The 501,103-nt window shown below is 41.7% G+C and overlaps 3 protein-coding genes and 4 long non-coding RNA genes across 20 annotated transcripts; 6 read left to right on the top strand and 1 right to left on the bottom strand.

Moving 5' to 3' along the window:
- Positions 1-29,160: 29,160 nt before the first annotated feature.
- Positions 29,161-62,467, top strand: PSEN2 (presenilin 2). Of its 6 annotated transcripts, XM_037895612.2 has the most exons (13): positions 29,161-29,314; positions 30,511-30,577; positions 37,864-37,991; positions 38,684-38,848; positions 39,583-39,812; positions 41,068-41,209; positions 42,987-43,054; positions 44,564-44,784; positions 45,484-45,582; positions 49,052-49,129; positions 50,045-50,167; positions 56,110-56,228; positions 60,340-62,467. In XM_037895612.2, the coding sequence occupies exons 1-13, from the start codon at positions 29,282-29,284 to the stop codon at positions 60,493-60,495; spliced, it is 1,629 nt and encodes a 542-aa protein (XP_037751540.1). In that variant the 5' UTR covers positions 29,161-29,281; the 3' UTR covers positions 60,496-62,467. The 6 variants fall into 6 exon arrangements, with proteins under 6 accessions (XP_037751540.1, XP_037751542.1, XP_043399491.1 ...); XM_037895614.2 differs by lacking the exon at positions 60,340-62,467 and having other exon boundaries at positions 50,045-50,221; XM_043543556.1 differs by lacking the exons at positions 56,110-56,228; positions 60,340-62,467 and adding an exon at positions 51,497-51,555.
- Positions 62,468-66,044: 3,577 nt separating this feature from the next.
- On the top strand, positions 66,045-154,994 carry COQ8A (coenzyme Q8A). Of its 4 annotated transcripts, none has more exons than XM_037895611.2 (15): positions 66,045-71,963; positions 98,882-99,076; positions 103,281-103,691; positions 104,959-105,025; positions 120,801-120,875; positions 133,460-133,582; positions 138,685-138,770; positions 140,037-140,177; positions 143,691-143,772; positions 145,794-145,887; positions 147,196-147,337; positions 149,937-150,044; positions 151,427-151,492; positions 152,731-152,817; positions 153,542-154,994. In XM_037895611.2, exons 2-15 carry the CDS (start codon positions 98,900-98,902, stop codon positions 153,833-153,835), a joined length of 1,953 nt encoding a protein of 650 aa, XP_037751539.1. In that variant the 5' UTR covers positions 66,045-71,963; positions 98,882-98,899; the 3' UTR covers positions 153,836-154,994. The 4 variants fall into 4 exon arrangements, with proteins under 4 accessions (XP_037751539.1, XP_037751538.1, XP_043399488.1 ...); XM_037895610.2 differs by lacking the exon at positions 66,045-71,963 and adding an exon at positions 78,378-78,937; XM_043543553.1 differs by lacking the exon at positions 66,045-71,963 and adding an exon at positions 78,926-79,555.
- LOC119565833 lies at positions 124,919-125,956 on the top strand. Its single transcript, XR_005224834.2, has 2 exons — positions 124,919-125,051; positions 125,843-125,956. It is a non-coding gene; the product is annotated as an uncharacterized LOC119565833 (long non-coding RNA).
- Positions 154,995-158,752: 3,758 nt separating the features above from the next.
- On the bottom strand, positions 158,753-487,398 carry CDC42BPA (CDC42 binding protein kinase alpha). Of its 6 annotated transcripts, XM_037895609.2 has the most exons (39): positions 485,696-487,398; positions 380,458-380,549; positions 369,441-369,524; positions 360,884-360,979; positions 349,252-349,400; positions 293,361-293,454; positions 292,275-292,475; positions 291,432-291,680; positions 283,559-283,638; positions 281,152-281,318; positions 276,772-276,894; positions 268,717-268,850; positions 266,351-266,593; positions 265,960-266,070; positions 256,164-256,411; positions 240,208-240,313; positions 238,044-238,168; positions 228,500-228,605; positions 227,711-227,859; positions 225,462-225,553; positions 221,414-221,490; positions 214,671-214,709; positions 207,348-207,467; positions 206,351-206,431; positions 203,851-203,956; positions 202,974-203,110; positions 202,114-202,253; positions 201,306-201,387; positions 195,544-195,760; positions 193,047-193,109; positions 191,602-192,195; positions 189,385-189,482; positions 187,810-187,894; positions 181,455-181,578; positions 179,941-180,058; positions 172,077-172,262; positions 166,073-166,190; positions 165,252-165,409; positions 158,753-163,784 (listed from the first exon to the last, which is right to left on the bottom strand). In XM_037895609.2, the coding sequence occupies exons 1-39, from the start codon at positions 485,871-485,873 to the stop codon at positions 163,653-163,655; spliced, it is 5,502 nt and encodes a 1,833-aa protein (XP_037751537.1). In that variant the 5' UTR covers positions 485,874-487,398; the 3' UTR covers positions 158,753-163,652. The 6 variants fall into 6 exon arrangements, with proteins under 6 accessions (XP_037751537.1, XP_037751534.1, XP_027689629.1 ...); XM_037895606.2 differs by lacking the exon at positions 172,077-172,262; XM_027833828.3 differs by lacking the exons at positions 172,077-172,262; positions 214,671-214,709.
- LOC122465164 lies at positions 357,295-372,684 on the top strand. The gene is made up of 3 exons (XR_006289787.1): positions 357,295-357,446; positions 360,002-360,005; positions 372,669-372,684. It is a non-coding gene; the product is annotated as an uncharacterized LOC122465164 (long non-coding RNA).
- On the top strand, positions 447,956-453,051 carry LOC122465165. Its single transcript, XR_006289788.1, has 3 exons — positions 447,956-447,982; positions 448,077-448,165; positions 453,010-453,051. It is a non-coding gene; the product is annotated as an uncharacterized LOC122465165 (long non-coding RNA).
- Positions 487,399-491,237: 3,839 nt separating the features above from the next.
- LOC122464918 lies at positions 491,238-492,488 on the top strand. The gene is made up of 3 exons (XR_006289355.1): positions 491,238-491,382; positions 491,904-492,110; positions 492,202-492,488. It is a non-coding gene; the product is annotated as an uncharacterized LOC122464918 (long non-coding RNA).
- The last annotated feature ends 8,615 nt before the right edge of the window (positions 492,489-501,103 follow it).

The following is a 501,103-nucleotide window of genomic DNA, read 5'->3' as shown; positions in this document are numbered from 1 at the left end:
TCACAAAGAAGATCCCTGGGTCATTGCCTAACCACACATGGGCTGCTGTCTGCATCTAATACACACCCTGCTGAGCTTCCAAAGCTCAGGAGGCAGTCCTACCTAGGATAGATACCAGAAATAGTAATATTGTAAGAAGCTTCAGATCAAGGTGGGTTCAAATTAATTCTCTAACCTAAGTAGCATATTTTATAACCGTAGCTTTCAGGATTCTGATGCCAGTACTTGGAGGGTTAAATGCACCTCTGTGCAGAGGGCCTGCTCATGGCCAGTGTGTTTAAAGCCATTTCAGTCCTACCTACATCCTGTTTTGGAGCCTTAAGTGGTGCCTAGGGTTGTGTTGTAGTGTCCTTCGGCACAGGTACATTTCTCCCAAAGTGAGGACGTGACTTGGACTGGATGCTCTCCTGCCCCTTGTTGGTTATTTGCATCCGTACAAAGAGGGTGCAAACCACTACCTTTCCAATGGGGTACCTACTTTGCCCTGGTGGAAATGACTAAAGACTCAGGGCAATGGAGAATCGGAATCCTTAGGGTAGATACTCAGCTGATGTAAACTATCATAGCTCTGCAGTAACTTCACTTAGCTTAGGATCTGCCCCCTGTATTTCTGTAGGATTGCATCCTAAATGTGGGTCTAAAAGGAATCATGGAATATCAGGGTTGGAAGGCACCTCAGGAGGTCATAGAATATCAGGGTTGGAACGGACCTCGGGAGGTCATCTAGTCCAACCCCCTGCTCAAAGCAGGACCAATCCCCAATTTTTGCCCCCATCCCTAAATGTCCCCCTCAAGGATTGAACTCACAACTGGGGGTTTAGCAGGCCAATGCTCAAACCACTGAGCTATCCCTCCCCCAAAAGGGATTGTTCCTGATGGGAGATATGTGATACAGCTATCCCACACAGCTCCTGCAGGGCTTAAGCACAACTCCCATTTCGCAGCAAGAACGGGCTCTTGGCTGTGAAAAGGGGTGATATTTAAAATCAAGATAGCCATCTCAAATTAGCTATCTCAATATAAAATCCGTAAGGGAGGCAAGGCACTGCAGTTTTTACCCTTGTGTAGCTAAGATAACGCCGGCTGGTGGTTATAGGGTTGACCTCAACTAGCTACACTGAGGTAAAAACAACCCATGTCTTGTCTCTGCTAGGATTTTATACTGAGATAGCTATCTCGATGTAAAACCATACCTCGTTTTTGCAGTAAAGACATAGCCTCTGGAGTGAACAGGGGCAGAAAGTTCTTTGAACCTGCAGAAGGAGGTGTGGATTGCCAATCTCATAGACACACAGATAGACAGAGTGAGCACATTTTTGTTTTTCTATTTCAAGAAATCTTATTTAGCGCTCTGTGCAGGAAAAAAGAGTATTAGAATCTTTCCACAAAAAGAGCAACTTTTTCTGCAGTGTCTGAGCTCAGAGGGGCCTAGTGTTCCAAGGACTTAAGCATATGGGTAACACTACTCACATAAGCAGATACATTGAGTTCAATGTGAGTAAAGTTACTCCTGTGTAAGAGTTTGCAGGTCTGACCATTCGTGTCTCCCAGTCTATGCAATGTGTGTGTGTGTGTATGTGGAAAATTTGATCTTAATCATACATTCAGAAATGCATGAAGATTTGTAAGTGTTCCCCTTAAAAAAATCGGAAGTATTCTACAATGGCATGTTCACATGTGTGTTGCTATGTAGCCATACAGCTGCGTGTGCATATTTTAGACTATTACTTAGGGCTTATTTAGACTAAGGATTTTGCACAAATGTAACCACATTAGTGTACCTACACTAGTAGAAAGCTCTAATGTAGACCCACTGCCCTGGTGCAAAATGTGGCTTGCCTCTGTGTGACCTACCCCAGGATAAGTTACCAGGGTAAGTCACATGAGTGCAAGCCCCATTTTGCACCCATGCAGCACATCTACACTGTGAGTTTGCATTAGTGCAGCTACATTTATACAAAAATCCCCAATGTAGACAGCCTAAGAGTACTGTAATATTATTTTAAAGAGTCAGAAAATCTGACCTCCAGATCTAAATTTCTTCTGAATATATACATCATATACATCACTCTTTTAATCATACAGGGAGTGGTTAATAAAAATTTAAAGAAAAGAAAAAAAACCTCTTAGCAACAAATCCCTTTTCGTGATGTTTAGATAAGGCAAGGAAATTATAGTTTCTAGCCCTGGAATCACATAGGGGCCATCATTATATGATGAAGAGCAGATAAAGTTCAGTGCACTAGTTTTCCCATCAAGTAATCTGCAGAAGATAGGCCTGTGGTGTACATCAGTTAGACTTAGTGGCAATCACAAATCTAACCAGGTCACAAAGGTAGACTCTTTGGTCCTATGGAGTCATATTCTTGCTATGTAAAAACATGAAGGGGGGGAAATAATATTTCTTTCATAAGATGGATGATCAGTTCTATTATTATTATTTTATTATTTTATCACTGTAATACATAGGAGCCCCAGTCATGGACCAAAATCCCATTGTGCTTGGTGCTGCACAAACACAGAATAAAAAGACATTCTCTGTTCCAAGGAGCTTGCAGTCTAAATATAGTAAAAGTAAAATTCTTAAACAACCACAAAAAGCCTAAGTCAGTGGCAAACCTACTTCAGTGGAAGTAGGACCGGGGTCCAAATCCTTCACATCTAAGTTTATACCCCCTGCTTCAAAATAAAAGCATTGTTCTGCAGGGGAGACACTGAATGGACTGAGAGGATAACATACAAGCACCTGAACCTGCAAACCATTACCCATGCAAATAGTCCTTACTCACATGGAACATTGCCATTGAAATTAACAGGACTACTCACCTGAAGAAAGATTTGCAGACCCCAGACCTATATATTCAGGAAGCAGAGTGGAGACAAATAATGAAAGCAGGCCATAGAACTGAAGGTGTATAAAAGACTCCCACTGACAGAGGATGGGAATATTTTAGGAAGAGAAACTTCATGATTCTCAAAGTTAATGATAATGTAGTATTTTTTATGTACAGTGCAGTGATCAGTGAATTATACATAGGTTCTAAAGAAGAGTATACTGTAAAGGTCAGCAAAACTGATACAACCCTCCCCCCTGTCTATTTATATATCATCCTATCTAATAATAATAACAATCCCAAAGTATCCTCATTCCTAATGGAATTCTGGCCCACTTTTGTTACAAGATCCATCTCTGTTAAATAACCTATCTCTGTCAGTCTCTTGAGTGGTTGCTTAAGAAAGTTTTCACTGTGTATTAAAAATGAATTTTCAAAACAGGTGTGCTTGTCACTGTTTAGCTATCTCTGCAACTATGAATGGTGTTTACAGCCTCCCAGTGCAGATATTTTATTGATTCTTCCCAGCAGAAAGACCAGTTGTATACCAATAGGAAATATGAGTATGTAAATAAATATGGAGTAATTCCACAGAAATCAACAGACTTACTCCACATTTACCTCACTGTAACTGAGAATGAATTTGGCTAATATTTTATTTTTTTTAAAAAAACCACACATGACCTAACAGGAAATACAAGCCAAAACTAATGTTGAGGGTTGGCAACTCTTCATGAAGCATGAGCCTTCCTGTCACAAGATTGATACGCTTCTGATCATTCCAGGGAGGTAGAGTGGGTTGGTGGGTGACACAAAGGAATGGGAATAAGGGTCTAGAATGTTATTCAGTTGTACTCCAGTCTCCTTTGCATTGCTTCAGTGGCTTAAAGGGGTCAGAAAGCAGACACCTCTGCCCAGCTGAGAATTTCTCTGGCATGGGACAGCTCTTAGCTGGGTCATAGCTGGCTTACCAGATGACCAGGCCAACATCTTCCCCCTCACGCATGTATTTGGCTCCCAGCATGGGGAGAATATTGATGTGGGAAGAGGGCGTGGCTGGAACATTGCGCTCCAGCTCTTGCTCAGCAGGCATATGGGCCCAGATCTTCAAAGGTATTTAGGTGCCTAACTCCCATTGGCTTCAGTGGGAGTTAGGTACCTAAATAGCTCTTAGAATTTAGAGCTGCCTCTAGGCTCCACTAACCTACACTGGGAGCTCACGAAAGCTCATGCTCAAATAAATTGGTTAGTCTCTAAGGTGCCACAAGTACTCCTTTTCTTTTTGCGAATACAGACTAACACGGCTGTTACTCTGAAACCTGTCAAAAAGCTCAGTGTAGAATCACTGTGAGAATCAAGGAGTCAGTTGTGGCTGTTTGAGAGCCGCCCCCTCTCTGCTGTGCCACGTAGAAGCTCAGTGAAGCAGAGAATCTGATGCAAGGATTTCTAGGTTCTATTCTTGGCACCACTACTGACTTGCAGCTTGATCTGGGGGATGTTATTTTTTAAAATATCTTTCTGCCTTAGTTTACCTATCTGTGAAACAGATATAATAATATCTACTGTGCCTCACAGGGGTGTTTATGGTTCTATATCACTTGATGTTTCTCGCGTACTGTGAGATCCCTCGATGAAACAAGCTATGTGCAAAGTATTAGTAGTAGTATTCTAAGAACATGGGGCTGGATGATGTGTTCTAACTCTTGTAGCAGGGGGTTGGCGGACTCTGAAAGAACTCAAGTGCTTTGATAGTTCTGTTTGAAAGGTATTATACAAGAGCTAAGGAACAGAAATTATGCATAGACACACACATGCAGAGAGACAGGGTAAAAGAAATTCTGCGCTAGGCTTAGGCACCCATCAGAGATCTGAGACATTACTGTTCTGTTGGGCGCAACACATTCATGCAGAGGGTACCTTCATTGTTTCATTAGGTAACATACTAAAATGTGTGTGTGATTGTGAAGATACACTGGTTTTAGGCTCGTGTAATTCCATTGAGTTCTGTAGAGTTGTTCCTTATTTAGCCTAATGTGAGAAAAGAATCAGGCCTAGGTCTGTAGTACGTGTGTGAGTCATAAACACATTTTACTGTTCTGCAATAGATTAGCAAGTTGACCCATAGTTCCTACTTACTATTAATAATAACGTATACAGCTGTATATCTATGGTGTGTCCTATGAGTCAGCATTAAGGTTTTCTTTCTTGCACAGGCCTTCCAAAGAGCATTACAAAAACACAATAAACCATGCATATTTTTTATGTTATTAAAAAAAGGATACAAATGGAATATATCTCATTCATTATTTCTAAAGCTACGAATGTTGTACAAAAGTGCCTGGAAGAGGGTTCAAAACGCCAACTGTTCAAATACTATTTCAGTGTCTGGAAAGGTTTTTCCTGTTCATCGGTCACAATTATTCCATTGGACTGTGACCATGTAACCATAATTGGACAGCTTTGCATTTGTTTTAGATAATTCTTATTATGGCAGGAAAAAGGCAAGCTGTTTTTTTTTAAGAGTCTGCAACATGTCATGTGAGGTTTTTTTCACCCCAGCTGGCTTGGTTGCTCTCTCTGTTTTTGTGAAATATGATGGATCTATCTTACATGACATGGCTGAGATAATCCACAGTACCTTTTTAGGGATGAGCTGAACAGGAAATCACAGGAAATGTTGTCAAAGTTTCCATTCTCTGTAATGCATGGCCTCTGCTTTTGGAGAGAAAGAAAAAGGGGGAGGGGGAAGAATTTAGGAAGATTTGGTTTATAATTTTAGATCCCACAGTGGGAGATGGACATTTAATGAATGTAATTAAAAATAAAGCACCAAGAATCCATGTGGGAATCTATTGTTACATACATCTGAGGGTCTGTGGCATAATACATTTTAAGGATTTACCAAAATATTTGTAATAAAGTACGCACCCTAAAAAGAACAGCTATTCCTCACACTCTTTTGTGTCCGTGAAAGGAAAAATGTCCAGATTTGACTCTGCACAGCAGATTTTAATAAACTGGCAGCTCATGGGTGATTATTAATAATTTTGAAAACTAAGGTAATAAAGCTAAGAAAATATCCTTAAATGAGGTTGCTGGACAGCAGTGTATTTTTTTCTGTATACGGTGCTTCTCATTGCCAAGCAACAAATTGCAAAGGCCAACAGACCTCTGATCCTGAAAGACAGCTTGGACTACAGCACTCATGAAAACCACCAGTCCTTAAATGTAAAAGCAATTGGCTCACGCAAGAACATCTTCCCCAGCTCGAGTGACATCCATATTCTCGTTCAAGCAGGGAAGGTCACTGCTTTTCCCTGAAAAACCAGAGATGGGCAAAACCTCTATGAAAATAATAACATATACACCCTGTAGCGAGGGGGCGTGGTCTCCCTCCCTCATGGACGGGGAGAGAACCGCAACCACCCCTTGGTGGGAGGAACTGGGACACCCGCAGCCACCCTGCCAGAAGCAGAGGAGTGGGGCAGGAACTGGAAATATAAAAGGCAAGCCCTCCAGCTCAGTTGGGGCAGAGCTGCCAGAGGAGCAGGACATCTCTCTCCCACTCCTGGAGCCCGGACCTGATGGAGGCTGCTACAGTGCCAGAGACCCAGAGGGACTGCCAGAGCTGCCAGACACCGGGGACATTGAGGCACTGTTGGGGCTGCCACTAGCCATTTACCCGAGCAAGACCGACGACAACCCCTGAACCCCCTGACTGGGAATGTAGGAAGGAGCCCATGGAAGCCGAATAGGGTTCGGCCATGTTACTGACTGCAGGTTGACCAGCGTGTTGCGGCCAGTTTTCCCTGCTGACCCAGTGGTGGACCACTCTGCCGCTGTTAGGGCCTTGGGCTGGGATGCAATGGAGCGGGTGGGCCTGCGTCTCCCTGTCCCTTGCCGCCCCACCCCTGGGGGTGGCAGCCTCCCCACCTTTAGGCCAGGAGGCCTGCATTGGTCTGACACTCACCCGAGCTAGGACTCCAGATGGTTTTTCTAGCTCTCCCCGTCTCCCGCCAGAGAGCTAATCCCCCCCTAGATTGCTGTGTTGCTCTGCCTGACTGCAGGCCAGAGCCCTTAACTGATTATGGTTCCACCCTTATTGATGGCTCCGGGCCTATAGACTTACTGCTATCCTGCCCGACTGCGGGCCACAAGCGTTAACTGTGTGCTGCCCCGCTCTGGCTGAGGGCCAGGGGCTCACAGACCCAGTTGCTGCCCAGCCTGGACGGCAGGCTTGGGCCTATGAATGGTCAGCTAATTCCCCCCTGAACAGAGTCGCTCTAGGACCATTGCAGTAAGAGGGTGTGGCCTCCCTCCCTGACAGACAGGAAGAGAACTGCGACTGCCTTACACACACACACACACACTTATGCACATGTACACATGCAGTCAAATATGGGATGGGAGTGCAAAGAAGCTCTCACCCAGAGCAAACACTCACTCAGCGTGTACATTCACACAGACATGCACACGTGCGTACGCGCCTAGTCTGAGTAAACACACGGTCACAGTGTAAACACACCATCACAGTATGAACACATTCATATGTTCTACCCCTTGCTCCACTACCAGGGGGCGTGTTAGAGTGGGAACCTGTGCGTGTGTTCACACACACACACACACACAGGTGCACACACCTGCACATATTTCCACCCTCCTCTAGAATTGGAAGGGCTGGCAATCTCTAGAGGGCGCTTCCTCTCATGAGATTTCCAACCCAGTGCTGCAGATTCACAAGATTCGGCTCATTTTGAGAAGGTGGAGTGCTTGTTGTAGCGTTTAGCATGGGACTGGGAGTTAGAGGGTCTATTCCCAGCTCGACCGCTGACTAACGCTGTGCCTTTAGGCAAATCGTTTAGGCCAGGGGTGGCCAACCTGTGGCTCCGGAGCAGCACTTTGGGGCTGGATCTACAGGCACCAACTTTCCAATCTGCCAGGGGGTGCTCACTGCTCAACCCCTGGCTCTGCCACAGGTCCTGCCCCCACTCCACCCCTTCCCACACCCTCCTCCGAGCCTCCTGTACACCACAAACCAGCTGATCGGGAGGCACGGGAGCCAAACCAGCTGATCGGGAGGCACGGGGGCGGGGGAAGGGGAGGCGCTGATCGCGGGGCTGCCGGTGGGCGGGAGGTGCTGGGAGTGGTGGGGTGGGGGGCAGGAGCAGGGAGGAGCTGATGCAGGGCTGCTGACATATTACTGTGGCTCTTTGGCAATGTACATTGGTAAATTCTGGCTCCTTCTCAGGCTCAGGTTGGCCACCCCTGGTTTAGGCCAAAATTTTCAAATCTAGCTCCCTAAAGGTAGGAACCTAAATCCATATTTAGGTGCCTAAATAAGTAGCCAAATTTTCAGGGATGTGGCGCACCCACAATTCTCACTGAAGTCAATGGCTTTTCACCGGGGATGAATCTGGCCCATGGTGCAATTTTGCTTCCCTGCTTCAGCAAATGCTGCGTGATTATTTATTTTTCCTTTTAAAGATGCAAAGAAGTTTTTACATTCTGGGCAGATCATAATAATGAGCTGCTTGAACCGAAATGTCTAGAGAGTAATTACAACCAGCTAAGGTGAAGCTCTGGCCCAGGAGTAAACATTAGCTACCCATTTCCACAGCCTGCTGAATCAGACTCGAAGCAGGTGGTCAGATTAGACCTATTGGGCTCTGAAACACTAAACTCATTTCTGCCTCGCTCCTGCAGGGTGGGAATTACTTCTCTGGCACCTCTTGGAGAACTCCAGGGAAGATTGGAGTGGGGTTTGCCGTTAGAGAACAATACAAAAACCTGGATGGGGGGAGGAGAAGTTTGGTTCCTGATCCCACAGCAGAATTCTTGTGCTTTCTTCATTCTTTGCTCTGCCTTTATCCTTTGCTCTCTTCCTGACACACCCCTTCATCTGGACCAGATTCTCCTCCGCCACCGCAGTGTGATTCCCTTTAACGTCCATGAGAGTTGTGATAGTGAGCCGGGGAGAATTTGGCTCTCTGGAGTCTATATGCTGCTGCATTAGTATTGGCCAAATCCTGAGGCCAGTCAGTTGGCTCTCCTTTACTGTCATGTAGGGGAATCTTTCCTGCTAACTCAGAGGACACTCAAGCTGGTTCAGTGAAGGCTGTGAAGCAGATGTTCAGCCATTCTGTGGTTGCAAGTTCATGCAAATAAGCTCTTTGCACCCCTTCTGATTGTGCCTCCATGGATCCGGATCCCCCCAATCTTGCATGCAGGAAATGTGGGGGGTTCTGCTGCCTGGGGACAACAGGAGACTCACTTGGGCTGTCTGGTGAGGGGGAAGGGGAGGCTGGATGGAGCTCAGTGTGACCCCCACCCCATATATAGTGCTTGTGGAGGGGGAGACTGGGTGAGCGATAGGGGCTACGCTGCCCCCACTCTCATTGCCAAGGTGGGACAGAATCCTTTGGTCCCAAAAGGCCCCTTTGCCAGCTGACTGCTCCATTATTACAGCTGGCACAAATGCTGTCATTCCCATACCCTGATCTGCAGGTGCCTCCAGGAGGTGGCAGAGGGATTGATTTGCAAATGCTGAGACTTGCGCCCACAGCCATAGAACCCAAGACCAGTTTTAAACGTCGGCCCTTTAATCTCCACCCACAGCCAAGTGAGGTTCTGTTCTTAAGGTCGGGCTCCTCAGAAACAGGAGAGGGAGACCTGGACAGAGCACCACAGATTAATGACACAAGAGTTTCATTTGACAAAGGATTTGGGTTTTGCCAATTTCATGACATTTTCTCCTTTCACTAATAACACCTCCCACACTACCCAGATTGTGCAGCTCCAGAGAAATGTTGGATCTGCTTACTGAGAGCAAGCAAGGAGAGATTATGCACAGATCACTCGTGAGGGTGAGGGCAGCTTGGTCCCATACAGGCCAAGGAGGAGGACAGAACAACATATACCAGCCAACACTGACCCTTCCCCCTCCAAACCCCAAGCAGAGTGAGAGACTTAGCTAAAAGGAGCCATAGAAATGCCTCGGAAAAGTCCATTTTGATAGCAGAGACCACCAATGTTCTGAGACAACCGTCTTTTGGGAGGGGGCTGTTGGTAGACATATTGAATCAGAACTGGGATCCACTCCCCAGCCATGTGCCCAAATTTCTGCATGCCTCCGCTGAGTAATTCTTGGAGTGGACATTGAGTCCACTTTATGAAGAAATCTTGTTTCCTTCTGTTTTATGTATTTGACATTTCCCCAAAAGAACAAAATGTTGGAATAACGAATTACTTCCCCTCCCCGCCACATCTGTCATTAGGAGAAAGTTTACTTTACAGCTCTTGGTACATGTTGCAAATGGGGTGGATGGGGCTGAACAAAGATGTACAGTAATCAGTAAAAGAGGTGGCATTTGAGTTATAATCGGGGATTGTCACCAGGGAATTACCCGCCATTTGTATTGTTTGGAAAGGAGATCTGTAGGAAGAGCATAGCAGACTGTACATAAAACCCAGGCAGAGCTTAGGGTTAGGGGAACTTTAAGAACCACAAGGTTCAGAACCTAAGTTTAAGTCAAAAAATGGGATGGGTACAGGTTAGAAATGGTGCCAACCATTAACAGGGTAGTCCATACTCAGTAATTAGTAATGGCCTGGGACAATTATAAAAGTAGCCAGGGTAAGGGTGCTTTTTCCACATCATGTTGTCCCGGCTTATGGTACCCAGAAGTTTCTTGAAGGCACAATAACAACTGGAAACAAGTACTAACTTTGCATTCTTACCAGAGGCATGTATTTGCAGAGCTCTCTGTGAAAATCTAAAATGATGGGAGATGTAAATAAAAATAATGACTGAGACTTGAAGTGTCTCATTGATACAAACACTTCAGAAGTCTTCCTCAGACTTTAAAAACAGCCTTAATGTTTATTGCAAAAGAGGGAGTGTCCCTCCAAATGAGCAAATGTTGCACACAAGTTTGCCACTGCATCACACAGAGGGACCAGATCTTCAGTTACGTCAAGGGAAATTTGGAGACAAGGGAATTCTTCTGCTCTGAGACCAGTATAACTGACATCAGAATCTGTCCCGGAAACTGTTGCTCTTGTACTGGACTGGAGTTGTCGCTAAAGATTATTTACTATTTAGAAGCCAAAAAGAATGAAGATCAATGGAGATTGATTATTTAAAGGCAGCAGTTCCATCTATGTGGAAACAGGACAGTGTTTCAGTGGATCACATTTTAGCCATTTTAGGAAGACAGTTATGATGCCCTTTGTACTCATGACAGGAAAGAGGCACTAACAGATACACATTAGTTGGCTGCATTTGCCTGGCAATTGTCTACAAGTTGGGTCTCTCCTGATATCACAAGATGGGAGGTGTCTAGGGTCAGTGGTACAACTAGCTTTCCATAATAAACCTGATGTTTAACCCCTAGGCTAACTTCACCAAAATTAAGCCCAATTTTTCATCCCTGATCTCATGACAGAAAGGCCTTTTTTCAAAGGAGGGGTCAGTCAGCCCAGGCATTTGTCTGAAAGGGTATCTTGGAAAAGGTAGGATGAGGTTAGCACTTTGTGAGGAGTTTCTTAATTTTTTCCCCAAACCCTGTCTCAACGATGGATGAGCTAGAAACCCTCCATCTGGTTTAATAGGTTAAACCTGTCATCCTCAATGAGGAAAGGTGCCTTTGATATATTTTTAAGAAGTCTGATGGGATAATTTTGGAAAAATTCAGCTGGTTTTATTTTTCCTAACTTTCAAACATTTTAAATTTAGGTACAAAATACCAACAAAATAAACCTAACGGGATCTTTTGGGATAAAATATCACTTGGTTACATGCAAACCAAAATAGATTAGTTATCACAGCACTCACTTTTCCAAACCGTTACAGAGGGATGGGATTACAGTGAAATATTTTACCCTAATAAACCTAAACATTAACAGTTATTGAAACTTTTTCAATTAGTAAGTGTAATTAAGTTATTACAATAATTGGGATGAGGCTGTAATAGCCCCGTACAGATCTAATTAATCCATTTCATACTGGGGTCAACAGGAAAAATCTATTCCACTAGAAGGAACCCAGGAGATCTAGTCCCTAAAATTTAAATAAATGCCATTCTCCTCATCAGCCAGAAATCTTTTATCTTGTCCATTAAATCAGAGCTGTTGTTGAATGCCAGACACACTTGCTTTGGTTGATTCTCTGTTCCATGTAGTAACTGTCTGGTCAGTAAAGAAATCCCACAGTACAGTATTTGTCTGACGTCTGAGGAGAGCAAAGCCAAATACCACTCCTCCTGCTCTGACATGTCCAACACTCGAGCAGAATGCGTGATTTGGTGGGGCACCAGCATTGAGCAACACACTGACCTGAGTTATGGTGGTGTACGAAATGAGTGTGCTAGACCTCTAATTCATTTTGATGGCACTTAACATAAACAAAACTATTTGAAATTAATGGCCCAAATCAGTCCCTGGTGTAATTCCACTGAAATGAATAATGCCATACCATGGATGACTTTGGCCAACTATGTGGCATTTATATAGAAACTGTGGATCCCAAAATGCTTCACAAATGTCAAATTAAACAAATCCTGGGCTTCATCCACAGCCCATTTACGTCAAAGGAAAGACGCCCATGGATTGCAATGGGCTTTGGATAAGGTCCTATATATTGTATAGGTACCATTTCCTTGATCTCTGAAATGCAGCCACCTCTGGGTTAAACACTGTTGCAAAATCTCACTTTGTGACTGATCTCAGAATTAAATTCAGACTCAACTCTCACACTGTTTGCTGACACTAGCCAGGAAGCATTTTTTTCCACACTTTTCTTTTTTCATCTGTGCTATTCAAGAAGAGGAGTGAGGATTTACATACAAGCCACTAGGTAGTCTGTCCAATTCAAATTAGTTTCCATTGGTTAGACAGTTTTTCCATTTCACAGTTCAGGTAATGATAGCAGACAGCCTTCCCTGTTAAGGAACAGCTGTGTCTACAAGAAGATGAACGGCTTACTAATAATACTCTGAATTTACAATCACTGGCATATTTCATCCAAGGAACTCAAAGCATTTTACAATGGTGAGTCTATTAGTCCCATTCTACAGATAAAGACACTTAAGGCAAAGAGAGTTGAAGTACCTAGCCCAAGGTTACACACAGAATGATGGCAGGTCTACATTGAAAACTTACAATCCGCATACCTACATCTCTCCGGGGTGTGAAAAATCCACTGGGCAGACAACCCCCAAAGTGAAATTGACTAAACAGAAAGTGGGACTGACCAGCCCATTTTCCCTGCCTAAGCGGAAGAGTGAAAAAAAGACACCCCCCCCCCCCAAAAGTAAACAGCAGAGTTGATGAAGTGTGAAAGAGATTTTAAAATTTGTCATCCAGTTTTCTTAAAAGCAAAACAAACTCTGGCCCCAGGCCCAGCCCTACGCTCTGATCTGTGCAGGAGACCGTGGCGCCGCAGGGGCTGGCCTGGGTCATCTGACTTGGGTTCATGGGGCTCAGGCTGCGGGGTTATACAATTGCAATGTACACATTCAGGCTCGGGCTGGAGCAAACCTGAATGACTACACTGCAATTTAATAACCTGCAGCCTGAGCCCCGGGAGCCTGCGTCAGCACTCTGACTTTGATCCAGCAAAGCACTTAAGCATGTGCTTAACTTTAAGCACATGGGCAGACCTATTGGCTTCAGTGGGATTACTGGATGGTTAAAAGTGAGCACATGCGTAAGTGCACAATTTGCTGGATCAGGACCAGAGTGCTCAACATCTTGTAGGCTCAACCCCGTAATTTCCTTAAAATTCCATAGGTTTTTGCAGTAATTTCTACAGAATCTTATTGGTTTAATTCCAGGATTTTTCTACCTCAGAACATCCTTCTTTGCATATACGTATGTTAGCGGCCACATCTCTGTGATGCCGTTTCAGAATGTCAAATCAAATAAACTTACCCTGGAATGTGAGAGACAAACTACTTAGGGGAAGAAAATGGTAAGACAAAAGAAACCAGCAAAAGCCTTAATGACAGTGCTGAGGAATTTACCTCACTCAGGGTATTGTTACTGTGATGTAGCAGTTTTGCTGTCTAGGAGCACATAGATCATCCCACAGCATAAGTGCCACCATCACTCAGTGTAGACAACGAAGCATAATTTACAAATGTCATGGTGTCTGACATGTGGCTCACAACTCAGTGTGCCAATCTTAGGTCAGACTGTCAGAAAACAGGGCAGACACCCCAAACTGATGGTATATTCTATAATTAGATTCCACCAAGCCAGTAACAAATGTGCACTGCTGGAGTACCAGATTAGTTTTACCATGGAGCCACTCACTGTCCCCTTAGGCTCTCCAGCCCGCCTTGCCACTCAGACAAGCTGGACTTCTGTGATGAAAGGTTATTAAAACCAAAAATCACCACACATTAGGTTACTCCCAGCCCCAAAAGGCCAAGTCCATGGATGCTCTGGATCTCACACCAAAAACAAACACCAATAGCCAATCCTTTAGTAAACTAACTAAAGATTTATTAGCTAAGAAAAAGAAATGGGGGTTATTGAGAGGTTAAAGCAGGTGAAATACATAACAGGTGAGTCAGAGTTTGTAAGTTCAAATGATAGCAGTGATGTGGTATCTACTAGTTTCCCATAAGTCTTTCAGGGTTGCCCAAAATAGCTTGGGGGACCTCTGTCTTGTATCTGGAACGCCTCCCGACAGCATCCAAATAGATCAGAGCTGCAGAATCACTCCCAGGGTTCCGTCTTATAGTTGAAAACAGTCTGGCAAGCTTTTCCATCACAGCACAGGTCCCTAGATTTACCATTGTTGAACACACAAAGACCAACGCTTTGAAGTCGACTTGTTTCTTCATTTACATTTCCAAGGCTCCAGTCTCCAATGGGTATACATAATGTAAACACAATGTGATAGCCAGAAACAATTCTTCATTGGTTTTCATGCAGCTTTACACATCAAGTCAATTCACATTTAAACACTAACACACATTTCAATCGAAGACTAATTAAGTACAGGATACAGACAGATGGAAACAATACAATCAACCTCTTGATTTCTGTCAGCATAAGTGAATTGTTCTGAATACATATTGATATACTTAACCCTTCTTTGGTATTCATACACAAGTGAATTGCCCTATTGTCATGATCTGAGTTGGTTTGTCTGTGTCACACAGCTGGTAACCTGTTTAGACAGCATCAGAACAAAATAAAGGCATTAACCTTCCTTCAAAATAGCAAGACAGTACTTTTCTTGTCCATTAGTCTATGTTATAACAAACCCCATTCAACTATTATGAGTCAAATCCTTGGTCCACAGGGAGCTTGAGTGGCTAGGGTAGGTAGGGGGACTCTCTGTGGGACATATGTTTTGGGGGGGGAAGGAATCTTTCCCCCAGCCTGCTCTGCAGACACTACTTCAGCATTGGGGCTCCATTACCTGGGGCCAGTGCATTTCCCATCCATAAGGAGGAAAAGAACCAGTATAATAGTGGGTCTGTATGGGGAGATTTTGGCAAACCAGTAAAGTGCCTGAAACCACTATTGCTTATTGCTTAAAGTAGTCAAGTCAGCAGGCCATAAATTGGCCATGCAGTGGCCTTAGCATAACCAAGGCAGGTGGGAAGGGGATTTGGGGTGCCACAGACCAGGCAGCTTGACCCCACGTCCTTCCTGTTAAGAATGTTGAAATTGCGGATATATGTATTTTAGGAAAACAGGAAGCTTGTCTATAACATACCCTGAGGAATGTGTCTGTCAAGGTCCCAAGGCATGGACACTCTGAAAAAAAACAACAACCCATATCTGGTTAATATCTGGTTATAAGGAAATCTCTTGCTTGACCTTTAAAAATTGCTTGCTAAGCAAGTTTTCTTTAAGGGATATGTCATCGTATTACTAATGTGGGGGGAAAAGTTTGAGGTAGCGGAACTTCTCAGAAGGGGCTCTTCAGGGACTCTCCCTCTGGCTGCATCTTGTGTTCCCCACCAGCAGACAGGCTGCCGCTGTGCCACGGGAAAGCCATGCTCAGCTTCGGTAATTATCGAGGGTTGGGGGTGTTTTACTAACCTGTTGCGGACATGTGTAAGTGCTTGAGACTAAGTAAAGTTTAGCTTTAAGTGAAAGCACTCTTGTGTTGTTCTGTTTGTGCCAGCCATCTATTGGTCGGACGGCCATGTCTCCCCTGATTTATTTCCTGACACCACCTCGCACAGAGTAAAAGTTACCAAGAGCTTTGGATTGAAAGAACCCCAGGTAACAGATCCACTGGCCCTGTCCTCACTCTCCCCAAAACAATCCGTTTCTACTGGGATGCAGGGTTCTCCTGCAGAGCAAACTTCATGTATGACTGCTATTTGTATTACAATAGCACCCAGAGGCTAGGTGAGGGATCAGGGTCCCGTTGAGCTAGGCACTATGCACTCATATATCTAGTAAGAGCCAGTCCCTCCCCCAAAGACCTTACAGTTTAAATAGACCAGACAGACAAAGGAAGAATTCTTAACCCTATCTTATCAGATCACAGGCAGTCTGTGACAGAGCTTGGAAATCATCACCTAGGCTCTTGTTCAGTGCCTTATTCACAAAAAGCCAGCCTTCCTCAATTCTTCTGAATCCTCCTACTTCCTTCCTGCAGTGGGTCTGGTGGTTAAGGGCTCTCCATGCCCTCAGAAGAGTAGGCTTGACTGGACATTTGCTATGTAGGGGGTATCCATTCAAGGAATGGGGATAATCAGAATAGCTAGATTAGCTCGACATTGAGGTTAAATGTCAAACTCAGACCTATTGAAAATATAGGGACATAACCATTCCAGTGGGAGAGACTTCAACACTTAGGCTATGTCTATGCTACAGCGTATGTCGGCAGAACTTATATCGCTCAGGGGTGTGAATCACCCCCGCCCGCCAAGTGTCCGACAGAAGGGCCAATGTGGACTGCACTATGTCGGCAGGCGAGCTTCTCCCACTGACATAGCTTCTGCCGCTCACATCGGTGTTTTTATTATGCCAACGGGAGAGCTCTCCTGTCGGCATAGAGCGTCTTCGCCAGACACGCTGCAGCAGCACCGCTACATGTGTATGTGTAGACATGACCTTAGTCTACAAAGTCTACAATGACCCCATCATTCAGAACTGCTGAATGCCTCCACTGTAGAGCTAGCTATATTCACTATAGAACTGGCTGTTTTGACTACAGGCCAAATCTTGCAGCCCTGACTCAGTCCGGAGTTCACCAGGAGTTTTACCTGAATCAGGATGGCAGGATTTGACCTTAAAAAAACATTTTCATGCTGTGCTTCTGAGCCATGAAAATATTTTAACAGGGGAAATCATTTAACTGACATTTAAGATGGTTGCTTTGGATGAAACTGTGAAATGAATGAGAGGCAGTTAGGGAGCCCACAGCAAGAGGCCCGAAATAAACAAACATGAGATTAAACAGCTCTGCACTAGGCTATAGAAGATGAAAATGGAATTTTGGAAGGAAAGCAGAGGTTGGGTAAGATGATATTTAACAGCTGGCAGTGAGCACGGAGAAGTGGTGATCATTCATCTTCATTAAGGATAATAGTCACTTAGCACTTCAATGCCACTTTTCATCCATGGATCTCAAGGCACTTTACAAAGAACAGTGATGCCAGGTCTAAACTACAGACCTATATTGGTATTACTACGTCTCTCAGGATATGAAAAATCTATACCCCTGAGCAACGCAGTTATACCAATCTAACCCCCCATATAGACAGCACTATGTCGATGGGAGAGCAGTTTCTGTTGACATAGCTACTGCCTTTCGGGGAGATGGATTAACTGTGCCAATGGGGTAAGCTCTTTCCCACTGGCATAGGAACATCTTCCCTTAAGCGCTACAGCAGAGCAACTGCATCAATGCAGCTATGTGGATGCAGTGTTTTACCTGTAGACCTGCCCTTTGTATCATCACACCCACTTTACAGATGGGAAAATGGAGGCAAGGAGAGATGAAGGCCAACAGTTTCAGAACTGGCCACTGCTTTTCAGTGCCTCTGTTTTTGGGTGCCCAGATTGTGATAGCAGATTTTCAGAAGTCCTTGGCCCCCAAAGCTTCCACTGACTTCATGCAGAATTGTGCCAGCTCAGCACATATGAAAATGAGGGTCAAGGTGTCTCAAGTTGGGCACTCAAAATGAGTGGCCATTTGTGAAATGTTGGCCTACGTGACATGCCCAGGGTCCTTACTGCACTTAAGAAAAACCACAAATGGGGACCATGAAAGGAGGTGTGTAACTCATTAGTAAAGTGTCAGACTTTCAAGTATCCAGGACAATCACAGATGTTAAGATTAATTAGCTAATTTGCCCCTCTTGAAGTGATCATGTCCATCACATGGGAAAACAATAAGGAAAGTGTCTTATGGTGAAAATGCTAGAAGAGTCTCCAGTTTTTGTTTTAAGTTTGTATTGTGATAGCAGGTGGGAACCCCTGTTAAGGTTGCATTGACTTTTGCACTTAAAGCATCCATTCAACCTCTGTTTTATAAAGACATGTTCTTGGTTCTGTTTTGAAACATACCTACAGTTTCAGGGTACAGTAGGAGAAACTAACAGCATGAGTCAAAACTGATTTAGTTAAATCAGTACAAACACCTCTGTAGACACTCCTTTTTCGGTTTTAGTTAGGCTTAGCTGGTTAATTTACATTGACTAGGAACGGTTTTAAACTCAAGCAAAATAAGCCACTGTGAAATCAAAATAGCAGCTACTCAGGGGTTTGCACCAGCTTCATTAATTGGCTTAAAAAGCAATCTAGTTAAACTGGTGCAACTTCTGTATTTAGACAGAGTCTGAGAAATAGTATGACATTTAATCCAAAGGAATTCCACTGATTAACATGGAGAAGTAGGTGAACTTCAGTTAGAGGAAGCAAATATTAAAATCAAAGGCCAGATTGTTATTTTATAAAAGTGAAAATGTCCCAGACGAAAACAAAACACGATAGCTCAGATTTCCTACCACTCCTAACATCAGTTCAGCTCCACCACCAGTGGTACCAATGGGCCCAATTCAGTAAGATACTTTAGCATATGAATAACTTCAACCATTAAAGTCAATATGGCAGCTCTTATGCTTAAAGTTATGCACATGCTTAAGGACCTTGCTGAACTGGGTCAATGACGGGAGCCCTAATGTGGACAAGACATGTCATTGGAACCTGCTACTTTAAAGAGGTGAGACACAGGAAAATTGGATGCTACTATAAACGCACTTCTAATGCTTATTGGTGTATCTGCGGGAGAACCTTCAGATGAGGTTTCTTTGAGAAATCTTGGTGAGATCTAGTGCCCCAGACAAAAGCAGCGAGGTTAGAAAAGAGATGTAGCACTGAATTAGGCACGTCTGACTAGCATATCAGAATCTGGCAAATGGAATGCAATTTCGAAACAATAGCTTTAAATAGTGCCAGGAATTTTGCAAGAGACATTTTACAGATAAGCTCCCCATAAAGGGGAGCAGTCAATGAATTTCACATATGTTTGATAAAATACACCTCAGAGACAGTCATGAAAGGTAACAGATTGCAAAGCAGTAATGTGTATAACAAGAGGTTCTGCCGCAGATGGAAATCCATACACAGAAGGTCTCTGCCCCCTAGTGTGTGTTCTAAGCATCTCTTATAGGATACAAAGGGCCAGATGCAGAGACTACATCTACACAGCAACTGGGAGGTTGCTTCCTAGTGCCAGTAGACAGACACACACTAACCTGAGCGGAGCTAGCATGCAAAAAATAGCAGGGTGACCACAGCAGTATGGGCTCTGTGACAGGTTGGATCACAGAAACCCCCTTGGGGCTGCGAACTGATGTGCTGAGACTACCCCTGAGCCCGCTTTCCCTGCCAGCTTGGGAGTTCAGTGCCCTACGTGGTTTGAGCCAAACCCGCTAGTCTGCTGCAAACCCAGACCCAGGTCTGAACCATGTCCCCCAACAGCTGAAGGCCTAAACTGAAAGCAGCTTAAGAAGTGTTCCTGTCTTTAACACTCGGATGCCCAATTCCCAATGGGGTCCAAACCCCAAATAAATCCGTTTTACCCTGTATAAAGCTTATACGGGGTAAACTCGTAAATTGTTCACCCTTTATAACACTGATAGAGAGATATGCACAGCTGTTTCCCCCCCCCCAGGTATTAATGCATACTCTGGGTTAAATAATAAGTAAAAAGTGATTTTATTAAATACAGAAAGTATAATTTAAGTGGTTCCAAGTAGTAACAGACAGAACAAAGTGAATTACCAAGCAAAATAAAACAAAACATGCAAGTCAATGCCTAGTACAGTAATAAAACTGAATACAGATAAAACCTCACCCTCAGAGATGTTTCAATAAGCTTCTAACACAGAGGGGATGCCTTCCTAGTCTGGGCACAATCCTTTCCCCTGGTACAGCCCTTGTTCCAGCTCAGGTGGTAGCTAGGAGATTTCTCATGATTGCAGCCCCCTTTTATAGCTTTGGCACAAGGCAGGAATCTTTTGTCTCTCTAGGTCCCGCCCCCCTCCCCCTTCTATATGGAAAAGCACCAGGATTTAAGATGGATTTCAGTACCAGGTGACATGGTCACATGTCCTGTGAGAGCCCAAGCCTTCATTCCCCCCAGCCTGACTCACAGGAAGGCCTGCAAGCAAACAGAGCCACCCACAGTCAATTTTCCTGGTTAATGGGAGCCACCAAGATTCCAAACCACCATTAATGGCCCACACTTTGCATAATTACAATAGCCCCTCAGAGTTATATTTCACATTTCTAGTTTCAGATACAAGAATGATACATACATACAAATAGGACGACCACACTCAGTAGATTATAAGCTTTGTAATGATACCTTACAAGAGACCTTTTGCATGAAGCATATTACTGTTACATTATATTCACACTCATTAGCATTTTTTATAAAATCATATAGCGTGCAACATCACAGGCTCACTGCTTGTGTATGTACCCAGGGCGTTGGGCAGGATTGCGTGTGTGGGAAGCCCCCTCCCAGCTGCTATGTAGGCGTTCCCCAGAGATATGAATACTAATGGATAACTTGAATTTCTAGGTCCAGACACTCCACTCCATTTCTGTGCGCAGAGGGCACTGTGACCAGACAGATCCCACCTGAGAAGGATGGATCCCATCCATATCATTCCTAAGAACTTTTTTTTGTATAAAGTGTATATTTTTAAAACTTTTACTTTCTTTTATCCCAAGGTTGATGCTGCTCCCATTAAAGACAATGGGAGTTTTGCCATTGATTTCAGCTGGAGCAAGGTTGGGCCCAAAATCCTGCTTGCCCTACTCATGTGCACAATCCTGTCAGCTTCACTGGAACTAAGGTACACAGGATTTCTCCTTCAATCAGCAAAGCCAAGAGGAATCCCAGAGCTTCAGAGGGACAATACTGATTTTCCAGTCTATGACATTCACCTCTGAAGGAGTCATCTGATTTCTGACCAACATTCAGACACGCTGCTAACTGGTTAATGTCCTACTAATCAACAAAATCTTCAAGTATTTACAGAAAGTCTTGCTGTGGACATTTAAAAACAAAAAATTCTCTCTCAGCCAATAGTTCCCATGAGTGAGCCTTTGATTCTTAGAATCAAAACAGCTAATGGGAATCAAAACAGTTCTGGGAAGGGCAAAAGTAACTTGACAACTCCATTTCGCATGCTGTGATTTAAAGGATAGCAATGATCTAGTCGAAGTATTCTTAGCTTTGTTACTAACACCTTACATTAGTAAAACTGAGGGCAAGACACTCTCTTGTGCCCAGATCAACTCAATGCAGAGAGCAGGGTGGGCAGTCAGGGTGTAGATCAGAGGTGGGTAAACTATGGCCCGCGGGCCACATCCGGCCCGCAGGACCATCCTGCCCAGCCCTTGAGCTCCCGGCCGGGGAGGCTAGCCCCTGACTTCTCCCCCGCTGTCTCCCCTTCCCCGCAGCCTCAGTGTGCCATGCTGCCAACGCTTTGGCCCGCTGCTACTGCCGGGCAGCATGGAAGTGTGGCTGGCTCCGGCTGAGCGGCGGGGCTACAAGCTCCTGCTGCTCTGAGCGGCATGGTAAGGGGGCAGGGGGTTGGATAAGGGGCAGGGGGTCCAGGGGGCAGTCAGGGGACAGGCAGCGGTTGGATGGGGCAGAGGTTCTGTAGTGGGGCAATCAGGGGACAGGAAGCAGTGGGTGTTGGATAGGCGTGGGAGTCCTAGGGGGAGCCTGTCAGGGGGCGGGGGTGTGGATAGGGTCTGGATAGTCAGGGGATGGGGAACGGGGGGGGTTGGATAGGCATGGGAGTCCCCGGGGGGCTGTTAGGGGGCGGAGGTGTGGATAGGTTGGGCGAGCAGTCAGGGGACAGGGAGTAGGGGGGGTTGGATAGGAAGTGGGTTCCAGGGGGGTGGTTAGGGGCGGGGGATCCTGGGAGGGGGCCATTAGGGGACAAGGAGTAGGCGGGGGTTGGATGGGTCAGGGATTCTGAGGGGAGCGGTCAGGGGGCGGGCAGTGGGAGGGGGCGGATAGGAGGCGGGGGGCAGGCTGTTTGGGGAGGCACAGCCTTCCCTACCTGGCCCTCCATACAGTTTTGCAACACCGATGTGGCCCTCGGGCCAAAAAGTTTGCCCACCCCTGGTGTAGATGGTATTGCCTTGATGGCTCTTATTTGAATGAGAACCACTGAAATGAGTACAGTGCCCCAAACAGCTTGCATTCCATTATGTGAAACTAGAGTGTCTAGCACAGTGGTTCTCAAACTCTTTTACTGGTGACCCCTTTCACATAGCAAGCCTCTGAGTGCAACCCCCCCTTATAAATTAAAAACACTTTTTTATATATTTAACACCATTATAAATGCTGGAAGCAAAGCGGGGTTGGGATGGAGGTTGACAGCTCATGACCTCCCATGTAATAACCTTGTGACCACCTGAGGGGTCCCGACCCCCAGTTTGAGAACCCCTGATCTAGCAGGACTGACCTGTGAGGATCATTTAAAGGAACTTGGTATGTGAACTGCAGCCTGGCTAAAGTAGAGACGTGAATGTTTATAAGTATCCAAAGGGTATAAAAACCAAGGAGAGGAGCCTTAGGCCAGACTATACCTCCCTGTGCTAGCCTTGCCAGTTGTCTCAGATTCCATATTGGTAAGTGAGGCTTATTCACCTTTGCAAAACACTTTGATATCCTTTGGTGGAAGCAGCTCATGAGTGATAAGTGTTAATTAATGTGATATTGCATTATCAACTCCATGTTGTCTGTTTTCCAATCCATTCTTGCGGTCCTCGTGTCTAAGAACCTTCTATAGCAATAGTTATTTATCTTAATCCTGAATACACTTGCCCTCAAACAAAAAGACACACACAAAGGACCTAACAAACTTCTCTGCACGCTGTTTAGTGGCCTCTATTCTCACCTCTGCAGGAATACCCAGCTAAGAGGAGTGGGAATTAGTGGGGAAGTAGGGTTTGCTCCCCAAGCCCCTTCAGAAGAGGCATAGGGCTCTGCCCCCAAACACTGAAATCTCAGGGGATTCATAGTGAACAAGGAGTTTATATAGGGATGAGCTTTGCCTCCCTACTGTTGACTGGCCTCTCCAGCTGACTGAAACCACTGTTCATGGTTCCAGGATTTCCCCAACCACCTGGTGCCTCAGGAAGTCTCTTGGGTGGGCAGGGTCCACAGCATGTAGGGAAAACAGCATAAATTACCACAGACCATCTGCAGCAGTTTGCGTAGCTGTGGTCCTCATGTCTGGGCAGAGTGTGAGAATCCAGTGAGAGTTGCAGGCCATCCCTTTCCCTTCCAACTTGGGTAGCCCGGGTCCTCATGGAAGGGCTTTTCCTTCTGTACCGATGTGGTACTTGCCTTTCCTGCACTCCTAAGGGTGGATCAGCAGGCACATTCTCCCCAGTGCTGAGCCGCTGCCAGTCTGGGGTTCCGTCCGCTGGCCCCTGCCAGCTGGGGTCCTGGCCCCCGGCCCTGCTCAGCCGGCTGCCGGCCCGGGGTTCTGTCCATCCAGGCCAGCACCGGGCTGAGTGGGGCCGGCGGCCGGGACTCCAGCTGGCAGCAGAGTTCCACTAAAAATCAGCTCGTGTGCCAACTTTGGCACACGTGCCTCAGGTTGCTGACCCCTGGTGTACAGGTTCTTGTAGGGGAGAGCAGGAACAGAGGTGGTTCTGGGCTTCTGCAGGGGTCTCCTTTGCCAGGGATACTGTTTGGGAAGAGGGGCCGGGGGAGGGGGGGAGGGGAATAGGACAGCTCAAGGAGCCTTAAGACAACAGTGGATGAGGCTCAGACTTTCTAGGTTCAATGCTGTTGCAGAACACTAGGGGGAGCTCCAGCATGCAGGGGATGCTGTTTCAATAGTCTGTATTGCCTACTTCAAAATCAGGAGTCAGGACCCCTTAGCTTAAGCACCACAAGGTGAGTTTTGTTTTTTTAAACTACAGTTTGCGTTCTCTTTTTTTTGCCTTCTGGTTTGAGTCTTTAGAGTACACTCAGGTCATGCTTTCCAGCTTTTCTTCACAACCATGAGAGCCGAATTTTTTTTTCTCCCCAGTGAAAACAGATTCTCACAGTCATATGATTCCAGGAGCTGGTCCTTTAGAAGAAACACCAACTATCATGAGACTTGCAATAAAATTGCAAGAGAGTTGATAACACTGCCTATTCTCATAGCAAAACAGTGGCTTTTGTTGGTGTTTTTGGAGGGTGAGGAGTAGCCTGGAGAATGTGCCTTGAACACAGTAAAACAGAGATTAATTCAAAACATTTAGAAACTAGGGAACACCACACACCCAGTAATGCCTATTTTATGACAAATGAAATTTAGGAGCTTAACACTTTTACTACTGGTCTGAGTCCTTTCCTACTGCCATACCAATTCCAAGCATCGGGCTGTAAGTGGGGTTTTCATATTTTGACAGGTTCTGGATAAGAGTAATGTTTATCAGTTCTAAAACATTTTAGATCTTTAGTATCATCAGTTCAATGGGTTGGTCTGAATTACTGTTGGCCTCCCTGGTAATTGGGCATTGTTGCTTATCTTGGATGGGATTACTGCTTTGATACACACATGCAGACCTCTGCCAAAGTAAATTGCTGATCCTGTAATCTAAGCTGTGTCAGCTGACATTTATGCCTGTGCAGAGTCCCACTTAAATCAAACCTCCACACTGGTGCCAATGTCTGAGTGTGTGGCTCTGGTTGTAATACTATGCAGGGGTCTCCGGTGATTAATTTTCTATCTGACACTCCACTCCACCACCTTGGGCCCATGCCACTTCAACTTGGTTTAGGTCTCATATCTTGCTTGGTTTGCTGCTGTCTTATGACATCCATAACCACAGTATCTGCCATGTTATAAATATGGAAGTCAGTGGAACATTAGGTCCTACCTGGTATATGTATCAGTACAGTGTGGATGACCAGGGAACATTCAGCCAACTGTCAATCAGTAAGTGCCCCTTGAAAGTAGATATGGCCCTGAACAAAGTTCAGACTGAATGCAAATGTCCCTAGAATCTTGGAGCGTTTGAATCCAGATTTTAGTTCTGTCCATTATAATAATAGGGGCCAGCCATACTGTTCAGAGCTGGATCCCAAATTCAGAATGAGGGGTTGGATTTGAAGCCACACAGCAGCATCTGGCATGCATACTAATTCAAGGAAGCAGCAAAGGAATAGGTTTCCTGCTGTATGCCATTCCAGGCCTGTCACCTGGTCAGCATCTCAGAGTTTGCAGTTCAAAAGGATTCAAAGTTCTGAAAGTCCAACAAATGTGCAGACCCACCTCAGTGTCAGCCAGTGTTTGTATGAGAAAGATGTGCACCTTGATGTTACATGACTCCCCATTCTTCTCACAGAAAGACCCCCTGCTGCAGTGCTCTGCCTCAGTTTCCCCACTACATTCCTTAGCCTACTACAGCTGAAGAGGGGACTTGCTGAAGTGATTTCACCCTCCAGCTAAGTCATTAACAAAAGTCCACCCCTTCTGGGGTACTCCTAGTCCAAAAACCAAAAATAAAAAAGTCTTTGTCTCAGTCTCACACTGACCCAGGTCCTCCTTTCTAATTCCAGGTTTGGCCCTTCCCAGGCTCCTTTCCCAAGCAGCCATACCCAGGTCTTCCTACCTCAAGCCTTCCACAGGCCTCTGCCTGCCTCATGCTTTCCTCCAGCCCCACAGAGCTTTCTGCTCTCCCCTCCAGCCAGCTCTCTACTGCTGGGCTGCCTTCCTCTTAAGTCCAATTTCCAGCACAGGTGTAGCAGAGAAAGGCTAGTTGATCAGGGCTGACTGACCCAAAGCCTCCTGGCCCTTAGATGGGCAGACCACCCTGTTACACTTCAGTAATTACTTTTCCCAGAGGGGTTGCAGGTTTCCAGGCTATGACAAATCTACCAAGGCTCTTGAGCAGGGGTGGCCAACCTGTGGCTCCGGAGCCACATGCAGCTCTTCAGAAGTTAATATGCAGCTCCTTGTATAGGCACCAACTCCGGGGCTGGAGCTACAGGTGCCAACTTTCCAGTGTGCCAGGGGCTGCTCACTACTCAACCCCTGGTTCTGCCACAGGCCCTGCCCCCACTCCACCCATTCCTACCCCCTCACCTGAGCCTGCCATGCCCTCGCTTCTCCCTCCCCCAGCCTCCTGCATGCCAGGAAACAGCTGATTAGGAGGTGCAGGGAGGGAGGGGGAGGTGCTGAGCTGGGCTGCTGGTGGGCAGGAGGCACTGGGAGCAGGGGCGGGAGAGCTGATGGGGGGGCCGCTGATGTATTACTGTGGCTCTTTGGCAATGTACATTGCTAAATCCTGGCTCCTTCTCAGGCTCAGGTTGTTCACCCCTGCTCTTGAGGAACACGGTCTGTGTATTCTAGAGTAAATGTTCCAGAAACCCACACCACAGACTGATCCTCTTGCATGTCATCTAGGTATCTGAAGAGGCCTTTAATGCTATTCTGATGGATAGTGTTGTGCCTATTGCCACTGGAGAGCGAATGTAGCACCTCACTGTTTCACTTCTGTCAGAAATCATGCTTCCAGCTGTTACTTATACCTCCTGACATTAAATAGCCATGACTCACTGCATACACATGGACAACTATAACAGTTTAGGCCAGATCAGTGTGGTCCAACTTTTGCTCTCTCCCATGAGGGCAACCCCTATGAATGTCTCTCTGTGTTTAGAAAAAAGATCAGTCAGCTGATATTAGTTTCTGGAAAGAGAATGTGACCTTCTGTGCTGGAAAGCTGAGGTTTTGTTTGTCAGATCTTCTTAAGAGCCGCTTCTCCCTCTATTATTTATGAAAAGTGCTTTAAGGAAATGACTGCACAGATTTGTTTGTTTAAAAAAAAAAAGCAGCAGAAAGCCTTTTTCCGGAGTACGCACTAATATGGATTGGGCAGTTAGTAGAAAGGCTTCTTTAGCTTCCCCTAAGGTCAGATGCTTCTCGAAGGATGTATTCAGAAATAGCATGTGAAGGGACTCCCAGGCTGAAAGCTCCTTAGCAGGCACTCTCAAGGAAGGGGTCTGACAGACCACATTGTCTTAGAATTATTCACTCACATACTACAGACACACATAACTAAAGCAGTTTTTTTCCCCCTGGAAACCAGATATAAACAGACAGAACATATACTTGGAGGGAAGCAGGCTGAGCCTTACATAACCATAGTCCAGTAGTGTTGCTAGTTAGGGTTGCCACCCTGCCCAGGTTTTCCCAGGATTGTCCCTTTTTTGAGGTAGCTGTCCTGGAAAAATCTGTAAGGGTGCTCAGCACACACTGCCAGTTGTCCAGTTTTATGGGCTCAGGAAATCCCAGTTTTTAGTACTTTGGAGGTGGCACCCCATTGCCATCTTGCAATTTTATTGTCAGTCTTGCAATACTTGGCATTTTCTTAAAGCCCCAACTCCTGGAGTCATATGAATACACAAGGTTCTCAGCTTTAGTGTAAAAAACAAAGTAAGTTTCTAGTTCTGATAGTTGCAGTGGGAAATATGAAAATGTGGCCCAAGTGCACCCTAGAGGCTTAAAAAAACAGAAGGCAAATAAAAAGCATCCCACATTTTTATTTTAAAATCTCAATTTTTAAATTAATCTTGTGCTTTAAGGGGGCCTGTCTCATAATTTTTTAGCACTTATATTTGGCAATACTGCAGTAGTCTTTGTTCAGTCTCCCTTCTCCTCCTGGGAGAGACAGACTAGAGCTTTGGGAGTGCTGGTGTTGGGGAGAGAGGTAGACACCTAGTTTGATATAGATACTCCAAGGTGCTTCCTTTACTCTGGTGACTAGAACCTGACAGAAGAAAGGAAGTCAAAGGGTCAGTTAGTCCAGAAAGATAAACCAAGAAGGCAAAGGAGTCAGCAAGGGGCAGTTTTTAAACTGTCAGACAGTACTGTGATCATTTAAAATATATAGCTAGAAATGGCCCAAGTCAGAAGAAACCAAGAGTGAGGCAAGCAAGGTGACAGGGCTCTGGGCATATATACTATAGTGCCAATTACCATAATAGCTAGCAATCATTTCTTATGTCAGTTAAATCTGCACAGTGAGGTCCTTGGTGAACTTAATGGAGTTTTCTTCTCTAAGTTCTCACTTCCCAGGATAAGGAGACTGCTGGGGAAATAATCTTTTTTTAAAACTCACTATCTTGCTGATTAGGGTCCAAATACTTTGTCAAGGAGGAGAGTATTGCAGGATCTCCTGAAAGCAGTCAGACTTACTGTAGAGTGAATTCTTCCAGTTCTATGGAGAGTGAGCCCACCTGCTCTAATGGAGAGTGAATTACTCCATTAGTTACTTTTGTACCTGCTAAAAACAAAACAGATTGGGATTGTTTTTTTAAAGAGAAAAGCCAATGCCATGTCACATGGCAACTTGCAGTGCCAAGGAAGATCTAACGTGCTGATACTCTTAATAGTATAGCAGATGCTCAGACTAATGACAACACTGAAGCAAAAGCTTCGGACCACTCCAAAATCCTCTGAACTGCCTGGTTCCTTGCGCCGTCGTTTCACAGCGAAGCGTGGATCAAACCCCAAGAACTCCTTAGCTGGGCTAAACCACGGGGACACAACAGCCCGGGCTCTGGAGCTGCGCTAGACCAGGCAAGCGAATAGTCTCCTATACAGCTCCAGAGCGCAATCACCCTCACGCGCCATATGACCCAGCCGCCAGCTGGGAAACCAGGGAACTCCGCCCACGCCCGCACGCCGCCTTCCCATTGGCTGGTCCTCGGCACCCTTCCCCTCTATTGGAGGAGAGGCTTCGGGTGGGAGGAAGCAGGCAGTGGGTGACAGCCGACTCGGCTAATCAGAGGCCGCGCTAATCCCAAATCCGTGTTCGGAAAGGGAACGCGGCGGAGCCAATGGGAGCGGAGCGGGGTCGGGTTGTGCCGGGGCTGGGTAAACAGGCTCACTGAGCTCGTAGTGGTGCGGAGCCGGGCGCTGCAGATGTGGCTGGCGGAGAGCGCTGCGCTGGGCCGGGTAAGGCTACCCCGGGCTGCGGGAGCCTCTGCGGCCTGGGCCGCCCGAGCTCTCCGTGCACCGGCTTCCAGGAATTGCTCCCCCTCGCCCCGAGATCCGCTGGGGCGGGGCAGGGCCGCAGGCGGGTGGGTGCCTGGAGAGCGCGGGCGCTGCCTTGAGAAGCCCAGCTCTGGGGGGGCACCGTGTCTCTGCGCCCCGAATGGGCCCTTCCTCGGACCCCTGCTGAAGGGGCGCGACAGGGACAAGGCAGGCGGGGCGGTCCTGGTGTTGCAGCTTGGGGCCTCCGTGGGTAGCGCCCCCTTGCAGCCCTCCCTGCTGAGGAGGGCTTGCGGGTGACCCCTGCCCAGCGTGTCACGGCCCTGCAGGTGCACCCCCTCGCTGACGGACCTGTGTCTCCTGCCTCGTAGCCGGGGCGGTTGCAGTTGGGTTGTTGGGCTCAGTTTTCCAGGCACTTTCCTGGTGTCCGTCCCAGGCTGGGGCTGACTCCTTGTCCCTGCGTGCACACTGGCAACGTAAAACCGCTGCCTTGGTAGGGAGAATGTGGACTCACATAACGCTTAACCATAGGTGCTGGAACTGGGGGTGTGGCAGCCCTTCCTGGCTGGAAGTGGTTTCCATGATAGACAGCGTTTACAGTTTTGTTCAATGTCTCTCAGTACCCCCACTATCAAAATTGTTCCAGCACCCATGCGCTTAACCCCCTACGTATTTGCTGTTAAAAGCCCTATTGGAAGGCCCTTACCCCTGGTTTCTAATGATACCTTTGGTTAAGGCCAAAACAACTTTAAAAGTCTCTTACTCTTTATACTGTCAGTTCAGATCTGAAACAACCAATGAATTAAACTAAGCCAGTCAGTTTCACACTGGTGTTAGTTTTATTTTCTGTTTCTGATGCCCTAGTCTTGTGTTATGGTGTTTGGCTTGAGAAGACTGCAGGACAGCTACCGACAAATTGTTTTAGAGGAATTTTTTTGAAAACACTGGAGCTAAAAATTTGTTTTTGCATAGCCCTGTTCTTCCAGAATGAACTGATGTTAACATTGTTCCTTTCTGAATATTCCCTTTTTCATGGACTACCGATACAGCATGCCATCATGTTCATTCATCTATAGGTCTGTGATTTAAATTGGAGTGAACCTGGGGAGTTAACAAGTTAATCTTCTTGCTTTATAAGTATTTCTTTTCCTTTTTTTAAGCACTGTTCGTCTGAGGATCTCCAAGCACTCCATGAACGTCTAGCCTCACATCTCCCCTGTAAGAAAGGTGAGCATTTGTCCCTATTTTCTAAATAAGGAAGATGAGTGATGAATCTATTGAGTGGCTGGCTGCTAAGTCCTAGGGTAAGACTGAAGCAGAGCAATGAATGAAACCCAGGTCCTGATTCTTAGTACTAAAACAACAAGGAGTCCGGTGGCACCTTAAAGACTAACAGATTTATTTGGGCATAAGCTTTCATGGGTAAAAAAACCCACTTCTTCAGATGCATGGAGTGAAAATTACAGATGCAGGCATAAATCTACTGACACATGAAGAGAAAGGAGTTACCTTACAAGTGGAGAGCCAGTGTTGACAAGGCCAATTCAATCCTGGGGATGTGGTCCACTCCCAATAATTGAGGAGGAGGTGTCAATACCAAGAGAGGGAAAATTGCTTTTGTAGTGAGCCAGCCAGTCCCTATTCAAGCCTAAATTAATGGTGTTAAATTTTGCAAATGAATTGTAGCTCTGAAGTTTCTCTTTGAAGTCAAAGGTGCCATCGGAATCTTTGTTTTTTTTGTGGATACAGACTAACATGGCTACCCCTCTGATATTCTTAGTACTGTGACTTAACAATAGGTAACTTGCCCATAGTTGTAGAGATGAGCCCAAGATACAGCCTTGTGGTTAAGATACAGGATTATTATTCCTCCTTCAAATATTTATCACTATTACCACTTGGTATTTGTTTGGAATGAATGTTAGTGATCCTCAAATGAATGGCCTAGAAAAATTCTCTGGCACATGGTTCTCAGAATGTTTCATAGTGTGAATCAGCACCCAATACGCTTACTAGCAGCCTGCCCATTTGCAGTCACATAAAATGATGTAGTGACAGTTTTGTGTGATAGGCTCTGTTACTGGCTGTGGTGACCAAGCTGTATAGGAATGTTGTATAAACTTAAGGCTTTGAAAATGTTGCTGTGGATCGCACTGAGATGACGACAAGTGAGACTTCCTTGGCATTAGAAATCCAGCAATCTTTGCAAAAAGAAAGCTAGACCATAGCTATAGCTAAGGACAGGTTTCAGAGTAACAGCCGTGTTAGTCTGTATTCATAAAAAGAAAAGGAGTACTTGTGGCACCTTAGAGACTAACCAGTTTATTTGAGCATGAGCTTCCGTGAGCTACAGCTCACTTCATCGGATGCATAGCATATCGTGGAAACTGCAGAAGACATTATATACACACACAGAGACCATGAAACAAAACTTCCTCCCACCCCACTCCCCTGCTGGCAACAGCTTATCTAAAGTGATCCTTTAGATAAGCTGTTGCCAGCGAGGGAGTGGGGTGGGAGGAAGTTTTGTTTCATGGTCTCTGTGTGTGTATATAATGTCTTCTGCAGTTTCCACGATATGCTATGCATCCGATGAAGTGAGCTGTAGCTCACGGAAGCTCATGCTCAAATAAACTGGTTAGTCTCTAAGGTGCCACAAGTACTCCTTTTCTTTATAGCTAAGGAGTTATTGCACGTCTGAGAAGGGTTTAATTGAGAGCCTGAATTTGGGTATATCTCCCAGAAGGGGAAGGCCTGAAGGTTTCCCATGATGACTAGTGACAGCTTTACCTGACAACGTCCCCATTCTCTGTAAGTGGTAATTGCAATAACTTTCACGGAACTATTGTAGATATCCATATGCATCCTCTAGCATCCCTACTTGAGGGTGGACTTTTTTCACCTACATGATCCTTACTCTTGCGTTCTGCTCTCATACTGGAATTTCCAGAAATGTAGGGAGAGTGGACTGCCACAGCCGACAGAGTTTACTCTGTGGATATGAGACAGGGATTTTACCCTTTTAAAAATGTACAGAGTGAGGAGGGAGGTAATAGGAGGATGGGGAAAATCTGCTCTAAGTCATGCATACATCATTCATCTTATCAGTATTTGAATTCATATCCTATCTGTTGCAGCAAATGTCTGTCAGACTTTCTACCTGAAAGGAAGCATGTTTGGTCAAAGCAACAAGACTGAAGCGTTTAGATTCCTTGGAACCACAGAGCCAAATCCAGGGGTGGATGATGACAAAATATTTTTTACACCTTGGGGCCCTAGAGGGTATTGGAGTCCATTGTACCACAGCAGGGATAGTCTTACTACGTGGTTGGCTGCCTGAAGAGTTTACAGTCTAAATAGACAAGACCGAGGGTATGAGAAAGGAAGCATTGTTGTTCCAGTTTTACAGATAGGGAGCAGAGGCCTACAGACATGAAGTGCCTTACCCAAAATCATCTTGGAAGCTCTGTGGCAGAGCTTTGAACTGACCCCAGAATTCCTGAGTGCCACTCTAGTGCTTTCACCACAAGACTAACATTCCTCCCCTAGAGCTGACTTCTTAATACTGAGGCAGATGAATTCTGTACTGTGTATGATTTAATGGCAAGGTTAAGGTGGGGCACCTTTGGCTGAGTCACTAACATTAAGTGTGGTCTTCTCTGCTTGGTTGTTTAAAAATCTTTACAGAATTTCCTAGCAGACACATTTACTTCATTCTAGGCCAAGATTTCACCTCTCCTCACTCTTTAGAAATATGCTGGTTGATAACTGACTATGTTGCTGTTGGCATATGGTTGATCTAGCACTCTAGGTTTCTTGGGATGAAAGACACACTGTTCACCCACAGTATTTATCACCTCTTCTATTAGGGCTCAGAAACAACTATAACAGTGTAACTGAAACAGGGATGTCTATGCCAGTCCATTGAGCCTGTAACAATAGTTCTGAGAGGTGTGAACTGCGCCAGGTGTTAACTCCAATGCCCAGTAGTGATGATTTAAATGTCAACATTAAGGCCATGTCTACACGAGAGAGCTTACAGCTGTACCGATGCAGCTGTGCCACTGTAAGATCTCTTGTGTAGCTGCTGTATGCTGATGGGAGAGAGCTTTTCCATCAACATAATTAAACCACACCCAACGGCGGTGGTAGCTATGCCGGCAGGAGAAGCTCTCAATTTACTACAATTGATGTCTCATTTTGATGCCATAAGTGGGTGGTGGTTGGGAGTTGGGGGACACATAGTAGTGTCTCCTAATCAAGAAGGAACCAACCCCGGGGAGCCCAGCAGAGCACATGGATGTAATCAGGCCCTGCTGAAGAGGGGCCCAGGCATCACTCAGTTTCATGCTTTGAATATCTACACAATTTACTGTGAGCCTCCTGTCATTTTGGTGACTTGCATAAGTGAGGCTTATTTTTGTGGGTGGATTTGTAAGAGTAACATCACCTCTGTATTTGTTTTTCCAGTTATTTTCTAAAATTTAACCCCCCCCCCCCCCCCGCTTTGGTGTGTTTACCAACAGCAGTGACCCTTGCTATCTAAACTTTAAGGAAAACCTGTTTCTGTTGCTTCAGAGTGGCTCTGCCCCCCCCCCCCCCCCGTCTAAACATAGCTAGAAAAAAAAAAATAGACCCCCTCACCTAATTACCACCAAAGAGAACTGTATAAGTAGGTCTCAACTTTCAAGTCAATGAGTAAACCTCCTGCCAGTGTAGACCAGCGATTCTGTCCCCTATACATACTGATATTATATTTTAACTTCCAATGGATAAAACAAGGTACAGTACTCTTGTGCAATACAAGGGAGCTTTAGGATGTGCTCCTGTGGAATAAGCCTACAAGGAAAACTCTACTTGTTGAAGTGGGATAATGTCACAGTGGGTCACATCCTCAGCTCCGTTAAAGTCAGTAGAGCGATACCCAGCTTGACCCACCCTGTGAAATAGATAGGAGAGTTAGAGCCAGGACTACTGGGTTGCATCCCCATCTCTGCTACCTACTAATAGCAATTACTTAGTACCATAGGGTCATCATTCCATTTCACTTTTGTCCTACGGGTCTGCAGGATCAGCCTCTTGACTCTGTTTGCTCTTTTTTTATATAAACTGAGAGAATTGTAACAACCCCTGGCTCTGCAGAGGAGAAGTAGAAAATGATGTGTGATTTTGTAACTGTTAGGATCATATTTAAAACAGGTGTTGGTCTTCCTTATTCACAGGCTCATACTCGAGTTGTTTGAACAATATGAAAATGCAGACTTAGCCTGCATTTGTTTGTTACATTTTTTTTTTTTTAAGCCGCTATCACTAGTGCCATAAAGGAAGTGTGTTTATCTCAACCTTTCCGGCTTTCTTTCCTAACTTCCTTTTCTGAAGTGTCTTTCCTTTTTCCAGCACGAGCCTAGGAAAACTCATTGTCTATACACAACTTCCATTTGGTAAAATGGACAAATATATCTGGCTCTGTGGAAGAAACTTTCTTTGCTTTCTGTTGAGTGGAACTCCCTTGCTGTACTTGGGAGCCAGGAACCCCCTCTTGGTTCATATATACCTCCTTACAGTCCACTGCTTCCATGAGGCCTGTCAACACTAAGCCACCAATCAAAGTGGTGCAGAAACAAACTCTAATAATTTGACATCCTTTTCCTGGTCAGCTGGTGCTTTGTATCTCCATTGTATTTCTGTTTGAAGTTTGAGCTATTTGATCCAGGGGCCCGATCTTCCTCTGCTTTGCACAGACTTAAGCACACTGACAATGCTCAACAAATACATGAGAGAGATCAGGTTGGATCCTAAAGTCTTACTACTCCGAGGGAATGCTCACTTCAACATATGAGATGTTTTGTAGCAGACTCTGCTTGAGCTGCTAGACCTGAAATTTGACAGTCCAGAGCACAGCGTTTTAGAATCTGTTAAAAGAAATAGCAGTGTTAGAGAAGCTGACTACCACAGTCTGTGGAAAGGGAGTGTGAATGTCCTTATTTATCCCCATTTTGGGACTATTTACCAACCCCAAGGGGTAAATTCGCGTAAGGAAGATGATGCAGAAAGGAAACGGCTTTGCATGGAATTGATCATCTCTGAGAGTGGTGACCAACTGAAGGGTCAGTTGCTACTAGGGATCTAGACTAGGCCCTGTAATACTATATTGTGATATCAGAGACTTTACACCAACACACCGTTAACACAAAACTTAATGAACAAGGGAAGGGGGGGATTAGTAGAACTATATGGCTTGGTCTGACCTTATTAGCATGATTGGGATAGAATTACTCTGTCAATCTCTGCATTTCTCCATGGTTTCTTTTATTCCCCTTTCAAAGAGACGCTGTCAAGCTTTTTTAAAACCTGATTTAAAATACAAAATGTCCTTCTGTGTTGTATTACTAGCCCTAAGATTACTGAAACTGCCAACCCCTAGGGTTAGTGAAAGTGGAATACATTTTGAGAATGTAACTGTTACTTCTGCTATTTGTTTAACTTCTGCACTTGGCACAATTTTGCTAGTGAAAACAGGCTATTTGGTGTCCCTTCCTGGATCCTGTGCAGTAGCACCACATTGTATTGTTCAGGTTGCAGAAACTGCAGAGGAAAGCTTATACCCAAATAACTGGCTTTCACGTACGTGTGTGTGTGTGTGTGGGATGTTCCTGACAATATTTGAGCTATGTAAAACCTAAATTTGGATCCAAACTGCTTGAGACTGGCCTCTTACTCTTCCCTTGGTTCTCTGGCATATACAGAAGCTGTGTGGAGCCATCTCGGGTACAGTGGTCAGAGGGTTAAATATTTATTATGATCTGGGGGCATGTGTAACCTCACCTTGTCTCACTTTACTGATTCAGAAGTATGTAGTGCCTGGATGATTGCTTACACAACATGAGCCTGACTTTGCCTACGCTACACAACACAAGCCTGACTTCACCTTTAAAGACTCAACTTCATGTATTCATAACTTGCCTAGTTTCTAGAAGCTTGGGCCTAAATTTTCAAGAAATGTGATTGCATATGCACTCACAATTGTCTGATAAGCACCCATCAGCAGGTGACTTGCACATGCAAGATGGACAGGCACAAAAGTGAAAAATGCTCTTGAACTTGGGTCATTAGGTTTTATTCTACTGAGTGAGAACGCAGCACTATTGTGAAGCAGATAGCCCAAGACTGAGTGCTTCTACCATCTCTTCCACCTCTGAACTGTATTGCTTTTATTGATAATGCAGGAATTACACTGATACTTCAAGCTTTGAAGGGAAGGTAGGGAAGACTCTTCTGGAAAGAGTATATCACTTGGGAGATGGATTTTCTTTCTGAAATTTCCTCTTTGTGGGGGAATGGACAAAGTGAGTGAAGATCAGGAGTTGTGGGGGAAAGGGAATTGCTTAATTCCTCCTAAAACTAAACACAGTGAGAAGAAAGTGGAATCTCCCAGGTATCTTTCAGGTGACCACGTCTGAAACTCTAGGCTATGCTCTCTCCCAGGAGGTCCCGCTGTTTGGACCATGAGTGTGAGAGTCAGGACTTGTTCTGACTCTTGATTTAGTCTGTGACTGTGGCCAAGTCACTGAGCTTCTCTGTACTTCCACTTCAAGTTTAAAGGGGAGACAATATCTACCTGTTGGGCTCCTTTGTCATGATCCTTGGATTAAATGCTCTATAGATGTCATGGGGAATCACATGCTTAGAGCTTTTAAATGAATCGGTACAAACTGTCAAATGTCTGAAAAGTTTGATTTTGCCCTCACTGAGAGTAGCCTGAAAAATGAATTTTGTCTCTTCTGGTTAACTGCCCCTCTAAGCTGAACTGTGAAATGCTAAAATGAATTCTCCTGGATTGAGTTGTCCTGAACCTGATGGAGTGCAAAAGCCTCTTTGATAGGGATGAGGGGGCGAAGTAGGTATGTTCTTAGGGTTTACTGAAATCATGGTATCCTTGGCTAATGCAGGCATGCAAGGGCAGTGCACAGAGTCTCTCCAGTGGAAAAAATAACGTTGTTCCTCTTGAATCTTCTCCATGTCACTTGTTATTTCTGAGTAGCAGCGTATGGAATCCGGCCAAAACAATGAGATCTGTGCTGTTAAACTCCAAGTTGTTTCCCTTCCAAGTGTCTTGCTCTTTTTCTATGAAACAATACAGCTGGGACAATGCTGGCTAACTTACAGTGAGAGAGAGCTCCTCTTTCAAGAAACTAGTTTTCTTACCATGCTTGGTGTGGGAGGGGAATCATTCCCTAGGAAATTCATAAGGCTGCTAGATACAGTAAAAGCTTTATCTGGCCTGCTGGGGGAGTGCTGGTAACTGGAATTTTTTTTTTTTTAAACTTAACTGAGTGGGAGAGGGTGTGGGGTTGGGGCATGGGAGGGGGGTGGGCTCTGGGAGGGAGTTTGAGTACAGGAGGGGGCTCAGGGAAGGGGGTTGGGGTACGGGAGGGGTTTTGGAGTGCTGGATCCAGGTGGCGCTCACCTCTGGCATCTCCATGGAAGCAACGACCTGTCCCTGCTGCTCCTAGGCGTGGCCAAAGGGAGCTGTGGAGGCGGTGCCGGTGGGTGGAGGCAGTCCACAGAGCTGCCTGCTGCACCTCTACCTGGGAGACAGCAGGGAGAAGGTCACCGCTTCCAGGGAGCCACACAGAGCCAGGTAGGGAACCTGCTGGCCCTGCGCCAACCGGACTATAAACCGAACTTTCCGTGAAGATTAGAAATGCCAGGTTATAGAGCTTTCCTGTTGGTACAGGGCCAGATAACACAGCTTTTACTGTACTTACATTTCAACAGATTGGCTTAACTATAGCCCAGGCTCTTAGTGACCAAAAATTTACCGCTGTCTGGCTGCTGCTCATTGATCTATCCTGTGGGCATTGGACGCACTCTCCTTTCGAGCAGACAAATGACGGCTCACGACTGGCAGTTGACAGAGGTGAAGCTTTGGTTAGGCCATGGCAATTGAACTGCTTTCTAACCTTTAGAGGTGCTTCTTCTGTCTCAAAGTCAAGGCACCGTGGCAAGGAGAAGAGAACAGCTGCAGCAGCCATGCATGCTGTGACTAAAGAGAGGACTTGACTCTCACTTGGCTGCTAATTAGGCACTGAATTTCACTTCCCCATCCAACTGCTTAAAAGACGAAACAGGAACCCCCCCCACCACCACTATCTAATTTCATCTAGAACATGATGCATTTTTCAATATGCAAGTACTAAGATAAGTAGTCACAACCCCTGCAAGAACATCCCCATTACAATTGCACTTCTTGCCCATATTTCCAATTCTGTGGCTTTTAGTTTGTATCATGACTTTAATGTTTTCTCTCTCTCCTCTTGTGTTTGGTTCTAGGCACTGTATGAGAGACTGATGATGATCACATTCATGAACAGTTCAGACAGTGAAGAGGAAGCCTGCAATGAGAGAACATCGCTGATATCAGCAGAGAGCCCTCCTGCAGCTTCCTACCAGGATGAGCTGCAAGCACCAGAAGCAGCAGAGACGCAGACGTACAGGGTAGGTCTGCAATGCGTCTAGAAAGAGAGAAAATATGGTATGATGCCGTTGCTGCTCTGCTGAATAGATCACTTAGTGCCTTCCAGTGTATCCTAGAGTCGGTCAGGCCTCATTTCAGAGGTACTGCAGTGTGTGTATTTCTTAAATAACAGCAATAGTCACTTCTTTCCCTGTCTCTTCATGCCCCTCCCCTCCCAGTTGCTAGAGCTGTGAGTTTTAAGCATGATCTGATACCCGTGACTTTCCTGAGGGATGTTCTCTCTGGACCTTTAATTAAACAACTAGGAAGCTAAAACTAGCTGCCTGAGCTATTCTCCAGAGCTTCCTCAGTACTGGGCAAACAAAACAGATGTTAAATAGGATCTTATACAAGTAATAGTGAAGCAGCCATGTAATGCAAGGACAGGATTGCTGAGAGAACAGATTCAAATGGCTGGGCATCAGACTCTTCAGCTAGAATTTCCTTCAGTTCAAATTGTGTGCACTGCCCCCTCCCCATTTTAAATGTCTGCAGACTTATGCTTTACACTTTATTAAAAAAAAAAATCCAGTTCATAGCATGTCTGACGCAGGTGATGTTTGCATCGCTAGTCATAGGGCTTACATGCTCACTTCCACGTAGTGAGAGCTTTCTGCTATTTTATATGGTGTTACTGTGTGTCACCTGGAAATGAGTGAATGCTTTGCATGGAAAATAAAAAGGGTCTTATGCATACTCTAACCTCTCTTTACAGAAGAGGCATACTGGTGGCAGTTGTAGCCCTAGTGATGCTGACAGCGGTAATTCTGACTCAGGACTTCCAGTAAGAGACATTGCTGTGGACAATAAGGAAGAGGAGGAACTGACCCTGAAATATGGAGCAAAGCATGTGATCATGCTCTTTGTGCCTGTCACGCTGTGTATGATTGTTGTCGTTGCCACCATAAAGTCAGTGCGCTTCTACACTGAGAAAAATGGGCAGTTGTAAGTAGGTTCCTAAAAGCAGCATGTGTGTGTGGCTGTGATCTCTTGCATTACAAACACATTCTTTGTCCATATATGTAGAGATGTGTGCACCCAGAGGCCTTCCACAATGGGATGAGAGAACCTTTACCCACTCAGTTAAAAACCTAACTCTGTAAACAGGCAAAGACTTCATTCTTTTGAACTGGGCTAAAGATACTAAGTTCAGCTGACGGGAATGGACCCTAATGTATCCGTTACAAACCAGTGTGGGGGGGAAAGGGCACTGGAAGTTCAGAGAGTCATCTGGGTAGGACTTAAACTGATTTAACTCTGGCTACTTCAGAAATTGTGATGAGGCTGCTTCCCACTGCATTGTAAGAACTCAGGTTGGATTCCGCCCCTCCCACCCTTTTTTTTTGTTTTGGGTTTGGTTTTTTTGTTTGTTTTTAGGCACCAGCTGGCAGCAAATGTGACATAGCACACTCGGGTGGACGGAAAAGTGTGTCTCACTGCTGAACGATCTCTGTGGCTTTTAAAGACTCGTGTTAATAGGCACAGAGAGTTCCATCCAGCCCTCTTGACCAGGACCATGACTGAGGGCATTCTTGGGGCTGGAGGATGTTTCATAAGGGGATTAAAAGGGGACTGGCATTTCCCTTGAATATAGCTGAAGGAAGCAATGTTAGGATGTGTGGAAAAACAAGAGAGGCTAATACTCTAGAAATCAATGGTGCAATCTTAACCTTTATCACACAAAATGTACAGCAGAAACAGAAGGGTCCAGAGACAAGCAATAAAAATTACTAGTGGCCTGGAGAGACCTCCGTATGCAGAAAGAATGAAAAGTCTTTTAAATAAAGATGCTGAAGTTAATGGTCTCTTCCCTTATAAAAAGAAAAGGAGGACTTATGGCACCTTAGAGAACAACAAATTTATTTGAGCATAAGCTTTCATGAGCATTGGATGCATGAAGTGAGCTGTAGCTCACGAAAGCTTATGATCAAATAAATTTGTTGTTCTCTAAGGTGCCACAAGTACTCCTTTTCTTTTTGCGGATACAGACTAACGCGGCAGCTGATTTGAAATCTTCCCTTATTGTGATTCATAGGGTTCTCTGCTGTGGGTGCTCTCTAAGCACACTCTGGGGATTAGGGCTGGGATTCCAGTGATCATGGGAGTCACACACGGACATTGGAGGACACAGTCTATCTTGGTGGCGGTGTAATAGCATAGTATGTACCTGTCTACTACGCTGCGTCTCTTTGCTCTGCAGAATCTACACCCCTTTTAGTGAAGATACACCTTCCGTGGGCCAGCGTCTCCTGAACTCCGTGCTGAATACCATCATAATGATCAGTGTTATCATCGTGATGACAGTGTTCCTAGTTGTGCTGTATAAATATCGTTGTTACAAGGTGAGTTATTTATGCTGGACAAAATAGAAGTCCTATAGTAATCAGTGAAGCATCCCAAACTAGTTTTGAGAGGACTTGTGTGTTGGTGAGAGACGTATGGGCATTGCATTAGTTCTTCTCCTAGATTTTACACAGAATAAGAATCTCCTTCTAGAGTAGCCATTACCAGCAATTATGGACTTTATTATCCTCTCTCTTCGCAGCCAGTGGGCATTCACAGATAACTAACGTGAGGCTGGCTTTATTTATTTTTTTTTTTTTTTGAACGTGGGAGCTCATAGCTAGATGGGTTTTTTTGTTTTTGTAGAGAGTAAACTAAAACCACACAGGCCCCATCTCCTCCACTCTTGTGTAACACCTGTGTGACTATGCAACAGCTGTTTGAGTTTTAGTCAAAGTTCTACACTGAACAGAGACTGCATTTTTTCTGTCTCCATTTCTTGCAGTTGGTTTTGAGATACGGTCAGTCTCTGGAATTTTTTAAGTACTTGAGAAAGTACACTTCCCATGTAACAGAGCTGTAAAAGTGCTCTGTCTAGGCTCCAAGTTAACCTGGAGCCTAATTTATTAAAACTTGTGGATTTTTCTACTCCTCCCCCCCCCCCCCCCCCCAGCTATCCTCTCCTATAAGTAAAAGGTCTGTGACTTTTTTTGTACTATAGTCTCTATTTTGGCTTGAATCCTATAGCTTTGAGTGAAGAGGTTTCAGAGTTTAAACTCTGTCCTGACTGATATTAGCAAATGAAGATGTTTTGATATAGCTACACTGTCCCATCAGTTTCCTCCTTTTCAAGAGTGTGAGACCAGCTTTCTGAGGAAGTGGATAGTTCCTGGCTGTGAGGATTGGTTGGAGTTGTCTATGGTGGGTGGGGTGGGGGGAGGAAGAGGAGAGTTGTTTGAGGAAAAGGCAAATTCAGTTCTTGTCTTGTTGTGTAAAGTGGCAGCAGGCTGCCCAGGAAGAGATGTGAGATTTCATTTATGGGGTAAGCAGGAGGCTAGAAATTGTGTGTGTGTGTGTGTGTGAGAGAGTGTGAAACTTGAACATACTAGTAGCTGAATGTCTTTCCAGAGAATAGAGAGGGAGAAATCTATCAAAAACAGAACCCTGTGGGGACACCAGCAGGCTATGGGGGAGGAGGGGAACTTACTAAGAGGTCAGGCGTGGAGGCAGAAGGACAATCTGAGCACAGTTGTGAAAGCCCAAGGAGGAAGTGATCAGCTGTGAAAGCAGAAGATAAGTTTATCAGGATAACTGCTGATAATAGGAGCCCTCCTCTGGCTTTGAGGAGCCAGTCATTGGTGATTTGAACCAGATAACCTACCTACCTACTGTATTTTCCACTCCATGCATCTGATGAAGTGGGTTCTAGCCCACGAAAGCTTATGCCCAAATAAATGTGTTTAGTCTCGAAGGTGCCACAAGGACTCCTCATTCTTTTTGTTGAACCAGGGAAGTTTCAGTGTTGTGGAGAGGTTGGAGGTCAGACTGCAGTGGATCCAAAAGGGAGTTGGTGGAGAGGAAGTCAAAGCAGCAGGGTGCAGGCTCAAAGAGCTTGGAAAGAAAGATAAGAATAGAGAGAAGGTGAGGTAACTGGATAGCCCAGGGGGATCCCTCTCCCTTCTCTATGGAGTGTACAGTGTATTGAAGGAAAGAGGAAGACTGTCAAAGGCTGGCAACCTGTGGATGTCCCTGACCACACTGGTGCATGCAACAGTACACCATGAGGAAAAAGCTATCCAGCCATGTCAGCTACTCTCTTGTCTTTCCATTGAACAGTTTATCCACGGTTGGCTGATTCTTTCATCACTGATGCTGCTGTTCCTTTTCACCTACATCTATCTAGGGTAAGTGCAAACATTCTGCTTGTACTGTAGTAACTGAAGAATTCATTAAACCCTTGTGTTTGCAGTAGACAGTAAAACTTTACTAATTTGTACCAAGAACAACAATGGTCTCTCCGTCTCTCAGCAAAGACTGAAGAGTACTTGTAGTGAGGCTGCCTGTTGCTCAGACTTCATTGTCTTTACAAAATGTGCTACGGTCCATCAGCTAGCATGCTGACAAAATATTGTCAAGCAAACTAAGCCTCAGTGGACAGTAAAAACTATGACAGGTTTCAGAGTAGCAGCCGTGTTAGTCTGTATCTGCAAAAAGAAAAGGAGTACTTGTGGCACCTTAGAAACTAACCAATTTATTTGAGCATAAGCTTTCGTGAGCTACAGCTCACTTCATCGGATGCATTCAGGGAAAATACAGTAGCTCACGAAAGCTTATGCTCAGATAAATTTGTTAGTTTCTAAGGTGCCACAAGTACTCCCTTTTCTTTTTTTAGTAAAAAACTATGGTTGCCTTATCTTTGCTTTTTAAAAATGGTTTATTTTGCTAATTTGCAACATGTCTCCCAGTCATTAGTGTGAAGTGCTGAGGTTCTGAGGTACCCTCCCCCAGAAGGCTCCCTGTTTGGAGTGGGTGCTGTCACTGAAGTTTGCCACTTGAATAGTGAGCTCTCAAAATGGGCTGTTGGTGCAGTAGTGGTACCTGAGAGCTGGGCCTGAGAGGTTGTTGGTTTTTTTGGTGGTTTTTTTCCATGATGTGGGGTGTGGGGGATACTCTGACTTGAGAGTGTGCCTTATTTTACTCTCTAACCACATCTCTGCAAATTTTTCTTTCCCCTTAACTTCAGTGCTGGGTCACACCTCACATCTAGCTTGCTAATGATATATTTATTTTTGTCTTGAAAATTGTACCTTGCACAGGGCATTTCTCATTTGCCATCTCTACTAAATGCTGTCCACACTGCTGCATTCTTATTTTCAGTTGTGTCTGGAAATTTTGCTCACCTGAGTGAGCAATCCAGTCTTTGGTGTGTCTCGCTATCCACCCCAAAGTGTAAGGCAATGCAGTACTTGTGTGCTATCTAGTGTCCACCCTACTGCCATAAAACTATAGAGAACTGGAAGCAGCCATTGTCTGCAAGGCAAGTGGGCAATTAGTGATGGGGAAGCAATGATGGCACTTTCTGCTGTGGGTGAGAGCAACGAGTTTGTGGAACTGTTGCTGCTTCCAGCTGGGCCGTGTGATTACCCATCAGCCCACATTTGACAGCATGGCCTTCAGTTTCTGAGTGGCCAGCTATGGCCCTGTAGAGGAGTCTGATGCTGGGAATGGGGAGATTCATCTCACCAATCTCTCACAGCCCTTCTCTTGGGCAAGTGGAATTTTTTAATTCAGGACCTGACCTGCTTCATCTTAGTCAGGCCTGAGATATGCCTGTCTGACTAGTGCCATGAAGGTGTCTTGCCTGTCAGCTGCATATTGCTTAGCTTAAATCACCTTTTGGTTTTGTTCTGCAGCGAAGTGCTGAAGACCTACAATGTGGCTATGGATTACCCCACCTTGTTCTTTGTCATCTGGAATTTTGGAGCTGTTGGGATGATTTGTATCCACTGGAAGGGTCCTTTGCACCTCCAGCAGGCCTATCTCATTATGATCAGTGCGCTGATGGCATTGGTTTTCATTAAATATCTACCCGAATGGTCAGCGTGGGTCATTCTAGGAGCCATTTCCATTTATGGTAAAAAAGGCTTAGATGTGACTGTTATAATGTGTCTTTAACTAACGTGCAGAACCTATGCAGGAGGAATGACTGAATTTATGAAAGTCCTTGGTGTGGGCAGTGGGCTTTACCAGGAGTAACCTGGCAGTAATGCAAAACTCACTAGCTCGTTATTGGGGAAATCCCAGATTTTGGCATTTAGTAAAGTGTGGCTGTACCTGCAGAACTGGGGGAAACTTACCCCAGGTGACATTCTAAATGGTTTGGAGCTTTGAAGGGGTTAAGGTGGCTCACAGGAATGAAATATACAAGTGACATGAACTATATAAAAGACAAAATAATAAGGGTCTTGAACCAATGGATCTTGAAACGTGAATAAAACTATCTGATCCTGTACACCTCAAGTACACTATAGTCTCATTTTAAGGAAATGAAGGCCTGTTTGAGGCCACTTATAATGTTAGCACGCTGAAAAATCTTATAACATTGAACTGGGAGACTGTATTTCAGCAAAGGGGATCTTCAAGCAGAGACTAATTATGAGATGGTGTTATGATAATCTTACCAACTTTACATCATGACTGTTGTGCGTGAAATATCTCTAGCTGCCATTTTGAAGAGAGATGGGGGGCAGGGGGGTGGAAATTGCCCATTAGATTTGAAGTGTACAGAACATGTGGCTTGAGATTGGAGACTCTGGCCCTTTTCTCTTCACAGATCTGATCGCTGTGCTGTGTCCCAGAGGGCCACTGAGAATGCTGGTAGAAACTGCACAGGAGAGAAATGAACCTATATTTCCTGCACTAATATATTCTTGTGAGTAATCACTTCTAGATTTGAATGCTAATGTTTTAACTGGATTTATATCCATTCCAAGCTTATAGCCACACTGTACCAATGAGCAGCATTTTTCTTAGCTCCTTGCTCTCAAAACTAGTATTTACAAAGGTGTTGGCTAGTTCAAGTTAACTAGTAGTCAACTAACTAAAACTACAATATGGCCACAAACCTTAGTCTAGACGTACCCTTAGAAATCCAGTTGTTTAAATGCTGATATACCAGTTTTTATCACTTTAAATAACATTGGCATATGTGTTGTGTGGGTTATAGTCAACATCTTTCAAGATAGGAATCAGCCTATTGTGGTATTAAACACAAGCTATGTCAGAAGAACATTAAAGCTGCAAAGTCAAGGACTCCTATTTAGGAAATATCAAAATAAAGGTTACCTGTGTACTTTGCATTATGTAGCACTTCCTATGTTCAAAGCACACATCCCGTTGACTTCAGTTGCAGTTGTGAGTGCTCAGCACTTCTGCAAATCAGACTGTAGGGGTCTCAAGTTGGGCATGCAGAAAATGAGGAATACACCATTTAGCTTTTTACAGGTGGTCACTTGGTTTTAAGTGACTTGCCCAGCATGCTGCAGGCACTCTGTGGCAAAGGCACGGATAGAATCTAATTCTACAGGGCAGCATTCAGCTGCCTGAATCATGATACTGTCCTTTCTCTTCCTGCAATCCCCTCCCTCATTCACCACACACCTTCTAACTCTGCAACAAATGAAGCAGGGGTCCTTTGACAACAGGTTCTTCCACTACACAAACCTTGATTCATCGTTGGTGCAGGTCCATCTTGTGCACTGAATGAAGCAGGGGTCCAACAGGTAAAAAGCGATTATGCAATTAAAGACCATATGATGTATATGCACAAGAGGGTTATGCTGTAAGGTGCTGAAGCATGCCCACTGTGCACACAATATTCAGAGACTTTAGCTGCTAAATTGTAAGAAGTCTTCACTGAGCATGTGCAAGCCAAGATTTTTTTCAAAAGCTTAAAACTGGGCCAAAATTGGGCAGATGTTCACATGAACAGCAAAATTCACCTCCTTAACACACAGGCTACCCTCTGCTAAATTTCAAGTTCATGCTCCAAAGCACGGTGGTACTAGAACTTCTCTCAAAGGTCACCAGATTATTTTTATTTTTTTATTTATTTTTTTTTAATATGAGCGAATAACATTTTTTTCTTAGCCTCATCTTGCGAACAGCTACAGTCTTTTGGTTGATGCGTTCCAAAAAAAAATTCAACAATAGGCATGTGCCCAGTGTGGAAAATTCAGCTCAAGCCGTAAAGTTTGGTAACGTTTATAAGCAACTGAAAGCAGGGAGTTATGGGAGATGTCAGGCAACCTTTGTAATAGGTGGTGCTACCAATCCCACTTAGAAGATTTGTGCCTTAAAAGGTAGTATGCATGAGAACCAATGTCTCCTTCACAGAATCGGAAGTTCTAGAGAGAAACTTAAATCATCTGATTTGCACTAATATTTTAGCAGGTGACCACTGGACACAAAGGAAACCCATTTATGCCTGTGTTGATCCCTGTATACATCTCTGAACTGGTATCTTTAAGGGTATAGTCTTATATTATTAGCCAGTACAGGGCAATAGCTGTTAAAATAGTCTCCCAGCTACCTTCTTCTTTGTCATGTCCAATGCCTTAGAGAAATTTGGCCTGCATGCCGCAGATGTTGCATTGATATGACCACACCCATGCCTAAGAAACCTGTGTGTAACAGTCCTGACAGCAGAATTACTCTGTAGTATTCCTACAGTCAGCCTCTGTGCTTTTTCTGTCTTGTGTGGGTAAATCTCTACCATTAGCACGCTGGTATTTGAGCACCTTTCAGTAGTGCATTAAGCAACATCTGTCACGTGGCTGGTTCTTTCTCATCCTCCCTCCAGGGGGAGAATTGCAGGTGCAGTGTAACTTGTTGTTGTTGTTGGTTGTTACCCACTTTCATGGGGAAGCGGAGGGTAACTTTTTATTGGTGCAGTGTTTTCCCCTGCTCCCCCCATTTTTAAAATATATTCTTCAGAAAAGGCACAATTACTTCAAAGGGCTTAGGACCTGTGCTGTTTAATGGTCTCACACCTTAACTAAGACATTAAACCCATGCTGTGGGGTTTTTCTTTAGGTGTGGGGATTTTCTTTCTCTCTTATTAGCCTACCCAGATTTCCTGGGCTGACAAACCTCTTACCAGGTTCCACCCTAAAAGGGAAGTGAAATGCTTATGTTAATAAATCCCTAAGATAGGGGGCTTATTATGAGAGCAGTGATGCTATGGCTGGTACCACAGTAACATTGCTGCAGAAGTTATCTGACTGGCACTGGATATATGAGCATCCTGTATCTAAAGAGGTTCATCAGTCTGGCAGGTGGAAATTGACATAGGCTAATATAGCTGCTCTTTAATTAAGCCTTTTCCTGGTTCATCCTGCTGCCATGGAGTGATTTGGAAAGGACTCCTTTGGGATGTTGTGCTTTTTTTTTTTTTTTTTTTTTTTTAGCAAGGCTTCTGTTATCCTGGGGGAGTGAGAGAGGCAGGGGGAAAGGTCTGGATAAAGTTGGACTCTCAGCACAGCTAATAAATCAAGAACTTCTTCCGTTGGAGAAGGAAAAAGCACAGAAAACAGTAACTCAACAAAAAGTTTTGCCTGACATCTGTGTTTCCGTTGTAAGCCCACAGTCCGTGGAGGCTTCCTTGCCGCAACTGAGCCTCGAATGGAATCTGTCTTTATATTTGCCTTGGCACTCTCAGAAACCATAAAGAAACCAGAGTCCTAGTGCACATCTCAAGTAAACTTCTGCTTCTTTTCTGATCTTAAAAAGGTCCCTGCTGTCCTTATTTTAGGGAACCATCTCAAAAGTAAACCTCAAACCAGCCGCTGGCTGGCTGCCCCTGGATATTCCCACTTACCTCCCGGGAGGCTCCCAACATCCCCCTTACAGAAAAACAAGAGGGAAGGGGTGGCCAATCAGAAATAAACAGAAAAACCTCTTGCCACTGTAGGTAAGTGGGTTGCAGCATTCTCTCATTACCAAAGAATGTTACAGATAACCTACCACTATCCCTCCCTTAGTGGCACTATTTCCTGGGCCACCTCTTTCCTTTAGCAGATCAAGTGAAGGAGATGAGGATCTGGGGCCTTTGTTTTCTATGGCTCTCAGAAAGCTAAATGGCTTCCTTGCATGCAATAACTTGTGGTCTGAGTACTGATACCTGTAATATGCTGCCTCCTATCTTGCTAAGTAAATGACTAGGGAATAAGAATATGCCAACCAGGATGTGGGTTTTGAGTGTGTTTCCCCGGGGTGATTGTTTAGTTTCTTTGCCTGCTGTGTAAAATTCCGGATGAAAGTAGAGCCACTAAAATACTGTCTAGCTCCTCTGAACAGTCAGTGACCTATAATTTTCTACACATTATTTCTTTTCCCTACAGCTGCTATGGTGTGGACAGTAGGAATGGCAAAGCCAGACACAGCATCAAGGGACCTTACTCAGCAGACGTGGGATTCAGGTCCGTTTTGCTCTTAACGGAGAACTATGTACTGTAGTTACAGTGTCTTTGGTTTTCAAATTGCAAATCTGTGGCGCAATAAGCTTGTGCATGTTTTGCAGTTTGTTTCTATTGCATGCTAGACAGGACTGTAGTAAAACCTCACTGATTTGTTTTCTCTCTCAAATCCTCACCTGGCTTGTCAATAAAGATAAGCAGAGTGCTGTAGGGAGGTCTGGTGTTAAGGCTTCATTACTTTTTTATAAAAGTGTTTTCTAATATGTGTTAAAGTGCAGCTAGTAAAACCCCAATTATATAAGTGCTTGGGGCACTACTGGATTTTTCACGTAGTTGGGGCTGAATAATTAGTTTGCTTTAGACTGTAAGTTTAAAGCCAAACTACATATCTTAAAAATGAATGAGCTAAACCTGACGTGTGACGTAGCTTGGGGCATGAGTGGGTTTTACTATAAATGGTTTTCCCAGTTAATCACTAAAAATAGCTGCTTCTGTTGTGCTTCAGAAGCCAGTAGTAGCTCTCTTAAACAGTGTTTCCTTTTTTTAAGAAAGGAAACAAAACCAATGGACCTTAAGGCTTGATAACTAGGAACACTTTTATATTCAGAATAAACCAAGCTAAACTAGATAGTACATTGACCCATCATGCCCTGGGTACGATGGCGTCTCTACTATTTCTGATGATACTGTAGGGGGCATGCACTCTCGACAAAGCCATTTAGAATCTGTATTTAATCCAGTCCTAATGAACACTACAGTTTGTACACTGAGACTTCACCCACTCATCCCTGGTTTGGTATGGAGAAGCCCCTTCATAAAGGCTGCTTACTTCATGTTTCTCAAAACATGTTAATGTAGATGCCTTCGTTTTGTCTCTTCTTTGTTGTGGTGTTTGGTGTCTTTTTTGGGGGAACCCAGCTGAAGACATGCGAGAGATCAATGACAATCCTGCATACGTGGAGTCCGAAATCTCCGAGGCCAGGAGTCCAGCTCCAACCCATCCAACCACTTCCTTATTAGAGGAGCTGGAAGAGGAGGAAAGTAAGGCAAACAAGTCGTGAAAACTTGCTTTTAAATGGCATCCTGCCATACACAGTAAGAGTCAAATTCTCCTACTCACATTGGGAGCACCTTGCTCTGAGTAGTTCTATTGAAACGAATGGGAGTATCTGAACAGTAAGATAATGACTGAATGTGAGTAAGAAGGGTATCGGAATCTGACTCAAAATGATTTTCATGCTGCAATATCTATTCTAACTATGCTTAGAACAGGAGGCTCTTATACCTAAGGGCTGGTCTTCACACAGTTGTTTGTGTGGTTTTTTGTTTTGGTACCAATTTAGTCATATCAGTTTAGAAATTGATGTAAGTATATTGCTTTCTAAATGGCTGTCGTCAGGGGAATGCCCCTAGGGTGCAGTTATAATTAAGGCTACTTTTAGTCATGGGTATTTTTAATAAAAGTCATGGACAGGTTACAGGCCGTGAATTTTTCCTTGCTGCCCGTGACCTGTCCATGACTCTTACTACGTACCCCTAACTAAAACTTGGGCCGGGGCGCTGTGGGTGCTCGGGGGGTGGGAGGGCTGGCAGGCTCCCTACCTGGCCCTGACCGGCACGTCCCTGTAGCTCCTAGGGGGAGGGGTGGCTAGGGGGGCTCCATGCACTACTCCTGCCACAAGCGCTGCCCCCTGCAACTCGCATTGGCCAGGAACCACAGCCAATGGGAGCTCCAGGGGTGGGTCCTGCGGGTGCAGGCAGCATGCTGAGCACTCCCCCCCCCCCGCCCCCGGCTGCTCCACCTAGGAGCTGCAGGGACATGCTGGGGAAGCCGGGGAGACACCTCTTCCCCCCTGCCCCCCTCATCCCCCTCCAGGTAAGCGCCGCCACACACCCCTGCCCCAGCCCTGAGCCCCCTCCCACACACCCAAACTGCTGCTGCTAGTCCAGGGGCTGCCCCTTAGACAGCACCATCCGCTGCAGATGTCACAGAGGTCACGTAATCCACGACCTCCATGACAGACACGCAGCCTTAGCTCTGGTCTACGCTACGAGTTTAGGTTGAATTTAGCAGCGTTATTTCAATTTTAACCCTGCACCCGTTCACCTAACGAAGCCATTTTTGTCGACTTAATGGGCTCTTAAAATCAATTTCTGTACTCCTCCCCGACAAGGGGATTAGCGCTGAAATTGACATCGCAGGGTCGAATTTGGGTTAGTGTGGACACAATTCGATGGTATTGACCTCCGGGAGCTATGCCATGGTGCTGCACTGTGACCGCTCTGGACAGTACTCTGAACTTGGATGCACTGGCCAGGTAGACAGGAAAAGCCTCGCAAACTTTTGAATTTAATTTCCTGTTTGGCCAGTGTGGCAAGCTGATCAGCACAGGTGACTATGCAGATCTCATCAGCAGAGGTGACCATGGAGTCCCAGAATTGCAAAATTGCTCCAGCATGTACCAAACAGGAGGTACTGGATCTGATCACTGTATGGGGAGACAAATCCATGCTATCAGAACTCCGTTCCAAAAGTCGAAATGCCAAAATATTTGAAAAAATCTCCAAGGGCACGAAGACAGGGGACCCGCAGCAGTGCCGGATGAAACTTAAGGAGCTTAGGCAAGCCTACCAAAAAACCCAAGAGGCAAACGCTCGCTCAGGGTCAGAGCCCCAGACATGCCACTTCTGTGATGAGCTGCATGCAATTCTAGGGGGTGTCCCTACCACTGCCCCACCCCTGTGCGTGGGTGGACTCCTGCAAGGGGGGAGTCTCATGCAACAGGGATGAGGATTTTGGGGACAAGGAAGATAGCGCACACCAGGCAAGCGGAGAAACCGTTCTCCCCAACAGCCAGGAACTGTTTATCACCATGGATCCAATACCCTCCCAACCCGGGCTCCCAACCTTGAAAGCGGAGAAGGCAGCTCTGGTGAGTGTACCTTTCGTAAATATAATACACGGTTTAAAAGCAAGCGTGTTTAATGATTACTTTGACCTGAAAACTTGGGATGCATTCGTGGCCAGTACAGCTACTGGAAAAGTCTGTTAACGTGTCTGGGGACGGGGCGGAAATCCTCCAGGGACATCTCAATGAAGCTGTCCCGGAGGTACTCCCAAAGCCTTTGCAAAAGGTTTCTGGGGGAAGGGGGGGGGGAGAGCCTTATTGCATCCTCCATGGTAGGACACTTTACCATGGCAGGCCAGTAGCACATAGTCTGGAATCATAGCATAAGAACGCATGGCAGCGTGTGGTCCCGGTGTTTGCTGGCATTCAAGCAACATCTGTTCTTTATCTCTCTGTTGTCCTCAGGAGAGTGATATCATTCATGGTCACCTGGTTGAAAAAGGGGAATTTTATTCAGAGGTGGCCGTTCCTGCTGGGCTGTTTGCCTGTGGCTGAAAAGAAATCATCCTTGCTGTTAGCCACGTGGTGGGGGGACGGGTGAAGTGATCATCCCAGCGAATTGGGTGTGTGTGTGGGGGGGGGAGAGCGGGCGGGGGGGGTTAGTTGGGTTTGTGCTGCACGTTAACCTGAAAACATCAGCCCCTCCTCTTAAATGGCCAATGTCTCTTTTTTTTTTTTTTTTTTTTTTTCCAATTTTAATCTCCCTTTTTTTCTCCCACAGCTGCAAATGTTTTAACGCTGTGACTGGCATCTCTGTCCCAGAGGTTAGGGCAGATAAGAAGGTGAAAAAAACGCACTCACTATGAAATGTTCTCTGAGCTCATGCAGTCCACCCAAACTGAAAGAGCCCAGCAATGCATGGAGGCAGACCATGGCAGAGTCCAGGAAATCACAAAATGAACTCAAGGACAGGAGGGACGTGCGAGAGGACACGTGGCGGGAGCAACAGGAGAGGTGGCGGGATCAAGAGGAAAGGTGGCGGCAGCATGATGAAAGGAGGCAGGATACAATGCTGAAGCTACTGGAGGATCAAACTGATATGCTCTGGTGTATGGTTGAGGTGCAGGAAAGGCACAGACCACCACTGCAGCCCCTGTGTAATCAACTGCCCTCCTCCCCAAGTTCCATAGCCTCCTCACCTAAATGCCCAGAACGCAGGAGGGGCGGCCCCCTCCACGCACCCAACCACTCCACCCCAGAGGACTGCCCAAGCAACAGAAGGCTGGCATTCAATAAGTTTTGAAGTGCAGTGTGGCCTTATCCTTCCCTCCTCCCCCACCCCTCCCAGGCTACCGTGGCAGTTATCCCCCTGTTTGTGTGACGAATTAATAAAGACTGCATGAATCTGAAACAACAATGACTTTATTGCCTCTGCAAGCTGTGATCGAAGGAGGGAGGGAAGGGCGGTTGGCTTACAGGGAAGTAGAGTGAACGAAGGGGGTGGGTTTTCATCAAGGAGAAACAAACAGAACTGTCACACCATAGCCTGGTCAGCCATGAAACTGGTTCTCAGAGCTTCTCTGATGCACAGCGTGCCCTGCTGTGCTCTTCTAACCGCCTTGGTGTCTGGCTGTGTGTAATCAGGGGCTAGGCTATTTGCCTCAACTTCCCACCCCGCCATAAACGTCTCTCCCTTACTCTCTCAGATATTGTGGAGCACACAGCAAGCAGTAATAACAATGGGAATATTGGTTTCACTGAGGTCTGAGCAAGTCAGTAAACTGTGCCAGTGTGCTTTTAAACGTCCAAATGCACGTTCTACCACCATTCTGCCCTTGCTCAGCCTATAGTTGAACAGATCCTGACTACTGTCCAGGCTGCCTGTGTATGGCTTCATGAGCCATGACATTAAAGGGTAGGCTGGGTCCCCAAGGATAACTATAGGCATTTCAACATCCCCAGCGGTTATTTTCTGGTCTGGGAATAAAGTCCCTTCCTGCAGCTTTTGAAACAGACCAGAGCTCCTGAAGATGCGAGCGTCATGTGCCTTTCCCGGCCATCCCATGTTGATGTTGGTGAAACGTCCCTTGTGATCCACCAGTGCTTGCAGCACCATTGACAAGTACCCCTTTTGGTTTATGTACTGGCTGCCTTGGTGGTCCGGTCCCAAGATAGGGATATGGGTTCCGTCTATGGCCCCACCACAGTTAGGGAATCCCATTGCAGCAAAGCCATCCACTATGACCTGCACATTTCCCAGAGTCACTACTCTTAATAGCAGCAGCTCAGTGATTTGCATTGGGTACTTGGATCACAGCAACCCCCACAATAGATTTGTCCACTCCAAATTGATTCCCGACTGACCGGTAGCTGTCTGGCATTGCAAGCTTCCAGAGGGCTGTCGCCACTTGCTTGTGGACGGTGAAAGCTGCTCTCATCTTGGTATTCTTGCGCTTCAGGGCTGGGGAAAGCAAGTCACAAAATTCCATGAAAGTGCCCTCACACATGCGAAAGTTTCACAGCCACTGGGAATCATCCCAGACCCACAACACTGTGCGGTCCCACCAGTCTGTGCTTATTTCCCGGGCCCAGAATTGGTGTTCCATGGCATGAACCTGCCCCGTTGCCACTGGGATGGCCAAATTGCTGGAGCCTATACTTTGAGAGAAGTCTGCGTCCATGTCCTCATCGCTCTCCTCACCGTGCTGCCATTGCCTCCTCGCCTGCTTTTGCAGGTTCTGGTTCTGCATATGCTGCATGATAATGCGCGAGGTGTTTTACAATGCTCATCACTGCCACAGTGATCTGAGCGGGCTCCATGCATGCTGTGGTATGGTGTGAGCAGGAGAGCAGAGTGGCAGCGGAAGTGGTCGTTCAGTGACGATGGTTTGCAGACCTACTGCACCGTCTGCTGCCAGGACACAACAGCTGAGTGGGCTGCATGCTTGCCGTGTTATGGCGAGACAAGAGCAGCCGAGCAGAGTTTCAGTGGAAGTGGTCCTGTGAGACCAGCAGGAGAGCAGAGTCGCAGCGGAAGCGGGAACCCATGAGACACAACATGGAGAAATTCACTATCGAGACAAGAGCAGGAAAGCAGAGTGGCAGCGGAAGCGGTGGTTCGATGACAATGGTTAGCAGTCCTACTGCACTGTCTGCTGAAAGCAGTATGGTGCCTGCACGGAAAAAAGGCATGAAACGATTGTCTACCATTGCTCTCACGGAGGGAGGGGCGACTGACGACGTACCCAAAATCACCCGCGCCAATGTTTTTGCCCCATCAGGCATTGGGAGCTTAATCCAGAATTCCAGTGGGCCGCGGGAACTGCAGGAACTGTGGGATAGCTACCCACAGTGCAACACTCCGAAAGCCGATGCTAGCCTCGGTACTGTGGACGCACTCCGTTGACTTAATGCGCTTAGTGGGGACACACGCAATCGATTGTATAAAATCGGTTTCTAAAAATCGACTTTTATAAATCCGACCTAATTTTGTAGCGTAGACATACCCTTAGTTATAATTGGTGTAAGGGCATTTAAAGTCTGGTAATCATAAGATATGCTGATTTAAGCACTCTTTTATCCTAGTATAACTGCCTGTGCTAGGGAGTTGGACCCATTTTAACTATATCTGTGTCTAAACCAGTATAGTTAAACTGGTACACAATCTATATCTAGAGCAGCCCTTACCATGCAAATGTTTCCGATTTAATGGTGCCCACTGAGCTTGAGAAAGTGTCATGTTGTGTGGGATCCAACAGGCCAAACAAGAGTAACGCTGTAGCTGGTTGGAGATTAGGTTTGCAGAGGGTGGGAGAAGAGAGGAAATTCTTTCCAGTTGAAATCTTCCAACCAGCCCAAGGCAATTTTGACAGAGGAAATGTCCTGGAGTTTTGTGCCTCTATAGAGGAAAGTCAATTGGCTTCTGTGAAGTGAAAAAGTAGGCTGTCTGTACAGGGAGGATGCAAATAACTGTGCTACGGAACGCTTTAATGTTGTCAGCATGGTGGTCTGAGTTGCTAGTCAAGAGTAGAAACTTTGACCAGTTGCAATGGAGGAGGGAGAAGGGATGGGCGTAAAGCAAGAAAAACAGAAAGAAACAGGAGCACTGATGCGAAAATTTTTCACTTTTAACAGGGGGTGTCAAGCTAGGCCTTGGAGACTTCATATTTTACAGTGTGCTTGTAGGGAAAGCAGCTGCCACTGCTAGCGGAGACTGGAATACAACACTGGCCTGCTTTGTAGCCATCCTTATAGTAAGTAAAATTGTAAAAGTTCTCTCTCTCTCTCTCTCTTTTTTTTTTTTTAATATGTACTTCATGGCATTGTACCATTGATGGGCGTATCAGTAACTGGTCCATGTTAAATATTAAACTACTGCTGTGTAATATAGGGAGAAACCCACACACGAATCTACCCATCGTACTGTATGTAAAGGTGATCAGTATAGGCGGGCACTCTGATATCTCTGGGACAAGAATGTGATCAACTCTGGACTGTGCCTTTGGGCAAAAAAGTCCTTAAAGAACAAATAAGGGCTAGTCTAACTAAAGCGCTACAGCGGCACAGCTGTGCCTCTATAGCGTGTCTGGTGAGGATGCTCTAAGACTATGGGAGAGAGCTCTCCCGTTGACTTAATTACTCCACCTCTGTGAGAGGTGGTAGCTGTGTTGGCGGGCAAAGTTCTCCTGCCAACATAGCGCTGTCTACTTAGGTTGGTGTAATTTACATCGCTCAGGGGTGTGGATTATAAATGGTAGTGTAGACAAGCCTTAAGATCCACATCAGCTGCCAGGTGGAGACCATGGGGCAGAGGAACAAGGGTCTGGGAAAAGTAGTTAGAATTGAACTGCTGGTGTTCTTGTTTCAGTGCCTAGAGATCAGGGACTTTTGTCACATTTAAGAGTGAGTACTGAGATCTCTGGGCTTGAATGGCTCAAAAAAATCTGCCTCTGGACAACAGGAGCTGCTTCATGAGGATAGAAGAGGTTTGTGCTTCTTTTGTATTAGTAACCCCTGACAAGTTGATGAGCTTTGTCAAGATAAAGAACCCTCATCAGTTTCAGGCTATCAGACAGATAGAACAGTGTGTTCTGTTCCAGTGTTTGCTGGGAAGCAACAGAAATGCCAGAGACTAACTCCTCTGAAACAGTCCTCTTCATTGTGAAGAAATTACCATATTGTAGCTGTCATAGAACCCAGCCCTGCCAGGAGCTCAGCACCTTGCAAATCAGATCTCCGTGTGTGTTGAAGAGCACTGCTACATGCTCTAATATTGTCACTGCTGAGTCTGTAGGGTGGTGATTTTGAAGCTGTCAACATTCTAACGAAAGGTGCATGCTGGGCAATGGAAATTTAGTGGGCAAAAGACGCAACTAATCCTAGTGTATCTAATGTAAGTGGAGTATGTGAGCCTAGCTTTAAACACAGCTTTCAAAACCTCACAGATGGGGGAGGGGGAAGTCCTATTAGTCATCTAGTCCATCCTCTGGGCTGGTCTGTTCCCTACAGCAAGTGTTCTCCAGAGTCTGCCCATGAGACTATTTGCACTGCACTGTTTTCCCTAAAATGTACTTCTAATGTGTTCTGGTTCCATCTGCTTGCTTCAAGGTCCTGTTTCTCTGACTTTCCAGCTCCAGAATGGTCTGTGGTGTTGTAGTGCTAAGCCATCCTTGTACAGACCTGCAGAAAGAAACCACACCCATTGAGGAGGGTGTGGGGCCTGGTGCCAGCCCTGATGTATGTTTGTCCAAAGACTGTAGAGAGCCTGTGCTATCCATACAGAAGTGGAAGGGATATGGGGATTCATGTGGCTGTAGTAGTGGGCCTTAAACTTCCAGTTGCCTTAGATAAAGAAGTATTTTAGTTTGATAAATGTCAGTATTTTAAGTAGCCAAGCTGAAGCCCCCAAGTACTCCCAAGCAATCTAGATCTAAATTCTGCAATAAAGCTTTCCCTGGTTTCTGTAGCCCTTTGGTATCAGTATAGGAATCCCAGTGTGGCAGTCTCTTATCTCAGTTTTTTTAACACACTTTGGCAGTGCGACAGAACTACATTGCAGAAATCATTGGGGGAAGCTGGAGGTTTTGGCTGCTGCACTGGTGGGGGTGGGGAAGGACTCTTTGGGGTAGAATTCTCAAAGGAGCATAAGAGGGTACACCCATTTGAGAGTGTTAAGTCTTGGTGCTTTGGTACCTGGGAAGATGTTGAGTTGATTGGAGACTGTAAATCACAGTAATGATAATCGCATTAGCTGGATGTTTCTGCCAAAAAGATCAGTAGTGAAGTAACTGACAATGGTAACATTTAAATTTATCTTGGGGTTTCAGAGTGAATGCCACATGGGGATGGATGGGATAGTTGAAACCACCTCAGGAGAACTTTGCCCGCCAACACAGCTACCACCTCTCACAGAGGTGGAGTAATTAAGTAGCTATTGTTTCAGACTGCCTATGGGTCAGGAAGAAAACAGTGAATCAATTACTCTCTTTTCACTTTCTTCACAACCACAATGGTTAAAATCATATTTTTCTCTCACTCCTCGTCCGTACCCCGCTCAAGCTGGAGAAGCTAATGATCCAACCAGCAGATCAAATTCGGCGATGTATCCCGGTTACGTGCCACCTGAGGCATGTTACGCATACACTAAGAAGTAGTACAAAATGAAAGCTTGGATTCTGGGCTGTGTTTCTACAGCAAGGAGTTGATTTTGTGTGACAGCCTGAGGCATGGGTTGCTGAGGCTTGCAGTAGTGCAGGGGTCAGCAACCTTTCAGAAGTGGTGTGCCGAGTCTTCATTTATTCACTCTAATTTAAGGTTTTGCGTGCCAGTAATACATTTTAACGTTTTTAGAAGGTGTCTCTCTATGAGTCTATATTATGTAACTAAACTATTGTTGTATGTAAAGTAAACAAGGTTTTTAAAATGTTTAAGAAGCTTAATTTAAAATTAAATTAAAATGCAGATCTTATCAATTTAGTGCAGTGGTTCTTAACCTGGGGTGCATGCACCCCCTGGGGGTACGAGATGCCCTTTCTGGGGGTGCAAGACATGCGAGATTTTTTTTTTTTAGAACGTAAATCATCGAAAACACAAATGAAGCACAGGCACATAAGTATAACTACTTTGTTTCATCAAACCTATGTATTTATTAACATATACTTTTTTTAACGATTACTGTAATATACAAACAAAGTTTTCAAGTTTTTAAGCTAATTGTAGTGTAATTTTTGATGAGGGCTGCAGAGCACTGGGCCCAGGCCAGGAGCAGAGCCCTGGGCTGGCTGCCGGTACCCCAGGCCGGCAGAAGGGCTGAGCAGGGCCGGACCTGAGTGGCTCAGCCCGGTACCGGTCTGGGATTCTGTCTGCTGGCTCCTGCCAGCTGGGGTCCCAGCCGCCGGCCCTGCTCAGCCTGCTGCTGGCCGGGAGTTCCGTTCACCCAGGCTGGCAGTGGGCTGAGTGGGGCCGGCGGCGGGGACCCCGGCTAGCAGCAGCGTGCCAGTAAAAGTCGCCTCGCGTGCCGCCGGTTGCCGACCCCTGCAGTAGTGCTTTACCTGTCTTCACTCCACTAATTTTCATTTAAAACAAATCTTCCCCTAAGCTCTACTTCTTGTCACTGAAGGGAAGTTTCAAACTTGGGGGAAGCAGTGGAAATTTCACCCCACCCATCGCTATATAGTGAGGTGAAATTGTCCTTGCATAGGAGTGGACTTCCCCCAAAGAGCCTGCCATGTGGGTGGGCAGGTTTGGAGCTTTCTTCACTTAGCAATGCTGGTGGTGTGTGTGCCTATTGTAGTTTCGAAGTACTTAGATATCTTATTCTCTCCAGAATAAGGAGAGAACTCATCTGAGAGGAACCAGGGGTTTTTTTGGTTTTAGTTCTTTTCCATAGACCTTGGCAGCTGGAAAGGTGTTAAAAACAGATCTACTGTGTGCTAATCCCTCTATGGAAAATGAAGCTTGTTGTTTGTAGCTGACTATAACTTGGACGCTTATCTGTAACTGATCAGTAAATGCTACATAATGGTATCGAGCAAAGATTTGAAATATGTAAATAAATTAACCCTTTCTATGTTAGTTGTAGATTAACAAGGACGCTTGTTACCTCTCGCTTATCCTGGCTGAGAGAGCTTGTGATCGAGATTGCTGAGGGAATCCCATGTCCGCTCAAACTGTGGGTTAGAAAATAGGCTGCCACTGTGTGTGAAGTGGGGGACGACACCCTATCCCCTCTCGCCCAGGCAGACTTCCCTTTCCTATGCAGGGCATAGCATATTATTCATGTGATCTGGTTCCTACAATGAAAGCATTTCTGGGTCTCTTCTTATGTGTAATGTCTTCCTTTGTCTTTGTTCCCTTCTATGGTAGGGTTTGTGTCTGACTCTTTTATTGCTGGCTGTGTTCAAGAAAGCCTTGCCTGCTCTTCCCATCTCCATTACCTTTGGCTTGGTATTCTACTTCTCAACAGACAATCTGGTGCGACCTTTCATGGACACCCTGGCATCCCACCAGTTGTATATTTAAAGATGAAGAAGAAAGATAAGTTGGAAGATTTTTTTTTTAAAGCCTTGCCGTGAAGTATGGCATTTTAAATGAGGAAGTTGTATAGTTTTACACTTAGTGCCATATATTTTTAAGAAAACTTTTTAAAACTATCATGAGATACTTAGTAAAGTCTAGTGGCTAACATCTAGGGCTTTTTCAAGGGAGTTAGGTACCCAACTTCCTGTGAATTTCAAGAGGAGTTGGGTACCTAACTCACTTGAGCTCCTTGAAAACCCAGCTTTGGCATTGGTACCTGAGCAGTACCTGAATGCACTTGATCTAAATATTGCCTGGTGTAAACAGAGAGAGTCTGTATGTAGTACAGGCTGACCTAGAGATGAAGAACCTTACATGTGCATGTAAGGGGAGCCTAGGACCTGTGTTCACGCTTTGACCTGAAATTGCAAAGAGGGTTAATTGTATTCCAATACTTTGCACAGCACTTTGAAAGTGAAAAGTGCTAACACTAATTACAAGTCACAGAATCATAATTGGACAAGTGAGGTGGTCAGCGTACATGCAGGAGAGTAAACTAATGTAATTGGCTGTGAGTGTTAGAAAGGGAGACTGCTATTCCCACAGGGATGTTTCCAACACTTTGGGCTCAATTCTGGAAGCCTCACTGAAATCCAAATCTGACCCTTTGTCTAAAAAAGTTGCTCATTAGTATCCTAATGGGATGTGGCAAATGAAGTCTTGCTTTGTAATAAGATGTCCTTGGGTCAGATCTAAAAGCATGAGCCTCTACTGGCTGAGCTAAAAGCTCAAAGGCTGTGTACAAACTCATAAACCCCTAAGCCACTCTGGAAGTGAGAGTTACATTTTCCTATCTTTTTCTGGCAGTTAAAGTGTTAGGAAACATCTTCTTTGTTCACCATTACAAACCTCAGGTGACCAAAAAGGTTGGAAATATGACAGAACTTCAATTAAACTAATTGACCTGTAGCTTCCTGTGTGTATTCTTGGTCTGATTCCTATGTGTAATGTAATCACTATAGGGAGAACAGTTACCTCTCCTTTATAAAGAGATTCTTACACTGACCTAGGCTTGACCTATCTATTTTTTTTTGTATTGTTTAAATACTTTTTATGACAAGCTTAAAAAAAACTATATAAATATTTAATGTAAGAGTGACTATTTTGGAAATACATTGCTACAGTTTGTATCAAAATGTGGATGCGACTTTTTTTTTTTTTTTTTGATCTGCAGTCTGTTGTTCTAAATACGGCATGATTGAAACTGAAAATAATTACAAGGCTAACATGACCCCATAAAAACTACAGCGCTTGTGGCCAGCTAACATCACGTGTCTGACTCAAGCTTTCTGTTAGATGTGTTAATCATTCCATTTTTCAGTGTGTTCTTTTTCTTCCAAAAGTCCATTTCTAAGAAATAGAACTCCTTTTATCTAGCTTGAATGTCAAGTGCATAAACAAGCTCTTATTTTTCTTCGACAGTTAATCAATGTGCAAAATATACCATTGTGAAAGGCTTGTGTGAATGAATGTGATATGATCCACAGGAGTAAAAATTAATGTCTGCAGATATTCTCTTTAGAAGAGGCACTGGATAATTTATTTTTAAAATTGTTTTTCCAATAGACTTGTTAAATCTAACCTACTTTGATATTTAAAAGGATGCTCATTTAATATCAATATATTAATAAAGATTCATTCAAATTGTTTAAAAAAACATTTTAATTTAGGTGTTTATGGGGATTTTATGTACCTCAGCTTGGATAAACAACTCAGTTCTGCTTTTTGTTGTCTGTGTCGCTGTCATTTTTCTCACTACTGCTATGTGTTGGTTACAAATGCTACAGCAGAGTAGCTAATTGTTACTAAAAGGTGTTTCCATGAGAATCTAAAAATAATGAGCATATTTGTTTGGTTTTAAGGTTTGTGTAAGTGTTTTTGGTCTTTTAATAAAATCTCTAAATTTTGGGTCAGATTTGAATGTGATCACATCTAATATTTTTAACTAGATGAATTTTTTTCCTCAGATAACATAGCGTGGAGTGGGTATAAAATTTTTATATACAATGAAGAAAATCCTGTGGGCTACACATGTTTGTGGCCTATTTATGTGAGAACGAACTTATTTTAGGCAATCTGAAATTGTAAATGAAGGAACAAAGGGGTAACTCATCTGGTGTAAATTGACGTAACTCCACTGAGGCTGATAGTGCTGTACTGGTTATATCAGCTGAGGATCTAGCCTTGAATGAGCACGTCTGCCTAAAATCTTTCTTTTGAATATAATTAAAAGGCAACTTATACCAGACTCTGTTAGTTGCACTGACAATATTATTCTGGAGGTGTGGTGGTGGAGTATATTGTGTGTCTACTGTAGAGCGGGTTTAACTGTGCAAAAGTTTATATATAAACTTATGTGTACAACTTTTAAAGTGACCTTGGCTTATTCTTATGTAGTATGAAGTTCTCTGATGTGCACATGTGTGGCACAAAAGTTAAAGTTTGCTCATGATATTAATGTGGTGCAGAAAACTTGAAAAGGGAAAGGAGAATGGATAACCTGAGCTTTTTCCAAGCTGGAAGCTGCAGCACAGTGCCTAGTATGTGAAACCTTTTACCTATGCACTTGCAAGGTAAATCAGTTCTGTGACCCAACATTTTAATATTTTTAAGTAAGTGGTTTTTTTGTTTTGTTTTTTTGGTCTTGATCCAGTAAAGCACATAAGCATGTGCTTTAAGACCCAGCAAAATCAGTGGGATTTCAGCATATGCTTAAGTGCTTTGCTGAATTGGGATTTTAGTGGCCTTGCTAGTCAAGACATGGACTGTCTCCTACACTGTGTACAGCACATGTCACACTGGAGCCCTGCTATGAGTAGGTCTCTGGCTGCTGCTGTGCTATAAATAACTAATGTCAGTAGGAGGGAACAGGACTCTACCAGGCACGGCACAGAGGCCAAGATTCTGTATCTTAACTGTGATAACATTCTTAAAGACAAACTTTTAAAAACGAAGCCAAATTTGGGTGTCTGTGGTATAACCGAGCAGGATTTGGCCCATTCTCTCATGACCAAGTTAATCATCCTCCAAAAAAAGCAGCCATCAGTAATTCTCTATTCCTTAGATATTTCTGCCAATGTTTTAATGTGGTGATATATTACAGTCCTGGATGATGATGATAAAATCAATCACATTTTCAGCTGCCGTTTCCTCCTCTTTCACCCCCTGTTTGAGGATCTTCAGGAGGCACTTGCTGTTTAAACTTGACAGTATTACCCTTTCACCATAATTGTACCTGGGACTATATGTATCTGTAGAAGGCCAGAAGGAGCTTGCAAGCTTACAGTCCTGATCCTGCAAGCTGCTGTGTAACTGGTTGCTTCAGTTTGTGTCAAGCCTTCAGGGAATGCCTTACAGGGTCTGAGCCTTCATTAGATTTACTTCAGGGGAGCCATGCCACTTGCACTAGCTGAGGATGAGGTTGATGGTATCTAAGAGGAAAGACTGTTCCAGGCATACAGCATCTGTCTGAAAGGTGAGAGAGAGGAAACACTAAAGCAAGTGTAGATGCTGGATAATTGTGCATTGGAGGCAGAATGAAAGTGGAGGATGTGGTGAGAATAGCAGAAGGTGGGTTTTGGGTAAGGGAAAAGGATAGGAATGGAGCATGGGAGGAGACTGGTCTAGCTAGTCTATTAGGACTTTGGTAAGCACCCAGTTACCTAGGGCCTGGATTTCAGAGGTGCCCAGCACCAAGAACTGCAGTAAATGGGGAGCTGCAGGTGTTCTGCCCTTTGCCTCCTTACTAGCTGGTATGAGGTGCTGTAATGCTGGCGGTAGGCTGGGTAGAGAGGAAAGACTGACAAACATAGTGACTGGTACTGACTAGTCCCGTCTGTTCCCATGGATGTGATGAGAAATCCTCAACACTAATTGATCCCACTGCATGAGATGCCTTAAAAGGGATCACTGGTTTTATTTTCAAGCTATGAGGCAGAGAGGAGTGATACCTGTATTGAATGTGCCATATCTCAGCTATTCCTATGGAAAATTCCGGTTTCCTGACCACCTGAAGGGAGTGTGTGGGGGGGTATCTTTCTTTCTATTCTGCCTCTGATGTGGATTGGGGCATTCTGGTCACTTCTGCTTCCTTCCCCACCTAGCAGAGAGACTGAAGGGTCTGTCCAGGGGAAAACTGCTGGTGAAGGTGGCTGATAAAACTCCAGCAGCTTCACTTGCAGATGTTGAAGGGTCTCCTTGTTACTTGGAGCATTTACCGCATCATTCAAAAGAGGGCGGGAGGTCTGCTGAGTCTATTGACCTGTCACCTTTTACCACTTGCTGCTGTCTGCTTCAGGGACGTTTTGAAGGGCCAATGTTGCACTGAAATCAGGTTTGTGATGCCTTTTGTCCATGTATAATATACCTTAAGCAGCAGCAAAGCCATAAACGAAGCTGACATTGAGGAATGTGTACAATGCTGCTGTGCCACCTCTTAGCTAAGTCTCTCCAAGTGCTTTATGACCATACATTCATTTAAGGCCCCTGACAACCCATATGAGCTCAGTGCTGTTATCCCCATTTTCAGATGAGGAAACGGAGGCACAAAGGGTGTAAGATATTTGCTCACTGTAGCATGGTGTGTCACTGGCAAGGCCAGAGAGAGAAGCCAGCAGTCTTGATTCCCACTCCCCTGCTTTAACCACTAATCATCCAGTCTCCCTTCTACTACTCCTAGCAGGGATTAGTTTGACCATATAGTTTGACCACTAAAGTAAAAAGTCTACAACTCAAAACAAAGCTCCCAGTCAATTCTGTCTTACTCTTCTCAACCACATGATCTGTAATTTAATAGCACAGACTATTCCTAATATTCTGTTTGCTTCTAATTTCATCTGCATTTTAAATTGAATTTGGGTAAGTTGTTTTCTTGATTTCCTGTTTTCTTTACTTTCTGGACTTAAACAGCTATTGGAACTAGAGAGACCCTAGGATCACCACCAGAGGGCAGCACGTCTATAGCAAATAGCACCAACCATTTTAAAAGATCATTTTTAGGACCCTATCAAATTCAAAGACCATTTTGGTCAATTTCACGGTCATAGGATATAAAAAATTATAAATTGCATTATTTCAGATATTTAAATTTGAAATTTCACAGTGTTGTAATAATAGGGGTCGTGACCGAAAAGGCAGTTCGGGGGGAGGGGTGTGTGTGCGCCAGGTTATTGTGAGGGGCGGGGGTGTCTCGGAATTGCCACTCTTTCTTTTGTGCCCCTGCTGGTGGTGGTGGCACTGCCTTCAGAGCTGGATGGCTAGAGAGTAGTAGCTGCTGCCAGGGAGCCCAGCTCTGAGCACCAGCACAGAAGGATGGCATGGTGTGGTATTTGTTACCCTTACTCGGCCAGCAGCCACCCTTCTCCGGCCACCCAGCTCTGAAGGCAGCACAGAAGTAAGGGTGGCAATACCATGATCCCCCCCCCGCCCTCCACAATAACTTTGCAACCCTTCTTTTGGGTCAGAACCTCCTGTATGAGAAATGCTGGTCTCCTCCATGAAATCTGTTTACTATAAGGTAAAAGCACACAAGACCAGATTTCACGGTCCATGACACGTTTTTCACAGCCGTGAATTTGGTAGTACCTAATCACTTGGCTCTCCCTTCATACAACTTTTTTTTTTCTCTCCTGCTGAAGTTAAAGCCTTTTGAACCTACCCTATTGCAACAAGATAGCAGGCCAGCTTTGGTTTCCAAACATTCCAGAGTTCTGGCACAGCTGGGGACAGATATGTGAGCTGATTCTGGTGGAAACTGTTTAAAATGTGCAGCCAGCCACAGTTCTGGCTGCATGTGCTGGGATATTGCACAGATTTTAATTTTTGGTTGTGGGTGTGGCTTGCTTTTCTTTTTAAGCAAAGCTTGAAGGCCCTGCCAACTCCTGCTGTAAGTTAAAGGAGCCTCAAGTTTTCTAATGTGCATTCTGCTCTCCAGGGGTCCTGTAGGTTCAGGGAAGCAAAAAAGTAGCCACAGTGCTTTGTGCTCTGTTCACACCCCTGGCCTATCCCCTTCTCCTTTCCCCAATATGCCCCATAGGCAGGTGTTGGGGACAACGCCTTATACTAGCTGTAGATGGGCCAGGAGCCCCCCTGTGCTTTTGTGGCTCCTCTATGGAGTGGTGAAAGGGGCCTTTTGTAACTGCGCCTAGGCCCAGTATGTGTTAATGAGGAAGAGTGGTAGTTCAGTTTAATAAGGACTTTTTTTACATGTAATAGAGGTAGGAGGTTTTGTGTCCTTACCAAATTTCTCACCTAAGTAACTTACGTGGCTCCCATTACTACAGTACCCAAACACCTCACAATCCTTAATGTCTTTATCCTCACCCCACCCCGTGAGATAGGGCAGTGCTCTTATCCCCATTCTTCAGAGAGTTCCTAAGTGACTTGCCCAAAGTCATGCAGGAAATCTGTGTCAGAGCAGGGAATAGAACCAGTGTCTCAGGCGAAGGCCCTGAAGGCTAGGTCATACTTCCTCTCACGCCTCATCCTTTACTATGGCCTTACTGTCATGCATCTCGTATTGTGCCCTAAGTCAAGCTGCTGTGCATGCTCTGGGTACTGAAGGAGTTAACCAAGTCTAAGCAGTGGGTTGTTTATCTTCCACAACATACCGCATGTTTAACTGTTTTGACTGGTGCCAATAAGTGCATGGTTTGTCTGCATGGCTGAAGGTGTCCATGCTCAGCACTATTTATGGTATAATAAAAAAAGATATAAATAAACGGAGGCTTTGAAATGATGGCAGCTGGAGTCCTTTATAGCTGAGCTAGGTACAGGGCCAAGCAGCTGCAGTGGAAGTTTTGCAAAACTGGGAGGTGCATGTGTCAACTTCAGCCTGGACAAAGTAGCAGCTCCCGAGGCCATGTCAGGGTTAAGCTCGTGCAGAAATAGTGTAACCTGCATGATCCCAGCATTCAAGGTATGTGCAAAATGAGCCACGTAAGCCACAGCGATCAGAAGGGGGCACAGCAGGAATAGCAACTAAGCAGAGGCTAACAGATCCCCATGCTCAGGACCTGATCCTTGACTCACTTACATCAGTGTAAATAAGGAGTAACTCCAAGGTTGTTCCTAATTCCAATGGAGTAAAACCATTGGCATTGGAACAATTTGTATAGTGGGAGTGCTGAAAGCCATTGAACAAAACTAATTCCTGTTTATGATGGAAACCACTTCAAGCCCGGGGGTGCTGCAGCACCAGAACCACCTCTAGTTCCAGCACCCTTGAGTAAAACCAATGCATGGGAGAGGGGAATCAGGTCATGTCCTTTAACATATCCCACACCATCCTCAACTCTTCCAAGGCTAAACTCAGACCTGCTGCAGCTCCCAATGAAGTCAGGGGGAATTACATCTCTTTACAGAAGTGTCTAATTTTGTTGCCCACAAAATATCAAATTGGTGTAAATCACACACAGGAGTCACCAGATAATTGTGAGTTAACAGGATTTTTTGCCACTTATGCCACCCCGTAATTCATGCCAGTATTTGGTTGTGGGTCAGGAAAGTACCATACCACCTTTTAGTGCTGAATTTATTTTATTCACATTTAAATAATAAAAATCTCTCCAAGGCTCAAGGTGCCTTGAGACCAAATTAGCAGCACAATGAAATCATTAATATAATTTCAAACAGGAACTCAGCCAGCTACCCACAGAGAGTCATTTCCAGCCTTTCATCATGCTAGGAAGCATGCCTCAGCCCTCTCCAAAAACCCTATCAAACATGGCTTTTGCAGTGTGCCTGGAAGATTGACATTGAACCCAAAATAATTAGTAACTAAGAATCATGGATTGTGTGATCTTTTTAAAAACAAACACCCCCCCCCCCCCCATGATTTGTCATTGTGTGATTCTGGTGGGTGGGTAGATAGGTGAATGAGATGGCAAACATATCAGTCAGTTTCAGAGAATGTTTAGTGCTGCCAAGTCAAACTCTGGGTCATACAGGAAGCTAACGCAGAGCAGGAGTGCTCAGCAGCCATGCTCTGGCCACACAAAGGCTTAGAGCAGTGGACTCCCAGTGAGATATTCATTTCCCTGTCTGGAAAGAATTCAAGGTTTTAAAAAAAAAAAGGCTGAAGACCTATAAAGGTCAGTTCTGAAGTGACAGTTCCTTTATCTAGATCTGCCCACTGTTACCAGTGCACATGCAAAGTTCAATGGACTTAAACAAGGCTGGGGAAATAAAGGTTATTTAGGGCATGAAACAATGCCAAGACACCTGACTTTTTAAACTATTTCCAGTAGTTTTGCCATTTGCCCCATGCCCATCCTGTGATTTCTCTAAAGCAATACCATGATGAATGAGTCCCTTTCCTGGGAGGCTTACTCTGCCCAGGGTTTGAAAGCAGATTTGACCTTTTATGTAGATTAATCTCAAGCAGCCCTATGTGTGGGTTTGTAGTGTGGACAGTGCAGAAATGAACCAGCTTGCAATGTGTAGCCATGGGCTATCTTTTGAGAGAAGTGAGTGCAAGGTGATACCTTGGGCCTGTCCCACCTTGAGCCATTGGAGGCTAGACACCCAAGATGATCTGTCATGGTCCCTTCCAGTCCTGCAATTATATGATTCTATGGAAAAGTCTGGGATCCATAAGGAGGGTGAAATTACACTATTTACAGGTAGTTCCTCAAACATCAGACCCTGAGGGCAGAGTCTTTTCCAGAAAAGCAACTAGGGAGAGCTTTACGGTTAAACTAATAGCTTGCACTTCCCTACTGACTTTCATCCGAGGCTGTCAAAGCATGTTCTGCAGTTTAAAGGCTCAAGCTTCATAACAGCAGTGTGAGGCAGAGGATTATCACTCAGCCCTGTTGTACAGATCTGATAAGTTAAATGGTTTGCTCAAGGTCCCAGGGTGAGTCTGTGGCAGAACCTAGATATGCTGACTCCTATGCTTGTGTCTTAACCTCAGGGCCAGTCATTCTTTTTCAGTGTCTTTAGTTTGCTGTTGAGCTCTTTTTTGGCTGACTGATGTGTGTCTGAGCTCAGCCAGAGATTTGCCACTACTTGGTCTTTATCTGCACAAATACAAACATGGAGGTAGAGCCCTATGGCTGAATTAAACAGCCTTCCCTGACTGACCTCAGGAATGGACCATCCGCTACCAAACAGCAGTAAAGGGGCCTTGTATAGCTCAAATGTGCAGATATCGCCTACTGTCCACCCCCAAAGGACTGGCTACTGGTAATGGGCCAATCACTGGTACTGAGCTGAATTCTCCCCAAACTGTGAACCCCTGACAGACTAGTGACTTGCACCTAGAGCACGTCCATTTAAATTTAAACATTCCAGCATTTCAGTCTGTTAGAGGGATAGAAGCTCATTTCCATGAAGTTGTCCCCTCTCAGCTGGCTCTGCTGCCAGTATCATGAGAGAAACCCAGAAGTTCACCATCGGGGCAGCCTGATTACAGAGAGCAACCTTCAGCAATGTAGAAGAAAACACATTATCTTATGAATAATACTTTCAGATTGGAGTAATGCATCCCCAGTGCTTCTCACCCTCCAGCGGGAATAATTTAGAATGAATCTCTGGGAGTGGGTAGTAAACTACTGAGAGCCAGTGCAGCTGGGGTCTAACCAGCCCCAATTTCTAAGAACCTGGATCCGGTAGGATTGTTCATCTTTTTCTCGTTATTGGTAACTGTGATCTTCCCTCTGAACAAGCCTGACACAGAGCCAGAATGTAAGACCTCCCCTTGCTTGTATGTAACTTGGCACAGTGGTGGTTCTTCAGTATGCATCAATGTGGATACCACTGTTGATGTGCATGCATCTCATGCACAAGGCCAGGGGAGTTCTTTTACCTAGCAGTGTCTGTTGGGACCATCCAAGCTCCCTGTGCTTCCTTGTGCTCTCATATGAGGGCATAAATGACAGGGCAGACACCAGCCTTCCTCATTTCCCTCTGACCCCGCGGACATGTTGGGTAGGGAGCCACCTAAATTAGCCAGTGGGAGACACTGACACCATTGGTGTGTGCTGTGCTAAGCCCCACCCCAGCTTGGAGATAGGCACCTAAATCCAGGCTGGAGCCTGCCTCTGCTTAGCACTCCATGAATGGGAACCAGCTGCCTAAGACAGTTCTTGTGGAAATGAGTTAGGCACTGTAGGATAAGTATAAAATTAAAGAATTAAAGTTTGGTTAAGGAAATATATATGTGTTGTAAAGAAAGGTTCTGACTAGCAAGTAGAAGGAAGGCCTTGAAAACAATAAATTATAAGGCCAGATGATATAAAGTAGGGAGGATGTCTGGTTCAAAGATTAACTAACTGGATAAGGGGAAGTTTCTAAAAAGAAGGCCTCTGACCAACAGGGGTGACTACAGATGGTTTTAAATCAAACAGTGAATCTGTCTTAAAATGAGCTAACACAGCCTTTCCAACCCACACAGCAGTGGCAAAGCCTGTGTGAACCCAGGTGCAATGGGAAACTGTTGCACAGCTAAAAGGAGGGGAGTAAATGCCTTGGGAAGAAAGGAGGTTGTAAACCTTATCTGATTAAGACAGGAAATAAGGGTGAATTGTCTCAAATTGGTTGCTGAAGTCAGTAATTGGCAATTACATCACTTGTTAGTTAAAGGGTATAAAAAGTAAACTCTTAAAGGGGTCACTGCTAATATCTGACCACTTTAGAGCAGACTAATATGGGTCTGAGCACCCTTGTGGTTCACAGATTTATAAGTATCTTGATAAAATGCTTATAAATGTTTTGTTAACATTTGGATGTAGTGAGTTGCTTATTAGTTAGACTTTTTTAGGCATTTTTAGAGTAACTGCATAAAAGTACCATTTGGCTTTGGATTTAATAAAGGAATTTACAATTTCCCATATTAATAATTTCAAATATTAATAATTCCAACGGGCACCTGCCTTGATCCCATACAAAACAGCCAGCGGGTTGGGAGCCTGAGGAGGCAGCAGGGGTCAGGGATGTCAAAATACAAGTTTGACCAGGATGCCATTTTCCCTAAGGGCACTGAGCAATGGGATATTCTGATGTATTCTCCCACAGTCGCTCCTGTTGAAACTGTTCCACTGTGGATAAATAATGAAAGAGTGACTGGAGCAGGGAGACAGGACATAGGGTCTCCCACCTCCCATCCTAATCCCTGGACTACAGAGTTATTTTCTTACATACATACACACACACACTCTCTCTCTCTCACTCTCTCTCTCCCCACATGCCTGTTTTACTACTGGGGGAATTCTATGCCACTGTGCATGTGTGGAATTCATGTCCCCTCGCAGAATTTTGTTTGTCTCTTCAGAAAATACACTCTGCAGTCACTCACCAGGGACTGCTGTGGTTCCAGAACAGAAGGCAGCTGCTCCTGGGTGGGAGCAGTGAGCTGCGGATAGGGAGGAGAAAAAGCTGCATTCCTCACAGCGCCCTGACTGCAGAACCAGGTGAGGAGATATGGGATATGGGGGGGAGGGGACAAACAGAGTGGGGCACATGAGGCTGCTGGGAGGTCACAAACTGGGGTTTGGAAGGGCTAGTGGGGGGGACAGACTGGGGCAGGGGCTGAATGGAAGTGGGGGTGTAGGGCCACATGGGGCTGGGGGGAAGAAGGGGCTGAGTGGGGGTGCAGGGCCACATGGGGACAGGGAAGGGGGTGACTGAGTGGGAGTGCAGGGACAGAGGAGGAGGGGTGGCTGAATGAGGGTGCAGGGAAACATGGGGACGGGGGAAGGAAGTGAATGAGTGGGGGTGCAGGGACACATGGAGACGGGCAGATGTGTCTGACTGAATGACAGAGGTTAAGGGTCTGCATGGGGGAGGGTTCCAAACTCCCTAACAGTCCCTCAGCTTCCCCCACACTCCAGTGATGCAAGCAGAAATCATTTCTTGCTGGTACTGCACTCATAGGAGGGACACAAGGAGGCACGTGACCCTTAATGTGACTCCTCCCCAGCCCGGGACCCCACGCTCTCGCTATCCCCTCCAATAACCCCCCTTACTTGTCTAAAATTTTATAATTGCATCTGTTGAATAGATGCAGTTGTAAAATGATGCTTTGGGCCCCTGGTGCCACCTGTACTTCCAGGTGTCATTGAGGATCCAGCAGCACCCCAAATTGAAAACTTTTAAATGAAAGAAGGATAGGAAGGACAATCACTCAACTTTCCCTTAACACACTGAGTGCCTCCCTAATGTCCAAACTAAGCTTCTGCCAGCTTACCTTTATCTAAGTATTGCTCTCCTCCAGGCACTAGGAAAGCAAAGATGCTGCACCATCTGGGTTTGATGGAAAAGAGACATAGAACTGTGTGTGCCTTGTACATCTTGATATAACTACAGCCCAAATTGTTTTATTATTTTCCTCAACATGACATACAGGAGGGGCAATCAAAATCAGCCTGGCAGAACATGTCTCTGGACAGATAAGCAATTGATCAAAATCACGTTCTCTGATCTCTTGGGGCCAAATCCTGTTCCCATTGAGTTCAAAAGGAGTTTTGCTATTAAGTTCAATGGGAACAGGCTTTGACATTTGGAGAGGAAAGAACAAAACCACTCAAGCAAGGGCTATGTTGCTTATACCACAGGTATCAAAGCCTGCTGACTCATTTGAGAAAGTCAGCAGACCTCTGATCTTTGCAGATTTCTCCCTTGCAATGGACAATCAATGAGGCTAGAACAGTTTCTGTACCATATCCAACTCATAAATCCATCTGCAAGGAAATATGAAGGCTCCAGATTACCTTAAAGTCCACAGTCCCTTGGTTAGAATGCTCCCATTAGTATATGTTCATAGTCCAGAGGCCGGAGCAGGAAAGAGGCAAAATGGAGATGTTTCCAGGCTAGGGTATTTTCGCTTCTGCCAAGAAGAAGGAAAATCTGTTCTCACTGTGAAAGATGGTGTTTGGAGTCACATGGGCAAGTTATATGTCCATCACCTCCACCCATATTCTGGTTAGAATGTTCACAAAAAGTCCATTAGGTGTAGACAGGTGTCTTCCAGGGTCCATTGTGAGCTAAGTGTTCCTGAGTGGGCCATTCAATTTGACTTGTCCCTTCATGTGCTGGCTAAATACCTTATGGGCGTTACCACAGGAGCAAACTGAGTAAACACAGCTAATATTCATAACTTCAGATACCAAGATGAATACACATACATAGAAATAGCATAATCATAAGTATCAGCTATTTCACATACATGACTATTCCCAAAAGAGATTCTGAAAAATCACACCACATGCCTGAGACCCTATGTGCCAGAACCATGCCCCACTGGAGTTTTGTCATCTGTTATGTAACAACAGGGATGGAGCCAGTTACATGACTCTGTTTAGCCTAAAAGGACAAGATTGATTTTTAGCTGTTCAGGTGTCACTGCACCTTTAGTCAGTGAGGGCATACTGGCTGGCACACAATCAGGTTAAAGGGCTTCAGTGTTCCTTTGCAGTTAACTTTTTAATGTTCATAAACCTGGCATGTGCTGAGATGGTTTAAAGCATAACACAGGTTTTTAGGCATGTAAATCTGTGAACCTCTGCTGCTTTGAGATTTTGTTGTTTGTTTATTTTTGCTGGTCATAATATGGGAGGGTATCCTCTCCGCCCTCTGCTCATTAGATTATGTATGTGTCTTGTAGCACTCTTCTGAACACCAGTTGGAAGGAATTTTTTTTTTTCAGTAAGTGTGGACTGATGCTTTTCTCTTAGAAGGCATGTAATTTTTTCAGGCACACACTGATTAATACAGAAAACAATTGGGGCTGTTAAACTTTCTTCAAATTCCATAGAAAATTAAGTTTGACTATATTTCCCAGTACTTTGATGAAATGGTTGTTTCTATATACAGATATCAACATGCGTAACTACTCACTTTCCCCTAAAATATGTAGTATTTCAGTCTGTTTATACGGAATATGGGAGTTGGGTGAGGAGCCATTTCAGCACATGTATGACTTATTAAAAAACAAATTTTAAGTAGAACTGTATCCTAAACTGGATTATCGTAGGGTACCCAAACATTGCATTTCAATGGGAGATTCAACTTCCTTTAGAGGAACAGAACAGACTCCTGAAACTCTTACCACAAAAGTGGTCCACAGTCATGTAAATAGTTCCATTGTCTTCAATAGGATTGATCAAATGATTAAAGGTTTATAGGATTAGGTTCCAAATTTGTAAATTTTTCTGGATGAAACTGACAATGCCTGAGCTGTCAGATCAGGAGCTTCATTCGAATAAAGGTGGGCAGATGTGTGATAAGTCTTGGGTCCATTGCTAAGATGAGGAACATATTTTCAGCAAAGTTCCTGGCAGATTCCTGAGGCAGCTGGTTTAAGTCCATCAGTGTCCGGCATTATAATCTTCACTTACAGTTCTCTCACCTACGAAGCTGGAAAATGAGGCATTTGTTTCCTATGTTTTGCTGCTCTAGTTCCAGTTAACAAAATGCATGTTAGACTAGTTTGGCTGCAAAGAAGAGTTCTATGTACACTGGGGACAACACCTGATTCCCATCAGGCTGCAGAACTGGACTGATATCAGAATCCAAACATCCTCTGGTCAGTGCAAGCAGAGGCATTCCTCTAATGATCTGGACTTGATGTGACGCAGTATGAATGTCATGGATAATTCAGACCAATGGGGAGAAACAGAATCAAAAACACTTTTTAAACACACACCCTACCCCCCTCTTGAGGACTCCTGACCATCTTAACAATGCAATACATATACTAACAAACTTAAACAAAACCTTTGTGCTGTTAAAATCATATAAAGAATGAATGCCCTCCCTATCCATGATATGTTCCTTTATGGAGGTGGGGAGGGGCTAGCCCCAAGTCTTTCCGGTACCCCCAGTACCCACTAAAAATCTTTTGCCGGTAGTGCATACTGGAGGGTACTGCCCTACTTGCACTCCTCCCCCCCAACCAAAAAAACCCCCACTGTTCCATACTTTTCCCACCCACACCTAACAACCCTTCAGATTCACTCCCAGGTTCCTTCCCAGCAATGACTTCCCTCTCCCTCAGCTCCTGTATTACCCAAGACTCCTTGCCCAAGCCTTTGCACTGCTTCTGAGGGGTGTAGGAAATACATTTCTGTATTGTAGTTAAAAAATGAATTATGACTCAAAGTTCTGTATTAATATGCCTAGTAAGGAATCTATTTGTCAAAAAACATTTCCTGAATCTTTTTGGTTGTCTGTATTGTTAAAGACATACTTGCTGACAGGTATTTACCAAAATAATTGAAACTGGTGTTGTGTTGTTTTGACAAATAAAATAAGCAGATTTTTAAAATACTGTGGGCAGAATTTTTAACTTTTTGGCACAGAATTCCTCCAGGAGTACTATTTAAGTATTTATCCACAGTGGAACAGTCGCTGGGCCAGAAACTCACAGGGCATCACAAAATCAGGAGGTATTCTCTGTGCCTTGCACAATAAGTAAGAAAGATTCTTCAGGGGGAACTCAGATGACATAGGGTAGGCAACCTTTCCGACAAAGGGAGATGCCTCCCTTTCATAGAACTGGCATCCAAATTCAGTATAACGGTAGGCTAAATTAAGATAAATAGCCATTTAAAGGAAGAAATCTGAAATAGATTTATTCTAGGTGAGAGTAAAGAAAATATTTCTGATACAGAAAATATTGTGGAATGAATCTTAAACAAGAGATGTGAGTATTGAAAATAGAAAAAGGTTAGAAATCTTCAGATAGAAAGCTCTTCAGGACAGGGATCATATAGAACTATAAATCTGTACAACACCTAATACAAAGGGGATCCGGTGTTGATCCATCTGGTTGAAGATGTCATGTTTGTCTACTCAGTTACAGAGCCACAACTATTTTAGATACAGTCTGTACATAGGGTAGTTTCACCTCTATGGTGTAGTTCAAATCCAGCCCCTCCTGGCACTGACTGAAACTTGTTACCCCATGCACACGATGAGTTAAATGTTTTATAGGTCTCTGTTCAGTTCCTAGTGGACAAAGCACACCAATATAACTGGCAGTCTGAGCATGGATTAACTTGATATACAAACTGATTTATTCTTAATAAACTCAGAGACAATATGCAACCCTTCTAAAATGCTTTACATGTTCCAAAGATTATCTAGTTAATCCTCATACCACCACTACCAAGTAGATTTATAAATATAATCCCTATTTTAAAGATGGGGAGACTGAGGCAAAGAGGCCAGGAGCCTCCAAGCTATTTAGGTACTCAGCTCCCATTGAGATCAGTGGGAGCTAGGCACCAAATTACCTTTGAAGATCTGGGCTAGAGAAACTAATGCCAACATTTTCTAATACGGAAGTCTAAAGTTAAATAGCTGCCTACATGTGGATGAAGGTAATTTACAGAGGTGCTGAGCACTGCATCTCCCACTGATTTAAATTCAAGTACTGATATATAAATTTAGGGGCTTATCTTTATGCAATTGCATTTGAAAATCTGGTCACATAAAGTTGCTGACAAATGGTGGATAAAAACCAGTTATTTTTAAAGTAACAGATTTTAAAATGTAAATATTTAAAATGATTTTTTAATTTAAATTAAAAACATCTCTTTTAAAAAATAAACCTATTTAAAGTGATTTAAATTAATTAAAATACTAAGCAATGTTTGCTGCCAACCAGACTATGAAGAAAGTATTTATTTATTTTTATTAACACCCCCCCACCCCCAGCAGTTACTGGAGCCAGTGCTTTGGAAATATTTTGTGTGTGTGTATGGTTCTATTTGCAATATATATCCACACACCTTGACAATGGTAATGATTTTATATTTTAAAAGTTTACTTTTAAAAAATTGCTATTTACAGTAATGCAGTCAATAGCAATCTTCCTGGTACAGATGGCACCACAAAATGATATTCCTCCTATACCTTGGTGCTTGCTTGGACAAGGATTGGTATATCGCTCCTTTTACAGCTTCTCTGTTGAAATTCATTCTGTTAGTTGGCATGTGTCATGTCTGCCGGTTTGTTTAATAAACTGTTAGCCTCCAGGCTCATGTCATGTATATAGCAGAAATGTTGCAATTCCATGCCCTTCCTTTCCTTTTGGACAGTTTTGCCAAAAGAATTACCTTAGTCTGTCCTAGATTAACAAAGTAACACTCTCAAAACAAGACAGGCAGAGCAATTCAATTACATCCATGTCTCCCTGGTCGATAGTTACACTCCCCATCCATATAGAGTAGGTGGACATCCCCACTTTATGCCCACTGTAGTGACATCCCTAACATTGCCATTTCTTCTCCAGTCCCAGTTACTCCTTGGTATATCTTGCCTCAATGTCACCCACATGCACTGACATCCCCCTATCACTGCCATTCTGGCGCTGATTTTTACCCCCTCTCCCTATTCACTCCTCAGTCTTTTTCCCCTCTCCCAAGAGTAGACCAATTGTACATGCGAATCTCAGCTGTATAACACAGGCATAAGCTAGGCCTGGTCTACACTGGAAAGATGTATAAGCATTATTCAGCAGGTGTGCACCGAGCTCCATCCCTGCTTCCACTAGTGACACCTGCTTTTTTACCACTTTGCTCTCTCACCCTCGCTGCACTGATCTAGAATAACAGAACTTCCCCCCGTTTCAATCCATCCATAGGCTCTGTCTACATTTCAGCATGTCCCAGGGACCGGCTGACCAGCACCCTGTCCTCTCGACCTGCTGCTCAGGGGGGTAAAAACACCAGCAGCGGGGCTACACTAGAGCGCTTGCTACCAGCAGGGGGGGGGGTGAGGAGGGAGCTGCCCGGGCGTTACTGCTGGCGGTGGGGGATCGCCTCGCCTACACACGTAGCCGGAAATGCAGTGCCCGGGGGGCGGAGCGGGAGAAGCACTGGCTGGCAGCAGTCCCCGGCTCCCCCTGTCCGGCCCCACGCCTGTGGCAGGGGCGGGACGCGGTCAGAGAGCGAGCCCTGCACACGCGGCAGCGGCACAGGGGCAGCAGCTCCCGGCCGTGCAGAGGGGTTGGGGAACGAGGGAGTGGGGGTGGGCTGCAGGCGCCAATAGTTCGCAGTTGCACGCGGTGACCGCCCCCACCCACCCAGGCGGCAGCCCTGCAGCCTCCTGCCAGCCGCCAGGGAGGCCCGCAGCAGAGCGGGGATTCAGCAAGCAGCGCCTCCCCATTGGCTGGGGCTGCCCCCGCCCCTTCCCCCTATTGGTGGAAACGCGGGGCGCACGGGCCCAGCACGCTCCGCTGGGAGTGGCTGGGGGGCCGCCTCGCGCTCCCCCCAAGCCGCTGCGCCGGGGAGGCGGCCGCAGCGGAGCCAATGGGCGCGCGGGGTGGGGGCGGGGCTGCGCCTGGCCTGGCGCCGCCAAGTTGGTAAACAAGCCCCGCGCCGCATGGGGCGGATGGGCAGGCGCGCGCGGCGGAGTCGGACGTGGCGTTGTGCGGGGGCAGGTAAACGGACGTCGCCCTTTCCCTCCGGGGCGGTTGTTTGGGGGTGTCTCCTCGCAGGGGGCGAGCGGTTGGGGGAGGGGAGGAGTTGTGCCCCACCCCCGCTCAGCTTCGGCATCCGCCTCTTCTGCCCCGCAGCCGCGGGGGGAGGGGTGCGTAGGCCCTTCGCTGTGGGGGTGCCCGGGCCGTGCGGCTGTTACCCCCCCCCCCCCGTCCCTCCTCCGGGCGGCCCTCCGGCCGCTGCAGCCGCGGGCGCGCCCTTCACGCCGCTCTCCCGTTGCTGCGGCCGCTCCCCGCCCCAGGCCTCCTTGTCCCATCGGCTTTTTCATTTCGTGCCGCGGCTTCGCAGCGTCCTGGGCCCGCGGTGGCGGCTCTGTGCCAAGTGCCCCTCCGGGCTGTGCCAGGCAGGCGGGAGCCTCTGCGGGGAAATCCAGCGTGCGGGGCCGTGGCCGTGAGGGGAACTAGTTAAGCACTGGGCGGGTAAAAGCAGCAAAGCTCCATCAAGACCGAAAAGGTGGCACCATCATGAGGCTGCAAACAGCAGACGCCAGGAAAAGGGGGGACGGGACCCAAAGCCAGTAATGTACATCCACAGCCGTGGGTTTTCAAATTATATCGAATGTAAGTGGGAACATGTCCTAGCGCCGCAAACAGTCATGGTGGGAAACCTTGAATTCTTTCAGATTCACAGAATACCCTTTCGCAGACATACGTGATTTTTTTTCTCTTCCCTTTGCAGCGGCTCTGCTCCCTTTCCAGTCCTCCTCCTTTCCCTGTGCGCCCCCTGTACAGTTCAGTTGGCATGGGGTGTGTTTGACCTTTGAGTGTTCTGGGGGCCTGATCCTACACATTTCTGACCTCTGTTCCTGGTTCTGAGCACCCTCAGATCCCCTTGACTTCAACGCTCTTTGAGTACACACAAGATCTTGTTCTTAGTCTTGATGGTTGTATGAACTGTATTTTAGTGTAGAAAGAAACTTTACCTTACTGGGGCCATAATAAAGTATGACTAGTGCCACAAGTGGTGTTTTGAAGCCTTTGTGTTGTAGCCACTTGGCCAATTTTGACTTGTTTCTGGGGTTATCCAGTGTGGTACCAGTGGCCCTGGGGCTGGTAGTCTGCAGCTGTGTTAAGTCAGTTACAGATTTGTAATGGAAATAAGAGATCTAAGGGTTAAACTTTTTTCTTCTATTGGGTGTGTATCCAAGTAGAAGCAAACAGATTCTGATATGGCTTTATGGAAATGAGACTTGGAAAAATAAAACAAACACTAATCAACATTAGTTCAGAGCTCTTCATTTTAGAAGAGTGATGATTAAAGAACTGGATTAATGTGCAGCATTAGCAATATATATCATTTGCCTCTTTATTAGGTAGAGGCTGAGAAATTATAACCATAAACAGTGTTTAAAGCTATCATTTTTGACTGATTGCTAGTGGTAAAAAGGACCACACTTGGATATTGGACTTTAATGCATAGTGTTGCTTAACATGTAATGCAATTCAGAATTTGCTCAATGTTTGGCTTTTTGTATATTCTTTATATATAAATATATACATACACACACATGCGCTGTCAAATTGGTTTATGAGGTTAACCTTTGTGTTTGGGGCCCTATCTATGAGGTGCTGACTTCTGTTGCATGTGTTCAGCAGGGTTGGGTGATGATCTTATTGTAAAGATCCTAGTGAAAAATGGCTTTTTTTTTTCCTGTGGGAGATGGTTGTCCAATTAAAAGAAGCTTGTATATTCAACCTAATTCCTCACATCTTGTTTTTGGGGAAAGAGGAGAGTCTGCTATCTCAGTTCATATAGTATATGTTCTGGCACATTACCATTGTCACCACTATAGAAACTTGAACTTGCATCTCTTCTGTATAAGTGTAACAGGGAGCCTTAGAAACCAGCCTATTTGAGGGTCATGATGTAACTTGATGAAGAAACTGATCCCTCCTTTGAATGATTCAGTGTAACAAGTTGCAAAGAGATGTAAAAAAATAATTACTTTGTATTGGTGTCTGTTAGTTGGTTTAATGTGTCTTCAGACCAAAATGTGAATGAAAATGTAGGCCATTCAGTATCTATAAAACTTGCAAGAAAAATAATCCTATTTCATATACAAAGAATCTACATTTCTTTGGGATCTGTTATCTTGTGTAACAAAAATAAGCAGGAATTAATAGACCTACCCTGATTTCTTCTGATAACCTTTTCAAAGGCGTTTTGGATATAGATTGTTTGCACTATTGTTGTATCCATGTTGGTCCAGAATATTAGAGACAAGATGGGTGAGGTAATATCTTTTTATTTGACCAACTTCTGTTGGTGAAAGAAACAAGCATTTGAGCTTGCACACACAGGTGGTGGTCAGGTCACTAATTTGGATGTAGACCAGGGGTGGGCAAACTTTTTGGCCTGAGGGCCACATCAGGGTTGCAAAACTGTATGGAGGGCCGGGTAGGGAAGTTTGTGCCTCCCCAAACAGCCTGGCCTCTGCCCCCTATCCTCCCCCTCCCACTTCCCACCTTCTCACTGCCCCCCTCAGAACCTCCAACCCATCCAACAACCCCTGCTCCTTGTCCCCTGACTGCCCTGACCCCTATCCACACCCCTGACCAGTCCCCCGGGACAACTCACGCCTATCCAACCCCCGCTCTTCACTGTCCCCTGACTTCCCCCTGGGATCCTCTGCCCCTTATCCAACCACCCCGCTCCTAGCCCCCTTACCATGCTGCTCAGAGCAGCAGGAGCTCGCAGCTGCCTGGCTGGAGCCAGCCATGGTGCCCAGGGACTGGGAGCTCAAGGGCTGGGCAGGACGGCCCGACCGTAGTTTGCCCATCTCTGATTTAGACTGATTTTGTTTGCTCAGGGTTTACTTGAACTGTAAACATTCAGATAAATGGTTTGAAGTGCTGGCTGTATTCACAATAGTTATTGACAGTCTATTCTAAACTGCTGAAATCTATGCTGCTGAGGCTGTGTATACACTTAAAATGCCATGGTGACAGCTGCTGTTGCATTTCAGTATAGACACTCACTACAGTGGTGGGAGGGGTTCTCCTGTCACTATTGTTAATCCACTTCCCTTAGGTGCCATGTCTAGCACTGTCTACACCAGCATTTAGGTTGGCTTAACTATGCCACTCTCGGGTATGGATTTTTTGCATCCTTGGGTGACGTAGCTGGATCGACTTAAGTTTTCGGTGTAGACTAGCCTGTTGTAACAAATACAGTTGAGTTTTTTAAATGATTTTTATTAGTCTCTGATAGTCCTTAAAATATGTATTATACAGTACCTTAAGTCTTCTGCCTTTCAGTAGCAGCCTTATGGAAAGTGTTTTGTACTCTTGGGTTCTTTAACTTTGCTGGGATGCAGTTCTTCAGTATTTTACAGTGCCCAGCAGTGAGCATTGGATTAGGTTTTAAGTATTGAATCCAAGAACCCAAAATTATTACTTTGGTATGGCATGGTGCTTGAATATCATTGACTTCAGGATAAAAGAATTATCAGGTAGACTAGAAACATCCTGAGATGGAAAAGTTGATGACAAAGTGGTATTTGTCTCAGTATAAACAAAATTCAGTGGTGTTTCTTGAATTTGTCCTTGATATAGCAGGTTCTTTGACTGCTGCTGTTTCTGAGAAGACTGATGGAAGGAACAGTTTAACTGAAACTGATATAGTTACCACTGTGTGATTTTTAATTACTATCAGAGCAAACAACTCAAATTTCTTTTAATATGTCACAGATGCTTTTTCTTTTACACTTTGTGTTTACTGGCAGTGGTTTTGTAACCTTGAAAGCTCAGATAAAACCTGATTGTAGTAATTCATAGTACATTGTCCTCAGATATGCAGGAATAAAATGGGTGACCTTCAGGGCTGTAGCACAAAGGGCAAGTGGCAAGTAGTTTCTGCTTAGTTAAAATAGTGTGATAAGGACTAGAAAAGGTCAAAAGAGAAGGAGAGTTCTTTGTTTACCCTTTGACCACTAGTCACTTTGTTTTGTTACTACCAAGAAGAACTGTTTGTATGTACAATCAGACTTCCAGCTACTCTGTGCTATGCAATGCAGTAGGGAGTGTTTCATTTGCAGTATTTAAAAGCAGACTAAAAATAGCCGAGTTTGAATGTGTGCAAAATGAGGAGAATTTTTTGGGGGCTTGCAGTCTGTCAAAATAGCCCTCCAGAAGGCAGGTGGAAGTCTGTTATTTCTTATCTTTTATTGGACCAACTTCTGTTGGTGAGAGAGACAAGCCAACAGAAATTGGTCCAATAAAATATATTACCTCACCCACCTTGTCTCTTGAATATCCTGGGACTAAGGTGGCTACAACAACACTGCATATTTCTTATTATGTCTGTCAGATTGTGTGCTTTTTCTTGGGGTTAACTCTTGTTAAGGATTTGTAGAAAGTGACTGAGGGAGAATAGTTGGATCACTGCATTGTAGCTTCCCCAGAATTACCTAGCTGGTAGTTAACACAAAATTTGTTAGTAGCTATTGGGTCAAGTTCACTGTGGGTGTCACTCTGACTTCAGTAAAGCGGCACCAAGGATGGCTGTGGTCCAGTGTGTCTTCATGACCTGTTGTGTTAGTGTAGAATTCTTCTGTCAACCTACCTACTACCTCTCAGGGAGGTGGATTACCTATGCCAATGGAAGAACTCCTTCTGTTGGCGTAGGCACTGTGGCAGCGCAGCTCTGCTTCTGTGGCATTTTAAGTGTAGACAAACCTCTACTTTGTAAATGATATGAAACTCTAGCAGATTGCATTTAGACAAATTGACTTTGTCTTGAGCCAAGTTAAGACGTGACATGGCATGCAGTTTTGCCCTCTCTGCCCATAACCATGTGTCACCCGCCCTCCCCCCCCTTTTAAGGCTTTTGTTTTTTAATTGAGGGATAATCAGTGAACAGATGCATGTTGATCTGCGTGAGAAAGATATTTAAATTATTTATAGAGCACCTCAAATGTGCAAGGCACTTTACAGAACATAGAAAACAGATGCTCTGAAGAACTATTAGAAGTTCTGTAATCATAAAACCTTGTTTAGAAATGTTATAAACTTAAATTTTGGGTTTTTTTGAATTGTTTGTTCATCCCTGAAACTGCTTACCTAACCAAATCAGAGTTTATAAGTAACTACCACCTCTAAGAAAGTGTGGAGATCCAACAACTTAATCTAGTCACCCTAGAATATAACCGTTGAAACATAAAAATAAATGCCTGCACATCACCCTTAGAACATACAGATTCAGTACATGCAGACACAATGTATATAGTCTGCATGCACTTGAGACAGTCACAGGGCTGTTTTGTGGTGCTAAAGGATGATGCTGATGTAAAGTCAACATAGAGTTCTTCCTGTGTTCACGTCTCTCCGTGCCCTTCCTTTGCCCCTGCTGTTACTCCATTTTCTATGCCCAATTTAGGGCTTAATTTATTCAGTCTCACTGCTGTATTTGGATCGCCTCAGCTGTGTCATCTTCTCCCATCCCTTACCTGGGTCTCCTACCTGCGGCTCTGGCATGCTCTAATAAGCTCTCATCCAGTATTTGTAACTTTCATACAGCTTCTGTTGTCTTCATTGTGGCAAATCCCAGCACACTGACATAAGACAGGTTTCAGAGTAGCAGCCGTGTTAGTGTGTATCCGCAAAAAGAAAAAGAGGACTTGTGGCACCTTAGAGACTAGCAAATTTATTTGAACATAAGCTTTTGTGAGCTACAGTTCACTTCATCGGATGCATCTGATGAAGCGAGCTGTAGCTCACGAAAGCTTATGCTCAAATAAATATGTTAGTCTCTAAGGTGCCACAAGTACTCCTTTTCTTTTTGTGACATGAGTACAAGTACATAATGATCAGGGCTGTGAGAAGGGTGGAAGAAAAAAATTGTGGTGAGAAAAAAAAAAACTAAGAGCAAAATGAGAATTTCTTTATATCTTTTGTTTTTAAGGCACTCTCTGGAAATAGACTCTCCACAAGAGACAGTCATCTGAATTAATCATATGTTTTATGCATATGGGCAAAGCTTATATTGATTGCGGGTGCATAGAAGGGAGGAGGCACAATTATAAACTGAACCTTTTTGAATATTTTAGAATTACAAGACAGGAGTTTTTCAGTCTTGGCAAATGAGCAGTGAGATTCTGTGCTATGTTTCTTGGAGGTGCAGCATACAACTTGCGGCTCGGGGGAAGAGGCATTGGAACACAAATGTAGCTTTTTGCCATTTTGGCAGCCTTTGTATTCTGGGCTGCTCCTGGGGCCAAAACAATTCCTGGTGTAAAGTAAACAGCCCTGGAGTTACTCTAAATTAAAGCAGTCCATCCTAGGCTACCCATGAGCAGTGACACTGACCAGAGGTCCTGTAGCCCTACCTGCTGTAGACCTAACTGTTGCACTGGAGCTTGTGAAGAGGCCTTCAATGCCTGCCGTTGGGGAGTTCTCCCCTGGCCACTATAGCGGTTTTACAGCAATATGTAAACTATTTTGGTATTAATACATAGCACTGAAGCGCTCTGTCTTCAAGTGTTTTGTGCACGCTAATGCTCAAGACACCCCTGTGATTATATTCGTATAAATGAACAGGGAAACTAAGACAGAGAGGTTAACTAACTTGTCCAAGGTAAATATCAGAGCTGGATTGCCACACAGGAATTTCTGGTTCCAGTAGACTAGATTTCCCCCTCTAAAAAGATGAAATTTGAGTATTTAGTTGGGCATTAAAACTGTGACTTATTTGACATGCAGGACCCTTAGGGCTTCCTTTTGACATAGCCCTGTATCCTATGCTTATGGTAATAAAGAGAACTTGTAGCAAAAACAGAACTGTACATTTATTGTAGGAGCTAGGACACCAGTTTGCTAACTGGCCTATAAATAGGCAGCAGATCTTGTATGAATTATAAGAGGCTAAATTTGAACTTAACCCTAGCTTATGGGATAAGTCTGGTTATATATATGTACCTCCTGGATCGATAGTGAGAGGCTGGGGTAGCTGACCTCCTGTTCAGAATCATGATAGGATTATCTTCACCACATGGGCAGAGAATGTGTGCACTCCTATGAGTCCCACGCAGTATGTGCATGTAGGGCAGGTGACTATATAAATTAGTAATGTATGATAAGATGTGTGGCTCTATCTTGTATGTCTGAGGGGTGTAGGCACAAGATCAAAACCAAAGTAAGTGCCTGGTGCAGCTGCACATGACGTATAACTGCTCTTCATAAGTTACAGAACTCCAACCTGCATAGTTACACCTGATACCTGGGTAATCAGAGCCTTCAACCAATCAGAGGCTTCCTTTTATAGTACCATTGGTGAAATGGCTAGCAAATTGACCTGTTCTGTGGTTAATTTTTTGCTCTGTGGGTGGGTTATTACTGTACGTTCAGAGATGTATTATCATTAATCACTTCACAGAGGAAAAGCTCCTATTTTCTCAGCAATTTATAAATTGTCTCATGTTACAGGGTATTTATTTCTTGGGTCTGAAGAACTCCAGGCTTGCTTCTGAAGTGTGCGTATAATGTATTAGTTTATAATCCCCATCCAGTACTGTGTGCTTTGACAAAGTTAAAACTCCCACCAAAAGAGAGCTTCTTATAGTATAATACACAGCCCCCAAAACATGAATTACCAGCTAATTAAGGAAAAATCCCTTGGTTATAAGCTGTATCCCACAACTTGGGGTATGAATGGCCTTCTGAGGTCTTTGCTACATATTTGGAATTTAGTACTCTGTAGATATGCAACTTTCCGTGTTTGCTGAAGATAGGGAACTGAACTTTGATAGACCCTAAGTAGTTGGTAAAGAGATTTTTGTGGCTGGATAGAACTGATTTGCAAGGGATTGTTAAGCAATTTTTATATGAGAGGTTTGTGCTCTTAGCTTTATTTGAAATGTAGCTCCTGGGGTCAGTAAGCAGATCTTTCTCTTGAAACTGTCTTTCATTTGAAACAAAAATTAATTGAGACATTATGGAACAATTTCAATCAGCAGTGGTTTATAAAAAATCATTATTTTTAGCTGTAAATTATAGTGTCTGAAGCCTTTGTTCTCTTAAATTCTAGGATGCATAACTGACAAATGCAGAATAAAATCTTCATTTTTGTATAACTTTGCCTTAAATGTTACTGAAGGGACATAACTTGAAATCTGGTCAGTGTCAGAAAATGTGATAGTTTCAGGTGCTACTCCTGGGTCCCCCTTCAAATCTATGTGGTTTAGCAGTTGTACTTTCCAATTTTTTAACGTATTCCCTTCCCTGTTGCTACATGAAAGAGCCACAAAAACAGGGGAAACTGATGAAAGACTGTCTTGCAAACACATGTGAGTAACTTTAATCATGTGAGTAGTCCCATTGAACTCATTGAGTAAAGTTACACATATGTGTTTGCAAAATTGGAGCCTTAGCTTCCTATACAGTGGAAAGTGAATCAGACTGTATATTTCAGTGAACTGAAGAAATAGGAAAAATATGCTGTTTTTTCCCCCTAATCTTTGGTGCTCTCTACAACAGTAATAGGTACCTAGATACTACAGTGACAGCCATATAGCTACCTAGATAGAAAGACTTTCAGACCAGAATGTTTTTTTTTTGTTTTTTTAAATTGGAAATGCCTGTTTAAAGTGATAAACCTTTCCAGTGCCCACACACCACTTCAGTGTAGCTAGAAATTATAGTTACTGGGTAGGGGAATAGGCAGTTGATACACAATAGTGCTCCCTAAGACTTATAGGGACAGACTGATTGCTTGAGAAATTAAATTATTGGCCCCGCTAAGCAATAGAGTGCTGTGACACACAGCCTTTGTCATGTTCTCAGCAGAATTGCTATTTTGTGATTGGGTTAAGGACTGCTTTCTTGGTGGTGGTGAAGTTCGTAAAATATGTGGTGAAGTTCTGGCTGTTGAAACACGAAATGGTACAAATGATTTTGTTGGTAAATATACAATTACAGTATATGAGGTCAGTTGGAAAGTGAGGTCAGCCCTCCTTAATGGAAGGAATCAAAGCTTGTGAGGCATGACTGGTCTGGATTTCAGGTGCAGGGCTCCTACCTTTTAGAAGGGAAGGGGAATAGATTGCTTGTGATAGCCTCCTATCTTCTTGCCTGGGGAAGCTGCTGCTGCTGCAGGGCCCAACTGAAGTGTGAGATTCATACAACTTGTTTTATGGATTCCTGGAGAAACTGGGAATAGCTTCAAACTTTATCTTTGCAAAATAGTCTATTTTAAAATCTTGATTAGAACAATAGAAGCACAGAACTATTCATGTGTCTTCCCAGTGTGAAACTTTGAACTTGGGGAAACAAATGTTTGTGATGCATGGGCCAAATTCTGTGTTGACTTACACACCTACTGAAATCAAATGAGTTACACCAGATTTGTCCCAGTGGAACTGAGAGCAGAGTTGGGCTGTAGAACTTGTATTAGCAGGGTACGTGCACTGTGTCAGGATGTACTGAGTGCAATAAGTGGCCTATAATGAAGTGAATGCAGTCTCACATTAGTATCTTAACTGATGCAAGTGAATTATTTCTAGATCCCTGACCAGGGTAGAAAGAGGTTTAATCTATTCCGGGCACTTTGACCATGACTGTGTTTTTGCATGTCCCCAGACAATGTCTGACCTAATCCGAATGAAGTAAATAAAACCGTCAGTCTAGAACATTCATTTTGCACTGATGTATCTGTGCCTAAAATAAAGTAGACTGCACACTCACTCAGTGTCCAAAGCCAGCATCAGACTTTTTTTTAACCCCTATATTGTGTTTCAAACCATGTATGGGGCAAACTGCTTGTGCAGGCTTCCTAGCCAGCCTATACTAGTCAAAATGAGCACTAATCTTGAAATTTTGGGGAAGGAGAATGAGTTCTAGCTGTATTTGATGTTGCTTCAGTTTTAAATGTCATTGGTAAATTTGTGCAAGGATGTTTAAAAATGTTCTATAGGTTAATTAAATTGTACGTCAGGGCCATCCTGCAAATATATCATGACTCCTAAAATAGAAGGGACTCGTTGGCTCTAAAACCAGTCAGTTCTTTAAACAAACCTTGTTGGGGGTTTTAGTCTATTATATAAAATCCTGCTCTTTTTATTGACTGATTTGATTCCTTTCTTGAAGAGGAAATGGCCATCCTCCCTTAAGTGTTACTGTTTCTTGTGCTCCTTGCTCAGTTGAGATTTGTATGAGTCTGGACACAAGCAAGCCAGTTAATGAGAGCACACTTCTAAGGAGGGCAGGGTGTTCTGCTTTGCGGGGTGTAGCGGGGAGGGTGTAGGTGTGCAGAACTTGGCTGAAGGCTGTAAATGAAACTGCCACTAGTGTAATATGGAAGGGTGGACATGGAATCAGATATACAAGGAGAAGTAGAAATAATATTGATATAAAGCACTCTGTAAGAGCTTGGTGGTATTTATTTCCAGATTGTAGCCGGCTACACTTAATTCATGGTCACACAAGGAGTTTATTGATTAAACTACTGCTTGTGCATTGTCTCAGTTAGCGTTTTTCTCCAAAATACCTACTGCTGCTACCACTAGTGGAGTTCCAATACTGGTTGCCATTGGGGAGACTATCATAGATTAAAGAAAAGGAGGACTTGTGGCACCTTAGAGACTAACCAGTTTATTTGAGCATAAGCATTCGTGAGCTACAGCTCACTTCAGAAGTGATCTATAGCTCACGAAAGCTTATGCTCAAATAAATTGGTTAGTCTCTAAGGTGCCACAAGTACTCCTTTTCTTTTTGCGAATACAGACTAACACGGCTGTTACTCTGAAACCTATCGTAGATTAGTTTCCAGCATCCCTAGTCTCTTCTTGTTTGGATTAGGTAACAGTGGCTGCAATGATGGTAAATTTGGAAAAAAACTGTAATGTAGACCCAGGTCTGGTCTACATTTAAAAATTACGGTGACATAGCTACGGTGCGCAGGGGTGTGAAAAATCCACACCCCGGAGCTCCATAGCTGTGCGGTCCTAATATCTGGTGTAGATGGAGCTAGGTTGACAGAATGCTACTATCTCTTGGAGAGGTGGAGTTTCTACAGTGACAGAAAAATCTCTTCTGTTGCTGTGTAGTCTCTGTCTGCACTACAGGACTGCAGTAGCATAGCTCTGTGGCCATAGCTATACTACTTTAGTGCCTGTAATGTGGACGTGATCCCAGTCTATGAAGTCTTTCACAAGCATGGAATTGAATTCCCTGCCTTATTGCCCCCATCAAACAGATATTCTTTGTCATTTGACTTTTTTTAAGGGAGACATTTACACATAAGCAATGATTTAGGAGGCAGTGTGCTTTAATGGATAAGACAGTAGATAACACTTGAGTAGTCAGATGGGAGGCTTCTTTCCTAGTCACTTCTGAGCCTACAGGTTTGACAAGCACATAGTTTACCATCACATTTTTACCAGGTTTAAAAATTAATTTTGGGTGCATTGCTCTTCATACTGTCAAAGTCAGATTCAGGACTTGCATAATTTGTCAGACCACTCTGTTTATTAGCAAAGCGCTTTGCTAATGCACCCAGATGTGAGCCCCTCTCTGAGGCTCAAGATAACTTATTTATACAGCTAAGCCAAAGCCAATTTAACATAAGAGACAAAAGCAGAAACTGACAAATATACATACATATCTTATTTGCATACTAACGTTTACCAATCTCCTAGCTCATAGGAGCTCTAAGTTAATTAGTTTGAGGACCCATTGTCTCACACTCCTTAATGTTTCTCTTCATGACAACTATATTTCAACAAACCCTTCAAGTAGCATTTCTTTAATGAATTATAATTTCAATATAATTCATTCTACTTTCACAATACAAAAGTGGAATATCTTTCCTCTGGTCATGGATAAACTTGGAATTATGAAGTAAAATTAATGGCACCAAAGTGTCTGCCCAGCCCAGGAAAGGCATTCTTGTGCACCAAGATGCAGCATTTCAGAAAGCAGAACACTTCTTAAATATCTCCATCCAAGGGCATATAGACTTCTGATCCTATTGAAGTGTGTATATATACTGGGGGCTGTATTACAGCACTCTGCTGATTCAAAATACTGTTGCCTTAAAATAATGAAAACCATTAGGAGGAATGGAAAACCAGAAGGAGGAATTTTACTGTCTGAATTTGACTGTGTGGGTATCTGGTAGAACCACATAGGGGTCAGAAGTTGACCAATTGATTCTTTTTTTTTTAAACTGTAGAGGGGCTGGTATAAATGCAAGAATCTAAGTTGTATCTGATAACGACTATTGTTCAGTGGTTATACAGCTGGACTTTGATCCCATGCCTCACCAAACACTCAGAGTGCCTTGTTATAACTGCACACTTCTTGTGTGGTACTTGCTTTAAACCATCATTATAATGTTGCAACAACTCCTCTGAAGAAAAAGTTAAAATACATTTTGGCTCCCTGCATGTTCTTAATAGCATGCCATGTTCTGCTTTATTGCTTGGTTTAGCTTGCAAGGTTTCAGCTGGGTTTGAAATTCAGTGAAGAGGCAGGAGAGCAGATTACTTACTGGTGTGGTATGTAGCTTAAAAACAAAACCCTACCATGTTCACCTTGTTATATGTCCTAGAGTGACTTGATTCCAGCCTCATCAACAGCATTCCCCCATATTAAGAGCTGTGGGACTTTTTCCAGATATGCACTGAGCTATAAAAGGTTAACTGATCCAAACACTGTGGCTCTGACTATACTAGGAAAATAACCCATGGTTGATGTCTGTCAGCCAGCCACAGACCCTATTCTAGCCAGGCTAACAAACCATCTGACTGCTAGCATAAAAACAGGACTTGTTTGTCAATACCTTGGATGCAAAGTGTACTAGTCTCTGCCTGCCTGTCCTGACAATGGCATAGGCAGGGTACAATGTGGTTAAAATCGTTTCTGAAAATTTGAGGCTGAAGCCACTCCTTAAGAAAGTTTTATGTTGAGAGTTTGCTAGCACAGTCTTTTTAGTAGTGTAGGTGGAGTTCTAGTGGAACAGAGTCCTTGTAGAACAAAGCCTGCTTGCTGCAGTGGGTGTTCACAAAAGTTTGGCCCCTCTGCTCAATAACTGCCAAACCCTCTTCAACCCAGTGTGGCAGCTTGATGTGCTTCCTCTCTCTCCCCCCCTCCATTTTCAGTTTAACAACTTCGGTCTGTTCTCTTTCTGCGTCCCTCACTTGCTCTCATTAAAATAAATCTTTGTGTTTCTTTTCTTCCTAATTACCTGTTCCTTTTTTTATGATTGTTCTCTTCCATGCTTTCCTCTCCTTGCCCTGATAGTCTCATTGACTTCTGCTTTCCACATCCCTTCTAGACAATGAGTTTTATGTGCTCTCCTGAGCATTGAGCTTGTTTTTTTTAAGAGGGGAAAAACCTGTCCTCCTGGGGAACATAATTCTGATGAAGAAAAATTTTAATGTTCTTTGCTTATAACTTCTGCCGATAGGGGTAGGTGCTTAATTTCGTACTTTATCTAAGCTTTAAAGGGTCATTCATTGCTACAGTGCTGTTTTCCTTTGCCCCCCTGCCCTTACTTTGATACTGACTAATGTGTGGCAATCAAGGGATGGGGAATTTAATGGGAGGGAGTTTACAGTAACAGTTGTATCAAAATGCATGATGGTGTTATCTGTTTGAGACCCACTTCTGTCAGCCTTCGTTCTTTGGCCTCCTTAGTACTGATGTTAACAAAAGCATACCAGGAATACTCTGTATTCCCTGTATACAGTTAAGCAAGCAAACTTATTTCCAATTTAGCCATGTGTGGAAAAGCTCTTTTCCTTCATATGATCTATTTTTTGATGTTTGTAATTGGATTTAATATAGGAGATTTGGAGCCCTCTTTCAAATCTTGCTTCATAGTGGATTCTGGGACTATTTAGTGTGGTGGCTTCTGATCTGATACATTTTTCTGTGCAATGTTTTTAGGGTAACAATGATTATTTTAAACACTTTTGTGGCCTTCCTCCCCACCTCTTTACAAAGGTGAGCTCACCATGTCTCTTTAGCTGAATGAAGGAGTACCAGATTTTATGCCTTGCTTCCAGTAAATTGTCCTTCTGCAGCTCAGGACAGGGGCACATCACTGAGGCCTTTGAATTTTCAAATGGCAGACAGTGCACAGAGGGGTGGTAAGGTTAAATTTATTGCAGGCATAAGTGGATGTAATCCCACAGACATCAGTCATGGTTTGTCAGCAGCAAATTTGGCCCAGTATCTGTTTTCCAGCTAAAACTAAGAAAGGGGAACTGGTCATATTTGCTCATTGATATATTTAGCTGTGGAGGATGAGGGCACATTGAGCAATATATGATTTCCATTTGTGACTTTAACTTCTCCATTAATTTGAAAATTAATAAGTCTTCCAAAATAAAGTGTCTTATCAGTCACATTGTTTTATGGTATGATAACAGAACCATTTCGTGCACTCTTCTTCCTCTCAAATATGGGATTAAACCCTAACTGCTTCATAATGGTGAATTTGTATACTTAGCATTATTGTCCAAATTGAAATACTATAGTGGCTACTTTTCCCTCCTAAGTCTGATTTGCAGGGATAATGCTGCAGATACTTTAAGTTAAGACCTAGCAAAAACTTCCGGTGGTTAAGGATGAAAAAACCCTTCTGTTGGTAAATCTCTTTCCTTACCTAACAAGACAGTTTTTAAGTTTAAAAATACATAAAGCAACGTTGCATTAATATTAAGAGGCTGACTTTAAACTCTTCAAAGCAGAGAGATTCAGAAGTCAGGGTTTTATTTGGTCTCTTTTTTTTTTAACCATTCTGAAGCCTATAGACACATCATACAAAGTGACCCCTCCAAAAAATGGCATGCATAGCCTTAATTCTAATTCTCATATATTGGTTTCATTGTGATACAAGTACAGAGTCAGCACCTATGTTTCTGGCTGTGTGACTTATGCTGTAGTTAGAGCATGGCCCACATAATTTATAATATTTCTTTGTTACTTTGGACTAGAGATAGCTACCCTTTGTCTTGGGCATTGATTATTCCGCTGTGTTAAACAAATAGTTACAGGAACAGTTAAGTTTCCCTGGAATTCAGCTCTCTTAGTGTAAGGAATCACATGCCACTTCTATGTGATTGATAAATGGAGCTTGCTTACAAGAAAGTTCTTTGCATTTGCTCAGAAAATATCTGGATTCAGTCATTCATGCCTTGCAGTAGGGCGTAATACCATATGTACTGTTGTCTGAGTTTATAGCACTTGAATGTACTAGCCGTTTATAATCATTGTGCATATATATGTGTTGACAGAACATACTCTAAAAATGAAAACGTGCCTTTGCAGTTACCAAGGAAACAGTTTAAATACACAGTGACTCTCGCAGTGCCCAGTGGAGTCTGCAGCCAGAAGTGTTAAGGACATTGTCTGGAGGCCAGTATAGAGAATTCTCCTCCAACTGGGGATCGAGCCTTAGAAGGCATCCTGTGCCCAAGTGTATGTTCTCTGTCAGAGTGGGTGTGTGAGCCAGCACTGGATAGGAGACATTTCAGAGTCCTGAAAACTTGTAGAGGACCATGTGTACAAGGAAGTTGCTGGAGACGAAAGTGCAATAAACTGAAAACACTGTTTTGCCTATAGCTGCAAACCTGCTCGGCACAACACACAGAGAGTAGTGAGTGTCCTGTTTACATTGCACTCATGGCTCTTCCAATATGAGGAACAGTTATGCTCAGAAGAAATCACTTTTGGCTTATTTATTTGTATTACTGTAGCGCCTAGGATCCCTAGTCATAGGGCAGGACCCTGTTGTGATAGGTGCTGTAGGAAAGAGTTGCACTAATTGAGTTGTTATTCTAAACTAACATATCTCTAGCAAGCACCCAGCAAATCACTTTAATATGCTGAAATTACATTATCTGTTTGTTACAAACATAAGGCAGTCTGCCTTTCAAATGGACACATGGTCCAGCATTCATTTGCTAATACTCTAGGAGGATTTTGAAATCAGTGTCTTTTACATTCAGAATGCCCTAAGATGTATATCACAATTAGCTGAGCTTGAAAAATCCACTAGCTCAGGGTGATCCATCCCATAAGAACAACCATACTGGGTCAGACCAAAGGTCCATCTAGCCCAGTATCCTGTCTTCTGACAGTGGCCAATGCCAGGTGCCCCAGAGGGAATGAAGAGAACAGGTAATCAAGTGATCCATCCCGTAGCCTATTCCCAGCTTCTGGCAAACGGGGTAGGGACACCATCCCTGCCAATCCTGGTTAATAGCCATTGATGGACCTATCCTCCATGAACTTATCTACTACTTTTTGTACCCTGTTAGTCTTGGCCTTCACAACATCCTCTGGCAAGGAGTTCCACAGCTTGACTGTGTTGTATGAAAAAATACTTCCTTTTGTTTGTTTTTAAACCTGCTGCCTATTAATTTCATTTGGAGACCCCCTAATTCTTGTGTTATGAGAAGGAGTAAATAACATTTCCTTATTTACTTTCTTCACACCTGTCATGATTTTAAAGACCTCTATCATATCCCCCCATAGTCATCTCTTTTCCAAGCTGAAAAGTCTTATTAATCTCTCCTCATATGGAAGCCTTTCCCTACCCCTAATCATTTTTGTTGCCCTTTTCTGAACCTTATCCAATTCCAATACATCTTTTTTGAGACGTGGCGACCATATCTGCATCCAGTATTCAAGATGTAGGAGTGCTTTGGATTTATATAGAGGCAATATGATATTTTCTGTCTTATCTATCCCTTTCTTAATGATTCACAACCTTCTGTTTGCTTTTTTGACTGCTGCTGCACATTGAGTGGATGTTTTCAGAGAACTATCCACAATGATTCCAAGATCTTTCTTGAGTGGCAACAGCTAATTTAAACCCCATAATTTTATATGTATAGTTGGGATTATGTTTTCCAACGTGCATGACTTTGCATTTATCAACACTAAATTTCATCTTCCATTTTGTTGTCCAGTCACCTGGTTTTGTGAGATCCTTTTGTAGCTCTTTGCAGTCTGCTTGGGACTTAACTATCTTGAGTAGTTTTATATCATCTGCAGATTTTGCCACTGCATTGTTTACCCCTTTTTCCAGATCCACTTATGAATATGTTGAATAGGACTGGTCCCAGTACAGGCCCCTGGGGAAAACCACTATTTACCGCTGTCCATTCTGAAAACTGTCCATTTATTCCTACACTTTGTTTCCTATCATTTAACAATTACCAATCCATGAGAGGACCTTCCCTTTTATCCCATGAGAGTTTACTTTGCTTAAGAGCCTTTGGTGAGGGACTTGTTAAAGGCTTTCTGAACATCTAAGTACATTATATCCACTGGATCCCCCTTGTTCACATGCTTGTTGACCCCCTCAAAGAATTTTATTAGATTGGTGAGGCGTGATTTCCCTTTACAAAAAACATGTTGACTCTTCCCCAACAAATTAGGTTCATGTATGTGTCTGACAATTTTGTTCTTTACTATAGTTTCAACCAGTTTGCCTGGTACTGAAGTCCGACTTACTGGCCTGTAATTGCCGGGATCACCTCTGGAGCCCTTTTTAAAAATTGGTGTCACATTAGCTATTCTTCAGTCATTTGATACGGAAGCTGATTTAAGTGATAGGTTACAAATTAGAGTTAGTAGTTCTACATATTCACATTTGAGTTCCTTTAGAACTCTTGGGTGAATACCATCTGGTCCTATTACTGTTTAGTTTGTCATTTTGTTCCAAAACCACCTCTAATGACACCTCAATCTGGGACAGTTCCTCAGATTTGTCAACTAGAAAGAAGTGAGTGGAAACTTTGTCCATGTGAGCATGGTTGAAGGGCCTGCTGGCCCCTACTTAGGAAGGGGGAGGAAAACAGCAGAATGGTTAAGTGCTGATAGTTTTTTTCAGAAGGCGGGAAAGAGAGGCAGCAGTGCTGCTCCTAGCATGGGTGGGGAGAGAAAGGAAACAGAGCACTGCAACCATACTTCTCATTTAAGAAAAGGGATCAGCGGAATGGCCCACATGGAAAGTTGGAGTTGGGAGGCTGGGTACTTCTTTCATGTCCAGGAGGTGGTGCAGCAACAAAGCTCTGAAAAGAGGTAGGGACTCCTAGAACTCACTTGTTGCGGATGGTTGGAGGGGGACAGTTGAGAACAAGTCTATCTTTGTGTGTCTGTGAGAGCCGAGAATTGACCCACTGGGGTGCAGGTGTTGCAATGGGGGCTAGCAATACTATTTTTGGAGGGACAGAATTAACTGACTAGAGTACTGTGTTAGGGTTTACCTATTGGTGGGGGAGTGAAGATGTGGCCATGTAAATTAATTGGGTGGGATGTGTGTGCAGGTGAGAAAGCATGGCAGTTACAGGTACTCTTCAGTCAGACTAGCTTCGTCCTTGGGGAGGTAGATATTAAGGAAATATTTCAAACCTTGATAATCAGATGTCAAACACATACACTGATGCTTGTTTCAGAGTAGCAGCCGTGTTAGTCTCTAAGGTGCCACGAGTACTCTTTTTCTTTTTACTGATGCTTGTGTGCATAGAGTAGGAAGGGAAGTGGGACTATGCCTAAGGTTATTGGTTGTACCTAACTCTGCCTTCCCTAGAACAGTTCTGTATTAACCTGAAGGTATGCAAGTTCTGAAATAGTGTCCTTTGTGTACATTTGTAGGAACAGGGCTTCTTTCTGGCTGGCTTTCAGGTTGGCTGATTAGCTATTGGATCTCTAAGCAGAGATTCCTAAGCAGAGCAGTTGCCCAAAGGGGGTGGAGGGCAATTTGCTCCTGAGGGAATTACATGCCAAAAATTAAAAAATGTGCACAATATTTTAAAATTCTGCAAATTTTATTTGTCAATAAATAAATGTGGCTCCAGCATAACAGTGGGGAGCACAGGCCACTGGCTGCATTGAGGTAGGAGATCACCCTGAAGCCCCCACCTCCTCCAGTACAGGGACTTGGCAGTGAGGCTGCACCGACACAGTGCAAGGGCTGGGCCTGCCCTCTGCGCCAGGTATACCAGGTGGCCAGGCTCAGCCCAGCAGGATCCACGTTGTAGAGGGGCTCAGTTTGGGGGGATCCAGGTGTAGGGTGAGAGGTTTCTGGGTGCGGGCAGCTCAGTGGCAGATCTGCATGCAAAGGGGATGTGCAGGTGTATGGGGTCTCTGCAGGGGTTCCAGGTGAAGATGGTTGGGGCTCGGCGGGGGGGTGTCTGGGTGCTGGGGGAATGGGGCTTGATGGGGTGGGGGTCTGGATGTGGGGCTTGTCAGAGGGGTCCAGGTTTAGAGAGATGGGGCTTGTCAGGGTGAGGGTTTGATGGGCCTGCTTACCAGGGGAGCCCCAGCTGCTGCTGAGGGGACACCACATGCTGGGGCTCCTGCTTCCCCCCCCCCATGATTCCCCTATATCCTCTTCTTCTCCATCCCCCTCCCCTCACTCCCACATTCCCTCCCCCTGCCTTATTCCACTCACTCCCTTCACCACTGCCTCTTCCCCTCACCCCACCTTACCCAGCCCCACCGCAGGCACTCACTGTTGCACAGAAAACAGGAAGGCTCCCAGCACACAGAAGGGTAGCACAACCGGCGCTAGGAACCAGGGGGTGGCGTCCAGCGTCAGTGTCAGTGGAGCCCAGATGCAGCCTCCTTCAGCTGGGAAGCTCTGTGCTTGCAGAAATGGGGGGTGGCGCAGAAATGGGGGGTGGCACATAACTGCGTGTGCCCCCCATGCCTTTTCATCAACACCCCCCCCCCCCCCCCCCAGCTTACTTGCCATTTTCTGCAGGGAAGCACAAGAATTCTGCGGAGGGTGGGAGGGGTGTTTTCTGCGGGTGCAGAGTCTCACCAGGAATATCAATTGGAACATGACGTTGACTCTCATGAGCAGTTTGATAAGTAGTTGGAGATTTTCTCTTACTGTTGCTATATTCCATGATTCTCTGTTGTGTTTTTCAGCGCTGAAAGGGGTCAGTCATGGCAGGTGATGCCATCATGCTGATCAGAGGCTTGGCTAAGCTCGGTAAGGCCATTATAGAAACCCAGGTAGGACAGCTGCGGCAAGCAGTTGTTGGTGGCGATGCAGTTATCGTTGCAAGGACCTTTCAGACCACTGTTGAAGAGCAATTCAGTGCTGCCATGGGAAAGATGCAGGTAAGGAAGACTTTGTGTGTGTGTGTGTGCGTTTGTGTGTGCACGCATGTGCCATTTCCCAGGAGTAAGGCATCTTTCTCCCATAGGTTGTATGTTACTTGTCTGTGAAAGGGGTCATCTGTGTCTAAGAGGTAATGGGTGGTTCTCTGCACATAGTGCTCCTGAGGGCATTCTGCACCAAAAAAAAAAAAAAATCTGCTCACAATATTTTAAAATTTTGCAAATTTTATTTGTCAAATAAATGTGGAGGCTCCAGCATGGTACTGGGGAGCACAGGCCACTGTGCAGCTCCCCCCTGAGACACAGACTCAGTGGTGAGGCTGCACTAAACCCTGACACAGTACAAGGATTGGGCCTGCCCCAGAAACACCCCAGAGCCCTGCCCCTCTGTGTGGGCAGGCAGGCTCAGCAAAGCAGGATCCAAGTGTGGACTAGCTTAGTATGGGGGGATCTAGGTGTGGGTTAGGAGGGATCTGTGTGGGGCAGTCTGGGTGCAGGCAGCTCAGTGGGAGATTTGGGGGTGTGTGGGGGAATCTTGGATGCACAGGTGCTTGTTGCGGGGTGGGGTTCTGGGTGCAGTGGTAATGGGATTCTGCAGGGGAGTCCAGGTGAAGGTGGTTGGGGCTCAGCAGGGAAGGTCTGGGTGGGGTGGGAGGGATAAAGCTTGGCACGGGGGTCTGTGTGTGAAGGGCTCAGTGATGGTGTTCAGATGCTGGGGGAGTGGGGCTCAGTGGGACGGGGATCCAGATGCAGCTGGTTGGGGCTTGGTGGGGCTCGGGTGCGGGAGGCTTGTCAGAGTGGTCTAGGTGCAGGAAGAGTGGGGCTTATGGGCTGATTTGATTGCGGTGGGAGGGTGAGGCTCGGCGGGAGGGTCTGGATGTACATGGGGTTGGGCGGATGTACATGGGATTGGGCAGATGTAGGAGTAGCTCCCTGTACAGGGATCCCTCCCCCTGCAGCTGAGGAGTGATCGGAGGGGGGCGGGAGGGGGTTTGCAGAGCTTCCTGCAGCCAGGGGAGAAATCTGTAGGTGGGTTTGATTCTGCCCCAGATGCTGTGCAGGGGATGAGGAAGTCCCATCCTTCCTAGCCCAGCCACGACTAGCAGCTGAGCCCAGTGCATGGAGGAGCCACCAGCTGGTCTTCCCTTGTCCTGACTCCTGCCCCACAGTGATTTACTGCTCTGATGGCTGCCCTGGTCACCCAAAACATACTGCCGTGGAGGATTGCATGATCCCTTCTGTGATTTTTACCTTTGCTTCCCCGTCAAAGTCATTTTTCTGCCGGGAAGCAAAGAAAGGGGACATAAATTCTGCACAGAATTCCCCTAGGAGTAACATAGGGTCCTCCCAGCTACTGCAGGATGCTGAGACAATAGACAAGGTCTGCTGGTATTCTGAGGCATGGATTGTTAATGCTACACCATGAAAATTCAGGTGATAGCTTGTAGAATATTGAAAAAAATTATCTTAAATCAATATTGTCAAAACTGATTCTACAGTTTGGGTGGGGGGTCTCTTTTCTTTTTAAAACCCTCATTCTTCAGTATTCTTGAAATACAGCATCTTTGAGTGACTCACCCACAACCAGACCAGAGTGCTTGGGTTACCTGTCTTTCAGTTGGGTGAATGGAATGGGCAAACATCTTCCTGTTTCTGTGCACAGGTGAAGGGATTGACATATGGATGAGTTATGCACTGTGAAGTCCTTTGAGAGCAATGCTCTTGTGAGCAGGCAAGGTACTGAGATTCAAGCACAAAAGGGCAGCATGGTGTGTTCCAAGTGCGAAGGCATACCTGGGAGGCCTACTGTTCATGGCTGCTTTTTTGTTTTTCCCAGGAGAGAGTTGTGAGGTGAGGCTGAGGATTTAAGGTTTAGAGGACTCTTGAGACTGTGGTATGAAAACACAAAGCAAATGGGAGATCATGTTCTCCATTAGGATAAATATCCAGTAGGAATTTTTTGTTTCGTCAGATAACTTATTTGTATTGTGGAAATGCCTGGGAATTCCGATTATGGACTGAAAGCTTTTTTGTCAAGAGTTAAGGTCTGGCTAAGATTGAAAAGGGAAAAGGTCAGCAGCTTAGATATTTACAAACTTCGGTTGCCAATGGTTACCCCTCTCATTTGGCTGTGAGAATGGACTTGTATAAGGTGAATTTTCTTTCTACCTTTGCACTTAGCCAGTTCTTGTTTCCTCTGTGGAATTCTGCCGCTTTGCAACTCGTCTGCCATACCCCATGGCAGGTAGTATTTTCTGAAGAACTCAGGGCCAGATTTTTAAGTGTTCAGTGCCCACAATTGGGCTGGAATTTCAAAGGTGCCATTTTCCCATATAGGAGCCTAAATAAAGGCCAGATTTTCAAAAGTGTTCAGGAGCTCCTATTGTGATCCTTATGGCCAGACTTACATAAGTGCTCCACACCCAGGATGCTGACATCTCTTGAAAATCTGGCGCTTAGTGCCCTGGGAGGACATGAGTCTTTAAATCAAAACTTGCATGTCTTTCTAAAAGATGTGTTATAGCTGAAACACAAGTTATGGGCACGATGCTGTAATTACTGGATGAGATTCTATGGCCTGCATTACACAGGACAACTGAGTACATGATCATTCATAATAGTGGTCCCTTCTGGCCTTAAAATCCATGAATCTGTCATTTTTGGTTGAAGTTTGCCATGATTTTGGTGACCTGCAGAGCCCCCTAAGTGTATCTGGTTGTTGGTGCTTGTGGCAATAACTTTTTGGCTGCCGTTACCTTAATCTTAGTTTTCCTTTTGCCATCCCAGGTTTGCAATATTTATTTTAAAACTTTTCTTCAATCTCTCTGGTCCCAGGGTCTAATATGGCAGTACTTTGTGTTCTGATCAGCTTTGGCAGGAGAGAATTAGGGAGAGCTCTGCTCAAACCATGGCAAATTTCTATAGCATTTTTTTATGCACTTCTCTGCAAAAGTGGAAGATCGTATTTATAGACTTGAAATACAGCTCGCTGTCTGAATCATTGTATTAGTAGCTGCAGCCAAAACAAGAGTATAAGAATGTGTCGGCAGTCTGGGGTTTGTCTGAAGAAGAGAATGTATATTACTAGATGGAAAAAGAACCTTCTGCAGTAAATGAAACTCTCTCCATCCCTTGCAGCCCTTGCCAAATACTGACTATTTAAGACTTAAGTACGAAGAGAAGAAATTCGCTCACTTCACACCCTGGTGGGAGGTGGGTTGCTGCTGCTGCACTGATTAAACCTGCAGAGATATCTCCCCCGCCCCAATGTTGGTGCTGGAAATTGCATGAGACCTGCCTGCATAACAGGAAGGGCTATGTCCTGCATTTCTTCCTCAAATAATTAGCATTTGGGTAAGAGCCTAGAATATGCTGCTGTCTGCCTGACTGTAAAATGATTAAAACATTGATTTGGTTGCAGTTCTCAGCAGCACCAACAGGGTCTGTTTATGACTGAGGCAGGTAACGGGAGTCCCAAGGGCACTAGACAGTTCATTAACACTCTGTTTCTTGCTTTGATGCTGCCAATCAGTTTGCGGTATTCGCAGATACCTGGAATAGCAAGGTAGGTATCACAAGACAGGACCCAAGTGCATTGGCAGAGCTAGGTTGGAAAAGTTTGCCTGGCAACACCTCACATTGAGCTTAGCTGTGAGGTCACACCCTTGCTTTAAGCACAAAATAATCATGCTCGCAATGAAGTGTACAAATACTATAATAACTTGTTGGCTGGTTAAAGAAATACTATTTTCTTTTGTTCGTGGAATCAGCCACGTGGGGCTAAGCTAAATTGCTCTATGATTAGACATTCAATTAGCACTTCTGAAAGACTTTAAGGTGTAAAAATACCTAAACTATGAATAATGGGGAAGAGTGCAAGAAGGATAAAAACGGAAGTCTTCAGTGATGTGTGAGGGAGTACCAGGGGAGGGATGATAGCAGATCATTTCTGTCATCAGGTCTATAGAACCCATTGCTGTAGTAGCTAAGTACTGTGTTCAATATAAATGGTCTCCAGAATTCTTGTACCTTCCCATGTACCCAGACTGTGTGTATGATGTGGGATTGACTGGATATACCTAGGAGTACCTCCCCTTGAAATCAGTACGACCTAGTTACACTCACAGGTGAGAGGATCTTTGTTTGGTGTCCTGTGGGTTTTTTTAAATTTCTGGTTTCTGACATATTCCAATGTTACTTGCAGGATCTGGGTAAACAGCAAGAAAACTTAACTGATCTCGGTGAGGATTTTGGGAGTGATTACAATTTCTCGGGGCCAGAGTCATCAAATGCTACAAAAGACTTCTCATCTCCACGCCAGCCCGACAAAGGTAGTGGTACAGAGGGTCCAGCTTACAGCTATGCCACAAACGGACCTTTTAGAAATTTCAGCGAGATTGGAGATGCAAGCCCAGGGCAGATTCCCTTCTCTGCCAAAGTGAATGCAAAGCTATTTGGAGGCTTTAGGGACCCTGGAAATCCTTTTGCTGCTACTTTTGGGCAAAACAGGGCTTTTCACCAGGACCATTCCTCTGTCAGTGGGCTAACAGCTGAAGATATTGATAAAGCCAGGCAGGCCAAAGCCGATCCAGAACACAAACCTCACAAACAAATGGTATGTGTTTTTATTAATGATTTCCAGTCCTCTGCTTTAGCCACACAATCATCCTTTCTCACCCTCTCCTACCGCTTCTCCTTTGAATTTGGCTTATTGCTACGTGGGTGGGAAGGGGGATGGTATCTGTTTTTGTTTTTAATTGCAGTCTATGCAATGTTGTTCTGTCACATCCCCCCCCCCTCCCCCCCCAAATTCATCTTCTGTCAGAGGATGGTTAAAATGTGTATGTGAAATTAGAATTGTTCTCTACTAACAGCTGCTCACCTGTCATATGTGTGCCACTGCATGCTTAGGATAGTTAAGGGTCTATATTTACTCTTAGTTTGCAGACTGAGACATGGAGCAGGTGCAGACAGCTGTAGGCTTTGGCAGTGCAAGGAATGTCCTCTGAAAGAATCCATTCTGGTCTGGAGGGGACTGTACTGGCTAGATGGCAATCTCAGTAGGGGTGTGAAAGATTGAGTGGGCAGTATATGCTGAAAACCTCTGAACTGAGAGTGTGATCCCTCCAAGTCAGGCTTGCCCATAGGATAGCATATGGGAAGCTTGCACTTCTACCCCAGAGTATAAACATACCTAGGAGTGGCATAATCTTGCAAATGCTGACCGGGTCACCATGCCCTCATGTGAAAGAGGGAGGAGAGACTATAGTGGAATGAGAGAGTGCACAGCAAAGAGATTTGCCATCATTGGTCTGGCGCTCTCCTTTTCCAAACCCACTCCAGATGTTTCCAGGGTTTGCAGTTCATTTAACCCACTGGGCTGCTTTTAGTAAACCCGCTTGTGCTTGTACTACACTTGTAACTGGAGGAGTAGTCTATAGTGCTGTGAACACGGTAACTTTCAGGAGCACTAATTTCACTAATGCAAGGTGTGTTGGTTTTATGGACCCTACTATATCACGTAGGTCAAAGGGCTGCCTTGTTAGCTATAGACATGGGCTACTTAGACATGAACATAAACCCTTTTATCCCTCTTGCTTCCCTCTCCGTGGCTCCCCCAGTATTTGTCACTGGAGATGTTCAGTGTTTGCTTCAGTTTACAGTTTGCATGATACATTGTGTTCACTTGGAAAAACATGAGCTTCTAGAGGCTATAGGGACCAGTGCCCTAGAAATACCTAGAGTGGAATTTGTGGGATGCTGATTTCTAGCACGGTGAAGGTTTTCAGGCATCAAATAAGTTATGTTCTTATTTTCTTTGGTAGCATCAACCTCTCCTAGCTGAGTTTCACTGTGGATTTTTTTTTCTCCCAATCATGCAGCTCAGTGAACGGGCCCGAGAGCGGAAGGTGCCAGTCACAAGGCTTGGGAGACTCGCTAACTTTGGAGGTGAGGGGTGTGTGTGTGTGTGTGTGTGAGAGAGAGAATGGAGGTGAGGGGCTGGCACTTGTGCATGTATTTTTTGTATTAGTCAATGGCCATGAGGGTGCTGACGGTGAGGCATCAGGGAAGAGCTGAGTGCTGCAGTAATGAAAACTAACCACTTCTGTTCTAGTTAAGGACTCCATTAGCATGTGCCTTACTACAAATGGGTGGTTTGGATCAACGCTAAGCTCATGCTGCTTTATTATGGTTCAGATCTCCTCCACTGATCTGAGTGGAGTTGGAGCAAGGATGAATCTGACCCACGTGCAGTGGGACGCGTTGCAGAGGCCAAACCCCCAAAGTTGTTATGTGCATGTTCTCAGACCTGGCTCTGTCACTTTGTTCTCTCCTGTATTCTCTGGCTACCATGCAGCAGTCTGCCTCTAGTGGAAACACATGCTAGTCTTAGAAGTTCTGTGTGGAGGATTTGGTAGGGTGCTGCTACTCTTCTTGGTAATACTCTGTTCCTTCACCTTTCTGTTTTTTGTTTAGTTACCTGTTAGCCAATAAAAATGCCTCTGCTCCTGCAGACTTGCATCCATTTTTTTTGAGGGAATCCTTCCTCTGGTTACTTTAACAGCATGAAGTACTCTACAGTAGCTTGCCTTAGTTTGAACTGATCCATACTGTTCACTTGACTGGTGGCCAGATGTTATGAAATGTATTATTCTGGTGGAGGGTGGGGAATTTATCTGCAGAACAGACATGGACAATGTATTTATCTCATTAGTAAAGTACTTTCTAATTGGAAAGTATGAAGGGCCTGATCCTACAAGCTTTCTTTGTGAAGAATTCTCATTGAAATCAGTGGGATTTCTGTGCATGAATTGCTTGCAGGATTGGGCTCATACTGAAAGAATTGGTGCTTTTTAAGATAGACCTCTTTATAGCAGTAATAGCTGGCACTTGCATAACACGTTGCATCTGAGGATTTCAAAGGGCATAACAAATGTTCATGAAACTACACAGTATCTCTGTGAGCTAAGGGAAGTATTACACCCAGATTATAAATGGGAAAACGCTCATGGAAGTGCATGACTCCCAGTCTCCTATAATCATTAAACTTGCAGCCTTTTTTTTCCTTTTTCTTAGATGTGATCATATTGTTTACAGGTAAATGCAGCATAATTACATTGTGAGTTTTCTCTCAAGTAGTGATTTTAGAGCCTGTCTTCACATGTGTCAGGACTTCACAAAATCTGCTTGAAACACACAATCTAGACATCCCCAAATATTTAATACCGTGAGGTGGTCTGCCCAATACTGTTCAGACCTGCCAGTGTACAGGAGTATTTCCTTAGCCTACTTATTATGCACACACTCTCCAATATATGCTTGCTGGAAAGAGCTGGAAAGGAACAGTTCCTTACAGTGTAGCTTTGCTTAGGATAAGCAACGCTTAAATTGCAGAATGCGGGGAGAAGACTCCTACCACCTTCAGGGAATCTGAACTCTGCATTTCAGTGCAGGGGTTCTTACCCACCTCATTCTGCTCTGCCGCATAAAGAGGACAATGCATCACGATCTACTTCTTGGACTAACAGCATCTCTTTAAAAACAATTTTTTTTGAAGCTCTGAGAGCATACAAGCCTCCTCAGATTTGAAGCACTGACATTGGTGCTTCTTGCACCCTAACCCATGTTTTGAGGAAAGCATGTTGCATTACTGCTGTCTGTTCATTTTCCACATAACCAGATTTATCCTAGCTGCCTGCTGACAGCTGCTTGATGTGAAATGGCAACTGTCCATGCTGTCTGTCTCTGGACTTTCAGTACTGTAGACATACAGCTCCAGTTCTTTGCATCCAAGACTGTCTCATGAGGAATGGCTGACTCCTGCTTCAAGCTGGAAAGTTACCCTGAGAGGGTGGGGAGGAGAGAAGTGAAACTTCTTTAATAATTAATAATAATAATAAAAAAAAAAGAGTGGGGGTGGGGAATACATTGTTTACAGCCAGGGCCATTTGGAAAACATTCTTCTCCATACATCACTCTCCTTTCTGAGGTGCTTGAAATTGAGGTCAAGAACAGCTGGGCTGTTGCTTTCAGCCTGTTCTTGGTTCCTGGTTTGCTTTTTTGGATCTTGGTGAAGGAACAGAGGGGGTTTTGTTCAGTTTCCCCAGGTTCATGCCTTCTTCCTTGATAGTGTCAGGAACTGATGAGCCTTTTCTGCAACAATAGGGAGAAGTATGATCTTGTTAGCCTCTAATAGGTGTCAAGCCTCAGGTGGGTTGATTCAGTACCAAAGCCTCTCCTTTGGTGGCTGGGTGGGATGGCTAATGTTTGAAAGGGTCTTTCTCCTCTGAAGTAGTGAATCAGAATCAGGGGAATGATGGATCATCTGGAGTAAGAGGGAAAGCTCTTTAATTAAAGGACCTGGGTATTGGCTGGCTTGAGAGATATAACTAACTTCAGAATACTTCAGGCAAGTGTGAGGTCTGTTATGTGTGGAGATGTGGCTCCGTTTACAGTTAAAAGCAGCTTCTGTACATTATTTACTCTAAGTTTAGAACTGTTTTTGGCCTGCACATGTACTTAATAAGAAAAACAGTATACTGTAAATCCATGTCTGGTAACTCCAGACAATGATTTTACTTGGCTTGCTTTAATCTGATGAGGTGAATGCCCTCTTCTAATTAAAACTTAATACTACATTTTAAAACTCTGGTGCTATGTACACAGCACCATGTGAGATTCCTTGAGCTGCTCCACAGCAGTAATCACAGTAACTTCAAAGCTCAGGGTCTGGTTATTGGAGGTGCTGAATGCTTACAGTTTCCATTGAAACTGTTGTGAGCTGAAGAATCTCTTCACTTTGAAATTGTCCCTCAGTTGCTTAAGAGAATTGGTACAGCATGTGGCTTTGTGTATGGGAGTTGTGGCAGGAGTAGATGACAAATAGAGAGCTTATTAACTGGCTAGAGCCAGTCATGTTTCTCAGATCTGTGTATGCTCATATTTAATATCTGTGCAGTAACACAGGTCTTAAGTAAAGGGCAGCTGCCAGTAAGATGGCAAAACAGTCACTGCTGATCCAGGGTAAAATCAGTAGGGAAAACTGTTCACCTACTAATGTGTCTGTTACAAATATAGGCTTTTTAAAAAAAAGATATAGGTAAAGACTTGTTAGTTGTCCTGATTAGGAGTTTTCTTCAAGAAGACATGACCAGCTTAGGGCATGATCCGCTGTTCACTTTTGCCTTGCTTGTAAATGCCACGTCGGCTCCACACTGTAGATGGCCTTCTGCAGGAATTGTAGTATTCACAGAGCAGAACAGGCAGAAGTGGCAAGCCAGGTAAGCCTGTCTGCTGTTCAGAGAATTAAGTGTGACCCACTAAACCAGGGGTACTCAATATGCGGACAGCAGGCCAAATCTGGACTGCCAGAAGCTTTTGAATGGACCGTGGAATCTTTTTATTTACTTATTATCATTGTTGTTTTCATATTTTCTCTGGAGTCTGGACCTTGACTATATCTTGACCAAGAAATTTGGACCTTGACAAAAAATAATTGTTGACCCCTGCGCTAAACCTTCACCAATAGCTGAGGTCAGCAAAGGAGGCCCACAGTAGCTGCTCCCATCTCCTTGCACGTGCCCCTGTCTCTATGGAGGTTCTGAATGGCTATTACTAGCCTTTGAGGAGAGGGCAGCAAAGGTCTTACATGGCCTTCATCACTAGTACTGGATACCTCACAAGTCTTCTGGATGTCATTCCTGTCTCACAGGAGTGTTGTGAGAAGTATTACTCCTGTTTTTATATGCAAGGAGCTAAGGCACAGGGCACATTAAGTGATTTGTGCAAAGTCGCAGAGGAAGTCTGTGACTGAGATGGAAATAGAACTCTGCTGAGAGTCCTAGACCAGTGCCCCGTCCAGTAGACTAGCTTTCCTCTCAAAGAAGGCAGAGTAAGCATGAGGCAAAATAAATGCCCCACTTCAGAGCTCAGACTAGTAGATCTGCTGAAGAGTTCCTGTAGCTACATAGTGTTGTCTCCCTCTACATTTCCTTTCAGCTTGCACTCTCAATAGAAGATGTGCTAGAGACAGGAAGACTGCACCTGGGGTGATCTAAAGAGAGGTACCAGTTACACTGCTAGCAGTTGGGAACTGCTGCAGAAAGGAGTCGGAGTTATGCTGCAGAACGGAGGCAGGGCAGGAGAGACAAAATGTTGAACAGTGAAGGGGAAGCCCGAGGGTGACTATACCTCACAGATTAAATAACACCACATCTACTTTGTTCTTATATTCCTTAGAATGTTGAGCGATCAAGATTGTGTGAGAACAAGAGTGCAGTGATCTGGCAAAAACACTTGGCATTGGGATATGATCCTTTTCTGTTCCATCAGCTGCCTGTTACAATACTTAGCGGTGGTAGTGGCTTTGCTATCCTTGTATAGCAGGATCATTGGTCTTGTCCATTGGAGTCTAACCTGAATTCTAAAAGCAAGGAAACTATCAATGAGTTCTGAGTTTTGTTCTCCCTGAACTTTGAGAGAGGTCTTTACATGGCAGTGATCTCATTTGAAGATGCATATGGGATGGGGAAGAAATTTTTAGAGAGTATATTTTTTTAATAGGTTTCTGCTAGAGAGATGAATATGGATTAAAAAGATGTGGAGTCTACAGAGTGGCATTTGACCTTTCTCTAACTTTCTTGAGGAGGGACAGTAGCAGTTTAGCTCTCATTTTATTATGAGATGGGAAACTTCTGATTTATTAGGGAAAGATGGGTGGGGAGGTAAAAACCTAGGTTAGATTTCAACTCTCCCTAGAGCAGTGATTCTCAGCCTATTTACCATTATGCAGCTCTCTACATAAAATGTGGGCCACATCCACACTATATACTACTTGTATGGCACTGAATATGTCTCACAGGCTGCATCTGTGTGCTGACTGGGCCACGGGTTGAGAACCTCTGCCCTAGAGTATACTGAACTGAGTACCGTTGGAACTGCCACTTTTCTTTCGTCTCTTCCACAATAAACCAGACAGGTGCCTTTCTTTTTCCCCTTGTGAATTTTTGAACAAGTTGGACATATTCTAGAGAACATACTGGTCTTCCAGCTGTCTTATTGGAGCCCTTGTGCCGAAATGGGAACACTTGAGGTTTCCGTAACAGAGGGTGTTAAGTACGTGGTCTGTTGCTGTGAGCTTGCCTGGAATCACAGCCTTTCTGGGAGAAGAGGTGTAGACTGCCTTAAAGTTTGAGGATTCTTCCCTGCAGTGTGTGCATAGAACGTTATGAACTAATTGGAATTTAATGCTGACTATAAGTAAATTCCTTCATTGAACTTCAGTCTCTCCTCGCATGCATTATACATATATTGGTTCTGCTGAGCTTAGTGTGTTATTGGGGCTATTAAATGCTAGAAATGTCCAGTGGAGTCGTTCTAGCTGTAATTAGTTTCTGAGCAACTTGCCACAAAGTACAGGTGCAACAATAATATATGGGGTCTGTTCTTTTTATTGTAATACAGATATTTCCAGGACTGATGATTACTTTGTTTACATTTTTGGGGGGTGAGTTTAGTGCTCAGGAAGCTAGTAGGAATCAATGCCAGTGGCTAGATTCGTGCTGTGCAAAGCTGTCTCACGCAGATGGTCAATCTGTCCTGCATTGCAGCACACTGTATAATGCTTGCAGTGTACAACATGACCATACCCAGAGCACATGCTGCTAGAGAGGAAAATACCTTTCACTTTCAGAGCTTGGCAAGCTGTGCATAGTGGTAGCAAACTGTTAAGCATCCATCAGCTTTGTTATGTCAGTTGCTCAGTGAGTGCATTCCTTTTGAACAGACCTGCTTTCAGGATGGCTCATGTTTTGATTTCAGTTTGTAGCATAATGGGAACTAGCAGACACCTGGCAAATGTTTAAAACAATTCACTGGTGGAAAAGAAAGCTGTAGGCTGTAGCCCTGAAATTACCCATATGCCTGGGTAAAACATAGATGACAGTTACACTTTATATTTTTCAGAGTGGTAGCTGTGTTAGTCTGTATCAGCAAAAACAACGAGGAGTCCTTGTGGCACCTTAGAGACTAACAAATTTATTTGGGCATAAGCTTTCATGGGCTAGAACCCATGTCAGCAGATGCATGGAGCGGAAAATACAGGCGCAGGTACAAATACATGAAAAGATGTGAATTGCCTTACCAAGTGTGAGGTTAGTCTAACGAGACAGTTCAGTTGACAGCAGGATACCAAGGGTGGAAAAATAATTTTTGAAGTGGTAATGGGTGTCTGAAATGGGTCACTCTCATTACCACTTCAAAAATTATTTTTTCTCCCTTGGTATCCTGCTGTCAATTGAATTGTCTTGTTAGACTAACTTCACACTTGGTAAGTTTCAGAGTAGCAGCTGTTAGTCTGTATCCCTAAAAAGAAAAGGAGTGCTTGTGGCATCTTAGAGACTAACAAATTTATTAGAGCATAAGCTTTTGTGAGCTACAGCTCACTTCATTGGATGCATGCAGTGGAAAATACAGTGGGGAGATTTTATATACACAGAGAACATGAAACATGGGTGTTACCATACAGACTGTAACAAGAGTGATCAGGAAAGGTGAGCTATTACCAGCAGGAGAGCGCGGTGGAGGGGGAAACCTTTTGTAGTGATGATCAAGGTGGGCCATTTCCAGCACTTTACAAGAACAGTGGGAGGGGAAATAAACAAGGGGAAATAGTTTTACTTTGTGTAATGACACATCCACTCCCAGTCTTTATTCAAGCCTAAGTTAATTGTACCCAGTTTGCAAATTAATTCCAATTCAGCAGTCTCTTGTTGGAGTCTGTTTTTGAAGTTTTTTTGTTGTAGAATTGCCACTTTTAGGTCTGTAATCAAGTGACCAAAGAGATTGAAGTGTTCTCCAACTGATTTTTGAATGTTATAATTCTTGACATCTGATTTGTGTCCATTTATTCTTTTACGTAGACTGTCTAGTTAGGCCAGTGTACATGGCAGAGAGGCATTGCTGGCCCATGATGGCATATATCACATTGGTAGATGCACAGGTGAACGAGCCTCTGATGGTGTGGCTGATGTGATTAGCCCCTATGATGGTGTCCCCTGAATAGATACATGGGCACAGTTGGCAATGGGCTTTGTTGCAAGGATAGGTTCCTGGTTTAGTGTTTTTGGTGTGTGGCTGCTGGTGAGTATTTGCTTCAGGTTGGGGGGTTGTCTGTAAGCAAGGACTGGCCCGTCTCCCAAGATCTGTGAGAGTGATGTGTCATGCTTCAGGATAGGTTGTAGATCCTTGATTCGTTGGAGAGGTTTTAGTTGGGGGCTGAAGGTGATGGCTAGTTGCATTCTGTTATGTTCTTTGTTGGGCCTGTCCTGTAGTTGGTAACTTCTGGGTACTCTTCTGGCTCTGTCAATCTGTTTCTTCACTTCAGCAGGTGGGTAACATAGTTGTAAGAACGCTTGGTAGAGATCTTGTAGGTATTTGTCTCTGAGGGGTTGGAGCAAATGTGGTTGTATCGTAGAGCTTGGCTGTAGACAATGGATCGTGTGGTCTGGATGAAAGCTGGAGGCATGTAAATAAGTATAGCGGTCAGTAGGTTTCTAGTATAGGGTGGTGGTTATGTGACCATTGCTTATTAGCACCGTAGTGTCCAGGAAGTGGATCTCTTGTGTGGACTGGTCCAGGCTGAGGTTGATGGTGGGATGGAAATTGTTGAAATCATGGTGGAATTCCTCAAGGGCTTCTTTTCCATGGGTCCAGATGATGATGTCATCAATGTAGTGCAAGTAGAGTAGGTGCATTAGGGAACAAGAGCTGAGGAAGCGTTCTAAGTCAGCCGTAAAAATGTTGGCATACTGTGGGGCCATGCGGGTACCCATAGCAGTGCCGCTGATTTTGAAGGTATACATTGTCCCCAAATGTGAAATAGTTATGGGTGAGGACAAAGTCACAAAGTTCAGCCAGCAGATTTGCTGTGACATTATCGGGGATACTGTTCCTGACGGCTTGTAGTCCATCTTTGTGTGGAATGTTGGTGTAGAGGGCTTCTACATCCACAGTGGCTAGGATGGTGTTTTCAGGAAGATCACTGATGGATTGTAGTTTCCTCAGGAAGTCAGTGGTGTCTCGAAGATAGCTGGGAGTGCTGGTAGCGTAGGACCTGAGGAGGGAGTCTACATAGCCAGACAATCCTGCTGTCAGGATGCCAATGCCTGAGATGATGGGGCGTCCACGATTTCCAGGTTTATTGATCTTGGGTAGGAGTTAGAATACCCCTGGTCGGAGTTCTAGGGGTGTGTCTGTGCAGATTTGTTCTTATGCTTTTTCAGGGAGTTTCTTGAGCAGATGGTATAGTTCCTTTTGGTAACCCTCAGTGGGATCAGAGGGTAATGGCTTGTAGAAAGTAGTGTTGGAGAGCTGCCTAGCAGCCTCTTGTTCATATTCTGACCTATTCATGATGACGACAGCACCTCCTTTGTCAGCCTTTTTGATTATGATGTCAGAGTTGTTTCTGAGGCTGTGGATGGCATTGTGTTCTGCACAGCTGAGGTTATGGGGCAAGTGATGCTGCTTTTCCACAATTTCAGCCTGTGCACGTTGGCGGAAGCACTCTATGTAGAAGTCCAGTCTGTTGTTTCGACCTTCAGGAGGAGTCCACCCAGAATCCTTCTTTTTGTAGTGTTGGTAGGAAAATCTCTGTGGGTTAGTATGTTGTTCAGAGGCGTGCTGGAAATATTCCTTGAGTTGGAGACGTCAAAAATAGGATTCTAGGTCACCACAGAACTGTATCATGTTCGTGGGGGTGGAGGGGCAGAAGGAGAGGCCCCGAGATAGGACAGATTCTTCTGCTGGGCTAAGAGTATTATTGGATAGATTAACAATATTGCTGGGTGGGTTAAGGGAACTGCTCTTGTGGCCCCTTTTGGCATGTAGTAGTTTAGTATCCTTTTTCTTTTGTAGAGAAGCAAAGTGTGTGTTGTAAATGGCTTGTCTAGTTTTTGTAAAGTCCAGCCACAAGGAAGCTTGTGTGGAAGGTTGGTTTTTTATGAGAGTATCCAGTTTTGAGAGCTCATTGTTAATATTTCCCTGTTTGCTGTAGAGGAAATAGCTCACCTTTCCTGATCACTCTTGTTAGTCAGTGTGGTAACACCCATTGTTTCATGTTCTCTGTGTATATAAAATCTCCCCACTATATTTTTCATTGTATTCATCCGATGAAGTGAGCTGTGCTCATGTAAGCTTATGCTCTAATAAATTTGTTAGTCTCTAAGGTGCCACAAGTACTCCTTTTCTTTTTACACTTGGTAAGGCAATTCACATCTTTTCATGTATTTATACCTGCTCTTGTATTTTCTACTCCATGCATCTGGTGAAGTGGGTTCTAGCCCATGAAAGCTTATGCCCAAATAAACTTGTTAGTCTCTAAGGTGCCACAAGGACTCCTCGTTGTTTTTACTTCAGATTTTGACACCAGCAAACTGTCTCCCCTCCCCCCTTCCTGTCCCCTCCCCGGAGGTGCTGAGCAGCTTCAGCTCCTGTTGACTTCACTGGGAGCTCTGGATGCTCAGCACCTCTGAAAATAAGCCCAGGAATGCATGGATTTTGTTATAGAAGGCTGCCAGCTATTCAGAGGTAAACAGTCAGGTAGTGTAGGTCTAAAACCACAGCCTTTGGGGTGGGTGGGTGGGTATGTAGAAGAAGTTTGGAAAAGCAAATATTAATAGATTTTCTTGAAATTAGTGTCTTGTTAGGTCTAATCAATCAATCCCATGCAGTATTTGTAGGCTTGGCAAGATTCAATATTTTTTCCTAATTGTGACTGTTAAGATAAAATTTTTATTTTTTAATATTTACAGTTGCTGGAAATTAAGTAGGGTGTAAGATTGGGGGTTAGGGTTAGGGCAGTGTTGATAGCGGGGTACGGGCAGCTCCTAGTGGCTCCCTGTATGGCCAAGGGGCCCAAGACACCTGGGATGCAAGGTGTTGGGGAGGCTGTGGTTTGGGCATGGCAAAGCAGAGACCCCCAGCCAGGATGCAAGGAGGAGGGTGGGAGCCATCCCTGGGTACTGCTGAACAGTTCCTGCTCAGGGATGGCTCCCACACTCCTGGCTGAGTGAGTGAGCAGGGCCTTCATGGTGGAGCTGCAGAGGCTCTCTGTAGTTGGCTGGTGACATCAGATCCCTGCAGGCACAAGGGGTAGGGAAAGGTGGGGGAAGGGCAGCCTGCGCTCTTGGCATGGTAGAGCAGAATCCTAGGGCCATGAGGAGGAGGAGGACTTAGCCATTCAGCACCAAGGTGGTCTCCCCTGTGGTGGGCGCTTTGTCCTCACAGTCCTGGCTGCGGGGTCTCTGTTCTGCTGGGCCAGGACAGTAGCCATGCGCCTGCAGGGATCCATTGTCACTGGCCCTGCAGAAGCTCTGTGAGCCCATTGCAGTCCAACTATCACATGAATGAGGGAGTGGGTCCATGCAAGTGTTGGGAGGATTGTTCATTGTTCTTAAGATCCAAGGGTCTGGGTCTGTAGTCACCTAGGCAAATTGGTGAGGCTTTTTACCAAACCTTGCCCAGGAAGTGGGGTGCAAGGTTGTGGGAAGTATTTTGGGGGGAAAGACGTGTCCAAACAGCTCTTCCCCAGTAACCAGTATTTGTTTGGTGGTGGTAGCGGCCAATCCAAGGACAAAAGGGTGGAATATTTTGTACCTTGGGGAAGTTTTGACCTAAGCTGGTAAAGATAAGCTTAGGAGGTTTTTCATGCAGGTCCCCACATCTGTACCCTAGAGTTCAGAGTGGGGGAGGAACCTTGCACTGCAGCAAGGCCAGTGACACCTGATCCCTTCAGGGGCAAGGAGGGGAGGCTGCACTCCCACCAACTGTTACTGATCAATATCTTTTTGTCGATTTCAGTCTGTCAGCTGATCTTTACCCACATCTATCTGTTTATATCAAATCCTGCCAAGCCCAAATATTTGCAATATTTGCTTGGTCATGTTCCCCATAACCCTTGTTGTGAGCTAAGAAATACCCTAAAGAGCCCGTAAACAATGAATGCTAAATGAGTTTAGTGAAAAAGGAAATGTAGTGTTTTAAAAATAAAGCTCAAACTAGTCCCTAGTGTAATTCTGTTGTAGTCAATGGAGTTGCACACCAGTGATGAATTAGGCCTGTGCTCTTAATTTTTTAATTTTGCAGCTTTCCAGTAAATAACACAGGAAGGGGAATAGAGAGAGACATGAAACTGTGAAAACTCAAGATTTAAAAAAAAAATGGTGTAAGCCTCAAGGACCAGTGAAAGGCACCAGGTCTTGAGGAGTGGACTGCCTGATGTGCCTTTCATGGGAATAAGAGTCTTCAAGTTATTTAAAATATTTTTACTAGGTTGTTGCGTGGCTTGTTTGCTTTCTTGATGAATGGAGTGGGTTTGCAGTACAGTCAGTTACTGACTTTGCAGACTTTGTTGCTGTATAGCAACAATCAAAGCAGCAGGATCCCACCCACTCCAGGGGCACTTTCTTCCCTCCCCCACTGTGTTTAGACCAGTTTTGTATATTGTCTTATTCCCTGTTACATTTCCAAATAGTTCATTTTATCAGCAGACCTGCTGTGGGGTTTTTGCACTGAATTTCAGTATAATGTTCATAGGACAATAACTCAGTCAGGCTCAGACCACCACAGTAATGCTTTTATAGCTTTTAAGTCTTTAGGGGCTGGAGAGGCTGGAAAGAACAGCTAAGGCTTAAGCTTGCCTAAGCCTGTGTGTTTTGTTTTTTCCTTCTCCTGTTTTGAGCAGTTGTTGTCTGACACTTGTTAGTTGTTTTCTGTTAGAAAATCCCACAGAATGTTCCAATTTAAGAAGAGCTATCTTTAATAAACTCCTTTTTAATCCCTGGTTTCAGAGTAACAGCCGTGTTAGTCTGTATTTGCAAAAAGAAAAGGAGTACTTGTGGCACCTTAGAGACTAAATTGGTTAGTCTCTAAGGTGCCACAAGTACTCCTTTTCTTTTTTTAATCCCTTGCTCTATACAGTGTAAATCCTTGCAGCCTTTTCGCAGGGTGAATTGTTGTGTTGTACTTTTTAAAATTTGGATTAGAAACTCTTTAGGGTGTGGGGTGAAGAGCACTAGGCCAGATTCTGATCTCAGTTGTACTATTGTAAAGCAAAAAATACTTAGTGTGCTAAATTGCTCCTGATTAACACTGGTAACTGAGATAGAACCTGGTCCCTAGTCTTTCATTTGAGTGGGATACTGTAGAGACAAGTTAGAGCCAAACTAGTTCAGAATTGCAGTAACAATAAAACAGAGCTCTTAATGGGAGTGTTACCAACAGATCTGGTGCTGAATGAGCTGTATCTTGGAGCTTGACATCAGCACTCATTCACAACCTAGAAAATTGCCTTTTGGTAAGGACTCTTTGCTCTCTTTAAATCTTCCTGTCTGATTCATTTTGCTTGGTACTGTTCTGTAATATAGTGCTTGCTATTTTAGGTGTATCACCTAGAGAAGGAGGAATTTTTCAAGGAAAGGTTTTATAATCAGAAAATGCTGATTCATCAAGAAAGTTTCTCAGGTCCATGTTGGGAAGGAGGCCATAGCCGATAACTCCCTCTTGTCTTGGACCTCAGAAACCTTCCCAATGAATTGGCGTTTTCTGATTTTTAAAAAACCTTTCCTAGAAAAATTCCTCCATCTGTAGTTGGGAGACCCAGGTTTGAGTCCATGCTCTATCTGATTCAGAGGTGTCTTTTGTTTGTGGTTTCTCTTGTGGAAAAACTTTGAAAGGTCTCCATCTTGTTCCAGTATGGAATGAAAACAAATTCTGAAACCAGTATTTTTCATGAAATAGAATTCTTGTTTTCTGCCCATCGCTAGTGTCTGCACTCTAGTGGATGGAGTCTGACATGTTTGAGTGTCTTCATGATGTCCTTCAGTGGCTCTAATAGTGTTCCCTCTAATTTTTCCCACACATATATGGAATAAATTTTATGTGCACCAGTATGGAAGTGATGTGTCATATTGGTGCAAAAATGTGACACATCACTTCCATATTGGTGCACATAATAAAATTCCTGGGGGGGGGCGCAAGGGGTTTGGATTATGGAAAGGGGCTCCGGGCTGGGGGTGCGGGTTCTGGGGTGAGGCCAGGGATGAGGAGTTTGGGGTGCAGGAGGGTGCTCCAGCAGGGAGAGAGGACTCCCACTAGCTCTCCCCACAGCAGCACCTAAACTGCGGGGGAGAGGCACCTCTCCCTGCTGCAGCAGCTTCAGGGCTGGAGCCCACCTCTCCCTCAGCTGCGGCCAGTCTGGGCCAGGGCTGGGGAGGGGGAGCAAGAGGGGTGCCCCTCCCCCCGCTGTGGCAGATCCTGGCCAGGCGGGTTTCCTGAGCGCCTCCGCAGTACTAAATAGGCTGCTGCGCTGCCATGCAGCTTACAGGGAACTTAGGCTCTAACCTTTATTGTCAAGTTGTGCCTGGTCAGGTATGTTTGGTTGTGGGAGCAAAACAGCCTTGGTTTTATTCCCTGCTATCAGCTGCTGAGGCTTTATGGCTACACAGTTATTCAGCATGAGGAAGGTTATTGTCCTGTAACTAATTATCTGAGAAGTTTATTACTGTTTATAGCTTCAAAATGCTTACCTTTTTAAAAACATGTTGAGATCCTCTAAAAGATGCTATTAAGTGCAGAGTTTTATTATTTAACTTACGTGCTTCATATATTATCAAATCTCATTACAGGAGGTTGAAAGTTCAGTTTGAAAGTGAACTGCCTTATCAGAATAAAATATGTAAACAGAAATGAAATCAGTCAAAGAAAAATAGTCACTGCTGGTTAATGTTTAGTAATAAGCCACTGTAATGTCACTGGAGCTGCTTGTGGCGATGCCTAAACTTGGACTGGTATTTAGGTTGTGGAGAGGTTAATGTGTGAGATAAAGGTGGAGCTATGTTCCAAGTGGAGAGTACATATGATATCAGTTTAAAATCTTGCAGGGAATTAGAATTAATTGGGAGGAAGGAGAGAGACCCCTTATGCCAAGAGTGTCAGCTGGTTTGTGCCCATGTTTGTTAAACTGGTGCCACAGAACTTTTTTATTTTTGATACACAAGTACCCTCCTTCTCCCAGCACAACCGTATTAGTTGTCCTTGTGTGTCTACATATGTTGTCTGGCTGTTTTGTATCAGTGCATTATGGGAAACTATCCCATGGTGCTCAGCAGGGGCTAGAGTCCTTGGAGGACATGCGTATGGAACATCTGCTAGCAGTATGTGGGGCAGTGCATTCTGGGATATTCTGATTTGCAGAGCTGGGATGTAGGGCTGGCTGGCTTGGTTAACTTAATACCATTGGGGTCCCGATTTACGCAGCAAAATAAATGTTACAATCTGAAAGAATGAAGGAAGGAAGCCAGCCTATACCCCTAGCAAAGGTAGTGTGCGGTTATCACCATAGCTCTTGAAGTCCCACTTAGCTTATGGGGGGGAGCACTGATTTAAGTGCTGCACAAGCTCTTGAGGAGACAATTACAGTGCAGGTGGCATTCATAGATTCCAAGGCCCAGAAGGGACTGCTCTGAACATCTTAGCATGACCTCCAACATCAGTGGTTTTCAAACTTTTTTTCTGGCGACCCAGTTGAAGAAAATTATTGATGCCTGTGACCCAGCAGAGCTGGGGATGAGGGGTTTGGGGTGTGGGAGGGGCTCAGGGCTTGGGCAGGGGGTTGGGGTGTGGGGGGAGCTCTGGGCTGGGGGTGCAGGCTCTGGGATGGGGATGAGGGGTTTGGGTGCAGAAGGGGGCTCTGGGTATGGGGGTGGTCAGGGCTGGGGCAGGGGGTTGGGGTGCAGGCTTATCTCGGGCGGTTTCCAGTCAGTGACACAGAGGGGATGCTAAGGCAGGCTTCCTGCCTGTCCTGGCATCGCAGACTGCGCTGTGCCCCAGAAACAGCCAGCAGCAGGTCCGGCTCCTAGGCAGAGGTACCAAAGCGGCTCTGCACTGCTCTATCCTGCAGCCACCACCTCCGCAGCTCCCATTGGCCAGGAGCCAATGCTCGGGGTGGGGGCAGCACGAAGACCCCTGTGTTTGAAAACCCGCAGTTTGAAAACCACTGTCCTACATAACATAGGCCAGACCTTGTTAAACCATGTTGATGGCTTGGACACAATTGGCATTTAGACCCAACAATGTTGCTACCTGTTTGAGTGTGATTGGTTGTCTTGTTGTGTAGATTTGGCTTAAGCCTCTGCCTTTACTATTGAAACTTCGCTAGGAACCTTTGCGTCTGAACATCTGCAATTTCCTTGACGCATGTGAACTGTTATCAAAAGCAGTATTGTAATCTACCTTCTCAAATAGCCTTCCTCCAGGGTGATGTTTTAAAGCCTAGCTACAACTGGAGTGTGGAACCCTACTGCTTCACTCTTCTGCAGCATGCTTGTGAGCTGAGTATTTTAGAACTCTTAAGTCTATAATAATATAGCCCTGACATGACAGAGTGAAGGAAGAGACCTAGGAGAAGGGTGGGTAATTGTTAGCTTATATTGTCATAAAAGCCAGACTCTTGTAATCAAGTTACTTTTGTACATTTATAAATGCTAAAGTCTTGTCTCCCCTATCTGTAGGGAAAGCTAATATTTCTGCAGTCCATGCAGTCGGGGCTGATTACAAAAGAGCTCCCTCTCAGTATCCTCTGAATGTATCAAATGGCTTAAGCATATACAGATGGCATTTTTGTGCTCATTAACCACTGACTTGTTTGTTTTTTCCTCTTGTTTTAAAGGACTAGCTTTTGGTCTTGGCATTGGGGCCTTGGCAGAAGTTGCAAAGAAGAGCCTTAGACCTGAAGAACGCAATGGTGAGCTCTCTGGTGTGCTTGTTTTGAACAGAAAACCTATTTGCTTTCTCTTTTTAGGCGTTCTCTACTGTGTAGAAAAATAAAATCATGAGGTCTGTAAAGGCCGTGACTCTTATGCAGTATGTGAGGAGTGGAGTTTTTTTTTCCCCCAGTTTCTTTTGGTTGAGTTAATTTCTTTTTAACCTCCATAAGGTTTGTCTAAACACAAGTTGTACCGCTTTGCCAACTTACCTTGTGTGGACACAGCTAGATGGGTGTAAAGGCGCTTCAACTGATATAGCTTATTCCATAAGGAAAGGGGAGTAAGCTCTTCTGATATAACTATTCAGGTTAAAAAAACACACCCCTGACTGAAATACTTACACCAGTACAAAAATGGAGAGTAGACCAGGCCTTAATGTCTGAAACCATGTGGTGTTAGTGGTTGAAGTAATAAAGACTTGCTTGACCTTCAGCAATATTCTATCTGTTTGATATTCAGGTGTTGACTGCTATAAAAAAACATGGGAAAATAATTTATTCAGACACTAAATTGGCATTTCACTTCTTTCAGTATCTTTCTCTTGACTGTTCTATAGACATGCACAAAGAAAGGGCTATGTGCCATACAAGCAAGTTTATACCAGACTTTGCATTTCCTCCTGTCTTCCTTGTCTCATCCCCAAATTTAAGAAAAGGGATGCTGTTTCTGGGTATGTCTCCTTTGCCCACTGGCATTGGTCTGAATTAACATGTTTACTGCTTTTCTGCACCTGTAATCTAGCTGGGAGAGTTGCTGCCTCACGTGATGGTAGGGAACAGCTAGTGCAATCCATAGTACTGAGGTGCAGAAGATATGAACATATTTTTTCCTTCTTTGGAAAAAAGCAGCTTACTCAGGGCTTGTGGCTAGATAGATATTCTTGTTGGGTTTCCTATCCACAAAAGCTTGGATCAGATGCAGCATCACTTTCCATGAAGTTCCTGCCTGCCGCCCAATATCCCTGCTGTTATATGTGACTTGACACAATGGGTGTCTTGGTACCACTCAAGTTAACAGAGTTGATGGTGTAGCCAGTGTTGGAGCTGAGCATCTTTCTGGCTCTTGCCCTTTGGTTCCGACCACCATCCTTGAAATCCTGGCTTTTGTAACTGGAGGCTCAGTATTCCTAGAAGGAAATGAGTCTGCTTAGATCTAAGATGCTTGGGCAGTTGCATGTCATATCAATAGGGAAGTCATATCTATAGTTTTTTTTTTTTTTTTTTTAATTGAGCGGGGGACGGGAATGAACTGGACATTGGTTTACTTGCAAGTTCCATTTCATGTGATAGGGAGGGAAGGATGGATGGATGGGGGACATAACTAAGAAAATGACGCCTGATCCGTGTGTGTGCGTGAGGTTCCCTTTGTTAGCTATCATTGACCTCCTATATAAAACTCATATGCTGGCATAGGGCAGCACCATCCCACCCAGCAGTGAGATGGCCCATTCTGGGAAGCCACTCCAAACACCTCTTTATTTTCTTAATCACCTCAGGAGCTTCTTCATCTCAGATTTATTTAATACACTTAGCATTACAGCCGTGCTCAGAGGCTCCAGTCAGATCAGGGATCCCATTGTGGTAGGTACCGTGTGAACAGAGTAAAAGATATTCCTTACTGTTAAGAGTTTACAATCTGGAAGACAAGATGCAGCAAGTGAGTGCAATAGTGGAAGAAACAGGGAAGAGGTTCATGATTACAGATCATAGTTATGTAGCTTTGCACTGTAGCTAGTCCTATATGGATTCAGTTCAGTTAAATATTGGATATCCCTATTGACGAGGTGGTAGCTTTCAGTGGGCATTGTGGCAATGGTGGATCTTGAGGGATTTGGAGGACAGGATAGTGGTGTTATGGATTAATTTGGGGAGGGTGCATTCTTTGCACCAAGGCACTTGTCGGAAGCAGAGGGGTGGTACAAGGAGGCTGCTATTGCTGACTGAGAATTTGATCTGGGGAGGGGGACAGGAAAAGTGATGCAGTAAGAAACTGAGAGCAAATGAGTAGATGGGGACTAAGCTGTAAAGGTTCTTGAAGATGGCAAACAAGAAGCTTGTATTTGTTCCTGTGGTGAAGAGGGAACCAGGGCAGGGATTGAAAGAAGCAATAACCTGGTCAGAACAGGCCAGGATGAGGTTAGCAGTAATATTTTTGAACTGAGTGGGGAAAAGTTAGTGTGGGAAGTCAGAGATAGGGTTTCAGTAAAAATTGGAAATGAGGACCAGAGTGCATGCTAGTTTTATGGGCAATGATGAGGCCAGGTATTTAAAGGTGTACCAGAGAAAGATGAAGCCATTTCCAAATCTTCTAGATGTGCAGGTCTGGAGAGAGGATGGTATCAAAGATTATTAGACTCAGAACTCAGTGCCTCCCCACAGCCCTTCTGAAGGCTTGCTTATATGGATCCTCCATGTGTCTTAAACAGTCTCATGGAGCTGAATCTCTTCATTCCCAACCTCAGCACTGTCTGCCTCTTAAAGTGATAGAATTGGAAAGTAAACATGTGATCACATGGGGGCAGGGAGGTGAGGGTGAAGAGGGGAAGGCTTCCACAACCAGGTTTGATTTATGTTGTTGTGGCACTGGCAGTTTCAATAAGGTAGATTTCTTATCAAGGGCAGTTGGCTGCAGGCTGTCACATGGAAACCACCCACATCCTTGCTGGATTTTGCATGGCTCTAGAAGGAATTATTTTGTACAGGGGATCTACAAACTAATACAGCAGCCTCATGGCCTCTAAGCAGTTAAACAAATTCATACTCCTTATATCTGTTGTTGTGGCTTGTTTAAGGAGTTTAAAGGAGATCAGAGATTCATGGTAACAAAACTTTCTTTGGACTTCTCTATCAGTTCTTCCACTTTAACATTAAAAATATAAGAGAAATGTCATGTTCTTATTTTGCCATAAATAGCTCTTTTGTTTGCCTTACCTTGGTGTCTTGCTAACCATCTGTCACTGAGGCGAAGGTTACAGAGTAAGTTAGATATGGGAAATGCTTTTAACCATTGCAGGCTTTGTGCAGCGGGTCACCCCTGGGGCCATATCGTAAGCTCGCTCCCACAATATCTGATCGTTACCTGACCCAAAGGTGGATTGGGTGCAGACTGTCAGAAAGAGATGGTGGGGGGAGATGAGGACAGGGCTTGCAAGCCCTTTTATTCTGGGTCCATTGTTTAACTTCCCTTGCTCAGTCTAATTTGAGGTGCAGGTGCTTTGAAACTCCCCATGAGGATGGCCAGGATTGTCACTGTGTGGGGATAGATTCCAATTCTGCCATGTGCCTTGCTAGGAGACCTCTGATATTCTTCTATTATAGTCTCTCCCTTCCTAAGCTTTGAGACAACATGGAACTCCACTCTGTCTCCAAAGTTTTCCTGATCTCCCTCTCAAGCAGCCCATGAAGTTAGTCACAAGTAGAGTCCAGGTTCAGAGGATTGACTCCCTTGTCATATTTCACTCTTGTTAGACTATTTTTTGCCCTCCCTCCTCCTCCTTTTTTTTTTTTTTTTTGGTTAGGCTGCTGCTTCTGCTTCTCCTTCCAGAGCCTGTTACTTAGGTTGAGAGGCAGATTGCTTTCTCTGCCCACTTGTGGGGTTGTGAAATTGATAACATGGAGGTGCGGCAAGAGACACTTTTGATTACGGTGCACACAGAGCAATAGCATTACTTGGATCTTGCACAACTGCAGCCACAATAAACATGGCATCATTTCAGACCCTGCATCCTTTCCAGCTAGTGCTTGATTCCAGTGTTGTTGATGCTGATCATATGCTACATGGATGCCTTCTTTTGAAGAGTGTTCAGATACCACGATGATGGGGGTGAGGAGGGCTTGTAAGCACAGACACGAGGAGTTTCTGCAGTAGCATTTGCCCAAAGCCACATCTAAGAAACAGACCAAATACTTGCCCACTCAGCCCTGACCATTTCTTGTGATGCATTCAAGTGTGTTTACTTTGGCTTTTAAACAGACTTGATCACTTCTTAAATCTTTCAGATGTTGCCATTTCAACTTGGTCTCCACAGAAACATCACTGATGTAGACTGCCTAGGAGCTGCACATTAATCTGCATGTACCCTATCCATAACCTCTCTGGCAAGTGCCACTAATCTTTGGTTCCGTTACCTGGTTGCAAGCCATGAGATAGAGAAGGTATCATGAACTCCTTTGTCTTTGGGCCTTGTACCAGCATATCACAGGGCTGAATCAAGTACAAAGTGTACTAAATGCTTCACATAGCCTAGCTGCTGGGGCCTTCAGCACCTGTTGGTCTGGTTTGGGGTGTGTGTGTGAGGGAAGGATGGGGGTAGTGACTTTAATCCCTTTTTCAGGTGGTTCAGTCTAGGCTTTGTCCTTCATGACAAGATTCTCTTGTATCTGAGACTCTTAGTAACTCCTTGTTTCTGGAAAATCAGCATAAGCTTCTGAAGCTTGTATGAATTGGTGTGGAGGAAAACGTATCTCTTATAGCAGGAGAGACTGCATATAGACACATCGATATGGCACACAATGCCATGCTGTTACAAAGGCCTGGATTTATCCTCCACTCCAATACTACTGAATTCATCTGCTATGCTATCAGTGTGTTGGGTACAATGGGCAACCTCTCGCTACTATATTGTTCTTACTGTGATTGACTGTAGTGGGATCAGTATGATGCTGTAAATGCTTCTTTCCCAGTATAAATCTCTTTCTCTCCTGCTAGGAGGCACCTGCTGCTCTGCCAGGCATACTCAATATATTCTGATCTCCTACTTAACCCTCTCTGTGCTGGTTTCCTCTTAAGCTCCATAACTGGTAGAATAAGTACAGGAAACTAAGCCAAAGCGCTCCTAGTTCAGAGGCTTTGCTTTGAAGCGCATATTTAAATCTGTGAGGGCTCTGTGATTTTTTTTTTTCATTTTAATATCCCCAAATATTGCTATGCTTGTTGGACCTACAAGGATGTTGATGAGTGCTGAAGATTGAATCCCTGTCCAGTCAGCTGATGCTACAATGTGAAGATGGGCCAATCTCTTGGAGACAGAATGGACAGTCTATAGCAAATTTCTCCATGGTATGGTGGTCACTTTCCATCTGTGCTCATCTGTAAATCTCTCATTGCATCCTCTCCTGCTTTCCTCTCTCTATATAAAGGTTTTTTAAAAAAAACAAACACCACCAAAAATCAAAAACTAAAGCCTCGTGCAAAGTCCTGAGAGTCCTTGATCTGTGAAAGCAACAGTTGTCTGCAAGGGTTAGTTTTTGGTTGCTCTGACCTACGTTGCACACAGGCACTATCTGGAATATATGTGAACAAACTTGGCTTGGCTTGCAGAATCCTTGAAGGCTTTTGCTTGCAGCACTCATCACCTTGTCCGTCAAGCTGCTTGTATCTGCTGCGAGATGGAGACTATCTCCAGCTTTAACTGAGGAAGGATTGCACTGCTGTTTGTTTATATTTTTCTCCTTGCCAGGCACCTGCTAGCTGTGCGCTTGCCAAAGTGAAAATACAGACATTGCAGAATTATGAAACTTGCTGGAGATAATGAGCTTTGAATCTGTTCCTTAAAGTGAGAAGGGGAAGGGATTTTTTTAAAGAGAAATTGATACTTTTCTGCAACATGCAGAAACTACAGTTGAGATTTTTTTGAAAAACTCTAATATTACTTGTAAATTCTAAATGCACTGTCCATAGCCTGCTCTGTAGTTTGAGCCAAGTACTGATAGTTGTAAGAGTGTCTTAAGCTGGCCTTGATGGAAAATGCAGTGATTGAATAAGGTGGTGATACTTAGGCCTGGGCTACACGTGCGGGGGGGTGGGTTCAAACTAAGATATGCGACCTGAAATTGTGTAAGTATCTTAGTTCGACTTACCTGGCTGTCCTCATGGCGGCGAGTTGACCGTGATGGCTCCCCCGTCGACTCAGCTTACTCCTCCTGCCGAGCTGGAGTACAGGTGTTGATTCGGGATCGATTTTATCGCATCTAGATGAGATGCGATAGATCGATCACTACCTGCTGATCCGGTGGGTAGTGAAGACGTACCCTTAGTGACTAGGGCATTTGGACCAGGCATCGAAGATCTGGGTTTTACCCTTGGCTCTTCCATAGATCTGCTGTGAGACTTTCAGGAAATCATTTCACCTTTCTGTTCCTCTTTCTCCTCTTGTCCTGTCTGTCTTACCTTCAAGGCATTGATTATCTCCCCTGGTGTTGACAGTGCGTAGTGAAATGGGACCTCAATCCAGGTTGTGCCTCTAGGCACAACTATAATATAAATGATTAATGATCAGAAAAGTGACTCTAACATGTCTCCATGCCTGTTTTCTCGTGTTCCAGGTCAGAGACCGGTACTGCTTGGGCTAAAGATCTTGCCACCAGCCAGTTTGTTTCCTTTTTTATGTTCATATCTTGCTGTGTTCCTACCACTAGTAATCCTGTTCATTTATCCACGTGTTTGGGTCACACATGATCTCTGCCCCCATTCTGATTAATTTAGCACAGTGTTTCTCAACCTATTTGCCATTGGGGGCCTCATTCAGTAATACCTGTGTGGCCCCGAGGATGTCCCATGGGCTGCAACTCTGTGCTGATTGGGCTGCAAGCGGCCCACAGTCTGCAGGTTGAGAATCGCTGATTTAGCAGTTGTGCTAACCTCTTCAGCAGAGCTGTACTCCATTTTTTTTCACACCCTTCTCTGTTCTTGGTTTCTGAGCCCCTGTTCCATCACACACATTCTCCTCAACCCCCTTCTTTCCGTGTGTGTGTGTTGTAGGTTAGGATGTGTAGGGCCTGGGGACTCGGCAAAGGAGTCACTTTTTCCCTCGAACCATGAACTTGTGCTGATAAAGGCACTATCTGCCTCCTGATGCCCAGGACACATACTGATGCTCTCCACTGCTGAAACCCTAGTTATAGGAGTAGACAGTGAGGTTCTCCAGGCTTTAATGCTGCAATTCCTTCAACTTTAAGGGAACCACTTTATAAATAAAATCTTGGCTCTTCTAAAAAGGGAATAACATTGTTATTTCCAGTATGGAGCATGGATGAGTTTCACTGTCTTTGTCAAGCTAGCAAATTAAAAATAGCCCCTTGGGTCACCACTGACCTTCGCAGCAGTCTCACTATCGCTGCACACTGTGTGTATTATTTAGAATGTGTATTTAAAGCACAAGGTTGGCATAGGTGTTGGAACAAAGTTTTCAGGAATAAAAAAAACTGAAACGCTGCCTCCAGACAAAATACTCTCCATTGCTGGCAAAGGAGACCTTGGCTTCAAGGTCAATTTTACCTTTATTAATGGCTTAATATTACAGTGGTGCCTTCATTGTGCTAGGTGTTGGGCAAACAAAGAGCTGCTTGTGGCTCTCTGCGTAAAAGGCTAGCAGTCAGCCTTTCTCAGGTAGAGTCAGTGGTGAACTGACCTTTGTCTCTGGAAATGCTCTCTTCCTTCAAATGGAGGGAGTGACAACATAGCTAAGTTCTAGGCTGTGTCCCCATGTCCCAAAGCTGATGCAAAGCAGATAGTCCTCAAAAAGAAAAAAACCAAAACTCCCTGTGCAGTGACTTGCTCTGAGGGAACAATCTGTTATCCATTTTTAAATCAATCTAATTGTAAGGAAAAAATCAGCTGTGATCGTTTAGGATGAGAACAGTTATGCAGCTGAGACCAACTTAAATTTGGAGGCGGCTGGGCTAATTCTGGGGTTGGAATGGTGGTTTTAGAATTCTTGGGAACATGTACTCACATGGCTTGCATAGAGAGAAGCTTAGCAGTCAACTTCTGGGGGAGTTGTGTGGTCTCATGGTTGGAGTACAAGGCTGGGAGTCTGGACTCCATGTTGTCTTCCTGTCTCTGCCCCCAGACTTTTCTCTGCATTTTCCCATCTATGAAACAAGGGTGAAGATGCTCACAATCTTCATGACCTGCTTTGAGATCTAGAGATGAAAAGCTGTGTATAAGAGCACAGGGTTATTTCTGTCATTGAGAAGAGCTAGCCTACCTCTTCCATTTTTGCCTCTGTATGAACTGAAGTGGCTTGAGGAGTGGCTTCCATGAAATGTATTCAATCGTCCCTTTAAGCCTGCTTTTTCCTTTTGTTGTGCCAATGATTCCCTTTCACCTACTGTTCACATAAAGACAGGTTTCAGAGTAGCAGCTGTGTTGGTCTGTATCCGCAAAAAGAAAAGGAGTACTTGCCACAAGTACTCCTTTTCTGGTCACATAAACTATCTCCCCTTTTCAAGTCACCTTCTGGGCTATGTCCATTTTTAGCACAGTGCATAAACAGGCAACACTTCATTGCTAATGACAAGGCTGACTTATGTTCAGGTTAGTGTTTGTGTGGTTTTTATTTGTTGGAGAGAAACGTGCCAGGAAGAAGTGATGGAGTGCTATTGTTGGGGATTTTTCTTTCTCTGATAAGGTTGTTTTTAAGCTACTAGGGTTCATTAGCTTCTTGAAACCACCTTAATCATTAACTGTTTTCTTAGCCTGCTATATGCAAAAGGGGTGTGTGTATGTGATAAGAAAGGGTGAGATTCAGACAGACACAGGGATGATTCAGTTTTCGTGGCTCAACTGTATTTTGAGCCACTTATGTGCTGGATTATTTACCTTCTTACCCTCATGGCTGATGATTTAGAAGCACTTTCTGGCAGGAACAGTCAAAAGCCAGTGATCTTTGGGAGGTGGAGGGAAGGGGGAGATATTTCAAATTTATCTGAAAGCAGATCTAAAAAAACTCCAAAACTAATACTAAATCCTCTTGGATTGAGCAGGTCCAGGAGACCCTGCTGTCTTTCAGGAAAGAATCATTGAAACCAGGATCCTGAGCAGTGTTCGATTCTAACTCTTCCTGTGCATGCAACAAATGACTGCATGAGCCCCAATTTAAACTTGAGCCTGGTTTCTCTCCCTGCTCCTCTCGGTTCTCTTTCCTGTTCAATCTGCTACTCTAGTCACTCCTCTTTCATTCCATGTCCTCCACACGTGCACCCTCCCACACTCTTACTCTGTTGGGGCAGAGGGCTGAAGAAGTCCTTGCCTCCTTTGCTGCTCCCACTTCCATTGGCTGTTTCTGCTGTTGCCAGCTGAGTCCAGAAGAGGGCAGTGCCAGGCACCTTCCATGCGCATGTTGCCTGCCAACATTATGCACCGCTTAGGGGGAATTCTGATCCTGACCACTTGTGCCTTTGTCTTCAGCAGCCACTCTTTGTGGGCCTTAGGCATGTTGACCGGGGCTATGTGAAGGAAATTAGCTGACTCTGATTGTGCAAGTGCCTGTGTATTTGGATAGCAGGTGCAGGTTTGTGACCTGGTTCTGGCTTCTAAACTGGACAATCCAATGAAAAAGTTCATACCAAACCATGTTAAGTCAGCAGAGTTCATTATGGAACAGCCAGACTTGTCTGGATCTCACCTCTCCTCCAGCCAGCCTGGGTTCCCTCCTCTGTCTAGTTACCTTTGCTCAGCACTGGGGGAGAAGCCTCTCACCCTGCTGTCATTATATACTACACTGAGTACATAGTACTCCTTTTTGGCTTCAGCAGCTGGTAAGTCTGTTTTCTCCCCCTTCTCTCCCACCAGTGTCCTCAGGTAATCCCTTTCTGTCCAAAATTGGTGTGGTGGTGTGTACACATTCCATGTGCAGTCAGTGTTGTCTAAACAAATAGCTCATTCTCAGGGAGGAGAGGCAGTCACATGCACAGACCTTTTGTAGCTCTGTGCACAGCCCTATGTTACAGTGAAGTACTGCAAGTCAAGTTTGTAACAAACCTGCCTGTCACTTGGCTATAGGAGATTTGACTGGTAGGTAACCCTTTGATCCTTGTTGGCGCAGTCCATCACACTGACAGGGGGCTATGCTTTCAGGGAAGTAGACAAGTTCGGCAGGAGCCGTTGCAGATCCTGTGTTCCCAGTCTTGATGTCCTAGACAGAACTGCTCCTTCTTGGCATTTTTTGGCCTCTGGAAGGAAACTTGGGGACCGTGACTTGAGCCCTTAAGCCACTATCTCCCCTTCCTCCCCCGTCCCAAAGGAGGAGTGTTCTCATGGTTTGTAGCAACGAATTGTTACAAACTGAAGGCTTGTCACAGGTGTCTGTAGGAACCAGCAGTGAGCCTGTCCAGTGGCAGGTTTTGCCTGCTCAGTGGGGGAGCTGGATCATGTTGACATGGGGCCTAATCCCTTATGCTTTAATGCTGGTGTAATTGTGAGAGTAAGACCAGCAGGATTTGGCTTATCTGTAGAGGAATGGGTCTTAAATTCAGACAGAACAGTGAGATCTTAACTAGCTTGAGCTGTTGCTCTGTTTAAAAAGCATAGTAGAAGTGACAGAAATTAAAGCTAGAGTCCCCAGTTAAGGGATGGCTAAGTTGGCCCCCACAAGTAAATGCATAAAGGAACTGGCACCATAGTGGCTGGAAGACATTCCTCCTCCTACGTCATTCTGGGGTCCAGCAGGCCCAGGACCTGAAGACTACATCTCCAGTAGAATAAAATGCATGTTGTAGAGTGAATCAAATGAATTCAAGAATTTTTGAGTCTTAAAATAAAAATCAGCTTGAGGTGAAAAGTAGGTAGAACTGAAACATCCTGCATAGTCACAAATACCTGGAATGATAGCAGGCATCTGACTAAGGAATCCTTTGCAGTGAACATCACTCAGTGAGTGACCTCAATAACAGCATCTTAACCAAACCCCACAGAGCTGGAATTAAGATGCAGTTTTTCTTAGTTGAAAGGAAGTTAAAGCTGCAAGTATGTACATATTGTCATATGTTGCAAATTACTTGATAGTATAGGGTGGGGACAAACTTGGTTCTTCTGTTGTATCTGATGGCATAATTAGGTCAGCTTGCACGGGCATTTTGTTCTAACCTGGTCTAGGTCCCAAATGAAGAGAAAAGGTTGACAGTCTCTGCTGTTCACTAGTCCTAGCGGATGCCAACTCTTTCTCTGCTCTGTTCAGGATGGCAATATCAGGGCGAGGTGTGCTGGTGAAGTGCAGGTGAATTGCCACAGCTTTGTGGTGTGTGCCTTTGCCTAGCTCATAAAGCACCACTGGACTTTTAACAAGGCCCATATTTGCCTTTGCTCACTTGTACCCTGTGATGTTTTGGGATCACCCAGACCAGTAAGGGGCTCTGTCACCGCCTGCCTTGTAACTTTGGGTGCCTTAATGCTGTGCTGCTGTGACTCAGCCCTGACTCCAGTAGCCATCCTACAAGTACAAGGTCTCACCCTGGCTTCCGCCCGCTCAGTTACTCCTTGCATGCTGACCCCAACAGTCCTTCCAGTCCCAACTCTCCCCAAATCCATCTGCCCCAAGCTCTTAACTACCAGACACTTGGAATTTTCCCTTCTGGTTTGTCACCCCTGAAGGTGTGAAAACAGCTCCCAGTGATCAGTTCATTTTGCCGTTCACACTTCATGTAGTTTGCACACTGAAGACCTGCTAGGGGTAAAAATAAACAAGTTTCATTTAATAGAAAAATCACATGTTCAAAGATTAAATAATAAGGGAGAGCATATGCAAGTTACACAGAAAAGAAACCTAAAGATGCAACCTCAGGCTTTACACTTGCATATTAAACAAATTCTCTTTTCTAATATAAATTACCTATTGTCTTTGAACAGTTTCCCTCTGTAACAAAGGGCATGCAGGGAATCAGGAACAGCTCTCTGCTTAGAAGCTGCTCCTCAGTTTCTGGATATAAAATCTCTCAAGCCTGTTCTTTTAAAATAATTTTTTTTGTCTTGGCATGGTGACTCGTGGTTATTCAGAGTGATTGGAATTCCCATTTGTCTTGATGTCTTTCTATTAACACTAATGCAGAACTTGTGGCACCTTAGAGACTAACCAATTTATTTGAGCATGAGCTTTCGTGAGCTACGGCTCACTTCATGAAGTGAGCTGTAGCTCACGAAAGCTCATGCTCAAATAAATTGGTTAGTCTCTAAGGTGCCACAAGTACTCCTTTTTTTTGCGAATACAGACTAACACGGCTGTTACTCTGAAACCTGTTATTAACACTAATGGTTAACCATTATCTTTTTCTGGGCTGGACAGTGGAGGGGTACTTGAAGTTGGTTTTGTGTAAACAACTGGCTGGGGCCTAGGTTACCCCTCCCTGCTTGATTCCTTCACCGCCTTGTGAGATAGTTGCACCACTGTTAGTTTTCCTTTATATATTTACATGCATACGTTCATAACCATGACTGTATAATCTCAATGACCAGCAAGCTCAAAGCATTAGACTTTCATAAAAGACTGTACTTGACATATTTTTATACACAATACCATTGTATATAACCAGTTGATTCAGTCGCTTACTTTTGGGGGTTCAGACCCCCCTGTTCTCCCCTTGGGGTGTCTGGACCCTGACTGTCACACATGCCTCAAAGCTGCCTCTCTGAGGAGTTCTGGGAATGGCCTTATGCTAGATGGAGGATAAATGGGTATGCTGGTTTCTTGAGAGAAGGGGGTGTAGGTTAAAATAGGATGATGTGGTGGGGTGAAATCACTGGGATCCATAAAGCATTAAAGCATTTTAATCTCTCTTCCCGCCCTCAGGAAAGAAAGCAGTTTTGGATTCCAGCCCCTTTCTGTCGGAGGCCAATGCAGAAAGAATTGTGAGAACTCTGTGCAAGGTGCGGGGAGCTGCACTGAAGCTAGGACAGATGTTGAGCATTCAAGGTAAGTAACAGGTCTCTGGTGCTTCTCAGCTTTTATTTAGTGACACTCACCTGGGGCAGTCCACTTACTGTACACAGAGGGCAGGAAGGATGTGAAGTCATTGCTAATAAGATACTGGACATCAAGATCAATTAACAAGCCAGCAGCACAGCAGACTGTCCTCAGTCAAATAGCTTCAAGTGAATGGTACAACAGGTTAGCTGAGCAGTTTTCTCATAGGAGAATGAAGATTTAAAAATTGCACAGTTCACTCTGATTAGTTCAGTTCCCTTTGGTTTCCTGAAGTGGTAGGGAATGTGGTTGTTGGACCCTTCTCCTTTGTACACACATCCATCCTCCTCCCACAGTGTTTATACTATAGACATGAATTGAGTCCCATATAGCCAAAGTCCAGTAACTACCTGAAGCCTAGTTTACCCTTCTGCAATTGTCCTGAAATAAGATGGCCCTATACCATGAGGATGAGTGAAGGCAAAAATCAAATCCTGAAACTTAACACAAGTGTTAGACTGAGTCTGGTCAAATTGAACAAGTAAACCTACCAGCCAGCCAGAGAAGGCAGGTGAGAGCACTATCCTGCAACACAACACAAGCCTTTAAAGTACACCTCCAAATCCTTGCACTGTGCAAAGGTACAGATTTGTGCAGTGATGGTGTGAGTAGTTCTCCCTGGCTTGTTCACATGGTTCACTGGCCTGTGAACTCTCCTGGTGGCGAGAGACTGCTGCTGATGGTGACCCCAAACCTAGTTGGGTGTAGTAGGGAAATCTGAATTCCTGTCTTGGCAAGAGTGATTGAAAAGTGAATGTTCCACCACCCTGGCTAATGCTGTGTCTGGGAAATGGTCTTCTGTTTTGTGTAGGGGTGAGTGTGACCTCATGTAACTTCTCTCCATGTACCAAGCCTGATGCCCTCCTCCAAACCCTTTATTTTGCTCTGTGTCTTCCTGCATATTCACATGTACATCTGCTGTATTGAAGCTGGGTAGTTTTGGGTGACTGGATTGGTAATGAAGCCACAGAGACTTTAACTGTGAGATCAGTTTCTGGGAACATATTCTGTTCAAAATCTGTCTCAGAGCAGTGTTGACAAGCCAAAGGGCATGTCTTGTTGGTTGTTTCTCAGCTAGAAGAACCGTATTCTTAGGGTTAAAATGTGGAAAAGTGGGGACTGGATTGGTGGGACAATAGAACCTTTCATTTTCTGTTTACCAATCAGTTTAGATTGTAGACTGTGATCAGATCACCTCTGAGGGATCTACTTGGGGAGAAGATTTGATAGTAGTTGGTTCTTTAATTTTGCAGACAAAGGCATAATGACACCTGTGGCTGGAAGTTAAAGGTAGACAAATTCAAACTAGCAATAAGGTCTACATTTTAAGTGCAGGTAATTACAATTGGAAGAGCTTTCCTAGGGATTTGACGGTTCTGTCACTTGATGTCTTATTTGGATAGATACACAGTTGTAGCAGCTTTGGTTTAAATTGACAGTAGTCCCTAAAATGCTTATCTTGCTATCTTAATATTGATTTTAAAAATATCAGTAGTAATGTTCCTTTTAAAGGTATTTTTAACTAGTTTTCACTCCCTCTATGCTGTAAAGGCAGCAGCCAGAAGCTGAATGGGTGGTGCCTGTATGTTCATTCTGAGTAGTGACAAAACAAAGCTCAGATGATTGAATTTAAATCTCTAGAATCTTTTCCCCCAAGTGGAAAGGCTCTGAGTTAACTGAAATGAACCAGCTGGAAACTAAATTCAGGATGTCCTTTCGACTGAATAAACTGGAGAGATAGTGATTGCTCCTAATATGGAGCCACTTGGCTGGTCAGTTTTATGCTGCAGCTCGAATTTTGCAGATGTTGACTTGCAAGGTTGGTTCCCAAAAGAGAGCTAGATACTTCACATGACTAGTAATATAGCAAGACCTAGGTCACTTCCCCAAAGAGCTCCCAATCTATAGAGCCAAAACAACAGAAAGATGATGTGGTTACTCAATGAGGTCATGGGCAATTCCAGAGTGCTGAATTACATGTTGAGTTTGTATTAAATAACTGACTTGCTTGTGAAAGAGTTAGTGTTTGGAGAGATTTGAACAGAAAGGGTAATGGCTTGGGAAAGGTTCTGGGGAACAAGGCTACCTGCAGTCAGAGAAGGGACCCCTGAACTGCAGTGTCCTTGCATCTTTCAGGCAGTGGTCGGAAGTGGAGCTCTGTGTAGCTCAAGCTTGTGTCTCACCAACAGAAGTTGGTCCAATAAAAGCTATTATCTCACCTACCTTGTCTCTCTACAGGTTCCTTCTCAGTTGGGCTTTTCTAGCACATGAATGAGCCATAAGCTCATACAAAACTGATGGAGGCTTTTAAAAAAAAACAAACAAAAGGGTGAAGACATTGCTAACAAAGGCAGCTGAGAGGTGGCGGTTCCTCCTGGGCTTTTCCTTTCCCTGACTTTTACCTTCCAGAAATGCCAGGGTAGATTTTAAAGGGCCTCTGAAGAGAGCACAGGCTGATGGGGAGACAGGTGGTGCTGAATAGAATCTATTTTTATAGAGTGATTTATTCTGAGCTCTTATCTGCAGCAGTTGATTCAATTTTACAGGCTACCATCTGTTTTCAGTTGCCTCACCCTCTGGAAACCCACTACCTTCTGTGGAGAGGTGCCAGGATGGAAGTAGAGTAAAGAATGGTATCTTTCTCCTCAACCTCTGCTCTGGTGCATGTTCAGGAAGAACTCTTGGATCACTGGCTGCACAAGGCGAAGGGCTAAAATGTCCAGAGTTGAGTGAACCTTGATTCAGTGCATAGTCCTGAAGCCAGATTATTTGCCGGGGGGATATGCTTAAAATACTTTATACGTTAGAATGAGTTGCAATGGTCAAGTGCTTAGTCATTGGTCTGTGTGCACTCTGAAATCATGGGGACAAGCGAGGACAGGTGCTGACCTCTGGATCTGAGGAGCAGAAGCACTCTGGATTTTCTTTCTCTTTCCTGCCTTCTAATAGAGTTAATTACTGTCTTTAATACTTGCAGGCAATGTAATTGTAGCCATATCTGTCTCAGGATAGCTCGAAAGCTTGTCTCACCGGCAGGAGCTGGTCCAATAAAAGATATTACCGCATCCACCTTGTCTTTCTAATATTTATAGACCTTCAGGCATTTTCATGGAGTGGTTGCTATATTGTTAGTGTGGGGGAAGATAGGGCTGCAGTAACTTTGTTGCTGACAGTGGTAGCAAAATGTAGGTGCCACCATCCTGTGATGGATCTGATTCTTGGGCTGGCTGCTGAGATATCAGAGCTAGTGCAATTCCTACCACCTTGTGGTCTGGCAGGGTCACATGTAAGGGCTAGTAAGCAGATCTACTCTGCCTTTTTTCCTTGATTTGTTTGTTTTTTCCAGGAAAGCATTAGGTATCCCCAGGAGAGTAACTTGCATGTATGTCCTGGTATACCACACTTGTTTAAATCCCCTGGCCCTGGTTTTAGAAGTTGGCTGAGTTAGCAGGAACTGTTAGTAGCTCCTCTGAAGATTCAGGTGTGTGTGCACATGTGTTAATAAGCACCTTGGGACCACATTGACCACAAGTGCATGCATTGAAGTCAGTGAGATTGCAGCTGCTTATGCCAGGTGTGAATTTGTCTCCCAGCCTGTATTGCTGGACTTTACAATGGCTTTGTTTAGCTTCTGGACAGTCTCATCAGTTCACCACTTAGTGGCTTAGCCTTGTTCAGCAGCACGTTTGTTAACGTTGTAACATGGTCCTTTTTCCTGCAGTATTGCTGACTTCACTGCTGGCACTGTATTACTCTGCAGTTGTATCTGAGCTGGCATCTCTGTTGCATGGTTGACAGCACCATGCTGCTACCACAAGACAGTGGCTATCAAGCAACCTCAACTACAACCTATTTATGTGTAAATGTACAAAAAAAATTGTGCATTTCTTGGACATAAGTAATGATTATAACACTAATGAACTAGAAGTACCTGGTGCATGTCCAGCTCTCTCCAGGCATACAACTGCTGGGAACAGTGTCAGTTGTATGAAGAACCACTGTTCTCTTACTGCATGGACATCTCAGGAGATGCCGGGATTATTTGGTACAGCATCTGATAGTGTGCCAGTGTCTTGTCTTTGAAGTACCTTTCTTCCCCCAAGAGAGTGCACTCTTAAGTGACAGAGATGGAATCTCATTTTTTTCAGCCAAAATTTGGTGCTTGGGCTGAGACTGGGTATTAAGCTTTAGTATCACACAAGCCTTAGAGAAGTCCCAAGCAGCCAGTATTACGATTGTACACATTATGGTGTAGTGACTGTATCTGGAAACAAATGCTGTGCTAATTTTGGACATGTGGCGGATGGACCTGTGCAGTACATTGTGTTCTGTGTTAAATGCCATTTCATTGTTTTGGATTTGTCCCGAACTACTACAATTCTTAGTGAGGTGCAGCACCACAAATAATTCCTTCCCGCATTCCTGTAGCAGCAGGATTGCCATGGAACATGCTGCTGATTCATCAGCATCTTAGTGAACAAAGCAGACAGACATTGGAAAACGAATAGTAGAATATAGTGTGTGCCAAGAGATTTTATTCTTACAAGTTTTTATGCTTCAGTTTGTGACTGTGATGGGGGTGGGAGGTGTGGAAAAGTACAGTACTGATCTGTTTCTCCAATGCTGCAGCACAGTCCTGGTCACTTTGTTCTGGTCTGGAGAGATGGGGACAAAATGCAAGCTGTGTTGTCCCAGCTGTTCTGTCCCCAACCACCCTTTGCTCCTGCCACTTCTCTTGTCACAGGATTTGTGCAGGTGTCTTTTTTTTTTTTTTAAACTGGTTACCTAACTTCCCAAATGTAATGCTCAGCGTGGGAGAGTCTAGAATGGCATTTTTTTCAGTGTTGGGAAGAATTTCTAATCATAATACTGACAGTGTAATCTTGGATTTGGCTTCTGTACTTGGCAGTACCCCGAAGAGTGGTAATTGACGAGAGGGCTTTGGGCTACAGAGACGTATACACATTAGTCATTAGAAGCATGTTTATAAGTGTGAGTTTCTGTGAGTGTAGTTCGCTCTTTCTAACCAGCCTGAACTTTCCTCCTGGCAGATAACGCCTTCATCAACCCTCATCTCCAGAGGATTTTTGAGCGTGTACGTCAGAGTGCAGACTTCATGCCAATAAAGCAAATGATGGTGAGGAATATTCTGTCCTACTTAACGGGGCGAGGGTGTAGGAGTGGAATAAACACACCCTGTGACTTGCCCCAGGTGAAGGCAGGGGCTGGTATTTTTAGAGTACTCTTTCAGTAAATATTTTGACTTTTATAAGACATGGGTGCAGCTAGTGGAGCTGAAAGGTTATACAAAACTTGATTAAGTGAGCTTTTCTCTTCCAGTAACTTAAACCATCCACAGGAAATACAGAGAATACTCAGCACAGTACTGAATTAGTGCTGGGACCCACCACCCCCAAAGCTAAGCTGGCATAACTGGGACTGTTTATGTACATCACATTTTCTGTTTGTTATGCTTTTTTTTCCTCTGCTTTTTTTCCCAGCCTCTCCTAAGCAGGAGTGGGTTAAATTGCCAAAAGCACCTAAGTCCTATTTTCAAAAGTGACTTGGACACTTAGGCGCCTCAGCCCCATGGAAAGTCAGTGGATGAAAGTTGAGAAGGTCAATATGGCAAAATGAAGATTTTAGCTAGTAACTTTTCAAGGTGAAATTTCACCCACTTTCAAGCAAGGTCAAAATGAAGCAAATTAGTTTTTTGCCATCCTTGATTTTTTTTTTTTAAGCTACAAAGATCAGTAAAGGGGACTGAGGCAGATTAACCCATGAGAATTGTTTGTTCCCCATAAGATTCTGACCCAAGTAAGCTTCCACACGTGTTTGGAGTGGAATGTGAAATAACGGGTTGACCGTGTATCAAAATGCTATTAAGAGCAGATTACAAGTACTGTTCTATATCCTGCACCTCCCTAGAGTAGTTCTGCCTTGAGCCTGGGTTGCTCTTGTTCAGAGTGGCAGCATGGCAGAAAAGGATGTATAATGATAAAGGGAATATCCCCTTGCCCTCTTCCCCACCTCCCCCTCTTTTTCTGGAAGATGGTGAAAAACAACAAGATAAAAGGCATTGATACCCTGATGATCAACTCCTTCTGTAGCTGTGTGTTTTTTGTTTTAAGATCTTGGCCCTCTACTTGCATATCTCTGTAGCTTGAGCAGGACTGTGGCTTTTTGGCTTGAGCCTGCATTTATTTGGAGGCTGTGTTATGTCTGACTAGATTTGCTACAAAGGGAAGATGATCTAGAAAGCATGGGGGCTTTCAGACTCTGAGGCTCTCCGAACCTTGCCAGGCATCTCAGAGGAAACGGGTGGTTTCATCAGAGGGAAGTAAAATTTTGGCTCATATCCTAGCTTTCCTTTATCCTGATTTTTTTTTTTCTGTGTCTCTAGAAAACTTTGAACGACGACCTCGGTCCCAACTGGAGGGATAAGCTGGAGTTCTTTGAAGAGCGTCCCTTTGCTGCCGCTTCCATTGGCCAGGTTCACCTGGCACGCTTGAAGAATGGTAAAGAAGTTGCCATGAAGATCCAGGTGGGTTTGCAATTTCTCTTAGTTCTAAGATGGGCACCGTGAACTCCTGTTTGGGCCCTAAATCCCCTCCAGCTTCATTCCCCTCTACATAGACGTATCACATTTACTATACAAAGAGGGGTTTGAAGTGTTATGAATAACACGCATGCCCAGGGCTGTGTTAATTAGGTGCAAGCACTTTTGCACCACTGTGTGGGTGCAGAAATTCTGTTGTCCACATATTTCTTTGCTTCCCCACAGAAAAAATGTCTTCTGAGGGGAAGCAAAGGGAAGCTGCAAGAGCAGTTGCTCGCTTCTCCCTGGCAGCCCAAAGCAGTCAGCAGAGATATAAATCAGCGTGTGTGGGGAAGGGATGTGGAGTGGGAGGGTTAACTGTGCACATATGCATGGAGAGATGTCAGTCACTGCGGGGAGGAGTAGTGCTGGGCAGGTGTGCAAGCAAGTGAATATGAGACTGTCCCTCTGGCTTGTTGTTGCAGTGTGTCTGGTGTGGAGGGACTCTGTCCCCTCAGGTAGAGCATAATGTAGTAGCCTGCCTGCTTAGTTGTTCCCATTCTTAGTGAATTCCCGCAGGAGCATAAAACAAGTATAAAGGTTTTAAGGCTCCTTTACATTGCTAGGGTGGTGTAAAGAAGCATTATTGTAAATGACAATATGGCCATATAAATACTTATGGTGCTTTTAGTGATTAGAACGGGTCTAAATATTTGGACTGAAAAATTTTCCTGTCAAAATGTGGTTCCAGGAACTGTTTACTACTGACCTTTCTGAAGATGCTCGGTAGCCAACATAAATTGAGTTTGATTCCCCAGCCATCACTTGCTCTTCAGTTGCCTCTTCTGTCATACTGAGCATATGGCTGTGTATATTTGTTGACTAATAACTAGAAATAAAGGGTCAATACTAGCTACATTACTATTAGATGAAGCGGGGTTGGGGACTTTCTCAAATGCTCCCCATTCTCCATCCATTGTATTGTAGTTTAAATAAAATACCAAAATAATTGAAACTGGCATGATTGTGTTGTTTTGGCTAATAAAATATGCAGAATTTTGCAGAACTTTAATTTTTTGGTGCAGAATTCCCCCAGGAGTAAAGCACGGAGTATTGGAAGGACAGGTTTCACGTCTTAAACCAGTCGCTAGCTATCAGGGATTAGGATGAGATCTTCATAGGGGACAGACTAGCTCACTTCAGTCTGTTGTGTTTTATACTTCCTCTGAGGAATGTGGATCTGGCTGTTGTCAGACGACAATACTGGATTAGTGGACCGTGGGTCTGATCTGGAATGATAGTTTGTATATTCCTAATAGCATAAATGACAGTTGACTAATAGATCAGAATCCACCTGTAAGTGACTTATCTCATGAAAACAGTCATCCTGACTAGTGCCCAGTGGCTGTTTTAAAAATCTTTGACTTGTGGCAGCCTGGTTGTCAGTCAGATTTGAAATGGCAGATGCTCAGCCACGTCGCAGCTCTCCTGCTTATGAACAGTGTCTGTCAGAACAATACACAACATTGTTTACCTACGCACAATAAAACTGTAATTAAAACAGTCAACAGGGGCAACACAAACTCTGTGTGTGTTCAAACTGGTTTCAATGTTGACACCAATTTGGTGCTTCTAATATAAATAAATTCTGTTGGAAGCGCTGGCTTTCAGTGTCATATGTTTGTAATCTAGATCAGTGGTTTTCAAACTTCGGACCGTGACCTAGTACTGGTCGTGGAATGCAAGGCACTGGGTTGCCTGGCAGTTGGCCAGTAAAAACTAGTAGTCCCTACCTGTTCTGACACCGAGCTGCATCATGGAAGTGGCCAGCAGCAGGTCTGGCTCCTAGGCAGTGGGGCCACGAGGCTCTGCACACTGCCCCCTGCCCTGAGCACTGGCTCTGCTCTCCCATTAGCCTGTTCCCAGCCAATGGGAGCTGGGGGCGTGGTGCCTGCGGGCGAGAGCCATGTGGAACTGCTTGCATGCCTCCGCCTAGGAGGTGGGCCTGCTGCTGGCCGCTTCCTGGGGGCAGCACAGTCTGCAGTGCCAGGACAGGCAGGAAACCTGCCTCTGCACCCCGGCTGCGCCGCTGACCAGGAGCCGACGGAGATAAACCCGTCCCCAATTCCCTGCCCCAGCCCTGAGCTGCCCCCCAAACCCGGAGCCCCCTCCTGCACTCCAAACCCCTCATCCCTTGCCCCAGCCCAGAGCCCCCTCCCACACCTAAACCCCTCATTCCCAGCCCTACCCCGCAGCCCTCACCCCTGCACCCCAACCCTCTGCCTGAGCCCCTCCCACACTCCCCAGCCCCAGCCAGAGCCCTCAACCTGCCGCACCGCAACACTCTGTCCCAGCCCTGAGCCCCCCCACCCCACCCCACCCCCTCATCCCCAGCTCCATTGGGTCGCGGGCATCAACAGTTTTCTTCAACTAGGTCACCAGAAAAAAAGTTTGAAAACCACTGATCTAGATGAATTAAATGTCCTCTTGATACAGATCTTAAGCCATGTGTGCAAGTCTTGATGTTTCCCTCTGTGATCTGTCTCCACCTGGGCTGGTCGTTGTGTTTGTGGGCTCCTTTTGTAAGCAGGGGATATTTTGTGGATACTGGCTGGCTTAGAGGATTGGTGATGTGACCTAGAGTCTTTCATTTCTAGGACATTTGTTTGAATTCAGGCCAAGTTAATAGTGATGGAAGGTTATCATGGTATCATTTCAACTCCCAGTTGACAGGTGTTCAGATCACAAAAAACAGTGTAGAATTGGCTCCCTTCTTGACAGTCCTGTGTAGAGAAGTGAAATGTTGAACAGGTGAGGAAACTGATCCAGCCTCTCGCCAGTTCAGGGTTGGGGCACGTCAGCACACGGCATGTTACGCTTGCACTTCTGTTTTGTGGATAAATAATGGACTTCAGTAAATCCTAGCTGGTCATTTTACTTGCAGGGAGATTAGGGTAGAATCTAACATCTCTCTAAGGTGTTTGTTCTGTTGCCCATCGTCATATGTCTGAGTACCTTCCAGGTAATAGATTTACATAGTGAGGTCCGTAGTGGACTTCTTAGTCATTAGTCTTCTCTCTTCTGGTGTTATAGGAAGGTTTCAGAGTAACAGCTGTGTTAGTCTGTATTCGCAAAAAGAAAAGGAGTACTTGTGGCACCTTAGAGACTAACCAATTTATTTGAGCATAAGCTTTCATCGGATGCATACTGTGGAAAATACAGAAGATGTTTGTTTTTATAAACATCTTCTGTATTTTCCACAGTATGCATCCGATGAAGTGAGCTGTAGCTCACGAAAGCTTATGCTCAAATAAATTGGTTAGTCTCTAAGGTGCCACAAGTACTCCTTTTCTTTTTGTTATAGGAAGCTCTGCTTGGGTGTATTTTTGAGGTGGGAGGTATTGGTGGCTATTGTAAGTGACATTCTGGTTATGGTAGAGAGTCCTGCGGTAGCTTAAAGATGCACCAATCCTGGAATGGTCTGACTTCATTGCTGTCCTTGCCTTTCTTCTCCTGCAGTACCCTGGTGTAGCCCAGAGCATCAATAGCGATGTTAGCAATCTGATGGCTGTCCTGAGCATGAGCAACATTCTTCCAGAAGGTAAAGTAACTGGCACACTGGCTGAAGCTTTCCAGGGAAGAAACATCCCTCAGGGTCCTGTGAGGCAAGGTTGGGAGGAGGAGAGATGGTTCAGACACCTACTAGTACTTCTCCTTGGTTACATAGCCACTGCCTTAAGAATCAGCATCTGTGCTGGGCCTCTTTGCATCGCCTCTCCCCACCACCTATTCAGTGCTGCACCGTCAGAAACATCAAGAGCTTGGGCCACTCCAGACCTGTCTTCTCACTGTGGTTGGCACAGCCAAGATCTTAGTCATGCAGGCATACGGTTTAGAGCCCTGCAGCCTGACCCAAACTCAGCTACAAATGCCTAGTCTGGGTCAGGTGGGAAAAGAACCAAGGGCTATTGGGCTTGGGTTGGTTCTCCTCTTCCTGTCCATGGGGAGGTGTTGCAGTGCGAATGCAGTGCAGCAGAAGGCGGTGCATGTCAGGAGCAGTGTGTGTATTTGCTGTTGCTCTGACCTCACAAGCTGGAGGCGGCAGCAGTGACAATGACTTGGTTTCACAGGGGTTGGGTTGGGTTGGATTGAAAAATGTGGTCAAGTCCAGGTGGTGGACGTGGTCGAGTCTGTGGCGTGGTAAAAACGTGGTTGAGTCTGTGGCATGGTAAAAACTAAGGTCTGAGCAGACTTCTAGGATAGTTACCCCGAAAAAAAGACTGAGCTGACCTTCACAGGTCATTTTCTTCCAGCATCCTAAACCGATTGTGGGTGGGAACAAACTCTTCATTTAAAGAGGTGCCCTTCCTAGGTCCCTTACGCCAAAAACAGGCCCTGTGGAGCACTTCGGAAACCTAGCGCTCCCACAATCAGAGCCTTAGCCAAAGAGGCAGATTATGTAAAAGAGAACATCCCATCGAGCTCTTTCTGGGTGGGGAAAGGCCATGGCACAAGGTACTGTTAGTCTCTGGACACAGATCTTTCATTCTCCAGAGAAACTGCCAATCTAGACTAGGCAGCAACAGCACCTGGGAGGAGGACTCCATTTGGAAATGCTGCATGCTCCAGAAGAGAGCACTGCATGCCCATGTGCAACAGGCCATGAGTCATTTCACTAGCATCAGCACAGGGAACTCTCCCTCTGCCCAGCTTTCCTGGTGTGGAGTCTGTGCCTGATGGGTGTGTTTTTGCCATTAAATGCTTTAATAATCAAATACCTATTTGGCTGGGGAGCCCCATGTAGAAACCGTCCCGGGCGGGGGTGCCTGTGCCAGGGGAGGGATGTATGCTTAATAGGGAGTGTACAAGGCCACCCCTTTCTCTGCCTGTTTGTGCAGGGGGGACGTGCTGGGACTCTTGCCTGGCTTGAGCAGTGTCTGGGGGAACTTGCTTCTGGTGACTTCCTGGGCCTGTGTGCGTGCAGCGTAGACATTGGCTTATGGAGTGTCTCTTTAATGCCTATTTGCCATCACAAATCCCAGGGTTCAGCAAAATCCATTCTCCTTAATGTCCTACAACTCTGAGCTCATTTCCTGCTCTCTCCAGCTATGGAGGTGAAGATGGCAGGGATGAAAATGACCATGGCCAGACCCTTCTCCTGAACCTGAAATACAAATATGTGATCCCTGACAAGGGCATCTGCATTCCCCCCCACTGTTGCAGTAGTTGGAGAGCTGGGTGGGATTTCTGTACATGCTGTTGCTGCTACTAAGTGTATTTGAAAGGGTTGCTGCTGAGTGAGAGGAATTATCCTGTCTGGCACCTGGGGAACAGGGTCCTGCATACGTGACCACAATACAATCCCAGCCCTCGCTGGCCTGGTGAACATAAGTTGCTTTTTCTGATCAGAGACTGAGGAATGAGAGTGAAAACTTGGTCACTGTGATTAATCATGGAATCCGAAATGTGAGCCGCTTGGGGAGGCTGCATTGTCTTGGCTCCAAGCTGTTTGCCTTGCAAGTTCTTTTCTCAGCCAGTGGCTTGCTCCTTACTGAAATACTAAGCGTTTCCTATGCCGGATAGTGTCTAAAGATCATCTTCCTTCTGCAATTCTGTTTCTAGGTCTGTTTCATGAGCACATGATTGAAGTTCTGAATAGAGAATTGGCCATGGAGTGTGATTACAAGAGAGAAGCTGCCTGTGCTAAGAAATTCAAGTGCGTTCACAGTGGTGCCCTCTGATGCTTCTCCCCCCTGGTGCATGATGTTGGGAGGAGGGACCTCATTATTTAACTCCTGGTGCTAGGGCTTCTGCAGTGGCCTTGACTCCCAGAAGTTCTTGGTTGTGCCATGGGGGCAGGAGATGGGTGGGCACAGGGGGAAAGGGTAGTTCTTTAAGACTGCAGGAGTGTAAAATGCTCCCAGTCATCCCCAAAGTAGCTCCCTGCTTTTGGAGCTGGTTTTGTTGGTTGGACACCCAGTGGTGCCCAGCTAGGAGCAAGGCAGCAGCTGATGCTCTCTCTGATCCAGGGCACAATTGATGAAACTGCCTGTTGGCCACCTGAGGAGGGGTCCTGCCAGCTGCTGAGGCAGGACTGAATTGCTCTTTTGCCTGCTGGGCACTCCTGGCCTGGTGGTAGAAATGCGCTCGTATTCTTTGGTGACACAGTAAATGCCTCCCTTCAGACTTCTCAGCCCAGTGCGCATTCAGGTGTTTGATGCTAAGAGCACAGCTCTGCTTCCCTTGTCTCCACCTGCCCTTCTGTGGAGTGCACTCACTGTTTTATGTGGAGGAGAGATGGGAGACAAGCTCCTCTTTCCCTTGGTCCCCCGCTTTGTCCCTGGGAAGAGCTGCTGGCTGGCTCTGCCATGTACACTGCATTTGCCAAGGGGGCCATCTGGACTCCTTGGGGTAGCTAAGGTTTAAAGGCTTGTGCCCTCATGACAGTGTCATCTGGTTCTTTTTTAAATTGCCCCTGCATTCCCTGCTCTTTTCAGTCCTGTGCCTACTTGGTACCCCTGCAGGGGGCGCCCTCTCCAGGCACCCTGCTGCGCTACACATGTGCTCTCCTGTTGGGGGGCGGGGGGGGGGGAGTTCCTAGTAATGAGATGTTTCCATCCCCAGTGGCGGCAGGTGTCACCCTTATTGCCTTCACTGCCAGCCTTGCTTCTGCATGCAGTCTGAACTCTATCAGGCAGAGAAAAGAGAATTTGGTGGGTTCCCCCATTTCCAGGGAGCTCCGAGCAATTCTAGTAACCACAGTCCTGGCTGGGATTAGATGGAGTCTCCTTTCAGAGCCATCAGTGGCTTGAACCAGCTGGAGTGGTTTCTACTGTTGAATGTGAGGGATTCCTCTCTCCCTATCCCACATTGCAGGAGCTGGGGACCCCAGGTGGTGCCGCTGCAGGGTATTTGGATGACCTGTAGGCAGCTGGTCTCTGCTTGTAAGAAGACTTTGTATTTGCAATGCTGCAGAAGTGACTGCCTCCTTAGGATCTCCTAACTCTTTCCTTGCTGTCCCCAGGGAGCTGTTGAAGGATCACCCTTTCTTTTACGTCCCTGATGTAGTGGATGAGCTGTGCAGCCAGCATGTCTTGACCACGGATCTGGTGTCTGGGTTCCCGCTGGACCAAGCAGAAGGATTGAGCCAGGAAATCCGGAATGAGGTATTACACCAGCACTACTGTCGCTGGGAGCTGTGCAGGGAGCCGTGTTTGCTTGGTCACTGTCTTGGGACCTTCGTTTGTGACAGTGACTTGGTCACTACAAAGTGCAAGGTGGAGGGAGAGCTGCTAGGACAGGGGAACACTGATGACTCTGTGAGGCAGCTTTCGATTATAATTGGTGGGGCTTGTATGAATTGTAATGGTGATTGATTCTTGCAAGTTCTGTGATTGAGTTAGGCCCTGTAAACTTTATGCATTATTACAAAGAGAACGGTCCTTCTCTCTGGGCTGGGGGAGTAAATGGCAGTAGAGCCTTGATTGTCCAAGAAGACGTCTATGGGCATGTCCTGGCCCCCCAGCTCTTTTAGACTTTCTGTTGTGCTGTGTATCACTATACAGTTGAAGAAGCAGCATGCTGTATTGCTACCCTAATGAGAGGCAGCCCCTCTTCTCTACCTCTCAAGGGGGACCTGACCTTGGGAGAGGTTCCCTGCTTGTTGAGAGGGGCTCTTTGCTTGCAGTTGCTCTCTTGGAACAAGAGCACAGAAATGCATCTCTTCCCATTGCATTAGCAGTCAAACATAGCTTCCCCGGCTGGATTGGCTTGTGTAGCACAAGGGTATTGGAAAAGTACCTTTCAGTAAACAAGCAGAGGGGAGGGGAAGTGAGGGATGTGAAGGCATCAGTGCTGAATATAGCAAGGGATGGAGAGTTACAGCAGGGCAGGCAGCTCTGGCTGCTGCTCAGTTAGCAGAAATAACTGCCCTGGTATTTGGATTGAGTTGTTTATGGGCTGGTGTGAGCTATCAGCTGTTAGCAGGTCACTGAGGAAGTGCACAGAGTATGTTCCTATAGATAAACAGATCCCAGCAACACACTGTACTTGGAGCTGTGCCAGATCCAGTTGCCTGGGCTGTTTGGTTGTTGAGCTTGTCATTCGTGATAATGTGGCTGTTTGGTGAAGGTTTTTTGATAGCCCACCTGACAACAATGCATTTCCCACTTACAAATGGAGATGATGTGGGGTCTGTCCCTTACTCTGCACAGTGTCTAAGTGGTTGACTTAGTGACTCTCTAACCCATGTCCTCTTGGCCCAAATATGACACTCTTGCACTAGTTTCGGCTTGTGTTCAGTGTTGCATTATTACTCTTGGATGGGGTGTTTGAAACCTGTTGCCTTCTATCCAGCACTGGACAATAGCTGGATGCAAGCTAAAGATTTTCAGAATAAGCAGATGGTGACGCTGCCATTGTGACTAGAGGGTGGTTCTCTGTTAAACGGGCTCTGACACAATTGCCTCTTTATAAAAGAATCCTGTAGGATTTGAGAACGAGACCCTTTCTGTAGGTTTTTTGAGCAATTGTATAGAAAACTCTATATTGCAGCATTCTGCGTAAGGTTCATAACGCTGATAGTCTCGTTCCCTATTACTTGCTTAAGTTTTTAAGGATAACTTCTTGAGAGCCCTGTTAAATTTCTATAGAACTTTGTAGATTTCATCCTGACTAAGCTCTACAGGATTCCTTTCACAAGGGTGAACTATAATTGCTGCTCCACTGGCCTCCCCAGTCTCTGCACTGTTGGATCTCCTTGCATTGTGAAGAGCTCCCCTTACTGCGCTGGGGACACCAGGGAGAGACTTTCTGTGAGCGACCGTAAATCCTGTAAAAGCTGGGCAGGCCAGCAGAACTGAAAGGGACTGTCTATTCACGTACCTGCAGTGATGATCGATCTCTCCCCACCCACCCATGTTCATGCCCTCTGGAGGCTGCTGTCTGCAACTACCACTTAGCAAACTTCCTTCTAATCAGCAAGGAAAGCATAGTACAGATATTGTGTGTGCTGTGTCCTGAGCAAGAGGAGCGTATCTCATTACATGGGGACTGGTAGGGGGCTGATGCTAACCTCCAGTCAGCCAGAAAGTCTGTGTCTTACAGTTAGCACTAGTGTAGAATTTTGCATCGAGGTTCTGACTCCAGCAGTTAGCAAGGGATCACCACACCTGCGGAAAACGAGGACTTCCTTTCATTGTCTCCTGTGGAGCCTTTGGGACTGGGAGCAGCTAGGTGGGGGATAAATGCTCATGCTGAATTTTCCATAACTTTATTAAAAGCTTCACTTTTTAGGAAAAAGAGGGGCCTAAGTAGACAAGAGGGGCCTGGTCATGTGTTGGGCATGTATGCTTGCACTTGCTACCTTTGACTCTGAAAGAACAGTAATTGGCACTTGAGGGAGATGAGAAATTGCCATGAGGAGTCAGTAGTAATGGGGCCTCTATCCTCTTGTCAGCAGTCCAGCTAGACAAGTGCTAGTGTTAAATGAGGCATGTGGTTCTGTAGCAGCTTCCTGCACAGAACTCCCACTGGTGGCTTGAGGTCGGTGGGTGTTCTGTGCCTGGGGGAGAATAGGTCAGATGTATCTCAGCACCAGTAGAGGCAGCGGTACCACACTGTTACTCCCTCAGCACCTGCCCTGGCCAGTATGCTGATGTAGTTCCTGTGTGCTTAAATCTGGGGCGGGTGGTGTGTCTGACTTTGATAGCTGTGACTTGCTGCTTTCCTCACCCATTTTCTGTCTTCCTCATTGTGCTTCCAAAGATCTGCTCCAACATTCTGATTTTGTGCCTGCGGGAGCTGTTTGAATTCAGGTTCATGCAGACTGATCCGAACTGGTCTAACTTCTTCTATGACCCTCAGCTGCACAAGGTAAGCCCAGCAACCAGCTAGTCCTATACTAAGCAGGAATTTTTGTTTGACACTCTCCCCACTCCCAAAGCTAAATAGTCTCCTATTGAGCCTCTTTTATAGATCCTTCTCTTTCAGACCAAAGGTAGGCAGGGGCTGTGGTGCCATAGAGGATTATCTTTCAAAAAGGGGTGTGAGGTCTTCACAACACTGCAGTCTGTTGGGGGAACAAGTAGGCTTATTTCAATGACCTCTAAAGAGCTGGGACTCTGGCCTTTTGTTACATTGTGTGAAGCAATGTTGTACCATGCTCCTCAGTAGCAATATGCTTATGCTGGAGTCTAAGGCTTTCTAGTGGGAGGAGGGAGTAAGATCTTACATACCCCAGTTCCATTGACCACTGTCTCCTAAAAGTGAAACTTCCAGTCACAGTAGGCAGAGGTGCCAGCAGAACCAGCTGTCTTGCCAGCACTCTCAGAAGACCTCTGCATGGGTAGGGCACCAGTTTTTACATGTCCTCTAGCTTTATTACAAACAAGGAAGCATAATGGGATATATCAAAGGATGTCTCATTTTGCTTCCTCAAAGGGCTGAGAATGAACATTGCTGCCATCTAGCCATGCTGATGGAATCTGCCTCTTTAGTCATTCCTCATCAGCTGATGGTGGGGGGAGAATGGGTCCCTTTTACCCTGGCTGCCCACCCACTCTGCCCCGTACCCAGGACCAGTCTCCTAAGACTCTGGGTCTATTCTGACTTTACTGAAACCTGTCCCTGAAAAATCACAACCATGTGTATTCTCTACCATAAGAACAGTTAAGGTATTATTGAGCAAGGGACACCTCAGTCAAATGCTTGCCATTTGTACTATGCTAAACATATTGATATCTAGTGAGGTGATCCTGTATAGTCAGAATTTCTTTCCTCATGCTCCAGGGGTCTGGCTGCTGCATATATCTGTGCCCTTGTCAGGTAGGTTTGGAAATGGCATTGGTGCTAGGGGCTGTCTAGGAAACGTTGGGCTGGCTGAATTCCACGTTTGTAAATGCTTGAAGCAAGGTTCTCTGCTGATGTGCTCCAGAGTAGAACCCATTGGTATGGGAGGTACAAACCCATCAGATATCATAGGTGCTGCCTCCTCTGCTGTCTGAGCATATATATGTGCCTAGGAATGACTCTCTAATGTGCCATATGCTGTGAATATGTTACTGGGTTTAATGTTGCCAGTCATAACCAGTAAGGAGGGAGTTAAGTGGAAATTCAGATGATTTGGACCAACCTCCAGCCCCAGGTGACTTGTGACAATTGAGCTAAATGAAACCACTGCCATAGGCTTCCCACGCCAGGCTGCGCTCTTTTGCAGTGGTTTCTAGTGTAATGCAGAAGCATTTATCCATATCCAGGTGGCCCTGCTGGACTTCGGCGCATCTCGTGGGTTTGACGAGGACTTCACTGACCTCTACATTGAGGTGAGGACTCCAGCTGCACACGCTGCCTTGTTGTGCTAGGGAGAATAGTGTCACTTGCACAGCCCTGCTTAACTCAAGGCTCTCTCGGGTCTCAAGATCTTGCATGTCTGAGGTGCACTTCTGTTTGCAGCTGAATCTACTCTTGGGAGGAAACCTGGCCTGGGGCAAGTTGAAGGAGATCATGACACAGCTTTGCCCCCTTCTCTTAGATTCACCTGTCTCCCTCACAAACCTGCTGATATCCCAGTTGTCCTGTTGTAAGTTTACATCACAAACAAGGAGGCTGAGGCTGCTGCTCTGTAAAGGTCCAAGTCCTGCCCTGGGTTTCCCCTGTGTAACTCCACTTTACTGGGGTTTCCTTGAGAGTGGAATTTGGCCCCACAGGTCTCAGGGAGGAAACAACACCTCCCCATCCCTGTTATTTTTGTGCTCCCTGCACTCTTAGTCTTGTCTCTCTCCCCAGCTTGGGGAATGGGGGAACCTACAGTTGGCTACTGCAGACTAGTGTGGCTGCAGTTGAGCTGCTGTCCTGCTGTGTAATAGTTATATGATAAGGACTTGGCTGCCACAGTGGCTTCTCTCCTGAAGTTCCAGTCTCTTTCATTGATTCCGCAACACGCACAAACCCTACTGCAGTGAATTGAAATACTGCTTTCTGGAAGATCTGAGCAGTCGTGCTTATTTTAAAGGACACGATACCTTTCTGCCTGCTGGGAATTCAGCGATATGGGTGAAATGCATGGACTTGGAGCATTTCATACTCTGCTCATCTCCTGTAACTTCAGCCTGCTTATAAATTGCGTGACAAAGCCAATTAATATCACTAAGCCACTTTAATTACATGTCCATTCCTTTATCAGAGCACTGAATTCTGTACTTCATAAAATAAGTCCAAATAGCTGGGGCTTGCCATCTCTCCTAAAACTGCTGGTGCCCCAAGCAAGGTTTGGTTCTAGAGTTCCACAGGAAGCCAGGCCACTTGTTTTGTGGGCCACTGAGTCCAGTCCTGCTAGGAAAGGCTTTTTTGCAGCAGATGTGTTTATGCAAATAATTCTGAAACTGGTCATCTTCCAGATTGGTGCCATGCAATCCGCAAAGCAGCTGGGGGAGGGGCAAGGAAGAGCGTGAACCTAATCAGGCTGCTTGATAGCAGATGCTGCTGCAATTGCTTAATAGCATAAAGGCATGTTGAATGCAAGACTCCTGTCTCCTTGTTTGATGGTGTTCTTCCTGTTCAGGTAATAAAGGCGGCTGCAGATCAGGACAGAGAGACAGTTTTGAGGAAGTCGATAGAAATGAAATTCCTTACTGGTTATGAAGTCAAGGTATGGAATGGAATCCTCCCCTGTTATTGCTGGCCGGCTGCAGAGCTCTTGGGTCTGATGTTCTGTGGATCCTGTAATAGGGAAAAGCTAGCGACAATCCATGAACGCTGCACTCTTGGGGTTGGCAGCGGGAAGGAAAGGATACAGGATTTCTGTGACACCGCTAATTCAGCCTCTCTTCAAATCGAGCTAGAAATGAGGAAAACTACAGCACTGGCTATAGCCAGGATGTACTTTATCCAAGCTTCTCCCTTCACTTCCTTTGCTGCAGCAAAGCCACTTTCATGTTTTATATCTGTGCACCACGGGCTTTGATGAGAGCCCCACACACATGCCCAAGGGCAGAGTAAGAATCTGTATCCCTTTCCCCAGGGCATGAATACACCTGTAAATAGTGTCCTTAATGCACAACTCTGCATTCCTTCTGGTGACTCCCTCCCATTATCCCAGCTGAATCCTCCATGTTGCACAGTCTCTTGAGCTCTTGTAACTCAATGACCAGAGGTCTCCTGTGAGGCTCTAATACAGCTGTAAGTGAACCACTCTAGAGTTTCTCCGGGTCTCTGTGCTGGAGTCTGAACTTTACCTCAGGCAGGGCACCACCTTACCCTTGCCTACTGCTGAGTGCTAGCCCCCTGGTCTTTTCCTCTTTTCCTCTATGTTAAACGCAGCTGGTGCTGGAGTCATCCTTGTGTGTTATTGACTCCTCTTTGTTTTTGGGCAGGAGATGGAAAATGCCCACTTAGAAGCTGTTCTCATCCTGGGAGAGGCTTTTGCGTCTGAGGAGCCATTTGACTTCGGCACCCAGAGCACCACAGAAAAGATCCATGGTTTGATCCCGGTCATGCTGAAGCATCGGCTTGTCCCTCCGCCAGAGGAGACCTACTCTCTCCACCGGAAGATGGGGGGCTCTTTCCTCATATGCTCCAAACTGAAGGCCAAAATCTGCTGCAAAAACATGTTCCAGGAGGCCTATAGCAAATACTGGAGCAAGAGGGCCAAGGAGCAGGAGCAGTAGTGAAGATGAACTAAGTGTCTCGTTCTTAAGGCCCAATCATACTGTATCTAGCAAAGAGCAATGTAGTCTGTCACATCCCCACATTCTCATCTCGAGATGTAGCAGCCTGTGTGCTGGAAGTTCAATGTTTGTTTCACAAGGACAAAGTCTTTCTTTAACACAGCGTCTGTCCTAGACTCTGCCATTAGATTCCCATGGCTTACAGGAATTGTGTCCTCCTGAGGTGGTGGGGCTTAGTCTGCTGTGTTCTTCCACACTGTTCAAAGCACCAGCCAGCTATCTAGTGCATTTTTAACATTGATGGTGGCTGCATACTGTGGTTGGGTTTTTATAATGTGTTGGGTGGGGTTGAGAGGAGAGTTAGAACAAAACCAGGACTAGTTTGTATTGAAACCTGTTTATAATTCTCTGAAAGTCATTTTAAAAAATACTCCCCCTCACCCCTTTCTTTTTGCTAAGGTGGAATTTGAATGGTTTTCATACTGTGAATTATAGAGTAACATACCTGGTAACCTACAACAGACTCCTGTTTTGTAAGATGAATGGTGGCAGTCGGAGAAGTCTGGATTTTACTGACAGGGATATAATGTAAGATGTGTACACATAGGATGAAATTTTATGCCTTTTGCCTCCCTTGCCTCCCTTTCTGTCTTCGGCTTGCAAGCTAAAACTAGGAAGCAAAGAATTAAAATATCTGATGCAAGGGGTGCCAACATTTATATTTAAATATATCCACAGAGAACGCCTGCTCAGAAAGTCAGTCAGTTGTTTTTTAATTTTGAATTGAATGTATAAGCAAAGGAGCTGTGCATAAGCACAGATAATGGGAATCTTCCCTCGCTGGTATGTATCGGCTCCCCTGATGGCCAAAGCCCTGACACTTCTTGGCTTGTTAGAGTCCCAGCAAAGAAACTAGTCTCTTTGCCTTCCTGTCTGTGCCCTCCAATGCAGAGTTTGAGGGAAGGGGGAAACATACTCTGGGATTCTCTTATCCTCTTATGGGCATTTCAAGCTTCTGCTGAAATGTGTACTACATGTTTATAGCCAAGTGCACAGTTTTAAAGAATTGGAGTCAGACTAGCAAACTTAGCTTGTTAGGGTTTTGTACAATTCTTGTATCTGTATGACTTACTGATTTCAATAAAAAAGTGCTTGTGCAGAGGGCTTCTGCCTGCAATTATTCCATCTCCTCTGCTTCCCATGACCAGGGTAAAAGAACAGCAAGTGGCAACATGCAATCAGATAGACTCTCTTTTACAGTATGAATAGAAGAAACTGGGCCTGGAGGAGAAGGGTCAGAGAACCTCTTCTAGTATTTCTTCCATTCTTTCCCGGAAGGGCAATGTCATCTTGCAAAAGAATCACTTCTATCAGTGCCTATTTCAGTCTCCATGGCCTGGTAATGGGTTTGAATGTCACCTTATTACCAGCCTCTTGGAGTGGACACATTCCATCCTTCCTTCCCAGACACATGGAGGAAAAACTTGCCCTTGTATTAATGCTTTAACTAAAGCCAGTGGTGCAGTTCTGCTGTGTCTGGATGGTACTGGGTGCTGAAAGGGAATTACTTCCCAGCAGGATCAAATGGAGTAGGGTCAACACTGAAACTGAACAGCTGTTAGGTCGTTGGTCTGCCCAGGATGGGAAAAGGCAGTGGGTGGATGTGTATTTTAGACTTTCAATACACTCAGCTGACTGTTAAACAGAATTTGGCCTATCTGCTAGTACTTCACAGGCACTAAACACAGAATTCGTAAACATGAAGATGGAATATGCCCTGTCCCTCGGTTTTGCACTTATCCAGTCTTCTGTAATCTGGTAAGTGTACAAAGTTGACCTCTCCTGCAGACTATAAAAAATAGCGTGTAGGAGTTTAATTCCTATTTGTGTCTAATTTAACCTTTTTTCCAAGCTCACAGACAAAATATGGAAATTGCTTCACATGGAAGTTATAGCCTGCTTGATTTAAAAAAAAAAAAAAAAAAACCTGATAAACCAGTGAGTTTAGAGGACATACTAGAAAAGTGTAAATCTTATTGATTCTGTTGTCTACTGGCCAGTGCAGTAATCTTCCTGTACACAGGCCAACAGTGATTAACCCCTGCACACTGATATAAACAAGAAGACTGGCTTTTACTCTAGTTCTGTAGCATGCAATCCGTTTTCTTTTATCACTGATGGCAGCAGCCCTATGTACAGAACAGATATTCCTACCATAGTCTTCTGTACCCCTTATCTCCAAATCTCTCTTCTCAACTGTCTGAATTCACTATACGTTGCTATGCTTGTAGTTTGCTGAAGTGTCAATTGTAGGTGGTAGTGTGTGGAGAGAAGGAGAATTTTTAACTACTGAAGGCTTTAAAGCTCACGAAAGTTGAGACTGGCTCTTCTAATATCAGAGGAAGTGAAATATTTAGATGTTAAAGGCTTATATTAGCATTAAGAAGTACAAAAAGCTCACAAGGAACTAGGACCAAGTGACCTTGTAGAGGAGAATGTTTAAAGCAACATTCAAGCAATACAGTGAGAGCTAATGCATTCAGGTTATGTGGTGAATTGGCTCAAAAGTCAACTGTTATAGGTGATTTTTTTTTAACATATTGGTAGGTACATTCAGAATGGAGAGTTTGATCAGATTCTTGTACTTGTGACTGTAATTAGGGACCCACTGTCTATTACTACACGTAATGCTGGAGGTGCTCACGTCTAGCTTAGAGCAAAGGCAGTGTCTCCTGTGGGATACCTGGGCTAGGACAAGGTCAGTAAGTTAGAATGCAGGATTCACCATAAGGATAAATTCCAGTAGAAGGTGAAACCTGGCTTTGTTGGAGCACTGATGATCAGAGATCAGGCTCTAGCCCTCCTGGGCTCATTCACTACTCAAGTCCTACAGCAGCATCATGGGATTATATATCTTGACTGTTGTAACACAGTGCCCTGGAAAACCCTCTTGACACAAGGGTGACCCAGTGTTCATGTCTGACTTCAAGCCCTGGCCAGAAGAAAGTCCAGGCTATTTTATACTGATCTGGAATTTGTATTGGTGCCTCTCACTGTAGTTTAGCTAGCAAAGGTGCTCAAAATACAGGAATTTGCTCAAGAGCAGACACTTTCACATCCTTGACCTGACAGTTTGCAATCTCTGAGAACCTCTTCTCTAAGAAACAGCACCTCTGTTTCTTTGCTATAAACTTGAGGTTCTTTCCTCCTAAAGATGACAGCTTTCAGGGAGAAGAGTGGAGGCCAAACCACAAAGGCTGGACTTCAGGTGCCAGCCTGTCCATCATCTGTTCACAGATGCCACAGCCACCATCAGCTCAAGCCAGAACATGGGTGTTGAGTAGCAGGGGTTCCCCAGTGCTGAAGAGCCAAAATTCAAAGACAAGTTCTAAGTACTACACTTAAGAAGGAAAAATTAAATGCATCACTACAGAATGGGAAATAACTGACTAGCTGGTGATACTGCTGAAAGGATTGGGGATGATTAAAGTGGATAACAAATTGCACAAGCAAACGTTCTAGAGTGTATTTTTAGGCATGTTGTATGTAAGACATTGTCCCACCTATTTGGCACTGGTGAGGCCTTAGCTGAAGGACTGCATCCAGTTCTGGGGACCATACTTAAGGAAAGATGTGAGGCTAGAAGGGAGCAACAAAAATGATAAAAGGTTAGTCTTAATAAACCTATGAGGAAAGGTTAAACTTGGGCATGTTAACTCTTGAGAAAAGAGTGGGGAGGTAAGACTTCAATTATGTTAAGGACTGTTACAAAGAGGACAGTGATCAACTGTTCTCCATGTCCACTGAAAATAGGACAGAGTAATGGGCTTAATTTTCATCAAGGGAGACTTAGGTTAGCTGTTAAGAAAAATGTTCTAATTACACAGGTGGTTGTGGAATCCCTATTCCAGAGCTTAACTACCTTTAGAAGCTTATCATTGGAGATTAAGTACAGGTTGGACAAACAGCTGTCAGGGATGGTCTAGGTTTACTTGGTCATGGACTGGATGAATTCCTTAGGTCCCTTTTGAGCCCTGCTTTGGTCATGTCAGCAATGAACTGTGCCCAGGTGGTAATTTCTGGGAGAGACCCAGTAGGTGCAGGTTTACTTAACCCATCTCAGGACTTCACTGGGGGACACTGATCAGCATTCATGTTTGTGCTCCCTGTCAGTACTCACCCTAGGCCAGGGAAGCTAATGATCTAACCAATGGACCAATTCAGTGATGAATCCTGGTCATGTGCTGACTGAGGCTACTGTCAAGATAGGAATACAAGTGTTTAGTCACCAACCTCCACCAGGAACAGATTAGAGCCAACAGGCTCTTGGTGTTGTGCCCTTAGGCCAAACATCAGAATCCAGCATCTTCACCAAGTTAACTGCATAAGGATATGGAGTTCAGCATCCTTGAGAAAATCCCCCCACTAAAGGACAGACCTGGTGGGCTGCATGCCAAATTTGCAGCTTTGCTTGAGATTAAGATCTAGAAGGGGCAAATGTCCCCATCATAGATGCAGGTCAGAAAAGTAGAACCCTATGCCCCTGTTTCCAGGAGCCTGCCAGTTGCCCCACTGAGACTGTTCAGGACATCTCACTGAAAAGCAAGGAAGTCAGTAACTGACTACTGATGAAAACAGGTTTAATTACAGTGGAACAGACTGAACTAATCAAAAAGCTCAGAGGCACTGTAGCTGATGCCATTCAATATACTGAAGTGTAAGGTGGCTAAAGTTCAACAGAACTCAACTCTAGCAGCGAGGGTGAATGTCTAAAGGGAGCTTCATCTGTGTATGTCAATATCACTTAGTAATGGGCAGGTTTACCTGATGGTTATACTCAACAAGAATACAAAATTCATTCCCTCTTCTAAAATCTTAACAGAGGGAGGGGCTGGGAAAAAACACAAAACATCGATCTTTCTAACAGTTCCCTGTTTTTATTGCAGTACATCAAAGTAGGTTAATATTAAGTGTTACCAACATAAAATATTGGTGTCAAGTCATTTATTACATTGTTGACTGTTCCACCTTAAATATTTCTGTGCAAAAGAATCTACATCATTCTGTAGCAGAGAATCTCTTACAATGTCCCCTACCACAGTGAGGGCATAAAACAAAATAAAATAGTGAGAAGAGGCAAAAAGCAGTCTTTTCCCCACACGCACACTTGTCAGCTTTTCTACTCTAACACAAAAAGTGATCACACCTATGCCATGCAAACCTGTACAATAATATTACCATGAAAAAACCTCAAAAATATTTTTTTAAAAAATAAATGATATGAAACTGTCATACATAAAAAAGCCGGTATAATTGCTCTGAAATACCAAGAGTGGTTTTGTGAGGATTTCTTCCCCATGAATGAAGTTGGTCTCTCTCTCTCTCTTTTTTTTTTTTTTTTTTTTTAAAAACTGTGGCTGGAAAGAAACAAGCTGTGGAATTGCCTCACTGCACAACAAGGTCTTGGAGATCTGCAGCAGATTGGCTCTTTGGGGGCTTTTTTCTCAAATAGGATTTGAGTACACAAGTCCATTTCATCTTCTAGAGCTACACTGGTGCCTACAGCCGTCGGGTGAGATTTGGGTCAGAACAGAGCATCTGTACCAGGCTTCTGTTTAGCAGGCCTGCACAAAGTCTACATACTACTTAGTGGTACATAAGCCCTTTACACAAGGGTGAACTACTTTAAAATTTTCAAATTTTGTGAACATGGTTGGAAAAAAAAAAAAAAAAAAACTTCCAACAACCTAGAAACATCTGGAATTTTAAGAACTCTTGTTATGATCTACCATTCAGTGGCTGGGCCTGTTTTCTTTTCAGTCTAACCCATCCGAGTTCCTTGATGTACAAAACTTGTATTATTAGGGTGCACTCATTTGTCAGAAATTCTTCTGACTGCAGTGTATCATTCTGAAAGTCTGACACAGTTCTAGGAAGAATGTTTTGCTTAAGCCCAAGGTTGTAGTAGTAGTTAACTACATCCACCAAATACATTATCTGTGCTTTTGTATGCAGAGAACACTGCATCCTTCTGCTGTGTTGTTTCATAAACCATATATCGGCATGCAACACGTGTTTGTAATTTTATCAGAATCAGATTATTGCTCTTAACAGCACAAGTCAGAACTGCAAAACTGTTGAATAATAAAAATCCACATTTAATAACAAACAAGCCAGCCACTAAAGAGACTGAGATGGAGAGAAAAGCTGCCTAAGTGATAGAACTATATTTTAAAACTAGCAAATGCAATCGGTTTAGATGTGGTATGTGAAACAGACAAAGTGCTAAAGCTTGGTTTGGGAATTATGAAATGTGCGAAGTAAGTGTGATTTTCTTTTTTGGGGGGCGGGGGGAGCTTAAATTGATTTCCTGCACCTTTTTTCATTCTGGAAGCTATGGTCCTCAGGGACATGCTTAAATCTATTTGGAGCCTTTCAGTGACTGAAGCAAAGGCATTTGCTTAAGCAGAGTATGTCCTGATAAGTGAAGAATGTTTTCAGTCTTAGCCCCCCCCCCCCCCCCCAAAAAAAAAAAAAAAAAAGAGATATATATATATATGTGTACACAGAACATATGCTAATATATTAGTCAAAATTCAGTTGGAGATTATACATTGCCTGGATAAATGCAACCATATATAACTGGAAACTTTAAACAATGCCTAGTAGCAAACACCAAACCTTACAAGCCAACTGCCTCTGAGATCTCAGACAAGAGTCTTATAGTTCAAATGACCAAGGTATTTTTCTTATCTCAATGAAAATTTAAAAAGCACACCTGCAACATCCATGTTTTGTAACAAATGTTCATAACAACAAAAATTTCAAGTGGTCTACACTTACAAGGACCCATCAGAACCGATTTCTTTTATAATTATAATTCCTAGAATGCTTTTTCTTTTCAAATAATGTATGTGGACAATTGCTGTTTCTCCCTCTTTTAAACAGGCATGATTTGTGTAAAATGTACAGTACCAGATCAAATACAATTATTTTGAAAAGGACACTGCCAAGGGCTAGAGGCCAACATAGGTACTGTATTTAACAGGATAGGTCTCACCTTCTGAAATTCAGCTCTGTAAAGTGACAAATCTATGCTCCATCTGAAAATGTACATTTAAACAGGTTCATATTCACCATAAGAGGAGAGTAAGCAAATGTACTGGTTTGTTTAGGGTTAATTTAAAAGTAAGCTGTATCTTGGTTCTTTGGTTCCATTTTCAAATGGAGCAGAGATGAAGCAAAAGGAATACACAGTTTGATTCCCGATAAACTGACCCTCCCATGTGGGATTATCACACAGGTTTTTGCTAGCAGCCTCGAATCTTCCCTTTAACAGGTTAACATCAAAATATGATTAACATTTAAATACAACATACAGTAAATACAAAACTAGTCTGCAACACTTTGAAACGTGTGGGGCCCTGGTGTGCTACACCAGGAGGAGGAGGAGGTGGCAACTGTAGGAAGAGAAGCCTTTGGTGCACATGGAACAATATACAACCTTTAAGAAAAATGTGACACTGGACTTTAATGAATGCCAGTCCCTCTGACATTTCTATTTGTGTCTCCTGCAAAGACATGAAAAGCTACCATACTGGGAAGGGACTCGGTGTTTGCCTGTTTGGTATAAATTTTACTACTAAATGCCAAGTTTATTTGTGACAATGAAACACAGGGCACCAACATGATACCAAACAGGACAGGCAGGATTTTGACATGATACTTTATAGAAATTTTTGTATTCCCCTCCTCCCGGTCCCAAAAAACCAACCAAGCAACCAACCTTTGAATGACAGGTTTATGTGCGGACAATCCACTCAATGCAGAATAAAGCACAGAACTAGCACCTAGGAGACCCTGCATGGTTACACAGTAAAGGCAATGCTGTGTCTTACTTGTGTTTTGGCTGTGCCTGTAGATTAACCTAATTTGTCTGCACCCTGCTTGAACTTACCCATAAATTCCTTCAGTGAAGGGAACCTGGAAAATTCCCACTCATTTCAGCATCTATTAATGTGAATGAAACGTTACATTGCTGACTGTAAGCACTTGGAATGGTTTGATAGGAGCCATAAAAAAATTCCAAATCATAGGAAAACCAGCTTTCTAAATACAAAAAACCTTTTATATGCTTGAGCGGGGTCGTGGCGTAAAGCTAGCAATGATCCCACTGAGAAGAGAAGCTCACACTGGAAAAGGGAATGGATGATCTTCCTGCTTGACATTGGTTTGCTTTTTATCTTGCCTCCTCTTTATTCCTTTGATTTAAATGTCAGGCTCTTTGCTGAAAGACAGACCTGCAACTTCTGCTGAGCCTGTCCTCTGGTGGTGTGTTTCTGCCTGCAACCTGCATCGCTGTTGAACTCAAACAGCAGGGTATTGTATAGAAAAAAATTGAAACCACAGTCCAAAATGATGGGGGATGGAAATGATTAACCTCATCAGCATGGCAGCTCTGGGCTACCAGGTGTCTTAAACTGCCACAGCATGAACAGTATTAGGTCAGCATCTTCAAGGTTCTTCGCTATGCTACAGCAACAATATATTCCACAGAGGCTCTTTTCGGGCTAACAGGACTCACATTTGACTGATGTAGATTGTATGCTAACATTTGATAATCAATGTAACAGCTTTCTGGTTAACATATGGCCAAGGTGGCTCAGAAAACCATTTCCTTCATCATTAAACCAGGTCAGGCACTGACCTTCTTGAGAAATGGTATCCCCTATGATTTCTTCTGCACTGTTCCATTATTGCCGTAGGGTGTATACTGTATCCAGCAGAGATCCATGAGTGCCAAGGGTGTCAAGCTGCACAACTAGTGCCCGCCTCACTGAAAACCATGGTGACAACATGGCTGAATGTTGCTCTTTGTTGTAGATGGGAGAGTGGTTCACTTTCAAATCAACGTTATTCTTGCACATGACAGGCAGGGTCATCTTCAAAATGAGGATTACAGCTTTAGTTCTGCTACTGACAAGAGGAATAAAGGTCACTGAACACACTGTGGGGGATTTCTCCTAAAACAATGCAGTGTCACCCAAAGGGAACATTCTGCTCCTGCATATATATAGGCCAGGCCTCCAATGTGTGTGTTACTTAGCATGAAAACGGGAACAACACAAATCTTTTTAAATTAAAGGTTCTCTTAAATAGGCATCCATCTTCTTCTGCATACATGATGCTGCTTTTTCTCCTTGAATATATACATACGTATTTAATTCTTAAATTTGCGTATTTATTTAAACTCTGTACTGTAGTAAAATATGCATCGTTTTAATAAGGATTTGCTGGCGACAATCAGATTGACATTCAAACATGGTGGCTAGCTGAAAGCTTTCATGTGCTTCCGACAGACTGGTTGCTCCCCACCAGAAGTGGGGTCTCTGTGCTACTCTTGTACAAGATAATTAGCTCTTGTATAGAAACAATCCATCTGATTTATTCTTTTAATTGATATTGTTCTGGTCTATTTAAGCTACTTTTTTTTCCAAGTTGAGGTGGGGTAAATATATTTATAATATCGGAAGCAGCTGTAGCCACATGAAATGAAACCAGTACTAATACAAATCTACTGCATCTGCTGTTTACCAACACCCTAGGTTTGCTTGTTTGCTGCTGCTAAATCTGGGGAGGCCGAGGCAGCGCTGAATAGTGCTAGAGAAGGCAAACCTTTTATCTTCTTCCCTCCCTTCCCCTCACATCATTTTCAGAGGGAGTGGGCAGGGTGATGAAAGTGAGAACTGGGTTGAGTGAAGGGGGAGCCATGGGAATAATAAGCCGCAGTGATGTTGGATCTGAATGCTGAAGCAGTTCATGAGTCCCAACTCACGTGGTCAGAGCTCTCCAGGGAGAGACTCTTGGTCTTGTGAGGAGAAACTGGGCTGGGAGGACTGCTTAGGTTGGAACTGTTAGAAGCTGTAGAATGCCTTGGAGAATCAGAATCCTGCAGCCCAAAAAATGCAGAAGAATATCAATAAGCAGTAACACAACAGGAGTAAATCAGTCAGACCGAAAGGGACATACATTTGACCAGCAGTTGGGTGGAGCTGAAGGTCTGCATATATTTCCCCCCTAAGTTTTCTGTCCAATAACACTCTTCGCTCAATATTTGCTTTTTTGTGCATTCGAGCAAGTTGTCTAAAGCCCAGTTCACACAAGGCTTAAGTAATGATGGTACACTGAAGAAGCATCTGCCCTTGTTACTGACAAATGATGGGTATATCACCTCAGTGAGGCTTGCAACATTGGGTTGCTTCTGGACCTCTAGCTGCTCTTGGACTCCCATATAGCAGTGGTGGCTGGAGACATTTTGTTTCACCCCTGGGTTTGGTTAAGTCTCCTTTCTGATGTGGACCTTGCCAGAGTTATCTGTCCCTCTGTAACTTTCAAAATGAATACTGATGCAAAGCACTCTATATAGACTACCCTTGAGATCATGTCAAAGCTTCAGTTAGTGTAGAATGCACCTGCCCACTCTGCAGTCAGAGCTGGCACTTAGTTCACTTTCATCTACAACTGTAAGTGTTGATTTTGATCTATAAAAGCCCTGGCAGCTTCAAAGCCCCCATCTCTCCCGACATAACAATGCAGAGGATGAGATTGGCTGGGGCAGTTTTGCAGCCATCTTCAGTTTGAACCAGCAGGAGCATGTTGTTCCTTGTGAAGGGCTCCTGACACTGGAATTTTCTCTCTGTTAGTCTGACCTTTATGCTCATCTGTTTACTCAGGATTCTGCCTGAGGAGCATGAAGGGGGGGTTGCAGTGAGGTGGTAACTTGGAGAGGTTGTATTTGTACGTGCACCTGGAGATGTAGTGAAAGGCGTGTTTTATAAATGGTGTAACGGATGAAACAATTAACTTCTCTTATCTCCCTTTCAATATTTTGGTGGAATGCAGATAAAACTTGTCTGAAGAGAAAAGATGATTTTTTGAATTTTTACGTATTAACTGATTAATTCTAGGTATTCAATGAACACAAAACCAATGTGTCTTTTTTATGACTTATCTGCTTATGGCCTAAAGCTTTCTTGCTGCCAAAAGACAAAAGGAGTACTGTCTCTTTTAGCTACAAAAGGTCAGTATCAAGTTTGTGCAGTTACTTTATCAAGCTACTACATTCATGAGCCTTATTGATTCCAGGGTACTGAGTATACCACCTCAATGCACTTTCTACACATCTGCCCAGATGTTTAAAGCTGACATAGTCTGACCAAAATCCTGTCAACAAGTCTCAAAAGACAAACAATAGAACACTTCGTTTTGAACAATGATTTCTAAGCTTCCTAGGGCCAAATCCTGCTCTGTTGCAGCTGTGTTATTCCAGATTTACACGAGCAAAACTGAGATTAGAATTTGGGCCCTATCAGTATCCACAGTTTGCAGTTTTCTTCCCTTCGCTCTTGTTACTCACCTCTCGTTCATAGTCCCTTGTCGGCACATCACTGCCTTGGTCTAAACCACCAGAGGACAGTGAACCATCTGATGGTGATGCCATAGGCTGACGCTTGGCTCCATAGCTCCCGCCTGAGAATTCCCGCCGCAAAGCACTGCCGTTCTGTGCAGACGATCCTAAAAGGTGTGGGTGAATAAAACTGCATCATGGATGTGTGTGCAAGACACTAAGAAGTTGGCTAGCTGTTACTTTTAGTTTTGTTTTCCTACAGAACCTCCCTTTACATAATCTTTCTTCCCTGTTTTCCATGTACTCTGGATTAGATGGTGGATGTGCTCATGCACTGGAACCCTGCAATATCTTGGCAGGATGGTGGGAATAAAATTTAACCCTTCTAGGTCAGCAGCCAGATTTCCAGTGCTGTTACATACACAGAAGGCTCCAAGTAGTTAACTCTAACAACAAAGTTAAAAAAAACCAAAACATTGGGGTGAATGGACAATTTGCCTCTGACTTCAATGGGGGCAGGATGAAGCACTTAAGCAGCGGTCAAGAAGTCACAGTACTGAGGAATACAGTACTAATTCTGATATCGTTATAATACCATAAAGATATATATGTTTTAAGAAACAGGAAACACCATGTGGGATTCTCAGAAGTTCTCAGCATTAGTCCAATTGGTAAAACTCTCTCGTTGGCTTCTGTGGGAACAGAGCTGGGCCACTGCTGAGCAACTCTGAAAATCCTGCTCAACAAGCACAGCTGTAACGTTCCTGCATGGGGCAGTGTGAAGTTATAACGTTTCTGCACAGGGCTTGTGGCAAGCCAGAGACACTCACTTGCTGCCAACCCGCTGCTGGCGCTCATCGATCGCCCTGGTTCTGTGCGGGATTTTGTGATAGATGGGATACTGACAGAGGCACTGAACATGGTCCGACTCTCCTGAGGCCGAAGGTTCTGCAGTGCAGGGAGACACAAAGAGAGAAAGGTTTGTGTTCATTAATTCATTTACTGCTGAGTCAGCAGTGGATACTATAGGGAGGAGGTACCAAGTTAAACAAAAAAAACCCAAATGCCCTCACCTTCCCAGAGCTAATTTTCTGGGTGACAGGTCAGCAAATTTGCAGGATACTATTTTGCACCTAAGTGCAGAGACTGGAAGAACACACAGCATGAAAGTGAAGTTTTGAATTACATGGACATATGTAGACAACTGAAAGAACATTCTAATAGAATCAGAATTTTCTTGCTGATGTTGACAAGGAGCCTGACAACTGGTACCAATTTAGATAATACAGTCAGTTAAAAAAAAGATGCTTAATGTAATGCATTGTTTCTAGCTATATCTTTCCAAGTAGTATTTCATTGAAATGTATCTCTTTGATGCCATAATTCGTGGCTTGTATATATTTTGTATGACACTGTTATCTAATCAGCCCCTGATGCCTACAGTGTATTTCTTGCAGTTATACAGACGTATTAGGCCAAACTCTGCTTTCAATTATGCGCGAGTAACTCCACTCTAACTGGCGGAGTTACTTCAGAAATTCATGGGAATAGTTGAGCAAACTTTGGCCTTCTGTTTTCAGATTATATTGCACAAACAAGAATATTTTAGTCTGAACGCTAATCAGATGCTTTTGGTTTTCTAAGAGTATTTTCATTTATTGTCATCCCAAATTAGGGCTCACTCTACTGTTTCCAATGTGACTGCCTGTCTCTGGAGCTTTAGCTAAACATAAGCATCGGCTTATCTTGCTCCTCAGATGGTTTGTATATAGAACTCATTAGCATTAATGGGAATTAGGTATATCAAACCTCTTCACACAGAGGTGGAAACACAGCCCCTTTGTAAAAAAAAACAGATGCAAACAATTTATAGCACTGAGCAATTTATAGCACTCATTCCATTTCATCTTTAAAATACACCCTCTCCTTATACTTTTTTTAATCACTAATACCCATGAAATCTTCATTATACTAAGATAACGCAGTTCAGCATGAAAGAAAATTCACAACTGCAGCTGCCTTCTGAAGCAAGAATGTTACTGAAATTTAAAAATGCAATAAAAACGTTGGAATTGGCTCAGTCCAACCCTCCTATGGGTATTTTCTCAGAGAGAATCAGACATGTAGCCATCTGTTAGCAAAATATCCTGTACCACAAAAAATAAGCAGCTCAGCCAGACTCACACCATGTTTATGGCAGGGAAAAGCCTTAACCCAGACATTCCATTGCTGTCATGCCATTTTCAGGGGGGTTTTTGCACACTTTGAAGCCCTTCCCCTCGTGCACATCATGTTCCCAATATGTAATTTGTAACCTTTTATTATTAGATTTTAAAACCATTTCTCTCACCTATACTATATTTATTTCTACCATTACTACATAAGAGACACCTTAGCTGCAAGGGATCTCAAATCTACCTTTAGGAAGAAGATATGACGAAGAAGGCAGCATTACATTGCCACTTTTAGCCCCCACAGTGAGAGATGTTAAAAAGATCTGAACACACATCTAGTGCCACACCATTTTATTAAACAATACTTTTTTTTTCTTTTATAGAAGAATCATATTATTGTTTCTTATTATAATAATACAGGCATATCAAGTCAGTATGTAAAGTCAGTGTACAGGGGAAAATGTGAGCTTGAACTATTTCATACAGTGTGCATCACATCACACTTTGTAGCTCTCATCAGTTGATAAATAGGCGTATAAAACATCTCCATATCTATACACTTATGTCTCCTCCAATAGATGGTAAGAATATGTACAATAATTTAAAGTATCTATTGATTTCTCTAGGTAGGTTACAGCTAAAAAGAGGGTTTCTAGAAAATGAATAGATTAAAGTTAGCAATGCAATTAGAACATGTAAAGTGCTAAGAATTGTTTGTTACTTTCCTTTTGTTTGTTTCCTTTGCCATTGTTTCTAATGCTACACTTACAATCAATCCTTCTGAGTTAATAAGAGATACTCCCTCCTCATTCTTACATGTGGAGAGAAAAATTCATTTTTAATTTGCAATAGGCAAACAAGAATTGTGAATTTCTTTCCACGATCTCTCTCAGTTACCATCATAAGAGAATCTGAGACGCTAGGGGTGGAAAAGCCCTACTGATTATCCAGTCTGTCTCCCTGCCAAGGTTGGATTGTTCCCAACAGTACTTTAGCAAATACTTGCAGGTTTTAAAATGTGCCTCTCAAATAATTCCCAAGAATATATTATCCTGCATTGTTTGTACACACTTTTTTCAGAAAGCAGTGAACAAATGAAATATATTTGACAACAATCTTATCTCACTTATCACAGAACATTAAATGGAGTATCTAGTGCTTGTTCTTGTGCCATCCAGCACATGGTAGGCAATTTTGATATAGTTTACAACAACATGAGCATATGGATAGGACAGCAACAGCTAAGACTGCACAGAATGATAAGGTATTAAGCACTCAAGGGTGTTCGGCTATTGAGGTATTCTGAGACACACTAGGGAAAGCCAAATACAGCACTCTGAGTTGTTATATATTGTGATTAATACATTGGAAATTCAAAAAGGGGCTTTTATGCTTGTCAGATGGTTCTTCAAAGAGAATTGGTATGTTTAATGATAAGGTGGCTACCCTCAACAGAAACTAAGCAACCTCAATCAACAAAGGGGGTGGGGTTGGGAACAAAATTTTGGTTCTTGGAAAGAATACATTAATTTAAAAGAGATCAGCTGTAACACATTAAACCATTAAAGATGGCAGGCACAAAACTTGAGCACCATTGTTTTCCCCTCTATCTGTTTGGAAAGTCCATGTAATCCTTATAAATGTTTATCCCTTCAGAGCAAATGTTCCACTCTTCTTTCTTCTAAAAAAATCAATGCCAGTAAAGAACAGAAACAATGGTAACAAAACAGCATGCACATGACACAGACAAAGAATTCACATAAGGGAACAAACAGCATCTGAAAGCAGTGGTTATAAAACAGCAAAGAGCAACAAGTTAAAAGTCATTATGAAAAAATAACTCTGAGACAACCATTTAAACACACACAGATCAAACAATTCAAATCCCAGCATATAAAATCCATCACCAGCACTGAACCAAGCAAAAATAAACAAACAAACAGTGAATAGACAATATGCCTTTGAAGAGGAAATAATTGCAGTGGAGACCTGCTTGCAGAGCAGTCTGAGTTAATTGTAGTGATGGAAGGTGAAAGTCCCTTAGTTCAGTGTATCAGAATGCAGATCATGATCTCAGTCAGAGAATGAAATAGACGCGAGGAGGGTTGCCACTCTGCACAGATACAATGGTTGGTAGATCTGTGTAATGGTGGATCTACGTATTGCTCCTGCTCCTCTACCATGTTGTCCCTGATCTACCCCAAACCATACCTCCATGTGGCCTTCCTTAATTCACCTCTTTACGCAATGAAACTACACCAGTCCTGCTGCACATGGGCCTTCCAGAGCCATGGGTGATTGGTGAAATTTGTCTCTATAGGAGATTTCCATTGTATTTTCTAAGCAGCCTCCTACTGGGATTTATATTTATCTATCATTAAACAAACCTTGTTTTACTATTTCCCACTGTACAAGGTTATTTTGATCATATGAAATCACAAAGCAATATGAGAGCCCATGTGCATTACAGACACATTTTTTAACTCAGATTGTTGAATCCATCCTATTCAGGTTCTTATAGTGTGCCCATTGCTTTGGTAGTGGAGCAACTCCCGAGTTCCATGAAGAGCACTAGTGTCCTTAGGCTAAGTGGAAAAAAACCCAAACATCCCCTGGTTTACACAGTACCATTTCTCTCCTCCAGCCACAGCAAAGCAGAGAAGATGCATTCCTTCACACAAGCCAAGCGTCTTATGCTCTAAGGAGCTTGAGCTGAGCCCCACACAGAGGGCTCCTGAGTCACTGGTGTCACTCCAGTTTTACACTAGTGTAACATCACTGAATTCAGTGTAACTGCAATGTTAGTACTGTGAGTGCTCTATTTTTACCAGGATTTTACACAGCAAGGGCCCAATCAAGCAGCCCTCAGTGATTTCAGTGCGGTCACTCACAAGAGTAAGGAAGCGATGTAGGATTGGGTCCTGATGTGTAATCACTTACTGAAATACACCTGCATGTTTTAAGTATGGAAAATAATGGGTGCACCAAGGGGGATAGTCACTGATGCAAAGTGGGACTTCAGTGGGGCATAAGCCTTGGGTTGGCCTTTGCACAAACCATGAATTTCAATCCTACTTAATAAGGATTTTGTTGTTATTTTTGCATTAAGTTGGGTATTCTTCTCATATATTCCACACAACTCTCCACCCAGAAAAAGCCACAAGTTTAAACAGATTGAACAAACCAGATGCAGATGACCACATATAGACCATCTTCTCCAAAATGCTGTTGCTTTGTTTTTGCTTATTTTGTGGTTGTGATGGTCAGGACTTTTCTGACAGTGACAACTGACCATGTATTCAGTCCTCGGGATTTAATTGTGCATGGCTGGCCTCTTCTGATTCCCCCAAATTTTCCTGTTGACAGCCTGGACTCTGTATTGCAATTTCCTCCCCTTTTATGTGAAAAGAGTAACTTTCCCTGAGGGGTTCAAATTCTTGCAAGTATTGTACATAGGCACAGACCTGAAAACCCTATCCAGCAACAGGAATCTGTAGTGGATTCTGGTTTAGGTTACCCAAAGCTGCAGAAACACTGCTGTATAAGCCCTCTGCAAAAGAAGCAGTGAAAGGGTATTCCAAGCAGTCTAGCAGTCAAGCTTTTGCATATAGGCGCATAAAGGGCCTGAATCCAAAGCACACTGCAGTCAACAGGAGTCTTTTCTTGGAGTTCAGTGAGCTTTGAATCAGACCCAAACAACCCTGATCAAGCAATGGCATCTATGAACAATCTCCCTTGCAGATTATTCCTGGTCCTACTGGAGATAATCTGGCAGGACAGTGTATGGCAGAACTGTAGGCCAGAACACAGTGCACGGTAACAATATGTTTTGCAATGTATGTTCGTGAGCATTTTATTATTATTCATTATTTGTATTACTGTAGAGCCCAGGATTCCCAGTGATGGACCATGGACCTCTCAGTGCTAGGCGCTATGCAAACATAGTACGAAGTGGCTGTCACTGCCCTGAAAATTTTACCATCTAAGTTAAAGTGTCTATTCATCGCCTCTTGTCCTACCTTAGTCTCTGCTTAAATACAGTTATAGGATTTTCTTTCTCCGTAATGAAGCGCACACTATTTTTGGTTTTTTCCTTAGTTGCTCCTTTTGTCTATCATCCTGTTGTAGGTTTGTCTAATTTAGGCTGTAAACTCTTCAGGGCACAAAATGAGCCTCTCTTAACTCTTGTAAAGGACCATACAAAGTTCTTGCACTACAGAAAAGTTTATTTTTAATAAACAGCTCAAAAGTTTGGCTCAACATAGGTATATCCTGAGCCCTTTTCCAGCTCAAACCTATCAAGAATACAGAATATCTTTCCATTGCTGACAGCTAGAGGATGAACACTGTGGAATATAAAGCTCTATAATTTAATCTTCCACACCCTTTTTAGTAATTTAAAATGGAACATTATTTTCCTAGGAAAAAGGGTCAGTCCAATAATTTTGCTCCTTAATTTTTTAAGTTATGAAAAATTGTTTCTTCATATGTCACCAACAGTGGAAAACATCAGGATGGAATGAGAATACAAAACAGCCAGGGGAGATTTAAGAGGTGAAAGAAATCATTCACAAAGTTTTGTTTCTCCCATGTTATTAGCTAGGCAAAAGGAAAACCACACAGTGTTAGTACAGTGAGCACCCAACTCAGCCGTTCATACCCTCAGAGTCACAAAGGCTGGTGTACCAGGGACAGAGCGCAGAGATGGGGAGTATGCAGGGTTTATGGAATCATAAAAGAGGAATTTTTCAGCTGAATTAACAGTCATGTGATAGATGTGCTTGAAGTTGCTCGGAGAGGAGATCAGACTGAAGTGATGATGAGGGGATGGATATGGAAAACACGGCTATCAAAGACAACAGAGAGAAAAAGGTTATGAGGGACGGTTTCACTAGTTATACAGGAGGCGAAATGACTAGCAAACACCATCGGCAGGGATAAGCATAATTTGAAAGACTGGATCAAATTCACTGTAAGTATCCTGCTTGCAAGAAAATAGGCAGATCCTTAGATTACCCTCCCAATCCCCTTATCAACTTCTTTACATTGTATCCCATGTCCCTCTGACCTGGCTACTGCCATAAACTTAAAACAAATCAAACTTATAACTCATTGGGAATGGATTCTAATATTTATTATTATTTAATACTTCAAACAGCACCATACTTCAAACAGCCTGGTGCTTTACAGACAAAGGAAAAGCATCAGATCCCTGCCTTGAGGAGCTTACAATCTAGGTTAGACATAACACAAACAAGGGAACGTGAACAAAGATGAGATGGTAAGGGAGGGAAGATTGGGGGGGTACGACAGTGAAAAAGCATAAGACCTGCTTCTTGTTATGCAGACATTTTGAGGATTTTATTAAAAAAAAAAAAGTCAGCATAAGGATATATTATATTTATAGTTTCAGGGAACAAAGGGTGTCAGCAGGGCAGGAATGGAGGTGAGCATGGGAAGGGGAACTGGTTAGTTTCAGGCTAGTGGGGTGAAATTTACCCTGTGTAGGAGGACAGGGAAAGACCTATGCATCAGCAAAGACCAAAATAAGTCCTATGGGACTTTAGGCCTTGTCCTGTCTCTCTGTGCAGCAGTGAATTACACCCTTAGTGCATGAGGCAGAAAGATACTCAGAAATGCAAGTATTTTGATAGGTGAACTCAGCATTGTTGGGTGCTGTGCTCCCAAAATGTAAAATATAGACAAAGAGAAAAAAGTGAATTAAATCTGCAAATTAGACAAAACCAATTTATATTTAGTCTCCAAAGAATGTGCTGACACAGGTGCTTTTGTGATTCGAAGACATCTACATCCAGGAGACTTATTTGAATATTTTTAAGTCTCATTTTCCCTCCATCTACAGAATCATTCCATATGTGCATATTCAGGAGGTCAGTCTGCTTTGGGCTGGAATGGCCAATGGCAAACTAGACCAGTTTTTCCTAATCTTCAGCCCTTTCTCCTTCCCTTGTCCAACTGATCTCACCAACTTTTGAAAAAAAAGAATCTGAGCAATGTTAGGACTTTAAAAACAAAATATGGTGCAAGATAGCTGCAAATCAATCAGCTGACTCGTCTGCTAAACCTAAGGCAGTACGTTTTACCCAAGGAATTTATAGAAGTTCAGGGAAACAAAGTGACAGCCCAATATATATTATCTCCAGTCTCAAACAGTAGTTATTACTGTTCTCTACTGTTCCCTCAATCTGAGCTGCTAAGATCCCAACAATTTGCTTTTTTACATATTTGTGTTGTGAAGCATTGCATGGTCAATAAAGCATCAATTACTGATTTACAGCATTTGGTGTATAATGTATACTAATTGTTATTAATATGGGTAGCAGAATCTAGGATATTAGTACTATCATCAGTGTAAGGGAAGCCACTTTTCTGATAATGGTCTCAAGTGGAAAGCAGAGATTGCTGAGCCAACTGTACAAAATAGTGTGCTTGCTGCAGAATGAAGGTATGTTTTAAAAAGCCAACAAGGAAGGGAAAAAAATCTTAACACTACAAGCTTGGAAGCAGACAGCAGGCCCCCAGCAGACCATAAAAATGTTTAGCCAGCATGCACTAATATGGCAATGCCAGGATACAGCAACACTTTTGGAAACCAATCCTCCCTCCAAGGATCACAGTATGTTTTCAAATGTAGGGTTCCCACTGGCTTTACGTAATACTAAAAGTACATAATAATAATTACTTCGAATGCCTCTGCATGTAAAATTCTACATGTTTCAGTAAATCTGGCTGGTTACTGAAATATAATGATTTATGCATCATGAAATCAGATTTAAGTATAATGAATACAAGTTCAAATATAACGTCTGTCAAGAATAGTCCTGTAAGGAAAATATCAGGCATGCAGAGTATGAATGTAAAATCAAGTCCTGCATATCCGATGGACACAGGTAGTTGGTATGTGCTGCAGTAAGTGTAATTCCAGAATTCGGATCTTCACTACAAGGGAGCATCCATGATATAGTGGCTTCAAGAGTCAAGAGGGCAGAAGGGAGACCAAAAAATGTACTGAATTGCCAGGACAAAAGTTCACGTGTTTTTAATTGGTGACAGGCTGCTAGGGGAAAAAAGTGTAAACACATAAGTCTGGGGATACTAACAGGAATGATTCTAAATAACACAAATCAAGACAGTGATCCAGAACTAGGTGTATATAATATATATAATTACGGCTCTATTAGTGGCAGATAAGAACTTTTGTTCTTTTAAGAAAGTGAACCCACCTACCACAAAGACTCAAACTAACCATTAAAATATTATGAAAGTATAGTTGTTAGAAACTTTACAGTTTTCACTGCCTTTTGTATTTTCACCATGACGGCCCCAATCCTACACCGAGCTCTGTGCAAACAGAGCCTACTCGGATCCCCACTGGGTATGTCTACACTACAGCTGGCAGAGAGTCTTCCAGTTGGGCAGACTCACACTAAAAATAGGAGTGTGGATGTTCTGGCTTAGGCTGGAGCTCAGGCTCTGAAGCCAAGAGGACTGGGTGGGCTAGAGAGCCTAAGTTTCTGCTCAAGCCAGAATGTCCACACTGCTAGTTTTAACATGCTAGTGCAGGCCCTGTAGTGCAAGTCTGTTGACCCATGCCAGGAGACTTGCTCCCAGCTGCAGTGTAGACATACCCATTGCGATCAATGGGGCTATGTGCAGATGCATGGGTAAATCCACAGCGAGTATAGCATAGGATTGTGTTAAAAGGCAGCAATTTACTCCAATCACATCCAAGAGTTTGACTTACTCCTTAAACAGACAACTTTTCAAAAACAGATGTCTGAACTGTGCTCACACACTACATATAAGCACCAACAAACCTGCAAACTGCACACAGAAAGCAATGACATCTTTATAAGCATATTGTTACACGCATAGGCAAATTCAAAAATACATGGTGTGCATTTCCATGTTCATGTGCTGGCATCTATTTTGGAGAATGTGTCCCACAGTTTGGAACAGCTAAAAACTCTCAATTTTACTAATTATTATTTTATAACTTAAAGGTTTTGAAATTGAAATCTTAAAATTGTAATTCAATTTTAAATTAGTGCTGTACAAGACATATTTACAGACAGTCCCTGGTCAGAGAGTTTATACTCCAAAAGGAACACACAGATAAAACACTGAGAAGACGGATTAGCATACAACACTAAGCCTGTTTCCTCCTCCTCCCCGCCCCTCAATTTTTTAAAAGTGCATTTTAGTGCTCATAAAAAAATGGGTACAGCATGGGCATAGACAGTACAAGATTTCCTCACACACTGCCCTGCCAATGTACCTCAACCTGGATCTGGAGGATCAACTCTAGGAGTTTAAGCTCTATAGTTCAGTCAGTCTTCGGCCTTGACACTGAGAATTTCAGTTAGTACCAACTGTGATAGTGGATTTGTTTGTTGTAGGGACAGTTCTCCACTAGAAACTCAACCCATTTGACAGCGGTCACCAAGGAGATGTTAGACAACAGTTATTTTACATTACTGTCATCGTGAGCTAGATACAAACCGTAGACCCAGAGATAAAATCTCCATATCTCACAATCAAACCCCTCTCATCTAATCCTATGATTAAATATCTATCCTGCCTCAGGATCTATTGGCAAGGACCCTTCTGTTTGTGCAGCATCCCATTGACTTCAATGAAATCTCATACTGGGTATATGGATCCATGCTAGCAGATCCTCATGTAAGACTGGGGTAGCTAAGGATTCACTCACGTGAACAGGGTGGAAAATTAAGCCCTCTTTTTCTTCTTCGTATTTTCAGCTTTTGTTTTTTAACATTTTTGCATTATAACATTTAAAGGACACATTGTTTACTTTAAATATAAAACTGTACAAATGCAATGCTATGACTTTTCTCAAATAAAAAGAAAAATTAGAGCTGATAAAAATAGTCTGACAAATGCATTTTAGCTGTGAAATGATTAACCTGCACAGTTTGCACCCCCGAGTGGTAGAAACCTTGAAATGTAAAAAGTATTGAGCTTGTCCCTGTCTAGTTCTGCTTTAAAAAGGAGTTCAAAAAATAAAATGTTCCAATCTTTTCCATATTTCATGGAAATAATTTTCATGAACACTATTTTCTAAGGCAGAAAATGCAATCTGAGCACCATGAATATAAAAATCCCAAATCAGAATTATTACGCACTCAGACATACACTCCTATTTAAATTTTCATAACAAGCTGCGAGCTTGTGAAATAATTTCAAAGGCATTTCCTTTCCTTCAAAGAGGAACTATCATACAGGAAAAGCATAGAGATGTATCAGACTAACACTCTAAGTCTCTTCACCTTTCTTTTTATTTTTGTACCTCGTGTTCTAGTTCTTAAAAGTATTTTGTGTTTAGATAATGGCTTGCCCACTCCCACCTATTTTCTATTCCCAACTGATCCTTGAGTGAAGTCATTATAAATTATATTTGATTTGTAACATCACATTCAGTTGTATGGTAACAGAGTGTAATGCCAGAAATATGGTATTTGGACTTCAAAGCAGCAGGGGAAACAGCTGCCTGGAGAAGAATCCTTATCCAGGTACAAATTCTGAAATTATGCAACGGGAGTGCAGAGAATTACTGTCTAGATTTAAATTGCTCTAAGTACAGATGTCCCCTTTTCCTTTTTGCTTCAGTGTGAACAAAATAGACTAATAAAAGGTCTGTCTAGTCTGGTACTGTCTCTCTCTCAAGAGGAAGCTGTAAAAGAACCCCACGTAGTGCAACAGCATTTCTTAGGGGAAATTTTCTTCCTGACCCCAGGTGATTAACATGGTGATTGACATAACTCTTGTCATTTTTATCCTAAGTCGTGTAGCACTGCAGGCACAACTGTAATAACAAATGTGAAATCCAGTCTAACTACAGTAATATATCCTAACATTGAGGTCCATATGTTAACCTATAGCAGTGAGTTCTTAAGGCTAACTTCAGTACTAAACTATAGTAGTGAAGAAGTCCTACACTGTATATAAATTTAATGTACTTTAATCCATTCTAAGTGAAAAGTGGAAATCACACATTTTCTCCAAAATTTCATATTCCCTGGTGAGAATTAGAAAACTAATCCTAACTCTAAATGTGACCATTTAATTAAAATAAAGCCTGTTTAATCAGAATGAGTTTAGAGCTAAAAGTCTTTTAGAACTGGGGACACTGAGGAAAAACAATGGCACTTCCAAAATGTTAATGCTGGATTAATGTATTTTTATAAACTAGCTCAGAAAGGGACACTTCACACTTCCACTCAGTTCAGTTTTGCTACTAGGAAAGGGCTAGGTCAACAGTCTTTGCAACTATTGGCTCCCATTCACTCCCTTTCACTGAGGGTGACTAACAGTATTGCTTTTTGACCCACCTCCAGGAGAAGCAGGTATTCGTTCCTCTAGAAAACTCATGCTTTTTTTCAAGTTCCAGCTGAAAGTGGAAAAGTCAAAGGAAACGTTCTCCCATGTATAGCTTTAACCCTAAACCCTTGACCTCCAAAAATTATTACCTTCTTTTAAAATAACTGAAGTTGGGATCCAAAGCTAGCCCTTTTCCAGCAGTTCTTTATTAGTAAGATAAACGCTGGCTGTTTGCCAAGTTCCCTTAGATCTGCCTCAGGCACTTCACTATCCGGCTTGTTCTTATTCGCCTAATAATTACCTTTTTGTTGTTTATTGCCTATTCTCACTATTAATGCTGTCAATACCAGGATTCTCAGAGTGTTCCATTACTGGTTAGAGAGCCTTTATTCTCTGTACATATAGTTTCCTCAGCTGATGACCAGATATTGCCAAAGTAGTTAATGTTCAATAGGCAGGGCTTTATGGTAATGTGCAATGTAAAAGTACCATCAGCTGCAAAACTGAGGTAAAATGAACATTCTGAGGTCAGAAATTATGCCCCAAACCCTAAGTAGCGCAATACCATTGTACACATCCTTTTTCTGCCTTACCACCATCTTCTCCACTTTTTCTCAAGGACCATTAACAGTTGCAAACATTTTCTGCTGCCTTAGGCCCATAAACTTTAGTTAAGAGTGATGATCATTTAGTTTAGAGTGATGATCATGCCCACTGTATTTATGATATATGCCTACAAGTTACACGAACAAATCCTTATTCAGGCCACAGCCCCTCAGAGCTCATTCACTTCAGTGAGTGTTTAATTATTTAAAAAAAAAAAAAAAAAAAAAAAGTAGTTTTCACACAAGCAGCTCTGTTTCAGTGATGCCAGCAGACACAGCAGCCTGGCTAGAGAGAGTGGAAAATGGGAACTTCAGCATGGATGAAATCTGGGCCTAAACACAGTAGAACTGATATGGTTCCACTATACAAGGGGAGCAGGCTGCAGAGAGACCAAGCAGGGGGCTCTGCATATGGCAATGAAACATTGGAGTTAGGAGAAAGATTCACTGGCCATTCCATGCACGAGTCAAAACCAGGCACCACAGACGCTACTGCGTTCTGAGAACATAGTAGCAGTGCCAAAGCTGCTGTGTGGCCTTCGGCGGGGGAACCCATCTCTCTGGATTTCCACAGAGAACCAGAGTCCAAACCCTGTTAATTTGGACCGTGAGCAGGGGCTGTTGTTTCCCCCCATAATGTGTGCTGTATGAACAGCTCATGTGAGTGACTGCGCATAAATTAATGGCGGCTCGTGACTTTCTTGACAGGTGAGACTAATGACAAAATCGTTATTTCCACCTCTGCCCAATGTATAATGTAATAGCTATTAAAAGCTTACCTTACTTATAGTGAAAAAGCAGCAGGTGGACTTGGGAGCTGGAGCCGCTGCTACATGGGCTGGAGCAGGGGGTGGAGCATGAAGCAGGCCTGGGACACAGCACTGGCTACTTGTGCACATGCATGAGCCCCACCAAAAGGGGGAGGGAGCTGGGGAGGTGCAGGGCACGGGCTCCACCCCACCTACTCCCTACAAACCCTCAGCAGCCCAGCCTTAACTGCATCACCTCACCAAGCCGTGGTTACCACAGCAATGCCTTCATAAAGTGACTCCTGGAGATGGTAAGTTGCTACAATAAAAAGGCAGCTTCTTGTGGCACAATTAGCTATACCAAGACTTGAGCCTCACGCAGCACTTTCTTCAAACTTTCTGGTGTTGCATTTCACTACTGGAGAGAGTGAGTCGTGACATTTAAATCAAATCACAATTTGTTCTTAAAACTGCATATGTTTATCAATTACATAAAAAATATGGAAAATGTATTTTGTAGTTTTTGGGAATTCTTGTTTAGGCTGAGCCTCACCTGTCTGGGCTGACGAACTGGCCTGGTATAAACTCAGGCGTCACCAATGAGCTGCCTCTCCAGTATGTAATTGCACACATTCCACCTTGGACAGTACCACTTTATATCCATTTTCACTAGTTACTTTGCTGCTTGTATGAAAGATGGTAACATTTTGAATATATATTTAACACTAACCAAATTTTAATTTCTCTTTTATATGCAATCGCAGATATATTCATTCATTCATTCATTCATTCTCTCCCACTTGCTTACCATAGGCAGGTCTTTGAGGATCTGTATTCCATCTCCTGGACCCATGTGTGCTATGTGGTTAAAATTAGTTGGATTAGAAATTAATTTATTTCTCATTTCTGGATCTCGTAGCATCTCCCTGTAAGAGAAAATACTTAGTTTAGATATTTTATACATGAGAAAGATGGACATTAAAAAGATCAAATAAATATAGTTTCATTATTTGTTACTTTAAAATGGAAATTGGTAAATTAAATATTTGGCCATGTTAAACAGAAGGATAACCCTTGCTGATCTATTCCAGCCCCCAGCCTGGGGAAAGGGGGCAGGAAGAAAGGAATGTTATTTTGCAGGCTAACAGCCCACACCCGTGAGAATCAAAATAGTTACTGAGATTCAGAGACTGCACAACCAGTGTGAGCTGAGACAGTACTCAAGAAAAGATGCAGAATCGGGCTCATTGGTGACTTGGTGCTGCAAAGATGGAGGCAGAGATGAAGGACAGAAGATAAAAGAAGAATTAGAAGAATACTGCACTACCTTTCACATTCTATGGTCAGATTTACTTTAAGAGCTCTCCAAAAATGGCACAGATGCATTCATTTCAGAATTCAAAATATTTTTTTTAATAAAAAGACAGAACCTCAAGCAACTTGGAAAAGATAAAGACAAGAACTATGGCATTTTAGCATCACTGTACAACTGCTGTTCCTTTTCTTAGAGCCGAACAGGAAGCAAAGTGGAAGGTCAGCCATGTTTTCCAGTGGAAAAGTTGGTAGCGAACAAAAACATTTATTTCTTTAGATGTGTTTTAACACAGTTGCTGGCAATCTTTTGTGGGCAAAAGGAACTCAGGTAGCTGAAGTGGTCAGTGACATGAAAGTTAGGTTTAATGTGAACTCTAAAGATACTTCTGGACTATTTTGATGGACAGTCCTTTAAAGGCATTTATATTTCATGTACATGTCTTGAAGCACCACCCTCCAGGTGACTTCTCTTGTGATTTAGAGCATGCTTATGACAGTTTTGTAAGACTCATCAGTTAAGTAATACATTCTATAAAAAAGATGCCTTGGAATACTGTTGAGGATGAGATGGGTATTGCCCTAAACAATAAAAGGCAGAACCAGAGTCTGAAAGTAATTAATCCATATGCATAGCTAGCAATGTAATCTCCTTTTGTAAAATGTTTATTATAGATTTTTATATATACAGAATATGCGCGCACACACACATACACACACACACACATATATATGTATATACAGTATGTGGGGGCATGCATTCCAAATTACAGAAACTGTTTCACACAAATATTTTATTAAAAAGGAATCAAAGTACTGAAATATTCAGTGCATATTCATATCCAGACTAGTATTAATACAAATTATACATCAAGGATAAACACAATGGTGAAAAGACAAATGTCTGAAAACAACTCTCTCTAACAAATGAAATACTACACTGACATCAGACAGACATTCCTTCAGGGCCTACAGGCATGTACAGAAGACAAGTACAGGTTGAATACCGACCTCCTCTGCTGCATTCTCTCCTCCTCTGGTACTCTGAATGAATAACGACGCTTATTGTTGATGTTTCGAACCATTTGCTTCCGGCTGTTATCTGATGTCTCAGGAACTACCAGTTCATCTCCCTCTAGAAACAACATCAAAAATATCCAACAGGTTGATTACTTGGTAATTTAATAAACCATTTAGAACAAATAATTTTATTTAGCTTTTGTATCTAAATCATCTGACAGCTGCCCTGTAAGAGAGCATAAAAAGCTGGTGGGTGTTCAGAAGCCCAAATAGGAAAACAGGAAGGTCACAAATAAATTAAAAAATCTTCAGTGGTGGATCAAAATACATTGGCTCTCTGGACACTCGGTCAACTCTAGAGTCACACTGGAGGATTCACCCCAGAAGTCACATCCTCTCAGGAAAAAACAGAATGCAAGTTACGTCTGAGCAACCAGAAATACTATGAACAGAACAACAAAGCTTGTAAAAATGTAGTTTAATCAATAACAGCCTGATTCTGCAACATTTACAACTGAACAGTCCCACTGCAGTCTCAACGCTAAACATAATCTCATTCTTCCCCCACAAACAGAATACACAGCATGTTTAACCCATGCATATATACGCACGCTGAATATTTGCTAATATTGATGAGGTTGCAATTAAATTTGTGTATTCTAGTGTGAGGGAGATCAGTGTGTCATGACTAGTGTGTTTCCTTAACAGTTGGAGGCAGAAGGAAGTTCCTTGTGAAAATATGGAGTTTGTCATTGCCAGTAGAAATGTGCTGTGTGGACAATAGGGTACAGTACAGAAAGGAGTATCCCAGGGCTTCATATTTCCTTGCTTTAAGAGTTTGGGGGCAATACAAACTGAAATCCTTTTAAAAGTAATTTTTGTTTATGGAATAACACGAAAAAAGTCAGTTTCACATCACCTTGTCCTTCCTTCACGTTCCCCATTTCTTGGTTGTTTCATGTACCGGCCTTTCCTCATATGCTAATTTTTAAAGTCTTTAGGACAGGAACTGCCTTTATTACACGTGTACCCTATCTAGCACAATGGGCCTTGATCGGGGGCTTCTAGGTGCTACAGCAATGCAAATATTGATCAATAATTAAAATAACTGGGTAGAAATTGAAAGAAAATTGCTTTTTACCATAATCACTGGGGAAAAGTCTCCTATTCAGACTACCCCAAAAATTTCTTTGTTTCAAACCCTCTTATACTGAATACCCCTAAATGCATAGAGAAAATCTATTGTGTTACTCAATTTCAATGCCTTTCTCACCTCATTTTTTGGCAATTTCAGATAACCCCCATTTCCTACCAAGGATAAATAAAACTTCTTTGGATTTATGGGGTGTGTCAGATGATAACAGGCTCTTCTAATTTTCACAGCAGAGCTGCAACAAATACACTCCATTCTCAAAATACCTTTCTATAATTATTTCAAATAAGGCACTGTATAATGACAAAGAAAGGTCAATGCCCTTGAAAATCTACAAAATATAGAATTTATTTTCTCCACACCAACAAAATCCACAAGGTTTCATCATACAACTTTTTAGCAAAGAAGGCTAGAACAGCTCAAAAATATTCAGAAGGCCAGAGAAAGGACCTCAGGCCTCACACACTAACTTTCTTTAGCAGACTTTGCTTAAAATCACTAGAACATCATACTCCTGCCAAACATCTAGAAACTCAATGCAGACTGCTTCTGCATTCATATCTTGCTCCAAAGAGACTATTTCTTATGGAAACACTCAAACTCTGATATTTTTTGCCACAACTGTGGGAAAGGGGGAGATCCTCCCACCCCATGTACTGGTCATGCCTAGTCCATAGACTTTCAGGTCAGAAAGGACCATCATGATTATCTAGTCTGACCTCCTGCGCATTGCAGGCCACAGAACCTCACCCACCCACTCCTGTAATAGACCCATAACCTGTGGCTGAGTTACTGAAGTCCTCCAAGCATGATTTAAAGATTTCAAGTTAGAGAATCCGTCATTTACACTAGTTTAAACCTGCAAGTGACCCGTGATCCATGTTGCAGAGAAAGACGAAAACCTCCCAGGGTCTCTGCCAATCTGACCTGGGAGAAAATTTCTTCCTGACCCCAAATATGGTGATCAGGTGGACCATGAGCATGTGGGTAAGACCCACCAGCCAGACACCTGGGAAAGAATTCTCGGTAGTAACTCAGAACCCTGCCCATCTAGTGTCCCATCACCGGCTGTTAGAGATAGTTGTTGCTACCAGTGGCAGACTGGCTACATACCATTGTGGGCAGTCCCATCATACCATCCCCTCCATAAACTTATCAAGCTCAGTCTTGAAGCTAGTTAGGTTTTTTGCCCCCACTGCTCTCCTTGGAAGGCTGTTCCAGAACTTTACTCCTCTAATTGTGGAAACCTTCATCTAATTTCAAGCCCAGACTTGTTGATGGCCAGTTTATACCATTTGTTCTTGTGTCCACATTGGTGCTTACCTTAAATAACCCCTCTCCCTCCCTGGTATTTATCCCTCTGATGTATTTATAGAGAACAATTATATCTCTGCTCAGCCTTCTTTTGGTTATGCTAAACAAGCCAAGTTCTTTGAGTCTCCTCTCATAAGACAGGTTTTCCATTCCTTGGACCATCCTAGTAGCCCTTCTCTGCATCTAACCAGTTTGAATTCATCTTTCTTAAATGTGGGAGACCAGAATTGCACACAGTATTCCAGATGAGATCTCACCAGTGCTTTGTATAATGGTACTAACATGTCCCTGTCTCTACTGGAAATACTTTGCCTGATGCATCCTCAGTCTGCATTAGCCTTTTTCACAGCTGCATCACATTGATGGTTCATAGTCATCCTGTGATGAACCAATACACCCAGGTCTTTCTCCTCCTCTGTCACTTCCTTCTGATAAGTCCTAGCTTATAGTAAAAATTCTTGTTGTTAGTCCCTAAGTGCATGACCCATTACACTTTGCACTATTAAATTTCATCCCATTTCTATTACTCCAGTGTTCAAGGTCATTCAGATGTTCTTGTATGATATTTTGGTCCTCCTCAGTATTGGCAATACTTTGTGTCATCCACAAATTTTATTAGCACACACTCACTTTTTGTGCCAAAGGTCAGTAATAAAAATGTTAAATAAGATTGGTCCCAAAACCAATCCCTGAGGAACTGCACCAACCTCTCTCCAGCCTGACACTTCACCTTTCAGTATGACCTGTTGTAGTCTACCTTTTAACTAGTTCCTTTAGTCACATTTCAATTCTCATATTAATCCCCATCTTCTCCAATTTAACTACTGATTTTCCAAGTGGAACTGTATCAGATGCTTTACTGAAATTGAGGTAGATTAGATCGACTGCATTTCCTTTGTCTAAAAAAAATCAGTTATGTCAAAGAAAGTGATCAGGTTTTTCTGGCACAGTCTGCCTTTTGTAAAACCATGTTGTACTTTATCTCAATTACCATTTACCTCTATGTCCTTAACTACTTTCTCTTTCAAAATGTGTTCCAAGGCTTTGCATACAATTGAGGTCAAGCTAACAGGCCTGTAGTTTCCTGCATCACCTTTTTCGCTTTATTAAACATAGGTACTATATTAGCAATTCTCCAGTCATAGAGTATGACCCCTGAGTTTACAGAGTTATTAAAAATCCTTGGTCTTGGGCTTGCAATTTCATGTGCCAGTCCCCTTAGTGTTCTTAGATAGAAATTATCCAGGCCCCCCGATTTAGTCCCCTTAAGATGTTTAGTTTGACTTCCACCTCGGATGTGCTAATTTCTACTTCCATATTCTTCTTCCCATTAGCTACCCTGCCACTACCCACAAGCTTTTCATTACCCTTATTAAAAACCGAGGCAAAGTATTTGTTTAGGTGTTGGGCCATGCCTATATTATCTTTAATCTGCACCCCATCCTCAGTACTTAGCAGTTCCACTTCTTTCCTTGTTTTCTTTTTATATATATTGCTATAGAACCTTTTACTATTGGTTTTAATTTCCTTTGCAAGGTCCAACTCTATTTGGCTTTTGGCAGCTCTCACTCTACCCCTATACTTTCTGACCTCCAAGAGGTAGCTTTCCTTGCTGATTCCTCCCATCCTCCATTCTTGGTAGGCTTTCTGCTTTCTCTTAATAACCTGTTTGAGATGCTTGGTCTGCAATCCTTCCCTACGAATTTTTTCCCTTGCTTGGGATGCAGGCTTCAGATATTTTAAGTCAAAGTTGCAGAAGCTAACTCCAAGCCTCCTCCACCTTCAGATCCTTGAATTCTTCAGTCCAGTCCATTTGCATTAATTTTTTTAAGTTTGCCCTTTGAAATTAAGAACCCTTGTTGCAGGTCTGTTTTTGTTTATCCTTCCATTTAGTTTAAAGTGAATATGATCACTAAAACCAAGGCTGTTTCCTACAACCAACTCTTAGGCCTGGTCTACACTGGGGGAGGGGGGATTGATCTAAGATACGCAACTTCAGCTACAAGAATAGTGTAGCTAAAGTCGACGTACTTAGATCTACTTACTGTGGCGTCTTCACGGCAGTGAATTGACTGCTGCTGCTTCCCTGTCGACTCTGCTTGCACCTCTCGTGGTGGTGAAGTACAGGAGTCGACGGGAGACCGCTCCGGGATCGATTTATCACGTCTAGACTAGATGCGATAAATCAACCCCCGATAGATCGATCACTATCCTACCTGGCCTTAGGGATTAGATCTTTAGCAATGTTAACCAAATAACAGGAACCTCACTTTCAAACAAGGCTAAGACTGCTTTTTGAGTTTTGAAAATATGGATCCTACAGACATGTACCATGCATGAACTCATCCAACAGCAACTGCCCACTGTCATATTAGGTTTTGCATGTAACTTTGCATATAACTGCTTCTTTCCTTAAGGTTAATGGCTGGTTTCATAAAGCATGGTCTATACTAGTAATGAAAAAAATTACAAATCTTAAAGGAGATAAACTTGCAGAATACCTGCTGCTTGGCAGCCTTTTTTGGAAGATGCTGAGATGTGTAGAGGAGCAAAAAACCTGTTTCGCTCACTTTTCTATTGGGGTAGTTTCGCTCCTGATTTAACTCCCAGCCCTCATTTAGATCTGCAAATTCTCTGTACATACTCCCACATATTGTTCCTCTCTACCACTTCTATCCCACTTAGAGTAATTTGCTCGTCAATAACTGGATCTCAATAGATACTTAACTCTCTCTCTAGAAAATTATATTCCTGTTAGTTTAACTTTTAGAGGCCACTGGTGGCTTTTTGGGTGTATAGTTATAAACTTACATACCATGGCAATCATTCTGTTTATTCCGCCTCTTGTGCATTTATATTTTTATACTCACAACAGTAAAATTATTTACTTAAAGTAGTTACTCTCTTTTCTCTCTATGGATCAATTTTATATATTTAACTGTAAAATCTGATGATGATACTACTATAACTATTGTTACTATTACTATTTATATAGCATTTGTCACATTCTATTAATTTTCCAATAAAAAGAAAATTAGAAAAAATCCTCACACACCAACAGTAGAAATACTTTAAAGTAAAATAACAAAAAAATGTGTCTGAAACTTATATTTTAGCTGATCATTTTTACTGAAGAGAGCAACACAGAAACATCTCATAGCAACGTGCTATAAAGCAGCATAAGAAATTGTCAATATTTCAAAGCCAACTCTTTGGCACACAAATTCAGATGGCCTTTGTCAGTATGTTATGAAGAATAGGTACTGCACTGCTTTCTGACACTAATAGGTTCTGAGTCGCTGGGTACTGTTTTGGGGTAAAGGGTTGGATATGTGTAAACCTGATTTTAAGCCAGAATTAGAGAGAACCTTATGGAAGCCTACATTTTCCCTATTGCATTTTTAGAAACCATATTTTGGCAGGAATGGATTCTGGATTTTAACAGTTTTTTAGTTGCTCTAATCCTTTACTTTATCACCAAGAAATTAAAGACCATAACTAAGATGGTGGCATTGGGCTCTGAACACACCAAAATACAAGAATCAGATTTTGAAGTAAAACAATCATGGATTTTCCAAATATTTAAGGTGACGAACCTGGGCTTTTGGTGGGCTCTATTTTCTAATCTCTTTAAAGTTAAGTTTAAAAAAATCCTACTCTTCATTGCAAGTTTAAAAAGAGAAAAGGTTCAACGTAACTAAAGTAGGCTTTTATACCTCTCCAAATCATTGTGGTATCTCAGTGCCTGGTTTGCTTCCAAGTTAATAAATACAGATGGGTTTGAGATATAATAATCCACAACTCAAATATCCAGGCCAGAGCAAGGTGCTATTTCAAAAGAAGCAATAGCAGTTGTAAAATCTGGTCTCTCTTACTTACCTGCCATCTTATTTTTGAAGTATATTAATCTAATTGTCTCCAGTCCTAAAAGGTTTAGTGATCCTTCTGTATTCAATGGTCGTACCTGAAACGATTGAAAACAAATACCTTAATAATAAATCATATTTATATAGTGCCTCTCATCTTTAAAGATTCCAAAGAGCATTACAAACTGTATAAAACAAGCTTTACTAAGATACAGCCATCTCAGAGGTGCACAGGAGGGAGCCAATTGGTGCAGAGTATACAGCACAACAGTAGCATAAAAGCAGTTTTGGCCAGGGGCACATGGGAATGCTCTAGGGTGACCAGCAGTCCCGATTTTGGGGTCTTTTTCTTATATAGGCTCAGATTACACCCCCCCATCCCGATTTTTCACACTTGCTGTCTGGTCATCCTAGAATTCTCTGCTCTTGTGAGGAATGACAGTGCATCTTTAATGATCACCCAATACAGAAACAATCCTGGTTTTTAAGGCTTCATCTAAGTAACTTGCCCACAGTAAATTGCATAAAACAATTTATTTAACTAAATGACGGAGGGCTAAATTCCCAGGATTCAAACATATGGTTCTGCAATGAGTCTATTTTTTTTTTCAGACCTTAAGCATAGAGAGCACTAAGACACACCTCTGTCAGGGCATTAGCATCTTGATGATGCTTTTGCAACTTGATGTTGTGCGGCAGTGTCACGACACACAGATTTTTGCAGTTTCAAATTTCAAAAGATGAAAATCATTTCTCACTATATTTAGACTGTATATTCTATTGAAAAATAAAATCTTTCTATCAAATCACCATTTTTGAGTCTCCTACATACATCAGCTCCCCTCTTGCTGAAAAGTGGCTTCATTTGTTACACTACCATTCTGTGTTTACCAGTAATCAAAGATAATAAATTTCACCTTGAAAAGCAGGAATGAAATTTTTTGGCCGTTTAAAACTGGAGTAACACATTGGTCAATCAAGCCCAAGGTGTGACAAACAGTTTTCAACTCTTGAACATTTGAGTGCCGAAAAATACAGTATTTAGTAATGAAGTGACAGTTTTCTCCCAGCAAAAAGATTTTCTTTGCTGTGTTATGCTGTGTTTTTGCAATGAGAATATTTCCTCCTTATCACTTATGTAGGACCAGTGTTCCAAAAAGCATTTTAGCTCTAGTAGTATTTGTGCTGGTTCCACCAAAGTATTTCTAACCATAGCTGGTTATAACATCCTGAAATTCCAAGTGGGGCAAGACTTGTTCAGATCTTTTCAATCTGTAATATCTATTAGGTTATGGCAATAACACAGAAACAATCAGTTTCTATGACATTAATATTCTATAAAAAAAACCAACAAGTGCAAAAGACTTTCCTGGGTATTGATTCACCACTCATTTATCTGCAATGATGAAATTGTAGCCGAAGCAGACAGCAGATCAAGGTGCACATTAGTCTTTCTATTAGCAGCTCCTTTCAGTTCAAGTATATTCTTTAATGATGTCCCATATCCCAGCTGCTATCAACTTTTTAGACACATCTGTTAGGAGTATCATAGCCTGGCCCAATTGGTTTGCTGCCCAAAGCTAGTTACCTTCTTGAGTGGAATAGTCTGAATCCATTCCATGGAGTTCACATCAAAGATATCGACCGCATTTTCACTGTATACTGAGAGGCATGGTGCATTGTAACCTGAGAGGGAAGGATTAAATACATTGTCATATGCATTTAGCCAACACAGGATTCATAGCACAGAATTTCTTAAGGATAGTTTAACTGCATTCATTGAAATATACTCCAAGTATTACTGATACTTCTGAGAACACTGGGCTAGCATTCCAATTCTGGAGAAACAGAAGCCTTCTCTATAGTTAAGGATGCAACTGACTTTCATCACAAAACTGTATTTTGGCAGCCCTATAACATGTGCTTGGAAAGTCTGATTGACCTCAAAACTGCCGAAAGATTTACTTTGAAGGCAAAGAAGAATGATTAATTTTCTTAAGACTCTGCAGAAACAAACTATTTTGAGCTATAAATCATAAAATATTATTCTGATTTGAAAAATTAATTTTTGTTTAATGTTTCTCTCTCTCTTTCTATGGTACCCTTAATTATTCATTACCTTGCTTTTAAGTGCTTAGGTTTTGTAAATGAAATGATGTGGTAGGCAAGTACACAGTGACCTTGACTGGATTTTGAAACCAAGCTGTTCATTTCTGGAACTCTATACTGAACAGCAATTGGAACCAGGAACTCAGAAGACAGTCCTCACATTTCCCCTGGTTTCGATTTTCATTTCCTATTTTCTAGATTTTAACAGAATTTAGTGCTAGTGAAATGTGCAAGATTGACAGCTCTAGAGAGTTAAGTCCTCCATTCATCCACAGATCAGATACAGCATGGAAGAAATAGCGTACTGCCTCTCTAATGTGCCTCAACTTAGTTCTGCTGGGACTAAATCTAACAGTGATCCATATCCAATAAGATTTGACCTTTTGGCTGAATTTACTAATGAAGGTTTCAATTTGTGATGATTGTGATAGTGGTTTCTGAGACTGGATGTACATTCATTAGGAATTGGAATTAGAACATCAACTTGCTTCACATAGGCAACCAAAAAGTCTTAAAAATGGTAACGACCAGGTTGGGTAGTCTTTGAACTGGTGGCCTATTAGTGAAACTCTCAATCCTTTGCATAGGCAGTCCACATTTCTCCTTGTTTTGACCCATTCATTTTCAAGGCCCTAAGACTGTAGCCACTATCCTTTCGAATGAGAAATAGCTGACAGGTTTCCCTTTGGATCCTATCAATGCTTCTCCTTCAAGAGCCAAAAAGGGCTACACTCAGGCAATGTGAAACCCTCCTTCTTTCCCGAAGGCTGCGTATGCTGCTTTCGCAGCAAAGAAAGAATTTCAATTATATATTAAAAAAAACCAACAACAACAAAATCCAACTGGAAATATAATACCAGGCTTATTAACTGGCAAATTTTAGGACTTCTGTATATTTTAAACTAATTTTAAAATGAATTCAGACAGTCTTTTAAAGGCATAAGAAAAGTATGATAGGGTTTTGTGTTTTATTTTGTTTTTTTACTCTTGAAGACTGAAAGTCATGTCCTTGAAAAATGTGGAATAAATATTTAACAGAGTACTTCTTGGAATAAGAAATCTTGACATGTTTTGATAAGGAAGATGATTTTTTCTTAAACTCATGGCATATATGGTCAATACTGTCTGTTTGCCAGAATTTTTTTCTTTTCTTTTTTTTTTGGAGGAAGAAGGGGAAGAGCAGAGGAGTTGGGTGGGGGGAAAGAGGAGAAAATGGAGATGATGGAAGAAAGGAGTGAAAAACACAACAATATTAGAGATAGGTATAAACCAAACCGCCAGAACTGAATGGCCCTGACAGCTCCAAATGTCGACCAAAATTTTCACTTTTGGAGTCCTAAATTTAGACTCCTCAATAAAAGTGACATTTTTTTAGAAACGCTGAATGCACGAAAATCCCATGAACCTCAGAAGGAGCAGACAGATCTCAAACACTCTGAATATTAGGCCACTTATTTAGATGATTTTAGGTATTCAAGTTTGAAAATCCTGAGTCTCTACTGTCCTCTCATTAATAGCAGCATAAGTCAGATACACAAGTGTAAAACGAGGCCCACTGACTAGATTTGGAGACCCAGGGAAAATTTTAGGTAATACATTCATGAAGTGCCCCCTGTGAGTGCACCTGGGGCACTGCACATGCAGTTCAAATACAAACAGTAGTAATTAATAATTATATACACACAGAGACACTTACAGCAAGAGGATGGTGTTGCAGGCCACATCAATTCCTGTTGTCTAGATCTTCGGCCCTGACAGTCAACATAAACCCCAACGCTGCTAAAACACAGCAGATATTCTTTATTTGAGATTTCGACTGCGCAGATGGCATCAGTTGGCTGTTGTGCAATAAATGATAGGGTGTGGTCATCTGGGTGGAGCAAACTGTATGGGTTCCCTTCTCCATGCAAGGGATATTTTAGGAATCCTGACTGGTAACCCACACAGAGCCGCTCACTGAAGACCGACATCCACTGGACATTTCCCAGGACTTGGATCTCCTTCATCTTTTTGTGACGCGTCTTGCTCTGATTCAGTTCATAACACAGGACCTGTCTTTTCATAGCCACACACAGGCAAGTAAGGGCTCCATGGCGTACCTGTCCAGAAACTATTGTCTGGCAGCCTTTTGTCTCTGCCAGCTTATAAAACTCAGTTTCTCTTCCATCCAGGGCTGCCATAGGGAAAAGCCGAACATGACGGTTTCGTCCTGAGATCACTGCAATGAGCTGTTCATTATGGATGAGCTCAATCTGATGAACTTTCTTATTGTCACCAACACGAATAATTTCTACAAAGCAAAAACCTGAAGTAAACCTATCTTAAAATGCATTCTGATTTAAAAAATTCTTTCAAAAAGGGTTAATTTAAAGAAAACCCTTTACTGCTTTCTTAGGACATATAAAAACACTGTCTCAAAATTACAACACAAATAAAACCATTTTTCCACTTGTTTTTATATTAGAAATACTAGGTCCTGATTTTCTCCTTCCTCTTGCTTGAGGACTTGAGTAGTGATCTCAGTCAAATATGCTGTTCTTCCTCCCAACAGCTATGCGAGGGAGGAGAAGTGGATTTTTCTTGCAAATCGATTAAAGCAAATTCCATGTGAAAACCATTAATTTAAAGAGTGCCTATAGTGCATCTGATGAAGTGGGTTCTAGCCCATGAAAGCTTATGCCCAAATAAATTTGTTAGTCTCTAAGGTGCCACAAGGACTCCTCGTTGTTTTTGCTTATAGTCAGAAAAGTGACTATGTAAAAATTTACTCAACAAGAAGGTCTGCACCATTGTGGTAGGTTTACTTACTTTACAGAATTTACAAATTTTTATTTCTGTTATATCTGCAGAGACCATTCTGCTTAATGCAACAAAATCTTGCAAATATAGCAAAGAAGCTAAATTTCAGTTGCAGAATCTTTATTACCGGCAATGATGCCAGAGGCAGAAACAACACAGAACAGCTTGGTTATCAGCTCCCATGGGAAGCTACACAGCTGGCAGTTATTAAAATCATCTTTGGAACTGTAAACTTAGAAAATTCGTCTAGGAGATACTGAAAGAGAACAAAGTTTAGAGTGTCATTTTTCTGACTACTCAAACTGAACATTAGTATAATTAATACAATTCATTATATCTTACCATCTTTGGTGACATGCAGAACAAACAACCCTTCTTCATTGCCCAGAGCTATTCTTTCATGATCTAGGATAGTAAAAAAACAAAACAAAACAAAATTAAAAGAAAAACAAATAAAAAAAGGTGAGGCATTTCTCTTTGGACACTGGTTCAAAAGAGGGACATAAAGCAGATACATGTTAATACATGAAGTTCTGTCAATTATAGAAAATCATAAAATTCTAGAAATGTAGGACTAGAAGGGACCTCAAAAAATAATCTAGTCCAGTCCCCCGCACTGAGGCAGAACTAAGTATTATCTAGTATTACCCGACAGGTGTTGGTCTAACCTGTTTTTAAAAACCTCCAGTGTTGGAGATTCCACAACCTCCCTAGGTTATTTGTTCCAGTGCTTAACCACCTGTATGATTAGGAAATTTTTCCTGATATCTAACCTACATGTCCCTTGCTGCAATTTAAACCCATTGCTTCTTGTCCTATCCTCAGTGGATAAGGAAAACACCCTCCTCTTTATAACAACCTTTTACATATTTGAAGACTGTGATCATGTCAGTCTGCTTTTCTCCAGACTAAACAAACTATTTTTTCAACCTTTCCTTGTAGATCATGTTTTCTAGACCTTTAATAATTTTTGTTGTTCTCCTCTAGACTTTCTCTAATTTGTCCACATCTTTCTCAAAGTGTGGTTTCCAGAACTGGACACAGTACTCCAGTTGAGGCCTTATCAATGCTGAGTAGAGTGGAAGAATTACTTCTTGTGTCCTGCTTACAACATTCCTGCTAATACATTTTTTTGCAACAGTTTTGCATTGTTGACTCATATTTAATTTGTGATCCACTATAATCCCCAGATCTCCTTCATAGGCAGTCATTTCCCATTTTGTATTTGTGCAACTGATTATTCCTTCTTAGGTGTAGTACTTTGCATTTGGCCTTATTGAATTTCATCCTATTTATTTCATACATTTCTCTAGTTTGTCAAGATCATTTTGAATTCTAATCCTGTCTTCCAAAACCAAAACAATTATATGAAGACAAAATACATTGGTAGCCTCCCTTTTTATTTCTTTCACAAGAAAAAGCTGAAAGACACATCACAGCCTGTTTCTATTTCTCATGCTAGTAGAAATGTCACTATGTAACATTATACAGAACAACTTTTCAGCGCACTTAAGCACAGTACTGACTTTGTAGTAAACAAATAAAATATCAAATTTAAATAATCAAACTACAGATGCTGGGCATTAGCATGTAATAGATCCAGACTGAGTCTCTGTCCTAGGTTCTTACTTACAGAGGACAGGAGTGCTAATGGAAGCTGTATCTTCAGTCCTGAGATGATAAAGTGGTGAAGGAAGTTCTGTATTACTCACTCTGTAGTGCTACTTTTGGCTAGGTAAGCAGCTGTGGTCACACAATACAATGTAAATCATGCCCACTCCTTAGCCACAACGATGTTAATTATGAAAGAGGGTAGGGAGGAATGCTCTTAAGGATTTCCCAGAAACACTGAACATCCTACCACACTTCCCCATAGTACCATCCATACTGCCATATGGCATAAAATACTCAACAAATGTGATTCAGTAGCCAATAGAGAGGGTTATTGTCCTCATTCTGTGGGTAATTCTTCCATCCAAACAATATTTCACGCTGTTGTTTAACCCAAGATTACTTTTGTGCTGAATTGCATACATTAGGATCCAGAGTCTGAGCAGGCCTCCTGAAGGGCCAAATCCTAATGTTCTAACCCAGATTTCCTTAGTCCGCTTTACTCTGGCAAATTCCCATTTGTTTCATAGATTTTGCTGGAAATTTGCCTGAGTAAAAACTGAGTAAGGGAGTCTCAGGATTTAGCTTCAATTGCACAAATGGGATTTACAAGCACTGCTATTTTGAATGTGCAAATCCATTATTTGCACATATGGCTTTTGCTCATGCAATTACTCATTTTGCATGTGCAAAACCAAGTTAATACATGTTGAGGGGCACAATTAATAATAAACATAATAAATGGGAATTAATTATTTGCAGCTAGAATCTAAAATTTTATTGACATTGCTTTTAAGTAAAGTGTATGAACATCTATCTTGGAAGAGCAGAAGTCATAGACAGAAGCTTTATTTTTCTTAGATTTTCAGAGGGTGGGAGGAAACAAAGGGACTGAATTGATCTCTCTTTTGTTTAGAGTGAGCCAATATTGCTAGCATTTATGTGTCAGAAATATAGATGGTCACAGGTAGGATCTGAACTCAGCCCTTCATGGGAGAATGCAACCTTAACACAGCACCTTAGACTTTTTGGCTCGCCTAATTTACAAACCAGCTTGCTCTACATTTTAAAAAAAGATCTAGATGCACATTTATGGCTCATCATAATTTCCTGAGACAGAGTTTTGTTGCACTGCCTAGGAAGAAAGGAGAGTACAGGAAGTGTTAACATTGTAAACTGTGTCCAGTAACACCCAAGATGTGTTTATGGCAGATTATCAACTTCATACCTATGATTGCTGCTGACTGGGTTGTTTTGATGAGAGGGAGGGTGCTGTCATAAGCCTCTTTGGGAACATAGACTGATCGGTCTTTGAGCTTGTTCTTCTTCAAAATCCTATGCAATTCATTCAGCACTCCCACCCATTTGCTCTTTTCATTCTCACTGTCTGCTAGAATCAGGATCGAACACTTATTACTGGATGCAGAGAGCTGGGAAGCTGTAACCTGAAAAAGTTTTAAATGGATATGTTTAAGAAACAAAGGAAAAGCATTAGTTATTGAAACACAAGTCCATGGCTATCAATATCCTTTTCATTAGATGCTGACTTGAGTTGAATTCAATCAACTGAAAACCTGGGTTTCTGCATCAGAAATCCATGCAAAAATAACCTAGTGAAGGTGACTGAATCAAGAAAATTTCATTTTAAGTGGATTTGTTGTTAGCGATATAATTCAGAGATTTCCACTCTAAATTATTTAGGGTATCTATGTCTTAAGACATTTTATAAACGAAAAACATGCTTACCAAGTATTTCTGAAAGTCTATTCTGTACTTGGTACACACCTACAATTTTTGTTAACATTAATGTAATGGGAACGATGCATGAGCAACCCAGACCTGTGAAACTTTTCAAATAGCTAGACCACTTGATTACATGTAAAAGTGAAAAACCATCTCTGACTTGAAACTGCACTCAGTATCAAACTCAACCTTTTTAAGAATTTAACTTCTTTAATGCCAGTGGCTGTTGATCCAGCAGTCAAATTCTAAATTATATTAAAATATTCACTATTATTTGTTTTTTTTCCCCTGCTTTGACATGCTTTCTATAAATGTTTCTCTGTAGAACAAATCCTATTGTCACTCACTAGACTGAATGAGAGAAAGTTCTGGAAGATCTTTTCTAAAAAGTATTTTATGATTCACTCTACCTAAATCACTAAAAAGTCAACCGTGAGAATATCACTGACCCCATAGAAGTATGGAGTTGCTAGTTTACTGCTAGAGATTGTGACTTGAAGAGACATTGGAGAAGACAAGGAGACACTAATAAAAAGTATGAGAGTAGAGATCTCAGATAAGCAAAGTATCTTGTATTTCTTTCTTTATTTTTGTTTGGGGTGGGATCAGCTGAAAACTTGCATTTGACATGTTCCGTTTTAATTGGGCTGTTTGTAATGGATTTAGAATAGCAGTTGTTGATGTTACTTTGTGAATTGCTGGAGAATAAAGTAAGAAAAGCCCTAAGAAAAAGTCTCCACAGAGAAGCATACTTTTGTTTTATGTTTTTCTCCCCCAAGGAAGTGGGTTTGTTTAGGAGACAATGCCTGTGTGTAGTCTTCTGTGATTCCTTGTGAATAACTGAATCTAACTGGGCTACAGTTGATTTTTTGTTACCCTAATCTAGCTCATTTTATTTATTTTTTTCTTCTATTTCCTGGTAACACTTTCTTTTTTGTATTGAATAAGAGTACTTGAAAAGAATTTGACCAGCCTCAAAGAAAAATATACTTATTTAATTCCTCTACATTCCCAGTAACTGTGAAGTTTAATCCAAATGATACTCACGTAGTCATGAGAGGGAGAATGGCAAATGTGGGAAGGACCCTGTAATGTATTACCTATCTTTACTGTGTTTTTCATGTTCTTTTTCAGTTGCTATGTACAAGCTTTCTAAGAAGGACTCTCCGAAAGTAGGCCGGGAACCATGACATAATGAGGGGGTACTGAACATGTGTTATTGAAAACTGAACAATAAAAAGGAAATGTTTTACTACCAGGAAGCAAGGGGGAAAAAAAGGAAGGAGAGGAAAAATGCAATGCTTCTGTTAAATGCATTCTCAATTGAGGGAGAAATTGGATTTTGACAAAGTCAGCCCCATGACAAAGGGTAACGAAGTAAAGCCTTATGGCACCATGGAACACAGCACAAACCACGATGAAGGACAGAGAACGGGTCACAGAAAAAGGGCAGACAGTAATGCTGGGTTTCAGTACTTAGAAATGGAGACTGTACAGTGTTCAGTCATGACTCTGAATCTTGCATGGTTTGTTGCCTTCTGCATCCCACTGTAGGTGACATCACATCCCAGGTGGACCAGCTGCTGGTAAAAATTGAAGAGCAGCTCGTAGTCTTGGTCCATGCTGGAACCAATGACACAGGTGGAAGCAGATTGGAGCTCCTGAAATTCACGTTTGAAGATTTAAGTAGTAGGATGAAGTAACAGAATTTAAGAGAAATATTCTCTGAAATACTACCAGTGGCATGATCAAGGCCAAGTCATTCAGTGGCAGATTAGGAATCTAAGCATCTTGTTGACACTTTAGCCCTGTGAGACATGGGGGATGTTAAAATAATAAATACAGTAACTCCTCACTTAAAGTCGTCCCGGTTAACATTGTTTCGTTGTTACGTTGCTGATCAATTAGGGAACATGCTCATTTAAAGTTGTGCAATGCTCCACTCTTACTTTGTTTGGCTGCCTGCTTTCTCCACAGCTGGCAGCCTCCCTACGCCCCCCCATCCCCACATGCCTCCCGCCCCCCGGCAGACCCCATGGTTCAGCGCCTCCTGCCCGCGGCAATCAGCTGGCTTGCGGCGTTTAGGAGGGAGGGGGAAGAAGCAAGGACTCAGCGCACAGGCTCCCCGTCCCTCTCCTGCCTCCTGCCCAGGGCAATCAGCTGGCTTGCGGCATTTAGGAGGGAGGGGGAAGAAGCGAGGACTTGGCGCACAGGCTCCCCGTCCCTCCCCTGCCTCCTGCCCGGGGCAATCAGCTGGCTTGCAGCATTTAGGAGGTAGGAGGGAGGACTTGGCTCGCAAGCTCTCCCTCCATCCCCTGCCTCCTGAACAGTGCAAACCAGCTGACTGACCCGGGCAGGAGGCAGGGGAGGGAGGGGGAGCCTGCATGCCAAGTCCTCGCTCCTCCCTCCTGCCCTGCAAGCCAGCTGATTGCCCCGGGGGGGGGAGGGGAGCGAGGACTCAGCATGCCTCCCCCCTCCCTCCTGTCCACGGCAATCAGCTGGCTTGCAGCGTTCAGAAGGGAGTGGGGAGGAGCGAGGATGCAGCATGTGAAGTAAAGGGGGAGGAGGTGGGGAGAGAAGAGGAGGGTCAATGGTAGGGGTTTAGGGGAAGGGGTGGAGTGGGTGGGCCGAGGGTTGAGCCCCCTGCCCCCCGCAAAGTCAGTGCCTGTGCTTGCAAGAACAGCAAGAGGAGCAGCCGGACAATCCATGCTGTTCCACTCTCTGACTCCACCATCTCAACCAAGCTTCATACTCAGCAGTAATGACTGTAGTATTAAATTGTTTCTTTAAAATTGTTTAAAGCTTACACCTGTATTAAATTGCTTATTTAAAATTATTTAAAAATGTATATAATGCCTTTTGTCTGGCAAAAAAAAAAAATTCCCTGGAACCTAACCGCCCCTATTTACATTAATGCTTATGGGGAAATTGGATTCACTTAACATTGTTTCACTTAAAGTTGCATTTTTCAGGAACATAACTACAACGTTAAGTGAGGAGTTACTGTAGAACTATACAATGGAATGGGCTACATTGGACTAAATACTGTTTGGTCCAATAAAAGATCTTACCTCACCCACCTAATCTCTTTAATATCCTGGGACTAACACAGCTACAACACTGCAAATAATGTACTGATTGATAGGTATGTGAGTTTGGGTGAGAGTTTTAATTTGTAGAGAGATGGCTAGAGACAGAGACCAGCACAGAAAAGAGGAAGCAATTTAAATAAAACAGGAAAGATTATTAGGTAATGAAAAATATTAAAGTGAAGAAGAAGTGGGCTAAATATCCAGACAGTCTGACAATGGCCACATTAGCAAAGGGTCAAGTTCTGCAGTCTTTTATCAACCAAAATTCTGACTAAAGCCAACAGGAGTTTTGCTCAGTGAAGGAATGCAGAATTTGGCTCAAAGTTTTAACTGCAAATTTACAAATTAAAACATTATATAAAATAGAAAGAGTAAAGGAATATGTACATAGATGAGAATTCAGGACCAGGACCATGATTAAAATGGATTCAATATCAGGAGAGGCTAAGTACAGAATCACAGATACAGGGCCAACCCCCACCCTGACCATTAACTCATTTAGTCTAGTCCCATGCATTTTACAGGACCACTCACTATAGTATTTCCACTAGCACTAAGGAATCTAAACTGTTTAGAATTCAGAGACTGAGTAGAAAACAGCTGGAGAGGAGTAAGGCACTCATCCAATCCTGAAGTGATCTCTGCATAGATGCAGACTTCAACAGGACTCCATATGGGTGTGGGGTCTTACCACTGGGAGGTCACTGCAGGATCCGGATCTAAAAAGGAAGATTATAAAGGAAAAAGGGGGCACAATCATTATGCCCTGAAATCAAAGACAACAAAGGGAGCATACTTTTTAAGGTATGAATCAGACTTGAATTGCCTAATTAGAAGGAGCCATGAAGCTGAGGAGGTAGCTGAATTCTAAAAAGTTTGGAAAAAGGCATAACTAGCAGTAATGGGAGATTGCAGCTCCTGGTCACAGAGTGAAAAGTATACATCTAGCAAAATGTTTCTTGCCATGGCATGGGACTGCTTCCTTCCATACTATGCAAAAAGGAAATCAGAAAGGAAGAAATTCATTACTTAGTTTTGAATTAAAGAAAAGACTTAATTTACTATGCGTACAGTAAATGGGCCAGAATGTGAGCATTGAATAATGATAATGTAATCTGTTAGCACTTGGAGGACCCTAAATACATGGAAATGTAGATGCTGAGTTTCAGCAAGAGATGTACCTTTACGTCCAAATCTGGGATGAAATCCTGGGGCCACTGAAGTCAATGGGAATTTTGCCATCAACTTCAGTGGGCCCAGGATTTCACTCCTGATCTTCTCTACAGTTCTGGATCCAGTGTTGTGGTTCAGGCTTCTCTTTTGTTCCAGCACAATGAACAAAAGGAGAGAAAGCATGGAACAAAATGGAATGGAACAACAGAGCAATGATTAGGAAGTTAATAAGAGGGGAATCAGACAGGCAACAAAGATAAAACAATGCATTGTCGAAGTTTGTAGGAACCATTTAGGAAAAAGTGTAAGAATATAAGAAAAAAACAATGAAGGTAAGCTCATACTTTCAGATCAACAATCCAGATCTCATGTGTATATTTTGCACTCAATTCCTATCCATTGACATGAATGGGAGTTTGCAGGGATCAAGCCCATATATTCAACGGAGATATGCACATATACAATAAATGTATGCATTATGGTTCAAGGAATAATATGAAATACAGATGTGGGGGAAGATTAAGGTCAGAAAATGTAAATGTAGAAGATCATTGCAGAACTAAAGAATAACAAAGAAAGAAAAGACACTTCAAGAAGATTAACAAAAATAAGAGCTCAGTGAAAGGGAGACCATAGAACCTCTAAAAGGTACCAAACGTAGTTTTACCATGAGAATAAGGTGCAAGTATATTCTTGAAACATCACTTAGATTGTAATCTCTTTGGGGCAGGGACCATTTTCTTCTCTTTTACAGTGCCTAGCACTCTCGGATCCTGGTCTATGGCTCAGGCTCCCAGGCACGATGGCAATACAAATAATGAATAATAATTCTATGCACCACTGCTACCACGGTGGAGCTGGATCCGTGTTAGCAATGGAGAAAAAAGTTCAAAAATGAAGGGCAGTGTGTGTAGCTCAATCTCATTGCACCATACTAACAAAGCTGCGCCTAGACCAATCAGGTTTAAACATACATACTTACTCTAAAGATACAGGGAATATCTTTTCGATTTGCATGGATGACATCAGAGGCCAAGACAGAACTCACTGAGAATTCTTCATCCCTTACAGAGACAACAAATATCATTTAGAAGGGAGCAAAAGCCTGACATTTTACTTGTGCTTGCACAGTAAATGTAGAGCTATTGTCTGAAGCACACAATAATATAGCACCCAGACCTAATTTTTAAAATAGCTTGATTTTCCATCCTCCAGTTAGCATCAGCAGAAATAACTTACAAGTGTGTTGTAACCAATTTTTGACTACACAAACAATCACAGAGATAAATCTAGCCACCTATTCTACATTAGGTTTCTACTTAGGTTAAAAAAAGCCAACAAAAACCCAATTTCCCCCCTTCCCCTAACCCCGGACTGTTGGTGTCAGAACAAACTCTTGGGTATAGAGATATAACACCACACTGGATTTTTATACAGAAACGCATACACTGGTTATTTATACAGCCAAAGAGACAAAATTTCAGCTACAGCCACTAATCACTATCGGTTGTTATAACCACATTTGGTATAAGAACAACAACAAAAGGTTTATTTAGCTCCCTGGTTGAGACCTTGTGTGGTAAGTTTTATACCAGAACAAATTTTTGTGGTGTCTTAACTAGAAGTTTTCAATAGCCATGAAGTTTACTGGAAAACGAGCTTCAGTTTAAAATATTGCTCAGGGATACAGAACCTTCCTGGATGTAACCCTCATTCCAAGGAACTCAAAATGAAGAATTTGCTGTCTCTTGTTTTCCACAGAAAACCCCACTCAGCACTAAACAGCTTACCTCATGTCAATAACCTGACTCACTACCACGCTGGGCTGGGATGCTTTTCCTTCTGCTATATCATACAGGAAGAGTTTGAAATCACAGACCACGGCCAGTGCTCTCTGCCAACCTTTCTTTACTCCAGCTGGTTTAGGAACCTATAGTAAAATAAATAGCAATGATCAGCTTTTCATGAATTGGTGTTTTCAAAAGAGCATAATGCAAGTATTGGGTCCGTCAGCGACAATGAAGAGTAGCATCAATAATAGAAGAAGCGTACGGTGAAAGAAATGAGAGCCAGCCCAGCAGCCTGTCCAAGTGTCAGATGTGAGCGCTACACTATATTACAGAAAACCTGTAACATCCTGGGTTCTGTCCCTATCTCATCCTTCTACACCCACAAACTCATAACAAAGGAACCGAGGGATTGATACAAGAAGAAACAGAATCTTGTGCATCTCTAGTTCACCTGCTGGAATGCAGCCCAGATAGTGAGGTAACATTTGATGGCTGTTGGGTGATCTCAGTACAATGCCCACACACCTCAGAAGAAACCACCACCACAGCTGACACTAGTCTCAATAGAAGGGCTGAAAGACTGACTGGACTTGTAGCTGAACTAGCCTCTTACTCTAGAAGCAGTCTCTCCAAAACAGGTTCAAAGTACATTGGCGTAGCAGAATGAGAGGAGCTTGATTGCCGCTACCAATGCTATAACTGTTCTGTGAATAATCAGAGGTCTTCAGTCTCCAAGGCTGTAACTTTAAAACAAAACAATATACAATAAAACAATTCAGAGCTAGACTTTAATTCCCTGACAGATTGGGACAACAACAAAGTTAACACCAGGCTACCAATTCCAGTTTCCTGATACTTACTCGAACATGACCTTCGTATGCAGTTCCTATGCCTTTCTGTGGATCTATCCCCAGAGGGCCTTTGGTCTGTTCAGGAGGGATTGGGCACACTGCTGGGGCCTTGTCTGCACAGGTCACATGGCATGAGAATCCACATACTTATGAGAGGAGAAAAAAGGCAGTTAATGTTTCATATAAAAATCTTCTTTCTTTTGTAATGCGAAAGCTGTGGTAATAATACATGGAAAGCAGATTGAAGTGTACTCCATTGCCAATAACTGAATTATTTCAATAAAACTTGCTATACTGAAAGAGGGGGAAATAAAGTTACTCATAGGAGCAGAAAATACATGGCCTTGAAAAGCCAGATTCTGATATGAATTCAAACTTCTTCAAAGTTCAGAGTGCCCGGTTCCAACACTCTGGTTTGGAATATAAAGGAGAAAGAGGTGTCAGTTGTGAAGTTAGGACTGAGGCACTTGCAAACTTCCGATCTATTATTTTGGCATACAATTGGGGTTGAGCGTCAGCTTGCCTGTCATTTTCCCCAACGTCAGGCTGTTGTCAGCACACCTGACAACTACCATGTTTCCTCGCTGCCATTTTAAATCTAGAATAAATGACTAAACTGTCTTCAACTATCAACCATAATATTCTAGATATTTCACACCATGCCATTTCCCCAGTTACACAGTTTACTGTAGAATCCTCTGTGTGAGATGCCCAGAATGCTTAGCCCCCACTGTTACAGGCTGCAAGATGAAGAACACAACACAGGAGTTAAACATTAGAATTACGGAATGCATTATTTCAACATAATAACGCTGCTTGTATAGTTTGTATAACACCTTCCATAAGACTCTAAGCACTTCAGCTCCCATTTACTCGTCACACTCACCTTCACAAGTGCAGCCCTGTCTTATTAAACCAACCATCAGAGATGTGCACTGATTGCATTTTGTAGGGGTATTAAAAGATTTCACTACAAACTGGTGGGCCTTAGGCTGTGAAACAAATGGACACAGATGTTAATTTCTGGTAACATTTTTCACAAAGAACAATTACTTTTTCACATACCATACTTAAAAGAGCATACATGTGGGTTTAAAAGCTCAGCTTATGTTTATTAAAAACAAGAGCTGTGTACAAGACTCCGTGGCTGAAAATTTACCTTGCAGTCCTTATCAGGTCTTAAAACAGCTCAATTTTTATGGATTGCTGCTATCACCCTCCGTAAACTAACTATGGAAACTTGGACCATGTCCCAGCATATGAGTTTGCAGCCACTGTTGAAAGGAAGGTTGTCAAGGTCAGTAGTCCATAAATTGTCTCCTGTTGCAATAGTATCCTTCAGAAGCTGCAGGCAAACATTTTTTTTTTTTAAATGCTGGTCACAGAAGCTTTATGTTAAGGGTAGTGGGCGTGAGTGGAAGAGGAAAGTTATATGTGGGTGGGTCACTATAGTTTAAAATTCTGACTTAAATACTGGAATGGGTGATATAGTTCAGCTTTACAGTGCTAGGCATGGGTGGTTTCATAACGTCAATGGTAACATATTTAAGGTAAGAGACCACATAAGGCTGATTTTGAAGGGGAGTTCCCTTCTCCGGGACTCCTGGGAACATGCACTGTCTGAACCAATGCATATATTCCTTTCCTCCACAGGGGGAAATATGCTGCCACAAAGATAGCAGAGACAAATGACTGTGTCTGTGTGATGAGTCTGTTTTGATTCATAAAAGGTTCTACATGATGCCCAGGAAGCTGCCTCACATATTTCCTGCAGATAGATTATTCCCACTCTGCCCAGGAAGAGAGTCTCCTCTAGAGGAGTAGACTGTGGTGGGAAAGGGAACAGAACATTTTCCTACAGTACATTTCCTGAATGCAAAATATCACATCCATCTGTGTAACATCTAGGATTTGAGAGAGGGAGACCTTTGTTGAATATTTTTTGATGGCTAGGAATATTATAGTTACGCTAGCTGTTTAAGATATTTACCAGTTAAAGACTCTGACTGCATCCATCTTTATGACACAGCCTGTTTGGTTCATATGCAGAGAGTTTTCTGACTACAGACTGAAACTGATGAGAAAATAAGTCCCATTTTAGAAAGCTTGTGGCACAGCCTAATGTAAGATGACCCTTTAGGCAGCTCCAAGAATAGAAGATCACTTATTAATTAGTGCAACGGTGAACTGCTCACAAAAACAGGCGAATTTTCTAGGAAAAAAAGCTTGTTTCACAAGATTTCACAGGTTCAAAAAGTTTTTGTTAAGAAACTTAAAACTGGCACTTGAATACATGAATGAAGTAACAGTCTCCTAGCAGGAACTTTGGTAAACCTTGTTGCTATTTTGTGGTTACCTCTGTTTCCCATCTGTGTATAAAATGCTGACATAGCCATGGGAGGAAACATGCATTTCTTTTATCTAATATTTCCATATGGGTAAACTTCTATTAACCATTTCAGAAATACAGCTAACAGAAATAGGGTAACATTTTCAAATGGGACTTAGGTCCCTAAGTCACTCAGCCACTTTTGAAAATTTAACCCTTTGAGTCTTTCCTTTCAAAACTGTCCACAGAAACTCTTCTACCCTTGCTTAAATACATGAAACTATTCAGCCAAGGGTGAAATTAATTCCAGTGACTGGCATAAAGTCCAAATATAGAGTTTCTGTGCAAGTGGAGTGCAGGAAAGCTGGAGAACTGGAATTCATTCTCTCAATCAGAGTCAGAGTGCCACCGTGTGCTGATTACAAAAAAGATACTGAGGTTCCTGGATCTGCACAGACAAATCCATATCTCCTCCACTCTCAGCTCGCTCAAATAAGGAACTTCTATGCTGGGCCTACATTGGCCAGTGAAGTCAGTTTCATAGCATAGCGCCCCTGCACAGCTGTTCAGTCGACAACCCCGCAGCAGTGTCCCTGTGCAGTGGTTAAGTAGTCAGGAGCTTCTTGCACTATCATTCCTTACCAGTAGTGAATTTTATCCCCAAATCTTCATCTCTCAGTCACTTTGAGCAGAAGCTGAAAGTGTCTCATGCTGCGTGCCAAAGACAGAGAAAGGGAGAATCTTCCCCTCAATTTTCTCTGGCATTTATTTTCCTCCATTATTTTCTAGCTCCATAATCTCCCTCTGTTCTTTTTAAATGGCCCAAGTTGGCACTTTTGCTGTGACCAGATATGCAGAGCAAATGATCAACTCCATGTACTCTTGCATTAGGCAATCAACTCCAATCTTTTGCATCTTGTTGGGGAGTTTAATTTAAACACAAACCACCCAGGCAACTCTAAGAAAAAAATTCTGATAAACAAGTTTCCTGAAGCCACTGTTAAGGAATGAAATGTGCCCCCCTTTATACAGAATTTTTGAAGGTGTGACTGAGTACCTTTGGTGCAGAGAGTCCTGATCCAATATATGCTGTCCTCATGGCTGGTGTATGAACCGAGCGTGGAGGATGATCTGTAACCTGAACACAACCACCCCACAAAAAAGTAGTGACATATCAAAGGCACATTATCAAAAGCTGCTTGACTAAAACAGAAAGGCCAAAAAAAAACCAACAGAAAAGTAACCAAAATGGGGGACACGGACTAATATAGGAAAAAACTCAGCAAAAATTAATCTTAAGATGCACAGCAGAAAATGTCAAGAAAATGGTCTGCTGTGTTAATAAAGAAAAGACTTATTCATTTAGTGTGGTTTAAAACTGCCTGGTCTGTACTGAAAGAATCAGTCCTAATTTCCAACTTTAAATTTTCCCCTTCAAAAATCAACATTCTAACAAGGAGATACAGGCCACATTATTATAGTTATTTAATACTTTGCCCTAATATGGTTATGCAAGTGATTCAGAATGAGTTATTAAAGACTACAGTATAATGTAATTTTTAGCACAGACTTTTTAAATATATACCATGACTAAAGAGGAGTTATTAAAAGAGACAGTGTGCACTTAACAATTCATTCCCTGCGTACTCCCCAGCCCAATCAGATGTATCCTGGGTAAAATTTAACTTGCTCTAAAGTGGAAATTCCCTGCGGTGTAGAGAACTCATGTTTAAAGTTTAAAGGTGGTAGAATCTCTATCCTTGGAAGTTTTTAAGGTCAGGCTTGACAAAGCCTTGGCTGGGATGATTTGATTGGGGATTGGTCCTGCTTTGAGCAGGGGGTTGGACTAGATGACCTCCTGAGGTCCCTTCCAACCCTGATATTCTATGATTCTATGAAAGGCTTAAAATGGTGCATAGTCCTTGATGGGGCCTCTGCATGTAAGTGAATTTCAGCGTAAACAGAAGGAAAAACTCTGTTTGCAGCAGTCATTTCTGTACAGAACAAACTCTTAGTTTGTAAGTAAAACGTCAAAGCATCAGCACAGAGATTACCTCAATTGGTTCAATGTCACTAGCTGTGGAAGGAGACCTAGATCTTGAATGGAGGCGAGACTTGATATCTTCATCCCGTGAAGGAGTATTAGACAATGTAAAGTTCTCAACTGAATCAATCTATAGAAACATGACAGGGAAAAATAATTGAAAAAAAATCACTTTTAATAATTCACGGTTCTTCTCAAACTAAGATATGGAAACAGCAGAGTTCCTATGAGAGAACAATATACTTAAAACGTTAAACATTTTTGCAAGAGATATACAACTCCAAGAATTAAATTTCCTTGTATGTGAGTATTTGCAGACTTCAGTTGCACTATTCACATGCTTAAGTATAAGCATGTTCCTAAGCATTTGCAAGTTCAGGACCTTAATGAGTTCTTGAGAAGGCTGACTATGCAGTCCTTTCAAAGGCCAAATCAGGATATTTTCAAACACTACTCTTTTTGGTCCATGTAACGGGGTGGTCACCCCGCTCCGGCCCCTGCAGGGGTTAAACGCAGCCCTGGAGAGGGCTGGGAAAAGCTGAGTGAGTAGCTGACCACAGGTGTGGCCAGCTTAATCAGGGCCCAGCTGGCCCTTATAAGAGGGCTGTGGGCCAGAAGCAGAAGGAGGAGTCTCACTCTAGCCCTGGAGGGAGAAGGGCTGGCTGCCTGGGAGCTGAAGGGGCAGGGGCAGGGGCAGGGGCAGGGGCAGGGGCAGGGGCAGGGGCAGGGGCAGGGGCAGGGGCAGGGGCAGCTCCCGCTCCCGCCTGGTAAACTCCCAGGCTGAGGCCTTGGTGAAGGCCTAGACAGGTACTGGGGTTGCAGAGGTGCAGCCCAGGGTTAGGCAGAGGCAGCTGGTCCTACCCCCCCTTGCCAGTGATGAGTGGCCATTAAACTGCAGTGTGCCCCAGTGAGTGGGGGCTAGATGGTGACTGGCAGTAGCCACTGAGGCAAGGTGGGTATAGAGGGTTGGGGTTCCCTGGGAGGGGAGACCCAGAGCGTGGTGGGGTACTGCTGGGGCAGCACCCGAAGGTAAAGGGCACTGGGGTCCGGGAGGGACACAGGGCCAGCGGCAGGTGAGACACCAGCCTGCAGAGGGCGCTCCAACACTGGAAAGAGCTAATTCCCAGACGACCAGCAGGAGGCGCCGCATCGGTGAGTTGTCGCTTCGTTACAGTCCAACTCCTGTAACTAGATTTGCTTGTGTGGGCCCTATATATTTGAAATCCCATTGACAGCAGTGGGTTGCTGCACAGATACAGAGAATCCAAGTGAAGGATTGGGGCTCTAAATGGAAAGAAGAGCTAAATGTTTAAAATTGGAAAAACAGCTGAAAAAGAAAACGCAACTTTTCTAAAGAAACACATTTTAGACAAAGATGTATGAAAAATTTGTAATAAAGTATATTCTAGAGTATTTCACTTTTGAGGATTCTTCAGGTTCTAATTATTCACAGTATTTTGAAAGACAATACAACAAATTTGTCTCTTACTGCAAACGCTGCTAAATTATATGAAAAAAATCCCCTGCCAAGTAAACTTAGTAACTTACTACAAAATTGCTAAATACTATGTTTAACAATCAGAGGAAAAAGACCGAGCAAACTACAAATTTCCTTTGCTAGGGAAACCACTGTTTCTACAGAAATGGCTGTTTTTTGAGGATGTAGGTGTATATAATTTGAACTGCAGGAAAGTAAAGCCATCCCGAGTATAGATGCAGCTCGTGCAAGGGGGCTTTTTCTTGATTCTTAATATTGTATGAGATGCCGACACTCAATCCTAACTGCGCTACCAAGGTTTTCTAAGGAGATGATTCTACCGCCACAGGGCACAGAGGCAAGACTACAACTCTCTATTGTGTAGCACTGGACCTGAGTCAATTTACCTGAAAATCTTAGACAGAAGCAAGTCCTCACTGAAAAATGAAGGTTACTGGCCTGTCCCCAAAGTTAGTTGAGATGGAGCTGCATACTTACACTTAAGGGTACTGCACCACCTTGAGGTCCTTGCAGTAGAACCATCTTCTAGCAGTGTCAGCTAGAGCACTCTTGGCACACCTAGGGTGAGACTATGTCAGGGGTTGAGTGCCCTCCCCACCTCAGCTTCTTTCACTGCAAAGCCAGAGACCCAGAAAACAAGGACTCTGACAAAGGGGAAGGCAGGTAGCAAGTGTGAATATGCAGAGCCATTTCAAAGAACTCTGATTACTGGTAAGTAACCTTCATTTCTTCTTTGAGTGGCTCTGCATAGTCTCACTTATGGGACAGAAATAATCAGCAGTGCTGAAACAAACCTGGAGGCAGGAACAGAGGCCTACTTGAATAGAGACTGAAGCACCGTCGTGCTGAATCCTATGTCCACCCTAGAAACCAAGTCCAGAGCATTGTGCTTGGTGAAAATATGCACCAAAATCCCAGGTTACAGCTTTGCAGATTTCAACAACTGGCCCCTGCCTAAAACAGGTGAAGGACATAGCCACAGCTCTAGTGGGATGCACTTGAATTGCAGCAGGTACGGGGACTTTTGCTTTTGTATACCATTCAGCGGTGTATTGTTTAATCCACCGAGAAATAGTCTGGGAAGAAACCATATGCCTCATGGGGCTTTTGGCATAAGGCACAATCAATCTGTAAGATTTATGAAAACTTTTAGTCCTCTCTAGGTAATAGGTGAGGGCCCTTCTGGCATCCAAAGCATGTATGACAGATTCTCCTTTATTAGAGTGAGGCTTAGGGGAAAAGACTGGCATTGTCTGACTGATGTGAAAATCAGACACCACCTTATGTAAAAATCTATGATCAGATCTGAGAACTACGTTGTCCTTAGGGAAAGAAATGAAGGGTGCATCAGCCACAAGGGCATTCAATTCACATACTCTCCTGGCCGACATGATAGCTATAATATCTGTTCTTTAAGTATTCCAGAACACAAAGCCAATATAGAGAGGAGTCAGAATCTCCCTTCATCCATGCCTGAAATCTGGACCACTTTAGATGGTAACAGTTTCTCGTAGATTGTTTTCTAGAGTTAACTAGTATGTCCTGCACAGATGGAGAACACAAGTGCTCAAGAGCAGACCAAGTCAAAGTCAGATTGCTCACACTATCTTGTGAACAGACTGTGAGCCTGGATGAAAGATCCTGTGTCCTGCTGGGATAGGAGATCTGGGGATAGTGGAAGATGCATGAAAACTCCGCCACACAGTTGAAGGAAATCAGTCAACCACCGCTGACATGGCCTAGCCGGGCCAATCAGTATCATCGTTGCCCTGTCCTGACATACCATCCTTACTATCTGGATCAATGCGGGGGAGTGGACCTTCCCCAATGTAGAAGGAAGGCATCTGACAAAAACTGACTGTCCCAGCCTGCTCTGGAACAGAAAAGGTGACATTATTTTTTGTTGTCTGGTTGCAAACAGGTCTATGGCTGGTCGACCACAGCTGGAAAATAGTCTCAACCAATTGATCCTCTAAAGACCATTTGTGCACTGGGGAGTTGTCTCTGCTGAGATGAACGGCAAGTACATTGCTTTCCCCTGCTGGATGCAGAGCCATAGGGTAAATGTTGTGACGAAAACACAAATTTCACAGACTTATCTTTGAACACAGAAGAGCAGAGTGAGCACCCCCCTGCTTGTTGATTAATTCATTGCTGATGTATTGCCTCTAACCACTTACACAACCCTCTCCTGCAGGTGATGGAGGAATGATTTGAGAGCCAGACGAACAGCTCTTAATTCCAATACATTGATGTGCAGGGTTTTCTCCTGAGCAGACCAGTGCCCTCGAACTGTCAGATGTCAGAGACAACTGTCTCTTGGTCTCTCTTCTGGAACCAGGGCTGTGGTATCCAACCATATGGTCGTTGCTTTGGCCCTGTGCAGCCTCAGAGGCTTTATTGAGGGGGCCTCGGGAATTGGATTTGATCCCAGTCAGGAGTGCTACTTCTTGGAACACTTCAGTCCTTTGTTGGTGGGAGCAACAGGGGCCAAGACTGGTCTTTTTGACTCTGGATCGGAAGGTTACTTAGAACTACAGGGTCTGGCCTTGAGGGCTTCCTCCAGGAGAAGGAGCTGCAGGCGAGTCTCCCTATCCTGTTGGGCTCTGAGAGACGAGGCCTTCAGATCGAACAATCAGAAGGTGAATACCTGAGGCACCACGTGTGGTTGTTGGGTGTTCGGAAGACAGCTGGGCAGGAAAGACACCTTTTAAAACCTGCCTTTTTCTGCTTCTTCAGTTCTGCCATAACACAGAACTGAAAAAGAATCACTAACTGACTAAACTAATAGCTAACACTATCTATCTAAGAAGAAAGAAGCTCTGGCTCTGAAGAAACCAGAGAGGGTCGCATCTGTTTGTGGCATGCAGTTGGAAGGAACAGAGGTGATGAGGGTGCCCCACCCCCTATATAGCCTTGCCCTCGAGGGGCATGAGAGTTCTGTAGCTGACACTGCTAGATAATGGTTCTATCTCAAGGCACCACAAGGTTGTGCAGTACCCTTAAGTGGGAATATGCAGAGCCACTCCAAAAACAAGATGTGTCCACTGAGTTGAACTTTCCTATATAAATATATTTTTAAAAAGTAGGCTGACTAGGTAGCTGCTTTTCTCTCTGTTAGCAACTAAACTACTACACTATAAATAATGGGGAGACCAAGGGTGTTTGCACTAGGCTAGATTGTTGACTGTCTTTTCTAAAAAAAGTGTTATCAAATATCACAATTTCCCCATCTTTCCATCAAATAATGCCTTGCTAGGTCAGTTGGGAATGGCCACCCTGGTAATCAAAAAATAATTGCCCAGCAACAATAGGATGGAGTACCACAAACTATATAACCCTTCAGGAAACATGTTACATTTCCAAGCTGCCCTTCTTGAACATGGATAAATGGTCCTTTCCATCTAAAAATATACTCACAGTAGTGAACAGGTGTAATTGTAGAATTTTTTTAAAACTAGTATGAGGGTGTGCTCTGGTTTGTAATTTTTACAAATGCTTCAAACTGTTTTAGAGAACTCTCGGTGGAGAATGTTCTTCATCTTAAACTCAAGATGGATAAAGGTTTCTACCAGTTATGATGTATGTGTTCTCTTTCCGTACTGAAAAGTAAAAATTCCTACTTACCAATATACCTGTTCGCTACATGTAAAAAATATATTTCCAGCATTATGGCAACAATTAGCAGTAAGCAAACTTTTTTGTGCTCAGATTTACCAGGTGCAAATTATAACTCCAAATCTTCACTAATGTCAGAAACTAATGATACCTTTAAGTAATAATATCCCCAGCCATATGACAATGGTGCTATAGGCATTTTAAATTATTTTGCAAAATCCAAATATGAATTGCTTGGGTCTCACTCAAAATCCCTACCACTGATATTTAAAAACAAAACAAAAAAACCCAGCAATTAATTATAGGAGAAATTGGCAAGAGACAGAAATGCCATCCTTTTTGTAGTTAAATTTGGAGATCTAATCTGGAGTTTCATAAATATTTCAAAATATTCAGAAAGAAAGGAATATCTACTGGAGAGATAAGGTTACCTTGCAACCTAATATTTGCATGCAGAAGAACATCTTCAAGGTACATCCTTAAATGATAAACTATTTGCCACCAATGTAGTAGAATTTATGAAACTTTTCTGGAAAGGTCTACATAGTTTTGTATTTAGGAAGTTATCTACTGTGTTAAAAGAAATGTTTATTACTGCACTTATGAAATTGAAAAATTAACTTAGGGCCTGATCCAGCACTATGGAAAGTCAGTGGGAGTTTTGCTATTAACCTGAATAGTGTAGAAGCAGGGTCTTAGTTTGTTGGATGCTGCAGTATTTCCAAAGTTTAGTTCCAAACAAAGTGGATTCAGGGCTTGTCTATATGGTGAGGCAACGTGCACAGCAGGAGTGTGTATTCTAAAGCACAACAACTTATTGTGCACTGACTGGCTTGCATAGAACCTGCAGGTGCAAACTAAAAGTTCCCTCCTGTGCTGAAACAGTACTAAGTTAAAATACGCTAGGGAACTTTTAGCGCATACCAGAAGGGTCCACATGGGCCAGTTACTGCGACATAAAGTTCACGTCCTCGTAGTGTATATTGCCCCATCGTGTAGAAAAGCTCTCAGTAATGTCTAGGCCCTAAGCTGGCCACATTAAAATTCTTCAAATTAGCCCATAAACTCTATTAACTATTAGATTATCTAAAGCATGTGCTGTATCACCAAACTTTGCAGCCCTTAATCATGCAAGCAGTCTTGCTGACTTCCACAGGACTACACATGTTTAAGGGTTGCAGGACTGAGCCCGTGGGCCCCAATTCTGTATTTAAGTTTGTATTTAAATCCATCCATATCCAACAAAGCACTAAAGTACATGCTGAACTGAGATGGACTTCTAAATCAGAGCCATAGTGCTTAAATAGTAGATATTGTACCCTGTAACGGGGTTGGGAAAAATTCTGTATTTTTAACTGCAGCTAACATATTATTTATTTTATTATTATTATTAAAGAGATCAAAAATCATTAGCCTAATCATCAAATATTAATATAGGTGGTTTTTCCAGTACTCTATGACATATTTAATCACAAAGTGGAGTGAGTTCAGGACAGACATATCACTCCTTGTTGGGTAATGCACCTATCCCGAACACATTCTGACAACACTTTGATAGGATACAATCGTGCGTGTTATATAAATTTTCAGAAATGTTTATAAATCCACCAAAGGCTTTAGATGCACCTCTGAGGTTGAAGATATTTAGCATCATATATTATCATGGATGTGAGTTGCTGCTTCTACTGGCTCTTATAATTTACTTAAATTATTACCTGCTTAGAATTCTATTTTTTTAAAAAAGAAAGCATCTCTGGGCCATGATAGTTCCTAAATATGCCCCCTGACTGCCAAACTTCTGCTTTCTATGGGAAATTCCTGTAAAATACCTCCCAAACACTTTCAGAATGCAGTGGAAGCAAAGAGGCTCTCATTTGAATCCTGCTCATCCTCCTGTGCTGCTATCTGGTCAGTTTTCACAATGAGCTTTAGTGACTTTCCCTTTCGTATCAAAAAAGAATTAAACCCAAAGCACCATCTTTAGTTACTGTGGTATTCTGGTCACAGAAATCTTACCAAATAAAGCATTCCTAAAGCTTTGTACTCATAGCTTTAAAACAACAAATAGCGCAGCAGCAGCGGTAACAGCAGCACAAGACATGCAGTAAGATAAATACACAAGCTGTAAATAGTGAACATAGGACAGTCTACATTAAACAAAGGCATGTACACCACAGGCAAAAATAAAGGGCCACACAGAGTAAGACAGCATCTTACACGTCTGCCTTTGTTAGCTGGAATACAGGAAGGAGAGCGCTTCAACAAAGAAAGGAGGAAAATGTGTTACAAAACTTAACACAAGGGCACACGCTAGCTCAGAATTTGTCACTATGTTACTAGACAAACTGTAGACATGTACAAATATATTTTTAAAATAAATATTTCTAAGACAAATATTTTGTACATATTTTGGGGATGTTACTCATAAGGGGGAACAACACGAGGAAAAAACATAGGAAAGAAACAGTTATTTCAAATCCTGTAACTTTACAGCAGACAATAATGCTCTACAGTGTACACTACATTAGACAACATATGCATGGCTTCCACAATAAATACCTTTATCATCTGTAAAAGATGGATAGTTTCTTCTCTTGAAGGCCCAATGTGTTCAGTTTAAAATACTATTAAGAACCATAATTCTTCCAAACCTAAGGAATTATCAATGTGTAGGTGCAGCCAGGGTCCTCACTACAGAATGCGGCAAAAAGCTATTAAGTAATTAACTATGAAAGTTGTGGATCCAGTTGATACAGTGGAGGCTCATGAGTGCCAGAGTCAATGTTCCATGTGTGGGAGTCCAACTGAAGCCAAAGGGTATTTTAAGCAGGGATTGATAGAAGGATAGGACTTGAAACACCAGCTTCAGTCACTCAGGAGGCAGACAAATTTCATTTACAATTATTTAAGAATGAAAAAAATATCTGTTCCAATAAGTAGGGCAAATGCTTGCAAGGGCCACAGTAGGTTACACTTAATATGAAATATAAAAGTGATCACAATCACTACCCTTAAAACATAGCCCAAGTTGCTATTTGATATGGGGAGGGGCATAGTGAATCATCAGCACAGTGAGATGTTTCTCTTCCTCCTGAAGCATCTGCAGGCTCCAGTCATAGGCAGCTGGAGCGCAGACATCTATTTTGATTTTTCTCCAATAGAACTAGGGAAATTATAGTCTTCTTTGTTGGTACAATTAAAATAACTACAATCATTCATAGTTTGCTATAAACATTTCAATTATTTGGATGGCAGAGATTCAAGCAGAGCTCTGCCCGTGTATGTAAATAGATAATTTGAAAGCATATATTTAGTGAATCAAATTCTAAAGTGATTTACACCCATGAAATTACATGGTCTTCAGTGGGCTTGCAAAGGGTGTAAAATGGGAGTAAAATTTAGCTCAGTATCTTGGTCCCTAAACTATTACCAGCATTTTAGGGGGAGCATGGGGTTACTGCGTGTCTAGGGAGGAGATGATACAGGCCCTTAGCAATATCTGTTGCTGGTCCTACTCAAGAGAACACCCCATACGATACTGCAGCAACTGCAATCTCCTGAGGAACTCTAGCTAGCGGAGTTGATTGGGTAGGGGGTGGTGGCAGGTGAAGGTCTTTGGTTTTGGAATTCACACTCCTTCTTGGTTTGACAGGGTTTAAATTTGATTCCCTTCAAGCCATGCTACAAAAACCTGCCATTGTTCTTCCAGGCTATTATTGTCAATCAGGGAGACTGAATGGGGAATGGAGGCCATGTCTAGGGTGATAGTGGTATTTTTTAAGACTCCTATTTTACTTATTTAAGTTCTGTTTGATATATACTGAGAGAAAACTTGTTTAATAGGCCTAGAGCATGGAACTGAGCTACCTATGAAGAATAATGTATTTATTTTCTGTTTAACCTTTGTAATTCAGAGATAATTTCTTAAGGGTGTTGCTTGATAAATTAGACTGTGATCAATTAAATGAAAGATAGCATATTTACCTTGTGCAAATTCAGATATGCCCCTCCAATTAACATAATTAAATAAGTTATTTAATGTATGACACTTTTGTTGTTGGCCCTTTCCCACAGCAACCTCTAGGCTACCCTCATTCATTATTAATTCACTGTAGGCAATGGAATATGAAGAGGTACCTGCCACATTCAACAGCACAGTAGGTTGGTTCTATCTGGGCATAACTGGAATGTTCAACTTCAGCAACAATCCAGTAGTTTATCATATGCATTAAAAATTAACTAGAGGGGCTAATAAAAGCGAAAGTTGGAAAATGTTATGTTCATTCTATGGTGAATTTTGACTTCTGTTTCCATTCCAAATTAGAATGAAAAATCACAATTTTCTGCAGAATATTCTGAAAATTTTTGATTCAGAATCATCAAGCTGTTTAGTTACAATAATATTGAAATATTAAATATAAATGTAACATTAATGTCAATATTTTAATATAAAAGTTGAAATGATAAAGTTAAAATGAAAACGTGCAACATTATCAAAATTAAACAAGAAAGTCAAAATATTTTTTTCAACTTTTTCCCCACTAAAAATTTTGGCAAAATCTGCATGTTCCTGCAAAACATTTAAATTCTGACAAAACTGCATTTTTTGATGGAAAACTGTTCCCCTAAATTTTTTTTTTTGACCAGCTCTAGCTAATAACTAGTTGGTATACAGGATAATGGCAGGTGAAATTAAGTAAATATCTCACTTGTCTGCGATGGCTTCTATCCTCACTTGGAAAGATGGTGACTTCTTTATGCTTCTTTGCAGAGTGAGAAAGTACTCTCTCTCTATGCTACCTACATTATCCTCTGTCCCTCCTAACTACTGTTCTAAACTGTACTCTTGTCTACTGTAGATTGAGATGAGAGAACCTCCCACTGAACTGAGCCTGAAGACCCAATGATGAATGTCTCATGTTTTGTATGTTAAGCATTAAAATGTTAACCCATCCAACTTTAACAACATATACAGTGATATCTAGAGTCCTGCAAAGCACTGCAAGATCAGCATTAGGAGAAGGTTAAATCTTGGTGGACTAATCAAGAAGACATCTTCTAAGGCAGTGGTCACCAACTGGTAGATCGTGATCAACTGGTTGATCCTGGAGCCTCTGCTAGTCAATCGTGATCTCCAGCCACTAAAAGTCTGGCGGCGTGGGGCTACCTGCCCAGGCCCCACACCACTCCCGGAAGCATCTGGCATGTCTCTGTGGCCCCGGGGGGGGTGGGGGGGGCCAGGCAGCTCCACATGCTGCCGCTGCCCCCCAGCGCCAGCACCCCGGATCCCACTGGCCGCAGTTCCCGGCCAATGGGAGCTGCGGAGTCAGCGCTGGGGGGGCAGGGGCAGTAGCAGTGTGTGGAGTCACCTGCCCCCACCCACCCATCCCCCGGGGCCACAGAGTCATGCCAGCTGTTTCCGGGAGCAGCGTAGGGGCCAGGGCAGGCAGGAAGCCTGCCTTAGACACGCTGCACCACTGACCGGGAGCTGCCTGTGGTAAGCGCTTCCTGGCTAGAGCCTGAACCTCGCACCCCCTCCTGCACCCCAACCTGCTGCCCCAGCCCGATGCCCCCTCCTGCACCCAAACTCCCTCCCAGAGCCCGCACCCCTCATCCCCTCCTGCACCTTAACACCCTGCCCCAGGCTCAGCCCAGAGCCCCCTCCCACACTCCGAACCCCTCGGCCCCAGCCCAGAGCCTACACCCCCTCCCTCACCACAGCCCACTGCCCCAGGCCGGTGAAAGTGAGTGAGGATGGGGGAGAGTGAGCAATGGAGGGAGGGGGAAATGGAGTGAGCAGGGTGGGGGCTTGGGGAAGGGGAGGGGTAGATCCTGGGTTGATCTTAAAGTCAAAAGTGATCTTGTGCGTAAAAAGATTGGAAATCACTGCTCTAAGGCAAGTTAGCCAACAGTGGAACACACACAAACTGTACTCATTTGACAGTTGACGCTGCACATGCCACAAGATCAACAGCTTGGCATTTTGCACTGTTATAATGTTACAGCTGTGATGTGAACCAATGGATAACACACCCAAGACTTTCCCAGAATTATGTTGGAACTATTGTAAATGATTATTTTTTCTGAAAGATGCATAAAATGCCTTTTTGCCTGCATAAGGGGAAATAATATATTTGATTTGGTTGCAGTATTTGTGAAAAATACACAGTCTCTGCTTTAACAAATATTTATTTATTTATTTATTGATGCCTTTCAGAACTAAGTTTACAAGCCCAGCAGCAGATTTTCGTTTTTCCATCTCCTTCCTAAGGTCCCCTCTCCAAAGGTAGGCCATATTAAATGTGCTCCCAAACATTTATTTTATTACCCTTCTACAATATTTTGAAAAGGGAGTGGTGTGTTTTTTTTTTTTTAAAGATCATGTTTCTCAGTCTATATTAAAGAGCAGGTTGAGCTGAGCATTTTCATAATGCTCTCCCACAAAGTAGAATGCTTCTTTAACCCAAACATAGAACCATAAACAGTCAGGATAAAAGTTATCATGACAAAGATTACTTTGGTGTCTCTAGGCATAAGGATATTTCTAAGATGTCAGAAAAGCAATCTTTCTGGTTTGTATAATGATAATATAGACTACGGTCTAATACTTCTAATGGGGTACCACAAACATACACTCACACAGTATGTGCTCTAACCATAGGAATAAACCATATACAAGAGAAGAAATATTTTTAAGAATTTCTGTTGTGAAAAGGATATTATCAGGATACGATTATACACTACATCCTCTTTCTTTCAACATTCTTCATGGACTCCCACTTTCAATTTTATAATGGTGTTTTTACAACACAATTAATTATAAGGCATTTTAATGCAGCTGAGACCATAACCTTATATCAAACAGTGTTATAATGTAGAGTTCTATAAAGAGGGCAAAAGGTGCCTATTTTGATACAACACTTCTAAGTATTTAAATCTACTAGCCTACTACTTGGGTCTGGAAAATAAATAATGCAGTCAATTTACAGCTTTTAAAATGATTCACTAGCTAAGTTTGCCACCAACTAGTGTACATATTTCAATGTTTTCCTACATTAAAAACATAAATTCCAAACAACAAAAATAGATTGCTATACTCATTCTGGTTATGGTGAAATTTGACACAATTACCGACCCAACCAGTTTTAATAGTAAGACCATTCACTAAAAATGCAAAATCTATTATTTATTTGAGAAAACTAAAAAAAGAAACTTCAGAAGTCATCCGGACAGAGAAAAAATCTTCAGCAAAGTGACTAAAAACTGCTAGAAAGTAATTAGTGAAAATGGGTATAATATGCAACAACATACTGAAATTAATTATATAACATCACAGATGATTTCAGAACTGTTGTCAAAGGACTGAGAGTAGGTGACAATTTAGTAGATTAGCTCGGACAAATTGACAACATTTATAGCACCTTCCCATAATACAAAAGCATTTTGCAAAGAGAAATCTCAATACCTGCATTAAAGAGAGAAATATATTTCTTCAAACTGTTTATCTATATAGTATATATCTATCTATACAAAGATATAGATATATTCGTGCAGGAGAATTTGGTGCTCTCAGATGCATTTGAAATCATACAATTCTTAAATTGACTGCATTATGTTTGAATTTGCCAGATCAATCCACCAATTTCTTTTATTGAGGGATTTACTGATTTGAAGGTCAAAGACTTACATCATCCATAAAATCAATCAATGAGGATGAAGAAGAAGAAAAGGAATCCTATTTAACGAACACAGCAGTAAAGAAACAGAAAAAAATGGATGAAGAGAACTATTCTGTAAAAATAAATAATGATACAGTGTTGCAAAAACAATTAAAGAAAAACTGTGAATGACTTTAATGCCAAGTAACAATTACATCAGTTAAAGTTGTGAACTCTTTGTTAATTGCCTTTTGGTTTCTTAGACAGTTAATCCAAAATCCATCCATAAAAAAAGGCAGACTAATGCCTTTTCTACCCTTCACTCAATAAAAACACTTCCAAATTCTGACAAAATTTTTGTATTAAAACCAACATCTGATAAATCATTAAAGGAAATTAAATATGATCAGATGTGCAGAATGTATCAGAATGCAAGGACTTTAGAAAATAGTGAATATGCATTAAAGAGGAGAGTAAAATTTTCAAATGTAACAATAATTATTTTCTTACTTAAACTGTAGGGGTCAAATTCTGCTGTATTAAAGATAGTCATGTGCATCTTCTGTTGACATCTGTGGGAGCCATGAACCAATTCTAGAATAGGATTTGACCTTAAGGGTAGCATCCTGACCTAACTGAAGTCAGTGGGAATTTGGTCATTGACTTAAATAGAGCCAGGATTTAAGCCCTAATATTTTATAGAAATTTTACATTGTTTACTTTAGATAAACAAGAGAAGGCGTGAAATATGTTTCCATTTTACGTTTTCTCCTTCAATTTTTCTATTTACCAGGACTTTGATCTACAAATTGCAAAGGAATTAAACAGTTTTACTTTAGTTTTACTCCGATTTTCTTGGACACATGCATGGTACCACTGATCTCAATGGTAGTGAGTACAGCCGAAGGCAGTATTTAGCTCTTGGTTTACAAATTCCTATAAAAATGAATGGAGGATATGTAATCTGTGTTAGCTAAGTGTTTTTTTTTTTGTTTTTTTGTTTTTTTACAATGAAAGGCCATTTTAACTTCATCTTTCTTTTAGACTCTCAGATTTCACCATACATGATCTTTAAAAAGAATGGACCATGATTACAACTATTCAAGAACAGGAAGAAGGCATAGTAAATGAAACAATTATCATAAATTATTATTGTAACCTAAAATAATGTCCAAAATGTAGAAGGACAATGGGATTAAAAGACAGTATTAACTCCTAAGCAAGTATGCACACAACCTGCATGACAGCAAGAATAAAACATTTCCATGATTGCCAAAGACATTCAAATGGCTGCACACTTACTTCAAATTGATCCAGAGCAGAGGTAGGAGCATTCAAAAATGCCAAGAAAGAATTCTGTGAGTCTTGGTGCTTTACACCTAGAAAACAGCAGCAAGTTTTTTAAGCTACAGAAAAATGACTGTTTTATGGAGGCCCTTTGTCTTGCTGAATCTGGTTATAGGTGAATCATCTAAAATTTATTATGGACTGTCACTTCTGGTCTGCTACTCCGTACGAAAGAGGTACCTTTTTAACACACGTGCAGAGAGTATACAGCATATGGTTAAATGTTCATTTCCCCAGATGTGTGTAAAGCCAAGATTATACATTAGATATACTGCACATATGTATATCGGCTATGTAATGCACAGATATCTAATGTGTATGTGTCTCTTTACAATGCGTTAATACTGATTCACATACATGCATCTATCTGGCTCATTTCATACCTTGCGCCCGTAGGGTTTCTATATCCCAGGAGAGGTGTACCCCTGGGGGAGAAAGGGGGTGCAGGTGGCCTTTGCACTGCTGCCCTTCTCTAGAAATTCTGCCAGGAAAAAGGCAGCTTAAACTTGTGGGTGAGGTTCCAAGGGAGATATGCCAGTGTTGATTGTTAAGGAAATGTGCTGAATCAGCACTTAATCTGGGTTCCTTGACAGTACCCCATGCCCAGCCAGCACCACCCACTTTTAAGTATTTGAGGACAGTTGAGCACCTAGTGTAGATGTTGCAGATGCTTTAGAAATGCAGTTACACTCCTGGCAGTCTTTTCACCAGGAAGAGTCTAAACCCTATGAAGATACAGGGATTGGCACAACCTATAGGTGAATCAAGCCCAGTATGTCTGATGTCTCTTCTTGACATTATTCAGGTCCTCAATATTGGGATAGTTTAATCACAAACACATAATAAGCTCTAAGAGAAATAAGATGACCACAGAGAATGCCTGAATTGCTGTTTCCCCAGAAGATTTGTCATTACATCAGAGCTTCTCTTCTAAAATGGGTATGGGAATGTGGGTGTGTGTGTGAGAGAGAGAGAGAGACATTACAGTTCCTTCTCTAACTAGGATGTCATCCTGTCTACTCCATATCTATCTCACAATGAAAAATTAAATGTTATAAGGAGGATTTTTCCTTCCAAAATATCAAATACACATTACTTCTCTATCAAAACCCAGACTGAATCCATTTCTCAAAGGAGTTGTCATTCTATAGAATTAGTTTTTCCCTGTGCTATTTTATCACCCTCCCAGGTTTCAGAATATCAAATGCACAGGATGAATCTATTAATCTAAATTACCCCTTCTTGGAAAACAATACTCAGGCACAGTGAGTTAATTTGCCACTATCACATGAAGTATCAGAGGGGTAGCCGTGTTAGTCTGGATCTGTAAAAGCGGAAAAGAGTCCTGTGGCACCTTATAGACTAACAGATGTATTGGAGCATAAGTTTTCGTGGGTGAATACCCACTTCGTCGGTGGGTATAAAATGAATGCACTTGAATCCTCTGCAATGTTTATCTTTTAGTCATCAACATACTTCTACTTACAAGAGACAGTCAAATTAAAATATAAAACAATCTGGATTAAAGAGTGCTTCTCAGTAGTTAAATATTTAAACAGTCCACATACAATGTTATGAATTTGCTTTTGGCAAAAGGATACTAATTACTTCTGACATTTTTTTTTTAATCCAGAAGTTTTCGAAGTAAGTTTTACAGTCTTTTCAGAAGTAGAATTAAACTCTTATCTCTATTAACACAAAAATGTAATACTCGAAAACACCAGATTTGGTAAACTATTAATTATAAATTCTTGTTTATGACTAAATACTGCAAGGCAGACCTGTTCAGCAGATTGATAATTAGTTTTTTGGGAGCATAGTACTTTTGTACTGTTCATGAAGCTATAAATGGAAGGATAAACATATGGAAAAGAAGCATCAACAAGGACAAGTTTTCAAAAGCAATAAGCTAGCCCCGAATTCCCATTTTGCATCTCCATAAATATCAAGATATTTATTCTGAATATCAGTGGAAACATCATGGTGAGCAAGTATCAGTATTATAAATAATTTCCTCTTGTCAGCTAATCAGCACCAGTTATTTCTGAATATTGTTTAGTACTTTTGGGCTGTCATAACGGTCACGCTGCACTCAGAGGCCTGTCTACACTAGGTGAAAAGGAGTTGTAGCAGACTACTTGTTTGGTATGCCTTGAGATTGCAAACCATATAAAATGCTTGAATCTAAGCATAACAGTTGTCCCACCAATTTTTGAGTTTTGAGACAGGTTTGAGTTCTAACAACTAGTTGCTGCACCTACGGAAGTGACACAAGATCTTTAATTCGTGTCTGCCTGAAACAGTGCAATCTGCAATTGTTTCTTTCAGCCTGGATGGTAAGACACGAAATGTTACAGCTACACCAGGTCAGCTGATTCGCCTAACTTCATCTCCCAATTACTCCTGGGGTAATTCTGCGCTACTGCGTGTGCGCATATTTAATAAGCCCTGCACATTTAGAATTTTTCGTGCAGAAAAACGCTTCTGCCAAAATGTTGCTGCAGTTCTGCCTTTTGCCCACCAGAGGGTGCTGTGGCAACAGAACAAAGTTGCAACTCCCCCCAGTGAGGGAAAAGAGAGCTGCCTTCCCAGCGCATGTCAGGCCAGGTCAGGAGACAGGGGCTGTGAGATGTTGGGGGTGTGTGTGTGTGGAGGTGTCAGACAGGGGCTGATAAGGGCTAGTGGGGAAGGACAGATGGGGGCAGGGGCTGAATGGGAGTGGAGGCACAGGGCCATGTGGGGAGGGAGGGGCAGAGACACATGAGGGCAGGACATAGGGACAGGGGAGTGGCTGAGTGAGGCACAGACACACATGGTGATGAGGAGGGGTGCAGAGCTACAGAGGGACAGGGGCAGAGTGCCTGACTGAATGGGAGAGGCTAGGGGCCAGTCAGGGTCTGCATGGGGGAAGCTCCCTAATAATCCCTTCTTGGCTGTCCCTCCCCCCCCCCCCCACCCCCATCCCCACAAACAAACAAAAAAACAACCCCTGTTCCTTACTTTTCCCACCCATACCCAACAACCCTCCAAGTTCACACCCAGGCTCCATCCCAGCAATTTACTTCTCTCTCCCTCAGCTCCTCCATTACCTCTGACTCCCCCCAAGCTTTCCTCTGCTTCTTAGGGGTGTTGGAAATACGGTTCTGTATTGTAGTTTAAATGAATTACTACTCAGAGTTCTGTATTAATATGCCTAGTAAGGCATCTGCCAAAAAACATTTCCTGAATCTTTTTTGTTGTCTGTATTGTTACAGACATACTTGCTGACAGGTATTTTGAAATAAATGACCAAAGGTAATTAAAACTGGTGTGATTATATTGCGTTATTTTGACAAATAATATATGCAGAATTTTAAAATATTGTGTGCAGAATATTTAATTTTTTTTTGCAGAATTCCACCAGGAGTAGAGTCTCAATGCTCCAGCTTGTATTTGGAAATCACCCAAGAGTCTTTGCTCCCAGAAACACTGGTTCAATCACAGTAAGGCAAAAACTAGTAAATTGATTCTGCATTGCTATGTGTAAGCAGTAATCTGCTGCAGGAAAAACCACCATTAAATGTTATCAATGCCCCACTATTGTTTCCTCTCTTAGTGTAGACATAGCCAGATCATTCAGAAATGGAGAGTACCGACTGACTATACTGAAGTGTAAAAACCCCTATCTACCAAAGAAAAAATGTTTATTGAATATTCTGTACTACTAAGGGTTATATGGTTGTCAATTCTATATACAAGTTGAAGTAAAAATAATTTAGTTCAAATCAAAATGACTCTTATGCTTCAAGTGCACCAAGAAAATTCCAGAATAATATACAACAGATTTGCACATAATTGATGCGGGTACATTTTACCGTGCAATAGCTGTATTAACATTTTAGATGTCAGAATCTCTCAGCAGCATGGTTCTTGCATTTACATCGCAAGATGACACTCTTAACTGATAAGATGTACCCGCTACTGTGCAATATGTTCTCATTTATTTTGACACCAGTTGCCATACCCTTTTCTGATCTAAGGTCTTCTGTCTCCTTTTTCAGTTTTTCAATTTCTGACAACAGTTCCAAGTTCTTCTTCTCTGACTCTTGAAGTTTACTTTAAAAAAGAAAGAAAAACAAAGAAACAAAAAAATACAGTTATTGAGAGCCAGCACTGCAAATTCTCCCTTTTTTGGTCCATCTTTGCATGTTATTTGGACTACTGTTTGGTTAAAATCAATGTCAGCCAAGTTGCGTTGTCAAACAAAGCATGATGTCATCAAATGGAAGGCTGAGTTCAGAATTCTGTTATGACTTGTTTAGTATGGGACCTTGAAAAAGGAGTGAATAATTGCCTTTGTTTACCCTTTAGGTTGACCAATGCCTCTAATTTATGAACAACTGTGTGAACCCATGCCCTGGGAATGAGAAGAAAAGACCACATTTAAAAATAAACATAAAACAGATAATTTCATTTGCTAATTCATTAAGTTTGTGCTGCTCAGACACTGTACACTGAAAGTTTCTCTGTTCAGTTATTCACAACGGAGACCATAAAAACATTTCGGTAATATAGTGCTCAGCTTAGTTTGCTCCTTACGAATTCTCCGATTCACAATCAAATAAATATTACTACTATACAATTCTACAGCACTTTTCATCCAAGGAGCTCTAACCACTTTTCAAACGCTAGTTATTCCTCTATCTTAATGGTTTTATACTGCTGCTTTTTAAGATAGGTAAACTAAGGCTCAGAGACATTGATTAGCCCCAAATCACACAGTGAGTCAGTGGCAGAGTCAAGGATGGAACTCCGAAGCTCTGCTCCCCAATTCTAGTCACTAGATTGCACTGCCTAAACATTCAAGGACTTTTTTCTTCTATGAACAGGTTGATCTAAAACATTAACAGGTCTAATTTCAACTTGATGTGCAGGTTTTTACTCCTTAACTATCATTAATGTTAATGGGAATTGACATTGCTAAACGCCTTGTACAGTGAGTTGAAGATATACACTCAAATCTCCCCATCATGCACATTAAAAATAAATTTTGCCACAACCCACGTGACTTCTTATCTCCAACCTCCCTATCAGATCCAGCTAAGACAGAAAATCATCACTTCTCTCTCATTTTGCAATTCACACATCAGTTCTTTATTCCATTCTCCACTACTGGTCCTTTCCATGTCTTATGTCTACTGTTTAGGTGCCTAGATACTGTACTACAGTGACAGGCATATTATGGTATAAATGCCTTATACAGAGACTTCAGCAGACAGGTTCATGCACATGTCTAGTCTCCTTGTTTAGAGAAAGGGAATTCAAAGGCTTCTAAAAGTTACCAGTAATGTACCTTTAAAACACACCATAGGGCATTTTTTCCAGTAGGACAGCCCAGGAAACTGAAGTCCGCTACTTTCCAACAGAAGAGGGGCAGCATGGATAATGGCAGAGCACATTTCTTTTACAATGAGCTCAGGCCTCACTTGGAGGGATCACTTTGAGGGATAAAAAAAGCTGTTCAGCCCTCGTACTTGCGCTGTCTTTAGCCTCTCTGCTCAGGCTACCAACAAAGGAAATAATCAGTACCAATTTCAGCGGTGGATGTTGTGATGCGAGTGTTTGAACTGGACTCATGCCACCAAATTTATTTTCACAGGCTGCCAAGAAACCTTCTATGGTACCAGCATTCGGTAACTTGGCTGGATTACAACTCATGACCTACAAGTGAAATGCCCCATTATTCCCCACTACTAATCCTCTGCTTTGGCCAGTCCCCCTAATCAAATGAATTTTGAAATTGAAGTAAAGAAGGGATCAGTGAAGTAGGGAAGAAAATAATTCTTAAATCTCAATAGGCAGGCTTTATTCCTGTACAAATCAACATGCCAAAACTGATTTTGTCCATCCAATCCAATAGACCTGTCAATGGAGCAGAAAGGAATATATTTTTTGAGATAGACAAACAACAATTGTCTGTTACTCAGCCCCAAAGTTGTAAAATGTTTGTGGAAGAAATTATTTGATTTATGAAAAAGTGCCACCTGAAAGTCCAGAGAGAGCGCTCCAGTTTTTCATAGTACCTTTTCAGTTACTCACAGTATACAAAAGAGTATGGTCTTGTTTTTAGGTACAGCTATAAGAAACTAACATACCATTCATTATCAGATTTTGACAGACAAGATATTTAACATTTATAGCTAGATGTTCTCTCCCCAAAAGGTCTTTGGCAAGCTACCACAGTGAAGTTCCATCAGAACCATTCAGTCTCACCATTCTGTTGAGATGCTGGAAGCTTTAACTTTATTTAACTCATCTTGAACGGCCTGTTTGGCTCGGATTTCTGCATCAAGGGCTGACTGCAGTTCCAGCCTTGCTGACATATCCAGTTTTGCAAAGCGGCGCATCTTCCAGGGCATGTCCTAAAAAAAACAAAACAAACAACCCAGAGAGAATGCAATTATTTCAATATTATTAATTATTATTAGTAGTAGTACCTCAGCCTATTATGTTCTTGATGTGAGAGCTCATCAGTCCAAAAAGGATTTTGGAAAGTCCCCAAATACATCATCTCTTTTTTCTCCTCAAGTTCTAAAAGAGGAAGATGACTGTCCCATGCTTTCATACTCTTACAACTTTGTGAACCATAATCATTTACATGCATGGATTCGAATGGCAACTATGATAAGACTCACAGAAGGGAATGGCTCCTTCAAAGAGAATACTTTCGATGATGTGACAGGGCAGATCTTTTTCACCTCTGCAGTTTTATGCAAACATCCTCTCAATACATAAATACAAGATTGTCTGTAACCATTTAAACAAAATTACACATAAAATCCCATTATAGAAGAGGTGCCATTCTATTAATTGACAATAATTAAATTGTGGTGGTCACTTAATAGGAAAGAAAAGTTCCTAAACTTGCAAGATCTCATGAGGCAGCCTCTTTAGATAAGTTAATATTGAAGGCAAAACTGACAAGTACTGACACAAAGTCGTCATCTTTTTTTTTTTTTTTTTTAACAAAACATTATTTGGTATGTTAAGTGTGATCCTTACGGTTGCTCTTGCACCCAAACTGGAGTTCCTCAGAGCCTCTAGTTCTTCTGTCATTTTAGAGGCCAAGGCTTGTAGATACCCTCGAGCATCCTTTTCATCACTCACCCTAAGGAAAAAAAAATTAAATGAAAAATATAAAAGCAAGGGAACAATTAATTTAAAATAAACAAGGCAACCTCAGTAATTGTAAAGGCTAAATCCTTTGCTACTTTGCACAGTTAAATTATACAGTGTATGCTACAAAGACAAATGAAGAAGAAAAAGAAATCAAATATCAAAGCTTAAGAAAGCAAATAAAAAATATTTGTCATGACCAGCATCATCTGACCAAAATACAGACTGTAACAATGAAATGTAGCAGTTTATTTTTAGACAGTAAGTTAAAAATTAAATATGCTACCACAAATTAACAGTTAGAGCATCCAAGCAACATCAGGGATAAGAGTTGTCTTTCTAATCCTTCTAAGATGTTATCATAACTGACTGCAAAACTAGTGACATTAGACGCTTCCCCCAGTTCCTATTTAATAACTGTTTCTTACAGTAGTTTATTAAACAGCCTAAGCGAGATGAGGGCATCTTATTCCCTGAATTTGCCTTCTATAAAGACATGCCTTCTGGTTCTGATCATGTGAACAAAAGTCTCCAAACTTCCTGCTCTTTGAAGACAAGAGCCTCACTACATCTTCCACAGACAAGGTTGTATTTCAGACTCCATTCTCCACAGCCAGGTGCATCAAATTCTGTACCACCAAAGCCTACCCATGTTGTAGATAAGCAGGTCCCAGAAGGGATCAGAGCTAGTTTGGCACACCCCAACTGGTAACCTGGATGGAAAGGGCCAATGACTTTGAACATACAAATATATTTTGGCAGGAACATCCCCCAGGCAGTGGTCCCTAAATTCTGTAATTATAGTAACTTTTAGGGAAGGAGGAAGTCTTATTTTTCTATCCTACTTATCTCTCTGTTCCTCCTCATATTACTGTTTATTGCATCCCAAGTATTTTGGACCTGGAGAGAGACCGTGATCTAGAATGGTAAATCTGTTACCTGGCAATTTCATTTCTGTGAAATCTCTCTCCGCCATCCATCCAAGGTAAGTCCTTTGGGTACCCACACAGTGGCTTCTTCAGGGTTCATGTACATGGTTAATACGGTTGAATAAAGCATTATTGCTAAGAATTATTATTGATAAGAATTAGTAGGTTTATCCTACTAATAAGAATTTAGTGTTTCAATACAGCTTTGGAAGTACTCGTTAGGAGTGAGGAGACAGAAGGGGCAAGTCCTGGAGTGCCATGGACAAGTCTGAGCTCCCTCCAGTATTTGCAGGAATAGAGGTGCAACTCAAATGTTTTGGCCTGAGAGACAGGTCATGATCCACAACCTATATAAAAAAACACCATGTTTTTTCCCCCTCAGGTTATTTGGGGCATGCCGTTCCCAAGGTGGCGTGTCCAACCCTGTTTGCCATGTCCAGTGAACAAAGTCATGAATTAAGTGAGACAGTAATCATTATGAGATTTTCACATGTGGCCTTGGAGTCCCATTGGGCTTGATATCAGCTGGGTTTCCAGCACCCTTTCCTCCGCTGGCAAAGTTGTTAATGACATCTCTGGAGTATAGCAAAGCTCTCTGACTGAAGTCTAGCAGCTCGTTCTTGCCTTTACTCCTACATCCCGAGATGCGATAAGACTTGATTGATGGGGAAACCATTTGGTTCCCATCAATTTTTTTATTTTCTTGGCAGATTGATAGTATCTGACTTCCTCTGCTGCTGCTTCATCTGGGAAAACTTTTTATTTGTATTCAAAACAATCTGTGATATTGACCATCAGTGCTGTCCCATCCGTGGCATATACAAGGTCTGGTTTTCTTAGTTCACCTTTAGCAGTGTGCAGTTTTGTTTTCTGATATACAACCGACTCAAGCTTACATCCTTCTTTTACCAAAAAATCTTAAACAATTTATTATGCCTTCTTATGTGGACATTGTCCCAAAGTATGAGATAGAGATTCATATTTAGCAGAACAGTGTCTGCATTTCATGATTGAATTATTTTCCCCCCACCCTGGATATTCCCTGTTGGGATATATGTTTCCCTTCAGTTTCAAAGTCATTAGGAACTGGCGTTCAGTGAAACCCTGGTGATATCTCATCCAATTATCGCTGATCGGATCACTGTGGAAATGTTCAATTCCACTGTCTTGGCATGGTGGTTCCTTCCACTGGGAGAATTCTGCATCTGATCAGTTACAGGGATTGGGTACTTGAACCTGGGACTGGCCTCTCCCACTCATTTAGCGTTTCATGGATGCTCCGTGGCATTCTGTTATTGTCAAAAAACAGAACTGGATCTGTTATTGCAAGTACCACTTCTACCTTCCCACCTGCTGCCAGGCACAGTTTACTAAATTCATTCTGAATACCACTAGTCAATGCAATGCTCCGAATTGTCTCATCTGTGGAGTGTGAAATTCTATGTAACTATCTTGCCTGAATAGATGATATGAGGCTAGCAAGACTCGTCACTCCCAGTCTTCCATTTCTGGATTTGGCATAAATGAATCTACTGCAGGTAGATGAAGCCACCAAATGATGGCCCTCCTAATGCTGTCACTGAGGGAAAACCATAGGGTTCTCTTACAATTGGTGTGGTCTGCCAGATAGATCATTTGTGCTACGGTGAAGACTTTCAATATTTCCAATTTTTGCGAAGGCCTGAGAAGTGCCCTGTCGATCCTCTTGAGCCAGGTGCCAAATTTATTGGATAATCCTGGTTTGGAGAACCCAAGCCATGGATCAACGTTTAGCCACAAGGTATTTCTCAGACTTGCCTGGTCTTATCATGTTCAGCCTGCCTGTGTCAATCTTCCATGCATTGGTGGCGGGTGAACTCCCACTTTGGGGAGGCTAGCCCGCCGGCCCACCCCTTCCACCCAAGGCCCTGCCCCGCACATGCCGGAGCCGCGAAACCCCATCCCCCTAACAGGAGAGGCTCTGTGGGGCCCCCCGTGATTGGAGGAGCCCTGGCCCCCTCAGCCCAGCTACACTGGGCCGAGCTGCTGGCCTCCCTGACCCACCGCCCCGCCCTCCAAGCACCAGGCCGAGCTGCCAGCCCCCCCGAGTGCTGGGCCGGCCCCAGCACCAAGTCGGGCCATTCCCCCCACCAGGCCGAGCTGCCGTTCCCCCCACCCCTGCCGACCTCCCCAGCTGAGTTACCCGACTCCCTGTCAGCGCCGGGCCGAGCCGCCAACCCCTCCCCCCCAAGGCACTCCCCAAGCCGAGCTCCTGTCCCCCACCAACAGCACTGGGCCAAGTTGCCGGCCCTCCAAGCACCAGACCCCCCTGCCCCTGAAGGCCCCAACACGGCCGAGCAACCGGACCCAGTGCCCAGCCAAGCCTCCTCACTTCGCTGCCTGCTGCTGGCTCTTCGCTGGCTTTCTGCATCCCTCCTCACTCTCCCGTCACCAAGGAGGAGGGACGTGGCGAGTGTCATTTGTTTGAATCCCTTAAGGATTCTGTTCTGTGATATGTGGCAGAACACCTCTGTCGGAGATCGCCAGGGATACGTGAGATTAAAAATACACAGATTTTAAAGGTTTCAGAGTAGCAGTCGTGTTAGTCTGTATTCACAAAAAGAAAAGGAGTACTTGTGGCACCTTAGAGACTAACAAATTTATTTGAGCATAAGCTTTCGTGAGCTACATGCATCCGATGAAGTGAGCTGTAGCTCACGAAAGCTTATGCTCAAATAAATTGGTTAGTCTCTAAGGTGCCACAAGTACTCCTTTTCTTTTTACAGATTTTAAATAAGCACGTTTACTTATTTTTGTTACTAATTTAAAACAAAGAATTTAAAGACCCAGTTTGCTTGTCACTGTTTATGAAGTCTGTTTACCCTATGCATTTCCCTCACTCAGACAGTGAAAAGTATTTCAGTCATTTATTTTATGTTGACTGTACTTTCGGGTTCTTAGCGTTGCAAAGTTGGGACTGAAAAAACTGCAGGAGAATATTTAAGAGAAAGTGTTTCAGTTGAAGCTTAATTGTTTTAAAATTTTTGTTTTCAGAAAAATCTATATTTGAGGCCAAGGTTTGGTAGACAGCATCCCTTGTATCAGAAAATAGCTATGAACAAGTTAAAGAGGAAGATAAATATGAACTATTTACTCCAATCTAGTGCCCTGCTATCCCTCTGATAACCAGTAGGTGGCAAATGGCTCACAATGATTCGACCGTCTTCAAACTAGTGTTGTGTGACCTCAGAAGCTCTTGCCCTTGTTTTAGGCATAATAGAGGCCTGTCCAAGTCTTAATCTCCCAGGTCTCGCATTCCTTCTCACAGTCCCTTAACAAATGTAGCAAAGGGTTTGAGGATCTCAGAATGCCTTGGATCTACTGAATGCATTTTCTTTCTTTTACTAAACAATTCGATTTTCAATCTTTTTTCATATATAACAATGTCCCTTTCACACTGCTTGGACCTGCAAGTCTTTTATTTATTATTTAATTTTCTTAAAAGTAAAAAATAAAACAAGGGTTTGATTTATACCTATCAATCCAAGAGACTTTGGGAAAACAGGGAGAGAGTAAAAACTCTTGTGAGGTAAAGTTTCACTTCTTACCTCAAAAATAATACATCTGAGAAACTGTTTTCAATAGTGATATTTTAAACTTCTATTATTCTTACACTTTAAATCAATTGACAAAACTTCTGCTGAGATTCAACTTCCATTCAGAGTCCTAAAGCCTGTTCCATAATGCATGCATGCTTTCTGCTGAGAATAATGGGGTTTGAGATTCAAATAGTTGCTTTGGGACTTTTTTCCTTTTTATTTTTAACAAAACCTTTAAAAGTCCTGAAAATACTCATTAGGACTGAGTGCTTGGCAAGACATCCAGACTGCACCAGAAATATCAGGTAAATCTTCTAGTTATTATTTGTATTACAGTAGTATCTACACACCCCAAATGAGACTGAGACCCCATTGTGCTAGATGCTGTACAAACAGTAGGAGACACTACCCACCTCCAGGAGCTTACAATATAGACAGACAAGATAGACCAAAGGTGAGACAAGTATTGTTCCCATTTTACAGACAGAGAACTGAAGCACCAAGAGATTAAGTGACTTGTCCAAAGTTACAAAAAAAAAAAAAAAATTCTGCAGCTGAGCCAGGAATTGAGCCGAGATTTCCTAAGGTTCAATCCACCTGCTCTCTCTTTGATTGAATGTGTTTTAATGAGAAATCAAAGAAGTCCTGAGCTGGGTGAACTAAACATTTAAATACAAGTCTTATCCTTCTTTCCAGAGCATATCTTGAGTTTCAATGAGAGAAAATGAATGAAAAGTTAGACATTCTAAAGTCTCTGGTCTCCTTCAAATATGATTTTATGAGTCCAAAGATACCTTTTAAATGAGGTAACCTGTCCCTATACTGAAAGTAAGAGGCTTAGGACAAAAGGCTTCCATTTTAATTTCAGAAATAAAGAAAAGGCCACTTCTGATATCCCAAAGAACAGATTTATAGCAGAGAAAGTTTGCGATGTAATATTATGTGGAAGTTGATATCTAGCTTTTGTAAAAATCTTTGCACCATACCTACATTTTTCTGAAGTAGTGCATTTTTCCCAGTTCTTCACCAAGTACAGTGGAACCCCGATTATCCAATCTAACTGAGATCGGGGCAAGATCGGATAACCAAAAAACTGGATAAACTGGAGAATGGGTGGCAGGGCTCAGGTTGTCAGACCCGTGCTGACTTCGGGAGCCCCAGCTGCCCAGGGCTGCCAGCCTGAGCCCTGCTGCTGTCAGCCCTGGGCGGCTGGTGGTTCGGTTAATACGAAGAGCTGGATAACGGAGGCTCGAATAAACGGGGTTCTACTGTATTATTACTGATAACGAATACTAAAAATACTCTCATGCTATACAGCACCTTTTATCCAAAAGGCTCAAAGCACATTAAAAACTTCACATTAGAGAATTAAGCCTCTCACGCCTGTGAGATAGATACGATACTCATGTTACAGGTGAGCTCACTAAGGCACAGACATATTAAGTGCCTTGCAAAGTCACTCAGTGAATCAATAGCACAGACTGCTGTTCATCTCCTTTCTGCCACAGGCCTGAAGTATAGTATCGCTGGCTATTTGAAAGTGTGGTGTTTAAATGGGACTGTATTAGTATTAGATGTAATGAGTCTTTTTCCTGGTACCTAGGGGGAAAATTTATACTTTACTATATAAGTCTCATGTTTTCTTATTCTTGTCAAGGGTTGGAGTGGTTTGGATAATTTTAGCTTGTCAATCTAAGAACTCCGTTAAGATGCTGGATGGTCTGTGAAGGTCTGTCGCCAGCATGTTAGAGTAAACAGGGGCAAGGGTGAGTTACAATTATTTGCATGCTATAACTACTGAGAGAGGGAAGAACACATTAGGATGGTTCAAGGAGGTATTAACTGTGTAAAGAGGTGACATTGACAGAATAAATTGTGAGTTCAGTATCAGAGCAGACTTCCTGACAGTGATCTCTATTAAATTGTGGCAAAGTGTCTCAAGGGAAGTGATGGAAATCCAACTGCTTGTGCTATTTAAAACTGGGCTGGAAATAATCCTGTAAATATTGTAGGGAGCAACAATGTATTGGCTTTGGAGATGGTCCAGATGACCAGATAGGTGTTTCCCATCTCTAATTTCTATGAATCTGTCATAACTTTAGCACTGAAGAAACCTGCTGGTTTACACCTTTTATTGAGGGGTGGGGAGCATGCACGTAATTTAGACAGAAAACCATTAGATTTGGGGAGGAGCCAACCACCCCACCTTAACTTCTGTCAGCTATGAGCTACTGCGGTTGCCATAATTAGAAACATGAAGATTTGGATTGAAACTGCGAGTGCTGAGAAAAAAATTAAGAACTTGCAGATAGCCAAACTAGAAATATTCTTTTGAATATGAAGTGATTACTTGATATTTTCCTCTCAAAACACATACAACTGCCACTGATGTTCAAGAGGACTCCAGGTATGCATGCAGAGGGATATATCTCCAACAGAGCATCGCATTTTAGTATGCAGCACAGAACTCTAAGGAGAAGAGAAGGATGCTACAAGATTATTTGAGTAACAAATTGAAGAACAAAGGTACAAACAGCACAAATTGAGTAAAGACATGGTGGCTGAGCACTGCTGAATGAATGTTGTTGGGTGTCTTCAGGATGGAAGAAAGAAAAAGACTAGAAGTTGTGTAGCAATTAAGAATATGAATGTAGACAGGCTACCTGGGCCTCCTTGCTGTTCACAGAAATGTAGAGCTGGAAGGGACCTAAAGAAGTCAAGTCCAGCTCCCTGTGCTCTGGCAGGACCAAATAACCCTTGACTATCACTGACAGGTGTTTGTCCAACCTGTTTTTAAAAAACTCCATGATGGGATTCCACAATCTCTCTTGGAAGCCTATTCCACCTTAACTACCTTTATAGTTAGAAATTTTTTTCTAATACATAATCTAAATCTTTGCTGCACATTAACCCATTACTTCTTGTCCTATCTCCAGTGGACATGGAGAACAATTGAGCACAGTCCTTTTTATAATATCCCTTAACATATTTGAAGACAGTTGTTGTGTTCCCCCTCAGTCTTCTTTTCTCAAGACTAAACATGCCCTGTATTTTTTTTTTTTTCATTCCAAAATGCTCTCTGTTCCTACATAACTCCTTTTGTATTTTTGGAAAGGCTATCATACCTTTGTGTAGTTTAGCAAATAGGATGTCTAACTTTGGTTCTCAAAGTGTTACAGTTTAAATACCACTGATGTTTTGTTTTCCTTAAAAAAAACACTTTCAGACCACACACAGTTTTCTTTGGGCCTTACCTGATTATTTGCATTCATGCCATCATCATACGTCTCAACAAGAGTGGTACTTCTTCAAAAACATTAACAGTCAAAAAAGCCAACAGAGAAGGACAGGAGGGAGGAGAGGAGAAATAATGGCTTGCTTGATAATTATATGCAAAAGTTTTATCCATCTAAATGGCCAAGTGAAACAATACACAACTATGGCTGACTTGTCTTCCTTCACAGCTCTCAAGTGTTGGGTTATGAAGGCTTTGGATAACATGCTAATCCCCTATTGGGTTTGGTTACTCTGACCATTTAACTAGATCACTATACCTTTTATTTAAAAATTAAAAAAAAAGACATTTTACTTATAATGACCAAGCTTTTTCTTCTTCTGTTTTGATTTTAACTGTACAAATAGTTCTGATCAATCCTAAAACAACAGACTTCATCTGAATGGTTTTATTGTATTTCTGGTTTCTGTAATTCTGGCATAGAGTCTACTACACTCACATTTGTGTGAGAGAATTGGAAATGTGACAAAGTGTTTGAAAAGAACATCCACAAATTAGGCTGATTTGATTTTTTAATCTCTACCTCTGTGAAAACGATGCCTTCAGAGAGTATGGGCCTGACTACATGGGTCTGAATTATGTACATTCATGAAACAAACTACATTGCTTGGAAAATGTCCAGAGTTCCAGAGCCCAACTTTTTTTTGTATGCATTGAGTGGCCATATTCAAAAACCAAAGCTTTGTCCAAATATGGACAATAAATTACACTGATGTCAAAACACTGTCAACCTAACCAGGTTTCCTTAAAAAGACAACGTTTACCCATTTTTTTGATGCCAAAAAAAAAAAAAAAGTCCCATTATTCAGCTGCTACAAGATGAGACAAAATGGGGGGGAAACAGCTTAAGAAATAACAACAAAAAATTAGCATAAGATACTGAAATCCCCTCAAAGTGACTGATATGTAGAAATGTTTGGATACAAATTGTTTTCACACAAGTTAAACATTACAATGGGCCAAAAAGAAAAAAAAGATTTTAAAATAAGTAATATCCAGTAAAATTTCTTTCCATTAACAGTTTAAACTCAGACTTGTATTTTTCCCTCAGTGTTCTAGAAAGAGATAGGAACCATTATAAATGCAACATGACAGTTTGATGACGGCATTATTAGGGAGTTCACTTCAATGAAACTTCTTACTTGTTAACCCTAAGTGCTTGAGCTTTAGGAATTGTTGCTCTCTTGTAAAACTGCATATGAATTACACTGAGTTTGTTTTACTCTGCCACACATAAAATAGCCCACAGTAGTCAGTATTGAAAAAGAAATTATACAAATCTTCCCAGCCTCCTTAGCCCCTTTTTGGAAGAGTGAGCTAAGCACATGATTCCTTTCAACGTTCTCCCAAAGCCACAAGTCACACCCAATGGCTATGGTTCTTTGGTGCTTAAACAGTTGCAGTTGTGAGGACAACTTTCGCTCTTAAGGAGGAACAAGGTTTTCTAAACCCCGAACATAAAGAAACATCCAGTAAATAATCTAGCTCAAACCTAGACAGTTGTGAGATTTTACCAAGAGAGTCTGGGTTTCTTGATGCAACATGCTAATGAAAATGCATGAGCAGCCCTACCCCACAACTGCCTTGTGCCAAGGAGCTCTGCAGTGACACTAGAGCTGGGTACTCACCACTGGATGATCTCAGTAATTTGGGCCTCCCAGTGTGCCACAGATTCCTTTTTATCTGCCAGGTCTCTCATTTCTTCTTCTAGCTGTCGGTTGTTCATACTTAGCCTCTCAAACATCGTGGTGAGCTGAAAGAGGATTTAAAAACCCCATTTAATCTATGAAGAGCTATGACTTAACCCTCTTGCTGACCTACCTGATCAAGTTTTGCCTCCCTGTGCCCTACCCCTGGGTGCCCACTTTAAAAATCTGTATCACCTATCAGAATAAACTGCATATGACAACAAAGGCTGAAACATTTTCTTCTCATGTCCAAACTTAGATACCATGAGAATTACAATTTTGTGACATTCCTATCTTAGGGCTTGATCTTGCACAGTACAGGTGTGTAGTGTTGCATGTAGAAGCACAAAATTAAAAGTGTTGAGCAAGACAGGGAGTGCAAGAGAGTCCGATCCTGTGTTACAGCTCTGCTATACAGCCACCAAGTTACTCCTGCTTGGTAGTGTACCAGGAGTATACCGCTGTGTCTCCTCAGACACTCCCATTCTCTGCTCACCCCAATCCCTTTTCTACCTTGCACATTTATAGATAGAGAGTGGGATTCATCTTGCAACTTACTACAAGCTTTTCTACACAGAGCCTCTGCCAGTACAGCTGTGCTGGCATAGCTATGCCAACAGAGCCTCCTAGAATAGCGTAAACCAGCAGGAGTTCTTCTGCCAACATAGCTACACATCACCTTTCTGAATGGCATTAGCTATGCTGACCCACCCCTTGTCTATTATCATAGTTGTGTCTACACTGGGGATTTTGCCAGGATAGCTAATGCAGCTCGGGTGTGTAATTTTTTCACATTCCAAGCTGACAGCTATGCCGGCAAAATTTTGTGGTATAGACCAAGCCTAAATAGAGGAATATATCCAGTGGTTAACCTTCCTTGCAGCCACACAGGTTCTATTCACATGTTCACACCCTACAAGATCAAGGCCAGAACCGGTTTGTGTTAATATCAGGGATCAAGGACAAATTAGACTACATAATTATTCGTATAGGTCAAATTTGGACCAGAGACTATGCAGGCTTGAACATGAAGCCCTACTCTATCTACCATACAGTACATGTATTTCTTTAAATACTGAATTATAACAGCAAATTGGAATGATGCAAAATTTAATCTGTTTCGCTCTTTTTTCCCCAAATTAAATTGTATATTTATCAGTAAAACGGGTCTCCTCTATGGCCAACATCTGTAATTATACTTAAATAGGAGTCCCCTGAGCACTTTTTCCAGGTCCTAATGATCTGTGATTATGAATGTTAATAGGTCTATCTAAAAAATTCACATGTCATTTTGCAAGGCACAATGAAAATCTTTAACAGAATAAGGCAAAGTACAGAAACATCAAAGCCTCTAATCTTATAGTACTTGAAGCTACATCTATATAAATGTCTACATTGTTATGGAAATATTCTTAGTTTGTACAGTATGGTAATTTAAAAATGTCTTCCATTATTTTTTAAAATACACATAAAAGCAAATTAAAAATCAAGTGAACTTCTTGCTTTAGGTAACCTTTGCCAACCAGCAATGAACTGGAACAACCCAGGGAAAAAATGAACATTAAAGAGATAACCTAGCTTAATTATTTTTTGCTCAATTCTTCTTTCATTGTAATTACATCCTCCATTCATCACATGGTAATGCTAACACAGCCGCCCTGTGATTTGTAGCTTTTTAAGATCTCAAAGTAACACTTCATCTTCCAAGGTAGAAATGACCAAGTACAATTTCATAGTAATCTACATGAAAGTACATGTAAAGTAATCACATTATTGGTCAACTACATGGTTATTTGGGTCATGCAAGCAAATCATTATTGTTTTATTTTGGCTTAAAGAATTGTCAAGAGTTTCTGTGAAAAAGCCATAAAATCAACATAATTTAGTTCTTTTAAAAATACATTTAGAAGATCAGATAAGACTCGATTCTCTTCTCAAACCAAATGGGAGACACTCTTCTGTGCAGGATCAGTTGAACTTCTGATATATCCTATATTGGAGATTACATGTTGGATTCAGTTACCTAAAATGGGTCTTATACATCTCTACTAAGATCCTGTATTGTTGTCTTCAAACTCTCTAGCTTCAGCCAAGCAACGCTCACCTTATCAAGCTCATTTGAGAGCTTTTTGTTTTCCTCTGTTAGCAGAGTCTTCTCCCGTTCATACTTCTGTTTGAACTCTGTTTCAAACTCCTCTCTTTCACTTTGGCTAAGGTATAATATAAAATACAATAAAAAGTTTCATATACTGCAAACAATCCACTATATTGTTTGATTAAACAAATACTAATGTGTAAGTATGTAAAGGCTCTAAAAATTAATATGTACAGCAGCTGAAAGTAAAAATATTAAACATATTATTAAAAATATTAACCCCCTAAAACGTGAACAACATGTTTATCTTCTTAGTCTTAGGACAGCGAGTCAGTGTGCTTAGTGTTATCGTTAGACAAAATTAACCCTCCTTCACTGCAGGACTGCAGAGCCTTAGGAAACTAACATTTCTCAGCCTACTTATAAGTACTTTATTCTTTGGGTAGATCTTCCAAATGCTCAGTAGTTATAATTTTGCAGAATAAAAGATAGGAAATGTATTATAGTCTCAAGGCAACCCCACAAATTCAGACACTCACAGTTAAAGGTAAAACCTTCATATACACTAGTTTGTTAAAATGGCATTTTAATTTCTATATATCTCTGCACTTCCTGGTCCCAGGCAGGATTAAAGGCAGAACTGCCAGAGATGAGACCTCGCCCTAATAGATTGCCATGTGTGGAACAGTCATGGGACTGGCAGGATTAAACCAGTGATGAGAAAAGCTTCTGCTTACAATATTGCCAGGCTAATTTAGCAGACCTAAAAGGCCACTTATTGACGATTCACCCATCAGTATCAACAATAAGAGAATGGATCAATTGACCAACAGGGACACAATCATGACTGAACTGGAGACATCAATATCAGCAGATTCTCAAGTCTGTTCAGATTGCTCATTCCGTGAAAAGCCTCAGGCTAGCTCCTGCTCCCAACCCTTGCCTTCTCAGGTGGGTTTTGTTCACCAGAGAGGGAACACGTAATATAATGCTGAATTAATCAACATTATCCTAACTGAAGGAATCCCTGTGGATTTGCAGATGAATGATGATGCTGTGGCCCTCTCTCCCTGCCAAATGGAGCACAATTCTCTCAGTCCATGGGATCAGAAGAAGGGTAATACAGTGCAGCAAAGCTACACTGCCCCCTACTCCCCTTGCACACACACTACCACCTCCACCTCAAATCCACCCTTTTTGGATCCCCTACACTTGCAGAATTTCAGGAAGACCGCTTTATAGCATTTTACTTTCACTAATGTAAGTAACAAGGATGGACTTTACCAGTGGGCTAATTAGGCTGTGCCACACATACAGCAGGTGCAAGAATACTAGTTCAATAAATATCTTTGTTCAAGTATTCAGATGCTTAGTAGGTACTCACTAAAAAGCCAGATAAAATAAACATCAAAAACTCTGTCCTGAAGTGTGTGAATTTAACTGCAAACAGGTCAGTGTTTCAGATTATGTGATGGGGAAATTATATCCTGGTTTTACTCCGTCTCTGAGAAAGAATTTGGCAAAGAGTTACAACAGTTCTGCAAGAACATCCTTAAAAGCTGAGAGGCCGTTGGTGGCTATGCTGAGCCCATTTAAGAGTATTCCTGGTTTGAATTTCCTATTCCTAATTTGAAATTCATTTAATGTTTCAACCAGACTTTGAAATATAGTACACCATATTAGGATAATCTGTGAAATCGTTTGTTGCTAGGCATCCTTTGAAACATAACACTTCATTCTACCAATGTACCATATTAATCATTTCTGTTTAAACTCTAATTCTGAAATCTACCACCAATCCTTTCCCAGACTAAGAGATTCCATGCATATGATGAACAGCCTGGGCAATAGCCAGAAAAAGATTAAAGCATTAGGGGAATGGATAATGAGTCTCACTGCCATGTATGAGGAGCAGAATCAAGACTAATTTCTCAAACAGTAGATTAAGCCTTAAAAAAAAAAAGTTTGGCTAACTCTTTTTGTTTAGTTTTGTGTGTTTATTGTTATGATTTGTTTTGGTTGCTATGAATTTTGTCTAATATTTGCTCTGTAAAGCCTTGATCATCACAGCCACTGTGTTGATGGGTTTTTAGGATTTCTGCCAATTCCTGTTTCTGGGGAGGGGAAGAAAAGGGACAGGATACACACTTGACATGTTTTTAGTATTTGTAACTGAAGTTCTTAATTGCAATGGTGATAGTTAAGGCTGCGAGTCTGTCACAAAAGTCACGGATTCCGTGATTTTCCGGGATCCCCATGACTTCTGCAGCAGCCAGTGCGGCTGGTCCAGGGACCCCGCCCCCCAACAGCAGCAGGAGTTTGGGTGCGTGTGGGAGGGGGCTCAGGGCTGGGGGTTGACCGCGAAAGCGGGTGAGGGCTCTGGGCAGCACTTACCTTGTGGGGCTCCCCTGGAAGCGGTGACATGTCCCTCCTTCAGTTCCTAGCTCCACGCGCTGCACCGCCCGCAGGCAAGCCCCCACAGCTCCTATTGGCAGCAGTTCCTGACCATTGGGAGCTGCGGAGCCAGCGCTTGGGGCGGGGGAAGCACGTGGAGCTAGGAGCTGGGGAAGGGACATGTTGCTGCTTCCATGTAGTCACAAGGAGCTGGGTAGGGAGCCGCGAGGAGCTGGGTAGGGAGCCTGCCAGCCCAGCCAACACCCCCCACCTGCACCAGCGGGGGACCCAGGCCACTCCCCCTCCCCCACAAGCACCCATGGCACCCCTGGGCTGCCCCCCCCACAAGCACCCGTGGCACTTCCCGGGAACACCCCCCCACCCCTGATTTAGTCAGGGGTATATATTACAAGTCATGGACAGGTCATTGGCCAGGAATTTTTGTTTACTGCCCGTGACCTATCCATTACTTTTATTAAAAATACGTGTGACTAAAATGTAGCCTTAGTGATAGTCCCTATACCAGTAAATCAGACTGATCAGGAATGAGGCAAGGGAAGCAAAGGGAGGAGATAAGGAAATTTAATGGGGGAAATGCAGCCTCAGAAATAAGAGGTAAATGGAAAGATCCACCTACTGCCCTCAAGTATCTCCTTGACAAGCCTTGAATCACTGTCTCAGAAAAGTGATGAAATCCACTGGCATACACCCTGGGTAGGGAAGAAGATCAAAATCTCTCTCCCCCATCAACTTTTTATTCTCCTCTAAACCTTAGCCATCTATCGGCTCACATGCTATAGAAAGCATACACATACACTAGATTGTCTTTTATTCTCAAAATAATTGTGAATGAGCCACAATAAATCAATATAAAATCCATCTTTTAAGACATCGTGTAATCCTTAACCTTACTACTGTGACTGTGGGGGAGGGCACAAATTATTTTATCTTGCTATTTTGAAACAACAAAAAGGGGCCCTGAAGTCAAACTCAAACCTCCAACATTTGACAGACCTGTGTCATACCCTGTACAAAATTGACTTATAAACCTCTATGCTCTGTAAACCATCCATTAATTCACAGGTTCAGAAGAAACTTCTCCTAAAGACAGTCTATTCCATATTGTCCAATGCAGGTTTCTTGTAGTTTCCTCTAAAATATTTGGTACTGATAACTGTCAGACCCAGACAGGGCTGGCTCCAGCGTTTATGCCGCCCCAAGTGGCAAAAAAAACCAACTGCCGCCGAACGGGGCTGATGGTGCAAAAAATTGCCGCCGAGTGCAAAACACACTGTGACGGAGCAGCCGCCGAATTGCCGCCCCAGAGCCCAACGTCCTGCCGCCCCTTTACATTTGCCGCCCCAGGAACCTGCTTGGTTCGCTGGTGCCTGGAGCCGGCCCTGGACACAGAATACTGGAGTAGATGGATTATGGGTCTGATCTTGTATTCCTGTGTTCCAATGGTATAAGGCATTTCTTTCGTGACCTGGTAAATCACAAGTTATCACACCTTAGCATATTGTCCTCAGTATGGAAAAAGTAGCATTTTTCTCTCCCTCTGAGACCTACGCACTTGGACTACTGGTACTAAGAAAACCTTATCTTTAGCAGTGGAGGGATATGAAAAATAGTACCAATAATTGTTTTTAAAAACTATGACTTTTCGAAAGCAGTTTTTCTGAAAACACCTAACATATTCAGAATACTATGGTATAAAGCTCTTATTAGCTCTGGTGTGGAAGAACCTATATAACTTGCTCTTTTCTTTGCCACTTGTAAGTAACGCAGATGATAAAACCTTTCAATCACCTCTCAGCTTTTTGTTGTTTTTTTTAAAACACACACACACACACACGGGATCACATATAAATACTGACAGTTTTTCATTTTTATGCAAGACCTGTTTTTTAATTTCCATTTTGGTATATGCTATGTTTTTAGAAATGTCTTTGTTCCGATAATCGAGATAGGGTCAGTATAAAACTTCCCAGGTATTTCCTCACCCTTTGCAATATTGCTACCTAATGCCCCTTTACTATTGGCAGAGGCTCAGAAAACTTTTTATGTCTGGTTATGAAAACAAAAAACATTGCAGGTAAAGAGAAAAATGCAATAAAGTTTTATAAACTAAAACAATGTGCTCTAGAGACGACTACCAAATACTTAAAGTGGAGCAACACTTTAATTCTTCAGTTTGTAATATTTATGCTTCACTCATAAATCAGTGAGCTACTTCAGATCCAAGTCAGGTCATCTTTTTTCACTTACTAAGGCCCCAGTCATGCATTAGTATCTGCTAGGGTAGATTTGTGTCTCTTTGTATCTCAGCGGAGTCCCAAAGACCGCAATGTGACTCTGCACATGCCTATTCTAAAAGAGCCTAGTGCAAGGTCAGGCCCTTATAAAGAAAGTTTTCTATTCTTGAGGGCTGATCCTGTAAGATGCTGAACTCTTCCTGTATTATGTGTCTTTGACTCCCACTGAACGGTCAAGGCCCTTAATTTTGGATACTTGATACTTTTTTGTTCATGATTTTCACAGTCTTTCCTATATTACAAACATTATACACACACACAATACCATTATATATATATATTATACATACTGTCCCATTCATGCTAGACTCAATTCACATTCACTTTTTCTTTACAGAGGTCTAAAAGATCCTGTTGGAACTAGCTTTATAAACAGCAAACATGAAACAGAGTAACTTTATGAAACTGTTCAGCTATTATATTAGAATTGGAAATTTGATCACCTTTTGACTTTTGTAGCTGCATGACTTTGGGTTGTAACCCGATAAGTTCTCATAAACCATGTAGAGTCGGGGCTGGTCAATATTTGGATGAGAAAGCTCCAAGAAAAACTTGGACAGGTTGTGGTGTTGTCAATTCATTATACGACACTCTTCTCACTGAGTCAGTACTGAACTAACACACCAGCATGGTGTTAAAGAGTCACTATAGCATTCAGGTGACATCCATAACTCTATTTCGAATCACTAAAGATGTGGTAGCCTTTTTTGCATTTGTAGGGTTTCTGACCCCAGTATTTTGTCAAAACTTTAACTGTGATAGTGATAACATGCTACTATGGAAACTACCTCTACCATTTCAGCTGGATTTTATTCTTCACTTCCTGTCCTAAAACAAAGGTATAATGTATTGACACACAATGGGCTGCTGTCCCAAAGATGGCTGTATTCCAGTAGTAGTTGAAGTGATTCCTTTGCACATTTCCCTCTTCTTGCATAAAACAATGCATTAGGGAAGAATTTTCCCCCCCCACGTGTCGCCCCCCTTCCATTTAAAAGACTTTTTAAAAAGCCATTTTTCATTTCATCCCACCTTCTACTATCAGCAGCAGATCAATAAAGGTAGGAGAAATATCCAGTTTTTATTAGAACAGGAGGATGTCCACAGGGACAACAGAGCTATTTCCTATGGATCCCAGCTGTCTATACTTTCCTGAAATTAGCAGTCATCTCTGCTATCCTAAAAATCATTTGACCCCCTCCCTTCCACCCCACCTATTTAGACATCAGAATATGTTAAAGCTGGAAACAAGAGCTACCATTGCTCAGGACAACAGAAATCTGCAATGTAGTCTGTTCTTTAACTTTGCTGTGAGAGGGGAAAAGGAAGGTTACTTAACTTTTAGTAACGAGTTCTCTGAGATGTGTGGTCCTATGGGTATTCACCATGGGTGCGAGTGCATATGCTCTATGCACCTGAGACTGGAAGATTCTTCGCTAGCAGAGTATGTTGGTCCACACTTGTGCCCTGCGCCTCCTTGTGCTCTGAACCCAGGGCATAAGGGGTGGGGCTGACTGACCACCTCTTCAGTTCCTATTCTACCACAAATCAACTAGGAAGTATCAAAAGGGGAAGGAAGGCAGGTAGTTTAATACACATTGGGACCACACATCTCAAAGAACTTCAGTTACTATAAGGGAAAGAACCTTCCTTTCTTCTTAGAGCACTGGTCCCTATGTGTATTTCACAGTGGGTGGCTCACAAACAGTACTCACTGAGGAGGAGGGTGCGAGGATCCATGCTGCACCACAGATTGTAGGACTGCTGTGCCGAAGGACGTATCTGCTGAAGAAGCTTGGACCAGTGTGTAATGTCTGGTAAATGTATGCAGTGAGCTCCATGTCACTGCTCTACAGATTTCTCTGAGAAGAATTCACTGGAGAGAAGCTATGAAAGTAGTATGTGCTCTATTTGAATGGGTGCTCATATCCTGAGGAGGAGAGGTTTCCATTTGTTCATAAAACAGCAGCATGCAGCCCAAAATCCATTTCCAGAGTCTTTAATCTACTCAGCAATAAAGATGAATATTTTAAAGGGATTTTTAAAGGGTTTCATCCTTTACTGATAGAAAGGGCTCTATGTATGCCCAGAGAATGGAGCTTCCTGTCCTCCTTGGTGACATGAGGTTTTGGGTAGAATACTGGTAGATGTATGGTAGAATTCAGAGGGAACCTTTGGGATGATCTTGGGGTGCAACTTCAGGGACTTTAGCCTCATGAAACCACAAAGGGAGAAAGTCTGCCATAAGTGATGCAAGCTCACCTACTTTCCTGGTGGAGATGATTGCCATCGGGAAGGCCACTTTCTCGGGTATATGGAGAAGGGAGCAAGAGGCCAAAGGCTCGAAAGTGGATTCATAAGAGCTGACAACACTTGGTTAAGGTCCCAGTTAGGAGTTGATGCTAATACTGGAGGAAAAATTCTGAGAAGACCTCTCAAAAAACCTGGTTGTAGTGTAGGTGATTACCAAGAAGCTGTCTATCAAAGGACAGAATGCGTTAATCACTGCCACATGTACACAAAATAAACTAGTGGATGGGCTGGTGGATAAACTCGATTACTTCAGCAACAGGAGATATGCCAAGATGGTAGTGATTGCAGAGTACAGCAAAAGTACATGGCGATGTTGGCACCAGATGGAGAACCTCTTCCATTTGGCAGCATATCATTTTTTTCTAAAAGCCTTTCTGGTGTTAGTGAGAATGGATTGTATTTCTGAGCACAAGCTCGCTAAGCTCACTGCCCATCCAAATACCAGGCTTTGAGGTGGACAGATGTTGGGTTGAGATGGCTGGTTTTACCTTTGTCTTGAGTCAGAGGGTTCAGCAATGGTTGTAAGCTGATATATGGGTGTGTGGACATCTGGCGGTTGCTAGTGAACCAAAACTGTCTCGGCCACCAAGTTGCCACTAGGATCATTGTTGATTTGTCCTGTTTGATCTTGTTAAGGACCCAAGGTAAGAAGGGAATAGTTGGGAAAGCATACATCAGTGGTTTTGACCATTGTACCAGGAATGCACTCCCTCTAGTATTGTGCACTTGAGCAGTACAGGAGCAGTAGGTTGGACTCTTCTTGTTTACCTGTGATGCAAAGAAGTCCCATTACAGGGACCCCCATTTCTGGAAGAAGTTCTGTAGCATCAGGCTGTGAAGCTCCCACTCATGGTCCCTGTAGAAGTGTCTGCTGAGGCTGTCGGTTAAGGTGTTCATTACTCCAGGAAGGTGCACCTCTCAAAGGGTGATCTGGGGTTGGATGCACCAATTCCATAGTCTGACTACCTCTGCACAAAGAGGGGTGGACCTCACTGTCCTCTACTTATTTATGTAGAACCCTGTGGTCATGTTGTCCAACATGACCAGAACATGTCGGGAATGTGCTAAAAACAGAAACCTTCTGCAAGCCTCATACCTTCCTTGAAGTTTCAGTAGATTGATGTGTAGCTGGGATTCTTTTTGGGCTCAAAAATTTGATGCCACTTGGTTGCTCTCTGATGATTGAGATTGGTTTGTCTAAGGTATCTCTGTTCAGAGCACAAACCATGCATAACCACACCTGAAGGCAATAAAGATGGAGCCTTATGTAGGGTGTTATGTATAACAGGTGGCTATGTGAGCTAAAACGATCCGATCGGAACAAGCTGTCAGACAGAGTTGGGCAGTGAGGTTCATCATTGCGAGGAACCTGTCCAGAGTTAAATAGCCTTTGGCTGAAGTTGAGTCCAAAGTCACTGCAATAAATTCTGCATGGGTGTCCATTTGCTCTTCTTTTTGGGAAAAAGGAAATATCTCTAATAGAAACCCTTCCCCTTGTGTTGAGGGGGCATGGGATCTATGGCTCCTAGCTGAAGAAGGCAATCTATCTCCTGTCTGACAAACCTCTCATGAAAGAGGTCCCTGAAGAGGGCTGGGGAGAGGGATTTCATGTAGGGATGGAAAGGAATTCTACTGTGTAGCAGTGGAGATGATCTCTGGGACCCATCTGTCTGGTGTAACGTGTTGATACATTGGAAAGAAGCAGAAGTGGGTATCTGGCGATGTGGAGACTGGCTGGAGCTCTTGAAGCTCCTGTCAAAATGACTTCTTGACGGGGTTGCGGGTGAAAAGTGGCGAGTATGTTGTCTGTTGCGGTGTAACTTCTGGCGTTTCCTGGTGGTTTGTAAGTCTGTTGATTGACAAAGAGCTGGGGGAGGGATGCTGACTGTAAGGAGACGGTTTAGAGTACTTCCTCCAATGTGCTCGAGTATAATTCCACAGGGAGAGGAGGGTCATCTGGGAACCTTTGAGAGAGTGTAATGACTCATCCATTTTTTGCTGAACAGAATGTTACTCCCAAAGGGGAGGTCCTCCACCATAGCTTGGACTTCCTTAGAAAACCTTGAGGGGTGAAGCCAAAAGCCCACCTCATGATGACTACTGAAGTCACCATGGTACAGTGTCACATTAAGTAACACTTGCAGGGACAACTGCTATGATCTTTCCCTTATTGAGGACAGCCTGAAATTGGCGACAGTCTTTGAGTGTTCTCGGCTCTCAGTACTGATGGTACTGACCCACGCTCCCTGGCAACTCCAGACACACTCACACCAAGGTGCAGAGTCTCACCTGACTTAGAAGCTGTAGGGGAGGCAATTCTCTTCTTAGAGGGACTAGGTGAGGATTTCTCCCACTTCTTATTAGCGTGTTTTTTCTTACACTCTTCTTGTCTGTGCCTGCTAGAGCCTTTAAGCCTGGACTTGGATGATATGGGACTAAGGTAAACCCAGTCCAGATGGCTAGTAATAGGTGGATCCTGTTGATGTACAGCAGGGTCAGAAGACCCAGAGTTGGGCTGTGGCCTCATGGAGAGCTCCATCAGATGCATCCTAAATCAGAATTTGCAAGAGAGTCATGTACGAGGTGGAAATGAACAATAAGTCTTGCACTTGGATGGAATGTGAGCTTCTCCGATGCAGTACAAGCAAGAGGCATGGGGATTACCAACCGGGAAGATCCTGGGGCAGGCCATGCAGGATTTAGGGCATAACAGGTGACCTGAATGGTGGGAATAACGGTGGCAGAATTCCTAATCCCAAAACACTATCTGTTGTGACACGGTCGGGCCAGATGGCTATAGGAGAGTAATAGAAGGCAGATACACTAGCCCCAGGCTAAGTAGGTCCCTTTTCCCTGTGTAAGGTAACAGGGAAGGTTCCAGAACAATCAGGAACCTTCTGGAGACAATTAAGACAGGCTGATTAGAACACCTGCAGCCAATCAAGAAGCTGCTAGAATCAATTAAGGCAGGCTAATCAGGGCACCTGGGTTTTAAAAAGGAGCTCACTTAAGTTTGTGGTGTGCATGTGAGGAGCTGGGAGCAAGAGGCACTAGGAGCTGAGAGTGAGAACGTGGACTGTTGGAGGACTGAGGTGTACAAGCATTATCAGACACCAGGAGAAAGGTCCTATGGTGAGGATAAAGAAGGTGTTGGGAGGAGGCCATGGGGAACTAGCCCAGGGAGTTGTAGCTGTCGCACAGCTGTTCCAGGAGGCACTCTAGACAGCTGCATTCCACAGGGCCCTGGGCTGGAATCCAGAGTAGAGGGTGGGCCTGGGTACCCCTCAAATCCTCCCAACTCCTGGTCAGACACAGGAGGAGTCGACCTGGACTGTGGGTTCAGAAAAATGGCCAAGGTGAGGGCTGCCGTGAAGCTCCAAGGTGAGCAAATCTGCCAATAAGCGCAAGACCCACGAAGGTAGAGCAGGAACTTTGTCACACTGTATACGCAAAGTAAAAAGTAAAAGTATTTACAAGAAAACCTGAGCAGAAGACAGGAATTCTAGCAAAGCTGCGGATACTGTTGGAGTTTTGTCTTGGACCATGAGCAGTAGATAGGAACTGGAGAGATGGTTGGTCTGGGCCACCCTTATACTTCTGGTTTGGAGCCCGAGGAGGTGCAGGCATGGACCAAGGGCACTGCTAGTGAAGAATCTTCCAGTCTCATGTATGCACACTCACAGTAAATACCTACAGGAACCAGCACTTGAAGAAGAACACAGCATTAAAGTTGCTGTTCCCTGCCTCTTGCCTTCTCTTTCACTCTTCTGCTCAGCTCCCACTCTGTGGTCATGGAAGTACAAGATCCCATACACCTGCCTTTCCCCTCTGTATGAACTACACCTTTGAAGTCCTTCTATCTCACTTCCTGCTGTGAGAAAGATTAAGGAAACTGATGGGCCACTGTCTGTAAAGCACTTTGAAATCTTCATCAATGATGGTGCTACATACACTCAAGCTATTATTACTATGGCTATATTATCCAGTTAGATGGACTTGCCTTTACTGATGAATACCATTCAGTGAACCAGGGCTGGCCTCAGTGAAAATTGTGCTCTGGGTGAACTTGTATTTTGGCGCCCTCCCTCCTCCTCCTCCCACCATCACCCCTGGCTCCTATGGGCTCCCGCTCCTCCGCCATCACCTACCTACACTTCATATGGAATGTCCACAGGAAAGTCCATTCAATGTAGATGGGTGTCTCCCATGGCCCACTGTGAGTTAAGTATCCCTTGATGAGCCACTTACTTTGACTAGTCCCTTCAAGATGTGCTAGCTAACCACCTTGTGGATGTTACCCCAGGAGCCAACATTTGAAATACAGGTATAGAGCCAGTACTCATAACTTCAAATACAAAAATGATATATGCATACCAATAGCATAAACATATTCAGCAAATCATAACCTTTTCATAGACATCTTACATGCCACATTTTGTGCAAGATTTGTTGCAAATATATAATAGTGGTTGCAACAATGATCTACATGGTCATGTTTTAATCAGATAATGTCACAATGAGTAACTGCTACAACTAGCAAATTCCTATTCCTAGGCCTCTGTCCGCAGAAGTAAGGGTGGCATGGTAAATGGTGTAATGCCACACTTACTTCTGTGCTGTTGGGGTGGCTTGTGGTGTCTGGCACTTGGCCTGCGGCTCAAGGCAGGCTTCGTGCTGTCACATGGGGCTGCATCTTGCCAGAGCCCACGGCCCTCCTGCAGCCCCTAACCACTCCTGGCTCACCACAAGCATTTTGACAGGAAGTACCAAGCAGTAATAACAACAATAATAATACAAGTGTGTGTGTGTGCGCGCGTGATAGAGAGAGCCTGTGTGTGAGCTTGGGGGATTGTGTGACAGAATGTGTGTTGGGGAGTGTGAGACTCTGTGTGTGTGACAATCTGAGTTGGAAGACTGAGAGGCAGAGTGTATGCGGGTATGAGAGCCAGTCTGTGTATGAGAGAGACAATGTGTGTGTGACAATCTGTGTTGGGGGATTGTGAGACAGAGTGGGTGTGAGAGCCTGTGTGTGTGTGTTTTAGGGAAGTTTGAGAGACAGTGAGCACACTGTCACTTTAAGTCCCCCCTCTGCCCCCGACTCATGTGGAAATTTTGCTCCTCCTGGCCCCGGCCCAGCCGGCCCCCACCAGAGATCGAGTGGCGCAGGGTCGCAGGCAGGGAGGGACCTGGCTCCGCTCCAGGCAGCGAGCGGTGTGCTGTGCCGCCAGCGACTGCCCCGGCTGCGCCACTCTGGGCTCCCCGGGGCAGAGTTGGAGCCCTCAGCCGACTGGCTGAGGCATGAGTGAGGGAAGCGGGAGGGGTCAGGGAGAAGCCTGCTGGCCCAGAGCAGGGGAGGGGCCAGAGAAGAGAGGAGTCCAGCCACAGCCAGCCAGGGGAAGCCCAAGTCCCTTGTGGTGCCCCCTGGATACAGCGCCCTGGGCGTGGGCCCCGTTTGCCTGGCCCTAAGGCTGGCCCTGCAGTGAACATTCAAGGAAAAATGGAAGCTCCCTCAAGTGACAATAAAAGCAGGTCTTTGACAAATCACCCTTTCAGTACACATGACTAGGCTTGCGTATACAGTGGCATGGTGACAGATGTTAGCACTGAATAAAACCAGTGCAGATCAGCCTCTGGCCACCTTAAACTATTGTTCCCTGGCCAGCAGAAAGTGTAAGCACTAGTTGATCTCCAGTGAAAAGATGAAAACATCAAACAGAGAAAAATGCTAAAAATTATTTAAGCTACAATGGGGCAAATTCTTCCCTGATTTACAACCCTGCAACTCCAGTTACTTGAATGGGGGTGGAAAGCCAGTGCACAATTTGACACAAGGAAGAGTAACTGTTCCACCTCATCACATATATTTTTGAAGATGGCTAGTATAGGGTGTGACACCCTGGCACCCCCTTATCCACCACTGTCATATAATTAGGATATGTTTTGCACAAAGCATGCCTTGTGAGATATCATTCTAAAAGTCTTGATCTGCAAGACATTAATGTCTTGTTGGATTGTATGTGCTATTAGGTATGTGAAGTTATGAAGTTTGGCTAAGTATGTGTTACTGAAACATGTTGTGAGGTTGAAAACACCCAGAAGCCGCCTTTCAGGTACAAAGGTAAAAAGGTCAAACAATGTTAATGGCTTATTGTGGAAATGCACACAAACATAAGGATTACCTCAGGAACCGTGTAAAACAGAAACCTCTCAGAGTTAGCACTAGACAATGGGAACTGTTTGACCCAGGTCACAGCAAAAGAGCTTTCCAGCAAGTGGGAAGATGATTTAAAAGGGGGAAATGATATCATGATGGTACCTCACTCTCCCTACAACAACACACCTGGAAACACCTGACGCACAAAGACTGAACTAGAGGAAGTGATGGCCCCAGGCTAAAGGGATTTCTAGCTTATGTATGAAAACCTGGGAAACCCAAGCTGCAAAGCAAAGGCAGCTTGTCCCTTAAGAATCTGCCAGCCTGTTTATCACTCAGGGTGAGAATTTGCTAATTCATCTGGTATGTTAAGAGGAGTTTGCATTTTTGTTTACTTACTAGGTAATCTGCTTTGATCTGTTTGCGATCACTTATAATCACGTAAAATTAGGGCGGTCAATTAATTGCAATTAACTCGCGATTAACTCAAAAAATTAATCACTATTAATCGCACTTATAACAATAGAATACCAATTGAAATTTATTAAATATTTTTGGATGTTTTTCTACATTTTCAATATTGATTTCAATTACAACACAGAATATAAAGTGCACAGTGCTCACTTTATATTATTTTTGATTATAAATATATGCATTGTAAAAATGATAAACAAAAGAAATAGTATTTTTCAATTCATCTCATTCACGTACTGAAGTGCAATCTCTTTTATCGTGAAAGTGTTATTTACAAATGCAGATTTTTTTTGGTTACATAACTACACTCAAAAACAAAACAGTGTAAAACTTTACAGCCTACAAGTCCACTCAGTCCTACTTTTTATTCTACTAATTGGTAAGACAAACAAGTTTGTTTACATTGACAGGAGATACTGCTGCCTGCTTCTTACTTACAATGTCATCTGAAAGTGAGAACAGCCGTTCGCATGGCACTTTTGTAGCTGGCGTTGCAAGGTATTTACATGCCAGATATGCTAAACATTCGCATGCCCCTTCATGCTTTGGCCACCATTCCAGAGGACATGGTTCCATGCTGATGACGCTCATTTAAACAAATATGCATCAATTAAATTTGTGACTGTACTCGTTGTGGAGGAAATTGTATGTCTCCTGCTCTGTTTTATCCGCATTCTGCATATATTTCATGTTATACCAGTCTCGGATGATGACCCAGCACATGTTGTCTGTTTTAAGAACACTTTCACTGCAGATTTGACAAAACACAAAGAAGGTACCAATGTGATTTCTAAAGACAGCTAAAGCACTTGACCCAAGTTTTAAACATATGAAGGGCCTTCCAAAATCTGAGAGGGATGAGGTGTGGAGCATGCTTTTAGAAGTCTTAAAAGAGCAACACTGATGTGGAAACTACAGAACCCAAACCACCAAAAAAGAAAATTAACCTTCTGCTGGTGGCATCTGACTCAGATGATGAAAATGAACATGCATCAGTCCGCACTGCTTTGGATCGTTATCAAGCAGAACCCATCATCAGCATGGAAGCATGTCCTCTGGAATGGTGGATGAAGCATGAAGAGACATATAAATCTTTAGGTTTCAGAGTAACAGCCGTGTTAGTTCATCGGATGCATCCGATGAAGTGAGCTGTAGCTCACGAAAGCTTATGCTCAAATAAATTGGTTAGTCTCTAAGGTGCCACAAGTACTCCTTTTCTTTTTTCTCTTTATATAAATCTTTAGTGCATCTGGCACGTAAATATCGTGCAATGCCAGCTATAACAGTGCCATGTGAACGCTTGTTCTCACTTTCAGGTGACATTGTAAATAAGAAGCAGGCAGCAGTATCTCCCGTCAATGTAAACAAACTTGTTTGTCTTACCTATTAGCAGAATAAGAAGTGGAACTGAGTGGACTTTTAGGGTCTAAAGTTTTACATTGTTTTATTTTTGAATGCAGTCTTTTTTTACATAATTCTACATTTGTAAGTTCAACTTTCATGATAAAGCGATTGCACTACAGTACTTGTGAATTGAAAAATATTTTTTTTGTTTTTTTACAGTGCAAATATTTGTAATAAAAAATAAATAAAGTGAGCACTGTATACTTTGTATTCTGTGTTGTAAGTGAAATTAATATATTCTAAAATGTAATAAACATCCAAAATATTTAAAATAAATGGTATTCAGTTTTTTTAATCGTGTGATTAAGCGCAACTAATTTTTTTTTAATCACTTGATAGCCCTACTTAAAATCTATCTTTTGTAGTTAATAAACTTATTTTATGTTTTAATCCAAACCAGTGTGCATTTGACTAAGGTGTCTGGAGATAATCTCAGCTTGGTTACCACAAGTGTGCATGGTCCTCTTCACACTGAGGGAGAGGCTGACCGGGTTAAACCCATATACTGGCCACATTGGACCAAGTAGGATGGTACTGCTCTGGGGTCCTAAACTGGGAGGCTGGTGGTTAGACAGCCTGCATGTAACTGCAGCTGGGTGTGTCCCTACAAGTGTGAATGCTCATGAAAGTGCAAGCTTGGAAGGCTTTGCAGCTTGTCACAGCAGCACAGTGTGAGAGGGAGCCCAGGCTGGTGGGTCAGAGGGCTCAGTGGTACCCCAGATCCAGGTGGCACACTGTGGGAAACCTGTCACATAGGGATTTCAAGTTTATTTATTTTCAGCTATGACACTAGATATACCAATATATCTCTGATTACAGCCAGAACCCTGCTGTGATGGTGTGGTCTGTAAATACATTTGAAGATATTAAGGTATCTAGAGTTCACAGGTGAGCTGCAGGGATACACTTACCTCTCTCTCCTGGTCTTTTCTAACTTGTCTTTCAAGATCATGATCTCTTTCTTGAGGGCAAGCTGTTGGCTCTCTGCATCCCGCAGTTCTTTCTTCAGGGATTTGATTTCATTAGCATGTATTATTTCTCGTTTGGATAGTTCCTCTTCATAGAAAACACTCTTTTTTTCCAACTCAGCCTTTAATTTGGTGATCTCTTGCTGATGTTCTGTGCTGCTCACCCCTGGTGAGCGACCAACTTGCTTTTGCTATAAAAGGAACATCTCAAAATTAGTTTTCTTGCACTACAGATCACCGCAAACATATGCTTAATAATAACTCAATCTTGATATACATTGTCATGTTTATAGAAGGCACACTGAGAGAGTATAATTTATACCATAGACTACAGTTAAATATACACATTTATCTCAACTGCATAAAAGTCAGAGTCAAAGCAGAGTCAGGACTGATACTCCTCTCTTTACCAGTGAGCTACTCACTTAAATACAGCATAATTTTCAGGTCCTTGTATAATGTGGTTATACTGCCATTTTAATGCAAAAGGCCACATTCTGGCATTCATATATATGCAATCAGAAAAAGATCACAGGGTTCAATTCTTGTATATCGCAGTCCTGGTTCCCCCTAAATCTTTTGAGTTCACATATCTGGAAGGTTTACAGCATGAAGTTCAGTGACATTATGGAGTAGGAGGGTTAGGGTCCTGGGTACAGAGTCCACATATTTTAGTATGTCCTCCTCTGAATCCCGACACATAAGCGCCCTCACTTGAATTCCTAGAACGAGCAATTTGTGGAGGCAGTGCAGAAACTCCAATGCTGGTCAGAGTACTGATGCTAAGTACCATTTTGATTGCATCATTTTGTACCCTTGAGTCAGGAAAAGCAAAAAGCACCAGAACATGGCCCAGCATATTTCATTTATCATTTCTATCACAGCATAAAAGCTAAACAGCTAGTACTACTTCATTCTATGTCAGTTTGAGTGCTGGAGAGCTGTTTGGCAAGATATTCTGCTACCTGAATGCTCCTTAAATATTGCTTAACTTAGTTTCGAATGCAAGAGGTTAGTCCTGCACCCATTGAAGTCAAGGGAAGTTTTGCCATTGATTAGTGTGGCAGCAAGATCAGGCTCAAAATCAGGTGTGGCTTATGTGACTGGCACTATTAATAATCTTTTGCTATTTTACATTAAAACCCAACACTCATTTTTAGCACAAGAGTACTTTTTAAAATAAAAACATGTACTAATTCTCTTTTAAAACCCCCTGAAAACTGTTTTTCTTATTTTTAAATATATAAAAGAAAAAATATTTAATAAAGCAAAACTGGGCTTCAGGAAGTGCAATTATACTAGAGACCTGTTATTTAGGGTGACTGAAACTGGCCTACGCACCTGAGGTGTTTGGGTACCTGGTTATAACCACACTTTGTATCATGCACTATTACAATATTCTCAGTTAGAATCAATCAGCTTGCCTTTTGTATCTTTACTTCTGCTGATGCTTAAACAGAACTTGCTAGCTGCTTGCTGTGCAAGAAAGTCCAGATGATTTGAATACAAGGACTGCTGGAGACCTCCTCAAGAAAAAATGAGCTTTGCAACTAGCGTCAGCATGGGAATGCAGAATCCATGAGCTGTGCAGTTCCAGTTTATAGCATCACAAGATTTTATTTAACTCAGCCACAGCAAAACAAAAATGATGTATTGTGATGTTCTAGCTACATGGGGACACTCAGGAAAGTTAATCTGAATTGACAAAATATGTTCATTTAAAGTTGATTAGTTAAACAGCATTAAACCCCTGTATCGTCACTCTTACTCAGAATTAAAGTGGCCTTAATTTGGTTTTGATTAATTCATTTGTCAAATTCTCACTTCTAGTTATTTCAGAGTAACGTTCCTGGATATCCCTGTGTAGACAAGCCTTATGGGTGAAATCGTGCCCTTAGCACGTGGAGTTTGTCTGGGGAATGGGAAAGTGGTCCTGCTTAAACATGGCTCAGGGTAGTCTGAGAGAAAGTGGGGAGACACTGCCAGGCAAAAGTCAATAACCATTTAACTGCTTTGGTGCTGCAGAACATGCTAATACAGCTTCAGGGCAGCTGCACATAGATATGGCAGGTAACATGCTCCTCCATTGCAACCTCATGTACCAGGTACATAAAATTTTTTTACTGTAATTTCAGTGATATACTGGAGCACCAAAACAACACTGGACCCACAGCACAGGTGCTGTTGTGAAAGACAAAGTGGAGTGTGAACAATTATGTATGTAAGCTGAGTCTGAATGAGCTCTCCCCTGACATCTAGTGATGAGCTGTGGAAGAGGACTTCAGGAGCTGATCTCATTTGCATGAGAACACCCACCTTGCCTAGTGCTCAGCATGATAGAATTGCTTGCCCAAATGGTCATTTTTGGCTGGTATTGAATTCTCAGTTTTCTTGTTATTGGGGCAGGAGTAATAAAGGGCTGTTATCCTTGTGTGAATTCAGGGCAGTGGAACTGTACTTGGCATTTTTTGATTGAGGGACTCACCCTCAACTAACGGCACTCGCTAGGCAGGGGAAAATGGGTTCCAAAGCCCAGTGACTTGAGAGTGGGTGGGGACAAGTACTTGTACTTGGTGGTGTGGGCCTTGCCTCAGGGTCCCAGACACCATTTGACCCTTCCTCTCTCCCCTGTGTAATAACAGAGCTAATTTAGACTCAACTGAGAGTCTTGTTACACACAGCAGAGCTGAAATCACTGATACTCATAGACTCAGACTTTAAGGTCAGAAGGGACAATTATGATCATCTAGTCTGACCTCCTGCACAACGAAGGCCACAGAATCTCACCCACCCACTCCTGCGATAAACCTCTCACCTGTGTCTGAGCTACTGAAGTCCTCAAATCATGGTTTAAAGACTTCAAGGTGCAGAGAATCCTCCAGCAAGTGATCCGTGCCCCACGCTGCAGGGGAAGGCGAAAACCCCCTAGGGCCTCTGCCAATCTGCCCTGGAGGAAAATTCCTTTCTGACTCCAAATATTGCGATCAGCTGAACCCTGAGCATGTCGGCAAGACTCACCAGCCAGATACCCAGGAAAGAATTCTCTGTAGTAACTCAGATCCCACCGCATCTAACATCCCATCACAGCCCGTTGGGGTCTATTTACCACTAATAGTCAAAGATCAATTAATTGCCAAAATCATTTTATCCCATCATACCATCTCCTCCTTAAACTTATCAAGCTTAATCTTGAAGCCAGATAGGTCTTTTGCCCCCACTGCTTCCCTTGAAAGGCTGTTCCAGAACTTCACTCCTCTGATGGTTAGAAACCTTTGTCTAATTTCAAGTCTAAACTTCCTGATGGCCAGTTTATATCCATTTGTTCTTGTGTCCACATTGGTACTGAGCTTAAATAATTCCTCTCCCTGCCCGGTATTTATCCCTCTGATATATTTATAGAGAGCAATCATATCTCCCCTCTGCCTTCTTTTGATTAAGCTAAACAAGCCAAGCTCCTTGAGTCTCCTTTCATAAGACAGGTTTTCCATTTCTCGGATCATCCTAGTAGCCCTTCTCTGTACCTGTTCCAGTTTGAATTCATCCTTCTTAAACATGGGAGACCAGAACTGCACACAATATTCCAGATGAGGTCTCGCCAATGCCTTGTATAACGGTACTAACACCTCCTTATCTTTACTGGAAATACCTCGCCTGATGCATCCCAAAACCGCATTAACTTTTTTCATGGTCATATCACATTGGCAGCTCATAGTCATCCTCTGATCAACCAATACTCTAAGGTCCTTCTCCTCCTCTGTTACTTCCAACTGATGCGTCCCCTGCTTATAACTAAAATTCTTGTTATTAATCCCTAAATGCATGATCTTACACTTCTCACTATTAAATTTCATCCTATTGCTATTACTCCAGTTTACAAGGTCACCCAAATCTTCCTGTATGATATCCCAGTCCTTCTCCGAATTGGCAATACCTCCCAGCTTTGTGTCATCCGCAAACTTTATTAGCACACTCCCACTTTTTGTGCCGAGGTCAGTAATAAAAAGATTAAATAAGATTGGTCCCAAAACCGATCGCTGAGGAACTCCACTGGTAACCTCCCTCCAGCCTGACAGTTCACCTTTCAGTATGGCCCGCTGTAGTCTCCCCTTTAATCAGTTCCTTATCCACCTTTCAATTTTCATATTGATCCCCATCTTTTCCAATTTAACTGATAATTCCCCATGTGGCACCATATCAAACGCCTTACTAAAATCAAGGTAAATTAGATCCACTGCGTTTCCTTTGTCTAAAAAATCTGTTACTTTCTCAAAGAAGGAGATTGGGTTGGTTTGGCATGATCTACCTTTTGTAAAACCATGTTGTATTTTGTCCCAATTACCACTGACCTCAATGTCCTTAACTACTTTCTCCTTCAAAATTTTTTCCAAGACCTTGCATACTACAGATGTCAAACTAACAGGCCTGGAGCTACCCGGATCACTTTTTTTCCTTTCTTAAAAATAGGAACTATGTTAGCAATTCTCCAGTCATATGGTACAACCCCTGAGTTTACAGATTCATTAACAATTCTTGCTAATGGGTTTGCAATTTGATGTGCCAGTTCCTTTAATATTCTCAGATGAAGATTATCTGGGCCCCCCAATTTAGTCCCATTACGCTGTTCAAGTTTGGCTTCTACCTCGGACATGGTAATATCTACCCTCATATCCTCATTCCCATTTGTCATGCTACCATTATCCCTAAGCTCCTCATTAGCCTCATTAAAGACTGAGGCAAAGTATTTGTTTAGATATTGGGCCATGCCTAGATTATCCTTAACCTCCACTCCATCCTCAGTGTTTAGCAGTCCCACCTCTTCTTTCCTTTTTTTCTTCTTATTTATATGGCTATAGAACCTTTTACTATTGGTTTTAATTCCCTTTGCAAGGTTCAACTCTACATGGCTTTCGGCCTTTCTCACTTTCTCCCTACATGTTCTGACATCAATAAGGTAGCTTTCCTTGCTGATCCCTCCCATCTTCCACTCCTTGTAGGCTTTCTGCTTTTTCTTAATCACCTCTCTGAGATGCTTGCTCATCCAGCTTGGTCTACAACTCCTGCCTATGAATTTTTTCCCCTTTCTTGGGATGCAGGCTTCTGATAGCTTCTGCAACTTTGACTTGAATTAATCCCAGGCCTCCTCCGCCTTTAGATCCACAAGTGCTTCAGTCCAATCCACTTCCCTAACCAATTTCCTTAATTTTTTAAAGTTAGCCCTTTTGAAATCAAAAACCCTAGTCGCAGATTTTTTTTTTTTATCCTTCCGTTCAGTTTGAACTGAATTAGCTCATGATCACTCGAGCCAAGGTTGTCCCCTACAACCATTTCTTCAAGGAGGTCCTCACTACTCACCAAAACCAAATCTAAAATGGCATCCCCTCTTGTTTGTTCAGCAACCACTTGATGAAGGAATCCAACAGCTATCGCATCCAGGAAAATCTGAGCCCTATTATTACTACTAGCACTTGTCCTCCAGTCTATATCTGGGAAGTTAAAGTCTCACATGATCACGCAGATCCCATTAGTATTTACTTCATTAAAAACATTAAAGAGGTCTCTATCCATATCCAAATTAGATCCCAGAGGTCGATAGCACACCCTAAACACTATCCCAGGGGAGGCTCTAGTAGCTTTCTTCCCCAGTGTGATTTTTGCCCGGTATTAGACCTGCTCTGGGACAGTGTCTCTGATGCAAGAGACTACTCAGTGTGCATCAGCAGTGAGGCTCTCCCACTAACAGCTGAAATCACTGAGCATTGTGTTAAGTGGGGGGCCCTGAAGACATCTAAGCGTGGCCAGCAGGGTGGATGGCGGAGAGGCGTGGCAAGGGGCCAGCAGGGCAGCTGGTGGAGAATGCCAGAGCAAAGCCCTGCAGAGAGCGGCGACAAGTGAGTGCCTGAGCAGCAGAGTGCATGAGGTGCCTCCTTACACTCGCCCCCTCCACCCAAGGTAGGAAGTGAACTCCGGGTCTGCACTGTCCAAGGTGGTGAGTGTGGTGCAGAGAAGGGACGGGCACATTAAAGGGACCTGTGGGTTGCTGGACTTAAGAAACTGAGGGGAAATGCATACTGCCTAACTTACTTGGTGGTGGATTTTTTTTTGGTCATGGTTTATGTTTATAAACCCTGCTTGCGGTGTTTCCCCAAATTAATGCCGCAGTATTTCCCTCCTTTTATTAAATGCTTTTTTTTTGCGACACTCAGACTCTGCTTGCGAGAGGTGAAGTATTGCCTCTTAGAGGTGCCCAAGGGGTCGTGTGTAATTGTCACTGGGTGAGGCTTGAGCCGGATTTGTGTTGTATTGTTGAAAAGGAACCCCTAGAAACTGAACCCGGCCCTTGTTGCTGCCAATTCTGACTGGCAGAAGGGTTACATGTATTTTTCAACAGCTTAAAATTAAACTACAGCTCATCAGTGAAATAAGTAAATAGAAAATAAATTTTGGGCTGGCCTGAGCTTGAGCTCTAGCTATGTATGTGTAACTATTTTTATATACATTTGTTTGACTGCACAAATGATGTAACTGTGATGTATCCATTTGAGCAATAAATCTACTGTATTTGCACATAGATGTTTAGAGGCCATGTTTGAGAATTTGAAACAGTTTCCATCTCTCAACTAAGGCAAATAATACTTCCTTATTCCATCAAGATGTTGTGAAGCCAACAGATTCAAAATGTTATCAATATTATTAGCAATGTTACAAAATGTATTCAAGTATAAGGATACTATGGTGTCTCTGATTGCAACTCGATAATTAAGAATGCATTGAGTCTTGTACTTAAGCATAGGGAATGTCACAAAAACTGCAGTATTGTTAAGTAGGAACAGTGGCAAAACTGTAAAGATTTAAAGATGATCACTTAATGTCAGGGTCCCTTTCCTTTATTTTTAAACACTGTGTTCAGTTCAGATAATCTCAGATTTTCTGCTTGGCTTCAGAGAGATTAGCCGTTAGTGACACTGCTATAGTTTGCTTGGTTTGTTTCAGGGCATGTATATCCCTTTGTAGATGAATCATCACCATCATCTGTGGTGAGAAAAAAAAAATCAAGGATCTTATCCGACTTAGTTATGTCAAGAATCCAAACTTGTGATACAAAGTGTTTTAAACAAGCGATTTAAAGGTTTTACGGTTATAAAAGGTTGGCTGATACAACTTGATAGGGAAGATGAAATAAATACATTTAAGTTGAATAGGTATACATACAATTTTTGTTTATATTATTATTTTGCTTAATTTAATAATCTGTTGTTGCTCAGGTAGGCAACAAAAGGGGCATGGGGCTGGGAATTTCAGTATAAATACAGTCTAAATATTTAACATGCCTAGTTTATTTATTTTAAATTTGTTTACAATGTTTCCATCCAAAAGGTCTGGGAATATGCACAAACATATTAATAAAAAATTCATGCAACGCGCAAATGGGACTGATGTCCAAAAACGTCAGTCTCCCAACTCAGACTCTCACACCACATCCTTCCGTTCACTTAACCCTTCCCTTCCCCTCCCCATCCCAGAAAAATAATTTGGGATAATAGAGATAGTTTGAAATTCTGTTGAGCTTACTTTAACACACAAAACCCACAAAAATTATTCAGCAATATAATAAATGTGGTTTTTAATTTTTGTTGGAAGAAACAGCACTAGATATTTGCATTTAAGTCTAGTGCAATAAACAGGAAGTGGAAGACCCTATAACATGTATATAGAAATACACTGATAATAATAGTGGCAATACAATTAAATAATTTGGAAATCAAGAAATGCTTCTTGAATACTATTTAAAGAAAGTTACATTTGCCCTTTGATGGGAATACAGTCCTTGTCTTACTATGTTACTTATATTGCTACTATTTTCAACAATAAATTTTTGTTATGATTACAAAAACAAATAAAAATGGTAACCTATTTCTGCACGTATCTTCTCTCTACATGTCAGTAACGTCATTATCTGCTCAGTTTACTAACACAAACGAGTTTTCATTACTGTCAGCACTACAGAACACATAGAGGTGTTAAAGAGTAAACTATGTCTTATACTGCCTCATGCCTCATCCACAACTGCCATCTAAATTCTGATGCCAGACTCTTTATTGCTGATGAAGATATATGAAGCAGAAGGAACACAGCTTCATTTCCAGCTCGTAGGCTGGATTTGCAGCACTAGCAGCTTTATGAATCCTGTGTTTGGGACAAACTGACTCTTTTAAGGCCTAAATTCTGTATTCTACTTAGGGAAGGAAGGCAAAATTAATCCAATAGAACCTCAGAGTTACAAACACCTCAAGAACGGAGGTTGTTCGTAACTCTGAAACGTCTGTAATTCTGAACATAACATCATGGTTGTTCTTTCAAAAGTTTACAACTGAACATTGACTTGATACAGCTTTGAAACTTTACTATGAAGAAGAAAAATGCTGCTTTCCCTTTATTTTTTTAGTAGTTTACATTTGACACAATACTGTACTGTATTTGCTTTTTTTTTTTTTTATTTTGGGTCTCTGCTGCTGCTTGATTGCATACTTCCAGTTCCAAATGAGCTGTGTGGTTGACTGGTCAGTTCATAATTCTGGTGTTCATAACTCTGAGGTTCTACTGTAAATATGCGCAAAAGAGTTTGTGAACAGTCTTGTGGATGCTAAGGGTCCCACAGAAATCAAAGGCAAAACTATTATTCATAGATTTTAAACCAAAAAGGACCTTTATGATCATCTAGTCTGATCTGCCTAACACAGGCCATAGAATTTCATGCAGCAATTCCTGTATCAAGCCCATAACTTCACAGGGAACTACTGCATATGTTTTGGGAAGATGTGCTATCTTGATTTGAAGAGTTAAAATGATGAAGACTCCACCACATCCTTGATAAAACGTTCCAGTGGTTAATTACCTTACTGACTTAGATAGGAACATGGTTTTTCCCTAAATGCACACTCACCTTCATATGGAAACCAGAAAACCAATTTATTTCTAATCCTCAACTCTGAGGCATATATCTTCAGACAGTGGAACATCTACAGAGCATGCTACACAACACCAAACCACGAGAGAACATTTGCGCTTTGAATAAAGTCCCTGATCCTGGAAATACTAACACATGTGAGTAATCCCATTGAAATCAGTGGGACTATTTAAACGCATAAAGTTACTCTCTCACTTAAGTATTTGCAGAATTGGGACCTACACCCCCATGCTTGGCTGAGCTATGTAATGATACATTCAAAAATTTTCCTTTATAGGGACATCAGTTATTAGACATTTGGTTCTATTTAGACTTAAATATAATTGACATATGCAATCATAAAGTAATGTTTAAAACATCTCCATAGAGCTCTGAATGTACTGATTAAGTTTATATGCAACTACTCACTCATGCTGAAAAATCAAACATTACAAAACACTTCTTTGACTTGTAAAGTGAGCAAATAGTTATGAAAGTCATTGATCAGGAATAAATACAGAAAACCCAGGTGTCACTATGATAGAGATGTGCCTCTAAACATAGCTAACGTTTAGCATGAAAAGAATGTACTGGTTAATAGTTTGTGATTGTGGGAAGTTTTCGGTTTTCACATAGCCTTTCATAGAGACAATCTGATACAAATTTGCCTTTAAGTTCAATACAGAGTCAATGAGGTCAAAAATTCACAATACCCTCTTGGTACTGAAAGCAATTTTATAGCTCAAATCCAAGCTGGCTATTAACTTTAAAGGCATTGAACCAAAAAAGACTAACCTTTAGTCCTTCCAATTCACTCTCCAGCTGTTTAGAGTACTGCTCACTTCGCTCACGCAATTTCCTGTCCTTGGATGCCTCAGCAGCTGCAGCTTCAGCATGGACTTCCAGCTAAAAAAGAGGGTAACAAACTCTTTTTTTTTCAAAACAAAGTTATATTTTTTGGTGTAAGAGTTGAATTTTCAATACTAGAGTGAAAAATTCAAAGCCCTAAAGAGAAATTGGATTTTATATAGGAAGTAACAATCAAATGAATAAAGAGTTAAAAATGTACAGACTACGGCTTGAATATATTTTTAAAAGGCAGTGAAGTAAGCATGAATTATTTGTATGTAAATCCTCCACATATAATTACCTTAAGGGACTCTACAAACTCCTTTTCACTACTTACTTCTTTTTTGAGTCTTTCTGTTCTCCGTAACTCTTGCCTTAAGATTTCCACCTTTTGCATCACCACGTCCATCTCTTCCTCTTTATCTCGGACCTGGCGGGTAAGTTTCTGTTTTTGAGAGTGCAAGTCTGTCAGCCGCTCATTCATCTCTGAGAACTCCTGCATGGCCAGTTTCCGCTGGCTGTGTGCATCTTTTAGCTCTTTGGTTTGGGATTTTAATCTCTCACTAGACTCCATTAGTTCCTACAGTTTAAAAAAAAAGTTATAAACCTATAAAGTATTAGGGCCAAATTCTTCCTTTGGATGTGTGCATGAGGGTTTCACTGAAGTGAATGGGAGTCACATATATGCATCCGAAGATAGAAAACTGGTAACAATATATGACACAGACCAGGAGCTTGCAGTGATAGTTCTTTGTAAAGGTAGTGGGCCAGATTATGATCAGTTGAAGTAGGTGGAATTGCTTCAACTATACCAACTCTAAATTTGGCCATTATGTAGATCTAAAGCAAAGGCTTTCAATACTTTTAAGATCTAATCAAATACATGATCTTTGCCTTAGGTTTCCAGTACCACTTAACCAAAGTAAAAAAAAAAAAAATTGCATCATTAATTTATTTTAGCTGTCAAATAAAAAATGCAGTGTTAAGTGAATAAAAACAAACCCTTTGGAAGTCAACCTCCTCCACACAGCCATTATAACTCCCATAAACTTAGGCTTGGCAGGATTCAATTATCATCACTACACATCAATAAACGATGATTTCACTGTACACTCACAAACCTACAAAAATATTTCCATTTATAATAATCGAAATTTACAGATAGGCCAAGTAACAAAAATGCTGCTTGAGAATTTATTAGAGTTTGATTTAGGTATATTTACTTTGCATAGTTTGACATGTGATGTTGCAACTTGTGTTTTAATGGTTACAAAGCTTTAACTTTTTGAATCTCACCATCTACTGTTGTTAAATAATTATTGTGTGACTGCCTTCCTCGCATGTATGTGAAAATGTAAATCTATAACAATAAAAAAAAGCTGCTTAAAATAAACACTGATATTATTGGTTGAAATTCTAAAATAATAAAAATCAAATGCTACTAAGCCTACATATACTACACCATAGTATCGAATGTTGCAGCAAGTAGCACCAACACAAGTGAATTATCCCTTTAAAGGAATATGGGCATATAGGGAAGTCTATCTAAATTCTGTGGATAACTCTCCAGGATAACAACTCAACTTGACAGTGTTTAGAATAAACACTAAGGATAATATACCTCAGCTACTGGGCTAAGACTGAGTCTCCACAACAGTTTGGCTAGATGTCATGAAACAATCAAAGTAGACCAGTGCAGAAGAAGGAGTGAGGAAAAGAGAGCCTGCGTATGCATGCAACAGGGAGTAGAGGAAAAAATAATTTGCAACTTTGCTGGCTACACAAAGTCAAGAGCATTTTCCAAATTTTCTAGCATGTCAAAGGAACCTTAATGCCCAGTATTGTCACGAGGAGAGAGATGGTCTCTCTGGCAGATATGAAGACACACTAAAGGCTTTGTAGGCCAAAACAAACATCTTTAACTTCACTTGGTAAATTAGCACCCAAAGCAGAATCAGGGCACTAATTTAATGTTTTCATGGTGAGAGATCCTGTTTAACGAGCATGTTTTCATATTCTCCACGACATCCTGTTTCCAAGTTGATTTTACGGTATAGCCCCATGTAGAGGTCATTGTGAAAGCATGTATTTATGGTAGCAAGATCTGCATACAAGAGGGAGGATTGCAAGCGCCCGAGCAGATATAGAAAAATAAGGGGACGAGGAGAAGAAATGGCAATGGTGAAAAATATTGATTTTTTTCCTCCCAAATTATTTCTTTAATCCTCAGATGTGCAGATCTTCCTTCTCCCTCCCCTGGAAGTGTCCATATATCACAAAGTCAATGTTTCTTGAATAGCTGGAGCAACATTTCCCACTATGCTTACCAGACTTCAGATTAAATCATTACTCTTTACTTGTTCATCTATGCTTTGCCCGCTAGCCTTTATAATTATCACCTTAATCTGAGGCCAAGAAAGGCTTTCTGTGCAGCCAACACAGAAATCACTGCATGGATCTGTTTAAGGTCTGGAATCAATTTGCTACGAACACCCATATGACAGTATACATAATGCTTTAAGTAATCTCTTTGTGTCAAAAAAGGAAGTCAGAATGCAGAAGATGAGTGATACATTTGTATCACCTTCTAATTAATTTTACTCTGCAAATGAGATGTTAAGACAACTCTCATTTTAAGAAAAATATAATAAAAGTAAAACTGGTTTTATTGTCTAGAAAGATATCTAACAAAACACTTTGTACCTTATTAAGATCCTCTCTCTCTTGCTTCAGTGCTCTAATCTGTTTCTCAAAAGACTTGATTTGTCTAGAAGCATCATCTAATTCTCGTCGGGCAGAACTGGCCTCCTCCAGTTGCTGTTCCAGCTGACCGGAATCTAAAAAGAAAAGGTAATGCTAAATATGTTAAGAGGAAATCATACTTACTATCCATTAGCATAGAGTTTGGATGGCCTAAACTGTTTTCATTTGCATTCCCTTATGCAGGTAGTATGACAAATATAATCTCAGACTAGGGTTGGTGTTTCGGGGTCTCTTTAAAATCTATGGTTTTTGATTGCCATGTTTGTTTTTAATGTGATGGAACAGACACAGTTACAACATGTTATAGTGTGACATGCCAAATGACATACATTGTCATTTTACTATGTGATATAATATGGCAAATATCACCTCATTTCATAATTTAATACAGCATGACATGTGAGTTTAGCTATTGTACACTAGGATGCAGCACATTACCTGACACATTTCAAATGACACTGTATCCTAAAATGTTTTTTCTTCCCCCTTCAAGCAAAAAGCAGCAGCAAAAAAGTGCTGGGTTACTCAAGAGCTAACAAGTCGTCTTCTGTTGTTGATATCCAAATTATTTTCAGATGGTTTTATTTCTAGAGTTGACAGCATTTGTGTTTATGTGACCTGCTTTGTTTATTATAAACTGTTACTCACTTAGAAAACAAAAGTAATTTTCAAAGCATATCCAAATTATGTCAAATATAAGTATACCCAAAAGATACAACTTCAAAAGCAGAATTGCAGAAAGTATAGTAGACCACTGAGAAGTTTGTGAGGGAAAGGAAAATGCATCATAAGTTAATTCCTGTTCTTTGCTACCTCTTTTCTTAAAAGTGTGTATTTGGATATATACACAACTGTGGGTTAAATCCTGGCCCTATGAAATCAATGTGAGTTTTGCCTTAACATCAGTGGGGCCAGGATATCACCCCATAGGCGTGTATCTACATAGTACAAACAGAAAAACATACACACTTTTAATAAAAATCTGAAGACCTTACTTTTACTACATTTTCAGAAGTGCAACCTTAACAGCCTGGCTCTTAAAGCAATCAAATACAAATACCATATGAATACAAATAAACATACGTACACACAATTTTTAAGAGCTGCAAGTTTTGGAACACAAGGATTTTATAGGCAGATTAATAACTATTAACTTTTATCCCTATAAACACTCTCTACTGTTTTAATTTGTTGACTCTTATTTTAAAACCTTAAAAGAATGTGCTTAAACTACAGATAGAGCTCAATGCCAGAAATTATTAACTGCCTGTCTCATCTTTCTACTCTGAAGTCACCAGCAGAAGAAAGTTTATATGTAGTTATACTGAGCCAAGATAAATCTCTCTTCTATGCGTGAACTACTTTCTTCCATAGCTTTATTTTCTTTCTTCTATTGCTATCCTTTATATATTTGGCAATATGAAGGATTTCTCAAAGTTTTCTTCTATGTGAATTAGAGAACCATATATATATATATATATATATATATATATATATATATATATATATATATATATAAAAATAACTTTAACCTCAAAAATTGAAAGCATATGTTTGGTTGTCATTTCCTGGAAGACTGGATAGACAAAAATGTCATGATTTACGAAGGTCTCATTGGGGAGAGCCCTGAATCTGACACATTTCTAAATTCATTTTCACTATCTTCAACAGGTGCTCATTATTAGACTAGTCAAGAAAGCAGGTAAAAGACTTGAACCAAAAACTGGTAGCTACATTTTAATGACAAACAACAACTCTTCATCCAGATGCAGACATCTATGGATATAAAGCAAATATCCGTAGATATGCAGGGCTCTAATTATAGGCTTAATTCATTAGTCATAGGGATGGGCCCAAACTGCAAAACGTGAATCTGAACTTTCTTAAAATTCAGAGGGCCTAGGGTTTGTGTTCAGAGATAAGGGCCAACCAGAATGTTGGCTCAAGCTTCTGGTCTGAACTCCCCCAAAGTTTGGAAGTGTTCAGATATGAGTATTTGGTTTGGGCCCATCTCTTCTCAATAGCCAAGTTTTATAATATATGTTGTAAAAAGCATATGAAAACACCTACACTGCAACATTCCTGTTCCATCACAAACTTTTATTGGATGGGATCAGATTAGTCAGAACATAAGAAGCAGCCCAGAATGTTCTATAATTCAACAGTTGGACCAGACAAGGCATTCAAGTATACATTGTGGGGAAAAACCATGCCTTGGCAGGGAACAGATTAGGTAACCGTACAGCTCTTTTGTGTCTCTTATTTCTGTAATCATACTCTGCTCATAATAAGTTAGACCAGCAGTTCTTAACCGGGGACTGGGGCACCCTGAGGGGCCTCAAACAGGTTTCAGGGGTCCGCCAAAATAAACCAGAGAGCAGGGCTGGTGTTAGACTCGCTGGGGCCGAGGGCAGAAAGCTGAAGCCCAAGCCCCGCCGCCAAGTGCTGAAGCTGAAACCCAAACAACTTAGATTTGCAATTGCCCTGCTTGCTACCCCCTAACGCCGACCCTGCTTTTTAATCCACTGGATATGCAGAAAAACAGTTGTTTGTGGCACAGGTGGGTCATGGAATTTTTATAGCATGGTGTGTGGGGTGGGGGAGGCTCAGAAAGAAAAAGATTGAGAACCCCCTAAGTTAGACAGCTGGTTTGCCTCTTCTTTTGTTAATACCTTTAAGTTTTTGCCTGAGCACTTTAGAAATGATTAGTTTCAACCAGAGAGAGGAGCACATAATGTATGTACAAGTAAATACACACAATGTTACTTAAGTGATGTGCATAATGAAACTGAAAACTATTAATGGATATTGATTTCAATTACAATACAGAACACAAAGTGTATACTGCTCGCTTTATATTTATTGTTATTACCGATATTTGCACTATAAAAAAATAGTAATATTTTTCAATTCACCTTATATAAAAGTACTGTAATGCAATCTCTTTATCATGAAAGTTGAATTTAGAAATGTAAAATTATGTACAAAAAATAACTGCATTCAAAAATAAAACAATGTAAAACTTCAGAGCCTAAAAGTCCACTTCGTCCTACTTCTTGTTCAGCCAAACTCTCAGACAAACAAGTTTGTTTACACTTGCAGGAGATAATGCTGCCTCCTTCTTGTTTACAATGTCACCTGAAAGTGAGAACAGGCATTCCCATGGCACTATTATAACTGGCGTAACAAGATATTTACATGCCAGATGCGCTAAAGATTCATATGTCCCTTCATGCTTCAACCACCATTCCATGCTCATGACAGATTCTGCTCGATAACTATCTAAAGCAGTGCAAACTGACACATGTTCATTTTCATCATCTGAGTCAGATGCCACCAGCAGAAGGTTGATTTCCTTTTTTGGTGGTTTCGGTTCTGTAGTTTCCGCATTAGTGTTGCTCTTTTAAGACTTCTAAAAGCATGCTCCACAACTCGTCCCTTCAGATTTTGGAAGGCACTTCATATATTTAAAACTTGGGTCAAGTGCTGTAGCTATCTTTAGAAATCTCACATTGGTACCTTCTTTGTGTTTTGTCAAATCTGCAGTGAAAGTGTTCTTAAAATGAACAACATGTGCTGGGTCATCATCTGAGACTGCTATAACATGAAATATATGGGCAGAATGCAGGTAAAACAGAGCAGGAGACGTACAATTTTTCCCCAAGGAGTTCAGTCACAAATTTAATTAACACATTACTTTTTTAACGAGCATCATCAGCATGGAAGTATGTCCTCTGGAATGGCAGCATTATCTCCCATAACTTGTTTATCTGAGCGATTTGCTGAAGAAGTAGAAGGACTGAGTGCACCTGTAAGCGCCTCAGTTTTACATTGTTTTATTTTTGAGTGCAGTTATGTAACAATAAAAATCTACATTTGTAAGTTGCATTTTCACAATAAAGAGATTGCACTAGGGTACTTGTATGAGGTGTACTGAAAAATACTATTTCTTTTGTTTATCATTTTTACAGTGCAGATATTTGTATTCATAAATAATAATATAAAGTAAGCAGTGTACACTTTGTATTGTGCTGTAATTGAAAACAATATATTTGAAAATGTAGAAAAACATCCAAAAATATTTAACGCATTTCAATTGGTATTCTATTGTTTAACAGTGTGATTAAAGCTGCAATTAATTGTGATTAATTTTTTTTACTTGCAATTAATTTTTTCTGCGTTAATTACATGAGTTAACTACAATTAATTGACAGCTCTAGTTGCAATTCTGCCGTTTACCAGGCAGCAAAAAAACGGACAATATTAAAATTCCAGCAGCTGCTTTGCTGCTACCACTCTGCAGCTACAACTAATGCACCCACCCAATACTTGTATGCAGTGTAGTTGTAGCCATGTCAGTCCCAGGATATTAAGAGAGACAAGGTGGGTAAGATAGTATCTTTTACTGGAGCTCTGTGTAGCTCGAATGCTTATTTTTCCTCACCCACAGAAGTTGGTACAATAAAAGATCGTATCTGCCCACCTTGCCACCCACTACTTCATGTATATCTTTAGGATAGGTTTTAGCTTTGTTAGACAGGAAGTATTGTGAGGTGATGGTAGCTAAGTAACTTAATTTCACAGCCCAATAGAGGAGTGGATTTTGTATTTAAATCTATTAAATCAATTATTCAATTTATGCTACAGATCTGTAAATTTATACTGTGTTGCCAGTAAATTATTTATATCCCTGACTAAGAAGCATGCCAAAGAAATATATTACCCTACTTATTTAGAGTCATAACATTCCCTCTTGTGGAAAAACCCATAGATGAGCTAGTTACTTGGAAAATTCAGCAATAATTTGAGGGTTTAGTGTCATAGATGTAAGGGTTACAGAGAACCAGGAGCTGTCCTCTGCAGGCTACTAAAGGAGCACAGAGTTCTGTCAGGAACCCTGCAGAGGCCTAAAAACTCTTACATCTGAGGAGGGGAGTGATGGTAAGGGGAGCACAGAACGAATGCCAGTGGACCACCTCAGACTAGTCAACAGCTCTCAGTTCTGCTCTCAGTCTCATCTGTCCTTTATATAAATATTCACTGGAGCAAGGAAGGGTCTCTCCTCTCCCAGGTAAATGCCCTGAGAACCAGGTTAATCCCAGAATAGCCTATAGCCTCTCCCAATCTCTCCTGCTGAAGCTGTTCTACGTTGTATAACTATATAAATATTCACTGGGTCAATGGGCAAGAGAATAAGAATGATTCTATAGCTTGGTGATTAAGACACTCATCTGGGAGGTAGGAGATGTGGAATCAAATCTCTCCTCTTAATCTGGCAGCCACCTCTCCTGCCTTCCACATGAGTGCCTTAGGGTATGTCTACACTGCAAAAAATCCCCACAGCAGAGAATCTCAGAGCTCGGGTCACCCAATTTAGGCTCATAATGCAGGGCTAAAAAAGGCTGGACCTGGGCTCTAAAACCTAGTGGTCTGAGGAACGGGGGTGGGCTGGAGGGGGCCTTGAATAGAGACTGGGAGAGGATGGGTCATTACACAAAGTAAAACTATTTCTGCATGTTTATCCCCCCCCGCCCCCGTTCCTCAGACATTCTTGTCACCTGCTGGAAATGGCCCACCTTGATTATCACTACAAAAGGTTCCTCCCCCCCGCTCTCCTGCTGGTAACAGCTCACCTTAAGTGATCACTCTGGTTACAGTGTGTATGGTAACACCCATTGTATCATGTTCTCTATGTATATAAATCTCCCCACTGTATTTTCCACTGAATGCATCCGATGAAGTGAGCTGTAGCTCACAAAAGCTTATGCTCAAATAAATTGGTTAGTCTCTAAGGTGCCACAAGTATTCCTTTTCTTTTTGCGAATACAGACTAACACGGCTGCTACTCTGAAACCTGTAGAGGAAAGGGAGATGACGACATTGAGGAGCTGAGGGATGCAATGTCCAGCTCTGCCAGGCTGCTGTGCTAAAAACAGAGCATAGCCGCGATAGCACAAGTGGCAGGAGGGCCTAGCTGACTAGCCTCTCTGACTTGGGAAGGCCAGCCCCTTTTGCCACTTGCGCTACTACACCTACACTCTATTCTTAGTGCACCAGCTGGAAGAGAGCTAGTGTGGGTATGTCTCCTTGAGCTGGGAATCACACCCCCAGCTTGAGGTCTAGACATACTCATAGGCACAGCCCTCCTCCATCCAGCAGCTTTTGGGACATTTGAGAGATTTTCTGCTCATTCCACCCTCTCAAGGGCTAGTTTTACAAGTGGCTGTTTGGCCCATAATCCTTGTGCATATGGTACATGTTAGTAGTTATTTTTACCTGCATTTCTAATAAAGCCAAAGCCAACATAGTTCCTTTTTCTTTGCACACCAGCCTCACAGGTGTCAGCAACAATGCATAGAACTCTGTGTTTGTTAACTTACTTTTTTAAAATCAAATGAAGCTAAAAAGAATTAGATGATGAAAAAGTTTAGTGACTTTCTGATGGAGCTGCAGATGTGATAGAAAAATTAAGATCCAGTGGTTAACCCTACATACTACCCCATTTAAGAGATTAGACAAAATGTGGGCCAAACAACTTGACATCATGTCCCAAACTAGGAAACTTCAGGATGTAGAAACTTTATTCACAGCCACCTCCTTACAACCAAGACAGAGGAGGATGCAGAGACATGTCATGAGGAATAAAGTTGTCTTGATCTCCATTGTCTGTTTCAAAGCAATCATCTTTCATGTGCAAATTCGACACAGACAGATCATTAGAATGTCTCATTGTCACTGCGGATGACTCACCAAGTGCAATTGTAAGCGATTCCATTTTTCAGACACATGGTCTCAATCTCAAAACCCTGTATTTACAGATGGATCTGAATTCTAGAGTTCAGCTCAGGCGCATTTCTTGGAACAAGCGGTGTTTTCCATGCAACAGAGCACTATTAATAAATTTATGCTTAATCCCTAAAACCTGGATATGTGTTTTACACAATATGAAATTTTAACCTTCCCCCCACAACAAGGCTCAGTTGTCATAGTTATTTGATTCATTTGTCTCCACTTGTTTTGGCCAGAAAAAGCCTTTCTGCAGAGTTAAACTCTCAGAAAAAACTACACATTAGGATATTTCAGATAAAACAAAAATCTTATCTTTTAATGTCATTCCACTACTGCAGCCAAACTGCTGGATGCACTTTAAAATGGTAAAGAAAACTATGAGACTGCATACTGGCTGACACACTGTTGATTTTAAACATATTTTAAAGCAAGTATGATTATAATCAGAATTATGATCATAGCCCATTATGCTTGAAATATCAGGTGCAAAATTTAACTCACTCAAGAATTTACCGCACGCTCCAATGGCACCAGATTACTCAGCGAGAAGGATGAAGTGATATAAATAATGCTTCCTTCCAGTTTTTAATATTTGCTAAGGCTGGAAGGACACAATATAATCACCCTTCTTGGGTTCACCAGTTTCACTTTATTGCTTAAATACGATAATACAGCAAGGGATGGGACAGCAAGAAGTACTATTGTGCATACATGTATGCCTGTGACTTTGCAAAAAAAAACCTGCTGTACGTTCACAACAATTAAGGCAAGTGAAAGACTTAATCTGTTCTTGAGAACACTGTTAGAAAAAATTACAGCAATGCAAATTAGAGTTGAGGTTTCACGGCTACTCTTTTAGGGCCTGATTCATAATCAGGTCAATTAGGAATAACTCAATTTACGTTGAAGGAGTTACAGTGGGCATAATAAATAAAGGTGAATCAGGTCCTCAATGATAAATGTGTACAAAATGGCAGACATATAAATGTAATAGAATGAGAAGGAAAATGTTTTTCTCAGTAGTTACTGCTGAATGGTAAATTTAAGATGGGACATCAAAAAGTAGATGCTGTCAATCTTATGAAATCAGCATTACTTTGAAAAGGAGTGTTTTTCTCAATAACAGTCGTTTTTTTCCTTGTTCATGATAACTTTGTAAGTGCATCTTTTCCCCTGGAAGATTGTATGTAAATACTTGGGACTTACCAGTTACCTGTTTTCTTAACTTTTCAATTTCTTCTTTTAAGCTTTTAATTTCTAGATCTTTGCTTGCTGTTATTGGACCATCCACAGTTGAATACTGTAAAGCCTGTACTGTCTGGGTGGATTCTAAAAACAAAGAAGAGTACCATGAGATAAGCCTTCCACACTTCCCCAATATACTCTTTAAGATGTCAGAAGAAAGCGACACTATTGATAAGTAGAGAATTGCACAAAATTGTCTCTATACCAATGGTAGAAGACTGGAAAAAAACAGAAGGAACTGAAAATTCATACTGAAGAGAAGAAATTTTACATACTTGACCTTACTGATTCCAGCTGCTTTAACTGGAATGTCAAAAGCATTGATTATTGATTATAACCTGTTCAGGAAAGATAGCACAGGTGGAGAAGTGACACACTACACTAATGGCACAATTACAAGTAATTGGTAACTCAGAAGCACAGGATCTTTAATACATATGGATCAATGTGTTAACCAGCAGACCATCAAATCAAATTAGAGATCAAGATGAGTTACTCCATAAACACCCGTCTTTAATGTGTGTGTGGGGGGATATTGTGGTGTTACAAGGCACTTCAATTTGGTAAATGCATGCTGGAGGTCTCATGCAGCCAGTAGTAAAAGACCAGTAGAGTTTCTAAAAATTATAGATAATTTTCTAACACAAAAAATATTACATCCAGCATGAGGGAGGGACATCATTATAATTGATTAAGATGAATTAATCACTGGACCAAAAATTGGTGGCTGCCTACGGACCAGTGATTATGAACTGATTACATTCAATATGGGCAAACAGAAGACAGGTCCAACCAGTAATATACATACTTGGTACTTCAAAAGGGGTAATTCCCCAAAGCTCAAGAAAATTATGAGTGAAACTGATTGAGAGGAAAAGCTTAGACAAAAAATGCAAATGAAAATTGGGAGATTTTTTAAGCAGAGTTTATTAGATGGCTAAAAAGCCATGATTCCACAATCTTCAACTAAAAGCCCATCCTGGTTGGGGGTGAGGGAAGACAGAAATTATAAATAAAAAACAATATATACTAAATTGAAAAAAGGGGGAATAGATAACAATTGATATAAATTAGAAGTTATGATGTTCAGAAAATTGACAAGGAAAGCTAACATCATCAGGAAAAAATCCATAGATAGCAGGGCTAAGGACAAGAAGTTTTTTAAAAGTATACTAGAAACAAAAAAGATGGTAAAATGTTTATCATAAAGAAAAGACAGAGTGTTCAATTAATATTTTTGGTCTGTATTGGAAAGAAACAGGACAGTGTGGTTGTATCACAAGGGGATGATGAAGTAATGGAAGTTACCCAGTTTAATAGGGTGCGACAGAGTGAACTGTCACATGGGGGTGGGGGGAGGGAAGGAAACCAAAAACAAAATACCCAAGCAGCTGACTCTAATTAGTAGTCCTCTCAAAGACTGCTGGGAGTGAAAGGGGGGTGGGCCTATATAAGTTAGATCCAGCTCAATCCAAGGAGGAGAGAGAAGGATGAGGCAGTGCTCTGGAAGACTGGAGCTGTATCTAGACGTGCCTAAGGAAAAGAATCAGGGGCAGGAGATTGAACAAACACCCGCTGAGCAAAAACTGGGTTTGGGGAGAGTTGGGCAGAGGCTGGGGCTTGCCTCCACAGGAAACGATGGACTTACTGTGGAGGTAAAAAAACTGTGGAGAAATGGAATGAAGTATTTTGGGTGCAAATGATGATGATGATAATTAAACACCCTTTTGTGTCTATCACTGCATTATCTCTAGCTCTTTTCTGGGGGGAGGTGAGGAGCGTTATCTGGCCCTGTTTTTTGTGGTGGTCAGGTCATCCTGCCTCAGAAAACCTGGATAATTTGCATTCAAGAATCCTAAAAGAGTTGTCTGAGGAGATCTCTGGCCCTCCGATGTTAATTATGAATAACGCTTAGAATATCATGAAAATTCCAGTAGACTAGAAGAGTGCTAATGTTGTGCCATTATTCAAAAAGGAAAGCAGAATGACTTGGGAAACTACAGGCCCATTAACCTGACATAAATCTGGGCCAAAATAATGGAAAAGCTGATTTGGAAATCAATTGATAAAGAATTAAAAGATAGGAATATAATGAATGCAGTCAACATGGTTTTATGGAAAATAGGTCTTGTCAAACAAACCTGATTACATTCTTTGATGACCTTACAAGTTTGGCTGATAAAGGCAACTGTATAGGTGTACTATATTAAGACTTCCGTAAGGCATTTGACTTAATATCACACAACATTCTGATTAACAAATTAGCGCTATACAATATCAGTAAAACACAGTCAATGAATTAAGAACTGGCTAACTAACAGATCTCAAAAAGTAGTTAATGGGGAAATCACGGAATGGTGTTGTTTCTAATGGGACTCCACAGGGATTAGTACTAAGCTTGCTGCTATTTACATTTTTCATCAATGATCTGGAAGTAAATATAAAATAATTGCTGATAAAATTTGCCAAACCTGCATGAATTTTGGCTCATTCAAGCAAAATGTGTTTTAACACAGTCAAATGCAAAGTGATACATCTAGGAATAAAGAATGTGGATCATACCTCGGAAACTATATCCTGGAAAACAGTGATGCCAAAAAGGATTTAGAAGTCATAGTGGACAAGCAACTAAACATGAACTTGCAGAGTGATGGTGTGGCAAAAGGGGCTAATAAAGTCATTTGATGTATAAAAAGGAGGAGGTTATTTTATCTCTGTATATGGCATTGGTGAGATCGATATTGGTATTCAAATTTTAAAAAATATATTGAAAAAACTGGAGAGGATACAGAAACGAGCCACAAAAATGAGGGCTGGAGAAAATGCCTTACAGCAGGGGTTCTCAAACTGTGGGTTTGACCAAGTGGGTCACCACCTCATTTTATTGGGGTCACCAAGGCTGGTGTTAGACTTTCTGGGGCCCAGGGCTGAAGCCCAAGCCCCAGTTCCTAGGGCTAAAGCCGAAGCCCTAGCCCCACCACCCAAGGCTAATGTTACATGCCTCCAGCTCAGGGCAGAAACCCTGGGGCTTCAGCTTTGGGCCCCTTGCCCGGGGCAACAGAGCTCAGGCGCGGGGCTTGGGCGGGCTCGGTCTTTGGTCCTCCCTCCTGGGGTCATGTAGTAATTTTTTTTGTCAGAAGGGGGTCATGGTGCAATGAAGTTTGGAGAACCACTACCTTACAGTGAAAGACTTAAACAGCTCAATTCATGGGGAGAAAGTACAAGGTTCTAAAGGGCTCTTTAATATAGCAAAGAAACGCATCACAAGAACCAATGGCTGGAAACTGAAGTCAGACAAATTCAAATTAGAAATTAAGCACAAATTTAAACAGTGAGAGTGATTAACCACTGGAACAAACTACTCAAGGAAGTGGTAGATTCTCCATCTCTTGATGTCTTCAAATCAAGATTGGATGCCTTTCTGGAAAATATGTGTTAGCCAAACATAAGTTATGCTTTAGACAAAGACAAGTTATTAGATTCAATAAAGGGGTAACTGGATGAAAATCAATGACCTGTCAGACTAGATGATCTAATGGTCCATTCTGGCTACAAACTCTATGGACCTATGAAAAGAGTGTCTGCTGAGGTATATTAAACAAACACATTGGTTAAGCTTTCAAACACTGGTGCCTAAATTGTGGTTACAATAATGTGTGTGCGCTCACAAAAGCGGGAAATGAGAACAAAATAAAGAAACAAGGGATACTTCAGAAAATCCAAACAATCCATACCATTTGAATGCCTCTAAAGAAGAAAGAACAACATACTGTACCTTACACTTAAAGATGAGCCTTGCTTTGTGAGGTTGTACACTAATTTCTGTATTATAGCTTTCCCTGCCTCTCTGTAAACAGACTAAGGGTCAATGCTGTAAAGACCTACACATGTGAATATCCCCCCTGGCATCAATGGAATTACTTGCATACATAAAGTTAAGAACAAACTTTGCAAATGTTTTTGTAGGATGGGGACTTTAAATCATACAATTTCCACTTGCAAAGTGCCAACACATCCTCAGTAGGTGCCAAATACACAAATCTAGATTCTCCCCCCTCTTGCTCCCCAGATTATAAGTATGTAGTGTCCACAGCTGGAGTAATAACGAACCCATGGCTTCAGTGAATTCAACAGATTGTAAGTGGCATTTATGGGATGCTTTAGGAATTAAAAAAAAAATTTAATGTCATTTATCAACAGAAATAATGAAGCGGATTAATTTCCAATGGGAACATTCCAGGAAACATGTTTTAATTTTTTTCCATAATATTAAAAGCACTTCACAAAAACTACAGCCTAATCCAACTGAAAGTGACAAAATGGTCTTTTTAATTGCTTTACCTTGCAGTTTTCTACTGAGTTCAAGTTTTTCCTGCTCCAGGCGCCTTATTCTCCTCTCATAAGCTTCTGTTGCTAAGCTATCCTCCAAAGTCCTTTGAACACTGGCATCAAGGTCCATAGAGGGTGGTCCAGCTGTAATTCTTAGACAACTGCGGTCTGAAAGCACACTGAAAAAAAGGATTTTAAATGTTAGTTAATTTTAGAAAAATAAATAAAATTAAATTAAAGCAGTTGGCCAGACCAGTAAATGATTGTTTTAAATTTTTCCATCACAGTAAAAAAAATGAACTTTCTAACCACTGTAGCAACTCAATTAGGGAAACCAACATTAGTACTTTGATATCAATTGTTAACGTATTATTATTAGATGGAAATTAGTGTATTTTGGTCGTCTCCGCTGTAATTAATTTCTCCCAGATTTCTAACTTAATTTCCCCTTTGTAATGTTTGTTTTTGAAAAAATGACAGTTAAGAAATTTCAGAATTTAAAATGGAGACATTTCCAGATCCTTCTCATGAAGACATGTATGTAACTATATAATGAAAGTGCTAGGAACCTGATTTTGCAAGCACTTATGCACACGCTTAATTTTATTTAGATGAGTAGTTTATCTGAAGTCAATGGAACGTCCCATGTGAGTAACATTAAGCACACGTTTGGCAGAGCCTTGGCTTTTTGGTACATTAGTATTTATTGTACCTCTAGGTAAATACTGACCGAAGTTAAACTCAAAACTTGCATCAGTTGTCACATTCATCTCAACAGTAGCTAATGTCAGACAATACCAGTAAAAAGTGAACGAAGACCCTACTCTCTTCTTCAGTTCCTCCAAAAGGTTCGCTTCTTCTAAGAAAACTATAAACTCTAGCCAACATAGTTAAACAACTTCTTGATTCCGTTAATATTTAAGGGGCATGAAAGGACAGGAAAGAAAATAATTTAAAAAACAGTTAAAGCTGATACTTTCTCTGGGTCTCCCAGTGCATCTTATCTTATCTCTGTGTGTCTTTTAGGGTGAAATTCACATGTTGGCTGGAAGCTAGAATAAGATCTTAAAATAGGCCTTATGTGGGGCACAGACCTTGTGCCGGCTCTCTGCACAGGACTAAATTGCACCCATAAAGTATGTCTACACGGCATGCTTCTTTCAGCAGCATGTAGAATACATACGTACACAGCCCTCCTAGCACGGGTATAAACAGCAGTGTAGCCAGTGAGGCATAGCTTAAGCAAGCAGAGTAAAGACACGCCTGAAGGGTGTGAGTATGTATGCAAGTACGTACCCTATGCCAGTGCTGAATTTGTAATGAAGGAGGTGCTGGGGCTCAAGCAGTATTTTTACTTTCATGACTGACGGACCAAGCCCAGAGGTGCCAGAGCTAAGAACTGCCAAGCCTAGAGGTGCCAGGGCTTAGCCATGACACAAATCAAGCACTACCCTATGTGCTCTATATTCACCCAAGCACTGTCCCCCTCGCTACACTGTTATTTTTAGCAATGTAGCATCCTGTTACCTCCCTGCTACTAGAGTCTTTCCCCATCACAGGAAAAGACTGCCCCCAGCAGAGAAAGGCTCTGGGAGGGGAAAGGCTTCGGCAGCTCCACCATTGAAGAGCCTCTTCTTACTGCAGGGAAAGGCTTTGACAGCTCCCTGCTGCTGGAGCCCATCCTTGATGCAGGGCAAGACTCTGGCAATGGGGAAAGGCTGAGCCTTTCCCCATGTCTCCCCACCTGCCAGCGTTTTTCCTTGCCACAGTGAAAGGTTCCAGCAGCAGTGAGCTGTTGAAGCCTTTCCCCAGCACTTCCCCTCTGCCAGAGCCTTTCACTATCTGCATAGCTTTACACTGTAGCACTGACACAGCCTGCTTTTCACTACAGCATGTAGCTACTGGTACACTACATGTCACCACCAGTGATGTGTAGTGAAGACATAGCCTGAAGCTAGGTCTGCACTACAGTGGCATTGCTGCAGTTCACCGCTGCAGTGTAGACATTTGCTACAGTGAAGGAAGAGGTTTTTACGTTGCTACTCCTAAATCTAGAGGTGGTAGCTAGATCAATAGAAGAATTCTTCTGTCGACCTAGCAATATCTACACCGGGGCACAGGTTGGCTTAACTACTTCTCAGGGGCATGAATATTTCATACCTTTGAGCAACGTACTGAAGTCAAGCTAACTTTTAGGTGTAGACCAGGCCTAAGAGAATTGGCTCCAGGCAGGGTCTGATTTTAGATGTGTCTTACACAACTACTGAGCATATAATAATCTGCTTAATAAAACCATTTTCCTCAACAGCCAAGTGCAGTTGTTTCTTCATGCTCTTTATTTTATAGGTTTGCATAAACTTGTGGCACACAACAGATCAGAAGTTTAGCACATTCATGTATCCACCATACTTTGACTTACCAGCTACTTGTATATGTAAAACCCACAAATGGCAGATGGTGACCAGAAAATGCAGTATGTGTTGGTGGAGGCATTGTCTCCTAGGAGATAAAAGAACATCTGGGTAAGCTGAATTCTACCAATTTGGAAAAACATTACTGGATAGTGTTGAGTCGTCAAATGTTAGTGCTGCTATTTCACTAACCAGATCCACAATGATCTTTATTTGAAGATTAAATATGAAATAGCAAAATCTAAATCTGGCTTTGAATTAAAGATACAAATAGTTCGCAGGAAGAGGACTTTTTATTCAAATGTGGTATCATTAAAGGTTATTATGGAAATTAAAAGCTGGTTCATTATTTTCTTTCTCCCTAAGGATTCCCGAAGATGCTGGCAGAGCACAGAACAGCATCTTGTATTCTTCCCTTTACCTTCCCTACCTCTTGAGTCAACTTGTTCTCCCTCTCTGCAGTCTGTCAGTCCAACTCCTGAGATAGCCTAGTGATTCTCCTAGAAGGAATGCCACTCAGAGTTGTTGCTGGAAAGAATGACACAATAGGATGCTCAAACTCCAACAATGGACTAACCATGCTTCCTTCACAGTGCTTCTAGCTCCTGCCAGCCCAGAAACAACACATCAAGCTCAAGCCTTGAGCTCTGATCCTCCGTGTGCTAACACTATGGGCTAGTCTACACTAGACTGTACAGATGTACTGAGCCGCTGTAGTGCTGCTTGTGCAGACACTCAATGCTGACAGGAGAGAGCTCTCCCATCAGCATAATTACTCCACCTCACTGAGGGGCAGTAGCTAATGTTGGCAGGAGAGTATCTCCTGTTGACATAGCGCTGTTCACACCAGCGCTTAGGTCAGTGTAAGTTACGCCACTCGGGGTGGCTTTTCCATACCCCTGAGCGACTTAAGTTATACTGAAGTAAGCACTAGTGTGTACAAACCCTAAGATATCACGAGGCCACACAATTGCAATCACTATGGGGGGGTGGAGAGGGGTACTCCAAATGCCGTAATATCCTCTTCAATAACGGTGCAAGATTCATGCCTTTATACTCCTGTTTACCTCCCAGATTTTCTTATGCAGCTGCATCCTATTACATCACCTTGCTCACCAGAAAAAACTCATTTTGAAGAAGAATATCGACTTGAAAGCTCTAAAAGGGCCTGTCATTTTAAGAAAGGGTTAAATTTTAGGAAAAGATGAACAAATGTAAAGGTGGAAAGCAACTCTCTACATGTGTTTTTTATAGTTTTGCATGCTAAATCAAGCAGGAAAAGACTGAGAATAACATGTTATTCAGAAAAACCAAAGCCATGTTTTAATGACAGTTTTGGATAGCATTACAGAAGAATCTTAACACCTTGACACTCGGAGTCAAGAATTTCTAGCCTAAGTACTGTAATAACTTTTCAGAGCTACAGCTTAGTACACAACAGTCCACAGCCTTTTAGTGATTATGGATGAGTCCTCGTGGTCATTGATCACCAGAAAAAAAAATTATTAAAATTAAAATGTGTGAACTATACAAATTTTAAAAATGAATGTCAAAAACTATACAGTACTTTCTTAATTAGCACAATGGGCACTGTAAAATCTAAAGGATGGTTGGATAGAAATAGGCAGTGAGAAAAGAATTCCTTGATTTCTGCATTCTTTTCTATCCTCATATTTAGAAGATTTACATTTGGAAAGCACTTTATCTAAATAAAAATTTTAAAAAAATAACTAATCCATATTTTTGGGGAGTCAAATAACCTCTGATTGCATCCCATGTTTAATATCAAATTCTAGTATGTGACATCTAATTAGAACACTCATTGGTATGTACAAGAATTTCTATGACTATACATGCATGTTTGCTTTACAATCACTATTGCAGATAGTCTTCATATGCTCTCAGTCCCCTTCTGGGGTTCATAGATTGTATTTGGGGTAGAAGAATCCCCTTCCAAAACTTCATATCAGCTGAAGTAACAGTGAACAAATCATTCCCACTGATATATGAAAATTCACCAATCAGGGAGTAGTAGGAGTTAGAACGAAAGAAAGCAAGTTCAAAAATTCCTATGGAAGTGAAACATTCTTTTGGTCATGGGCAGAAATTTAACGATGGAAAACATACTTCAACATGCAAAAATCAAATGGTTGAAGACATTGCCCATAATTTGTCAGTTCCCAACTCCCTGCAATCCCAGACCATTTCTCCTTACTCTCATTTGGAAACCTTTATACTCAGATAACAGAAATAGTGACAATGGCATTAGATCATTCTAGAAGATACTCTTCCAAATTAAACTGGCAATCAAAATTTGGAGAAGCCATGTTTAACAGGAGATGATCTTTTACTATGTAAGCAAACAGATTTGGTAAATGGTTCAGGAAGCATATCAGAAGTTTGTAAAATTGGAATTAAGATTCATAATATTAAAATTTGAATTATTCCACTCACCTGCACACAACCCCTCGCAATAATGATTGTACCTACTGAGTGTGATATTTTATTTTTTACTGTGAAGCGACATATTTTACAAAAAACAGCATCATAACAACCTCTTGAGTGGAATATAAACTTAATATAAACAAGCCTCAAACATTTTAGTCTGGAAAGTACCAACATAATGCACACTAGAATTTAAAGGAACACACAAATAATTTAGGACTGAAATTAAGGTTTTGCCTTAAAAATAAATAAAAGGTGGTTACAAAAGGAGATATTCATAGATTTGTTAAGAAATTATTTTGTTTTAATTCAGCAAATACAGTTTTAGGCCTCATCCTGCAAACACTTATGCACATGCTTAATTTTAAGCACAGTCTACTGAGGACTAGAGTGACCACGGCTGATGGCGTTGCACCAGGCATCAGATAGTGAAGTTCCCAAATCTGGCTTAAGCCTTTAAATCCATGTTGCTCTGAGATGGCCCTGCAGGCAGTGCCATGCAGGGTCAAAGCAAGCACCCCTTTGTGTATTGATGGAGAGTTTCAGAGCACAGTGTGGATTTTTTATGCATCCTGATGATTTAGCCAAAGAGCAGGTAATACAACTTTCAAATGTAATGAATGACTGAAGAAAGCCCAAACCTCTACAAGACTGACATTTCACACAAAGTCAAACCACGTTATGCTCAGGATTTGGCTCCTGACAGCACATATGGAATGTCTTTAGACACTCAAAGTGTGCCTGTGAGAGGGTCCAGGTTTCTGACCAATACAGCCGTACAGGTAGGATATCAGTTTGATAGATGCTAAACTTTGTCTCAGGACAAAGACGTTTGTGTCTGTAAGCAAGACAAGGACTTCATGCAGGAGGAGGCAAGACCTATTCATTGAAGAACATCCAATTTGCTATAACCATTTAAACTCTACTTGCAGTCTAGGTAGATGATAGCCTAGTCAATACTCTTCACAGTCCTTGATCCCACCTTTACCAGAGATTCTTGTGGCCCAGCTCCGAGGTTCTGTACCCTGGTCTTCTGCCATGAGATGTTCAACTCTATCACACGAGTGGCATCTTGGAGATCTTGGCGAGTGACTTCTTCACAAGCAGGAAAGCATTGTCGACATAGTCTTGATTGGTGAATACTTCTTGACCAACCTTGATTCAGATGTGCAGCTCAGCAAGTCCGAATATCCAGGCGATAACTCAACAGAATAGCACCGGGACAAGAATGCATCTCTGCCACACACCAGTTGTTGCTTAAAAGTGCCTCGGAACCAGTGGACATTGGTCTGCATCAACTTTTCCTAAGTGTGGGAATCAGGCAAAATACCAGCAGAATGGAAAGATGGCATCACAGTGTCCCTGTAGAACGGCAAAGGATCTCACACTGAGTGTGGCAACTATAGGCGGACACCATTATCGTCAGTCCTTGAAAAGATCTTTGCTCACGTTTTGCTTGGTAGGATGCAGCCTCTCCTCAAGAGACATTGTCATCTTCAGCAACCAGGTTTTGCTGTTAGGCAGTTGACAATAAATGCTGTCTCTAGAATTTAACCACCTGCTTTGTGTGGTCCATATCATCATCATCAAAGTGGCTTTACATTTGGTCCACAGGTCACTGCTTTGGCTCACACTGAACAGAATGGAGTTCCAGATGATCTGCTAAATGTGGTGCACAATCTTCACTCTGGTATTGGTGCAAGACAGCATGTTGGTTCACAGCTTTTGCCACATTTTTACCCAGTGAGAATACCAACATACTTAAAGTTAAGCACATTTGCAGAGCCAGGGCCACAACGTTTTGGAGGTTTTTTTGGTGGGCGGGGAGGAAAAAGACGGAGGTGAGAGATGGACTTTGGAAGGAAGATATATTTGAATGTTCTCAGGTGATTTGGGGAACCCAGATACACTACAGATGTACTACTGCACAGTATCTGAAAGGGTAACTGATTGGTCTTATCTCACAATTACTGCAAAATAGCTAAAAATACATTGGATTTAAAAAAAAATCTTTCAGATCTAGTAATTTAAGGTTGTATTATTAACAATTTCTTCATTAAAAATTGTACATATTACCACCGCAGTCTTGAAAGGGTCCCTTTTAAAAATAATGTCAACTTAGTATAAAAGCAGAATTGAGTGGAAATTGTCAAGCTTTGGCCCCAAGTTCTACAATGGGATACGCTAGCACAGACCGCTGCAATGTCCCACTGAGGTCATTGGGACTCCACAGGAGTGCAAGAATCCATACTACTAGACCACATTGCAGAACTGGGCCTTTGTTTCTACTGTCACAATAAAACAAAGTTCATTTCAAAGCAGAAAGGGGTGGCGGAAGGATTAAAAGAAGCGATCACAAACAGTCTAATGAAAAGATGCCATAAAGGAGATAGGATAGTTATCTTCAGTTATGTAGCTGCAAAGTGATAGATGCAGTTTTAAACCCTTGCAGGGTTTCTGAAGGCATACACTGATGTTTTGTGGACTGCTGCAAAAGGATCAAGATATAAATTTTCTGCAATTTTCAATATACTTATGCTGACAGTACCATAAATTTAATCTAAACATATCACAGTACATACAAAACAACTATATTAAACAAATGTTGTATGAAGGTTGTAGAGTCAAGCACTCAAAAGCTAGAAAATGCCAGAATTAAGGTAGCTGTGCAACCTTAACTTTACTTCCTTGTGCATATGCATGAGTATACAGTCTCTAATTACATCATATATTACTTTTCCATAGGTTCCCTGCTTCATTCAAATGTACAAGATGGACAGTTATCAGTAAACATGGCAGCTACTTAATATTTCCTCCAGGATTGAATGTGTGGTCCCTTACCTCATTTACTGCACAACATCCAAATCCTGCACCGTATAAAAAAATTATTAATGTCCTCGTGGACTTTACTATGCATAGTATCTGAGTAACTTACAAACATTAATGAATTTTTCTGAGAACACCTCTGTGAGATAGGGAGGTATTATCATTCCCATTTTGCAGATGGGGACTGAGGCAAAGAAATATTAAGGCCAAAATTTGCAATAACATTTTTTAAAATGTCCATTAATTTTGTGTCAGATTTTTCAGAGGTTCCGAGAATCCACAGATGCACTTCAAAAGGAGTTGGAGGGCTCAGCACTTCTGAAAAGCAGACCTAGGTGTTTCACATTAGGCACCCAGAAAATGAAGTCTAAACAATTAGTGTCCATCTGTGACAATTTAAGTGACTTGCCCAGTATCACATCAGATGTCTCTGGAAGAGCCAGGGATAGATTCTAGTTATATTTGGTTAGAGTCAAATGACAATCAGAGGACCACTGTTCCTTTCCTCCAGAGATCCTGCAGAAAAAATTGTATGTGATCAGGTACATGAACATATATCCATACAGGTAACCTTAATTCTGGCACTTCTACTTTTGAGTGCTTGACTTTGCAACCTTCATGTTCTTTTAACATATATCTTTGTATGTAAGTTTAAAACACTTAAGAAAAATGAAAAAACAAATAATCAAAAAAACTTATGTAAAACTGTAGACATTCCCTACACAACCTGACTCTAAGACCTTCAGCTACGTAGCACAGATTTCTACCACTTGAACTGCAGTAGGAAGGGCCTTTCCACATTCCATTATGACAAAAGGTATGTTGATGCAGGAAAACAGCAGGAGCAGGAATTAATTTGTCTCTGTCCTACCTGGAGGTTCATGTCAGTTTGGCTGCATCAGAATAATACAGAACACTCAATGGAGCCTGGGAGCATATACAGTGCAGCTGGCATGTCCAAAAATTCAGAAGCAAGTGCTGAACAAGCATTACTGCACATGTGCAAACAGCAGATTTTTGTGGCTTATAATAAATCTGGGTGTATTCTCACAGGGACAGCTAGAGGCATCTCTCTGATGCTAGGACTGACCCCTCACCAAATTTCAAAGTTCCTGTTCAAAACCATGGAATTGCTAAAACTATTAAATAAATGACTGGACATTTTTTTTTAGCAGGGGGTTAAACTACTTATTTATTATCTTTCTTCTTGAAAATAGCTGAACTGTTTTCACTCAAACATTCAAAAAATTCAACCTGAGGCAGAGATCAGGCACGGAAAATTTCAGTTACAATGATTAAAAATTGGTACAATTGTGAGTCATTTTGAGTGGAGGGTTATAATCCACAGTGACAGAATAATAAAATTACATGGACATTATTCTTTATTATTCTGGACTAAGGGTATGTCTACTGTGCAATTAACCACCTGCGGCTGGCACATGTCAACTGACTTGGGCTCACAGGGCTCAGGCTATGGGGCTCTAAAACTGTGGTGTAGACATTCAGCCCCAGGCTGGAGCCAGAGCTCTGGACCCCCATGACACCTGGGCTCTAGCATGAGCCTGACCATTTGCACTGCAACCTCACAGCCCTGCAGCCCAAGCCCAGCAAGCTCAAGTCGGCTGACACCTAGGGGTTACAGTGGACGAGAAGCTGGATATGAGTCAACAGTGTGCCGTTGTTGCCAAGAAGGCCAATGGCATTTTGGGATGTATAAGTAGAGTCATTGCCAGGAGATCGAGGGAAGTGATCGTTCCCCTCTATTCGACATTGGTGAGGCCTCATCTGGAGTACTGTGTCCAGTTTTGGGCCCCACACTACAAGAAGGATGTGGAAAAATTGGAAAGCATCCAGCAGAGGGCAACAAAAATTATTAGGGGACTGGAACACATGACTTATGAGGAGAGGCTGAGGGAACTGGGATTGTTTAGTCTGCGGAAGAGAAGAATGAGGGGGGATTTGATAGCTGCTTTCAACTATCTGAAAGGGGGTTCCAAAGAGGATGGATCTAGACTGTTCTCAGTGGCAGCAGATGACAGACCAAGGAGTAATGGTCTCAAGTTGCAGTGGGGGAGGTTTAGGTTGGATATTAGGAAAAACTTTTTCACTAGGAGGGTGTTGAAACACTGGAATGCGTTACCTAGGGAGGTGGTGGAATCTCCTTTCTTAGATATTTTTAAGGTCAGGCTTGACAAAGCCCTGGCTGGGATGATTTAGTTGGGGATTGGTCCTGCTTTGAGCAGGGGGTTGGACTAGATGACCTCCTGAGGTCCCTTCCAACCCTGATATTCTATGATTCTATGACACGGATCAGTCGCAGGTGTTTAATTACATTGTAAACATACCCTAAGTGTCTCATCCCGTAAACATATAAGTATATGTGTAACTTTCTTCAAGTACCCACACTGACTTCTACACAACTTGAGTAAATTTATTTATCTTCTTAAGTGTTTTCAGGATCAAGCCTCATTCCTTGGATGAGCATTTGTATCTACTTAGTATACAGCATACAGCACCAAAGCATTCTGAAATTTCAGAGCCAAATTTTGGAAACCTCTGTAACAAATGAAGAAAATCAGGATTTGGAAAAAATGTCAATCTTAGACTTACAGAGTTTTTTAAACAATCGTCATCCACATCAAAGTTTGATGTATCAGTTGGACTACTGACTTCAGGGATGTAAGGTGCTTCACAGTTCCGAATGTTATCCCATTCAATCCCAGCAAAAAATGGGTGGTTCTTAAAGTCTTCTATCCCATTTTGCCCAAGTCGATGCTCCCTGCTGCAAATGAGCCTTCGAATGAGGTCCTTGGCATTTTCAGACACATCTGTCACTTGAGCAGGAAACTGAAACCTCTCCTTAAAGGATAAAACAGGAGGAAATAGTTTATTACCAAGAAAATGTCACAAAAGTCAGGTTCCTTCGTGATTGTTTCTGTACAGAAAAATAGGGCTTTGCAAATACTCAGGCTCTTACTGTTAAATGAATGCAATAAGCTTCTAGGAAAAAATCTTCCCCAGACGATAAAAAGTATTGAAAATGCTATAACTGTCTCCTCCTTTTTTATTTATTTAAATGTCTCATGTACATTTTTGGATTCTATCTTTGCCTCCAGGTGGAAGAATGTTTAAGGATCTCTTTCCTAAGCCAAAAAATGGATCCACCAGCAAAAAACAGAACAAGAAGATGTAGCATAGCCAAGACTTACTCCTTGGAGTGAACTAATAGCCACCATTGTATATCCAGGTTTTTAGTTTTGGACTATCTTATTCAAAAGCAAAGCCAGTTGCAATTCATAACCACAAAATGTACTGTATGGAAACCAAATTTATATTTAAGATTTATGAACATGAATACGATCATTACATAAGAACTCTCTTTATAAATAGACCTTTAAGCTAACCCTTTTTATTCACTAAAATTAGTTCACAAAAAATAGAAAAAACACTAACTTTGTGATTCATTATTTTCCCGTAGGTCTCCACCAATGACTCTGCATAAAAGGGTGTCTCTCCATAAAGCATTTCATACATGCAAACACCTAGGGACCACCAGTCACACTCAGGTCCATACTTCCCTTTTCCATCTTCCATGGCCTGCAGGATTTCTGGAGAGATGTAGTCTGGAGTTCCAACTGCTACCGAAGACTGGACCTGGGGAGTTAGCATTTTCATGAGTAAAAATGACATACACAGTTACAGACAGTAGCGCCGGGGGTGGAGAGAGAAGTTGAGGGATATCACATGCATATGTAAGTTTATAATTCAAATTATAAACAGTGAATTCTAATACAAAAAGGGGGTTTCTAAATAACAATTGAGAAAAAAATGTTCTCGTGTCAAAGCCACTTCAGTGTTTCAAACCTAAAGTTCTGAAAAAATTTATTGGGCATTCTAATAATTTACTTTTGCTGTGAGCTGTGATGAATGCCAAAAATAAGGCAGTTTCGAGCTTGCAGTTATTATCTCCCTGATAATCGCACACGTTATTAATTCAGATGCTTTGTAACACTTCAGGGCATGACTATCACACTGGAACTACATTCTTGTCAGATACACCACACATTGTATAAGTTTAAACACAGCACTGCAATAGGATGAAGTGATATCAATGGTACCTGATTCTGCTTCTGCCAAAGCCCTGATCTGAGTGCAGTGAAATCAACGAATGCTTTGACTGAGTAATGATTATGGCATGAGGCTCAAAATTGAGTCTTACATCTTTCCAATGGATATGTATTAATTTTGATTATATGCCCTCCCTTTATTAACTTTTTTAATGAAATGAAATAAAAATGCATTTAACAAAGACAGAATTCACATAGAATGCAGATATATTCTGAACTGAAACCAAATACTGTAAATACTTATAAAACTCTACAAATGCTATCACTGTCATTAATAAAAATGTGCACTTAAAAATGACATTTCCTTCACAAATAGGACTTCTTTGCGAGCAGAAATTTCACTGGCAAGTAGAGAACAGAAAGGAAAGGTGGTTGAGGGGAGGTTAGAGCTGTATCATTCTTTCTAATTTACCGTTCCATCTTCCATCAGTTTCAGACAAGAACCAAAATCTGCTAACCGAATATGTCCATTCATATCCATCAAGATGTTGTCTGGTTTAATGTCCCTGCAAATGAAATGTATTCAATAATTAGCATGAAGAAAAAGCATAATGCATCCTCCTGGGCAATAACTTTGAAACTTGTTTTTTCATTCACTGACAGTGCTACATCATTAGACTGAGTGTAGTGGCTCACTACATGACTTTATTAATAAAACACTTGCCATCCAGTCATACATACAGTTGGAATTTTTTCAGTGAAGCATGTGGGGATTTAACCATGTAACTCCCATTAACCATAATCATCATCATGTGGTCAAATTCCATACATCACAGACAATTTATACCAGTATACGTATAAAGAAAACAATGGCAGAATGTCTGCATAATCCTATGCATTCCTTATACTGTGCTATTATCTAATACTTTACTGAAATAACAGAGATGTCTAAATCACTTCAAGATGTCTAGAGGAGTACTCTTAAGTGACATACTGGCACTAGGCTAAGAAAACATCTCCCATATGTAACTGTGGAACAAAGTTACAACAAATAATTTGTGCAGTATTACGATTTAGCATCTTTCATCTATACATTTCTGGATTTCTACTATGTATTCCTACACCTAACACACACACACTCTTTTATTCTAGTTCATATTATCCACTCATAAGGCTAGGTGGACATTCAATCTGGAATTTGTGACAATGCCATTTCATAGACCTGCTGAAAGGTCTCTGAAGAATCCTGCACTAGCTTACAGCCTGCCCTGTTGGTGATACCCTTGTGAGTAGTCAACTTGTGTTGGTTTGAGAACCTACATTTATTTTTGGAGTCATGCACATTTAAAAAAAAAAATCTATTCACACAAACCAACAAACCACGAGCACACAGAGCTACAGCTCTGCTGTAAGAAAGCAATGGTTTTACAAACCCCACATGAACTCTGAGAATATGTCAGGTTTCAGAGTAACAGCCGTGTTAGTCTGTATTCGCAAAAAGAAAAGGAGTACTTGTGGCACCTTAGAGACTTAGTCTCTAAGGTGCCACAAGTACTCCTTTTCTTTTTGAGAATATGTCATTCAACATTTCTTAAGCATAAACAATTAATTCAAGAAACCTGATGACCTGCCAGCCTAGTGGTGGGACTCGTGTATTATATACTGTAAGCAGCAGGATTGTAGGAACAGATGTCTTGTCTAACCTGACAGCCAGAACTTGGCGGCCATAAATAAATAGGGCCATGTTCATCATTGGCAGCTTCATGGAGCTCAACCCACATATGTCAGCAGTGTCTATGATTCTGTGCGTGCTGCTTCTGTGACACCACCGGCCACAATCATTTCATAGGAGTCAGCTTAAGTCAGTGGCGATTTGGGATCTCTGGACCAGAAGTGTAACTCCATTGCTTGAAGTGGCATTGTAACAGATTTACCCCAGTGTAATTAGGAACAGACTTTGGACCTTCATTTCCAAAGGTCCTAGTTACAAAAGTACTCCCATGAAATACCTCTAAGAGGGAAGAGTGTGGAGAAAGAGAGGGCCATAAAAGAATAAATAACTTAAGGAATTTACACCATAAACTCTGTTAAAGTACTGAGTTTATCGCAAAACTATGAAAGCCATGGGATTTAGAATTATGATTGACATCCAATAGATTTCAGGAGTTATTCCTTACAATTTAGTGGGGTTTTTTGTGGGGGGATTTTTTTTAGATTTTTGCGGGGAGAGGGGGAAGGTGGAAGAGGAAAGGTTGTGGGGTTTTTGTAAAATGTTAAATTTAAAACAAGTTCAAAATATTTTTAAAATATGTATTAATTGTACAGTTCACTTTGTACTTAAGATAAATTTTTAAGAGTAATAAAAACTGTGATTAGCTGTTTGTGAATTTTTATTTCACCAAATTAGGTTTTGGTTCCGTGAAGGGATCTGCATAGGTAGAGCCCTGCATGGATATAAAATTTGAGTCCACACCCATCCGCGATTTGCAAACATGGTTCACGGATATTCGCATCTGCGGATATCCATGGATATAAAGACAATATCCGCAGATTTGCAGGGCTCTGTGTATAGGCATAAGGTCTATCCTTGCACATAGATTTATACAGTAAGAGCGTAATCCTATAAAGGTGACAGTTTTTCATCTGAGGCTTTAATGTCTCCCAGGTAACTGAGTACACAGGGAATCTGAAATTCATAGATTAATTGGGCCCAAATTCTGCAGCGGACTGTGTGAGGGCACACCCATATGGAGTCAAGTGCAGAACTAAGAATTTGGTGGTTAGGCATGTGAATGAGGTCCAAATGTAATATATCTTTTAACTAAAAAATAACACAATACAAATAAATAATAATTAAAACACAATTATAGCATTTGCCCATTAAACTGCATTTCTCAAAAATATGACAAGGGTATTAAATTCTCATCCTACTCTGACCCAAAATATTCAAAAGGAAGACCATGAATTGACTGCCACAGCAATGTTAGCTTTCAAAGATTTGAGCTGTTTATGAGGCATAAGAACAAAATAGGAAATATTAGCAACTGAAAATACTAACTTTATTTCATTCTTATAACATATAAATGATAAACATATAAATTAGAGACAAGGTGGCTGAGGTAATACAGTATCTTTTATTGGACCAACTTCTGTTGGTGAGAGAGAGAGGAACTTTCAAGCTCACACCGAGCTCTTAGACTTCTTAGCTCTACTTAGTCGAAGAAGAGCTCTGTGTGAGCTCGAATGTTCCTCTCTCTCTCACCAACAGAAGTTGGTCCAATAAAATATATCACCATACTTAACTTGGATCTCTAAAATCCTGGGACCAATATGGTTACAACAACATTGCATTATTCACAGGCTGAGACCTTGGCAAAAAGTAAACTGAATTATTCACAGGTTGAGACCTTAGTAGGCTATGCTATACCTCAGAGAATTTTTTTAAAGACTGATTTATAAACCTTTGTAATTAAAGGTTTATAATGGAAAAGATGAAAGACTCTATAGCACTAAGGGTAAGATGTCAAGCTTTACACACTTCAGAATAATGAAAACAGTACCAGTAAGTTTCACGAAGCTACTGTACATGAATAATACATTTTATAATTTGTATTAACTTGTTATAGTTTGTAACAATAAAAATAGGGTTAATTTATTTTTTTGAGGGGAATTTATTTTGTCAAAAACTGGTTGCTCTTTAGGTTCTGATACTGCACCATTAAAGTCAATGGAAGCATCTTCCACTTCAACAAGTGTAGTATCAAGCAGAAAAGAAATCAATGTAGATTTATACAGATGCTAACATTTATTATGGTTGAAATTGACAAAAGTACATGTTTTCAGTTTTCTGTCTACTTTCACAGATCGAAGCTCCTGACTAAATCATGACATACATTAACAGAAACACTTCTGTAAAAAGCAGAACTGTCCCTAAAGCTCATTCCTCCTGACTGTCCCTTTCAAGGCAGTCTTTTGATTTTCATAAAGTTCTCAGATAAAATTATTACTGGACGTTGGTCCACTGAGTCCCCTACTTCACAAAAGTACTTGGAAGGGAACTCTCACTACTGAAGCTGTGAAGTTTTCACATTGTTTATGCCTAAACCCTGCCTGGTCATGGAGATTGGTAGAAGTGCAAAGAATGGAGCAAACAGCATGCAAAAAGACAAGACGACGGTGGACATCCAAGGGGATCCCAGATCTCAGACAGCTATGCAAACCTGCAACTCCCTTGGCCACTGCCCTTCAAGCTCTGCTTTGACTCAGAAAAAGGATACCACAGAGTACAGGGTGGAGAGTTAATGTTGCCTTAAATATACTCAGTCCAGTATATTGCAAGTATAGGTTAATACTGTGTTATCCTGGGTACTGCTGCCAGTGTGGGTAGCTAACTTTTTAAAGTATAATTGGTAAAACTACAAAACAGGCACTTCTGACTCAACTCAAAATTAAAAACCAAACAGTCTTAGATCAATAGTATTTAGATCTTACTGTGTTTGTTAGTCATATGCAGAAAAACACTGACATGGAAGTAAAATACACAAAGTAAAAAGCTCTATTTTCACAACATTTAGAAACAGCCACTGGTTTGGGTGACTCACTCTAACAAAGAGCTCCTGCCACTCTAGAAACACAGCAAATGCATTTATCAAAGGCAAGCAAGTATTATTAGATTTCAAATCTCAGAAGAGGGCACAATAAATAATGGCTAATTCTTAGAATGTAAACTGAAAGAAGCATTTGAGCATCCATTAAGCAACATTCTTCAGTCCCAGTTTTGCAGAATGTTGTTGATGCTACATGTCAAATAATTACTATTGCCAGTTTGAGATTTTTTTAAATGTATTTATTTTTACATTGTCCCATCAAAGTACATTTCAAATAAAAAAAACAGAAACATGCTACTAACGTCTTGGGAACCATAATTCTGGTGTGAAATGATTTGCAAAAAGTAAATCTAAAATCAAATTGCATTTCAAAATCTGGACCAAGAACAAGATAAACAAAAAACAGGAAGTACCTTTGAGGCACCGTTTACCCAAGTCATCTGTCTTTCAAGATATACCCAAGAGTATTAAAAAAAAAAATATGGACAGCGAGTTCACAGATTCCACAAAACAGAACCAAGAAAAATCTTGCTGTGATCGTCAGTATTACACACACTCACACACACACATTACAGAGGGCACCGAAAATACTGTGGCTAAATACTTATTTTTAAGAGCCATTTTTGACACCAGGCCAAATGTTCATGTCCCACAGGAAGGTGAGGAAAAACACAATATATTTCAAGCTTTTTCTTGTCACATCTCTGCTTCATCATCGACACACTGAAGCAGAGATGGCAGCCTTGCAGAAGAAGCAGGAGGCAGAGTCTATACAAACTAGAGGCCAAGAACTGTGGATGAAACCTTGGGGGAATCCCAATCAGATACATGGAATGGTTATCCTTTCATGAGCCTCTTGCCCTCGTCTTCCCTTGCAGCAGGGCCAACCACTGTGCTGTGCTACCATTGCCTACTCCACCACAGAGATTCCTACATAATCCATGGGAATCTAATGCTGTGAAAGAGGAATTAAGACTGGAGTGACCAGATGAATCCAATTTTTAAAATTCTTTCCATTTCCTATTAGTCACATGGGTAAAAATGATTATTTTTCATAAATATAGGTAACCAGAGCCGCAACTTCAGTAAATCTGTGTAGCTCCATTGACTTCAATGGAGCTAGGCCAGCTGAGAATCTGGCCCAACATCTTTTGGGTGCTTGACTTTGCAACCTTAATAATGTTCTTTTAACACTAATTTTTAGACTAATTTCCTAGGCTTTTAAAAAAATCAAACTAAAAAGAAATTCCATCAGGTTAAATCACATTGACAACCATATATGTTAACAGCAGGATTGGAACCTTTAAATCCACCACACGGATCTCTGCCACCTGAACTAATGGAGTAAGTGATAGCAGTAGTAGGTTATCACCCTCTATGTGGACTAGTACAAGAGGAGGAAGATACATACGCTTTGCCAATAGGTTTCACAGATATTTGCTAACAGCAGAAGAATATTGAGACTCAGGATTTTGAGTACCATTCTTGGTTATGGAGTGTGCTCCAGTTATTACAGATCTTTCTGCTCTTGTTTTCCCCAAGCCTGACACTTCTGACCCAGAGCTCTCTCTTCCTCTCTACCGCACCCTCCCTGACTGCTCATCCCAGTCACATCACCTAGCCACTCTTCGTCTCCAGTCTCCATCCCATTCCCGTCTCCCCTTCCAGGCTTCCCAGCTCAGTCCCAGTCTTCCCTCCACCCAGCATCCCCTTCAAGGCTCCTTCTTCCAATTTCCTTACCCACTCAGGTCCAGTCCCTCTGCCCCTTCCTCAACCAATCTCAATCTGCCCCGCATCTCCCACTGGCTCCTAGTCCTCTGACCCCTGTTCCTTACACACAACTGGCTTCTGGTCTTCTTGCCTGGCCCGTCCCAGCCTCCCCTCGCACCAGCTATTCATCCAATCTCAGTCTTCTCCTCTCTCAGTCCCCACCTACTCCTGTTTCCATATCCCCCATTCCCAGTCCAAGTCTCCTTGTTCAGGCAATCTCAGTGTCTCCCCCAATCTTTTGCCAGCTCCCAGCATCTCCTCCTGAACCAGGTTTCTTGTCCTTAACTATTCCCTCACTGCGGTTGAGGTTTTGGCCTCTCTGCATTTGAGTCAAGTGGCTTCCTCCTCCATGGTACCTGGGGACTAGAAGGGAGAACATTCAGCACAGAACAGACCATCTCCTTGCTCTCTATTCTGGTGCCCTGCACTACTGCTGACTACAGCAGCCAGGAGCAGCAATTACAAAGAAAGTCCCTCTCAGCCCCTGCAGCTCTGGGATGGAGCCTACCCAGTACCGAAAGAATCTTTGGAGAATGTAGCAGTCAAGTTCTAAAAAACATGTGCAAACTGAGATAGTCCGAAGACTTAAGTCTTGGCCAAATGTGGATGTTTTTTCATGAGAACAGCAAAAGGCCATGAAATGTTGTAATAATTTTTTTTTATCATAAGCAAAGAATGTAATTTTTTCTAATCACTTCTTTGAAAATGGCTGAGCCATTTTTGTTTTAGGCAGACACCTGGGATGGAAAACTTCAGTCCAAATGGTTAACGTTGGCAAAGATATAAGCAACTGAAACAAGGTCTTACAGCAGGAGTGTTCAGTGCTAACAGCTCCCCCTATATTATCACTTGGGGGTGCTCCCAGGACCCTTCACAACAACAAAACTGAATGACTCTTCACAACAGATATAGAAGGTTTAAAGAGAGAGGTTTCATTTGTTAATATTTATAAAACATTTTGAGATCCTGCGATCAAAGGTGCTAAAGAAGTGCAAAGTGCCAATATTACCTGGGTAGTAGGCTACATACAGAGCACCTGTTCTTTACAAACCTTTCAATCCTGTCAGGGGCTTCAAAAGAGAGATCACATGCTACTCTTAAACAGGAAAAAAAACCATTTCAAAATAGGATTTATTTGCAAACCCATTCTGTAAATCACATTTATAGTGGGAAGAGATGCTGAATTCAAGAAGTTTGATAGCATGGTGCTCTATGGAATCCGTAACCGACTCTTGAAGAAACCACACCCTGTTCAAGAGCAGAGCAGCCCTTTCCCACCCAGTTGCATGACACACTGTGCATACAGGCTTTAGGGGTTACTTTGTTATCTTGAGTTGCTACAAGTACTTCAAACTGACAGCAAAGTAAATTAAAGGGCATGCATGCTCAAACCATCAAAGGAAACAGTACAACTTTGTGCCCTTACTTCTGCTTCACAGCAATGTCATCTTTGGGTGTGATCTGTGAGTAAAGTCTAGATTTCTATTTGGAATGAGTGATATATGAAACTCGGAAGACCCAGAAGTTTGGAGCACGAGACCACCCTTAAGTACAGATGCTTATGTAAAGTGTTTGGGTCTGCAACACGAGAAACAATCATATGACCTACTGAATGCCTTCAGCTCCTGTGAATTACAATGGGAATTGTAGGCACTCAGCCCCTTGTAGTAGAAGCTTGGCATTGCACAGGATCAGAGTCACGGCTGGAAACGTTGTCGGAAGCGATTGTCCATGCGATTTTAGGTACTTCCTGTTTCTGATCAGCCTGGAAATACTGGGGGAACACCTGCTTTCATGAGTATTTTGTAAGCTTGCTTCCAGAATGAAAATAAAAAGCACTGAGGCTTGTGAAAAAAAACTATTTAAAATATTAACAGAACATTTTTCAAACCTCATAATAGAGTCTGGTTTAATTTGTGATTTGGGCAAAGCTTCAGATTGAGGTTTGTTTCTCCGAATGGGTTCACCCAGCTCTCTTTAAAATGAGTTTTTCTTTAACCACAAATAAAAGATTAGTCATTTTGAATGCTGTGTTACTCTAACAGTGTTCTGATATGAGATTATAGTAGGTGTTAGAGAAATCAAAATGAATGGCAATAATCCTACTAATGAACCAGACAGAAATTCTGTTTGTTTACTAAGGCTCAAGAATAAACTGTTCCCTATGAAATTTGGTAAATCTGTAGCAGTGTTTTATATCAGTTATTAAAAAAAAACCCTAATTTTATGTTCTGAAACCATTTGACTAGGTTCATTTCTGAGACACAAAATTACTACAGAAACACTAAGAACTTAGCAAATTGGAAATATGTATTATAATTGAATTTTAAGTAAAGTTAAAATTTGTACCAAAATTGATTGCAAATGCCGGCATGTAAGACCCAAGGGAAAGCATATCTGTCAAGAAGACAACAGCAATTATGTAATGATTGTTTTTCAAGTATAGCTTCATTATGGGGCTGGGACTATTATTTCCAAATGCAAACAGCACACCAGGTAGTTTATTTTTCTGTGAAGCAATAATGAATAATGAATATTGAGAAATAAAATATATTTCTTACAGCTCACATATTTGTTTTTCTGGGTTTTCTAGAAAACCAGAAATCATGCAGGTAGCAATTTACTCCTGCTACTGTTATGTTTACTGGACTCTTAAATCACTGAAGTTAAGTTTACTGCATAATTATGTTGGTGGTATGAAAAGTCTGCTCAGGTATTGAGGTTCATCTGCACCACTCTACAAGTAATTGGATAACAGAATCCACCTGGAGAACTGCAATAGGAAAACAAAGATTAAAACAGCAAGAATCTTAATGAGTTTCATCTCTCTCTCTCTCCTGGAACAAGCGTCCCAGAATGGCTATGAAGAAGCGTCAGAGAGCACTATTACAAATGATTATGCCATTGGGCCAGCTTGCAGACATGCATATTAAATTCACATGCTAAAAATTATTATGAAATTAGAAAACCTGAAAAGATCAGGAAACAATACTGTGTCTTTTAGCACATGAAGCAGCAGCTCTGGGTTTAAACTCTGTGACTTCAGTGGGAGTCCTGTATGAAGAACGATTGCAAGAAAAGTCCCTTTCACAGTATTACTCTATATTTAAAAATATAGACAAAGCTACCAGTTTATTTTAGTCTACTGGTTAAATGCATAGAGTGATCTCATGCATAAGCATTATTTCATCTTCATGTTATGAAAATATATACATATAATGTAAATGTAATCGTATTTGATTTTATAAATTACCTGTCTCCCACATAATCAAAAAGAGTATGTCAACACTGCAATTAAACACCTGTGGCTGGCCTATGTCAGCAGACTCGGGCTTGTGGGTCTCGGGCTACAGGGCTGTTTAATTGTGGTGCAGACATTCCGGCTCAGGCTGGAGCCTGGGCTCTGAGACCCCGCAATGGGGGAGGGTCACACCCTAAGGGCAGGCCTACACCTAAAATGCTGAAGCAGCACAACTACACAGATGCAGCTGTGCCAGTGTAGCGCTTTGGTGAAGACACTACTACGCTGACGGGATAGCCTCTCCCACTGGCGTAGTTAATCCACCTTCATGACAGGCAGTAGCTAAGTTGAAGACGTCCACCCACCAACATAGCGCTGTGTACACTAGGGGTTAGGTTGGTATAACTGCATCGCTCAGGAATGTGGTTATACCAATGTAAGTTTATAGTGTAGACCTGGCCTAAAGCTCAAGATCTACTATCATTGCTAACCATAAAGTAAAAAAGCATGAATTGTATCTGGTATTAAACAGTTTTTCTGTGAATTCTCCAAATTCTCAGTATTTTTCTCTATGTCCCTCCTATCTGGGTTATAAAGTTAAAACTAACACACTGGTTTGTGGAAAAAATAGTGGTTTTAGGTATAGTTGCTAGACATTAGCACAGGGAAGCTGATCTTGATGGCTTAGTGCTAACTGAGGGTCCTACAGATCATCATTTAATCATTATACATGTACGTGCATTCCCAACAATTACAATCCAAATGTTAGAAGCAGACATTTATTGGTTATAATTATGCATTTTTTACAATAGGCAGCAATTCTCTTTGCCAAGCTACAGGCACTAGGAAAAAATGCTAGCACAGATCTGCCTACCATAAAGGCTGGAGCTTCACTCCAGAATTCCTTCCGTACCAAAGATTTCCCCCTACTAGGACAGAAGGTGGGTAAACTGTGCCTCTCCCTTCTGCTGTTTCAGAAATACTTTTCTTCCCCCACTGCCCTTTGTTTGGTGCAATAAAACTACGCCCATGCCAAAAATAAATAAATACATAAATAAAAATGAAGACACATTTATGTTTGGCTACTTTTCAACTAAAGAAGACAATTTGTTGCTTACAAAGGTTTTATTGAGTTAATACATTCAGCAATGCAGAACTGTGAGCCCCAAGAGATACTCAAAGCACTACATTTGGTGATCTTCCAACAAGTCTGGGAGTCACTTGATTTGGACTGGTCACAGTTAAAAATACAGCAATTTAAGTGACAGAATCTACTGCTATTTTCCATTATATTGTGCTGGGTTATATCAAATGCTGGAGTTGCCATATTCTGCCAATTTAAGCTTATCTCAACTCCAGCAAACAAAGCTAGAAATAAATCCCACCTGGCAAAAACAGCAGCACGCACTGCAGCCAGATTAGATTTGGGTAATCGGCAGCTACGCTTTAGTAATCCCAGTAAAATAGGCTGCTCACGATAGCAGCACAAGAAAAATGGACTTTGTTACACTCCTTTGACCAAGCCTCTTATCAAGGCTCCACTGTATCTCTACCTAAACAGACACTCCCTCATCCCATGTGTGGGACCCATAAAAACTTATTTCACTTAAACTCAGAATCATCTTTTGATCAAAATATATTTACCTGTATTAATATTATTCACACAGTGCTCAAAACAACACCATTATGTTTACATATAAATCAGACTCTGCCCTATGAAGCTGACAACAGAAGGATTTGAACCTGCAAAGGTGTAAGCATGTGAATAGTTTTGAAGTCAATAAGACATGCCTAAAGTTTGCAGGATTGAGCCCTTTATAGGCAAAATACAATCAACAGGGGATAAATGGAACAGATTCTACACACATTTTCATTTATATTTTTGTAGGGTAGATTTATAATTTTCATTTTTTAGAAAAACTTTATCCTATGATTACTTGTGGCACCTTAGAGACTAACCAATTTATTTGAGCATAAGCTTTCGTGAGCTACAGCTCACTTCATCGGATGCATACTGTGGAAAATACAGAAGATGTTTGTTTTTATATACACAAATCATGAAAAAATGGGTGTTTATCACTACAAAAGGTTTTCTCTCCCCCCACCCCACTCTCCTCCTGGTAATAGCTTATGTAAAGCGATCACTCTCCTTACAATGTGTATGATAATCAAGGTGGGCCATTTCCAGCACAAATCCAGGGTTTAACAAGAATGTCTGAGGAAGGGGGTGGGGTGGGGGGGTTAGGAAATAGGTTACCTCCCCTTGTTTTCCTAATCCCCCCCCCACCCCCTCAGACGTTCTTGTTAAACCCTGGATTTGTGCTGGAAATGGCCCACCTTGATTATCATACACATTGTAAGGAGAGTGATCGCTTTACATAAGCTATTACCAGCAGGAGAGTGGGGTGGGGGGAGAGAAAACCTTTTGTAGTGATAAACACCCATTTTTTCATGATTTGTGTGTATAAAAACAAACATCTTCTGTATTTTCCACAGTATGCATCCGATGAAGTGAGCTGTAGCTCACGAAAGCTTATGCTCAAATAAATTGGTTAGTGTCTAAGGTGCCATAAGTACTCCTTTTCTTTTTGCGAATACAGACTAACACGGCTGTTACTCTGAAACCTATCCTATGATTGTAAACTCCACTCTGTTTTCTTATTAGCGGTTACCCAATATAGCCTTTACCACCTCAGTATCAGCCAAAAAATTCACCTCTAGTTTAGAAGAATCCCAATACTTTAAGCAACAAGAGCCCAATCTAAACTCTTATTAAAGTTAATGGACAGATTCCCATTGAGTACAATGAGAGCTGGATCAGGCCTCAAGGGAACAACTCCCAAGCCCTTGGAGACTGGCATATTTATTGAAAATGGGTATATGATTTTACAATGTATATAGTTTTATACACAACAAATTAAGATTATTATTGGTAGTAGCATTACAATGGTGCAGACAGGCGCCAACAGAAATCAGGGCTCCAATATACTAGGCACTATATACACACAGTAAGAAAGAGACTCTGAAGAGCCAACAAGTTAAACAGACTAAAAAGACAAAGGGTGGGAGAAAAGCAGTATTATTTTCCGCACTTTATTAAGGTACATATACCTCAATCAAGGTTGCAAGGTGGCAGAGTCAGGAGTTGAACCCAGATCTCCTGAGTCTCAGGATATACATAATCTAGACCAGGCGTTCTCATACTTCATTGCACCATGACCCCCTTCTGGCAACAAAAATTACTACACAACGCCGGCGGGGGGACGGAAGCCTGAGCCTTCCCGAGCCCTGCCACCCTGGGTGGGGGGGCCAAAGTCAAATCCCGAGCCCCACCACGCCGATGGGGGGGCCAAAGCCGAAGCCCAAGGGCTTCAGCCCTACGCAGGTGGCCTGTAATCTGAGCCCTGCTGCTCAGGGTTAAAGCCCTCAGGCTTAGGCTTTGGCCCCGGCCCCAGGCAGTGTAGCGCTCGGGTTTCGGCCCTAGGCCCCAGCAAGTCTAAGCCAGCCTTGGTGACCCCATTAAAATGGAGTCACGATCTACTTTGGAGTCCTAACCCACAGTTTGAGAACACCTGATCTAGACTTAAAGAGACCCTGGTATTTTATTTTTCATTATTAAAAAAATATCCTTCTCCAGAGACTTACACTGTTCTTTAAACTAATTTCTGCTGTTCAAACAGCTATCCAGGAAAGGCCAAACTATTTATCTTCTGGTATCTGGTTTTCTTGATCAATTTCAAATGTTAATAAAGTAAGCAACAACACACAAAAGGGCGTGTGTTCGCCAGCCAACATATACACACTCTGGGTGTGCTCAGACATGGAGGTTCATTCCTGAACACACATACTGGCTTATGAATATATCCTGGTGTTTTTCAAAGAACTTACAAAATGGTCTTCTGAAAAATCAAGCAATTTAAAAACATTTTTACTATAGCATCTTAAAAACTAATCTGCCAAAGAAAATTGTTGCATTGTTGTATATTTATTTGCTGTAAAATATTTGGATGTTGTAGTCCTAGAATTAGGGTTAATTAAAAAACAACAACCCTGCTTTGTGTCTGAGCGTGTGCTGAAACGCTCATTCTTACTTAAAAATAATGCACCATTGAGACAAGCCCTAATAACTCAAAAAAAAAAAAAAAGCTATAAAAAAATGGTTTATCTCCAATCATATTCAGTTTCCATGGCATCACCCCAAATCAGATTAACCGAAATGGAAATGACTATGGCAGTGGCTTCTATATATCACCTTAAAAATTGTTGTGATGTGACTGTATGGAACATTAAACTTATGTACCAAGAGCAATACGTGTGCCAGAGTTTAGGAAACCCTGGACTGGGGTCTGAGCCAAAGCCCGCTGAAGTCAAAGGATGAGGCAGTGGAACTCAGATGTCCGTGCAGTTCCTGAATGTGATGTACAGAGCAATGTACTTTCGGAGTCAGTTTCCCCACAAACACCACTTATAATAAAATAACTAGATCAGAAGGATTTTGTGTGAATACTATCTATAACACATGAAAAACTATTGGCAATATTATGCCTGCTTTAATATAGAACAGCCCCTAATATTTAATTCAAACAGAAATTACCAGATTCAAGCTAATTTTTTAGACTAATATGGACGTACTTTAGAAAACTCAATCAATTAAATTGCTTGTCCAGGGTTTTAAATTCATACTGGAATCCCACAGACTGTTCAAGACTGTACTAGTTTGTTTGTCTCTTTCAACATGTTTATACCATGTGCTTTATTTTAAAACGCAACAACCTGTGGGAAACAGAACACACTTAAAATATTTGGGGACAAAATCTCTCTTTAGACATGCACATGACTTTGTGGACCTCGTGTGTGTGAAGTGCACAGCAATAAGTTTCTGATAGTGTAATAATGCAGATATAAAAAAATGGTGGAAGGAATACTATATAATATATATATATATATGTTATATAATTACTTATGCTATCTCCACACAGCTGTGTGCACCATTTGGCATATATTCATTTCTATTGTTTAAAATAGCTGGGCTTTTTAAATTTAAATTTGGCTTTTTATTTGGCATTTTTTATCAGGCAAGAAGCCCTATGGCAAAATAAAATAATTAAAATAAATAAAAAAAAAAATTATGGTGAGTGATTATGAAGGTTAACAGAATACAAAACTGAAGACAACAAAATTTTGGTAACCTTGAAGGTTTTGCAAAAAAGGGAGGTAATAAGAAAATTATTCATTTTATTAAAAATAAAAGCCATTTTAAGACCACTGTTTTGGTCTGAAAACTCCAACCATCATCAGGGGAAATTAGTAAAAATTGCTGCTAGCTGGATTCAATTTGTAAAGCTCAAGGAGGAGACAATCATGAGGAAATGAGATAAATAATCTTCAGCTGGAACAAGATAAATTGTGACATAATTACAGAACAGTATTCCAGGGCTCTGGAGGTACCATGCCATTCATTAATCAAAGCTAATCCAGGATTACAATGTTTAATTATTTGCAAAGCTTCTTTTTCAATTTTTTGTCTCCACAAGAGGATGCTGGTTTGATATAACGCAAACTCTCAAAGTTCAATTCTCAAATACATTTAGGACAAGATTTTATATATTTAGTTGCAACAGTATTTATAGTTTCTTTGGCCAGTGACAGAATTTAATTTCATCAATGTAAACCAAGCCATAGTAACTGGTGGTCTTAAAGAATATGTCTACACTGCAATAAAAGACCCATGGCACCAAGTCTCAGAGCCTAGGTCAACAGTCTTAGGCTCATGGGACTCAGACTGTGGGGCTAAAAATTGCAGTGTAGACATTCGGGCAACTACAGCCTGAGCTCTGAGACTCTTTCCCCTCACAGGATCTCAGAGCCCAGACTCCAGTCCAAGCCCGAATGCCTAAACTGCAATTTTTTAGCCCCACAGCCTGAGCCCCGCTAGCCTGAATGAGCTGATCCAGGCCAGCCATGGCCAGGCGTGGGTCATTTATTGCCGAATAAACATACCCATAGATAACATTTACACTCTAATTGGAAGTTACCGCTGGCATAGTTTCAACCACAGAGTATACAGGGTCTTTACCTAAATTCACAGGAATATGATTTTTAGAGAGTCAGCAGGGTTCACTGACAGTACCCACATTTAAAGTAAAGAGCATTTTAAAACTATTGGCAAAAGGTCCCAAAATGACAGCCCTGCAGACTGATGGCCTTTATATTCCCACATTACCCAACATAATGCAACTGAACCTTAACACACATAGATCATAGAATCATAGAATATCAGGGTTGGAAGGGACCTCAGGAGGTCCCTTAGTCCAACCCACTGCTCAAAGCAGGACCGATCCCCAATTAAATTATCCCAGCCAGGGCTTTGTCAAGCCTGACCTTAAAACCTTCTAAGGAAGGAGATTCCACCACCTCCCTAGGTAATGCATTCCAGTGTTTCACCATCCTCCTAGTGAAAAAGTTTTTCCTAATATCCAACCTAAACCTCCCCCACTGCAACTTGAGACCATTACTCCTCATTCTGCCATCTGGTGCCACTGAGAACAGTCTAGATCCATCCTCTTTGGAACCCCCTTTCAGGTAGTTGAAAGCAGCTATCAAATCCCCCCTCATTCTTCTCTTCCGCAGACTAAACAATCCCAGTTCCCTCAGCCTCTCCTCATAACTCATGTGTTCCAGTCCCCTAATCATTTTTGTTGCCCTCCGCTGGACTCTTTCCAATTTTTCCACATCCTTCTTGTAGTGTGGGGCCCAAAACTGGACACAGTACTCCAGATGAGGCCTCACCAGTGTCGAATAGAGGGGAACGATCACGTCCCTCGATCTGCTGGCAATGCCCCTACTTATACATCCCAAAATGGCATTGGCCTTCTTGGCAACAAGGGCACACTGTTGACTCATATCCAGCTTCTCGTCCACTGTAACCCCTAGGTCCTTTTCTGCAGAACTGCTGCCGAGCCATTCGGTCCCTAGTCTGTAGCGGTGCATGGGATTCTTCCGTCCTAAGTGCAGGACTCTGCACTTGTCCTTGTTGAACCTCATCAGACTTCTTTTGGCCCAATCCTCCAATTTGTCTAGGTCCCTCTGTATCCTATCCCTACCCTCCAGCGTATCTACCTGTCCTCCCAGTTTAGTGTCACCTGCAAACTTGCTGAGGGTAAGGGTGAGAGGAAAGTTCTGGAGTAATAACTTCCTGCCCCAAACTGATGATCAGTTCAACCCTGTGCATGTAAGCAAGAATTACCATGGTTCAGCACCTAAATTTCATTTATATTCTTAGCTCTATATTCACAAAAGGACATAGGAGCCTAATTGGCACTTGTGGTGCCTACATCCCAGAATCAGGCCCCACTGGGATTCACACAACCCATGCTCAACTACTGCCGAACCCTGTAAGTATCTAAACTCACTTGGTGCCTTCATTTTTGCAATAAAAGTTCCCTAGGCACCTAAGTTTCTGCATCTGCACATGCACACTGCAGCCTCATGCTAGGCACTTGGATACTTCAGCCCCAATGCGACACACAGGAACAGGGGGAAGGCAGGTGTTTCGCTGTGTAACTCGCCTGCAGGGCCTAATCCAGTAGGTGAGATCCAAGCATGTTTACTGGATCGGGCCCCCACAGGTAAGCTCACACAACGTGAGCGAATGTCTGTGTGTCGGAGGAAGAGAACATAGGAGACCCCCATTCAAGTCCTGTCTGCCTGAGAGGGAGAAGGGATTTGAACAAGGACCTGCCACCTCTCAGACAAGTGCTCTAACCACTGTGCTATAGGATATTCTGATGTGGAACTCCCTCAGTCTCTTCTGTTGAAGCTGTTCAACTGGGGATAAATAACTAAAAAGTTATAGGAGCAGGGGGAGTGGATTCTTCACATCCTGGGTGAGTACCCTAGCCACTGGGCTAAAGGTTACCAGGGAGGTGGTCCCCCCCTCCCACCAACCCCCTTCAAAAACAGCAGCAAGGAAGGGTTTGCAGATAAGAATCCCAAGCAGAGAGAGGTGTCTCCCTCCACCCCAAGGATAGGAGCCAACCTCTGTGAGGGGGCGGGGCTTGGACATACACCTCACTTTAGCATCTCCCACTGGCTAACTTTGGTGAGGAGCTGCCAAGCGTGCTGACTTTTGTGAATCTCATTCTTAGGGCTTATCTCCCTCCAACCACTGTTTAGGGAAGCCAAGTGCCTCTTTCCAGCTTTGTAAATACCAGTGATTTTTTTTTAAGTGCCTAAAAGTTACGTGTGGCAAATCTGAGCATTGCGGTGCCTAAGATCCTTTGAATCTAGCCCTTAGGATCTTCTAATGTTATTAGGATTTCTGCCATTAGAGCTCTTTAGCAAAAGTTGCCTTATTCATATCACTCACAACAATAAAGTCTAAAGCACAGAACTGAAAGAGACTAAGAGTCACTCTGCATGCCCCAACTTTTTGATAGTTTCCCCACCACAAAATAAAGGAATTTTATACATACACATTTTTATACATCTACCAGAAGAGCTGCTGAGAAGCTGTGAAAGAACAGAAAACTCCATGGACTTCACTATGCAGATTTAATTTCCTGGTGCACTACTTAGATACTATGGTGATGGGTAAGAAGGATGGTCTAGTTAGGCACTGTAGGGGAACACAGGAGTCCTGATTCAGTTCCTCCCTCAGCCACAGATTTCCTGTGTGACCTTCTGAAAAATCACTTGATTTATCATGTATCTCATTTTCCCATCTGCAAAATGAGGATAACACTTCCCTACCTCACAGGGTGCTGAGAGGTTAATATCCATTAATGATGGCGATGGCTGGATGCCTCATAATGAGAAGGACCATACAAATACCCATCTAAATGGACAGGCGAATGATACTGAAAAGTCTAAGACACAGGAGATCTATGTTTCAATTCCTGATGCTGCCATGGACTGTGTGCATGAACTTGAGCAACTTATTAAATGCTCTGTGCTTCAGTTTCCCTATCTGTAAAATGAGAATAATACATATTTCACAGGGGAATTATGAGATTTACTCCGTTAATGTTTGTGAACTCCTTTGAGATCCACAGATGGAAGGTTCCATAGAAATGCAAATTTTTATTATAACACTAATATAAGCTGCACCATTACTCAGCTTTATACACTGCTTTTTAACTGTTTCCTTTAGATCCTTATACACTGAATCAAGTTATTAGTAACTTTTGGCCTGATCCTGCTTCCATTTTAAGTCAGTGGAAAAAATCCCACTTCTTCACTGGGAGCAGATTCAGGCCCATTATTTACTAATTTTCCTTAAAGATGGTCCGAGCCTGCAGACTAAAATGTTAGGCTTAGAATAGCTTTTGGTTTTGTTTTTAACAAAAAAAAACGTATGTAGTTCTGGATCACTTTCCTCTAACATCCTTTTAGCAAAACCTCAGAGGTAAACTAATTATTTTTTAAAGTAGTATTCTCATTTTATAAACAAAGAAGACACTGTACAACAGATTAGTATCTTAGACAAGCAAACAATGTGGAGCACCATGTCAAAACTGAGCAAAAGAATGTGTATGCAGCTAAGCCATTATAAATGAAACAGTCTCAAAGCCACTGAGGAGTGTCTGTAGTCTACCAAACCAGCTCAAACACTCTTTCCTTTCTTGTTGCCACTCTAGTATTGGGGCAGTCTAGGAGACACACTCAACCAACTACTTTTTTGCCACTTTCAACTCCCTTCTTAAACCACTCCCGCTCCTCCCTGTCTGCTTAGACGTTGCTGACTTTTTCAATTTAAAAGTTGAAAAGATCTGATAGGAACTCCCTTCACCTTCCACTATTTTCCTTCTCCCTACTCTCCTTCACTGAAATTACAGATTCTCCTCCGCTCTCCTCCTCTAATCCTTCCACCTGTCTCAGCAACCTCTCCCATCCTACTTTCTGATTTCCCCTATTCCCATGGTCATGTCTTCCCCACTTTCTCTTCAACCTCTAACTCTCCTCTAATTCTTTCCTCTCACAGCACCCAATTGCTTCTCTAACTGCTGCTCCATATCCTTTCTTCCCTTAATTTTCAAACCTACTCAATGCACTGCCTACACCTGCTGTCTGGCATGCCTTTCCCAGACTCTCTTCAATACAGCTTTTGACCTCTATACTCCACTGAGACTGTTCTCAAAGTCTCCAGTGTTTTTCTGACCAACCCTCACCTCCCTCAACCTACCAACTGTACCCTTAACCCTGAAATCTTATGCTCCACTGGTGTACGTGACTCTGTCCTCCCCTGCTTCTCTTCATACCTCTCTAATTGCTCTTTCAGCGTTTAATTCAGAGGATCCTTTTCATTCCCCTCCAACTTTTAGTGAGGGTCCCACAGGATACTCTCCTTAACTCTCGCCTCTCCTCCTACACACTATTTCTGAGCAATTTCATGCAAAACCAAAACTTCAACTTTCATCTCTACGCTGTCTACTCCCAGATTTTCCTCTCCACTCCAAGCCTGTCCTTCTGTCCAACTTACGATCTCTGCCTGTCCTCCTGACATCTCCTTGTGGATGTCCAACCATCAGATTAAGCAACACATGGCAAGTTGAGCTTTTAATCTTTTCCTTGCAATCCTCCTCCTTTTCTGAGTCACTGTGGACAATCCTGCCCGTCACAAAAGCTCATAACCTGGCTGCCATCTTTGATTCAACCCTATCTCAGACCAGCACATCTAGACATGTCTAAACCTTGCTGCTGCTTCTTGCACAATATCCTTAAGATCCGGCCTCTCTTCTCAGTCTACCCAGCTAATAATTGGGTCCAGGTCCTCATTATCTTTTGTATTTAATACTGTTACCTCTTCCTTTCTGGCCTTGTCAAATGCTATCTTGACCCCCTTATATCCATTCAAAACACTGCAAGGATCATCTTTCTCTGGTATCAATCCAATCAGGTCATCCCTCTCTGACTTGCCTATCTCTACCACATCAAACACATACTACTTGCCTTCATTTTTAAAGTCCTTCACAGCTTAGCCTAGACCTACTTATCTTCTGCACTTTATTGACTTATCAACTCTCACCTCTGCTCCAATACTGATGCCAGCCTTGATTGGTCATTAGTAACATTTTCTCACAAGCATCTTAACTCTTTCTCCCATGTTGCTTGTTATGCATGGGAAAAAGCTTCCTGTAAAAATCCACAAAGCCACTACACTTTCCCTCAAATCCCTTCTTAACATACTGCATCTTCACTGTGACGCCTACAAAACACTTGACAATCGCTTTGTTACCTTGAGCTCCTCCCATTTATTTGTCAAACCCATGTGTTGTTTCTCAGTTTATACTTAGATTGTATACTCTTTGTGGCAGAAACTGCATGTTTATGTGTGTACTGCGCCTAGCACAATCCCTGATTGTGGCCTGTAGGTGTCACTTCAGTACAAACAGCAGTAAATACTACTACTAATAATAATGCTGTTCAATAGCTGTAATCAGCCTTTCTACAGGCTCTTCTGAGAAATAATCAACCATGATATGTAACTTACATGATAGTTCATTACAATAATTTTCACTTTTTAAAAATCACTCACATAGTACCAAAATGTATGTGGTGTTTTACACAATAAGAACGTTCCCTAACCCAGAGAGCACATTTACATAGGACCTTTCCTTCAATTATCTCAAAGCACAGTATAAATATTAATGAACTCTCAAACATGTCTATGAGATAGGTAAATATCATCACCATTTTACAGGTTAATATTTGGAAACACAAAAGGCCAAATCCTGCTCACTTTATGTAAGTAATCCCACTGAATTCTTACTTGTATGATGAAAGCAAAAAGATTTACTTACAACTGTACAGCAATAGGGGCTACTACATCTTGGAAGTTACTGAAGCTACACGTGAGTAAAGTAAGTGAGCTTTGTCTCCAAAGCAATGGCAGAGCTGTGAATTAGAGCCCTGGTGGCCCCTAGTCCTCTGCACTAACCCTCTGGCCACACTGAAATGTGTAATATGAAGTGATCAATAGTGAGAAGTATCATTGAATTGAAATTCAATTTATGGGCTTTTATTTATTTATGGGTTATTTTTTGAAACAAATAATGTAACATTCTTAAAAGGCAACAGCCAGGCCTGCCGATGGGGAGGGAGGAAGGGGGGCAAAAGGAGCAATTGCCCAGGGACCCAAGCGATTTAAAAGGGCAGTGACTGGGAGCCCGGGGTCCTTTTAAATTGCCAGAGCAGACCACAGAGCTCCTAGGCATAGGCGCCGAGTGGGTACTGAGCACCCACCGGTGGGCCCCTCCTCCCCCCACAGCACCTCCCACCAGCGGCGAGCCCCACTGATCAGCTTTTCCCCATCCCACCCTGTGCCTCCAGCCTGAGTCAGCTGTTTGGCGGCAAGCCGGAGGTGCCGGGGGAGGAGGGAGGGTGGGAAGAGGCGGGGTGGGCCTGGGCGACGCATAGCCCAGATGCCAGGAGTGGAAGGGGTGGGACCAGCCCCTTCTAGCCGCTGAGATGCTGCTCTGCAACCCTGCGCGACGGCTGCCTGAGAGAGACTGGCTGGGGAGGTAATTTCTGCTCCCTGTGCGGGCTTGGGTTGCCGGAGTCCCCAGTAGCCGAGCCAGGCGGAGAGTGGCAGTCGCCTCCTCCCCAGCCAGGCTCTCTCAGGCAGCTGCCAGGCAGGGCTGCAGAGCAGTGACCGGAAGGGGCTGGCCTTAAAAGCGGCTCCCTTCTGCTCCCTGCCTGAGCTCCCATCCACCAGGGAGAGCGGCAGAAGCAGTGGGAGGACAAAGCGCCTCCCCACAGGTAACATGATGCAGGGAGAGCGTGGTGGCCCTGGGCTGGGCAGGGGGATGGGACACATGTGACCTGCCCTTTAGATCATGCCCCTCCACTATGAGAAGGCAACAGTTGTATATGGGGGTGCCCTCTGGGGAGAGGGTGGAACAGGGATGGGAAGAGGTGGGGCGGAGGTGGGGCATTGGGGGGAAGGGGCTTAGGACAGAGTGCGGGATCAAGCACCTCCTGGGAATCTTGAAGTCCTAGCAGGGCGGGCATGTGGAAACCCTGGCCGTGCCAGAAGAGCATGCCCAGCAGTGCAGCCAGCAGCTCACTGGGCTCCAGCAGGGGCCTATTGACTGTTCTGTCCAGGGGCCCAGAATTATCATCGGCAGGTCTGACAACAGTAATAACCTGAAAAAGGGCGACTGACGCTAATTACACTTAATTTTTATTCTAAGATGAAAACAGTATCTGTTTGTTTAAACAAATGTTTTAAAAGCAAAGGAAGTGATTTCTTGGATTTTGTATCCTCACTCCCCCGCTTTGTTCTTCCCATTCCCACATACTTCTAATCGATAGAGTAGAGGACTCATCAGAATGCAGAGGATATTCTTGCAGCTATACCTTGCCAGACTGCCCAATGCTTTTGTTTTTGATTCAGCCATTCTACTCGCTGCAATTCAGGGAAAGCCTTCACATCCCTCAAAAGAAACTTAACGCCAGTAACATCCTATACAGAACTCTCCCGTTTGTTTCAACACTTTGGAGAATTATGGCTTTCAGGTTACAGTCCCATGCTGCAGTGTGGATGCCAAAACACTAGCATTTATAAGCTGAGCTTCTATATTAGCTCAATTCCCAAGGACTTAAAGAGAGTCACATGATTGCCATACAATGGAATTTGTACATGATTCTTTAACATTGACACTGCAAATAGCTGACTGGTCTTGCAGTGGGAACCCAGTACAGAGGACTGGGGGGAAAAACAAAAACAAAAAATAAACTAATTTACATTAATGAGTAATGATGAGTTTAGCTAACAGCCAAAATATATTGTGGGTGTGTTCTTGATAGAACACTATCTTGTTTCAAGGTTTTATATAATTAGAAGATAAAAAAGCATGTTGCTTGAAGTGTGTGAGCTGTAGCTGACAGTTATTTATAGGTTGCTGAAATGTGTTTACTTGCAGTTTTACCTACAAAATGACTCACTAAAAACATTACCCCAACTGGCCTGACAGTGACCAAAAATGAATATATACTATGAAGTTGTATTGGAATGTTAACTATTGTTCTGATTCCATTTTGGTTACTGAGACCTTAAGTAGACAGTTTAACAACTCCACAACCACTACCCGGCAGCATATCCTAAAGATTAAAAAATTAAAGTCTGCTAAGTAAGGCTAATTCATGTCAAAGCGTTTACATTTCTACGGTGCTATGAGTTACTGGTTGGTAAAGGCGTAGAGGGAGTAAGCTTCTTAAGAATGTCATGTCCATCTGGGGGTACCATCTGTCAAAGAAATCCTGAAAAAAAAAAGGCTAAAGAGGAATCCAGAATATGCTCAGCTGTTCTAACATAAATTGTTCCCTGATACTACAATCCCAGTATATACTCTTAGGTAGACAAATGCCTTTTTCTGTTTCAATTTTCATTTAATATAGCAAAAAGAAAAGGAGTGCTTGTGGCACCTTAGAGACTAACCAATTTATCTGAGCATGAGCTTTTGTGAGCTACAGCTCACTTCATCGGATGATGAAGTGAGCTGTAGCTCACGAAAGCTCATGCTCAAATAAATTGGTTAGTCTCTAAGGTGCCACAAGCACTCCTTTTCTTTTTGCGAATACAGACTAACACGGCTGTTACTCTGAAACCTACCATTTAATATAGGTTGTGCAAACTTTTATTCTCTGCATTTCAGGATGACCTTACAGGTCCTCTCTTAGGCATCTCAATTTATTGACCAATTTGGAGGGTACATTAGACAACATAAACAGGGGACGATGATTCTGTTTGACAATGACAGCCAAAAAGAAATTGACTGATGGCAAAACAAAGCATTGCATGGAAGAATACTGGCATGCAATGGAATGGACAAGAGAACCAAACAGGTTTTTGTCATCTGAAATGTCTGTTAATCCCCTTAGCTGAAGCACAACTTTGTTAGTTGCAGACAAGTAGGTTTTCTGGGACTGTTCAATAAACAAATTATTCCGCCGTTCCATGCTTCATCTCGTAGTCTGTCCTGCCCTCTTCCTACTAAGAGTCAGTACAAGAGTGTTGCATACAACAAGAGGTATGGGAGACAAGAAAAAAAAAAAGGGTTGTATATACTTAGAGAGAGGAACAGGACCACTGTATGTGTTACATGGGTTTTAACAAAGGAGGGGAACAGATTCTTAATATAAGATATATATATATATAATATATAACTTCATCTAACTCCTCCTCCTTTCATTTACTCCATCAGCAATACACATCAAAGCCATAAAAATATACTAAAAAAATCCAACGAGCAGAAGAATGCACTTTCAAAACTTGTCAAACATTGGAGAAGACAGAGCAAATGACAAAGACAGAGCCAGGGGTTTGTTGTCATTCTTGAGCTGTTTATGTGGGGGAATGGAATGAAGGTAGGATGGCTTCAAAATAAACCCTAAAGGTTTAAATTACTGAACTGTGACATGAAAACGTGTGTCAGCTTGAAAGGACAAAAATATGCTTGGAATATTTGCCCCCAATATCTTGTAACACAGCTATAACAACCATTGCATTCTGTACACTTTACCTTTGTTTCAGGTCAGTACCTCTTTGGGGTGCATGACATTTTGGGGAGGTTGATTAGCAAGGGGAAGAATATTTCTAAAAATAAAATTATCCAGCAACTTTAATATGATAAAGGAGGGGGTGTGTCTTTTTTGTCCTTTCATAAACTGAAGACTTACTCAGTAGTTAAATTACAGAACTTTATGATTCCGATTGCTGCAGAGGTGCATGTGGATCTGACAGAGACTTCTCTTAGAGGAGAGTCTATTGATAGAGATTCTCTAGGTTTTAGTCAGGAGGAGAGGATGAAAGAGGATAAAATATGGGCCAGATCAGATGAGAAACATTCACAAAGAATCTGACACATCAGAAAAGGACAGACAAATAAACAGTGACAAGTTTTTAAAGTGCTTGTACACAATGCTAGAAGTCTAAATAATAAGATGGGTGAACTAGAGTGCCTCATGTTAAAGGAGGATATTCATATAACAGGCATCACAGAAACCTGGTGGAGTGAGGACAATCAATGGGACACAATCATTTCGGGGTACAAAAATATATCGGAAGGACAGAACAGGTCGTGCGGGGGGGTGGGGGTGGGAGGGGTGGCAGCACTATATGTGGAAGAAAATGTAGAATCAAATGAAATAAAAATCTTAAATGAATCCACATGTTCCATAGAATCTCTATGGATAATAATTCCATGCTCTAATAAGACTATAACAGTAAGGATCTGTTATCGACCACCTGACCAGGACAGCGATAGTGACGATGAAATGCTAGGGGAGATTTGAGAGGCTATCAAAAGAAAGACCTCAATAATAGTGGGGGATTTCAATTATTCACATACTGACTGGGTACATGTCACCTCAGGACAAAATGCAGAGACAAAATTTCTCGATACTTTAAATGACTGCTTCTTGGAGCTGGTACAGGAACCCACAAGGGGAGAGGCAACTCTCGATCTAGTCCTGAGTGGAGCTCAGGATCTGGTCCAAGATGTAACTATAACAGCACTGCTTGGAAATAGTGACCATAATATAACAACATTTAACATTCCTGTGGTGGGAAGAACACCTCAACAGCCCAACACTGTGTCATTTAATTTCAGAAAGGGGAACTATGCAAAAATGAGGAGGTTAGCTAAACAGAAATTAAAAAGGTACAGTGACTAGAGTGGAATCCCTGCAAGCTGCATGGACACTTTTCAAAGACACCATAATAGAGGCTCAACTTAAATGTATACCCCAAATTAAAAAACACAGTAAAAGAACTAAAAAAGAGCCACCATGGTTTAACAACCATCTAAAAGAAGCAGTGAGAGATAAAAAGGCATCTTTTAAAAAGTGGAAGTCAAATCCTAGTGAGGTAAATAGAAAGGAGCATAAACACTGCCAAATTAAATGTAAAAATGTAATAAGAAAAGCCAAAAAGGAGTTTGAAGAACAGCTAGCCAAAAACTCAAAAGCTAACAACAAAATGTTTTTTAAGTACATCAGAAGCAGGAAGCTTGCTAAACAACCAGTGGGGCCCCTGGACGATCGAGATACAAAAGGACCACTTAAAGACGATATAGTCATCGCAGAAAAACTAAATGAATTCTTTGCTTCAGTCTTCACGGCTGAGGATGTTAGGAAGATTCCCAAACCTGAGCCATCTTTTGTAGGTGACAAATCTGAGGAATTGTCACAGATTGAAGCGTCACTAGAGGATGTTTTGGAATTAATTGAGAAACTTAACAGTAACAAGTCACTGGGACCAGATGGCATTCACCAAGAGTTCTGAAAGAACTCAAATGTGAAATTGCGGAACTATTAACTATGGTTTGTAACTGGTCCTTTAAATCAGCTACTGTACCCAATGACTGGAAGATAGCTAATGTAATGCCAATATTTAAGAAGGGCTCTAGAGGTGATCCTGGCAATTACAGACCGTTAAGTCTAACGTCAGTACCAGGCAAATTAGTTCAAACAATAGTAAAGAATAAAATTGTCAGACACACAGAAGAAAAAATTGTTGTGCAAAAGTCAACATGGTTTCTGTAAAGGGAGATCATGTCTTACTAACCTATTAGAGTTTTCTAAGGAAAAATTGGAAAGAGTCCAGCAGAGGGCAACAAAAACGATTAGGGGACTGGAACACATGACTTATGAGGAGAGGCTGAGGGAACTGGGATTGTTTAGTCTGCAGAAGAGAAGAATGAGAGGGGATTTGATAGCTGCTCTCAACTACCTGAAAGGGGGTTCCAAAGAAGATGAATCTAGACTGTTCTCAGTGGTAGCTGATGACAGAATGAGGAGTAATGGTTCAAGTTGCAGTGGGGGAGGTTTAGGTTGGATATTAGGAAAAACTTTTTCACTAGGAGGGTGGTAAAACACTGGAATGCGTTACCTAGGGAGGTGGTGGAATCTCCTTCCTTTGATATTTTTAAGGTCAGGCTTGACAAAGCCCTGGCTGGGATGATTTAGTTGGGGATTGGTCCTGCTTTGAGCAGGGGGTTAGATTAGATGACCTCCTGAGGTCCCTTCCAACCCTGATATTCTATGATTCTATAAGGGAGTCAACAAATATGTGGACAAGGGGAATCCAGTGGACATAGCGTACTTAGATTTCCAGAAAGCCTTTGACAAGGTCCCTCACCATAGGCTCTTACGTGAATTAAGTTGTCATGGGATAAGAGGGAAGATCCTTTCATGGATTGAGAACTGGTTAAAAGACAGGGAACAAAGATTAGGAATAAATGGTAAATTTTCAGAATGGAGAGGGGTAACTAGTGATGTCAGTCCTAGGACCAATCCTATTCAACTTATTCACAAATGATTTGGAGAAAGGGGTAAACAGTGAGGGGGCAAAGTTTGCAGATGATACTAAACTGCTCAAGATAGTTAAGACCAAAGCAGACTGTGAAGAACTACAAAAAGATCTCATAAAACTAAGTGATTGGGCAACAAAATGGCAAATGAAATTTAATGTGGATAAATGTAAAGTAATGCACATTGGAAAAAATAACCCCAACTATACATACAATATGATGGGGGCTAATTTAGCTACAACTAATCAGGAGAAAGATCTTGGAGTCATCGTGGATAGTTCTCTGAAGACGTCTATGCAGTCTGCAGCGGCAGTCAAAAAAGCAAATTGGATGTTAGGAATCATTAAAAAAGGGATAGAGAATAAGACAGAGAATATCTTATTGCCGTTATATAAATCCCATGGTACGTCCACATCTTGAATACTGCGTACAGATGTGGTCCCCTCATCTCAAAAAAGATATACTGGCATTAGAAAAGGTTCAGAAAAGGGCAAATAAAATGATTAGGGGTTTGGAATGGGTCCCATATGAAGATAGATTAAAGAGGCTAGGACTTTTCAGCTTGGACAAGAGGAGACTAAGGGGGGATATGATAGAGGTATATAAATCATGAGTAGTGTGGAGAAAGTGAATAAGGAAATGTTATTTACTTGTTCCCATAATATAAGAACCAGTGGCCACCAAATGAAATTAATGGGCAGCATGTTTAAAACAAATAAAAGGAAGTTTTTCTTCACTCAGCGCACAGTCAACCTGTGGAACTCCTTGCCTGAGGAGGTTATGAAGGCTAGGACTATAACAGGGTTTAAAAAGAGAACTGGATAAATTCATGGAGGTTAAGTCCATTAATGGCTATTAGCCAGGATGGGTAAGGAATGGTGTCCCTAGCCTCTGTTTGTCAGAGGGTGGAGATGGATGGCAGGAGAGAGATCACTTGATCATTACCTGTTAGGTTCACTCCCTCTGGGGCACCTGGCATTGGCCACTGTTGGTACACAGGATACTGGGTTGGATAGACCTTTGGTCTGACCGAGGATGGCCTTTCTTATGTTCCTGTCCTTTTAATGGAGTCAAGGTCATTAAAGCTATCAAGTGACAAATATACATGGAAGGCAGAAAGGACTACTGATATATAACATAGGACATGAAGGCATGGTTCTTTGCAAACATGTCTTCTAAATAAGTATGCTCCAATTTACAGTATATAGGTTAAATGCTTACTAGGGAGAAAGAATCATCCATAGTTAGCAGATAAAAAGTAGAACACTATAGAGCAAAGAAGCCATGTATCTCTGGTGATCAAACTAAATTTATGATAGCCTTCTTTTCCTGCTGAAACTTGATGACTTTTTTTATTTTTTTACTGTGCTGCAAATATGGCATTACATTTATTAATTTTCCAGCTATTAATGATTCTTTTTTTGTGAATAACTAGGTGGTGGTGTTTTGTTTTTCTTTTTAGTTACCTTTCACCTAAAAGCAACAAAAGAAACAGAAGCTTACTAACAAACTAGGCAGCTAAAGAAAAGTAAAGCTACTAAATTAAAAAATATATAAAGTATAGTGAACATAAATTATTTCACATTTAAAACGAACAAGTTTATCTTTTTTATGGATTCCACATGAAACATATGAATTATTAAGAAAGTCTAGTGCCTAAAAGTAAAATTCTCCATTGTCAACATGGAGTTGATCCAGGCCTCTTGCTTCCCAAGGTAGAGGAGAAAGACAGCCTTTCATTGCTCAATGCCCACGGGTCCCTCTTAAGAGTCCTACCCAATAGAGAGCAACATGGCCATGACATAAGAACCCACAAGGGAGAGGGTAAAGTAAAAAGAAATGAAGAGCTCCATATGGAGTATATACTTTTCCCTAGAAACATAAAGTTTTCAAATGAACAAAGTAAATGACATATCTCCATTTCTGTGTCACTACGCAACTGGAAAAAATGTCCTTGATGAATATATTCACCACTGTTTCTTTACATTTCATAAACTACCAAGTTAAAATATATTCCAAGCTTCTAAATCTTCTGTACGGGATTTTCATTTATTTCCCCATCATCCTTCTGAAAGCTTTTCATATTAGAATTTACAAGTCCATTCCCAACTCTGAGCCCCAGGCTATCCAAATCACCGCCTGACAGATGTTGAAAGGTTCATCCAAAGTGTATTTTAAATGTACTACTTAAATAGTCTCTAAGGCAGTCAATATTCACTAAGAATGTCAAGATGTCATATCTCTAGGTAAAAGAAAGTGAGATAAGGTATACAAGAAAGTGGAGAAAAATAATCCATTACTTTGTTGCCAGTTCTGGATTTTTAACCCAGGCCTAATCATGTAGGTCACAAATCTATGCTTCTTGGAATGTAATACCTATAATCTCTAGCAGGTTCTATAATACTTACCTATTTTTAATTCACTCATATAACGATCTTTGCTAAGAAAACCAAAAATGTAATTTAAAAAAAACACTCAGCTCAGATACGTTAAGTCACTAGACACAAACACATTGCCTTTCAAATCTTTTGAAACAGTGTTACCTAATCTGTGTGTTTGTTAAAGGGGAACCCCTGGGCTCTGTGAAGAAAACACACTCATCATTAGCAATTTGACCTCTCAAAATATCTGAACAGTCAAGGAAGAAGTCACTGAGAAGCAGTGATGCAATTTTCCAAACAAAGTCAAGGAGCAGAGAAAGATCTAGGAAATATATTCTTCATGGGGACCACTCTTTCCCTGTCTCTTGATTGCTCTGGATAGTTTATCACAGGCAAAAAGCAAAATGGATGCATTTTTCAAATGAATATGTTTAAGGTGATTGTAAAGCTTCGGCCAGCTAAAAAGATTGAGCTAACTCAGTTGAGCTAACACAACTGAAAAGCACATCCCTTTTGCCAGTCCAGACAGACCTGTCAGCATGAGTCAGCAGAAATAACAGAAAGTAATGCCATTGTTTACAGTTCTAACACTAGATGTTAGGGTGTTTCAGCAGAGAAGCCTTGTATTACTAATGCAGGGTCCTAGAACTTGCTGCCCTGTTAAAAACCCTACTCTTGCAAGAAGAGCTCTGAAATACTAAGTGGCCAAAAGGCATTAGGAATTTGATTTCACCTTTCATCAATTACAATAAAAACATGAACAACAAGGTGAAGTTAAAAAAATTAAAAAGCACTTCCTGTACTTTATCCTTACAGGCCAGCTCCACACTCCAGAAATGTTTTCTCCAATAGACACACGGTCACTAACAGTCCCTGAAGCAGCATCATTAAAAACAGGAGCCAAAGAACTTAGACTACTGGAGACCTATGCAAAGAAAGGGTAAACGTTTCAAATGCCTCATGTTCTAAATGTCATTTACTACTGAGATTACTGGGGACATGATTTCACCCAAGTTTCACCCACAGTCCAATTTTACCAATCCATGTTTGATTTTTGTGCTTTACATTCACAATTCATGTTTAAGCAGTCTTTCCAAGTTGTCATGAATATTTTCAAGTCCAAGCACAAAATCTACTTGCTCACCTTTTACTATAATGATGATTATAAGGGGAAAATATACCCATTAAAAACAGCTTCTTCCCCTGGACAAGTAGAATTGTGCAAGGCTGTCCTTATGTAACAGGATGTAAGGAGGTATTGTAAAAGGAGGAACAAATAGTTTAAGAACCAATGACCTGAAGTTAAAAACAAACAAACAAATAAAACAACACAATGATGATGATTTCTTTGAGTCTTTAAAATTCTGAAAAAAACCAAAACATGATGATCGCCTAGTGGAAAAGGACTAATTAAGTACAGTAGGTGTGGAAGGCATTTTGGGTAGAATTTTCAAAAGCACTTAAGTGACTTAAAAGCATAAATCCCATTGACTCTCAAGTCACTAATGTACTGTTTAAGACCGTGTGACAGAATAAATATTGGGAAATTTAAAAAAAAATCTGAGAAAATGTAGTAGGTGATACTAAATTACTAGCATTACTAAATGTTTTGTAGAGGATTAATACATAGTAGATTTGAAAAGTTTTAGTTAGATACCAGTGTGATGAATGTCGTATAAAAATGGGAGAGAAAATATGAGTGAGGTTGCTTAAAGAGACCCACACTACTACTCAGTAGTGCTGAATAGAGACAGTATTGAATGAGTATTCACTAATATTGTAAAAGCAAAAATAGAAGTTTAAAAAACAATATATGAACATTAAAAACAACAAAAGAATTAAATATTCAAAAGAACAGGAAAAAAAGACATTAGTGTCTAAGTAACAGGCCACTCTTAGGATGAAGATGCTATTTTCAGAATCACTTAGCCTTCTGTTAATCTCATTGTCGTTGTCATGTTTAAGTAGAATTACTTGTCTACTACATTTCTAATGACAGAGACACAGAAAGTGTCCTCCGCGATAGCAGTAGGTAATTCTGAAGTAGGTGTGTTTCTGAACTATTTTAATAACCATAATTTTAGCCAATTGCTTTTATAGGGTTGAGTGATTTTTTGATCCATCATCACCTGATGGATTATTGGATTAGCCGTTATTCACTGGCTGAGATTTGAGCATTGCTCTGCCCCCCTCTCTAGAAATTAAACTGAGAAGTATCTTCTGCAGGGCAGGGAGGAGCCATTTTCAAGCTTCAACCTTATAATAAGCACAGAAACAAGAAAAGCTACTTAAAATCAAAGCCCACCCCCAGGCCACATGTGTTGTATTAGCAGAGCTCTAGATAATGTTTAACTCTTAGAATTTCAATAATTAGAAACTTCCCTCCTGTTTTTAAGGTGTGGAGACAAAAATCATATTCAGTGCCTCCAACTCAGCCCCAGTTGTGATACACACTATTTCAGAATTCACTACCAGCCAAATGGCTGCCAACAGGTTATTGCTTGTTAAAAATAAAAATGCTTCTTACAATTCTTGTATTATGAATCCAGTGACCAGAATATTTGGTGGAGAAAAAGAATATTTCTGCATAAGTGAGAAAACATTTCCTTTAGGCCAGATAAAATACTTATTTTTATAGGTTTAAAGAAAAATACACATTTTCCTATACACTGTCTCAAGTTCATCTGAAATTATTATTTCCTCTTTCAGTGTGGAATAGCTGAATGTTTAGAAAATAAATGATGGTTATCATCAATATGTCACAGGGATGGGAACAATTAGATATCTGCTTTCATTAAACAAAACCACAAAGATTAGTTAATCTAAAATGCCTGTATGAATTATCTCTCTTCTTCTAAGGCAGTGGTTCTCAGACTTTTGTACTGGTGACTCCTTTCACACAGCAAGCCTCTGAGCGTGATCCCCCTCTTATATAGTAAAAACTTTTTTATATATTTAACACCATTATAAATGCTGGAGGCAACGCAGGGTTTGGGGTGGAGGCTGACAGTCCTGACCCCCAGTTTGAGAACCCCTGTTCTAAGGTATCAATGGATCTGAAGCTAAAATGGATCTGAAGACTACAGCAAGGTAGTAGAGGGAAAGTGCAGTTTGGCATTTGGGGGAAGAACTCTTTTACAATGATTTGTTTTTTAAAAAATGAATAAAACAGAAATGCCCACATTCTTGTCTGAATTATACACCTCGCAACTGTAGCCAATGGGTTTACATGGCACGTAAAATCATGTCTGGATCAAATTCAGCTACGGCATTAATATGCACTGCTAATGGGAGACGCACCTACTTACGCCAATGCTGAATTTGACCTGAACACTGCAAAAATATACTGACTTAACATTAACATGAAACCCTCCTTTGGCACTATTTCAGTTAACTACTCTGCACAAAGTTTGCCTTTGCAAGGCATATAAAAAGGGACTTTGTCTTTCCTTTTATAAAATGGAATGGATCTATTTAAAAATACTAAAAGCAGAAATTTAGGGGAGAAAAACCCCCCAAAATTCTCAATTGGGTTAATTTTGTTAAAGATTTTATTTTGAGAGCCAGAAAAATTATAGTGCTAAATGGCAACTATCATCTATTTTCTGCATTCTTGTGATAAACCCTGTAGGGGGGAAAGGAACAGCTTTCAACAAAAAAACAAACAAACAAGTATTTGCCAGTTGTTGAATTCTGTTTGAGCTAATCATGTTTCTTCGCTAAGCTGCATTCTGTTCCCTATCTGCCTGTTGTCTGTCTACTGTCAGCTTTCAAGCCTTCTCATAAAGCTAATTTAAGTGACTGGCTCTGACCTTCTGTGAAGTAGCACATGGCAGCTGATATACCCAGAGCTCTTATATTTAATCTATTATGCAAATGTAATTACAAACCCCAATAAGATGAACTATTACTGATGAAATCTGAATACCACACAAAACAAAGGTCACACAGTCAGACACATTTAACCTAAGAATTCCCATTATGGTAAAACACATACACAGTAGAAACCTTTAATACACATAAGCCTGCAGCATAAACAATATATCTATAACATGTTATTTCAGAATAGGCCTTTTACCTCTTTCATTTTTACTCTAAATGCACACACTTGGTCCTCACTCACTGCAATGCTTTAAAAATTCTGTACCATTTTCTCTAGAAACACACATGGTTTTTATTTTCTACTCAGAAGATCAGAAAAATGTTTATTAGTTATTCTTATTATTCATAAGATTCCAAAAGATGCTGTATCAAGCGGTTGCTATGGTCATCCAGCTAAACCAAACCCAGATATATCAGTAAAATTAAGATATATTACAGACATGGCAAACAACTGAAAAGTAAAATAGAAGGTTTGAAGTTTGGTGAGACTGTGAAGGAAAGCGGCTTCGTTTGCGGAGGGTTCCATTGGTAACAAAACCACAGAATTAAACCAGGATTAGCCCACATTTTCCAGTTTGATCCCAGAATCATCTTTATCCTGGCTCGATGTCCTTTTGGTTTTCTGTGGTAATAAACATTGCTTCTGTGCCTTTTGACAACTACACTATTATTTCATCATTACTGCGATGCGCAGCAGATTTGGGGGCTCCTGAGTGCTAAGGTACTGTTGGTACTCTTAACGTAAGAGTTATGCAAGTTACATTACAGAAATCAACCAAAACAACATTAGGGAGTAACATATTCAAAAGTTGTGCCGGGAATTCCTATTGATTTGAATGGCAGATATGTGGTCAAAACTTTCACATTGCTTTTTAACATATAGGTTTCAGAGTAACAGCCGTGTTAGTCTGTATTCGCAAAAAGAAAAGGAGTACTTGTGGCACCTTAGAGACTAACCAATTTATTTGAGCATAAGCTTTCGTATAAATTGGTTAGTCTCTAAGGTGCCACAAGTACTCCTTTTCTTTTAACATATAGGGGCTCAGTATTAGTAGTCAATAAAAAGGAAGGAAATTCCGAGTTAAGGCTGAAACTCCAGACTTTTACAGCAGGCTCTTTGCAATACACATCTAGACACTGCAATGATGGTGATCTTACATTAGTTTCACCACAATAATACCACAAAAACAAACAAGCAAAGGAGTGCTAGGTTCATGCAGACTGGAAGGAAGAGAGAAATAAACATACCTGTGAGTACACTTCATAATTATGGGAGGTACTAAGATAGAAAGGTGATGGCACTGCATAAGAAAGATAGATAGGCAGACAGATGCACTACTTTTCATATAGCTGGATCCCAACGTGTTCTACAAATGTTCCTATCCAATTTACAACTTATGGGGGAAATTCTGGCAGATGATATGCACACAGAAAAATGACAGAGTAGGAAAAAACTGGATATATTGATTCTGCCTCTCAGGAAAATTACAATGAGACTGCTCTACGAGTGCTCCGTGCCTGACATAATGGAAGGGACGCAGCTATCAGTAAAGTATGTTTTTTATGTACCATATTTCTGTGTTAATGCATTGTGGTTGCCCAAACTAAACAACAGCATACTGTATGCAAAGCTCTCCCTGCATTCCAATCCAATGCAAATTATTCTCCCTTGGAGGAATTAAGCATGTGAAGGGGTTGTGCTCAAAGCTTATTTTAGGCCAGATACAGGGGCACACTAATGCTACTTTTGCAGCTTCTATAAATGCTTAGGATCTGAGGGATTTTTGGTGGTGAGGAAGAAGTGTATGCCACTTGTTCCATATGGTGCCCAAACAGAAATCAGCCCAGGATGTTTATTGCTATGAGACTTGATTTTCACAAGTGGTTAGGAAATCAGTGCTGCAGAGGTCTCAGAACAATGCTATGTATAAACTACAGTTGAGAGACACAATAGGACGAGCAAAAGGTTAAATGTCAGCCTGGAGTTTCAACCTGATCTCCAAGTTTTCTTGTTTGTGCATGTGATGTTCTCTGTTACTGTGAAACAGGTTTTTGTGGTTTAATTTCCTATCTTTTTCTTTATGACAGTAATAAAAGAGAAAACCAAATTGCTCCTGTAAGTGAGCTGATATAATGGCTTATTTAGACCTATTATGTTCATTAGTATAAATAAGTATTTAGACCATATTAAAATTCTGGATCATTTACTCCCTAGAATATAATGGACTCTTTGGAACCACTATGGCATATATCATGTCAGTATGGATGCATGTGAACACTGAAAATTATTTTACAAACTTTTCAATAAGATTTTGGTCCAGGTCCACAGCTGGTGTAAATCAGACAAACTGTTAATTTGCACGAGCTGATGATCTGGTCTCTTGCTTAGAATCATGTCAAGAAGTTGACAGTAATTATTATTACTGTATTTTTGTTTCCACATTAAAAAACATCCTAAATAGCTAAGAACTGGAAGACACAGGGAATAGTGGAACAGAGGCTAGAGGTTCTGATTCTCATTTACACCAAGACCTATTTACACCAATCTAGCAGTGTAAAAGAGCCTTATAGTGGGTGCTGACATTCTTTAGGGTTTCATCCCTAGAGGCACTCCCTTCACAATAGGCCTGAAGAACACTGGCAAAAAGTTTATGCTGTTTATGTTGTATCTGATCTATAGGGAAACAGAAAGCGTTCCATTGTCAGACACCTTTAAAGAGCACTAAATTCACTCAAAATAAATACAAAATAATAAGGGTCAATCAGCCAGTTCATTACACATGTAGAGTTCTGTTTTAAATTGTAGAAAATGGTAGTGCTTCCGGTTAGTCCAACATGAGAGATGTTATCAAAGCAATTTGCTCTTTGCATAGCAAAAACGTTATAATTTGTATATTTATTTTACATACAATTACACCTACATAAACATATATATACACACACACCACACACACTTATGCACATACTTAAAATATCCTTACATATGTGCATATTATACACAAACACCCTTTTATTAAATGTAACATACCACTAAAGTAGGAAAAGGAAAAATGAGCCTGTTAAAGCCATTCCACTTTTTGTAAATAATTAAGTATTCATTGAAGCAGGTACTTGAACCGGGGTCACTCACCTCCCACATCAGTGCCCCAACCAATTGGCTATAGAGTCAGTGTCTCTCTCTTGTTCTCTCTCTCACCCAATTAATATTTAATTATATATAAAAAGTTAGACTGATACACCTTACCCTAATTTGAACCCAGAGTAAGCCACTTCACTTCTGTGTGTCAACAGCACGGATTTGCACAACATGCAGCTAGTCAGTGAACAAACAAACAAAAAAAATCTCACAGTATAGACAAGCCTTGAGTCAGAGGACTGATTGTTTTGCTAGCCATAATCCAATTTTTATTAAAAAAAATTCTTAATGGAAGTGCTGGTTCTTAGAAAGATTATTTGATATTGAATGATCCATAAAGATGGAAGTAAACAGGCCAAAACAAATGACATCTGTGATGAAAAACACAGTCTGAGTGGGTTCTGGAAGATGGGGAGTATAACCAGACTTGCAAAAACCTCCCTGGAACTCTCCTGCTGGATTTTGCTTAATAAGAGGTTAACTTTAAAGGTGCCTCCCACTACACACCCATTTCAATGGTCAACCCTAAAACGCACTGTCTAGGTGTTGAAAACCCCCCTCCCTACCATTCCATATGTCAATGGAAACAACCTTCTTGAGTGCATAGCCCGATTCAGAGCAACTTCTAAGACTGTATTTATCACTCAACCTTCAAAAACAGTGCCCTAACCCCCCGGTGTAATTCCAGTTATACCAGCATTACATTCCACAATATCAGTGTTGCATGTCACACAAGCAAAAGGCTTTTTTGATCACAAATCCTGTGCCACCATGTTCTGCTAATACATAAAACAAGTTGAGATTCAAAGATGTTTTACAGAATAAAATGCTGATTTTTATTAAACTTATTTGGAAGCCAGAAGTGTATTGAAAAGTCTGTTTAAGGCCTGATCTTACAGTCCTTACTTAGGCAAAACTCCCAGTAACGTTAACTAGAGTTTTGCGTGAGTAAAGAACTTCAAGACTGGGCCCTCAGAGGCAGTATGTCTTCTGTATACAAGCCATTAGTACAAATTCAATCTCCAAGGGGGAACAATTTTGCTGACCTCACTAGAATTACACCAATTTTTAATTTGGCCCATAATATAGTTCTTTTTCTAGCTGGATTCTTCTCCCTTGTTGTTGTTGTTTCCCCCCAGCCTTTATTTTTAATTGAGTGGGTTTGAAAAGCACCAAGTTATAGTGGCAATAAGATCAGTTTCCTGCTGGACAAGGAAATACTAAAAGTTCCCCCCAAATTTTCTTTATTAAGGGCTGAACAGCATAAACATCGCTGCACTTCAGTCAATAAAAGCCTTTGATATAAAACTTTTTGGATAAAGCTGCATAAAACCTATCTTCACTGAATCCAACCACAAAGCCTCACTTCATCGAACCAAGTGTGACCTTATAAAAAATATTTCTCTTCATGTGCAATATACTAATTTACATCATTTCAAATCATCTGTTTTTCTAGTCTAGCAAATTAAAAGGTATTAACATGCTGTCATTAGAGAAAAAAGGACATTATGCAGGATCTTTTGAGGATATAATCCCAGGGAAATGCTTACTACTGTTTGGATTTCTCCAATACACTTCTGACCATTTGGACTGACAGCTCCCTGTCTTCACTTTTAGCAATCAGATTCTTTTGCTTCAGAGTCTCCATGTGAAAATTCTCCAGAAGGATACAAGGAGGAAACATTTCAACTAACAACCTACTGTGGAGAAAAGGAAGCTGGAGGATTTCCTATTAAAGGATTTGAGTAGCAGCAATCCAAAACACAGTTAAAAAACAAACTTTCTGCTCATTATATCTGCCAGTCAGGGTTGGTTGACTCTAGATCAAAATGTCCTCATGAACACTGGTTGGAAGGATGCCACCAATAGCAAAGAACTAGGATCAGTAACAGACTGCTTGACTTACTGTTAGGTTTCAGAGTAGCAGCCGTGTTAGTCTGTATTCGCAAAAAGAAAAGGAATACTTGTGGCACCTTAGAGACTAACCAATTTATTTGAGCATAAGCTTTCGTGAGCTACAGCTCACTTCATCGTACTCACTGGCATCCTGTCTTACAGTAACATAGCACTGTATTACCATAGGTAATATATTTTAACCCAAACAATTTTTATTTATGTATACAATATCTCAGAATTTTCACAAACATATAGGAAGACAATGCCCTGAACAACTTCCAATCTAATCTAGTCAGATAAAATAAAAGTGAGTTTCACGTACAAAGATAGGAACAAACAAAGAAGAAGCCTCCTGATACTACTGAGAAAAAGAAAGGATCTTAAAAGAAGGATTTAAAGAACAGCAAGGGTGTGAGGTAAATGAGAAGTGGAAGACAATAGCATGAAAAAAGGTACAGTGCCCAGAAAAAGAGAAGAAAAAGGAAGCACTAAGGACAGAGGACGGGGAGAACAAAAGACACTGGGAAATGTAGAAATCAGAAACAAGAACAGAGATATACAAGGTCAGCTGTGCAGAGGCATGAAGATAAGGATAAGGAGCTTGAACTTTATGAAGGGAGAGCCAGCCATGGAAGGAATTCATGGAAGCAGGTGAATTCTAAGAACAAGAAGCCATCCTGAGTCAACAGCTAATGAACCAGTTAGAAGCAAGGAGAAAATCATGTGCTTCAGAATCACACTTAGCATGGCTGTGTGTGTGGAAATGAGGAAAAACTATCTTGGGCCTACTTAGTTGCTATTGACTTTGGAAACTAAACCAACTAGCAAGTAGAAGGAAGAGAACATTTGTCCAGGTCTGAGAGAATCAGAAAGGAAATAACGTAAACGAAGTTTGGCTTATAAAATTACTGCCTATAATGGGAATATTTTGTCTTTATCTGGAAGAACGGATATGACATGACATCGTGAAGACCCGAGTTTGAATGTCCTGGTGATTTAAGAATCCTCACACCAGAGTCATAATATTCCAAATGAGGATAGCTTATTTAAATAACAAAAAAACAACAAAAAGGATGTTGTATAGTCCAAGGATGAAGAACAGCCCTCAGGCCCAAATTAGCTATACCTCTGAGAGCAACATCCCACTCAGCTACTAATAAACCTTGCTATAACTGCTATTGCGTGGAAGGCAAGGCTAGTTTTTTAAATGGTCCAATTCAGTGGAAGTTCCATGCAGATATCAGGGTAGAATTGGTCCTTAAGTCTCTCCAATCAGGACACAGGACTAACAGGCACCTTTCTTAGTCAAAGAAAAGTACTTCCTGGTTGTATCTTTCATCTTCACCCAGGGCAATGTTCTTCATCCCTTTGTTACAAAAAAAAAAAAAAAAATCACATTAAAATGGGAATATATTTCCACACTGCCTGATAGCAAATCCATTTCTCTGCCTCTTGAAAGATGCTGTGTACAGGGGATTTGCCAAATCTATCTGCAGTGAGAGAGGGAACAAGTGTAAAAAAATAATAATAAAGAAGGGGAAAATGTGTCTTTTACCTGAAAAGTTCTTAGCTTGCTATGGGTTTTCTTCTTCGGATTATAACCACCCAGCCCAAGGGGTTGGTAAGTTTATGAGCAAAAGACTCATCAGAACTGATAAAGTAGGAGAGATTTTGCCTTGCCGGCCTCCCACACCTTGACCACATTGTAATCAAGGATTTTCTCCTCTAAAGCTGGGTATCCGAAGATGAAGGACGAGGATTTTAATATTTAAGCACATCCTGAGGGTTTTGTGGACAACTGGGTTTCTTTTTCTTCTAGATGTACCAGTTCAGGGCAATTCCTGTGACTTGCAAAAAGCCTTGTTTAATAAAAACCATATCTCAAGCACCACATATCAGTGTGGAATAAGCAATACTATGGTTCTGTGACTAGCGCCTCCAGTTCTGAGTTTCTTCTGACCAAGGTTACAGCCACTAGAAATGCAACCCTGAGCAACACAGAATGTAATAGTTTAAATGGGTATTTAATAAGAACATTAAACTAGGGAAGGCCCCATAATGGAATGCTGAACTGGTAGAGACAATAATCTAAGAAATCTTTTGATGTCTGGATGAGACTAGATCTGGTCTACTGCAGAAGCTGTTGGACAATCAGTATCCCAGAGTCTGGTAGTTTCAGAATATTTCCATCCCACCCAAACTCCTCAGAAAAACCTGGCAGCAACAGTCATTGGTGCCAGAAAATCTGTGTCAAGACACCATTAGCTTGCACAGACTGGAAATCTCCCTGAAGGGGGACTCTGGGAGAAGATGCCGACATCTGTAGCCAACGCGCCTGGAAGAAATATGGAAGCCCAGAGACTGTGGAAATTTCCTTGATTTCCTGCCCTATTCAATGGAAGAATGGGGAGGAAACTCAAGAGCTCAGAATCACAGCATTTTTTTATCTTTACAAAGGAATAACTTATATAGGGGAGCATTAGCTTTATGAATTATCACGAAAATGAATACCAGTCCTACACTTGTTAATGTAAAATTAAATCTTACAACAATTCAAAGCAATACAATTTCACCAGACTACTAAAATAATCTATGTTATTTTTTCCTTTGCAGCTCTGCCTGTTTCCTTCACTCTCAGCAGTCTTGGTAAGTACATCTTCTCATGTGTTTTGGACATTATGTCTGTTGCAGAGTCTGGTAAACATGCTTAAAATATGCTGTTGTGATCTTTTAAAGCCACAATTATGGTTCACTTTACCAAAAGCCAGCAAATTTGGCTCACACATGTGTCGACTTGACTCACACATACTACTCAATGCTGCTTACTTTTTAGATGTGCCCTCCACTCCAAAATTTTCCACTTAAGCAAATTAATGATCAAGAAATACAGGACACACCCAGAAGACAACAAACTCCTGACTCAGCACATCAAAAATAGATATACTGGCAACAAAGTTTATAGTTGAAAAATGAAGGGCATCTTGTGAATGATCTTAAATCCTAAACTCTCTGCTAGCTGAAAGGAAATATTTCAGGGATCACAGAATAATACAGTTGGAAGGGACCTCAGGAGGTCATCTAGTCCAACCCCCTGCTCAAAGCAGAACCAATCCCCAACTAACATCCCAGCCAGGGCTTTGTCAAGCCTGACCTTAAAAACTTCTAAGGAAGGAGATTCCACCACCTCCCTAGGTAACGCATTCCAGTGCTCACCACCCTCCTAGTGAAAAAGGTTTTCCTAATATCCAACCTAAACCTCCCCCACTGCAACTTGAAACCATTACTCCTTGTTCTGCCATCTGGCGCCACTGAGAACAGTCTAGATCCAACATCTTTGGAACCCACTTTCAGGTAGCTGAAAGTAGCTATCAAATCCCCCCTCATTCTTCTCTTCTGCAGACTAAACAATCCCAGTTCCCTCAGCCTCTCCTCATAAATCATGTGTTCCAGTCCCCTAATAATTTTTGTTGCCCTCCGCTGGATGCTTTCCAATTTTTTCACATTCTTCTTGTAGTGTGGGGCTCAAAACTGGACACAGTACTCCAGATGAGGCCTCACCAGTGTCGAATAGAGGGGAACGATCACGTCCCTCGACCTGCTGGCAATGCCCCTTCTTACAGATCCCAAAATGCCATTGGCCTTCTTGGCAACAAGGGCACACTGTTGACTCATATCCAGCTTCTCGTCCACTGTAACCCCTAGGTCCTTTTCTGCAGAGCTGCTGCTTAGCCGCTCGGTCCCTAGTCTGTAGGGGTGCATGGGATTCTTCCGTCCTAAGTGCAGGACTCTGCATTTGTCCTTGTTGAACCTTATCAGATTTCTTTTGGCCCAGTCCTCCAATTTGTCTAGTCCCTCTGTATCCTACCCCTACCCTCCAGCGTATCTACCTCTCCTCCCAGTTTAATGTCATCTGCAAACTTGCTGAGGGTGCAATCCACGCCATCCTCCAGATCATTAATGAAGATATTGAACAAAACCGGCCCCAGGACCGACCCTTGGGGCACTCCACTTGATACCGGCTGCCAACTAGACATGGAGCCATTGATCATTACCCGTTGAGCCCGACAATCTAGCCAGCTTTCTATCCACCTTATAGTCCATTCATCCAGCCCATACTTCTTTAACTTGCTGGCAAGAATACTGTGGGAGAACATGTCAAAAGCTTTGCTAAAGTCAAGGAATAACACGTCCACTGCTTTCCCCTCATCCACAGAGCCAGTTATCTCGTCATAGAAGGCAATTAGATTAGGCAGGCATGACTCGCCCTTGGTGAATCCATGCTGACTGTTCCTGATCACTTTCCTCTCCTCTGAGTGCTCCAGAATTGAATCTTTGAGGACCTGCTCCATGATTTTTCCAGGGGCTGAGGTGAGGCTGACTGGCCTGTAGTTCCCCGGATCCTCCTCCTTCCCTTTTTTAAAGATGGGCACTACATTAGCCTTTTTCCAGTTGTCCAGGACCTCCCCTGATTGCCATGAGTTTTCAAAGATAATGTCCAATGGCTCTGCAATCACATCCGCCAACTCCTTTAGCACTCTCAGATGCAGCGCATCCGGCCCCATGGACTTGTGCTCGTCCAGCTTTTCTAAATAGTCCTGAATCACTTCTTTCTTCGCAGAGGGCTGGTCACCTCCTCCCCATAGTGTGCTGCCCAGTGCAGTAGTCTGGGAGCCGACCTTGTTCGTGATGTCCACAGGAGGATTTTTACTGAGGGCAAAATGGTATCTTCCTACTAAAAGCAAGGCAGAGGCAATCATGATTGGAGAGGAGAGAGCGCTTTCATTCTTTTAATAGATTTATTCTTACATTAGGTCTCTTTCAGAAAGGATATCAACTGTGCAGAGAATTCAACTGCTCCATTTTAAGAGCTCTCTGATACAGTCCAGCTAAAAATTACATTTCAGAACAGAAGCTGAAGTTAAAAAAAAAAAGGAGAAGATGATCTGATATATTTCTGGTTTTAAAATGTCAAAATACATTCCATTACAGACAAAATATAGGAACAACTTTTAGGAGTTCAGAAATAAAATAAGATTGAGCAGGGTTGTGGGCGTGTGTACTTGTTCAAAACATTCAGGAATTACATGTGTTTATCATTTGCATACTTAATCTTTTCAGCTGTAAGAATAGGAAAAATTTATGAATAGCTAGAACTTGACAGCTCACATCCCATATTTAGCTGCACTTCTGTAGCATTAACCGAAAAGGACAAAGATGTTTAATCTTTCAAAAATATTTTCTTGATAAGGATGTAAGTGAGGATTTGTCATTCATCACAAAGAAAAAATGTCCAATTTATGCTGGCACATGCCAGCATGTGGATATTATTATGTTTATAATCGCTTTGTGACAATCTGGAGTATCATGAGATTGGGAGTTGAATATTCCCAAATTCTAATATTGGTTCTAACATTCAGATTCATACATTCCAAGGCCAGAAAGGACCACTGCAATCATCTAGCCTGACCTCCTGTACAACACAGCCAGAGAACTTCCCCAAAATAATTCCTAGAACAGAGCTTTTAGAAAACATCCAATTTTGATTTAAAAATGGTCAATGATAGAGAATCTACCATGACCCTTGGTAAATTGTTCCAATGGTTGATTATCCTAACTCTCAAAAGTGTATACCTTATTCCCAGTCTAAATTTGTCTAGCTCCAACTTTCAACCACTGAATCATGTTACACATTTCTCTGCTTGATTGAAAAACCGATTGTCAAGTATTTGTTCCCCATGCAGGTACCTATAGACCAGTGGTCCCCAAACTGTGGGGCATGCCCCCCCCCCAGGAGGGCATGGAGAAATGTTCAGGGGGCAGGGAGGGAGCACCACCCAGCCCAGCTCTGCCCCCAGCCGCAACCCTACTTTGCCCCCAGCCCAGCTCTCCTCTCAGCCAGAGCTACAATCTGTTCCCTGCTCTGTCCCCGGCCCAGCTCAGGCCCAGCCAGCAGCCCCAGCCCAGACCCACCCCCTACTCTGCTCTCATTCCCTCTCCGTCCCCAGGCCAGCTCTGCCTCTAGCCTTGGCTCCTCGCCCATCCCCAGTACTGCCCCCAGCGCTGCCTTCAGCACAATCCCCTCTGCTGAGCCAACTGTGCTGTAATGGAAGGGGGCGTGGACAGATTCCATTACTGGTAAGGTGGGGCAGGACAGGAAAAGTTTGGGCACCACTGCTATCAAGTCACCACTTTTATCTTTTCTTTGTTAAGCTAAACAGACTGAGCTCCTTGAGTCTGTCACTGTAAGGCATGTTTTCTAATCCTCTAATCTTTCTCATGGCTTTTCTCTGAACCCGTTCCAATTTATTAACATCCTTCTTGAACTGGGGACACCAGACCTGGACACACTATTCCAGCAGCAATTTCACAAGTGCCAAATACAGAGATAAAATAACCCCTACTTCAGATTCTCCTGTTTATGCATCCAAGGATCCTATTAGCCCTTTGGCAACAGCATCACACTGGAAGCTCATGTTCAGCTGACTGTCCAGCACAACTGCCAAAATTTTTTCAGAGTCACTGGGTCCCAGGATAGAGTTGCCCATTCTAGAAGTCTGGTCTACATTCTTTGTTCCTAGATATATACATTTACATTTAGCTGTAACTTAAAAAGCATATTGTTTGCTTGTGCCAGCTTACCAAGAGATCCAGATTGCTTTGTATCACAGACCTGTCCTCTTCATTATTGATCACTTCCCCAATTTTTATGTCATCTGCAAACATTATCAGTGATGATTTTATGTTTTCTTCCAGGTTACTGATAAAAAATGTTTGCTAGTGTAGGGCCAAGAACCACTTCCAATCAGTCAGCCAGCTTTTAATTCATGTAATGTGTGCCATGAGTCATTGTGTGGCCTTGAACCTCTAAGAGGCACAGAAGTTGCAGCCCAGGAGGAGGTGAGAGCTAAGGTGGATTTAAACCACCTTTGTACCCTCCTGATGCTGGGCTGCTCTGGGAGCTGAAGACACTTCTGGTGTAATTTAGACAGCCCTAGAGGCCTAAATTAATGGCAGCTCCATGAACCACACAGTGCTGCCTGAAATCTCCACAATGGTGCAGCCCAACCTCAACCCGCCCCTAGTATGCCCAGCCCCCCACCCTGGTATGTCCCCTATGGTAGAGGTTAAGAGGGATCCTCACGCTGTCTTCTGCAGTGCCTGGGAGAACTGTACTCCAAGGGGAGCCAGGGCGTTAAGGGCCATTTTGCCTGACACAAAGGGGCTGCAGAGGTGTGTGTGTGTGTGTGTGTGCACGCGTGCACGTGAAGGGTCTGGCTAGGGGTGGGGGCTCTGGGGTGGGGCACGGGATGAGAGGCTTGGGGTACAAGAGGGGCACTGGGCTGGGATCAAGGGATTCGGAGGGCGGGAGGGGGATCAGGGCTGTGGCAGGGGGTTTGGGCCCTTCAGAAAAATAGATTTATTATAATCAGGTGAGCAAAGATTGTATAGTCATCCACTGGGAGAGTGAAATAGCTGCCAAGTACATTCATAAGGAGTTGAGGGACAACCGTGTAATTTTCAGAGAGAGGAAGTAAACCAGTATAGTTGGAATCTCGGAATCCTCCGAGGGCAGCTGATGATGCTGACACCATACAGAGAACCTTTCAATTTATTATATAGTATTTCCTTATAGTGTCTTTTCTGCTGTTGCTAAGGATGGGCTATACAGAAATCAAGCAGGATTTTTTAAAGTTCATTGTCCAAATACCAAATTGCCAGATGGAGAGATGCTGGGTTGGGATGAAGGACCTTGCTTCTGTCCTGGGTTAAGAGGTCTGGCAAGAGCTGAATGTGGATGCATGGGCGCATGGCCATCTGGAGGATATGTTGCTTTGTCTTGTCTGATCTTCCTCAGAACTCATGTTAAGACAGGCCTAGACAGAAACACACAAATTACTGGTTCCAACCACCAGACAAGAAATGGAGTACTTGTGGCACCTTAGAGACTAACCAATTTATTTGAACATAAGCTTTCGTGAGCTACAGCTCACTTCATCCTATGCTCAAATAAATCTGTTAGTCTCTAAGGTGCCACAAGTACTCCTTTTCTTTTTGCGAATACAGACTAACATGGCTGCTGCTCTGAAACCAGACAAGAAATGTATCCCCTCTGCAGCTGTGGCCACGGACCACTTAGGAACAAGTTGGCTGAGCTTTTCCTGTTCTCAGGAGATGCAAAGAGATCCCTCACCAGGAATCCTCTTCTTGAAACATACTGTGCACTCCCAAGTGGTGTAGTTCCCACTTGTGGTCTCTGGAGAAATGTCTGCTGAAGCTGTCAGAACGTTCTGCACTTCTGGTAGGTGCACCACCAAGATGGTGATAAGGTGATAGAGGCATCAATTCCTGGCATTGACAGCCTCTGAGCAGAGAAGGATGGATAATGCTCCTCCCTGTTTGTTGATGCAATAGACTGTTTTCATGTTGTCTGACATGACTTGAATGTGAAGGTTACAGGTAAACAACAGGAACCATTTGCAAGCCTTTGTCAAGATTCTGTGTGGGAGCATGATCAATTTATCCAGACAGTGCTTGCTTGGTGCACAGAATGTTCACAATCATGCCTGTAGACTAGAGCCCTGCATGGGACTATTCCTTGATCCTGCTGCTACCGCTATCATGACAGCCGGTCCTGCAGGACCCTCATCCCGCGGCAGGGCTATACATTAGTCCCAAGCAGGGCTCTACTATAGACATCATAGATGGAGCCTCACAAAGGATATCACATATGTACCCGAGACATCCTAGGAGGATGACGGGGCCTTACTTGGGGTAGAGTGATGAATTCCATCATAGCCTGCAACCAGTCTTGAGGTAGGTATGGTTAGGCTGTGACTGAATCCAGGGTGGCCCCAATAAAATCTATAGTCTTTGTGGGAACTAAAGTGGACTTTTCTGCGTTTACCTCTAGACCTAATGATTGTAGGAGTTAGAGCAGCAATAAAGTTGTCACCTGAACTTCTTGGTATGACTTTCCTGTGAGAAGCCAGTCTTCCAGGTAAGGGAATACTGAAGTAACCTGATGATGCAGACATGCCGCCACTACTATTACTACTACCTTTGTGAAGACTCTGTATTGGTAGTGGTCTAGGTCAATGGTAAAATGCAGGGACCTCTTGTGCGTGGAGCAGATATCTACATGGAAATAAGCGTCTTTCAAATCATTGTCACTGAACAGGTTATTTCCATTAAAGGGCAGATCCTCCACAGGTAATTGGACTTCCCATGCAAGTCAGCATCCACTCACTCCTTTGCTTTGCCAGTATGGAGAAGTGTCTTGCCACTTCTGTGGATGACAGTCCTGAGGCACTTTTGGGTCCTAGTGCTGAGGAACCAGTAACATGTTCCTTTTGAGCTCCTGACACAACCCATACCATGGCACAGAGTCTCACCAACTTAAAATGGGTCAGGGAAGAAGTTATCTTCTTAGACGAGGACTTAGAGGGGGGTTTCTCATGTCCGTCCTTGTAAGAATGCTTACTTTTAATCCTCCTCCTGTCTGCCTTGTTTACTGCTAGAGTCCCTAAACTCTGCTCTCTGAGGTCTAGTAGCCAGAGCCATCGTGCTTGAAGAGGCACTTCTCAGTGCCTCTGCCTGATGTACCTGGGTTCTGATGGGCCAGGGTCCAACTTTGGCCTCATCGAGTGATCCATCAAGAATGTGTGAAGTCTGAGCTCTCAGGACTGATTCATTCAGTAAGGAAAGGACCATTAGATATTACACTGGGAGGGGACGTGAGCTTCCTTGAGGCAACACAGACAAGTGTTGTGGCCATCGCTAACTGGGAACGCCCATGGGCAGACTACACAGGTCTTGAATCCTGGGGTCCTAGACATTCTAGGTACCTTTACAGGGAGATTGTGGGGGTACCCCAGCCTCTAAAAAATTCACTAAAAAGAACCCTAACACTGAAATCAGAATTTTATCAGGCTAACACCATTTACAACTATTTACACTAATAAAACAAAGAATGCTAGCTAAAGCTGCGGGTGCTAGCGAAGTTCTGTCTTAGACCACTGGTGGCAGAAAGGAACTAGAGAGATGTTCCCTGTATCCTTGCTTTAGAGCCCACGGAGAAGGGAGTAGGTGCAGATCAATGGACCCTGCTAATGAAACATCTTCCAGTTTCAGGTGCATGGAGTGTATGTGTACCTCTAGTGGAATACACACAGGGACCATCACTCAAACAAGAAGGTGGTACTGCAGGAGTGTATGCACAGTATATCTATACACAAGACTCTTCTTTTAAAATGTCAAAAGAATTTCCCCTAGGCACATGGCCCTTGTTCTCTAAAACTCAAAATTAATTATGTTCTGGAACAACATTAACAGGTATCAGAACTTTCATAAAGGTACAAGGCCTCTACCAGTAAGTCTAGGTCACAAAGGAAAACAGTATCACAAGAATTTCATAGCTAAAAATGGAAAGTTCTTAGATCTATAAAAAGAGCATATTCTGCTTGAACTTTTAAGGTTATAATAAAATCTGTTTTATTTCCATTTGGGACATCTGCCTTTTTAAAAGTCCATCAGTGTCTCATATGAGCTAACTGCCCATAGCACTATACACCAGGAAGTACAGCACAGTTCAAGAGTTGAAGTGTTAAAGTAAGATTGAAAAAAAGGACATACGATCTTTTAATGTTGCTTAAAAAAAAGTTACAGAAGTTAAGAATTGTCAAATGGAAGTAAAAATTTGAGCCCAAGCCTGCAAGGTTATGACTTCTCTGAGCTTTCTTTGAAGTCAAGGAGAGATGGAGCACTCACCTTGCAGAACCACACACCCTGTTTTATATTAAATACTCCAAATTTTTGCATGAAGTGGCTAGCTAGAGAACTCTGCTCTAAAATATTTTTAAATACAAAAGAAGAGGAATGAACAAGGCTTTAATTTCAATATGTCTAACTTGCTGAGAATCCTCAACTATCTTTAGAGTCACTGGGAGTTGAGGACCCTCAGCACCCCTCAGAAGTTGATCAGCACCTCACAGTATCAGCCCTGATGTGGCCAGTGAAATGACATATATGAGCTAAGTACTCAGGCTTTGATACAGCAAAGCATCCCTATTCAGGAAGGATGCTTAACTGAACACTTAAAATTAAGCAAGTTGCAATGTTTCCATATAGCAGATCCTCAGGAAGGAAATCACCTTTGTAAGACAGAGACCTTATCAGACATTGTTTTGAAAAAGCAAAAATAAACTCCAGGTAAGTGTCATGCAGATTACATTTAGAAATATCAGCTGGAAGCTGATGGATGTCAATGACAACTTCATAACTGAATGAACTTTAATTGAGTCTTTAGGATTCAGTTGAGCTAAAAAACTGCAAAAGGAAATTCAAAGAGACAGCCATCCGGCCACGTTTTAGAAAAAACAACATTGACTTAATATTTCAGGAGCATACAAAACAGTAGACCTCCCCCCACCCCCAAAAGATGTCCTTACTGCAAACAACAGCCATCTATTTTTTGTAGATTGTCTAGCCTAAATCTCAAAGAGTTAAAGGCTATATACAAGCTGGTTGGTGACACAAAAAACATTCCTATTTAACAGGATCTAGCTTTAGTTACTTTTGAAATTTGAGCTCAGAGAAGAGGGACCAAACAATGCAAAAATGTCTAGTCGTGGGCCCAAATTTTGGGTTTGTATGCATAAACAATTCCTAATGATCTTCATCATGGTCATGTAGAGGCATCTGACGACACAATTTGGCCCCAAGAGGAGTAACAAACAATGCTGAATTTCTGTCCAACAAACTTAAGTGATGGAAGAACAGACATTCTAAAAATCTATAAGCTATTGTTTCTCTCTAAAGAATGGCTTTAGTTGTCAGTCATGTTTACATAGTGTAACCCTTTGAAGATTTAAAGTATTTCGTCATCAACACTCCTTTACAATGTTTTTCAGTGTTATCATATTTACTGCTCAGAAAAGTAAGCTTACTGACAGAGAGTTTAAGTTACTCACTCATGGTCAAACTGCAAGTCATGAGAAGAGCTGAAAAAGAACCCAAAAACTAGTCCTCTTCTCTTCTCTCATCACTAAGCAACACAGTTGCTTCAGAATTATCTTGTTTTGCTATTTGACAAATATCAACTTAAAAGGTTTTTTTATTTTATCCTTGGAACCAGAACTGTGGTTTTACAATTAAATGAAAGGTTTTATTGTTCAAAAACTCCAATTTAAGATGTCAAACTCTTCAATGGAAGTCCCATTGGGTACATTCAGAGAGCTCTCAGTGCAGTCAGTGGAATATACATGCATAATTCAAGTGCTGAATTGGGACCTAGGGATAATAGCTATTCTTCAAGGGGAGCTTTAACCACCTACAGTGAAGAACATTTCTCTTAAAAAGAAACTTTCACTTCTTGGCAAGTTACTATAGAAAAAGTTTGAACACATTTCTACATACTGTATTGTTCTAATATGAATTGTTGCAAAACAGCTTGAGTGCAAAGGGAAGAAAAGCTCTAAAAATAAAATTAATTGTTATTGCTATTATGGAAGTGTCCATTAACTTTATGAATCTGTTTTAGCATCTGCTAAACTGGCTTCTGAGCTTCTATCTACATACAGTAAAAGGCTTCTGCAGGCCACCCAATAAGCATCCATAAATTAGCACAAACTAAGGAGGATACACTTGAATTATGGTTTTAACCTTTGCCATTGCTTAGTTTAGAATAGGACCCTTTCCATCTTGTAGTGGAGTCTCAGATTATGTGACTATAATAATTTATCAAAAAATATAAACTAGCAGTAGGGAAATGCAGAGTGTAATGAAAACAAAATATTAACAAATGAATATTATCATGCAATATTAACGGACAGATATTTTTATTTTGTTTTTAGGCCAGTATCAAGTGAGTGCATTTTTAAAAAAATGCAAAACACACTCACTCACAAATTCCTGAATGTAATGTGTAAAAAGGCTGCTGACATGTGTTAAACACAAGAGAAGGCAGAGATTTATGTCCTTTGTACTCAGGATGATCACCTATATCACTATTCTCCTGCAAGATCAGAACATGGTTCATGGAATATACAAGAGGTTGGATTACAGCACTGCCCTGTCTCTAACTGTACATAGCAGTCTTTCAACCCAGGTAAAGAGCATCATCAAAAGTAACATCCATCCTCAAGTGAAATCTTTGATATATATTACTGTAATATGTTGATTTAAATAACTCAAGTCAACCAATAGTCAATGGCTCGGCATTAATTTAAGCAAAAGGCTAGTTTAAAATCTCACAGGAAAAAGAGACACTAATTCCATGTGTTAATGACATGATGTCAGCCATATTGCTGTACATGCAGTAATGAAGACTAACTACCTAATTCAAGACAAAGATTGTTCAGATATGGGTTAGGGTCAAACTCTCCATGATGCATGGAAGCAGAGCCTGGCAATGCATATGAAAGAGAATGATTTACTCCTAATCACAGTGGAAACAGAAAAACTTTTTAAAACCAAACTAGCATTAATAAAAGTTGAGAAATTTCACCAGAAACATAATGAAGATGCTATGATTCTTTTCATTTTCCTCTTGCTTTACAGTGTTTCTGTTGCCTACATGTAAAACCATACACTGTACAGAAAAGTACAGCTTACACACAAATGGCACAAGGCAATATTCAACCTTGGCTTACTAACAAAAGAACATAATTTAATAATTTTTTAAACTAATAAATTAAATGGGTACCACTGGTAAACACAGTCCTTACATGAGCTCCCAAGGACGTCTTATTTGAGTAAGGGCTGCACAATCAGGCAAGAAGTATATATGCAACCATGTTCAATTAAAGGTAATTCATATAAACTAATCTTTCCAGAGTCAGTCATGGAGCTCTCAATGCCATTGGTTAATGCAAAACGCATCAGTGACTTGCACCAAGAATAAAGTAGTTAACCTATGTATTACTAGAAAATGCAGTTTAATGATTATTAGAATTTATGAGATTGATAAAACAAATGGGTAACACACTGCACAATTTGTTCCCTGAAATTCATGAGCAGAAGTGAAATATCATGTAAGTTTGAACGCAGCTCTTTTCAGATGTTTAGAGAGAGTGTGCAAGCATATATACACACGTGTCTATCTGCACCATATATACATATATAATGCAGATACACACACACACACACACACACACACACACCAGCTAGCTGTATATTAGTTAACACCTACCATTCTCTAGACTTTACAGCCTTCCAAATAAGGGTTCTGCAATCCAGCAATGCCCGCTCAGAAACTGCCTAAGGGCTTGCAGCACAGCAACACAAAGCTGAGGAGTTCTGCAATAGTTTATAGTTTCAGAGGCGCATAGTTCTAAGGTTGCTTGTGTTTCATGTCCATAAGCTCTCCTGACAGTCCATTATGGAAGGACAACAATGGCTTGGGTGAAACTCTTGGGTTATCTTGCAGGATAACTATCATGGTGATCAACACCATTCTCCAGAAAAACTTCACTCTTCTACAGCTAGAATACAAAAGCAATTACTGAACAGTAGAAAAGACTGGAATCGATGAAGGATAAAGATAAAAGGGATGAGGAATAAGGATAAAAAAAAGTATATAAGAAATATAGGCAGGAGGGGGAAGTGCTCTTATCACAGACTATGAGACTAGTTGTGGTCAATGTGAAAATCTGTCCTTAAAGAGCTGGGACACCAAAAAAGCAAGACTAAATATTCAAACCCCGTAGAGTTCTGTATCTTGATAGCAAAATAACCTTGAAAGAAAGATGTATGACATATGATGTTTCTAATTCACCAGCTACACAGTTCAAATCCCTATGCATACTGCCTATCCATCAGAAGTATTGGCACAACAGATATTACATTATCACTTTCTATTAATATATGTTCTCTTTTGCCTTTCCCCTGCCCTCGACCTCCCACAACAATATTTCCCCCTCGCCAAAGGAGGAGGCCACCAGGGTTATTCTTTCAGGAAAGAGCACTGCTGGCACTTACAAATGTTTTCCTTTCTTCTGCTGTAACAGCTGCAAACATCTCAATAAAGTAACAGGGAAATGGATCACATTTCAAAGGCTGATCAGTTAACACTTACTCAAGGCCCTTTTGAATTTTTCATCTTTGCAAAAAGCTTTTTTCCTTATAAACACACTTTGTGTTACTTCTATTTGAATTATAAAAAGTGTCGTTTTTGGATTGACCTTAAAGAGAAGACTTATGAATATGCTACATGCAGCTCACTGGCAAAGCTACAAATAATAATACAAAAGGACCGGGAGTCTATTTTGAAATAAGTATGGTAAGTTAATATGTCCATACACTGATTCCTACAAGCATCTATCTTCAAATCTAACAGTTCTGTTGCTGTAAAGCTCCTATAGGATGCCATTTAATTGTGTATCACAAGTTCACATGCAAACCAATTTAACATTGGGGACATAAACAATCTGAAGATGGAAATGTCACCTATGTTGTACATTACGTATTACCAGTACAGGAATGACAAGATTGTCTTCTGAAAGAAACGTCTTCAATTATTTTTCTGAGAACTGTAGCTGCTCTACAGGCTGACTTAAGAGAAAAAGTTTAGCAGCCTAGCTAGCATCTGAAATGCTCTTTCACTGCCATCAAAAATAGTCAGTCAGCAGGCTCAACAATTCACATACAAGTTACTTTTAAAAAGCCTGATCCAAAGCCCACTGAAGTCAATGGCAGTCTTTCCATCAACTTCAATGAGCCCTGGATCAGGAGCAAAATGATTTAAGAACACAGACCTTCTCAAAGACACACACTTGAAATCATTTGAATTCACAAAGATCATAAATAAGATACTTTTAATGGGTCTTTTCCATTAGGAAGTTTCACAAAGAGCTCCTTTCCACATAAATTCAGTCCGTTGACAGAACCACCAGCTCTTTTCTCCCCTGGAAATGGTGAGTCACAAGACTTCAAACACATTTCACATGAGAAATGAGGAACCTGACAAACCCCAATTCCTATGATGCCTACTTCAATGCTTAAGCAAGACAAATCAGAGCTTACCAATGTAAAATCATAAGGTGCTCCTAGCTAGAACCCTTTCATGAAGAGCAACCTCAAATCAAAATAAAATCAATCATTAGGACATTTCTTCACACCAAACTCATGCTAAACTGAAATGGATCCCAAGGGCAACCTTGTGATCACTTCTGGAGAGGAGATCAGGCCAATATGAATGGCCACTAGTGTTGTTTATGCTCAAAAGGAGTCTTAGGTGGAATTTTCAAAAGGGCTTATATGTAGTTAAGTTAACTCTGCTCCAACTGAAGCCAAGGGGAGTTTTATTATTAACTTCAATGGAAGCAAAGTTAGCTCAATGTTGAATCATTTTGGACAACCCACTCTCTCTCTTTAGGCAGTATCCTACTATCATTTTGGAACTGCCCCTGCCATCATTATGAAGCTGTTACTGAAGTCAGCAAGAGCACTGTGTTAAAAGCAATGGCAGGAATGAGCCATTTTTATACATCAAACTAATGCACCACATTTGACATTACATTTAAATTAAGTTCAAATGCTTTCAGTTATTTGCACAAATAACTTAGTCACTACCATAAAGCCATCAACAGTCAATTGCTAGAAATGTTACTAAATCCAAAACAAAACTTAAAAAAAAAAATCAAAATTCCAACACTTAATTTTGTGCTTTGAAATATTTATGCACAGAAGAAACTAATCAAGAGACACATTCCAAGCATAAGACCTGATCCTGCAATGTGACCCACCCTCCAGGTATCTGCACAGATGCCTGGTGTCCAAGTTAGCAAATCACACAGCAGCCATATTTTGTGAAAGATCTACATTTAACAAATAAAAACATGCATATTGATTTAGAAGATGCCAATGACAAATATTTTTTCGAGAAATATCTTTAAGCTTGTTGAACAAGCCTGGCAACAGTTCTGAACATCCAAAAAATGAAGCCACATATACAGTGGTCACCATTACATTCAATATTTGCCAGTTGCGCCCACTCTAATTGACCACTAAAGCAAAATCTTGCCTTCAGGTAAAACTCCCCTTAACTTCAACAGGAATTTGGTGAAGTTAGAACTGCAGGAAGTGGTCCATAATGCAGTGTTAAAGTCATCTCTGTATTTCAGTGCTGGATTTCCTTACCTGTGGACGTAGTGTAACTGATGTACAGAATCAATCGCTATCACCATTTCAGCCAAATAAAAACGAGCCATATCCTCAGGTAACCTGTCCTCAAACTTGCTGAGCAGGGTGAGCAGATCTCCTCCAACATAGTAATCCATAACCAGGTACTATGAGTAAGGGGGAGGTATGGGAGACACAAAGAAAAAAAATTTACACAATGACTCAAAGACCAATACAATCCAAGTACAGCTAAAGAACTGCAGACTATTATTAATACTTTAGATACCACTGAAGTGCTCTTCATGACATTTTCTTAAAATGGAAACAAAACATTAAAAGAAGCATTTTAAAAAAAAATAGCCATCATGAATTTACCTTTTCAAATAACTTTTGACATTCCTTGTTATCCTACAAACCATAAACTTGTTTTTAGCAAATCTTTTTTTTGTAAAGATTTCATATTTACCTATGTCCAAATAAATTAAACAAAAAGACAGGGAAATTGTCTGTCTAGTTCACCATTCCAGAATCAGACAAGATTATGAAATTAAGTTCTCTCAGTTTATTATAAAAATCTCCTTAAATGGAATACAAAAGTCTTAAAGTATTAAAAAATTTAACTGAAAAAAAAAGTTGGGTTAGCATGGGATCTTATTTAGGGGCCACACATTTCCTCTAGTTTGACGCAATTTCTTCCTGCACATCTACCAATGTGATATATGCCATCATGTGCCAGCAATGCCCCTCTGCCGTGTACATTGGCCAAACCGGACAGTCTCTACACAAAAGAATAAATGGACACAAATCAGACGTCAAGAATTGTAACATTAAAAAAAAACAGTCAGAGAACACTTCAATCTCCCTGGACACTCAACAACAGTCTTAAAAGTGGCAATTCTTCAACAAAAAAACCTTCAAAAACAGACTCCAATGAGAAACTGCAGAACTGGAATTAATTTGCAAACTGGACACCATCAAATTAGGCCTGAATAAAAACTGGGAGTGGATGGGTCACTACAAAAAACTAATTTCCCCTATTGTTACTCACAACTTCTTGTCAACTGTTTGAAATGGGCCACCCTGATTACATTGGTCTCATTACCGCTACAAAAGTGATTTTTCCTCCCTTGGTATTCTACTGTTGAGAATAGCCCACTTCCACTTCCACTTTAATTGAATTGTCTTGTTAGCACTGACCCCCTCATTTGGTAAGGCAACTCCCATCTTTTCATGTACTGTGTATATATACCTGCCTACTGTATTTTCCACTCCATGCATCTGATGAAGTGGGTTTTAGCCCATGAAACCTTATGCCCAAATAAATCTGTTAGTCTCTAAGGTGCCACAAGTACTCCTCGTTGTTTTTGCGATACAGACTAAACACAGGTTCCACTCTGAAACCAGAAAAATAAATGCTTTACCTTAAACCAGTCTTGGGATAGGGAAGGACCAACAGATTCTCTGTTCATAGTACTGGCTCCTGGTAGAATATCCACAGACAGTGGAAGGGATTACCATTTTGTAATTTCAATCACAGAGAAAAGCAATTTTTGAGTTTACCGATTTAAAGTTAAGTAAATGTTTCCCAATGAAACATAAAATATGATTGCAACTGGATGTGATCATAGATTTTGAGAGACCATAACCCCTCTCTATTTTCCTATATTATGCAAACTAAACTCTGAAAATGCATTCAAATATATGGTCAAGATGACCTGAAACAGATCAAACAAGGTAAAAACTTTTGAGGCTATGAGTACCTTATTTTTCTGTAATTGAAAAAGTCCCCCAAGGGCTTGTCTACGTAGCAACATGGTGAGGACTACTGGGGTGTGAATTGTGGAATGCTCTAAACATGTTGCACCCCAACTGCTCATTGTACACCCCGCTGGTGAGAACAAAAAGATGCCTAATTTATGTTGATGCATCAACACAAACTAGGTGCCTTTTAGTTTACGCCAGCAGGTTTTACAGAGGGCAGTTAGAGTGCAACACGTTAATGCACTCTACAGTTCATACCTCCGTAGTCTTTACTGCTTCCATGTAGAGAAGCTCTAAGACTCTGGACTCAGGGATAGCAACTGAAAAGGCAAAGCGGGAAAAGAAAAAAAAAGCCTTATTTTCTGGAATTTCATCAGCAGCTGAACAAACAAAACTGGCACTGTCCATCATTGTTGCTAAAAAACCTTATAATGTCTGTGACGCTAGCAGAGCCCGTGCCTGCTCTTGCCAGGGCCCCAGGCCTCACTGAACACTGACAAATGCACAGCTGGAAACCAGACTGGCTTACCTGTGTGTTAGTATTCTTAAAATAGCTATTACAATTATAAGCATGCTTTTGTGTTTAGACTTTACGGAGTGCTTGTAGGATGCTGCATGTGTTAATCCTACTTATAGTATCTATATCCAATGTTATAAGGCAATGTTTAAATGTTTGCTCTGCAACTATGAAAATGTTTGCTAAGACTGTAAATCCCCCACAGTGAAGAGAGAAGCATTACCAAGTGTAAAATGCTAGTTTACCACAAGAAGTGTTATCTCCTCCCCAACAACAGACGTTATGTGCACAAGCTCTCGTCCCATCACAGCATGAGCCCTGGGGGAAGGCAATAAAAGTGCCTCTTAAGGAGAAATTGTTATCCCCGTACTGATTGATCTCGGAAAGGCAGAGATTTCTAGGCATAAGCAAGGGATCTCCAACTGTGTTTAGTTTGGGTTAGCTCTAAAGGACATAGAAACTTCTATAATAAGTAAATTCTATATTATCTTTTGAAATCTAAGACGAAGTCATTTATCTGCTTTAACCTTGCAAATAACAGTTCTTTTTCCTAGTTAATAAATCTTTTGATAATTTATTACAGTATAGGCTACAAGCATTTTCTTTGGTTTAAGAGCTGAAATACAGTTGACTTGGGGTAAGAGACTGGTCCTTTTGGTACTGGGAGTAACCTGAATATTGTTATGATTTTTGATGGAAGGGACCATCTATCACAGAGACAAACTTGCCTGTGTGGCAAGACAGACTAAGAGTAGTGTCTGTGACTCCATGTTAAGGCTATTATAGTCCTTTAGGAGTTCACACTTGTTACTTTATCTGGTGAAATCTAATTATAGAACATACAACCATTTGGGGGTTTGTGTCCTGTTCCTGGACAGTCTGCCCTGAGTTTGGAACTCACACTCATGAGCCACTCCAGATGGCATGATGAAACCTTTTCTGTGAAACTCAGAGGCAAATTTGGATTGTTCCACACACAGTGTGTAATTAGACTATCTGGACCTGTTGAGGGTAGGAAAACTATTTATGGTTGACAAAGATTGCTAACAGTATGGGTCCCCCTGGAAAAACATCCAGCTGGGTTTGAAAATGGTCTGGATAATCTGCATAGGACCAAACTTTTCAACACCTATTACAGAAAGCACATTACGATAATATAACCTTGATCATCATGATGAAAGACTAATTAATTGATCAAATTTTCCACCAAAATTCACAATAATACTTGAAGGTCTCTTTCTCAAGTTCATTATTTTATTTACTATTTCTCTATCTTCAAGGAAAATAGTGTATATCCACGTTTCCAATCATCTGTCTTTAGAGTAGGATATAGTGATGTAGGAGTAATATAGCACAAAGGTATGGTGCTGTATATTTTCAATTTGCCTATTTCTAACTTCAATGCCAACATTTTGTGGATAGTCAGTTTCATGGATGTTCCTTCATAGGAAGTCAATTTTCCTTTTTGTGTGTGTGTGTCTTTTGAACAGCAACAGAGGAATGAAAAACATTTAAAAATAGGACAAAATGATTGCCAAAACCAGAATAATTTGGCAGGAGAACTCAGGACAGGTGGGGAATCTTGTGCCTTGCCCGACTAAGAGGTGAGCAAGGGAATGGGACAGGGGGATCTCCCCAACATTAGAGTCTACATCTGTGAGGAATAACTTTTACCCCTCCATATTTGGTCACCCTTAAGGTTTTTTGTTGACAGTTTTTAGACACTGTTTGAAGAGGAAACAGATTCTGCTGAAAAGAAAAGTAGTTTTGGATCCTGTGTTTTAGAACTCCACTGACTGTAACAACTTGAAACAGTATATTGTGACATTCTCCTGGGAACCACTTTTAAATTTACCAATTGTTGTGGAGAAATGAATAAAGTCTTTCCACAAAGTCTTCAAAATATCAATAATCAAAATGTTACTGTGTTGCTGTCTGCCATTGAGTTGCAAACCTGCTATGCTGCAAGATGTCTTGCCAGCATGCCTTACACAAGGCAAATAAGCTATGGTCACCACTGCTCTGAAAAATCCCAGTGAAATCATAGAATATCAGGATTGGAAGGGACCTCAGGAGGTCATCTAGTCCAACCCCCTACTCAAAGCAGGATCAATCCCCAATTTTTTTGTCCCAGATCCCTAATGGCCTCCTCAAGGATTGAACTCACAAACCTGAGTTTAGCAGGCCAATGCTCAAACCACTGAGCTATCCCTCACCCTCAAATGAGATGTGTAATATTGGATAGCCTTCCAGGTAATACTTTTTAAAAGCTGACGTGGTTGTACACAGAACGTGATGATTATTAACTGATTTGCTGTGTAGTGGTTTTGCTCTCATCCATCCATGCTTTAGTTATTGCTAGGATTAGATTGTTATTGGTAAATGTCGGTAAATATCAATTTTGCTGTACACACACACAAACTGACAAAAAATATTTCCACCTTAATAACAGAAATTTACAGACAGGAAAAGAAGGAAAAATGCTGCTTGAGAACGCAGAGTTTGTATATTTTGACATGATCATGACAATTTGTGTTTTAACTGTTATAAAGCTTTAACTTTTTGAATCTCAACATCTGCTCTCATTAAATAATTATTTTCTGACCCTCCTCCATAATTTCCCACAACTGTGAAAATTTACATCAATCAAAACAGAAAAAAAATGCTTAAAAATAAACATTGATATTATCCATCAAAATTATAAATAAACATTGAATTCTGCCAAGCCTAGTTATTGCTGAGAAAGAATGCAGGAAAAAACTGCAACAGCATTCCTTTTTCTTCACTGAAACACGATCTTGTGTATTTGTCTATAGCGATCATTCACCTTTTTTAACACAATATTTTTGGAAGCCATTAAAAAAAAATTTAGTTGATGCAACCATAAATACAAAGGGATTTTTTTTGTTTGCTTGTTATACAGCACTTTTATATCTTCATTCTACTACAAAATAAATTTTTCCAGGTGTAACAAAAGCAATAAAGTGATGATAAAATATCATCTAACACCCAGGCCTGCAAGTAGTCACATTGAAGTTATTGGGACTATATGCTTGAAGTTAAGGGTGTGCATGAATATTTTCAGGATCAAAGTTAAATTTGTAAGGTGAATTTTTAATGCAACAATGGAGTGAATTCTTTAGACAATATACAAACCACTGCCCCAAGTAGTATCATTCATTCACATAAATGCATTATTTTTTTCTTCGAAGACCAAGATCATTAAGACGATCAAAAAAAGAACATTACAAAGAGGAGATTTCTATTTTTAAACTGTTCTTTATCTATAGAGCAGTAAGGTGCAGTTCAATGGATTTCACAAGTTGGTTGGCTGGTCAGTTCTCATGTCAGCTGAACAGTATAGAGGTCACCAAATGTCTTATGTGCCTACATCATGCTCCATCCTGAGTGAAGTAGAAGAACTAAAAGCTGAACATATAAATTCTTTATATGGCAAGTATATACATCTTTCTACCCAATATAACTCTGAGGAATTCTCAGATATGCACATAAATTCCTTGGTTCTCGTTTGGCAGACGAAATAAGAGTTAGCCAAGGAATCTTTCAACCAAAGATGATCTGATTCTCTCATTTCAAGTCATAGAATCATAGAATATCAAGGTTGGAAGGGACCCCAAGAGGTCATCTAGTCCAACCCCCTGGTCAAACCAGGACCAATCCCCAACTAAATCATCCCAGACAGGACTTTGTCAAGCCTGACCTTAAAAACCTCTAAGGAAGGAGATTCCACCACCTCCCTAGGTAACCCATTCCAGTGCTTCACCACCCTCTTAGTGAAAAAGTTTTTCCTAATATCCAACCTAAACCTCCCCCACTGCAATCTAAGACCATTACTCCTTGTTCTGACATCTGGTGCCACTGAGAACAGTCTAGATCCATCCTCTTTGGAACCCCCTTTCAGGTAGTTGAAAGCAGCTATCAAATCCCCCCTCATTCTTCTCTTCTGCAGACTAAATAATCTCAGTTCCCTCAGACACTCCTTGTAAGTTATGTGCTCCAGATTATTTTTGTTGCTCTCCACTGGACACTTTCCAATTTTTTCATATCCCTCTTGTAGTGTGGGGCCGAAAACTGGACATAGTACTCCAGATGAGGCCTCACCGATGTCGAATAGAGGGGAATTATCACGTCCATCGATCTGCTGGCAATGCTCCTACTTATACATCCCAAAATGCCGTAAGCCTACTTAGCAACAAGAGCACACTGTTGACTCATATCCAGCTTCTCGTCCACTGTAACCCCTAGGTCCTTTTCTGCAGAACTGCTGCTTAGCCGCTCGGTCCCTAGTCTGTAGCGGTGCATGGGATTCTTCCATCCTAAGTGCAGGACTCTGCATTTGTCCTTGTTGAACCTTATCAGATTTCTTTTGGCCCAATCCTCCAATTTGTCTAGATGACTCTGTATCCTGTCCCTACCCTCCAGCGTATCTACCTCTCCTCCCAGTTTAGTGTCATCTGCAAACTTGCTGAGGGTGCAATCCACGCCATCCTCCAGATCATTTATGAAGATATTGAACAAAACCGGCCCCAGGACCGACCCTTGGGGCACTCCACTTGATACCGGCTGCCAACTAGACATGAAGCCATTGATCACTACCCGTTGAGCCCGACAATCTAGCCAGCTTTCTATCCACCTTATAGTCCATTCATCCAGCCCATACTTCTTTAACTTGCTGGCAAGAATACTGTGGGAGAACATGTCAAAAGCTTTGCTAAAATCAAGGAACAACACGTCCACTGCTTTCCCCTCATCCACAGAGCCAGTTATCTCGTCATAGAAGGCAATTAGATTAGGCAGGCATGATTCACCCTTGATGAATCCATGCTGACTGTTCCTGATCACTTTCCTCTCCTCTACGTGCTTCAGAATTGAATCTTTGAGGACCTGCTCCATGATTTTTCCAGGGACTGAAGTGAGGCTGACTGGCCTGTAGTTCCCCGGATCCTCCTCCTTCCCTTTTTTAAAGATGGGCACTACATTAGCCTTTTTCCAGTCGTCCGGGACTTCCCCCGATCGCCATGAGTTTTCAAAGATAATGGCCAATGGCTCTGCAATCACATCCGCCAACTCCTTTAGCACTCTCGGATGCAGCACACCTGGCCCCATGGACTTGTGCTCGTCCAGCTTTCTAAATAGTCCCGAACCACTTCTTTCTTCACAGAGGGCTGGTCACCTCCTCCCCATAGCGTGCTGCCCAATGCAGTAGTCTGGGAGCTGATCTTGTTCGTGAAGACTGAGGCAAAAAAAGCATTAAGTACATTAGCTTTGTCCATATCCTCTGTCACTAGATTGCCTCCCCTAATCAGTAAGGGGCGGACACTTTCTTTGACCTTCTTCTTGTTGCTAACATACCTGTAGAAACCCTTCTTGTTACTCTTAACATCCCTTGCTAGCTGTAACTCCAAGTGTTATTTGGACTTCCTGATTTCACTCCTGCATGCCTGAGCAAGATTTTTAAACTCCTCCCTGGTCATTTGTCCAGTCTTCCACTTCTTGTAAGCTTTTTCTGTGTTTAGGATCAGCAAGGATTTCACTGTTAAGCCAAGCTGGTCGCCTGCCATATTTACTATTCTTTCTACTCATCGGGATGGTTTGTTCCTGCAACCTCAATAAGGATTCTTTAAAATACAGCCAGCTCTTCTGAACTCCTTTCCTCCTCATGTTATTCTCCCAGGAAGCTCTGCCCCTAGTTAGTTCCTCCAGCACTTGCACCATGAAATTGCCCCCTACACTTTCCAAAAACTTCCTGGATTGTCTGTGCGCTGCTGTATTGCTCTCCCAGCACATATCGGGGTGACTGAAGTCCCCCATGAGAACGAGGGCCTGCAATCTAGTAACTTCTGTTAGTTGCCTGAAGAAAGCCTTGTCCACCTCATACCCCTGGTCTGGTGTTCTATAGCAGACTCCCCACTCAGTTCTCTAAGATCTAATTCTCATGTGTGAATACTCTTGTATGCAGAGATTAGGTGGAAAAAAAAAAAGAAGCATACTCCTAAAGGGACTTAAAGATACTCTAACCTCCAAATGATGACTTTTTTCAAGCACTAACAGACTATCCTTTGAGTGACAACTGAATCAAATCAGCAAGTGTGCACATTTATAACCACACTCAGACAAGAGTCACAAGTCAGCATAAAGAATGTGAAATAGGAAACAGAGCAGGTCCAAATATTATTATTAATTTATTCTGCAACTCCAGCAAGGCCACTGTATCTACTTTACAATTTTTTTTTTTTTTTACTGTCTTTTAATGGTGAATAGACAAAATAATACAAATACCATGATGAAAAAGAACTCACTCCACAGAACTTGTTAAATTCATATTTTGGTCCAATATTCATTCATCTACACTCCAACACAGAACAGTAAATAAAACAAACTTAAAATTTACATTTGTATTAGTTTACAATATTAGTCCTTCAAAATATTCTCCAGTTTCTGAGTAACTTTATAGCAAATCTGAAAAATATTGTAACCCGATAACAAGCAGCTAAAACACCCTCAATTTTTATGATAGCAGTAAACCTGTACATGAGACATTTAGAAGAGACTACAATATGCTGAAAAAGAAACTTAGATATCATCTGTAGAAATAAATTAAGATGCCACTAGGACACTGTAACCCCAACTCAGTTGTGCATATTTATATTATGTCAGAGTCTTCTTCACAAAAATGTTCCTTACATTTTTTTTATCCTTTTGCTTTCACAGTTGTAACAATAAAAAATAAAGATATAAGGAAAAACTGAGCTGATTAAGCTGCAGATTGAAGTTTTCCATTATAATAAAAACTGCACTACCAATAAATTGAGCAACATATCCCGTTTTTAACGTGTGCAGACCCATCATATCTATTACAGTATATACTCGTTCATTAGCCCGTTCGTTTATAAGCCGATCCCCCAAGATGGACAGGTAAAAATAGTAAAAACTGTATGACCTTTTCATAAGCCAACACTATATTTCAGGGGTTGGCAAACTTTGGCTCCCAGCCCGTCAGGGTAAGCTGTTTTGTTTACCTGCAGCATCTGGTGGCATGGAGCCCCTCAGCTCCCTGTGGCTGCGGTTTGCCATTCCCAGCCAATGGGAGCTATGGGAAGTGACGCACCACTTCCCGCAGCTCCCATTGGCTGGGAACAGTGAACCGTGGCCCCAGGGAACTGAGGGGCTCCATGCCTGCAAACACTCCAGGTAAACAAAACAACAATGTTAGATATTCAAGTAAATGATTCCATAGAGTTTAAAATCATCAAATTTTGGTGTAGACCCATTATTAAGCCAATCCCTGCTCTTTGATGCGTCACTTTTTTACCAAAAAATATTCGGCTTATGAATGAGTATATACGGTAATTATTTTTATATACTGCACGTCACTACTGCACAGCATCACAATGCTTCCACAATTAAAAATCAAACATCAATTTAAAAAAAAAAACCTGTTTAAAAGGGTAGAAGTGCAAATTAAGGTTGTTAAACTCCAGCAATAAATACATATTTAACACAAAGGCATTCAATTCAGGTCATAGATCTGCCTAAATTCTGTATGACAGGTACTTTTCAAATGTATATGTTATCACAAGAAAGAAATAACATGCTCAAAGCACATATTAAAATACTGAGAATCAGACAGTTTTCCTACCTTTTTCTCCCAAATGAAACACAATTTGCAAAACTAGCACATGTTAACAAACCATCAGTGATAAAGAATGGAAGCAGCTCTGTGCTCAACGAGTATATTAAGGAAAGAGGCTAGATTAAAATTAGTTCTGGCAGGCTGCAACTGAATATATAATGTTTTCTTCGTAATACTGCTAGCAGTCAGAACACATTTATAGATTTTACTGGTCCATATTACTCAATCAGGAAATAGAAAACCTGGGCCCTGATCCTGTTAACAGATACACAAACAAAGCCCTGAACCTGTGCCAAGACCAACTGAAGTCAAGGAATGCTGCAAGATTGCAAAAGGCTGTGCTAGTGCATTCAGCTGCAGGATCATGACCAAAAGTCCCAGTTCTGCAAGTCCTACATCCATGAATTTCCTTTACCTTAAGGACCAAATCATACATGCTTTACTCCAGTAATTTTACTGAAGTTAATGTGATTTCATCTGTGAAATGACCAGGAAGTAGCCTTTAGTTGCAAACTGGGACTTTTTATTTATATATATATATATATATAAACACCTACTAATGACAATGCTAAACAGAAGTAAAGGTGTAGTAAGACTTCAAAACTACCAATTTATATGTATCGAGTGTACTTTACAAAACAGGAAAGTAAATATGATAAGGTTAGCAACACAATTTCAAGTATGCTACATTTATTTTTTAAAATGACAAAGATTTAGTAAAATCTGATTATCCTTTATTAATTTTCCTTCTTGAATCCTATATATTACCTAACAGTTAAATGTAATATGAAAGATTAGATTCTTTCAATGAAATTTATGACGGACATACATTTTAGACATGTACATCAATTTAAGTTTCAGCATCAGCATGCAATAATTCATTTTACTATGAAGAGTACAAACCACTCCCTTTTTAAATGACTAAGAAACATAACAACCCAAACTTTTCAGAACAAAACCAAAAGGCATTCTAATTACATTTCAGACATACTTCTTAACATAAACGTATTTAGATACTTTCATCTGCAATTATAATCTTCAGTTCTATGCAAATTGATTTTTTTTTTTTAAAGTGGCTTTTTTAAGTTATACAGTGGCTTTCTGTTCCCTTCTGGGACTTTTGTGGTTAAGCCCCCCCAGCCAGCAGGAGGAGACAGTTCAGAATTTAAATTATGCCTCTCTACTCTTTGCCAGAGCCCAGTTGGGTGAATTTCAAATCAATAGGACCATTCCAGTGCCAAAATTTAAAAACAATAATCAAGATTAAACAAACTTTATATCTAACTCTAATTTCATAGTAGGAAAAAATTTACTGCTACTTCATTCTGTGAATCAGACCAGGATTATTGGGACAAAGTAAATAACAAGATTATGGAAAAGGTACAGTAATATAATTGCAAGAGCACTCCCAAAAGAAGAATAGCCAGATTACCTGATACCTACTGGTCACAGAAGTCTGCCCAATAATTGCAGACTCATACAGAGATAAAGCAAACTAGCATCTTGAGATATTCATGGCCAAATTCACTAAGCCCCCTGCCTAGTTTCCATACTATAAAACTCTATGCACAATAATGCATTTGACAAGGTTTTGATGCACATGGAGATTCAATTTCAAACACAGGGCTAACCACTGCACGCACACACACTATATCTGTATTTCAATATCAGACTAAAAGCCTAAAATCACTTTAATAGATATATAAAGGAACACTCACTAAATAGTTGTCATCCTGGAAGGCATAGTGCAATGTTGTGATCCACTGGTTATCTCCATTCACTAGTACATCCCTCTCTTCTCGAAAACAGGCTGTCTGAAGGGGGCAAAAGAATATTTTAGTTACAATAAATGTATGTCATGAAATGGCAATCAAATACATAGGATGACATTACAAGGTACATTTATCCCCCTTCAGTGAAAGGCATTTAATCCACACTCCTGACATGTTGAGAACATGGGGCCAGTAGTATATCAACACTTTACATCTATTTGGAGTACAACTGTACTTCCCAGTTATTGTTCTTGGGATGAAGACAGAAAAAACAGACTGTTCTGCTCACTGTCTCCAGATCACAGGTCAAAATCTGCTCTCTGACCTGTTCATGGGGAAGTCAATGAGATTATATTATGGTATCCGAGGGCAGAACTAGCCCTACATGTGCACAATTTCTTCTGTGAGCTATATATGTTTCTATTATAAACACTCATTTTCAGGATTTATAACTTGTCCAAAAAATTACAGCCCACACAACTGTACTGCAAGATTGTTTGATTCAGTACAAAACAGTGCTGTCTTATCTACAGCAACAAGACAATGCCAGATTCTCACCCCAACCTCTGTATTTGCTGCATTGAAAAAATACAGCAAGATTCTTTATTTTAATCAGAGCTGCTTCTCTGTGAGACTATTTGCATTATAAAATTTATAAGCACAAATATATTTATATAAGTACCCAAACACAATGACCCCTATAGTAATGCAATTGAAGTCCACAGGAGTAGGATCTGGCTCTACATATTATGGGCTTATTTCATAGCACTGTCACTTCACGTTTACACTGGTACAGTCATATTTTATATATGCAATATTTTTCTAATGATTATAAATAAAGTAACCTCCAGCTACTTCCATCTTCCCCTCAATCTATTAGTCAAACTAGCTGATTTTTTTTGGCATCATATCTGAGGGTTTGGCAATGTTAGAATTAAGTTGATGGTGAGACATCCAGGAGGACATATTAGAGACAGGTTGAGATGCAAGATGGGATTGAAAGAAGCAGATTTACAAGTCATTGGTCTAAAGATGGTACTTGAAATCATGTCAGCAGATGAGATCACCCAGTGAGAAGGTATAAAGCAAGAAGAGGAGCAAGCCAAAGATGGAGTCCTCTGAGATCCCACACAGGGTAGGAAAGGGGAAGAGGAGAAACCACCAAGAGATGCTCAGGAATCACTGGAGAGGTAGGAGAACCACAGGAGCACAGAGTTGTAAAAGCCAAGGGAGGAAAAAATGCTGAGAAGGAGAACAAACAGTGTCAAAAGTGGGAGACAGATCAAAGTGATTAGAGTCCTTGAGACTTGGTGAGGAAAATGTCAGTAGCAATCTTGGAGAGAGCAGATTTGGTAAACTAGAAAGGAAGGATGCCAAACTGAAGAGGATCCAAGATGTAACTGCAGGACAGGAATTCCAGGCCATGGTTGTAAATGATCTTCAATGAATTTGGAGTGAAAGCCAGAAGAGGGATAGGATGATAGTTGAAGAGGCAGATGGGTTTTTTTAGTTTTTGAAGATGCAGAGACCTGGACATTCTTGGATTTTGAGTGGGAGCTGGCTAGAAAAGGATGAAAGAGAGAAGGAGATTAGTGGATAGATGGAGATTTGGAGGTAAAGTGTAGATGAGAAACTCTGCCAAGATATACTGTAAATATTCTGCTACTCCAGATACACATTTAATCAGTTTCAGTCAATTTCATCATCTTAAACCCTATCCTGTGTCTTCATATTTAAGCAATAGCTTAAAGAAAAATCAAACCTTTTCTTCCTTATTATTTTTTCAACCTCATTTCCAAAAACAGCCAAATACCAAAATGAATATGACAGGTTTCAGAGTAGCAGCCGTGTTAGTCTGTATCCGCAAAAAGAAAAGGAGTACTTGTGGCACCTTAGAGACTAACAAATTTATTTGAGCATAAGCTTTCGTGAGCTACAGCTCATTTCATCGGATGCATTCAGTGGAAAATACAGTAGGGAGATTTATATACACAGAGAACATGAAACAATGGGTGTTACCATACGCACTGTAACGAGAGTGATCAGATAAGGTGAGCTATTACCAGCAGGAGAGCGGGGGGGGAGGGGAGAGAAGACCTTTTGTAGTGATAATCAAGGAACGTCCAAGGAACAGTGGGAGGGGGAGGGGAGGGGGAGGAGAAGAGAATAAACATGGGGAAATAGTTTTACTTTGTGTAATGACCCATCCACTCCCAGTCTTTATTCAAGCCTAAGTTAATTGTATCCAGTTTGCAAATTAATTGAGTATGGTTATTGTTGGCAGTGAACTTTGGAGAGGGACAAATGAAGAGTGCAGCTTAATGATTTTTGCACAGAGCTGAAGCTACACTTATAAGAGCAACCAAAACACACCAAACCTTGTTTTGACCACTAAAATGAGCAAATGTGACACAGAGGTCGGAAAGAAGAAACACTTACTCACTTTTTACACCTGAAGAGTAACACTATGCAAGAGAGAATAGGAATGACTGACGCAAGATTCAGTAATAAAATACACTGCACAGTAAACAAAAGATCTTTATTGGGAGTCAAATGAGAAATAGCATGAGGACAAAAAAAAGAATTTGGGGGAAGAGTGGTTTGGTTTGGTTTTGTTTAAGTCTTGCCAGAAATAGAGAACAATAAGAAACTAGAAACACTTTGTTGTTCCCACAACATAATGACAAGTAAACAAACTGCATGTTAATGCACAGATGCATGGAGCTAGTTTCTACAGTGAGTCTATCTAATATCTATTGTGCCATCGTATCTGACACAAATTCACAAAAGATCTTGCATTCCTTGAGCACCCAAAAGACTCCTGGATGTGGAGGAGAATGCCTGGAGCTGGCAGCAATTTTTACTACAGTAGATCATATTTGAAATTTTTATAGCCTGGCGGAGAAAGCTGGAGCAGCTCTCTCACGAGTACCACTTTGTCTTGGACTCCTGATCTTCTCATATTACTCAACCTCTCCCTGGATCCTCAGCCCCACTTCACTAGGCTCCCTCTGGATGAAACTTTTCCAAGTACACAAATCCTGAGGCTTACAGTGTGGATTCGTTTTTAGGGAAGATGTGTATCTAAGTCTCTTAGATGGCTTTGACAATCTCAACATACACACATGAAAAGTAAATGTTTAAAATGTATATGTATAAAAATAAACATTTATTTTAGATGTATGAAATCTGCTTTAACTTGTAATATCCCTTGGGTTCCTTCTAGTCTAGATAGAGTAAACAATACTACTGGGTGCCTCTCCCCAGCCTATCAGGCCAAATTTTCTTGTACTTCACTTTTTCCTTGACCTGTCTGGCCTCCACTCGGTGGACAGCTTCTCTTGGACTGCCAATCCTTCCCTTCCCCACTTCAAACATTCCCAATGCTTTCTGTGGGTCTACTACTGAATTATGTAGGGCCATCAACAAATAATGGGGCTCATTATATGGTAAATTATGCAACTCCATAAATAATAGGCCCTTGAAGACTGTTATCTACAGGATGGGTCATGCAGTGCTCCTACGCTCCCAGCTGATGAGAAGGCCAACAGGACAGAGTGACAGCCAATTAAGACAGATTAATTTTTCCCCTTAAAGAAAGGGGGAGTAAGCAAATTTAGTACTAGATTTAAGACCCAAGGTAATATGACAAATATGACTAATAGCTTCAGTGTAAGTTACCAGACACTTGATAACTTTTGTAAAGTGCAAAATTATTTTACCTTAATCTTAATCAATAGATCTTCTGTTGATCTATTGATCAGAACTATTTTATGAACTGTTGGATCTTTAGCACTCAATGCTCTACAACACTTAATCTCTTCATATTAGACAACACCAAAAACTTGTTTTAGTTAAAGTTCTAGAATGAAATGTAGTATAAATAAGTCACACATGATGGAATTCAGCTGCATTTTTTGCATTCCACTTTATTTCTATCTTGGTGTTTATATTCTGATGATCTCCAATGCGCTCAGCCAACTGTTTAATAAGTAAGATTGATGGGAAATCCATTGTGTTTCTAGAGAGCATTTCCAAAGAAAAATTAAGACCAAGTGTTGATTTATATGGTTCCTGCATGTTTTATGAAAACTGTATCACATTAAACGAACATAAATGACAGAATCATAGAAATGTTGAATTTGAAGGGATGTAGAGAAGTAATCAAGTCCAGTTGCTTGTGCTGTGGCAGGACCATGTAAACCTACACCGGGATAGGCAACCTTCGGCACATGGCCCATCAGTGTAATCCGCTGGCGGGCCACGAGACATTTTGTTTACATTGGCCGTCCACAGGCATGGCCCCCCGCAGCTCACAGTGGCCACAGTTCGCTTTTCCCGGCCAATGGGAGCTGCGGGAAGCAGCAGCCAACACATCTCGGCGGCCCTCGGGTTCCCACAGCTCCCATTGGCTGGGAACTTGTTTGAACTCTAGCGGTGTTTCCCCCCAAAGTTAGATGAAATTACAGTGTGTAGTATGTTTCATTATTTCAGCATGAAAGCAAGATCAGATAAATCAAAACTAGAATAAAACTCCATTCTATTTTTAAATGTACCCTCTTAAAGCCAGTTTAAAAATTGTATTTCTTTCCATTAAAATGAGGTTATAAATAGTTTTGAAATATCTTCTCTATGCAAGGTATTTAAAATACCCTTCCCACAGGTCCCAGTGGGTTTCTTGAAGTCTGCACAACCAGTCTAAAAAGAACTACAGCTTTATTTTTCCACTGGTTTGGTGACCAGATGACAAAAAATGGAAACAGAACCTTTTGGAATTAAATTGCATTACACAGTGTGACCTTCAATGCCCCACATACCTGCAAATGTCATTCTTTTCAATTTTTGCAGTGTGTGCCTGCCCTATTATTATAACAACAACAACAAGATTTAGTAGTGTTTACAATATATTGCACAAATACCAAAGTACATGTAAAAAGCTTGTACTATAAAAATACAACACAGAGATGGAGGATGGGGAAAGGAGCACAACAGAGAAAGAAAACGATCAAGGGGTAACTACCATGTTTTGATAGTCTATATCTCCCAAATACACCGCAATCTAGGCACAGTCAGCCAACTGATTTCTTGTATGGATCAGTAAGCCAATAGAAGGCATTTGTCAAACTAAGTAACATTACATATAAAAAGTGTTAAAAGTATTTAGGTTGCAAAGGCAAGCATGCAAGTTAGAAAATGACAGATTTATGATTGCTCTTGCAACCTTAGTTCAGCATCCTGGTGTGTCCAACCTGTTCACTGAATTAGGCAGGGGCCTTGTGGAAAAAATTGTATTGGGTCATGTAATTAAGGGTCATAACCATACATAAGGGGCAAAATTAAGGTTGCATGGGCTACTGTTAATCTGACATTTTCCTTACTTTCAGTTCTTGATTTTGCAACCTACATAACATCCTTTTAATGTAGTTTTTTGTATGTAATGTCTTAGGATGTTTTAAAGAACAAAAGAAACACAAATTCTGTTATGTAGAACTGCAGTAAGCTCTTCAAGGTTTGAACCCTGAGTCTTCTGCTCTGTAGCACAGACTTCTATCACTTGAGATACAGGACTAACTACATTAGCTGGAAGACGTTATGCCAGACTTGGGGGGAACTGCTGGCACTATGTACAAGGGTTAACTTTTACTCTATGCAATTGAAATGTTACACAAGCACACATATTTATAGAACATACTATGTTAAAATAATTTAAGCCCCTAAAATAAATTTACAACAAAGCTGGTTTTACTGCTATAATTTATCCTTTCCTACTTTTCAATAAACTGATATCTGTGGGTTGGTCTACACTGAAAATTTACATAGCTATGTCTCTCAGGGGTGTGAAAAATCCACACGCTTGAGGGATATAGCTGTCGACTTAATCCCCAGTGAAGACAGCGTTAGGTCAATGGCAGAATTCTTTCGTCAAACTAGATACCACCTCTTGGGGAGGTGGATTAACTACAGCAATGAAAGACCCCAACTGTCACTTTAGCAAGTATCTACAGCCGTGCAGCATTGAAGCTGTGATGCTGTAACGTTTTAAGTGTACATATTCCCTAAATCAACTGTATTTGTATCAGTATAGTTAAAAAAAGAAAAAAGAAAAAAAGAATCACATAATAAGGGCTGCATTCCAAACAGGAAGAAAGCACCTGAAGGATAATAGGGTTATAAGGAATAGCCAGCATGGGTTTGTCAAGAACAAATCATGCCAAATCAACCCGATTTCCTTCTTTGACAATGTTACTGGCCTAGTGGATAGGGCGGAAGCAGTAGATGTGATGTATCTTTGTTTTAGTAAGGCTTTTAACATTGTTTCACATGACATTCTCATAAACAAACTAGGGAAATGTGGTCTAAATGAAATTACTGTAAGGTGGATTCACAAGCACAACTGATTGAAATACTGTACTCAAACCCAATAAGGTTCACTTTCCTTTTGCTTAAAGAGGAGAAAAGCTATACAAACTTATCCAGATACCCAAGACATGCAACTTGGTTCCATGGAATACAGACTGATGTTATATGCGGACAATGTCCTTTTGTGTATATCCAAACTACAAATCACTATTCTAACCCTCCTATCACCAATTCAAAAATTTGGAGCAATAGCTAGTTAAAAAATAAATTGGGAAAAATCAAAAATATTACAACTCTCCTGGTTGTCATGTTGTGGGGCTTTTTCTCAATGGAATTTCCATAGGCAACCTGATGTGATTAAGTATAAAAGTACCAAGAAACTTTAACAAACTAGTGACGGTAACTTTAGATCCTGTACTCTTTCAAATAAGTAATGATACAAATAAATGGCACCTTCTCTCCCTGAGCCTATGGGGAAGGTCAATCCAGTAAAAATGAATATTCTGTTTAGGCTCCTCTATATTCTAAATGGCCTACCTATAGATACCGCTCTTTTCATTTTAAAAAATTTACTAATATTATTAGAGCATTTCTGTGGGACCCTGGTCAACACACAACTATCATTTAAAAATCTCCAGCTCCCTAATGTCAAAGAGTGGTTTGTGCTCCCAGACCTACAAAATTACTATTATCCTTTTCATCATGTCACAGATGTCAAATTGGTTCCAGCATGCTAACACCATGATACCTACATGGGTGGAAACTGAACAGGTATTAATGCAGCTAACTCCCCCAGCAGGAAAACGAGTTTTTCTTTGTCTGACAGAGAAAAATAGGATGCCTGCAGCAGAGACTGTGCAAAGGGTCTGGGTTGTCCTAGCTAAGAGGTACCCGTTTCAGCCTTGCTGTGCTCCAAAAGTACATATATAGGGTAACCCAGACTTGAAAACTGGGAAAAAACCTGGAGAAACTGGCTGAACAGGGGTTTCATATAGATGTCTAAAATTAAAGAAACAATATAACCGGCCACCCTTAGTGGAGTGACTGTACTAACAACTAAAACACTTGCCAACTTATCAGTTTGATCTGGATGCCCTAGGACTGCCATAGGCCCCAGAGTTACTAAGAACCCCCCATGTCCACCATGTATGCTTTACTAATGAAGAGGAACTCCAGCAGCCTGAAGTTCTTTGTGAAAGCGTGGGAAAGGGAATTATCACAGCCCTTAAAAGTACCCCAATGGCAGAGCATATTACAGAATGTTAAAAATGCTTGTGTGGATCTCAGGCTATGCCTGATACAGAAAAATATTTTATTCATATGTATTGGACTCAACAGAGGTTACACAAGCAAGAGGTTTGTTGATGCTGTAGTAAAGAAAATGGAATCTTGATATATATGCTATGGACTGTCCAACAGCTAGGCAGCTGTGGAAACAGGTGGACACAACAGTGAAATTAGTTGCTGGCTTCTGCAACCAAACCTCAGTTGAAAATTACAGTCCCAGGTTACATATCTACATGCTGGTTTTATCTCCACCACCAAGATTTTGGCTCAGAATTTAACAAAAGTGGAGGAGTAGGCTTATGCCCAGAATAGAGCAGTGGTATTCATACCTTCTGCATTAGCAACAAAAGAAAGAATAGCTTATTGAGACGGAGAGCAATTATATGAATTAGAAGAAATTTTGAACCTGATTCTTGATACATTTGGATAAAGAATGCTGAGATAGCTCAAATAATGCCAGGGTCCCATTGCACCTACCCTTTCTGCTTTTTCCCCTCCCTCTTCCTGTACTCTCCCCCTTTTTATTTTTATTTTTTATTTATTTGGGGGGGGGGGTTGGTTACCCCCAATCCTAACATGTTAGGCCTGTGTAATACTGTCTGATTTTGAATTGTATGGTCTTTCAGCTTTGACCAGTTGTAAAGTTGTGTAATTGTGTATATTTATTGGATATCCTTGGAAAATGTGGTTTTGGGTAACATATACAAGCTGTAAATCAACTACCTTTTTGTATTTTTATTGTTTGTTTCTTTATGAAAATTCATCAACTTTTTTTTTTTTTTTTTAAAAGAAGAGTAACTGAGTAAAGTCCTCACAAGCAAGTATATGAACACTAAAAACATTTCTGTAGTCTTACCTCAGCTCTCTTCAGCATCTCCCATTTATTCAGTATTTTCATGGCAAATACCTTATCTGCATTTTTCAGTTTTACTACTGCAACCTGGAAAACATAAATTGCAGATGAATAACCTAAAATAGGAAAATAAGTGGTTGCCAGAATAATCCTTTTTTGGAAATATGTAGACGGCTGAGTTGCTTTAAATTTATTTTTGTTGTGATAGGATTTTGGACTCTGATTTATAACTTCACTCTGCATACATGATGCCGTACCAAGCATTCATCATCACAAACCATGAAGAGTAATTTCACAGCTGTCCAGGGTATTTGTTCTGTAAAAGTTCTTAAATTCCCCTTAAGCCTCCATTACATAAAAGTATATCCTTCTACATTACAATAGCTGAACACAGCTGAAAGATAGCACTTCTATCAGTACAGTACTTCCTTCCCCCTCTATCCTATTACTGCCATATCATCACTGGATATGTTCCCAAAACTTGGAATAGTTATTGAACCCATTCTCTTCTATCACTGAACTAAATGGCTGCAGCGACAAACAAAAAAGAGTTCCTGGTAATGTAGTAGTCAGGTCCTAAAACCAAGAAACATCAGAATGTCAGCTGGTACAACAAATTATTTACTGGAGATTTGCTACAGGATCAATCTTCTAGACCCATTTCAAAGAACAGGGGAAGCTATAATAAATAAAAATAATTAAGCATTATACTATGCACTCCTATACCATCTTCCATATGAAGCTTTCACTGAGGTCTCTTTACACCCCCATGAACTAGGAGAGTATTATCATCCCCATTTTATGGATGGGAAAACTTAAAAATAGAGAAGTTATGACTCTTACTTAACATTTACATTAGGTATCAGAGGTACATTTGGCAATTTACCAAGAGAAAAAACCCAAACTCCTTGTCCTCAGGATTTTACAATCTAGATTAAATACACTATGACAAAAGCCAGGATGGGATCATATCAAGAAAGAGGCAGGGCAAGTGGGAGGTGGGGACGTTTATACAAAACAAATTTATTATTTTTCTTGTTTTCACAATGTAGACATCATAGGTACAGTCCTGAATTCCCTAGTTTGGATAAGACATAAAAACAAAGGAAGTCTGAAGCAAAGCTAACAACAGAACCCAGGACTCAACCTCCTGAGCCACAAAATTAACCTTCAAATATGAAAAGCTTAGTGCTTTCATAAATTTTAAAATCCATACATCAATCTACCCCAATTCCCATTCGCTTGCAAAGAAAGGCATGCTCCCAGGGCCTAAGGAGAGAAAAGACACTTTGTTTTGGTTGCACACCAGGATGTTGTCTCACAGATTAGCATCATCTTTACCCTGCAGGCTAGTGACAACATACATACATACACACACTATATTATATATGGTTGAACTCTACACTTTCTCCATCTCTTTCATATTCAGCAACTTGGCTACATGCCAGAGAAGTAATAACAGGAAAGAAAATGCAACAGATGCTGACAGCTTGATGAAGGAAATGTCACACAAGGCTCTTTTCAACCCTTCTTCAAAGGTGGCACCAGCTGAAATAGCTTCATCAAGCTAGTATAGGTGCATGTTAAACTCCATTTACAGTTCTTATAGATGTCTAAAGCAGAAACACTCTCTTTCTCTCGCTAAACTATAAATTGGGTGGAACAGCTATTAACTCCCAGAGGTGCTGTGGTACATTAATCAGCCTGCCCTCCATCACATCCCACCCCCTTCTAAAAATAAAATGCAATTCAAGAAGAAATGAAAAGAGGAGAAAATACAAGGCTATCAGACCTAGCTGTTGAAACTAGTTTCCAAACTAAATTTTTAAAGGCTATCCCCAATAAAGATCAGGCACATGAACCTAGGTTCCCATACACAGATTCATGAAAAAATATAGATTCTAAGGCCAGAAGGGACCACTGTGAACACCTACTTTGACATACTGCATAACCAGGAACAGAGCTTCCCCAAAATAATTCTTGCTTGAACCACAGCAGTTCTTTTTAGAAAAACTTCCAGTCTTGAGTTAAAAATTGCCAATGACTGAAAATCTGCCACAGCCTTCAGTTTAGATTCATATTCATAAAAGACTTTCAGGTCCAGACTTGGGATTTCTCAAGACTTGCTCAAATTTGGTACTGAAAAAGATTTAGATTCCTTGTCAGTTTCATAGCTGTCCCAAGGTTCTAAATAGCAGTGTTGAAACTTATTTGTTTCAGTTTCACTCTGTTGTTGCTCGAGAAATCTATGAGCAATTCCAAAGGCAGTGGAGCTGGATGTCTCACTCAAGAGACAACACTGCATCAGTTTATATTTTTTTCATATTTGGAAGGTGACCTTTACAACCATAAGGGCTAGAAAGTTTTTCTTTTGTTTTAAGAAGAGGTTAAATTCTGCAGAAATTAACGACTAAAACCCCTTCATTTACCAGGGAATCCTTCTGCTTGGAACTAGTAAAGAAGTCAGTGGACTTTTCAAACTCTGTCAAGGAGTTAGGTATTTTGAAATTGGCCCATAGTGTTGGACGTGGCTGTTAATGATCCAAGGCCTGAGCATGTCTGCTACAATTTTCAAGGAAGGCTAAAGGAGTTAGGTCTCCAACTCCCATTGGCTTTCAATGGAACTTAGGCACCTAACTCCCTTTGATCCCTTTGAAAATCGCAACCATTGCATGCAGAGTGATCTCCACCCCAGCTGACCTGGGAAACAAGAGGGCATATATTGTCAGTTTGGGTTTTTTGGTAGCTTCTGTTAGAAAAATACTTGAGGAAGCAAAGAGAAACATGCTTACATATAGTGTAGAGATGAGAACCCTAGCTAATAAGGGGGCAGAAGCAGTTGGACAGCATGCCAGGGAGCATTGCTGTTTGTGGGAAATATGTAAAACTGCTGGAAGAGAAAATAAAATCCAACTAAAATCAAAATGTTTACATCAGCATATACCAAACATTTTTCAGTGGGTTACTCACAGAAAAAAAATAAATTTAAAAAAATTTAAAATGTCCAGTTTTAGTAAGTTCCAGGAACCAGACTTTTATGATGAATAGAGGGGAGTGATTATCAGTTCTTCCTTTCTTTGACCATTCAAAACATTTTTTGAGGATAGCAGAGCATCAAAAAGGCCCCCTGTGTACGTGTTTATGTATTACATATGCTATCTACACACACACGCACGTTAGTGTCTATATAACGTTTCAGAATTTTCTTTTAATTTTGATTAGAAACAATAGCAGCCTTGTTGATTACTATTTAAGTAGCACCATTGTGGTTCATGTTGCACAATGCATAGTAAAAGCAAACTCTTTAGTCCAAAGAGCTTACTATGTAACTAGATAGACAACACAAAATACAGTACACCCACAGGAAGTTACTCTCCATAGCCAACACAGTTTTAAACATGACTTTGTATGGGACGTAGACAGAATAAGTTTTATTTAGGGACATGGTAGGTGGTTTACATAAAATAAAGGTTACAAGGTTGCTTGACACAGATTGACCATGTCTAGTAGAAAAAATATGTTGCATTTTTAAAAACACGTTAGCTAACCATGTTTTAACTAACACAATTTTAAACAGGGCAATTTATGTTTTAAAACATGCTAACTGGTTGTGATCAACCCTAGGAGTTGATCACAACCTGATAACACATTTTTAAAGATGACTTCATAGCTTTTAAAGCCAGAAGGGACCATTATGGTCATCTAGACTGACCTGCTTCATAACACAGGCCTGTGACACTCTGTGCCCCAAAATGACACTCTGCATCCCATATTCACCATTGGTGACATAATTATATGTTTTGTCCAAAGTATGCTTGTGAGGTATCATTTTAAAGTCTTAATCTGTTGAACATTAATATCCTGTTAACCCAACAATCAGCCTTTCAGGTACAGTAACTCCTCTCACTTAACATCATCCCGATTAACACTGTTTCGTTGTTCTGTTGCTGATCTATTAGCGAACATACTCATTTAAAGTTGTGCAATGTTTGCTTATAACGTTGTTTGGCTGCAGCCTGCTAGTGGGTAGGGGCTTGGAACCAGGGTGGGCCGGCAGCCCCATCAGTTCCCCTTCACCCCACCAGCGAGCCCTGCGGATCAGCAACTCCCCCCTCCCTCCCCGCACCTCCTGCCCACAACAATCAGCTGTTTCACAGCATTCAGGAGGCTTGGGGGGTGGGGAGGAATGAGGATGCAGTGTGCAGCCTCTCCTGTCCCTCCCCATGCCTCCTGCCCGCAGCAATCACCTGTTTCGCGGCATTCAGGAGGCGGGGGGGGAGGGGAGGAGCAAGGGACGCAGCACACTTGGGGTGCAGGGGGTTGAGTGGGTGGAGTGGGGGCGGGCCTGGGGCAGAGCCAGGGATTGAGCACCCTCCAGCACTTTGGAAAGTTGGTGCAGCCGTGCATGCGCCGTCCGGAGGACGGAGTGGTGCACTCCAGCGGGACAGCATGGGTTCATCATCATTTTCAGTTTCTGCAGGAAAGTGTTTGCAGCCGCTGCTGTGCATCAATTTGTCTCCTCCCTCCTGCCTCTCTCAGTGCTGCCGTGTAAAGTGTGTGGCTACATTAACAACAACGTGTTAACCCTTAAGGGCTCAGCCGGGTACTAGTTCATCATTTAGCAGCAAGACATTCCCTGGGAAATATCCCACCTGATATCAACACGGTTGCTTTAGGAGAACCTCAGGGAGCTTATGACCAGGTCCCCAGACAATCCTCTGATTAGAACTTGTTTAAAACTTATACTGTATATGTATATAATTTCTGTCTGGTGAAAAAAATTTCCCTGGAACCTAACCCACCCCACTCCCTATTTACATTAATTCTTATGGGGAAATTGGATTACCTTAACATCGTTTCACTTAAAGTCGCATTTTTCAAGAACATAACTACAACATTAAGTGAGGAGTTACTGTACAACAATAAAAAGGCCAAATGGCCCATTCAGAAGAATACAAACACTCACAAGGATTACACCAGGAACTGTGAACAATGGAAACCTCTCAGAGATAGCACTCCACAATGGGAACTGTTTGACTCAGGTCACAGCAAAAGATTTTTTCAGCAAGATGGAAGAAGCTATAAAAGGGGGAAGTGACATCACCACTCGGCCTCACGTCCCACACAAGGGAACACCTGGAAACACATGACGGACAATGACTGAACTGGGGGAAGCGCTGGTCCCAGGAGGGAAAGAAGGAATCCTGACTGTGTATGGAAGTTTGGTGGACTGTTTGCACTATTTAAGAGGGTGTACTATTTAACTGCTTGAGTCAAATCCAATCCAGCTTAGAGAATTTAGATTGCACTCTTGTTTTATTTCTTATGGTAATCTGTTTTGACCTGTTTGCTATTACTTATAATCACTTAAAATCTATCTTTCTGTAATTAATAAATCTATCTTATATTTTACCTAGAAACAGTGTGGTTTGAGTGACGTGCTTGGGGAAAAATCTCAGCTCAGCTAACAAAGGCTTGTGCATTGTCCTCTCCACTCTGAGGGAGGGTCGGACGGGGTAGTAACTCATACACTGGTGAGGCTTTTGACCAGGGCAAGACGGTACAGCTCTGGGGTCCTAGGCTGTGGAGCTGGAGGGTGAGATGGCTGGAATCGCTCTATTATTAGTTCATGCGTGGTGGTGGAGAAGCCCTCATGTAACTGCAGCTGGGTGTGTCCCTGCCTATGTAAAGGTTTGTACGAGTGCAGGACCAGGTGCGGTCTGCAGCTTGTCACAGCAGCACAGTGTGAGAGGGAGCCCAAGCTGGTGAGACAGAGGGTTCAGCAGTACCCCAGTTCCAGGCTGCACCCCCGGGGTGGGGGTGGAGGGAACCCATCACAAGACTATAGAAACTTACCCTGTGTTTTCTGCATCAAACCCATCACCTCTTTTTGTGCTATAGCACAAAGGTTCTCAACCTTTTTCTTTCTGAGGCCCCTCCAAAATGCTATAAAAACTCCATGGCCACCTGTCCCACAATAACTGGTTTTCCGCACATAAAAGCCAGGGTCAGCGTTACTGGGTAGCACACAGGGCAATTGCCTGTGGCCCGATGCCACAGGGACCCCACGAAACTACATTGCTCAGTCTTCTGCTTCAACCCCGGATGGCGGGGCTCTGGGCTTCAGCCCTATGCGATGGGGCTTTGGCTTTCTGCCCTGGGCCCCAGCGAGTCTAATGCTGGTCCTGCTTGGAGGCCCCCATGAAACCTGCTCTAGGCCCCCTAGGGGACCGCAGACCCCAGTTGAGAACCACTGCTATAGCATCTCTGTTAGAAAGACACCCAATCTTGACTTAAACTGCAAGTGATGGAGAATTCCTCTTGTCTGATGCCCTATTCCTTTTCTTCCAGTCATGCCAATAACCTAGATTATAAATTCCTCAATGCAAGGATTGTGTCTTTACAGAGAAAATAACATGGTATTTATGCATCAGGTGCTATGTAAAAGTGTTAAATAACAATAGTTTATACACAGTTGTGGCAGCACCTATAAAAGTATGCAAGGAAGGCTTAGTTTTGGGGGGGGGGGGAGTTTGGGAAAGCGTAGCATGAGTTTCTTCCTGCTTCATGCCAATGAGTGCCTGTCATTTATGGTAAGATTCAACTGGAATGCTGAAGGTTGGTTGCAGTATTAGGGCCCTGTTCTGCTGCCATTCCACAACTAGAATTGCTACAGAGATGGCTCATCACAGAGAGTTTCTAGGTTATCATTCCAGTCTGCAACGCAGAAGGAGGCCCACATGTCAAATTTACATTGTGGGTTATATTTTGCCATGGGGATTGAGCCCTTCCATTCCATTAATATTACTGGGAGTTGTGTCTGAATCTTAGCGCACCATGCTAAAAATGTACCTTATGGTGTAAACATATTTTTCTCTTATAGACTAAGAGCGGATTATAGTCAGATGTAAAATAACATGTCAGTTACACTCTCAAACTGCCTGGAAGAATTAGAAGAAAGGTCCTAAACAACAAAGCTGTTGCCCACGGGCCAGTGGCAATATCCCCTTCCTTTGTGTGATCCACTGACTCACGGTTTTAAAGACCTTTGGCTAACAGGTTTCTGGTAAATTTTTCACACATTGCTGCATGGGGCCAGCAGTACTAGGGCACTTATTGGCCGCATCATGAGCTGTGCCAGGATAAGAACAACTCCTACTACGCAGGCACGAATGAGTTCCTTGGCCAGAAGATATTATCCCAACACAGGACCTTGCATAAACAAGTGTATGTGGGAGCTAAACTGAACAAAAATGGAAGGATTCTCAGGGCTACATCAGGGAGGGCAAGGACTTCAAGAAAAACAAAAACAAACTGTAAACTTTTACAATTAAAAATAATAATTAGTTCAGACTGCCTTTGTCTGTACCTATCCTGTTCAAAAGTAACGAAAGAGAGCTAGTTAATAAGAAACTATTCCCGAATGTATACATTATAAAAAAAGGAACCATTTGAGTACAGAGCCACTGTATGAACAAGTGTTAGCTTGTGCCAATGAAAATCTGCATTTGCTTATTATGCAGAAATATTCAGAATCATGAAAGTCATAGCTGCAATACATTTTTGCAATGTATTAGTAACTTAATTTAGGCTATTTTAAGCTGCAATGATGTGTGGTTTAGCAGCCTTTACCATTTTTTTTTTTATTTTACATACCTAACAGTTAAAAGGATATTTTAATGCACAAAGGAATGTTTGGTAAGAATATGTTATTCCAAATCCATTTTTTAAAAGGGACAATATCAACCTTTACAGGATTTAAAATGTACCTTCCTTAAACAATGGTAAAATCATAACTAGCATCCTTGAAGGATGCCTTTTAGCTATTTTAGAACTCTTATTTTAAAAAAACAAACACATTGGGTTTTTTACCAGTTTCAGTATAGATTAACATTTCTTTTTACTGAAGACCAAAACATTAAAAAAAAAAAAAAAAAAAAGACAAATTCCAGAGTCTTTTAAAAAGACACTTTTATGCACTGTTCTCCAGGAACATGGCATGGAGTTACCTGGTTACTATCCTTTATGGAAGACAGGTGTCAGGAATTAAATAGGTTGATAGTATCCATTTAAGGCAAGAGGATTTTTTTTTAAATACTAAAGAAAATCTAAAGCAGGGGGGGTCAGCAACTTTTGGCATGTGGCCCATCAGGGTAATCCGCTGGCAGGCCGTGAGACATTTTGTTTACGTTGACCGTCCGCAGGCACGGCCCCCCACAGCCCCCCGTGACTATGGTTCGCCATGCTGGCCGCTGCTTCCCATTGGCTGGGAACGGCAAACTGCGGCCACTGAGCGGTGCGGGGGGCCATGCCTCCAGACGGTCAATGTAAACAAAATGTCTCGCGGCCCACCAGCGGATTACCCTGATGGGTCACGTGCCGAAAGTTGCCGACCCCTGGTCTAGAGCCACCCACTGTGCAGAATCTCAGTATTAGCTAAAGCTGACAGTAGATGAGGGTGGGGAAAACTATGCTTTAATTATGAACTGGAGAGGGTAGTCAACTGAAGCAAGAGCAAAAGGGAGTAGAGGTGAGCATCTCAAAGTTGGGCTCCCCTTGATAATATCTTACAGAAGAAAAATTACTTTCTGTGCATCAAGCTGAAAGGTGTCTGCAAAGAGATATTGAATACAGCTCTCTAGATCTCCTTGGATGCAAGAATTTATAGGGCTGAAACACCTTCCAGTTCTTAGAGGTAGAGTGGAATAGATCACCCACTCTGAGAGGGAACTCTGACTCCAAATGCAAAATTTCCTGATCCCACAAAGACAGCCTGTGTAGCAGATGGTTTAGGCTTCAGTACATAGGGTCCCGAGAATAGTTTGCAGAGAATAAAAATCCCAGTTCCTTTAACATAGCCAAGTGGAACAACAGATTAAATAAATGCAATGTACTTGCTCCTGGTAGCACTGCAATGGATATCTGCTGTGTGATGGTTCTCATACTTTAAACATGTATATGGTGGTGGTGATAGCAACAGTAGGGACCTACATTAAAGTAAAAATCACAGTTCCTTTAGTACAGCTACAGAAACTAAGCCTTCCATGACTCTAGACAAGCACAGCCTAATTCTTACTCATGAAAGAAAATAAATGTCCTTGAACCTGCCTCTTCCCTGCCACCCAAATATGATATATGCTCTCCAGAGGAGCCATCATACAGACCCCAAATCGCATACTATTCTGGAAGTCCTTAAATTCCATTGGCAACAGGAATATTCCTCAGACCCTGCCTCAAAAAAAAAATTGGCTTTCTGTTGCCTAAGATTTTTTTTCAAGGCAATAAGGAAAGTTTTCTGCTGAGGATCTACCATGAGGTCCTGTCCCTCGCACATTAGGCTGTCAAAAAATTCAAGGCCCCGTTTGCTCACAAAACTACCCATTCTGCATGTGCACTGCTTGTTGGTATATGGAAATCATGAGACATGTTCACTTAGTGGATCTTAAGAAATAGGGGCTGAAAGCCAAGGTTTCTTCAACCTGGAAACTTTCAGTCTCTGCTACCTCCACATGCTGTTCAGCTCCTTGGAAGCCAGTGACTGGTCACCCTGTCCGACAAGTTCAAACTGAAGAGGGAACCTCTGATCTAGACTGTTAAATGAGCAGGAGCAGAAAATGAAAGCTTTACAACTCCATTGTACGTGCTACCAAATGAGGCATGACAAAACTCTGGTATAGTTTTAGAACAATAATAATGCAAATATAATCAAATAACCATTCAAAATTGGAAGCAAAATCGGAGGAACAGAAAGGGAATAATTCATGTTTTTAAAATGCTTGGATTAAAACATATACCGTAACAATTAAAATTCACAGATTATATCTATTCTGAAAAAAGAGATAACGTGAGCCATAAATATTTCCATCTTTCACGATGCCTTTCAGGATGGTCTTGGAAGTGTAACATGATTGACCTTATCTACCATTAAACACTAAAAATTGGAGGAAAAAACACCTTCTAAACAAAACATCATTAAATGTTTAGTAAAGTGCTCATTTGACAGACGCAGTTCAATAGTACAGCTTGAGTCCAAAGGACCCTCAAGTTCGGTGGAAAACCAAAGAAATCTGTAACAATTTCAGTAGAGTCCATCCATCATCGTCAATGTTTTCTACGCACAAAATAAAACTGGGAAACCCCTTTTTCTTGACAAAACTATGATTAAAAAAAAAAAACCTACACAGATCATTGAAAAATTTAATATCATCTGTCTCCTGAACAAGGACTGGGCTCTGCAAGCACAAAGACCATGATGTTTCCACAGCTATCCACAATGGAAAGCCTATTTGAGTGTGGGCAGAGATCTTTTTGGTGGAAAAAAAAAAGCAACAGTGAAGTTATCATTTATCCACATCTATTCCCACTTGCTCATCAAAATAAGAAATGTAAATTAAAGACAGACAGAAGACCAATGACTTGCTGTGTAACTTTTTCAAATCACTTAACCTTTCTCTGCTTAGTTTCCCCATATGCAGAATGGGAGTAACACTTATTCAACTTTGTAAATCACTTTCAAATCTTCAGATAAAAAGTACAAAAAGACAAATATTCCCTACCCTGTAAATTTTCTGTTTTTGAAATCTTCTGTACCAGATCAGATGCTTGGATTAGTGGCCTTAATACAGATTTTTAAGGTGATCTTCTGGGCACCAGCCTGCATCTTTGCCAAACATTATGAAATAGATGTGCATGCTTTCACAGATATGGACTTTGGTAAACAGTTGCTGCAGACAGGCACTAATACCTGCTATATATACCCAAATATATGAACTGCCTTGGGAGGTCACAAGTGGAGGTGATCAGAATTTTTTTTGACAAATGCAGATTTGTGGAACTTGAAATGTTTTGTGAAAATACTTCAAGTTCAATCAATTTTCGTCCCTGCCTCCATCCCTACCAGCTCACTAAGTAGTATTTCTGTGTATTTCTAGAGGACTTATATTTCAATATCTTGGTACCAATAAATTTTCTGACTGCAGAAGATTTTCTGTAGTACATTTAACGTCTCAAAAAACCTTACCTCTCCAAAGGCTCCTCTACCAATCACCTTCAAGATTTCAAAATCTTCTTTATGTAGTCGCATCTGTTTCACCTTAGATGTAAAAGGTTTGGCTGAAACAAAGGAAAATGTCAATCATTAAAAAAAAGGTAACATTAATAAAATAAAATATTAAGTTATAAGAGCCCTGAAAAATAATAGAACATTTTTCTTATATACATCTATTCCCTAAAGTAATATTACAAAATATAAAGCTGAAACTAATGACCAATAAGAACTAAGCCAAACTTTCTGTCTGCTCTGAAAGGAATTTTATGGAGTACATATTTTTTACAGATAGAATCAAGCTGCCTATATCCTTCTATATTTCTTATAAATCCACACGATGATTTTCAATATAGTAGGTTTCCAAGTGTTATAGATTGGTATGTCTGGTTGTGAAAGTACAGTATGGTAAAATTATGACATCACTCTGGACAGAAATATGCTAACTTCTACACCAGCTCAATATTAATGATCAATATTTTACTCTAAGGAAAATTAAAGTGCTGATGAAAAGGTGCTGGACTGATAGCACTGTCCCAAGAAGGTATATCAATACATACTTCCTGAGAGATCACTACTTTATGTGCAAGGGTTACTAAATTAACCTTTAACCCTTGGTTCAGTATGTTTGCTTGGGGTTTTTTGCTTTGACCCCCATTTCCCTCCAAAATCTTTTTCTAAGCCATATATTTTTACTCTATATTTTATTTTAATTTGGTGACCAAACTTGAACGAAACATTCCACACACAGGTAATTCTAGTGTTTATATATAATATTTTCTGTATTTTTTCCAGAGTCAAGTTTATAATAAACAGCAGACTTTCTCCAAAAGAAAATTTGGTGAACTGAAATGTTTTAGAAATGAATATTTTAAAACCATTTAGATCCCAAATGATTAAGAGCATACGTGCAGACAAACATTACAAATATATTTAAAAACCATTACCTAGTATGCCTCAACCCTTATTTATAATTTTGCAAGTTTTAATTATGTAACAGCACCTACGGCTATGGAAAGGCAGGGTAAACATTGCCATGAGAATGAAGTAAAAATGACTATTTTAAATCAAGTCTACCTTAAGTTATGTGCCAAGACTCATGTTTAGAATTCTGCATTGCCCCTCTTAAGTTGAACTCAGCATTAACACAAAGAGAATGCAGGGAAACATTTTGGTCTGCATTCTTGTTTGAGATTAACTCTTCCAAGAGAAACACAGAAGTCTAACTTCACATCTTGACAGTTAATAATAGGCCAGCCTATTTATCCCCTACATCCATGTGCAGAGGGGATCCTCTGCATGTGGAACACCTCCTTTCTAACTTGGAGTGCTAAACTCTCTCCCCCAAATCCCAGGGGCAATAAAATGAAAAGGTAAATTCTCAGGATGCACTGCTAAGAGCCATGGAACCCTCCAACTGAAGGACAATGCCCTACCAAATAAAAGTTCTGGGGAAAATTCCCTGGAGGGGAACTTCATTGACCCACTGACATTTAAACGGTTTCAGAGTAGCAGTCGTGTTAGTCTGTATTCGCAAAAAGAAAAGGAGTACTTGTGGCACCTTAGAGAGACTAACCAATTTATTTGAGCATAAGCTTTCGTGAGCTACAGCTCACTTCATCGGATGCATTCAGATGAAGTGAGTTATAGCTCACGAAAGCTTATGCTCAAATAAATTTGTTAGTCTCTAAGGTGCCACAAGTACTCCTTTTCTTTTGACATGTAAACACTCATCTTCAAAGGACTTTACCAATATTAGTGTTACGATTCCTCAAGTCTTTAAAAGCTGAATCCCAATTCAGGATTATGAAATCAGAAGAATTTTAGGAAATCTGATACTGTCTCTCTTTCAGTCCCACACCTTGTCAATGGCCTAAACCATCTAATTTTTACATCTTCCGCACCCAAATCTGGCTAGCCATCTGCATGTCCTCAGGGAGACATGAGCCATGTCTCTGAGAAACATTATGTAAATGAACTAACTTATTAAGGTAAAAACAAAAACCTTGTTTTGAAACATTTTGTTTTATAAAGCAATTATTTGACATTCTTATCAATTCATACAATGTAAATCCTATTACTAATGCAGGATCTATTATTTAAGAGGAGGAAGGGTGATCTAGAATATAGGGAACTGGAATGGGATTCAGGAAAAGTAGGTTCAATTCCCGGCTCCACCACAGACTTCTTATGTGATCTTGGATTAGTCATTTAAGATACTTTGATCTAGATTCACAAAAGGACTTAGACACTGGGTCCCACTGTGATTCACAACCCCACCCTCTGCCCCTAAGCTGCCACCGAACCATGTAGGGAACTAAACTCACTCAACTCAGAACTCACCTACCAGACTGGACACCATATAAAAACTCTAACAAAACTGCCAGAGGACCTCCCTCATAACTTTTAGGGTACTCACCTGGAATCTGGGAGATCCTTGGTGCAAGTCCCCACTCTGCCTGATGCAAAGAAGGGATCTGAACAGGGATCTACCACCTCTCAGGAGAGTGCTCTAACCACCGGGCTACAGGATATTCTCCCTCAATCTGTCCTATTTAGGCTGTTCCACTATGGATAAATAACGAAAGAATCACTTGGCTAGAGAGAGATTGAGTAAGCATGAGAATGACCCTGTAGCTTGCTGATTAAAGCAGTCTCCTGGGTAGTGAGATACCCAGAATTCAGTTCCCCTGCTCCCCTGACTAACTGAATTATTCATCCATAGTGGAACTGTTTCAACAAGAAAGACTAACAGACCTCCCACCCCCCATCAGAATATCCCATAGCTCAGTGATTAGAGCACTCACCTGAGAAGTGGCAGATCCCTGTTCAAATCCTGCTCAGGTGGAAGGGGACTTTAACTGATGGTCTCCCTAACCACTGAGCCACCCATCATGCTGGCTTTTGTGAATCCCATTCTTAGGCACCGATTTCTCCCCCATTCAGTGTATAAGGAGCTTAGGCACCTAACTCAATCTTCATGAATCCCAGTGATTTTCAGGTGCCTAAATGTCGGGCATGGTGACACTGACCATCACCACACTTACATTTCTTTGTGAATCTAGTTCCTCATGCCCCAGTTTTGCTTCTGTAAAATGGGTTTAGCACCTCCATACCCAAGTAGTCCCCTACCTTACGAGTGTGTCAAGAGGATAATGAGATGCCTACATACTAGAGTGACAAGGACCACACAAGTACCTGGACAGAGAGGGGGAAATGGCACGTTTCTCCAAATCAGATAAGCTCTCTTAGTTGTACGCATACAGGGTGTGAACATGCAGATAGGTGGGCATGTAAAAATGATGGTTAAGATTGAAAAGGGACATTTGAAAATGTGGCCATAAAAATCTTTTCAGATTGATTTAATGGGATACTGTGTGCATTCAAGGGCATGTGTGGGCAGATTCATTTGCAGGATCAGGGACCAGAACTGTGAAAAGAGTTTCTAAGTGGAAACAATAATTGCTTCTTCGCTACAACAGCAATAATGGTACAACAGGTACCACTGGATTCTCCTGGCATTAAAATGAATTTGGATTCTCCTGGCATTAAAAGTTCTGGCTTTCTGAAAGAGATTTTTTTTAAAAAATAAAGCACTGGTATGAATCAATCTAGATGGAAAACAAATATTCAAGTGTCTGGCTAATCATTTGATTTTATTTAAAATCAAGACAGATGGAGATTATACAAATATAAAAACGTGCTCCAGGACTTTACAAAATCCCTCTCCAAAATGAAGTAGCACAAAACGATAAGCTAAGAAATTCGGTTTTAGATACTTTTCCTTCTTGAGAAAAAACGGACACAAACTTCAACCGAATGAAAAGTCACAATTCTGAGATTTGATAAATAAGTGAGACAATTAAATTCATAAGTGCTCCAAATGTCATCGGATAAACAGGACACAGACCTGTTAATAAAATTAGCTTGTTCAAAGAAGAGAAGCTCCCACTGTATTCATCAAGTAAACTGATGTCCATGCACAATATCAGTGAAAGCATACCACAATGAGTGTCTTGTTACAGAACATAATAGATATTATAGGGATCCATGAACCCATAGCAGAACAGACTTTAAAATGTGACTATTACAATGACAGCATCAGCAACTTCTAACTAAAATTCAAACCATTCAACTTCAAATGCAGTTTAAAGTTTCAGTCTGAGAAAGTTCTCCACAAAGCTCTTAGTTAGGCTCTGATATTAAGGGTTTGGCATTAGATATAGGTAATTTCATAGCCTCATAAAATTTCTTATCAAACTGGAGTGATTTTCACAATTAAAAAAAAGCACCCAGTGGAGACAGCACAAAAAGTTAAGGTTAATTATATTTTATCCTGTGAATGCCATCCTTTTTACAGGCAAAATTACTTTGCTCATTAAAGTTAGTTCCTTTTTCATTCCAGAAGGATATCAACTGCTTTAGAATTCTGTTTTTAAAGCACTAACAGCCCAAATCTGCTTTTCTTACTCTGACATGTAGTCCCACCGAAGTAAATAAGAATATTTTAAGACAAGGGGATTTGGTTCTACAGCAGTGGTCCCCAAACTTTTCAGGGTCACGCCCCCCTCCTTATCCCTGCTCATGCCCCCCCTTAAATTCTACAAAAATTTCTAAATTATTATATATATAGTTACATACATACACACACTCTCTAGGACAGGGATAGGCAAACTTTTTGGCCCGTGGGCCACATCTGGGTATGGAAATTGTATGGTGGGCCATTAATGCTCTCGAAATTAGGGCTGGGGTACAGGAGAGGGTAAGGGCTCTAGGGTTGGGCCAGAAATGAGCAGTTCAGTGTGCGGGAGCGGGCTCTGGGCTGGGGCAGGGGGTTGGGGCACAGGAGGGCATCGGGGTGCAGACTCCGGGCGGTGCCTACCTTAAGCAGCTCTTGGAAGCAGCAGCATGTCCCCCCTCTGGCTCCTATACAGAGGTGAGGCCAAGTGGCTCTGCGCACTGCCCCGTCTGCAGGTGCCGCCCCTGCAGCTCCCATTAGCCGCAGTTTCTGGCCAATGGGAGCTGCAGGGATGGCGCTTGGGGCGGGGGCAGCGCACACAGCCCCTGGCTACCCCTAAACGTAGGAGCCGGAGGGGGGACATGCTGCTGCTTCCAGGAGCCTTGGCATGCGCACTCAGAGTGGCCTCCAACCCCGCTCCCTGGCTGGAGTGCGGGAGTAGGGTAAGTCCCAGACCCCGCTCCCCAGCAGAAGCTTGAGGGCCGGCTTAAACAGGCTGGAGGGCCGGATGTGGCCCCTAGGCCATAGTTTCGGATGTGGCCCCCAGGCCATAGTTTGCCCACCCCTGCTCTAGGACTAGTAGTAAGGTCTAAGGTCCCAAGCTTGCAAAGACTTACACATGGGATTAATTTTAATGATGTGAGTATTCCCCTGAGTTCAACATGTACTTGCCTTTGCAGGTTCGGAGCCTAAAAGGGAAATTTAAAGCTAAGTATTACACTGAAACTCATATTTCCTCAGACATGCCCACTTTCTGACCTTAACTCTCCTTCATCCTGCATTCTTGCAAGTGCACAGGGGGCTCGTGACTAACTACCACACAGCACCACAACTTCTAAATGCTTAATATTACTTGCATCCATGTAGAACTTCCAGTTACATGAACTGCAGAGCAACAACTCTGCACACTTTACTGTACACTAAGTAAACTGTACACTGCACAACTAAGTCCTCAAACAAAAAAAATGACTGAATTTTCTGTTTGAAGACAGAAAAAAAAAATGCAGCAGTTGTATGTTGGACTACCAAGAGAACAACCTCCACGAATAGCTAGGTAAATCCTGACAGTGCATTACTTTTTTATTATGAAACAATTCTATCCCAAAGGGGTTACAATACCATCCCCTATTACAAAGCATTTCATTAAGGAATCATAATAAATATTATTTTAAAAATGTAGGCACATCAGCTTTACTTTCTCTTTCTGTTGAGCTCATTGCATTGCCACAATACAGGGTCAGGCCTCTGGGAGCCTTCCCTGTTTCAGGGTTTGCAGAGTCTGAACTTGTTGCCAGGTTTTCTAAAGCCAAGGGTACAGTAGACAATATACATCTTCCACCCACTCTGTGTTTAAACCTTTTTATATCTTAAACAATTTTTTGAATAGTTGAGCTGAAACCAAAACATGATTTCTTATTGGCCAAGCGTAAATTATATTATACTATGTCATTTGAAATATTTTAACCAATGTAAAGATGTCGATATCATTGTTCAAATATTTTTCAATAAATAAAAAGCACGCTATTGGGGGGGGGGGGGGGGGCTTTTATGTTGAAGAGTGACAGACTAAAAACAAAGGAGCAGCTCGTGATATCAGTGGTTTTTGACCATTATAGGCATGGCTGGAGTACAAGGTAAAATATCTTGTTAACAAGCACCAACATAGCTGTTTAAACGACCAAACAATTGTTCACTTTTCACTGTAAGGAAAGGCCTGTCATTCTTCAATTATTATATTTTGGAATCTTCCAGGGTTTCCATAGGGATACTGGAAAAATAAACATCACTAGGTCTACTCATGTAAAAACACAAACACAGACAAAAATAGGCTAGGGCTGTATAGAGTGATTCATATATAGTGGAAGGTTTGTAAACATTTTTGGTTACTTTATTATCTCAAGAAACAGACATGGCAATGTATGGCCCAAGGGCTCCATAAAGAAAGATAATTACTTGTCCAAGAAAGATCAACTCCGTAGGCAAATTTATTTTAAAATGGTTTGTACCATAGAAAGGTCAATTTGCTTGGTCATCAACATTGTTTGTTATGCATACATCTGCAGCTTGTGGCAACATAATAATTTAAAGTACAGAAAATGGGTCCTGGTCCAGGGCCGGCTCAAGGCACCAGCGTTCCAAGCAAGTGCTTGGGGCAGCAGTTAGAAAGGGGAGGCAGTGTTTCCGCGGTGGTGGCAATTCGGCGGCAGCTCCTCTGTCCCGCCGGCCGCGGCGGCAATTCGGCGGCAGCTTTTCCCTTTTGCCGTCCGTGGCGGCAGTTTTTTTCACTGCTTGGGGCGGCAAAAACTGTAGAGCCGGCCCTGTCCTGGTCAAATGTATTGGAAGGTATATCTTCTGACAGTACTCTCACACATTGCTCTCCTGGCTAGGAGATTGGGGGCAGATTTGATACCACTTGTTTGACAAGGTCATATGAGTTATTTCAAAGGAAGCAAACTGTGAGGTCAAGAGAAGGGTTTAATAAAATATCTCTAACTGCATCCCTTGAAGGGCTGTCTATGCTAAATAGATTGGTAATAGGATAGGTTTAGTGATAATAAATCATGCACCCCTCCTCAGAGCTAAAACATCTGGAATATGTTTTTCTTGACAATACTTTGGGTGATACATTGTCATTCAGCAAGATGAAAGATTTGTGGGAGCAGAGGATTGCGCATGTGACTTTCCTTCAGTACCTCAACTTGGTGATAGCAATAGGTGAGGCAGTAGATTTTTCCACTTTATTTTCCCCTTTTTTAAAGAGCACCATTTTTTTTGCCCTTAGTGCTGTGAACCAAATGTGATATAGATAGGCTTCAGAATTTGAGTTTTGTTTGTTTACAATTTCAATAGATATCAATGTTTATTTTTAAGCTTCTCCCTCCCCCCATCGATATCAATTTAAATGTTCAGAGTTGTGCAAAATTATGGGTTCTAAGCATTTTTTTTTCAAATTTTATTAATTTTTATGGTTGTGGGAAATTATGGGAGGGGTTGGACAATAATTATTTAAATAGAATAGACACTGATTCAAAAAGTTAATGCTTTATAACCAACACAAACTGTCAAGATCACACATTAAAATATACAAATGTAAATATACAAAAACAGATATCCTTAAATCAAACTCTAATAAACTCTCGAAGAGATTTTTCTTACTTTGCTTCTCTGTAAATTTCTATGGTCATCAATGAAAATATTTTTTCATCAGTTTGTACAATGAAATCAACATTTATGGACATGTACCAATAAAAATCTAATCCTTCCAAGCCTAGATGTTGAGTATTTAGAGTAAGTTCTTTTTGAAAAATGTTCCATTCTGCTCTACCTACCATTATGACTTAGACAGACTAGTTAGGCCTTGATCTGCGGCAATGAATTGTGAAAACAGGCTCTTTCAAAACAAAAACACAAAACCAAACAAACAAAAACCAGCTACAATTATGTGATCCTCAAAACCCAACCAGAGCAATTCTTTTCAGACTTGTTCCTACCTAGGAAAACTGTTGACATTGCCCTCTTGGAAAGATTTCCTGCTGTCATTCAATCAATTGATCACAAATAACCAGGAAAACCAATCTAAACAGTTCATCCTAAGGAGAAGAAACCTATCTATTAACTATTTAAAATACCTTAACTTGCTGAACAATGTATCCCTAACATGTCTGTTTCTTCTAGCCATCCTCTAGTTAAATGCTTCTTTTCCTGCCTTTTATTTTCTACCATTTCAGTTATGCCTCAATAGATCAGACCGATAAAAATAAGTAAAAAGGGGGAACAATACAAATCTGTATGAAATGTCTACTTAAAGCACTGGAACTGGAGCTCCAGCCGCAGCAACTATATACTTAGTAGCATGGATGCAAAGAGAAAAGTAGTAGTAATCAAATCTTCATCGGCCAAGCCATCCTGACCGCCATCCAGGAGGAGGACAGTCTCCACCCCAAATAGAGAGAGAACTATAAAACTTTCCAGAAGAAGAAAGGCAAAGCAGCAGACACTGAAATATTACATTAGATTGCAAGATTCCTCTACTCTGCCTGATGTAGTCAGAGAGATGTGCATTAGTTTATTACTATTATTTACAGTTTATTTAGCACCAGAGAAGTGCAGGGTGCTTTTCAAACAGATGCAGATTCTGTCTTGTCTTGTTCTGAAGAGCTGACCATATAAATTAAGATGAGAACAACCTCTAGGAAAACTGATGAAATGTCATGGGCTTAAACATCAAAACATACAGAGGGCACACAGCTTTTTCCATCGTTCACAATATAAAAATCACAGCATCATAGAAATGTAGGGCTTGAAGGGATCTTGAGAGGTCTTCTAGTCCACCCCCCCCCCCCCCCCCCATGATAAAGAAGGATTAAGTACACCTAGATTATCCCTGACAGATGTTTGTCTAACCGGTTCTTAAAAACCTCCAACGACAGGGATTCCACAAGCTCCCCTTCGTAACCTATTCCAGTACTTAACTATCCTTATTGTTAGAAAGTTCTTCACAATATCTAACCTAAATCTCCCTTGTTGTAAACTAAGCCGGTTGCTTCTTATCCTGCCGTTGTTGGACACTGAGAACAATTGATCACTGTCTTCTTTATAACAACCTTTTATATTTTTGAAGATTGCTTTCATGTTCCCTTTCACCCTTCTCTTCTCTGGACTAAACGTGCCCAGTTCTTTCAACCTTTCCTCAAAGCTCAGGTTCTCTAAACCTCTTATTTTTGTTGCTCTCCTCTGAGCTCTCTCCAATTTGTTCACATTTTTCTTATATGACAACACCACTGTAACCAAGCTAGGCCAGAGCCTGGGTGAGATAAACCCAAGTGAGACTGGGGTCAAGCTGATTGGCAGGGGTAAATATTTTGCAGAAACGCAGCAACAGAGCAGCCTCCTCTGACTGAAGATTCACATGCACAATTGGTCAAGTCAGCCCACAGTTAAGGAGTTCTAGATACTGATTCTTAGCTCTTCCACAGTAGCACTTCTGAATAAGACACTTCCATCTCTAGCTAGCCGGGACAGGGATTCTCAACATACATTTTTTTAATGAGGGACCCCCCTAAACTTAAATAGGCAAATCCGAGGATCCCCAATCAGAAGTCACACACGGGGGGGAGGGGCATGTGGGGTCACGTCCCCCCCTCCAGATTTCTGCCTTTATTTGGCCATGCTCCCTGAAGTGCTGGCGTACCAGAGCAGACACTGGTGTGTCTCCTTGACTAGCTTCTGCCTGCTTGTGGAGTCAATGGCTGTGAGGCATCCCCCTTCTGATGGCAGGGGGAGATCTCTCTTTTGCAGTGATGCTGCAATTTTTGGGTGCACTGCCCGAACCCAGACAGGCTGGGTGGCCCACTGAGGTGAGTCAGGGAATGGGGGAGGTGCTCCCTCCCTGAGCTCCGCCGCTTGGGACTAAGCCCAGTTCTTGTCGGACCCCTGAAACCTGCTCATGGCCCCCCAGTTGAGACCCTGTGAGCTGTCTCCCACCCTGGAAGATGATGATCTTCGATTCCCTCCCAGTGGAACCATATCAATGCAAATCTACATGGACAAGATCCATGCAGCCCTCAGGAAAATGCAGGGTGCCTCCTCACCAATATGAGTACAACAAACCTACCCTCTGCTCATTACACTGGCTCCCTGGAAATATCATATCAAGTTAAAGCTGTTGGTCCTTATTAAGGGATTTCGTGTTCTGGGGCCAGGATAAGAACTCTGCTTCTTCGTCTACTGCCAAGGTAAAGCTCATTCATGCAGCAGATACCACCTTTCTTGGGAGCAGGACCAAGCCTGTGGAACAAACTCCCGCAACAGTTATGAGCCACCACAAATTTCATCACCTTCCATTCTAAGAGGAAGGCTCTTGCCTTCACTAGCACATAGCATATTAAATAAAATTTCAAAAATCCACAATCATTTTACCATGGGAAGAGAAAGTACATGTGACAGCTGTTAGTCACCTTGCTTAACACACCACTGGAAGGGACTCAGATAATACAACGATGGGCACAGTGTAAGAGATTGAACAGAACAATTATGCAGTATCAACTTTTCCTTTGATAGGTTATAAGCAGTTTATAGTTTGGTAATTTCTGCAGAAGGACCTTTTCCCCCTCTCCCCAACTTAGAAGGAAAGAATTTAATGTTTTATTTTAGGGGTTAATCCAAACCTATTGAAATTAAAGTTTTTCTATTGTCTTCCATCAGCACTGAATCAGGCCTTTAGTGATTCTGAAATATGTTAGTGGTATTTTTGAGGTTTTAGCATAGGGTTTAACCAGAGGATTAAAAAAATATATAGAATGAGGTGGGAATGGATGTTCAGTCATGGGAAGAGGGACCCTTCATGGGAAGGGAGAAAGCCCTGCCTTTGGGAGGGGGAGTTGAGTTAGGAAATATAGAAACTATACCCTGATGAGGTGCACACAGAGGCTCACATTCTCCTTTCTCCTCTATGCATTCCATCTTTTATGGTGGGCACACAGAGAGTTAGACTCTAGAACAACTATGGAGGCACTAAAGACCTTGTTGATCCAAGAGACTGCTTTAAAGTACAGAAGTTCTGACCTAATCGGCCTTGAAAAGATGGTCTCGTTTGGGCAACGCATTTCCTGGTTTCCTTTTGACTCTGCTGCTAAGGAAGGAGCGATGAACACTTATTAAGGGCACTGATGGAGCTCAGAAGCTCACAGGATTAGTTCCTAAAAACTCTTCTAGGAGCCTGGTATGGGCAGAGCAGCCCATATACAGTACAGGTGCTATAGCATCAGCTTGAAGTGAAGTGCTGCTACAGTGTACATTTGGTGGATTTTTGTTTTTCTTGCCTTCCATAATTCTTTCTTCTTGATCTGATGATGTGCAGATGAAAAGAAAACAAACCACTGTAAAAAAAAAAATAATAAAAGTCTCCAGTAAGCACCACTTCAAAAAACAAAAAGGGGAGAGGGAGCGACTGAGCAAGAGGGAGCTGTCTAAAACATGACGAATTTACTTGAAACAAGAAAACAAGTGGGGAAAAATAAAGGAAGCCCTGCCCCCAGGATAGCCCAAAGGCACAAAAAAAGCTTTGTTGGAACTGGCTGCCAACTCTGTTTAGCACATGAGATGCAAAACCCTGCAGTCAGCAGTGATAGAAGTTGGATTACAGAATGTTATTTAGACGAAGGTAAAATATAAGCCACAAAATTCTTCTCAGTTTTAACAGTTAAGACTCTGTTTTCACTCTTTTGGAATTCTTCTTAAAATATTTTTCCTGATGAACAGTAAGTGCCAACATCTGTAGTGCAGTTTAAGAGAAGCTGGCATTTCCTGCGAATATGAAATACACCCACAAGTTCCTGTACTGTAACGGTATAGTTAGACACACAATATTCTGGCTCCTATTCACATTGAAAAAAAGTAATGTGTTCCCAGCTAGGTCAATTGGAGATCATCCAGCCATCTTTGGCTACAACTTATCCCCAAAAATTCTTAACCAGGGAATTTCAGATCAGGGTAAGAAATGAGATTTCACTTTCATATAAAAGCAATAATCACATGCAAAACAACCCCAGTGTTAACAAAATATCCACTGCAAAGATGGATAAATGCATCTCTGTCCCACAAAAATAAACCATGCATTATTAAGGATGCAAAGTCGAGCACTCAAGCTTTTGTGTATGTATTATGATACAGTCTTTAAGTACATGATCACATGCCATTTTTTCCACAGGACCCCTGCCTCATTCAGTGCATAGGATGGACCTGCTCTGGGGATGAACCATGGTCATAGTAAAAGAGGCTGTTGTCTGTAGGATCCCTGCCTTATTTCTGCAGAAGTAGAAGGTGTACAGTGAGCAAGGCAGGAGACTGCAGGAAGAGAAAGGATGACCAAATGTTAAGGCAGTTGAATATCACCTTAGAAAACTGGATTCTATCTGCCACAAAGTTCCTGTGTGATGCTGGGCAAGTCACTTTTCACAGGTGGTAACTAATTGTGTGTTCTTCATTTTTTGGATGCCTGACATGAGACCCTAAGGTCTGATTCACAGAAATGTTCAGCACTCACAGCTTCAACTGAAGTCAACAGTAACTGTGCTTTGAAAATATAAAGTGCTATTTAAGGTTAGTTGCTCTGAAAAATCAGATCCTAGGTGTCTCACATTTGGCACCCAGAATTAGTGGATACTTTTGACCTTAATCTCTCTCTCTGTCTCAGTTCCCCATCTGTAAAATGAGGATAATACTACTGGCTCACCTCACCCACATATTGTGAAATAAATCCATTAATGTTTGTGAAACATTAGAAACATGAGCATCATAGATAAACCCAAGGAAATTCATAATTCTGTCTTCAGAGCAGAGTTTGAATAGTGGGCAGTAAATAAGGCACAGGGTCAGTCACTGGACAATAAGGGAAAAACAAAATATTGAACAGATGCTCATTAAGTGAGCACAATCCATTCTGTGCACTGATTGAGGCAGGAGTCCTGTGGGAAAAATAGCATGTGGTCACGTAATTAAAGACTATAAACTATATCATAATGCATATACAAAAGTGGCAAAGGTTTCCTTATGTTTGATTGCTTCACTTTGCAGACAATTATATTCTTTTAACACAGTGTTTTGTGTATAATTCCCTCCGTTTTTCAAAAAGAAAACAGAAAAACAGAAATTCCATGATGTGGTGTCATACTGACACCCACATAGTTTATCAACAAGGCTGCAACCTTTAGATCCACTGCATAGCCCTCTGACCCGTGAGCTAATGAAGTAACACATAGCAATAGTCAATTGTCATCCCCTATATGGGCCAGCAATAGTGGGGGATAAAATACACAATTTATCAGTAGGTTTTCACAGCTCTTTGCTCACAGTAGAGAAATGTTGAAACTTAGGAATCTTGGGATCCATTTCAGGCTCTAGAGGGAAGTGGGCTCTAGTGGTCACAGATTTCCCTGCCCATTTCCCCCCTCTCAAGTTTAACTCCTACTGCCTATCTCCTCCAACCTGTCCCATTCCTGTTTTTTGGCCCTCACCCATCCCAGCCCCATTCCCCTCACCTAGTCAATCCTAGCCTCTCCCTCCAAGCTCCCCGTCCCAGTTTCCTTGCCCAGCCAGTTCTAGCTGTCCCCACTATACTCTGTCTCTGCTCCTAATATCTTCCCCTCTGCTCCCTTCCTTCTTCAATCTGCTCTGCTGGTTTCTAGTCCCAGTCCCTTACCCAGCAAGTTCCAGCTGCCCCGGCCAACTTCTCATCCAATCTCTGTCTCCCCCTGCCCCTCTCTAGCCCATAGGCTCCCAGTTCTCCCCATTTCCATCTCTAGCTCCCAGTCTCCTTGCCCAACCAGTTCCAGTCTCCCCACACAGTGATTCCAGTCTTCTTGTCCAATCAGTCCCTGCCTCCTCTCCTCCACTGGCTTCCAGTCTCATTGGCCAGCCAGCCTCAGTTTCCCTCTCCCTCACTGCCAGTCTTAGTCTTCCCAGCCCCCAATCCCCTTTTGTCTCAATCTACTCCTCCCATTCCCAGCACTGGGTCCACCTCTTCTCCCCTTCAGCATTTGAATTAAGCAGCTCCCTCCTTTTCACTGCCTGGGCCTAATGTGGGGAAGGGCACTGAAAGCACAGGAGAGAGGCTTTCTTCTCTTAGTTCTGGCACCTGGACCAGGCACAGCTCACAATAGCTGGGAGCAGCAATTGCATGGAAAGCCTCGGGCAGGAGCATGCTTAATGTAGACAGAATCTTCTGAGAGTTTAGCTGCAAAGCTCCAGCAATTCTCTCCTAAGCGTATGCAAACTGCAGTTTTTCAAAGGTTTATAACTTGGCCAGATTTGGGCAGGTTTGCAAGGGGATGGCAAAAAGCACATCCTTGACACAAAACACCCTCCTCCCTTTGCCAAATTTCACACACCTGCTCCAAACATGGGGCTGAGTTTCTCAATAAATGGTCTCCAGAATTATTTTATAATGGGCGAAACAATGTATTTTTAATCAGCCTCATTCTCAGAAGTGGCTGAACCATTTTGCATGACATTTCCCAAAAATATGCAGCCTAAGGCAGAAACCCAGCCTGGAAAATTTCAGAACTGTAAAAATATTGTGGTTTGATTCATTGCAAGAACAATCTAAAATATCAAATAAAGCAAAGAGAGGGCTTTGAACAATATTAAAAACTGTATAGCTCCTTACATTGAATTAACAGAAAACCTAAAACTAAACAGAAGTATATGCATCTAAAAGAAAAAAGATCACCTACACAACCTTGGTCAGGTCTCCTTTTACTTGCATCATTTTTAGAGAAGTTACATATCTTCAAGCATTTGCTTATAGTAAATGTATTAAGTTTAACAGTTTGATTCTTACATCAGGCGTTGGGAATTTCATTGTATCTTATGGGACATAAGGAAAACAGTCAGTATCACACATTTTTACACAAGACATATTTCCTGTAAAAAAAAAAAAAAAAGAAAAAAAAAAAAAAGAAAAACAACCAAAAAAACACCTATGGAAAGCTGCATAAGCCTTTTGCCCTCCAGTCTTACAATTCGCTACAGAAAATGCTCTAAGCCCAGGGGGAATAAAACATACATCACTTTTCTTCTGATACAGTTTTTTTGGATGCGTAGCTACGTACTTATTTACATTTCAGCACAGAACTTGTCTAAATGTTTTGCTTCACTTCTGAGCTCCATATTACTTCATTAAATATTATTATTATTATTTAAAAATTTTCTCTGGTAACACCTAAATATAAATATAAAATAAAAGGTATGGCCCTCGTCTAAATGAGCTTCAATATACAGTATCTTTCATTGTTATTTCTCTTTCATATGTTCCAGCAATATTGCTCAAGCTGCCATTATAGGTGCTCAGCTTGCAAAGGGATCTGTGCAGGCAGATCCTTACGCCCATGCATACTTAATGGAAATCCATGTGGGCACAAAGGCTTGAACAGGCAGTTCTGTTTGTATGATTGGGACCTCAGGTTGTAACATATATAAATCTTTTCTTGGAATTTTAAAAATATTTAAATGCTAATGTATAATAAAATAATCTTTAGTATCACCTGTCTAGAACCACACTAAAAGTCAAAAATCTCCATTTAATTATACAAATGTAAACTCCATAAAAATGCACCACTCAATGTGAGAGTAAACATAATAAAATAAACATTTTTATTTAGTATAAGTAGAGAGCATGGTTTTAAAAAACCAGTTATCTATTAACCCACTAAATTAAGGGATTTCTCATTACTACAGTATCAAAAAGCCATTATACCTTACAAATTTATAAACAACTATTTTTGATCAACTTAGAGAATGAATGCAGTTTACCGTTCTTTACAATTTTTCAAACACCTTCTGAAAAATGGAGGCGATTGATGTAATATATTTCAGTAGTGAATACAAAAAGCTCTAGTGGTTTTTGCCATAGCAGGGAGAGGAAACAGGGCTGCCAGATGTCCGGTTTTCGAAAGGTTGGAAAGGGACCCTGGCGGACGGTGCTGACCAGGCCATTAAAAGTCCAGTCAGCGGCGCAGACTGCAAAGAGCTACAAAATGAGCTACAAAATGATCTCACAAAATGGGGTGACTGGGCAACAAAATGGCAGATGAAATTCAATGTCGATAAATGCAAAGTCATGCACATTGGAAAACACAATCCCAACTATACATATAAAATGACGGGGTGTAAATTAGCTGTTATCACTCAAGAAAGAGATCTAGGAGTCATTGTGGATAGTTCTCTGAAAACATCCACTGAATGCGCAGCGGCAATCAAAAAAGTGAACAGAATGTTGGGAATCATTTAAAAAGGGATAGATAATAAGACAGAAAATATCATATTACCTTTATATAAATCTATGGAATGCCCACATCTTGAATACTGTGTGCAGATGTGGTCGCCCCATCTCAAAAAAGACATAGTGAAATTGGAAAAGTTTCAGAAAAGGGCAACAAAAATTATTAGGGGTATGGAACGGCTTCCATATGAGGAGAGATTAATAAGACTGGGACTTTTCAGCTTGGAAAAGAGATGACTAAGGGGGGGTTCGATAGAGGTCTATAAAATCATGACTGGTGTGCTGAAAGTAAATAAGAAGTCTTATTTTACTCCTTCTCATAACACAAGAACTAGGGGTCACCAAATGAAATTAATAGGCAGCAGGTTTAAAACAAACAAAAGGAAGTATTTTTTTATACAAACACAGAGTCATTCTGTGGAACTCTTTGTGATGGGATGTTGTGAAGGCCAAGACTATAAGAGAACCAGATAAGTTCATGGAGGATAGGTCAATCAATGTCTATGAGCCAGGACAGGTAGGGATGGTGTCCCTAGCTTCTGCTCTGTTTGCCAGAAACTGGGAATGGACGACAGGGGATGGATCACTTGCTTACCTATTTTGTTCATTCCCTCTGGGGCACCTGGAATTGACTACTGTTGGAAGACAGGATACTAGGCTAGATGGACCTTTGGTCTAACCCAGTATAGCCGCTCTTATGTTCTTAAGAAACACTTTCTCAAAATGTATTTGAAAGCTGCATTTTTCATTATCCTCAGAAACACCTGCTAACGGTCATCACAGCTATCTGAAATAGCACATTTGTACTCTGATTACAGGGGAGACCACTGTAAAAGATTTTAAACCAGTTTTTACATGCTTTAAAAAAGGAAAGATTCTGCCCTTACATGTGTCCTATGGGCGGCTTCACTGAAATCAACTGGTTCATTTTATTAAAGTTCTGCTTCTGTTAAACCACTACTGAAGTACAACGAAAAACAATTTTTAATCTTAATGGAGGGTTCCAATACTATTGCTGTCAAAGGCACTCACTCATCTCATGGTCTACTATAAATATTCCTACAGTGTATGCCCTGATGTAAATAATATAATATGGTATGGTTTTTTGTATATACTTCAGTCAAAATGTGTAATTGCATGAAAGTAATACCTGGTTAAGTGGATCTATTAATTTATTCCTACAATAAGTCCGCTGCACTTATCAAAAATGTTCCAGGCCCATGAACAATTCATAATAAAAACTCATTTTACAAAAAACATAAATCTAGGCTGTCACAATACTAACTAAAAAAGAGTTACACTACACAAAACTTTGCATCCTTCCCACTCACTAAAAGTCGGAGTGAACAGATACCCTTTGCAGCATAACCTGAAGGTTGACAATTCTGAATATTTTCAAAACTGAGGGCCATAAATAAAGCCTCCAGAAATAAAAATCTAGGTCTTGCTACCTTGAGTGCCACAGCTAATCTTTTCTGCCACAGTATCCGCCCCACCCTCCCAAATGAGGAATCATACTGAAATTAATAGGATATCATGCAGTAATAAGGGTCTGCACAAAGGGATGCCTTTGCAAGATCAGGATCAAAGAAAGAGGTGGTCTCTCTGCTATACGCATCACAAACCTGATTATTAATTAATGGATGCCTATAATTATAAAGATCATATATTTTACATGTCCTCACCTTGGTTATTAGTAGGGCGCTACCAAATTCACGGCTGTGAAAAATGCATCACGGAGCGTGAAATCTGGTCTTTAGTGTACTTTTACCCAATACTATACAGATTTCACAGGAGAGACCAGCATTTCTCAAACAGGGGGCCCTGACTGAAAAAAGGGTTCTGTGTGTGTGGGGTGGGGAGGTCACAAGGTTATTATAGGGGAGTCACAGTATTGCCCCCTTTACTTCTGTGCTGCCTTCAGAGCTGGGTGGCCGGAGAGTGGCAGCTGCTGGCCAAGTGCCCAGCTCTGAAGGCAGTGCCCCGCCAGCAGCAGCGCAGAAGTAGAAGTGGCAATACTGTACCATGCCACCCTTACTTCTGCACTCCTGCCTTCAGAGTTGGGTCAGGACTCCGACAGTTACAACACCATGAAATTTCAGATTTAAATATCTGAAATAATGAAATTAACAATTTTTAAAATCCTATGACCGTGAAATTGACCAAAATGTACCGTGAAGTTGGTAGGACTCTAGTTATTAGCACCACCTTGGATTATTTGAACTGAAACACTTTAAAAATGTAATTTACTTTTCCATATTGATGCTATATGCTTACTTCTTGCATTTCTCAGCTTGAATAGTGTAATTAAACAGGTCTTTTTCACTCTCTGATTTTCACAGACAAGCACAACGATGATGTATTTGCATTTTTAATATTTATTTAATAAATAAATACTCACCATTAATGAAATTAAGAATTTTCCATTTCATTAAATTTGAGAAAATTCATAAATTCATTCATCTTTGTACTTTTAAAAATATAGTCTTTAATTTTGGTAAAATAGCAAGGTCCCTCCACACAAAAAGTTATCTTAAAAGAATGTTAGTTTGGTTACAAAGTCAAGCACTTGGAAGATAGGAAATGGTAATATTTAGGTTGCCTGTACAACCTTTATTCAGCCCCCTTGTGCATATGCATTATGATACAACAGGGGTGGGCAAACTTTTTGGCCTGAGGGCCACATTGGGGTTCCGAAACTGTATGGAGGGCCGGGTAGGGAAGGCGGTGTCTCCCCAAACAGCCTGGCTCCTGCCCCCATCCGCCCCCTCCCACTTTCCACCCCCTGACTGCCCCCCCCCAGAACCTCCAACCCATCCAACCCCCCCTGCTCCTTGTCCCCTGCTCCTTGTCCCCTGACCGCCCCCTGCTAGGACCCCCCCCAGCCCCTAACTTCCCCTGGGGACTCCACCCCCATCCAACTCCCCCCCCATTCCCTGTCCCCTGACTGCCCTGACCCCTATCCACACCCCTGCCCCCAGACAGGCCCCCCCGGGATGCCCACGCCTATTCAACCGCCCCCTGCTCCCTGCCCCCCTCCTGAGACCCCCTGCCCCTTATCCAACCATGCTGCTCAGAGCACCAGGACTGGTAGCCGCACCGCCCAGCTGGAGCCAGCCATGCCGCCGCGCAGTCTAGAGCGCCAGGGCAGGCCAGCAGCTCTTGCAGCCGCACTGCCCAGCAGGAGCTCACAACCCCGTTGCCCAGATCACTGGGGACGTGGCAAGCTGAGGCTGCGAGGGGGGAAAGCAGGGGAGGGGCCGGGGGCTAGCCTCCCCGGCGGGAGCTCAAGGGCTGGGCAGGACAGTCCCACGAGCCTGATGTGGCCTGCAGGCTGTAGTTTGCCCACCTGATACAATCTCTAATTACTTGACTGTTTATACGATCAGGCCTTCATTTCTGAAACCTCTACAGCAGTCACAATCTTGTTTGCTGTTTCCTTATTAAATGATCACTATAAAATAAACTTTAAATATTCTATGCCTTCCTTCTAACTCATTTTATTTTCATGGGAATGTTAATCATTCAAACAATTTTCATTAATTTGGATGGATATGTTTGCATTTATAATAATATATAGTTGCTGAATTACTAATTCCTATTAATTAGTGTTTCTAAAATTAATCACCCACCCTTTCATTAATGCAAATAGACTGGAATTCACTGTGAAATGCTGGTTCAACTGACATTGAAAAATACATTTTCTAATGCCCATGTTAACTTTGCATTCTGTAGTTTCCATTAACAGTTGGCTCTCATATAAACTAAAATAGATTATGCTCTCATGCCACATCTACATGCTTTAGTACACAATCTTCTTAAATAAAAGCAAGGATTTTATGATGTCTCTAGCAATTCATTTGTAAAGCATAGTTTTGGACCCAGGATGCTAATTTATAGATTCCTGATGGAACCAAACATTGTAATCAAAGTTAAAATGTACTTAATTGGAATTTTTCTCTTCATCTTTTAAAAGGAGACCCTCCAGGTCCTCATGTTGTCCAACTTTACTAACCCTCCTCCCTCATTCTACCCTCAAAGGTTCTGTATACCTACCCACAGGACAAGATGCTTCCAACTAAGACCTTCAAAATGTTTTAATATGTTAGCTGGAAGGGTTCCACTCTCAGCAGCAATTCTAATTACTGTTTCACAGTACTAAATACATCACCACCATGGCATCATTCCTAATCACTGCTGGCTCAGAAATAGGAGATAAAGTCCCCATCTTGCAAACTCTTATGTGTATGTATTTGCAGGGCTTGGTGTAAATGAAGAATCCAAAACTTGGATTCCCTGCAATGAAGCAGAGAGCTGTTATCTATGTGACTGCATAAGACAGGCTAAAACTAAGTTTCAGAACATGTATTTATTAATACATTAATTATTACATTGTCCTGTATAATTAAATAATATACTGATAATGGTAAATACAGTTGCATCCGATGAAGTGAGCTGTGGCTCACGAAAGCTTATGCTCAAATAAATTGGTTAGTCTCTAAGGTGCCACAAGTCCTCCTTTTCTTTTTGCGAATACAGACTAACACGGCTGTTACGCTGAAACCGGTAAATACAGTATGCTTCCTCATTTTGTTTCTATATTTCAGTGCATGATAAAAGATAGTGAGATTGACATTGCTGGTTTACGTCACCGGTTTAGACTAAAATACTACTATTCCAACCGAGTACAAGGTAGTACCTTCACACTAGTTAAGGCAAAAACTTGCATTCCACTATGAACCCAAATTTTCCCCCTCCATCACATCTCCAAATCTTCATATAAGGACTTTTCCCACTTAAAATGTTTTAGGCCTTTTGCATGCATGGCTAGCAGAGATCTTTTTGCTCATATTAGAGGTGACTTGAATAACCTGTTGTCAAAGATACGCTGTCAGGGGGTAAAATACCACATCATGCTTTAAAAATTCTTCTACTGCATTTTTGCCAGGATTTATCTCAAAAGGGGATTCTTATAGAAACTTGCCTTAAACTATAGTTTATTTTGAAAGATCTTGGCAAGATATAGTGCACGCAATCAATTCGGAGACAAGTAAAGGATTATTTAGGAAGTTGGGGCTAGATTTTCAGCACAGTTCAGCACCCAGCAACTCTCATTTAAGCACCTAAATATGCGGCCTGATTTTCAGGGCTGTTCAGTTCCCCTTCAGTCACCTCAGTGAAGTGCTCAGTTTTTCAAAAGTGCTCAAAACCTAGCAGCTCCATTCGTTCTTATCTACGTGCCTAAATGAGAACTAGGGTCTTATAAAAATCTGACCTCAGTTATGGGTGCTGAGCACTAGTGTTTAGAGTCCTAAGCTTTCATTTTTAAATAAAGTAAATCCTCAGCCCCATTTCAGGCAAATATAGAGATAGGGTTACATTTTGAATATTATGTATGTAGAATAAGTATGTCATGGTGATTAAAATATTTTTTAAAATATTTTAAAATTGCACAAAGACAGACAATCTCCCCAACAGTCCTCTTGTTCAACAGTCCATAACAAAAAAGTTATTAGGGCAAAATAAAAATAAAAAATGACAATTTCAAAAGAAGTGCAAAACAAACTACTTAATTAGCAAATTATTCTCTCAGCCATATAACATGAGCACCTAACACAACAAGAATGCCTAAATCAAACACATGCACCTGGTGTCTTCTACTTCCTATCTACATTTTTGTTGAAATTTTCTTACCAGCACTATTAATTACTTAATAATTAATTCATATAAGCACAATAAGGTTGCAAGACTGTCACACTACATGAATTTGCCTCTGAAGTATGAATGGCATAATTTCTCCCCATACTACATATAGGGAACAATGCGGAGATGCCAATGCAAAAAATAAAAATAAAAGGAAAAGTAGTCATTAAGATTAGATTTTACATGCACCCACGTTATAGATGTGTATGTATGCATAAAATCTATCTTTCTGAATTAAACATGTAATATATATTTTTAAGTAAGATCCATAAAATCCATTACTGTCGAAAGGGACTTCTAATGGGTCAAACAGTCCTCCTTTCTACAGCATGGCAAAATTGAGCTAATTGCTTTTAAACTATTCTTGATAGATGGGTCAAGCCAAGCCTGGACTATTTCCATAGCAACATGTTCCATTGCCTAAAGTTTTCCTTAATACTTGGGGATACAATTTCCCTGCAGCACTTTAAACATATTTCTTGTTCCCGTCTCCCATCGCTATTTTGATTCCTGTATTAAAACATAATTCTACATACTTGTAGACTGTTATTCTGTATTCCCTCTGGGTCCTTGCATCTAAACTGAACATTCCCACTGCTTTTGCCTCTTCAGTTTTACTTTCCTAGAACTTTATTATTTTGCTGCTGTTCTTTGTCTATAACTTATTTGATAGAATGTGATTATTAAAACTAAATACTGTACTTTAACTGAGGGCTAAATCACTCCAAATACAAGAGAATAATCACCTCCCTTATTTACATGCAATATTCAGATTTATGAAACACAAAATAGCATTTATTGTCCCCCACCCGCCCAACAATTTAAGACTGTTGACTCATTAAATTTATTATCCAATACAACTCACAAATCACCACTTTTCCTTTCTAGATGTATTTGATTAGTCCTTTCTACTCAAATCATTTTCCACTTTGTCATAAAAAAAGGGCTCAACTGTTCATCTAAATTCAATTAAACTATCTTCAAGTGCATTCCAAAAAATCTGTACAATGCGAAACACCCAAATGAGAATACAGAAGTAATTCAATTAAAAAAACAGAACCTAGTGTAAGCAACTTCAGTAGTATTAGTTCACAGGAAATGGGTTGCTTATCTAATTGTTTTAATGAACAGGGCATTTTTATACAATCTGGTCTCCTGGGATTACTTTGTTGTTGTTATGTTTTCAAAATTATTGTGGAAAAAATAAAAAGTTATTACATTCACTAAACTGAAAACAAATACAGAAGTCAAAAGAAATTTATATTTAGGATAGCCATTGTGTACATTTTCCCCCAGATAGCCCAAACAAAAAAGGAAGCATAGAACTGGATTGCTTAAAAAGGAATTGAATTGGATTGGTGTTCAGGCACCTGTTGTTTTTTTAATCCTGCAAAATTACAATTGACTTCAGAGAGCAATTTTTAAAAATGTTTTTGAATAAGCAACTCAACAAACAACAACAAAAGTTTAAGATACTAAAATGCTTGACTCTCAGGAAAGACACGAAGAGGAGGATCCTATTATAGATTGAGAAAAGGTAACATTTATTTACTTACCTGTAACAGTGCTTTCTTGGACGTGATCACCTGCTATTTTGTTATCCATTATAAGTCGGTTCTTCTCCTTCATCCTCCACACATGGATGTTTTTTTCCTAAACTTCTCACTCTCTAGCTTTCCAAAGTACTGCCAGTGGGAAGAGTTGTTCAGAGAACTAATTACCACTCTAACTCCCTCAGCCAACTGCCATAGCCAAGAAGAGACTATAAATTCAGATTAATAAACATTGTGTAAGATAAACCATCTCCTGATATGATCCCTTAACTTTTATCTCCTTCAACAGCTCCCAAACTTTACTTCTTCACGTACCACCTTCTTAAATAATTCTTGTGAAGTAAACTGATTGACTATCAAGCTCACGTACCATAGTCTGGGAACCCCTGATGTACTTAGAATCATAGAATCATAGAATATCAGGGTTGGAAGGGACCCCAGAAGGTCATCTAGTCCAACCCCCTGCTCAAAACAGGACCAATTCCCAGTTAAATCATCCCAGCCAGGGCTTTGTCAAGCCTGACCTTAAAAACCTCTAAGGAAGGAGATTCTACCACCTCCCTAGGTAACGCATTCCAGTGTTTCACCACCCTCTTAGTGAAAAAAAGTTTTTCCTAATATCCAATCTAAACCTCCCCCATTGCAACTTGAGACCATTACTCCTCGTTCTGTCATCTGCTACCATTGAGAACAGTCTAGAGCCATCCTCTTTGGAACCCCCTTTCAGGTAGTTGAAAGCAGCTATCAAATCCCCCCTCATTCTTCTCTTCTGCGGACTAAACAATCCCAGCTCCCTCAGCCTCTCCTCATAAGTCATGTGCTCTAGACCCCTAATCATTTTTGTTGCCCTTCGCTGGACTCTCTCCAATTTATCCACATCCTTCTTGTAGTGTGGGGCCCAAAACTGGACACAGTACTCCAGATGAGGCCTCACCAGTGTCGAATCTTCTTATACTTCTTAATTTATAATACAAAAAACAGCAAAGACATCTTAAAGCAAGATCCTAAGAAGAGGAAATCTAAAGATTTCTTCATCTCTCTCCAGGAACATGTCATTAGGGAAAATGGAAAGACTGAGATATTTCCTTTCCAACAGGAATTAATGCAAATTAACCAAATTAGGCAACCTCATAGGTGGGGTTTCACAAAGCACCAGTTGTCCACTTAGAGAAAGCAAAATTATGGGTAGGTAAGTAAATTTTACCATTCTTTCCCATAGGCAGCTGGGACTCCATTACAAATGGGGAAAAACCAGCAGTAAAACAAATCTCCACAAATGGAAGGGAAACTTAAAAAATCACGAAAACTGAGCCAGGAAGCAAAACAGGTCTTATTTTAACCCTCCTCATACCATCATAAGGGTTTTAATGGAGGAAAACCAAGGGAAAGACTGAAAAACCATTTGTCACAAGACATACACTGTAAATAAGCATCTGCCTGGAGAAAGAGGAAAGACCTAAAGGAACCTTCTCTTTCTCCAAGTAGAGGTGAGACTCTCAGGAATTAGCGAGGCAATCTGTTCTCTGAACGGCTCTGCCTGTTGTCAGTACACTATGATGCCAGAGAGGAGAGTGGCTGGAAGTTGAGGGGGAAGAACCCAGCTGTAATGAATCATGGAGCACTAGATCCCACAAGGAAGAAACTAATATTTAGCAAAATTTGAATAATTTTTTCTTTTCTCCATCTTGTTTCCATTTCTTTGTATTTGTTGCTTTTTTACCTAGATGATAAATTAATCTCCTTTCCTAATTATCAACTACTACCAGAAAACTTTCTACAGCTTTGTCAGGCTTGAGAAAACATTCTTTCTTATAATTAACTGTGGGTTGTTTCTTCATGTTTTAAGGCATTAGATATATGGAATAAAAATACTGTGATATAAAATATAATGACCAGAGATCATAATGTATTTAAAATGTATCATAAAATCAAATAATGTTATTTTAATGATAGCTATGTGATATATGAACCTGTGTTATGGAATTACTTCATCACCTACCTCATATACAATTACTTTAAGGCAGGGGTCTCAAACTCAATTTACCTAAGGGCCAGTGCCAGTCCTCAAATCCTCCCAGTGGACCAATAATGTCACTGAAGATGGTGTTCAGAAAAGAAAATGTTTATATTGTATTTTTTATTTCAAATTTCTTAGAAATAATAAAACTGTCATACAACTTTATACAAGTCTTGCCTGCCAGAGAGTTTTTAGTGTTTGCAGGATACCTGGCAACGCTTCAGTTCTGTCAGTTTGTTGATGTTTGGCCTCAGTGACTGAGCAGTTGAAACCTTCAGGATTGCAGCAAGGTGTGCATCAGACAGTTGTGTTTGGTATTTTGACTTGTTTATATTAATTGTGGGAAAAAGTGACACTGCCTCCATGGCTGACTCTGCCCAGCAACTAATGATGCTGACTCTGTGATAGTATCTCTGTCCCTCTCCCCCAGCCAATTGGAGCTGCGGGGTGCAGCACCTGCAGCAGACAGAGCTGGCAGTGTGGCGGTTCTCGGGCCACAGATGGCCCGCAGGCCAGGACTTTGAGACCCCTGCTTTAAGGGGAAGGTTAGTTTTAGGTTTTCTGAATATTTCCAAATACATCCCACATAAAACCTCTATCATTCCAATCATCATCCACTTATGCATACATTCCTAAATTATATCAAAGCTGGTTGAGAAACAGTCCAGGCCTAGATTTCGAATGCCAAGTTTCAGCCAAGATGGAACATTTTCAGACAGGTTATAAAACACCAGCATAAAAGGTGTTTATATTGGAATGAGCTACTGTATGTTCTCTTAACAACTGCAGTATTAGAAGGTTCATCTGAAATAAATTTACATTTGAGGAAAGAATTTTCCCTTACTAGAATTATTCACTATTTCTATGCATGAGAAAACTGCCGTGACTCTTATTCACTGTATCAACCTACAAAGGATCAACAGCCACTGAAGAGATGGAATCTCATTGCTAGTAAGTTCCAAACACAGAATGAGCTATTCTGTACTGTTTCAAATGCTAACAGGATCTCTAATGTAATACAGCCTTTTGAATCAGAAAAGTGCAAAGCTATTTGATTTAAAACTACTGAGAAAGAATATACACACATTAGCAGAGCTGGTCTAACCCACAATTAATATTTTATTTACTTTCATTCATACACAAATCTGTTAATACTCTTAATCACAGTAAAATGCTGTCAACATAAATAAACTTTTCATCTACATTCTGTTAAAGTTGAAGTATTTCCTGGCAAACGTAGAGGAACTGTATACATTAATATAAAATTCCTTTTGAATATTTTAAACATGAACCTGACTTGAAACTCAAGGGATAGAGCTTGCTCTCTGCAATGCTTATTTAATTGAATTAATACCCATGAAAATAGACAATGTCTGTATGGGTTTAATTTACTCAGTGTTTCTTGTTCATAGAACACTTCATCTAGACTCCGGCTGTGAAACCAAGAAGAACCAGACTAGAATCTCTGTATACCTAAATGCACAGCCATTAGCTTGAGCACTGACCAAGAGCCAAATCTTGTTCACCTAGTACCACTGATGGTAGAGTGATTACTGTATTCATGTGAGTAAGGCTAGCGAAGTGTGGCCTTTAATCTATATAACTGACAGTTAGAGGTGATTTAAACATAGCACTTAGAAAGAAATGATAGATTTAATTTGAACCATGGAGCTATGACTATTGCTCCCTAATTAAAAGGTCAACATTAAAAAACAGGTCTTGGACTAAATCAAGCTTCTGCGTTCTCACCTTACCTTTGCACAGTAATTTTTTTAAAAGGTATTTTTGTATGCAAGTGAATTTAGTGCTTATGAAAAGCAGTGGACTGAGCCTTTGAAGCAGGTCAACCCTAGTGGATAGCAGCAGGTCAAGTTTCCCTACGCTGTCCTCATGAATATATTCTGATCACAGTTTCAAATGGAGCGACTCCTCTAAAACTGATGGGATTTCCGTCTCCATGACCCTCTTGGTCTCTGCTGAAACTAGCAAAAATGCTAACAATACTTTTATTACTGATTCTACTCTCCCCATCCAGGGCACCACAGAAATATCCAAAACTGTATTAAAATTACACCAAATAATTAAATGGTTGGTATTAAAAGCTCACTCATTACAATTGACAATTAAAACTAATTTGACAGAGTCAGATTTAAAAAATGGGGAGGAAGTGAGTGGGAGGGAAAGGTAGCATACAGGCAGCCAACACTGGGTCATTCTAGAAACCTCTATGAGAAAAAGCTTTTAGATGCTTTTTAAAAGGAAAACAGTTGAACCAAGATGTTTTTCAGAAGAAAGCAAGTTATACACCTATCCACAATATCAAAGATACAATAATTTGTGGATGTAAGACACAATGGTGGAATTCTTAAAAGTTTACTTATAAATACCAGTGAGGATGAAGCTTAAGGAGAAGTTCTTGAACATAGCAGGGTCTGCATCATAAGGGCTTTAAAAGTAAATACTGCCAGCCAAAAGTCAATCCACCAATTTCTAGTCAGGCAATGTAAACACTACAGAGCGACATAATGTGCTCACAATTGGCTCAGTCCCAATGAGCAAACAAACTGCTTCACTCTGAATGAACCAGAAGTGATGGCGAAACCATGCTGTAAATCCTACAAAGACAGAGTAACAATAATCAAGCCTCCTGATCACCATATGTGTTGCTTTCGCAAGGTTGTCATGGGATAAACAGAGGTGTAGCCTGTGTAAACTCAGCTATTAAGACAAACACTTTTATATCACATCCAATACATGGAGCTTTCGTGGGAAGGGCTTGCCTGAAGTTAATGCCAAGTTTCTCAGCCAAATTCACTATCTCCAAGTAAATCACCTCAACAAATGGAGGCACAAAAGAGAAGGAACTTGCTCTTATTGAGGAGTTTTGTCAGTAGTACCACTTGTTTTCCCAGGGAGGAGGACAAAGTAGTTTAGAAATACCCAAATGGAAATGTTTCAGAGTAGCAGCTGTATTAGTCTGTATTCGCAAAAAGAAAGGAGTACTTGTGGCACCTTAGAGACTAACAAATTTATTTGAGCATAAGCTTTCGTAAGCTACAGCTCACTTCATCGGAAATGGAAATAGCATTCAAAACATTCCTCCAGATTAGAGACAGAATTGGTAGAGTCCTAGGGGCAAGTGACATACAGCTGTACAAAGTTTCAAATCCTTCAGTGATGACCACACAATTGCCCCAGCACCACCGAATCTCGTAGGTATGACTGGAATCACTACAACACACCTAGTCATTGAAGCAACAACCTCTGTTCATTCACATGAATGAGATCCAGCATGCCCAACCTGCCAGCTGACACCAATATAAAGCTAGCTGGAGATCATTCATGATCCTGAACAGTGCCAACCACACCAAAAGACAGGTCAGAACACAGAACCCTATAACTGGATGTCATTGATCTCCAATGCACCTAGATTTGAATTAGTTCCAACAGTTACGGTATTTTTTGTGATGTGATTCTTGCTAACTGGGAATTGGACAGAGACCATTAACATCCTTTCACATAGGCCACCAAATAGCCATCAAATTTTGAACAATTTAACTCACTAAGAACCCTGGACTAGTTTCAAACGTGAAGCCGCAAAACTCTCTATATACCAATTACTAAGCTCCTGAAGCAATCGATTGCCCACTCAAATTTCTTAATGTACACTGCAAGTAATGCAATGATGAGTGCAACTTGTCTACCAGCTTAACCTGGCAAGCCTGACAATGTTTTTTAAAAAAAATTCAAGTTTCTGACAGCACCACTTTAAACAATATATCCTGAGTATTTTAAAAAAATCATTTAAAAAAATTATAAGCAATTTAATGCTTCTCTGCTGATCTAAAGATTCTTTTCAGCAAGGGAAAGTGTGTGGGACCAAGCACACAATCACCAAACATACCCAAGCCAGGCTCCTATTGTTCTTTGACCCTCCGCACAATTCTAGGTAAGGGCGAAGAGACTCTCTGCCCCTTCCCAAGGCAGCTTTTTCTCCCTAGTCCTGTACAGAAGTTTGGGGGAACCCCCTTCTTCACTCCCCTATCATATGCTAGCTTCTTGTGTTCCCAAACCCTATGCAGAATTCCCAGGGGAAAAAAAGGGTCTTCTTTCCCAAAACTCAACATCAGCAATTCTGATGCTGACACTGGTAAAAACCCTCTTGCAGAACATGCATATGAGATTCACCCCCAGTGCCGAAGACTGACATCTTCATGCATCCGATGAAGTGAGCTGTAGCTCACGAAAGCTTATGCTCAAATAAATTTGTTAGTCTCTAAGGTGCCACAAGTACTCCTTTTCTTTTTGCGAATACAGACTAACACAGCTGCTACTCTGAAACCTATCTTCATGCTTGTACATGAGATAGGAAATACACTTGATCATGATAAAAACAGTGAAATTACATAAAGCATAAAGTAAATTAAATGAAAATATAGGGAAAACTTTTTTTGCTAACCTTTTGTATCTCGGATGAGTGTAAACAAAACTTGAAATAGCCAAGATATTTCCAAACAGAAATGTGATTTTTCAAGTTGACTGTGTCCTCTTTAAATGTTCTCTCTCAAAATAGGACACCCAATCTTTCCTCTTACTTCTAAAGGCACCAGTAATTGAGAATGACAGAGCATTTTTTCTCCAAGTTAGCCTGCTATAACGGCTCTGAAAGGCTGTGCATGTCAGCAATGGTGATCAACATATCAGAGGAATTCAAGAAAATAAAATGCTGCTGAGTCACAAAGTGGGAGAATCAATGTCAAAGCAATCTGTGCCTCTTCAAGGCATGGTGTCAATGAACAACCTCAGAGCCCTTTGAAAAAGGTGAACATGACAAAAATGCTGTAGTGCAATTATTCTCAAATGGATCACACAAATTCCACACCACGTCTGCATAAGTCTTAAACTTTAACAGTGCTTGAAAAGGTGAGATAAAATGCAACTGAAAGGTTAAATGAACTTTGTGCTACTCTTAGCTTTTGGCTGACAACAGATGAAAAAACAGTTACTAACCTTTCCATAACTGTTGTTCTTTGAGATGTGTTGCTCATGTCCATTCCACATTAGGTGCATGCGTACTGCATGCGCTGTTGCCGGAGATTTTTCCCCACAGTGGTATACTGTAGAGCAGAAGTGGGCAAACTCCATCCCGCGGGACTGTCCTGCCCGGCCCTTGAGCTCTCGGTTGGGGAGGCTAGTCCCCGGCCCCTTTCCTGCTGTCCCCTGTTCTCCCGCAGTCACGCCGCCGCACAGGCAATGCGGCTGGCTCCGGCCGGGCGGCAGGGCTGTGAGCGGCATGGTAAGGGGGCGGGAGGGGGGGTTGGATAAGGGGCAGGGGGTCTTGGGGGGGCAGTTAGGGGACAAGGAGCAGTTGGATAGGGAGGAGGTTCGGGGGGGGGGCAGTCAGGGGATGGGGAACGGGGGGGTTCGATAGGGATGGGAGTCCCAGGGGGCCTGTCAGGGGGAGGGGGTGTGGATAGGGGTCAGGGCAGTCAGGGCACGGGGGGCGGTGTTGGATGGGGGTGGGGTCCCGGGTGGGAGAGTGGGGGGGTTGGATGGGTCGGGAGTTCTGAGCGTGGCAGTGAGGGGCGGGGGGGGGGGGGAGTGGGAGGAGGCCAGGCTGTTTGGGGAGGCACAGTCTTCCCTACCCGGCCCTCCATACAGTTTTGCACCCCAATGTGGCCCTCGGGCCAAAAACGTTTGCCCACTCCTGCTGTAGAACCAACTCTAGTGCCCTCTGGTGCCATGCACTCATGCGCCACTGTCCCCACACCCTCACAGTTCCTTCTTGCCGGACATCTCCGACAGAGGGGTAGAAGGGTGAGTTGTGGAATGGACACGAGCAACACATCTCGAAGAACAACTGTAACAGTTACAGAAGGGTTAGTAACCATTTTTCTTCAAGTGCTTGCTCATGTCCATTGCACATTAGATGACTCACAGGCAGTACCTGAGGAGGTGGGCCCAGAGTTCATGGACATGACGACTGCAACACTACTCTCCTGAACTTGGTGTTGTCTTGAGACTGTTGGGCAATGGCATAGTGGGATGAAAAGGTAGGTACCGATGACCAAGTTGCGGCCCTGCAGAGATCCTGAATCTGAAACTGCATGAGGAACGCTGCTGATGAGGCCTGAAATCTTGTGGAGTGAGCGGTCAGGGTGGCTAGAGATGGGACATTTGCCTGCTCATAGCATGCCCGAATACAGGAAGTTATCCAGGATGACAGTCTCTGGACTGACACTAGAAGGCCTTTTATCCTCTCTGCCACTGCTACAAAGAGTTGCGTGGATCCGCAAAAGGATTTAGTCCTTTCTATGTAGGAGGCAAGGGCATGCCTAACATCCAAATGAGTGAAGCCGCCGCTCTGAGTTCTTGTGAAGCTTTGTGAAGAAGACTGTCAGAAAAATGGCCTTGTTGCTATGGAACTGCAAAACCACCTTTGGCAGGAAGACTGGGTAGGGGTGCAGTTAGCACTTGTCCTTAAACAACATGTACGGTGGCTCTGACGCAAGAGCCTTAATTTCAAAGACCCTTCTGGCGGAGACGATTGCTACCATGAAGGTGACCTTTCAAGAGAGAAGCAGCAGAGGGCACGATGCTAGCAGCTCAAAGGGAGTACCCATGAGCCTCGACAAAATCAGGTTTATGTCCATGGGGAGACTGGTTCGTGGACCTGAGGATAGTCTCTCCAACCCTTTAAGAAAGTGAATTGTCATCTCGTGAGAAAACAGTGACCTGCCATTCACTGGTGGGTGGAAGGCCGAAGTTACTGCTAAATGTACCTTGATAGACCTGAGGGCCAGACCTTGTTGTTTTAGATGGAGCGCACGGTCTAGAATAGACTGAAGGGAAGACAGTCAGAGAGAAGTCTTGTTGGGACGACCATGTTAAGAAAAACTTCCATTTAGCAAGATAGATAGCCCTTGTGGACAACTTCCTACTATCCTGTCAAAGGCTTGTCAAATTTGTTCTGAACAGTCCTGCTCCTCCGGGTTCAGCCATGTAACATCCATGCAATTAGGTGAAGGGAGTCAAGATTTGGGTGGAGTAACCGACTGTGGCCTTGTGAGATCAGGTCCAGGCGAAGTCAGAGCAGTAGCAGGGTTGCTACCAATAGACCTAGTAGCCTGCCGAACCAGTGTTGGTGTGGCTACACTGGGGCTATAAGAACAACTCTCTCCTTGTCCTGCTTGATTTTCAGGAAGGCCTTGAGAACCAGAGGAACTGGAGGGAAATGTGTAGAATAGGAACTCTGTCCATAGAAGCAGAAAGGCATCGGAGGGGGACTGCCCACATAGCAAGCAAAACTGAGGCATTTCCTGTTCTGCTGGGTCACAGCAGGTCTACCTGGAGAGACCCGCCACCTTTGGAAGATGAACCTGGTGACCTCTGGGGGAAAGGGAATACTTGTGGTGAGAGGAGAAGGATCTACGGAGGTGATCAGCCAGTGCGTTCCAGGCTCCCAGAAGATGCGAAGCCTCGAGATGGATGGAGTGCTTCACACAGAAGTCCCACAGATGGACGGCCTTCTGACACAGAGCAAAGGATCGAGCTCCTCATTGCTTGCTAATGTACAGCATGGCTGTGGTGTTGTCTGTCAGTACTTGCAGTACCTTGCCTGAGATCTGGGGAAGGAACACTTGGCAAGCTAAGCACACCACCCTGAGCTCCCTGACATTTATGTACAGGGAGACTTCTTCCCGGGACCACAGGCCCTGGGTCCTGAGGCTATCGTGGTGGGCTCCCCAACCTAGGTCTGATGTGTCTGAGACTAGGGACATTGACGGCTAGGGAGCGACAAAGAGGACACGCGTCATTACTGACCATGGGTCCTTCCACCAGTTGAGGGAGGCAAGGAGTGGGACTGGAACAGTAAGCACCAAGTCCAAGTGGTGTCCGTTCAGAGAGTAAACTGATGCTAACCATGTCTGCAGGGGCCTGAGGCATAGCCTTGTGTGCCGGACCATGTAAGTGCAAGCAGCCATGTGTCCCAGGAGATTGAAGCAAACCTGGGCTGTCATGACTGGATGGACCATGACCTTGGATATCAGGTCTGACATAGTCTGGAACCGGGCCTCCAAAAGGAAGGCTCGGGCTTGGGTCAAGTCAAACCCTGCACCGAGAAACTCTATTCTCTGAACTGGAAACAGACTCAACTTTTGCTCGTTTATACACAAGCCCAGGGCTCGGAAGGTAGCTTGGTACATGCTGATGCTATTCTTTACTTGAGCCTCTGAACAACCCTTGATCAGCCAGTCATCGAGGAACGCATAGACTTGAACACAATCTGAGGAAGACAGCTACCAGCACCTTTGTGAAAACCTGCAGGGCTGCGAACAGGCCAAAGGGAAGAAGGGTGAATTGGTAATGAGTCTGGTTTATAATAAACCTGAGGAATCTTCTGTGACCACGGAAGATGCAAATGTGAAAGTAAGCATCCTTCAAGTCAGGGGCAGCATACTAGTCCCCTGGATCCAGGGAGGGAATGATGGAGGCCAGAGAACCATGCCGGACCTCAGTTTCTTGAGATAATTGTTGAGGCAAGGCAGGTCCAGGATGGGCCGAAGGCCCCCCCTTGGCCTCTGGGAATAGGAAATATTGGGAGTAAAACCCCTTCCTTCTCAAGTTTTGAGGTACCTCTCCATGGCCCCTGTCATAAATATAAAGGGAAGGGTAAACACCTTTAAAATCCCTCCTCGCCAGAGGAAAAATCCTTTCACCTGTAAAGGGTTAAGCAGCTAGGATAACCTCACTGGCACCTGACCAAAATGACAAATAAGGAGACAAGATACTTTCAAAAGCTGGGAGGAGGGAGAAAAACAAAGGGTCTATGTCTGTCTGTGTGATGCTTTTGCCGGGGACAGAACAGAAATGGAGTCTTGGAATTTAGTAAGTAATTTAGCTAGATATGCGTTAGATTATGATTTCTTTAAATGGCTGAGAAATTAAGCTGTGCTGAATAGAATTAATATTCCTGTATGTCTCTTTTTGTAACTTAAGGTTTTGCCTAGAGGGATTCTCTATGTTTTGAATCTAATTACCCTGTAAGGTATTTACCATCCTGATTTTACAGAGGTGATTCTTTTTTACTTCTATTAAAATCCTTCTTTTCAGAAACTGAATGCTTTTTCATTGTTCTTAAGATCCAAGGGTTTGGGTCTGTGGTCACCTATGCAAATTGGTGAGGATTTTTACCAAACCTTCCCCAGGAACTGGGGTGCAAGGGTTGGGAGGATTTTGGGGGGAAAGACGTTTCCAAACAACGCTTTCCTAATAAATAAACCCAGATAAACGTTTGGTGGTGGCAGTGGAAGTTCAAGGGCAAAGGGTAAAATAGTTTGTACCTTGGGGAAGTTTTAACCTAAGCTGGTAAAAGTAAGCTTAGGAGGTTTTCATGCAGGTCCCCACATCTGTACCTTAGAGTTCAGAGTGTGGGAGGAACCTTGACAGCCGCCATCCATAGGAGGGTCTGCACCTCCTGGGCTAGGAGCTGCTCATGAGAAGAATCCCTGAAAAGAGACAGGGATGGGAAGGATGAAAATTGAAGGATATGACCGCCCACCACTGTATTTAGCCCCCAGTGGTCCGATGTGATGAGGGACCACCCCAGCTGAAGTGAGACAGTCGGTCCAAAAATAAAGGGGAGGCAAGATCCGAAGTGGGAACTGATATAGCAACCTTAGGCACACCTTCAAAAGGCCTGCTTGGGCCCACTAGAGCACCTATGCAATGCCAGCTGGGAGGATGATATGGATGGAAGCAGCTAACGGCGCTTGTAACCTCTACCCTTTCTCTTGTAGGGGTCCTGTCTCACAGGCAGAACTGAGAAGAGTGGCGGCTGTTGAGACCAGTCTTCCCTCTCATTTTTTACCTCATTTCATGAGAAGAATGAATTTTCTTATGTGCACCAATATGGAGGTGATGTGGCCCCATGTGGGTCGCACTAAACTGCCTTCCCCCTTCTTGCCTTTCTTCGGCACCAGCAAGTGCACTCTGTTGATGTGCTGTTTTTTACGCTTCTTCCTTGGCACTGGAGATGAAGAGCAGTGTCAGGAGGTGTGCAGTGCCGGAGGAGGGTGTCACATCTAGGCCGAAGTGCTTGGTGTCGAATCTGAGCAGCTTGGTTCTGAAACCAGCCTAAAGAGTGGCTTCCATTAGGATAGCCTTCAGTCTGATCACGGTCTTTCTTTGTGTAAGGCTTACAGTACTGACAAATATGACAGCAGTCTTTCACATGAGATTTTCCCAGACACTTCACGCAACTGGAGTGCAGGTCGCTCACAGGCATAGGCTTGCCACCGGAGGTACAAGCTTTGAAGCCCAGGGACCAGGGCATGCCCGGCCCCAGAGGTGAAGAGAGCCCCTTAATGATAAGGGGTGGGGGTACTAACTATCTACATTCTCATTATTTAGAATGTATACACTATAACTGAAATACATACTAAAATTACGATATAGAGAATAAAACCACTGAGAAGAACGTTTTGCCGAAGCAAGAGGAGAAGTTCCAGCAACCATGACAGGCGGTAAGAAGGAACCGAGAGTGTGCGGGGCTGGCAGCGCCCCTTATACCAGAGCATAAGCACATGGCACCAGAAGGCGCTAGAGCTGGTCCAATGGATACCACAGAGGGAAAAATTTCCGGCAACAGTGCACGTGAAATGGACATGAGCAAGCACTCAAAAAAGAACGATAAGCATAAGGTGGTGTACGCTAAGTTCGGCTTCTTCATTCTGACTTTAATGAACAAGACACAACTTCAAGTCTGAGCACCTATGGTGAACACTGTCTTATTAAATCTAAAGCTGTCTGTTTTTGCAGCTCTTGCATTCTGTGTTATGACCTTTTCCAAGACACAAAGCAAGAATAGAGCTCATAACAGGTATCTTCATGTGAATCTATAATAGGTATTTTCCTGGAAAATTTGGAACTCTGCTTGACAACACAGCATTAGTTTTTAAATCTTCTAAAGTTCAATTGCTGCATTAAGATGCTAAAACAATAACTGAACTAAAGTAAAATTTTGTTGCTCAACAACAATGAACAATAGCAAATTATATACTATCAAGAAAATGACTGAAAAAACTAAGGAAACTAGAAGCAAAATCCTAACATGTAAGCCAACCTACTCTACACAAGGCAAGTCTACACTACAGCGCTACATCAGTGCAACTGCACCGATGTGCGTCTTGTGAAGACGCACTATGCCGACGGAAGAACGCTCTCCCATCGGCATAATTACTCTACCTCAGTGACAAGCGGAAGCTGCATCAGCAGGAGAGTGTCTCCTACTGACATAGCTCTGGTGTGGACAGCACGAAACTTGCGTTGCTTGGGGTGGGAGGGGACTTTTTCACACCCCTGAGTGACATAAGTTATATCGACTTAGGCTGGAGTATAAACCTGCCCACAGCAAGGTCAGAATTAGAAAGCCATTTCCCACAAGCAAGTTCCAATGACGCTAATGAAAATTTTCTCTGATTCTTTATCAGAAACGGTGGAAAGAGGCTATGATGTTGTTTACACAGAACCCCTAGATGCACAAGAACAAACTTCCTAATGCATGAAGACTACCACGTGCTACACAGCACCTCATGTCCCTACAAATACGAACAAGACAAGACTGGTATGAAAGATTTTGAGAATAACTTGGAAAAACTCTATCCGCTCTCCTGACAGAGAACTGTTCATAACTTTTCATATGACTAAGGACCAAACTGTTCCTTCCTCTTCTCTGGAACTCTACAGTGATGTGGGGCAATATAAGCAGTGTGGAACTGAGGTGCTATGAGATACTCTGCTTATTCAGAATGAATGGTATCGGTATGCCTCAGAGAATTGAAGGGAGCACAATATGTAGTGCTATTTAGAGCTCTATGCGCCTGTTCTCTCCCGAGCACTTGAAGCCAAGTCTGAGGGTGGACAGCTGGCCTTGGTCTGTTGGGACTATGAGGATTTATTGGATGAACTATCTAGACTCTTCTTTCCCCAACAAAGCACCCTAGGGGCATTAATTATGGCAGACTCCTAAATACTGCATGTGAGCACTCACGGATGATGATGGTGCTGGAGAAATGGAAAGGTTCCCTTGTGAATCTTTTCTCCAGCCCTCTCCCACACACCTAGGTAGAACAAGCAAAAGTTAGGCCTGGTCTACACTACAGGGTTAGGTTAATGTAAGCTGCCTTGCATCAACCTAACTGTGGAAGTATCATCACTTAAATTTGGCTCCCGCTGACATAAGTGTCTTTCTATGCTGATTTAGTAACATCACCTCCCTGAGCAAGGTAGAGTCACGGTCAACATAATTAGGTTGACACAACATCAGTGTAGACAGTACGTTGCTTACATTGACTGCTACTGGCTTTCAGGAGCCATCCCACAATGCCCCATACTAACAATGTAATTGATACAAGTGCTCCTACTGGGGACGCGCACTGCCGACACAAGGAGTGAAGCAGGCACACACACATACGATTTAATAACTGTGGTGGCTGCATGCTGACATAAGTTAGGTCGACATAATTTTGGTAGGGTAGATATGGCCTTAGTCCTACACATACTAACTACTTCCACAAAAGGTAAAGCTAAAACATTTTTGACTTGTTCAGAATTCCTTGGCAGAATTTTTGACATTGGCAACATGAGTCTTTTACTTTGTTTACTTAACACCAAGGAGGCAGTTACTATTTATTTTAACCTATGCTGTCAGGTGGATATTTTGTTGCAGTAACATGTCAACAGTTCTACAGATACTAAGAAAACAGATCCAATTATACAGGCATTTGAATTTTAGGAATTTTCACCTAAATGGAAATTTTCACAAAAAAGTCTCCTTTTCTCACACATTCTACAGGAGTCTTGTAAAAAAATGAAAACTGAATTTTTTTTTTTTGGTTTTCAGAATTTTCAATACCCTGCCTCATCCCCCAAAATAATTTGGTTTTGTACATATTTTTTGAGGAGGAAAAAATAATTTCCTCACCAGCTCATTAAAAAATACCAGAAACATCCCTTTCACCTATCTAAGGGTATGTCTTCACTACCTGCCGGATCGGCGAGCAGCGATTGATCCAGCGGGGATCGATTTATCGCATCTAGTCTAGACACAATAAAATCGACCCCCAAGCGCTCTCCTGTTGACTCCTGTACTCCAGCGCCGCAGGAGGGCACAGGCAGAGTCAACAGAGGAGTGGCAACAGTCGACTCACCGCAGTGAAGACACCACGGTAAGTCGATCTAACTTATTCATGTAGCTGAAGTTGTGTAACTTAGATCGATCCCCCCAGTGTAGACCAGAGCTAAGAAGCAAATACTCCTGACATTTGTGGGAGGAACTGATTGTTCTCTCTTCAGATATTAACATTACGTATACACTGAAATAGGCAGAATGAGTTATTACTAATTTGTTCCCAGGCTACTTGAATAATAAACTGATTTTCTCAGTTCTACACAAATCTCAACTCCAATATGCTCATGAGAGCTCTGTGCATAGGATTAGAGATGAGTAATAAAACTGATCCACCATTCACATCTGAGAGGAGCATTTTGACTTCAGAAGATAGCATATTTGAATATACAAATAGAATAAAAAAAGAATTCCCATCCCATCAAATAAATCTAAACGTCCTATATAACTACAATGGCACAATTCTAACAATAAATCCTAGGAGTATAATACAAAAAATACGCAAACAATTGTCTAAAAATAAAATTCAATATCAAACCTCACACGTTATAAAAGATATCCTCTATTTTTGTCCTGCTGGAGAGAAGATTTTTTTTAAATACACTAACTTAAGACATTAGAAAGTTCTGTGTCTTCCAAAGGCAAAAAAATAGGTTGCTTATCCAACTAAACTTTGTTCACTGACTCTGTGGCTTCCACAGAGCCACATGGCAGTGTGAATGGCCAGCAGCCAATGCAAAGGCTACATCATGAAGAAGAAAAAATACCCCACCCATCTTTAGCAAATGGCATCAAATAGGAAGGTTTCAGGGCTAGCTAGATTATATAAAAAGGAAGATTTCTTCCCAAAATCTTTTGACCACAATAGCTGTTCCAGTAAACAATTTCCTCTCCTGCATTTAGCCAAACAACAAGGAAATACTCTTCTTGATTTGTGAAACATTACATAGTTTAAAATACAGAAAAACTGACTTCTCTTCAACACCAATTGAGAATATTTACTGACAGAGCGGATATTACATATTCTTAGAGGAAATACAAGAACTGCCTAAAAGATCTAGTTTCTTCAGTCCCTTCCTTCATTCTTTTCCCAAATCAAGAGGCTCTTGCCACTCATTTCCATCCCATCTTCAAAGCTCCTGACTATCTCACCATTTCCTACTTTAAAAAGAAAATGCACCTGATTTCCACTATTTCCACCTTGTTGTGTTAGCTATCAAGATTATAACACATGTGACTGCTCTGTTCACAGCCTTCTCTGTAAGACGACCTCTATCCATACACAGGACTGCTGTTGCATCACTGGTATCATACGTGTGAAGACCGGAGGACAATATATGGTTCATAGATTTCATTACATAAAAGTTAACAGTAGTTTTCCTTCCTTGCTTGCTTTAGTTTGACTTTTTAAAAGGTCACCGATATCATCTACAAAGAATATTTACTTAAAAACAAAACTCACTGCCTCTATGTTTGTATGACCCACTGAGATAAATTTATTAAAATGTGAGTTTCATATGGTCTCTGATGAAGTATACACTAATAAGAATCATAGATATTTTAACAGCTAATTTAAACTGAATTATCAAATATACAGGACAGAATTTATCCAAATTAAAAATCCAGTTACTTAACTGGCTTTCCTGATTTTATCTGCTTTTTCATGGCCAGTGTTTTTAATCCATAATTTTTATCAGGGACAGTACAAGGCAAATATGACAAAAGCATTAGGTATGAATTTAAGCTCCAAATCTGTACTAACAGGACAATTCTTTATTTCATCTCATCTTGTAAATACCATCTTTTATGAATATTTATATCCCTGAATATTTTAATCATGTAGAAAACGTAAAACTACAGTCTGTTCTTTCAAACAAGGTATGAGGTGAAAGCAATCCTGTTAATAAATACAAAGAAACACACATACTAATGCTTTTTATGAGGCTGTGAACAAAAATGACCAAAGCAAAGGTGAAACATTCTAGGAGTCTAATTCTCCTCTATAATACTGATTTTACACTAATATAACTCCAAAGACCTCAAAGGAAATTATTCGATTTACCCAAAATTAAGGCCTATATGTTCTCTAACTTAGACACAATAAGACAAGTACATATGGGAGCAGAATCGGATCCTGTTTTGTCAAAATAATTAACAGTTACTAGCAGTTATTAGCAAATGTATATTGTATGCTGAATACCAACACCATCATGTTACAAAATATTTGGAAACACAACGTCAGGCATAATAATGTTTGTTTAATATGTTCTGAGAATGTTTCTGCCTTTTGACAGGTAAGCACAACTCCCATTGACTTGCTGCATTTGTTGTAGTATGGCCAAATGTATCCGTGTTTACCTGAAAATTTCTTTTTCTCCAAGTATAAGATTTACAGATCAGCTTCAGCCTGTCTGTTGCTCTGGGGGCAGAACCAGACTTAATATCACTGGCAGGAAGGATGATAATCCAGCCTCTGAAGACACAGCCAGTTTGAAATAATTTCCACAGAAGAAGACAACTGCCTGGTCAATAAGCTGAAAGATGAGCTGTTCAGACATTTTCTTTAAGGGGCTCAAATGGGTGTTTTGTGAGAATGTTGAGAATCAGATACAGGTCCCAGAAAGGGGTCTCAATCTAAACTTGCCGGGGAGGGGAGAGGGGAGCTGAGAATATGTTTGATGAATAGGAGAGATGAAGGCCTCTTTTTGCCTACTGTTCTATGTACTAAGATCAAGTGACAACTTGTCCTTCAGTGGAAACGTTGATGCCCTAGTAAGGCCCTTCTGCAGGAATTCCAAAACATGGCCGATGCCAGAGAACTTTTATGGTCTGTATGTCATTAGCGCTGAATGTCAGCCATGTTTGCATATACTTAGTGTAGGAAGATTCTTTTCTTAAATCTAGCAGGGTGGAGATGACCTTTTCAGACCTTCCTCTTTCTCAGGTGATACACCACTTAAGCAAAATTTAATCTATCTGGTTTGGGACTTGAAACTAAAAGGTCTCTCTCCTTCATGGCTGATTTAAGGGAGGTGATACCAGAAAGATGAGTAAGTTTAGAAAACACAGACTCCAGTGCAGTACCACTAAGTTTACTAACATATTTATCTCTCTCTTGATCTTCTGAATTGAGCTTGATAGAAAAGGCATAACAGAGCTCTTGACCAGAAATGAAAAAGGCTGCCACTTACTTTAGGCCTCCAAATCCACTGATGAGCATAAACTACGAGTGCCCTGAGACTGAAGAGAAGCAAACAGGACCACTTCTGAGTGGATTGATACTGTGATCTTCTATATTGTCAGCTATAATTACTGCTCTCCAGCTTGCATATGAGCAGTAATTACAACCTTCCATTCCCTCATGTCACTTCTGGGAATTATGGGGTTATGTACAAATTTTCTCCAGTGGGCCCCAGGCTTCCAAGAGCTCCCTCTAGAACTTCTTTTTGTCTTTTCCACAACTCTTTATGTCTTTTCTAAACATCAAACATGCAACTCCTCTGAGCACTACTGATGTTCCTTCTCTGGTGTCTGAAGAGCTGTTCTCTCTGCTCTTGAGTTCTTCTCTCTGGAAGCCACCAGAAGACTGCTTGGCCTTGCTACAGTATTCTCTTGCAGGGGCCAGTGACTTCTTGCACTTTTCTGCCACAAACCACACTGTCTCTCTCAAACTTTGGGCCTCCACACTTCAAGGCGGACAGGACCAGTTTAGCCTGTTTATCCATCTCTGAGTTATGCAAATACCTATGCTGGTAACCTACTGTAAATTTTTAGGCGCATCCTAGGCCATGATCCTTCTTCGTTTTGAGAATGATGCCTAGCAGACTATCTAAGGAAGAACACATAGCGAAAGTATATTTTTAAATATATTAGCAACAAAAGAAATTATGGCAATGGTATAGACCCATTACCAGATAGACATGGTAACATTGTTAACAATACTGCAGAAGAGGTAGAATCTTTCAATACATAGTTTTCTTCTGCATTTGCAAAGAAACAGAATGAGGTACTCATATCACATGTGGATGGCTGTTCTTTCCAGATCATTAGTAATTAAGCAGGTTATTAAATAACTTCTATTAGGGTTATACATTTTTAAAGCAGCAGGCCCAGATAAACATACACCCATATGTCCCAAAAGAGTTGGCTAAGGAGATCTCTGGCCCACAGATGTTAATTTTTAATAAAGCCTGGAATACCAGGAAGATTTCTGAAGATTGGAAGAGTGATAGTGTTGTGCCAATAGCCAAAAAGGGCAAGTGGAATGACCTGGGACACTACAGGCCCATTAGCTTGATATAAATCCAGGGCAAAATAATGAAAAGCTGACATGCAATTCATTTGATAAACGATTAATGGACAGGAATACAATTAATGCCAGTCAACATAGTTTTATGGAAAATACTTCTTGTCAAACAAACATGATTTTATTCTTTGATGAGATTAAATATATTAGATTAGTTAGATATATTACACCTACTCAGTTTAGGGTTGCCAACTTTCTAATTGCACAAAACCGAACAGTCTTGCCCCGCCCTGCCCCCGCTCACTCCATTCCCCACTCCCTCCGTCAATTGCTCTCCCCCACCCTCGCTCACTCACTTTCACTGGGCTGCTGCTGGGGTTGGGGTGCAGGAGAGGGTGAGGGCTCTGGCTGGGGGTGCAGGCTCTGGGGTGGGGCCAGAAATGAGGATTTCAGGGTGCAAGAGGCGGCTCTAGGTTAGGGTGCGGGGAGGGGGCGCTGAGGGTTCCGGCTGGGGGGGGAGGTGCCGTGGGGTGGGGCCAGGGATGAGAGATTCAGGGTGCAGGAGGAGGCTAAGGGGTGGGGCCCGAGGGATTCGGGGGGGAGGGGGGGGCTCCAGGCTGGGGAAGGGGATTGGGCTTCATGAGGAAGTTTGGGTGCGGGAGGGGACTTGGGGCTGGGGCAGAGGGTTGGGGTGCGGGAGCGGGTGAGGAGTGCAGGCTCCGGGTGGTGCTTAGCTCAGGTGGTGCCCAGGAAGAGGCTGGCATATCTCTCCAGCTCCTAGGCATGGGGTGGCCATGGGGGCTCCGTGCACTGGCCCCACCCACAGGTGCCGCCCCCACAACTCCCACTGGCCGCGGTTCCCGGCCAATGGGAGCTGCAGAGCCAGCTCTTGTACCGGGTCAGTGCGCAGAGCCCCCGTGGCCACCCCATGACTTGGAGCTGGAGAGACATGCTGGCCGCTGTCAGGAGCTGCGCAGAGCCGGGTAGGGAGCCTGCCAGCCCCACGCCAACTGGACTTTTAACAGCCTGTCAGTGGTGCTGACCGGAGCTGCCTGGTCCCTTTTTGACCAGGTGTTCTAGTTGAAAACCTGACACCTGGCAACCCTAACTCAGTTACCTGTGACTTTTAATTTTACTTAATACCGCATGGCATTTTGGTTTAAAACTTGACACTATACAATATCAATAACGCACACATTAAATAAATTAAAAACTGGCTAACTGACAGAACTGAAGATGTAATTGTCAATGAGAAAAATCTCTGAATGGGAGTGTCGCTAGTGGGCTTCCACAGGGACTGATACTAGGCCCCATGCTATTCAACATTTGCAGCAATCATCTGGAAGCATATATAAAATTACTGCTGATTAAATTTGCAGATGACAAAGATTGGTAGACTAGTAAATAAAGAGTACAGGCTAGTCATACAAAGCCATCTGGATTACTTGGTATAAACTGGGCCCATTCAAACAAACAAAACGTGTTTTGATACACAGCCAAATGCAAAAACTAGACATCCAGGAACAAGGAATTCAGGCCATACCTACAGACTGGAAGGTTGTATCCTAGGCAGCGAAAGAGCTATTGCGATCCTTTAATGCAGGGGTGGGCAACCAATGTCACGCAAGCCGATATTTAATGGCAAGATGCTGCCTGCCGGGGTCCCAGCCGCCAGCCCCGCTCAGCCCGCTGCCGAACCCCAGCCGGCAGCGGGCTGAGCGGGGCTTGCAGCCGGGACCCCGGCAGGAAGCAGCATGCCATTAAAAATCCTGCCCGCCCCGGCCCACTCTTCTCCGCTCTCCATGCAGGAGCAGGGTGAAGAAGCTTGGTCTTGCTGGCTGCTGCTGCAGGACAGGCGAGCTCCTCCCTCCCCCTTCTCTTCCCCCACCATGCGGGGTTCCTGCCCCTCCTCCTCTCCCTCCCTGCGGCCGATTAGCTGATGGCCCTTATGAGGGAGGGGGAGAAGTGGAGCTGCAGAGCGCTCGCTGCTCCAGGGAGGAGGCGGAGAAGAGGTGGGGATAGGGCCTTGGGGAAGGGGGGTGGAATCAGGGCATATACCCTCCAGGCCCCTGCCGTGAGCCACTCTGGGCAGGGAGCTGGGAGCACCCCCACGACCCTAGCCCACACCCCCAGCCCTCTGCCCTGACCCCTGCATCCCCCCACAACCCCAACCCTAACTCCAGCACCCCGCACACATACCCAGCCCCCCCATGCCCTGACTCCTACACCCCCCTCACCTGCCCCCAGCCCTCTTCCCTGACTCCTGCACCCTCCTCACATACACACCAAGGTAATTTGGTGAAATTTAATTAATGGCTTGTGATAGACAGGAAATCAGAGTAGATGATCTAATGCTCCCTTCTGAATCTATGAACAACCTATGGGGGAAAAACAAAGAAATAAGTGAACTTAGATTCAGAATCTCCCAGGGAGGGAAGGAGAACTCCTGCACCTGTCTCCTCTCTCTCCCTTTTGGGGACTGGAATTGTCCCAATCCCTCTGCTCTGTAACAGAAAAGAATGGGAAGGGACTATGAAAAGGAGGCTAATGGGATGCTTATTCTTTTTTTGGGGTGCCATCTCTGGCAGCATATCTTTTTGTAACCCATTTTACTTTATTTCACAGCACCACTTGACTACAAGGGGAAGAACTCTCTTGAACTCCTTGAAAGAAGCAGCAGATGGAGGGGTGAGAGCAATGTTTGCTCCTCATATAGTTTATCCAGCTATCTTCCAGAGCCAGCCCCCTCTTCTCCTGTAGCCATCCCCACATCTGAGGTTCCTTTTGGGGGATGTGGGAAAGGTACTTGAAGCCAATGCTTCTCGGGGGGATGACACTGAGTCTCAAAGGAAGGGTCCAAGCCTCCACCTTCCTGGGGAAGACAGCCTCAACAACAGTACTTGTTGTTACCAAAGCAAAGAATATTCCCACTGATGGAAATCCAGATTCCAACCCAGACTATACAATGGATAGCATGGAGCACACCACTGCAGGGTGAATCCCATTTGGGCTCAGTTTACTGAAAACGAAGACTGGGAGGGGCACTGCTACAAGAGCAGGAAGGGATCAAGAAGCTAGAGGATTGGGTCCAGGTCACTGACCACAGTCTCTCCATTCCTCAGCATCTGAGCTGCAATCACCAGCCTCCCTTTGTATTGTCATCACTGCACTGTAATTAGTGACTAAGACTGGCATTTGGGCACTGTCTGTCCATGTCCTGTGAAGGGACTCCTAACAGTGCTCCCCGCAGAGAGGTGAGTAGGGAACTGTCATGGGCTGTCAGTTACTCCCTCTACTTCCTTGTAGTTTTTGATGGTGGAGCTGGCTCCTTATTATATTAATGAGAAAACACCCCCCGGAGAGTAAACCCACTGCTATCTCATCCTTCTGCAGAAGCAGTGATCCAAGAGAAGCAAAAGGGTCTGAACTTCACAGGGCAATCAGCTTCCAGCGCAGTAAAATCTAATGGGTACCCTAGGGCACTCTAAAACTTAACAACTGAGAAGCCTAAGAGCTGAAGATGACTCTGGAGAAGTACAAAGTAACCTGGAGATACTGGCTTGACTGAGATCTAGAAGGTTAGTCAGTCTGGTCCCCTACTGCACAGTCCTAACTTTCTGTCTGGCTGTTCAGAACTGTCCTCCTTCCACAGTCACTTGTGAGGATGCAGGAAATCTACTCAGTGGTCAATTTACCTCTGTTGCTAAAATGAAGTTTTCACTATGTACAAACCATTTAGAATTAAGACTATATTGTCTACGGCAACAGTTACTGAGTATCAGAAAGAGTCATTTTCCTGCTAAGGGCATATTTCCCACCAACATCTAGAATCAACTTCCAACTGAGGAGAAAGGAGAAGTGAAGAAGCACAGTACGTTCAACAAACTACAAATATGATTAATCAACCCATGTAGGAAGCAATAAGCATGGAACTTTACTACAAGTTTAGAAGTACACATATTTAAGAAACCCACTGAAATAAGTGTATATTTGTACATTGCCTAGCTCGAGACCCTGCTTCTGTTAATGTCTTTTTAGTACTACTATAGTACAAATATTTTCAAGTCCCTCACTCATAATATTCTGAAAATCAGAAGGAGACCTTAGAAAACTAGGTAGAAAGAGAAAGAAATGCAGGAGCTGACGTGATGCTAGATTGTGAAGCTGAAACTAAAAAAAAAAAAAAAAAGCACAAATACTCCCTCTTTCCCTTTCATCACTTATCTAGGGGCTAACGATTAAAACGTCATAATCGATAATACATCACACAAGAAAGGGGAAATTAACACAAAAAGGAGCAAAACCTAATCAAGGGAAAGATTTACAGAGGGTCAGCAGCAGCCCACAGAATTCTTCTCTAGAGAGAAGAACCAATTATTCAACTTTCACTTATAATATTGACGAAAGGCATGAGAGTGGCTGTCAAATAAGCCCTACTCAAGGAGATGATAGAATTCCCTGGTATCCCGCTAGCTGTTGCGCTGCACTGCCAAAGCCACCATGAAAATGCCTAGATAGTTTCTTTCCCGCTAAGGATCGTCTTAAAATTAAACACATTCATATGCATTTATTCTTATAGCTACAAGCTGCTTAGACGCAAAAAGTGCGTTTTAAGTCCTTTATTTTTAATCTGCTGGCACAAACTAAGGAATTTATGAGAAAAGACATTCACATTAGTACACGCTCTGTGCAGTTCTCTAGCCCCACCAAAAAAACAAACAAACAAAAAAAACCCCACCTGATGAGGCACAAACAGAAAGTCTACCCTTTATAACAGTTGTAATAGTGATACCGAATAACCATTTGAAATGACATGCAACAACACATCACACAAGATCCAAAGATTAAAAAATGCTCTTTCACCAACAAGTTTTTAGTAGTCTACACATACATTCTAATTCAGGCCTGAAAGATTACTACTACTTCTAGCGCAAATTATAGTTCTTAATACTTATATAGAGCTGTTCATGTTCAAACAGCTATACAAAAACTGACTGCTCCCCATGAAATCCATGGGGAGGGGAGAGTAGAGGAGAGGGATTACTACCTTCATTTAATAAAGAGGATAAAGATTAACTGGATAAAACTGAACCCAGACCAGACTGAGATTATGCTTGTGGAAAGAGCACTTCGAAGTGCTTCCCTCCTGTGTAAAATCTGAGGACATCTGCCCCCCGATTGTCAAATCACTCCACAGCCCTGGAATCCTTTGGGTTCAGTGCTACAGGATGCTCAAATAGTTACGATAGTAAATATACCCACTTTAATTTGTGAATGGCCAAGAGCTTGAATCACAGACTTCAGACACAAATCTAGCATCAGTGATCCAAACATTCATGATCTCCAGCTTGGATTACTGCAACTCATATCTAGAAATTAAAACCTTAACACCGCTCCAATTAGTACAAAATGTAGGACCCTTCTGCCTACCAGCACAGGTCACTGAACATATCACCCTAGTGCCTTGCTCTCTGCACTGGTTCTCGGCTCACAGACACATCAGTGGAAGAGGTATGATGATAATGCAAGAGATCCTGGCTCCCCTTCTCCATGCTCATGTCTCTAGACTATGTTACATCATATGATCTCATCCACCTTTGGCTTTTCCTTTTCTGACTACAATTTCATGATGTGACTTATATTAACTTTAATGCTCATACTCATGACAAATTATTGGGTCAATGGAATTATGACATTGCAGGTAGCTCCTGCCCTCTCCTTACTTCTCGCTCTGCTTCTCCTTTATGAGCAATTGATTCCTAAGTGCCTTTCCAAAGATAAATCACCTCTTTTCTCCACACATGTCCTCCTGAACTGATTTATATTTGCTTTGGCAATCCTGTTAGTTGAGTTCAGATAGCAAATAAGCCAAAAATAGAAGGGGTATACTGAGAGGAAAAGCTATGGTTACTTATACATGTAACATGTATATATGGTAATATTATTACAAAAAATTACATTAAATTATTATAAAAATTACATTAAAGAAATATTAAGGTTGCAATGACAGCTGGTCAAAACAGGAACTTTTGTTTTGCAGGAAATTTTGAAATGGATTTTCATTCTGCTTTGGACTAAAAACAAATGTGAAACATTTCCCATGAAATGGAATATCTGAAAAAATTTCATTTCATAAAATTTGTTTCAGAATTTTAAAATTTAATTTGAAATTTGATATAATTTTATTTTATGGGGTTTTTTTAAATTTAATATTACTTCATGATACCAGTGCACTACTACTACTACTCATGGTATATCAGGATATTTCAACTATGTTGTCGTATTACATCACTTTTATTTTATTTTTAAAAACATTTAGGACAACCGTTACTTAGTACTGATTGAAATATCTTATCTTCTAGATCAAAGAGTCTCCTGTTTCTGTAGTAATGAAACAATTTAACAGCCAATACACTCTAGGGGTAAGAGCAATCACCTGGGAGGCAGAAAACGCAAGTTCATGAATCAGCACAGCAGGGCCTTGACTTGGGTCTCCCACATTCCAGCGCCCTGGTCATCCCTGGGGGTAGCTGGAGTTTCTCTCTCTCTCTCTCTGCAAAAAATTTTGAAAGGGCTCAGCTCCACCTCAATGTGGAGTGGGAAATTTTTTGAAATCTCAAAAAGTTTCATTGGATAGGAAAACTGTTTCCTTCCCAGCTCTACTTCTCACCCTCTGCATACCACCCGGGCTGTTTCCATTCTTCCCTAAACTGCCTAAGTACAGGCAGAGAGAGCACTGTGAGCATAGGGAAGAGAGCGTCTCCCTGCTCTCAATTCTAGTGCCCGTGCCAAAGTGGCCTTCAGCAGCAGTGAGGAGCAATTGCAGCAAAAATCCTGCTCAACCCTGGTCTGGAACCTGCTCAGTGAGCTCTGTGGAGGTAAAGCATATTCATTGACGATGGAATGTTCAGAGAATTTTGTTGCCAGCTGCTGACAAACCTTTTCTGAGTGATTTTCAGAAGGGTATAATTAGGCCAAACATGAGTAGATTTTCACAGAGACAGCAAAATGCATCTCTCCAGCTCCTGGGTCTTTATCTTGCCAAATTTCAAGTCCCTGTCTCCCTGCTTTGGAATACTAGCTCTTCCCACTGAAACACGTGTAAGAATTTTTTAACATAGGTAAAACAAAAGTATTCCCCCTGCTCTTCTCCAGTCTCATGCAACCACAGGAAACAGTGAGAGCTGTTTTAGCAGAAGTTTCAAAAATGAAATTTAAAAAATCAGTGAGAAGCAGACACCAACATGCCCAATTTTAGCCTTGTGGGATGAAGTTTTTCAAAATTTGTAAGCAAGTTAAAACAGGCTCTTATAATGGAAAGCATTAGGCAACCTTAAATATAGATGTCTCTACCAGCTCTTCCTATAACAGACATCAGACCAACACCACTTTGAACAAATTTATATGGGTATCCTTTGTAATATAACAACTTCACCTACCTCTGATGATCTCAAGCATATTGTCAGAATTGAACATCACATAAAGCAGTGGTTTTCAACCTTTTTTCATTTGCGGACCCATAAAAAATTTCGAATGGAGGTGCGGAACCCTTTTGAAATGTTAGACATAGTCTGCGGACCCCCAGGGACCTGCAGACCACAGGTCGAAAACTACGGATATAAAGGATAAAGAAGAGGCTCCTATTTTGCCAGAAGAAGAAGGAAAATATTTGAATTACAACTGTGGGAGTCAAATAGTTAAACTGCTCCTTGAAAGATTGCTGTGGGTGAAAGAGTGCAAAGGATTTTATACCCATTTCCTTCTTGGGCCCCTTTCTCATGCTGTGAAGTGATCCCATGAAGGAGCTTCTCCACTAGGATGTTATTCCTTGGTTATTGTCAGAACTTCTTAGCTTGCTTCCTGCGCCCCAGGAGATCTCACGATTAAACTGGGTGTCTGAACTGGAAAATTCTGCATCATCTGATAAGTTAGAGTTCTCTTCAGATACAATGGCCATACACACTAAAACTGAGGGCGAGGGGGAATCAAATCTCTGAATAGGCTTTACAATATCTATTAATAGTTGAAACTCAGAGAAAGATGGGGACAGACTCCCCCACCCCTTATTTGAATTCACTGAGCTGGTATCGACTTCCTCTTCCCTATTCTCCCAATCCTTTGGGTCCTCACAAATCAAAACCAAAACAGGATCCAGCTGCCCCGGGTTGTTGTTGAAACCCATTCACTACCACTAGAAAGTGGAATGTATTCTTGCATCAGTTTCCTATGGGACACTTATTTAAATGAATGAAACATAAGGACCAACTGGGTATATTCAGCCACAATAAACAAATACTAGATATACTGGCAACATAACAGTGAAAACATTTAAGTTATAATAAACCAGCAAGAAGAATACATTTAGTATTCTATATTCAACAGCAGCAAAATAATTAATTTATTGATTGTTAAAAGCAAAGCCATTCAAAATTGCTATAAGGACAGAGCCATATTGTCCAGCAATTTAAAGTATCACTGTCAGGTGTTTAAGTCCAAATTTTAGGGTCTGTAAAACAGGATTCCACATTTTGTCATTCCAGTTTGATATACTGAAGTTGATTGTCTCTGTGTGCAGGATAAATAGTTATTAGAAAATGTATCTACTAAAATCCCTAAATTTGTGACAATCACTCTGAATATTAGAGATTCACAGAAATTTTATGTTTGCTAACCCTTTGCCACAGGGTAAAGGAATATCCACAACTACCCAAAAGTCTGACAGTTACAGAACAAAGAGGACGAGAAAGACATCACTGTTTGTCTCTGAAGAGGTTGTACTCCCATCCACAAACTAAGCCTCATTTGAAGAAACATTTCTCTCCTAGAAATGAAGTCTAGTTACGTGAGTCTAGACCAGTGGGAGTTTGAATCCAACTCTGACCACTTTACTAATATCTGTGGTCTATTCTGTGTGACCCCGAGATACCCTAGAGTTTAAAATAGTGTCAACAATTGTCTCAGATTTAATTTGAAGTTAGTCATCCACAAGACTATTTTATGGAAAGAGCAGTCAGATATGCTGAGAGATCTCTCTTTCCCCACACTAACATACACAACAGCAGCACATTTATAAGTCCAATCATTTTGGATTCTACTAACTAAAATTCTGCATATTTTTATCTGGTACCAATAACAATTTGTCAAATAAGCTAATTGGATTGCTAAGAGTTATTGGTGCTACTTTTGACATCCAAAGTACTATAATAACTGGATTTTTTTTAGGGTTTATCTTCGTAAAATATTGCCACTCTCCTTTCCCCTACACACAAGCCTAATCCTCCACTGGCTCATGTCTATGATATTTATGGCATAGTACAAAGTAATAACACTGGAGTTAAGGTACTAAATAGTAATTGTGAAGAAATTACTATACTAACAACGTCCTAAGGGTCACAATTGATTTTCCTATGGAGGTGGTTAAAGCTAATCCACCACCAACTATTATCCTTGTGAAATGTTAAGGATCAAAAGGGGAAAGAAAGCTTGGGATGCCAGTTAAATAAGAGTAGTAAACAGCTTCCTAGCACAATTTACCTTGTCTCAGATAATAAATTACTACAATAGGTTTAAATTTAACTAAAAGGACCCTGGTCACTGTGACTTGCACAAACAAATTCAACAATTATGCCTTTAAAAAATACACTTTGTGAAGACTTTCTAGGAAGAAATGTATTAAAAAAAAAAACAACAACAAAGAACACAAAGTTGAAAGAGTCCTTTCTGGAGTTACGTTAATTCCAGATGTGGACCAAAATAAGGTTTAATGAGAGTTTTACCAAAATATTAATGGCAGAAAGGGTTCCATTCTTTCTCCATGAATGTTATCAGTTTCCTATGTCTGTAGTATCCTCTTTGAAATTGATTTTTGTCCTCTACATAGCCACTAGGAGTCCTCTTCCACTTGGCTACTTGGCTGACAATGAAGAGTTGATAACAAGTCAAGTTCTCTGATGGGATGTTCACCACACACTTGTCTACAAGTGTGGGGTTTACGAAGACTAAGACAGAGACTATTTAACCCAACAAGCCACAGCTGAGGAGAATCAGATGGCTAAGCAATCCCCTGACTGAAGGAGGGAGCCCAGGTGGGGAGGACAGGAAGACAGGAAATTGGTAGCTGAGGTGGCTGCTGGAAAAGTCTACAGTCACTCCCTGGGAGCAGGGAGGAGTGTTTGGAGGCTACAGGAACAGGTAGCCCACAGTTACTCGGGGGAGGCCAGCAAACCCCAGAGTGCAGGGAATGGCAGATGGCAGGAGAGAGCTAAGGGAAAGGCAGTAAGGTCTAAAGGGGAACAGACCTTGACTGCTGGCTAGAGGGTTCCTGAGCAGGAACCTGGAGTAGAGGGTGGACCTGGGTTCCCCTGCCAGCCACTGAGGCGGCGGCAGCACTATGAGGAAGCGAATGGGAAGACTGCCCAGGATTGTTGAAGGAGACTTTGATACCCTGGAAAAGGAAAACAACCAGTGACCTGGCCAGAGGGCCAAGTCACAAACAGGCAGCAGCAGCTTGCGGAGGGGTGCTGCAGACCCAAAGAGGTAGAGAGATGGTATGCAACCACAGGCAGTGGTGTCAACCTCGTGAGCTATTCCTTAGAACAACCAGGAGAAGGTGTCATCCTAACAGTGACTGAAGCACCGCATCATAAGCTCCACCACATAGTAGGGCAGCTCAGTGATGCCACCATTAAGTGGATCCATCAACATTACTTGCCACAGAGCTTGGAAAGACTGGCTGCCCCATAACCTGGAAGATCACAGTGCACAGAACTGCCCCATAACCTGGAAGATCACAACGCACAGTCCATTACTCAGGATGTGCACTGATTCTCAGCATTTGGGCTTCTTTATGGTTCTCCAGGGCATTTTATGGTATCTAAGTAATGTTTCACTATATATGAGTTGCACATAACCATCAGTACACTTTTGATTATTGTTTTTCATTACAACTTATACTGTAATTAAAAAACAAAATAAAAATGCAGAATGGCTGAAACAGGATACATTAGTACCACAGAAACATATTCCCCCCAAAGACACAGAGCAATATAATGTTTGTACAACATTATGTACATGTATGGTGTTCAATAATGAATAATAAGGATTCATTAGTTCCAGAGCAGCCAAAATGAAATTAGTTACACTGCAGTAGGTAAATAACAGCTGCAGAATCCTTTAAAAGAGAAGGTCAGATGGTGCCAAAATTGGAAAACAACTGCTTCTCCTGCAGACCACAATGGGCATTTCCCTGCAATAGCTCTCAAATACAAGCAATTCTGAGTAAAATTTAGAGCTAAAGATATTGAAGATCAAAGCAAGAGTTCCCACAGAAATCAAAGCTGCCATGCTGAACAGTTAATATAGTTCAATAGTAAATGTATCTGTCTGTCACTACTTGCAACCCTAACTTCACAATAATTAATTATATATATTAAGTTTAAGAAAAGCATTATGGTGACAACTAATTTATTATATCATCAGAGATGTCAGAACACAGCTGAAAATTTTCTAACAATATAACTGCCACTTAAAATATATGAAATACCCCAAAACCCTGTGTTATATGTTAAAAATGCTGTGACTTAAATAAAAAATACATTCTAAATCAGAGTTCTCATCTTAGATCCTGAAATTAAGTTTTTGTACATTTTTGCAACAAAATATTTTCCACTGTATTCTTCTATTTATGATCCTTCTACTATCCTCTCCAAGCAAGCCTTTAGCAAATATTTCTTTTGATGGAGTGACTTTCTTCTCATAACAATGAGGATTCTAATCTGTAAATTAATTCTGCCTCCAAGCATGAGAGTTTATGATAATTGTCTGAAACAAGTCCCAGGCCTCATTATCACTCTTACCACACCACCACCACCACACTAAAACATAAAACTGAAAAACAAATAGCCCGTGACAGCTCTGTGTTGAAATTCCAAGAATCAAGATAGCTGAAATTTTTAAATCAGGCTAAACTCCTCCAGCAGGGTTTCCATTTTGAACTCAGCGGGACCTGCGCTCCCACGTCACATAGGTGTTTTGACAATCCCACTCTTAGGTGACTAAATATGGGTTTAGGAGCCCATTTAGAATTTGGTCCTCCATGTTTTATAGTTATACTAATAATCTTGGTATTTCGTTTGTTTTAAAATTCTTTATAGCTATAGAAATCTTATGTCACAATAGGCCTCACAGCTGTAGAGAAATCTTGGATGGCACCCAAAAAACAGTTTTTATGAGGACTAGTTTGTCCTTGAGTTAATATCCTTCACATGAGCAAGCGGCTCCAATAACTCCCACACCTCTCTCTCAAACCTCTGGCGATGACAGACCCTCTCACAAGTAAGTCTCAGAGACAGAGCAGAATATGCAATTCTGGGACTAATGCAAAGGCAAAGAGTGACTTAGTGGCAAATAATGGGGCAAAAGTCAAGAACTGATGGAGTGAGGAAGTAGTTCAAGCCCTCATCTCCTAAAAAAATTTCAGCTTACTTCTGTACCTGCCCACAAAGGACAAGGAAAAAGATATAATCCACACATCTCCTCCCAAAAGCCAACATTCTCAATAATGCCATAGGAGCCAAACTCTAACTGCCTCCGATTCTCCCGGTGCCAATAAAATGTTATACAAGATCTGTTTATTTGCTTTCGTTGCGGCTATCAGACACTGGATTGTCATATTTTAATTTCACGTTAGAGTCTGAGAGGGCTCACGCTGAGGTTTGGGGGGCTTAATAAAGATTAGCTATTATCAGATTCAGATACAATAGTTAGCGAATGTTAACAGTAGTACAGTAGAACCTCAGAGTTACGAACACCTCAGAAATGGAGGTTGTTCGTAACTCTGAACAAAATGTTATAATTGTTCTTTGAAAAGTTTACAACTGAACATTGACTTAATATGGCTTTTGAAACTTTACTATGCAGAAGAAAAATGCTACTTTCCCTTTTTTTAGTAGTTTACGTTTAACACAGTACTGTACTGTATTTGCTTTTTTTTTTTTTTTTTTTGGTCTTTTTTGACTCTGATGCAATCAGTCAGCAGACTTCTGGTTCCAAATTAGGTGTGTGGTTGACTGGTCAGTTTGTAAATCTGGTGTTCATAACTCTGAGGTTCAACTGTAAGACAAAACCAGAAAGCTCAGAGGATTCATAATAGAATACAGACCCTTTCACTTCTACAGTAGGTCAGTAGTTTGAATTTGGACCAAGTCAATATTGACTTATCTTCAACAATTGAAGGCTGTTCAATCATCTTTGTGAAGTGATTCTGTGGTGTCACCCTGGTTTCTAGTGACTAGCATTAATTCACATCACTGCTAACAGTCTCATCAGAGGGACCACGGGCTGAAAGGGCATGGATATTGAACTATTCACTCCCCCAGAGATGACCCCCAAGAGATGTTTTATCTACAGTACAGGCTGTCCCAATAATGTGCCAAAGACAGGACTTCAGTATATGGGGCTGTCGATCTTGCAACTTGCACCAGCACTAAGTTCACATCAATATTTTTAAAGAAGTAATTAAAACAGAATCCCGATTTATTCAATTTACCAAAGCTAAATATGACAACAAATAGCACACAAGTTTAAAAACGTACAAGCACAATTAGTACACTGTGTACAGTATGTCACAAGGAGACACTTACAATGAAAGATCAAGCGTCAAGTCTGTATGGCAATACAATGCATTTGAAACTGGGACTAAAACAAAAAAAGATCGTTCCTGGAAGAAAAGAAAGAAAGACTTAAATTCCTTTGTTTACAAGGTGACTACAATTGTTGCAAGACACTGAATGGCAAAGGGAAGATTTGAATTTCTCGCTGGACAAAGATTTAGAAATAAGTTATTTAAAGAATAAAAATTTGTCAAATGGTCAATAGGTTTATATTTAAACTCTGAAATACTATACAAATATTATGTGCCTTGGATCATAACAAAATTATCTCAAATAGATTCCAATGAATTAGATACATTAATATTGATACATATGTGCATCTGTGACAAAATATGGACATTTTGGTCCTTTGATATCAATAGCAGTTGAATTCTATTACAATCTTGTACAGAAAGGTAATATAAGAATTAAGAAATTCTGCAAATGGCTAAAATCCTGGGATGTAGAGAGTCTGCTATGAAGGATTTAAGATATAACTTCTCTGTTGTGCTGTATAAATGATGTACTGATGTTATAGGCAGGGCTGGTAGTACCACCTATGATTAAGGTTGCCTAACACTTCCCAGTATAAGATCCTGTTTTCAATTGCTTAGAACTCTGCCAAACTTCAACTGTTTGGGCTGAAATTTTTCATGCTGAATGTCTGCCTTGGGCTGATTGATTGGTTGAAAATTTCAAACCAAACAGTTCAGCCATTTCTGAAAACAAGTGTATGGAAAACCACGTTTTTCATTGTTAAAATTCTGGAGATTTTGGAGGGAAGGCGGGGGGGGAGAGGAGAAGAGACTGGTGGAAATTTGGCACAGGGTAGCTTGAATGTCAGGGATGTACCTTTTGCTGTTCCTGTGACAATTCCCCCAAGTTTGGCCAAGTAACAAGCCTTTGAAAAAATAAAATCACACATTGCACATGTTTAGTAGAAAGACTTAAACAGCTAAAACCTCCTCATATACCATCCTCACTGAGCATATGCAAGTTTCACAGATCCCAGTACTAACCTGCTGCACGTGCACCATGCCCATAGAGTGAATGAGCATGGTCCCTCCAGCCTAGGGCTACAGGGGTGAAGCTGGACTTTCCCTATAACGGCTGTGCTTCCAGATGCTGCAGGGTCATGGTAGGACTGGGCACAGGAACTGAGACAGGGAGAGCCTGCCTCTCCTGTACTCTCAGTGCCACCTCTGCTGGCACCCAGGCAACATGAGAGAGGAATCTGTATGATTCCAATGTAATGGGACAGAAGCCAAGTCTAAGACATTGCAGGGGGGAAGAGGAGACAAGGGATGGAGACTGGAACTGAACAGTGGCAGAGGGGCAGAGACTGGGTCTGGCTGCCAGCGAGACAGTGAATTGGGGGAGAAACTGAGCTCATGTGAGGACTGGGAATCAGTCAGGTGGGGCAAAGGGGAGACATAAGACAAGAAGGCGGCAGGGGAGAACTGGGACTGGTTGGGCAAAGACACTGGAACAAGGAGCTGGACGAGGTGAAGACACAGATTGGATAAGAAACCTAGGAGCCAGTGTGGATGGGGAACATGGGCATTAGGGTGATGGAAGCAGGCGACTGGAGGCCAGAGGGGAGAGAGTGAGAAAGACTGAGGAGTGGGGGAGGGAACTGGCATTGATTGTGGAGACCAGAGGGGGTGAAACTAGGACTCACTGGGCAAGAAGACTAGGACTGGGCTCAGAAGCCTGAGGAGAGGAGACCAGGACTTACTGTGTGAGTTGATAATCTCAGCTCAGTAAAGGCCTGATCCAAAACTCACAAGGAAAGATGAGTCTTTCCATAGGATTTCACCGGGCTTTAGGTCAGGCCCTAAAAGTGCTCTCTCTGCTTAGTCTAATATTTAGTCATTTAATTAAGGGACTGAACCTGCCATGTGGAAGGCACTCAACATCTCCCTGGAGGCATCTTCCCTCGTAGAATTGTGCCCTAAAATGTTCAATACAGGGCTAAATGGTTTAAAAAAAAAAAAACAACAACAACAACAAAAACCACAAAACCTAGCAAACCTCTGTTTATATCAAACTTTGCAATTATCACATACCTATCCCTGATGAGTGGCTATTCATACTTTTATACACTGACAGTCTTCATGAACCCTGAAGTAAAATAATTTGTTAAAGCAGAAACATCTTCATATCCTACAGTTAAGTTGTGTTTCTCAAACATAGCTCACAAATTTCCAGTTACTCAATGGTGGGGAGGGGCGGGAATTAGTCTACTTGAATCAGATTCCCAATATTATTATATGGTAATCTCTCTGTAGGAGGATTCTGTTATTCAATCTACTCATGAAAATGACATACACAGAAAACAATTTCTAGAAGAAAATATCTTGAAGACACAGTTCAGAGTAGCAAATTAGCTGAAGGTTAACCTTCAATTTAGCATGGTCCATTTCTCCCAAGGAAGTGAACAGCTTTCTTATTAAAGTAGTGTGCATATACTTCCAGTACCTGCGCTTGCTGCTTTTTACACTACTAACAGACTCTGTTGCACATCATACTACAAGAAAGATTGATTCTTGGGTCAGTTTCTTCAAAAGCCAAGAGCACAGTTGTCCACGTCAGTATAGCTATTTCAGGGGAGAAGGGGAGGGCAGCGATTTTTTTTTTTATTTTTAAAGTGCAATAGCTATATTGGTACAACCCATAGCGTGGTACAAAAGTGCTTAGACTGGAGTAGCTTATTTCTCTTCCCACAAAGGATAAACTGCATCAGTATAAGCAATTTTACACCAGTAAAACTGCATCCATACCACAGGGTTTGTACTGCTTTAACTATACCAGTACAATTAAAGCAGTACAACTTGTGCATGTAGTCAAGGGGAAAGTCACTTACACAAAGTTTATTGCCAGAAAAGGATTTTCTCTCATCTTTCACTACATGTATATCATGTTATCTAATTGTAGGGTTGTCTTTCTTAGCATAAAGGAGAACAGATTAAGCATATATGTCCTAAAGGTTGAAGGTAGGAGCAGAGGGATTATAGGTCTTAGGTCTCTGAAAGAAACTAAGGCCACCATTAAAGGCCAAAAAAATCAAAATCAATGTATGTTTAACTGTTTTATTAACATGCAAGCAAAGTAAATATACAGCTGCAGCCTCCTAATTAAAGAGTAAATTAAATTAACATCCCAAGATCTGTTAATCCTAAAAAGCAGCTCTGTATAAAATTTCTCCTTGTGCTTTCAGATATCACTTGTTTAAGCTTTTTCCTCCCAATGCACTTATTCTAGTTGCATAGTAGGTGGGAGTAAAACATTTGTTTTCTGAATGTTTGGATGTAATCTCCAAGACACTTACTAGCAAAATATATTGGCACTGGTTTGTAATTCTGTATTAGGAATACTTCTGAAAGTAGAACTGCATTCTCATCCCATGTATAGTCAAGAACTGTACTGCTCACTCTCCCTGCCCTCCAGCCATCTCTATCCTACAGTTTGTCAGACACATGGGAGACAGATATCTTCCACATCAAAGCAGAACAATGCTACAAACAGGAATATAATCTTTCCAAACTGGGATTTCTTGTTTCTGCTGCGGTTGTGCCCCATTTACTGACATTTGCTTGGCCTTATAACCACAATTACAGGCTGAGAGGTTTTTCCTCTTTCTCCATATACATTCTTAAGTGTTTCAACAAAACTCAGCTTTGAGAATTTTTTTTTAAATGACGGAAATGGGGGAAAGAAGGAGCACAACACCTTCCACAACAAGTGAATACGTCCTCCTACAATCTTAAAAGTGGACAGTCGCATAAGGCGAAACTGGAAAAGAAGAAAATATTTATGAACACGTTATTTATATTGCTGGTTGTCTTCCGTATCTCCACTTCTTTACCCAATACTAATATAAACCATTTGGGTTTCAATAAAAACTTCCCCCTAACCATCCAATGTTAAATTCTACTGTATCCCACACTGATCTCATAATCCTTTGTTTAGGACAACCCAAAGATGGGCAAATGACAGTGATATCCAAAATTTCAACTTCCTAATAAGACTATAAAAAGAAAAGGAGTACTTGTGGCACTTTATTTGTTAGTCTCTAAGGTGCAACAAGTACTCCTTTTCTTTTTGTGGATACAGACTAACACGACTGCTACTCTGAAACCTGTAATAAGACTATGTAACTTATGCCTGCTTGGTGTGGCACTCTGTCCCCCTCTGTATAAAAGAGGAGGACATGGGCAAAGAGAAAATTATTTTAAAACAAAACAATAAGCAATTATTGTTTATATACCATTTTCCACCTCTAAAGTACCAAAAAATCGACACCATTTTTCCATCAACTGTAGCAAAAACAGGATTATTTGGGGAGTTGGTTTCTTAAAAACATACTTTCAACTTTTGTACATCTGTAGTTTCCTCTGAGCTTATTCTATGGAATAGATCATCATCATTATCAAATTATTTTTTTAAATCACTTGGGGAAAGCACTGAAAGTAAGGTAATTTTAGATAGTCATTTCAGTAGAGTTATGCCAATACGCACCCGCTGAGGATGTGGCCCATTTTTTTTTTAAATGGGCAAGTAAATGTATTTGTGCTTTAACTAACTTAGGTCTCTTTAGGCTGCAGTCATCCTAAAGTTTTGCCTAAATTAGGGAAATGTGGAATACTAACAGCTGTAGGGACAAAATTAGAAAGGCCCAGGCACAAGACGAGATTAAACTAGCTAGGGACATAAAAGATAACAAGAAAATATTTGACAAATACATTAGAAGCAAGAAAATGCCCATGGGGAGAGTAGGCCCATTATTCAATAAGGAGGGAAAGACAACAACAGAAAATGCAGCAATAGCCAGTGTTAAATGCCTTTTTTATTTCAGTTCTCTCCAAAAAGATTAGTGGTGGTGATCGGACGATTAATATAGTGAACATCAGTGTAAATGGGATAGGATCTGAGGCTATTATAGGGAAAGAAAAAGTTAAGAATTAGGCTCTTTACCCTACGAAGTTAAGTTGACTTAAGTTACGTCGACGTTCAGCCATCGCTGTAATTAAACCGCTACTGCATGTCCACACCATGGGCATCTTACTAGGTTTCCAGCTGCTTTTCAACTGCCCTTGTAACCTGCAAGCCACCCACCTGTGTCAGAAAGCATGTATCCTGCGCTGCTCCTCAGTATTGTGCTGTACGTTTTGAACACAAGGCTATCAGCAGAGCTCAAAGGGGGAGCTATTAACCATCACCCTGACCCCTGCCACCTCCTTGTAGAAGCAACACATCTGCAGTTCTGCACCAGAGGCAACTATTTGCTTCCCTTGCCTTCTGCTATGCCTGCTGCAGCTTTAAATTTTACACAGCACTGCTCCAAGTCTCTATCATAGCCCTTCCCCTCCATGCCCCGAGCAAGTTCCTGCAGCTGGATTGGAGCTATGCCTCCACAGCCTCCACTCTCCATAGACCCAGGAGATCCACCATTTCCCATATGCTGGAGTGCATTTGCTGTGTGGAGCCAGCATGCTCAGCTGGGCAGTTGCTATGTTAGCTATCCATACCAAGCAAACAAAGAGCAACTTCAAAACTTCCCAGGGCTTTAAACAGGGGAGGGGGATTCACCTGTGTACCTGGCTGCAGGGCAGCGGAGTTCAAAACAGTGATCAGAGCAATCATGGTGAGCATTATGGGATACTTCCTGGAAGCTACTTAGGGCAACATAAGCAACACAGCGTTTACACTGACTCGGTGTTGCTCTAAATTGCCCTAAGCTCTATGCCTCTTGTCAAGGTGGTTTTATTATGCTGGTATAACAGGTGAGTTAAAGCAGCGGGAGGAGCATTGCAGTGTGTATACTTCCACTGTTAGGTCGACGTAAACTGGCTTATGTTGACAAAGCTGTGTCGCGTAGACATTACCTTACTTAGATATGTTAGAGGTCTTCAAGTCACCAGGGCCTGGTGAAACATATCTTACAATACTTAAGGAACTGGCTAAAGAGATCTCTGAGCCATTAGCATTTATCTTTGAGAACTTGTGGAGGATGGGAGAGATCCTGGAGGACTGGAAAAGGACAAATATAGTAACTATCTATTAAAAAAACAGGGGGTGGGGAGGACAATCCAGGGAATTATACACCAGTCAGCTTAATTTTGGTACCCAGAAAGATTACGGAGTAAACAATGAAACACCTAGAAAATAAGGTGATAAGTAACAGTCACAAACAAATTATGTCAAACGAACCTAATATCTTTCTTCAACAAGGTAACACGCTTTATGGATTGGGGTAAACAGTAGATGTGACATATCTTGACTTCAGTAAGGCTTTTTATATTGTCTCACATGATCTTCTCATAAGCAAACTAGGGAAAAGACAAACCCACTATAATGTAGGTGCACAACTGGCTAGAAAACCCTACTCAAAGTAGCTATCAGTGGTTCACAGTCAAGTTGGAAAGGCATATTGAGTGGGGTCCTGCAGAGATCTGTCCTGGGTTCAGTTCTAGTCAATATTTCCATAAATGATTTAGCTAATATCATACAAAGTACATTTGTGAAGTTTGTGGATAATACCAAACAGAGGGATTGCATGCATTTTGGAGGACAGGATTAGAACTCAAAATGATCTTGAACTGGAGAAACTGTCTGAAATAAATAGGATGAAATTCAATAAGGACAAATGCAAAGACCTATACTTAGGAAGGAACAATCAATTGCACAAATATAAAGTAGGAAATGACTGCCTAGAAAGGAGTACTGCAGAAAAAGACCTGGGAGATTATAGTGGATCACAGACTAAATATGGGTCAACAATGTAAAATTGTTGCAAAAAAAGCTAACAGCATTCTGGGATGCATTAGCAAGAGTGCTGTAAGCAAGACAAGAATAATTCTTCCACTCTACTCAGCACTGACAAGGGCTTAACTGAAGTACTGCATCCAGTTCTGGGCATCACCCTGGAAAAGAGGAGGACAAATTGTAGAAAGTCCAGAGGAGAGCAATAAAAATTATTAAAGGTCTAGAAGACATAACCTATGAGTAAATATTGAAAAAACTGGGTTTGTTTAAATCTGGAGAAGAGAAGATTGAGCGGGGACATGATAACTGTCCTCAAGTATGGAAAAAGGTTGCTATAAAGAGGAGGATGATAAATTGTTTTCCTTTTCCACTGAGAATAGGACAAGAAGTAATGGGCTTAAATTGCAGCAAAGGAGATTTAGGTTAGACATTAACTACCCTTACAGTTAAGATGTTTTTCCTAAGTACTTGAACAAATTATCTAGGAAAGTTGTCAAATTTCCATTGTTGGATGTTTTTAAAAACAAGTTAAACCAACACCTATCAGGGATGGGCTAGATAATACTTAGTCCTGCTTCAGTGCAGGGCTCTGGACTAGCTGATCTCTCAAGGTCACTTCCAGTCTTATATTTCTATGATTCTGTATGGTCCCATTAGCACCCCTGTAGTAAATTTGTTTTCTGCACTAACTGCCCCCATTTGGATCAGACATGCTTTGATCAAGGTTAACTACCTTGTAGTCCTAAATTGTGCCAGTGTGGAGCAGGAGACACAAGGACAAGAGAAGAGAAGAGAAAAAGAAAAAGTCTCCCTTAGCTCCAGTATCTATACTCTGTGTAGTTCTGACATCACAGGAACCTCACCGGCTTCAAAGGAACACAGGGAAGAATGAGCACAAGATTGTCCACGTCTCTTGGTGGGTTTCAATCCCTGAAGTGGGAGGCTGTGCTCATTCTTAACATATGAAAGATGCACATATATTGTCAAAATCATCTCTTTCAGAAGTGCAGAAATTACGGTGGGCTAAGTAAGAGCACTGAGGAAATGGAAACAAGAAACATCCTGGGTGTCTGTTGATGGCTTCCATGTGGTGATTTTATAGACAAGATGCAGCCCTTCAGAAGCAGACCTGTGGAACTTGCAGTCGCAGAAGCTCCCTTTGTACCCTAGAAACTATTAAGTCTGATCCTTCCCCTATAATAAATTCATGAGTGAGTTCTGATTGCCTTATAATTTTTCTAAAGCATTAACACACAATGGGCCCTATTCTGTAAGGTCTTCAAAATGACATCATGGTGCCCAACACCTTGCAGGATAGGGCCTATTATGGCTGTCTTGTCCCGAAGATAATCACATGATCAAAATTGTTCATTTCGACACTTGTCCTTCCCCCCACTCCTATGAATTTTAGAGCCAACATAGCATAAAAGAGCTCAAATCAGGTGTGACATTAGGACAAACCTTCTGTCATGAAGCCAGACCAAGTTCAAAGGTTTCTCGGAACCAAACAATTTGGCTTGCCCGATGAGCTACAACACTAAGTTAGATAACTGCTAATCATGAACCTGCTCTCAGCACTTCTCAAATAGCACACTCCTTTCCACAATTTACTAATGATGACCGTAACAAACAATGGTAACTTTAGGGTTCGAAGTTTTTTAATTCTTACTTATTACTAAATTGATTAACAGTCTTCTGCAAAGTCATATCTTAAATACAAGATTTTTTAAAAATGTTAATTCATTTTCTGGCAAACAACCAAAAAAACACCCCCCCCCCCCACACACACACACACCCAGAAAACCCAGCCTTAACTTTTTTTCTACTTACAGCTATTTTGAAACACTGAAAAAACTTCCCTCAAGCCATCCCACAGAATGTTCAGATATTAGCAGCCTCTTGAATTAACCTACATTATTTCTAAGTTTATGAATTTCATTTTAAAACCTGCAGTGCCTGGGCATGAGAACAATTTATTAAAATATGAATGCTTACTTTAATGCAGATTGTAAGTACTGTTAGTATTACAATTAAAGGAATATTATTTTGTTTGTAATTTGGATAAATAAGTTATTCTGCCCTTACATACTGGTACAGCATTTTTTTCAGGCTGTGTGTACTTTATGGTATTTTGTACCATGCACTTTATTACTAGGAGAGAAGAATTTAAGATACCCCTCACCGTGTGTTGGTCTCCTTGGCTGCCCGAGAATTTTATTTTGAAGGCGGTTTAAAAAGAGGCGAGAGGAGAGGGAGAGAGAGAGACTTTATACTAAATGAAAGATAAGACAGGTACAGTAGTACCATTTATTAGCCTTTATTTTGACTGATACTTTTCCTGAGCCAGCAGCATAATTTTCTTTAGCCCATTTCCAATCATCACAATAATTTCCTTTAATAACAGCAATCAAGGAAGAGTAAACAAATATATGCACATTACAATGCTAGGAACAACATACTTAAAACTATTTTATCCTTCATTAATAATATGCCTAGTTTAAAAAACAACCACCACATAATGCATGAGCACAGGCATGTGCAGGAAAGAAGGCAGATGCATTCTGTTTAACTCTGCCAGTCTGTATCTATTCCTTCGTTTGGTTATCTTAGCAAAACAGCTTTTCAATAGAACTTGCACTGATGCAGCTGAAAGTATAAACAAACATACAAACAAAAAAAGCCTTCAATTCCTATGGAAAACTTCTTTAGACAACAGGGACTGAAGCCCAAAAATGGTGGCACTGTCCACCAAAGCAGCAGAAAAGTGGACCCTGAGTGGGACACAGAATTGTGGGATATGAAAACTACAAGCATCAGGAGTTTAACAAAATGCATAAATGATTGAACGGGAAATGATTGAATTTAATACTGTTAAAGCAAAGTGGAAAATATTTAAATTACTAGAAATGGAAACTTCTGTAACATATCTTGAAAGTAAGGCTTCAGGGCAAGATGTAATCTTTACAAGTTTCATGGCATTACAGTAAGACTTTAAAAACAAGGACATTGAAGAGAATAAAATGAGAGCCATTAACTTTTGACTGGTCAGTGTTCCTGGGAATGCTGCAAATGTTTGTGTTGTAAAGTATGAAACATGACTAAGTGATTTATTAGCCCACATATTTTAACAACAATTAAATGAGTTGGGGTGTCTTTAAGGTAAAAGGTCTCCTTCCAATTGACTCTAGAACCATTCTAATTTTGTGTGCACAAACAGTAGTCAAATATATAAATGTTTAAGAACAATCAGACTAACAAACTTGAATATGAAGGGCCCCATATTGGGATATGCCTAGATTACTTTCTCTCCCTGCTAAAATGAAGGAAGAGTTTTGCAGAAGTCAAGAAAATTAGCCATCTATTAGATGTCACTGTGGTAGTTCTGTATCCACCAAGACCACATTTGGATTCTGCAGATAATACTTATTTCTTTCAGTCACCTGAGGAAGCCAGATTTTCCGTAAGGCTAAGCAAGAGAAACCATCCAGTCAAATTACAGAAGCTGAGGCAACCAATGGACTGAGTTTTGTCCATCTTGCAAGATTTAGTTCCATTTTATGTTCCCCAAATATACTAGTTAATTTCTTTGATATTATTTCAATGTGCAAAGTATCGCAGAACATTCAGAAAATTTAGTATGTGTAGTATTAAGTTTAAAGTATGATCCCAGTTTCCTACCTTGAGTCGAGGCCATAGACTCTGCCCCAGTGCTGAGGGCCCAGGTCACTGCTGTACAAGTTCCTCATTCTGTAGGCATCACCTGCATTTCTTGTCCCTGGATGTAAAACTTTGCATTTGACTGTATTAAAATGCATTTTCTCTGAATGATCCCAGCATATCAACTGTTCCAGATGGCTTTGTATGACTGCTCTGTCCTTCTCATTAGTTACCACTCAGTCAATCTTTGGGTCATCTACAGAATTTATCAGTAGTGATTTTATATTTACTTCCAGATGATTAATGAAAATGTTGAACAGCATCAAGTCTAGTACTAGAAACACCCCATTCAATGAGGATTTCCCACTGGCAACTACTTTTTGAGGTAAGTCAGACAGCTCTTAATCCATTCAACGTGTGCTTTATTGATATTGTATAGTGCTTTTTTAAAAAAAAAAATCAGAATGTCCTGCAGTCCTAAGTCAAATGCAATATTTTTCAATCACTGTATTTTTATAATAAAAATAAAAAGGCACATATCCAGTCTTTTAGCCACAGGATTTCCTGAGGTTGTCTCATTTACCACACAGTCATATAGTCAATTAAATGTGACTTCCTATGACTAGGAGGAAACCAGAAGGAACTTACTCATTTGACAACAGGCATTGCCTGAAGAAATAATATTATCTTCCAATGATAGCATAGATTATAAATATTCTACAATTCAAAAGTATTGTTTTAAGAGATTCAGTTTTGTGTGTTCATCAAAATGCAATACACAACCAACTACTGAGGAAACAACAGCTGCAAGTCAAACAATGCAAGAGTGTTGTGTAACAAACAATGCAAGTCATGAGATATCAAAACATTAAGAAATTTTTTTATTTTTAATACAGTACTTATCTCATCTAACAGACTGAGGTATGACTGTTCTAATTATGTAATCTGTAACATAAGGATGTCCTGTTGATTCATTCTATGCACTTTTTAAAATAAAACCAGTATTGCTTGTCAGTATTGACAGCAGATTCAGATTAGATGTATGTATAAATTTTGGCTGTGCGTATACTAGTATTTTTCTTGATATATCCCAAAGTTGCACTGGCACACAGCAATGCCGGGAATGCTGGTGTAGACTCAGTCACTAGCATTTTAATCAAATCATCTAAACCTGCTCTAAGCTCCAACTGTTGCTACCACAAATGAAGCTGCACCAGTAATAGTACAATAAGAATGTTTAAGAAAGATGCTTGTGGAGACAAAGCCTATTTTTAAAAAGTAGATATACAGGGTAAAGTTCTCTCTGATCCACACAGTCTATCTCTAGTGCATATTCTGCACATTAAGAACTTCAACTAGCAATAGTGATATTTTTAATTGAGGAATGTACAGTAGAAATCCACATTGTATCCATAGGAAATCAACAGAGCAGAATAGGAGGAAGAACTTTGTTTACAGCTGGGGTGAAATGAACACCAGGGTATCACAGTGCTGGCATTAGGACAGGTCTTATCTAAGGCCTTGTCTACGCAAGCTGGGGTCTGAATCTACTCTGCACTAGCCTGCCATGGACCAATTGTCTGTATGGACTATGACGCACAATAACGGTTCGTTAATTCAATTCGATCTAGTTGTGCGAAGAGGACTAAATCAAAGCACAGTAACTAACTGCTAATTTACGGAGTTCACATGGAGCAAGTGCACGACAAGCTAGTAAGGGGTAGATTCACTTGCCTCAAACTAAGTGTTTGTGTAGATCAACAGAATCAACATCAACAGAAATGAAATTCACAGAGTATATTAAACTGGAAGGAATTTCAAACAGAGGACAGGGGAGTAACATAAATGGCAGAAAACAACAAAATGAAATTGACTCTGGAAAAATAAAAGGATAACACATATGAAGTGAAAATATTCCTCAACTTATACTAAATGGGAGGGAGCAGTGAAGAAGCAACCCTGAAAGAGATTGAGGAGGGATGATGTCCCTGAAAGATGACATTTCAAATCCAAAGTGGATGGGGAAAAAATAGTCAATGCAATTTTGGGCCTTGTCTTCAGTGGTTAAAAAAAAAAGGTGTGCTTTTATCATGAGGTAACTAACACACATGAGCTTTCTCGCTGTAAAAGACACAGAGGAGACAAACCACTTTAATTTTACTGCGAGGTAAATTAGACAAAGTCAGCACTATAGTACTACTAGACATGAGACATTAACAGTCTTCCAAAGAAGCGCACACTATGAAATAAGTAGCAAACAAAGCCATAAAAATGTCAAGTCTATTTTCATCACCACAGATGAAGTTTTAAAAAATGGGAGGGGCAAATAAGCGTCTATTAGTCACAAAGTATAATCAGCCTGTAGAGCGAGCTCCAATCCAATTTCACAGTTCATTACCTAGGATAGATGTCTGTATCAGCTAGCGTCAACCCACACCAGATGCACTTTTTACAGGGCAATGCTGCACCAAAATTTAGTTTAAAAAATACAACTATTAAAATTGATTTAAAATTCACATAATTGGTGTAGTCTTTTCAATGTGGAGAAGCCCTGTAATTCATTTAAATTCTACTATATTGTTACATGAAAAAAAAAAACATTAGTAGGAGACGCATATGGTTTTACAATTACCCATATGAACTAGTGGAAACTGATCTGCTAAGAGAATATAACATGTTATCATTACCTCTAGGTAGATGTTTAGAGTAGACTGACACTATGTTAAATATGCAAAGGCAATACAAAACAACATCATCCCTGCCAAATGCTCCTTGTTAATCATTCTTTTTTATGCACCATGATGCATTCAATACAAGGCCTCACATCAGAACTGAGACAAAGCTAGGCTGATCTAGCAGCCAAGTGACCGTGCTCTAGCCAAATAAAGTGCATTAACAGACTCCAAAAGGAGTCCTCATCCAGTTTTCCTCTGACAAAAAGCTGATGATTACAATGAGTAACTTCAGGAAAACAAGGGTAGACAATCTGGTGAAAAATCTTTCATTGGCAGGGAGGATGCACTAGATGACCTCAATCTAGGCCTTTTCCATTTTTAATTTTTATGGTTCTTGGAAAATGAAAGGGCTCTGTCAAGGATGAGTAAAACCTACACAATAATTGGAAAGGGGGAAGAATTAAACACAGACTAAATACTGCTGTGGATTTTTTTAAGCAATACTTGAAAAAAAACTTATTTTCACACTAATGTAGACATAGAAAAATTACAGTTTGCACTTTTTGCCATCAGAATTTGAGTAGAGTTCCCATCCTGTCAAACTAGAATTCCTGGGAAGAAATTTTAGGCTTTAGTGGAATACCTTCCCTTTCAGGATCTCTCCTAAATGATTTCTTGTATCCTGCTGAATTTATTTTTAGACTTGGAAGGATTAGATTTTTATCAGTAAATGTCAATTTCACCACACACACACACACACACACCAACAGCAAATATTTCCATCAATGATAATAGAAATTTATGGATAGGCAAAGTGGGAAAATGTTACTTGAGAATTTATTAGAGTTTGATTTAAAGCATATTTACTTTGTATATTTGACATGTGATGCTGACAATGTGTTCTAACAGTTATAAAGTTTTAAAGTACTGAATCTCAATGTCTTGGCATTAAATAATTATTGTCTGACATTTCCAAATTTTCCAACAATGGTGAAAATTTAAATTGATAATCTAAAAAGAAGTTTAAAAATAAATACTATCGTCAGTCAAAATTATAAAAAAAAAAATTTTGCAAAGCCCATTTATTTTATTTTAAAACTCAAGTTTATGTTTCGCAATGGAGGTCAACAATATCTTTTTGCTGTTGACAATAAGAAAGGTTCTCTGAAAACAGCATAAGCTTTCTATATTGGTTTCTGGAAAAGATCCTATAGCATGGCTACAACTAATATTGTGTGTGTTATCTTAACTGAGTGACAATCATAAATAGGATCTTCGCCCTAGATTCAAGAAAGCACATAAGTCTATCCTTATCTAGGAAAGCACGTAAGCATGTACCTAACTTCACCCATATGCTGAGGTCTCACTGGCACTTTTTTTGAAAGGAGTATCTTTGCATCTCAGTAACACAGAATCTCTCCTTGATATATCCTCATCTGGTTGGTTAGATTGTGATCAATCAGGAAAAGAGTGAGTTTTTGTCACACTCTATACTGGAAACACTTCTGTGTTAGCTACACCAACGTTCAAAGGTGGCTGTCTGCCAGAACCATGTTTGACAGCTATTTCAGAACATGGCAGTAGCGAACAGTTTCAATGCCTTGTGTTGATGGGGATTACTTAAGACAACTGTGCTATAAAAACTGTGGTGTATTCTACTCAGCACAAATGTGTTAGTAACAAAGTCTAGGTGCTGAGTGTGGATTGAACTGTAACTGTAGCAGCGTATGAAAACTGTGTATGAAGTTATAAGCTCTCGTGCACAAAATATTATAGATAAAAATCTTTACTTACCTGCTAAATTACCTTCAGGATTCTGTGTTTCCCACAAAACAGTTGATACCATCAACATAATAAAAGCTATTTAAGGGAGGCAGGTTTTTTTACATTATTTTAACTGTTACTGAGGCCATCAGCCATTCTGTGGGAGATAGAACCATGAACTTGGGTTTTGACAGGTACAGTGTCCTTCAGTTCACATATAAAACTGATTTACCTGGAATGTTTAAGTTCATACATATATTCTGCTCATGATTTGGGATCTCAGACTGAAATAATTCTTTTGGACAGCCATTTCATTAATGCTGCTGCCCAATCTTGTAAGAACAAAAGTGGCAACCCAGTGAATTGGATCTGTGGATCTGAAAGTGCAGAGAGGGATCTAGTGAAAAAAAAAAGCCAGTGTAAATTCTAATTAAATTGTTGCCTCTCCTTTACAATTTCACATACTAGCTCTTTGTTGTTTTGTACTGTTCTTGATCTCCTATGCCTCCCACAGTTAGTTTACATCACCATCAATTTAACACCTTCAAGTGGTGGGAAATTAACAAGAGGTGCTAAGATCAGAAGCAGGGAATACAAACTGAAAAACACCTAGTAAACTTGATTTAATAGTACCAGTGCTATATTCTGAAAATTATAAACCAGACTGTCTTAATTAATTATTAATATTTATTAATAGAAAACTTGAAACCTTATTTTTTTCCAGTAAGGTTTCCAAACTGGTAATCAGCTGATAGGAAAATAAACTCTTCTTTCTTTTCTTTTATTATAGGTAATGTTTCCCCCACAGCTGGTACAAATTAAAATAATGGAGAGGTGGATAACTACCTGATGGGAGAGGTAGTCACAGTGAGTACATATTTATATTTTAAAATAACAATGTTTTTAAAAAACAATTTAAAAGTTTTTAAAATTCACAATGTTAAAACTATCTTAATTGGCCCTACTCTACATTGCACTTACTTTCCACCAGGCTGAATTTGGTTCATTTTTTTAAAAAAAATGTTGTACAGTTCTTAAATTTCCTTGTGCTATTTTTGGATGGCAGGCTTCAGAAATACCAAAAAATGACTGAAAACCCACTCCAAAAATCACAAAGCTAAATCGCTGAAAGGTATGTCTCTGGCTTACAATTTCAGACAAATTCCAACTCTCAATAGTTCAATGCACATGTATAGGTATCATTATTTTCCACTATGTTTGAATGGGCAACGTGAATGTCACTCAGAAGTACTCATTAAATTAACTCATTTTTATTTTTAATAGAGTGAAATATATTAGAGAATGCTCGATTCCCCTTTATTTTTCAGTATCGACCTTCTATACGTCATTCTCTCACGAGGATCAGTCTATCGGACTCAATTCTCCTCAATGTGGAATCAGGTAAATCCAACAATGGTTATCAAATGAACTTGAACAATACATCTCAATTCCATTTTTAGTACATGTGCAATTTCCTTTCTGTTCCTTACGGTCAATTAAATCAATTTTTGTGTCTCTTTCTGTCTTAGCAGCTATTAAATAGGAATTTATCTTAAAGACCACTAAAACATATTAAAAACATGGCCATTATTTTATTTATAGGCTTTCTGTTGTGCTATCCACAGTTGTATCTGAGAACCTACAGTGCATCTAATTTAAAAAAAGTCACAAGAGTCAGGCAATTCAATACTAAGAGCAACAATCCACTGCTTATCAGGACTCAAAATATTACCTTTACAGACTGCCTTGTTAAGTTGCTCTCTGATGTGAAGAAAAGAGTTGGAGTGAGTAGCATAAAAAATGATAGCACTTCCTTATTTCACTACAAGAAGCCTCATGTAAATTTGCATTACTTTATAATCTTGACTCCTTTAGGGCTGAACCCTATCCAGTTGCATATTGGTTCACAGATGCTACAGAAAACAAATAGTCTCGCTTATATATGATCAGCACCAATGTGGTTACTATAAGATTCCTTTTAAACTAGAGTTATGGTTCATTAAGGTTGCACAAGATTTTCAACAAAAACTTGACATGTTGTGTACAGCAACACCCTTCCCCCTTCAGTGACTATTCATGGAGCAAACCAAAACGTAGTTGTTTAAGAGAGGTAGCCTTTCAATCAATGTGGAGCACAACAGTACTTTACCTTTGAGGATACTTTGGGGTGCTCTTTTAAGACAGAAGTTGCCTTATAAGGGTGGTCTCTTGTACAGGTTGCACTGTTTTTATTTCCTCATGAGGAAACAAAGTGATAACTCACCATGTCAAAAGGAAAAAGGCATAAATTGTATCTATCAATATATTAATAAATCACGCAGAGCAGCTACGTCTGTGCATCTTTTAAAATATAGTAATAATTAGGTTATAAGATAGAAAAGCCAGAGATTTCAGCAGCAGATCCATTTCAAGTTTCTGTTGGATCCTGGAACTGTGCCACTTCTCACATTTTTGCCTGAAACTGGCTCAAGGTGCTAGTGAAAGGAAACAATTTGACCTCTTTACTGAAAAATCAGAGTGTGACTCTCAAGTGGATTTCAATGGATTTGCCTGACCGATTATTATTGCATAATTTACAGCCATAGGACTCTGCTTTCCTCACCTCCATAGGTCATAAATAAAATAGGTGAAGAAAAATCCCCCAAAGCAATAAGTGTGGCATACTACATCCTTTCCTCTGCACCAGTAAAAGCCCAGCCTCTCCATCACCGTGCTGTTGGGAGTTCCAAAAAATTTGGAGAGAGGCACAGTAGTGGCAGAGAGGGCTAAAGCTCTGCATAGCATGTTTCTCTCTCAACAAGGCAGACAGCAGCAGTACATCACACTCCATGCGCAAACCTCTGAATGAAAAACACGGACATTGTGCAGGCACAAACAGGAATTATGGCAGCATGGCTCAAAGAACCTAGAGTGCAGGAGAGAGAAGGAGTTAGAAAGCACCTGAGAGCTGTGCAGAAGACCAGCTCCCTCTGTATGTCTGGAGTTTACTTCCCATGGGAACATGGGATTCAAAGTCCTCTCTTCTGAGGAAACCAAAGTCCTCTCTTCTGAGGAAACCATTCATTGGAAACTATGAGATTAACAACAATTTTCTTTGATCCTTCGTTCTCCTCTTGAGGATCTTGCCACAGAATGGCATGATTCAGACCAAAATTAAATTATTCAGTTGTAGGTTTTTAATACTTAGCATTATATTTCACTTTACCTACCATTTTCAAAGTACACCACAAACATTAACTAATGAAGCCTCCCAAAAATGAGAGATGGATAACAAGTGCTGTCCACAATTTTTAGATTGAGAAACTTAGAAAAAGAAAAATGACTTTCCCAAGGCCACCAAGAGAATTAATGGCAGAGTTAGAATTAGAAATATAATCTGAGGACTGATCTGTTCCTGTCAGATTCCTTTGCGACCAGGAATGGAACAGAGTAATGGCATTGGCTATATCATTCCATTAGGCAGCAGATGACAGATCACCTTCAGTTTGTTCCAGTTCTTTTCTGGATTGGGTGATGATGGAGACAGGATAAATCTGTGCCTGGGACTTGGCTAGATTTACAAAATATCCCTTTTAAACCATCTCTAAAATCCATTTGCTTGATATGGAGCACAATCCACAAACTGAAAAAGATTACCACCTTCTCATGGTTTCAGTCCAGACTAGGTTGCAAGGAACTTTATGGACTGGTTAAATTATCATGTGGATCTATTTGGAAAGTAGCCTTCATCTTCCACTGAAGAAGCTTCTCTTTCTGATCTTGAATTTTCCTGACTGGTTCTGCCAAAAAACTGGTATTCTCTTCTATAGCATCTAGCGAGGATCAGTAACTTCACAGCCTTAACTGGCAATTCCACCACCACCACCCTGTTCTTCAGGTACCCCAATACTTTTCCACCTGAATTCACAGAGGCTGCCAGGAGTAGTTTAGCCTGCACATCCAATTCCCAGTGGCACAAACACCTATGCCAGTGAATCACATTATTGAAGCCCATTATACTGCCTGAATTCTGAAATGCATCAAGGGCACTGCAGACAAAGATTGCAGCCAGAGAAATCTTCAGTTAGATGGGGTGGAGAAAGGCTTCCAAGCCTTAGGCCTATCTAAGCTTCAGAAAGATGTCTGCAAACTAAACACACAGGAAAAGAAGGACTGCATTTCCTAGACTGAGACCTTCTGTGGGCAAGAGAAGGGAAGAACAGCTGAGTCTGTCTGACTTTCCCCTTTTGGGGACTAAGATATCCTCTATATCAGCGGTTCTCAAACTATGGGGCGGGTCTCTAAGGGAAGCACGGAAATGTGTCAAGGGAGGCGCAAGTCTGTGGGTTTGTTTGGTGTGTTGGTTTTTTGTTTGTTTTTAAGAGCTCTGGCTGTCAGCCCAGATGGCTGGGGCTCGTACAGAAGGGTCGTGCACAGCTGGGCAGAGGGAATAAAGGGGACAACCAGAGCCCCGTCATCCGGACTCACTCCTGCCCAATTCTCTCATCAGGAGGCAGCCTGGGCTCAGGCTCTCCTTCCCCCCTACACCAATCCCTAATCTAGAGGCGGTGGGGCTCCAACTGTCAGCCCCAAGGTGTCAGCAGCGGTACAGAATTTAAGGGGGACAATGGGGTACTAAGTCTGCTGTGAAAACTGATATTGATGAATATCACTTTTCACACTGCCACCCTTACTTCAGTGCTGCTGCTGGCAAGGTACTGCCTTCAGAGCTGGGTGCCTGGCCAGCAGCCGCTGCTCTCTGCTCTGCCTTCAGAGCTGGGTGGCGGTATATGTACTTGTGGAGAGGTCAGGGGACATAAATGACTACAGACACAAAGGGGAGCCCAAACAATTAAGTTTGAGAACCACGCTCTATTTTGTTCCAACCTCCTTGCTCTGAATTAGAGATGGTTTGTCTTCCTTCACACAGCCACTTCCAATGGGGTATTAACTCTTTTCTTGGGGTGCCTGCAGTGAGAGGACCTCTTTTTGTAGCGCCCTTTCCCTCGCCTTCCCATTCACTTCAGAGTGAAGGAACTCACTCTGGAACTCCCTGGAGGAATCTTCGGATTGGAAGGAGAAGAGGGGAGCACTGTTTGCTCCTCCCATGGCTGTGTGTTGGGTTCTTCCAGAGACTGTCCTCTTTCCCTGCAGCTCACCAAGCAAGGTTCCTTTAGTGGGCCTGCAGGAAGAAGGCATGAGATTTCTCATGGGGGTGTGGAGGCATGAATTGAGCCCCCTGAGGAAGATCCCATGGCTCCACTCTTTTAGAGAAGATAACCTAGCAGGTGCTACAACTAAAAGTTTTGTTACCTCTACCCAGTGGGGAACCTGTCTCCAGCTCTACAAATCTAGCATGTACCCTGAAGTAGACCACTTCAGAGAGCAACCCATTTGGGCTGTGCTATCTGAGAATATCAACTGGGAGACACCCTGTTACAAGAGCAGAAAGGTTTGCAGGGTAGCAGTGAATGTACGCAAAGGTCCTTTACTGTGTTCTCCCTGTTCCTTGGCATCTGACCTGAGATCAATATCCTCCTCTGTTTTTTCTGAGGCAGTAAGGGAGGTGATGTGGTTTTGCTGCAATCAATGGATGGAGGCTGTGGGTGCAGGCTCCAGTGTTTTGAGCATAGCCTTTCCCTTGCAAAGAGTCTGATGATTGTTCTTCCTTAAGAGTTATGGGGAGTAGAGCACCACTGGACGCTAACTACTTTTACTTCCCTGCCTTTACAATGTGCCCCTGACAGGGTTGACTAAAAACTGGGAACATCCTATATTTTTTATCTTGTTTCCCACAGCAGCCACTCTGCCTCACTGATTTCTCTAATACTCACTATGTCATGTCTTTAAGACTGAAAGTTATTTGGGGCCAGGATTGGCACATATCTTTGTACAGCACCATAGCAAGACAGGACCCTGATGTTGTTGGCCTCTAGGAGCTGGCTTCCTGCCAATCACTATATTTGTGAAGACAGCCTGGAGGAGGACAGAGCCAAGCAGTAGGATCACACTATTCTACCCTTATGCAGAACCAAGGTTCTGAGGAGAGTAAAGGGATCTGAACCTACCAGGGTACCAAGTTTCCACCCTGTAAAACTACAGGGAGCACTCTGCTAGAGGGAATAGGCTTAAGGGCTTTGCATTCTTTCAGAGCTGCGTCAGCACTGGACGCTCTGGCCCCTTACTGCACTGTTCTGGCTCACTCACTGGCTCTTCAGGGTCGCCCAACCTTCACAGTCATCTTAATGAAGAAAGAGAAACAGGAAATCTGCTCTGCAGTCAGTAAGATTGAGATCATGAGCATGGGCTCAAACATCCTAGAGCTGGACTTCTTCTGGCTCATCAAAAGGGAATTTAGGCACTCACCTCCCTGAAGAATGAGGGGAGTCTGCATCTCCTCACCAAAGTTTGTGCTAACAGAGAGACGGACTCAGACAGACAGTAGGATCATCAGTGAGGGACCCAGCTTCCAACTGGACAAGACACAAAAATCTATACCCACATATTCTATGAGAGGAGCAAAGGAGTCAGAACAGTGCAAGCTTGGTTTTCTTTCTAGTTCTGGTTTCTTTCTGGTTCATCTGCCATGTTGTACTCTGAAGGCAAGAAAGGATACTAACAGGATTTAAGGTTTGTCTTCCATGCTGAACTACATGAAGAAGAGGAGCTCAAGCTACTGGAGTCTCAGGTGAATAGAAAGGAGGGCTTTCCCTTCTTGCAGCACAACTCCAAATATTCTGGGGTTGCATGAAGAACCTTTCTTTTTGGTTTCAATTTCTGTCCTATAATAGTGAAATCTGGAACTGCCTCCCTGAAGTTCTGGAGGCAGAACTCAAAACTGATTGATTGGTTCTTCAGAGGCCGGGCTGAACTCCTTCCTGCCAATAATTGACAGTTCTACTTCTGCCACCAAATATGCAAGAGGGCTAAGGAGTCACTGTTACAATATGTGAGCCCTTACTATGATAAAGAAATGCCTGGAACTTCGGCAACAAAGTAGATGTTAAACCTCTCTCTCCAGATCTTAAGAAGAGGAGCATTTCCAATATACACAATCCTGCCACTTGCACAGGAACAACAACATAGTGCTCTGGCCCTGAAAATGGTTAACCAGAATGCATAGAGAACTTCCATTATCACTGGAGCTGAATATTATCTTTTGGCCACAACAGCTGAAACAGTACAGTTCAGAGTAAATGGTTGGAGCTGGAACTGAGATATGGCTGTTTTTCCTATTGGCTCTGAAGCATGTTACTTTAAATGGTCAAACATCATGCCTGCTGAAGCAACTGTGGTCCCCCATCAAAAGTAACTTAAAAGTCAATGATCAAGGAAAACATTTTGGACTGCATCACTAGACCTGAATTATGATCTTACAAAAGGAAAGACAAAGGCTGTGAAGCATCAAAGTAGATTGGCAGACGCCTTTCCCAGAAGTAGAGTATGTTCATCTATAGATTGTTACAAAGCTATGTCAGGAAGAAGTTCTCATGTGAAGATTTCTAAGAGTTCACTGGTAAATGCTGACATCAAAGAGGGAGAAATAAAACCCAGAATCCCGCTGTTTCATTTTATTTTTGGGGGGCAGACTCCAGATGGTCAAATAGTTGGTTCCCCTCAATCCACTCACTTGATTTCAGTCCCAAATGACTGCTTCTTTATCTCTAAGAAGGTGACTGGGGAAAACCTGGGTGATATTTAATCTCTTCCAAATAAAAAACATTCTTCCCAAAGAAATAGTTCTGAGAAACTAGCTGTTCAGATCTATTTTACATGAAAGAATGATGAATGGATTGTAACATGGCAACCATACATAAATAGTCTGCATGGATCTCATCCAGTGCACAGTTTATGCAGATGATTTAGTTTGGGTAAATAAACAAAGGATCATGTAACTTAGAAGTGAATTTAAAAAAGGAATTTATGACAACAGTTAAAATGATGTAAACAAAGATTTTTGTTTACATTGTTCTAAAATCTATTTCTAAATAGAGACAAATTAATTGAAGATTGATAATTTCTCTTAGTATCAAACCTAATAACTTGAAAAATATTGTACACATAGTTTTATTATATGCAGGGCTGGTAGCACTACTTATTATGAAGGTTGCCCAACACTTCCCATTATAAAACCCTGTTTTCACTTGCTTAGAGCTTTACCAAAACTTTTACTGTTTGGGCTGAAACTTCCCATGCTGGGTGTCTACCTGAGGCTCACATTTTTCCCCCCTAGCCAAAACGGTTCATCCGTTTCTGAGAATGAGGCTAAAGACAGACATTTTGTTTAGCCCATGTTAAAAAATTCTGGCAACTTTTTCTTTAAGAAGCTTTAGTACCCCAATGCTTTGGAGCAGGTACTTGAAATTTAGCACGAAAGCGACCTGTGACAGGGGTTTTATTTATTTATTGCCATTCCTGTGAAAATCTGCCCAAGTAATAAGCCTTTGCGGAAAACACAAAACAAAAAAACAAAACAAAAACAGTTCACGCATGCTCAACAGAGCCTTGCTAGAGACTGACAGCTAACCTTCTTGAAAACTTCATCCACATGAGGCCTCGGATTGAGCAGGACTTTCCCTGAAATTGCAGCTCTGGCCTGCTATGGGCCAGGGATGAAGAAGAGACAGGACTTGGACATGGATAGCAGGAGGAAATTGGAAAAAAAAGGGTCAAGCATGGGGGTGGTGAGGTAACAAACAGAAGACTGTGCCCACTGGAGCAAACTCCCCTCCAGAGCCTGGAATGGATCCCAAGATTCCTGAGACTCACCATTCCTCTGCTATCGGCAAATGTATGTGAAACCCACTAGCAAAGCAGGGGTCTTACAGACAACAGCCTCCTTCACTGCACAACCCTGTTCCACTCCGAGAACATGTTCACCTTTGTGTGGAAAAAACAGTATGCAATCATGTAATTAAAGGCTGTATTATAATACACATGCATAATGGAGATGAATTAAGGTTACACAGACCTGTCTTCTAACTTTTCAGTGCTTGACTTTGCAACATGATATTTATAGATATTTATATTATAAAACAAAACAAATAAAATGTGTTCAGTAGAAAAAGAAAATTACATTGCAAAAGGTGCCTTTTCAAAGCATCCAAGTGACTTAGGAGCACAAGACCTACTGAAAGTCACTTAAGGGACTTTAAAAATGCCATTCAAAATGCACATTTATTTAACATATGGATTCTAACTGGAAGAGTCGGGGGGAGATTGCAAACAAGTCCAAGAGAGTCATGACCACCCTTCCTCTCTTTATGGCTATATGGCATTCCCTGAAAGTTTTTTCACTTGTAACATGGGGTCACAGTATGGAAAATGTATGGAACATTAAATTATAAAGGTCCTTAGTGTCCCGCTTTAATAAGATCGTTTTTAAAGCATTTCAAGAAATACATACTAAATAGCCAAAATCCTATCCGTATCTATTTTTATAGCTCCTTTATGGAAAAATTTGATTTTTTTCAAGCTCTTACATGGTCAGAAAATTTCTTAGCTGCAGCAATAGAAGCTGCATATAATATTTAGAGAGCAATATTCAAAGCACTGCCTTTTTTTCACCTAAGGAGAACTAGTACATTTTGTACCTACAAAATCTATTTCCCACTCACCAGTAGCATGTGGAAGTATTCACTGGCAATTCAGACACCTAACCATCATCAGTTTAAGATCTCTTTTTTAAAAGTTGCTAACCTTCATGACTAGGGCCCTACCAAATTCACGGTCCATTTTGGTCAATTTCACAGTCATAGGATTTTAAAAATCGTAAATTTCATGATTTCTGTTATTTAAATCTGAAATTTCACTGGTGTTGTAATTGTAAGGGTCCTGACCCAAAAAGGAGTTGGGGGGGGTCACAAGGTTAATGTGGGTGGGGGTTGCAGTGCTACTACTCTTACTTCTGTGCTGCTGCTGCTGGCGGCAGCTCCCTTCAGAGCTGGGCAGCTAGAGAGCAGCCACTGCTGGCCAGGAGCCCAGCTATGAAGGCAGAGTCACTGCCAGCAGCAGCGCATGGTATGGCCACTCTTACTTCTGCACTGCTGCCTGTAGAGCTGGGCCCTCAAATCAGCAGCCACCTCTCTCCGGCCGCCTAGCTCTGAAGGCAGCAGAGCAGAAATAAGGGTGGCATGGTATCGTATTGCCACTCTTACTTCCCTGGCTGCTGCTGGTGGTGCTGCCTTCAGAGCTGGGTGCCTGGCCAACAGCCGGTGCTCTCCAGCCACACAGCTCTGAACATGGTGCAGAAGTAAGAGTGGCAATACTGCAAACCCCGCCCCCCCCCCCCCCCCAAAAAAAATAACCTTGCAACCTCCCTGCAACTCCCTTTTGAGTCAGGACCCCCAATTTGAGAAACGCTGGTCTCCCCTGTTAAATCTGTATACTACAGGGTAAAAGCATACAAAAGACCAGATTTCACAGGGGAGACCAGATTTCACAGTCTGTGATGAGTTTTTCATGGCCGTGAATTTGGTATGGCTCTATTCATGACTGCAAAAATAACCTGCCACGTGAACTGATATGCTACCACCAACTAGCTACAGGGCCACTCAGTGGTGCTGGAACAATTTTTATAGTGAGGTTGCTGAAAATGGAAACTATGTATTTGGGTTGTTATTACTACTACTAAAGTCTATGGCATTTTTGAGGCATTGTGACATTCACTCTGCACATCAACCAGTAACAGGCGAACAAACCAGGTGGCGCAGGAAATGGATTTGAAGGACAAGAATATAAAGCCATTACTCTTCACTTAATCCAGAGCTGACCTCACAAGTGGGATGGGGAAAAAACATTAGATCCAACACACTATATGGAAGGACGCCTCTGCTGTTACTAGAAAAAGACAAGAATCCTCAGGAAAATAACTTTTCAGTTGGGGGGGGGGTGTGTGTGTGTGTGTAGAGAAAGAATAAAGAATACACCAAAGAAATGCATGATAGTGTTGTACAAAGGTTTCCTCAGCATGAGATGCGGATGACTGCTTTACTCATAACAGGCATTATCAAGGTAATCCAAAACAAGTACCAACATAGGGTCTGATTCTCCACTTGCTTGCATCTTGTGCAGTCATTAACTTCTGTGCAATGTGAATATAAAATACTGTCATTCTGATCTGATATCATTTTACACAAAGGTAAACGACTATAAAATGCTTAAGGTACTGAAGAATCAGGATGAAAATCTTTACACCACATCATGTATTTTGTTTACATCATACTTTCAAGAGAATTACCTTATAATTGTTTTAAGTAATCTTTCATGTTTTTATTGTAACTATTTTCTGTATCCATCCACTTATAAAAGCCAGGCTGAATTAGTATCATGGGTTCAACTGTACAGGAAGGAGAGAAAAATAACTAATTTTAGTCATTCTCAAGATTTTCCAAAGCTAGATACAAGTGCTGTATCCCACTGCAAATGTGGAGAGAGAGAAGATTCCCAGGTCCTATTCCCAACCAGAGACCAGGACACTTAGGCACTACTGTAATAAAAATAAATGAGGAAACAGTGGGGTCAGGGAATAGTCACCTCCACAGCAGCATTCTCCATCACCCTAGAGGACTTTCTGCACAGTTCTGGAAAATATGCATGTGGGATGGAGGAACAGAACAGAGCAGATGTGAGGAACAGGCTGATAGCAAGATCAGGGAGGTAAATGCCAACCTCCCACTTCCCCCAGAAGAATTTGGTGAAAACCTCAAAGGACACCTGCACACTAACTCAGCTGTGTAAGGGCCAGAAATTTCCAAGCCATCACAGAGTATTTATTTATGAACACAGCTTTTGCAATTAGAACTAGGAAGACTGATCAGAAACTATAATAATTGTGGAGATTCGAATTTACCATAAAACAAAAATCTGAAATGACTGCAAGTTTTTCTAACAATAAAACCAAAATCTATTTTTTAAAATCTTAAATGAAAAATAAATCCATCTCCCTATTAAAGAGATCATCATTTTATTTTTCAGACAAAAAAATCACTGATGTTGTTAATGTACTATGCAAGACACTTTGTATTATATAAATTACGTGGTGCCTGGAAATAAACTCCACTTGTGTTGTACAGTCTCATGAATAGTTCTTGTTTTTAACGGGACTATAAAGCAAAATTCAGTGTTTCTATCCTGGGCACATGATGAGTGAGACACTATAAATATGGACAGACATACCTCAGGGCACCATATAAAAGTATTTAAAAATCCTTAAACATGACATACCATTACAAAATTAACTAAGGTCTAGTGTACCCACTCCCATGCAGAGGATCCATGGGAAGAAGGCACAGAGGCCAGGAAACAACTTGGGTTCACCGTGTACAGTTTCTGTAGAATCATTTCCTAAAGGTGAGATATTTCAGAGGTGGTGGGAATGGGCAAGAAGCAGACTCCTGGAGACAAGCAAGGAAAGCCACCTCCTAGTCGACAGAGGCAATCACATAGAGCAATTGCTCCTCTGTGCTGTCCTACTGCCTTCGCCACTGGCAGCAAGACTCCTTGAGGAGCTGTGTTATCATCAAGTAATAACTCTTTCAGACAGTACTAACGCCCACAAGGATTTCCAATGGGTAATTCACTAGGTTAGCTGAAAACTATACCAAGAAGAGTTTCTATCATCAGAATTGCCTTCCTCAAACTCCCTCATCTCTCCATAGCTTCAAGGGAAGGGCTTCCAGGAAACCCCAAGGGGGACTGTATTATGGTGTAGAGCTACATCTTTCCCCTTTCCTTCCCTACAGCAGTTAGCTCCACAGCACAAAAACAGGTTACATGATTTAGATTTCAGCTAATTCAATAACCTGATTACCTGAACATCTCCAAGAATCTGGTCCAAAACCCACTGAACTCAACAGGAGTCCTTCCATTGACTTCAGATCAGGCCTTAAGTGTTTTTATAATTAGTGTTCACAGATCATCTGAAATAACTTTTCTTGGTAATATCACTAGAATATTATTAGCTCCTTGGGAGACTAGAAGAAATATTTTCAAAGGTAAAGATGAAACCATTGTAAAAGGAGGAGGTCCAATTCAAACCACATGTACAGCTACTCTGAGTATAATTGTTGCAAACATCCTCCTGACTTCTGAAAGATATTTTTTTCGAAGTACCCCACTGATTAAGAAAAACATAAGCACCACCACTGTAAACTCTCCTATTCTGAAGCAGAGAGAGACTGCAAAGAGGACATCACAGCAACAAAGTCACAGAATGATGGCTCCAAATCTGTTAGGCAGACCTCTCTAGTAAACTTTATTACACTGAGAGGAGGAACATCATATAGTTCCCAAATGGTGAATTGAAGAGGAGTTGTTTTTTTTTAAATCACTAGTTTAAAAACACACACACAAACTTTCAGGTAGTCCTGTAGTAAATAACCCTGTCCAAACCTTAATGCATACGAAGATACATCAGATGAATGAACCTAATCCTAGGCACTATTCTGCCACTGGATTGCTGTGTTTTAACAAATCATAGAACCTCTGTGCCTCAGTTTCTCCACATATAAGATAATACTTACTCACCTTTATAAAGTACTTTTTGATATTTAGCAAAAGGCACTATACTCAAGTGTAAAGCATTATCTGTCCACAGCTTTCTCCCTGACAACTTCTCTAGCTACAGAGAGCTCAAGAATGTATACACAACTCACATAAGGACGTCAATTAGTATCAAAATAGCATGGTTCATAAGTGACTCCTCTGTTTCTGTTTATTTGGTTTAACATAGATTTTAAAGAACTAAACTTCTTTACATGATACTAATACTACCTTAGATTTAAAATAAATTCTGTTTTAACAACCTGATTTATTTTCTGTGTTATTTATAATGTTTGTTTATACCCTAGCACTTTGCTTGGAAACTACATTAGTCATTTTCACCTTCTGTTTCCAATGTTGTTGCTGTTTCAGTTCAGAACATTTACAAATGAATGTTTAAAACTTCTCCCCAAAAAATGACTTCCCCCCCTCCAAATGTAATGACATTTCTGTTCCTATTTGGTTTTGTAACCCCCACTTTATTCCCCTCTTTTATTTTAACAAGCAATTTAAATTTAAGGTTTGCAACTACTGATAATATCCCTTTCAAAAAATTCTCTCTCTGAAAAGATGCCAAAATAATGATGTACAAGAATGTTTGCATTGTAATGCAAATGAGCCAGGCCAAATTCTGCTTGCATTTACATCAGTTTAAATTCAGAGTAATTCCTGTGGAATCAATGACGTAACTCCACATTTACATCTATGTAATGGAGAGCAGAATTTGGCTCACAGATATTGCCTTCTTCTTACCAATATGAGTCATGATTTTGACCCCACAGCGGTATGTCACCTCATGCTATTTAAACTATAAACACGAAAAAATTGTCCCAATTACTAGCATATATTTTCACACAGTCCATCTTTTCTACAAAGTAAATGAAACTGGCCTCTAAGATCCACTAGTGAGCCTAGCTACACTATAATGCAGTACTTCAACGCCTGTACTTCCTTTAGTTAGTTGTACTGATTTTTTAAAATACTGATCAAAGGGGATAGAGTACACAGGCGGTTATTACTCAATGCAGAACATTTACACTGTAAATTTTTAAACACCAAAAATTTGCAATAGTCAATGGGGAGTCTATCTTGTTTAAAACTGAAGACATTACTGTAGTTTGGTGTGCCTGAATTGGCTCCCATTGAAGCCTATGGGAGTTCTGACCCAGACTTCAATGGGAGCAAAGACAGGCCCCCTAAAGGATTATCAAAAACAATGGTCAGCACACCATGAAGAAGAAATCCTAGTAGCTTTGCCAGAATTACTTCATTCACCATACTCTCCCTGGTGCCGTTTTCCTCTGCCCTGTCCCACAGGAAATGATTTTGTACCCTTGACGCTATGATAGCAGTACAGATTGACCTTCCCACCCTGCCACAGCATTCTTTTCACAGCGCTGATGTTCTTGGAGAATGAGAGGGAGGGAGGGAAAGAGAAAGAGAACTGGACAAGACAAGTTTAAGAGCACAAAACTGAAAAACTAAATTAAAAAACAAGCACAGCTGGTAGTTTAACATTAGAAAACTGTCATGAACATCCACCAGCTCAGATTACTCAACTGTCCGTACTAGAATGGTTAAAATAATGCAAAAACTATTTTACTTTCCCATAAAAAAATTACTGGCCCCATGCAAGTGACCTAGTCTACCTCTGACAGACACGCAAATGTTCTGTTACAAGAAATTATTTCCTTAAACTTGGGAGTGAAGGAGAGAACCAAGAAGCTGTACCATACCTCACAAGTGAGCCAAGTTGTTAAAGAATTTGTTGATAAAACACAGCTATTCTCATTTATTAAAAGAGAATAGTTTAAATAGCTCTTAGATTGTGAGAGCTAATACACCTCTACCCCGATATAACGTGGTCCTCGGGAGCCAAAAAATCTGACGGTGTTATAAGTGAAACCGCATTACATCGAACTTGCTTTGGCCTCGAGCATTTCCGTTATTAATAGTCACTTCCTGCCCCAACTGACCCCTCAGAACCGCCGACCCATCCAACCCGCACCCCGCTCCCTGTCCCCTGACTGCCCCGACCCCTATCCACATCCCCGCCCCCTGAGAAGCCCCCCCGAGACTCCCACGCCCTATCCAACACCCCTGCTCCCTGTCCCCTGACCGCCCCGAGACCCTCTGCCCCTTATCCAACCCCTTGGCCCTGGCCCAGCACCCTTAACACACCGCTCAGAGCAGCGTGTCGGAGCCAGATACGCTGATCTGCCAAAGCACGCAGCCCCGCCCCCCAGAACACTGCTTTACCACTTTATATCCGAATACATGTTATATTGGGTCCTGTTATATCAGGGTAGAGGTGTATTTGATTTTGCTGCAGATGAGCGAGTTAAAAGTGATAGTCTAAACATCTAACAGTCTTACTTCTTAAATAACAAGATAATATACAAATAAGTTAGGCAAGTTACACAAAAATCACATTACAGTTTATGTGATATGAAGTTTTTATGGACAGTTCAGTACTGCAATACTCACAAGTTCTTTGTGCTTTAGAATCTAATGCATCCTGCTTGTGAGATACCGGAGCAATTTACTCCATAGTTTGCAGCTTATGCAGTAGTTGCAGAAACAGAGGCATTTGTGATTAATATCATGACATCTTTTTTACACTCTTGACAAAACAGACTAACTGGCCAGAACAAGGACATGTGATTTAAAAACAACTTTGCACGATTGCCTCTATCTTGTCAATAGTTTTGGATTTAAACCAACTAGTCACTGACTCGGACAGGGTGACAACCATGTGATCAACAGTAGTCAATTCTAAGGATATGTAATTCTGCAGCAGTAAGAGGGCAAAAGACCCTGGGGCTGTATCACTCTCTTGTATGGAAAACCTAATGGGGAGGTGAACATAAAGTTCAAAGGATTAATCTCAAGGCATTTCCTGGAAGATGCGTCCGCTCAAGTGGGAATTTTAGGGAGCACAAAATAGATGGAAATATGGTCACCCAGCTCTGTGGCTCCCCAGGAATCTCATAAAGAGGAGACCCTGACATGCACGAGGGCAGGATGGGGCAACATGAAGGTTCAGCATCTCCATGCTTCTATTTGGTCCTTCTCTCTTTTCCCCAGACAGTACAGCTCCAGCACAAAGATGCTGCTCTTGGCTAAATCGGTCAGCTTTACAGTAGGAGTCATGGAAGCAGGGCCAGAGACATGGGCGAGTGCCCAGGGTGCTGTGGTCAGGGGCAGAACAACGTGGTCAAGAGGCTGCAGAAGGCCCATGCCCACCTGGGGGGCAGGAGCCAACTCTGCCACCACTCTACCTGCTGCCGCTCTGCCTGCTGGAGTGGCCACCCATTGCTGGGTGAGTAGTACATAAAGGGCATCAAAAGAAAGTTCACCCAGGGCACCATTTTCCCTAAGGCTGGCCCTGCATAGAAGAGACTTTGCAGTGGTTAATGCTGGCTCAGGCAGAATTAATTCTCAATGGGATATCTATGCAGATATTCATGAGGGAAGCAAAAGATGATGTTACAGAGAGCAGCTGGTCCCCAGCTTCCACCCCCCTCCCAACCTAACACATTACAAGTATATACAGCTAATGTGAACCAGCATCATCATTAATAACACTTTTGACTGTAATTAGGTGCGTCAACCCCAACAGGAAGCAGAATTTTTCTTCATTGTCAGGTTACCAGAATTACTGATGGCCACCAACCAAAAGCCATATCCTTTCAGAAATTACTGAAAAAAAAAATTGGAAAAAGCAATTATTTAAAGTTTTATGCAGACAATGTTATTTCCCCCTCCTGCCCCCATCCCCCCAAAAACCCCTATGTTTCAGAATTAATGCTCCCTATCCAGGTGTTTAAACAAGTGTTTCAGCTAAACTCATAAAAGGGAGATTTTTTAGTCATCTCCTCACTCACTTCACAAGAAAAGCTCTACAGCGATTGCCTAAGGCAGTGCATGATCCACACACAGACACGAATTTATCTACTTATGTAGTTAAAATTATTGCAAGACAATGAAAAACAACACAAATGAAAAGAGTCAACTTCATAACATGGTAACATATACCATACATTGTTGTTTCTTAACAATCTCCTATATGAAATCATGGCTGCTTGTTTGTTTGTTTTTTTTAATATCTGAGTCTGAATTTTCATCCCTGACAAGATTTCCATCAGTTTTACAGACAGGTGTAATGCAAGAAAGCAGGCAAGGTACCAAATTTTTGTTTAAACCCACTAGACAATTTTTAAAGATAGTTTGGCCGTTTTTTTTTTTCATAAAGAGTTAATAAATAACTTTGGCAGATGCCACTGAAGTTTAAAACAGACCTACTATTTCTCTAGCCAAAGGTGGTTTTCTAGGCATGGGGGAAAAAACAAATGCAGTTTAAAAAAAAAATTTTGAAATACGATGCCTAAAATGACAATAAGAAGTGTAGCTAGAATGAAGTTACATTTCTCCATAAACTTCTCTATTTGTATAAGAAAGCTGCTTCCATAACTTGCCTCTGACAGATCAAATCATGACAAGAACAACAAAAATGCCTTTTGTGTCAGACACTGCTGAGATTATAAAAGACACTCTTTCAAATTATCCCAAGACAGAATGGCATAGTTCATCAAGTGCTTTTCATGGGCTGGGGGAAATAACACAGCTGCTCTAAGTCTGCCAAGACAAGAATCAATGTCTTTCAATTGAGTTATATCTACGGCAAACAGGCTAAAAAAAATGGTCTTATCTCTGCACAACTGCCTTGTGGCACTTTCCATCTGAAATGCTAAAACTCAGATTTTTTGGGTGTGTTCAAGAACCTATTTTAGGTAATTACCTTCGGGTTACAGAACACATGAATACACAGACACTTATTTGCAAGAAATATATATTATTGACATGAAATAGAATTCCAAAGAAGGGTTATCTATACTTACAAAGTATACCATTTATGGAACAGAGGGTCCAGCAATTCCTATGGGAATCTGAAAACTCTCACTGACTCTCACTGACCTCAGTCAATATGGACATGGCAAAAATTGTGACTCAAAAACTGTATGTAGCCTGGTATAGTTCTCACAATGGCAGAAAAAGCAGCTAAACCAACACTGCACTAGAAAGCTAGAATAAGAATGCCAGTTTCTATTTGTCCCACTTGTTGCCATGAATGTGAATTGGCACAATATTTAAACAGAGCATTTCACTACAAAAGAGAGTGTGGTAAATGGGGAAAGAGCTATAATGAGGGAGAGTTGCAAGTACCATGGGACAGTGGTGTCCCAAAAGTACTAACGTTATTATCTGTAACCATTGTGCAACCCAGATCACAAAAGTGTTCTGCCACCACCTTCCTCATTACAATGCCGATTTCTTTAACTAATAGGTTTTTTAATTACCATTTCTCTCTGGTCTCTAAAAACCTGAACATTTGGATAATGATGTCCACATCGACATACCCTGAAATCAGTTTTGATTTTAATAAGCTCTTGTCATAAATATAAAGGGAAGGGTAAACACCTTTAAAATCCCTCCTCGCCAGAGGAAAAACCCTTTCACCTGTAAAGAGTTAAGAAGCTAGGATAACCTCGCTGGCACCTGACCAAAATGACCAATGAGGAGACAAGATACTTTCAAAAGCCGGAGGGGGGGGGGGAGAAAAAGGCTCCCTCTGTCTGTATGATGCTTTTGCCGGGAACAGAAAGGAATGGAGTCTTAGAACTTAGTAAGTAATCTAGCTAGATATATGTTAGATTCTGTTTGTTTAAATGGCTGAGAAAATAAGCTGTGCTGAATGGAATGGATATTCCTGTCTGTGTGCCTTTTTGTAACTTACGGTTTTGCCTAGATGGATTCTCTATGTTTTGAATCTAATTACCCTGTAAGGTATTTACCATCCTGATTTTACAGAGGTGATTCTTTTACTTTTTCTTCTATTAAAATTTCTTCTTTTAAGAACCGGATTGCTTTTTCATTGTTCTTAAGATCCAAGGGTTTGGGTCTGTGTTCACCTATGCAGATTGGTGAGGATTTTTATCAAGCCTTCCCCAGGAAAGGGGGTGTAGGGTTTGGGGAGGATTTTGGGGGGAAAGACGTTTCCAAGCGGGCTCTTTCCCGTCTGTCTGTCTGTCAGACGCTTGGTGGTGGCAGCAATAAAGTCCAAGGGAAAAAGGAAAATAGTTTGTACCTTGGGGAAGTTTTAACCTAAGATGGTAAAAATAAGCTTAGGAGGTTTTCATGCAGGTCCCCCATCTGTACCCTAGAGTTCACAGTGGGGAAGGAACCTTGACAGCTCTGAAGACATTTCAATCAGTTTTCAGTTCTTAAAACACCAGAATTCTGTAGGGAAATATAGAGATTATGCCGCAGCTATTTAGAGATGCTTCCTATCTAACACTAAGAGTTCTCCGAAAGTAGATACTGGATTTTGGAGCAGCGTTTTAAGCTCTAGTGTCGATAAGGAAGCTCGGCAGAAGCACCTAGACTTGGCAAGAGACAATCAAAGATTTCAGATTATGAGTTAACCAGCAGAAGTTACTTTTCAAATACCTCTGGAAACACTAAAAAAATTTAAAATGGCAAAACCTGAAGTCAAAAGAGACAAATGATGGAGCAATATAGCAGCAAATTTATTGGCAATCAGCACAGGAGAGATGGAGACTTGTTCAGTGAGTTATTGGACTCAAAACTGAAAATACCAAGTAGGTGTGCACAGACCCATACAAAAACTGGTATTATTAGTAGCATATTAAGTGAAGTAACAACTAAAAATAAAAACCTAATGGGAGAAGCATTCATAGATTCAGAAATGGCAACATTCTAAATCAGCCTAAGCAGACTGAAGAAGTCATTGTTTTGCCTGAACAAAAGACTACAAAAGACTGATCACATCTCTCCTACATGTTAGGAAACTAATTGTTCCTATCCACTACACACCAAGAGAGACCATTTTCTTAACTTTTACAAAAATGGAACAGATGTTCCCTGGCACATAAGTACATTCTGAAATTCTTATCTATCTTTACATTAGTTATATTTAAAGGCCTCTATCACCATGACATCTAAACAGTGACAATTTTATCACTTTCAAGATATCTGCAATACTTATATATTTGTATAAACATAAGGAGAGCTATGCACTATAATTTAATTCAACAGTGAGTACAGATAGTGTTTTGATGTATAAACGCCATTCAGTATCTCCTGCCACAATTGCCATGTACTTCTCCTTGCAAATAGTGGCAAGAAGATTTAGACATGCCCTGGTTGTGTGGCTCTAAGGAAAGTGCCAAGTCAAAGATGATGACCAGGTTACAAGTCTGAGCGACAAGGAGGGAGGTGCTGCTGTCCATGGTGACTGACAAAGTAGAGAAGGCCTGGGGAGGGGGAAGGGAAGATCAAGAGCTCAGTTTCAGCCACGTTGAGAAGGAGTTGACAGCTGGACATCTATCAGAAATCAGGAGTACAGGCTGAGATTTTGGTTTGGATGGAAGAGTGCACAGGTATATCTATGAGCTATCAGCTTACAGATGATAGCTTAAGCTATGTTTATGAATGAAATTACCTACAGTGTATGTAGCGGGCATTGAGAAGGGGCCAAGAATGAAGCCATGTGCCCCCCCTCCCCCCAAAGTTTGAGCAAGGAAGAGGAGGACCCACTGAATGAATCACTAAAGAAGCAATCAGAGAGGCAGGAGAATAACCAATAGTTAGAAGACTGAGTCACACAGCCTGAGGGAAGGCAGAATTTCAAAATGAAGAACGTAGCTGACTGTGCCAAAGGTAACTTAGAGGTCAAGGAGGACAAGCATGAACTACTGGTTCTGAGCTTTGGCAAGGAAGGTGTTATGAGAGAGTTTGGTGAGAGTCATTTCAGTGGAGTGTAACGTGAGGAAGCCTGGCTGCAAAGGATCTAAGATGAAGCTGGAGGAAAGGAACTTGATTCAGCAACTGCAGAAAGCATGCTCAATGAGCTTAGAGATGAAGAAGGGGAGAGAATGGGGCAACAGCTGGAGAAGCAAGTGATGTCAAAGATGGTTTTTGTTTTCATAAAGACTTAAACATGCTTGTATTATGAAGAGAATGAACGAAAGAAGGAGGGACACATTATGGAGAGAGGTGAGGTATGAGGTAAGAGTGGGGAAAGCAAGATCAGATGATTGAATGGGGTTGCTGATACATATGGGTTATAAGAAAGCTTAGCCTCAGTGACTGGGGAGGAGGTGGTGATGGTAGTAATGGTTGGGAGAGGCCCTTTCAATGGGGATTTTAACTTTATACCAGAAATACTAGAGAAACTGCTGTTGACCAGGTCCAGTAATGAAAGTGTACTTCTCAGATCCTGACCTAACAAGACACTGACTCTAATTAAGGCCTCAAACTACTTAGAATTTCACAGGAAAAAGAAAACAATAAATCAGGAGCACTTTAAGCATAACCACTACTATAGACAAAATTTGAAATTGAAAATAAGAAACAAAAATGGTTGCACAACATTTTCCAAACACTTAATATTTCTTCAGCAATTTAACATGTCCTCCTCTCTCAACAACCAGTAATACATTATGGGAACAGTTGCCATAAAATTCTAGTAATAAAACTATGATCAAATTACAGCTGAAATGCAAAAATTACTATTTCATGTAAGGTTTTAGTTTCAATATGGCCTAAAAAAAATAGTTTTCGATATAAGTAGGGCTGCAATTCAAAACCTTTTAAATAGGTGCTAAGAGCTGCGGAGTACTATGTACCTTCTACCTATCAAAAAGTTAATCCTCGAGAATAAAAGAGGTCTAACTAAGTTGTGTAACAAACTAACTTAAACGCAAATCTGGATACGGATAAGGAAGATTTATGAAACAGAAAGTCTTAAGAGTCTGGGTGCAACTCATGTGGATTTTATCCATGGTAACTGCTAGTAAACCTTATTAGACTGTATTACTAGGAATAAAGTAAACTGACCTGTCTGAAAAGAGGGTTTTTGCACCTATTACATCTAATGTCATCTTTAAACTAGTTGAAATAAAAATCCTGCAGTGAGCAAAAGGTTGCACATGACTGACCTAAATCAGTTGCAGTTTTTAAAAAATTTTGTCCCCATCAGTAACATTCCCAAGCTCAATTAGGATTTTAAGAAAACAAGTATGTGGAGGTAACTTGGCCAAGAAAGGAACAAAATATTCCATATGTTCAGCCAGAAAAAGGAAATCTGTTTAAACTAATGTAAATAATATACTCATGGAAGTTTTTCCCCCAAAAAGACAAAACCAAGGCAGTGTTCTAACATTACAATCTTCAGAATACCATATAAGATTTCTAACCCACAGTCTCAAATACCTACTCTACCCACCACTGAAATAGTCCATTCACTATCTACGTTTTGCTGCTTGGCAACAGCAACTAATTATTTCTGGTTTCAGAGTAGCAGCCGTATTAGTCTGTATTCCCAAAAAGAAAAGGAGTACTTGGTGCCACAAGTACTCCTTTTCTTTTTAATTATTTCTGGATGTTTCCTATACAGATTGACCATAGTTATGGCAAAATAGATAACTGCTGTTTTTAAATATAATTCAGGATGTTAAAATATTGGCTAATACTATGAAAAGAACTAGCCTCAAGGTCGGGGTGGCCAACCTGCGCCTGAGAAAGAGCCAGAATTTACCTATGTACATTGCCAAAGAGCCACAGTAATACCTCAGCAGCCACCCCCCCCCCCCGCCCCGGTATGAAACTGTAGAAAAACCTGAGTGTCTCTGGATTAAGTTTAGAAGCGTGAGCAACAAGGGTGATGTCGTGGTGGGAGACTGCTATAGACCACCGGACCAGGGGGATGAGGTGGACGAGGCTTTCTTCCAGCAACTAACGGAAGTTACTAGATTGCAGGCCCTGGTTCTCATGGGAGACTTCAATCACCCGGATATCTGCTGGGAGAGCAATACAGCGGTGCACAGATAGTCCAGGAAGTGTAGGGGACAATTTCCTGGTGCAAGTGCTGGAGGAACCAACTAGGGGCAGAGCTCTTCTTGACCTGCTGCTCACAAACTGGGAAGAATTAGTCGGGGAAGCAAAAGTGGATGGGAACCTGGGAGGCAGTGACCATGAGATGGTCGAGTTCAGGATCCTGACACAGGGAAGAAAGGAGAGCAGCAGAATACAGACCCTGCACTTCAGAAAAGCAGACTTTGACAACCTCAGGGATCTAATGGGCAGGATTCCCTGGGAGAATAACATGAGGGGGAAAGACGTCCAGGAGAGCTGGCTATATTTTAAAGAATCCTTATTGAGGTTACAGAGACAAACCATCCCGATGTGTAGAAAGAATACTAAATATGGCAGGCGACCAGCTTGGCTTAAACAGTGAAATCCTTGCTGATCTTAAACACAAAAAAAAAGCTTACAAGAAGTGAAAGATTGGACAAATGACCAGGGAAGAGTACAAAAATATTGCTCGGGCATGCAGGAGTGAAATCAGGAAGGCCAAATCACACCTGGAGGTGCAGCTAGCAAGAGATGTTAAGTGTAACAAGAAGGGTTTCTTCAGGTATGTTAGCAACAAGAAGAAAGTCAAGGAAAGTGTGGGCCCCTTACTGAATGATGGAGGCAACCTAGTAACAGAGGATGTGGAAAAAGCTAATGTACTCAGTGCTTTTTTTGCCTCTGTCTTCACGAACAAGGTCAGCTCCCAGACTGCTGCACTGGGCAGCACGGTATGGGGAGGAGGTGACCAGCCCTCTGCAAAGAAAGAAGTGGTTCAGGACTATTTAGAAAAGCTGGACGAGCACAAGTCCATGGGGCCGGATGCGCTGCATCCGAGAGTGCTAAAGGAGTCGGCGGATGTGATTGCAGAGCCATTGGCCATTATCTTTAAAAACTCATAGCAATCGGGGGAGGTCCCGGACAACTGGAAAAAGGCTAATGTAGTGCCCATCTTTAAAAAAGGGAAGGAGGAGGATCCGGGGAACTACAGGCCAGTCAGCCTCACCTCAGTCCCTGGAAAAATCATGCAGCAGGTCCTCAAAGATTCAATTCTGAAGCACTTAGAGGAGAGGAAAGTGATCAGGAAGAGTCAGCATGGATTCACCAAGGGCAAGTCATGCCTGACTAATCTAATTGCCTTCTATGACGAGATAACTGGCTCTGTGGATGAGGGGAAAGCAGTGGACGTGTTGTTCCTTGACTTTAGCAAAGCTTTTGACATGTTCTCCCACAGTATTCTTGCCAGCAAGTTAAAGAAGTATGGGCTGGATGAATGGACTATAAGGTGGATAGAAGGTTGGCTAGATTGTCGGGCTCAACGGGTAGTGATCAATGGCTCCATGTCTAGCTGGCAGCCGGTATCAAGTGGAGTGCCCCAAGGGTTGGTCCTGGGGCCAGTTTTGTTCAATATCTTCATTAATGATCTGGAGGATGGCGTGGATTGCACCCTCAGCAAGTTTGCAGATGACACTAAACTGGGAGGAGAGGTAGATACGCTGGAGGGTAGGGATAGGATACAGAGGGACCTAGACAAATTAGAGGATTGGGCCAAAAGAAATCTGATAAGGTTCAATAAGGACAAGTGCAGAGTCCTGCACTTAGGACGGAAGAATCCCATGCACCGCCACAGATTAGGGACCGAATGGCTAGGCAGCAGTTCCGCAGAAAAGGACCTAGGGCTTACAGTGGACGAGAAGCTGGATATGAGTCAATAGTGTGCCCTTGTTGCCAAGAAGGCCAATGGCATTTTGGGATGTATAAGTAGGGGCATTGCCAGCAGATCGAGGGACGTGATTGTTCCCCTCTATTCGACGTTGGTGAGGCCTCATCTGGAGTACTGTGTCCAGTTTTGGGTCCCACACTACAAGAAGGATGAGGGAAAATTGGAAAACGTCCAGCGGAGGGCAACAAAAATGATAGGGAACTGGAACACATGACTTATGAGGAGAGGCTGAGGGAACTGGGATTGTTTCGTCTGCGGAAGAGAAGAATGAGGGGGGATTTGATAGCTGCTTTCAACTATCTGAAAGGGGGTTCCAAAGAGGATGGATCTAGACTGTTCTCAGTGGTAGCAGATGACAGAATGAGGAGTAATGGTCTCAAGTTGCAGTGGGGGAGGTTTAGGTTGGATATTAGGAAAAAAATTTTCACTAGGAAGGTGGTGAAACACTGGAATATGTTACCTAGGGAGGTGGTGGAATCTCCTTCCTCAGAAGTTTTTACGTTCAGGCTTGACAAAACCCTGTCTGGGATATTTAGTTGGGGATTGATCCTGCTTTGAGCAGGGGGTTGGACTAGATGACCTCCTGAGGTCCCTTCCAACCTGATATTCTATGATCAGCTGCCCCCCACCTGCCAGCAGCCCTGATGATCAGCGCCTCCCACTCCTTCCCCATGCGGCATGCAGGAGGCTCTGGGAGGGAGGGGGAGGAGCGAGGGCGTGGCAGGCTCAGGGAAGGGGACAGGAAGGAGCGGGGGCTGTGGCAGAGTCGGGTTGAGCAGTGAGCACCGTCCCCCAGCACACTGGAAAGTTGGCACCTATACCTCCAGCCCCGGAGTTGGTGCCTATGCAAGGAGCCGCATATTAACTTCTGAAGAGCTGCATGCAGCTCTGGAGCCACAGGTTGGCCACCCCTGCTCAAGGTAAACATTAATGTATAGATCATCCTCTAAAAAACAAGCACAGCCATACAGTAATTATAGAAGTAATAATAAAACAAAGGGATAAGAAATTGATCGCAGAACACAAGAGACCTATAGGCCTAAACCTGTAAGAATACTTTAAGCAGTTAGCATAAGTATAAGGCCTTACAGCCTGAGTAAGAGTAGTTGCTCAATACATTGGCATAAGTAAGCAAACAAACAGTGACCAAAAGTTACAAGATGGCATAAGACTTTGTTTATTGTTTTGTAACAGTCAAGTGTTGCAAGAAGGCAACATGTACCAGTTTTAAGAGTATTTTTTGGAGGAAACATTAGCAAATGCTTAATCGCAGGTAACCATAGTAATACAACTGATATATAGGTTCATGAGTTTATCTTCATTACTATACTAACCTACAGGATAACATTATGTGAGTGAGCAAGTTAAAATATGGTAAAGGAGAGATGAGCTATGCATACATATGCCTGTGAACCATCAAGGTCTATAAAACACCCTGGTCTCAGGTACAGCCATTGGGAGTTCTTCATCGGCATGCCCGACTATGATCTGTCTCAACTTTTAGAACTCTTCCCAAGGATAGAGTGAGTATATACCTATAATGGTACTGGCTGTATTAACAGTGTTGTATTACATCACTTTACTTGTCTGGATTGGTTTACTTATTAAACTAATCGTTTTAATAATAAAAATTTTACAATTACAGAAGGTTTTCTCTGAGTGTGAGTATTATTGTCACTGTCATGCCCCCATGGGGTTCCCAAAGCAGTAATACTGATAATACTGGGCCTAATCTTAGGTCAAGAACCTACTAAATTTCAGAGTGTTACTTGGGGATTCTAAATCAATAATCAATCAATAGATCAGGCAAGACAAGGGAGAGGGGTAATCTGCAGAAGGGCCTCCATCCATTTTGTGTTTAGAGTTTTGCACCTCCATCTGAATAGCAGTAGCAAGTTTGAACAGTTGCACCTATAACTACCCAACCGTGGGTGGAAATCAAGTGGCTAGAAGTGAAGTTACTCATCTTTGCAGCTGCAGTTCATATGGCAGGGGACAATATGTGAGTGCAAATTGTATCTGCAAACAGGAAAGAGGCAGGGCCTCTCAGTCTGCTGAAAAACATAGCCCAAATTATTTAATATATTGAGCTAAATAAACTCATTAACCTTATAGCACTATATCTTTGTGAATTATTATGTACCATAGGATATAAAAGATTTAGTTTCCTATAATTTATATTTATTTATATTTAGTGTGTGGCGGGAGGGGAGAAGAGTTTAATTTTGATACATATACTGCATTGTAAATTAAACTGCACCTACCTCACACTGAGCTTATGGATTTGTACAGAGATCTTTAAACAGTCCAAGCAGAATATTTAAAAATCAAATCATGATTTTATACCACAAATAAAATAACGTATTAACACTTTAGCCTGAAAAATGTTTTATCCCGATTAGTTTATTAATCATGGCATGAGGATTATGCCACAGTTAGCATAATATCTCAGATAATTATATTTCTCCTTTCATTTCTGTTAAACCAAAGCATGCTAAGAATTTCCATATGGAATAAAAGAATTCCTAATTCCTGAAGATGATGTGCTAAATGTTAGTGTGCTGTTCTCATTCATCAAACAGCACTGTACTCCTTTCAAATCAAATCAAAAACAATCTACACTCCCAAACTACACAAAAGCGCCAAAAAGAGCCCAATGGTGCAGCCCATGAATAGCCGCAAATGCAGATGACCTGCTCATAAATTCTGATGGATTTTTTAAACAAATACAATAGTCTAAAAATTAAAGTCTTTGGATACCTTGAGCTTGAATATTTAAGAAACTGACTGACAGCTCAGTGGGTTAATACATTACTCTTTGGCAGACTGACTTAAAATCCTAAACTAAGTAAAATGGAGTTTGGTAGTCTCACAGTTCATTTGACCACACAGTAATTATTGCCTTGTTTACCATAATTGGTAATCAAGACAGAAAAAGGTATGCTAGAATCTTACATGGTTTATAATATAAGATGGCTCAAGTTGCTATTATTGTTCTCACTTTCATGTACACTAAATTCACTTATACTTTATACAAAATAATTTGGTATAGAAATTCACAAATTGATAAAAGATACAACTGCAAGACAGAAACCTCTATTTGGCAATACAAGAGACATTTGAAATTCCAAATGCATAAAAAATACAATTGAACCTTAATAATTCATATGAATGACTGGTGAGGGGACCCATTAGGAATTATGCTCCAGAAATTTGTGAATTAAGCTCCAGTCCTGCAAGGGCTACACACGTAGCCCCCATACTCAGCCCCTACTCCCCAGTCAATGTAACTACTCATGATTAACTACCTGTTTAACTACCTTGCTGAACTGAAACCTTAGCTCTTCTTAGCTAATCCTGCTCTCACTGAAGCTAATAGCAACATTTTTATTAATTTCAATAAGACTAAAGACTAGGTCCTAAATGAATAAAACATATTCTCTCAGGAATTGTCCTGGTGTGTGTGTAATTTATTTTGAAAAGTGTAATTTATTTTTAATTATTTCTAATACCTTATATACTACCAATTATATTGGAGAATATTTTATCAAATCAATGAACTCTTAGTAACAGAAGACCTAACTAAAACGCTCAGCTAGTCTGTGTTTGCAGAGAAGTGCGGTCTGACTAAGGGGTTTGTTTGGTTTATGATGTTGTGGGGTTTTTGTGTTTGAATTATCAGGTTTGCTTATACATACAAGCACAAACATGACTAAACTGTACCTGACAACTCCTGTTATTTTTGCCATGACCTACAAAGGACTGAACAACTGATCTGAGACACAGAGTGTAGGTTTGTTTTTTAAAAAACAAATGATCTAAAAAACTAAAACAAAAAACAAACCATTCATTCTCTCATATTTCTATGTGCATTTATGTTAAACTATTCAGAAATTTAAACCTTTAAAATTGTCTTAGCAAACAACTGTAAATTACAGAACTGTTATTTTTACAGGACTAAAAAATAAAAAAGATACATGTCCCTCTTCCAGTCTCAATGGCAACAGTTACACTCTAAAAACTGGGCTGCCATCATCAATGATGCTGATGCACACACAAAAAAAGACACACAAAAAAACCCATAACTGTTTCATGCCATTAAAAATAAAGTGAGGAAAATAAACTTCACCTATCAGAAATGGTAGTGAAAGTCATTTTATATTTCTCATACAAGTTAGAGATGAAAGAGTTTTACATGGTCATCTACTTCATTCCTCTGTTAGTGCTTTTTTTCCTCCTCCTGTATATTTTGGAAGGCTTTCTTTGATCTAGATTTAAAGTTTCCTAAGCAATGTGACTCTCTTCACTTTTCTTGAGACTATTCGAAATCAATCTCACTATAAGAAAGTATTTAAAAAATGAAGAACAAAAAAACATTTATAAACCTGAATTTTTTTTTTTTAAATAAACACTTCCTCTTTATAACTATTTTTCTTCTTATAATCCCCTGCATCCTGGCCTGCACCCCCAAGGCTTGTAAGCATCAATGAAAACCAGTGCTGTTGTAGAAAAGAAAAACAACATGCCTGGCATTCTCAGTCTCTCCTGCTGGCAGTCTCCAGTTGCTGCAACTAGAGAATCTCTCTATTCTGAACCAGAAATACAACTGACCATCAAAATTAAAACCAGTTTGCACACACAGTACACAGAGTGGGACCAAGTCTGGCTATATCATTTATTTCCAAGATTCATGCTGATTAACTCTCAGAACTCATTCACACTGACTGTTTCTATCAATGAGTTATGTAATGTATTTATTATATATTCATCATTTATTTCTGACAGGTAATCAAGCCATATTACATTGTATGTCATATCATTGATAAAATATGAATACATGGGGAAAATAAGTTTTATTTTAAGTCTAACCTAGGATTTAAAACAAAAACAGATTCTTAAATCACAAAATAATTAGCCTGATACTTCAGGTTCTTCTAATGTCTCTTACCATGATGAAAAAAAGATGGAAAGCTAAATAAAACGCATGCTTGTTACACTGAAATTAGCTTCTCCTCCCCCAGTTTAGCAAGTTACATTCACCACAGCAATTCAAAAATGAAAGCTGAAAAACCTGGTTAAGATGTCCATCATTACTACGTTGCTTCACTTTATAACAGGTTTCAGAGTAACAGCCGTGTTAGTCTGTATTCGTAAAAAGAAAAGGAGTACTTGTGGCACCTTAGAGACTAACCAGTTTATTTGAGCATGAGCTTTCGTGAGCTACAGCTCACTTCATCGGATGCATAGCTTTACTTTATAAGTAATCATAGTATTGAATAAGAACAGATAACACAACATTCTTAACTAAATATAGCTGTAGTAATACTGCTATTGCTAAGGTTATGTCAACTTTTCCATTCTAAACCTCCTCCTAACCCTTTTCCAAGAGTTTATAACTCCACTATAAATATTCAACCTGGCATGAAATTTAACATACAAAGACTCGTTCCTGAAGCAATTTTTTTAAACCCAAAATACCAACTCTTCTCCCGACCCTCTCCAAAAAAACAAAACTCTATTCGCATGTTTTTAACTTACAGGAGTGCATAAAAACTGGAAGTTCACTGACTATTCCCCCCCACACACACACACTGTAACTTAGTATACTAAGTTTTTTTAAAATGAAATTTGAAAGACATTATTGAAATCTTCAAACATGATGGTACAACTTGGAGGAGGCTTTTTACTCTTTTTTTTTTTTTTTTTTTTTTTAAGTATTCATAGCTTGTGCTCAATAATAAGCTAAAAATATACAAAGCTTTGATTCTGCAATACACATGCGCTTAACTTTATAATCGTGAGTAGCCCCACTAATTTTGATGGGACGAGTCACAGGGCCATAGGTCCCAATCTTGCAAAATGCTCTTTGCCAACAGATTTCTGCACCCACTTCCAACGGAAGCAGGATCTGGCCCCTAATCAATTTTAGTCCACTGATGAAAAACAGATTGAAATGCTTTGCATTTGTTTAAGACTTTTTATCTGAGTAGCTCTAAGTGATTTACAAACTGTAGCTCTCTCAACTCCCCAGGAGAAAAGTAGATATTATATTCCCCATCCACAAAACGGAGAAGCTGAGACAGAGATGTGAAATGACTTGCATGTGTCACTGACAGAGCCAGAAGGAGAATGAGATTTCCTGGCTGCCACCCCTATGCTCAGACCACTATCCCAATGGTACCTCTGACATTAAATACATGTGTAACTGCCCCCACCTCCACCCACTATCACTGTCCCTTTTCTGAACTGATAAGTGTGTGAGTGTGACTACCTTACAAAAAAAGAAGCAGGTAATTCTTTATTACACATTCTAATACCTAAATATAATGAGACATCTCAACAACAACCCAACCCTGCAAACCCTTACTCATGTGAGTAATTAGTGTAGTGGGAATACTTGCTTGAGAAAGCACTACTCACATGCGTATGGGTTTTCAGGGTAAGGGCCTCATTCGATAAGTCACCTCCCTTGTGCCTCAGTATCAGAGGACACTGTTGCAACTTTTCATTCTTAACCAACCCTTGACAAACCTATTTGAAATTTACAAGTTAAAAATCAGAATGGCAAATGCTATGGCAGACCCTTGCCTATAAATGATGTAGAAATTCACCCTCAAGTGGAGAGAGTCTTTGGTGTGGAGCTCTTGCAAGAGAAGGAGAAAAGGGTGGTAAAGCAGAAAATAGTTCCAGAAAACAGGCATACAAGAGTGTTTATTGCAGTCTTTCCAAATTAGCATTTGATTTGTGTTTGCACTATTAAAAGTAATCTAGTAGATCCCTCACAAACTTAATGTAAAAATCTGCAATCACTGTCAGAATCTTAGGATGACAGAGTCAGATGTCAAGTGACTATCACTGCATGATGTAAGTACCAGCAATCAATGTGGAAAGTTCTAAAAACTCCATTATCCCGCTCCCATTGATATCTTTAACCTATTTACAGGATATCAACTTGCCGAACCAATGAACCCTTGTTAGCACAATAAATTCTCCAATGTAAGACTTCTTTGGAGCCACTAAATTTTAAAAAACATTCCCTGTCAGAGAATATGGCAAACATCTGTCACAGTACTAATTTTAGAGCATGAATTCTTAAAGTATTAAAAAATTACCTTTTCAGCTTGTCAAAATGTGTTAAATTCTGCTATTCAGGTTAATAAAAGCACAAGACCAATATAATTATGAAGAGTTCAAGAATTTCAATTATTGAGTCAGATATTCTTTCCATGTCAGTATGAATATAGGAAAGAGCACACAAATAAAATTAGCAAACAGTGCAAAACTGCTTAGTATGTTTTGATAACTGACCCAACAATAATCTTCCTTCAATGACTTCATTATGAAGACTCCAGCTAGCTGTTTAACATATATAATGCTAATTATGAAGACTGGAAAGGTGTTCTTAAAGACAGCAGTCTGCTTATGTACATTTTGTGAAATATAGATGATAAAGATTTTATATTCAATTTAAAAGTACAGCATGACTTTGAAGCTTGAAGGTCACATACAGTAACTGTCCTCATCAGGATTCTTATGTGAGACTGTATCTTCTGTGCTACATCTATATTTAGAAGAAGAAAAAAAACAGGACAACCTGCCCTATCATGAATTCAGGAAAGTTCAGCCACTAATTATCATCATTAATCTATTTCATTAAAAATTCTAAGCACTCTATTATTGTGCTAAATCTCAAAATAGCAAGAAAAAAAGAAGACAAGTTGACTCTGGACTCTGCTTTCCAACTTTATTTTCCCTACCAGAAACCAAACATTATATTCAGGTCAGCAATGACCTTAGGTAACAGATGACATATTTTCTCTATTTTAACAAACATTTCAAATGCATATATCATTTAAGAAGGTTGGCTTTTTCCACCCCTCTCTCCTATCAATGCTTTTTACTTTAATAGACCATAAATTTGATTGCACAGAAAAGTTACAGAACTGTGCACTTGTCTTTTTTCCTATCAGGGGATCTACCCAGCATCATCCTAAAAAGCTTCAAATGCAAAAAATTACATTAGGTGGCCTAAAACAAAAAAAACTCCACATGCCAGAATCCGGTGGTGTCAAAAGATGAATTCTCATCTTTTGTGAAAACGTCACCTGTTATAACTGATGTGAAATTATTGTAATAAATACGATTAAAAAACTGTAAAGTACAGATATTATAAGACTCTTGAATAAAACATGGGCTATAAACAGACCCCAACTATACATGTATACCATAGTGACACACTACAAAGCACATGTGAACATGTAAAGGATGCAAACAAAATAAATATGTTCAGACTTACCCCATTCTAGATACTCAAGAATATTCTTCTCTCTCCTCAGGGGGGAATTATTACATTCATCATAAAGGCAGATGAGTATATCCAGCAAGGTTTCCACACTGAAGCACTGCCCATTAGTCCGAGTTGGCCCATCCAAAATAAACTGTTCCAACTGCCTCAAACGCACCTCTCCAGACATGGTTGTTTCAGTTTGTACTGGGGTTTCTTTTTTAATTATTATTATTTTTAAAAAAAAAAAAAACTTTTAAATGGATTGTTAAAAAAGAAAATCAACAACGTATGTTTCTAAAACAAATGTCAATGTAGCAAAGGTGGTGCTGAATTTACAATCCACCTCAGTGTTCCTAGTCTGAAAACTGAATCTCGGTCAGTTTCACTAATATACACACACATATACAGTATATACACATTTGAATGAAAAGAGTTATCCTAAAAAAAATATTTTAATACTTTTAAAAAGAAAGAAAAAAATATATTGTCACTCTTGACATTTAAATAATAATAATTAAAATGAAATTCAACCAAGACTGACACCAATTTTATCATATATAGAGCAATAGATATATTTATATATTTAAAAAGGCCTTCTTCATTCAAAATTCAAATCATGCAACATAATCCTGAAAAGAATCCCACTGCATCACTAAAGTGTAAAAGCCCCATTCAGTTTGCATCAGCAATTCACTTCCCAGGAAGGAGCAGCAGAAGGAAAAATATATAAAAGGAAGGAGAAAATTAAATGCATAGAGGAGGGGAGGGAAAGGGCTACAAAATACCCACCACCTCCACCTCCTCCTCCTCCAGCACCACTCGGTAAATGCATCAGTGGCAATTTCTTCAGAAGGGTGGGGGGAACAGGTCGCTGGAAGCAGCCCCTCCTCAGGGCTCAGCCAAGTCCTGTCTGAGGAAGGCTTTTCCTTTCTCCTCCTCCTCAAGGAGTCTCCTTTTAAGGCTTTTCAGTGATCCCCAAAAATAAAAGGCTTCATCCCCCCACCTTCTTCTCTGCTGTGTGTGGAGTGGGGCGCTAACCAGCCCCCGAAATACCAGCACCACCCAGGGAAGGTGGGGGGCAGGCTAATAACCCTGTCAAATCCTTCCCATGTCTGTGCGTGTCCTCCCGCCGGGTGTCGGCCCGGGGAGCGGGGTGCCCCCCCTCCTGCTGGCGGAGATTAGCAGACACTGGACATGTAAGGCCCCCGGGTGCTAGGAAGTGCTGCTGCTGGTGTTTTCAATCCAGGGGATGGAGAGATGCTGCCCCGGCTTCGCCCCACCGGGCTAAGGGCATCTTCCTCCGGCGGGGGGCAGGGAGGGCTCACAGCCTGCGCCCCGCTTTCCGCTCCGCCGGCTCCTGCTCCTCCACACGCCCCCCCTTCGCCGGCCCGGCTCCCGGGTCTCCCCCTCACTCACACCCACAGGCGGCGGCGGCCGCTCCTGCTGCTGCTGCTGGGCTCTCAGGATCCAACATGGCGGCCTCCCCAGCCCTAGCGGACGGAGCAGCCGCGGCGCACAGCTGCAGAGAGCGGCGCTGAGCCTGGGAGCTGCTGCTACTGATGGGATTCAGGGCGGGGGGCGGCGGGGGGAGCCGTTGCTGCAGCAGGGAATGCAGGGATACAGGCGGACTGAGGGAGGGGGGGTAGGAAGAGGAGGAGGAGGAGGGGAGACCAGGATGCAACGCCCCGAGGGCTACTGCAGGAGCTGCGAGATCCTAGTCGCTCCTTGGTGGAGCTGGATGGCTTCCCTCGCTCACCCCCGCATCATGGAGCCCCCCCTTGCTGCTGTGCCACTTCTTTCCCCTACCCCGTCCTCTTAGTCCCCCCCCTCCAAAAAAAAAAAAAAAAAAGAAGCGGTGGGCGTGGGACCCACCTAGCCCCAGCTGCGCCACTGGCTCCCTAACTTCTCTCCCCATGGTCCCTGCCCTTTGCTGCTACCTGGGCTCTTTCATTGTCCTCTTGGTGGCAGTTTTGTCATTTCTCTAATTACGCCCTTCCTCCAAAAAATAAAGAAAGGATGCCCTGTTTCACCTGAGGGGCCAGAGGGCAGTGTGAGGCATGCTACTTGTCTAAGTAGAAGCCGTGTCTCGTTATTAGAAATGCTTCAGGTGCTAATACTAACCCTGTTACATTCAAAAATCTTCAAATTTAGTCTCTTAACATATACCTGATCATTCATGGTGAGAACATCTACATGTATACACAACACCTTCCACCCCAAAGGGTTGCACAGTGCAATGCAAGCCAATACGCACCAGGGATCACTTTCCTCAGCACTGAAATTCAGCCATCTCTGGGGTGGAAAATGGCAGCTGTTTAATGCACATGGCAATGCCATTCAGTGTAAAGATGCCATGTGAAGAATGCAATATCTAAGTGAAACTCCAAGGGCGGGAGGGTTAAATAAATGTCATCTCCAAGAAACATTAGAGCTTAAACTAACCACCTTTCCACCAGAAGTCAGAAGAGCAAGGGAAAGAAAACACTGTTGGGGTTTAGACCCATCCAGCAAAGGCTTAGCAGAAAAGGTGAACTTGTACTATTCTCTGAAGGCTAACTAAGTAGCTCTGTTGGAGTTCCAGAGGTAAGGTCCCTCCAGTGACAACGCCCTTCCTCCTATCCTTGGGTGTGCATGTCTGGGGTTGGACTGTCAGCAAAAGTGCTTCAGCTGGTCTCGGCCACAACTATGGTCAATACAATACTGGCATTTTCTACCTTAGCCTTCCTACCAGTTAACATAAAACACTAAGGGTTTTATTTGTACCGGTATGTGCAAAAGAACAAGAAAACACGGATAAAGATTAATCATTACACGATCAAGATTCAAAAGAGAAACTCCAAAGCATTTTCCCTACTTTTACAGAAAGATGAGCCTTTTCAGTAGCCTCAAGTTACTTAAGGCAGCATCTTATCTGTAAACCCTGTGGCCTGAAGCTATAGAGGGTAGGGATCGGAGCTCCCTAGTCCCTACTATCATTTGCTGGTGAACAGGAGAAACAGCAAATGGAATAAGCTCCATAGGAGAAGAAGCTCTTTGCCACCATCTGTTGGTGAACAGAGCTGCTTTATAAGCTGTTTATCCAGAACTTCAGATAGAAGTTCTATAAGGAAGGAGTGCTCTACTCCCAACTATCCGTGAACAGGGGAAAGTACAATTACAGAGAGAATTAATTTGTATAAGTTTCCTATCCAGAAATCCTCAATCCTCTTTGCACTTTGAGAACTCACCAACACTGTACATGAACTCTGAATTGCTGGCATAATGGGACTGAACTGAAAAAGAGAGAACAGTGGATTCAAGTTTGTGGTAGGGAATGCATCCATCATGGCAGGGACTCTGTTCAAGGGTCCTATAATGGAAGACAGAAATCAGAGGGGAAAGTGCTGAGATCACTCTGTTGAAGCTGTAGAGGGCAGCAATGGAGCTGAGTGAATTCTGCTGAAAGGTCTCCTACCCACCATCACTAAAAACTGTATTAAGTGGTGGAGCCTCAGGTGTAAATCAGGTAAGTACTTCCCCAAGGGCCTGGAGACAGGTCTGCCTCACAGCAATCAGTCTCTGGGACTGCACGATCTACCAACGCCAAACTGTGAGTGGGATGTAGCAGTCGAGGAAGGGAGGACAGTGACATATTTAAGAGACATTTGCATATGAGATATTTATGCTGATGAGTGGAGAATGTATTTAAGGGAGTACTGCTAAAGACAACCTGGTGGTGTGGGTGTTTCACTCATTATTCATTTATATATATTGTTGCTGTGTTTTGCTATGTTAACGCTATGTTCCCTTCTTCCCAATAAACTATTTCCTAATTTTATACTGAGACTTGTGCTTGCAAGTGGGGAATTATTGCCTGTTAAGGTGCCTACTGAAGGTATCTAGTTTTCCCCAGGTTTCTGAGTGGGGACTTGAGTGGGTAGTGTTTGTTAATTTTAAGAGGACACGCATGACATTTGAACCCAGCCCTTGTTGCTGCCGGCAACACCTGACAGAAGGTTACACATCATACCAGGTCTTCTTGAAGTGCTTTCAGTCAAATTCTTCCTCCTTAGAGCTCAGCTGAAGGCAAAATGTGTCTTTCTCTGATTCACAGGTAGCTCTATTTCACCCCCAGCAATTATTTCCTCTTTCCAGGCAATTGCCTATTCTAGAATTCCTACATGCAAAAGTATACAGGTGATTTCCATTACAACCCATTACATCACCTGAAGAATATCTCTATTCACCAGTCTGTCACACAAACCATGAGGAATCTAATCCCCCTATAACAAATGAATAAGGAGCAATACTTAATATTTGTACAATGGCATTTTTCATCTTCACAGCATTGCCCATATGCTAACTGTTTAATTCTCACAAAACCTCTATGAGGTAAGAAGTATTAACATCCCTGTTTTGCAGGTACGGAAACAAACAATCAGAGAGGTTTGGCAAAGGCCACATAGCAAAACAGGTAAACCACGGTGCCTCCCAATGAAATAAGATATACAAAAACAAATAATGCTGACATAGACTCATACAATTGAAGGGTGGGAAGGGACCATCTCTGGATTGCAGTATTTCTAAAATAATCATAGTGTGTCTGGTTTTTTCCCAATCCTAATTTTTACTAGCACCAGAATAATATTTAGCACTTATGATTTCATAGTGCCATAGATGTGTATGGTGCCTTATGAAACAACTGAAGAATAATGTATATATTGGGGCTGGTCAAAACATGGTTGTTGGGTTTTTTTGCCAACTATTTAGAATCATAGCGTTAGAAGGGACCACAAGGGTCATCTTGTCTAACCCCCTGCCAAAGTGCAGGAAAAAAGTCATTTACAAAAAATCATCCTAATTTTTTATTAAAAATTTAAATTTGGAAAATGTTGATCAGTTTTAATATTTTTAAAACAAAGATGATTGGTTTTGGACTTTCCCAGGTTTTTTCTTTTTCCTTTTATGTAGTTAAGCTGGGATCATTTTGTTAAATGTATGGCATGGAGGACATCATCAGAATATTGAAATTAAAGGAGGCAATGACACTGACAAAGCTGATAATGACTAGAAACGAACCAATTCCTTAGTAATTTTAAAATTGTTCTGTAGAAAGAATTGACCCATTAAAGCATCCCAGAATGTTGGTAAAAGTCATGGAAGGTATTTGTTGAAAATACAGGCCTTTGCCACTCAAAGAAAATTTCTGTTACTTTTGTGGTATAGAAGGACACTTATGTTCTTTCTAAACTGAAACCAGCTGATAGAAGGCAAAATGTTACGCAGTTGCATGGTGCCCAATCCTGCTCCCACTGAAATCAATAGGAATTTTTTGCCTTTGACATCAGGGAAAGCAGGATTGGGCTAGAGTGACCAGACAGCAAGTGTGAAAAATCGGGACGGGGGTGGGGGTTGGGAGGGTAATTGGTATCTATATAAGACAAAGCTCCGGATATCGGGACTGTCCCTATAAAATCAGGACATCTGGTCACCCTAAATTGGGCCCATAATTACCTCTGAAACTAATTAAATTGGTTTAGACCCAGAATTATCAACAGAAAAAACAGTTGTTAACTTTGCACAATTCCAGCCTGTTTTCTCCATATTATAGCAAGTGCATGCATTTTTAAGGAGACTTAACTATATGGAAAATCTGAAGGTCTAATATGAAGTCTTTCTCATGAGGAGAAAGACAAGGCCTTATTTACACCTACCTGGTGAGTTGCACTGGTTTAACTAAATCAGTTTAAGTGAAGACAATGGCAAAGAAACATTAGTCAAAAGCAATGTTCCCTCTAACTTTTTACATCCGTGTGCGGAATTAATGTTCTGTGCACCAATATGGAGGTGATGTGTGGCGGGGGTGGGGCCAAGGGGTTTGGGGTGCAGGAGGGGGCTCAGGGATAGGGCAGAGGGTTTGGGTGCAGGAGGGTGAGGGGTCTGGCTGGGGATGTGGGCTCTGGGGTGGAGCCGGGGATGAGGGATTTGGGTGCAGACTCCCCCCAGCCCTCTCTCACTGCAGCAGCTCGGGAGGGGCTGAGGGAAAGGCGCCTCCCCCCGTCGCAGCAGCTCCAACGGGGCCAGGGGAGAGGCACATCTCCCTGCTGTGCACCTGCGTGGCCCTTAATAGCCTGCAGCTTAGAGGGAACTCAGGTCAAAAGAAAAGTTTCAGATCAGGGTGCATTTTAATAACCTGTAACTCAAAAGCTGATTGGCTGATTTTCTTCCGTTTTTGCAGCTGCAGTCGCCTTTGTCTTTACATGTATGTGGCGATTTTCACACTAAACCATTTTCCGAGTCAAGGTTATGAGGCGGGCAGGAGGAATACGGTGTTATCATGGAAGCTGGTTTCAGTCTTAACTATGGATAAGCTACTGCCTCTCTATGATATCCTAATATCTTGCCAAAGCATACAACAAATGAAATAAAATCACTGCTTATAATGGTATGCTTGTAAAACTTAGTATAATATTCTATTTACTTGCCTCAGAAATATTAAGCATAATAGACCTACATCTCAAACCATTTTCCCCCAGATACCAAGACAAAATCTTAACTTCACAGTGTGCCTGAAAGATTGACAAATAGAGGTTGTGGCGGCTCAAGAGTGGAGTGAATTCCAGTGCTAGCTGGATGCCCAATGATCATTGTGAGTTCTTGACTGTCTTCTGAAGAAGCATCTTTCATTTCAAATGCTATAAAGACTGATTTTCTATTGAAGCAATAAAATGATCTTTAAAATCATATCCCAGAGGAAGGAAAATGGTTGTTTATAATATCGAATGGTAGTTAGCTATTAGATATGCATTATCAAAAAAGACAATGATGGCTTTGAAAAATATTTGTTCAGCCTTTCCAGCAGCGTGAAGCTGTACAAATGTGACTGAATAATGAGGAAAATAGTTGATGATCTAAAATTAGCTACTGCATTATGTATTCATGAGACACTCTTTCTCTGTCTAGTTAAACTTAGGGCCAAATCTTACAGTCCTTAATCTCAGTGTGGCAATGGAAGTTCTCCTGAATCAAGACTGAAGGATTTGGCCCATAGTTCTAGAACCTACTTTTCCCTTTGGTCAGGGTTTCTCTGACAGCCCTAAAGGACAAAGTCTCCAACTATGCTTTCATTTATTACTCCCATTCATTTCCTGCTCTGAAGGCATTTCCCCATATTAACCTGAACCCAAAGTAATAATAATAGCAGAGAGTTGCTGATTCAGAAAAGCACTTAAGCACATGCTTAAAGTTAAGTGTGTTCTTACGTGCTTTGCTGAACTGGGGCCAAGGACTATCTAGTAGTTGGAACAGGGGACTGGGAGTCAGGGCACCATTTCCATCTCCTGCCAGTTCACTGTGTGACCTTGAGCAAAGCATTTAACCTTTCTGTAGCATTATTTTCCCATATGTAAACTGGGAAATGTTAAAGGGTTCACATTCTGATGAAAAGAGACTGCAATAAAATAAAAATAAAGTGTGGAGAGGGAAGAGAGAAAGGCACCTTGGGACACCTTGCAAATGAAAACTGCAATATACAGGAAAAAACAAACTTAATTCAGATCTAATGTAAATTGTATTCTCAAGTAATAGAATCATTGAATTGTAGGACTTGAAGGGACCTTGAGAGATCATCTAATCCAGTCCCCTGCACTCATGGCAGGACTAAGTATTATCTAGAGCATCCCTGACAGGTGTTTGTCTAACCTGCTCTTAAAAATCTCCAGTGAAGGAAATTCCACAACCTCCATAGTCAATTTATTTCAGTGCTTAATGACCCTGAGAGGAAGCTTTTCCCTAATGTCCAGCCGTAACTGCCCTTGCTGCAATTTAAGCCCATTGCTTCTTGTCCTGTCCTCAGAGGTTAATGAGAACTATCTACCTTCCACCTCCTTGTAACAACCTTTTATGTACTTGAAAACTGTTATCATGTCCCCTCTCAGTCTTCTCTTTTCCAGACTAAACAAACCCAATTTTTTCAATCTTCCCTCATAGGTAATGCTTTCTGGACCTTTAATTATTTTTGTTGCTCTTCTCTGGACTTCTCCAATTTGTCCACATCTTTCCTGAAATGTGGCACCCAGAACTGGACACAATACTCCAGTTGAGGCCTAATCAGTGCCAAGTAGAATGGAAGAATTACTTCTCACATCTTTCTTACAACACTGTTGGTAATGCATCCCAGAATCATGTTTGCTTTTTTTGCTATAGTGTTACACTGTTGACTTATATTTAGCTTGTGATCCACTATGACCCCCAGATCCCTTTCCGCAGTACTTCTTCCTAGGCAGTCACTTCCCATTTTGTATGTGTGCAACTGATTGTTCCTTCCTAAGTGGAGTACTTTGCATTTGTCCTTATTGAGTTTCATCCTATTTACTTCAGACCATTTCTCCAAGTTGTCAAGATCATTTTGAGTTTTAATTCTATCCTCCAAAGCACTTGCAACCTCTCCCAGCTTGGTATTGTCTGCAATCTTTATAACTGTACTCTCTATGCCATTGTCTAAATCATTGATGAAGATATTGAACAGAACCTCCAGACCCAGAACTGGTCCCTCTGGGACCCCACTTGATATGCCCTTCCAGCTTGACTGTGAACCACAGATAACTACTAGCTGAGAACAGTTTTCTAACCAGTTATCACCCACCTTATAGTAACTCTATCTAGGTTGTATTTCACTAGTTTGTTTATGAGAAAGTCATGCAAGACAGTATCAAAAGCCTTAATATAGTCAAGATATACTACACTTACTGCTTCCCCCATATCCACAAGACTTGTTACCCTCTCAAAGAAAGCTAAAGCTACTAGGTTGCTTTGACATGATTTGTTCTTGACAAATTCATGCTGACTGTTACTTATCACCTTATTATCTTCTAGGTGTTTGCAAATTGATTGCTTAATTATTTACTCCATTATCTTTCTGGATACTGAATTTAAGCTGACTGGTCTGTAATCTCCTGGGTTGTCCTTATTTCCCTTTTTATAGATTGTCACTATATTTTCACTTTTCCAGTCCTCTGAAATCTTTCCCGTCTTCCAATAGGCTTAAAGTTTGTCATACTTTCTTGTTTATATATGAAAAAAATCATCTTTCAAGTCTATTAAATTCATTATCATGGACAATTATCAGGTAACGTGTTCAAATGGCAGATATTTTTAAAAGTTAATTTGCATTCTAGACAGTAAGGGTGCAGTCCGGACCCCACTGAAGCCAAGGGAAGTGATACTGTCTGCAGCACAGAGGAGTTGGAAGGGGAGGGGAAAGCAGGGGCTACAGTGCTTTTGAACCATCTTTGTGTCCTCCCAATCCTGGGGTGTTCTGGGAGACGCCTCTGGCATATTTTAGAAAGTCCAGGGCTGTCCTGCATGCAAGAGCGCTGCCCAGAATCTCTGCAGTGCAGTTATCATGCTGCAGGCTTGCCTTGATATGACACTCTCATGCCCAGCTCTGCCCCAACATGCCCCCATATCAGGGCTTGCAAGTTGTCCTCACAAGACAATCTTAACACTATCTGTACAGTGCCTCTGCTGACCAGATATGGGGCTTTTCAGGCCCTTATACCAGACCTAAAGGGGTCAAAGCAGTTTGGAGGACCACACTTTAGGAGTTTTGCCATTGATTTCAGTGGGGCCTAGACTTCACCAAAGTGCTTGCAGGATCAGGCCCTAATTTCTTCCGTTTTGATCTTTACTCTGAATCTTGCAAGGTTATAATTTACTGTGCTGTCTTGCAAGAATGCTGTCCTGAATACATATGCTTACTAATTTTTTCCAGTCAATTGAAAACACATTTATTATGCATATGGCAATTAGCATGACAACTGTGTAGTAAGAATAGATTGTAACTGTAATTGGATATTAGTTTTGTGGCTTCAAAAAAAGAAACTAAAATTATAATCCATTCTATGCAAAATGAAATACAGAATCTGCTTATGTTTAGTTTTACAGGTATGTTTGTGCCTTTAGAGTGATATTCTCTTCAGTTTGGTCTTGGTCTAATATATATCACATCAAAATAGCTAAAATTACTCTCCTGATTAACTGTTGCCTACTGACAGTCATGTCTCATAAGCAAAATTGCTAGCAAGATCCAGATTTTTTTAATATTACAGTGTCAGCAATGAAACTAGAAAACAATATGGTGAACAATTTATATAAGTAATATATTCATTGGATTTTGCTTCACCTCTTCCTAGGAGGGGAAAGTAACCTATTCCTCTTATAGCAAATTAACATGTACCCATATTCTTGAGCAAGAATTATCGCATGTTATCCTTTGCTTTGACCCTACAAAAGCCCTTCTGCAGGTGCTCCCCAGGTTTTGGCCTCTAGATGGAAATGGATTTGGGGGGTGGCCAATATCTGTATTATTGTTCCTCTCCTTACTACAAAATCCATGGGCCAATCTAGTATGAGTTAATGCAGACTGACCATAAAAACCTTGTTTGAGTTCCCCTTCTGTGGGTACAATACTGAGAGACAGGAACTGCTGAGTTCTAATCTCATCTCTGATACTGCTGGTGTCCTTTATGACATTGGGCAAGAGATAGCTAGAAGTAATCTGCAGGCACAATCTCTGAATCTGCACTTGAGTGGCTTCTATATCCCTGTCTTTTCTGTGGGGAGTGGAGGAGGAAAACCAAAATTCAGAGGGCCAAATTATCTTCCTTATTATGGTCTCTTTTCACTGCTCCTTCATGCAAATGGGTCAGAATTGAACCTTATCTAGCCAGCAGAGAATTCTCCTGGTGCGGTTAGCCCCTTATTTCACTGCCTCTGACCTCTGTCTGGCTACATGCAGGGGATAGGAGGAGGCGTGGCTGAAGGGTTACTGCAATTCGGCTGTTCTCAACTGGTAGACAGACTTCGTCAGTCCTTTACTGATTGGCGTGGGTTACAGCAGCCTGGAGGCCATCCTAACTTGTGCCAGGGCTCGGGAAAAGCCAGGCAGAGAATCAAGGAGCTATACATTGGGTCCTTGACAGCCCCCCAACACTTCTGCCACAATAGAGAATGGCTCAGTGAATCCAAACTCAGTGTTTCCCCAGTCCATGGGTGGGAATAACCCACATGAGGGAGTACTTAGAGAAGGCTTACCAGGTAGGTAGATCTTGTTAGATAAGGAATAAACTGCAGAGAGGTGAAAAGGCTGATATTTAAAGCAAAAATGACTGAGTAACATGTAGAGATTCAGTTGGAAAAAAATAAGCTGCAAGGATAGGAGGACACAATAACCACATTATTTAAGCTGGGATGGGGATAGAGCTTGGATCCAGTGAAAAAAGGTGTGATTCATTCCTCCTGGAAACAACTCCAAAGTTTCACATGAGAAGATAAAAACCATCAAGACATGAATTACATCAGTGTAATGTCTAGCTCAAGAACAGAGCTAGAGAAGAGTACATAGTGTGTAATTACAATACCAATTCAGAATATAGGATATGTATATAGATATTTCCCAGCTGTGCAGCTGTAGTTAAGTATCTGTCAGCATACCCACTAATTTATATATGATGTCCTTATATCATGCCTATTTCTGTATTCTCAAAGTGTGTATGCATATCTATGCACACATAGGTATGATATAAGCACATGTTCATTCAGAGGATTTTAATATGGTTAAAATACTGTGCCAAAAATGTGCACCATCTGTTTTCAATCAAAATATCCTATTTTAGAGGAAGGGAGTGTTGTCTGATGATTAGAGCAGTGGATTAATCCAGGACTCCTGGATTCCACTCCTGAGTCTGCCAGGGACATGCTGTGTGGTTTAGGGCAAGGCACTCAATCTTTGTGCCTCAATTTCCCCATTCATGAAATGGAACTAATAGCATTTAGCAACTCCCAGGGATGTTATGAGGGACGGCTTAAGTCATTTATGCTTGTTGAGATCCTTGTATCTCAAACAGTGTAGAATTGAAGAGTGTTATTCACATCAGTAAATAAAATGAGATGAAATATATATGCTAAGTCATATACACCCAGGGGTCTAATTTTCACAGTGATTAATGCTACATCTCCCACTAAAGTAATGGGAAATCAGGGTGCTCAGCAAACTGAAAGTCTGGCCAATACAATGCAGCAAGTTTCCGCAAGCTTTGGAGCCAGGCCCCAGTGGGGGACATGGGCACCATCTGAATGGGGACTGAAATTCTGCCCCCTGCCCCCCCCCCCCCCACTTATTTGAAAAAGGAGAATGCAAATGGATGCAGGGGATTTTCTTTCACATTCCCTTTGGTGAAATCCTGGGCCCCATAGAAGCAAATGGCAAAATTCCCATTGGGATGGCAGCAGGGCCACGATTAAACCCCAGCTTGAGTCTCTCTCTCATGAAAGAAGCAAGGCTGCTGGGATTTGATCAGCATTTCAGCAGTGATTTCTCATATGGCCCTGGGGCCAGGTGTAGCACCATCACTGAGAGCACGGAAAGTGTCTCTTCCTCTGTTCTCCATGCTCCTCTGCTGGTGCCCAGCCAGGATGTAGGGTGACCAGATGTTCCAATTTTATAGGGACAGTCCTGAAATTTGGGGCTTTTTCTTACCTAGGCTCCTATTACCCCCCACCCCCTGCCCTGATTTTTCACACTTGCTGTCTGGTCACCCTATCAGGGTGGAACTTCTAAAGACAAGAAAATGTGGAGGAGGATGAGGTGGCTGCAGCACCAGCAGGTAAGAGGGGCAGAACCAAGGGACAGGGGCAGAAGGGGGAGCAGGCTGGAGAGACGAGATGTGGAACAGGGAACTCAGGAGGGGGGTGTAAAGTGAAGCAGGGACAGAATGGGAGAGGCTGCTCCAGGGTCCCACCCAAGCACCTCCCCAAAGCTCCAAGATCCCTCTGTTCCTCAACATCCCTCCCAGGCTCTCCCTTCCTCATGCACGCTGCCCATGACTCCCTGAGGTTCCCCCTCAACACACACACACACACCCTTCCATGCATCCGTGGGGTGTGAGGGATAGCACCCACAGATCAAACCCCCAGACGTAAATCAGATCAGAGGCTGTTTTCATGTGGTGAGAAATGTCATGCATGGAGTTGCACAAAATGTGGCAGCTGTGGGATTCAGTGGATGAGAGGGGAAGAAATGCATAGTACTTCTGGCTTTCTCGAGTTGCACATAGAAAAGTGGCAGTGATAGAAATCATGCATGCTGACCAGGGTTGATATATTTTAGATACTTTAGTATTCTAGTGTTTCATTACTAGTTGATACATACATGAATATGTATGTAAATCTAACCCATTTTCTGTAGCACACCATCAGATACAGCCTGAGCTAATTTGTTTTGCTATCCGTGGGTCATGATGATAAAATGTTTGACAGCCACTGCTCTTCAGGATTCACCCTATGTATTATTACTGTTTTATTATTTGTTTTAAGTGTGGCCCCAGCAGTGTGCTAAGAATATAACTATGAATACTTATAGAGAGAGGCCTATTATTGTTTATCTTTGTGTGGATTGAGTTTTTTAAACAAGGACAATCCATACAAATATGGATCTGATAGCTGTTGCATGTTTACTGTACATATAATTTTGCCTTGGATAAAAGCATTTCTTATAACATGGAGCACAGAGACCATGTAACTGAAGGCTATGTTGGAAAGAGAGAATAATTGATTTGGACACAATTTGTGGGAACTGTACTCCCACTTCTAACAACATAAAAAACATTGACTTCCCTTGCCCTTAGTAAAAATACCTGCTCTTTGGATCCCATCAATTTCAGAGAGAGAATGTGTTCTTAGCAACTATTCACGAGCAGCTAGAATGTGCTTTGCAAGCCTATAGTCTTTCTTGGAATTTGCTAGACTTTCCAATAATAGAAAAGCTCTATCATGTATACACATCACATTCACTTTCAAATGACCTGAGTCAGAATGCTGAAGGTTACAGATTTGCTGGCCGGGGAAAGTCACTAATATGAAACATTTATTTTTCTTCAGTTCCAGGACCTTTGTTGAGTTTAATTCTTTTAAAAAGAGATAAAATTACCTGCCAAAATGAGGCAATGTGTTGCTTTTAATTTCAGTGATGGCAAAGCAGGTCTTCTTAAACAATTTTTTTAATGTAAACATTTATGTAGTAATAATGAAAGGGGCCACATTAATAACATTGGAAATTGAACTCCTCTATCACCAAAGTAGGTATTGTTGTAATATGCTGGGTTTATGTGTGTGATTAAATTGTCCTCTAATGTCAAGTTCACAGAAAGGATAATGGACCGTCTCCTAGTGACACATACACCAGATCTTCTTTAGTTCAGTTGCAGGAATCCTGTGTTTTGAAAACTAAGGGACCAGGGTTTTGGATACAGCTCTGAGTGTATGAGAGGGAAGACAGAGACACATAGGAATTGTATCTGTTCTCTGGACCATATAGATTCATTATCTAGGACAACTTGGGAAGTAAATTTACACACACATCAACATGTTCTCCTGCAGTGGTTCTCGACCAGGGGTAGGCATACCCCTAGGGGTACGCAGAGGTCTTCCAGAGGGTTCATCAACTCATCTAGATATTTGCCTAGTTTTACAACAGGCTACATAAAAAGCATTAGTGAAGTCAGTATAAACTAAAATTTCATACACACAACAAAGTGTTTACACTGCTGTATATACTATACACTGAAATGTAAGTACAGTATTTATATTCAAATTGATTTATTGATTTGAGACCTATCTGGCTTTAAGATTAGACTCGATAAGTTTATGGAGGAGATGGTATGATGGGATAACATGATTTTGGCGATTAATTGATCTTTAAATATTCATGGTAAATAGGCCCAATGGCCTGTGATGGGATGTTAGATGGGGTGGGATCTAAGTTACTACAGAAAATTCTTTCCTGGGTATCTGGCTGGTGAATCTTGCTCAGGGTTTAGCTGATCGCCATATTTGGGGTCGGGAAGGAATTTTCCTCCAAGGCATATTGGAAGAGGCCCTGGAGGTTTTTCGCCTTCCTCTGTAGCATGGGGCACGGGTCACTTGCTGGAGGATTCTCTGCTCCTTGAAGTCTTTAAACCACGATTTGAGGACTTCAATAGCACAGGTGAGAGGTTTTTCGCAGGAGAGGTGGGTGAAATTCTGTGGCCTGCGTTGTACAGGAGGTCAGACTAGATGATCATAATGGTCCCTTCTGACCTAAATATCTATGAATCTTTGAATATGGTAAAAATGAGAAAGTAAGCAATTTTGCAGTAATAGTGTGCTGTGACACATTTTATAAGCTAGTAGTTTTTAAGTGAGGTCAAACTTGGGGACACACGAGACAAATCAGACTCCTGAAAGGGTCACAGCAGTCTGCAAAGGTTGAGAGCCACTGTTCTATTCTATTTGGACCACCTCTAGGGGTGGGATGTGATTTCTATGGCCCATTCATTTCTTTATCTGTCTATTGAGACTCCCTTTAGAGATGCTAGAAAATGTCAGTTGTGTTGGTTTGGT

The sequence above is a fragment of the Chelonia mydas genome, chromosome 3 (genome assembly GCF_015237465.2).
Source record: "Chelonia mydas isolate rCheMyd1 chromosome 3, rCheMyd1.pri.v2, whole genome shotgun sequence".
NCBI classification, from domain to species: Eukaryota; Metazoa; Chordata; order Testudines; family Cheloniidae; genus Chelonia; species Chelonia mydas.
This window is presented reverse-complemented; position numbering and strand designations above follow the sequence as displayed.

What these genes read in the sequence shown, in the direction of transcription:
- PSEN2 (XM_037895612.2), top strand. Translation starts at nt 29,282, where the DNA reads ATGTGGCTGGCGGAGAGCGCTGCGCTGGGCCGG. An exon ending in ACATCTCCCCTGTAAGAAAG is followed by an intron (nt 30,578 to 37,863) that starts GTGAGCATTTGT and finishes TGCTGCTCCTAG; the next exon opens with GCGTGGCCAAAGGGAGCTGT. An exon ending in ACTGAGAAAAATGGGCAGTT is followed by an intron (nt 39,813 to 41,067) that starts GTAAGTAGGTTC and finishes TTTGCTCTGCAG; the next exon opens with AATCTACACCCCTTTTAGTG.
- COQ8A (XM_037895611.2), top strand. Translation starts at nt 98,900, where the DNA reads ATGGCAGGTGATGCCATCATGCTGATCAGAGGCTTGGCTAAGCTCGGT. An exon ending in TAGACCTGAAGAACGCAATG is followed by an intron (nt 120,876 to 133,459) that starts GTGAGCTCTCTG and finishes TCCCGCCCTCAG; the next exon opens with GAAAGAAAGCAGTTTTGGAT. An exon ending in TTACTGGTTATGAAGTCAAG is followed by an intron (nt 152,818 to 153,541) that starts GTATGGAATGGA and finishes GTTTTTGGGCAG; the next exon opens with GAGATGGAAAATGCCCACTT.
- CDC42BPA (XM_037895609.2), bottom strand. Translation starts at nt 485,873, where the DNA reads ATGTCTGGAGAGGTGCGTTTGAGGCAGTTGGAACAGTTTATTTTGGAT. An exon ending in CTTCAAAAATAAGATGGCAG is followed by an intron (nt 181,579 to 187,809) that starts GTAAGTAAGAGA and finishes TGTTGTTTCTAG; the next exon opens with AGGGAGATGAACTGGTAGTT. An exon ending in TCCTCAAAGACCTGCCTATG is followed by an intron (nt 172,263 to 179,940) that starts GTAAGCAAGTGG and finishes TGTCTTTGATAG; the next exon opens with CCGTGTTTTCCATATCCATC.